The sequence below is a fragment of the Camarhynchus parvulus genome, chromosome 4 (genome assembly GCF_901933205.1).
Source record: "Camarhynchus parvulus chromosome 4, STF_HiC, whole genome shotgun sequence".
NCBI classification, from domain to species: Eukaryota; Metazoa; Chordata; class Aves; order Passeriformes; family Thraupidae; genus Camarhynchus; species Camarhynchus parvulus.
In genome coordinates, this window is record NC_044574.1 from 2,950,104 (window position 1) to 3,519,044 (window position 568,941).

Below are 568,941 nucleotides of genomic sequence, written 5' to 3' on the forward strand. Positions count from 1 at the left end.
CTGGCACTGCAGAGCCCAACCCCAGGCTGCAAAGGGACAGGGATGAGCACAGGACAAATGATCTTTTGTCTCAGGGATAGTTTTGCTTTTCTGTTGAAAAGCAATCCCTAAAAAAAAAACCCAAATACAAACCTAAGAAGAAAAAATAATATAACTGCAAACACACCATTCTTTTGGGATGAATCCTCCTGGGTCAGATGCTTTCTGTGGATGGGGAAGAAGGTGGATGGGAGCAGTGAAAAATTAAAAATTTTGCAACAAAATGAGCCTTTTTTTTTTCTTTTCCACACACAAATCCATATAAATATCTCACCAAGGCTGTCCCTCTCCAAGCAGCAACCTTGGAGAGGTTGCCCAACCCCAGGCTGCAAAGGGAAAGGGATGAGCACAGGTCAAACCATCTTTTTTCTCAGGGATAGTTTTGCTTTTCTGTTCAAAAGCAATCCCTAAAAAAAAACCCCAAAAACAAACCATAGAAGAAAAAAACAATATCACTGCAAACACACCATTCTTTGTGGATGAATCCTCCTGGGTCAGATGCTTTCTGTGGATGGGGAAGAAGGTGGATGGGAGCAGTAAAAATTTTAAAAATTGCAACAAAATGAGCTTTTTTTTATTCTTTTCCACACATGGGGAAGAAGGTGGATGGGAGCAGTGAAAAATTAAAAATTTTGCAACAAAATGAGCTTTTTTTTTTTTTAATTTTCCACACACAAATCCATATAAATATCTCACCAAGGCTGTCCCTCTGCAAGCAGCAACCTTGGAGAGGTTGCCCTACCCCAGGCTGCAAAGGGACAGGGATGGGCACAGGTCAAATCATCTTTGGGACAGTTTTGCTTTTCTGCTGAAAAGCAATCCCTAAAAAACCGCCAAAAACAAACCAAAGAAGAAAAAATAATATCACTGCAAACACACCATTCTTTTTGGATGAATCCTCCTGGGTCGGATGCTTTCTATGGATGGGGAAGAAGGTGGATGGGAGCAGTGAAAAATTAAAAATTTTGCAACAAAATGAGCCTTTTTTTTTTCTTTTCCACACACAAATCCATATAAATATCTCACCAAGGCTGTCCCTCTCCAAGCAGCAACCTTGGAGAGGTTGCCCTACCCCAGGCTGCAAAGGGACAGGGATGTTTAAAAAAACGCAAAACAAACCATAGAAAAAAAAACAATAGGCCAAATGATCTTTTTTCTCAGGGATGGTTTTGCTTTTCTGTTCAAAAGCAATCCCTAAAAAAAAAAAACAAATATAAACAAAAGAAGAAAAAATAATATAGCTGCAAACACCATTGTTGTTAGATGAATTCTCCCGGGTTGGATGATTTCTGTGGATGGGAGCAGTGAAAAATTTTAAAAATTTTGCAACAAAATGAGCCTTTTTTTTTATTTTCCACACACAAATCCATATAAATATCTCACCGAGGCTGTCCCTCTCCAGGCTGCAAAGGGACAGGGATGACCACAGGACAAATCATCTTTGGGATACTTTTGCTTTTCTGCTGAAAAGCAATCCCTAAAAAAAAACCCAGAAACAAACCAAAGAAGAAAAACCAACATAACTGCAAACACACCATTCTTTTTGGATTAATCCTTCTGGGTCAGATGATTTCTGTGGATGGGAGCAGTGAAAACTTAAAAATTTTGCAACAAAATGAGCTTTTTTTTTTTTCTTTTCCACACACAAATCCATATAAATATCTCAGCAAGGCTGTCCCTCTGCAAGCAGCAACCTCTGCAATGCTGGGAGAGCAGAAGGCACTCGGGGCAGGCAGAACAGGCTGTTCTGCTCAGGGATGAGGAGATCTCTGCCTAATGAATTGGCCCCAGTTCAGGAATGACTGCCAGGATGAAATGGGGTCTCTCCTCCACTTATTCATGGGAATTGGCTGCGTCCAACCTCTCTGCCTGTGTCATTTCTGGGATGGAAAAAAAAAAAAGTGAAATGGGAAGGAAAGGAATGAGTTCACATTTATGTCCTGCTAGGAATTTTGGCTGAACCCCATTAAAATCGAGGTAAATTAGGGCTTTTTATCAGGGCTTTCTAAAGTAACACCTACCTGGCATCCTTTTCCTTGCTTTTGTATTTTTGCAGAGCAGATAAAAATTGCAGGAGGGAGGAAAAGAAAACTAAAGCTGTAAGGTTTGGGGTTTTTTGGTTTTTTTTTAAGCAATGACATTTTGGGAATTAATTTTAATTTTTTTAATAAAGTAAACATGTCCTGATTGAATTTCCCCACCTTCCTTTTTAAAGTTCATCATGGAATGGTTTGGGTTGGAAGGGACTTTAAAGACCATCTTGTTCCAACCCCTGCCATGGGCAGGGACACCTTCCACTAGCCCAAGGTGCTCCAAACCCTGTCCAACCTGGCCTTGGGCACTTCCAGGGATCCAGGGGCAGCCACAGCTTCTCTAGGCACCCTGTGCCAGGGCCCACCACCTTCACATGGAAGAATTTCTTCTTAATATCCATTCTAAACCAATTCTCTTTCCATTTGAAGCCATTCTTCCTTGTCCTGTCCCTCCATGCCTTGTCCCAAGTCCCTCTCCACCTCTCTTGGGGCCCCTTCAGGTCCTGGAAGGCTGCAATTAGGTCATCCCAAAGCTTCCTCTTCTCCAGGCTGAACAATCCCAATTCTCTCAGCCTTTCCTAATGGATGCTTCATCCCTCCTTTCCCTCCAGCTCAGAACAGGAGCAAAGCACCTCCTCCGCCTCCTCCTTTTTCCATCCATAGCAATTATCCAGCACCTGAGAGCACCGACAGAGAGGAACCTCCCCAGCCATCCCACCTCCAGACAAGGCTGGGGTCATGTAATCATCTTTCCCAGCAGATTTGATTGGGAATCCTCCCCACAGACAGAGGATGGATTCACTCCATCCCTTCGAGGTCAGCGTGCATACAAATCCAATTCCTGTGCCTCCAGTGCAAAGAGAGCTCTTGGGCCTGTAGGGTTAGGATTGAAGAGTCTAATAAGGGGAGAGAATTAAGCCTGCAATCACTTGGACTGATTTAAATTAGGGTTGGTTTTTTTTTCCCCTCTTGCTTTGATTAAAATAAGCCGATTTTCCCTTCCACCTGTGTTTCTTATGCAGGCAGAATTTCCATTAACTTCACTCAAAGCTTTTTTTAACTTCTTAAAGCTAAAACTTCATGGCATCCCTTCCTCCTGGTTGCCAGGATTTTCCTGAGCACATTCCCACCCTTGTGATATTAATTATAATATCTCCCTGCTTTATGTACCAGTCACCTCTGTTATTAAATGGACCTCCTGTGTGCCTTTCTTCTCTCTTATTAAAGAACACTGACCTTCGTTATGGGAGAGAAAATGATGAATATTCATCATGGGATGGGGATGATCTTGGGCTTATATTGTCTGCAGGAAGATTTAGGTCAGGAATAAAGGAAACCCTTGCTGTGACAGGGACAATGATGAACTGGAAGGGTTTGGAGGTGGGACAGGGCACGTGGCTTTCAAGCACACAGACGATTATCAGGGATGCAGCAGGAAAGGTGATGCTGAATTTGGGGTGAATAAGTGGGATCCTAGGCAGCCCTTCCCCTTTTGCACACTTCCTATGGAAACAGGAGTACTGGAAATCTTCCAGTAAGTTCTCCCAGTAGCCATCCATTAAAAAGGACAGCACAATGTTTAATAGCATAATTTTCAAGCTCTGGACTAATTGTACAGTGCTTAAATCAAAGAGAAGACAAAGTAACCTGGGCAAATAATCTCTGGCCATGGATTCATCCTCCAGCCCTGCACTAATGGCACAAAAGACAGTTCCTGTCCCCATCCCCCTGATGTATTCATCAATAATCCAGGAAATCCTCCAGCAGCCACACTGAGCTCATCTCCCCACTTCTCACCAGGCTTAGGGTTGGGATAATGCCCAGCAGTGGGATGGGAAGTGCCTGAGGAGCATGGGGAAGGCTGTGGGAGCCCTGGGAATCCACTTTGCTGAGTCCTACAGATATTCACAAGGTGTCCACACCCTCCTCTTCACTTACAGACTTACAGGAGGCATTCTTTCAAATCCCTGGGGTGGGGCAATCCTGAGCACAAACACAGGCTCGGTTGAGAATGGATTTAGATTGATTTTATTTAATTGCTGACTGTAAAGGTGCTGAGGCTCTGGCACAGGGTGCCCAGAGAAGCTGTGGCTGCCCCTGGATCCCTGGAAGTGTCCAAGGCCAGGTTGGAGGGGGTTTGGAGCCACCTGGGATTGTGGAAGGTGTCCCTCCATGGCAGGGGGTGCAATGGGATGATCTTTAAGGTCCTTTCCAACCCAAACCAGTCTGTGATTCCATCATTTGGTTGCCAGTGGCAGATGAAATCCAGTGAATCTTGTTCATGGGGTTACTGGTTCTGTATCTCTCATGGGGATCCAGTTTCACTACTTGTGATCTTCATCACAGAGCAAAGATAATTTCTGAGCACCACGACCTCTGTTGGAGACAGATCCCTGCAGAAGTGTTTTCCTGGATGCTTTTGAGGGACATTTGCAGCCTTGGTTTCCCTTTAGAATACCATGGAAAATCCTGAATTGGAAGGGACCCACAAGGATCATCCAAGTCCAACACATAAAGGTTCCAGGCTTTCATGATTCAAAACACACAGAGGCAGCAAAAGACTCCTGGTACCTCTGGCAAAGCCCATGTGCCAGTTCTGACCTTTTCCCACTTCCCTGGGGGATCCCAACTCTCTTCCCCAGATTGTTCCCACAGCCCAGACTGCTGTGACAACCTCAATTACTTGTCCCTACAACTTACTGTGGGTCTACATCACCACCACCAACTCACAGCCTTGCAGAGACTCTTGGAAATCTCCCTGAATTTTTTTGGAAGGATAGCAGTCAGGGCAATATTTTGGGGGAAAGGGGAACAAAATGAACAAATTTTTTCCTCTGAAATATTTTTAAAATGATTCCTGGAAACCTGCTGTGCTGATCAGCAAAGCAAGCAAGGAATTGGATTCCGTGTGCCTCGAGCCTAATCCAGCCTGACAGTCCTCACAATTCTGTGTTCCCTCTGTTATCCACAGAGCAGGGACAGCACAGACAGCTCTGCTGCCTTTTCCCCACTGCCCAACCAACACGAGGTAGGAGCAGCTCCATTTGTGGGAAGATGAGGCAATTCAGCCCAGACATTTAACACAGGCAATAAATCCAGCACCAGCAAGGACTGCTGCCTCCTGATCCTGCTGAACTCCTGCTAAGAGCTTTGATTTTAAGGGTTTCTTTAATTTATTTTTAAATAAAGATACTCTGTCTTCTCCTGCTCTCCCCTGACTCCCCCCAGCAACGTGATCTGTTTGGATTAGCTGCAGGAAGATGAAAGCAGCCTTGCTGCTCCCAGAATTATCTGTGTGCTCCACGCAGTCCGAGGAGAAAAGCGAATATTCCTGGTGGCTGCTGGCAGCGAGGAGCAGTGGCATTTCAAAGACAGATAAGGAGACTCTGCAGGCTGCAACCACACTCAGCTCTGCTTGTATGTGCAATTCTTTCTGTTCTGGTTCATGGGAATTTGAAGAATTGCATCAAAATTTAGGCTTGTCCAGCTGAGTGTGGGACACTCTCAGGGCTTCTGCTGGTTAGAGTGACCCCGATTATTGGAATAATTACCAATAGAGCCGGACGGGATGTGCCTGGGCTTGTCTGGCCCTTGCTGCTTGACCAAAAGGCAGCAACTGTGGTGATTTCACCCCAGAGACACTTTTGGCTGGCAGGATGTCGCAGCTGGGCGCTTGGGACAAGTCCAAGGAGCTCAGGTTTACCTTGGTGGAGAAGCTTTAAGGCGAGGTGAAGGAAAGGAGTCAGTTCTGATGGAGGGTTTCGATCCAGAGCTTTATTCTGACCCACAGGCCTCTGAATGCAACAGCTTCAATAGAACTCCCTGACTGTGTGGTTGCTCTTTTAACCCCAGGGAGAGGGGGAGGGAAGGGGTAGGGAGCCACCAACCAGGTACGAGGGAGTCTTAAGGGACAAAGGACATCTGGATGGCCCAATGTCCTCCAGGGGTGGAGGCATCTTTTGAACTCTGCCAATCACTCAACGCCCTTCTGGAATGCCAGGATTGACAGACAGTGCTGGGCAGGGGTCAGGGTGTGTAAAGGAGAGGTGATTGACACACCTGGGGAAGAAATCTTCAGGGAGAAACCTGGGTATCTGGGGCAAAGCATGACATCACACCACAACACCCGAGATGTGTTAGAAAATCTCTTTTCCCAGCCTGGTGATCAAAGAAGGAGTCAGGACTCTTCAGTTCTCGTTCTCAAGGTTGATTATTGTTTTCTTATCTATAAAATTCTTTCTCTGGCCTGCTGAGGTCTGTTCAGCAGGTCAGACAGAGGCACTCTGCCTGCCCCTGGGGCAGTGTTATCTTTTTATACTAAAAACTACGTGTACAATAATACCCAATGTGTACAATAACTTGTGTGTACAATAACTTCCCAATACCTATCACCTATGTTAGACAGTGAGCTTCTACTCTAAACCAGTCCAAAAGTGCCACCATCACAGCAGAAGATGGAGGCCAAGAAGAAAGAGAAAGGCTTGACATGCTCAGATTCCTCCATTTTGCCTCCTGAATCCTATTCTAAAACCCAGAAAAAAATCTATTTTTCACCCTGTGACAAACTAATTATTATTCTACTTAAGACTTTCGTGGCTTGCAGATCCTCATATAACATTGGTAATTTTTTCCATGGGTCATAATCAAAATCACAGGTGTCTTGGGCTCTGTGCCAAGGTCTCTGAGCCCCCTGGCAGGGGTTCTGGCAATCCAGGACAGCCAGAGGGATGTCCTGAATTCCAACAGGATGCCTCCAAGGGAAGCAATGCCCCCCACTCCTCTGGGCTCGTGGTCCAGCATTTCTCCATCCTCACAGTGCAAACATTGTTCCTTGCCTCATGGAATTGTGTCACCATGACATTTGCTGAAAAATCCCTTTGCCAGGATTTTTCTCCTGAGAAGCCTCAGAAAAGAAATGTAAACAATAATTATCTGATTATTTGGAATGTGATCTGGAGGTTGCTTACCAACAGGTGCATCTTGGATTGGTTCCATGTGAATTGTTTTTAATTAATGGCCAATCCCAGTCCAGCTGTGTCGGACTCTCTGGTCTGTCACTGGCTTTTTATTATCATTCGTGCTAAGCCTTCTGATGTCTCCTTTCTCTTTCTTTAGTATATAATTTTATAATATAATATAATATAATATAATATAATATAATATAATAATAAATCAGCCTTCTGAGAACTTGGAGTCAAATTCTCATCTCTCGTCCTGGGGACCCTCACAACACCACAACAGAATTGCCCTTGCTGCAGCCAAGGCCTGTTGCTTCCCATCCTTTTATCACACACCTCTGAGGGGAGTTAGGCTCTCCCTTCTCTGTAATCTTAATTATGAAACTGAAAGGAGAAATTGGATCTCACAAGGCAAGACCACAACTGGCCAAGTGTAGGAATGTGCCCCCTGTTGGCAGAGTGACAAAATTATCCTTAAAAAGCAAAAAAGCCCAGAAGTTTCTGTCCTCAATTAGGTGAAAAGACACCTCATAGGACCTGGGGGGCTTCACCTCAAAATTAAGGATAGCCAAAAAGTCCCACCTAAGCAATTTACTAGAAAAAGAAGAGAGGAGAGATAGAATATAAGAAAATAAAGACAGTGTAGAAAGTAATCTTACCCCTAAGGAGTTGCAGCTGGGCCAGTTATCAAAGATTAGGAACAGGCCTGACTTTAACAGGCCACAGCTGTAACCAGTGAGAAGAAGAGTGCTATAAATGAGTGGGGTGGCTGGATGAGAGGGGATCTGGGATCAGTTGGCTGCTTTGAGGAGATGCCCATGAGAAACACCCAAGAAGGTTTGGAACTTTTGTAATAAGATGACAACAGCATGGAACCCCTGCAATGAGATGACAACACACGGCCACCCTGACGAGGGGAGAGAATCATGCATCTGGCTCTACCTTATCAGAAGGCTAACTTATTACTTTATTATATTATATTAAAGAATACTATACTATAATAAAGAATATAGAAAAGATACTTACTGAATGCTAAAAAGATAATAATGAAAATTCGTGACTCTCTCCAGAGTCCCGATACAGCTTGGCTCCAGCTGGCAAATAAGTCAAAACAACTCACACCAGAATCCAGTGAAACAATCACCTGAGGGTAAGCAATCTCCAAGCACATTCCAAAGGAGCAAAACACAGGAGAAGCAAATGAAATAAGAATTGTTTTCCTTTTCCCTGAGGCCTCTCTTGCTGCCTTTCAGCTTCCCAAGAGAAAAACCGTGGGTGAAGGAATTTGTTCAGGGAATGTGAATGCCACAAACAGGCACCCCACAGTTCCGTCTCCAGCCAAGCCAGAATAAAAGGGATTTCTTCTGTGCTGCACCCAGGAAGAGAAATACAGCCCCTGCCTCCAGCTGCTCATGCCAAAACCAGGATGTGTAATGATGAGCAATGTTCCCATTAAGGAATGGGAGTCTGCAATCCAACTAAACGCTCTGGATTTATGGGAGTTGGCTGGAAAAGTGGATTTTTGCAGCTAAAAGCCTCCCCTCAGGCAGCAAAGCCGTTACAGCTGCAAGTCCCCTGGGGATAACCTGAGGGAGGTACTGCTGGGTCACAACTGCTCCCCTTTGCTTCACCTGCAGCAAAGAAACCAAATTCCATTTTGGCATCTCAGGTTCTCTTTTCCCCTTGCACCGGTGCATTTTTGGAGACAGGAGAACAGTTCTTTGTTAATTTGGACTGGAAATCCTGTTCATGCAGGTCTTGGTCACTGCTGGTGTGCGCTGAGTCACAGACTTTGAGGGACATTTATTACAAATGCAGCTGATGCCCCGAGAATGAGATTAATTTGTAATTAAATGGGGTTTAATGGAAACACGGGAAGGGACAGGTGAAATTAAAGAGGGGCTGCAGTGACTGACTTTACAACTAATGACTTGTAAATTGGTTACAATTTACATCTTGAAAAGATACAGGAAACTCATTAAGGCTCTAGACAAACAGCTCGATGGGCATGAGAGGAGAGCAGAGAGCTCTGCAGGGGAGCAGCTCTGAATGACAAAGACACCCAGAACAGCACCAACCTCTGAACATTTCCACCACTGCTGTTTCTGTGATGGTTGCCCTCCCAGGACTGACTTTGGGAAGAAAATCAGTATTTCTGTCTTTGATTTTCAGCTAGCAAATTCCAGAGGAGGAGCTTGCCCAGTGCTGGGACCATGCTCAGATAATGCAGCTGGAGCTAAATCTTGAAAAACACCTCCAAGATCAAGCCCAACTTTTGACCATCACAGCCTTGTCATCCAGCCCAGAGCGTTCAGTGTTACCTCCAGTTATTCCTTGGACACCTCCAGGGATGGGAACTACAAAAGGTCTTCCCTTGGAATGGGTCCATGCCAGAGCTCTGCAGGGGGAGCAGCTCTGAATGACAAAGACATCCAGAACAGCAGCAACCTCTGAACGTTTCCTCTGAACATCTCCACCACAGCTGTTTCTGTGATGGTTGCCCTCCCCAGGACTGACTTTGGGAAGAAAACCAGTATTTTTATCTTTGATTTTCAGCTACCAAATTCCAGAGGAGATGCTTGACCATGCTCAGATAATGCAGATGGAGCTAAATCTTGGAAAACACTTCCAAGATCAAGCCCAACTTTTGACCATCACAGCCTTGTCATCCAGCCCAGAGTGCTCAGTGTTACCTCCAGGGATGGGAACTACAACAGGTCTTTTGTAGGAATGTGTCCATGCCCAAGAAGCACCGGTTAAGAATCATCTGGAATAGTTTATAGCCAAAAGAGATGAAGAAAAGATTGTAGATGAATTGCTAAAAAGACAGTCACAGCCACGAGAGGAATGGGGGATTTGTCTTTACAAACAAGCTGTGGGTCTGCTGGTAGATAAAACCCAGCACTGGGAGATAAAAGAAACAATGGGAAGGATTCCAATGATTGATAAATGGAAAAAGAGATTTGCTTTTACAAATAAACTTTAGGTTTGCTGATAAATGAAATTAGACATTGAAAGATGAAAGACACAATGAGGAAGAAAAACCTCTTAATTTTGTAAGAATTAAAAATTAAAAGGGAGGGTTATACATTAGAGAGAAATCTTGGGTATTGGGAAGTCTGTACCTCTCAAGTACCTCAGAAATGGGGAAAGAGAGAAGGGAAATGCAGCCAGGAAATTGGGATAAAAAGGAGGCTGTGTCCTCCAAAAATTTGAGAGACCCCAGGGCAATGCCCCATGGCCTCTCCCTTTATTCCAATAAAGTAAAAGGACTCCTCTGTCTCCTTTTTGGACATAAACCTCTGGTCTTTGTGGATTAATTTTCCTAACAGCCACAAGGCTGAACCCTGTGCTCAGGGCATTAACCAGGGACATCCAAATCCACCCCACCTCTGTGGCTTCACTGTTCACCAGAGAGCTTTTGAAACATTTTGGTTTCGTGGCCACAGGAGGGAAAGCATCTGAATTTCACTTGTAGGGATTTCACTTCACCACTATTTTTTTTCTTTAATCTCCTGTCAGCAAAACAGTCTTGATCTCCAGATATTTTTGAAGACCTGCTCAAAGAAATCCTTAGCTTGGCTGGATTTCTTTTAGATTTATATCTTTACTGGCATTATTTGCTTCAAATTTTCCCCCAGCTTTTAAGGCAAAAAAGGCCTTTATCTGATCAAGTTCCACTCCCAGCTTCACTCAGACATCCTGGCCCAGAAGCAGTTGTGGCTGAACTAGACCAGTCAGTGAAACCTTCAGAGCAGAAATGAGCTGTTATAAAACACAACACAGAGGGAATCACCTCACAATGATTTCAAGCCTTCAATTTTTTATTCATTTCTTAATTTTTTAACGTTGTTTTCAAGAACAAAGATTCTATTTTTATTATGACCAGTACTTGTGTTTAAATTTTGCTTTTTAAGGGAGATTTGGAAGCTATCTCAAGCAACAAGAAACCATTTTATTTCTCCTAAAACAAAAGTAGAGTAGTGAGAAGGAAGCAGCAGGGCCAGAAAAGACCAAGACAAGTCTCAGAAGCTTCTTCAAAGGCTTTGGGGAGGTGCTGAGCTCCAGGACGGTGCAGGGGGCTCCTGGGTGGAGCTCACCCCACATTTAGGATCACCAGCTCACTGCCCTGCAATTATAAAATAATTTGCAGCTCTTTGGCATTGTGATCCAGACCCTTCAGTGCCCTGCAATTATAAAATAATCTGCAGCTCTTTGGCACTCTGATCCAGACCCTTCAGTGCCCTGCAATTATAAAATAATCTGCAGCTCTTTGGCACGCTGATCCAGACCCTTCCCAGAGTGTGATCCTGGAATCCAGAGCACTCCCTGGAAGGTGCTGTGTCCCACTGGCACAAAGGAGGATGCAGAACCACTCCCTTCATCAGCACATTTCCAGAGCATTTGGAAGAACAGCCGAGGTCCATCTCCAAGTGGGTGGGAGCTGGAAGGCAGCACTTGCAGCATTTCTCTCTGTAAATAAATCCTGCTGCACAAAGGTTGCATCCCTGCTGGAAAATAAGGCGTGCCCAGGCACTGGGAGGTACATCTGTTGGGAAGGATGAAAGTTTGACAAGAAAGTCTCACAAATGCTTGGCAGAAAGATTTTTGAATGTAGAATCTGATGAAGGAATAGAGAAGGAAGCAAGTTTTGATATAGAAGAAAAGAATTGCTGAGCCACTCTTACTGGATAACCAAAGAAGCAAAGGGTCTGTTAGTTAGAAGGGGTTTTTATGACTTAGAGCAAAGGATAAACCCACCTCAAACAAGATGTTTTTACCAAGCAGAAAGATAGCACAGGCAAACAAGTCAGCAAATGTTGCAAGTAGAAAAAAGGACTCAGAATTTTCCACTGCAAGAAATCTGAAAAACAACTTCCAGCTTAAACTGTAATGTACTGACTTTTAGTGATTGGAGAACAGTAACATGAATATGGTAATTACAGTAGTTATGATAGGCTAGAGATAAAAGTTAAGGTATAGATTGGTTCTACTGTATGAAGATGCTCAGCAAGGAGAAGTCTATAATGCATTGTGACCTAAACTCGGGGTCTCCAGGCCTGCCTGCAGCAGGAGCTGACAGCTGGAGGCACAGGCTCTGTCACACGTGTTAGGAAAATTAATCCACAAACATCAGAGGTTTATGTCCAAAAAGAAGACAGAGGAGTCATTTTACTTTACTGGAATAAAGGGAGAGGCCATGGGGCATTCCCCTGGGATCTCTCAAATTTTTGGAGGATGCCGCCTCCCTTTTTATCCCAATTTCCTGGCTGCATTTCCCTTCTCTCTTTCCCCATTGGCTGAGGTACTTAAGAGATTCAGACTTCCCGAAACACCTGATACCAAAGATTCCCTCTAATGTATAACCTTCCCTTTTAATTTTTAATTCTTACAAAATTAAGGGGTTTTTCCCCCATTGTTTCTTTTATCTTTCAACGTCTAATTTCATTTATCAGCAAACCTAAAGTTTATTTGTAAAAGGAAGTACCTTTTTCCATTCATCAATCAGTGTAATTCTTCCCATTTTTTATTTTAGCTCTCAGTGCTAGTTCTATCTACCAACAGATCGTTTGTAAAGACAAATCTGCTATTCCTGTCATCCACGACCCTGGACTGCTGTAACGTCTTGGATACCATAAACTGCATTTTGCAGAGCCACCTGGAGTCCTGCATCCCTTATTTCAGCTCTTACTTACATCCATGGGAGAAAATGGTTACAAAGTCCCTCTGCACAAACTTGGGTGCCAAGCTGCACTTTCTGAGATAATTCCCGGCTCAAAGCCGTCCAGGAACAGCTCCCAGCAGGCAGCGTGCATCCAGCCACCCTCTCCTGGAAGGCGAGGCAAGCTGACAAGTGTGGAAGAGGGCGTTTTGTGCCAGTTGGCCCCGGGATACACCGAGTTCCTGGATGCACTTTGGTTTATTCGCAGGGAATCAGAGCCTCATTACCGGGCACCGGTACCTGACGCCACCGCGCGTCTCTGGATCGAAGCCTCGGGGCTGCTCTGCCAGCTGGGTGAGCTCTCCAGGCTGCTCCAAAAAAGTGACACACGTGGATGTGCCTCCAGCCCCACAAGGATTTACATTTAAAGGGATTTTAAGTGTAGAGGTGGAACTTCGGGGTAGTTTAGTGGTGGTTTTGGCAGTAGGGGAATAGTTGGGCTTGATGATGCAAGAGGTTTTCTAACCTTAATGATTCTGTGATTCTATGTAATTCCTTATACAATGAGGTGTTTGAGGGGGAATGTGCTATTTTACCTTTTTGTCACAATAAATTGAAAAAAGACCAATTTTCCTTTAAAACAGCCTGTACTGGGATCAGGCACTGCTCCCACACTGGGTGAGAAAATTCCCTAGGTCTGCAAATCCTGTATTATTGTGATTAAGGATTTACAACTGCTGGGACAAGCAGAAACATTTTTAAGCTAAAAGAGGGCAGATTTAGAATAAATACTAAGGAGGGAATTGCTCCCTGTGAGGGTGCTGAGCCCTGGCGCAGGTGCCCAGAGAAGCTGTGGCTGTCCCTGGATCCCTGGAAGTGTCCAAGGCCAGGTTGGGTGGGGTTTGGAGCACCCTGGGCTAGTGAAGGTGTCCCTGCTCATGGAATGAGATGGTATCTGAGGTCCCTCCCAACCCAAATCATTCCATGATTCCGTGATATTCTTGCAGTGTTTGCATGACTGAGTGGAACCAGTCACGCTCCAGCAGCAGCCACCAAATTCAATCACCACCCACAGCTCATCACAGCCTTCACACATTCTCCCAGTGTCCTGGTAGAAAGCCAGCCTCAAAATCCTCTGGAATTTACACTGTTATTGAGGAAACCAGAGGGATTTTTCCAGACTTAAATTAGGAAAATCCAGAAAGGCTTCCGTGAAACAACCCGAGGGATCTCAAATATTTCAGAAGACTCTGGTGTTGCATCAAACCGACCTGAGCATCCCACGCTCGGTCCTTCCCCGGCAGTTTAAGCTCAGTTTCTACACGGGCTATTGGTGACACCTACAGGAAAAACTCCTCTGCTCCCTCTGCAGCCCAGAGAGGAGGTGCAGGTGACATCCCACCATTAACACCACCTCCTTATTAAAGGCAGTAGGGACCATGCAGGGAAATGAACCACTCAGCACTGACACGAGTGTGTGCTGGCTGCCTGCAGGGCTGGATGACAAAGAATAAAAGGCTTTGGGAACCTCCAGCTTGCCCACGGGTGCTCTGGCCAAAGCTGAACCTGAGGGGTGTTGGGGTGGGTGAGAGGCTGAGCCTGAGGGGGAGCTGGGATGGATGAGAAGCTGAACCTGAGGTGGTGGGGTGAGGGAGAAGCTGAACCTGAGGGGGAGATGGAGTGTGTGAGAGGCTGAGCCTGAGGGGGAGATGGGGTGGGTGAGAAGCTGAACCTGAGGAGGAGTTGGGGTAAGTGAGAAGCTGAACCTGAGGTGGTAGGGTGAGGGAGAAGCTGAACCTGAGGGGGAGTTGAGGTGAGGGAGAAGCTGAACCTGAGGTGGTAGGGTGAGGGAGAAGCTGAACCTGAGGGGGAGTTGAGGTGAGGGAGAAGCTGAACCTGAGGGGGAGTTGAGGTGAGGGAGAAACTCCACATGGCCCAGGCAGAGCCCTCCGTGTGCTCATCCCCAGCAGGGCAGGGGGATTCTGCAGGTGAGACCCCCCTGCAGAGCTGCTCCAGCCCTGGGGACAACAGCAGGAGGAGCTGGAGCTGCTGGAGAGAGCCCAGAGGAGGCCATGGAGCTGCTCCAAGGGCTGGAGCCAGGCTGGGAGAGCTGGGGGTGCTCAGCTGGAGAGGGGAAGGATCCAGGGAGAGCTCAGAGCCCCTTGTAGGGCCTAAAGGGGCTCCAGGAGAGCTGGAGAGGGACTGGGGACAGGGGATGGAGGGACAGGACACAGGGAATGGCTCCCACTGCCAGAGGATAGAGATGGATGGGATATTGGGAAGTAATTGCTCCCTGTGAGGGTGAGGAGCCCTGGCACAAGGTGCCCAGAGAAGTTGTGGCTGCCCCTGGATCCCTGGAAGTGCCCAAGGCCAGGTTGGACAGGGCTTGGAGCAACCTGGGATAGTGGAAGGTGTCCCTGCCCATGGCAAGGAATGGAACAATATCATCCTCAAGGTTCCCTCCAACCCAAACCATTCCATGATTCCATGAATGATTCCCAAAATAAGATTTTTGAAAGGCTACTACTAAAATGAAACTTTGCCATAAAACACTCAGCCTGTAGTTCAGCTCTTTTTTGAGAGCTTCCCAGTGTGTTGCTGGTCCTACATGGCTAAAATTCAGCAAATCCCTCAGCAGAAGCTGCTTTTCATCTGCTGACAGATCTGAACTCATCTCAAGCTGGTGACAGGGACACAGGCAGCTGTGGAGCCCACAGAAATGACTAATTAGCTACTACAGTGCTTTTGATCACTTTTAGACGTCCCATAGCCTCTAATTTGCATTTTCAATTTATTAAAACACTTTCCCCCAACAAGAGTGCTTTAAACAGTCACGCTGAAATAATTTCTGAAGCAAGAAAGGGCTTGATCAGCCAGAACTTCACACCACAAAGTGAAAATGGGTAAAGCTTAAAACATTTCTCTCCTCACTCACAGGACTGTGGCAGAACCTGACAAAGTTTCAGATCTAACAGTGAGTGACCATGAAAAGGGAGGAAATTTCTTCTCCATCTCCAGTGCAAGTGTCTGCATCTTTCTGTGCACTTTTGGTTCAGGCCAGGTCAGGACATCACTGCTGACCAGGCAGCTCCAGCTTCATCCCATTCCCAAACTCCAGAGACCTAAAGGCAGAAGACAGAAATTACTCAGAGAAGTAATTTAAGTTTCACCATTGCCTGGGACACCCCGACAGCTGTCAGGGCCTGCCTGGGTCACGGCCCGGTACGGGGTCACGGCTGAGATCTCCCAAACTCTCCCCACCCGCCGTGTGTGGAGGACGGAGGCATCAGCAGCCACTCATAGCAGCCGTGCCGGGCGACCAGACCCGCGGGCGCCGCGCTCACGGCCGGTTCTGCCTCATAATTTTTAATTTCTCCTTTAACTTCTACTTCAATTCCGCCTTTCATTCCTTTTTCCGCGCCCTCCCTCAGCGCCCGCCTCAGAAACGAGCCAGGACCCCTCCCGCGGGCTGCCCGCGCCGCGCCTGCCCCATCGCAGCGCACCCTCCGCCCCGCGCCGCCACAGGCACCCCGCGGGGCAGCCCGCGCGCGGGGGGCCTTGCGGCAGGGGAAGGGGACGGGGCGTACCAAGGGTGATGTGGGCGGGGCCGGCGCTGCGGGATGGACGCGGTTCTGCTCGCCGCCGTTGCCGTGCTGCTCGCCGTCCTTCTCTTCTTCACCACCCGCCTCCGCGGCCAAGCCAGGGCAGGTGGGTCGCGGCGCCGAGCGGACCGGCCGGGGCCTCCCTTGCCCCCCATCAGCGGGGCCGTTCCGGTGGGCGCGGCCGTGCTCTCAAGCGGGTCCGCACGCGCGCGGGGGGCGCGTGGCTCGGGAGCCGCCAGGGGGCGCCGCGCCTCGAGTGGCCCCTGAGGGGGACCCGCCATGTTGGGGGCAGCGGGGATTTTGGGGGGTCCCGAAGGGTTTTGGGGGGTTCTGAGGGGTTTTGAGGGCTCCCGGGGAGAATTCCAGGACTGTCCCGGTGTCTTAACCCCGGGCTGCCCGGAGGTTGCGGGGTGCGGGCGCCGAGGCCTGGTCCGCTGCTGCTGGGGTTCCCGGTCTGAGGCGGCTCCAGGGTGAGGGGCGCTGGGTTGGAAGTCTTGAGTTCTCTGTCAGGGGTTTTGTCAGGGCTTTTGAGACTGGACAGTGTCCCTGAGGTTCCTGTAAATGAGGGGAGAATGGAGAACAGATCCTGGGGGCTCGGGATCGGGGCACAGGGTGTAGGGGGGGGCCTGTCCCGAGTGGTGCCCCCGGGGTTCTGTGCTTGGTGTTTGTGGCTTGTTTGCACAAAGGGGTCGATGCTCCCTCAGCAAGTTCGGTGATGATCCAAAACAAGGAATGACCGATATCTCAGAGGGTTGTGCCCTTTCGGAGGGATTTTGACAGGCAGGGGAGAAGCGTAGAGAAAAACCTTCCAAAATTCAGCACAGTGCGGTTCAGGTCCTGCACATGGAGAGAACAGCCCTGAGCCCCGGCAGACACCGGTGTGAAAAACGCCAATCACTTGGGGTTTTTTTAAATTTTAAAAGTTTAAGAGTAATAAAATGGTTATAAAATAGTAATACAATGAGAGTAATAATAATTTGGACAATTTGAATTAGGACAATATGAGACAATAGAATTAAAGAGTGAAGGACGTCCGGGTACCTTTTTCTGGGCAAAATAAGCCTGAAAAAGGCCACCCGTTAGCAAAGCATTAGCCTTTAAAAACAATGGCCTGTTGCATATTCATACATCTCATCCATGATGCATAAATTCTATTCAAGCACAGGATTCTGTCTGGTCCTCGTCAGCTTCTTCCTCTGAATCCTAACAGCACCTTCGAGGTGGGAAGAAGTTCATTTCTTCTGATAAGAGAGCAATAAATTCTTTTTCTCTGAAAGATTTTGGTGTCCTGTGGCTGCTGTCTCAGTGCAAGTTCCTCATCCCTCTCTTTAAAAAAACATATCTTACATAGTGTGAAAAATGCCAATCGCTTGTTTTTAGAATTTTAAAAGTTTAATAGTAATAAAATGGTTCTAAAAGTAGTAATAAAATTAGAATAATAAGAATTTGGACAATTAGGATTTAGGACAATATGAGACAATAAAAACAAAGAGTTATGGACAGTCCAGATCCAGGTCAGTGTCAACTTTTGTCCTGAATGTAAATTGTCCTGAATGTAAAGTAACCTCAACCAACTTGCTCAAAATCAGTATTAAAGGTTTTTGTTTTATTTTTTTTTAATAATTCACACTATTTAAAACAAATGCTTGGGCTAAAATTTAGAACTTTGAATGCTTAAAGAGAAAAGAAATCCTCCCAAACCCCACAGCCCCTGATTTATCCAAATCAGGACAAGATTCAAGCTCAGGAAATTATCTATTTCTTCAGGATATGCATCCTTCACTTTTACCAAAAGTTCATCTCTTCATTCTGTCAACTTTTTCCTCTGAATCCTGACAGCATCTTCAGGGCTGAGGAGGCAGGAAGAAGTTCATTTCTTCTGACAATGGAGCAGTAAATTCTTTTTCTCTGAAAGATTCAGGTGTCCTGTGGCTGCTAACTCAGTGCAAGTTCCTCATTCCTCTCTTTAAAAAAAAGTGTCTTACACAGTGTGAAAAACTCCAATCACTTGTTTTTAGAATTTTAAAAATTTAATAGTAATAAAATGGTTCTAAAAATAGTAATTTAATTAGAGTAATTAAAATTTGGACAATTAGGATTTAGGACAATACAGGACAATAAGAAAAAAGTGTTTGTTTCTTCTGATAGTGGAGCAATAAATTCTTTTTCTCTGAAAGATTTAGATGTCCTGTGGCTGCTATCTGCTGCAAGTCCTCTCTTTTAAAAAAAGTATCTTACATGGCATAGTTTCTATTTTAACATTATCTTATAACCTAAAACTATATTTAACACACTACTTAAGCAAATTAAAACAGCATAACTTTCTAACACAACACATGTAATATTCATTTTAATATTTGCAAAAAGCCAGTCATAAAATACACATTTTTCACAACCAGCAATGCCACAACAGGAACAGGCAGGGACTGGAGCTCCACCTGAACATGAGGGAGAATTTCTTTACTGGGAGCACTGGAAAAGATTGCCCAGAGAGGGAGGCTGCGGAGTTTTCTTCACTGGAGATATTCCAGAGCCATCTGGAGTCAATCCTGTGCCATGTCCCACCTCTGCTCCTTTTCCACCTCACTGTGGGGAGCAGGTGGATGATGCAGCACTTCTGTGTCACTGCTGAGCACTGTTAGATCAGAAAATCATCTGGGCTGGAAAAAAAAACAAAAACCTTTAAAATCACTGAGTCCACCCATAACCAGCACTGTAATGCCCCTGTGGTGGAGGTGACCTTGTGTGGGTGGGAGTTGGGTGCTGTGGGAAGGAGTCAGGTGTGCTGAGAACTCGCTGCCCGTGCTGTGCTCTCACACTGAAAGGAGTTTTTTTGGCTGCCAGGTGTCAAATTAAAATATTTAGTCAGGACAGACTCTGAATTCCTGGTTAATACTTCCACAGATTTTGGGATATGGGGTGTTTTTGGGGTTGGAATTTCTATTATTTTTCTTTTGAGGCAGTTGCTTTGATAATTTTTAATTAAGAGAGAAAAGCAGCACACATTTAATACAAACACAGTCACTCAGTGCAGTACTGTGCTGGTAAGGGATCTGTGGTAAAAGCAGATTTTGCTGATAATAATTAAATTTTCCAACACATTTCTCACACACCTCTGCTTCCACAGACCTGGTCTAAATCTTTCTCTTGGAAAGGTTTGGAAATCCAACTTCCATTGGATTCCTATGAATGAAGAAATGAACTTTTGGTAAAAGTGAAGGATGCATGTCCTGAAGAAATAGATAATTTCCTGAGCTTGAATCCTGTCATGATTTGGATAAATCAGGGGCTGTGGGGTTTGGGAGGATTTCTTTTCTCTTTATGCATTCAAAGTTCTAAATTTTAGCCCAAGCATTTGTTTTAAATAGTGTGAATTATTAAAAAACCCAAACTTTAATACTGATTTTGAGCAAGTTGATCAAAGTTAATTTATGTCCAGGACAATTTAATCATGTTGAAGCCTTTTTTAGTGGTAACTTTTTGACACTTCCAAGTTGGCCATGTTGTGTTTTTTTTTTTTTTTTTTACTGTGGTTTTAAGATCTTTTTTACTTTAATATATTGGTTTCTCTCATGATAAATCCCTTCACAGAATTTCAGCTGCTGGGAATGACTTTATTCTCTGTACACAACAGAAATTATTTTTCAGAACCACTGGGATTGTGGTGTATTGAATAGCCACAAAATTTAGTTTTAAGCAGGAATTTCCTTTTCTATTCCATTTTCTTAGATGGAAAATGGAGGTTGCCACAATTGTGCCAATAAATCTGTCTTGCCAACTGGAAAGGACTTGAAACCAGGGACAATACACCTAAAGAAGCAGTGGGAGCTCTCACCTTTAATTGTTAATGTGCAGGGATTGGGGCAGCAGCTTCCTTTTGTGTTATCTCATGGAAATTGGCTTTTAAAATTGTTCAGATGTTTAGGGAGTGAGGGTCAGGAGAGGTAAATCCTGTACCTCTCTGGTTCTTTGAAAGATCCCTTGGAGCAGCATGTTGTTTCCAGCAGGGTCATGCCTCGACTTGTTCTACTGAAAATGAAAACAAAAAAAAAAAGGCATTTCTTGATTTGCCACGTGGCTGTTTCTGATAAGCTCCACTGGGCCAAAGCACCTCCTCAGGAAGCTTCCACCTGTTGGATTTTGAATCCCTGTGTGAATTTCAGAGGTTTTGCACGGAGGCAGAAGGTGCTGGGTGGTGCCACCACGTGTGAGGGTGCAGCAGGTGGAGCTGTGTCCCTGTCCCTGCAGCCTCCATTCCTGCCAGCCCAGGTGTCACCTGATGGAACTGGAGAGGAAGGTGCTGTGATAGGCAAGGGGTTGTTCTCTAGAAAAACATCTCTGCTGTTAGCAAAAGTTTGCACAATTTTTGAAGGGGCAGATTTCTACCTGGAGAGTGTAAAATGAGGTTCTGACTTGGGCTCTGAATGGTTCCATGATGGTTTTTTGCAGTTTCACATCCAGTTCAGGAGGGATTTCTGCTGGCAGAGCACAGTTGTGTTCTCCTTTCCTTCAGGGTCTCAGAGCTGCTGCTGTGCCCTGGCTGACAAGTCAGCTGAAATAATCTCTTGCCTGCACTGATGCTTCCTGAGCGCCCAGGCAGAGCTGCTGTGCCCAGCACAAAAATTGGGTTTTCAGGGCTGAGTCAGACCCTGGACACCACAAATACAAACTGAGCCCCCTGTCCCTTTCCCAGACAGCTGTTGAGTGTTTTGTTTGTATTACCTGTTAATTTGAGGGGTTTATCTCATTAATTCAGCCTGGCCTGTCATTCTGCAAAGCTTGTGGATGGCTTGTCTCACCTCTTTAATGCTGGCCATGAATTTTCACTCAGATGGCTTTGGATCAAGGCTAATTAGTGCTTGTGTGACTAATCTCTGCATGATCTGACTAGCCTGGGGTGCCACTGCTGAGACCTCTCTGCAGCTCCAGGAAAATGAAGGGATGTGCTCAGATAAGTGCAGCAGCCAAACCCCACCCTGTGTGCTGCAGGAGGAGGCGGAAAAAAAAAAACCCAGCAGGGCCAGACCTCAGAGCAAATCATTGTTCAGCTCAGATCTGATGGTCAGTCCAGCCCCAAGGAGAAGGAAAAGTGATTTTTGAAAGGAAAAGTGATTTTTAAGTGTGTCCTCTGTTGTGTGAAGCCTCCCCTCTGTGTGCCACAGCTCAGGGGGAGGGCAGCACAGCTGAACTTTCAGCATTCTGAACAAAAGCTGTGTCTGGAGTCACGTAGGCAGAGCCCTGACCCCTGAGGGAGCAGGTCCAGGTGTGGTGCAGCCCAGCAGAGGAAATGAGGATTTTCTGCTGCTCCTGTGAAGGACAGGGAGAAATGCAGTGAGGAATGTTCATGTTTTCCAGATCCCTGCCCTGCCGAGTGCCTGGCAAACAGAAGCTCAAGAATGCTCCAGTCAGAAAGGTTGGAAAAGCCCTCTGGGGTCATGCAGTCCAACCATTCCCCCAGCCCTGCCAAGGCCACCGCTGACCATGTCCCCAGGTGTCACATCCACATGGCTTTTAAACCCCTCCAGGGACGGGGACTCCACCACTGCCCCAGGCAGCTGTTCCAATGCCTGACCATCCTTTCCATGAAGAAATTTCCCAATATCTAATTTAATTCTTCCCTGGCACAACTTGAGGCCGTTCCCCCCGGCTGTCCCCTCCTGGCAGGAGCTGTGCAGAGCCACAAGGTCCCCCCTGAGCCTCCTTTTCTCCAGGCTGAGCCCCTTCCCAGCTCCCTCAGCTGCTCCTGGGGCTCCAGCCCCTTCCCCAGCTCTGTTCCCTTCCCTGGGCTCTCTCCAGCCCCTCCAGGTCTTGTGAGGGGCTCAAAAACTGTCCCCAGCATTGGAGGTGCCCCAGCAGTGCCAGCAGAGGGGACAGGCACTACCCTGACCCTGCTGCCACAAGCCAGGTGTCACTGGCTCATGTTCAACCAGCTGTGTGCTGCTGAAAAAGAATCTGCAGTCAGGAGAAATCTCATAAAAACTGAAAAGAAGAAAAAAATCTTCATTAAAACATTTATTTTCCTACTAAATGACAACCCACGGTGGCTTGGTGTTAATGTGCACATTTTGGAGATGTGACAAATACTGTCCACCAGCTGCCCTGTGTGTTTGACTGTGCTGTGGGTCAGGTTTGGTGGGGTTTGGTACATCCTGAGCCCACTCCACACTGGGCACTTTGAGGAATTGCTGAGTCTCCTGTAGAGAGTCCAATGGAGAAAAGCTGAGAGCTTGGTTCACATGTTTTTTCTCTGTGAGGGTTGAGCTCTTCAGTTTGAAATAAATACGTGGCTTATAAATAGATTTCTCTTTCATAAAATGCAAAGCAGTCTCTGTTTCACAGGACAACAGGAACCAAAAGCAGAATGAATGAGTGCTGGAGCTGCACAGCTGAGCTGCTGGGCAGGACCATCTTGGGAATTACTGAAGCTTGCAGGTGAAAGGATGCTGAGGTTTGAATTGCACCATATCTCAAGAACTTAGGAAGTGAAATACTTCATTTGTATAAAAAGCTTTTTGCAGAGCTTTTTTTGGCATTTATCAGTGTCCAAGAAGTGATGTGCTCTGCTTCTTCAGGAAAAGGTTTCCTGTAGCATTCCAAATAAGCTGTGAGTAGGACAGGGCAAGCCTTGGAGCAGCATTTTGGCATCTCTGCACTCCGTGATTTTTCCCAGCCCCGTTCTGTCTGCACAGGTGGATGGCACCAGGAGGGTGACAGCAGTGTGACAGGGCAGTGGCTCAGTTCCAAATGTCACAGCCTGTGGGGGGCTGCTGACATCCCTGTGACATCTCTGCTGGCCACAGCCTGCCTTGGGTGGCCCTGCTGAGCTGGGGGCTGCAGCCTGTCCTTACCAGCTCCAAAATCAGCTCTTAGAAGACTGAAATAGCTCAGGTGAGCTGCAGGCAGGCCCTTGATGCTGCATAGATTCACTCATAACAAATCCCATTTTCTGATGGCAGATATGCTAATAGGAGATTTTTTAAGGAGGGCATTGTTTGGCTCAGGGGGTACTGGAGACTTGGCACAGAGCTTACACACCATAATCTCTGTCAGATCACAAAATAAATGTGTTCTGAGTTGAAGTGAGTTGTTCTGCAGTTTTTCATGAGACCATTTGAATATTTGCCTGAGTTAGTACTTTGTTTGTTAGTTGATTTAGTACTTTGCAGGATTGAGCAGGTAGCAAATATCAGTTCGGCTTATCAACAGAATATGCAAAGCAGGTATCAAAGATGATGGCATTTTACCATGATGTGGTTTTGGGGTTTTTTCTTTGCATTACTGCCATAGTTAAAAGCAACAGGAAGCCTAAAAAAAAACAAACTGAGAGTTTTCTATGGAAAACTTCTGAAATGAACCCACTGGTCAGTTCTATCCTCCCAGCTACTCCTATTAAGATATTCTTCATTTGCCAGATCTTAATTAGTAACTGCAGCATATGCAGAGAAGATGGCAGTGAGAGCTGCAGTGGCCATTAGTGTCCTGTTTGTACCTACCTGTGATTTGAGGAGTTTAAATCACCAGGGCAGAATGCAGTGTTTATTTCAGCTGTAATTTGTGATCCTTTTTTGCTCTTCAGGGTTTGTTTCATGTGGAATGCTTTACATATTCCTCTCTGAAACATTCAGCCTCTGAGGTTTCAGTCAGATGAATCTACATTACATGAGTACAAATTCAAATGAAAAAATCAAAATACTTCAGAAATGTGAAAAAAATTAAAATTTTAAAAGTTCAATAGTAATTACATGGGTATAAAATTAGTAATAAAATTAGAGTAATAAAAAATTTGGACAATTAGGATTAGGACAATAAAAGACAATAAAACCAAGGAGTTACAGATAGTCCAGGTTCCTTTTTCTGGGCAAAATAAGCCCAAAAAAGGACCCACGTTTACCAAGGATTAACCCTTAAAAGCAACAGCCTGTTGCATATTCATACACCTCATACATGATGCATAAATTCCATTCAAACAAAGGATTCTGTCTGGTCAGTGTCAGCTTCCTCCTCTGAATCCTGAAGGCTCTGAGGCAGGAAGAAGTTCCTTTCTCCTGATAAGGGAGCAACAAATTCTTCATTTGTCCTGTGGCTGCTATCTTGGTGTGAGTCCTTTCTTTAAAAAAAGTATCTTACATAGCATAGTAAAATATTATTCTATTTTAACTATTCAATTTTTCTATTATTCTACACTATTTTATTTTTCTATTCTATTCTATTTCTATAAGATACTATTTCTATTTTAACATTATGGTATAACCTAAAACTACATGTAACACACTACTTAAGCAAATTAATACTTAAAAAATAAAAAATAAATAATAAAGTAACTAAAACTAAATTAATAAATTAAATTAATAAAATTAAATTAATAAATGATAAATTAAAGTATAACATTCTAACATAACACATATAATATTCATTTAAATATTCGCGAAAAGCCATTTTTCACAAGAAAGGAAAAACACACTTTTGTGTCTTTGCTGTTTGCTAACTCAGAAACAGAGACAGAAGGGAAAGGCATCTTTTACATGAATATTTTCTTTTTTTCTTGCAGCTGATGAGGAGCAGCAGCAGCAGAATGTGGCAGCGGCAGCAGCAGCAGGGGCCAGGCCCCGGCCGCAGGAGGAGCGGGCAGAGGGGATGCCCCGGCGCCGCAGGAACATGGGCACCAGGCTGATGGCCCAGAGGAGAGCCCAGCAGGCAGAGCAGGGGCTGGAAGGTAACTCTGCCTTCAGCTTGTCAGTGGCAATCGCTCACTGCGAAAATATAAAATGGTTTCTTAACAAAAATACAACAAAAGGGACTACATGAGGAAAAATTTGCAGCACTGGGAAGTGCCCCCGTGGGTACCACGTGGCCAGTTCATCTTCAAGATGGATGCTCAGTCTTTTATACCCCTGGGGGCTGCATCAGCCAGCCCTGGCCCCTCCAAAGTCTGTCAGTCAGCTCTTCTGTGCCATTTATCAGTGCAAACTGCTCTCTTGTCACTGGATTGGAGCTCAGGTGTTGCCATGCCTCACCCCCTCAGCACCCCCAAGCTTTTCCATTCCCACCTGCCCCATGCAAGGGGCACCTGTGCAGCTTCTTTGTACCTGTCCTGCACAGCCCAGGGTGTGTGATGGCAGCAATACAGGGGGGAAAGGGAGCTATGGGGAGAACAGAGGACATCTAAACCACAATAACATAACCATACATCACTAAAGCTTTTCTTAATATTCACACAATAGTTATCTTTTAATTGTGAGAGCCAATCATCTCATTCATCTGTAGCAATCTCATCTTGCAGGCAGTGAAACAAAGCTTCACTGCAGGTGTTAAAGCTGGGTTAAGGGTGCAGCTGCCTCCTGGAGGAAGTTGTTGAGTTTTGCTGGTGGGTTATTTGCAGTTTTGCCATAATCTTGTCTTTGTGGGGGGATAAAATGTAAAAAAAATAGAGATAGTGTAGGAAGTAATTTTATTTTTGAGGAATTGTAGTTGTATTAATTACTAATTAATTGTCCTGAGAACAAGAGGACACAGTCTCAACTTACGTCAGGGAAGGTATAAGTTGGATATTAGGAAGAAATTTTTCACCAAAAGAATAATAAAGTACTGGAATGCTCTTCCCAGGGAGGTGGTAGAATCACCATCTCTGGGTGTGTTTAAAAAAAGACTGGCCATGGCCCTTAGTGCTATGGTCTGGTTGAGGTGTGAGGGCACAGGTTGGACTGGATGATCTTAGAGGTCTTTTCCAACCTCATCATTCTGTGATTCTGTAAAGATTAAGAACAAGCCTGCCCTTCATAGGCCACAGCTGTAGCCAATAAAGATAAGTGCTATAGAGTGAGTTAACTAGTTAAGAAGAGAACTGGAGTTTGTTAACTGTGCTGTGAAGAAGAAAGAGTCAGTGCTGTGAAGAGCTACCCATGAGAAATCACTGAGAAAGTAAAAAAATTTACAATAAAATAACAACATGTCTTCTCTCCCTACTTCATCTCTTTTCTCTATATACTCCTTACATTAAACCTCTACTTCTTCCTGAGGTGAATCCTGGCTATTTGTGGTGCCAGACACTTCACATCCTTCTTAAAAACTTTTTAGGAAGCTCCTTCTTGGCCATACAGAGAATTAAATTAAATTACCTTAATTCAGGTGACTTTATCACTCTCTACAACTCCCTGAAAGGTGCCTGTGCTCAGCTGGGGCTGGGCTCTTTCTCCAGGCAGCACTGACACAACCAGAGCACACAGCCTCAAGCTGCACCAAGGGAAATACAGGTTGGATAGCAGGAAAAAGTTTTTCATGGAAAGAGTGATAAAGTTCTGGAATTTTCTGTCCAGGGAGGTGGTGGAGTCCCCAACCCTGGGTGTGTTTAACAAAGCCTGGATGTGGCACTGGGTGCCAGGGTTGAGTTGAGGGGTTGGGGCTGGGTTGGACTCAATGATCTTGAAGTTCTCTTCCAGCTTGGTCATTCTGGGAATTCTGTAAATTTGGGAAAACAGAATCCACACCTTGCATTGAACAACAAGCTGTAGTACATTACTGATTCCTTTTAAATTGGTGGGAAGCATTAATTCCCCAATGGAATCTCTGCAAAACATGGAGTTCTCTCTCCAAGGAGCCATCCAGGTGGTGCTCAGGATCAAGAGGAGATCACCACAGCCTGCAGCATTTTGCCAGCAGGTTGTTGACAATGTGTTGTGTAAATCCTGAGCTGCATTTACAGTTCACAGCTACATTTCTGTGCTGTAGACAAAAATATGGTGATAAATAAGATCTTTCTACATCCTGTAAGTACAATTCCCTTTTCTGGTGAAGCTTGACACATGATTCTCTTTATTGCTGGAGAGATGAGATCACCATGATTCACCCCCTGGATTCTTTCTACTTTCAGATCGTGGGTGAAGTGTTCAGGCTTTCTGCCCAAGTTCTGGAGTTTGCAGTGGAGATCAGGGTGTCTTTGTGGTGTGCAGGAGGTGAAAGCACTGAGCACACACCTCTGTGATGCCTTCATTAGGGATTATTTGCACTTTGTTCAGCTTTCCTTGCCCTGCACTTTGGAGGAAGCCTCACGTTGGCAGGTGAATGTCCTTTTCCAGCTAATTATGTTCAGCAGTTTCACAGATGGAGATTGGACAGGTGTGAACTTTTCAACTTTGGTTATTTCTTCTGGTGTGATAACATCCTGGAAAGAAAATGGAATCTAAAAATACTCAGTTTTCAACTCCAGACATCAAAAGTTTGAATGCTGAAGGCCGACAGTGAAGCTGTCAAAGCAAATGGCTCATCTTATCTTATCTTACTTTGTCACTTTAGCAATGGAAGAATCTGTGTCATTGGGCTTTATAAATAATTCTTTTGCAGCTTTCTGTACATCAGATGCAAGTGCTGCTGCTTTTGCATGAAGTTCCCTTTGAAATGACATGCCTTCTTTTATTTGTTTTCCCTAATTTCTTACCCAAATTAAACCAGCTTTTTGCTTCTGTGAGTGGTTTTATTCATACTTTGGGATGGTTTTTCCAAGTGGCTGAGCACAGGTGCACAGCAGGAGCAGCAAAGCCTTCGGAGATGAGCAGAGATTTGGGCAGAGGAGGGGCAGCTGTCCCTGACTCCCCAGCACTGAGGTGCTCAGTGGCCATTAAATAATTGGGATTTGCCACCCTCTGTGCTGCAAATCCTTCAGCCTGGCCCTGAGCTACCTGGCTTAGGTAAGGGATTAAGATATCTGTCTTCTGTAAGGGTTTTCCCCTTAAAAAAGGATGTGTTGAATTTTTAAAGTCCTCTCTATAGACTTGTGGCACAAGCCTGGAATCACTCTGGATTTATCCCTTTTTTTTTTTGCATTTTCTCTGTGTCACTGCAGTATAGAGCAGTTTTCCCTAATTGCTGCTTGCATTTGAACCAGCTGGAATGGCAGGTTCTCTCCACAGCAGGGTTTTGTGCTAAAGAATTCATTGACTCTTTGGAGAGAACCCAGTGCAGCACCAGGGCTGAAGAACAAAATTATTTGGCAATTTAGACAGAAACACCAAACCCAAGCTAGTCTGGTTTCTCCACTCTTGCATTTGAAAACTTCTGAACATCTGCAACCAAAGCAGGTTGGGTTTTTTTGTTTGTTTGTTTATTTGTTTGAATTTGTTGCAATCTTTTACTGGTAAATTTCTGTTCCGTTTGTGGAATTTCCACTTTGGGCAAAGCTGCCTGATCCTTCTGTGCGTCACTCTGATTTCTGCCAAGAAGTGATTTCTTCACCAAGTGATTTCTCAGCCCTGACCTCAGGGAGGGTGTGGGGATGTCCTGACCATCCCTGTGTCCCTGTGACAGTCACAAAATGCAGTCAGGTAGGAAGTGCTGTTGCCACCTCAGAATTTTCTGCCTGTTGGGAGCCAGTTCTGCTGACTGTAGGGAATGTCCCCAAAGCTGCACTTGCAGGCTTTGGAGTTGTGGTTAGCATGAGGCTTTTCTGTTTTCCATCTAACAATCAGATTTCAATTCCAGAATGAGAAAGAAGCTTTGAGGGTGAAGTTGTGGCCCACGGTTTCTGCTGCCTGTGCTGAGCTGCTGGGTTTGTGCCAGGACTCAAATCTCTCACAGGGCAATGGGGGAGGAAAAACACCCCCAAACCCTGGGCACTAAGATCAAAACCTTGAAAACTTCATTATCCTTTCTGTAGCTTCAATTTTACTTGTAAGTCTGGATAAGGAATCATTTAATACAGGAATAAGGAATTTAATTTAATCATTTAATAAGGAATCATTTAATCATTTAATACAAAGATAGTAAATGATTATTTTCAATATTCAAATCTACACCCACTGCATTTTGGAGCAGAAAGTGACCCATCCATCTGATATTTCCATCAAAAACATAATTTCCTCTGAAGTGACAAGAAACTCGTGGGGATGAAATAATGACAGGTACAGTTGGTTTCTCTTGATCCAGCTGTGCTGAAAATAGTGAGGGTGAGGATTTTCTGTCACTTGGTTTTGTCTCAGGTTGTAATTCTTCAGCCTGCTGGGGTAGATACTAAATCAGCTATAGATTGTCACAGATAGACAATGGTGCAGCAGCAAATATTTGGACTTTCCTCCCACAGGGAGAAGCCAGCAGGTGCTGGGTTCCTGATTGCCAGGGTCCCTGTGGGCTGTGACATGGGACAGCCCCAGCCAGGTGCCCACCCTGCCCCAGTTCACTGAGCAGTATTGGTCAGTGAGTGCTGTGATATTCTCACCTGTCAGGAGAACATCAGCACCTGCAGGTACCTTCTGATGGCCAGAGATTGCTGGGAGATGGTTCTCCTTGGTGACAAAGTGATTCTCAAAATGACTGACACCCCTGAGCTGGGACTTTCAAGCTGGCTTTAGAAAAATGGTTTTGATTACCTCAAATTGCCCAATTTCATCCCAGCCACAACACTCCTGCCTTTGCTGGGGCCCTCTGCAATCTGGGAGTCATGTGAAAAACTAAAAACCTCTGTGCTCTGCACATTGGAGCAGGGTGCTTGCTCCTCTCCCTGTGGAAAAGGAGGTTGGAAGGAGAGTTGTGAATTTATGTGGTTAGGTGGAGAGCCCAGCCAGCAGACTTAATTAACTCTGTGTGTCTTAATTTAAATTGAACCCAGACAGAGGTGGCTTTGTGGACTGGCTGCAGCCAAGATGAAAATGCTGCAAGGCAGAAATGGGTGAGGATTTCAGGCATTAATCATTTAGGGCAAGAAAAGCCAAGCTAAGCAGTGGGAGAAGGGGATAAAGTGGAGTTGGAGTTGCAGTGAGGGATGTTTGGAGCATGTGGTAGTGTAAATAAATACCATCACCCATTTTCAATTTGAAATTCCTTTTATTTACCATGCAGGGAGGGTGTGCTTGGCTCTTGTTTTTGCCTGACTGATGCTCTGAGTGCATCCACTTGGATTCTGCTCGCCTCTGGGTGTTCATAAGGGTGTTTTGTTGAGCTTTTACTTGTGCAGAAAAAACACTTGTCCAGCTCTCAATCTGAGCTTAACCCTCCAAACCTGCTCCTTGTCCTTGAACATTGCAAAGAGCTCAGAGGTGAGGAAGGTGCTTTTCTTGAGGGAGCATTTTGGAGCAGGAAGTGACCCATCCATCTGATCTTTCCATCAAAAATGTAATTTCCTCTCAAGTGACAAGAAACTCACGAGGAAGAAATAATGAGAGGTATATTTGGGTTGTCTTGATCCAGCTAAAAATAGTGAGGGTTTTCTGTCACTTGGAGAGGGGTGTCAGGCCAAAATTTTGCTGCTGTTGATGTGAGGGAGAGAGAAACTGGTGGTTATAACTGCCCTAAATCATGGTGAGATTTATAACTGCCCTAAATCATGGGGTGGTGAGCAAGAACCAGACTTGTGTAAGAAATGCCAGCACTTTCCAGAATGTCACACAGAGCAGGGACCTCTGGGTCTGCCGGGGGTGTGGGTGAAATAAAAAAAGGGAAGGATGTGCTAGAAGAGCCTCAGCAGCCCAGTCCATTTCCAGGGAGTGTTTTTCAAGGGTTTGAATTTGAAAGACTCTGAATTTCACATCTTCAAGGTGACCTCTGATTTGCTGAAAAATGTGTTGCCAAAAAATGGGGTTTCGTGTGGATCCCTGTTTTGGTTTGGTTTTTTAACAAACAGAAAGTAAGGACTCCCTCAAAGAAATAATCTGCTATTGTCAGGTTGCTTTTATGATTTAATTTTTTTTATATTTATTATTTAATAATAGCAATAATAGTAGAGAACCCAGACTGTGGGCTCTCTACTTCTGGCAGCAACATAAAACTCCCAAAAGTTAAATATCCCAACATCTGCATGACTTTTCTCTGAGCTTTTTAACATTGTGCAGCTGAGCACAAGTGTTGGAATCTCCAGTACAGTGAACAGTTGGTTAAATTATTTTACTTCCACAGCATCAGTAATGATAAATCCAACAGCTTTTGACGGTTTGAGTGCTCGAGTTTGTGAAATAAAACATGAGAAAGAAAAGTTTGTGAGTGCAACATAAATGAAATCAAAAGTTACTCTCTTCTTTTGCGTGGCAAGGTGTGGAGATCAGAATCTCACATTTTTCTTTGCAAGTATTAATCACTATTGGGAAAGAAAGCAAAAAACCAAGGTTTTAAAAGTTTTTAAAATTATAATAATTGGGCATTTTTAAATGTTCTTTATTGTTTTGTGTGGCATCTGAGCTCAGCATTCAAATCTTGCAGCTAAAAAAATCTTGTAGGAGTGTTTTCTGCTACTTTTTTGGGAAAAAATAATATAAAAATAATGCTTCACCCCCATGGAGTGATGGATATTGTGCATAAGTTCAAGAAGAATGTGTTTGTGCTGAAATCTCTTAAAATAAGCACTTTTTCTGAGCACTGAAAGCTCTGGAAAATGTGTAAATTTAGAAGCAGTGATGTGGTCCCACGCTGTTCTTGTGAAATGGAGCTGTGTTAATTGGCTACTTGAAATTATTTTAACGCTTAATCAGTGGGAAAACCTTTCTAGTACAGTTAAACTTTGACTAATATCCCAACTGGTGAATCAGAAGTCAGTTTTGCCTGGCTGCTGCTCATGCAGTGAGGTTGGTGTTGTCAGAGTGCCCCCAGTGAGTGTCTGGTCCTGGGCAGGGGGGGTCTGTGGTTTCTCACTTCTGCCAAATGCTTTTAGCTGAAAATAAACTTCACATTCTGCTCTAAAGCTCTGCTCTTTGTGTCTGCTGCACTTTTCTGCCCTGAGCGTTGCCTGCTTTTGGGGCTTCTGATTAATAAACCAGTTTCTCGTTCAGTTTCTAAATTAAAAAATTCAAAACCAGAAAAATTAAAGGGTAGTTATTAGACCATAATTAATCCCACCACAGGGTTGTGTTGCTGAGGAATGGCCACACCTTTCCAGTGGCTGGTGTCACACATCTGCTGGGTATTAATTACCTGCTGTTAATTACATTTTCTGCTTTTGCCTGGCATCTTTCCCCTCTCCTTTCCCTTACTCCTTTTGTTAGGTGCTGCATAAATAATAAATAAGGCAGCTGTGCCCAGAGGACTTTCTGGGAGTACCTGTGCAATTCTCATTCTTTTTTATGGATGGGAACCCATTTGCTTCACTCAAAATTTAAAAGGAAGCAAGACAAGGACAGCTAGACCAGGTTGGATGGGGCTTGGAGAGACCTGGTCTAGTGGAAGCTGGGAGTGGCAGTGAGGTTTTGGAACAAGGTGATCCTTAAGGTCCTTTCCAATCCAAGCAGTTCTGTGATTCTGGGATGACTAAAATACACAGTGCTGATTGTTTATTTTGGAAGGTTTTGTCTGTTCTGTACACACTACAGAATTCTGCTAAATGTCTGTCCTGGTAGAGAACATCAGCACTCCAGGACATTTTCTAAAGGTACCGGGAAGCATTTTTAAAAAGAAATCTGTAAATTTCCAGCAATTCAGACACCTGTGTGACTGATAACTTCCCTGTTGTGCTGCCTCTCAGTATGTTCAAAATATCAATGAAAAGCAAAACATCCCTGAAGCCACCTCTCAGCTGGGCAGCAGAGAACCCACGTTTGTGTAAGGCAGAGTTTGTCACACTGGTTCTGCTTTCTGCCTCTGGATGGGAACTCCTGGGACTGCTGAAATCACAGGAAGGTTTGGGTTGGAATTCATGTTAGAGCTCATCCAGTGCCACCCCTGCCATGGCAGGGACACCTTCCATGATCCCAGGGTGCTCCCAGCCCCATCCAGCCTGGCCTTGGGCACTTCCAGGGATCCAGGGGCAGCCACAGCTTCTCTGGGAAATCCATGCCAGGGCCTCCCCACCCTCACAGAGGAAAATTTCATCCCAAATATCCCATTTAAACCTGCTTTCTTTCAGTTTTAAAAATGCTGTCAGAGTGTGGGGCCCAGCACTTGGGGGATGCTAAACTGCTTTTCATGAACTCCTGCATCCCTCCCAAGCTCAGAGACAGATGGAGGCCAAATTCCTGTGGAGAAATTCCCCAGGGAGCCTCCCAGTGCTGTCACAGCCACAAGTGTGTGAAAATGATTGTTGAAAGCTGCTGAAACAATCCCTGCTTGATGAAAATGAAATCAAGAATTGCCGCTGGCTGTGTGCAGCACCCTGCCTGCTTTTGGCGGAGCTGTGACAACAAATGGATTCAGCTTTGGCTGTGTATTTATGTTGCTGTCAGCACCTTCAGATTTATTCAGTAAATTTTAATTGCAGCCAGGTTTAGTGCCCTGGTGACCTTTGCAGCTCTGCTGAATCATGGGCAGTGGCTGCATCCCCATCTCTGCCTTTTGATGGGTGGAACTCCAGCACTGCAGGAAGCTTGGAGGAAGTGGTGCCTAAAGGGACACGTCAGATGCTTCAAGCAGGAGGAATAACAAAGGTGTGTTTGATCCAGGACTGGGAAAAAAAGGCTTTAAATAAGCCTTCCTTAGGTTTCTGGCTCAGGTAATCTTAATATAGATGAAATCTGAGCAGCCCTCAGGTGGAACAGTGTCATAGGTGCTGTTTTGTACTTGTGGTGTTTGCAAGAAATCATTTTCTAAACAGTAGCACCAGAGCTGAGCTGTTAATTTTGGAGTAATAACTGCTAGTGCTGGGTGTGCTCACCCATTGTGTTTGGAGCTCCTCTCAGTGCTGTATTTAAAATAAATAAAGTTATTTTAAGCAACATTAAAATTATAGAAGCATCTGAGTATCCCTGGTGCAGGAAGGGGGAACCCTTTTGATCATCTCAGACTCCAGCAATTCTCTGAAGCCCAACTCAGCAGCCAGGCTCATATTAATTCCATCTCCTGGAAACTGCCTTTACTTGAGAGCCACACCTACACAGCTCTCAGGTACATTTATTTCTCATGATGTCTTGGTAGTTTAACCATAGAACAGTGTCATAGATGGTGTTTTATATTTGTGATGTTTGCAAGAAATCATTTTCTAAACAATAACACCAGAGCTGAGCTGTTAATTTTGGAGTAATAACTGCTAGTGCTGGGTGTGCTCACCCGTTGTGTTTGGAGCTCCTCTCAATGCTGTGTAAAATAAATAAAGTTATTTTAAGCAACATTAAAATTATAGAAGCATCTGTGTCAGGTCTGAGTATCCCTGGTGCAGGAAGGGATATTTAAGAGATTTCAGCACAAACACAATTCTTCTTGAACTTACGCACAATATCCATCACTCAGTGGGGGTGAAACATTATTTTAATATTATTTTTCCCAAAAAAGCAGCAGAAAACACTCCTACAAGATTTTTTTAGCTGCAGGATTTGAATGCTGAGCTCAGATACCACACAAAGCCATAAAAAGGATTTAAAAATGCCCAATTATTATCATTTTTAAAACTTTTAAAACCTTGGTTTTTGCTTTCTTTCTCAATAGTGATTAATACTTGCAAAGAAAAATGTGAGTATCTCATCTGCAAACCTTGCCATGCAAAAGAGGAGAGGAACTTTTGATTTCATTTATGTTGCACTCACAAACTTTCCTTTCTCATGTTTTATTTCACAAACTCAAGCACTCACGGTGTCTTGGTAGTTTAACCATAGTCCCATTCTGTGTCTTGGAATTAGTAAAACAAGAGTGTTTCCAACCTAATTCTTCATTTAAAAAAAACAGTGGGAGTGTCATTCATCCACATGCTCCTTTCAAAGCAGCTTTTTGGGTTCCCAAAAAAGGGACCAGGTGCTCTGGACAGAAAACGTCCTGGCACAAATCTCTTCCAGTTTGGATCTGAAGTCAGCATCGGGCAGAGCAGCACTGGGGATGCTCAAATCACCAATGCTTTTACCCAAAAAGTAAAATATGTGTGAGAGCTTTTGTTTTGAGCCTGCCGTGAGTGTGAATTTGTTTGTGCAGTGAGCTGAGGATTTCTCTGGGAGTGTTGAGCTCAGTCCCCAGCACTGATGTAGAGCAGCAGATAAAGTGGCCAAATGTTCCTGAGCTTTGGGCAGGAAGGAAATGGCTGCATTTAAAAGCTCTTCTTCCTCAGCCCTTGAGTGAGCAGAAATCCTCCTTTGCACACCCTTTGAGCAGAAAACCCTTTCATATTTCACCATTTCAGAATCACCTCTGTAAACAACTATTTGTCATACAACAGGCAAATATTTACATGTCATTTTCTTGCAGGCAGACCCAAGATTTGCATTTCAAGGATTTTTTTTTCCCCTCATCCCTGAAAGGTTTTTTTCTGTCAGAACCTGTGCATGAGTGGGGTGCCTCTGAATCCCACTTTTTGTGCTGTGCAAAGCCTGGGGGTAACTGGGAAGAAAGTCTCTGCAGGCCAGTGTGGAGCAGATAAATAATGACAACCATTAGCACAATTTCTGTGTCAGAGAAAAATCTCTCTTTTAATTGTGGAAAGCAAGAAATATTTATGAAAACCCTCCCTTTCAAAGGATCAAGGAAATTTTTGTACAATTTCTGTATCAGAGAAAAATCTCTCTTTTAATTGTGGAAAGCAAGAAATATTTATGAAAAGCCTCCCTTTCAAAGGATCAAGGAAATTTTTATTTCTGCCTTCACATGAGTGTGTGTTTGCCTTGTTACTTCTGCTCTGTGGCTTTGGCAGTCTCATGTGGGTTTTTTTTTCCCTTTTTTCCATCTAAAAGGTCTTGTCTGAAGTGTGTGTGTGTCCCCTTTTCAACTGCTGCTGCTTTCCTGGGCAGCACTGAAGTTTCTCTGAGAGACTTTCGACAGATGATTTAAAATTTTGTCATTTATGCAATGTTGCAGAGGAAGAGGATGCTGAGGAGGTGCCAGAATTTCAGGTGTCTGGGAAAATTGGAGCAAAGAAGCAAAGGAAATTAGAAGAGAAACAAGCCAGGAGAGCACAGAGAGAGGTGAGGATTTCCTGCCACGTCTTGAGCAGAGCCTGAACAGCTCAGCAGAGAGCTGGGAATGACGCAGAAAGCCGAAGCAGTGTCATCACTAAATGCTTGTTTTATCTTAAAAATGTCCATTCAGCTTTTGCTGGCCCAAGAGGGCTGTGGAAAACTCTGTCTCATTTTCTTTCCATTCAGACTCGTGGGGAGGAGAGGAGTTAAACTCTTGAATGCTCTTTTTGGATGTTTCCACTGTTTTCCAGCTTAAAGTCAGCACTGTCTCCCCTTAAAAATACATTCCAGTCCCATGGTGCTGCTGTAACACCCTGGGCAGTTGTGAGGGGTGCTTCAGGTGCTCTCAGAATGCAGAAATGTGGTTTGGTTTGATCTGTGTTTAGCTATATATATTGTTTTTACAGACTGAGGGAGATAAAAGGCTTTTTGGTCTTAATTCCAGGGAAGCAAGAGGCATTTCAGCCTTCTGAAGGCAGCAGTTAGTGCATTTTCCATGGAATTGTTCTATTTTTTTATATAATTTTTTTTCAAACTCTGTATTGTTCTGTGTGATCATCTTTAAAGCTTGTGAAATCCCAAGTTGGGAATTTTAGTGTCACCTGAGGTTTAAATCCAATGTAGTAGATGGAGCAGTTGGTAATAAACTTAATTACTGGTTATATATATACACTTCCATTATGAACCTTCTCTCACTCAGTGCTTTCATCATTTTGTTATTTTCCATACTCATTAAATGTAATTTTTCCCTTTTTTTTTGGTGGAAAATGTGAGCAAAGTTGAATGAAGTTGGATAAGCATCAATTGGTGCAGCAAGGAATCTTCTGCTTCATTTTAAAACACACTGATTTTTATTTTCCCATTTAGACAGATAAATTCCTTGGATGGGGCTTTTTCTCTGAAACACTCCAAGCCAAATCCTCCACTGGAATATTTTCTCCTTGTCCTCTTAAATATATTTTCAAATTTAAGTATCATGAAGAGCCTGAAAAAAAAAATCTTTTAAAAAGATTTTTTAGCTAAGAGCACCAAGCTAAATGCTAAATGCACCAAGACAAGACCCTTTTTATTTTTCCCTAATTTTGCAATGACCTCTTTGTCTTAACAACAAAAATAAAATTATTTTAAGAGACCATTGCAGCTTTTTCTGTAAGAGATTCTGACCAGGTTAATTACACATTTGAATGCACTTTTTTTACAGTGTGTATTCCAAATCCTTTTTTATTTTTCTTCCTTAGGGTCCTTTCTAACTAAACTTCAAGTGAGGAGAACTGGAATTCCATGACACGACATTGCTTAGCATCACTGTTGTAATTAGCTCATAAGCACATTCAAAAATTAATGAGATAACTGAGGAGGGTAATTTCTAAATTTACCATAAAGTTGAGTGTGCTGAAGGGGAGGACAAGTGAAATGATAGTGGCTTTTTATTATTATTATAATCCTTATTATTATTGTTATTATTATAATTTTTGATATTTCTTTCTGCATCTTAAAGGTGGGAAGAAACCCCTTATGGTATCATCATATGAAGTTTTAAAATGTAGATTCAAAAAGTGTAAGGTTTGGTTTGCATCATGTTTATTTCAGGCTGAAGAAGCAGAGAGAGAAGAAAGGAGAAAACTCGAGTCAAAAAGAGAGGAGGAGAGGAGGAAAGAAGAGGAGAGGATTCGTCAGGAGGAGGAACGACAGGTGGGAATAATTGTGTTTATTTCTGGAAATCCTGAGCCAGCTTTGCTTTTGGGATTGTTTCTGGGGGAGTTCTGTGCCCAGAGACCTGCAGGGACCACAGGGTCTGTCCTGCTCCAGCCACATCCAGGATTTGGAGCTCAGGAATTTTTCCAGCCCAGCTCTGAGTGTCTCCCAAGGATGGAGATTCACAACTTCCCCTCTTCCCTGGGAGCTGCCAGCTGGAAGAACCAGCAGGGCAGAAAGTGAAAGGCAACAGCAGCAGCAGCAACTGATTTTTCAAGTGTTGTGTGAAATTTCATTCTAATTTTATGTATTTGCATGTGCTTCCCAGTTAAAGCTTCCTGAGCTGTGCATCTGTTAGCAGGAGTGACCCAGAAAAACAGGTACAGCTCAGCTGAAATGCTTCTGGTGAATACTTTTCATTAGTGAGGGAGGAAAAGTTGGACTTCAGAGCTGCTTTTTGTACTCAGGCCATCAGTGCTGGCTGAGAACTTCATGCTCTGCAATGGTGCTGCTGCAAGTTGTGGGGTGGAAAGGGCAGAGGTGTTCTGCACAGTTCTGAGATGAAAAATTGCAGCCCTCAGCCCTCACTGTGAATTTTTTGGTGGTTTTTTTGGAAATTTGTGTCTCTGCTTCATGGAGATTTATTTTAATTTGCTCCAACAGCAGGTTGTGTAAGTGGGGTGTGTTACTGATAATATTTTAAAAAGGAAAAGATAATTTTTCCTTTCCTCTGTCAGGGGTATGAAGGCAGGATAAAGCAGTTTTAAAAAATAACCCATACATTACACATACAGATTGTATCCATGAGATTTTTGTGTGAATTTCCATTTAGCTCTGGGGTTATTCCCCACAAATGCTTTTCCTTCTCAACTCTCAGTTCCTTTCCATCAGCAGAAATCTGGAATTTCAAAAATTAGAGGGTGACAATGTCAGCACTACAACATCAGAATATGTAGAAAAATCTGAGATTTTGTAAAGCAGCTTGACCAAACTTCCAGAGGGACCAATAACTCCACAGCTTCCCTTGCAAGACAGATGTACAAATTTATTTTTTTAATATTTTCCTAATGTTCTGAGAACTTCATGTTCTTGAAGCCCTGAATAATGAGCTGAGGTGACTCCAGTGCTTTGGGGAAATTGTGGCACCCTGGCTAGACAAGTGACATCAAGTGACACTGGAACTTCCAGTCCCTTGCAGGGTGGCAGCCAGCACAGCACAGCACAGCACAGCAGGTGAATTTTTAAGCAAATTTCACCTGAGCTGGGCCAACCTGCTCCTCCAAGGAAGCTGTGGCACAGGACTGAGCTGTTCTGCTGGGCTTGAGCAATTTAGCTGGGTTAACTCAGGCATGGTTGAAAAGTTCAGTAGAAAATAAAGGTGAAATTTCAACCAGGCATCTCTTCACATAGAAATATTTATTTACCTTCTTTTACTTTGGTTTCTGTTCAGTTGAGGGCTGTGTAATTTATTTTTGGTTGAATGAGGAAACTCGTACTTGTTTCTGGTTTAGTTTGCAGTATTCTTAGTAAATACTGCACTACAGCACTTCTATTTCACATGGCTCTGGGAAAAAGAGGAATACAAGCTAAGACTCTGATTTTATTTATTTGTTTGTTTATTTGTTTTAAATGTTGTGCACGACAATCCACAGAGTACTTCCTAGAACTTGGAAAATTGCTCAAATGCCTGAAAATTGCTCAAATGCATGAAAATTGCTCAAATCCAGCTTGGTCACTTTAGCCAGTACCTTCCTACTTAAATCGTGTAATTTTAAATCCTGTAATTTTAAACTATTTTAGTTTGGTTTAATTATTTGTTTTCCCAGTATTTATCAGGACAGCAAGCCCACTCACCAGGCTACAACAGGAACATTATTCTGCCTCTAAGAGGAAAATGCTTTCAATATTTAATTTTTTTTCTTGTATCTAAGTTGATAATCCAGTACCTGCTGGACATTTGCAGCATGGATCAAGGGAAATGTGTCTGACAATATTTAATGTCCATGCTCAGCTCAGTTTTCTGGTAATTTTCAATTTGTCTTCATGGAGCCTGTAACAGGAAACAATTGAAGAAAGCCTTGTCCTTAGGCTCAGAACATCTCATTTTTCCAATCTTGTTACAGCCTGATGGTGTGATGGAAAAGGCAGAGCCTCTGAGAGGATCATTGGGTTTATGGAATACACAGGATAAAATGTCATTTATTTTCCTCTAGAGGAGGAATTCTTCATGTAATATCTTGTCACCAGGAAGGCCTTGTGGACTGCACAATGATTCCATTCCTTCATCTGAAAGGCAAAATTCTGAGAGACACCTCAGGATGTGACTGATAGCAGATAAAAAACCAGGGTGCAGCTGGTTTTTTAGAGGCATTTTAGTCACTGACATTGCTGTAGTTTATATAATCCCACAAAAAATTCAGTTTATCACTGAAGTTTGCCTGAGAAATGTTGCAGTTGTCAGGTACCTCACTTTCCCCTTCCTCTCCCAGAGTATTTCTGCAGATTCACTGACAGAGGCAAACCCCCAAACAAGCACAGCCAGCTTTGGTACCTAAATTCCACTTAAACCCTTTTTTTTCCAGTCTCTTTCCTAAGAACTGCTACTAAAATTGTGCTGACAGGTAGGAACTGTACCTTGAGGGAGTTATGGGGGCTAAAATCTTGCCTAGCCTTGAGAAAAACACCCTCTGCTTCTATTTCAATAGATTTGTATGCACTTCTAAATAAAATGTGGTTGCCCCTTGGCTTGAGTGTTGCAAACCAGATCATGTATTTTTAAATTCAAGTTTCCTTTCCAGTGTTCTGCTGAGCTGATTGGCTGCAGGCCTGAGGAGGCTCCTTTATAATTGGCATTTGCTTCAGCTCTGCTTTACCCTGGGGATTTCCCTTTCACTCTTGGAGTTTTTTGGTGGTGAGCTGGTTTACCAGCTGACACCTTATCAATGAGAGTGAATTTCCTCTGATGTTGCAAAACAGAGTCTTCAGACAAAACCTGGCAGATTGCTCACAAAAAAAAAAAAAAAGCTCTTTTTCCTTTGGCCTGTGCACAGAGATTTTGGTAAATTTGAAATTAAGTGCCTAAATGCACTTAGATTTTGGTAAATTTGTATTTAAGACCTAAAGGCACTTAGATTTTGGTAAAATTTGCATTTAAGTGCCTGAATAAAAATGGTTTGGATCTTCAGAGCTGTAGAAATGAGGGTCAGCCAGAATCACAAGGATCTTCTGGAAGGTTTGACCCTAAAGTTTGACTCCTTGATCATGGAAGAAGTGGCACCAAATTTTAGTTGTTTTATTACGTGAGCATCGAGATTTGTGTGTGTCTCAGCAGAGCTCTTCATTAGTTATCTGTTTGATATTTATATCCATTTTTCCTACATTACCAGTGCATTTCTGGAGGCTGATGGAGAACCACTCCATAACTGCAATTTAAGCATCAGTTTTCAAGTGTGTATACTTCCCTCAAAATTAATTTCTCCTAAGGGAGTACAAGTTGAAAACCTTGCAAAAAAACCTCATTCTCCTCAGGTGTTGAGGGGTTAAGGACACTTTCTGTCTAAGCAGTGAGGGGGGCAGGAATCCTACAGATCCATCAGCTCTGTGCCAAATTATTCTCCAAAGTCCCTTTTGGCTTCCTGCAGAACCTGCCCTGACCATACAAAAACTGAATTCTGTACATGGAGGGATTCTTTGATCCATGGCCCTCTAAACACTCAGGATGCTTTTTCTCATCCTAAAAATTCAGGAAACAGCCACAAATAAAGGAATAACAGGGAGCAGGTGGTGATTGAAGGTAAGTTTTTCGCTTTTCCCTTTTCTAGAAAAAAAGGAGGGACCCCCCACCAAAAAGGAGAAAAAAGAAAAAAAAAAAAAAAAAAAAAAAGCGGAGAGAGAAAGAGGGGGGGGAGCACCCAAAAAAAGAAAAGAAAAAAAAAAAAAAAAAGGAGGGACAAAACACCCAAAAAAAAAGACAAAAAAAAAAAAAACAGAAAAAAAATAACGGCGGTGTCCAGTGTTTGCTCTGCCTTCCTCAGTACCAGTGAGGTTTTCTCCACCCAAGCAGCATCCTGAGCAATCTGTGATCCCAAAAATCAATGTGTGCTTCCAGCTGGGAGTTTAAGAGAGTTTTTGGGATGCTGGGGGTTTCACCTGGTCAAAGGTGTGTTGGAAATAATCCCTGGGATTATTAAGGGGCAGACAGAGGGTGAAAGGAGCCTCACAGCACATCCAGGTCCTTGGGGGGACTGGGTGGGAAAAAGAACAGAAAACAAAGGTTTGACTGACTCATTTATTTATTTATTTGTTCAGTAAAAATGTGGTCAAAGTAGGATAGTTTGTTCTTCACGTGCAGTGGAATAAACTAATCAAAAAAAAATCTTTACATTGTTCTTTACCCAAATGTTACATTGGGTAACATTTAGATGGGCGAGGAAAGAGACAAGCCTGCTTCAAAAAAAAAAAAAAAAAACAAAAAACTAAAAGCAGGCAGCTGAAGATGAGCATCTGCAGTTACCACATTTTCATCTGCTGGGATTTCCCCAGCACCCCACCCATGGCTGGGGGGGTGGCCCAGCCACTCTGCTCTGAGCCACGAGCTCAGGAGGAACCTGAGTGCCAAAAATGTGGGGTTTGAAAGGTGGGTTTGAGCTCAAAAAAGAAACCTGAGTGCAAAAATGTGGGGTTTGAGCTCAGAAGGAACCTGAGTGCCCAAATGTGGGGTTTGAACTCAGGAGGAACCTGAATGCCAAAAATGTGGGATTTACAAGGGGGATTTGAGCTCAGAGGGGCCCTGGGTGCCAAAATGTGGGGTTTTAAAAGTGGGTTTGAGCTCAAAAGGAACCTGAGTGCCAGAAATGTGGGGTTTGAAAGGTGGGGTTGAGCTCAGAACGGGCCTGAGTGCCAAAAATGTGGGGTTTGAGCTCAGGAGGAACCTGAGTGCCAGAAATGTGGGGTTTGAAAAGTGGGGTTGAGCTCAGAACGGGCCTGAGTGCCCAAATGTGGGGTTTGAGCTCAAAAGGAACCTGAGTGCCAAAACTGTGGGCTTTGAAAGGTGGATTTGAGCTCAAAAGGAACCTGAATGCCAGAAATGTGGGGTTTGAAAGGGGGGTTTGAGCTCAGCAGGGATCTGAGTGCCAAAAATGTGGGGTTTGAAAAGTGGGGTTGATCTCAGAAGGAACCTGAATGCCAGAAATGTGGGGTTTGAAAGGTGGGTTTGAGCTCAGGAGGAACCTCAGTGCCAAAAATGTGGGGTTTGAGCTCAGAAGGAACCTGAGTACCAAAAATGTGGGGTTTGAAAGGTGAATTTGAGTTCAAAAGGGACCTGAATGCCAGAAATGTGGGGTTTGAAAGGGGGGTTTGAGCTCAGGAGGAGCCTCAGTGCCCAGATGAGGGGTTTGAAAGGTGGGTTTGAGCTCAGTGCCCTCTGTGTGCCTGGCACAAAATCCTGGGCTCAGTTTGTGAGGAGACCCTGAGGGGCTGGGGGTGTTTTTGGGTTATTTGTATGGACACATTTGAGTTTTGTGGGAATTCTGCTGCCTAAATTTGGCCCTGCAGCTGCTCCATGAGCACGTGAGAGAAGCGGGTTAGAGAGATGGTCATACAAAAAATATTCTAAATAAATATAAATAAACCTTCTAAATAAATAGAAATAGTCTAAATAAATATAAATAAATCTTCTAAATAAATAGAAATAGTCTGAATAAATATAAATAAATACTCCCAGCCATCCTGACAGTGCCAGGGTTCCCCTGCTCAGTCTCCACCTTGCTTCTCCCTGGGCACTTGTGCAAAGTCATCTCTCCTCTTGCTTTGGGAGTTTATCCAATTTATCCAAGCTGCAATTTGGATAAATCTTTTTTTTTTTTCCTACAGATTGAATCATAGGTGAATTTAGGTTGTAAAGCATTTGAGGCTCTTCATGAATTTTTAATTTTTCGATGGGGAAAAAAAAGCAGCTGGAAATATTTAGTGTTCTGGAGAAAGCTACAACCGCCAGGAAGCTTTGAGGGCTGCCAGAGCAGCGGCTCAGAGCACCTGGAAATGCTCTGCTGAGCAAAATTCAGCATCTGGGAAACAAAATCCTGTTGGCAAAAGAGGGGCTGGTGGCTGAGTGCTCTGCTCTTCTGCCTTGTTGAGATGGAAGTGCTGATAGGAACCTGCTGGGATACTTCCAAAAACTTCAAGGTGCTGTTTTTCAGGTGGGGGAAGACCACAGGAAGGAGCCTTGTTCATTTTTTTTACACCTTCCAGAAGCAGGAAAATGTGTTTTAGTTGTTGTTGCTCTCAGTTACAAACGGGACAGTGTCTTCTGATCTTTTCTCTTTTTTTGCAGAACCATCTAAAAATTATTTACCAAAGCAATTTTGAGGCTTTGTGATTGGTTTTTTTGCTTTTTCCTCATTTCAAATCCTGCTGGATTACAACCTCTCTAATAGACCAGGGGAAGAACAATTATTCTTGTCTTTCCAGGATCAAGATTAAATTTAATGCACTTCCAAGAAAAGAACAATTGCTGTTGCTTCCAGATGAAGTATGGTTATGTTGGTCTTGGCATTTGGAGTGCATGTAAGGAAAAAAAATCTGCTGTTGGATTAATTATTGTGGTGATGAATGACCCAAAAATAATCTTGTTTTGTCTCAAGAGCTTCCTCAGATCTGTAGATTTTTCATGAGATAGCAGTTTTAAAAAATGGATTTGGCTTTGCCGTTACACCAAGATCCTTTTAGTCCTGTTTTTCTCATTCTTGGATGTTGGCAGGATTCTTTTTGCTGACTTTCTGGGAATTTGAGACAATTTTTAAAATATTTATTTATTTATTTATGTATTTTTATATCTATTTCAATTTTTATATATCTATATATTTATATAAAAATAAAACTTTTTATATGTTTTATATAGTCTATTTATATATATTTCATATCTTTTAATATATTTATATATAAATATATTTATATAAAAATAAAACTATGTGTTTTATATAGTAATTCTATTTATATATATTTTATATTTTTAATATAAAAATAAAATTATTTTATATGTTTTATATTTTAATTCTATTTAATATAGTTTTATATCTGTATATTTTTACATATTTTAGATATTTCTATAAATAAAACTTTTATATTTTTTATATATTAATGCTATTTTTATATATTTATATATGTGTTTTTATATATATTCTATTCATATAATATAATACATTATTTATATATTTAAATAAAAATGGGACCAAATACTCTTTGTTTTTTACCAAAATGTGTCTTTTTTAATATGGATATATTTTCTATTTACTGAATTACCTGTTCCTGTCTCTCCCTGGTTGTTTTTTTTTTTTTATGGAACAAATATTTACATTCCAACTACTTAAGGAAGCAATTACCATATCAATGTCCAGGATGTAGCATGGCAAGCATTTAGAAAATTTATTTATTTCTATTTATATATATTTTAATATCTATATCTATTTTTATATTTTTATATAAAAATAAAACTATTTTATATGTTTTATATATTAATTCTATTTATATAATATAATAATTTGTAATGTATTTAAATAAAAACAGGACCAAATACTCTTTGTTTTTTACCAAAAGACATCTTTTTTAATATGGATATATTTTCTATATACTGAATGACCTATTCCTGTCTCTCCCTGGTTGTTTTTTTTAATGGAACAAATATTTACATTCCAACTACTTAAGGAAGCAATTACCATATCAATGTCCAGGATGTAGCATGGGAAGCATTTAGAAAATGTATTTATTTCTATTTATATATATTTTTATAGATATATCTATTTTTATATTTTTATATAAAAATAAAACTATTTTATATTTTTATATTAATTCTATTTGTGTAATATAATAATTTTTTAATGTATTTAAATAAAAACAGGACCAAATACTCTTTGTTTTTTACCAAAATGTGTCTTTTTTAATATGGATATATTTTCTATATACTGAATGACCTATTCGTGTCTCTCCCTGGTTGGTTTTTTTTCATGGAAGAAATATTTACATTCCAACTACTTAAGGAAGCAATTACCATATCAATGTCCAGGATGTAGCATGACAAGCATTTAGAAAATTTATTTATTTATATTTATATATATTTTTATAGATATATCTCTTTTTATATAAAAATAAAACTATTTTATATTTTATATATTAATTATATTTATATGATATAATAATTTTTTAATGTATTTAAATAAAAACAGGACCAAATACTCTTTGTTTTTTACCAAAATGTGTCTTTTTTAATATGGATATATTTTCTCTATACTGAATGACCTGTTCCTGTCTCTCCCTGGTTGTTTTTTTTTAATGGAAGAAATATTTACATTCCAACTGCTTAAGGAAGCAATTACCATATCAATGTCCAAGATGTAGCATGGCAAGCATTTAGAAACCAATATCATTGTTCTTTTAAAAATCCATTTCTCTGCTGATGCTGGAGGAATGCCCTGGGATTGTCAGTGATATTTGAAGAACTCCTGTGTTTGTTTTAATCAGCCTCTGCAATGTGATGGAACCAGAGGCCAGATCCTTTGGGAATCTCTTTGTACCAGGTGCTGCACAAACAGAAATTCCTCTGTGCACCATTTCCTGGAGGGAAACATTTCTGTTCTGCGGGAGCCATGGAACCTTTTAGTTTGGGAAAGGCCTCTGAGGTCATCAAATCCAACCTTCAACATTAGCCCAGCCTTCTCTTGGAGAAGAACAAAACAAATTTTAAATTAAAATAATAGAAAACTGCAAATTTAGGAGTTCCCAGTAAAAACCAGTTCTTATTTAAAACATTTTCTAAGCAGTCACGTTCCCAAACAATTAATCACCGTTTTGATTTGTGAAGATGTGAATTCCACAGAACCAGGCATCACCATGTCACTGATGCTGGGCTTGGAGTTTTCTGGGCCAGAAAACTCCAAAAAACTTTATTGTGCCCTTGAAGGTTTTAATATTTATTTCAGGACAGGCCATGAAGTTTTTTTAAAAGCCTGAAGCTTTTGTTTAACAAACAACCTGTAAAAAACTCCTTTTGTTAATACAATCATGCCTTGCCTCCTGTGCCTAAAACACTTTACATAATAATTTAGATATTTTTTAATTTTATATATTATCCATGAGGGCACAGTTTGCTTGAAGAAAGGTTTTCATAAGAAAAAGACTTTCCTTGAAAACTTGATTTTGCCTGAAACTTTTACTCCCAATGTCCTGCAGTGGCAGAGCAGACCTGGGGCCAGGAACCAAAAATGTCAATGTTGCATCAAAATGCAGGGAGATTCAGCTTTTTTGTGGCCTTTAAACCTTTATATTTATTTCAGGGTAGGCCATGAAGTTTTTTTATTCCAGATAACTAAAAGCCTAAGGCTTTTTAACAAACAAAAAGTAAAAGCAAAAAACTCCTTTTGTTAATATAATCATGCCTTACCTCCTGTGCCTAAAACACCTTATATAATACTTTATATATTATTTAATTTTATATATTATCCATGTAGGAAGGACGATTTCATAAGATTTTCCTTGAAAACTTGATTTTACTTGACATTTTCACAGTTTCTCTCCCCCAGTGTAATCCAGTGTTCCTTGTGAGCACTCCCAGTGTCCTGCAGTGGCCGACCTGGGGCCAGGAACCAAAAATGTGAATGTTGCATCAAAATGCAGGGAGGGGCAGCTTTATTGTGGCCTTTAAAGCTTTAATATTTATTTCAGGGTAGGCCATGAAGTTTTTTTATTCCAGATAACTAAAAGCCTAAAGCTTTTTAACAAAGAAAAAGTAAAGTAAAAAACTCCTTTTGTTAATGTAATCATGCCTTACCTCCTGTGCCTAAAATACTTGAGATAATACTTTATATATTATTTAATTTTATACATTATCCATGCAGAAAGGAAGTTTTCATTAGATTTTCCTTGAAAACTTGATTTTACCTGAAACTTTCCACCACTGTTCTTTGTAAGCACTCCCAATGTCCTGGCAGTGGCAGGGCAGACCTGGGGCCAGTTCTGCTTCAACCAAAAATGTCAACGTTGCATCAGAGTGCAGGGAGGGGCAGGGACTTCCTGTGAGGAGAGCAGATTGATGCAAATGAAGCAGGCAGGTTGCTATTTAAGAGGTTTTCTGCCAGCTCTGCTAAGAACCAGCCCTGGCTGTGAGATGGTCACTGCCTCAAGGATGGCTTCTGGAACTCGTTGTGCCATCAAGGGACAGCTTAGACTCAGTTTAAAAACTTTTTATGTGCTGGCTGCAGAGGAAGGAGATGCTGCTTCACTTCAAACCTGATTTGGGAAAGAGCAAACTGACCACTTGTCATCTTTTCTGTCCAGGAAGAGGAGAAAAGGAAGGCAAAGGAAGAGGAGGAGAAGAGAGAATATGAAGAGTACCTGAAGCTGAAGGAGAGTTTTGTGGTTGAAGAGGAAGGGGTTGAAGAGTCAATGACAGAGGAACAGGTATGTGAGGCTGGTTCTGCAGTTCCCCCTCTCCTGTTAGACTTGCTGCATTCTGTCTCGTGTAAAATGAAATTAAAAGTTGGAGTCAGCCAAAGGTTTTTGCTTGTGAAAGCTGAATTATGTCTGTGGCACAGGTTAACCCTGGAATATTTCCTGGGGAATGCTGCTGTTCCTCATAGCAGACTCCTACAGGGCATTTTAGAGTTCTGAGAGAACTTGCTGGAAATGAATTCTGTCCTCCCTGTGTCTAAGAACTGAAATAAAACTCATCCTGGAATTCAGATTATCTCTCACTGTCAGCAGCTCTGCCTTACCCACAGACTGAGCCAGTAAAGCTGAATTTGGAGTTTGAAAGTGCCCACGGACCTTGGGGACAATTATTTGGGTTTGGCTTTATTTTCTACACCAAGAGAGCTGCTGTGAAATCAAATTAAAAACCAAGCTCTTGTCTCTAAAGGTTTCTGATAAGGGAATCCTCAGGACAAACCCACTCTGCTGCTCCTGTGGCTGCCTGCAGAGCTGCTGGGGATGGTGTTTGAAATGTGATATTTTATATAAAATCACAGCAAACCTGAAAAAGTTTTGCTGTGGTGAGAGGCAGAGTCCCTGTTTTGTCTGCTGAAAACCTGTTAGACACAATTTACTTGCTCTCACATCCTGGAATTGCTCTTGGGTTGTGGCTGCCAATTTGAGCTGTCCAGTGCATTTATGGGGAAGGATTTATTCCAGGGCCATGTGTGCATTTGCTGCTCTGCTGAAGAAGCTCTGGAATTGAATGGATTTGCTTTAGTGTGACTGAGAGTGGCTTTGGGCACAGCAGATTGTGCCCAGTGTCAAGCACCATTGACTCATTACAGGTTCCCTTGATGGATCCCTTCCCATCAAGAAAAATTCCTCCATCACACCAGGGATTAACACCAAGAGAAATTCTGTCTGCTGATGGGGAATTACAGAGAACAGCAAAAAATGCACACTTTTATTGACAATTCCTTCAAAAATCTGTCCCTGACCTGTTAGGAGATGAGATTTTCCCTAAATATTGCTGTGTTCCACTTTAAACACCCTTCAAACTGAAATGTGGTGATTGTGCATGTTCCTACAGCTGCCTGTCAAGGAGAAATTCATCTCTCTCCATGTCAGAAGAGAGAAGGTTTTAGGTTCCTCACCTAAAAGAGTTTGAGATGCCTGATGTCAGAACAGAGAAGGTTTTAGGTTCCTCACCTAAAAGAGTTTGAGATGCCTGATGTCAGAACAGAGAAGATTTTAAGTTCCTCACCTAAAAGAGTCTGAGATGCCTCCATCTCAACCTGAGATCACTTTGGTAGGGTTGTTAGGGGAGTTAGAACTTGAATTGCAGGTGATTTAAAAGTCACATTCAGAAATAATAACAGGTACAGAGTTATTTGGAGGCAGCAGAAATGAGAAGGAAATGAAGTAGTCACCCTGGCCTCGTGGTGGCTGAAGAACTGAAGCATTTCATTGTCCTGTTAGCAAAGCTCACTCTGCCTTGTGCTGAAAATCAAGCTCCTGACTCCAGAGCTCACCAGTTAATTAAGGCTGATTGATTCCTGGGGTTCCAGAGCAACCTGCTCTCCTTTTAGCTGCAATGCACAGTGTTTGCATTGCCTCTGCAGTGGAGCTGCTCCCTGGATTTCAGGTGCAGGGCTCTGAAATGCTTGAGCCCTGCACAGGTGCTGTGCAGCTGTGCTGCACTTGGCCAGCTGCAACTCCTGAGTCACTCTGGGTTTTCCTCTGCACAGAATGACCTGAGTGTGTGACTTAATGATGCTTAAACTCACCCAGATGTGGTTATTTCAGGGTATTTATGATGTGAAGAATAAAAAAATTGGATGATAACTTTTGGGAAATGTTTAAATTGTACCGGAGCCACATTCTGTCTCAAAAAATACCTGTCAGAAATCCCTTGTGAAGATTAAATCTAGATTATTTTTCTTCCCAGTTCAATATCTCAGTGTGTGTAGTTAAAACTTGGGAATTGTGCAATCTGAACACGTTTATAGTATTTCTCTTCAGCAAGTTTTTGATGCATTTGATGCTCATGAAATACTTAAATTGTACCTGAGTCACATTCAGTCTCAAAAAATACCTGTTGGAAATCCCTTGTGAAGATTAAATCTAGATTATTTTTCTTCCCAGTCCAGTATCTCAGCGTGTGTAGTTAAAACTTAGGAATAACACTTCTATAGTATTTATACTCACAAGTTTTTGATGCATTTAATGCTCATGAATTCAAGATTAAAATTGTTTTCCTGCTGTCTCCAGTCTCGCAGCTTTCTCATGGAATTCCTGGAATATGTTAAGGTAAGGTGCCTTTGGTTTTTCTTTGGTTTTAGATGGTGTGAAATACTTTTTGTCCAAGAGGGACATCTTTACTTCCTGTTTCATTTATTTAAATATTCAACAAGTAACAAAAGTGATCCCTTCAGTAAATGTTATTTACTGAACCAGCACAAACACAATTATCTAAAATAACTTAATTCCAGCTGGGTCCTGGCTTTTGGGGCAGGATGTGGCCTGGTGCATCTCCCTCAGAGTTCATGGAAGCAATGTTTGCTGTGGATTGGGATTTTTTGGGGCATTTGGGCTTTTTTGTTTGTGAGCATCAGCCACTGATTTAAAAACAATCTCTCCATGTGAGCTCAGCATGAAGGGGAGCTGCTGTACCTGGAGGATGTTTTTGAGCCTCCAACACTGGCACTGGAAAGCTCAATCCCAACTTTTCCTGTGATTCCTTCACTTTTTTCTAACCATGCAGCTTCCAGTGGTTTTTTTGTGTTCAGGAGGGCACTTTAAGAAGCAGCTGCCTTGTTTTAACCAGGGTGTGTCAGTCTCCCTTCCATCCCATTGTATGGCTGGGTATTTAAAACCTGGGCTGTGCTCATTTGTGCTTTTGATCTGTGCGGGCAAATTGCTGTATCAAAAGTCAGATGCATTTTTCTCTTCTCACTCCAACACTGGCATGCAAATCTTTTTTCTTAATGAATCCCTTTCTTCCTTTGCTGGAATCTGAACTCTCAGGATGTGTGACCTGTGTGAAAGGCTTCTCCAGCAAGCAAATCACTTGCTGCTAGTATCACTTGATACTCAGTGGGCTGCTAACCAATTTATATCCCAAAATCTCACATTTTGCACGTCCATTATCCCAGCAAAACCCTGAATTTACAGCAGATTTATCTGCTGGACTTAGAGATTTGCCTCTTGGCTAACTCTCCTTGGGGAGTCCTTTGGAGTGATTGCCAGGCAGTTCTGGACAGGAGCTCAGAGCAGAGCCCTGCAAAGCTCTGCTGGGCTCCTCTCTGCCTCCCTTTTACCTCTGTAGGTAAAAAAGGAAATTCCAGCGTCCCTTGGGATCTTCCACAAGCACTGGGAGCTTTCCAGGGGATGACACAGCCAGGGCAGGCTCTGCCCATTGCCCCTGGGCTTGTGGTGGATGCACCAGATTAGTCACAAACTCCCAGCTGAGTGTTTCAGCACAAAATCCTGTATCAGTCACTTCATCTTGACGTCAGAGAAATTAAACTTGGGCTGGAAACCCAAGTCTGAATATTCGATACCTGATTTCCTCTGCAGAGTTCTGAGCTGCAGAACTGGGGCATTGCTTTCTTTCACAAGTTTTAAGTATTTTTCTTTAATCTTGAAAGTGTGCTTAATGTATAGATTATGTATTGCCCTCATCTTCTGTTCTGTTCACAGAAACCATTGACAGGAAGCGGTGCTGAGCTGCTCGTAGCTGTCAGAAAAAATTGTATAAATTAAGAGGAATTGGCCTTTTTTTAAAATAAAATTGAATTTAGCTCTTCTGTTGAATAATTTCTTATGCTGGCATTATTTACTGGAGATAGCTCACCCTGTGCTTCATTCTTAAGGGTGTTGGGAGCAAAATGCAGCCTCTTGTTGAGTACAGCAGCAGCAGCATCACCCCTAAAATGAAATTAATTCAGAAAAATGTGGATGTGGTTTTGTAGCTGAAGGGAAGCTAAGCCTGTCTCTAGAACATGATGCATGTGGAGAAGTGTTTTATTCCCTTGGGACCTCGTGTTGTTGTATTCCAGAGTGGTGGGGGGTGCACCCTCATCCCACCTCACCCCCTTGGGCTCTCATTCCCAGCAGGATCTGTCTTGGGAAGCTTCCACTAAACCTGGTCATTGAGGGGGAAGATCTTTAAGGGAAGGTTTAAGTCCTGTTTTTCCTGTTGATGTGGCTTTGCACCAACCCCCCCCCAGACCCTTTAAAAGAAGATGTGACGAATGTTGGCAGTTCCCAGCTCTGAGAACTGAATTCCATGGACTGGTTCCAGTTCCATGTGTTCAGTCCATGGTATTCAGTTCTCTAGCTTGGCTGCATCAAACTTCACAGCTGCTAAATCTGTGTGTGCCTTCCTTTTGGGTCTGATTTTATTAATGAAAAGGATTCATCTATTTCAGCCTCTCTTGATTTCTTCAGTGGCCTCCCAGTATGCTCTCAAGACCAGAAACAAAGGATTTTATTGTTTGAAGTATTTAATTTGTTTATGGAGATGCAGCTCCTGTGGCTGTCCATACATGGATTTTAGGAATGTAAACCTGAATATTAACTGAGCTTTCCAACACTTTTGTCTTTTCCAAGCTCCTTACAAACACTGCATCCTTTTGCAACTAAACAGATGAGTTCCTAAAACTTTGGCAGAGAAGAAAACAGGACCAAGTAGCTCCAGACAAGCCCTGCAGGTGTTTTCTGTGGAGCTACAGAGAAGCACAAAACCAGATGGGAGCAGTGGTGGCTGTGCCTTGACTGAGAAAAGCTGCAGGAAGAATCTGTCAAAAGCAAAATGACAATGTGCAGTTCCAGCACTGACAAATTTAATAAGGTGTTGGCTTGCTTAGGAAGATTATTATGGCATTAGTACACATGACATCAGTAAAACAGAACTAAAGCACTTAATGCTGCCACTCTTGCCTGGGTTTTATGTAAGTGCTGATACACACCAGTGATGGTTTTAAAAGGTGCTTTGAAACATCCCTGAAAGAAGAAAGGGATCTTGATAAAACACTCCTGAAATTAAAGGAAGCTGAGAAACTCAGGAGGTGGAGGAGCAGAGTCCTTGTGCTCATCCCAGTGTGAGGAAAAGTCCGGGATCAAGGCTGGCAGATGGGTTTAGTCTTGCCTTAAGTGGGTCAGAGCACTCAGTCTTTCCACAGAGCTCCCTGCTTTAGGTAACCTCAGAGTTTTTCATCACAGGAAACTGCTTACTAGGAAAAGTTACTTAAAGGAACAGGTTCTGCTTTGTCTGGTTAATGCATTTTTTTATTTCAGTGGAAAAAAAAAAATCCCAGCTTTCTCATTCATCAGCTTAACTCTTGTTTGTCCCCACAGAAAACCAAGGTTATCCAGCTGGAGGACTTGGCTTCACATCTGGGTTTAAGGACACAGGTAAAAAAAAACCACCTGACTTTTGGGGTGGAAATACTAATTTTTGTTGGGCCCCTGCCTCCCTCGTAAACCAAAGCTCCATTTAAGTGTGCAGTGGGTTATTACAGGAATTTATCTAGTTAAAATCTAAATTATAATTTCCTTCTGCAGTCATATAACAACACGAAAAAGAGAGGTAGAGCTGTAGAAACCAACACAAGGTGCAGTGGAACTGCATGTTTGGAGTAGCTGTGGGGTAAGCCCAAGCCATAAATTCAACAAGTTGTTGCTTTGGGTTGGTAGGAGAGGTTTGCTGCTAAAAGGAGCTGGAAAAGATAGAAAAAATATGGAATTTTTGAGCAAGAACCTTGGAGAAGGACCTCAGTGCTCCATGGAACTTCCTGGCTCTGCCCAGCCTTTCCACAGGAAGATTCCTATAACCCCCTGCTCCTTGAAACAGACAAGTAATGGCAAAAAGAGTCTCTTTTAAGGGGTAGGGAATTTAATTTGGACATCCCAAAATGCAAAAAAAAAAAAAAACAAAAACAAAAACACACTCCTCTAAGACCAAAGGGTTGATTCCATCTCTCTGTGTGGGAGTATTGAATTGCTTAACCCTGAGGGATTTCAAGGTAAACCTCTGGAGTTGATCTGAATGTGTGAAATGGTTTTTGCTTCCCTTTTGATCAGTCTGTTACTCCTTTTTCTCTTCTGCACAGGATGCAATTAACAGAATCCAGGACCTGATGGCAGATGGCACCCTGACAGGTGACAGCCAAAGCACAAAGGGGATCTTCCTGGAGCTGCTGGTGCAGAAAATGCCTTCCCTGTGGCAGAGACAGAATTCCAGTGTCATTCCTGTTCTAAGATCTAGTAGGACTTGATAGCTAGATATTTATATTTTATTTATTTACCCATCTGCTGAAGGCCTTTTGGGGTTGCTGAGCAGCCAGCTGCAAATGGCTTTTTATATTTTATATTTTATTTATAAGGATCTAGTAGGATCTAGCTTTATAAATTTAATCTATTTTAATCTATCTAGTTTAATCTATTTATAATTTTAATCTATCTATTTTTAATAATATAAATTTAATAATTTTAATCTATGTATTTAATCTATTGATATTTTAATCTAAAAGTTTAATCTATCTAGTTTAATCTATTTACAAGTATCTAGTTCTAGGGATCTAGTAGGACCTGGTAGCTAGATTTATATTTTATATTTTATTTATCCATCTGCTGAAGGCCTTTTGGGGTTGCTGAGCAGCCAGCTGCAAATGGGTTTTTATATTTTATTTATAAGGATCTAGTAGGATCTAGCTTTATAAATTTAATCTATCTAGTTTAATCTATTTATAATTTTAATCTATCTATTTTTAATAATATAAATTTAATAATTTTAATCTATGTATTTAATCTATTTATATTTTAATTTATAAGTTTCATCTATCTAGTTTAATGTATTTATAAGGATCTAGTTCTAGGGATCTAGTAGGACCTGGTAGCTAGATTTATATTTTATATTTTATTTATCCATCTGCTGAAGGCCTTTTGGGGTTGCTGAGCAGCCAGCTGCAAATGGGGCCTTCTGAAATCCGAATTTGAGAGGATCACTGGGATGATTTGGGGTGGTTTCCAAGCCTGGTGGTTAAAGCCAGGGCTGGGGTGGGAGAGGCAGACATCCCAGAGCACTGCAGAATGCTGGAGCCAGTGCAGTGCTTGTTCCCAGCCCTGTCCAAGCTGGAATTGCAGCAGACACTGAGCAGGAACAAGGCTGGTTTAGAGCTGGGCAGTCTTTTCTCTCCAAGGGTGAAGTAGGGGAAGGTGCCAGCACAAACATTTCTTGACCTGATCTTGTGCTGGTGGCTGGAGAACAACTGTCTCAGCAATGTGGAAATCCTTTCAAATGCCCTAAAACTGTCTCAGCAATGTGGAAACCCTTTCAAATACCCTACAAGTGTCTCAGCAATGTGGAAACCCTTTCAAATACCCTAAAACTGTCTCAGCAATGTGGAAACCCTTTCAAATACCCTAAAACTGTCTCAGCAATGTGGAAACCCTTTCAAATACCCTAAAACTGTCTCAGCAATGTGGAAACCCTTTCAAGTGCCCTACAAGTGTCTCAGCAATGTGGAAACCCTTTCAAATGCCCTACAAGTGCTTGGAATGCAGGGAGAAGGATGTGTGCTGTGCTGGCTGGCTGTGCACAAAGGCAGGGAGGCTCTGCCTCGGTGGAATACATAAAACCAGAATTCTGTTCTCAGTCTGGGTAGAGCCACAGGAATGTGGAACCTGAGCTGAATTCCTGTCAGGGGGAAGCTGGGAAGGCTGAGCTGGGCCCCACAAGGAGCCTCCTGCTCTGCCTTTCTCCATCAGCTGCCTGAGCTGGGAACATGAGCACCAAAAAAAGCAGGGCTAGGAAGGGGAAGGGTCTGGAGAGGAATCCATGTGAGGAACAGCTCAGGGCACTTGGCTTGAGGGGAGATTGATCAAATTCTGCAGCTTCCTCCCCAGGAACAGCTCTGATCTCTGTGACAGGGACAGGACCCAGGGAATGGCTGGAGCTGGCTTAGGTTGGAAATCAAGAAAAGGTTTCTTATCCAGAGGGTGCTGGGCACTGCCCCAAATCTGCCAAAGCTCCAGGAGAGTCTGGACCACACTCCCAGGGATGCACAGGGTGGGATTGTTGATGTGTCTGTGCAGGACCAGGAGCTGGATCAGTGATCCTGGTGGGTCCCATCCAGCTCAGGACATTCTGGGATCCCTGCAGCAGCTGCTGTGGAGCTCCCAGCCAGCTGTTCCCAGTGCCAGAACTTTTCCTTTGGGCAAGAGGAGCATTCCCAGGGCCCTGGGCTGCTGCTCCAGCTCCCAGCAGTGGCCAGGAGGTAAAATCCTGCCTGGCCTAGGCGGGGGAGTGCTGCCTCAGCAGCTGGAACATCCCTTCCCAAAGCAGTGAGTGATGCCTGGGGGAGGTGAGGGGAGCCTCTCAGTGCTGTGTTTGCCCTGCAGGTGTGATTGATGACAGGGGAAAGTTCATCTACATCACTGCAGAGGAGATGGCAGCCGTGGCCCAGTACATCAAGCAGCGAGGCCGAGTGTCCATTGCAGAGCTGGCCCAGGCCAGCAACTCCCTCATCAACCTCCAGCCTGACAGCAGAGCTGTGGCTCCCACCCTGGCCTGAGACACACACTGCAGGAGTTGAAGCTCTTCATGAATAAAGCACATAATTAAAAGCAAACAAGAAGCTCCCGGGGCCATTGGGGGTGCCTGAAGGTAGGATGATGCTCTTCTGATGCACCAGCTGCAAACTCAGAAGTTTTGCTTTTCTGTCTGTTAGAGCTGCTTTTAAATGGTAAAAATTGATTGTACAAGAGGCTGGCCAGGAGCTCAAACACTGGTGCACCTGTAGCCCAGGAAGATCAGTAATTTATCCCCTGGCAGCCAGTCTCCTGTTGCTATAAACAAATTTATTGTTGTTTGCAGATTCTGATGTCTGTATCAAATTATTTGGGGTTGTTTGCATTCAGGATTCTCCAGTGGAACTGTTTAACTTTGTGATGGACGCAGCATTGGCTGCTGTATCCAGATTGGAAAGAAAGAGTAAAAAGAAAATACTAAAAGTGTGTCTTTGTTCTTGCTGAAATATGTCCTGAAACTCTGGAAAGAATGGTTGCTCTGTTCAAAATTCCAGGGGCTATTTCAGGAAACCTTTGCTATATAAATATGTTTTCCTTGGTTTATGTAACATGAAGAGTTTGCTTGCAGACAAGCTTCATCATTTCCCTGTGGCCAGGAGACAGAAAGCCCTCCAGGGAAGGACTGAGTGGGCTCATTTATTTATTTATTGTGCAGGCCAGTCCTGCTGATACCAACCAGATCCTGGTGATTCATCCTTTGAAGTCAAAGCCAGCTCACAGTGTCTAAAGGCCTCAGACACCCCCACCCCTTGGCCTCTGTGTGCTGCAGGTCTGGGGGTTTTTAAATAAAAACTTCAGACATTCTGAGTCATGCAATTAATGTTCCAAGTTAATCATTATTAATTGTATGGGTCAGTGCATTTCCTGCATAAAAATAATTATTTTTTTCAATCATTCATTCATTCTCCTTTCTGAAATCAGCAGAATTTATGTGGATGAACAGTAACTGGGGAGGACAAGAGGTTTTGTCCCTGCCAAACTTAGAGGCAGCTTGAGCAGACTAAAGGCCACCTTATCAGTGGGATGAGACAGCAATAAAACAATGGAAGGAAACATTTCCTTTTCATCTCTGCACTGCTGCTGGGTGTCAGAGTGCAGGAGAGTGGAGTTCCACCAGCACCTCGTGTTGGTGTGGAAGATCAGCACATCCTGAGTGCTGTGCAACCACAGCCAGCTAAGAGGTTATTTAGCATTTGAGGCTTGTGAAGCCTCTTTCTTAAGGATTGCATATTAAATTTTTTAAACAATATTTGGGTTTGCCACTGTTTTTTTTGTTCTGTCTTAAACTATTCTTGTAATAAAATTGACAATGTTGAAAGAATTGCAGAGGTTTTTGTTAGAAATGGGCAGGGACAGGGTTGGGGTAAGACACGACTGTGAGCTCTGCCAGCAGCTGCTCTGCCCTCCTCATCCTCTCCCACCATTTCCATTCCTGTTCTTTTCACCCAGCTGCATCCTCTCAGCCCTCAGGAAAACTCATTTTCCTCTCATTTTGGGGGTGCTGTGCTGCATGTGAATTGTGAGGATTTACATGAGCCAAGAGAAAATAATGTAGGTAACAAAAAACACGAGTGGGGCTTCTACCTCTACTGGAAACTCCTGTGGAACAACCTCTGGTGTGCCTTGAAGGAATTGTTGCACCTCTCTGAGTTTCCTGAGCGGCTGCAGGAGGTGAGGGCGGGTGGGTGTTGGTGCTCTGACCCTGGGGAACAGCCACCACTAAAAACTGCAGCTCTGTTTTCTATTAAAGGAATGTTTTGGTGTTTTCTAGGAATTCACATCCAAAGTCCCAGGAGTCCCAGCTGAAGGTCTGGAACACAGTTGCTTCAGGCCATTTGTTTGGATGGGTTATAAATGAGGCAATTCAAACCTAAGCTGCTGTTTCAGTCTGTGTCTGTGGAAGTGGAGGGGGAAGAAATTCAGGGCTGTGTCCCCAAAATGACTTCACTGGCTGAATTCAAAGCACAAGTTCAATATATCCCAAAGAGAAACCAGATGGGAAGAGAGTTGTTCCCTCCCTGCTGACACTGGAACAGGGACACCCCTGGGTGTCCTGGCTCACTTGGGAGTTGTCCCCAATGTCCTGGGTGAGGAGGGTTGGTGGCTGAGGGTGCTGGAGAAGAGGTGGAACAATCTGGGGGTGCTCTCCTCTCTTAATAAACCCCAGGTTTGGGTGCTAAACTTCATCTCCCTCCAGCCTTCCAGGGCCTGAAGGTCCAAGAGAGCTGGAGAGGGACTGGGGACAAGGGATGGAGGGACAGGACACAGGGAATGGACCTAAACTGACAGAGTTTGGGATATTGGGGAAAAGTCCTTCCCTGTGAGGGTGCTGAGCCCTTTCACAGGGTGCCCAGAGCAGCTGTGGCTGCCTCTGGATCCCTGGAAGTGTCGCAGGCCAGGCTGGACAGGGCTTGGAGCACCCTGGGACAGTGGAAGGTGTCCCTGCCCGTGGCAGGGGGTGGCACTGGATGGGATTTAAGTCCCTTCCCAAACATTCTGTGGTCTCAAGCCACGACTTTTCTCACTTTTATCCCCAATTCCCTCCCTCATCCCATTCCCTGGGATGAGCCTGGGGTTCTGTGGGACTCAGCTGGGGCCAAGCCCTGCCAGCCTGGCACAGTCAGCACCAAATACAGGGCAGCAAAACACCGGGGAAATGGTAAATACAACAAAATTCTGGGCAGCAGATTTTGGGCTCCTCACTTTGGGATGATCCATGTGCAAATCACTCATCAAAATCAGCCGTGGGCAAGGGCAGCTCCTCCCACTGCCCCTCTTTGCAAGAGACAGGATGGGGGTGATATTTTGCTTTTGCTGCTTTGTCCAATCTTAATTTCATCAATTTTAAAAAGGTTGAACTTCCCCCTATTATCTGACTTTCAGAAAACTCCCTGTTTTCTGTTAAACTTTGCCATGCATTACACAGCATTTTTCCGTATGTTTTCCCTCTGAAGTAGCACAGGGCTCCTAGGTACTCTGGCTGTACATGGAAAGAATAATAATAATAATAATAATAATAATAATAATAATAATAATAATAATAATAATAATAATAATAATAATAATAATAATAGTAATATAACTGTTTTATTATAATATATTACTATGTGTAAAATTATTATATAATAATATTTTATATTTATTGGTATGTTTTTATTATTATTATTATTACTATCATTTTCATTATTACAACAAGCTAATTGGAGCAAACCTGTCCTAATTTTGCCATTCCACCCAAAGGCAAAGGGCAAAAAAAGATTGGAAATATAATAATAGTAATAATAAAAATAAAATCATCATCATCATCATCATCATATTTATTGGTGTATATATAAAATTATTATTATTATCATCATCATCATCATTATTACAATGAGCTCATTGGAGCAAACTTGACCTAATTTTGCCATTCCACCCAAAGGCAAAGGGCAAAAAAAATTTTAAAAAGAGATTGAAAACCTTTGTCTACAGGGCCCACAAGGTGAGATCTCATCAAGGAAAACTCCAGCTTCTTGTCTGATGGAAGAATGGAGTTTATGCAAAGAGTTTACAGGTTAAAAAGTAAACTTCAAAGCAACAAAATGTCACAAGTTTTCATTTTATGTCTTTGTGATTGGAGCTTTTCTACCCATCACCCTCAGGGTCTCTGAGTTTTCTCTGTAACTATGGATACTAGGAACAGATTTCGAGTTTTTTTCCTTGTTTGGGGTTCTGTTCTAATTCATGTTGCATGTTCATCATTTTAGGAAAACGTTAAATATCACAAGATGGCAGTGAATTACAAAGCTGCAATATTCCCCTCTGCGCAGGAACAGCCACGTTCTGCATTCACAGATTTCTTTCTTTTTAACCCCAGAAGCAAATCCAGATCATTAATACCAATCTGTGGCTGCAGGGATCCCTGAAAAGAAAAAAAGCTGATACCCAGGGAAGTCTTGTGCCTGCAGCACTGCAGGGATGGCACTTCAATTCTTTTCATCTTCTTTGATACAAAAGAAAAAGTAAAACAAAGGAGGGGGGAAATGTCTCCTTCCTGCCCTGGCGACAGAAGAACATTTTATGAAGAACATTTATGATCTCTCTGCATCCATCAAACATGATATTTTGTATCCCTGGGGACAAGGTGGAACAAAGAGTGGCATCAGCTGCTGCTTGGGCCTGGTTTTGGAGGAACTGGGATAAAACCCCACACCTGGAGTGGCCCAGCCCTTCCCTAACCTGGTCCAGGGTTAATTTTGCCTTCCTCACCCACCCTGGTGTTCCAGGCCAGGCTGGACAGGGTCTGGAGCAGTCTGGGATAGTGGAAGGTGTGGGTGAAATGGGCTTAAGGTCCCCTCCAACCCAAACCAAAATGGTTCTTGTCTTGGTTTGGAAAGCCAGGTGTGTGCTAAGGCAGGAATCTCCCCTGAAATGGAAAATGTAAACCCCCTCCCTCTGAATTACTGTAAATTTTAAATTAAGGGGCTCTCAGGCAAAAAATATGGGAGTAGGAATAACAGTTCTTTATTAGGGAAGAAAATAAAAAGATAAAATTAACAATGCAGTGAACTAAAACAACACTGATAGAACACAACCTGCCACCCTGTGGTGGAATTTCCAGTCCAATTGGAATTGTGTCTGCAGCCCTCCTGCAGTGTCAGGGGTGGTTCTGCTGGAGCAGGGATCCTGGAGAAAGGTGGAGTCTTTCTCTGAAGATCCAGTGGAAGAGGAGACAGCTGCTGCTCCTCTGGGAAATCCAGTGGAGAAGCTGTGCTGGTGTTCCAGAATCTCCAGATTCTATCCAGGTAGGAATGCTTGGCTCCTTCCCCTGAGCAGAGCATGTCCCAGTGGGATGCTGTAGCTCTTATCAGCCATGCCGTGACATTCAATAGCTGTTATCAGCAGATGTCCCCTCCCAGGGGAGGAGTGATTGTGGAAGAGATAAGGAAAACTGCCCACTTGACAAAAGACAGCTGCCATACAGATGGTAGAGAATTCATCTTGCCTTGCAATCTGGGACAGTTCTTCAAAAGGCTTCTCATGCTGGGATGAACTGTTTGGGGGATGAGATTACAGGAATAACTCCAGATTTATTCGTTGTCCAATAATCCAGTTCATTTCTCTCCTGAGTCCAGGACCTGCCCTTCCCTTCCTGAAGTGAACCAGCTGAGCTAAACCCGCAGGTCCTGTGCAGAGCTGCGCTGTGGATGCAGTCCAGCACCAGAGAGCTGGCAGCACCAATAATCTGAATTTCTCTCATCTGCTCCAGTGCAGGAGCATTGGAGGGGAAAACAAAAACAAATACAAAAAAAAAAAAAACAACAACAAAAAACAAACAAAACAAAAAAAATCCACAAAAAACACAAAAACAAGGGGAAAAAACCAAAATAAAAATAAATAAGTTAAACTAAAATAAAAAACAAAATAAAAATTAAAATAACAAAAAAAGCCTAAACAAACAAACAAAAATCTAACAGGAAAAAAGCTAACCAAACACCAGGGGACAAGGACATCCCACAGGAGCCTGACAGCTCCTGAGGACATTTTTCCCTGGGTGATGGTCACCAAGCACAGGTTGAGGTTACCCCATTTAAAACCATTTAATACCTCAGTGTTTCTGGCTTTAGCACAAGCAATCCCATGTTCCAGCTCCTGTCACTGTCCCTAAAATGGTCAATCCCAGGAATCCACTCTGTGTGTCCCGTCTCCCCCCCACGGTGTGTCCCTGCCAGCCTGGCACGTGTCCTGGGTCACTTCCATGAGCAGAAGCTGAGCTTTCCATGCTGGGGACTGGATTCCCTGATCCATGAGTTCCTGCTGACAGCTGGGATAGGATGGGATGGGATGGGATCCATGGGATGGGATGGGATGCATGGGATGGGATAGGATAGGATCCATGAGATGGGATGGGATGGGATCCATGGGATGGGATCCATGGGATGGGATGGTAAAGGGATGGATGCAAAGCTGCAGCTCTTGGTTGTAACCCTGAGAAACGAGGTAGAGCTGCAGCTCCAGCACGTCCCACGCTCCCTGTGGTGCCTCCACACAGGCAGAGGAGGCTCCCAGCCACCCTCTGCCATCTGCACCCCTGTGCTGCCACGTTTTCTCCCTGCTGCTGCTTCCATCAGGGCACTGAGGGTGGCATTAACTCCTTCAGAGGGCTCTTGCTGGAGCAGCCACCTCTGAGCCACTCTCCATCCTGGGGCTGACCTCAGCAGCTCTTCAGGGTCCTCACAGGGAGGCCAGTCCAGCACAGGCTGTGCCCAAAGCTCCCAAAATACAACGTGGGCACTTCTGGTTTGTCCCAGCCTTGGGGTGGCAGCAGGGCCAGGGCATCCCATGTGCTGGCACTGCTGGGGCACCTCCAGTGCTGGGAGTGGTTTTGGGGTCTCAAGAGGGGCTGGGGAAGGGTCTGGAGCACCAGGAGCAGCTGAGGAAGCTGGGAAGGGGCTCAGCCTGGAGCAAAGGAGGCTCAGGGGGGACCTTGTGGCTCTGCACAGCTCCTGACAGGAGGGGACAGCCGGGGGGGTCGGGCTCTGCTCCCAGGGAACAGGGACAGGAGCAGAGGGAACGGCCTCAGGCTGGGCCAGGGGAGGGTCAGAGTGGATATTTCAAAAAAATTCTTCACCAGAAGGGATGAAGGGACTCCACGCAGGGCAGTGTTGGAGACCCCATCCCTGGAGGGGTTTAAAAGCCATGTGGATGTGGCACTTGGGGACGTGGTCAGTGGTGGCCTTGGCATTGCTGGGTTCATGATTAGACTGGATGACCTCAGAGGCTTTTCCAACTTTAATGACTTTATGGTTTGGGATCATGGCCGTTAATTTGAATTGTTAATGTATTTTTGGGGGAACCCGCACATTCAGGGTGACATTCTGCCAGCCTCCCGTGGCCCCGCTGGGCTCTGCTGTGCCCGGACCCCTCGGTCCCAATGTCCCTGCCCGGGTTTGCGCTGAGCTCTGCCCGGGACATCTTCGATTTCCCCGTGCTCCTCCAACCCCGCCTCGCCATCCCGGCTGCTCCAGGAGATGGCAGCAGCAGCTCTCGCATCCCCCTCCCGCGCGCGTTTCCATGGCAACGGGAGCCAAGCATCCCCAGAGCTTGGAGGGGCGACCACAAGGCTGGGGACAACCATCTCTGTGAGAGCCTGAATGAGAGATGAGGGACTCCAAGCAGCTCTCCAAAATGCAGCTTATTGTATCCAGGGTTGTGGGTAACAGAGCCTGTGCCTACAGCTGTCAGCTCCAGGACAGACCTGGAGACCCTGAGTTTAGGTTACAATGCATTCTATACTTTTCTTTGCTGAGCATCTTCATACAGTAGAACCAATCTGTACCTTAACTTTTATCTCTAGCCTATCATAACTACTGTAATTACCATATTCATGTTACTGTTCTCCAATCACTACAAGTCAGTGCATTACAGCTTAAGCTAGAAGTTGTTTTTCAGTTTTCTTGCAGTGGAAAATTCTGAGACCTTTTTTCTACTTGCAACATTTGCTGACTTGTTTGCCTGTGCTATCTTTCTGCTTGGTAAAAACGTCTTCTTGTTTGGGGTGGGTTTATCCTTTGCTCTAAGTCATAAAAACCCCTTCTAACTAACAGACCCTTTGCCTCCTTGGTTATCCAGTAAGAGTGGCTCAGCAATTCTTTTCTTCTCTATCAAAACTTGCTTCCATCTCTATTCCTTCATCAGATTCTACATTCAAAAATCTTTCTGCTAAACACACATACCTGTGAGACTCTCTGGTCAAACTTTCATCTTTCCCAACACATCTCAGCCCCTGTCCTGGCTTCCCAGGGCTCGGCAGGGCTGGGGGCTCTGCTCCTCACCAGCATTGAGACATTGAGGTGACAACTGAGATACTGGAGTCAAATTAACCAAAATTGCTAACTTTTACTTCTTCTAGCAGGATGGAAAAGCCACAGGAGGAATGACACCATTCCTGGACACACTAAAAAGGGCAGGATTGCCCCAAAAGCTGTGCAGCATCATCAGAGCAGGCTGGGAGCAGGGAACTCTTTGAGCGTTTGTCTTGTATTTGTGGGGTTCCCAGACAAAGAAAGGAACGATGAATCAGACTCCTTGTTCTCAGAAGGGTTATTATTTTAAGATACTATATTACATAAATAATACTAAACTAAACTATACTAAAGAATACAGAAAGGATACTTACAGAAGGCTAAAAAGATAATAATGAAAATTCATGACTCTCTCCAGAGTCCAACACAGCTTGGCCCCAGCTGGCCAAAAAGTAAAAACAATTCACAGGAAACCAACAAAACAACCACCTGTTGGATAAACAATCTCCAAACACATTCCAAAGCAGCAAAACACAGGAGAAGCAAATGAGATAATTATTTTTTTCCTTTTCTCTGAGGCTTCTCAGCTTCCCAGGAGAGAATCCTGGCAAAGGGATTTCTCCAGAAAATGTGACAGTGACAGGTTTGGATGCTGCTGCTGCTGGGCAGAGGCTCCGGGGGGTTTGGGAAGGGCTGTTCCCACCCTCCCAGCCTGGGGAAGCTGCTGAGCACAGGGGTGTAATGCTGGGAGCTCATTCGTGTTTTTTAATGAGCCTCGAAAGCAGAGAGCACCCCGCGGGTTTGCACCGAGAGCTTTTGGCAATCAGGTGTGACATTACACTGAGCTGTCCCCGGGGACCTGTCCCTCCATCTGTGGCTAATGCCACTCTCAGGAGGGCAGGTGATGAGTCTTGGATCCTGGGCAGGTGGGGAGCTCTGGGATGCAGCTCAGAGCTGTGCTGGACAGCTCCAGGGAAGGGGTTTCCCATAGAATCATAGAATTTGAGTGGGAAAAAACTTGAAGATCATCTCATTCTCTCCTCTGCCATGGGCTGGGACACTTTCCACCATCCCAGGTTGCTCCCAGCCCGATCCAACCTGGCCTTGGGCACTTCCAGGGATCCAGGGGCAGCCACAGCTTCTCTGGGCACCCTGTGCCAGGGCTTCCCCACCCTCACAGGGAACAATTCCTGCCCAATCTCCCATCCATCCCTGCCCAATCTCCCATCCACCCCTGCCCTCTGGCAGTGTGAAGCCATTCCCGCTTCCAACATCTTTCTCTGGAGTCAGGGCACAGGTCCAAGTGCTGCTCAAGGAGGGCAAGGGCAGTGTTTGGAAGGGGTTGTTTCAAGTTCTCAAGGCTGCTCTGTTGAGTCAATAAATTCCATTTGTCTGCTCAATCTGATGCTTTCATCCCTGGAAGTGTCCAAGGCCAGGTTGGAGCAATCTGGGAGAGTGGAAGGTGTCTCTGGAATGAAATGGGATTTAAGATCCCCTCCAACCCCACCCAAGCACTGAGGGATCACCCAGCCCCCCTGATTTGTTCTCCTGTTGGCTCAAGCCGAGCCCTGGAGCTGGTTCGTCCCCCAGCAGAGAGCAGGAACAGCACAGATCCCGTCCTGGGGCTGTTTTCCAGCTGCTCCATCTTTCCCTCTGGCATTCAGCTCCAGCCAGAGGTGCTGACAGTGCTGCTGTCACCCTGCTGGGCCCTGACACAGCACAAGCAGACACTGCCCTGCTGCTGTTCCAGCCCTGCTGACCAGAGAGGGACTGACACAGCAGATACACACAGAAAAACACACACCATCATCATCATCATCATCATCATCATCAGGCCTTTGGGACCCTGAGGAATCTGTACTCTTGTGCAGTTTCAGGTTTCTTCTCTAGAAGGATTAAACCTGTTTTTCTTGGGAATTTCCTGTGACGGTGTTCTTAGGGGTTCTTGGATGAGGGGAAGAGACGAGGATCTGACTCCGTGTTTCAGAAGGCTTGATTTATTATTTTATGACATATATTACATTAAAACTATACTAAAAGAATAGAAGAAAAGGTTTCATCAGAAGGCTAGCTAAGCTAAGAATAGAAAAGAATGATAACAAAGGCTTGTGGCTCGGACAGAGAGTCCGAGCCAGCCGGACTGTGATTGGCCATTAATTAGAAACAACCACATGAGACCAATCACAGATCCACCTGTTGCATTTCACAGCGGCAGATAACCATTGTTTACATTTTGTTCCTGAGGCCTCTCAGCTTCTCAGGAGGAAAAATCCTAAGGAAAGGATTTTTCATAAAAAGATGTCCATGACAATTTCCCTGGACAGATCCTGACTTATTCAGAATTTGACCAGCTCTGGAGGGCTGCAGCTTTCAGCAGCTCAGCTCTGGGTGAGCTGCACTGCCCAAGCCATGTCCCCAATGTCTGGAGAGCCAGGAGAGGAGGAGGATGGCACAGGGGCAGGACAGGGAGCTCAGCTGGGCTGCCCAGCTCCACAGAACCTGCTCAAGGAGAGTGGGAAAGGCACAGGTCAGCTCTCCTGGGCTGTTGGAGAGATGCTGCATGTCTCTGTCTTCTTTTTCCCCTTGCTAATTTTCCCTGCTGTCATTATTTGCCTGACTGGCAGGAAGGATTCACACTGACTTAGCAGAAGTACATTCACATGCACACTCATCCCAGAGAGCTGCCACTCACCAGCATGCCAAGATATTTTGGGTAAATTGAAATGGAGTAGAATGAAGCCAGAATGCAAAGCAAACTGCTTGTGCAGACAGCACAAAGCACCAGGGATGTTTGCAAAGGACCTTGGTATTCTCTGCTGGAAGGTTGATTATGCCAGGAAAATCATCCAGCCTGCTGCCCAAAGCAGCCTGAGCTTCGCTTCTAATCTCTGAGGAGCTTCACTGTGGCATTCACATTTTCTGGAAAAATCCCTTTGCTCAGGATTTTTCTCCTGGGAGGCTGAGAAGCCCCAGAGAAAAGGAAAACAATTTTTATCTCATTTGCTTCCCCTGTGTTGTGATCATGTGGAATGTGTTTGGACTCTGCATTGGGACTCTGGAGAGAGTCACCAGTTTTCATTATTATCTTTTTAGCCTTCTGTAATTATCCTTCCAGTATTCATTATATTATATTATATTATATTATATTATATTATATTATATTATATTATATTATATTATATTATATTATATTATATTATATTATATTATATTATATTATATTATATTATATTATATTATATTATATTATATTATATTATATTATATTATATTATATTATATTATATTATATTATATTATATTATGCCTTCTGAGAACATGGAGTCAGATTCATTCCTCCCTGCCACGGGGATCCCTGAAAATACAATAAATCCTTCACAAACAGCCAGGGCAGCCCAGCTGTTTGTCCTGTCCTTTAAACCCACCCAAGGACCAAGCCCAGGCTCTGGAGCTGAGGGAGCTGCGGCCCCTGGCAGTGCCCTGGCACATGCCCTGAGCCTCTGGGGCTCCTCTCCGTGGGCAAGAGCAGGAAAGGAAAAATTCCAGCCCCAAAACACTTCCTAAAAACCTCATGGAGCTCTGTAGTGAGGAAATGGGGTCACCCCACATCTCACATACCCTGGGATCATCTGAAGCAAGGACCAGGGGCTCCCTCCCTCACAGACCACAGAGGCTTCACCACAGCCTCTGCTTCTCCACCCTTCCTCCCAAGCCCTGTTTGTGCTCCAGACAATAATCTTGGACAGAAATGTGGCACAAGGATCCTCTCCAGAGGGTTTGACCTGTGCCACGAGTCCTGTTGTTCTCCCAGCCACCAGAGCTCCACGGGGAACAACAAATCTGGAGTTTGATGGAGCATGTTCTGAGCCAAGGCGAGGGAAAAAAAGGAGAAAAAGGAGTTTTTATTCCTCTGCAAGATTTAAATCAGGCTGTCAGGAGCCACATCTCTCCTCTCCACCTGTGGATATTGAAGTTGGCACATTCTTAACATGTCCAGACACCTTCTGTGAGGAAAAATCCTCCACTGAGTGAGCGGTTGCATCTGGGCTCCCATGGCTTTTCCTCTGCCAACAGCTTTAAATAAAAATGTATTTTTAACATAAAAATAACATCATTAGGATGAGAAGTGACCTGTGCCACCACAGAATCCAAGAGGTCCTTTGGGTAGAGGGAGGATTATTCAACATTTCTGGGAGCAGATCCTGACAGGAGGGTGGCAGGGCAGATCCAAGGGGGACACAGGAAGGTTTCAGGTGCACTCAGGCTGTGCTGGAGGCTGGAATGTCTCTGCTTCACTTCTCCTCCCTCTCCACCTTCCTCAGAAAGGTTCTGGGTGTGCCAGCAGCTGGGAAAACATTTTGGCATCTTATTAGGATCCTATTAAGAAAGATAAGGTGGAGGTAGTACTAGGGATGGAGAAGGAGGGACACCAAGGGCCCAGCAGGTCCCAGTAGGGAACTGGCTGTCCCCAGTGTGAAGGACACCAGCAGCACAGCCCCTGTGCCCACCCAGCTGCTGTCACATCTGGGCTCTGCAGGGACCTGAGCCAAGCACAAGAGGCTGCATGAGGTGTCACCCTGCTCTTCTGAAGCTCTTCTGAAGTTCTTCTAAGCCTTCTGATGTTCTTCTAAGCTTTCTGATGTTTACCTTTTTCTAATGGAGCGTCTCACACACTTTTCATGTAAATTATGATTGTTTTGCATTCCTCTTTGGAGGAGGAGAGAACTGATGGACTGTTGGTTTGACCAGTGTGGTTGGAGAGGTGGCAATTCCTTCCTCCAATCCATGGTCACTTTTGGAATTCTATAAATATCGAGGTCTGGAAATAAATGTACCTTTTTTGCCTTGTGTCACTGTCATATTTTTTGAAAAATCCCTTCACCAGGATTTCTTCTCCTGGGAAGCTGGGAAGCTGAGAAGCCTCAGAGAAAAATGAAAACATTATTATCTCATTTGCTTTCATTTCAGAAAAATGAAAACAATATTATCTCATTTGCTTCTCCGGTATTTTGCTGCTCTGGAATGTGTTTGGAGATTGTTTATCCAACAGGTGGGTATTTGATTGGTTTAATGTGAATTGTTTTTATTTAATGACCAATCACAGCCAGGCTGTGCTGGAGCGCTGGAAGGAGTCACAAGTTTTCATTATCATTCTTTGTAACCTTCTGTCTGTATCCATTCTCTATTCTTTAATCTAGTTTTAGTACGGCGTTCTTTAATATAATATAGACCATAAAATAATAAATCAGCCTTCTGAGAACATGGAGTCAGATTCATAATTTCCTCCTTCATCCTGGGGACCCAGCAAATGCCACAGCCCTGGACATCTCAGCGTGTGATCGTCACTCATTTCGTGTCCTATCGCGACATGAGGCCGTCCCCAGTTCTGCTGATGTTTCCCAGAGGAGATTCCCACCCCAGAGCTGCCATTCCCTGGAGAATGCAGATCCCTGGCACTGCAGCATCCCCCCCTGCATCCCTGCATTGGTGACACCTGGCCTGGTTGTCATGGAAACCCGCGGTGTCCCCGTGTCCTGCCGTGCTCTGCTCCCTCCAGCCCTGGGTATCTGCGGTGCCCTGAGCAGAGGTTTCCCTGCTCTCCTGGCACTGGAGCAGCCCCTGTGGCTGGGAATGGGCTCCCAGCTGGTGATGCTGCTGGAATTGGTGGGCAGTGAGGGCAGCCTGGGGTCACACTGCACCCCAGGAGAATTTCCCAGCTCCAGCTGCTGCTGGCCGAGCTGGAGGCAGCAATTCCAGGCTCTTCCAAATCCAGGATTGTTCACATCTGCACATCCTGGGTGCTGCTGGGGATATGAGTGAGCAGAGCCAGACAAATATTGCCAGGAAGCCTCTCACTTGGAAAAAAACCCCTAAAAACCACCAGGATCCACTCCATCTATCCATCCTCAGTATCAGAATATTCAGGGATGTTTTTAACCAAGCTGCAGAGGGTGTTGACTCTGATCAATTTCAGGGTGGGGTTGATGCTGTTGAACAAAATCCCACAGAACCATGGGATGGTTTTGGTTGGAAAGAACCTTAAAGCTCATCCAATCCTACCCCTGCCATGGACAGTGACACCTTCCACTCTCCCAGGTTGCATCCAGCCTGGCCTTAGACACTTCCAGAGATCCAGGAGCAGCCACAGCTTCTCTGGGCACCCCGTGCCAGGGCCTCACCACCCTCACAGGGAACAATTCCTTCCCAATATCCCATCTAACCCTGCCCTCCATCAGTTTATGTCCATTCCCTTTTGTCCTTGCCCATGTAAAAAGTTGTTCTCCCTCTTTCTCAAAAGCCAGAAGGTGAATCTTTGGAAGAGCCTTTTGGGATTATCGGGTGCTAAACTTTTGTGATCCATGTAGGTATATTATCTTTACAGCATCCCACAGCAGTAATCCCTCGTTTAGGTGTGCAGGTGATGGGGAGCAGGTCTCTGTTCTGTCTGATCTGTCCTACTCAAGTGTCACTTGATTGCTCATTTGTCCCCAGTTCTGTGTCCTGACAGAGGAGCCAGCAAGGAATTATCCACATCTTTTTCCCAGCCACCCTTAATGTTTTAATTCATTTCAATCACGTTCAAATCCTCCTTGGTCACCCCTCCAACAGGAGCTATCACATCTCTGCACCTTCCCTCACTCTTCCACTGTGGCATTCACATTTTCTGGAAAATTCCCTTCGCCCAGGATTTTTCTCCTGGGAAGCTGAGAAGCCTCAGAGAAAAGGAAAACAATTCTTATCTCATTTGCTTCTCCTGTGTTGTGCTCATGTGGAATGTGTTTGGAGATTGTTTACCCACAGGTGATTTCATTGGATTCTGCTGTGAGTTGTTTTCATTCTTTGGCCAATCAGGGCCAAGCTGTGTTGGGACTCTGGAGAGAGTCAGGAGTTTTCATTATTATCTTTTTAGCATTCTGTAAGTATCCTTTCTGTATTCTTTAGTACAGTTTAGTATAGCATTCTTTAATATAATTTAGTATCTTAAAATAATAAATTAGCCTTCTGAGCACATGGAGTCAGATTCATCATCCCTCCCTGCCACGAGGGTCCCCACAAATACAAAACTCCACAAACCCTCCCCAAAAATTCCTAACAAGGGCTGATCAGGATGAACCCAAATCCATCAGAGCATTCCTGGGGGGTGCTGGAGGACCCCGGGGAGCACGTGGGCAGCCTCTGATCCCTTATATAACCACTGGCACTGTTTGTTTTTCTTTCCCCACTTTCATTTCGTGCGCGCTCCTCCCGCGCTCGCGGCTCCCAAAGCCGCTTAGGACGGCGCTAAACCCCGGCTTAGCCAGACTCTGCTCTGCTCCTGCTGACTCACTGAGCACTTTCCTTACAAGAAAAAGCCTCCCCCCTCCTCCCAGCACCCCGAAAGGATCACACTGGCTTTGCCACCCCCTTCTCCATGTGCTCACCCACCACCTCTGCCACGGAAGGGTTTTTCCCCTCTTGTTTTACCAGATTCAGGATTCAGGATGTGGTTCTCCCCTGTGTGGCGACTCTGATTTGGGACCTGCTGCCCATGAGATGCTCAGGTGGCCTCTTCAAAGGGTTGGGCAAGGTCTTGGTCATCCTTAGAAACACCAGCCTGCTAAATCTCCCCCAAAAATAATTCCCAAACTTGCAGAGGTACGCGGCAGCCCAGGCTGGGTGTGGGAATGGGTGTGCAGGAGGCACTGAAGTCCTTTACAAGGTCCTAGATGTTTTTCTGACTTAGTCTCATCTTGCCAAGGGATTTTTCATAAAACACAACGTGTCCTGCTCTTGCTTTGTGCAACATTGTCCTCTAAAACCTCTGTTGTGTTATTTGTGTGCAAACACACTCAGCAGATGCACACACACGTTTTCCTGTGAAATCCCACCTGCTAAACTCCCCTTGCTAAGGCAGATCAGGAGCTTTGGGGCCTCACTGAAACCTCTTTGCTCTGCAGGGTGACTGTGTAGAAGCCCTGGTCTATCCAGGACTTTCTTATCAATTCCTGTGTCTCTTTTGGAAAGTAAATGAATATTTGTGGACCCTGGAACAAAAGCTTTGTATCTTCTCCAGAGGAGCCCGACCAGTTTGCTGCTGGGAAAATCATGGAATCTCCTGAGCTGGAAGGGACCCACAAGGACCATCAGCCCAACTCCTGGCCCTGCACAGGACAATCCCAAAAATCAAACCTGAGAGAATTGTCCAAATGCCTCTTGAGCACAGGCACAGCCAGGAGCTGGGACTGGGGCAGGACATTTTTAAAGCCTTCCCAAATTCTGCAGCTCCTCCAGCCCAGTTTCAAACCCTTTTTCCCCCAGACCAGCCCCGGAGTGGTGACTCCAAGGGCCCAGCCCGAGGCAGCTTTTTCCTTTGTGATGCTAAACATGGAGGAAGAGATAATCAAATTATACCCACACAATTACATGGAGAGCACCCCAGAGGGATTTGTCCTTTGTCCCTTCAAGAGGGACACTGGAACTGTCAGAGAGGCCAAACACCCTCAGGACATTGAACAGAGAAATGGGAGGGCTGATTTGGCCACCTTGGGGTACCTTTTCTGACCACTCCTGGATATGCTCACCTGCTTTACATGGAGAGCATGGAGAGCGTCTCTCTCTCCCAGAGAGATGTGTCCTTTGTCCCTTCAGGAGGGACACTGGATCTCTGAGAGGCCAAACCCCCTCAGGACATTGAACAGGGAGATGGAAGGGCTGATTTGGCCACCTTGGGCTGCCTTTTCTGACCACTCCTGGACCTGCTCACCTCCTTCCCACCATGACAGTGCTGCCTCTCCCAGCTCCTCCACCTCTCTGCGGAGTTTTTGGGGTGCTGCACCCCACCCTGAGCGCTCTGCCCCCTCTGGGGGGGTCCCCCCATGCCCCCTTTCCAGGGCACAGCCTGGGGGAAGCAGCTGCTTCCCGGCTGGAGCGGCGCTGCCGCCGGGGTTACGCAATCCTGGGATGAATCAGCAGCACATCTGGGCTCCTGCCGAGGCTGCGCTGTCACATTTTCCCCTCCATCCCAGCCCGACTGAGCTCTTAAGCCCCGGGAAGGCAGCGATCCAGGCCGGGCTGCCTGGCTGGGAACAGGGAGGGAGGGAGGCAGGGAGAGGAAGCCGGGCTGGCTTTGCCTTGCAGGGGAAATGTTAAACGCTGCCATCAAAGAACTGGGTCATGTCCCCGTGTCTGCCTGAGCCGGGGTGAGAAATCAGGGCTGTGCTCTCACACTGCTCTGAGCTTCCCTGTGCCCTGCACTTGGCTCCCCTCGTCCTGCTCCAGGCTTTGGGGCGCAGGGATGCTCCTGAGGCTTGGCTTTTTAGGGCTGGGATGATATTATTATTATTATTATTATTATTATTATTGTTGTTGTTGTTGTTGTTGTTGTTGTATGTAATTATTATTTATTATTCTATTTATTATATTTATTATTATATTGTTGTTATTATTATAATGTTATTGTTCTTATTATATTTATTATATTTTATTTTTATATATTATTATATGTATTATAATATTGTTATTATTACTTTTTTTAATTATTGACCTGGTCCATCCCAGGGCAGCCAGGGGAAAGCTCAGGGTGAGCAGAAGGAGCTGGGAGGATGAGGATGGATAAAGAGAGGCTGGGGATAGAGAAGGGGAGGTTGGGAAGAGAGAAGGAGATGCTGGGAATGGAGAAATAAAGGATGGGTATGGAGAAAAAGAGGATGGGAGTGGATAAGGGAACATGGGAATGGGGAAAGTGAGGATGGGGGTGGAGAGGGGGATGCTGGGGGTGAATAAAGGAGGTTGGAGGTGAAGAAAGGGAGGATGGGGATGAAGAAATAGAGGCTAGATATAAAGAAAAAGAGGATGGGAGAGGATACAGGAAGATGGGAATGGGGAAGGGGAGGATGGGGATGGAGAAGGGATAGCCTTGCCTGCATTTGAACCACGAGGAGCTGCAGAAGGACTGAGCAGCCCCAACCACTGGCTGCATTTCCCCCATCCCATCACCCCAATCTACAAGCCAGCTGAATCCCAGCCCCCCAAATCCTCCTGCCCCCGTCCCAGCCCCATCCAAGGGGTGAATTCTCCCCCTGCAAGCCCATGGAGCCTTTTCCCCAGCCCATTTCCCACTCCCTCCAGCTGGGGGCTGGATGGGGGCACCGGGGTGCTGCTGGAGCGTCTCCCGGGGGCTGCGGCTGCGGGAGGGGCAGCGGGGGCTGCCGTGTCCCCGCTGGCACGGCCGAGTGTCGCTGTGCATCACCGTCAGCCGGCACGGCACGGATCGCCACGGGCAGGAGGGATGCGGGAGGAGCATCCCTTCCCCCAGCCCCAAATTCCGGCTTTGCCCGGGATGCGGGGAGGAAGGAAAGGAGGCAGGGGAATGGGGAGGGAGGTGTGTCACAGCTGGAGTAAAGCCGGAGGGGGTTGTTGGGTGAGTGGTTTTCCTCCTGGGGGTGTGATTTTTTTTTTCTCCTGCCCACTCGTTTTCCTTCTGGTAGAAATGGGAGATATCAGGTGCAAAATCACGAGGTGTTGGCGAGAAGGGAAAAGGAGGGCGTGGATCGCTCATTGCCATGGTACAAACAGCCCCTTGCACAAAAAAAAACTCAAAACCAAACAAAACAAAACAAAACAAACAAAAAAAAAAAACCCAAAAACCCAAACAAAACCCCCCAAAAAATCCCCAAAAACCAGACAAAAAACCAAAACAAAAAACTACCAAAAAAACCCCCAAACCCAAAAAACCACACCAAAACAAAAAAAAATCTCACAAAACAAACAAAAAAACCCTAGAAAACAAAAAAAAACCAACCCTCAAAAAAGTCAAACAAAAAAACTCACCACAAAAAAAAACCAAAATAAAAAACCCGAACAACGAACAAACAAACAAACAAAAAACCAAAAACCAACCAAAAAACCAAAAAAACCACTAAAAAAAACCCACACAAAACCCACAACACTTTTCAGAGAAAACCAGGAATCTGGGGAGATGTGTCTGCAAATGGAGAGCTGGTTCCTTCAGCTGTGCATCCCAGAGGTGACAGTCTGGTCCTTCCCTCTGCTGGGAGGCACCAAGGAGCCCAAATTCGGTCCTTGGACCTTTCCCAGCAGGATTTGGCCTCTGTGAATCATTGCCCCTGGGCTGCCTCATTCACTCAGGCACAGCAGCGGGTGATGGAGAGAAGGGGACACCAGGGACACCTCTGTGCTCCCATTTGATCTCATTATCAATCAATAATCAATGGTTTATCCAGCTCAGCCACCAGCACCCTCCTTTCCCTCCAACCAGAGAAAGGAGGAGAATTTCTCCAGCTAACTCAGGTCACGGCCTGCCCTGATTTTTCCCTGCCATTTCCAGATTATTATCTTTGAAGTGTTGCAATTTAAAGGGCAAAAAGGCAGCAAGGCCCTGGTGCACAGGGCAGGGAGTTTGAGGTTGGTCTCATTAACCACCAAACCACAACGAGGCGTGACGTTTCTGCCGGTGTTTGCTGGAACAAATCCAACACTCAGCTCTCCAATTATCCAATTACTGCTAATTCCCATCAATAATGCAATTATGGTGGGTGCACACAGGCCTCTGAGCATGTCCTGTGCTCAGGAGTCAGCACAGCAAGTCACCAGTTGTGGGTTTTTCTGGGTCTGAATTGAAGGTACTTGAGGCAATATTTCACGTTCAGACTCAGGGGTTTATTATTCCTTATCAGGAAAACAGCCAGCCCCTTCCACAAAAAAAAAACAAAAAACAAAACAAAAAAACCAAAACAAAAAAAAAACCAAAAAAAAAGAAAACAAAAAAAAGCCCAAACCAAAACAAAAAACCCAAACAAACCCAAAAGAAACCAACCAAACAAACAAACAAAAACCCCAAAAACAAACAAACAAACCCAAAAAAACAAACAAACAAAAAAAACCCCACAGAAATCATGGTCTCACAACCATGACTTTGGCAGCTTTTCATTAGAAGGCACAAAATGGCCAACAATCTCTTGTTACAAGATCTTTTAAGACTAAACTATCCAATTAAGAGCTGACACCTAGATTATTTCCCTTTTAACCCAATAACTGATCCCACAGAGCTGCAATGGGGACTTTTCTGCCCAATTACAAAATACCACCCAAACCCATGAAGAAGAAGGAAGAAGAAGCATGAAGAAGAAACCCAGGATGACACCCTGTGCCCTCCATCTTGCTTCCATCCACAACGCACTAAAAATCCCAAAACCTCAATTTCTCACCAAGTGATACACCTACACTGCTCTCTATAATCTATTTCACGCTTTTGTGGATTCCATTCTATCTTGAAGTCTGGGAAACTTTCTCCATGAATGAGGGTCAAAGTCAGTGCTGCCCTGGGGGTTAGGGCACCCCAGAGCAGACAGAGAAATATTCCCTTTGTGCCCTGGCTTTCCACAGACCAGCAGCACAGAATTTTTGCTGCAGGGGGTGAGGGTTGAGGTTGGGGCTGCTCTCACCTCACACAACAACCTGCAGAAGCGCTGCTGGCTCAGAGAACCCACCCTGGTTTTAGTCAGGCCCTCACAGGCTGGTTGGATGTTTTTAGGGTGAAACAATGCAGTTGCAAAAGGCTTGGTGAAATCTGGTGCCTGACTGGTTGCCACACCAGCAGTGTATTGTAAATGCAGGGCCACCAACGAAGGCAGGAAGGATGAATCTGACTCTATCTTATTAGAAGGAGAATTTATTACTTCATGATACTATATTATATTGGAGAATGCTATGCTAAACTATACTAAAGAATACAGAAAAGATACTTACAGAATGCTAAAAAGATCGTCGCTGCTTCCAGAGTCCTGACACAGCTGGCTGTGATTGGTCATTAGGTCAAAACAATTCACATGAAACCAATCGAACATGCACCTGTTGGATAAACACTCTCCAAGCCACATTCCAAAGCAGCAAAACACAGGAGAAGCAAAATGAGATAAATATTGTTTTCCTTTTTCTCTGAGGCTTCTCAGCTTCCCAGGAGAAAAATCCTGGCAAAGGGATTTCTCCAGAAAATATGACGGTGACAGAGCGGTGGTTTTGTATTTGCAGGGAGCCCTGACGAAGGCAGGAATGATGAATCTGACTCCATGTTCTCAGAAGGCTCATTTATGACTTTATGATACTATATCATATTAAAGAATACTAAACTATACTAAAGAATACAGAAAGGATACTTACAGAAGGCTAAAAAGATAATAATGAAAACTCCTGACTCTTTCCAGAGTCCTGACACAGCTTGGCCCTGATTGGCCAAAGAGTCAAAACAACTCACACCAGAATCCAATGGAACAATCACCTGTGGGTAAACAATCTCCAAACACATTCCACATGTGAGCACAACACAGGAGAAGAAATGAGATAAGAATTGTTTTCCTTTTTCTCTGAGGCCTCTCTTGCTGCCTTTCAGCTTCCCAGGAGAAAATCCTGGGTGAAGAAATCACGTTTGGGGAATGTGAATGCCACAGCAATGCTCATCTGACCATTGGGCAATGTGCTGTTTCAGCTAAAATCAGCTGAAAAGGGCTAAAAAAACCTCCAGGACAAGCCTGCCAAGGCCTCCCAGGACCTTAGCCCTTGTCTTGCTTAGCTGAGTAAGGAGCATGACCTAAAGGCAGTGGCCACCCCTTATTTTTGTGCTCCCAGGGGGTGAAGCCAGTGCTGTGATTTGTTGTCCCTGAGTCGTCCCTCCAGCCTGCCCTGAAAAGGGGAGATTTAGATGGGAATAAATGGGAATAGATTCTTCCCTGAGAGGGTGGGAAGTTCCTGGGTTGCTCAGAAAAAGATCCTGGATCCCTGGAAGTGTTTAATGCCAGGTTGGATGGGGCTTGGAGCACCCTGGGACGGTGGGAGGTGTCCCTGCACATGTCAGGGGGTGGGATGGGATGGGATGGGATGTAAGATCCTTTCCAACCCAAACCATTCCCTGAGTCCTGCATCCTCCTGCAGCACCCCTGGGTCCATCCCACCCTCCATTCTCTCCATCCAGCTCTTGGAGTCCACTTGACCTCCACTTTCCTCTTGGCCCCAGAAGGATGCAGACAACAAAACATCAATATTCACTGTGTTCCACCCTACAGGATTTTCCTAAAATCCCAAACATTAAGGGACATTTAGCACCCTTTGAATGCTAAACAACAAAGTTCTGGTTTTCTTCCTTTTTTGTCATTTCCTTTGAATATTATTCCTTTTATTCCCATCACCAGATCTTTTGCACAGTGGGGTAAGTTCCCATTTCCAGGCATCATTTCTTAAAAGAGCCTCAGGCTGCTGGTCCAGAGGATGGGCAGAGCAGGGAGGGCTGGGCAGGCAGAGAAGGAAGGTTTGTCCCTGAGCTGGCTTGGAGGAGGATAAAACACTGCTGCAGTGTGAGGTAATGGCAAGGAGAGATGTTTTTTTTCAGCTTGTCAGTAGGAAGCATATGGCTGCCGCTGAGCTCCCAGGCTTATTTAGGATTTAGCGACTATTTGATCTATTTTAATCCAGATGTTCAGCTCATCACATAATGAGATGCCACCACCAGAGGAACTGTGATGCCTCCCAGACAACCCAGTCCCCAGACTGCACTGGGGAGAAGGAGCAGCCCCACCAAGGCTGAGCATCCCAGGGGAGCTCCTGGTTCCCACTGGGGTGACACCAACATGCCAATGTTGGGAGTCCAGACACTGCCCACGTCCTTCTGGCAGCCCACCTAAGCAGTTTCTAGAATCTGAAACTTTTATCTTCAAGCATTTGGACATTTTGAAGGGTTTCACCAAAGATGGGATGTGTTTCCCTCCAGGCTCCTTCTCCCTAGGCCATGAGCCTCCCACTCAGACATAGCCACCATTTCTTCTTATTTTGGTCTCTTCTCACCTGAATTCTGGTGTTTGTACACATGGAATGTGTCAGCTCCCACTGCAGCCTGTGGATATGGATGGGAATCCAGGCTGAATTCAGTGTCCTGCTCGTAATCACAGAATTCACTGAATTCACAGAATTACAGAATCACAGAATTCACAGCATGACCAGGTTGGAAGAGAACTTCAAGATCACTGAGTCCAACCCAGCCCCAACACCTCAACTCAACCCTGGCACCCAGTGCCACATCCAGGCTTTGTTAAACACACCCAGGGATGGGGACTCCATCACCTCCCTGGGCAGCCATTCCAGAGCTTTATCACCCTTTCTGTAAAATCTTTTTCCTGATATCCAACCTGTATTTCCCTTGGTGCAGCTGGAGGCTGTGTGCTCTGGTTGTGTCAGTGCTGCTGGAGAAAGAGCCCAGCCCCAGCTGAGCACAGGCACCTTTTAGGAGCTGTAGAGAGTGATGAGGGCACCTCTGAGTCTCCTTTTCTCCAGGCTGAGCACCCCCAGCTCCCTCAGGGGTTCCTCACAGGGTTTGTGTTCCCAGCCCCTCTCCAGCCTCCTTGCCTTCCTCAATCACCACCAGAGAAGCCTCCCTGAGTGCTTTCCAGCAGAAATTGTGGTTGGTTTGGAGCACTAAATTTCTCTGATTTGAAGCTGGCTCCCACTATGGGCTCCCAGAAGGTGACAAAACCACATCTCATCCCAAATCCCCTCTGCTGTCACCTCTGCAGGTTTACACTGAGATTTAAAACTTTATCAAGATTTTAAAAAGGCTTTTCCCAGGTGAAACACTGACCCTGGCCAGGTCTGAGTCTGGGGCAGGGACATGGAGCAGGGTGGGTCAGGATGGGGGTGGCCTGGGACAGGAGCCATTTTTGGGTTTTTGGCCAAGGAGGATGGAGGTGATGAATGTGTCCTGCCTGCAGCTTCCTGCCCTGCTCCCTCCTCTCCTGCTTCATCTCCAGCTCTCCTTGGGAGGACAAACTGTACAGAAACATCCTCTGGGAGTGCCAGCACTCGGCATGCAGCCCTCCATCAGCTGCAAAAAGAGCACCTGGCAGCTCTCCATGTCGGACACTGCGCCTTTCCCAGGGAGATCTGAACAGGGAAGCACACAGGGCACTCAGTGTGGAGACAAAAAAGGCTGGAAGCACCTCAGCTGTGCAATTCCCATCCCTGGAATTGTCCAAGGCCAGCCTGGACAGGGCTTGGAGCAACCTGGGATGGTGGAAGGTGTCCCTGGCCATAGGAACGGCAGAAAATGGGATGAGCTTCAAGGTTGTTTCTACCCCAAACCAGTCTGGGATTCTGGGATTTGGAGATTCTGGGAATCCATTATGTCCCCAGAGCCCTGGAGGGTCATGCCAGGCTGCCCTTTGCTGCAGGGAAGCAGATTTGGTCCTTCAGGATGTCCCACACTGACGCAGGACAGTGCTGGCTTTCCCCAGGGAGATCTGAACAGGGAAGCACACAGGGGAGGAGGGGACTCCAGGGGACCCAGTGTGGGGACAAAAAAGGCTGGAAGTGCCTCAGCTGTGCAATTCCCATCCCTGGAAGTGCCCAAGGCCAGATTGGACAGAGCTTGGAGCAACCTGGGATGGCCAATTCCCATAGCAGCAGAGGAAAATGAGATGAGCTTCAAGGTTGTTTCCACCCCAAACATTGGGGATTCTGGGAATCCATAATGTCCCCAAACCCCTGGAGGGTCATGCCAGGCGGCCCTTTGCTGCAGGGAAGCAGTTTGGGTCCTTCAGGATGTCCCACACTGGTGCAGGACAGTGCTGGCTTCCCCTGGGGTGATGCCCCAGGACCAGCCCTGGCTTTGGAGGTGGAGGAGCTGCACCTCAAGCTGTGTTTGGTACATCACTGAACCATGGAGCCTCCTGAGCTGGATGGAACCCACCAGGACCATTGATCCAGCTCCTGGCCCTGCACAGACACCCCAACAATTCCATCCTGTCCCTGGGAGTGGTGTCCAAACCCTCCTGGAGCTCTGGCAGCCTCAGGGCTGTGCCCATTCCCTGAGGAAAGAACCTTTCCCTGATATCCAGCCTTTCAAATAACCACCCCAAAGGATTTCAGGGGATCCCACCTGGCTGTGATCACAGTTTCCCCACAGTTTTCCCACCCACACAGTAACTGAGCTCTCCATGAATCTTTCTGAGCAGAGGGCACTTAAAAGGTAAAAAAAAAAAACCTGAATATCTTGACATTTAATTAAAGAGATGTGAGTGGTTCATGGGGGGATGCAGAGTGCACAGCACCAAGCCAAGAGATGCCCTTGAAGGAGCCTGGGCTTGGGAGCAGGGGGAGGAGGATGGGAAACCCATTTCAATTAAGATGCTGAGGCATGAAAGCCTTCGTGGCCTCATTCCTCTTTGCACTAATGACCCTGGATTCCCCTCCTCCATCCCAGGTGGCTGCTGGGAGCAGCACATCCTTGTGAGAGAGGCAGGAGGAGAGGGATGGTCCCTGCCTGTGGCACTGCATGGTCTGTAAGGTCCCTTCCAAGCCAGACAAGTCTGAGATTCTGGGGTTGAGACCCTGCTGGAGGAGCAGCTTTGTTCTTGGTTGGAGTGGATATAGGAATGACCATCCAGAATGTGGGGTTTGCACCAGGGCTTGTGTTTTCACAAATTTGAGGGCTTTTTCCCTCTTTGTCACCTCCTGCAGGTAAACTCGGAGTAGGAAAACACCTTTACCCTTGTTGAGAAGGAAAGGTTGTGGCAAACCGTCCCTTTAATGTATTACTTATTGGATTGAAGAGAGCCTGGTGGGGTGGGGCTGGCAGGTCCTTCAGCATTCTTCCCCCAGCTCCTGAGTGTCACATTCACATTTTCTGGAAAAATCTCTTTGCCCAGGATTCTTCTCCTGGGAAGCTGAGAAGCCTCAGAGAAAAGGAAAACAATTATCTCATTTGCTTCTCCTGTGTTGTGCTCACATATGGAATGTGTTTGGAGATTGTTTACCCACAGGTGATTGTTTCATTGGATTCTGCTGTGAGTTGTTTTCACTCTTTGGCCAATCAGGGCCAAGCTGTGTTGGGACTCTGGAGAGAGTCAGGAGTTTTCATTATTATCTTTTTAGCCTTCTGTAAGTATCCTTTCTGTATTCTTTAGTATAGTTTAGTTTAGCATTCTTTAATAAAATATAGTATCTTAAAATAATAAATTAGCTTTCTGAGAACATGGAGTCAGATCCATCATTCCTTCCTGCCATGGGGCAAACCACAAATACAATACCTGAGCTGTGAGGAGAAAGGAGGAGCAGCTCCCAGAGACACAAAAACACAGCCCTGGACCTGCCTGATCCCTCTGGCAGCAGCACTCCCTGCTTCTGCACATCTGGGGTGGGTTTTGCAGGTGCCAAGTGGGTGCCTGGGGCAAGAAATGGCCGCTTTCTTCTGAGCTGTGTCAGAATTTCCTTGTCCAGGGGAGGTTGATGTGCTCAGGTGCGCTCCTGCTGTGGTCCTGCTGCAGCCCATCTGGCCCTGCTGTTCATCCCTGGTGGTGTTAATTCCTTCCTCACATCTCGTCTTGCTTCCCAGGGCCAGCTTGGACAGGGTTTGGAGCAACCTGGCAGAAGGGTGATGCCTCAGGTTTTGGCTTTTCTATTTTTCAGATTCTGTGCTGCTTTACTGTGTGTGTCTGGGCTTCGTATTATGGGATGGTGAGCTCTCTGCACAGAGCAGGGAGACAAAACAATTCCTGCTCCAGCTGGGGACCAAGGACAAATGATCCAAATCTCAGGCCCAAGAGCACAAACAACGTGGGCTGAAGAGAGGAAAACAAGAAGGATGGGACTGCATGGGCTAAAGCTGTAACTGGACAATTAACTGCAATATGAAAATGGAGCAGAACTGATCAAAGTGAGAGACCCTGTGAGCAGTTGTGCATTTTGTGACTATTTTGGTTCATGTTGGGTTCATTTTGTGATCATTTTTGTTCATCTCGGGTGCAGCCTTGGCTGGGCTCTTGTGCTGCCCAAGGAGCATCCATTGAGGCCTTTTAATAAATCCCTGCTTCATTCTTTAGCTCTGTCCAGCCTCTGCTCTAGGGCAGCCTTCACAAGGCATCAGGGAAGGTTCCCTTCCCATGGCAGAACCAGAAGTCCTTTAGGGTGACCAATCCATTATTCTGAGCTGATTCCCCGTTCCAATGCAAACAGATGGGGTTGACCCCAAAACACGAACCCTGGGATCCCAAAATCTCTGAGCACTGTGTCCCCATCCGTGTCCCCATCCATGGCACCCCCGGGTACACCCAGCACTGATTTTCCCGTGTCCTCCCTCCCTCCTGCCGGGTGTTAATGAGCCGGGAATTGCCCTTGGCTGCAGGAGGAATTTCCACCTTAATGAGCGTGGACAGAGCCCTCCCTGGAGCAGGGATTGGTTAATGGAGAGGGAAGGAGATGGATTAGCCTGTGCTGGGAGGTGTCTGGAGGGATGAGGAGTGGAAAGGGGATGGCTTCAGTGCCCGGATCACCATTAATGCCAAGGATCATTGGCGTTCCAGGCTGCACCTGGCTCAGGAGGGAATCTGCACAGCTCCATCCTCTCCAGAGCATCCCTCCCTTCAGCACAGCCCTTCCCAGGAGATGCTCGGGGTTTACGTGAATCTCTGGGCACACTTTAAATCTCAGATAATCCTTTAAAGGACTCAGGAACTGCTGGTGCTCCCCACCAGTGCCAGGTGCACCCCTGGAAGCAAAGAGGACGCGCTGCCTGGGATTTGTCTCTGCTTTGGTCCCAGGGTCAGGTGAGGTGACACTGGAGGTGGGATCCTGCTGGATCAGGCCCTCCCCGAGCTCCAGCAGGATTCAGCAGAGCTTCTGCCAGGCTTTTAATAGTGGACTCCTTCCCCCAGCCGCCCCCGAGCGTGGCACGTGCAGATCAGCAGCTCAAAGCCTGCTGTGGGCTGCCAGCCCACGGCTCTTTCTCTAAATAAACCTTCCCCTCCCTGCCTGGCTCTCCAGCTCCCTGCAACGGGATGGATTTCATTCCCTGAGCTCTGCATCAGGCCTCTGGAGATTCCTCAGCCCCAGCCTGGCTCACTGCAAGGCACCTGCAGCTCCTGGCTGCCCCTGGAGCTCTCCTGCTCCAGCAGAGTCATTTCCAGCCTCCTCCTCCTCACTGCCAGGGAAATGCAGGACGCAGCGTGCCCTGCAAAATGCTGGAAGCTGAGAAAACTCTTGGATCAGGCAGAAATGTTGCCATGGGCTCTGATAAAGTGGGAAATGCCCCAAGGCTGGGAGTTACCAGCACGGGGCTGCTCCCAAAGTCTCTTTAGCAGTGGCTGGAACCACCCCCACCCCAGCCCCCCAAAAACCCAGGGCATGGAGGGTGTGAGCAGCCAGAGGATGCTGGGGGGGCCTCACTGGCCCCTCAGTGCCAGCAGCACTGAGGGAATTTGCTGCCTGACCCCAGCTCCAGAATGAGATCTGTCATGCTTGGCTTGACCTGCTGGCCGAACCATCATTATTATGTGGGGAATGCTTTTTTTGTTTTTCAGCAGTGTAAAAACAAGGGAAGAGGGGGGAGGAGGGAGAGGGATGGTGCCAGGCTGTGTCCTCTCCCCTCCTCACGTGTCCCTCACCGTGCTCAGGCCACACAGAGCACGTGGGACCTGTTGGAGCATCAGGGAGAGCTTTAAGGAGGGGTTTGCTGCTGTCCCCCTGGCCCTGGCCAGGTGCTGGCTGGGATTTTGGGTGGGTCCCTGGTGCCCTGCAGGGACCAGGCTTTGCTCCTCCACCCCAAAACCACCTGGGGCTGTTTCCCTGAGGAGGCACAATCTGATCCCTCCACTCTGGTCTCCCTGCAGTGAGTTTCTTACAGCTCCTTGTGCCAAAATTGTGCATTCCATGGAATCAGAGGGCAGGCTGAGCACAAAAGAGTCCCTTTATCTGTGTTCCTTGCATCCTTTAGTCTTCTCCTAGTATTCTTCTTTATTCAAGAAGCTTCAGAAATTTGCATTTCCCTGTGCCCTTTGTACCATAGCAGAAGTTTCTTAAGTAAAAAAAGTTAAAATTCACATAACTCTACAAGCTAAGCTTTAAATGCTTAATTCCTATTGCTAACTCAAGTGAACTCCAAAAATCTCTGTTTCACAATGGCTCACTCTGGGGAGGGAGAGCAGAGCAGAGCCACCTTTGCCTTCCTGCCTTAACCCAGGGCTGGCAGCAGCAGTGCCCCATTCCAGCCTGGCTGCTGAGGCTCTGCCAGGCAGGGCTGGGTCAGGGAGTGAGGTAACCCAGCCCCTGTGTCCTGGATTGCCAAGCAAATTGTATTCTATTTTATATTCTTTATTTGCATTCTGCCATCTGCATGGCAGCTGTCTTCTGTTCGTTGGGCAGTTTTCCTTATCTCTTCCACACCCACTCCTCCCTCCAGTGGGGACATCTGCTGATAACAGCTATTGAATGTCACTGCATGGCTGATAAGAACGACAGCATCCCATTGGGAGGGGCTTCTATCTACCTGGATAGAATCTGGAGATTCTGGAACACCAGCACAGCTTCTCCACTGGACTTCCCAGAGGAGCAGCAGCTGCCTCTTCTTCCACTGGATCTTCAGAGTGTTATAGATGGATAATGAGATGATTGGCTCTCACAATTAAGGGATGACTATTGTGTGAATATTAAGAAAAGCTTTAGTGATGTATGGTTATGTTATTGTGGTTTAGATGTCCTCTGTTCTCCCCATAGTTCCCTTTCCCCCCTGTATTGCTGCCATCAGACACCCTGGGCTGTGCAGGACAGGTACAAAGAAGCTGCACAGGTGTCCCTTGCATGGGGCAGGTGGGAATGGAAAAGCTTGGGGGTGCTGAGGGGGTGAGGCAGGGCAACACCTGAGCTCCAATCCAGTTACAAGAGAGCAGTTTGCACTGATAAATGGCACAGAAGAGCTGACTGACAGACTTTGGAGGGGCCAGGGCTGGCTGATGCAACCCCCAGGGGTATAAAAGACTGAGCATCCATCTTGAAGATGAACTGGCCACGTGGTACCCACAAGGGCACTTCCCAGTGCTGCGAATTTTTCCTTATGTAGTCCTTTTGTTGTATTTTTGTCAAGGTTTAATAAACCTCTTTAAATTTGCAAAGTGAGCAGTTGTTTCTCACAAGAGGAAGACTCCACCTTTCTACAGGATCCCTGCTCCAGCAGAACCACCCCTGACACTGCAGGAGGGCTGCAGCCACAATTCCAATTGGATTGTACCAACACCCTGACCCACAGGATGTCAGGTTGTGTTCTGACTCTGTCAGTGTTGTTTTAGTTCACTGCATTGTTTATTTTATCTTTTTATTTTCTTCCCTAATAAAGAACTGTTATTCCTGCTCCCATATTTTTTGCCTGAGAGCCCCTTAATTTCAAATTCACAGTAATTTTCAGGGAAGGGATTTACATTTTCCATTTCAGGGTAGGCTCCTGCCTTCCTTAGCACACACCTGACTTTCCAAACCGGGACACCCTGCTAAGAAAACTCCTGCAAAAACATTGCTCTGAGCCCATTTTGGCTCAAGCCAAACCTGTCCCCAGCGTTTCCCAGAGAAGGACAGAGAAACACCAACACAGCTCTCCCAAGAGCCCTTTGTTCAGGGTTTCTGACCCAGCTGGGGACGTCAGGAGTTATTTATGGGCTGTGTCTTTTTTAGCCTGCTGTGATCAATAGGTGTGACCCATCACACAATCCAATACCAGAGCAGCACAGGGAGCAGGACAGAAAAGATTTTCCTCTCTGTGGTCACAATGCCACACACCCAGCTGTCCTTCAGGGAGGGGGAGAAGCATTCACTCCCTCCAAGATGAGAAGAAAATCTGGGATTCTCCTCCTTTTATTCCCATGGGTTTCCAACGAGCCACCTTTAGGTGCTTCAATAGACTTCCAGATCCCATCCTTATCACCTGGTAAAAATGATTCTGTGGGAAGATAACAATGGATCCAGCAAGGCTGCGTTGAAGTGGGAGAAGCTGAAGCACATCTGTGCTGCTGGAGCCCTGGATTTACCCTGCCATGGCTCTGGCATCCCTGACCTCCAGCTCTTCCTTGGATCAGCAAATTCCTTCCAGCCAGCAGCAGCAGGAGTTGGTAATTTGGAGTTAGGAGGGGAGTTGTCCTTATTTTTCATGCTCAAAGAGATGTAGACAACCTGGATCTTGGGAAAGGGGAATCCTGGGGGCAGGGTGCTGCTCCTGGTCTGTATTTGAGGTTAAAGAGACCTCCCAAGAGTGGGATCATGGAGCAGGAGGAGGCAGCATTGGGCAGCTGTCAGAGGATCTGCTCCCAAGAGAGGGTCAGGTTCCCCAAAAAAGGGCCCTCACTGAGCACTCACAGCTCTCTGGTGCCCAGCCTGGGTCTCACTGGGGTTCACCTGTGCTGGGACAGGACAGGACACTGCTCCTTCCATTGGGAAAGCAGATTCCCTGATGGGATGAGCCTCAGAGCAGAGCTGAGACACTCTCTGGCCACCATCCAGCCATGATGTCTGAAGTTTACAGGCTGTGTCCCTCCTGAAACACCAGGAGTCATCTCTGAGTGCTGAAAGCCAAAACCTCCTCTCTCATTGCCTCAAGAGCTGCAGGAACTGCATCAACAAGCACCTCCACCTGCCCAGCCACGTCCCTTGGCTCAGGATCTTCCATCCCAGTGCCTCATTCCCTCTGGTTTTACCAAGATTCCAGAGGTTCGTCCCCCATGGCTTTGTGTCCTTCTTTCCTGACATCCACAGGTGTTGCTGGAGCCATCATGACCCGAGGCTCCAGGCAACCTCCTGGTGGTGGTGTTCTGCACCAAGCTCCAGACCGTGCAGAATTTATCACCCAAATATGTGAGGGAGGAAAATGTCAGGCACAGGGAGCTGATGGGTGGAACAGGGAAATGGAATCAAGCAGGATTTTGGCCAGAAAAGATCTTTAGATGGTTAGAGCTTGGAATAAAATCCTACCAGCACCAGAGAGCCCCTCTCACCCCTTCTGATGGGGACACTGAGGTCCCCAAATAAGAGGACAGTCACTGCAAACCACTCCCCAGGCAGAAAATGCTCTCCATGGGTAAAAACTGCCTTCTCCCTGCTTGGGTACGTGATTGAAACCCCACAGGAAGAATTTGCATTCCAAAGCTCCATCACACCTCGGATTTTTCTCCAAAATTGGTAAAATTAGGAGCCAAGTTACAACCTCATATTTCTCACCCCCCTTTCCATGGTATCATCCTTGCAAGGACAGAATCCCTTCCTCTTCCCTGCAGTGGGGATGCACAGGCTCCTGCTCCCATCCCAGATGGCATCCCCAGGAGCAATGGCTCCGGATGGACATGTCACAACAAAACCTCCTTTCTATTTATACACTGCTTGTGACCTTCAGCTGTTGCTATCCCGCTCTGGACGCAGCACAAACAGATTTTCAAACATCCTGGAGTTTGTTTCTGAGAGGTGCAGAGGTTCCTTGTGCTTTCCAAGGGGTCATGGAGTGCAAGGAATCCAGACCTTTCCAGAAAGTGGCTAATAGGCTGGTTTTTTTCTGTCTGTATCATCATTTCTGGGGTTAAACTTAGTATTTAAAAACACAGATGGGCTCAGTTTAAAGACTGGGAGAGGATCCAATTGTAAGTTGTCCAGCTGGTAAAACACCCTCACTGCTAAAAAAACGGGTGAACTTGGGAATTCAGGCAGCTCCATCTCCCCCATCCTTGCCTCTCTCCCTGTGCCTTTTCCCAGCTCCCCTGGCAATGCCATGAACCCCCCAAAAGTTCTTCACAGCACAAGCGGGGTCAGTCCTTGAGCCATTCACCCCTTTCCCCCTATTGCACAAACCCATCTGACCTCTCTGCCTCTCTGGCCACAAGTCAGCTTTCCCTCTTTCATTAAAAACGTGGAATTTCACTGAGCTTCTCCCAGTTTTTCTTTGTTCCCTCGGAAGCACAGGCACAGGAGGGGGATGCAGGAGTGACCTTTGGTGGGATGTGGAGCTCTTGTGCTGGTGCATCCCTCAGCCTCTTGGTTGGCTTCATTCACGAGGTGTATTCCACACAATTCTGCATGAATTCATCCCATTAATGGGAGGGAAACATCTTCCCTGGGCTCCAAGCCCAGCTCCTGTCCTTGGGCAGGAGGATGTGTCAGCCCAAGCTCTGACTTTGTGGTGTCCCAGCATCAGGAGGTACCTTTGCACCAAGGAATGTCCTCAGCTGCTGTTTCATGGTGGGTTTTTTTTAGGAGATGCAGAAGGGGAATGAGGCAGGAGAACAAGGACTTTCTAAGTCAGTAATTGAAGCCTTGTTGTCCAGGTATGTGGAGAAAGCACTGCTGGGAGAGGAATCAAAATAAATTTTTTTAAAAAATAAAATAAAATTAATAAAATAAAAAATTAAAATTAATAAAATTAAATTAATATAAAATATAAAATTAATATAAAATAAAATAAAATTAATAAGATAAAATTAATATAAAAATACAAAATAATATTAAAATAAAATAAAATTAATAAAATAAAATTAATATTAAGCAAGTTGTGGGTGTTTTGGGAGAGGGAAAAACACAGATGTAGGAGGGTCTGGATGGTTATTGCATGTTCAATATGGACCAGTTGGAGTCAGGAAAGAAATCCCAATTTTAAAGAGAGTGAGGGAGAATATCTGAAGATGAAATGAGCTTTGGGGGCTCACAGGGAGGGATTGGCTCTCCCTGCTTCAGCACAGCCTCAGGGTGCTGTTTCCACTAAAAAATGAAGGTTTTTTTTCCCTCGAAAGTCTGCTTGGCTCCTCTTGCCTGGCTCCATTTGGGGGGAGCTGGGCAGTCAGTGCCCAGAAGGATGCGACACACGGAGCAAAAAAACCCCTGGGGATGGGACAGAGAGCCAGGACTGTCACTCAGGGACCCCTTCTTTGCCTTCAGCAGAGAGAAAAGCACTGGAGAGAGACGTTTGGATCCCTCTAGAGCCCTGCTGACTTTGAAAAGAGCTCAGCTATTGATTTCTGGGGCTGTGCTTCTCCCTGGAGGACTGGAAAAAGCCCAAGGCGGTTGCCTAGGATGCCTCTAAACTGTGACTCTGAGAACAGCCTTGTTCTGCAAGGAGCTTTCCTGGTGGAATTTGAGGCCAAGGTCATTCCCCCAGGCTGCTCTCCAGACTGTGAGGGGCTGGAGGATCTGCCAGCCAAGGAAGCAGATTCCCAAAAAAAAAGGTAGAAATCAGGATAATGATGTCGGAATTACTTGTTGCAGTGTATTTTAAAGTACTTTCAAAGTTTGAATCATCTTTGTAACTTGAAATCAGTTTGGATTTATCAGAGCTTATCTAAAAATTGGAAGAAATTAGAACCCAGAACTTTACAAAGTCTGAAAGTGTTTGAGCAATGTTCATAGAGATGAGTGAACATCTCTGCAATTGACACACAGACATTGCAGAGAAACAGGGTAAAAATTAGGTTTTGGACCAAAATGTTGATGGACCAAAGGCCCAAATAGACCAAAATGTTTGGACCAAAGGCCCCGAAGCCTTTCTGTGGCAAAGAGGCAGAGATTCCCACCTTGCTGAAGTGGCTGATCTGGAGATCCTACACTAAAGGCAGCTGGAAGATGTTCTCTGCCACTCAGATGTGTGGGGAGAGGGGCTAAAATGACCCCAGAAATTCTCTCTGCAGGGGTTCCACAGGAAAACTGGTTGTGGCTATCTGGCATGAGTGTGGATATGGGCACAGGGAGCTGAGATGGCCCAAACTCCATCTCCCACCTCAAATAGATGGAAACACTTGTCCTAGACTTGTCCTAGACCCACAGAATCATTCAGGTTGGAAAAGAACTCCCAGATCAAGCCCTGAGTGCCACCACTCCCACTAAGACATAGCCCCACATCTCACTTTTTGACCATTTCCAGGCATAGCAACTCCACCACTTCCTGAGGAGCCTTTTCCAATGATTAACCACTCTTTCAGTGAGGAGATTTTTCCTAATATCCAACAAAAACCTCAACTCGGTGAGGTTTTGACCTCAACCTCAAAACAGGCAGTGTTATCTCCAGCAAGAGTCTCCACCACAGGTGATGCCAATGGAGACCCCATTCCATGTCTGCCTCCACCTTGTAGGTGCCTCAGATATTCTGGGACACCTACAGAGCCTTTGGACATCCCTTGGAAAACTAAACCCAGCTCAGATCAACACAGACAAGGAGCTGGGATTGGTGCTCCCCTGGCACTGGTGTGGACACCAAGGTGTGGTCAGCAAAACTTGAGGAGTGACCCCAGCAGTGGCAGTCTGCACCCAGGAATATCCAGCACTGCAGCCTGAAAATCAGGGGTCTTGGTTTGAAAAGCCAGGTGTGTGCTAGGGAAGGCAGGAGCCTCCCTTGAAATGCAGAATGCAAACCCCTCCCTCTGAATTGGTATAAATTTTAAATTAAGGGGCTCTCAGGCAAAGAGCAGGAGCAGGAATAACAGTTCTTTATTGGGGAAGAAAATAAAAAATAAAATAAAAATGCAGTAATACAAAACAACACTGACAGATTCAGAACACAACCTGACACCCTGTTGGTCAGGATGTTGGCAGCAGTCCCACTGGAATTGTGGCTCAGCCCTCCTGCAGTGCCAGCTGTGCTTCTGCTGGAGCAGGGATCCTGCACAAGGGGGGAGTTTTCCTCTGCAGCTCCAGGGCTGCTGCAGATGGGCCTGGGCTCCCTCTGGGAATGCAGGGCAGCAGAAAGCTGCTCCTCTGGGAATGCAGTGGGCAAAGGCTGCTGTGCTGTTCCAAACCTCAGATTGTATCCAGGTAGGAATGCTTGGCTCCTCCCCTGGGCAGAGCAGCTCCCAATGGGATGATGGAATTTGATCAGCCATGCAGGGACACTCATTGCCCATGGACAGAAGATAATTAATAATTAATGGCCCATGAACAGCAGAGATCCCCTGGAGGGAGGATTGGCTGTGGAAGAGATAAAGAAAACTGCCCAATGAACAGAAGAGAACTGCCCCACCTCTGACAGATGGCAAACAGAATACATCTTGCCTTGCAATCTGGGACGTCAGGGAATCACAGAGTCACAGCTGGAAGGGACCTTAAAGACCATCTAGTTCCAACCTGGGGCTTTCCACCTTCTACCATCCCAAGTTGCTCCAAGCCCTGTCCAGCTTGGCCTTGGGGACTTCCAGGGATCCAGGGACAGCCACAGCTTCTCTGGGCACCCTGTGCCAGGGCCTGCCCACCCTCACAGGGAAGGATTTTTTCCCAATCTTTGCTATCTTTACCAACAATCAGCTCCCACTGGCTCCAGCACAATCCCAAGGATGCCCTGCAGCCTCCAGGGCTGCAAACCCCTTTGGAACACACTCCCAAAGAAAAGGTCCCTGCTCTTTCCCCATTAAACAGGAACTCACAGAGGTGTAAAAGCTGCCAAGCCCGAGCTGTGCCTGCAGCCTGGCGTGATGGATGGCAGGGCTCAGCTGGGAGCTGTTTAATTTGGGTGAAAGACACTGTGTGGGAAGCAGCCCTGCCTGAGCTCCAAGGTGTGTAGGAGCCAGCTCCGTTTCATCTCAGCTGATTCTAGCAGCAGAGCGTTGCTTTGGAGAAAAGCGAAATGCCAGGAGCTGTGGAGGGGGATGGAGGTCAGGACAAATCTCTCCATTCACTTTTGCAGGGATGAGAGAGCGGCAGTGAAGCTTTCAATGGGAATTTTTCCATGAAAGGACTCTGAGAGATCTGATGTGGTGCTGAAAGAGGAGATAACCTGCAGCCTGCCTGCCTTGGCAGCTCACCAGGCTCACAGCCCTGCATCCTCACTTGGAGGAAGCCCTGAGGTTATTCCCAGCAAAGCCAGCAGTGTCCCCTCAGCATAAAATCGCTGATTGGTTTGAGTTGCAAAAATCTTTTAAAAGGTAATTTAATCCCACTGCTGCCATGGGACACCTTCCACCAGCCCAGGTGGCTCCGGCCTGGCCTTGGGCACTTCCAGGCATCCAGGGGCAGCCACAGCTTCTCTGGGCACCTGTACCAGGGCCTGTTCACGCTCACAGGGAACAATTCCTTCCCAAAATCCCATCCATCCCTGCCCTCTGGCAGTGGGAAGCCATTCCCCTTGTTCTGTCACTCCAGGCCCTTGCCCAAAGCCCATCTCCAGCATCAGTTCTTCAAATTCCTTTGGAGAAGAATTAAAGAGAACTTTACAGAACCCCATATATCTCTTCCCAAAGATCTCTTCCTCTTTGCATGATGCCCCAAAGATCTCAATTTCTGGTCCTTCTCCTCAAAATCCAGCAAAACCATCAATATCCCCAAGAATGGCTCACAGACCTCCTGCATCTCCCCAATACTTGGAGAGACCTCCTTGCTCCTGAGCATGTTCAGCCTGCCATGATGAGACAGCCCTTGGCACTGGTATTTCTGAGCACCCCCAAACCATCTGCTCTCCTTTCATCCCTCTTCTGGGTCCCTGTGAGGAGGAGGAGGCTCCAGCTGAGAGAAAGGGACAGGCCGCCCACTTGTGCTGAGTAACCATTGCCAAATTGGATGCCAGCACACACACACACACACACACACACAAATATTTCCACCAAGGCTGCTATGAACAATGGTCCCTTGATGATTTGCTGTCTCAAACTTTCTGCCTTTGGCAGTGCTCCATGGGGAACAGGCAGTTCAGCACTGCCCTCCACATCCATTGTGCCACAGGCAAGGAACAGGACACAGTGATCCCTGCCCTGGGAATTTGCAAGATGAAGGCTGGCACGTGGGCAAGGGCAGAGCTGCATCCTCATCGGTGCAGGGAAAAAAATTCCTCCTCCTCCTCATCACTACCCACTTGGAAAGCCTGGCCATCTCCCTGGACACAACCCCAGCCCCAGTTTGTTATCATCTTCCCAGATTTCCTTCAAACATTGCCGTGGTGCCTACAAACCCATGGGAAGAAGTTAGGGAATGACCAGCCAAGGTTAGGCAGCCCTTTTCTCCAAGGATGGGACAGAGTAGTGACACCCTGAGCGGCACCAGAGTCACATCCTGATGATGTCCTACCTGGAAGATGAACACCAGTGATGGAGGAAGCACTGGGAGATGTCTGAGCCAGGAAATGGGGTGAGCTCAGCAAAGTCCTGCTTGCACCGGGTGAGAACGTGCTCATGGTTCAGGGAGTGGAGAGATCAATGCTGGCTTGGCTAAAGCAAAGGGAAAAAGGACTGAGGTTCTCAGAAGCCAAATGATTGATCTGATCATTATTTGAGATACTCAGAGGTCCTTGCCCAGCCCTTGATTCTCCCCCTGCTGGTTCCTGCTTGCCTGGAGAGAGCCTTCCAGAAGAGACCCCATCCATCCATGCGCGGCGATCCCGGCTTTTGCACCGTCTACAAATAGTTGGTGCGTGCTGAAAAGAGCAGATCTGAAGCCACAGTTGGCAAATTGCACCAACAAGCATATTCCCAGCGAGGCATTGTTCCAGTTTGTATATGTCTGAAAAGAACTGTTCAGGCATATGTTAAAGTTGGCACCTTCTCCCGGGGACTCGCTGCAAGCTGACGGCTGGAGCATGATCACCACAGCAAGGCACACAAAACACTCAGCAAATATGGGAAAACAGAGTCCACTCGGGGTTTGAGCAGGGCCAGGATGGGGATGAGGATGAGGAGAGGGGGCAGAGAGTTCATCCCAGCTTGCCACAGGGAATCTGCACCTGCAAACTCTTGGGGAGGGATTGGTGTTGAGGGGGAAGAGTGAAAATCCTGCACACAAAACATTCAGCAAATAAGGGAAAACAAAGTCCACTCAGGATGTTAGCAAGGCTGGGATGAGGATGAGGATGAGGATGAGGATGAGGATGAGGATGAGGATGAGGATGAGGATGAGGATGAGGATGAGGATGAGGATGAGAATGAGGATGAGGATGAGGAGTGGGGGCAGAGTGCTGTCTCCTGGGGAGAGAGCTCATCCCAGCCTGCCACAGGGAATCTGCAAGCACTTGGAGAGGGATTGATATAGAGGAGCAGAGTGAAAATCCTGCACACAAAACACTCAGCAAATAAGGAAAAAAAGTCCACTCAGGGTTTTAGCAGGGCCAGGATGAGGGTGAGGGTGAGGATGAGGATGAGGATGAGGATGAGGATGAGGATGAGGATGAGGATGAGGATGAGGATGAGGATGAGGATGAGGATGAGGAGTGGGGGCAGAGTGCTGTCCCCTGGGGAGAGAGCTCATCCCACCCTGCCACAGGGAGTCTGCATCTGCAAGCTCTTGGAGAGGGATTGGCATAGAGGAGCAGAGTGAAGATCCTGCAGCCCCAGTGCTGGTCCCAGGATAATCCTTATCAAAAGGTTCAGTGATTGGAATGGGAGGGAATGGGGGTGTCCTACAGGCTCTGGGCTTCAGCCCACCCGAGGAGGCAGCACCTTGCAGTGGGGATGGACTCACAGCGCACTGAGGGTTCTCAGCTCCCAGGGACGTCTGGACCCGGCAAAAACCTCTCCCTTGGAGGTGCTGGAGAATGCCAAGAGGAAATATTGACCTGTTTTGGGCTTCCTTGGGTGTCCAATGACAGCTGCAGCTGGGGACAGGATGCTGGGCTGGCCTGGTGGAGCTGTAACACCATCAGAGCAGCTCTTTAACACCATCAGAGCTTCTCCTCATAGCAGGACTGGGTTAACTTTTGGACTCAGTGATCTTAGGGGTCTTTCGCAACCTAAATGATTCTGTGATTCTGATTCTCAGCTACAAAACTGGACCTGCCCCAGCCTAAGCATGACCCATTTTGGGTAGGGAAACACATGCAGGCTCCCTCATGGTGTTCAGGAGCACTCCAGCATCCCTTGCAGAGGGCAGCTGGAGCTCATCTCCCATCAGGTGCTGCTCCAGCTTGGTGCTCAGTCCTGGACGTGTGTGCTGGGGTGACAATTGGAGCAGGGTTCATCTGAAGCAGCACAAAAATCTCCATGAGCTTCCTGTAGGACACCTCCTACCCTTGCAGGGTTCCCAAAAGAGGCTGCACTGCCGGGCTCAGAGCAGACCAGGCTGCCCAGGAAGGCCAGGACAGACCCCCCCAGTTGTCCATGCAGGATTTAAGTTGCTCCACAGCTCGGCAGTGCTGGTGGGAAGCAGCAGAGTCCCACCCACAGCAGAGGTGGCTTTGCTGAGCCAGTCTAATCCTGGTCCTCAAAGGCTGTAAGTAAATCAGGGAACCTCAGCTGCCCTTTCCATCCCAGCAGGATCACACACAGCCCCTGGAGCTCTGTCAGCAGCAACCTGTGCAGGGAGACACTCACAGCCTGAGGTTCTGGGGGCGCAGCTGAGGGCCTGGCCAGCACCATTAGCAGCAATAATTAATTACCTGCTCTGCTGTTTCACTGGAAAGCTGCAGAATTCAGTCACAGCAATTTCCTGCCTCTTTCCTCCCTCCTGGGACTCCTGACAGATGAGCATGAGGGGTGTAACCTCCATCTATCCATGGAAAGGCTGAGGAGAGAGCAGCGTGTGCTGCAGGACCTGAACTGGGAGCGCTGTGCCACCAACCCCTCCATGGATAGCACCATGAGCTTTCCCTTTCCCTTTCCCTTTCCCTTTCCCTTTCCCTTTCCCTTTCCCTTTCCCTTTCCCTTTCCCTTTCCCTTTCCCTTTCCCTTTCCCTTTCCCTTTCCCTTTCCCCTTCCCTTTCCCTTTCCTTCCCTTTCCCTTTCCCTTTCCCTTTCCCTTTCCCTTTCCCTTCCCTTTCCCCTTTCCCCTTCCCCTTCCCCTTCCCCTTCCCCTTTCCCTTCTGGCATCTCTCATTTCTCCTTGGAGAAGACAACTCCGTGCAGTGTCACAGCCAGGAGCTGCTCTGCCTTCAGCCCTTGGCCATTTGGATGTCCCTTTCTCAGCTCATCCATGTCAGAGGGAATTTGGGGAGTTTGTCCCCACCCCCTGAGAGCTCAGGTCCTTGGATTCTCCGTGGGATGGGAGAAGTTGTTTCCTCTCCCACACTGACCTCACATCCCCATCAGGGGTTCAGGCTGTGCCCCCTCCACCCCAAAGGGCTCTGCTCCTGGAAATGGCGGGGGGAGAACAGGGACCAAAATGGGATTTTCGTGGTGGATCCAGGCAGGCAGACTTGGCTCCCACCCCGGGGCTGCCCGAGCCCCTCCAACCCCAGCCAGACACCCCCTGCCCCACTGCCGGGGCTCAGCTCTATTCGGGGGCTCTTTTTTGGAGGGCATGAGGCTGCAGAGGACAGAACCAGGGCACCGGCACACCCCAAACACCCCGGAGCCCTGTTTGGGGGGGGGCGGCGACAAGGCGAGGGAGGTGCGAGCATCACCCCAGCATCCCCATCCATGTCCGCGGGGACAGAGCCCTGTCCTGGGGGGTGGCGAGGGAAGAGTTAAAGGGAAGGCGAGCAGATCCTCCTCCATCCTGCCGGTGCTCGCTGTTAGGCTGCTGCTGTGACAGGGGGTGGGGTCGGGGCTGGCCGCCGTTTGCCGCAAGAAGGGGGGGGAAACGTGGCTGCGAGTGTGTGCGTGTGTGTGTGTGTGAGAGTGTGTGTTGGTGACACAGGACAAAATGAGATAATGAGACCCCTCGGACGGGAGCGGCCGCCCGGCTGCTGCCAGCCCTGATCCCGGCCCCATCGCTGCTGCCCGGCATCCCCGCCAAGAGTAAGGCTCGGCGCTGGGAAGCGACTGGGAGGAACTGGGAGAGGGGGGAGGTGGGATGGGGTGGGGGGTGATGATGAGGGGGGGTCTCCCGGGGGTGGGGTGCACGGAGGGAGAGGTTCGAGCTGATTATTATTCGGGGACCTGATGCTGGAGCTTGGCGCGCCTGAACCACCCACCCAGATGTGATTTTGGGGGGAGGGGAGGATTTTTGGGGAGGGGGTGGGGTGGAGGATGGGCTGGCAGCGCCGATTTCGGGTGTGATGGAGGGGAGGGAGCCGTGTTTGTGCCTAAAGTCGCAGCTGCCTGGATTTGGCCCCGCGGGGCCATCGGGATGTGACAGCACCCAAAAATAGAGTGCGAGGCGGGGAGGAGCGGCGAGGGGAGGTGGGGGGGGGGCAGACTCGTGTGCCAGTGCCAGGGCCGGGTTATTCCCCTTCGTCACCTTTCCCTCGCCTTCTCTCTTTATTTCTTTATTTCTTTGATGTCGGGGAGGGGAGCGGTGCCTGGGGCTGGGGGTTGCGCTGGAGGCACGGAGGGGTTGCTGGCGGCCGGGTGATTAACGTGCAGTTGCTGGGAATTATGTCATTGCCTCGGTGCTGGGTGGCCCTCGCCCAGCAGCGGCGGTGGGGAGGGACGGACGGACGGACGGAGGACGTCATGGCAGGGGGCTCCCCGCCTGAGGCTTCACCCCGGCTTGGTGGGCACCCAGCGTTTCTCCCCATCCCCGCTTGGGACATCACCCCAGGAGGCTTTGCAGGGATGGAAGAGCGGCCCCCAGGCCATGGGTGCACGCCCACCCCGCTGCTCCTGGGGGTCCCGGGCTCCATCGCCGGGTTGTGGCCGCTCCTGATGGCTCATCCCGCTCGGAGCAGGCGGAGGTGAAGGTGGGCATCCCCTCCGCCACCTCCCACCCCGGGAGACAGCGGGGCTGGAGCTGCTGCACTGCAGCACAGAGCCCCATCCGCGCCCCTGGGTGTGCCCGGGGGGAGCAGGGACCCTCTTTACCACCCTGTGCCCTCCTCGGAGCCGAGGAGAGAGCCTGGGGACCTGTGGCTGCCAGCGGCCCCCCGGGCCAGATGGTTCCTCTGCTTCAGAGGAGGGTGTTGGGCTGCTGGGTGCTCCACACCCTCCTGGGCATCCCCCTGGGCATTCCTTGAGTATCCCCTGAGTATCCCCTGAGTACCCCCCAAGCATCTCCTGAGCATTCCCTGAGCACCCCCTGAGCTTCCCCCCCTGAGCATCCTCTTGAACATCCCCTGGACATCCCATGAGCATCACCTGAGTCCCCCCTGAGCACCTCCTGAGCATCCCCCTGGGCATTCCCTGAGAATTCCCCCCTAAATATCCCCTTGACTATCCCCTGAGCATTCCCTGAGTATCTCCTGAGTACCCCCTGAGTATCCCCCTTGAGCACCCCCTGAGTACCCCCTGAGCATCCCCCTGGGCATCCCCTGAGTATCCCCTGAGTACCCCCTGAGCATCCCCTTGAACATCCCCTGAGCATTCCCTGAGCACCCCTTGAGTGTTCCCTGGGCGTCCCTTGAGTCCTGAGTACCCCCTGAGCATCCCCTGAGCACCCTGTGAGCTTCCCCTCCCTGAGCACCCCCTGAACATCCCCTGGGCATCCCCCCCTTAGCATCCTCTGGGCACCCCCTGAGCACCCCCTGAGTACCCCCCAAGCACCCCCTGAGCATCCCCTGAGTACTTCCTTAGCATCCCCCCTAAGCATCCCCTTGAACATCCCCTGAGCACCCCCTGAGCACCCCCTGAGCATCCCCATCCCCTTCCCCCCGTGTGGAGCTGGGGAGGGAGCACAAGGCCTCTGAGTGAGGCAGGCATGGACCCTGCTGCCCATCCACAACCTCTTCCCTCTGCTCCACACTCCCGTGGACCCCGGGGCAGCTCCGTGAACCCCCGGGCAGCTCCGTGAACCCCCGGGCAGCTCCGTGGATCCCAGGGCAGCTCCGTGAACCCCGGGCAGCTCCGTGAACCCCCGGGCAGCTCCGTGGAGCCCCGGGCAGCTCCGTGGGTTCCAGGGCAGCTCCATGGATGCCCGGGCAGCTCAGTGGGTCCCCGGGCAGCTCCATGCTCCACGGCAGAGGCTCGGACAAGGAGGGGAGCAGGCAGGAAGGCTGCAGGGAGATGTGCAGTGGAGGTAGGAAGGGCGGGCACGGCTCTAGTGGGGCATTTTCTGGCATTTTCTGCCCCACAGGAGGGAGGGGATGCCGACAGCTCCCTGAATTCCAGCTGGGAGCCAGAGGTGCCGCGGCAGCCGGGGGATGCCGCTTGCCCCGCGGGATAACCTTTGGCAGCTCCCTCCGCTCCCAACACCCTCCGGCACATCCTTCATCCTCCAAGCTGCTCAGGCAGCGAATTTTGCAAGCGCTGAGCCCTCCAGGGAGGTGCTGGCATAACGGGGAGCGCAGGGCACCCCAAATTTGGGGCAGGCAGGAGCGGGAGGCCGCTCCATCCCCCGGCCGTGCCCTCTCTCCGGGCGGGCTCGGTTTGTTTATGTGTGGCCCTGGTTGGAGCGGCGATCTGGCGTGGCTAAATATAGCAGCGATGCTGTCATCCGAGTTCAGCCTGGCTGGGGAATTTATTTTCTGCAAAGGCTGCGAGGCGAACGGGCTGGGAACAGGCGTGGAAATGCCGGAGCCGTGCGATGATGCCCTGGCTGCAAGGGCAGCGGGCACCTTGTCCCCGGTGTCGCTTTTGTGATGGCAACAGGGCAGAGGAGGGGTGGTGGAGGGGCTGAAATTGGCCCTGCTGGCTCGCTGGGGCATTTAAACACGGCGCGGTGCCTGTGTGGCTTCAGTTCTCCATGCAGGGAAGGGATCCCCTCCTCCTCCTCTTCCTCCTCTTCCTCCTCCAACTCTTCCTTGCTGGCGCCCCCAGGGATCAACTCCCAGCCCTCTCAGATGTAAAAGGAGCATCTGAAGGTCCCACATCTGGCTGTGGGTATCTGGGAGAGAGCAGCAGCAGCTCGTCCTAAAAGAGGTGGGACTGGAGAGCCCGCCGTCCCTGGGGGCTGCAGCATCAGCCCCAGGCATCCCCTGCTGCTTCCATCACCATGAAAAAGCATCTTTGATCACCCATCCCGGGAAGAAACGGGGAAAAAGACAGAAAGACAGGTCCCCTGACTTGCAAAAACACCAGGCAGATGGGGAGGGTGTTTTCCACACATGCACTGTGAAAACCACGTTGCATCAGCTGTCGGAGCTCCATGTGGATGGAGCGGGAATGTGGATAAACTGGCTGCAAAAAAAAAAGTTTCTGAAGGGAGTTCTATCCCGACAGGGAAGGTTAAGAGTTAAGATGGTGTTGCTGGAGCTGTTGAAGGGTTTAAAATCTGCTTTCTCCCGGAGAGGAACTGAGCCATGCCCAGGGCTGTCAGAGAAACCCAGCAAACAAAGGGTGAAACGAGGAGATTTCTTGTTTCCCTTCACAGAGGATCTTTCCCATTAGTCATTCCTGTCACAGGAGCTGGCAAACACAGTTATTATTTGAGGGATCTGAAAGTGAAATGGAGGCACGAGGCCAGGAGCCCAGACATCCCTGTCCCTGGGACTGGGGAGCAGGCAGGGACCCCCCAACCCCTCTGGCTCCCCCACACCCCTGCTCCATGCTGGGTAAAGCCCCTGGATTCATCCTCTGGTTGTGGGAGCTCTTTCCAAGGTCTAGGGAGTGGCATCCCTGGTCCTTCCCATCCCAAACCATTCCAGGGTTCCAGCAGGATAAGGTGGCACCAGGAGCCATAGGTAGGCTGGGATGCTCCATCCTGGAGGTGCTGGTGGACCAAGCACCTCAAGATCCTGCAATAATCCAGCTGCTTCCCCAAAGCACCCAAAACTCAGCTCTTCCATCACCCCACAACCCCGGGCACCTCCATGGGGGAAAGGACCAGGCTGAGCTCCACCATGGGTGGGAGGAAGGTCCAAGGAGCTCCCTGAAGAGCAAGGAAAACAAAGGTAACTATCAGGAAATTGGGATGGCTCTTGCCTTGTGATCTGGGCTGGAGCTAAGGGCTGTCCTGGCAGAGGGACCTCAAAGTCCCCTTGAGCCATGCAGGAGCTGCAGGAGTTCCTGCAGGGCTGCAAGGCTGGGGATCAGGTTCTCTGGGATTGTGGCTGAATTTCCAGCTCACAAAACTGGGGGGTTCTGCCATGAAGATGTGGGTCCTGTTGGCTTTTTCTGCTTCCTGAGGCAGAAGGATTTGAGTTTTGTCTGAGCCCATTATGAGCCTTTCTTTCCTTCAGAGCCAAATCCTGATCACAGGCCAGTGACAAGCTCCAGAGCCAGCAGATTGGTTTAGACAGGTGTGATCCCAGAACCCCAGACTCACTCAGGCTGGAAAACACCTCTGGGATCACTGAGTACCAACCTTTGACCAAACACCACCACCCCAACGAAGCCAGAGCTCTGAGTGCCACATCCACTCATGCCTTGGGTAATTCCAGGGACTGTGACTCCACCACCACCTTTCCAATGCTCAGCAAGCCTTTCCATGTAGAAATTCTCCCTGATGTCCCCCCTGACCCTCCCCTGGCCCAGCCTGAGGTCGTTCCCTCTCCTCCTGTCCCCTGTTTCCTGGGAGCAGAGCCCGACCCCCCGGCTGTCCCCTCCTGGCAGAGCCACAAGGGCCCCCCTGAGCCTCCTTTTCTCCAGGCTGAGCCCCTTCCAGCTCCCTCAGCTGCTCCTGGGGCTCCAGCCCCTTCCCCAGCTCTATTCCCTTCCCTGGATTCTCTCCAACCCCTCCAGCTCTTCCTTGTTTTGGGAGGCTCAGGAGTTTCCCCAGCACTGGAGGTGCCCCAGCAGAGCCAGCAGAGGGGACAGGCACTGCCCTGGCCCTGCTGCCACCCCAAACCTGAAAAATTCCAGGTGCCATTGGCCTCCTGCCCACCTGAGCACACCTGGGATCATGTCCAGCCCCAGTACCTCCAGCTCCTGTGGCACCAATGGGCAACAGAGCCCGTTCCCTTTGCAGGGAGCCCAGGAAAAAGGCAATCAGATCATTAACACATGCTGCTCTTCACACAACCAACCTCACAAGTATTTATCAGCTGGAGAAACACACGGGCTCACAAGTTGCCAAGTAACATAACAAGAGGAGCTTTTAAATAAATATCTGTGCTTCTGTGGGTGAGGAATTAACCAAATCCCTTGGTGTGTGGCCCAAAGAGCTGCTTTGCTCTGGAAGCCCAGCACCAGGAATAAAAATAATGATCCAAAGCAGGAATGAAAACCTGAGATAAGCAGTGACTGTCTGTCTGTCCAGCACTAGAGGGAATTCCTGCTGGGAAGGTCTGGGGAGTGATGCCAAAAGTTGGGAGCAGGATGGGATGGGGGGTTTATTTAGGAAGGGAGGTGAGAACAAGCCCAGTGGACCAGGCTGGGTCTCATCCTGCACTCACAGATATCTCCTAAACACCCACAGAACCAATCTTCTCTGTGTGTTCAGGATTTCTTGCTGTACATGGTTGTTTCTACAACCTCGTTGTTGTTCTCCATGTTCCCCCCAGCCCTCAGAAGAGTCCATCCCTTCCTCTCCTAACCAGCTGGGAATGTCCCAGAAATCCAGCAGGAATATTGGGGTGGGCAATCCCCCTGTCTGTTTCCCAGCAGAGCCCAGACAAACTCATCTCCTGCAGCTCAGGAGGCCTTTGGGACTAGCCAAACCCAGCCTGCTGACATTCCTCAGCCTGCCCAGGTGTGTTCTGCACTGCCCAGATAGCCAGGCTTGGTTCCCCGGGTACTAAATCCTATTAAATCCTTGCTCTGAGGTCAGTTTGGAAGTTTTGGGAGTTGCTTGTGGGGGGGGTCAGTGCTGCCAGAGGAGACCAGGTGGGTTTGCAGATGGATTTCCAGTTCCTTCTTCCATGGGGAAACTCTGGCTTGTGCGGTTGGGATTTCATGGTCTGGATCTTAAAACCATCTCATTCCACCCCCCTGACATGAGCAGGGACACCTCCCACCATCCCAGGTCACTCCAAGCCCTGTCCAACGTGGCCTTGGACACTTCCAGGGATCCAGGGGCTTCTCTGGGCACCCTGTGCCAGGGCCTCCCCACCTTCACAGGGAGGAATTTTCCCCTAATATCCCATCTGAGTCCCTCTCCAGCTCTGTTGGAGGCCCTTGAGGCACAGGAAGGTGCTGGAAGATCTCCCCAGAGTTTTCTCTTCTCCAAGATGAACACCCCCAGCTCTCCCAGTCGGTCACCTCATTTAGCGAGATGCTCCCATACAAATCCACCACCTCCCCACCACCACCACAGGCCTTTGAGTCTTTTGCAAGCAAGTTGTAATTTTGGGCCCATTTGGGGTCATTTTGGGCCTGTTTAGGGTCATTTTGGGCCCATTTGGTGGCAATTTGGGGGAAATTTGGGTGTTCTTGCCTGAACCAAAACATGAGGAGACACAACCTGGACATGGAGCTGGTTGGCAAAGTCAACTTGGAGTGTGGTTTTGGGGGGCAGACACTGCCCAGGCCTGGTGAGCCCAGCTAGGCCCAGTCCCAGTGGGCCTGTCTGGGCCCAGTCCTGGTGGGCCTGTTCGGCCCAGTCCCGGTGGGCCCGGCTAGGCCCAGTCCCGGTGGGCCTGTCCGGGCCTAGTCCTGGTGGGCCCAGCTGAGGGGGTGAGAGGACCCTGACTGGCTGAGGTGATGGTGGTGGGTGTCACCACCCCAAGCAGCTGTAGATGCCCCATCCCTGGAAAAACTGGGATGCAGGGAACTCCTCCCTGTGCCCCAAACCAAGGCACAGGGGGAGGAGGTCAGAGCTTTTCTTAGCCCAGCTGCTGGAGCTGGGAAAATCAGCCCAGCTTTTGGGCACAGGAGCTCATCTCCTCCTTGTCCCTGCTTTCTAATTATATCAGCTGATCTAGCACAGGCTCCTTCGCTCCCCACGGGCTGCTGCCTTCATTCCATCCCTGACTCTGCCCTTGGCAAGCTCTTGGAGGAGCAGCCAAGCCATCCCAGAGGAGATGTTGGCATGGCAGGAGTGGCTGCCTCACCTCAGATGTTCCCCTACAGTGCAGTCCCTGCCTCCAGCACTGTCAGGAATGGCAAGGGGACAGGGGACAGCTGAAATGTGGGTCTCTTTGAACTAGGTTTCATAAACTCTTGGAGATCTATTTCACACCCAAGATAGCTCAGCTACCTTAGAAGGCATAAAATCAGCAGGATGGTGTCCGTGGTAGTGTTGAGAACAAAAGGTTTTAATAAAAAGCAAAATAACAAAACTCTTTACAGGAAAAACAAAGCCAGGTGCAAGAGGTCTTCTTGCTCTTGGTAAAACACCTCACAAAAGTGGTTATTTCCTTTTGATCTCTTCTTTTTCTAGTAAATTACTCAGGTGGGACTTTTTGCCTTCTGTCCAATTGGCTATCCTTAAGTTTGAGGTGAAGTCCCCCAGGTCCTATGAGATAACTTTTCACCTAATTGAGGATAGAAACTTCTGGACTTTTCCTTTTTATGGGGACAAAGGATAGTCTTGTCACTCCATCAACAGGGGGCACATTCCTATATCTCACCCTTTCTATATATCTAAAAGGAAAGAGGAGAAAGGTATATGATTTGAAAAAGTTTTATTTTTGTCTATAGGAACGTCTATAACAGACAGGCACATGTTGGTGTTTGTTGGGCCAGGCTGTGATCCAAAGTGTGGGATGGAAGACAGGAAAGGCTGTCCCTATTATGGGGATTGGCTCCTCAAGGTGGCTCAGAGACACCAGGGCAGAAAGGAGAGGATGAAAACATCCCCCAAAATCATCAGGGATGCTGGGATGAGATGGGCAGAGCAGCATCCCCACAGGCCCCTGCACCCCAAGGCTCTCCTGCCCAGGGGAGGGGGTCCCTGGTGGTCCAGGAAAAGACCAGGACCTGGTTTTGGCTCAAATCTCTCCCTCCTCCAACAAACAAGTTTCCCAAAAGGTCTCTGCTAGGAAAATCCACATCTCCACCCTGTGCAGCTCAGCAAGTACACAAACACTCGTCTGCAGGAGCCAGCTGAGCACAGTGCCAGGCTCAGGGAGACCCTGATGCTCTCCCAGCTCCTCCAGCAATGTAAATAAATCACTGCTGCCCAGCTGGTGCCCAGCCAGCCCCTGCACAGCAGGACTTTGTTCCTCTCCCGCACTCTTCCTCCCACCTGCCCCACTCTTCCTCCCTCCTGGTGCTTTTCCAAACCCCAGGGCTCGATCTCTTTGGGGATCAGGGTGTCCCCAACACTCAGGAGTGGTTTCAGTGCTGTTGAGGCCCAAGTGGAAAGTTTTAGTCTGTTTTGTTCCCCGCTGCTGGCACTCGGTGCTGTCCTTGGCGCATTCCTCAACCTCAGTTTCCCTCTGCAGCCTCCCAAGGGGTTGTACAGACTGGGGGCTAATCTGGGGACTAGGATGAGGTATTTCCAAACCAGACTTTGTGGCTGCAGGTGTTTGGGGTGGGCAATCCCCGTGTCTGTTTCCCAGCAGAGCCCAGACAAACTCATCTCCTGCAGCTCAGGAGGCCTTTGGGAACAGCCAAACCCAGCTTGTTGACATTCCTCAGTGCCAGCCAAGAGCTTTGCCTTCCCCTCCACACTCTCAGGGGCCCAAATTAGCTTTTAATAATAATATTTCATTAGGAAAAAAAATAGATTAAATAAATAAATCCCCGTGCAAACAATCCGGCCTTGGCGCCCGCCGGGACAGCAAACACTCCCCGAGGGGCACCAGGTGTGGTGCATTCCTGATAGCTGGAAAAGAAAGGAGCCATTATTCCATTCTTTCCCTCTCTGTGCCATGTCACGGTGAGCAGGAGCAGCCAGCCCGGCTCCAGGCAGGGCTGGGTTGTGCCCAGCACTGTGGGAGGTGGGTACCTGGCTTTGGGAAGAGCTCCCTGAGCCAAGGCCCGAGCTCCAGAGCTGATTAGTGGTGGCGTTTCTTTGTTCCACACGTTTCCTCCTGGCGGAGGTGAGGCGTTTCAGGCGATAAAAGGGATCTGTTTGTTTTAAAAACGAGCCCTGCAAGTCACCCCAGCGATCCCTGAGTGCCCACGTTCCTGGCACAGCCATCCCAGCCTTTCTGTGGATACATCCACCACTCAGGTTATTCCTCACAGCTGGAAAATTTGATTTTTTTCCTTCTTTAATGAAGTTTCCCATCGATCTGTTGTCGTCTTTCCCTCTCATCCTCAAAAGAGAAGTTGAGGACAGGCAGGACGCGGTGGTATGGCCCCAATCCCAGCTTTGACCAGGATAAAAAGCAGGGAAAACCCTTTCCTCTAGCTCTCCACCCTCGCCTTTGGAGTGCAAAGCAATTTTGCACCCCTCCAGGGTTTGAAAGGCAGGCAGAGATTTGGGCTGCTGGATAATGTTTCTCTGGGCCAGCTGCTGGGATAAAACCAGGGCATCTGGCAGCTCCTGAGCTGGGCAGCTGAGCTCCTGCCTGAATTCCAGCACGGCCTTGGAATCACAGAATTCACAGAAATCACAGAAATCACAGAAATCACAGAATCCACAGAATTCAGAGACTCACAGAATCAACAGAATCACAGAATTCACAGAATTCAGAGCCACAGAATCACAGAATCATAGAATGACAGAATCCACAGAATTCACAGAGCCCACAGAATCACAGAATTCACTGAATTCACAGAATCACAGAATCCACAGAATTCAATCACAGAATCACAGAGTTCACAGAATCACAGAATTCACAGAATCAGAGAGTTCACAGAATCACAGAATCACAGAATCGCAGAATTCCCAGAATGACCAGGTTGGAAGAGACTTCCGAGACCATCCAGTCCAACCCAGCCCCAACCCCTCAACTCAACCCTGGCACCCAGTGCCACATCCAGGCTTTGTTAAACACACCCAGGGATGGTGACTCCACCACCTCCCCGGGCAGCCATTCCAGAACTTTCTCACTCTTTCTATAAAAAACTTTTTCCTGATATCCAACCTGTATTTCCCTTGGTGCAGCATCCTAGGGGCAGCACGGAGGAGGTGACACTCGCCCCTCATGGGGACATCCCAGCAGGAGCAGGGTCTCCCTTTCATGCCCCGCTGCGGGGACAAGAATCCCTTCATTTCCTTTGGATGCTTATCCTCTAAGGATCTTGATCCCGGGGGCGAGCGACAAAAACACCCTTTAAATCCATCCCAGGGGCTTAGGGGAGGATTAGCAGATGTCTCTGCAGGCTTTACACCAGGGTGTCCCACCCTCATCCAGCTCCAGGCTTGTGCTTCCCGGAGGAGAAATGATGGATGGAGCCAGCCTGGCTGGAATTGCCCTCGGGACATTCCTGCGTCCCAGGCAAGCCCAGGCTGGCCACTCGTTCCCAAAATTTGCCATCGATTTTCACCGGAGAGCTGGTTCTGGTGGGTGTCCTGTGGCACAGAGCTCTTCCCAGGGTGTTGTCACAGACATCTTTTATGAAAAATCCTTTCCTTAGGATTTTTCCTCCTGAGAAGCTGAGAGGCCTCAGGAACAAAATGTAAACAATGATTATCTGCTGCTGTGGAATGCAACAGGTGCATCTGTGATTGGTCTCATGTGGTTGTTTCTAATTAATGGCCAATCACAGTGAGATGGCTCAGACTGTCTGTCTGAGCCACAGACCTTTGTTATCATTCTTTTTTTTTCTATTCTTAGCTAGCCTTCTGATGAAATCTTTTCTTCTATTCCATTAGTATAGTTTTAATATAATATATATCATAAAATAATAAATCAGCCTTCTGAAACATGGAGTCAGATCCTCGTCTCTTCCCTCATCCTAAGACCCCTGTGAACACCGTCACGAGGTGTTTCACCCTGGAATTTTCCAGGAGGGAGAAGCTCCCCTGCTTCCCACCTTTGGGGGATCCCTACAGAGGAACCCGGGTAATTCCCCAGTGAAAATCTGACTTCTCATCCCAGGCTGGCTGGTGAGAATCACCCCTCTCCATCACCCCTTTTGTGTTCACAAGTAATTAATTACTGCCTCACTTTCCATTCTTAACACTTTTCCTCCTTAATTTGTCTCAGCGCTGGGTTGGTTTTTTTTCCCCTTAATTTCCCTGCTACCCCCCATATCCCTTTTAGGTCTCCTCAATTGCCACCCCCGAGGGCTTTTTGACTCTCAGGATGCCTTTCCTCCGGCAAACACCAGCTTGCATAATAGCTGTTGACACCACAACTACATTTGAATCGATCTTGTTTGCTAATTAGCTGATTGCAGTAATTGGCAGGAATTACCTTGGGGGATTCTGCCTCCCTGGGAGTGGCCAGTGTGTCCCAAAGAGGTGGGAATGGCAGCAGGGAGGTGATTCCTGCTCCAGGGACACCTTTTACAGGCATCCTGGGGATTCCTGGAACTGCAGAGGAATTTCTAGAGGGGAACCACAGCCTGGTGCAGGGGGTTTTAACTCCTCAGAGCTACCAAAATGTCCAGAGTAGCTATTACAGAGCCTAAAATGGGTTAAAGTTCCTGCTTCTGGGGTGAAGGGATGAGGATGTGACTCCACTCTGCCTCAAACTGCAACTGGAGATGACTCAAAAGCTGAGTTAAAGACAAACCGAGTGAAGCAGCTTTTCTCAGAGGTCATAATTCCCTTCTGGAAATTCCCTGCCACAAATTCATGGAGGATGGAACAGCATTAAAGTGAGCGAGGAAGGAGCAGGCAGTATCAGGGACAGTGTATTCTGATGGCAGCAAACGTTTGGGGGGATCCAAAGACAGCTTTGGGTGGGAGGCATCCCTGGAAAGCTCTGGGATGGGATCAGTGAGATTCTCATCTTCCCATCCCCTTTACCTCCAAGCAGCAGCTGCACAGGGAGGAGGGAGGATCATCCCTGTGCCCGGGGATCCAGTCAGGATCCAACATTCCCCGCTGTGAAATTCAGTGACAAAAGGAGAGGGACAGTAAGGGCAGGTAGGGAGTGACAGGATAAAGGGAATGGCTTTAAACTGCCAGATTTACCTTAAATACTGGGAAGAAATTGTTCCGTGGGAGGGTGAGGAGTCCTGGCACAGGTGCCCAGAGAAGCTGTGGCTGCCCCTGGATCCCTGGCAGTGTCCAAGGCCAGGTTGGACAGGGCTTGGAGCAACCTGGGATAGTGGAAGTGTCCCTGCCCACACCAGGGGGTTGGAAATGGGATGAATTTTAAGGTCCCTTCCCACCCAATCCATTCCATGCTTCTGGAATAACTCATTTTTTAAACAACACCCCAAACCAAAGCTCCTCACAGGGGCACATTTCCATCTGTGCTGCTGCTGGGGTCCCCTGATCCAGACCTGCCCCTGGTGAGGCTGAAGGAGTCTGTGAAATGCTGGTTTTTTATGAGCCATCTATTTATATTGACAGCTTCCCACGCTCCATCCCTCTAATCCTGCATCCCTTTCTACCACGCTAAGCTGCATCACTCCAATTCTTCCTTCCCCACCCCATTTTTTTTTTTTAATATTGCCCTGTAATGATCATCTTTCCACTCTTCTGGGATCTGAGAGAAATCCCAGGACTTCTTAGAGAGGATGAGCAGCAGCCCAGACCTCTCCTCGTCCTGCTTCCACGGGGCTCTTGGGAGCAAATTAATCTGAACCTGCTGTTTAAAAATGTTTCTCCTCAGGCCATGCCATTTAGTGTCTTCCTGGGTTACTAATGGACTAGAAAGCACTTCCTTGTCCCTGTGCAATATGAGAACATCAGCCTGCTTTTTCCAAACCCAGAACAGAAATTATTGAGCTTTTTTAAATTTTTTTTCCCTTCATTGTTATCAGCAATTTTCTGATCCCCAGCTTGAGGACAGGCAATGCTGCTGCTGTTATTTTGCTGCTCTTAATTTTGTAAAATCAAATTAAAAGTCACTTCCTCCCTGTGAATGTCCAGGAGAGACCTGATATGGCAAATTTCAAACTGAATTGTGGAGTAAATTCCAGAGCTTTGTTGAGCCAGAATGCCAATAAGTTTAGTCTTGGTTGCCAGTGTTGGTTCTTAAGTATTTTGGGTGGAAAAGAGAGAGCCCAAATGAAAACTGAGCTCTGCAAGACCCTTTGGTGGGTCAGGAGGCCACATCAGGTTGGATATTAGGAAAAGTTTTTTTATGGAAGCAGTGATAAAGTTCTGGAATTTTCTGCCCAGGAGGTGGTGGAGTCCACCATCCCTGGGTGTGTTTAACAAAGCCTGGATGTGGCACTGGGTGCCAGGGTTGAGTTGAGGGGTTGGGGCTGGGTTGGACTGGATGATCCTTAAGATCTCTTCCAACATGGTCATTCTGTGAATTCTGTGATCAACGAGAGCTTTTATTTTATTTTATTTTATTTTATTTTATTTTATTTTATTTTATTTTATTTTTAGTTATTATGTATTTTATTTATTTTTATTTTTATTTATTTATTAATATTTTAACTTCTTTTTATTTATTGTATTTAATTTAATGTTATTTATTTATTTATTATTTTATTTATTTTTATTGTATTTTTTAAAAAATTATTGGTTTATATTTTTATTTATTTTATTTTTTTTTTATATTTTATTTTATTTATTTTATTATTTTATTTTATTTTATATTCTATTTTATATTTTATTTTATTCTTTATTTTAAGACACTGCAAACACACAAGAAGCAGCTGGCTCCATCTCTGGGCTCCATGGGGGATTTTGTGGTGACCTTGATCAGAGGGGCGAAGAGGCTGGATCAAACCTGGCCAGGGCATGGATATCCCAATTTCCCTCTGCACAGGAGCTGTGCTGGTGGAGCTGTCACCCAGCCAGGGTGACAAGTGACACGAGTGCGGGTGGCTGGGGACGCGGCAGAAACCGCAGCGGGAGAAGGAGAATTCCGAATTCTCTGCTTTTCCCCCCTCCCCCGAAGGTCTGCAAGGTTGGACACAATGAAATTCCCTCCTCCCTGCCCTGCCCGAGGCAGCCACATCCCAGGAGGAATTCAATGCTGCCCCCGGTTCCATTCAAAACACGCCAGGGTCAAACCTTTATGAGGCAACAAAGAAAATAAACCCAAAGACAAAAAGCTATTCTGGAGGAGGGCAGGGGAAGGAAACAGCTCCCAAAATATCAGTGAGAACCTTTCCTCTGAGCCCAGCTGTGGGATGGGGGTCTCTGCTGTGGTGGGACTGAGCAGGGCAGGTGTGAGCAGATCCTTCTGCACCTTCCTCTTGCTGGGAGAGGGCCCCAGGGACCAAAGGGCAGAGTTTTGGGAATGCTGCATTAGGAACATGAATGTTGGGTTAGGATCATGAGGATCTGGGTGCTGGAGAGGGGACAGCTCTTGGTGGGATGTCTCCTGCAGGGAAAAGGGGGTTGGCTGGCACCAAAGGACCATGGACCCCTCCTCTGCCCCATTCCCTGTGGTCACCACTTCCTTGGTGGCTGTGAGGGTTCCTGGGGTCACCTGGTGTCTTCTGGAGGTTGTGTTGTTGTCCAGAGGCAGCTGGACAGACTCCAGGTCCCAACACCTCCAGAATAATTTTGATTTTTTCCCTTCATTCCTGTTCTTTAGCTGGGAGCACTGAGTGAGGCTTTTTGAGAGGTATTTGGAGTTATTCCCATGTGGGGTTACAGCTCTGGCACCCAGGAAGGGATGGGAGAAGAAATTTCAGTGAGAACCTTTCCTTTAAACCCAGCTGTGGGATGGGGGTCTCTGCTGTGGTGGGACTGAGCAGGGCAGGTGTGAGCAGATCCTTCTGCACCTTCCCCTTGGTGGGAGAGGTGCAGAATTTTGGGAATGCTGGGTTAGGATCATGAATGCTGGGTTAGGATCATGAGGATCTGGATGCTGGAGAGGGGACAGCTCTTGGTCCCTGCAGGAGGGCAGGGCTGTCCCTGGGTCACTCTGGACACAACCAAGCTCTGTTTGGAGCAGAGCAGGGAAGGATGATTCCCCCCCAGAGCCCCTGCTGTGACTCAGGGGTTTGTGGTCTGTGAGGGTGAGTCAATGGGAGCAGGAAAAGCCTGGCTATTTTTAGGACCACTGACATTTTGGGGGGGGTTTAACCCCTCTCCCTCATTCCCCCAGAGGTATCTCAGCAGTGCCTTGGTTGAAGAAGGAATAAAAGACCTTTTCCAAGGCAAACAGGTGCCAGCCTCACGGGGTGGAGCTTCCTGGGATGAGGAGATGAGGGAGGCAGGATCACGGGGACCAGCGTGAGGCTGCCGAGAGCCACAGAGGCAAAGCAAGAAGCCCCTCCCAGAAAGAATCCCAGAATTGTTTAGCTTGGAAAATCCCTCCAGAATAACCCAGTCCAACCATTCCCCCAGCGCTGCCAAGGCCACCACTGGCCATGTCCCCAAGTGTCACATCCTGTTGTGGTGTTTGAGGGTTCCCAGAATGAGGGAAGAGATGAGAATCTTGACTCCATGTTTCAGAAGGCTGATTTATTATTTTATGAGATATATTATATTAAAAGAAAATTATATATTAAAATTATACTAAAAGAATAGAAGAAAGGGTTTCATCAGAAGGAATAGAAAGGAATGGAATGATGATAAAATCTTGTGACTGACCAGAGAGTCCGAGACAGCTGGACTGTGATTGGCCATCAATTAAAAACAACCACATGAGACCAATCAAAGATTCACCTGTTGTATTCCACAGCAGCAGATAATTATTGTTTACCTTTTGTTTCTGAGGCCTCTTAGCTTCTCAGGAGAAAAAAAATCCTAGAAAAAGGATTTTTCATAAAACATGTCCATGACAACACCCAGAGTTTTCTTTCCTCCTGGCTGTAGGGTCTATGTGGCATCATAGCACAGCACAATGGCCATGTCCCCTCCACCTGCAGAAGTGACATCATGAGACTTCTCCAGGTTCCTGGGACAGCATTTCCTCTCCTTGTGTCCAGGGAAATCACATTTAGGAAGGCCTGGGATGCACCAGGCTGTTGCTCCTGGCCTTCCCAGGGAACTGGGGCCTTCAGCATCTCCTCATGGGATGAGCAGCCTCTTCCTTCCCACAGCCTGCCCAAAAAATCAGCCCCCATCTCCCCCTCCCCGCCATCCCACCTTCCTGCTGGAGAGGAATTTCTTGTCGTACCGTGCAGATTCTGCTGCTTTCGTGACAGCTGATCCATCCTCAGCCTGGAAAACTCCATGGTTTGGTTTAGTTTAGCAAAATATGAAGGTGTTTGGTGGTTTGTGTGGCTTGCATTGTTGGGGGGCTTGGTTTTTGGGGTTTTTTTGGGTTTTGTTATTTGGGGGTTTTGGGGGTTGGGTTTGTTTGGGGTTTTTTTTTGGTTTGGTTTTGTTTTTTGGTGTTTTATTTTGGGTGGTTTTTGGGGGTTTTTTGTTTTGGTTTGGTTTTGTTTTTTGTTTTTTTGTTTTGTTTTGGTTTTGTTTCAGGGGGTTTTTGTTGTTGTTTTTTGGGATTTGGGGGGTTATGTTGGGTTTTGGGGGGTGTGGGGGTGTTTTTTGTTTTGTTTGTTTGTTGGTGTTTTATTTTGGGGTTTTTTGGGTTTTTTGCTTTGTTTTGGTTTCGGTTTTTGGGTTTTTTTGTTTTGGTTTGGTTTTGTTTTAGGTTTTTGTTTGGGTTTTTTTTGGGATTGGGGGGTTTTGTTGGGTTTGTGGGGGTCGGGGGGTTTTGGGGGCTTTTTTGTTTTTGGTGTTTTACTTTGGGGTTTTTTTTTTTTGTTTGTTTGGTTTGCTTTTGTTTTTTGGTTTTTTGTTTTGGTTTGGTTTTGGTTTAGTTTTTTGTTTGGTTGGTTTTTTGGGATTGGGGGACTTTGTTGGGTTTTGGGGCGTGGGGGGTTTGTTGGGGTTTTTTGGTGTTTTATTTTGGGGGGTTTTTTTTTTTTTTGTTTTGGTTTGGTTTTGTTTTTTGGTTTTTGTTTTGGTTTGGTTTTGGTTTAGTTTTTTGTTTGATTGGTTTTTGGGGGATTTTGGGTGTTTTTGTTTTGGTTTTTTGTGGAATCATGAACACAAGCACCTCCAGATTACAACAATTCGAATTTTCACAGCTCTTTCTGCACAGTCTGTTGCATTCCTGGGACACAATGGGGGCACTTAATGTTTTAGGGATGAGAATCAATAGGAAGTTTTGGGCTTGATGATCTCAGAGGTCTTTTCCAACCTCAACAATTCTATCAGCAATGGGCAGGGATAGGTGGAAAAGGGTCCCTCTGACAGCCTGCTTTATATTTCCTCAATACACTCCCCGATCTGCCTCCTGTGCAATTTACAGCAGATCCTGATGGATTTCTGGTCCATGAACTTGCCAAGTTTCCCCTCAAACACTGAATATCAAATGGCAGGGAGCTCTCCAGGCCACCAACCACTGCCTGAGGAAAGGAGTTCTTCCTCTTCTCCCTTATTTTTACCTTCATCTTCTTCCTGATGTTTTTTTTTTTTGTTTTCTAAAAAACTTTTAAAAGAATACAGCTCCACATCTGTGTGTCATTTGGCCGTGTCTGAAACGCCGCCCCAAAGCCACTGATGCTCCTGCAGAGCCCCCTGGGAATGTCTGAGCAATTTGTCAGCATTGATTCATTTTAAAAAAAACCCCAAAACTACCGAGGAAAAAGGCTGGGAATCCTCCTGGTGTGTGCACCGGCAGATCCCAGGGCAGCCCCTGTCAGCAGCACAGGTGAGATGAACGGTGTGGGATTGCTCCCAGCTCAGAGAAATTAATGAGGATGCTGTGCCAGGGTGAGTTCTGTCCCAAATAGATGAAGTGCAAGCCTGGAACATGTGCCAAGCTCCTCTGGAGCTTGTTTCACAAGTGCTGCCCATTTTCCATGCATGCCTGAGGAATTCTGCTTCCCCCAGCTCAAGGTAGGGATGAGAGGAAAGCTGAGGAGTGGAGAGAGCAGGTGCTGCCGCAGCCTCCTCCTCTGGCAAATCCTTGCACAAAGCACCAGGAATCTTTGTCTGGGTTTGGGCCACAGGTTCTGGGCTGGCTCAGCATGGATGGACAGCCCCAACCAGGAATTGCTGCATTCCTTTGGGAATATCAAGTCACAGGATGGTGGAGGTTGGAAAGAAGCTCTAAAGGTCAACACATCCAAGCATTAATGCAGCGCAGAATTCACAGAATCACAGAATCATAGAATCACAGAATTCACAGAATCATAGAATTTACAGAATCACTGAATCACAGGATTCACAGAAATCACAGAATTCACAGAATCAACAGAATCACAGAATCTCAGAATTCACAGAATCAATCACAGAATCCGCAGAATTCACAGAACCTGCAGGATCACAGAATGACAGGATCACAGAATTCACAGAATCACCAAATTCACAGAATCACAGATTAAGAGAATCACAGAATTCACAGAATCACAGAATCAATCACAGAATTACAGAATCACAGGATTCCCAGAATGAGCAGGTTGGAAGAGAACTTCAAGATCATCCAGTCCAACCCAGCCCCAACACCTCAACTCAACCCTGGCACCCAGTGCCACATCCAGGCTTTGTTAAATACACCCAGGGATGGTGACTCCAGCACCTCCCTGAGCAGCCATTCCAGAACTTTATCACCCTTTCTGTGAAAAACTTTTTCCTGTATCAAACTTAAATTTCCCTTGGTGCAGCTTGAGGCTGTGTGCTCTGGTTGTGTCAGTGCTGCTGGAGAAAGAGCCCAGCCCCAGCTGAGCACAGGCAGCTTGCAGGAGCTGTAGAGTGATGAGGGCACCTCTGAGTCTCCTTTTCTCCAGGCTGAGCACCCCCAGTTCCCTCAGTGGTTCCTCACAGGGTTTATGTTCCCAGTCCCTCCCCAGCACCCCCATGTTCACCATGAAACCACCCAAACCACACAGGAGCTCGTTTGCTCTCCTGCAAGTCACTGACAAAGCTGCTTTCCCTTTCTCCCTGCTCCCACACCACCCCTCTCCTGCCCAGGGCTGTGTCACTGGGGTATTTGAGAGATATTTTGAATTGTTCCCATGTGGGGTTAAAGCTCTGGCACCCAGGAAGGGATGGGAGAAGACTGAGAGCTGCAGGAGGGAGTGGGAGTCAAACCAGAGCCACAAAAAATCCTGTGGGGTGGGAATGGACACACACAAGGTCCCGCTTCTCCCACCTTCTCCCTGGGACACTGCTGCTGAAGAGAGAAAACTCCCAAAGATGAGGTTGTTTTGTTGTTTTTGGGGTTTTTTTAAAGGGTTCCCCAGGAGCACTGGGAGGAAAGCAGGGAAAACCAGACCTGAGCAGGGTGAGGGCAGAAGGGCAAGGCCAGCAGCTTTTTTGTCCCCAAAGGTGCAGCCACACAACACAGCTCCACATTTTGGGGAGCCACATCAAAATATTAAAAAAAAAAGCTCCAGTGATCAGTGAAAGTCACGAAGTCTGTACCTAAAGGGGATAAAAGAGAGCTGCATTTGGACTTTGGATGTGGGAGAATGGGTGCAAATTCACAAAGGGCAGGGTAAGATGGGATATTGGGAATAAATGCTTCCCTGTGAGGCTGGGGAAGCCCTGGCACAGGTTACTCAGAGAAGCTGTGGATGTCACAACTCTGGAAGTGCCCAAGGCCAGGCTGGACAGGGTTTGGAGCAATCTGGGGTTGTGGAAGGTGTCCCTGCCCATGGCAGAGGTGGGACTGGATGAGTTTTAAAGTCCCTTCCAACCCAAAGCAGTCTGTGACTCAGTTGTGATGATGATCCTCAGGCTGACTGGGGCAATGGAGAAAGGTTTGATATCAACTACGGTGAAAGGTTTGGTATCAATCACAGGGTGTCGGAGAAAAGCAGAAGAGAGGCTGCAGATATTTCAGCAGAGACATCATGGGTTTTTTTTTTCCATGCTTGCTTTCTGACTCTGGGTTTTTCTCTCCTGGGAAGACCATTTCTGATCCCTGACACATCCAGCAGCTCCAGGGATTAGTCATGAACAGGAGCAAAAGGTGCTTTTGGGCTTTTGGGCAGGTCTCACCTCGTGTCCCCTGGGTTATTCATTCCTCACAGGGCAGCTCACAGGTTTCATTAGGTCTGGCCCTAACGAGGGCTCTGCTGAGCTTTGGACTCCTCCTCTCTCCCCATCCTCCAGTTCTCTGCATCTCCTGAGTGGAATCAACACCAAACTGAGAAGCAGGGAGGAGTTGTCAGCACCCCGCCCCACGAGGCCAGCACAGAGAGGATGTTTTCCCACTTGAGGATGGTTTATCCAAGCTGCACACACGCTCTCTCACACTCACGCTCTCTCACACACACAACACAACCGTTTTCTCACCAAGCCCTTGGGATTTTGGCACTCCCTCCCACTCTCCTGGTTGTGCACAGCCCCACTTCCCAGCTGAAGTCGTTGCTGGAGGAGATGTGAAGAAATCTCTTCGCTGTTTTGTTCGCAGCAGAGCTGCTGGTGCTTTCCAGGACTCCTAGGCTGGTTATGAGCAAATGAAGGAAACCAAATTCATCCTCCCATCCATCCCTGCCCTTGCTGTGTCCCTGGTGCTGCCAGCTTGTCCTGTGGCCATCTCCAGCTCCACATGAAAACCCCTCCATCAAACCAAGAGCTTTGCAGCCTCTGCTTCCAGTTCAAAGCCTCTTTTTTCCTTTTGCTGAGGATCTGAAGGGAAGGGAGAAGTGTTCAAAGCCCAAAGCTGGTTCTGAAGTCCAAAGCTGGGGTTTGTTTTATATGATAGAGCAGAGAGCCCAGGAACCTGTGAGGGCAACACCTCCCTGCAAATCAGGTCATTTATTTAGTGAGGGAAAAAAAAGGTTCAGAGCATCAGGGCAGAAATCAAAGAGTATTTGAAGGAGGAGGGAAAGCCAAGCTCTGGCTTTGCCATTCCTGCCCTCCTGCCGGATCCCCACAGCCTGGCAGGCACTGAGGGAGACCAGGAAACTATTTCACTCTTTACAACCCCTCAGAGCTGCCCTTTCCAGGGGGACTCAGGTCAGCTGCCACACTAAACTCCAAATATTTTCCTAGCTGGCAAATGAAAAAAAAAACCCTCAGTGTGTCTGTGCCTGGCTCTGAAGCCAACGTACACGGAGTGATCAAGCCCCTGGCACACATCTTGCAGGAGCTAATTATAGAATTTGGAAGGCAATGTGATAATATTTTCTTTAGATGTGTGGTGCAGATGTAATTACTTCTCCGGAGATGCCAGCCGCAGATGACGCAGGATGCCCTTATGTAATCACCTTTTTTATGCAGCTATGGAAATTTCCCCTCCCTGGCCCATCCCTTCAACTCCTTTTTTTTTGGTCCTCACCCTAAATTCTCCGTGGTTCCTTCAGAAGATGATGGGTGAGGGCCACAGGGCAGCTGTGACTCCACCACCTCCAGAGAAATTCCATTCCTTCGTTTCCCATCCATCATCCCTCCCTGAAGGAGCAGAAGGAGTTGATGGCTGTGCATTGGCAGGGCTGGGAAAAAGGAAACCTTGGAGCCAGGTTTCCCCCATCCCTGGCATGTCCTGTGCCTTGGACCAGGAGCCAACTGCTCCATTCTCCTGATGAGGAGGAGCACCCTCCCAAAAACGGGCTGGGGATGCTGAGGATGCAAGAAAACTGCAGAGGAAAGCTGGTTTGTCCCTGCAGGGTGAAGGTTTGGTGGGTCACAAATGCTTGAGGTGCTCCAAAGGTTGCTCCACAATGCAGGAGGATCTCCCAGGTGATCCACAAAGTCATTCCTGACAGGAATCACAGCATGATCACAGCCAAAAATGCTTCCAACACAAGAGGGATTTTTGCCTGTGGATCCTTTCTGAGGTTTTCTATTTTTGCCTGTGGATCCTTAACAAGATTTTAATTTTGCCTGTGGATCCTTACCAATATTTTCCATTTTGCCTGTGGATCCTTTCTGAGGTTTTCCATTTTGCCTGTGGATCCTTTCTGATGTTTTTCATTTTGCCTGTGGATCCTTTCTGAGGTTTTCTATTTTTGCCTGTGAATCCTTACCAAGATTTTCCATTTTGCCTCTGGATCCTCTCTGTGGTTTTCCATTTTGCCTGTGGATCCTTACCGAGATTTTAATTTTGCCTGTGGATCCTTACCAAGATTTTCCATTCTGCCTGTGGATCCTTTCTGAGGTTTTCCATTCTGCCTGTGGATCCTTTTTGAGCTTTTCCATTTTACCTGTGGACCCTTGCCAAGATTTTCCTTTCTGCCTGTGGATCCTTACCAAGATTTCCCATTCTGCCTGTGGATCCTTTCTGAGGTTTCCCATTTTGTCACTTCAAAGTCTCTCTGTCCCCACAGGCCACTGAGGTACAAGCCATGGGTATCTCCAGGCCAGAGGTGTCCCCCACAACCAGTGCTGCTCAGGGGGGACACAATCCCCTGGCATGACCAGGAAAACACTGCCTTGGGTTCAGGAAACCCATACATACCCAAATACTCAGGAAAAAGCGTTGGTCAGCAGCCTGGAGGCATCACCCTGTAGAGGCAGAAAATATTTTGGCTCTGTGCTCCCACCCTCTTCCATCCCTCTTCCTGGACAAACTGGATCCTTCCTTGCTGTTTTTAAGGATTAATATGTGATGCAGAGGGGTGATTTTGAGTTCTGGGACATGCTGATGCCACCAAAGTTGCAAATCTGGGTTGTGAAGACTTTTCCTTCTTTTTTTCTCTTCATGGCATCCGAGGCAGGGCATGGATTGAGGAGGAAGAGCCTGGAGATGAGCAAGGCTGAATCCCTCAGTGGCTGGGAAGTTCAGAGAGTTGGGAAATGGGGGAATTGGCCACACAGCCCAAAGGAAAGGAAGTCAGGGAGATGGTGGCTGAGCAGAACTGGAGGCAAAATCCTGGTTCACCCACTGGGGAAACTGGTTTCCAGTCACGGGTCAGTGCCAGTGCCTGCCAAGGAATGTGTCCTCGGGGCAGGGAATGCCCACATTCCTCTGAGGACAAAGAGCCAGGGAGGCAGGAACTGGGGGATGTGTTTGCGGCACTCAGGTCATTCATTAACTGCAAATTCCAAACTCCCAGGAGTCCAGGGCCATCAGGTGGTTATGGATCCAGGTGGCATTTCAGCCCAATCCCTCCCTGTGCTCCATGGGCTGTGAGAGCTGGGTCCTTGTGGCCTGGAAAGGGACTGAGAACCTTGTGTCCTACGCAGAGAGGCCTGGGAGCCACCACGGGGGCGCTCCAGGCTTCCTGCTCCGTGTTCCACTGCCCCTCCAGGAGATCTTCCCCAAAACCTGAGGATTCACATCTTTCCGTTTCTGCTGAGGCCACTCAGCCACCAATTCCTCCCCAGAGCAGAGGCTGGCCATGATGGAGATGATGGGGATGGAGATTGGAGATGATGGAGATGTAGATTGGAGATGGAGATTGGAGATGGAGATAAATGGAGATGGAGATAAATGGAGGTGGAGATTGGAAATGGAGATGGAGATTAGAGATGGATGGAGATGGAGATGGAAATTGGAGATGGAGATGGAAATTGGACATGGAAATTGGAGATGATGGAGATGGAGATGGAAATTGGAGATGATGGAGATTGGAGATGGAGTTTGGATACGATGGAGATTGGAGATGGAGATGGAGATTGGAGATGGAGATGATGGAGATGGAGATTTGAGATGGATATGGAGATGGAAATGGAGATAGATGGACATGGACCTGGATGGAGATGGATGGGACAACATGAGCACACACAATTTAGTCCTGAGCCTGGTGTTCCTCCTGGAAAACACTCCCCGGCTGAGCCAAGGGGGCTGTGACAAATCCCTAATTCCTGATGTGGACAGAAGGGCGCTTCCCAGCATGTTCCTTGAGCGCCTGGTGATTTCAGTGTTAACCTGGCCCTCCTGGCTGCAAACTGCTTTGCTCCAATTTATTCTTGCTAGGCCTGGCCTGATGCTTTGGGACTGTGAATGGGAGATTGGTTTCCTTCCATTCTGGATAATCTCCCAAGGATGGATGGATGGATGGATGGATGGATGGATGGATGGATGGATGGATGGATGGATGGATGAATGAATGAATGAATGAATGAATGAATGAATGAATGACACACAGAATGAATGAGCAGGTTGGAAGAGACCTTCAAGATCATCCAGTCCAACCCAGCCCCAACACCTCAACTCAACTCTGGCACCCAGTGCCACATCCAGGCTTTGTTAAACACACCCAGGGATGGTGACTCCACCACCTCCCCAGGCAGAATATTCCAATATTTTATCACTCATTCTGTGAAAAACTTCTTCCTAAAATCCAGCCCGATGCATAAGGAATGGTTTTAAACTAAAAGATGAGAGATTTAGACTAAATATTAGGAAGGAATTCTGTGAGGAAGGAATTCTTCTGTGAGGGTGGGGAGGCCATGGTAAAGGGCCAGAGAAGCTGTGGCTGCTCCTGAATCCCTGAAAGTGTCCAAGGCCAGCCTGGATGGGGTTTGGAGCAACCTGGGGTAGTGAAAGGTGTCCATGCCCATGGCAGAGGGTTGGAACTGGATGATCTTTAAGGTCTCTTTCAAGCCAAACCATTCCATGACTCTAAGATTCCACAATTCTCTGACCTAGGTATTACCTGGGAAACCTGAGAATTCACATCCTCCCTGCAGATACCTCAGACCTGACCCAAATCCCGTGGCCAGCACACCCAGCACCCACTTTGGGCTTTCAGCACCCACAGGTGGAGATGCAGGAGCCTCTCCTGATTTATGGCAAGAGCTGGCCCATGCACCAGGCTGTGCCTTGCCAGCACTGCGAGGCTTTGTCTGCTCTGTGCTGGTACAGGAGGAGACAGCTTATAGCAGCAGGGATGTTTATTCCAGAATAGGAAACCATCACTCTGGATGACATAAACCAGAGTCTTTTGGCTTGCTCGTGCCGGCTCAAGCTGAGCAGGCAGATGTCATGGATTGGAGATGGAAAGTGTCCCCCAGTGGCATCAACACAGCTTTTTGGGGTCAGCCCAGCCTCAGGACCCCCTGTGGCAGCTTGGAGAAGGTGCTCTCCCACCCCCAGCTCTGTGTGGGTATGAGGAGGTCTCACACAGTCTCAAATTATTCCATTTCATGAGCAGGAAAAGCCTTTCCCAGCATTTTAACTGGCAGAGCAGTGGGGTGTCCCTGTGCTGGTGAACCCCCAGGTGCAGAGAAGGTTTGTTTGATCACACAACCAGTTTATTCTGGTTAACTGATAAACAAACTCTGGGTGCCATCCTGCTCATTTTTCCTGGGAGCTCAACCACAGAGCCTGCTCAGGCTGTGCAGGCTGCTGGGAATTTTATCAGCATTCCCAGCAGAAAGGTTGGATTTCCTGGCATGGCACAGTCATGCTCCCCTACCAGCCCCATCCTGCACGTTTGGCTGTGGTCCCTGAGATCACTCACAACAAATCAGGCCAGGCAGAATCTCTCCAAAACACAGGGAAGCCCTTGGATGTTCCACACCTGTTGATTATTACAGGAAACAGGAGATTTCCTCTGAAAACCAGGCTGGAAATCTCTGCTTCAGCAACAGAGAGAGGGGAAGAGCTTCAAGCAGAACCTGGCAAGGAGGTACTGCAGGAATTCTGGTTTCAGTGCCCAGCCTGATGGTGTCAAGCACTTCCAGGCACTGTCAGTTCACAGCTGAGGTCTGAGCTGGGTTTAGGTTGTTGTGGTGCTGGTTGGGAAGCTCTGGCGGCCTCCAGCACAAATTCAGAATTGTCTCCATCACCAGAGCTTGGCATTGCCCGGCCGAGGCACTGAGACACCCTGGGATGGAGATGCCACTTCATTCATGGCCTCAAAGTGTGTTCAACAGCCAGGGTACCCTTATTTAGTGGTTTTTTTTCTGCTCCTCAATTTGAAAATTATCCTCCCTCTAAATAAAGGAGTCTGGGTGAAGAGAGGAGGGAGGCTCTTGCTCATATTGGGATGTCTTGTATGGAAAAGGAACTCCCCAGAGGTTTCCAGGAAGAAATCCCAGTGCAGGAAGGGATTCTGCTCCCATTCCCATCTCCACCTCCACATCAAGGCTTTCCACCCCTGTTCCCTGGGGAATGTCCCAGCCCATGGATGCCCCTTCAGACATCACTGAGCTGATGTTTTCCTCCTTCTCTGCTCAGTGCAAAGAACACTGAACCACCCCAAGGACCTCAGAGAGCTTGGGGATCTTGAAATGGAACAGCTCCAAGGGAATGGAAATCACCCAGCCAGGGGGATGCCAGGAAAAGGGAAAAGAAAACAGAAGGACATGGGGACAAGGAGTTTGGACTTTGGAAGAGTAAATTTTCCTCTCTTCAAGAGGAAGAAGGCTTTGGGTGGATGTTCAAAGCCTCAGCCCAAGACAGAGCAAGGCCATCATGGCTGGGTAGGGAAGGCTTTTAGGCGGGTAAACCCAACCCTGGAGGTCACCTCAGCTGGTTGGGTCTGGGTGACACAGTTTGACCATGGCCACCAAAAAAGGGCAGAGCAGAGAAGGATAAACCCAGGACTGTGTCCCATGGGGACAAGGAAGCACAGTGGCCTGGATGCAGCTGGCTGTGCAGGAGCCCTGGCACAAAGGGGTGCTGGGTGAGATCTGGGGGTCTCTGTTGGCTCCCAGAGGTGATGGAGGGGCTCTGCTGGAGGTGGGCAGATGTCTTGGTTTGGAAAGACAGGAGTCTGCTAAGGAAGGCAGGAGCCTCCCCTGAAATGGAGAATGTAAACCCTCCCCACCCCTCTGAATTGCTATAAATTTTAAATTAAGGGGCTCTCAGGCAAAAAATATGGGAGCAGGAAAGAACAGTTCTTTAATAGGGAAAAGGAAAAAAAAGGATAAAATAAACAATGCAGTCCACTAGAACAACACTGACAGAGTCAGAACCCAACCTGACACCCTGTGGGGTGTTGGTGGCAGTCCAATTGGAAATGTGGCTGCAGTCCTCAGAATTATCAGATGTGGTTCTGTTGGAGCAAGGAGGATCTGTAGAGAAGGATGTATTCTTCCTCTGAAGATCCAGTGGAAGAAGAAACAGCTGCTGTTCCTCTGGGGAATCCCGTGGAGAAAGCCATGCCAGTGTCTCAAAACCTCTGGATTATATCCAGGTAGCAATGCTTGGCTCCTCCCCCTGGGCTCACATCTCCCAATGGGACGCTGTAGTTCTTATCAGCCATGCAGTGACATTCAATAGCTGTTATCAGCAGATGTCCCCTCCCGAGGGAGAAGTGATTGTGGTCACTCAAAGAGACAGATAAAGCAAACTGCCCACTTGACAAAGGTAATCTGCCATACAGATGGTAATAGAAAACATCTTGCATTGCAATCTTCAACAGCAGAGAGGTTCCTGGCTCAGCCACCCGAGCCCTGGGTTGGAAATGAGAGTTGGGGGTTCAAAAGTTTACACCCCACCTCAGAGCACGGGTTATCCTGGATCTCCCAGCCTTCTCCAAAGTCTCTCCTCTCATGATTTATTCATCTGAGGGGAGTGCTAAGGCATAACTCAGCTCCCCAAGGCAGAATGAGCAGTGTCAGGAAAACGCCTGTCTCCTGTGAGACCTGCAACTGCTGCAGCTCCCTCAGGGCAGCCGTAGCCTCCTGTGCTCAGGCAGCTTCCCCAAATCCCTTTGGAAGTGTCCCTGTCCCAGCAGAGCCTCTCAGCCACCTCCGGTCATTGCCAGAGCAGGGATGGAAAGGACTCTCTGTCTGTGTGGCTGCTTCCAAGCTGCACACACATCCCCAAACCAACCCATTTGTCTGAATTCTCTGCTTCTGGAGCTTAACGGCAAAATTGCGAGTTTGAATCTCCACAGGAATGCATTTTGGTATAATTTACACCTTCCCCCTGCACCCTAGCAGTGTGTTTTGCCCTGCTTTAAATGCACATTAACCCAAATGTGATTATTTTGGCATCACTGCTGTTTTACTGCTCTCGCTGTTGTTTGCCCACCAACACCAGCCCCGTGACCGGTGGCTCCTTTGATCCCCAGACATCCTGCCAACAGAAAATTCACCTCAGCAAATGGGTTTCAATAAGTGGTTAGCTTTGTGTGGCTTTTATTTCCCTCCCTCCACCACTGCAAGTAATCCAGAGTAAGTGCTGAGGCTGGATGGCCCTCCATGGGAAGGCTGATTGCTCTCCTGCCACTGGGAAAGTGGGAAAAGGAGCTCTGGGCCACCCTCTGGATGATGGAAAGGAAAGAGGGCAGCATCCTCATCCAGATTTTGGCCAGGTGGGTGGAGCTTGGGGCAACCTGGGATAGTGGGAGGTGTCCCTGAGACCCCCATGAGATGGGGTTTAAGGTCCTTTCCAAACCAAACCATTCTAGGGATGCATCATTCCATTCGTCCCATCTGTCCAATCCTCAGCCCTTCTTTCAGAGCTCTTCACAGCCTTTCCTGTCAGCCACACAGCTGGGAAGCATCCCCAGAAGGATGGGAAAGTTCAGAAGGGTCCCCTGATAGAAAGACCCTAAAATCAGCATTCGAGTGAAAATGAGCTGTTTTGAGCAATCCCCACTTGAAAAAATGCCCAATTTGTCAGGCCCCAAAATTCCATTTGAAAAAAGCCCAGCTGTTAGAGCCTCAAATCTCAATTTGTATCCAAACAAGCCCCCCAGACCCTAAAATCCCCTTTGGAAAAACAAACAAACAAAAACCAAAACAGGCAGTCAGACCCCAAATCCCTATTTGAGGAAAACCCAGCTGCCACATCCCAAAATCCCCCTTTAGGCAAAATAAGTTACCTGATCCCAAAATCTTGATTTGATCAAAACCAAGCCATCAGATCCCAAAATTCCCTATATTTGTAAAATAACCCAAACCCCAGCTGTCTGATCCTAAAATCCCTGTTTGAGCAAATTGAATCTCAAATTCCTCATTTGAGAAAAACCAAGTTCCGAGAGCCTGAAATTCCTAATTTGAGAAAAAAAGTTTTAAAACAAGAGAAGCCAAGAGTCAGATCCCAAAATTCCAATTAAGTAAAACAAGCTGCCAGACCCTCAAAACTTTCTCTATGCAAAACCAAGCTGTCAGACCCCAAAATTCCCATTTGAAGAAAAACACACAGTCTGACCCCAAACTCCCTGTTTGAGATAAAACAATCCTCTGAACCCCAAATCCCTATTTGAGCAAACGCCAAAACCTCCCAAATTCACAAACCCCTATTTGAGCAAATCCCAAAACATCCCAAATCCACAAACCCCTATTTGAAGAAACCCCAAATCCACAAATCCCTATTTGAGGAAACCCCAAAACCTCCCAAATCCACACATCCCTATTTGAGCAAACCCTAAATCCACATATCTCTCATTTGAGCAAATCCCAAAACCTCTCAAATCCACAAACCCCTATTTGAGCAAACTCCAAAACCTCCCAAATCCACACACCCTTTTGTGTGCAGAAACAAACCATCAGGCCCCAAAATCCCCATCTGAAAACAGAAAAAGGCAAACTCCAGATCCTCATTTTGCAAAACCCAGCGTCTGACTCTGAAGTTCCCATTTCTGCTAAATTTAGCCCCAAATTCCCCTTGGAGGAGGAGGGAGCCATCCCTTCCCCAAAGCCCTGTTGGAGGTGGGCAGGGGTTGAGCAAACCCCAAAACCTCCCAAATCAACAAATCCCTATTTGAACAAACCCCAAAACCTCCCAAATCAACAAATCCCTATTTGAGCAAACCCCAAAACCTCCCAGATCAACAAATCCCTATTTGAGCAAACCCCAAAACCTCCCAAATCAACAAATCCCTATTTGAACAAACCCCAAAACCTCCCAAATCAACACACCCCTCTGTGTGCAGAAACAAACCATCAGACCCCAAAATCCCCATCTGAAAACAGAAAAAGGCAAACTCCAGATCCTCATTTTGCAAAACCCAGCGTCTGACTCCAAAGTTCCCATTTATGCTAAATTTAGCCCCAAATTCCCCTTGAAGGAGGAGGGAGCCATCCCTTCCCCAAAGCCCAGCCGGAGCAGGGCACAAAGAGTTAATTAAAGCTCCTGCGGGCGCCCTGGCCAATCCCACCGAGCCAAGGGCAGCCCTTGGCCCCAGCCCAGCAGCAGGTTGCTCTCCTCAGGTATTATTTTGGAATTTTCCCGGGATACCACGCAGGGAAACAATGCATTTGGAGCTCGGAGGAGGATGGGGAGCTGCAGGATGCACCCCTGGGCTGCCCAGGTAAATCCCGGATTTTTGTGGGATTTTTCTTTTCCTCTCCTTCCCACTCTGGCTGGGTGTCTTTGTTTGGGGAAGGGTTTGCGGTGGATTAGGGCAGGGCTGAGCTGGTGGGGCGCTTTGCAGGTGATTTTTTTGGGGGGCACACCGGGTGATATGGGAACCTCTTTAAGCCAGGTCTCACAAGCTCTTGGAGATCTATTTCACACTTAAGGTAGCTCAGCCACCTTTGGAGGCATAAAATCAGCAAGATCGCTTCTGTTGCAGTGTTGGCAACAAAAAGGTTAATAAAAGACAAAATAACAAACAGAGAAAAACCGAGCAAAGTGCAAGGACTTCTTGCTCTTGGTAAAACACCTCGCAAAAGCGATTTGTTTCTTTGTTCACTTCTTTCTCTAGGAAGTTGCCCAGCTCCTGTCCATTAGGTATCCTTAAGTTTGAGGTGAAGTTTCTCAGGCCTATGAGACGCCTTTTTCACCCAATCGAGGAGAAAAACTTCTAAGCTTCTTTCCTTTTTAAAGAGACAAAAAATAGCTTTGTCGCCCCGTCAACAAAACCCACATTCCTATAACCGGGCTGCGCTCCTGCGGGGGTCAGGGGTGGGGTAGGTGGGGAAAAACTGCGATTTCCCCCCCTATAAACCCCCCCTGGATCCAGCAGAGACCCCCCCAGCACCGAGACCTTGCAGCCCGCTGGATTTTAGGGCATGGCTCTGGTTTAGCAGATCAAATTCCGCGATGGGGACAAGGCACCCACCAGGGGGGTTCGCTCCGAGCGCGGTGTCCGGGGAGGAGCGAGCGCTTCCCGGGCTGGCTCCGCGCCCAGGAAATTCCTCGGGTTGAGTTAATGATAAATCACGGGCTGGTGACGGGTCCCCACTTCGTCCTTCCTGCGGGGACAGAGGTTTGGGCGAAGTTTGGGGATGGCAGAGCCAGGCAGGGCTCGATGGAACCGATCTGGGGGTGATGGCTCATCCCAAAGGGCAGGATTGGGTCCCTCCCTTGCAACATCCCGGCGACAAAAAGGGGGAGTCCTCCTGGTGTCTGGGACCATGGAGCTGGGGATCACATCGGGATCCCTGAGATTTGGGCTGTGGGGATGTGTGAGGATGCTCAGGAAGGTGCTGGGGAGCCAGGCAAGTGATGTAGCTCCATGCTGGGACACTTTCAGTGGTCACCCCATATCCTCTGTGGTGGGGAGTCCCAAAGGCTCAGCTGGCATCATCCCATCTCCAGCCACCTTCCCTAAGGATCTTGAGTAGATTAGTGCAGGGCTGAGCTGGTGAAGCCCTTTCCCATTGATTTTTAGGGATGGGATGTACCTGCTGGGCTCTGTTTGCACCACAGGATCTTTCCAAAGGATCTTCAATGGATTAGTGCAGGGCTGAGCTGGTAGGAGCCTTCCCAGTTGCTTTTTAAGGATGGAAAGTACCTGCTGGACTGTTTTTGCACCAGGGGGTCAGAGCAGAGATGGGGTGCACAGAGATGGATTGTTCAGGGTGGGGAAATCTCACCCTAGATCCTACTGGCAGCCCCTTAACAAGGGGAAACTGAGGCACATAGGGTTGGGAGGACCCCAAGAAGTCCAGCCCATGGGATGGGGCATCCCAGACCCTCAGGGCTGCAGCCAGCACTGAGGCTGCTCCATCAAACTGCCCTTGCCCCTGTCCTGATGGAATCCAGGGAGTTTTCCCTGTGCCACCAAAGCTTGGTGCTTTTCTGGGCAGAGGTTGCCATCAGGACCTCACTGGGGACAATGACACAGCTGGCCCTGAGTATCTTCTGGGGGCAGTCACAAGGGTCACAGATGAGGCCATGGATGAACCTTTCCTGATGGACACACGGGATTTAGGAAGGCACTTTGGGCCGAGCTTGAAACCATCCTGTCCTGTTGCCCCTTGGGATGATTAAGGGAGGTCATGGAAAATCCTTCCATCTGCCCTCAGGTGCATCCTGGAGGATGCCAGCCTGGATCCAAACCCAGGGCTCTGAGAGCAGATGGGAAAAAGGGGGAAAAATCCCCCTGAGGATGAGGACTTTGGCCAGGGGAATGCTGGTGGATATCCAGTGTGGCTTGTGAAAAACTCCATGGCAGGATAATTCCTGGTGGGAAGGACCCCAGGAGCTCTCCAGGCCATCCTGCTGCTGGTGGACCCTGCCTGGTCCATTCAGGGCTTGAAAACCTCCAAGGATGAGACAGAAAACCTCCCTGGGACTGTACAAATGTGCCTTGTCACATGTCCCCATCACCTGCTGAAGTTTCTCTGGGGCTTTGCCCACCTCACTGCAGCCTCCAGAATAATTTTGATTTCTTCCCTTACTGGAACAGCTCAAGCCTGGCGTGGCCTGCCAGGTGCTTGGCTTTTCATTCCACTCTGCCTGCTTTTTCAGATCCTGTGGATTAAAAACTGGGATAAAACCCCCAGAGATGAGGAGCTGGGATGGAGGAGGTGGGATTGGGACGGGGAGCAGCTTGCTCAGGGTGAGCAATAGCCATGCCCAGGCTGATTTACTGATTGTTTTACTGTCAGAAAGAGGTTTCCAGGAAGCTGTGGCAGGGTGTCCATTCCAGGAACAGCCTCAGGGAGCTGAGAGGGAAGGAGGGACAGCCAGGAGGGCACAGAGCCAAGGCCACGGGGCAGATTGCGGCTGTGCTTTGCCACGATTCCCCCTCCTGACACGTCCTGGGGGATGGGGACAGGGTGGCAGTGGACTGTGTCCCTTAAACACAGCGAGCAGCTGGGGGAGGAAAACTGATAGCAGAGTGGGAGGGAGGGCCAGGGAAGGTGGAGCAGGCTGCTCTGCTCAGGCTGTGTCAGGAACAATGGGGCCTTTATTGGGGAAGAGAGGTGGTGAGGCTGGCAGGGACAGTTTGGTGCTCGGAGAGTTCCTTGGCCAGCTGGGACACAGGGGCACTGGCGTGTGGGGTGGGACAGCTTGGTGGCCACTGTCCCCCTAGGCAGCTGTGGGGGACAGGGAACTGGGACATGGGGTGGGACAGGTTGGTACAGCTGGGGGGGTGGGGAAATGGGAAATAATGGGAAATGGGAAATAATGGGAAATGGGAAATGGGAAATGGGACAGGTTTGTAACCATGCATTCCTTGGCCAAGTGGGGGGACAGGGGAATGGGCTGGGACAGTCTGGTACCCATCATGTCCTTTGGTCAGCAAGTGAAACAGGGAACTGGGATATGGGATATGGGATATGGGATATGGGATATGGGATATGGGATATGGGATATGGGATATGGGATGGGACAGGCTGGTACCCATCATGTCCTTTGGTCAGAAAGTGAAACAGGGAACAGGGATATGGGCTATGGGGATGTGGGATATGGGATATGGGATATGAGACAGTCTGGTACCCATAATGTCCTTTGATCAGCAAGTGGAGTAAGGAACTGGGAACTGGCATATGGGATATGGAATATGCAATATGGAATATGGGATGGGACAGTCTGGTACTCATCATGTCCTTTGGCCAGAAAGTGAAACAAGGAACTGGGATATGGGGTATGGTATGGGATATGGGACAGTCTGGTACCTGTCTTGTCCTTTGGTCAGAAAGTGAAGCAAGGAAAAGGAATATGGGATATGGGACAGGTTGGTACCCAGAATGTCCCTTGACCACAGCTGGAGGAAACTGGAACACAGCAAATGGGACAAGAGACAGGCCAGTTTGGTACCAGATATCCTCTGGTGTTGTGATTCATCTCCAGGTGCCTCTGTGAATCCCACAGATGCTGCCAGGACTCTCCTTGATGTGGGTCTGGGTTCGTGGCCACCCTCCCAAACCCTCTGGCATCAGGGATTGCAGTGAGTGGTTTAAAAGGGACCCTGGGGACCCTCACAGCTGAGAGTGAGGAGCAAACCATGCTGGGGACATCCTGAATCAAGTGCTGCCACCCACTCCAGACCAGAGGAGCTTTGGGGATGCAGGATTCTGTCATCCAGGCTGTCCCTTGGCAGCTCAACAGAGCTCCCCGAAGGAGCTGCCTGGGTCTTTTCATCTCATCTCTTCTGTTTCAGCCTTATTATGTAAATAGCTGATGTGGCCCTCATAATGAGAAAGTAGTTTCCCAGAATACAAAAGGCTGTAATTATCTCATTAGCAGGAGGAAAGGAAAAGGAAATGCCTCTGAGTTGGCTCACTTTTATTTCCTACAGCAGCCCGAGGAAGCACAGCCCCCAAAAGGCCCCAAAACTCCCCAAAACCAGGACCTGCCTGCCCCTAATGCTGCCACCCCCTCTCTTCAGGAGAGAAAAGCAAAGTGTGATCCTCCTGTCTCAGAAATGGGATATGGGATATGGGATATGGGATATGGGATGGGACAGTCTCGTACCCATCATGTCCTTTGGTCAGAAAGTGCAACAAGGAAAAGGGATATGAGATGTGGGATATGGGATATGGGATGCGTGATATGGGATATGGGATATGGGATATGGGATGTGGGATATGAGATGTGGGATATGGGATGTGGGACATGGGATATGGGTTTGTACTGGGAGGGCTGAGGGCTTTGAACTTGGAACTTTCCAGTTGCCCAGAGGATGCTGCAGGTCCCTGTGCAGACCCCTCAGTGCTCTCAGGTGCTGGGACAGGGGCAGCTGGAAAGTGGGGGGAGGGGATCACAGAGGGACAGGGTGGTGCCCACATTCCCAAATTGGATGTTCCTAGGCAGGACTGCCATGCTGGGCAGTCCAAGTCCAACCTCTCTGCTCCAGGTGCCCTAGGGCACTTTACTCAGGATTGGGTCCAAAAGTAAATCCAATCACAAATCCTTTGCACAGAAGGATGGGAAATGTGCAGATACACAACAGCCCCACAGCCCAAGAGGTGTCTGAGGGTGGCTGCAAGAATCTGCCACTACTTGACCCTCCAGCCTGCCTTCCTGAGTTTGATTTTTTAGCTCTGAATGGGGAGAAAAAGATCTGCAGTGCAGGAATACATGGGAAAAGAGAGGTCTGTGACCTGGGGAAGGAGCAGGAGTTGCTCTTCTGAGTTCATTTGGCTTTTGGTTGTGGAAAAAGCTTGTGGTTGAAAAGCTGGAGATGTGCGTGTTTTTGCAGACAGGTTCAAGTGTGTTCCTGCTGTATTCCAGTGGCAGAGGAAAACCTGGCAGCCACCAAGCCAGGATGGGGAGAAAGGAGTAGGAGGGGGTGCAGAAAAGAGCCACAAGAGTTCCTTGAGGGCTGGAAAAAATGCCTGTGAGAGACAAGAAAAGCTCATTCTGTTCCCCTCTTCAGACTGAGCAACTTGAGAAGGGTGTAGGAGAACAGGAGGTGCTGGGCACTGGAGCCAGGTGGGAGGGGAGCTGTGGTGTCCCTGCTCCTGAATCAATCCCAGTGGAGGAGCTCTCAGCCGGGTTTAGGACAGCACGGCCATTAGGAGGTGGCAAGTGGTGGCCTGTGACACACAGGAGGCAGAGCAGTGGCTGAGTGGCCTTTTTGGAGGATGTGATGAACAAGAAAAGGTGAGGGAGAGGAAGAGGGATGTGACTGAAAGAAGGACAAGAGGGAGCAGCCTCTAAACAGGAGAGGTTTAGCTTGGATATCAGGGAAAATTTCTTCGTGGAAAGGGTGTCCAGGCCAGTGTTGGAGTCCCATCCCAGTAGGGATTTAAAAGCCATAGGGATGTGGCATTTGGGGATATGGTCAGTGGTGTTCTTGGCAGTGCTGTAAGAACAGTTAGACCCCACAGTCTTAGAGGGTTTTTCTAACCTGAATAATTCAGTGATTCTGTGATTCTACAAGTGCAAGTCTTGGGTTTCAGTGGTGGTTTTGCCCCAGGGCTTGTTAACTCCTCACTGGACACAGGTGGCTTTGCTCCCTGCAGGGTCTGTGTCTTCACTGCTAACCCTTCCTGTCCCTCCCTTCCCACTCCACATCTCTTCCTGGATCAAGCTGAAATTATCACAGCCATTCTTTTTCCAACCTGTTCCACCACCCCAGGACATGTTGACTTTTTCTCCTCCAACCAAACCAAACCAGCCCCTTGGCAGTGCTGCCAACAAACTGGCAGAGCCAACCTGATCTGTAAACACAGGGCAGGTGCAGGCCCTACCCCAACAAAAACAACAGAGCAGGGTTCATGGTGTCACTAATTGCTCCCTCGTTAAGCAAACAAACCTGACCAATGAAGGTCAGGGGCACACCTGTCACCACAGTTGGCAGGACAGGGAATTTTTGACCTTCAGGTGCCTTTGTTGCCCGTGCTGCCAGCTCCACACGCCTGGGATGGGCACGGGTGCCAAGCCCTGCCTTGCTCTGGGGCTCTTTGCCCAAGAGCCATGACTGATTCCCTTTCCTGATTCCCTTCCCTGATTCCTTTCTCTGATTCCCTTCTCCCTTCCCTTCTCCCCTGGCACGGTGCCGAGGTGTGTCTGTGTGTCTGCCTCCCCAAGGCCTTTGTTAGGAGAGTGTTAACAATTAACCTCCTCAGGCAGCAACAGAGCCAGGCCTCCATCATTTCGTCTTGGCTAACCATTCAGCTGCTTATCTCAGAGCAAGTTTTCTTCTTTCTTAACTGGAAGGCATTCACTGAATGGTTTGGGTAGAGCAAGTTGGAAGATGAAGTTGTTATTTTACAAATTTCTGTACTTACAATAACATCTAGAAGTGTCCTGGAGCTGCAGGCAGGGCTGGAAACCTTGGTAAGAGGTGGACACGCAGAGTTTGCCTGGCACAGCTGGGGAAAAGGACATTTCACCCCAGATTTTCTGCATCAGGCATCAGAATATTGCTGTCTCCAAGGCGAGGCTGCTGCAGGAAAGGCCAAGAGGCCACTGGAGGTAGATGGGATGAGGAGGTGGTGCAATGTGGAGTGTGGATTCCCAGTGTCCCTGCTCAGAGAAGGTCACCCAGCCATGCTCGAGGGTGACTCTGCTTTCCTCCCAAAGGATGGACTTGGGAATGGAATGCTGGTAAAGGCAAACACTTGGTTTGCCTCAGGCTCTCTGTGCTCATGGACAGGCTCAGCACCCTTGGGAATCACAAACAAAGCTCGTGAAAAGTTCAAACATGAACTGTCAGTTCATGCTCCCATGGGAGGGAGGCAGTTCTCATGGAATCATGGACTAGTTTGGTTTGGAAGGGACCTTAAAGATTATCCAGTTCCAATCTCCTCCCATGGCAGGGACACCTTCCACTGTCCCAGGTCACTCCAGGCCCCATCCAACCTGGCATTAAACACTTCCAGGGATCCAGGGGCAGCCACAGCTTCTCTGGGCACCCCGTGCCAGGGCCTCATTACCCTCAGTCAAGAATTTCTCACCAATATCCCACATAACCCTGCCCTGTCAGTCTGAAGCCATTCCCTCTGGTCCTCTTGCCCCAGAGATGGTGAGATTTAAGGAGAAGAAATGTCCTGGGGAAGTTTTTAGTCACACATTCCCCCAAACCTGGAAGGAGAAAAAAAAAAAAAAAAGACCGTCCTGCTCTGTGCTGGAGCATGGCAATGTTATTCCTGTGCTCAAAATTTGATTTCACAGTTCAGCTGAGGAACAACCAATGTAAAACCTGACTGGGAACTGGAGCTGGCCAGAAGATACAAACCCAGGGGCTGTTGTTCTCAGGAAAAAATGGCCCTTTTTGGCAAACAAAGCTGTACTGTCAGGGAGCTCTTGGCACTTCTGGAATCTCCTTAATAACATATTTATAACACTTGTCTGTATGCTCTGTTTATCAGATCCCGGGTTTGCAGTAAACACAAGCTCAGAACAAGGGGTTTTTTTCAGAATATTTTCTTGGATGATTCCCAGTTAAAAGAAAATGCTTCTTGTTGTGTTGGCCTTTTTTTTTTTTTTTTGTCCTTTTGGAAGGATCAAACTTTCCAGTGACCTCATCCCTGTCCTCAGAGAGTCAATGTAAATGTGCAAATGTCACCGTGAAATTTACCCAGTGAGGGAAAAGTAACCTGGATTTCTCCCTGGCTGGCTGGAGAGCACTGCAAGGAGACAATGCCACATCCTTGTCTGGAGCTGAGACCTTCCAGCACATCCCTCCCGTGGTGCCTGGTGTCCCATAAAAAGAAATCACAGCCTATAAAGATTCCCAAAGTCACTGAAAAGCAGGTTATTCCTAAATTAGGAGGACAAAAAGTCTTCCCTTGACTCATAAAATCCAAAGGCACCATTGGTTAAGCCACAGCGTGGCTTCAGGTGGGTGTTCTCCATCCTTCCTCATCACTCCACAGCCCAGCCAAGTCTCCAGGTGCTCATTTTTCTCTCCTGTGTTTTGCTGCTTTGGAATGTAGTTGGAGATTGTTTGTCCGACATGTGAATTGTTTTGACTTAATGACCAATCACAGGCAGCTCTGTCGGGAATCTGGAAGCAGTCACGAGTTTTTAATTAATATCTTGTTAAGCCTTCTGTAAGATCCTTTCTATATTCTTTAGTATAGTTTTAGTATCATATCATATAATAATAAATTATGCTGATGTTCTCTGGGAAGTCTTTAGGGTGTGACAGGCTCATGAGCCTTTGAGTGCTGCTCAGAGCACGTGTCCAAATGTCACATGCCTCATACATGACCAGACCCTGCCACTCCTTGCTTCTGGCAGGGGTTCTGTCACTTATGACCAATAAATACTCGTGTTTTGGCTGTGGGGGATCCCCCCACGTGCTCATGTGATCCTCCTTTACTGCCTGGTCTTTAGACTTTCATCAAGGAATGACATGAGATCATCCGCTGGGGACAGAGGTGCAAACTGCAGGGTGTCCTCAGCAGGGACCACAAAGTGCTCACTTAATGCTTGTTGATCACAAAATCCCAGAAATGGGATGACAAATGATCATAAAACCCCAGAATGGGCTGGGTTGGGTTGGAAAGGACCTTAAATCCCGTCTCAACAGCTCTGTGTCCTCTCCCTGTGGCACAGCAGTTGCCACATCTGCCACTCAGGCTGTACTTTGGACAGGGCAGGGCGCTGGGAAAGGGGGAGGAGAAGCCTCCAGAAATGCAGTTTAATAAAAGCAAAGTTGAGCAGCACAGCCCCTGTGCTTTAACCTTTTTAATTCTTTTTCCATTCCATTATTAGTGCAAATAGCAGGGCCCTGTGAGACACCACGTGGGAGCTGAGCTCCAGACCGCAGCTTGCTCTCCAGGGAAATAAACTCAGTTCTGCTTTACTCAGGGAGGGCTGAATGAACATCCCTACCCCAAGGAGAGCGAGAACCCCACTGAAATGGGGATTTTCTCCATCTCCCCTTCCTGCTGGTCCTGCCTGACTGCTGCTATCCCTGAGCCTTTCTCCAAAGGGCATCACTGTTTTTATCCCATCCACAGGGAAACTTCGCAGTTTCTGCTGCCCTTAAGTCCTGCTTTAGTCTCCAGGCTGTCAGGATGGATTATCCTGGAAATCCTGGAACTGAGGGTGCCTGAGGCAAAATAAAAGCATCAGTTCTGACCCATGGGGACTGATTCAATGAACTCAGTAGGGCAGGTGGGCAGTGGTCAGCTGAGTGGCCACAGCTGTCCACAAGCCACTGGCCTTGCTCCTCCAGGTTTAGTTCAATCACTCAAAATTTGCAATGCACCTTCTCCCTTCCTTCAGGTAATGAGATCCTTGGGTGGTACAGGTTCAAATTCTCCATTACTCAATGAGACAAAAAAAAAAAAGGTTGTTGTGGGTCTTTATTTCCTTAAATAAGATTTTACACCTTTGTGTAAAAGCTGATGAAGAGCATCTAGACAGCTGAGAATTGGTCCCAAGGATAACTGGTCCCAGGACAGCCCTAGTGAAAGACAACTTTTGAAACCATTATTTGCAAGTTATCCATGTCCCATGGCCTAGTTTTGGCCAACCCAAGGCACAGCCTAAGTAGGAATCAAATGGAGAAGGGGAATAAAGATTTAAAAGAAAATTTAGGATGACACCTGCACAAAAGCATCTTTTTAAAAGCTGAGGTTCAGGTGAGCTACAATCCCAAGAAAGAGATGGAAATTGTGTTGCTTAAACCCTGTGGTGTCATCCTAAGGGATGTGCTGGAGGGAGCACTTGTAGGAACCAGGACCAGGGATGGAGACCTCACATCCTTCCATCCCCATGGGAACAAAAACTTACTCAAACCTGGGAAAAGTGACAGAAATAATTCAAGCTTGGGCACAGCAAGTGTTTGTGTCTCACCAGTGCCATAGAGCTGTGCCTACTAAAATCCATGCAAGTCACTCCCCTGGGAACCACAACCCTGGGATTGAGAAGATTCGGGTAAAATAACAGTGGGTGGGGTTTGGGGAATGCTGCTCCTCCAAGGGATCTGGGGCTCCCACAGAAGAGGAGAACCCCGTCACCTGTGGTATTTGCTGGGTCCCCAGGACGAATTAAGAACCTGACTCCATGTTCTTAGAAGGCTAATTTATTATTTTATGATATATATTATATTAAAGAATGCTATACTAAAACTATACTAAAGAATAGAGAAAGGGTCTTACGGAAGGCTTAACAAGATACTAATTAAAAACTTGTGACTGCTTCCAGAATCCTGACACAGCTGGCTGTGACTGGTCATCAAGTCAAAACAATTCACATGTTGAATAAACAATCTCCAATCACATTCCAAAGCAGCAAAACACAGGAGAGGAAAAAATGAGATAATATTGCTTTTCCTTTTCCTCTGAGGGTTCTCAGCTTCCCAGGAGAAAATCCTGGGCAAAGGGATTTTTCAGAAAATATGACAGTGACAATCACCAGGACATAACTTTGATCTGCAAAGGGCACGGCACTTTTTTTCAGAAAACAGTGACAATCACCAGGACGTAATTTTGATCTGCAGAAGGGCACGTCAGACAAAAGTCACCTCTCTAACAACCCTTTTTCTCCCTCTTTGTCCCAGTGCCACTGAGCTGCGCCTCCACCTCACCCCTACGCTGCCATGGCCACGCTAGAGACGCTGCCCGTCCTCAGTGACCCGGCCTACCCCAGCCCGGAGAGCTTCCACGGCTTCGCCCCGCGCTACTCCCAGACCATCCCCAGGAGCGCCATGGGGAGCGTGGGCAGCGGCGTGGCCAACGACCAGGAGTTCGCCATGAAGAGCGTGGGCACACGCACGCAGAGCGGCGGCCGGCCCGCCGAGGGGCCGCGCAACGGCTACTCCGGCCGGGACATCCCCCACCGCTACTCGGGCGAGGAGAAGACCTACAAGTCGGAGAAAGTCTCCAACTCGCTCTACATCAACGGCGAGGCGCGCAAGAGCGAGAAGGTGAAGGTGGACATCTGCGGGAACGTGACCGCCAACAACGAGAAGAACCTGCCGCCGCCGCCGCCCCAGTACCGAGAGCCCGGTAACCCACCAAAGATTTTGCCAATTTCTGGCAAACTGGACCAGGTGAGCACCTCTTGGAGCAGCTGGGTGGCCGTGGCATTTCTCTGGAAGCACAGGCCAGGAGGCCTTGGGCAACAGGGCAGTCTTGATGGTGTCATTTTTGTTTTGTACATTTTAATGTAGAGATGAGATAATCTTACAACTTTCAGGAGTGTTGTTAGTTCTTGAGGAACCCAAGAGCATGACCACAGGTCTTCCACACACAGCTCATTTAAGTCACTGGCTGTTCCAGCTTCCCTGAGATGTTGTGCCTACCTCCCTGAAGGATGGGGAGGGAGCTGGAGTTGGCCCCTGTTTGTAGGTGCAGCATCTAAGTCCTACTCAGGTTTTGTGTGTATTGTGCCTTTTATAGGCAGTTTCCAACCACTTAAGCTGTTGTTTGAAAGCAGCCACGAGCATCTGTTCCCCATCCCAGTGCCCCTTGTGAGGGAAAAGGCTTGGTAACTACCCCTGTAAATGTTATCTCCAAGCCCAGCCCATCCTCATGGCTCATATTGGCTTCAGGGAGCAAAATCTCCCAGGCCTGGAGGAACAGAGCCCCAGCAGTGTTTTATGTTGCCTGCTGCTCTGCTCCAGTGACTTCCATAATTTGTGCCCAGTATTATTTCTGCAGCATTTGGTGGCCTTTTCTCCTGGGTTGTTAATCCAACAACCCCTGCAGTCCATCTCAGTCTCACACTTGGTCTCCAGCCTCCAACCTGTTCAGTGGGGCTTTTTCTGTTTCTCCTGAAAGGCATTTTCAAAATACCTTTGCTTCCTCCAGTTTAATTTTCGCCTACAATCTGCCATAGGGGATACTCAATCCCATTTTGAGGAAAATTTTGTTCCTAATGGTGCATTGATGGGGTGAGGAATGTGCAAGGCTTTAAAATCCTTTTTAAATCCCTTACAACTGTGGTCTGCTGTCCCCCAGCATTGCTTATGCCACAGAAAACACAAATTTCAAATGAAGAGCAGCTCCAGCATGTTCCTTGCCTGGTGTCACTGCTGTCACAGCTCCTGCCTGCTCCTGTCTGAGGACAAGCAGGACATGAGGTCCCCACAGGCACAGGTTACTGCTGGCAGGAGGGAGATATGATTCTCCTGAGGGCTGCTAATCCAAGGGTTCAATTCAGCTTTCAGCAAAAGGGCAATGCAACCTCAAGGCTAGAAATATAAACAGCAAAAATTAGAGTTATTTTTGGTCAGGTCTGGTAAGCAAGGGGCAGCCCTCCTTGTGACAAGCACTAAGAGAACCCAAGGAGTATTCTAGACAAAAATCATGCAGGTTTGGGGTGAGTCATGCAGGTTTGGGGTGAAAAGATTGTTTCCTTTCAGCTGGAGGAAGGGAAGACAGTGTTGCCCTTTGAGTGACCACAGGTCCCTCATGTGCAACCCCAAATGTGTAACACGGTGGGATAAAGAGCCAGCCCAAGCCGCATAAGCCCCACCCCGTGCCGATGTGTCTCTTTTGTGTGTTGCTACCGAGCCTCCTGCCGTGTTTGATGCCTGCTCCTTTTTTCTTTTTGCAGAGCAATGAGCCCTTAGTTAGACCCTCAGCCTTTAAACCAGTAGTTCCTAAAAACTTCCATTCCATGCAGAACCTCTGCCCGCCTCAGAGCAACGGGATGGCAGAGAACAGGAAGAGCTTGAACCACGCCAACAGCAATAGCCCGTCCGCGCCCAAGGGCGGGCTCGACAAGAGCAGCCTTAACAGGACTACAAACCAAGGCGGGGGGCTCTCGGATTCGGGCCGTAACTCCCTGACCAGCCTGCCCACCTATGGCACGGGCTACAGCCAGCACGTGGGCCCCATGAGCGCCTCCACCAGCCACATCAACCGCATCGGGACCACCTATGTGGAGAAGAACATCGTGGGGTACAACGGGATATCTACCTCAGACAGCGGGCGGTCCTCCAGCAAGAGCACCTCGTCCTTCAGCAGGCTGAACCATCTCAACGAGACCATGCCTTTCCACTCGCCCTCGACCGACGACATCATCCAGGACCTGGAGGACAGGCTGTGGGAGAAGGAGCAGGAGGTGCTGCAGATGAGGAGGAACCTGGACAAGAGCGAGGCGGCCATCTTCCAGGTGTTCGAGGAGAAGCAGAAGATCTGGGAGAGGGAAATGGAGGACCTGAGGCAGAACTATGCCAACAAGTTGCAGCAGGTCTCCAAAAAGGCGCAGCGGGCTCAGCAGGCTCTGCAACTCCAAATCTTCAAGCTCCAGCAGGAGAAAAAAAAACTCCAGGATGACATGGGACAACTCCTCCAGCAACGAGAGGAGCTGGAGAAGAAATTTGTGGCTTTCAAGAAGGAGCAGGCTGAGTTTCTCCCAAAGATTGAAGAGACCAAGTGGGAGGTAAGAGCGTTGTTGTAACAGGCCATAAATGAGGTTTCCATTGGTGGGATCTGGTGACCCAAAGTTCCTCCCACATGCCCATAGATAACAGTCATGGGCTGCTGACCTCCACGTAACGGGTGACACTGGTCACCTCACTTGTCTGAGTCCCAGGCCTGCTGATTTCAATTAAGCTAAAATAAGCACAACTTTTTGTGCACACCCTCCTGTGCTGGTTAATAATTTGACTTCACAGTCTGGTCACTCCAAGTCATGACATTCAAATCCAGTTTCGCGGAATACAGGCCCTTCCACACAGGTACTTGTGCCTGCCAAAAATGGGCTTAAGTCTATTTTAATTAAATTCTTTTACCATTTGCATTTGGGCAAACCTTGAAACCGGTCTTCAGATATTTGTTTTTTTAAAATTGAAGATATAAAAGCAACTGAGCTAAGAATGACATTGATAGAGCCATGTTTACCTCATGTTTTCCATTGTAACACACTTTTTTTGGTTGTTAATAAGTAGATCTCTCTTAAAAGGCTGAAAGACACATTCCTCTTTCTAGTTCCCCTGTTGAGTCCTACATAACTTTTTCCTACTGTTCCTATTTTTAGAACATTTTATCAAGTTCTGTTTGTATAGCCAGTGCTAACATACCATTTTTTCAGCTTGATCATGGGAAGAATTTTAATCCTTCCATGCACAGGCTAGAAACTTTAAATTTATTAAGAGTGCAGAGGCAAAACGTAGCTCTAGAATCCAGACGACCTTATTCTGCTAATCCTGATGGAAAGTCAACCAAGCTGGGATTAATTAGGCTCTGAAATGTGCCATTTGCAGATGTTTAGCAGAAGGTTTGGGATGGAGCTCCGCAGGTTTGTGGGTGGGAGAGGAAAATGAAGGCAGGAGCGAAGCATCGCTGGTGGGGACCACAGCACAGGGCTTGGCTGTTTGGGCAGCTCCAGCTTTGGGAAGAGCATCAGGTCCCTGAGGGAAAAAACACAGAGGTGGGGACAACCTCTTGGTGAGGGCTGGGTCCTTGAGCAGGGTCTGTGGCATGGTGAAGGCCGGGTCCTTGAGCAGGGTTGTTTCATGGGCAGTTCAGGGGACAAGCAGCTCCTCGCTGCCACCCGCCAGCCTCACGAGTGCTCTCCCCACAGGTGTGCCAGAAGGCAGGTGAGATCTCCCTGCTCAAGCAGCAGCTGAAGGACTCCCAAGCTGACGTATCCCAGAAGCTCAACGAGATCGTGGGCCTGCGGTCACAGCTCAAGGAAGGCAAGAACTTCCTACGGGAGAAAGAGGAGCAGATCCTCACCCTGAAGGACTCCTACAGCTCCAAGAGCGTCAACCTGGAGATCTGCGAGGGCGAGCTGCAGAGGAAGATGAGTGAGGTCCAGGTGCTAAGGGAAAAACTGAACCACTGTGAGCTGGAGGTCTCCGGCCTGAAGCGGACACTTGCCAGCATGGGACCTACGGGGTCTTTTGGTGGGGACCTGGGGGAGAAGCTGCGGGGGGACCCGCTGGCCTGCGCGAGCGACGAGGCCAAGATGCAGCGGCAGAGCGAGGACAGCGTGAACAGCCTGAGGAGGGAGGTGGAGAGGCTGCAGACGGAGCTGAAGCTGGAGCGGCAGCAGCGGGAGCAGCAGGTGATGGACTTCGAGGAGGAGCGGCGCACGTGGCAGGAGGAGAAGGAGAAGGTCATCAAGTACCAGAAGCAGCTGCAGCTGAACTACGTGGAGATGTACCAGAAGAACCAGCTCCTGGAGCACAAGGTCAATGAGATGAACACCAAGGCCACCAGCCCCCCGCACACCGAGGAGAAGAAGACATGGACTCCCTCCAGGCTCGAGAGGATAGAGTCCACCGAGATCTGAGGGGGGGCCGGGGTGACATGACAGAATTTTTTATTGCTGTGCATGTACTACCTACTCAAGCCAGAGATCTTCCGAAGGATAATGCGCTCCCGTGGGAGCGGTGTGAGCGTGCTCCCACCAGGCTCCATCACCCTCACTCTCCACTTCTGTGCTCTGTAGGTACAATAACTGTGGATGTGCGTTGGTTTTCTATCAACAATGCCACATCTCGGCTGGGGTTTTTTCCTAGTACAGCTGGTGAGGGTCAATTGGCTCTTTTGTAATCTGCCCTGACTGTTACTTCACTAGAGGCTGCCGCCCCCTCTCCTACAATTCACCCTTTTTTGGTTAGTTGTTTTGGAGGGTTGTATTCAGTTTCTTTGGTTTTCCAAGCATTTACGTGCAGCAAAACAGTTCAAAGTGGCAGGTTTGTTGTTTTTTGGTTTCTTTTTTTTTTTCCTTCCAGGACGATTTTAGCCACATTGGCTAATGGAGCAAAGCTCTTGGGATCATGAGCAAACTCAAGTGTTCTGCATCAAGTATCCTGTCTAGACGGTGGTCTTAGTGAAGTCAGTGTGAGCTTGGCCACTGATTTCAGTGAAACCAGACATATCTCTATCTCTACCAGACAACTCCCTCTTGCCCTGGCTGCAAGAGGTTAGGACATCCTTGAGGAGCAGGATGAGCCTGTCCTGGTAACAGAAGCCAACAAGGAAAGATGTCCCAGCAGGAGCCTCTCCGGAGGCTCAGCAGAGCTTAACATATGCTGCGTTTTCCCTTCCTTGTGGTTTCCTCCTGCAGTTCCACTCCTGTCCCAGGCTGTGACCAACCCTGGGAGCAGAAACACCCTCCCACCTCTGCCTTGGCCCCCTTACTCTATACCCAAGCTGGCTACAGCAAGAAAAAAGCTTGGAAATCCAAGCTAGTTTCCCTTCCCAACAGCCCCCTTACTTCCCAAAGTCAATGGAATCGAGGTTTGGGGAAGCCTCCAAACCCATGGGATGTTTATGCAAACGGAAGCTTTAGCAATCTGCCCCAGAAGTGGGCAATTGTGCCACCCTGTCCCCAAACGAGTGACACCTTGGTGCACTCTCTTGGGCCAGGGTCTGCTTAAAAACAGCACTCGAGCCTCACTCAGGAGTTGCAGGGGGGGCACAGCAGCATCACAGCTGGATTGCAGCAGTCAGCCTTCAGTCCTGCCATTCCAAACAGCACCCACAGCCATCCCACACCCCGGGGATGGAGAGAACAACTCCCAGGCCTAGCTCAAGAAAATACTCAGCTACTAACTCTGAGCATGAAAGAAGTTATAAGAGGGGGAAAATGCTTAAGATCACGCAAGTGCTTATGCCCTAGCAGAATAATAAACCAAATCCTACATGCACACTCACTGAGGCAGCAAAACCTGGCATTCTGCTTGAAAAGGTGGCAAGGTGAGCTCGGTTCTTCCTGTCATGGACAGTTTTTTACCACAAGTCACAATAAAGAGAAGAAAAATGTTGCAAAGTGGAGTTTGCGCTGGCCAATGGATCAATAGGAGTGGGGGTTTTGGCTCTTTGCCCTGAGGAGCAGCTAGAAGAGAAAAGTTAGGATTAGCACTGGGATATCTTGAAATGCCTGTGAGGTGACTCCAGGGCAAGTTTGGCCAGATTAAATGTCATGTGCACACCAAGGAAGAACCTGGAGGCATTGAGGGGCTGAAGATCTTCCAAACAAAAGCCCTGAAGCTGCGCATTTTCCATGTTCTGTCTCCCCAAAGCTCTCCTGCTCACGACCAGGTGTGACCTTCAGTTTGAGAACAAACATTGCTGTGATGAGCTCCAGCCTGAGCAGAGTGGAGACTGCAGTTAGTCCCACCAACCCAAGTCACGGGACAGTGCCACTGGCCAGGAGCTGGTGGTGGCTGCCTGAGATCCCTGGAGCCATTGAAAATAGAAAAGTGCCAAGACCAGGGCATTTCAAGATCCCAGTTGACAGCTCCTGTCTTTTCCCACCACTTCCGCCCATGTCTTTGGAGCTGGAGGAAGACAACTCATGGAAAACACCAGGGCAGCTCAGGCTAAACCCCTTTCCCTGGACCAGCCATAAAAAGGAAGGTTAGGTCATGTCTGACCACTGGTGGGTCAGTGGTCAGTCAGTGGTCAGTCATTTGCAGTCCTACTGCAAATCCTGAAGATGTCCAGCACTCTTGGACATCAGCCCAGCAAGGAAGGAGTGCAGCTGCCTGCCAGTGCCACACAGCTGCAGACTTTGCCGTGGCCAGGGAGACAACCACATGCACCTGGCCAGGCACATCCTAGAGCTTCCTCCATGTCATACTCCAGGCCTTCCAGACAGAATAAACATCCCACAGTGGCAGGGTTGGAGATCTGGTGTCTTGCAGCATCTCAGCTTTCTGTTCACATCAGACAAGGCCACATTGTCCTCCCTCCCAGAGCAGGTGTTTGGTGTCTGCTCTTGTGAAGATTCTTCATCTTGGAGGAGGAAAGGCCCCCTCCCTCCACCTTCCTCACTGCATCACATCGATCCAGAGCTTCAATCCAGATCTGAGACCTCGACTGTGGACATTCCCTGGACGACAAAGCCTTGCAGACACCCACTAAGACACTCTGCTGCTGGTTTTCCCTCTCTTGGGATTCTCCCAGGATCCCCCAACTGTCCTGCAGAAACCACCCCACCCCTGCTATGGTGACAGAAAACACAGATGGTTTTGGGAGCCAAACTGCCACAAAGGATTCCTGTGCTTCAGGATTCCTCCCCACAACTGGATGTGCTGCTCCCCATCAAGTCCTCTCCCCTGTGCCAGCCCTTTGCTCAGCAGAGATGGAGCAAAAAAATGATGGTGAGACGACACCTGGATTCCTCTTGTTTGTGCCCAGGTGGAGCTCACCTGGCTCCTTCCACATCTTTTACACTTTCACAAGTTGATGAAATCTCCCATCAAAAGCTTCATTGAGGCTCTGGGGTCTTAGCCCTGGGACAGCCAAGGAGTGCCAGGCTGGTGTTTGGGGTGACATATCCTGGGAATGGCCAAGGAGGCTGGCAGTGTGTCTCTTGGAGGCTCAGGCAGGGCTGATTAATTGTTTCTGTCCCGTGGAATTCCACCCAGAGTTTGGGTTTGACCATCCCCCAGCTGTCTCCTGCACCTTGGGGCTAGTGGAATTCAGTATGACATCCTGGCTCTCGTGTCATTCTCCAAGTGTTGCCCCCAAAATCCTCTATAACCTGCCACTGGCCACCACCACAAGCTGTGGCCGTGGGGGTCTCAGCTCAGTTGCCTACACATGGGGTCCACAAGGGTATCTGGGATATCTGGGATACCCAACACATGCATGATCCAAGATTTTTGGGAGAGCCAGGCCAGTGGTGGCAGTCCTGGAGCAGCTCTGGTGTCACGGGCTCCCCATGTACAGAGCCCAGTCATGCTCCAGGCACATCCACACGGCCAACAGAGGACACTGGTCAGCTCCAGAGGCTTCCACCCATGAGGATGTGGGCTAAGCAGGCTGTCCTGGTGCCAGGGAAGGTCTTACTCTGCAGTGAGCAGGGCTGCTTTACTCCACCACCATTCCAAGGCTGGCTGCTACCACTGTCCCAGCAACCCAGCTGGGCTGATTCCAGCACTCCCCTCTCACCCCCAGGGTGATCACCACAGCTGGGGCACGTTGTTGTGCCTCCCACAGCCCCACTTAGCTCCTGCCACTGTCTGCTGGCAGCTGGTGGCCCCAGTCCTGCTGTCACTGGTGGTGGTCACTCACATCCAGGTTTCCACGCTCCAGAGAGGAATGGAATTGTTGCTCTAACACTGTTGTACAGAGAGAAGTGTATTTGGATGTAAATAAGAGCCCAGCTCTGTGTGTTGATGATTAAAAGGAGACAAGAAGGCTCTGTGGCTTCTCTGTTGGCGAGCGGGGCCGAGCGCTGCACACAGGGCGCTCAGCACCCCGACCTGGGCCTGGCTGCACTGGCAGTCTGGGCTCCAGCACCTCCCAGGAGAGCAATCCACTTGGGATTAGCTCAGCCTGGTGTCCCTCTGTCCTGCTTTGACACTTGCGGTCACCCTGAGCCAGGTTTGCAGCAGCCCCCTGGTTAAGGGTGCCCGTCTGGTGTCACACACAGACTCCACACAGACAGTGGCTCCCAGAGCGTCCCCCTGAGCTCTGCCCATGGCAACAACCATCCTGCTCCCCTCCTGCCCCTTGCAGTGGCACTTTATAGCTCGCTCAAGGCAGTGGGCTCACGAGCAACATGACCAAAGATCTCTGGAGAGCGCTGGGCTCCATGCTTGGGGCTGTGTCCCGGCTTTCCTGCAGAGACCTGAGGCTGGAAAAGGGGAATGAGAGCTGGCAGGGGACATGATTTCCCCCTGTCCCACCTAGGAATGTCTGCAGGTCCATAAAGGCCTTTTCTGTGAGAGATAGGACAGGATAGAAAGGAGTTCCTGGGTGAGGTGATCGTCCCCAGCTGGTGACACCAGTATCCACCACAGCTATACCAGTTAGCTCCACACATTTCCTGTGGAGAACATGGACCAGGGGCTGTCCCTAGGAGTTGGGATGGATGTCATTCCCTTTCTTCTTGAGGAGAAGAGAGGATGCACACCAAGCCATGCATCTTCTTGTCTTCAGGCAACTTCATGCCTCTCATCTTCAGAGCAATAGGTCTCCTTAGGGTTTGCAGCACACAGCACTACAGGGGCCACTCAAATGTTCTGGCTCAGCGGGAACTGTCCAGGAAAATGAGCATCCTGAGAGCTGGTGGTCCTGCTGGCTGCCCCCTTGGTGTCCTCTCCACAGTTCACTCCAGGGCATCCTCAGCACCCTCCTTACCATGGAACCAAACTCCCAGGTGAAGGCAGTGTGTTCTTCACTTCTCCTGATTGGGTTGTTGAAGGCATCTCCACCCACCTTTGCTCCAGGAAGGCTCCTGGAGCTGGCAGGAGGCCACTGGGAGATCTGTGCTCCTGCAGGTGGGTGTTCAGGTGGGTCTGGGCCTTGGGCAGATGCCTCTCAACTGTGCCTCTGCTCCCCAGCCATTCTCAGCCTTCTCCACTCCATCCCTGGGATGGAAGAGAGCCCAAGTAATTTAACCCAAACATTCAGTTTAAGCCTTGAAGCCCCTTTATATTTACTGCTCACCAAGACCCCTGGCTAAAGATCTGTTCATGTGTTGCCTGCTGCTCCTCTGCCCCAGCTCTCCAGGCTCTCCTGCCTCCTTTCAGATCATCCCCATCCCACTGGAGCAGTCAGGGCCTCTCCCAGGTACATCTGGACAAGCTGGAGCTACAGCCCCCACTGGGAATGGGTGATCCCAACCCTGCTCTCAGGAGCTTTCCAGAACACTGATCCTCTCCTCTCTGACATCCCCATGGCAGCTCCATCAGCCCTGCTTTGCCTCCAAGGACAATCTGGCTTCCTGCTGAAGGACATTCCCATGGCCTGCAATCCTGTGGGATCTCTGCACGGGGATTCACATCATCACCACCAGTTCTGGAGCTCCCTGGTCCTTCCACCCTCTGGAAAAACAGGGGTCTGAGGGGTCTCTGAGGTCCTTAGGGGCATGCAGGACCCTGCAGTGTACCAAGGGGTTGGGATCACATCCAGCTGTTTGCAGATGTTGGCTTCCCAAGAGGATGTTCCTGTATTTTCAGGGTAATCCTCCTCCCTGGTTCTCCCAATGATGGGAATTGTGTCAGCTCTGGAGCCTGGACCAGGCTGTGTCCCCACAGCTCTTTCACAAATCTGTTTTTTTCTGGCAGGAAGTCTCTGCTTTCTGTCCCAAAGCAATAGGATTTTCCAGGGAGATTTCAAAGGGACTCTTCCCAACTCTGACACCTGCAGGCCAGCCAACATTCCTGTGAATACCTTCAGAGCTCCAGCCCCAGCCTCAACTCCTCTGGAAAGGGATGCAAGGTCCAGTCTGGCTCTAAACAACCACTCGGTGGCCTGGAGAGCCCAAAGCTTCCCAGATCCAGCAGGTGTGACCCATCCTGTCGCTGGGTCCCTGCAGCAGATCTTCTCCGCCTGGGAGCCACCTTCAGTGACAACCAGTGGGACACTCCTGAGAGCCAGGCTGGGAGGAGAAGACCCCATGACTGAAAGGAGCAGAACAGGGGCTGGCAGAGCTGGCAGGAGCATCCCAGCACCACCCAATGCTGCACCCCCGGCTGATGTGTCTATGCAGTCCCTTCCCAGGCAGAGCCCAGCCCAGGGCTCCTCCAAGGTGTCTTCGTTTGCACTCTCCAGGACCTGGAAATCGCTGTGAGCCCAGAGGAGCCGCTCCGGGCACCACCCCAGGCAGGTTTTCCCTCGCCCCAAACCCATTTTAGACGTGGCTGAGTGCAGTTCCCCAGCAGATGCAGAGCTGTCCCCCCAAAGCTGCCCCGGGGGGGTGTCTGACCTCACCAGCAATAACAGGAGCTCTGCTGGCCGTGTCCCACTGCAGCAGCTCCTGCGGGACGCATCCCGCACCCCCCGAGTGTCACTCCAGCCCCAGCCTTGTGCTTTTCTTCCCTCTCGTTTCCTGACGCCTCGGTGGCTCCCTCTGTTTCTTTTTCTCCTCTCTCTCTTTCTCTCTCTCTGACTGTGAATTCAAACCAGAAGTGTTCTGAACTCGACTCTGTTACTGTTCTGTCTCTGCGTCGACTGTTGCTGGTTCTCCGAACTGCGTTTCAACAAGATTTTGCATTAAAAAAATCTAAAAAATCTAAAAAAAAAACACTAAAAAAAATTAAAAAATAAAAAAACCCTTAAAAAAATCTAAAACAAAAAAATCTGAAAAAGGTAAAAAAAGTTCTTAAAAAAATCTAAAAAGAAAATCTGAAAAAGGTAAAAAAAATTCTTTAAAAAAATAAAAAAATCTAAAAAAAATTATTAAAAAATTCTAAAAAAAATTTAAAAATTATATATATATATAAATATATATATACTTGGGAAAAAAACCTAAAAATATTTTAAAAAAAGAACTCCATAAAGTCGGGTGTCTCTCCTGTCCACTTGGTCACTTCCAAACACTGTTGTCTTGACTTTGCCTCTGGTTAAGTGTGTTTAAAGACAAAAGGTTGAACAAAAAAAAAAAAATTAAAATAAAAAGAAAAAAGAGGTAACACTCACCATTCTGGGATTTTTGTACAGCAAAGTTGTATCTGTTTCAGAGGTTCTTGTTAAAACTCCACCACAATTCCCAATTCCCTGCTGGCCTGTTGTCTGTTCCCATTGGGTTATCCAGATGTGAAGAGCTCCTGCCTTTGCCATTTTCTACAGTGAATAAATATATAAATATATCTGTACAGAGGTATGTATATATATAAATAGACATGCAGATCTATATGTATACGTATCTCCAGCTCTCCTCTCTCCACCTGACTGTGAAGGATTTTTATTGGGCAAAATAAAATGGAGAAAGGCCCCGTTTTAAAAACAGGACTGTGTGGTTTGTTTGTGTCACAGCTGGGAGAATTGGGGAGAACCAGGGGGATTTTGGGATGGATCCACCAAAGGGAGAAGGAGGGAGAACCAGGGGGATTTTGGGATGGATCCACAGCTGGGAGAATTGGGGAGAAAAAGGAGGATTTTGGGATGGATCCACAGCTGGGAGAATTGGGGAGAAAAAGGGGGATTTTGGGATGGATACAAAGCTTGGAGAATTGGGGAGAACCAGGGGGATTTTGGGATGGATCTACAGCTGGGAGAAGGAGGCAGAACCAGGGGGATTTTGGTGATGAATCCGTAGCTGGGAGAAGGAGGGAGAACCAGGGGGATTTTGGGATGGATCCACAGCTGGGAGAACCAGGGGGATTTTGGGATGGATCCACAGCTGGGAGAAGGAGGGAGAATCAGAGAGGTTTTCGGTGGATCCACAGGTGGAATAATTGGGCAGAAACAGGGGAATTTTAGGATGGATCCACATCTGGGAGAATTGGAGAGATCCAGGGGAATTTTGGTGATGAATCCGTAGTTGGGAGAAGGAGGGAGAAGCAGGGGGATTTTGGGGATGGATCCAGAGCTGGGAAAACCAGGGGGATTTTGGGGATGGATCCAGAGCTGGGATGGGGAGCTGGGAGGGGAAAGCTTCACCCTGGGTGAACCAGCAGGCTCCAATCCAGCTGCAGTGGTGGGAAGGCAATTCCCCTTCCCCTGCCCAGAAAAGCCACATCCCCTGCTGGAGCCTCTCTGGGGATTCCCTGATTTCCCCAGTGGCTGAAGGAGTGGAATAAACTCAAAAAGCATAAAATTCCTGTTGGATCCCAGATTTTGTGAGTGAGGATTTGGATGCAGCCCCCAGGCCGAGGTCCATCCACCTTCCCTCATAACCAGGGAGGAAACACCAGGTCCAAAACCCCCTACTCAAATCAATCCCACCCAACTCTGTCAGCATCACTAAAAGCAACAGAAAAACGTTGTTTTTCTTTAAAACCCCAGCAATTCCAGCACTTTTCCCCATGGCAGCAGCTTTATCAGAGAGGTCTCCTGCCCTCTGGTGACAGAGGCGAGGCAAGGATTCCATGAGTTTCCTCAGGTTTAGAGCCTGGGGTGCCTTTACCCAGCGTGGTTCTCCTCCAGAGCCCTGGGGCCCCCAAAAATGGCATTTCCTCCTGAAAACGGCATTTCACCCCTTGCCAGGGCACAAAACCTCATCTGAAGGAGGAGGTGGAACAGGAAGCAAACCTGGTAGGGACACAAGTGCTAAGCAAGGCTCAAGGCAACATTTAAATAATTTGCCAGTGCTGAAAGCCTGCAGTGGGCAGGAGAAAGATTTCTGGCAGCAGTGGAGCCGTGATCATTGGAAATACTGAAAATCTGTGAGGACACAGCCCTGGCCAAGGGGCTGTGGGTGGCCCTGCTGGGGCAGGAGCTCAGGGCAGAGCTGCACAGCTCCAGAATCCCCCAGTTCTCTCAGGACAGCAGCAGTGAGGGTGTCAGCTCACACAGAGCCCCCCACACACCCCACACACAGCCCCAGCCCACAGCAGCGTGGGGCTGGTGCCTCCCTGGTGTGAAAAACGCCAATCACTTGTTTTTAAATGTTTAAAAGTTTAATAGTAATAAAATGCTTATAAAAATAGCAATATAATTAGAGTAATAATAATTTGGACAGTTTGAATTAGGACAATAAAAGACAATAGAAACAAAGAGTTGCAGACCGTCCAGGTACCTCTTTCTGGGCAAAATAAGCCCGAAAAAGGACCCACGTTAACAGAGGATTAACCCTTAAAAGCAACAGCCTGTTGCATATTCATACACCTCATACATGATGCATAAATTCCATCAAACACAGGATTCTGTCTGGTCAGTGTCAGCTTCTTCCTCTGAATCCTGACGGCTCTTCAGGGCTGAGCAAGGCAGGAAGAAGTTCATTTCTTCTGATAATGGAGCAAGAAATTCTTTTTCTCTGAAAGATTCTGGTGTCCTGTGGCTGCTATCACAGTGTGAGTCCTTTCTTTAGAGAAAAAGTACCTTACATAGCACAGTTTCTATTTTAACATTTTGTTATAACCTAAAACTGTATTTAACACACCACTTAAGAAAATTAATACAGCATTACTTCCTACACAACACATATAATATTCATTTTAGTATTTGCAAAAAGCCAATCATAAAATACACATTTTTCACACTGGGGACACAGAAAGGACATCCCTGGGTGTGCAGGCACCCAGCGAGTTTCTGTGTTCGGTAACCACAGCACCACAGAGCCACTGTTGTATTTGGGTTCCCCGCAGACAAAGGAAGGAATGATGAATCTGACTCCATGTTCTCAGAAGGCTAATTTATTATTTTATGATACTATATTATATTAAAGAATGCTATACTGAACTATACTAAAAAATACAGAAAGGATACTTACAGAAGGCTAAAAAGATAATAATGAAAACTCCTGACTCTCTCCAGAGTCCCAACACAGCACTTGGCACTGATTGGTCAATAAGTCAAAACAATTTACATAACACCAATTAAATAATCACCTGTGGGTAAACAATCTCCAAACACATTCCACATGAGCAAAACACAGGAGAAGCAAATGAGATAATTATTGCTTTCACTTTTTCTCTGAGGCTTCGCAGCTTCCCAGGAGAAAAATCCTGGGCAAAGGGATTTTTCCAGAAAATGTGAATGCCACAAGCCACGGAATGCTCTGGGTGGGAAGGGCCCTCAAAGAGCATTGATCCACCCCCTGCCATGGCAGGGACACCTTCCCCTGCCCCAGGCCGCTCCAAGCCCTGCCCAACCTGGCCTTGGGCACCGCCAGGGCTCCCGGGGCAGCCACAGCTTCTCGGGCCGGTCCCAGGGTCGGGGCCTCGGGGCAGCCATGGCGCCCCAGGCCCGTCATGGCGGCGCCCACTGTGCCCCACGTGACTCGACGCTATCACGTGATTTTTCCGGTATGTCACGTGGCCTTGAGGGGACGGGGGCACGCACCCCTGGCGCCACCCGCTGGCTGCGCGCGCGCCGGGAACCGGAAGTGGCGTCACCGCCGCGCGACCGGAAGCGGCGGGAGGAGGCGAAAGGGGCAGGAGGAGGCGGCGGCGGTGGCGCCGGAGCGGCCTCGGTGAGTCCCGGCCCCTTCCCATGCTCATCCCCGTTCCCCAGCCCCTTCCCTTCTCCCCGAGCCGCCCCCTCAGCCGGCGGGGCCGCCCGCGTCCTGCTTTGGGCTGCGCGGCCCCATATACCTATAGGTGTATATTGATACAGGTGTATTGCTTATGGCCGTACCACCCTGAGAACGCCCGATCTCGGAAGCTAAGCAGGGTCGGGCCTGGGCAGTACTTGGATGGGAGACCCCCTGGGAATACCGGGGGGTGTAAGCGTTTGTTCTAAAGGAACGTTTGAGGAACTGGGGCTGTTCAGCCTGGAGAAGAGGAGGCTCAGAGAGGTGACCTGATTGCTCTCTACACCTTCCTGAAGGGAGGTTGTGGACAGGTGAGGTCTGTGTCTGACAGAACCAGAGGACACAGCCTCAAACTATGACAGGGAAGATATAGGTTGGATATTAGGAAGAATTTTTTCATTGAAAGAATAATACTGGAATGCTCTTCCCAGGGAGGGGTAGAATCACCATCTCTGGGTGTGTTTAAAAAAAGACTGGCCATGGCACTTGGTGCTATAGTCTGGTTGAGGTGTGAGGGCGTAGGCTGGACTGGATGATCTTAGAGGTCTCTTCCAACCTCATTATTCTGTGACATGTGTATATGTGTGTGTGTTTGTGTTTGTGTGTAATGTGTGTGTTTATGTTTGTGTGTTATGTTTGTGTAGTTGCAGCCATAGGGGTGAATAACGGGGCTGGGGCTTCCAGCCCTGCCCCGGGAGAAGGGAATTGCACGGAAATGCTCCAGGGCTGGAGCCCCTCTGCTCTGGAGCCAGGCTGGGAGAGCTGGGGGTGCTCACCTGGAAAAGGCTCCAGGGAGAGCTCAGAACCCCTTGCAGGGCCTAAAGGGGCTCCAGGAGAGCTGGAGAGGGACTGGGGACAAGGGATGGAGGGACAGGACACAGGGAGTGGCTTCAGATTGAAAAAGGGGAGATTTGATTAGGATATAGGGAATTAGGAATTGTTTCCTGTGAGGATGGGCAGGCCCTGGCACAGGGTGCCCAGAGCAGCTGTGGCTGCCCCTGGATCCCTGGCAGTGCCCAAGGCCAGGCTGGATGGGACAATGGGAGGTGTTCCTGCCCATGGCAGGGGGTGGAATGAGATGATCTTTAAATCCTTTAAATGATCCCTTTAAATCCCTTCCCACCCAAACCATTCTGTAATCTCAGAAGAGAAGGAAAAAGCACAAACAACCCAAAAAGTGACAATTTTGTGCCCTGACACCACAACCTGTGGGAAAATAAAATCCCTTTTGTGTTGTTCCCCTCTCCAGCCCAGCCCAGGGGTTCACTCAGGCTCTTGGCCAAAAGGAGCTGTTTTATCCCCAATATTTATCCCCTGTTCACTCCTCACACATCCCAAGGAGCTTCCCTCTGGAAGCACAGGGTCAGGGGCTTCCAAAAACCCCTCAGAGTGTTCCAGAAGCCCTGACAGCATTTTTGGGATGCACCAACCTCCCCTTGCACAGGGCTGAGCCCCTGGGCTGGGTGGCATTCCCCTGGGAATGTTCTTTTCCAGCTGTGACACCTAAACAGAGGTGTTCCCATGCCTGAGCAGCTCCTCCAGGGGCATTCCCAGCTTGCTGGGCCCAGCTCCAAAATTCCTTGGGGCTGCTGGATGTGAAAATTGTGCAGAGACCTGCCCAGAGCTGGGGAGGAGTTGGGATGTGAGGTGGGAGGAGGAAGGGAAAGGAAGGAATGCACATTCCTAAATACAGCCAAATTGTAAACCTAATCACCCATATAAAAAACACTTTCCACTAAAACCCTAAACAACAACAAACCTTTACCCAAATCAGACAAAAAATCACTCATACAATAAACCAATCAAAACAAAACCAAATCTAAAAAAACTACTCTACAACCAAAAACCACAGTTTATCCTAAAACCTTTAACAAAAAATACCTGGGGAGACTTGAAAGCCAAGCACTAAAATTTTAAAGTCAAATCTACAAAAAATCCAAAACCAACTATCCCACAAAAAATAAAAATTAACAACTTATAAAAAAATTAACAACCTATTCAAAAAAAAAGGAAGGAAAGGAAAAGGAAGGGAGAGAAGGAAAGGAAAATGAAGGAGGGGAAGGGAAGGGAAGGGAAGGGAAGGGAAGGGAAGGAAGGAAGGAAGAAGGAAGAAGAAAGGAAGGAAAGGAAGGAAAAGGAAGAAAGGAAAGGAAAGGAAAGGAAAGGAAAGGAAAAAGGAAAGGAAAGGAAAGGAAAGGAAAGGAAAGGAAAAAGGAAAAATTGCTCAAGGTGAAAAGAGGTAAATCCATGGAAGGTATGGGTATGAGCTGGAGGAGAAATGAGCTGGAAACTGGGAAGATCAAAAAGATTTGCCCAGGGGTGGGAGAAATAATGGAAAAATCACATGGAGCAGCCCTGTTGCCTTTGAGGGTGCTTGGAACTGTCTTGTCCCATCCCAGCCTTGCTCAGCTGTGTGTGGTCTTCTCTTTTTGGCTGGATTTGGAGCAAAGGAGGAGAGAAGCAGCCTCTGCACTGCCTGGATTCCCAAGTGTGTCACAGCTCCACAGTCAGTGCCTGGAGGATATTCTCAGCAGCACATTCAGAGCCTTCCCCAGGCCTTTGATTGATTCCCTGGCTTTGAACTGGGGCTGTTGCTGCTGGGAGGGGCTCTGGGAGCAGCAGGGCTGGATTTCCTGGGGAAAATCACCTTTCACAGCAGGGAGGAGCTGGTTTATATCAATAACCTGGGTCTTGTTAGCAGAGAAATGGATAAAGACACTCAAAAGTCGAGTCAGACAAGGAAATCTCTGGGAAAAGCTTGCCTGGATCAACCTCCTCTTGTTCAAGATGATTTTTGGAGCTTGATCCAGTCTCTCTAATGGTCCAAGCTGTGTGAGGTGCTGGAGGAGGAGATGTTGGAGGGATTTCTCCTTCCCCCAGGCAGGTGCAGTCTGAGCTTTGTCCCCTGTCTCCAGCATCTGTCACCTGAGGCCACTTCAGGCTGGACACCACCGCCAGGAGAGCCAGGAATGATCATTTTATCAGACATTCCTTGAGCTGAGCAGGAGAACTTTGAAATCCAGCTCTTGGTTTGTGTTTTCCTGTCCAGCTTCTGAGGAGGCTTTTCCATTCCCTGCCCCTCAGACAGGCAGGAAGGGGCAGAGCCTCTCCTGCCTGGCAGGATTTGACTCCTCATGCTGGGATGGGACAGTCACAGCCTTGGAGCAGCCTGGGGGCTGTGGGACAGAGCCTGATCTGCTCCTGGGGCTGCCTCAGGGTGTTTGGAGACACAGATCAGGTGCCCAGTGGGTTGTTGAGCAGCTCACAACATTTACAGATCATCCTAAAACCACATTGGCCTCTTTTGTGCCCTCATCCTTGCATGGCTCTCTCCACAAATCCACATTTCATTGCCCAGCTCCATGTGGGACTGAGGGGTTTTTATCCATCACCTGTGTGATGGATATTTGGCTGGGGTAAGGATTTGAGGGAAAAATCTGACACCTGGTGCTTTATTTTATTTTTTTTATATCAGCATTTCAAGGGTGGTAAACAGGGCTCAGTGCAGGCTGGCAGCACCCAGCTGGACTCCCACGGATTTCTCATCCTCACCCTCCGAGCTGTCGCTGTTTCAGGCAGGAGTTGGGAAGGCACCAGCCATTTTTAAACATCCTGTACCCTAAAACTCTGGGAAATGCTCTCAATTCTGAAGCTTAAAGCTCTGCTCCTGGCATGTAGCATCACGTAATGATTTGTGTTACTTCTCCCCTGCTCTTCCCCCACATTTCTTCATTTCTCCAACCTCCATCTGCAGGTTCTGGGCCAGTTTTCACTCTCTGCTCTGGTTCTGAGGAGATTTTGCTCCACATCCTGCCTCCAGGTGCAAAGGGCTGTGTGGCACCCTGGATATTTGGACAACTTCTGAGGTGGTGATCAGTGATTCAGAGCACCATGACCAAAGCAGCAGAATGCTCTGTCTGAACACACAAAGCCTCTTGAAGCTGCAGCTCTTCTCCAAAAACACATTTTCATTGTTCAGAATGAAAGAAAAGCAGCTTGGCTCTCTTAAAAAAAAAAAAAAAAAGTTTTTTTCTTAACTCTCCTAGTCTGTGCCAGGTTTCTTGTGTCTGCTGAGTAGCAGATCATGCCTGGCTGCCTTCTACTCCAAGCCCAGCTCTCCTGGGTGCTCATCCTGAGCTGCCTTTGCATGAGGTGACATTCCATGGTGGCTTTGCAGGGACCCAGCTGCCCTGACCAGTGCCACCTCCCTTTGGGTAGCTGAAGGATTGATTAAAAGGTGCTGCCTGTGAGGTGGAGTGTAGGAATGTGCCCTTTGTTGATGGAGTGACAAAACTATCTTTTGTCTCCTTAAAAAGGAAAGAAGCTTAGAAGTTTGTCTCTTCAATTAGGTGAAAAAGGCATCTCATAGGACCTGGGGGACTTCATCTCAGACTTAAGGATGGCTAATTGGACAGGAGCCAAAAAGTCCCACCTGGGCAATTTATTAGAAAAAGAAGAGAACAAAATGAAATAATCACTTTTGTGAGGTGTTTTACCAGGGGCAGGAGGGCCTCTTGCACCTGGATCGGTTTTTCTCTGTAAAGAGTTTGTTATTTTGCCTTTTATTAAAACCTTTTTGTTTCCAACAATGCCACAGAAGCCATCCTGCTGATTTTATGCCTTCTGAGGTAGCTGAGCTATCTTGGGTGTGAAATAGATCTCCAAGAGCTTATGAGAGCTGGCTTAAGGAGACTCCTATTTCAGTGGAGGCCACTGACTCTCCATCTGCCCTTTTTTCAGTACCTGGAAGCAGTTCTGAGCCCCACTAAGTTGAGACCCATGGCTACGGTGCTAATGTGCCGAAGATTGCCCAGGCTGAGCAGGGTGACGGCGATTTCCACCGCAGCCAAGCGTGGGAGCAGCAAAAGCAAGAAGGAAAAGAGAGCTAAACCAGGAGCAGCCAAGACTGGGACTCAATCAGGGGCTACAATCCAGCTGCTGAAGCCCCAGGACTACAGAGTGCTGTACAATCCAGCTGCCTATGCCAAAGGCAGGGCTGGCTCCCAGCAGCACGGGGATAGGGACAGCAGCCAGGCACTGGGTGACACGTTCACCAGCCCTGGCACTGCACAGGCTCCACTGACATTCCCCACTGCCTCTTCCCAAGCTTTGTCACCTGGCAGGAATGCCCTGCCCAAGCCCAAGTCCACGCTCCTGGAGCAGACCAGGCTGTACAAGGAGGAAACAGAGAAGGAGAAGCGGGAAGTGCACGACTCCAAGGAGGACCCGCGCACATTCCAGAAGGGCAGGCCTGAGTACAGAGCTCTCACCTGTGACAGCGCTGAGCCAGCACAGCCCCTCCCTGCAGAGGAAGGGGACTGGATTTTACAGAGTGTGGCTGGCTGTGAGGGCAGCCCTGGGGTTCTCAGGGATTATTTCCTCAAGCTGAGCCATTTGCCGGCGGAGCGCCGCGCGGCGCTGGGGTCCGATGCCAGGTTCAGTGCCCTGTGTCACCGAGCTGTCACGACCATCAGGCTGTTCAGCACCCCAGATCTCATCCACGTTTTAAAGGCTTGTGTCCCCTTGGCCATGCCAGCCTCCCACCCCCTGCTCAACGCGTGCGAGGCCGAGTTCTGCCGCCGGGCGTGGGACATGGGCCTGGAGCAGCTGCTGCTGGTGGCGGATTGCTGGCGCTGCCTGGACCGCAGCGTGCCCTCCTACCTGGGCATTCTGTTCAGCTATGCCAACCTGCACTGGAAGGACGTCACCCTGCCCCAGTTTGTGCAGCTCCTTTACATCATGGCGAAGGCCGGAGGTCGCCCGCGGACTTGGCGCAGAAGGTGGAGAGCACCATCCTGAAGCACTTGGACGCCTTCACCTTGGAGGAGCTGGGTGCCATCTGCTTGGGGCTCTTCAAATCCCTCAGTGGGATTTCTGAGCACGTCATGAGGAGGATTGCAGACAGGGTGGCCCTGCAGATGGAGGACATGAGCACCTACGCCTTGGTGAACGTGCTCAAGATGCTGCGCTACACCCGCATGGACCACCTGCCCCTAATGAGGGAGCTGGGCAGGGTGATTCCTGCTCGGATCCCCGCCACAAACATCCAGGGCATCATGCACATCACTCTCACCTACTCATCCCTGCACTTCTTTGATGAGGATGTCTTGGCTGCTGTTGCCGCCTCGTTGCCTTCCAAGGTGTCCTACTGCCGGAGCAAGGATGCTGCCAAATTCCTGTGGTCGTTTGGGTGCCTGGACTATGAACCTCCCAACGAGGAGGAGTTTTACTCCAGCCTGATAAAGCAATTGCATGCAAAATTCCATGAGTTTAGCAAGTTTCCAGAGCATCTCCTCACTGCTCTGCTTGGCCTGGCTTTTGTCAAACGCTTCCCAGAGGAGCTGATAGACTTTGCTTTGAGGGAGGAGTTTGTCCAGAAAACCAGAGGTAGCAAATATGAGCTCCACAAGGACCTGTTCACCCTTGGTAAGAGCGTTGAAATCGAGTGCCCCACCTACCAAGGCAGCCACCTCACACCTGAGCTTTGTCAGGAGCTCACTGAGATGGTCTCAAGCTTTGCTGAGAGGGAAATCTACGTCAGGCCTGAAATCGTGGAAGCCACATCCCTCCTGGAGAGCATGTTGGGAGGCCCTGAGTATGTGAAGAACCACATGATCCTGCCCCACACCAGGTCCAGCGACCTGGAGGTGCGTTTGTCTGCGGATGGACGTCCCATCCCTTTCAACTTCAAGGACCCTGTGGCAGCCAAGAAGCTGAGAGACATGGGAGTTAATCTGACAGATGATTTGATGTCTCAGCTCATACAGGGGAGAGCTCATAACCAGAGTCCCACAGAGGTGGGGAATGGAGTCAGGATTCCCAGCCAGGAGAGAGGGGACACAACGTGTGTGGGTGGAGCTCTTTCTGCAGGTGCCACATCCCAGGCTGAGCCTAAAGCAGGGCTCTGGCAGTCTGGGGAAGTGAGGCTGGCACTGCAGGTGTCCAACAGGAACCACTTCTGCTACGGCTCCAGGCGGCTGCTGGGGCTGCACTGCCTGAAGCGGCGGCAGCTGCGGCTGCTGGGCCACGCCGTGGTGGAGCTTCCCTTCTGGGAGTGGTTCCCTCTGCTCAAGCGCACGCGCTCCGAGAAGATCAGCTACCTCCACTACAAAGTCTTCTGCCCAGCCTGCTCACCAGGGCTGTGGTACTCCCCAGTCATCTCCATGCTGGTACTGATAAAACTGATGGTGCTCGTTATGCTCTGTGTGGCCATTTCTGCTCTGGTGATATCTGTACTTCCCATGCTCTCCCATGCTCAGCTACCTCCACTACAAAGTCTTCTGCCCAGCACTGCTCACCAGGGCTGCCTAGTGGGAAAAGAGCTTCCCCTGTGCATCTCCATGGCTGAGTACTGGATAAAATGGTCTCTGAGTGTTGGCTCAGTTGTGCTCTGTGTGGCCATTTCTGCTCTGTATTTCCCGTGCTGTCCTTTTGTACCTGGATCCTCAGATGCTTCCACCACAAATAAAAGCTCCTAATGATTCATTTTTCTCTGTGGTTGCTTCTTTCTCCGCCCTAAACGAGAGTGGTTGGATTTGGTGCCTCTGTGAGAGCAGGAACTGAGGGTATTTAGTCATGAGGCTGAGCTGGGTGCCAGCAACACACACAGAGTTATTTCCTTGTGTTTCCATCCCCGTGGGGCTGGGGCTGAGGGCACAGCCTGGCTTTCTCCTTTAGGATGGAATGTGGATATTGAGTGGGACTGAGGCTTGAGGTGCTCTGACCTCAGGACATTCATTTCATGCTCCAAAGACTTTATTTGCTGTCCACAATGCAGCAGCTCCATAGTCCCACACAGGACACCAGGAAGAGTTGTGGTGACAAATTCCAGACAGTGTGGTTTAAAATTCCTTGTTCAAAACCACTGAGGATTTTTTTCAGGTCTGTGTTTCAGTGCTTCAGCCCAAAGATCTTTGTTCACCTTAGGGAAGGCACACACTGAAGAGAGAGAGTGAAAAAGAACCCCAGCCATGGGTAAAAGCAACTCAGTGACTCGACTTTTGCCATGAGATTTGTAGCAGAGTCTTTCAGCAGAAGGGAGTGCAGTGAAAAAAATAGAAGAAAATATGAAGAAAAGAATCCATTTTCTTACTGAGGTATTGAGACTGGAAAAATTAACTTAAGTCTCTCAGGGTCACAAGCAGGAGAAAATCCTATAAATTACCCCTACAGAGCTCCTCATGTTGCAGGAGAAGTCTTCAGCCCAGGAAAGAGAGCAGAGATAGAACAGGGGGAGAATCCTGAGTTTTCCCAAAGAAGGGAGCAAGGAGCGTTGGTTTGCCACTTGTCATAACACCAGTGCTGAGGGCCAAGTGAATTTTCCAAATTTGGTTCAAAATGAGGCAAAAAGAGCAGTTTTGAGGCACAGCCTGTAGTTGAACTCAGTCTCCTACAAGATGTGAGTGCCAAAAGTCAGACCAGGTTAAACAGTTCCCTGCTGGCAGCCCAGTTCTGGAAACCTCTCAGACTCAGAAAACCAGGAAGGTAATGTTGGAGGAGAGTTGGTGTGTGCTTGTCCTGCTCCTTGAGGGGCAGGAATTGCTCCTGATGGCTGCCAGACCAAATTTTGGCATAGAAGTCCCTGTTCCTCTTGTAAGGTTCCCACCTGCTTCATTTTCAAGGCATTGTAACCAAGCCCTGCTCTCTGCAGGTGTGAATTCCATGTTGGGTTGGGGTTTTATCTGTGGGATTTGTGCTTTGAATTCCACCTTTCTCCTTGCAGATGCAGCACAGGGAGCTCATTAACTCTGCCTTTTTCCACGTGCCCCCAGAAGGCCAATTCCATTTGGGCTGAACCAAGAGATCAGTGGAAAATCATTAAAGAGCTGCTTGTTCTTGAAGGAGGCAGCGAGTCCCTGATTTGCAAGGTTGCCCAGGGCAATGACATTTTAAAGCTGGGGTTAACATGAGGTTAAAGCTCTCACCTCACAGATAATTTCATTCTTAAAAGAGATCTGAGACAGCCAATTCCAGTCAACTTTTTTTTTTCAATGGGAAAGAAGGTGTGTTCAGTTGAGTTTCTTTAATGAATGCTGGCAGAAGGATTTGGTGTTGACATTTCCCTCAGAGCTATTCGGTGCCCTCTGCTCCCTTGGAGTTATTTAACACTAATTATTAATATTTGTGGTTAATCTTGACTCACTGTGACAGCCTCCTGTGCTGTGCTGGAGCTTTTCTACACCTACAGAACTCCTGCATCTTTGATAAACCTTCAGGTCTAACTGCTGGTCTGTTCATAGGTGGTTTTAGTTAAAATAGCCATTTGCTTCTTGCTTTTTCTCCACATGTTCACTAATTAATATTAATGTGACTTTTTTTCCCTCAATCTCATCTCTCCACCACATTCATTTGGTTTTTATTGGCTTCACCTCCTGGACTCAGATCTGAGCTGCATTTTAGGAAATCCCAAGCCTGTAACTCACCCAAAACACAAGATCCTTTCACTGCTCATGGATATTCACTCCCTTTATTTTAATATTTTTTTTCCAAGCTGACTCTGATGCTCAGCAAGTGACCTCTCTCCAGCTGCCAAGATGGTAATAAACGTCTGTCTCCCACAATTCAAGCCAAGAATTCACTGCAACAAGGTAAAACAGCGAGGAGGGGGTTTTGGGGAGTGGGAGGGATGCAGGGATTATATGGAATTATCCTGAGGGGGAGCTGGTTCACTGCTCCTCTGGGATAATCAGCATCACTGCTCTGATGTGGCGCACACTAAATACTGGAGGGAAAAGCCCCAATTTTGCAGGATCTCATAACCAGACAGCATGATGTGCTTCCAGGTGTAAATTCTTTGACTTGAGATCCCTTTTTCCCTGCAGCATTCCCTCTGCCCATTGGAACTCACAGCTCTTGATAATGTGAAATTATCAATTAATGTGAAGTTGTGAAATGATAACTCGGTGAAGTTACTTTCCAAGTAGTTCTGGTTTCACTCAGCACGTCAGAATCTCTTTAAGAAACTCAGTTTTCATTCAAATCTGGTTTTTAGTTGTAAGTTTCCACACCAACTCACCACAAAATCCAGGACAGCCTTGACTTTGTAAGTTCTGTGCTGCTGGAATTTCTTGTGGAGAGACCCAGCCATGCCACAGAGTTTGGGTGTGATTGTCGTGATCAAGACCATATTAAACAGGTGGATTAAATAGATTTTCCTAGTTTTTATTTGTCCATTCAGCAAGTGCTGCAAATTTCTCAGTGCCTGGGGCTTCCAGGAAAGGGAATGGATTGAACCAGGCTGCCCAGGAGCAGAGCAGAGGGTGGGATTGGATATTCCAAACCAGACCCAGCCTGGATTGATGGATCTCCCTCAGGGATAGGTGGGGTGGCTCCCAGAGGCTGATTAACACCCAGAGTTCCTCTGGGGCCCTGTAACTGTCATTCCAAGTGCATTTCCACGTGGATAAGTAGGCACAAAGAAAATCAGGAGATTCCCACCTGAAAAGGGAGACTGGAAGAGGAGACACACTCATCCTCTGCTCCCAGCCACCCTCTCCTCCTTGACTTATCTCACCAAAACCACGAATTATCCCTAATTTTCCACTCTTCCAGCAGTTAGGTCTGCCCATGGACACAGAGGTGATGGAGGAGGGTGGGGGTGGAAGGAGTGGTGGGTCTGCTCTGCCTGACAGCGGGGTCTGAGCTGCACACAAACCTCAGCCTTGGCTCCTGTTCGATGTCATCCTGAGAATCTCTGGAGGTGAAATTGCCTTCCTTGTGTTTCCTTGCTCCACCCTGACCCCAGTTTTGGTCTGGCACGCAGATCTCTGCCGATGGCTACGAGGTGGAGAACCTGATCTCCGAGGACCTGGCCAGGAGGAACCGCGGCTTCCGCAGCGAGTACTTCATCAAACCCCCGGTGCACGTCACCATCTCCTTCCCCTTCAACGTGGAGATCTGCAGGATCAACATTGACGTCTCCTCTGGGGGCTACCAGACCTTCTCTGGCCTGGAAGTTTACACCTCTACCTCATGCAACAAAACCTCTTGGCAGAGCCCTGAGGGGCAGTGCTCAGGTCTGGCCGGGCAGCCTGTGTCGGACAAAGACACCTTCACCCTGGTGGGCAAAGCTGTCTTAAAAAATCAGAGCAAAGTGACTTTTGGCCACAGAGGCTTCAAGCCAAGGCCTCCCTTCCATCAGATGGAAAATGTTTTCTCCTACCCCGGCTCGGTGTCCCAAGATCTCTGGAACAAAGGGCCAGCCTCGCTCAGCAACGTGTCCCACCTCAAAATCTGCATCACCCACGTGGCCGGGGGGGGCCTGCCCAGCATCAAGAGGCTGGAGGTGTGGGGACAACCTGCCAAGTCCTGCCCACAGGAGGTCATCGAGGGGGTCTTCCAGGTGGCCTCCCAGTTCCTGGCCCAGGACGTCGGCAGCCTCAAGCCGGAGCTCTGGACGCCGATGGAGAGCGACTGCGTCCCCTTCAGTGCCAACGAGCAGCAGACCCTGCACAAGCTGGTGGACGTGGTCCAAGACATCCCTGAAGAATTCCTGGACCCCATCACACTGGAGATCATGACTTTACCCATGCTCCTGCCCTCTGGGAAAGTGATTGACCAGAGCACCCTGGAGAAGTGCAACCGGAGCGAGGCGTCCTGGGGCCGCGTCCCCAGCGATCCCTTCACGGGCGTGGCCTTCAGCCAGCACTCCCAGCCCCTACCTCACCCCACCCTCAAGGCCAGGATAGACCACTTCCTGCTGCAGCACAGCATCCCTGGCACCAACCTGCTGGGGAGGGCTCACTCCTCGGAGGGCCTGGTGCCCTCCTCCATCACCATGTCTTCTCTGAAAAGGAAAATGGACTGCATGGATCAGGGCTCCCTGCAGCCGCCCTATTTTTCTGCTACAAACTTACTTGTCACTTCTACCTCAGAGAACAGTGCTAAAAAAATGAAAACTGACAGTGATTCCCACTTGATCCAGATGGACTGTTCCACAGGTATCGTGGCTCCCCAGGTCACCTCTGTTCCCTGAGTGTTGGGACAGCTCCAGGTTGGGGTTTCAAACCAGGACAAATCCAGTGCCAAGTTCCCATCACACCTCTAGAAAGCTTCCAAGCTGGTGGAGCTGGGTCATTTCATCCACCTCCCATGTTCTTGTTCAGTGTTTCACAGTTCAGGTCACCCCATTCCCCTTTTAGTTTGGATTCCCTTTCTCTTCCTTCCATGTGGAGACAATATTTTCCTCACCATCCTGAAGTTTCTTTATCCAGGGGGATTTATTGTGTCCTGCAAAAACAGGAAAAGAAATGTCTGGTGCTGCAGTGGTGATGGCACAGGGAGTCCTGGCTCTTCATGAGGAGGGAGGTGGGAAGGAGAGCAGGGATGGGACACAGAACCAACCACAGCAAAGGAATTGCAGAGAACAGGGACAGCTCAGCCTGGGAGAGACTCGCACAGAATTTGTGGGTGGTTAAAGCAGAAAACCTGGCAGAGACTAAATGAGACAAGAAATGTGTGACTGCAGGGGAAGGGAAAGGTGCTGCTTTCCCTTCATCCATCCTTCTGTCAGTGATGCTGGGAATGCAAAATGTCCTGTAAATCTGGAGACAAGGAGGCTCAGGTGGGACCTTGTTGTTGTCAAAAACTTCCTGGGGCCAGGTGGGGGTCGGGCTCTGCTCCCAGGGATCAGGGACAGGAGGGAGCAGGGGTTGCACCAGGGGAGGGTTGGGTTGGATATTGGGAACAATTCTTTCACAGAAAGGGTTGTCCAGCCCTGGCACAGCTGCCCAGGGCAGGGGTGGAGTTCCCACCCCTAGAGGGATTTAAAAGCCATGAGGATGTGGCAGCTGGGGACAAAGGGTGTAAATCCAGGTGTGGGTATTTCATGGTTGGCTCTCTGGGCAGGTAAGCTCAGTCTCCTGCTCTGCTCTAACCCAGTGTGGTCTGTGACATGTCAAAAGGTGACCCAGAGCTGCTGAGACCTGTCCCTGCCTTCACCCTTCTCTCATTCTGCCCAAAAACATTTTGAGGACAAAGCTGAGGAGGCTGTTTGGTTTTAAATAAATTCTTCAGTTGAAAATAATTGATGTCGGGTGGTACCAGGAAGAGTAGGGAGAGGTCAGACTGCACCTTTCTGCTCTGATCCCTCAGCCTAGAGCTCATTCCCTGTTTTAGGAGGAATCTTTGGTTATTTTGGCTGTGGAAATGTGGGACAGCTCCCACCAGGATGTGCCCCAGCCCCACAGGAGCAGGAGCTGCCCTGTGGGTCCTGGAGCTCCCGGGGCAGCCGTGTCCATACATAAATAAAAGCAGAGTGCTCAGCCCATGGAGCTCATGCTTCACTGGCTCATCAGCCTTGATTGGTGGAGGAAATGTGCAGCACCAATTGTGAGCTCTTCCTCTGGGAGCTGGATTTAACAGAATTAGTGATGCAGACAACATTCTCTTAATGCTTCATCTTAATTAACGCCGTCGGTGCTGCACAGGGCAGCCCTGCAGGGAGGGTCCAGCCCCGGCCCTGTGGCTCACAACTGGGACAGAGGGGGAAAAACAAGTCCTACAGATTTTATTAATGGTTTAAATGTTCTCTGTGAGCTGCATGGAGCAAGGCTGGGAGCTCTGGGGTGGATCCTCAGGAGCCAGCTGAGGGATTTCAGGGAAAAACAACCTCCTGGGTTATTTGGAGTTTGGCCCTTTTTCAGTCATGCAACTTCTACAGCTCCATGGGAGGAGGGTGCAGCCAGGTGGGGGTCAGGCCCTGTTCCCAGGGAACAAGAGGAAATGGCCTCAGGGTGTGCCAGGAGAGGTTTAGGGTGGTAATAGGGAAAATTCCTTCATGGAAAGGGTTCTCCAGCCCTGGCACAGGCTGCCCATCCTGAAGGTATTTAAAAGCCATGTGGCTATGGCACTTGGGGACATGATTTAGTGGTGGTCTTGGCAGTGCTGGACTCCATGATCTTGGAAGACTTTTCCAACCTAAATGATTCTGGTCCTTTATAAGTTGGCACTGGGACACCACATGAATGGTGGTGATCCATAGGGCATTTCCACCTCCAGGACCCAGAGGAGATGAGGCACTCCACCCCAAATCCCAGCCCCTTGGTGGGGAAAAGACACCTTTCAACAAAACAAGTGGCAGGGCTCCTAAAATCCTTCAAGGTTCAGAGCCAAGGCAGTGTTTGCATCACAGATTCTTTTTCCCAGCATCTGCTTCTCCATCTTTTTCTTGTCTTTGCAGACCTGATGTTTCCCTTTGCAGACCTGGTTCTTGTGTTTCCCTTTGCAGATTTGGTCTCTGTTTCCCTTTGCACACCTGGTTTATCTATTTCCCTTTGCACACCTGGTTTATCTATTTCCCTTTGCACACCTGGTTTCTCTCTATTTCCCTTTGCACACCTGGTTTCTCTATTTCCCTTTGCAGACCTGCTCTCTGTGTTCCCTTTGCAGACCTAGTGTTTGTGTTTCCCTTTGCACATCTGGTTTCCATTTCCCTTTGCAGACCTTGTCCCTCTGTTTCCCTTTGCAGACCTGGTCCCTGTTTCCCTTTGCAGATTTGGTTTCTCTGTTTCTCTTTGCACACCTGGTCTCCATTTCCCTTTGCAGACCTGGTGTTTGAGTTTCCCTTTACAGATTTGGTCCCTGTTTCCCTTTGAAGACCTGGTGTCTCTGTTTCCCTTTGCAGATTTTGTCTCTATTTCCCTTTGCACACCTGGTTTCTCTGTGTTCCCTTTGCACACCTGGTTTCCCTATTTCCCTTTGCACACCTGATTCCCTATTTCCCTTTGCACACCTGGTTTCTCCGTGTTCCCTTTGCACACCTGGTTTCTCTGTTTCCCTTTGCACACCTGGTTTCTCCGTGTTTCCCTTGCAGAGCTGGTGTCCCACGAGCAGAAGCTGTCGGAGAGCTTGGACTCTGCCCTGACCTCTGCTCTCAGCTCCATGCCCTCCTTCACGGCCAAGCTGATGAAGAGCCAGCAGCAGGCTCCAGGAGAGGGGGGCTGCAGCACGTCCTGGAGCCTGGGCACAGCCCTTGGTGAGCAGCAGGCACCTCTGGAGCACCTTTGGGAGCTGGGGCTGGGATAACAGGGAGCGTTGTTCAGACCTCAGTCTATGACATATTCAATTTAAAAATATTTCATTGTCTCCCAGCAGGCTTCACTTCACAATCCTTGCCTCTGTCTCAGCAGTTTTGCTGCTTTATTCTCCCTCTGAGGCAGGTCAGGCCTTGCTGACCCCCACAAGGGATGGGATGTTGTCCATGCCCAGGGTCAGAGCAGGCTGTGGCAGCAGTGCTGTGATTTTCCTGTGTTCTTGGCTGCCCCAGGCTGATCTGGGATGGACACAGTGCTCAGCCTGCTCCAGCTCAGTTCAGAGAGTTCTCAGAGCTCTGCAGTTTGGGCTGAGAGGTTCAGTGGTGCCTGTGAGCAGTGTGGAGCAGGCTGGGGAGCTGCCAGTGGGTGGAGGATGAGTCTGGTGTGGGCATGCTGCAGGAGAGCTGTAAATCCAGCAAATGCTGCAGCCTTCCAGTGTTTCAGAGGGCCTTGGAAAAAAGAGGGAGAGTCAGTTTTTATACAGACTGGACAAGGGGGAATGTTTATAAACTAAAGGAATGGGGTGAGATTAGATACTGGGAAGAAATTGTTCCCTGTGAGGGTGGGCAGGCCCTGGCACAGAGTGCCCAGAGCAGCTGTGGCTGCCCCTGGATCCCTGGCAGTGCCCAAGGCCAGGTTGGAAGGGGCTTGGAGCACCCTGGCATAGTGGGAGCTGTCCCTGCTCATGGAATGGATGGGTTTTATGATCCATTCCAACCCAAACCATTCCATGATTCTTTGAAACCCCATGTGACATCCAGCCCTTAGCAGGAGCAGGTCACAGCAGCAGCAGCAGCAGCATCCCAGGCCAGCCAGGTGTGTGTGCCCAGGATCCCAGCAGGATGGAGTGTCCATCATCCAGGCTGCTGCCCAGCCACCCTTCCAGCTGTGCCTGCATTCCCAGAATGATTCCTTTTGGGTGCAGGGAAGCTCTGAACCTTCAGATGTCCCTCCCCATGTCCTGGCTTCTCTTCCCCTGGGTGAGGCTCTGCTGCCCATGGCTGAGGAGGGGCTCCACAGGGACCCTGGGAAGGGCTCTGTCTGTCTGTCTGTCCATCTGCCTGTGTGTTTTTCCCTCTCTCCCCCATCCCCAAGCAGCTTTTGCTGTTTCACAGTGACATTCAGCTTCTTCCTGCTGTTTGAGAGCTGAGCTGGCTGGCTGGTGTGTGACAGGAATGCAAAGTGACCCCTCAGCTGCTCCACCTGAGAATGGCTGTGGAAAAGCTGCAGGGAGGGTGATTTAATCTCAGCAAAAGCGAAAAGCCCTTTTTTACAGTCATCTGTCCTCAATTAAAAGCTTGATTGTGGCAGTGCTGATGTGATCCATCCCTTTCTGAGCACACCATGCCCTGCAAGCTGGACCCTTGTGGTGATGACAGGGAAGTGGCACAGTCCTGAGTCACAGCTGTGCCCTGAGTCTGCAGGACCTGGGGCACAGCCTGCACTTCTCTCACTCCCTGCCTCACCCACTTCTCCTGTCCCTTTGTTTCAAGCTGTGCCAGGGGAGGTTCAGGATCAGACATTGGAAAGGGCTGCCCAGGGAGGTGCTGGAACCACCAGGAAAACCTGGACACGGTGCTGTTGGTTCACTCAGTAATCTCTGAAGTTTCTCCCAACCTGCTCTGATTCTGATTCTGATTCTGAGATTTTCCAACCTGCTCTGATTCCAATTCTTTGATTTTCCAACCTGCTCTGATTCTGATTCTGATTCTAATTCTGATTCTGTGATTTTCCAACCTGCTCTGATTCTAATTCTGATTCTGTGATTTTCCAACCTGCTCTGATTCTGATTGATTCTTATTCTGATTCTGATTCGGATTCTGATTATTTTCCAACCTGCTGTGATTCTGATTCTGTGTTTCTGCCTTTGCAGAGCACGGCAGGAGCAGCCAGAACCAGGGATGTGCTTCCTGTGGCAAATCCTTCTCCTGCTACTTCAAGGCCGAGCCCGTGTACCAGCTGCCCTGCGGGCACCTCCTGTGCCGGCCCTGCCTGGCCGAGCCCAGGGCTCCGGCATCCCCCATCCACTGCGGGAGCTGCAAGAGGGCAGCAGCCACTCACGACGTCAGGAGGGTTCATTTCTGAGCCCGGGAGGACGAGAAGGAGCTGCTGCTGTGCCCCGTGTCCACAGGGAGCCGCCCAGGAGCCGCAGAGCGGAGGAGAGAGGACTCTGTCTAGTGGAGCTTTTGGGGGGGGTTAGAGCCCGAGGATGACAAAAGCCATAGCTTCTTTATCAAGGAATATGTATTTATGCAGGACTGGTCTGCAGCACTGCCCCGGGGCTCAGAGGTTTAGCACAGGTGCCTTTTGGACCAGCTCAGCTTCCCAACCCCACCCCTGCGAGTTCACGCCACGTTTGACCAGCAGCCAGCCGGTTGTGGAGCAGGTAAAAGCCCTTGTGAGTGACAGCACACACAAACTCCCTCCTCTGACCTCCTCCCCTTGCCCACCTGGCCCTCCCCTCTCTCATCCTGGAATGGGCGGTGGCTGAGGTGGGAGGAGCTGGCAGTGATCTCACCCTGCTCATCCAGACTCTTGTAGAAAAGCCATCCCATCCCACCCTCTCGGTTTATGTCGTGTGAGCAGCCCAGCTCCTGGCTGGCTGATAGACATTTAAGCCTTAATAAAATGTTTAAAGTCAGGTTCTGTCTGTCTCTCTCTCTCTGGCTGCTAATTGGTTTCATCCTGAGGCTTAATGGTGTCATGGAGTGAATCTTTTGGCAGAGGAGGAAATAAACAGGCTGGAAAAAGTCAAACCGACACTGAGGAACTGCAGGCAGGGGGCTTCAGAGAGAAAAGAGCCAGACAAAAAACAACTTGGATATGTTCTGTTCTGGATATGGCAGGGTAAGGTGACATCAAAGGTTTGTCACCTCCTCAACCCCCTGCTGGTGCCACTTAATTGATGTTCTGGGCCATAACGAGCCTCCAGCTGCCTCAGCTCACCTTGGTCACACCTTTATTTGCTCTCCAGAGGCACCTGAGCAAAGTTGTGGTGTTCTGGCACAGGAAGGAGCTGCTCATGGCCTGGAGCCCAGCTTTGTGCTGATCCTGACCCTGTGACTTCACAGCCCATCTCCATTCCCTGCAAAAATAGAAAATCACACTTCTTAAAATAATAAACACTTAGAAAATAGGCACCAAATGCCTAAAAAGCCCACGATTCAGAGGCAGTGAATGCACTCCATTGCAGTGCTGGCGTCGTGTTTGCAGTGAGCCATCCCGGGCTGATTCAGCTCTCACACCTCCCCCAGGGAAGGGGGAGGATCCCAGAGCCATCAACCAGAGCCAGCAAAGCCTGGATGCTTCCAAAGCCAGCGGTTCTGACAAGTTTCTGCCGTGCTCAAAAGTTCCTTGTGTTGTCCTGAGGTGGGCAGGGATCCAGGTGGGAGCCATCTCAAATTTCCTCCATCTCAAATTTCCTCCATCCCAAATTTCCTCCAGGTTCCCTTTGTTCTGCAGGGAGGGGCAGGAGCCAGGTGGAGCAGGGGTGGGAAGGGAAGGGAAGGGATGGTGTTGGGACATCAGAGCAGGGCTCATCTCCCCCTCTCTGCAGGTTCTCAGAGCCTTCATCCCCCAATTCCTCCTCCTTAACCCTCTGACACCCCTGGCAGCACATTTCACCCTCTGTGTCCCCTCTTGCAGGGGATCCAGGGATGAATTTCTCTCTGCACCCACATTTTGGAGCTCAGGGAAGGATCACCTGCCCCAGCTGGGTGTGAATCCCCCTGATCCCAGGGCACTGAGACCCCTGTGGGCAGCAGGGACCCTCTTGCACCCCAGGGTGGTGGTGGTGACGCAGAGCCAGGAATTCCCTCTGCCTGGACCCACAGCAATCCCTGTTTGTGACAGCCCATGGGTGACATGAGTGTGCTGGTGCCAGCCCCAGAGGTGCCTTTCATTTTGGTCTCCCCTCTCCCAGTGCTTTCCCTGCCTTCTGCTTCCTTGGAGAGGAGGGGGAAGAGGCAGGAGAGCCGTGGGTGGCACTGATGGATCACTCTGGGGACAGATTCCTGCCCTGCACCCCGATGCTGCAGCCCAGCCCCTGGGTTTGGGGTGTTTGTGCACCCAGGGCTCTCTCCCAGCCCCAACCCCATCACTCCCCTCCAGTGTCCCCTCCCAGAGCAGCATCAGTCAAATCAGCATCCCCCAAACCAGCATCCCTCCCTAAACCAACATCCCACAAATCAGCATCCCTCCCTAAACCAGCACCCCAAATCAGCATCCCTCCCGTAAAGCAGCATCCCTCCCTAAACCAGCACCCCAAATCAGCATCCCTCCCTAAAGCAGCATCCCCCAAACCAGCATCCCTCCCTAAAGCAGCATCCCACAAAGCAGCATCCCTCAAATCAGCATCTCTCCCTAAAGCAGCATCCCAAAAATCAGCATCCCTCCCAAAACCAGCATCCCTCCCTAAATCAGCACCCCCCAAATCAGCATCCCCAAAATCAGCACCCCTTCCTAAACCAGCACCCCATAAACCAGCATCCCTCCCTAAACCAGCATCCCACAAACCAGCACCCCCCAAACCAGCATCCTACAAACCAGCATCCCTCCCTAAACCAGCACCCCCCAAATCAGCACCCCACAAACCAGCACCCCCCAAATCAGCACCCCCCAAACCAGCATCCCTGCCCAATCTCCCACATGGATGCCACCAGCAGCTTTATTTCCAGCCCCAGGCCTGTGCTCTCCCTGGGAGCTGGGGAATGGAATTGATTGCAGCCTGAGCCATTTCCTCTCATGCTGTCCCTTCAAGATTTTTTTTGACAAATCCATCCCTTGTTGGTCAGTGACCTCCCTGTGTGACATCCACAGCCCAGCAGGATGGATTTGGCCCTGGAAATGATCAAAGCAGTGCCCCAGCCAATCTTGACGTTGCCTGTGCTGCCTTTAAAGAGGCATCAAAGCTGTTTTCCAGCTGTCAGGGAGGCAGAGGAGCATCTTGAGCTGTGCTGTGAGGGGAGGAGGGGCAGGATCCCCCTCCCCTCCATCAGCCACGGGGCCAGGGAGGCAGTGACAGATCCATTTGAGGAGCATTAGAGCCCCAGGCAGGGGCAGGGAGCTCTCCCTTGCCAGCCTGACCCTCTCCATGTGATGCCTTCAAGAAGCTTCTCCTTCCCTGCTGCATCCCCCTCCAGCCACAGAGAGGCAGGAAATGCAAAAATCAGTGGAATTCATCCCATTTTCCAACATTCCTCTTTTTTATCCTGATGGAATGTTTGTCACTAAAATCAGTGACATTCACCCCATTTTCCAGCATCCCTCTGGTTTATCCTGATGGAATGTTTGTCACTAAAATCAGTGAAACTCATCCCCATTTTCCAGCATTCCAGGTTTATCCTGATGGAATGTTGTTGTTCTCATTTATCCTGGTGAATCTTTGGCCCTGGGAGCTCTGGGTGCTGCAGCCAAGCTCCATCACCTCCATCCCTTCTCCTGCCTCCAAAACGGAGACAAAACCCCTCTGGGAAGCTCCTGCTGTTAATGAAGGAAGGGGGAGGCTCAGGTTGGATATTTGGGAAGATTTCTTCATGGAAAGAGTTTTCCAGCCCTGGCACAGCTGCCCAGGGCAGTTTGGAGTCCCCATCCCTGGAGGGGTTTAAAAGCCATGTGGATGTGGCACTTGGGGACATGCTGGTGGCCTTGGCAGTGCTGGGGGAATGGTTGGATTTGATGATCTTGGAGAGCTTTTCCAGCCTCAAAGATTCCATGATTTCCATGGCTGAGCCCCTCTGGCAGCCCCAACCCCTTTGCTGCTGTGGACAAGAGCTGGGGCTGTATTTTGGCTGAGCAAGGGGGCAGATTGGAGGCTGCTGCCCCATTCCCAATCCCTTTGGGATTTTCCCATTCCCGAGGGGAGCTGGGATGGGGATGGCAGCGCTGACACCCTGCTCAGTGCCCTGGCACCAGCCACAGCCTCTGGGGGCTGTCAGGGGAGCGAGAGCATCCTCTGGGGAAGAGCAGGGACGTGGCACAGCCAATCCATGCTGGGGACACAGAGAAGGGACCCTGGGGCTGCGGTTGGAGGATTTGGGGTCGGACTCTGAGCAGCTCCAAGGTCTCATTTGGGGGATGTGGGATGGGGGCCCAGCAGCACCCCGGGTACCTGGCAGCATCACAGCCCAGCAGGGCTGGCTCTGCCCACCACTGGGATCCCTTGTCCCATCACTCACCCCAGGTGACCCCAATATTTTCCTCCCAAACCCCCTTTTTTTGTGTTTCCCACCCCTTTCCCCCTCCCCATTCCCACCTCATCCCGCCCTTGATTCCCGTAAGTGATTCCGCCGCTGCGGAGCCTCTGCAACTCGGAAAAAACATTTTATTAACCTTCCTTGACTTTAAAGAGCATAATTACATTTTAATCTCATATTCCTGCGTTATCATTCCAGACACAGAGTCATTTGAATGCAGATCGTTCCCGGCTAATGTAATTTTACGATACAGTAATGAAGAGACGGAGCACGAGCCCCTAACACCCAATTTAGAGCTGACATTTGGGGCTCTTTTAAAGAAAAGTTTTCCCAGCCGAGGGCTTTTTGCGTCCTCCTCGGCCCTGCAACGTAAGAGGGTTTGGGCTCCCGCTGTGAAGGGATGGGTTTGGATGGGGAAATGAGGATGGTGTTGATGATGTCGGTGTTAAATCCCCCACGTGGGTGATTCAGCATCACGGGGCAAATCTGGGAACTCTGCCGCTCCCTCGGTCCCAGCGAGGGCTGAGTCAGGGGCTGCGGCCACCCTCACCCTCCTCGAGGGGAGGAAATGGCCCTGGTGTCACCCAGCAGAGCCCCAAAGCCCAGGACTGTCACCCCCCGGGCTGATCCGTGCTCCAAAATCGCAGGGAGCCCCAGCACTGATGCATAAAATGCTTCCCTGCCTGCCTCAGTTTCCCTTGGAGGATGCTCTGGGGTTCAGCTCCCTCCAGCATCGCTTCCTGAGGAGCTTTTCAAAGCACTTTGGAACAAACACCAAGGCTTTCCAGGGAGGATTGCAGTGGGATCAACGTTTCCTTTGGGATGCTCAGGCAGAGCAGCCCCTTCCCCACGTAGGGTAGCACCCTCTAACGGGGGCTGGGGTGTTTGTCCAGCAGAAAAGGGATGTTAATGAGGGGGAGAAAATGAAATGGCCCTGGTGTCACCCAGCAGAGCCCCAAAGCCCGGGATTGTCTCCCCCGGGTTGATCTGTGCTCCAAAATCACTGGGCAGGAGCTGGGAGTGGGCTGGGACCCCCAGCACTGATGCATAAAACGCTTCCCTGCGTGCCTCAGTTTCCCTTAGGGGGTGCTCTAGGGTGTTCTTGCTTCCTGTGGAGCTTTTCAAAGCATTTTGGAACAAACACCAAGGCTTTCCAGGGAGGATTGCAGTGGGATCAACGTTTCCTTTGGGATGCTCAGGCAGAGCAGCCCCTTCCCCACATAGGGTAGCACCCTCTAACGGGGGCTGGGGTGTTTGTCCAGCAGAAAAGGGATGTTAATGAAGGGGAGAAAATGAGGGAAAGTAATGAGGGCCAGGGGGAAAACAGGCTGATTTTTATGGTTCTCTTCTTCAATTCCCCACCTTATGTGAAAATAAGGATAAAACCACCCCAAAAGTGGGACCACAGCTGGCAGCACCCCCACATTGTCCAGCTCCCTCCCCAGACAAACCCTCCTGATCCCTGTGAGCCAGCCCCAGCATTTTCTTGGGGGAGAAGCAGAGGGTGGATACTCACAGGCACCAGATTCCTTTCTGTACATTAATTCCACATTGCTGAGGTTGCCCTCGGAAAAGGGATCTGGGAACAGCAGGAATGTCCATGGCTGGATGGGGCAGGGGGCTGTTGATGGTGTTTTCCCTGTACAGATGTTTGTGACAGCCCATGGGTGACATGAGTGTGCTGGTGCCAGCCCCAGAGGTGCCTTTCATTTTGGTCTCCCCTCTCCCAGTGCTTTCCCTGCCTTCTGCTTCCTTGGAGAGGAGGGGGAAGAGGCAGGAGAGCCGTGGGTGGCACTGATGGGTCACTCTGGGGACAGATTCCTGCCCTGCACCCCGATGCTGCAGCCCAGCCCCTGGGTTTGGGGTGTTTGTGCACCCAGGGCTGTCTCCCAGCCCCAACCCCATCACTCCCCTCCTGTGTCCCCTCCCAGAGCAGCATCAGTCAAATCAGCATCCCCCAAACCAGCATCCCTCCCTAAAGCAGCACCCCAAATCAGCATTCCTCCCCTAAAGTAGCATCCCACAGAGCAGCATCCCCCCCTAAAGCAGCATCCCAAAAATCAGCATTTCTCCCTAAACTAGCATCCCTCCCTAAATCAGCATCCCACAAAGCAGCATCCCTCCTGGGCCAGCATGCTCCAAACCACCCCCACTTCCCAAACCATCACCCCTTCAGAGCAGCATCCCTTCCCAAAGCAGCACCTCTCCCAAAACCTCCATCCTTCCAAGCCAGCATCAATCCCAAATCAGAATCCTCCAGATAAACAACCCTCTCTAAAGCAGCACCTTCCAAACCCCTTATCCCTCCCCAAATTAGCATTGCTCCCAGAGCAGCATCCCTCTGAAACCAGCACCTCTCCCAAAATCTGCATCCATCCCAAACCAGCATCACCCCCAAACCAACACCCTTCCCAAAATCTGCATTGTTCCCAAAACCACATCTCCTGAATGAACATCTGTCTGCAAACCCCCATCCCTCCCCAGACTGCATCCCAAATTCCACATCCATCCCAAACCAGCATCACTCCCATACCATCATCCTTCCCAAAACCTGCATCCTTCCCAAAACCACATTTCCTGAACAAATATCTGTCCCCAAACCCATATCCCTCCCCAGACTGCATCACAAACTCTGCATCCTTCCCAAAACCACATCTCCTGAATGAACATCTGTCCCCAAACCCCCATCCCTCCCCAGACTGCATTCCAAAATCCACATCCATCCCAAACCAGCATCACTCCCATACCATCATCCTTCCCAAAACCTGCATCTTTCCCAAAACCACATTTCCTGAATGAACATCTGTCCCTAAATCTGCATCCCTCCCCAGACTGCATCCCAAAACCTGCATTGTTCCCAAAACCACATCTCCTGAACAAACATCTATCCCCAAACTCACATCCCTCCCCAGACTGCATCCCAAAATCCACGTCCATCCCAAACCAACATCACCCCCATACCAAAACCTTCCCAAACTCTGCATCTTTCCCAAAACCACATCTCCTGAATGAACATCTGTCCCCAAACCCCCATTCCTCCCCAAACCAGACCTTCTGAAGGATCAGCTCACCCTGAGCCCTCCCCCAGCCCATCCAGTGCCCCTCCCAAGCCCACCCCAGGGCCGCCCGTGCCCCCCGGAGCAGCCAAGGATGGGATTCACCAGCCCCGAGTGCTTTGCACTGAATCATCTCAGTTACAGATTTGTTTGGATGCGATTTGGGGGAACATTAAAAAAAAGAAAAGAAAGAAGACGGATTAAAAAAAAAAGAAAAGGAAAAACAACCAAAAAACCCAACCCACCCCTCTTCTTCTTCCTCCTCCTCCTCCCCGGGGAAGGGGTGATGGCAGCATAAATAGCAGCTCTCTCAGCACGGGGCCAGACGCAGCCGGAGCAGCTTCCCCTGGCACCATGGCCGAGCCTTCGCTGCCCCTCTCCTTCCTCTGCCTCCTCGCCCTGTCCTCCGCCTGCTACATCCAGAACTGCCCCCGCGGCGGGAAGCGGGCGCTGGCCGACACAGCTCTGAGACAGGTACGGGATGGGAACCTGGGGACAGGGATGGGGCTCCGGGAGGGACAGGGGGCTCCGGGGGGGCTCCCCGTCACCTCTGAGTGTGCCACGCTCCCGGGAGCAGCGGGGTTTTGGGGTGGGACAGTGGGGCAGGAGAGACCCCTCCAAAGTGATGTTGGCATCTGGAGAAGAGGCTCAGCAGAGCGTCCTGCAGGGCTGGGGGGGACAGGACAGGACAGAGCAGGGACAGGGGACAGGGAGGTCATGGGGACACCCCAAAGCTGGGACACGAGGTCACCGTTGCTGGTGGCAGAGACCAGCTCTGGTGGCAGAGTGGCACCTCCAGGAGCTGGAAGAGGAGCTGGTGGGGAGCTGCTTTCCATACACAGAGACAGAGAGGCTCTGGGGGGTACAGAAGCTCCCTGTCACCTCTGGGCACCACTGGCACCGTGGCACTGTGCCACCCTCCCGGGAGCAGAGAGGTTTTTGGGGTGGCTGGGGACACACGATGGGGCAGTGGCAGAGGAGTGACAGCTCCAAAGTGGCACCTGCAGGCTGATGTCCTTTTGTGGCTCAAGCTTGGCCACAGCAGAGTGTCCTGCTGGGCTGGGGGGGAGCAGGACAGGACAGAGCACGGACAGGGGACAGGGAGGTCATGGGGACACCCCAAAGCGGGGACACCAGGCCACCATTGCTGGTGGCAGCATGGCACCTCCAGGAGCTGGAAGAGGAGCTGGTGGGGAGCTGCTTTCCATCCTTCATCCCTACCCCCTCCATGCCAGAGGGGTTCCCAACGGGACACAGCACAGCTCAGCAGCCCAAAGGGGCCACCAGAGAAGGGCCCCAAGCCCCAGACTCCATCCACAACCTCCACATGTTCCTCCAGTTCCATCCACAACCTCCGACACGTCCATCCAGCTCCATCCACAAACTCCACACATCCATCCAGCTCCATTCACAAACTCCACACATCCATCCAGCTCCATTCACAAACTCCATACGTCCATCCAGCTCCATCCACAACCTCCACATGTCCATCCAGTTCCATCCACAACCGCCACACGTCCATCCAGCTCCATCCACGACCTCCACATGGTCCTCCAGCTCCATCCACAATCTCCACACATCCATCCACAACCTCCATAGTCCATCCAGCTCCATCCACGACCTCCACATGTTCCTCCAGCTCCATCCACAATCTCCACACATCCATCCACAACCGCCACACGTCCATCCAGCTCCATCCACGACCTCCACATGGTCCTCCAGCTCCATCCACAATCTCCACACATCCATCCACAACCTCCATAGTCCATCCAGCTCCATCCACAACCTCCACATGTTCCTCCAGCTCCATCCACAATCTCCACACATCCATCCACAACCTCCATAGTCCATCCATCTACATCCACAACCTCCACACATCCATCCAGCTCCATCCACAATCTCCACACGTTCCTCCAGCTCCATCCACAAACTCCACACATCCATCTATCTCCATCCACAATCTCCATAGTCCATCCAGCTCCATCCACAACCTCCACATGTCCATCCAGCTCCATCCACAACCTCCACATGTCCATCCAGCTCCATCCACAATCTCCACACGTTCCTCCAGCTCCATCCACAGGGCTGCATTCTCGTGGGGGTTTCTAACACCAGGGGCTGCACGAAGGGTTTGTTGGGGGTCACTGAGGCAGCTCCTCCCCGCAGTGCCTGCCCTGCGGTCCCGGCAACAGAGGGAGCTGCTTCGGGCCCGGCATCTGCTGCGGCACGGAGCTGGGCTGCTACCTGGGCACGGCGGAGACGCGGCGCTGCGCGCAGGAGGATGCGCTGCCCTCGCCCTGCCAGCCCGACGGGCAGCCCTGCGGCTCCGGGGGCCGCTGCGCCGCGCCCGGCATCTGCTGCACCGCCGGTAACCGGGCATGGACACCGGGAGGGTGGAGGGGTGGGGGAGAGCTCAGCAGGTGAAGCTTCTCTGGTGGGGTGGGTTGGTTTTAGGGAGGGGGAAGTGAGAAGTGGAGGGGAAGAGGTGTTGGGAGGTAACGTGGGGATGGGTGGGTTCAGGATGGGTGTAAGGGAGGAATTGCTCACTGGGAGTGTGGGGAGGTCTGGCATGGGGTGCCCAGAGAAGCTGTGGTTGCCCCTGGAAGTGCCCAAGGCCAGGTTGGACAGGGCTTGGAGCACCCTGGGACAGTGGGGGTGTCCCTGCCCACGGCAGGGGTGGCACTGGATGGGATTTAAGGTCCCTCCCCAAATCATTCCATCATCCTGTGGTCTCAAGCCATGACTTCTCTCACTTTTACCCCAATTCCCTCTCTGGGCAGGGTTGGGTGGGATATTGGGAATTAGGAATTGTTCCTTGTGAGGGTGCTGAGGCCTGGCACAGGGTGCCCAGAGCAGCTGTGGCTGCCCCTGGATCCCTGGAAGCGCCCAAGGCCAGGTTGGACAGAGCTTGGAGCACCCTGGGATAGTGGGAGGTGTCCCTGCCCCTGGCAGGGAGTGGCACAAGATGATCTTAGAGGTCCCTTCCCACCCAAACCATTCTGATCCTAAAGGATTGGGCTCTCAGCTCCTTCCTGACCCACCATGAGCTTTTCCTGGCCAGCACAGCCTCCCTGACGTGCCAGAAACCCCATCCCTGCCCCCTGCTTAACAGGAGAGCTAAAGAGATGAAGTGATGGAGATCAGGTTTGCCTGGGGGTTCCTTAACAGGGGAAGGAGTTGAACCATCATTTTCGGGGTACAAACTGTGCTGGCACCCCAGGCTGCCACCAACCCCCTCCCCAGCCGAAAACACCCCCCTGATGATCCCAAATAACCCGTGCCACTCCACCTTTTGCTTCGCGCGGCAGAGACGTGCACCATGGACAGCGCCTGCCTGGACGAGGGCGGCGAGGGCGCTCAGGAGGCGGCGGAGGAGAAGAACCTGACGCTGCTGGACGGCTCGGCCGGAGATCTGCTCCTCAAGCTCATGCACTTGGCAAACCGGCAGCAGCAGCAGCAGGGCAAGCACCCCCTGCTCTGAGCCAGGGCGTGGGGAGCCCCCCCTTACCCCGACAGACCCCCCCAGCTCGGCTCTGTACATACCTGACCCAATAAAAGCCCTCGTGCACTGTGGTGGCCTCGTCCTGGGCACTGGGGGTGGCTCCTGGGGGCTCCAGGGGGTCTGCCCGGGGCTCGGGATGGGGATGGTGGAGATCTTCTGTCCCAAAATCCAGGGGATGTCGCTGGGGCTCAGGATGGGGATGGTGGAAGATCTTCTGTCCCCAAATCCAGGAGATCTGCCCGGGGCTCAGGATGGGGGTGTTGGAGGGTCTTTTGTCCCCAGATCCAGGGGATCTGGCTGGGGCTCAGGATGGGGGTGTTGGAGGCTCTTTTGTCCCCAGATTCAGGGGGTCTGGCTGGGGCTCAGGATGGGGGTGTTGGAGGCTCTTTTGTCCCCAGATCCCCACAGAGTGCAGGTGGTTTGGCTGGGCTGGGTGCAGGATTTGGGCTCTGTCCTTTCAGCTCCCAGGCAGAGCTGGAATTTGGGATCTGGCCATGGGGTCCCACCCAGCAGCACCCCCAGACCCAGGGGACTGGGGACAGCTGGGATGTGCCGCTGGCACCTTACCTCGTGGCCAAGCCCCTCTTTGGGGCAGATTCGGGGCCTCGCTGCCTTCAGCAATCAGAACAGCATCTGCTAAAAATGATAACAAGTCAGGAAAAGGAAAAAGCACCCCAAATCCCTCAAGAGCAGAGAGGTTTGGGCTCCCAGCTCCAAAGACCCCTCCAGGGCTGGTCTCAACTTTCCCCATCCCCTCTGGACACCCACAGGGAGGATCAGTCCCCCCTATCCCACAGTCACCCCCAGGATTTGGGGTATCCCAGCCCTCTCCCGGCTCTCTTACCCTGCGGGGTCCTGGCTCCGAGGTCTCTCCGGGCTGCCACTGGCCAGGGCACAGGGGACAGCTCGTCCTTTATAGCGTCCCTGAGGGAGGTGGTGCGTCCCGGAGGTGGAGCTCCCTGACACCGGGATCAGGGACACTCCCTGCAGCCCCAGGACCTGCAGGATTGATCCAGGACCTCAGTTGAACAGAATCAGGACTGCATGATCGATCCAGGACATGCAGGATTGATCCAGGACCTGCAGGATTGATCCAGGACCTCCAGGATTGATCCAGGACATGCAGGATTGATCCAGGACATGCAGGACCAATCCAGGACCTGCATGATAGATCCAGGACATGCAGGATTGATCCAGGACCTGCAGGATTGATCCAGGACCTCCAGGATTGATCCAGGACCTCCAGGATCGATCCAGGACCTGCAGGATCGATCCAGGACATGCAGGGTCTATCCAGGACCTGCTTCCCACAGCCAGCATTTGATCCCAGCCCTGCGGAAGGGGGGTGATCCCAAATCACCCCAAAATCATTGGGAAAGGGGTGACACCAGCATGGATGAGGGACTCCAAGCTGGGATGAGGGAACTGGGCTTTCAGCCCAGCTCCAGCACTCGGATTTTCCAGGATGTGAACCCCCAACATTCCTGCAGCACTGGGAATGTGGGGCTGAGCTGGGATTGCTCTGTCTGATGAACACCTCAAAATCAGGCAAAAATCGAGCCCCCAAAAAGCACCAGGGGCTGATAACTGAAGGTTTTCCCCACTTTTCTACCTGAGACACATCCAGCCGGGGTCTGGGCATCCCTGGAGCAGCCACAGGGGCTCTGGGATGAGAATTCCCTCCCTCCACCCTGTGCTGCAGGTGGAGCTGAGCTCCTGGGACAGCTGAGCCCCATTTCCAACCCCTGACCATGGATCCCAGTGCCTGCCTTGTCCCCAGGGACTGGTACTGACCCAGGCTGGGTGACAGGGACCTGGCTGCCCTCGTGGCAGCCTCGCTAAGTGGTGAATTTTGAAGCAAGCCAGAGGGATAGGAAAAGGTCACGGCTGTCCAGCTCTGGGCTGCCTAATTCCCAATTAAGGCAGTGCAGGCTAATGATCTCAGTGGACGTCAAGGTTTGTCCTCAGCAAGGAAATTTATTCAAGCTGGAAGCTCCTAATTGGGATAAGGAAGGCAAGGGCCGGGGTGAGCAGGACCTTGGGTGGTTGCGTCAGCCTTCGGCCTCATCCTCGGCGCTGCTTCTCAGGGAGGAGGAGGGGGGACTTTGTCTGCTGGTGATGGGGCTCAGCACACCACCCTGAATCCCTGTGTGCAGCTCCAAGGAGAGGCAGTGGGGAAATTTGGGGTTTCAGGCCTTTGCAGGGAGGTTTGGCATTCTCAGGTGGCTTTGGAGCTGTTGGATGAAGGTGGGTGGGGATGGGCTGGGCGTCACTCTCACCCCAGAGAGGGATGAGCCCAGTGCTGAGCATCCCCCAAAGGCCAAGGCCAACAAGGACATTCCCATGGCTGATCCCAGAGGATATGGGGCTGCTTCCTCCCACCCAAAGGGATTTGAAGGCAAGGGAAGCACACACCCTTCTCACCCCGCTCCTGGGTGGACTCAACCTCCAGCTGCCTTCCTTCATCCCTACCCTCTCCATGCCAGAGCGGTTCCCAACGGGACACAGCACAGCTCAGCAGCCCAAAGGGGCTGCCAGAGAAGGGCCCCAAGCCTCAGACTCCATCCACAATTTCCACATGTTCCTCCAGTTCCATCCACAATGTCCACACATCCATCGTCTCCATCCACAACATCCACATGTTCCTCCAGCTCCATCCACGACCTCCACACGTCCATCCAGCTCCATCCACAACCTCCACACATCCATCCACAACCTCCTCACATTCCTCCCGCTCCATCCACAAACTCCACACATCTATCCAGCTCCATCCACAACCTCCAAAAGTCCATCCAGCTCCATCCACAACCTCCACACATCCATCCAGATCCATCCACAAACTCCACACATCCATCCAACTCCATCCACGACCTCCACACATCCATCCAGCTCCATCCACAACCTCCACATGTCCATCCACAACCTCCACGCATTCCTCCAGCTCCATCCACAACCTCCACGCATTGCTCCATCCACAACCTCCACGCATTCCTCCAGCTCCATCCACAACCTCCACGCATTGCTCCATCCACAACCTCCACGCATTCCTCCAGCTCCATCCACAACCTCCACGCATTCCTCCAGCTCCATCCACAAACTCCACGCATTCCTCCAGCTCCATCCACAAACTCCACAGTCCATCCAGCTCCATCCACAAACCTCCACACGTCCCTGCCAGACTCATCACTGAGGAGAAAACCAGCGCCTTGTCCTTGACCTCACGTCCTCGACCTCCAGCTATTAGCTGAGCCCTCTGCTGTGGGAAGCAATGCCTTGTGGTTTTTAAGGAACACTGGTGACGCTGGTGCCAGAATCCCTAAGCAGGAGCCAGGACTATAAATACAGGGCCAGCTGTTGGGATGAGCAGCCAAAAATCCCCCCTGTCCCGCTGCCATGTCCTGCAAGGCTCTGGCTCTCTGCCTCCTGGGGCTCCTGACTATTTCCTCTGCTTGCTACATCCAGAACTGCCCCATCGGGGGCAAACGAGCTGTTCTGGACATGGACATCAGGAAGGTAAGTCCTGGGGAGCTTGGAGCACTCCCAACCCCATGTTTCCCTTCTCCCAACCTTCTTCCCCCCGTTCCCCGAGCAGTGCCTGCCCTGCGGCCCCCGGAACAAGGGCCACTGCTTCGGGCCCAACATCTGCTGCGGGGCGGAGCTGGGCTGCTACATCGGCACCTCGGAGGCGCTGCGCTGCCAGGAGGAAAACTTCCTGCCCACGCCCTGCGAGTCGGGACGCAAACCCTGCGGCTCCGGAGGGAGCTGCGCCGCTCCCGGCATCTGCTGCAGCACGGGTGAGGGCGGCACGGCATCCCGGGATTGCTGTCCCGAGCCCTCGCACAGCCGGGAGGGAATTCAGGGTTCTATAGAATAGTGGGAGAGGGGAGGATGCTCAAGGGATTCTTTGTCCCATCCGTGTGTCCATCCATCACCAGAGCACGCTCCAGGACCTGTCCAGACCGCAGGGAAGGGATGAGACCGGGAGGGTTTGGGGAGGAGGGAAGCAGACAACAAATTTTGAAGGCTGAGCAAGTGCAGGAGCCACATCCCCTCCTCTCATTAGTTTTCCTCAAAATCCCGCCCTCCTCCCTAAATTAAACTGGCAGGGATCCTGCTGTAAATCCTGGAAGCTTCAGAGAATGGAGTGAGCAGGAGCTCATTAAACCCCAGTGCTGGGGGGCCTCTGGGGGCTGTTTCAGGGGGTCTCTGGATGTTTGGGGGATTTCTGGGGGCTGTTTTGGGGGGTTCCTGGGGGCTATTTTGGGGATCTCTGGGAGCTGGTTTGGGGAGTCCTTGAGGGCTGTTTTTGGGGGGTTCCTGGGGGATCCCCTGTTTTGGGGGTTTCTGGGAGCTGTTTCAGGGATCTCTGAGAGCAGGTTCAGAGGGTCCCTGGGGGTTGGTTCAAAGGGTTCCTGGGGGCTGTTTTGGGGATCTCTGGGAGCTGGTTCAGAGGGCGGTTTCAGGGATCTCTGGGGCCCGTTTTGGAGGGTCCCTGGGGTGTGGTGGGTGCTGCTGCCTGGTTTCACACCACACTCTCTCCTCTCTCCCCTCAGAGGGCTGTGGCACTGACTCATCCTGTGACCAGGAGCTGCTGTTTGTGTAGCCCACCCAGGAGAGAACCTGCAGGATCCTGCATCCATCGCTGTCCCAGCCCAACCTCGGGGCTGTGACTCAGACTGAAGTGATGAGATTAATTAGAAATAAAACTTGGACAGAAAAACAGTCCAGACACAAGCTGTGGGTTTTGTGTGCTCGCCTGGTTGAGGTGCAGGCTTGGGAGAAGAAGACACTTTTAGGGAAAAGTGGAGGTAAAAAGTGAGGGTTTCAGGTCAATGAACTGAGGGAGGGAGGGAATGAGGGAGAGGGACCTGCAGACCATTGGTGAACCACAGCAAACTCCAGGCTCAGCCCAAAACCAGAAGTTTTAGGACAAACCTGACAGCCTGCAAGACCCCAACAACCCAGAACACCCAAAGTCATTACAATTTTATCTACACCTTCAGTGGTGATGAATAAATTAAGCCTAAAGGGAGGAATAATGAGACACCAGAAACCCTGGATCATTCAGACACATTTTCTTATTCAGCCACACCAAGGGATGTGTAGAGGGTTTGAAGAGTGAAATCAGGATTACAATTAATTCCTTCCCCCAACAACAAAAAAAGGGAAGGTCAGAGTTTCCTACAAATTCATTCAGCCCTCCTTTGCCTTTGGAAGCAGCCAGAGGAGCTGACAGCGAGGAGCTGAGCCAGGCTCTGCCTTGGGACTGCTCCTGCTCCTCCCCACATGCTGTGTGTGAAGGCAGCAGGGATCCAAACACGTGGGAGGTGGGATCACAGGCACAGCAACAGGGGCTGAGCCAGGCTGCTGGAGCCTCCAAGTTTCCCTCACCCCCTCTCCTGCAGGCGTTAACCCTTTGGAGGCGGCACAGCCAGAGCCCTTCTCCACCACTTCTGAGGCCAATTTATACATTCCAAAGAAGGATGTGTGTGTTTTCTGAGGGGCTCAGCCAGGGCTGCTAGGAGAGCACCGTGCGCTTGACGATGCGCCCGTCCTTGTCGATGGCAAAGTTGTAATTCCGGGGGTTGTCCAGGCACTCCTCGATCCGAGCCTCCAGGTTCTCGGGGGTGATGAAGTTTTTGGCTTCCTCCTGAAGCAAAGGACAAGGATTGTCCCCCTCAGGATTATCCCAGCCTGCTCCCAGAGCTCTGGCTCAAGCTCTCTGCCATCCACGCGCTGTCAACACCCCTGGAAGGTGCTGACGCTTGTGCTCCCAGCTGCCAGCTGAGAAATCCGTGGCAAACAAGCCCACGGCTCCCACATGGCTCCCTGGCAGGGAATTCTGGCAAGCTGCTCCCCAGGAGGCACCAGCTGCTCCTACCTGCAGCTGGAGAACCTCCTTCTCCTTCTCCTCCAGGAAAGCTTCCATTTTCTTGGCCTGTTTCTCTGCAATCTCTGATTTCCTCCTCTTCTGCTCCTCCTCTTCTTTCCTGAGTCTCTCCTCTCTGCCAGACAGAAAGGAAAATGTGATGGAGGAGGTGACACATCCACCCAGAGCACCTTGACTTGGCCCTCAGCAGCAAAAGGCACAGGAACCATGAGAGCTGCACAGGCAGATTTATTTAACCACGTCAGGATTTCCCAGAATCACAGAATCAGTCAGGGTGGGAAAGGCTGTGTCCTCTTCTCCTCTGCTGCCAGGCTGCAGATCCTGACCCATCCTGGCTGCACCCTCCTGCCAGGGAGTTGTGGACAGCCACAAGGTCTCCCTTGAGCCTCCTTCTTTCCAGGCTGAGTCCCCCCAGCTGCTCCCACCAGGACCTGAGTTCCAGACCCTTCCCCAGCTTTGCTGCCTTTCCCTGGAACACTCCAGCATCTCCAAGACCTTCCTAAACTGGGGGCCCAGAACAGGACACAGCACTCCAGGTGTGGCCACAGGGGAAGAATCCCTTCCCTGCTTCTGCTGGCCACACCATTCCTGATCCAGGCCAGGAGCCTGCTTGGCCACCTGGGCACACTGCTGGCTCATGTCCAGCCTGCTGTCCATCTGTCCCTGCAGGTCCCTTCCTGCCTGGCTGCTGTCCAGCCCCTCTGTCCCCAGCCGGCAGCACTGCAGGGGTTGTTGTGCAGCACCCCACACTCGATCTTGTTCCTCATTTCCTTGGACTCAGCCCCTGGATGCAGCCTGTGCAGGTCCCTTTCAGAGCCCTCCTGCCCTGCAGCACACCCACACTCACACCCAGCTCGGTGCCACCTGCAAATCTGCTGGTGGTGAACTCAACCCGCTCATGGAGATCATCAGCAAAGACACCAAACAGGGCTGGGGACACCCTGACCCCTGGGGACACCTCTGGTGGCTGGGTGTGACCATTCCCCACCGGGAACCATGAACCAGTTCCTAACCCAGCCCAGAGTGACCCCGCCCAACCTTCTCTGTGAATGTTAGCCCAGACTAACTCAGCTCTGCCTGAGCAGAGGCCCAAGCGGGCAGGGCAGAGCCCCCCGTGCCCTGCAGGGGCCGTGCTGACCTGCGGGCCCTCTGCCGGCCGTTCTCCTCCTCGTTCCAGGCCATCAGCCGCCGGTGCTCCTCCAGCTCCTCCGGCGAGCCCCCGGCAACCAGGCGCTCCTCCCTCTTCTTCTGCAGCACCTCGGCCCTGAACTCCGCCCTGCAGGGCCGGGGGAGGGCCCTGAGCTCCTGCCCGGGGCTGCCAGCACAGCGGGGTCTCCACAGCAGAGCCAGCGCCAGCAAGCTGCCCTCAGTGCTCCCAGTGCCACCACCCTGCCCCTCAGTGCCCCTCAGTGCTGCCAGTGCCACCACCCTGCCCCTCAGTGCCCCACAGTGCTCCCAGTGCCGCCACCCTCACTCTTCCCTGCCCCTCATCAGTCCAAACCCCACCACCCTTGCCACCCCCCAGATCTCCCTGCTCCCGTTACAAAGTGCCCCACACCCACTGCCCCACAGCCGCCCTGTCCCTCACAGCGGCCCCAAATGGCCACAAGGCCACACCCCACTGCCTCCCAGCCCCATATCCAGCCTCCCACCCCACAGCCAGCCCTCTCTTGTTCCACATCAGCCCTCCAGCACTTCATTCATCCTCCAACTCCATCCCCAGAACCACCCCCAACCTTCCCCTGCCCCACAGCAGCCTCACAGCCCCATATACAGCCAATCCTGTACCCAATCCAGTCAGCCCCCAAAAACCTCACACCCAGCCCCAAAACCCCGTACCTACCCCTTCAACCCTCCCCTGCCCCACAGCCGGTCCCCTTCCCAAACCCACAACCACCCCAGCCCCTCCCAGCCCCATAACCAGCCCCAGCCCATGTCCGACCTCCCCTGCCCCACAAACCCCCCCGCCTCCAGCCCCCATCTCCATGGCCACAGCCCATCCCCGCCCCCGGTACCGGAGGGCGCTGAGCACCAGCCGGTGCTGCCGGTACCGCTCCAGCACCACCAGCAGCTCCTCGGGGTCCACGGGCGGCGGCAGCTTCACCCGGCCCGCCTTGGACTTGGCGGGGGGGTCGTGCCGGGTCTTGCGGCCCCGCGCCGGCACCGCCCGCGGGGCCCAGGCGGGGCAGAGGGCCGGGAAGGGGCCGGGGCCCAGAGCGGCCGGCAGCCCCGGGAGCGGGACGGAGCCCGGGCAGCAGCGCCTCAGCGCCCGCAGCATGGCGGCGCCTGAGGGACGCCGCGGCGCGGACAGTGACGTCACATCTGCGCGCGGCGCGGCGGGGAGGGCGGGGAGCGGGGCATGATGGGAAATGGAGTTCGGGAGGGGAGAGGGACACGGACACGCGTGGGGGAGAGACACCCTGCACGGGACAGGGACAGCCAGGGGACAGGGACACCGGCGGGATAGGGATATCCTACACGGGACAAGGACACCCGTGGGACACACGGAGATCTGTGGGACACACGGACGCCAGCGGGGACACGGACAGCCAGGGGACATGGACACCCGTGGGGCAGGGACACCTACAGGGGACATGGACACCCGTGGGACACACTGACACCGGTGGGGACAGGGATATCTTACTCGGGACACCCGTGGGACAGGGACAGCCAGGGGACAGGGACATTCGTGGGGCAGGGACACCCTACAAGGGGACAGGGAAATCTGTGGGACACGGACACCGGCGGGGACAGGGAGACCCGTGGTACAAGGACAGCGGCGGGGACAGTGACACCCTATAGGGGACAGGGACATCCGTGGGACACGGGCACCTACGGGACAGGGACAGCCCCACAGGACACGGCACCCCAAAATCGGACACCCGCCCCGGGGGGACACGAATTGCCCACCCAAGGATCCCAAGGGACGCCACCCCTGCCACCCACAGCCCCAAGGGACACCGCTGTCCCCATCGTCCCCATGCCACCCCCCCCGCGAGCCCCTCCATCACCATCACTGCGCACAGATCCCCCCCCAGCCCCTTTATTCCCCACGGGGGGGTCCCGGTTCGCTCCCGCGGGGGTCGCTGGCTCCGGTCAGGGGCGCAGAGCCGGGGGCTGCGGGAGAGGGGCGGGGGGACCGGTCAGACCCGGTCCCGGGGACCCCCGGGATGGGTCAGACACAGTCCCAGAGACCCCCCCAGGACCCCCATGATGGGTCAGTCCCGGTCCTGGAGACCCCCAGGATTAGTCAGTCCCAGTACCGGGGACCCCCAGGATCCCCAGGACCTCCAGAATCGGTCAGTCACGGTCTTGGGGACCCCCCAGGACACCCAGAGTCGGTCAGACCCGGTCCCGGGGACCCTCAGGACACCCAGGATGGGTCAGACCCCGTCCCAGGGAACCCCAGGATGGGTCAGACCCGCTCCCGGAGACCCCCAGGATGGGTCAGACCCGGTCCCGGGGACCCCCCCAGGACCCCCAGCCCCGTTCCCGCTCACCGGCAGCGGCTCCTCCCGCCGGGGGGGACACGGGAGGGGACGGCAGCGCCCCAAAGGGGACGGGACCTGCAGGAGAGGGGAGAAAAAAGAGGGAAAAGCAGCCGGGATTCGGGGGGGGGGGGATCACCCCGGGAGTGGGGGGAATTTCAGGGTGGATAAAGTGCGGGGGATTCGGGGAGGAAGGGAAATGGGAGGGGAAGATAAACACGGGAAAAGGGGGTGAACCGGGAGGGGGGGGATCATTCAGGGAGGGGGATAAACTGAGGGGGTGATAAACCCGGATAATTCAGGGAGGGGGATAAACGGGGGGCATTTTAGCCCGTGGGGGTGATAAACCTGGATAATTCAGAGAGGAGGATAACCCAGAGTGATAAACCCGGATAATTTAGGGAGGGGGATAACCCAGAGTGATAAACCCGGATAATTCAGGCAGGGGAATAAATTTGGGTGGGGATTTTAACCCGTGGGGGTGATAAACCCGCAGTGGGGCTTAACCTGGGGCAGAGATAAACCCAAGAATCCAGCGGAGGGGATAATCGCGGGACAGGGATGTAATTCCGAGGGGATACAATCCAGGGAGGATAATTTGGGGCAGTGTAACTCGGGCAGGGATAATCCAGAAGGATTTTAACCCCAGGACAGGGTGCGGGGGACACACAAACCCTGGGCATGGGGACACAGGCGGGGTGGGCATCACCCCGGCAGGGACGGGGATGAGCCGGAGGGGGGTGACCCGCGGGGGACACCCTACCTGGAGGTCGCTGGGGGTGCGCAGGTCCCGCTTGCCCCCCGGGTACCATCCGTGGGACCAGTGCTGGCCGCGGGCGCGGGGCGGGGCGCAGCTCAGCAGCAGCAGCGCCAGCAGCAGCAGCGACCCGCGGGGTGCCATGGCCGGGGGGCTGCGGGGACACGGGTGGCACTGTCCCACCGGCATCCGCTCCGGGGACATCCCCGGGGGGCTGCGGCAGGGCTGAGCACCCGTGGGTGGGTTTGGGATGGAGATTCTGAGGGGATGAGCACCCGTGGGTGGGTTTGGGATACAAATCCAGAGGGGATGAACACCTATGGGTGGGTTTGGGATGCAGATGCAGAGGGGATGAGCACTCTGGGTGGATTTGGGATGGAGATCCCAAGGGGATGAGCACCCATGGGTGGGTTTGGCATACAAATCCAGAGGGGATGAACACCCATGGGTGGGTTTGGGATGAGTTTGGGATGCAGATCCAGAGGGAATGACCCAGCATCATTTTGGGGTGGGTTTGGGATGGAGATGGAGGGGATGAGCACCCACGGGTGGGCTGGGGTGGGTTTGGGATGCAGATGCAGGAGGAGATGACCCAGCATCACTTTGGGGTGGGTTTGGGATGGAGATCCAGAGGGGATGAGCACCCATGGGTGGGTTTGGGATGCAGATCCAGAGGGGATGAGCACCCATGGGTGGGTTTGGGATGAAGATCCAGAGGGGATGAGTACTCTGGGTAGGTTTGGGATGGAAATCCCAAGGGAATAAGCACCCACAGGTGGGTTTGGGATGGAGACGGAGGGGATGAGCACCCGTGGGTGGACTGGGGTGGGTTTGGGATGCAGATCCCAAGGGGATCACCCAGCATCTCTTTGGGGTAGGTTTAGGATGCAGATCCAGAGGGAATGAGCACCCGTGGGCGGACTGGGGTGGGTTTGGGATGGAGATGCAGAGGGAATGAGAACCTATGGGTGGGTTTGGGATGCAGATCCAGAAGGGATGAGCACTCTGGGTGGGTTTGGGATGGAGATCCAGGGGGATGAGCACCCATGGGTGGGTTTGGGATGCAGATCCCGAGGGGATGAGCACTCTGGGTGCCCTTTGGGGCTGGAGAATCCGGAGGGGCTCAGCACCCCGGGCTGCTGCTGGGGTTTGGATCCAGCATGGACATTCCCCCTACCCCCCCCAGATCCCATTTGGGGTCTGATTTGGGGCAAGCAGGACCCCCCAACCCGGGGCCCGTGCCGTGGCCGGGGCAGCCTCACCTGGGCGGGGGCCGGTGGTGGCCGGAGGTGGCAGCGGTGGCGGTGCCGGTGACAGTGGCGGTGGTGACAGTGGTGGCAGCGGCCGGCAGGGCAGGCACCGCTATTTGAAGGGCTCGGTGACAGTGACGTCGGCCCGGCCACCGTTCCCCCGGGGGACAGTGACCTCGCTGATGGCACTGACCTCCCCGTGCCGGTGCCCGGTGCCTCTTTGTCCCCAAATCCCCCTGGCACCACAGAACAGCACCCCGAGACCCCTTTTTGGGGATTCTGCCCTGGGGACCCCCCAGAACGAGCTCATTTCCCATTTCCTGGCAGCTGGGAAAGGGATGGATGCAGATTGTCCCTCTGCAGCTCCAGGGATGCTCTTGGTGAAAGCAAATTCCCCGTGCCTCAGTTTCCCAGCCCCCGTTTCCTTGGTTCTGCCCCCATTTCAAATCTGTCACCCTCAAAGTGGGGCTGGAGGCTGGCAGTGGCCATGGAGCCCACAGCTCCCAGCTCAGGGGATGTGCCAGAGTTTGGGAAGGGGATTTAGGCAGGATCTGGCCCTGGATTATCTCCAGCAGCTGCTCATCTCTCTGATATTTGCAGTTGGATGCAGGATGGGGCCAGGGCAGATGCTGTGGCAAAAGCTCAAGGCAGCTCCTGGCACCCCAAAATTTCCCCAAACCCCCTGAGATCCTGGGAATGAAGGAAAAAAGGGGAAATGGAGGGACTTGTTGGGGTGGTCCATGCTCCTGGGTGGAGCATCTGTGGGGACAAATGAAGCCCCCCTGTTCAAGGAGGGTCCCCATTTCTTTGGGGTCACCACATTTATTTCTGAGGGTGTCTGACAGCCTTGGCCCAAAGCCCCCAGAATTTAGGAGTTGGAATTTATTGGCAATGGGGTGATGTTGGGGCTCATGAGGGGTACCAGGTGATGGAGTGGGGATGGTGGCAGCAGCAAAACAACTTTTGGGGGTGTTTTGTGTGGCTGAGGGTGCCCCCTTGCCTGTGTGCCTCCACTGAATCCTGCCTGGATGGAAAAAGCTGAAAAAAACTTGGATACTCTGACTCCTGGGCTGGTTTTCCCCAGAATTTCCTAAATTTCAACCCCATATCCTGAGCCTAGAACATCCCTGTCAATATTCCTGGGCCCTGCCACCCATCCTGTGCTCCCCAGCACTGTTAGGGGTGTCCAGAGAAATCCTTGGGGTGAAGCCTCTGCTCCAAACCAGTTCTCCCAGTGCCTGCAGAGGGGATGGAGCTCCCCCATTAACGTGGCCATGGTGCCCCTGACTGCAGGAGGGACAAGGAAGGTGTTTCCTCAGCCTCTGCTTCATAAGAAATATATAAAATTACCCATATTAACCTGTTTTTTTCCTAAGATACAAGTGCTGCACCCCTGGTCCTCAGGATATTTCTTGAGCCTTTGGATTCTTCTTGAAAGAGAGCAGGCCTGGAGTGGGGATTTGGGAAAAATCCTGCCCTGTGAGGGTGGGCAGGCCCTGGCACAGGGTGCCCAGAGAAGCTGTGGCTGCCCCTGGATCCCTGCAAGTGCCCAAGGCCAGGTTGGATGAGGTTTGGAGAGATCTGGGATAGTGGAAGGTGTCCCTGTCATGGATATTGGATTGGATATTCTCTGAGATCCCTTCCACCCCAAACCATTCCCTCATTCTGTGATCTCTTAGGATGCCAGGAAAAATAACTGGAAATCTCCCCCAGCAGCTGAGGCTGGAGCTCACCTGGTGCACAGAGCCCCAGCAGGGATGGCAGTGACCACCCTCAGCTCAGGGCCACAGGGCCAACCCCAATCCCTGCTCTAAAATCCAGCTCCAAACACACAGACCTTTCCTTCAGGGAGCAAAAATCCTTTTGGTTTTCTGGGCTTTGCTTTTTTGGGGTCGAAATCCCAACATTTGGGTGCTGCTGTGTGGCAATTACAGTTTCCAAACCAGCAGTACATGGTGGCCTGACCCTGAGGGAGCAAAGTTTTTAGCTTTTGGTACAAAAATGAGGGTATTTATATATAAACACACACACAGAATGAGCTTTTTTTTTTCTCCTTATTTTTTTTTTTTTTAGAGCTGACCAGCAGAAAAATGTGAAACCATTTCCCTGCAGGTTTGGAAAAGCTTGTGCTGGTAGGGTTATGGTGGTGGAGAGGGTTTGGGTTTTGTTTCAGATGAGATCCAGGATATCTTTCTTTCCTTTTTTTTTTTTTTAAAAAGGTTTTACTCCCTCAAGAAAAAAAAAAGAAAAAAGAGATTTACAAACAAAATAACAGGCTGTATCAACTCTCTAGAAGAGAGATGGTATGACAATATTAATCCAAACATCAAGCTATTTAATTCCCCAATAAAACATTGGAAAAAAAGGAGCCAACAGTATCTGCACTAACACTTTGCTACATATAAAATCTCCAGCTAATATGAAGCTTATGGTACCAACCTCTAAAACAGTTAAGATATATACACATAGGTTTTGTTTTTGTTTTGTTTGGGGGGGTATATTAACAAACAGAATATTACAAAATATTAAAGAAGGCAACTCTTCTGTCATTTCAGGGAGGGTGGGTGTGGATTTTTTGTTCCTGTTTTTCTTCACTTGAAGTTGGCGTAGTCTGAGAAGGCGTCGATGTATTCCTGCACCACCTTGTAGCAGAATTCGTACTGTTCCTGTGGGAGTTCAGAGACAACAGGCTCACAGCAGGAAAATCCACACCTGAGACAGCTTGGGCAGGTGTCCAGAGCAGGTCCCACCTCCCTGTGACCCCCAAACCCTTCCTGGGGTACCCATGGCAAAAGGAATTCTGTTTTCCCCTTCCCTCTCTGAGGTTCTGTTTGGATCCCAAAAGATTTTTCTTCTAAAGCCCTGAGCAAATCCCTCTTGCAAGATCCTACCCAGCCCCAACTCTACCAATGTGCAGGGTTCCACAGCCACTCCAGGACACTTCTCCAGGAGTTTCAGCTCATTAATGTATGGACTGTGGCTGAGGATGTCCCCAAGGAGGTTCCTACAACTTCTCTCAGTGCTTAAAAGGCATTTGATGCCTTAACAAGAGGAAGGGGAGGCAGCTCCTGGCCCACCCTCACAGAATCATGGATCCTGGAATGGTTTGGGTTGGAAGGAACCTTGAGATTGCTCCAACCCCCTTCCATGGTCAGGGACACTTTCCACTGTCCCAGGTTGCTCCAAGCCCCATCCAGCCTGGCCTTGGGCACTCCCAGGGATGATGAACCCACATCTCCCCTCATTCCCTCTTTCATGGAGAGCAAAAACCTTGAACCAAAGAGGTTTTTGCTCAACACTGAGACCCCCAGCCCAGCCTTGCTGAGGTTCTGGTGGGGCAGGAGGCACCTACCAGTGTCTGCACCATGTGTGGCCTCTGTAGTCTTAAACTCTTGACTGTCTGAAAGACATCGAGGATGGCCTCTGCCTTCACCCTCTCCAGGACAGTGCTCAGCGCACAGAAGGTGCCCGTTCTTCCTGCTCCAGCACTGGGAAAGAGAAACCAGGAGCTGAGGGAAAACCCCTGCTGCCTTTGCCCAGAGGACAATCCCCGTGGGAAGCTCTGGAGAACTGGAGGAGCCACAGCCCTGCCTCAGTGTCACTGCCATATTTTCTGGAAAAATCCCTGAGAAGCCTCAGAGAAATAGGAAAACAATTCTTATCTCATTTGCTTCTCCTGTGTTTGGTGCTTTGGAATGTGGTTTGGAGATTGTTTACCCACAGATGGTTGTTTCATTGGTTTCATATCAATTGTTTTTATTTAATGACCAATCACCATCAAGCTGTGTCAGGGCTCTGGAGAGAGTCATGAGTTTTCATTATTATCTTTTAACCTTCTCTAAGTATCCTCTCTGTATTCTTTAATACAGTACAGTATTCTTTAATATAATATAGATCATAAAATAATAAATTAACCTTCTAAGAACATGGAATGAGATTCATCATTCCTCCCAACAACCCCAAAAATACCACACCCCACCCTCTCCCACTTTATCCAGGACACAATTTGGGATTGTGACCATCTCCCAAGCTCCTGGTGGAGCAGATCCCCTCAGAGGGGTGGCCCAGCTGCTCCAGCCAGGCTTTACCTGCAGTGCACAGTGATGGGGTGGTTGCCAGACTGCTGCTGCTGCTTCTGCACCGCTGCAATGATGTTGATCATCCCCTTCCCATCTCCGGGGATCCCAACCTCTGGCCAGCCATGGAAGTGAAACTGTCGGATCTGTCGGCTCTTGTTCTCCTGTGGGGAGGGCACAGCTCCAGGTCAGGCTGAGGGATCTGTACCCAGGAACCCAGGGGCTCAGGGCTTTGGGATAACAATTCCTGCTTGAGGAGAAGTGGCATTCCCAGGGCAAGGAGTAGGGGAAGTGTGGGGAATGGGGAGCCGGAGGGAGATAAGTTTTAGTATAGCATAATATAATGTAATGTAATGTAATGTAATATAATATAATATAATATAATATAATATATTATTATATAATTAATTATAATTATTTTTTTTAATATAATATAATATAATATAATATAATATAATATAATAATAAATTGGCCTTCTAAGAACATGGAGTCATGTTCATCATTTCCTTCCTGCCATGGGGGACCCCAAAAATACCACAGGGATTTTTGGAAGAGGCAAGCAAAATCCTTGTAGGAAAGCTGCTTGTGGAGGAATGGCATTCCCAGGGTAAGGAGCAGGGGAAGTGTGGGGAATGGGGAGCAGGAGGGAGGCTTGCTGGTGAGGGCAGCAGGAATGAGCAGCAGGACAGGGATATAGGGATAAAATCCCTTTGGGACAATGGGGAGCTGATGGAACACCAGCTCATGGCAGTGAAACCCAGGAGCATGCAGAGGTCCCCAGGTGTCACAGACATATTTTCTGAAAAATCCTTTCAGCTTCTCCATGTTTTGCTACTTTGGAATGTGATTTGGAGAATTGTTTACCCAGCATGTGAAATTGTTTTTAATTAATGGCCAATGACAGCCAGCTGTGTCAGATTCTCTGAGTCTGTCACGAGATTTTATTATTCACTCCTTTCCAGCTTTCTGATGAAATCCTTTCTCTCTATTTATTTAGCATACTTTTAATACATCATTTTCTTTTAATATATATCATAAAATAATAAATCAACCTTCTGAAACACGAAGGTCAAGATTCTCATCTCTTCTCTTGTCCTGGGGACCCTCAAACACCACCCACCACACCAAGGGGGTGCAGCCAGGCTCTTACCCTGGTGTTGGTCACCAGCAGGTCCCTCACTGTGTAGCTCTCACACTCCTCCTCCTTCTTCAGCTCCACCGTGATGTCCCCGTAGGACACGGAGCCGTCGGACGGCCAGTACTGGGCACACTTCTCCTGAGGAGGCAGCACAGGAGGGTTGGGAAGGATGAAAGTTTTGATAAGAAAGTCTCACAGATGTGTGTGCTTAGCAGAAAGATTTTTGGGTGTAGAGTTTGATGAAGGAATAGAGATGGAAGCAAGTTTGGATATAGAAGAAAAGAATTGCTGAGCCACTCTTACTGGATAACCAAGGAAGCAAAGGGTGTGTTAGTTAGAAGGGGTTTTTATGACAGAGCAAAGGATAAAGCCACCTCAAACAAGAAGATGTTTTTACCAAGCAGAAAGAGAGCACAGGCAAACAAATCAGCAAATGTTGCAAGTAGAAAAAAGGTCTCAGAATTTTCTACTGCAAGAAAACTGAAAAACAACTTCTAGCTTAAACTGTAATGTACTGACTTTTAGTGATTGGAGAACAGTAACATGAATATGGTAATTACAGTAGTTATGATAGGCTAGAGATAAAAGTTAAGGTATAGATTGATTCTACTGTATGAAGATGCTCAGCAAAGAAAAGTATAGAATGCATTGTGAGCAAAAGAAAAGTATAGAATGTATTTGTAAACTAAACTAAGGGTCTCAGGCCTGCCTGCAGCTGGAGCTGACAGCTGTAGGCACAGCTCTGTCACCCACAAACCTGGACTGCTGTGACACCTTGGATGGAATAAACTGCATTTTGGAGAGCCCCTGGAGTCCCTCATCTCTCATTCAGGCTCTTACAAAGGAGGCTACAGGGTGACTAATCCCTATTCTTCCCATGGATTTGGATAGAAGAATCTCCTGGCAGCTGCCCAACCCCAGGTGGTGTTGAGCTTTACTGGATCATGCAAAACTGCACTTGTATAATCGTTTAATGACTATGATAAATTATATGATTGTTAATTGTAATGATTGTTTGGCAATTGGATATGATTATTGTTTAATTGTACCTGTGGAAACCCATGGCACTGTGAATATTTCTCTGTCTGCTCTGGGGTGCCCTGACCCCCAGGGGAGCACTGACTTTGACCCTCACTCATGGAGAAAGTTTTCCAGACTTCAAGGTAAAGCAGAATCCACAAAAGTGTGAAATAGATTATAGAGAGCAGTGTAGGTTTATCACTTGGTGAGAAATTTAGGTTTTGGGATTTTTAGTGTGTTGTAGATGGAAGGGAGATGGAAGGCACAGGGTGTTGTCCTGGGTTTCTTCTTCATGCTTCTTCTTCCTCCTTCTCCATAGGTTTGGGTGGCATTTGGTAATTGGGCAGAAAAGTCTGCATTGTGAGCTCTGTGGGATCAGTTATTGGGTTAAAAGGGAAATAATCTAGTTGTCAGTTCTTAATTGGATAGTTTAGTCTTAAAAGACCTTGTAACAAGAGATTGTTGGCCATTTTGTGCCTTCTAATGAAAAGCTGCCAAACTCACAGGGGTGAAGCTGTTTTAGTGATAAGAAATAATAAACACTTGAGTCTGAACATGAATTACTGTCTCAAGTGCCTTCAATCCAGACCCAGAAAAACTAACAACTGGGACCCCTCACAGTAACAAGAATCATGAGAAATTATGTTTGGGGGGTTTGATGGAGATTACAAGAATCCATGCTTGGATGAGATCAATGCATACAATAGAACAATATAAGTTTAATAATTATTATGTAGTTATATAAAGATAAGGGTATAAAAATGTGTTGGAGAGACCATGTTGGAGTCAGCTTTGGGTCTGTACCCCTGACACCCAGAGCTCCTCAATAAAAGCCCCTGCATTTAATCATTCTGTGATTATGTGTTTCTGAATGCTAACAGTGGGATCCCACAGGCTTCACAAACTCCCAGAATCACAGCCTGGTTTGGGCTGGAAGGGACCCTAAGGATCATCCCATTCCAAACTCCTTCTGTTCCTTCATTTCTTTATCTCCCTGGTGTTTAGTGCAGATAACCCAGGAACTTACCTGGCCTCTCTCCTCCAGCTCTGTCAGCATCACTATGGAGCAGGATTTCCACTCCCAGATCATCCTCCAGAAGTCCTCTATCGTGTGCTGCAGCGGTCCTTGGCTGGCGATGTAGGAATCCTTCTGGCGATACCCCTGGAATTTGGGAGCAGGGTCAGTGCACCAGCAGCAGGAACCTCGTGGACACAGCTGGCCCACCAAGCTCAGTTCCATTTTGGGAGGATCACACCCCCTACACACACATAGCTTTATCCATTTGAGTTTCCAGCACACCTAAGCAATATTGAAAGTTCTGGAGCAGAGCTTTGCCTTAACTCAAAGTACTCCAGGTATGATTTTTATTTGGGATTTGTCACCATCATATTTTCTGGAAAAATCCCTTTGCCAGGATTTCTTCTCCTGGGAAGCTGAGAAGCCCCAGAGAAAAATGAAAACAATATTATCTCATTTGCTTCTCCTGTGTTTTGCTGTTTTGGAATGTGATTGGAAATTGTTTATCCAACATGTGAATTGTTTTGACTTAATGACCAATCATGGTCAGGCTGTGTCGGACTCTGAGGAGTCAGTCACAAGTTTTTATTATTATCTTGTTAAACCTTTTGTAAGTATCCATTCTCTATTCTTTAGTATAAATTTGGTATAGCATTCCTTAATGTAACATAATAAAATAATAAATTGGCCTTCTAAGAACATGGAGTCAGATTCATCATTTCCTTCCTGCCACAGGGGATCCCGAAAATGTCACAGGGATTTTTGGAAGAAGCAAGCAAAACTAAACAGCACTGGATGATCTTTGAGGTCCCTTCCAAGCCAGACCATTCTACGATCTGTGAAAACCAGCAGGAAGGCTGGATGACTCTGGCTCTTCCACAGCCACAAAGAGTTTTTGTTTCCAAACCCCTGTGACTGCCCTGTGCCCTCCCTGCAGACTGTGACTGCAGATGCTTCGTCATTTGGAGTTTGTCATTTAAGCAAAGTTCAGCAGAGGCAGGAAATTGAATCCTCAGCCCAAATTGCTTACATGCCATGGAAATTTTCTGATCTGGATGCACAACAAGGCAGCTGCTCCTGGCTGCTCCCACAGCCACAGCAGGCAGCCAGCAAAGGAGATTTTGGGGGACAATTAATTAGGGATGTTAGAACTGGCAATAAACTGGTTTTAGTGAGCAAACTAAAGCGATTGCCTTTTTGGGGGAATAAAAAAGAGCCCTGTGTCATTAGGAGAGGAAAACAGAAATTGGGCTGGAAAAGAGCAGGGTCTGTGCCTTGGCCAGCACTGGCATCACTGCATGGAGATCAATACTCATCTGAGATGTCTCTCTGGAGCCCACAGGATTGCTCAGGAGAGAAGAATGTGCAATCACTTATCTCCTCCTCAGAGTGAGGACAGCACTTAACCTCCCTGCCTCTCCTCCTGCCACCACCCAGACAGGTGTAATGGGATTGACCTGGCTCCTCTCCAAGGTTTTGGGATTGTGTATTGCTCCCTAAGCTAATCTGGTGGATGTTTTCTGATCAAATGGCCAGTGTTATTTCCATGGATACATGGATCCTTTCTCCACAGCCATCAGCAGAGCCCAGAGGGACAGAAATGAGCTCAGGATTTGGAAGTTCTGCTCAGGTTCCAACTCTCCTCTCCCACAAGGAGCTGGATATACCTGGGTGGTTCTTGGAGAAAGAAACCAGCACCATCCAGTGATACAAAGCAAAGTCACAGGGAGGGAGCTGTACAAAACCCATAAAAGGGGTGTTTGGGATAAATTCTTCCCAAAGGAAGCAGAATGAGGTGGTTTCCATTGGGAGAAGATGGGAAGAAGACTGGAGAAGACTCACATCAATGAAGGAAGCGTTTACATAGTCTGTGTTCTCTTCCCCTCTCTTCACTGGAATGATTACTCGGTTGAACTCATCTGGAACAGAACAAAACCATCTGAGATTTGGGATAACCTGTATGGCCTTTAACTGGGGAGTCACCAAGCCCCAAGTGGGAGACAGAGATAAGGGAAGGGGAGCACAGTGCACCAGGCTGGGACAAGGACAGCCAGCTCCACCCTCTGCCATGGCCTGGTTTGGGGCAGAGGAAGGAGATGCTGAGCTCTCCAGGGAAAGGACCTGCTCAGCACTGGGACTCCCTTCCCTCTGAGGCAGAGCAGAAACCAGCAGAGAGGGTCATACAGGGCTGGTTGCCCATCTGTGTCCAGAGAAAGTCTGAGTCTATCTTCAGGCATGGAGGAGGCTCCACAACCTCCCTGGGCAATTTGTATCAGCACCTGGTGACCCCTACAGCCAAAAAGTGTTCCCTGCTGTTCAGAGGGACCCTCCTGTGGTCGCTGTGTGCCCACAGCCCCTTGTCCTGTCCCTGGCCACCACTGACAGAGCCTGGCTCTGTCCTCTCTGCACCCTCCCTGCAGGTGTGGATGGACAGGGATGAGGCCCCAGAGCCTTCTCTTCTCCTTCTGAGCATTCCCAGCTCTCCCAACCCTTCCTGGAGCTTTCTCTTCTCATTCTGAGCAGTCCCAGCTCTCCCAGCCCTTCCTGGAACCTTCTCTTGTCCTTCTGAGCAATCCCAGCTCTCCCAGCCCTTCCTGGAACCTTCTCCTTCTGAGCAGTCCCAGCTCTCCCAGCCCTTCCTGGAACCTTCTCTTCTCCTTCTGAGCAGTCCCAGCTCTCCCAGCCCTTCCTGGAACCTTCTCTTCTCCTTCTGAGCAGTCCCAGCTCTCCCAGCCCTTCCTGGAACCTTCTCTTCTCCTTCTGAGCAGTCCCAGCTCTCCCAGCCCTTCCTGGAACCTTCTCCTTCTGAGCAGTCCCAGCTCTCCCATCCCTTCCTCAGGGCAGAGATGCTCCAGCCCCCTCCCTGGGCTGTCCCCAGTCTGTCCATGTCCCTCCTGTCCTGGACCCAGTGCTCCAGGTGTGGCCTCCCCAGTGCTGAGCAGAGGGGCAGGATCCCCTCCCTGGACCTGCTGGAAGAGTTTTGTCTCCCACAGCCCAGGACACCACTGTCCCTTTTGTCACAAGGGCACTTTGCTGGCTCAGGTTCAGGCTGCAGTCTGTCAGGACCCCCAGGTCCTTTCCTCCAAGCTGCTTTTCCACCCAGCTGGGTGACCCCAGTCCAGGGGCAGGACTCTGCCCTTTTCCTTGAACATCACAAGGTCCCTGTTTGCCCCATTTCTCCAGCCCAATTCCTGTCCCCACACCCACCAGACCCTCAGCCAAACAAGCCTTACATGGAATTATCTGAAGCACCCTGTTCTTCTTCATGTTGGCCGGCAAATTGCCCGTTCTCATCTTGTCATTCTGGATTTTGATTGAAGTGAGCTTCTGCAGGACAAGGAGAAAAGCAGAGGGGATTTTCAGAGCCACCCAGTGCCAGGTGATCCCTGCACCATCCCAGCAGATCCACCAGGACAGGACAACAGCCACACTCACCTTGAACTCCTCCTCCAGCCCGTTGCTGCTGGTCCCTGGCACTTTGTTGTAGATCTTCTGGAGGTGGATCTCTAAGGAGGTCACCTCCAGCTCCGTGTCACCGTACAGATAGTGCTCCAGAAGTGCTTGGTATATGAACACATACTGCATCTGCAGGGTTGCAGGGAGAAGAAAGGAGTAAAATCAAGTCTCAGTCTTTCTGAAATCTTAATTTTTAAATTAGTCTTACTGCTTATAACTGCACCTCCCCCTCTAGCCATACAAGTTACTTTGCTTTCTTTCCCCTGCCATGTTCCATGCCCAGTGAGCACATGCTGAGTGCAAACCCACCGACCCCTGCCCACTCTCTGAGACCCCAAAAAACTGAGTGACAACCTTCCTGCCACCAAATGGGGACTGTTTCTTTATTTACCACATCAAGCAAAGCAGAAGTGACACAAAATGTTCTCCAAGCCTGGAGAAAAGGAGGCTCAGGGGGGACCTTGTGGCTCCACAAGATTCCCTGACAGGAGGGGGCATCCAGGGGGAAACAAGGGACAGGATGAGAGGGAATGGCCTCAAGCTGTACCAGGGGAGGGTCAGGTGGGATATTGGATAAATTTCTTCATGGAAAGGGCTCTCCAGCCCTGGCACAGCTGCCTGGGGCAGTGTTGGGAGTCCCCATCCTTGAAGAACTTAAAAGCCATGTGGATGTGGCACTTGGGGACATAGTCAGAGGTGGCCTTGACAGTGCTGCTGGATTGGATGATCTTAAAGGACTTTTCCAACCCCAAAAAATCAGTGATCCTATGATGATTAACACTGTGGGATCTACACTCTCCCAGAGGCAGGACAGGGCACTGAGGACAATGCTGGAGACCACCTGGCTTTGAATTCCAACTTCTCCCTCTCTCCCATGGAAAGTCTGGCACCACCACTGTGAAAACCATGTGGATGTGGCACTTGGGGACATGGATCAGTGGTGGCCTTGGCAGTGCTGGAGAATAGTGGGACTGTATCTCAAGGGTCTTTCCCAACCTAAATGATTTAATGATTCTGCAAAGGGGATTAAAAAGAGCAGGACCCTGAGCAGCATCACCCAAAACGAGGGACAGCACAACCCTCACACATCCTTTGAGTGGGTGAAGGAAATACCTGCCCTGAGGGCAGGTGTTCCAGATTGCAAGGCAAGATGTATTCTATTACCATCTGTATGGCAGTTGTCTTTTGTCAAGTGGGCAGTTTTCCTTATCTCTCTCTTTGAGTGACCACAATCACTCCTCCCCTGGGAGGTGACATCTGCTGATAACAGCTATTGAATGCCACTGCATGGCTGATGAGAACTACAGCATCCCTTTGGGAGATGCTCTGCTCAGGGGGAGGAGCCAAGCATTCCTACCTGGATATAATCTGGAGATTCTGGAACACCAGCACAGCTTCTCCACTGGATTTCCCAGAGGAACAGCAGCTGCCTCTTCTTCCACTGGATTCCCAGAGGAAGACTACACCCTTTTCTACAGGATCCCTGCTCCAGCAGAACCACACCTGACACTCCAGGAGGGCTGCAGCCACAATTCCAATTGGACTGGTACCAACACCCTGACCCACAGGGTGTCAGGTTGTGTTCTGACTCTGTCAGAATTGTTTTAGTTTACTGCATTGTTTATTTATCCTTTTATTTTCTTCCCTATTAAAGAACTGTTATTTCCTGCTCCCATTTTTGTTGCCTGAGAGCCCCTTAATTTCAAATTTATAACAATTCAGTGGAGTGGGGAGGGTTAACAGTCTCCATTCCAGGGGAGGCTCCTGCCTTCCTTAGCACACACCTGGCTTTCCAAACTGAGACAATCACCCAAAACGAGAGATGACACAACCCTCACACAGGCCTTGAGTGGGTGAAGGAAATGAAGGAAATGCCAGCCCAGAGGGCAGGGCAGCAGCAGCACACTCACATCTGTCTGTACCATCTGGCAGCGCTGGGCCCGGATGCGGCTGACGAAGCCGTAGACATCGACCTTCCTCTCTGTGTGCATCATGTCCAGCATGGCGTCGATGACGATGAACGTGCCCGTGCGTCCCACCCCGGCACTGCACGACAAGGGATGGGACATTGGCAAGGAATTGTTCCCTGGGAGGGTGAGGAGCCCTGGCACAGGGTGCCCAGAGAAGCTGTGGCTGCCCCTGGATCCCTGGAAGTGCCCAAGGCCAGGTTGGACAGGGCTTGGAGCAACCTGGGACAGTAGGAGGTGTCCCTGCCCATGGCAGGGGGTGGGATTGGATTGTCTTCAATGAGACCAGCAGACATGAAGGGAAGACAAAGCTCTTGGAATCAGCTGGAGAGTCACCAAGCCCCAAGTGGGAGACAGAGATAAGGGAAGGGGAGCACAGTGCACCAGGCTGGGACAAGGACAGCCAGCTCCACCCTCTGCCATGGCCTGGTTTGGGGCAGAGGAAGGAGATGCTGAGCTCTCCAGGGAAAGGACCTGCTCAGCACTGGGACTCCCTTCCCTCTGAGGCAGAGCAGAAACCAGCAGAGAGGGTCATACAGGGCTGGTTGCCCATCTGTGTCCTTTCTTCTTGCTTCCCAAGAACTAAAAAAAAAATGAACTTAGTACGGTGCAAATGTGACCATCTCTGCCTTTAACCATGGGGATTCTCCTTATTGCAATGTGGAAACCCCTGTAGCTCCCCCAGGGTTGCTGCTGTGCCTGAAACCACTCCAGGTGAGTCCATTGCTCCAGGCAATCTGCCAGCTCAATATTGCCTTCTCCCAAAGAGGGATGTTATCTTCTCATGCCAAGGGAGATGTCATCAGTGCTCACCTTGGCTCACTCAGCATCCAGCCTACCCAAATGACCCCTCCAGATGGGTTGTAACACCCTAAAATCACTGATTCCAAGACTTCCTTCAATTCATGCATTTTTTTGCATGTCCCCATGAGGAACACCCCTGTTTAACACAGGAAATTTAAATAAAGATAATGAAAAAGTCCTGACTGAAAAAAAAAATCCTTTTAAATAGGAGATGCTTTCCAGGACTCACCTGCAGTGCACTACTATGGCTCCTGCATATTGGGGATTGCAGGTCTTCACCTTCTTCAGGAATTTCAGCATCCCAATGGGGGTGAAGGGCACCCCAAAGTCAGGCCAGCTGGTGAAGTGGAACTGGGTGACCAGGCGCTGAGGCTTCTTGTTTGTGACATCTCCCACCTGCAGGGCAAAGGAGGACTCAGGTTAAGGAGGAATACTCAGCTTTCCCTTCTTCCCCCAAAATGAAGAGACAGAGGGAGCTGCAGACCCGAGATGGAGCTTAAGCAGCAGCATCCATGGCTGAAAGGGCACAGCCTTAGGCTTTGGGACAGATCAGTCTCTAAAAACATGACATTTTAACCACCCAGCACCACATCCCACATCTGAGGGGTGTGAGATGCCAGCCTGTGGATCCTGCCTGGCAGCAGCTGCCATAATTCATCCCCAACAAGCTCAAACAGAAGCTGCTTCTCCATCCTTTCGCACTCCTCTGGCCAGATCATCCTTGGATTAAAGGCAGGGGAGGAAAACACACACATCCAGGCCATTGGAATAAAGGATGAGGCTCAGCAGGATCATCCTCAAAGTCCAGACAGGTTTACAGGCACCAACTCTTCCCTGCCTGCCTCTGAGAGAGACAGGAAAACAAACAGAGTGACTAAAACACCCAGAGTCTCCTTGGAGAACAAGGAAATGAGGTGACAGATGGGAAAGCAATCAAACCCAACACATAGAGCGCTGGATTTTGTCTCAGCTGAGGGGTTAAATCTGATTGTTTTCAGGCATTAAGTGTCTGTGGGTGAGGGCAGGAACAAACACTGCTAACAGCAAGTGCTGGAGTACCTCAGGATGGAATTTCAGCCCTGGCATCCCTCAGTTTTCCTGCTCTCAGCACAGCCATGTGGTACCACTGTGAACAGGCTCTTGGGACGAATAAATTCTTAACAACTCTGGTTAAAAATGGGTGCTGGGGTGTCGCAGACATCTTTTTATGAAAAATCCTTTCTTTAGGATTTTTCCTCCTGAGAAACTGAGAGGCCTCAGGAACAAAATGTAAACAATGGTTTATCTGCTGTAAATCTGCTGCTGTGGAATGCAACAGGCGGATCTCTGATTAGTCTCACGTGCTTGTTTGTAATTAATGGCCAATCACAGCACAGCTGGCTCAGACAGAGAGCCAAGACACAAACTTTTGTTATCATTCTTTGTTTTCTATTCTTAGCCTATCCTTCTAATGAAACCTTTTCTTCTATTCTTTTAGTACAGTTTTAATGTAATATATATAATAAAATAATAAATCAAGCCTTCTGTAACATGGAGTCAGATCTACATCTCTTCCCTCAACATAAGACCCCTGCGAACACCGACACACTGGGGGTCATTTCATCCCAACTGTGCTCTCACAGAGCCTTGGAGGAGTTGAGCCAACACCTTTGGGATGCCCAGAGTGGAGAGGGGAGGGATGGGATGGGGAGGGGACCCCTGGCACCTGCTGGATGCAGAACTTGCGCACGGTGTAATCCACCAGCACGGTCACGTCCTCCACGGACACTCGGATGTTCCCGTAGGTCCAGCAGCCCTGATCCGGCCAGTACTGAGCACATTTACACTGTGGGGGGAAAAAACAGGTGCAGGTGAGCTCTGGACACCCCCACAAGGCTGGGAATGGCTCCAGGATATGCCCATAGGGTCAAATCCCAGCCTGTGAAAGCTTCTGGCACCGACCTCTTTCCTCTCCTTCAGGTTGGTCACCATGACAATTGTCGCTGTGTTTTGCTCCCAAATCATCCTCCAAAAATCATTCACTGTTTCTTCCTTTGGTCCTGAGGGGAAGGTAAAACAAAAAAATCCTCTTTGGGATCAACCTCTCACAATTTGGGGCCAAGATCCAGCGTGTGATGCCACATGTCGGGGATGATCCAACACATTTTTTGTCAATAGGTCACAGGAGGTGCTGTGGTGTCTGGGCATGCCTGATGCAAGGAATAATCCTATCACACAATACCTGGAATATCTGGATTTGTTTTATGGTCAGGAATTCCATATTTAGCTCAAGAAGGGGAAATCAGACAAACAGAGCACGGACTTGCCCAAGGTCACCCAGGGGAGATGTGGCTGTCCCAGAGTCTGCACAAGTCCTGCCCTGGGATTTTGGGTTTTAGCCATGGGATCCCATTTCAGTGTGGCACAGGAATAGTTCCCTGCTGCCTGCCAGACACGAAGCTAACTCAACCTACACTCCCTTGCCAAGCCTGAGGCTCAGGGTGAGCCAAGAGAACAGCAGAGCCAAAGCTTAACCTGAGCCTGGAAGTGCTGAGGGACCTGATCCAGCCTCCTTCTCCAGCCAGAGCCAGGGAAACTGGCCAGGAATGCCCTGACCCACTGGCAAGTCCAGAGAGGAAACACAAAACACTCCCATGGGCAGGTAACATCCTGTTGCTGACATGATCCCCACCCTCTGAGTGGGAATTTTGGTTTTAGGGATGTGTTTGGACTTCTGAAGACCATAAGGATGTTTCTCTCTATCCCACCCCTGGAAGTGTTCAAGGGAGCTTGGAGCAACCTGGGATAGCTGGAGGTGTCCCTGCCCATGGTAGTGGGGTGGAATGAGTTTTGAGGTCCTTTCCAGCCCAAACCATTCCATGAATCTGTGATTTGGGGGGATTTAATTAAGCAGCTCCCTGGCAGAATTTCCAGAGGTCGTAACACCCTCCAGCAATGGGACTGCACAGGAAGGACTTCTCTCTGTCACCAAGACATCCAGCACTGCTCTTTGACTGGGAAAATAATTTTGGGAACAATCTGTGGAGCAGCCAGGCCTCCTTTAGACCAGGGGAGCTCTGCAAGATGCTGTGCTGTGGGTAGAGGGGCACAGCTCCACTGAGCAGAGGGACCCAGCCCAGCTGCCCCCAAAAGAGCAATGGCAATAGTCAAGAATTTACCTTGTGCAGCAATGAATTTGTTTTTCTCTTGGTACCCCTGCAAGAAAAGAAGAAAAAGGAGGAGAAATTAATATTTCTCTAACACAAGAGTCATTAAATGCATCTAAAGGAACAAACAGAGCTGGCATCTGCTCTGCTGCTCATTCTCCCTTGTGCAGAGAAGGGGCTGCAGCCTCTGAGAGGAAAATCTGCTCCAAAGATGGGCTGAAATCATTGAAAATCCTTGTGCAAAGGGTTGTTTTCCCACAGAAACTCTCCCCATGCTCACATAATGCAGGAATGACCCCACTTGTTGGCACAAGGCACTAGTGAAGGGAGTGGCAGCCTGACAGCCCTTCCACTGCAGTCAGACCCTGCATCCAGAGCATCATGTGAAAATCAGCATTGATCCTTGGAAAAGAGGGGCTGTAGAACTCATAGGCACTGGTTTTGTGTATTTTATTTACTGGAGAGGGAAGGAAAAAGCTCTTTTGAGTCTTGCTTTGCTTCATGTGGCTGCATCTCTCACATGACCCTTCCAGCTGGTTGGAGCCCCATGGTGACAACCACAAAGGACCCATCTCCTCCCAGGGGCAGAGCAGGACAATGCTGCTTCCATTTCAGCTGGATTCCTTGATTTCTTCTCCATCCCCTTCCCACATGCAGCCCTGGGAAGCACTGATGATCAATTGGCCACACTCTTCAAGGATTTCAAACCCTGGGGATGTGGCACTTGGGGACATGGTTCAGTGGTGGCCTGGCAGCGCTGGGGGAATGCTTGGACTTGTGGCTCTTAGAGGGCTTTTGCAACCTCAAAGATTCTATGATTTTTCAGCTGTTTGTTGATCAGAAATGCCCAGCTCTTGGTTCCCCAGAGCTCTCCAAAGCCTGCTTGGTTTTGCTCCTGGCAGGGATTTCCCCTCCACATCCCAAAACTCACATTGATGAAGGAGGCGTTGATGTAGTCGGAGTCAGGGACCCCTTCCACAGGAGTCAGGTGAACCCTGGAATGATCATCTGGAGGGAAATTAAAACTCTGCATTAAAGACAACCCCCTCCACTCTGCTGCTACCTGGCCTAGTGAGAATCCAGGTGCTGGAGTGCAGCCCATGCTCCTGGCTCTGCTGCAAAAACACCTTTATGCCCCCAAATTCCTCTTGCTTAAACCCAGAGAGGTCCTAGATCTTGTCTAAGGTAGTTTTTTTCCTACAGAGTGCATATTTGAGGGCACCCCAAGCCAGCCCACTGCCCAATGCCAGCAGGCAAGAGTTGTCCCTTCTGGCATTTCCCATTCCTTTCACTCTCCACGGCCTCCTGGCTCCATGGAGCTTCTCCTCACAGGTATCCAAAGCTAAAGTAGACACAGTCACCCACCTGGGAGGTGAAATGCCCTCATCTGTGCCCTTGCCCATCCCAAAACCAGGAATGGGTAGCCCTGGCAGGAACCCCTGAGTGTTTCCCCCCCCATCCAAGCAGCTCTGACACGTACAGGGCAAAATGTTCACATATCTGTTCTTCTCCTTGTTCTCCTCCTTGGAAGCAGCTTCACACGTGGCCTGTATGGGACACGCTGGGAGAGCCTGAAATGGCAGAAAAAAAATGGTTTTCCATGAGGTTTTCATGGCACAGCAGGAACAATGTGCTGGCAAGTGCCACCTCTGAGCATCCTGCCCCTCTGGACGTGTCCCCATGACCAACACCCCTCACCTCCGCCCCAGCAGCAACTCTTCAAGTGACCATTTAAATAGCTGGGCTGGACCAGAGAGAGCCAATCCCTTTGGAAAGAGATCTGGAATCTCCTGATCCATGGACACGAGGTGGCAGCAAAGCCTCCAGCTCCGAATCCACCTGGCAGCACCAACGAGCTCAGCCCTGATTCCTGTCCAAGGAGCCTCCTGTGAGATTCCCCCATTAACAGTGCTGCTAATTGTGACCTGATTAAGCCCCCCTGCCCCAGCCCACCCAGTGATGGCAGGAGCAGCCCCAGGGGGCCTTTGGTGGAGGAGGGACAGGGGACACTGTCCCTGTGTTTCCCAGTTGAGCACAGGAGGTGCTTCCCCAGCACTGTTATTCCACATCCTCTCTGAACAGCAAAGAATGTTCTGGAAGTATCCACCATCCCTTCCTCCAGCTGACAGGATGGCAGGAAGTGTCCAGGGCAATCAGGTATTTATAACCCTAAAAATCCCCCTCCCTGGGCATCCATTGCACCTATTTGGTTTCATCACAGCACGACCAGGAAAGGGATCAAGTTTTGTAGCAGCTGGACAAAGTGCAGTGGCTTTTTTTTATCTTCTCCTTGTTCTCATGGTGCCATATCATGGCTTGGACCTGGGTTGAGAGCACAGGTTTGATGAGGAGCAGCTGAGGGGGATGGAAAGGGGCTCAGCCTGGAGAAAAGGAGGCTTAGGGGGGACCTTGTGGTTCTGCACAACTCCTGACAGGAGGGGACAGCCAGGGGGGGTTTGGGTTCTGCTTCCAGGAACAGGGACAGGAGGAGAGGAAACAATCTTAAGTTGTGCCAGGGGAGGTTTAGATTGGATATTTAGGAAAATATTTTCACAGAAAGAGTTGTCAAGCCCCAGCACAGGCTGCCTAGGGCAGTGGTAGAGTCACTATCCTTGAAAGTGTTAAAAAAAAATAAAGTGTAGATGTGGCACTTGGGGACATGACTTAATGGTGGTCTTGGCAGTGCTGGGTTAATGGCTGGACTCTATACTCTTAGAGGGCTTTTCCAACCTTAATGAACCTATTCTATTCTATTCTATTCTATTCTATTCTATTCTATTCTATTCTATTCTATTCTATTCTATTCTATTCTATTCTATTCTATTCTATTCTACTCTATTCCATTCCATTCCATTCCATTCTTTTTGTATCGACAAGGCAAAACACATCCATTGTCACAAGCTGCAAAGCCCAGCAATGTCAAGAAGAGGTTGTGGCCATCCTTGAAGAAATGCTCTGGCCTTGTGGGACAAGCACAATGCCTGAACTCCTCACAGCTGAAGGCCAGCCTTTGTCCCACACACTGTCACCATTGTGTTTCAGGGTTAACAGCTCACTGAAATAAGAGGGCTCATTCCTGTTTCTCTGTCAAAGCTTTCTTTTGGTTGGTTGTGGATTTAAGGCCATGAGGACTGGGAGCTGGGGGGCAGAGCTTGGGAGGCAATCAGCAAGCAGGGGAGCTCTGGAAGAACCCAAGACATCCAGGAACATTCCTGAACCCAGGAAAATGTAACTCTGAAGAGCTGTTTGCTAGAAACCCTCTGCTTTCTGCAGTGAGCATGAGGGTGAGCAGTTTGTCACACATTCAAGGACAGAATCAGCCCTGCCACTGCTCAGCCTTTAAGAAACCCCCTGTCCCAGATTGCAACGCAATGTGTGCATTCTGTTTGCCATCTCTTAAGGTGGGGCAGTTATCTTCTGTTCATTGGGCACTTTTCTTTATCTCTTCCACAACCAATCCTCCCTCCAGGATATTTCTTCTTTTCATGGGCCATTAATTATTAATTATCTTTTGTTCATGGGCAATGAGTGTCCCTGCATGGCTGATCAAATTCCATCATCCCATTGGGAGATGCTCCGCCCAGGGGAGGAGCCCAGCATTCCTACCTGGATACAATCTGAGATTCTGGGACACCAGATCAGCCTTTCCCCTGCATTCCCAGAGAAGCAGCTGCCTTTTCCACTGGATTCCAAGAGGAAGACCAGGCCCATCTCCAGCAGCCCTGGAGCTGCAGAGGAAAACACCCCCCTTGTGCAGGATCCCTGCTCCAGCAGAAGCACAGCTGGCACTGCAGGAGGGCTGAGCCCCCATGGGATGGGGCTGTGCCACCACCCTGACACATAGGATGCCAGCTCCTACTCCGACTCTGTCAGCGCTGTTTTGATTTATTACATTGTTAATTTTATCTTTATTTTCTTCCCTAGTAAAGAACTGTTATTCCTACTCCCATATCTTTGCCTGACAGCCCCTTAATTTCAAAATTATAATAATTCAGAGGGAGGGGGTTTACATTTCCCATTTCAGGAGGGGCTCCTGCCTTCCTCAGCACACACCTCTCATTCCAAACCAAGAAGCAGACCCTAAATCCAACCCTGAGGGCAGCAGAGGCACTCACATTGAACTCCTCCCTGAAGAGCTTGTTGTCATCGGCCATGCGGCGATTGATCTCCTCCTCCAGCTTGTCCACGGGCAGCGGGGGGTACTTGCGGTTGGTGCTGGGCGAGCGGGCGAGCAGGGGCATGCTCTGGGGCTCTGCAAGGACACCCAGGTGTTACAGACGGATAATGGATGGATAGTAACATTATAGTAACTGCAATGCATGGATAGTAACATTATAGTAACCATAATGCATGGACAGTAACATTAGAGTAACTATAATGGATGGATAGTAACATTATGGTAACTACCCATTACAGTAACTATAATGCATGGATAGTAACCTTATAGTAACTATAATGGATGGGTAATGCTATAGAAACAAGATGACCACCCCCTGGCAGGGAAGTAATGTTGAGGAGGACTCCATCCTATTGGAAGGCTAATTAATTACTTTATTATACTGTATTATATTATATTACATTATATATATAATATACATTATATATAATATTACATTATATATATTACATCATATATAATATAATATTATATACTATATTATATAGAATATATAGAATATATAGAATAATATCTATAATATATAAAATAACATATTATATATATATAATATAATATTATATTACATTACATCTAAACTGAATCTGCCAAGCACTCCACTGTGCCGAATCTCGTGACTGCCAGCTGACAGGCCTGACACACACACACCTGGATTCAGTTGGTCAGTGAATCAAAACACTCACACCAGAATCCAATTACCAATTCCCATCAGGTAAACACTCTTCCACCATGCATTCCACTTGTGAACAACACAGGAGCAGTAAATGAGATAAGAATTGTTTTTTCTTTCTCTGAGGTTCAGAGAATGTGAAACCCAGAAATACTCTTGGGAAGAATTGTGCCTTGCTTTTCTCTGTGAAGAGAAATGTGGCGACGGTTGGCTGTCACAATTAAGGGATGACTATTGTGTGAATATTAAGAAAAGCTTTAGTGATGTATGGTTATGTTATTGTGGTTTAGATGTCCTCTGTTCTCCCCATAGTTCCCTTTCCCCCCTGTATTGCTGCCATCACACACCCTGGGCTGTGCAGGACAGGTACAAAGAAGCTGCACAGGTGTCCCTTGCATGGGGCAGGTGGGAATGGAAAAGCTTGGGGATGCTGAGGGGGTGAGGCATGGCAACACCTGAGCTCCAATCCAGTGACAAGAAAGCAGTTTGCACTGATAAATGGCACAGAAGAGCTGACTGACAGACTTTGGAGGGGCCAAGGCTGGCTGATGCAACCCCCAGGGGTATAAAAGACTGAGCATCCATCTTGAAGATGAACTGGCCATGTGGTACCCACAAGGGCACTTCCCAGTGCTGCGAATTTTTCCTTATGTAGTCCTTTTGTTGTATTTTTGTCAAGGTTTAATAAACTTTTTTAAATTTTCAAAGTGAGCAGTTGTGTCTCACACAGGGGTCACAGGGGCCACAAGCTGTGCCCTATGGCCAGCACTGCCCACCCATGCCCAGGGGAGCACAGGGACCCCGCACTGCCACTTTTAGGGTTGTCCTCGTGTCTGCAGAGAGTGGTTTGGGTTGGAGGGGGTGTTAAAGAGCATCTTGGTCCAAATGGCTTCCAGCAGACCAGGCTGCTCTGAGCGCAGTGACACCTGGCTGGTGGCAGCACTGGGGTGGCAGCAGGGCCAGGGCAGTGCCTGTGGTGGCTCTGCTGGGGCATCTCCAGTGCTGGGGAAACTTCTGGGCTTCTTGAGGGGCTGGAGGGTGTCCAGAGAACGGAATGGACATGGGGAAGGGGCTGGAGCACCAGGAGCAGTTGAGGGAGCTGGGAAGGGGCTCAGCCTGGAGAAAAGGAGGCTCAGGGGGGACCTTGTGGCTCTGCACAGCTCCTGACAGGAGGGGACAGCCGGGGGAGTCGGGCTCTGCTCCCAGGGAACAGGGACAGGAGGAGAGGGAACGGCCTCAGGCTGGGCCAGGGGAGGGTCAGGTGGGATATTGGATAAATTTCTTCATGGAAAGGGCTCTCCAGCCCAGGGCAGTGGAGGAGTCCCCATCCCTGGAGGGATACAAAAGCCATGTGGATGTGGCACTTGGGGACATGGTCAGTGGTGGCCTTGGCATTGCTGCTGGATTGGATGATCTTAAAGGACTTTTCCAACCCCAAAAAATCAGTGATCTTTTGATGATTAACACTCTGGGATCTACACTGTCCCAGAGGCAGGACAGGGCACTGAGGACAAGTCAGTGCTGGGCCTGGCGACCACCTGGCTTTGAATTCCAACTTCTCCCTCTCTCCCATGGAAAGTCTGGCACCACCACTGTGAAACAATTCCCAGGAGGACACAGCAGAGGCAGCTGCTGCTTGTGCAGCTCAGCAGAGCCCAGAAAGGCCACGTGAGGGTTACACCAACACAGCTGAGCGTTTATGAAGTTCACACCTCCGTTTACAGGGAGGTAAGATGGCAGGGAAGGTCTTAGCAGCCAACATAAAATAAAAAAGGTGCTGAATTCCAGTTAGTGCTTCTCAGAAGGTGTTTGGTTTATGTGGAAGGACTGCTGAAAAAGCATCTGAACTGAGTTTAAGAGGTCTCCTCTGATCTTAATCAGTGCCTACACATGGATGGAGATGCCCAGCTTCAGACCCTCAATGTCAGCTCTGGCTCACAGCTCAGGGGCAGAAGAATTTAGACATTACACAAGGCTTTAAAGTGCATCTGTGCGTGTTTAGGAGGTACAAAATGTTTTTATAATGGAAATAAATATCTCCTGGAAGTATTAGTTTGGTATCCACAGTGTGAAGATCTGAGTTTTAATCAGAGACCATTCTAATGTGAAAGACCAGAAAAATGTTTAATTACTCCCCAAAGATGTGGGTTTTTTTCAAAAAGGGTTCTCATTTGAGTCAAAGAAACACTGTGAAAACTCAAGAGGAATGTGAGTAGTGATTTTGGAAGTGATCACCCATTTTAATATCAACCACTTGAGGGCAAACATTGAATCAGTGGAACAAAAGCTGGGAAATAAACCTTCATTCTGTGCAAGTCTGCCAAACCCATGGAAAATATGGAACAAAGGAGGTCAGAAACAACAACAACAACAAAATAGGAATGAAAAAATATTTGCCTACAAAAATAAGAGGTGGGGGAGAGCCTGTGTGGCACCAGGGGGACTCACCTGTGTCGTCTGTCCGGCCGTTGGACAGACGGAAGGAGTTGGAGTGGCTCCCTGCCTGCTTGTATTTCTTGAACCTGCCAAGGAGAATTGGAGTGGAAAAGTCAGTAATTATCCACCAGGAAGCCCAGGTCCCCTCCCAGATGAGACCTGAGTAAAAATGAATATTGACAGAAGGAGTACGACACTAAAAGTTAGCAAAATTCTGAAATTCTCAAAAAGGAAGTTATTGGTTCAGATTTTACCTATTTTCTACTTTGATCTAACAGCAGAAAAAATAAAAAAGAGCAGAAAAAACTTCTGGAAGTAGCAATATCTCACTTCTTCCTTATGATGGAAGAAAACTCTTTATATATAGTTTCTTTAAATGATATATGCAAACCAGGTTTAATCCAGCTGCCTATTACTATGTGAAAAAGAACAACAAATGATGAGGAGAAGGCCACAGAGGAATAAAGGATGATTTTGATAACAGCACACTGACTCAACTTACTACAGGTGAGAACTTATGAACATAATCACAACCATCTAGAAGCACCCAAAGAGCTTTCCCTTTTTTTTGCCACACTTTCTCAAGGCTTCATGGATGAGCTGGTGGGTCCAGGAGGCTGCAGGAGCTCTGAAATCCTGCCTGTGAGCAGAGCTTTTCACTGAGCACATCTGGAACAGCTGCAGGAGCCCAGAGAGAGCTGGAAACCAGGAGAAACTTTGAGGGTGCTCTTTGCAGAGGACACCCCAAGGAGGCCCTGCTCCCTGGGCTGACCCAGCAGGGCACACAAAGCCCAGCTTGATCAGTCCTGCAGCAAATCCCTGCTCCACGTGCTGTTAACTTGGAGCAGCTGCTCATGCTCCCTTTGCCTGAAATTTGGAGTTTTGCTGAATCACTGGGCAGTGAACACAAACTCTTTCTTTCAGGGCTGGAAGCCAGGTGGGAAGGACTCAAACTCTGCTGCTGCTGAACTCCTGAGGCAAAACTCTCCTCAGGTTCACTGCTGTGAGGGCAGGCCTGGAGCCAGGAGAGAGAGGGGAGTTTTCCACTGCTAAGGAAATTTTTTTTTTTTTTTTTTAAGACTTACTTAATCACCAAACTGGTGAGTAAATTAAAATGTTTACTGCAAGTGAATAAAAACATTCTTAGTTATGCTTTCAGGAGCTGGAAATGCTTCATTTTGAGCAGGGCAGATGCTTGGATTCTAAAAAATGGACCTAAGAAGGTTTTATTGTGCTGTAATTTCAATTACAGCATCACCTAACACTCCTCCCAATCTCCTGCCATTCATAGTAAAAGTGCACAGGGACCATGTGAGGTTTAGCACCCAAAACAAGAGTTTGGATATTGGATCCTGCTTGCTACCAAGATGGGAATCAAGGAATAACACACTGAAACACATTTGTGCTCAGCCTCCCTGGATTACTCAATCCATCATTTGCAGCCTCACAAGGAAACCTCACCTGGCTTTTCCCCTCACTGACAGGGCTTCAGTTCAATCCACCCTGCTAAAAGTGACATTTTGAAAGGCAGAAAGGAATTCCCCACAGGAGGAGGAGCTTTGCAGAGAAAGGAATGAGCATCATTCACCAGATAACCCCAAACATCATTTTCATCCATTGTCCTTCCAGGTTTCTTTTCAAAGCACCAGCTGTGTCAGCCTTTAGCTTGGGAGGCAGCACAAAAGGCTCATTCCTGTTCATTCAGGAATTGTTTCTGTCAAACAAGGCAATCCAGCATTAAAGCAGCTCTTACCTCAACATGTACAGAACAATAATAATAAATACTATGACTAGGAGGGAGGACAGGGCCACCATCACAGCTATAATGGGAGTCTCATCTGCAAGAGGAAGAGAAAGGTGTGGTTATGGACACTGGAAAACATCCAGAGCCATCATTTAACAATTTCTGCTTGAAGAACAATTCTGATGATGATATTAGTAATAAAAACATAATAAATAATAAATAGTATGAAGTGATGTTGCAATTTTCCAGCCTGAGAGTGAAAACAGAAAAGGATGAGTGAGCAGCATGTGCCTCAGACACTCCCAGGTCAGATTAAAACCTGAAACCACCACTCAGAGCAACTTAATCTTCTCCAAGAGTTGGTCACTGTGAAATTATGACCTTGCAGATGAAAAGAGTGATGGAGAAAGCTGGGACTGGGTTTTTTTGGGGTTCCTTCTGCACAACTGAATGTGCATGTGGTGCACCAGCAGAAATTTCCTCTGTCAGCTGGAAATCTACAAAAAAAAAATCTACAAAAATTTCCTGCCTGAAACTTAAGGGCCCAGAGAAGTTCCTGCCAGGCCCATGAGTTTGGTGTAAGGAATGGTTGGTTGGTATACGATAAGAAACTTTATATTAAAATGGGTGGAAACTGTGACCTCTCTAAGATCCCACAGACACATCTGGAACACCACCACCATTTTGCTTCCAGTTCTTTGTCAAACAGGATGAGAGGACAAAGCTTCCTGCTGCCCCTGGGATCTGAACAGCTCCAAGGGTGAGATTTGGTGTGGACCAGGCTGCCCAGAGCAGCTGTGGCTGCCCCTGGATCCCTGGAAGTGCCCAAGGCCAGGCTGGATGGGGCTTGGAGCACCCTGAGATAGTGGAAGGTGTCTGGGGTGGAACTGGATGAGTTTTAAGCTCCTTTCCAACTCAACCATTCCACAATTCTGTAATTATAGAATATTTTGGGTTGGGAGTGACCTCCAAAGACCATCTAGTTCAACCCCCTACTCTTTCCTCCCTGGAAATACAGAGTTCAGAGAGCAAGAGAGCTCAGACACCACCAGGCACCCAAGTGTGACCCAATCTGACTCCCTTGCAGAAGCTCCTCAAGGGCAGGTACCTCACAATTCCCTCAGAAAACCACTTAAATTACTCTGAAACACTCCCATCCTGCATGACCCACAACAGATTTTATTTTTCCTTTAAATAAGCCATTTTCATCTCGTGCTGGAGGTCAGTGAATCAGTGGTTGGTGCTGGCAAATCACCCAGATGGGTTGGAAGCCAAGCAGCTCCAACCAGAGAGAAGAAGGGCCCTGCAGGGCATTTTTTCAGATAAATGTGGATGCCAGCCATGCCAGCTGGGGATATTTCCATTTTCCATCAGCTCCCTCCATCTGAGGGGGCCACCACACTGTGTCTACACAGCCCCAAGAGGCTGCAAGGCAGGAGCCTTTTCCACCTTCTGTGCATCCATTTCCCTGCAGATCCCTGCTCCATGTGTCTCAGCAATTTCAGCCAGCAGATTCCCTTTGGGTTTATTTTCCCTAGGGGTTTATTTTGTCCATTTCCCTATTTTTTTTCCCCCCAAGGGTTTATTTTGTCCATCTCTGTGCTACTCAAGGGCACTCTGATTGTATTTCTGTGCTTGTCCCTCTGTGCTGTGAGGTCTGGGAATGTTATTTCTATTAAAACATGATTTTTGTGTCGTGATTTCAAGGTAGTGGCCCAGTGTGGCAAATAAAAAAATTAAATTATCCTGGTTTTGCACGTTTTTGTCCTTCTCATCTACTGCCCTAATGTGGCAGCACCTCCCACAGCCCAAAAGGAATTCCTTGGGAATTCTGCCTCTCCCACAGCCCAAAAGGAACTCCTTGGGAATTCTGCCTCTCCCACAGCCCAAAAGGAATTTATTGGGAATTCTGCCTCTCCCAGAGCCCCAAAAGGAATTTATTGGGAATTCTGCCTCCTGCACACCTCAGAAGGTGATGAGCCTTGGCATTCCCCATCTTGACACTTCCCAAAACCAAGAACAGGTTGGTCTTGGCCCAACCACAGCCAGCCCTGGTCCCTCACTGAGATTTCTGAGCACAGCCACCACCTCCATCCTGTCTGCAGGAGAGGAAGAAGAGCTGCCATGCCAAAACCTGTGGTGTTAAACCACAGTTGGACCATTTTTTCCTGCCTTGGCTGCACTTAAGCTCAGCCTAAGTCATGCTGAGCTGGGCTGGAGCTGCAGGATGCAGATTTGAGGGTTGGGATGGCTCTGGCAGCAGGGTGCAGGGAGTTTGGAGATTTTGTTGTTTTTTTTTTTGCAGCTTTTCTTTGCACACATCTGGTGGGATGAGGAGTTGGAGCTTTCCCACCCAGGCCAGGCAAGAAACGAGCTGGAGGGTCCCCAGCTGCTCCCTGCCAGCCCTGCTGAGCTCTGCCAACCCCCCCAGAGCTCCTGTCCTGCTCCAGCCCCAGCCTGGGGGGCTTCATGCTGGCAATCCACCTGGAAAAGGGACAAGGACTCAACCTTCAGCTCCCCTGGTGCTGCAGCACCCACCGCAGTCCTGAGCTTGGAAGGCAGCAGGAGGCTCAAATCTTCTCCTGGCTCCTCTGAGGAGGCACCAAACCCCCCTCTGGAGCTTGGGAGCATGTCCCAGCTGCAGGCAGAGCTGCTTTAGAGGCTGTCACCCAGATCTGGGTGCAGCCATGGCAGAGGGATGGGGCTGAGCAGCTCATCCCTGCTCACAGCTGGCAACATCTGCTCACAAAACCAGCCACAGAATGGTTTGGGTTGGAAGGAACCTTGGAGATCATCCCACTCCCTCCACCTTCCACCACCCCAGGTTGCTCCAAACCCCATCCAAGCTGGATTTGGACACTTCCAGGGATGGGGTTGCCACAAATCTCTGGACATCCCATGCCAGAGCCTCACCACCCTCACAGTCAAGACTTTATTCCCAGTATCTAATCTAAACCTACTCCCAGTTTGAAGCCATTTCCCCTTGTCCCATATGCTCTTGTTAAAAATCCCTTATTTAATCTGATTTCCTCACTATAATTACAATAATATTAGCAATATTAATATAAATCTTGTTAGGAAGTCAGATGTATTCCCTTTTTTTTTCTCTTTGCCCTCAGGAGCAGGGATGAACAACGGCAGAGAGAGAGCACAAAATCAGGCCTAAGCCAGGCCAGATCTGAGGGAATTACACTGAGCATTTCTGCAGAGGCTTAACCACAATTTCAAATGAGTTCCCTCAGACTTGCATCCCTTTTATTCCCTCTGCTAAATTCCCTCTGCTGCCAGTCAGTGCTCAGAGCATCAATCTGGGTGAGGCAGGCACAGAGAGCAGCACCAGGCAGAGTTTGCAAAGCTGCAGCACCCATCAGAGCCAGGATGAAAACATACAGACAGAGGCAGCTGATTCCTCCAGGTGGGAGCCAGCCCAGCTCTGCCCGCTCCTGGAGTGCTAAAGCCATCAGTAATTGCAAATATTCTGGTAGAGATGCCAGTTCTCAGAGCTGAGAGATGGAAAAATGTCCCTGAAGTGCTGTTCTCTTACAAGAAATGGATTTGTGTTACTGCTTGCCAACAGAATGAGGAGAACAATAATTATTCCCATCATCTGCTGGATGGGTTTGGATCAAATTGTGTAAGTCACAGTCAATTAAGACAATTCAGCAGCAAAAAAAACCCCAAAGAAATATCCTGAATGGCTTCTCAGACTTTGGTCATGGAGCTCTAGGGACGTGCTGACATTCTCAGAGCAGGAACAATTGGTACCTAAGAGGACATGTCCAAATTGGAATGGGATTTTTTCATTCTAAAAAGAAAAGCTCAACAGAAATTAAGATATCAGTGTGTCACCAGCTCTTTTAAAGAGCTTCAGAGGCTTCATAAAAACACATTTGGAAGTCCTAAGGAGAGCTCTCTAATAGCAGAATGCTTCTGGAATTGTTTTTACTGAGTAAAGAGCAATGAAATGTAACATTCTTACCTCTTCTGTCAGAGTTACCTGCAGAAAAAGAAAACAAAAGTCTCTTAGCAACAAAGGAACAAGACATTTTAGTAAGTCAGGAAGGATCAAAGACCAAGACAGGAACAAATTTAGTAACTCTCATCATCTGCCTGTAAATCTTTCCTTTAAAACACTAGCTATAAAACCAGGATGTTAAAATGAATTTCTGAGTAAGGAAAAAGGAACAAATCCTGAGGTTTTTATCAGCAGAACAAGGAGCTGAAGCCAAGCTTTAACATCACTAAACACAACTTACTGTTTAAACCCATAACCAGCAAGTCACTGGTGTAAATTATTAGCACTTAAATATCAAGAGATAACACTGGTGCATCATTTTAAGAGTGTGGCTGAGCCAAGAGTTCAATTAGGAGCAGCTGGGCTCAGGGATGGGGGCGAGGACCAGCCAAGGGAAGTCTCTACCTGCTGGGTTGGATGGCTGATCCAGAGGGCACAGGAACAAACCAGTGCCAGGGAGAGCAGAGCCTGGCTTTCCTGGCCATCAGCTGGGTGTGAAGAGCTGCAGCACAGGGCTGAGGACAATCCTGGTGGGTTTGGACAAAGAGGAACTGCCCCTCCAATGTGCGACCTTCTGCCCCAGTCTCCTTCCCAAGCACCACTTAATTCTTCCATGATAACACCAACATTTCCTGTTAAATCTAATTTAGGGCTGCCCTCATGGCAAGGGCAACCCTAAAACTGATTTTGTTCCTTGATAAATTACTTCAGATAAAGAAAGAATTAGGTTTTGTCATTTGTTCTCTGGGGTGACATCAAGTGAGAAGCCACTTGTGGCCTTGATGGTGCAATGGCCAATGTGTCATGGCATACACCAGGGGAGTTCACCAAAACTGGTAACCCAAATCACAAAAAGGCAGTGGAGACACAAAAATGATTAATTCAGCCCCACCATGAGCAGACATCATATTACAAAATCCAGATATTAGCAGCTTAAAGCTTTTGCCTCCCTCTCTCCTACATTTCTACCAAACTTGGCCCATGTGTGTGTCTAAGGCTATGCCAGACTCCTTCACTCTGCAAAAAAAGGATTTGGGTTGGGAAGGAAGTTGGATGAGCTCAGGGGTGGCAGAGCACTACAAAAGCTGGGTTCTGGACTTCCTTCAGCCACATCCCCTCCTATGCTGGTAGCAAAGACAACTTCACTGCAGCTTCAGGGGCTGTGGTTTCCAGAGATTCCCAGAGGAAGAGGGCACACACATCCCTTGGAAATTGTTTCTTAAAGAATATACACTTGACACCTCCCTGCATTAACTCCACCATCTTCTTATTTCAGGGTTTTCTAATCCACAACCAAGTTACCAATCCTGTTTTCCCACTAAATCCCAAGGTCTAGCAGGCACTGCCATCTTCCTTGTTGCAAGTTGGAGACAGGCAGTACCCAAACTGGGTCTCAAACAATACAATGAGCAAACCATGGCTGAAGACCAACAGCTCAGCAAAGATTTCTGGTCACCTCAGCCTCTTTTGCCTGATTTTTCACTCTTAACCTGGACTGAGCAGCCACACAACGTTTTATGGGGTCATTTTCATGATGTGCCAAGAGGGGAAGGGCATCAAGATGGCAACAGAGACAACTCTCTCTCATCTGGACCTTTCAAAGATTGAAATTGCCCAACTAATGGGGAAAATTGGTAATGTAAGGAGAGGATCACAGAATAGTTTGGGTTGGAAGCAAAGATCATCTAGTGCACCTGTGGAGATCTTTCACTAGATGATCTTGGCCCAAACTTTTGGTCAGACAAACCTCTCCTGATCTGGGAGATCAGAAGAGGTTTGAGAGTCCTCTTGTTTTGCATCACCATGGAATTGGCCCCAAAGTGGGCTTTTTTTTTGCTCAGCCAAACAAAAGAAGAGCAAAGAAACAAACCCAGAGATAAGGTGGCCTGGAGAAGAAGAAGAAGAGGGGGAGGAGGTGCCTACCATTGTGGGAAGCAGAAGAGGTCTCCTGTGTTGTCACCACCATGCTGAAATTCCTCTCTGTTGTCTCTGCCTCCGTGCTGGGGACGGTGGCGCGTGGGGCCGACGGCGTCACGCTGGGGAGCAGAGATGGGGCTGGAGGCACAGGCTGGGTTGTCCCCAGGGTGGAGGAGATGTTGAGGCTGCCAGTGGTGGCATTGGGGAAGATTCTGGCAGCTGTGGTTGGAGGAGGTTTTGGCGCTGTGGTAGGAACAGTCCCTGGAGTGCTCATGTTGAGTCTGTGTGTGTTGGGCGTGGTCCCATCCTCAGGACCTGCTGTAGGAGCTTTGGTGGGGCTCCTGGGGGAGGTGGACGCTGTTGTGGGTGGCTCTGAGAAGGGAAAAGCACAGGGGAACCTCTGTGAGATTCTCTTCTGTCATACTGAGGGGTTTAGATGCTGAAGATTCATGTGACTGTAAGTATAAGGTATAAAACACCCAACAAATCCTGAGCCCAGGACAGGAAATGCTCTGCACAGCAGGAGATACAAATGTCAAAAAAACCCCACCTGAACAGGTGCTATTTATGGGGATGTCCAAACATTAGAGCCCCTGGAGGTGAGGAACAATATTGCTCAGAGCTAAACCTGCGGGCCCCATTGATCAGCACTTGAAGCTCATCACCCTCTTTCCAACATTTTATGTTACAGCTACATGGAGGGCAGAAGGAATGAGACACTGAGCACATTCCCACTCACTCCTTTGATCCTAAAGATGGGATAAAAGAGAGATGAGTAGCACAGTTTACCTGTTGTAACGTTGTTAGCACCTACACTTATCAGGCCACTTCCGAGCAAAAGGAGAAAGAACCACAAATCCATGTTGACCTGGGGAGGAAAGCACAGAACACTTATTAAACCCTCATTTCATCCCAAAATATTCCAAGGTGAGGATGTTGCTGTGCATCTTATAAAGCTCAGAGGGAGGAGTGGAAGTGTGGCTGGAGTCCCAGCACACATCTGGATGGGAAGGATTTATGGGTGAGTTCATACAACAAGGGGAAAGAACATGGAGAAATCCCAGTCTGATGGAGCAGCAAAGTGCCCATGGATGAAGCAGGGAATGGGTGAACTGTGGGAGAGCATGAGAAGAACAAGCTGAGCACTAAAACCAAGTATCTGGTCTTAAAGGAGATCAATAAATAGTTTATACAGTGGTCTGCAAATGGCTGTACTTGAGCAAACTCAAAGGCAATTCAGCTGAAGACCACGGCAAAGAGCCTTGATCCCAAATGCCCCAGAAGTGGAGGCAGGAATGAAGGAGAGGTCAGCTCCCCCTGCCTCACTGACACCTGAAATGTTCCTGGGCAGGGGCAGAACACTCAGCTCCATTCAAACCCTGTGTATGTGGTCAGAACAAACACTCACACATAATCCAAGAAGATCAGCAAGTTCAGGCTGCACGCCCATACTGTACGTGCTTCCCAGGAAATGTCCAGCAGAATTACAGGACGATGACATCAGTAAAATCATTTCCCCCAGCCCTTTCTAATACAAGATTTTTACGGTGATTTCTTTCCTCTGGGGACCTCAGAAAGCTCCTGAGAAATGGGTATCATTATCTCCTCCCAAACACCTACGGATCCAGAGGCCCACAGATGTGAGACGTCATCGTGCTGGCCAGGACAGAGCCCAAAGCTGCCAAGTCCAGACCAGCACGTGGCCACGGGGCCTTCCAAGGATGGGCCAACACCTCTCCTCTGCTCTGAGCCCAGAGAGGGCTCAGACACAGCTCTGCTCTGTGCCATGGGCCAGCAGCTGCTGCACGACTCCCGTCCTTCAGGCTTTTGTCCTGTGTCCAGTTGCATCTCCAGGATCTCCCAGGAGAGATCTCGCTGCCAAGTCAACCTGAGGAGCTGCCAAGAACGGGTTTTATTCCCTCCCCCTCTAATAGATCTTGTGTTGTTTGTGCTTCTTCTATTTATTTAAATCTGCTTCATCTAGACCCATCCCAAACTCCGGGCAGAAGGACAACACTGAAGTCATCCACACGCTGGAAACGCTATCAGCAATACAAGATCCTCCCACCTCACCCAGGAGTATCCTCCCACCAGCACCACCTACTTTTATGTTTTTCCTCCCCCCTCCAAAAGAAAACCTGGCAAAAATCGACCTTACTCAGTGACCAAAAGGTCAGACAAACCCTGAACCAGAAGGAAACCAAGCTCTGGAGATAAGAGCTTTCCATAGGTTCCGTCCATGGCCAGCCCTGCTGCTGCAAGCAGGGCAGGGCTTTCTCCAAGGGTCCCACTGGTGTGAGCAGCCAGCATTCCAGAGGGTTTCATCACCAGTTAAAATATCTGTCTGCATGAATTTGAACTGATTCAGTCCTCCTGTCACTGCTGAGAGCAGCACTGGTCCTGCAATGCCTCCCCCAGGCTGTGCTCCAGGGTGGGATGTCAGGAAAAACCCACAAGCAGTAGTTTGGTGGTTTGATGACATGTTTCACTCATGGTCATTAATACACCCCACTCAGCTTGGTCAGACACTTGTCAGAGCCTGGTCTACACAGGTTTGGCTTTGGGGAGAAAAAACAGTATTTATAAGGAATAAATTCTTATTTATTCTTATTCACCACCTGTGAGGGTGGTGAGGCACAGGGTGCCCAGAGAAGCTGTGGCTGCCCCTGGATCCCTGGAAGTGGCCAAGGCCAGGTGGGACAGGGCTTGGAGCAACCTGGGATAGTGGAGGATGTCTCTGTCCAGAGCAGAGGAGTGGAACTGAATGATCTATAAGGTCCTTCCCAACCCAAACAATTCCACAATTCTATGATCTTTCTACCTTTCTGCAGGAGGCAGATTGTCCAAGCATCCCACTGTGGAATCCCACAGAAATAAGGTGCTCATCCTGATGGGACCCACGTGCAAAAGCAGGAGGAAGTTAAACACACACTTAAACTCCAGAGAATGGAAATGATGGCACAGAGATGCTCTGAAAACCTCACAAGGGCTGATGAAAGCACCAAGATCTCATCATCACAACCCCTTCCCTCACTGGGAACCCATCACTGCCACAGCAAGGACACAGTGGCAAGGGAAAGGGGAAGACTCTTCTCTTCTGGAAGAACTGCTGGGAAAAAAGTGACCACTTGCTGTGTTTTGATGAATATTTGCACAGAAACACCATTCACTGAGGTGTATATGGCTCCCTTCTCTTCCACTAATTTGTTTCTCAAGAGTTCCCCTTCATTTGGGATCCTGTTCATTTGGGATCCCCATTAATTCTGAGTTCTGTTTATTTGGTAACCTGTTCATTTGGGATCCACAACCATTAGGGATTCCCATTCATTTGTGGTTCTGCTAATTCATGATCTCACTCATTTGGAACCCCATTTGTTTGGCATTCCCATTGATTTAGTATCCCATTAATTTAGGGTCCCTATTCACATCGGGCCCTCGTTCATTTGGGATCCCACTCATTTAGGATCCCTGTTCATCTGGGATCCCCCTCATCCCATTTCTGCTCCTGCTCTGGGCAAGCTGCGCCAGATCCTCCCCACATTTTCCCTTGGTATTAAAGCAGGACACAGAGGATGGGAGCAAAGAAAGAAAAGCCATGAATTCCCTCTCTGCTCTCCATTATCAGGAAATAACCCACAAAGGATAAAAGAGTTTGGGTTTATTTCCATAAACTGTGATTGCTACATGGATGAGAGCTACAGGAGATTCCTGGACTGGCTGCAAAGCCCCTTTGGGCTGGTGGGATGATCACAGAATCGTTTAGGTTGCAAAAGACCCTTAAGCTCATCAAGTCCAGCCATCAATGAGGGTCCCCCCTTTGCTGAGCTGCCAGCACAGCTCTGGGATTACATCAGCGGGTGGGGAGCTCTAAACCCCCCTTGATTCTACATTTAATCAGTTCATTGATCCATGAGTGGATTGCAGGAGGAGGAAGGGCTTGGCAAGGGGAGATAATGATGGATTTTCCCAAGTCTTGCCCCGCTTTCGTGAAGAAAGCTGGATGCGGGCGGTCCGTGCAGAACCTGAGTTTTTATGGCTTTATTACTGTGACTGTCAGAAGGAATGGGATGCTGGGAGCATCCCAGCTTGCTGTGCACATCATTACCCAAAAATCCAAATCCCTGGAGCTGCTCCTGTGACCGGCAATCAGCTGCCAGAGCTGCTTTATCACCTTAAAACCAGATCCGGAGCAGGGAGCAGGCAAAGAGCCCTGTGCAGGGGGAGGGCTGTGCCAGCCCAGCTCCCACTTCCCATCCCCTGCTTTAAAACCCTCCCTATTCCCAAAAGCACCATAAATAACGCCAGCACTTCATCGTTCCCCACTCCTTAACATAAAAGGCCTCGAGAGTCCTACCCCAAAGCTGGAGAAACCCGAGTCTCCCTTCCCCCTCGGCTCCCCCTCCCTGCTGCTTTCGGAAACGGAGAGGAAATACTTGTAATGTTATCAACATAAACACAGCTCTTGGCCGGCTGCAACATCCTGCGAGCTCTGCAGAAAAACACCCTGACGTCAGGGCGCCGGCTCTGCCCAGCAGAAGGGAGCTGGAGGCTCTGGCAGTGCTGCTGCACAGGGTCTGGATGCTCGGCATCGTGGCTCCTTCTTTTTTCAAAGATCAGGCTTGGAAACCTCAATAATTGCTACTGGTGCGCCCATAAATATTATATATGTTTATGTATTTTTTTTGTGTGTATATAGATAGAGATAATAGTGTATGTGCACTGCATTCTTCCATAAACTGCTTGGGATCTTCCTTATAGGAAAAGCTGAATTTTAAGCTGCAGGATGTATGTTTTAAAAGAAGCAGATTTTGTCAGGATGATTGATGCCGGAGAGGGGAGAAAAAAATAAAGGAAATAATCTCTTTATAAAGTAATAAGTAGCTTCAAAATGCCTGTGCTGGTGCTACAGGGGGGTCAGGCTGCAGGATCACCCTGCCGTGCTTCCAGAATGCAAAGAATTAGAGTTTATTGCTGTAGAAAGTGCCCAGGTCCAACCCGGATACAGCCGTCCACCATCAAAGGCAGGATTTACCCCCACCTCTGACATATTCCTAATTCCTGGAAAATGAGGCAATCTTTTTCTGTGTGCACTGAGGAGACACAACCTGAATTCTAACCAGCTTTCCTGGGACCCCAGAAATCCCTGCTGTCATCAGGAGGATGCTGAAAGGCAGTGGCTCGACTGAGACTGCCTCATGCTGGCTCCAAGTGCAGTGAAAAATAAAAATAATGTTCACTTTTCCTCTTTTTTTGTTGGCAGGAGGAGAGGGTGCAGAACTGGGAGCAAGGTTGGCTCTTTGAAGCAGCTCACAGTAGGGTGAGAACAAGCACGAGCATAAAGAAAGGGGAAAAAGGTCATTTTTAAAATTCTTTTTGGTGGCAGCAAGCCATCAGCATGCCTCAGCCACCCTGGAAAACAAACCTGCCATTCCCTCTTCCCCTCCCTGCTCCTTTTAAATCCTGTTTGTGGATTTCCAGCCTCTCACTGGAGCTGTGATCCACGGCAGAGGAGCTGGTCCATAGCAGGGCAACTTCATCATAACCCAAAGCTCTCAATGAGATGCAAAGGATGCAAAACCACACATGGAATAGCCGAGGGCTGCAGCGAGTTGGCCATCACAGGGAGAGAAGAATTGAATTCAGGGAGGAAAAAGGGTTTTGTTACACTAAAATGCAGTGACTAATTCCTTGCATGTGTCTCCGAAGCTGAAGCGAGGCCTTTGATGTGTCACTGAACATTATCCCCCCACCCTCTGCTGTTCCACTCTTCACCAGAAAAGATGAATCACAGCAGCCATTCACCCTTCCTGAAAATCCATTTAGTTTTCTTCTTTCTGTTTTTTTTCTCCTTTCTTCTATTAAATAAACAGGCAGCTCCACATGAGCGACAGCCCCTGTACGGAGTGGGACAGGAGGAGGAGGAGGAGGAGGAGGAGGAGGAGGAGGAGGATGAGCCTGTGGGCAGGGCCTGCAGCTTGGCTTTCTCCACCTGCTCAACCTTCCACAAATCACTGCTCTCCTGCACGTCGGGATTTGCTCATGGCATGGTTTGGAAGGCACCTTAAAAACCATCCAGTTCCAACCTCCTGCTGTGGGCAGGGACACCTTCCACCAGCCCAGGTTGCTCCAAGCCCTGTCCAACCTGGCCTTGGACATTTCCAGGGATCCAGGGGCAGCCACAGCTGCTCTGGGCACCCTGTGCCAGGGCTTTTAACAACCTCACATTAATTAATTTCTCCACCTAATTCTGCCTTCTGGCAGTGTGAAGCCATTTCACCCTGTCCCATCACTCCACGCTCTTGTCCAAAGTCCCTCTCCAGCTCTCCTGGAGCCCCTTTAGGCACTGGAAGGTTTTGAAGGCCTCCCTGGAACCTTCTCCTCTCCACGTGAACAGCCCCAGCTCTCCCATTTATCTCCAGAGCAGAGGGGCTCCAGTTTCGGGAGCATTTTCATGTCCTTCAGTTCAACAGGTGAACACACACTTATCTTTTAGAGTAACATCATGATCTGTGCAAGGAGGGAACCCAACCCTATCCCCACCCGAATTTCTGGGCACCTAGAAATATCTGTCACTGTTAGGATAATGTTAAAATCTGCTGCTCTGAACCAGGATCAGCCTCTCCTGTGGATATGAACCCGAGTGAGATGTTAACCCACCCCACAGTGATCCTTTCTCAAAGCCCACCCAGAAGCAGCAACGTGTGTGAAGCCATTGTGGGGGATGGAGAGGATCAGGATGGAGAGGACCAGGTGTCCACCAGCCAGAACCTGGATGGAGGCTCCCCAAGCAGGTCCAGGGAGGAGATCCTGCCCCTCTGCTCAGCCACACCTGGAGCACTGGGTCCCAGGACAGGAGGGACATGGACAGATTGGGGACAGCCCAGGGAGGAGGGGGCTGGAGCATCTCTGCCCTGAGGAAGGGTTGGGAGAGCTGGGACTGCTCAGAAGGAGAAGGTTCCAGGAAGGGCTGGGAGAGCTGGGACTGCTCAGAAGGAGAAGAGAAGGTTCCAGGAAGGGCTGGGAGAGCTGGGAATGCTCAGAAGGACAAGAGAAGGCTCTGGGGCCTCATCCCTGTCCATCCACACCTGCAGGGAGGGTGCAGAGAGGACAGAGCCAGGCTCTGTCAGTGGTGGCCAGGGACAGGACAAGGGGCTGTGGGCACACAGTGACCACAGGAGGGTCCCTCTGAACAGCAGGGAACACTTTTTGGCTGTAGGGGTCACCAGGTGCTGATACAAATTGCCCAGGCATGTTTTGGATTCTCCTTCCTTGGAAATATTCCAAATTTGTCTGGACACTGTCCTGTGCAACCGGATCTGGCAGCTCTGCTGGTGCAGGAGGTTGGATCAGATGACTTCCAGAGGTTCCTTCCAAAATCAATCAGTGTGATTCTGTAACTGCCTGTCCTGCAAACTTTTCAAAAGGCAAATCTGCTGGGATTGAAGCTCACAGTGGAGTAAGAAAGCAGTCAGCACTGAGGAGGAGATCCCTACACTGTGCAGGATGTTGGAAGGGATTCATAAGGATCACCAAGTCCAACTCCTGATCCTGAACAGGACAACCCCAAAAATCACACCATGTGCCTGAGAGCTTCTGAACACTTTTGTGCCTGAACAATTCTGGAACTGAAAAATAAACTGATGAGGTTTTCAGTAAAAAAACCCCAAACCTGAAAATCAGAGAAAAACAATAAATGTGGATGTTTTTGGGACATAAAATAGTTCCACCTCCTACAAAGATGCAGAAACGGTGACAGTGGGTACCACTCACTGCACCAGAGAATGGTTTGGGTTGGAAGGGACCCTAAGGATCACCCAGTTCCCACCCCCACAATTAGTCCCCTGTAACTGGCACATCAGACCTTGCTCTTCTGTAGTATCTTGCTTTTAGGAAAGAATTCTGTCCCTGCATGTTTAAAAACAAGCAACTACTAACAAAGAGCCTACAGACTTGATGGTCTCATGCTAAAAATATGGAAGTAAAAGCCAAGGGAGCAGGCTACACCCCTGGATGAAGCCAGGAGCAGATCTGTGGCACTTCTAAGACCAAAGCCCTCAAATCCTTGTCCATGGAAGGGCACCCCTGCCACAGCCACCACCTGCAAACCGCCCGAGGTGCCTTGGAGGGAAAGAACTGCAAATACAAATTATTTTCCTAATAATAATTTTCCTAATAAATCTCATAATTAGGACAGGTTTAATTTGCCCTCAGCCACTCTTTTCTCCTGGCACCACAGATGTGTGATCATGGGAATATGTGCCAGTTGCTGCTGCAGAATAAACTGGGGTGGCTTGGGGAACAAATTATGGAAGAGCCAGAGAGGGGATGAAAAGCCTCCTGGGCCTGTAGCAATGGAGAATGAGCAGCTGGAGAGGGTTTCCTGAAGGAGAGAACATTGAGGAGGGACAGGTGAGTGCCAAGAGAAGGAGAAGTTTTGAGGAGGAGAGCAGAAGGAGCTGTCAGAGCAGGGAGGAGGAAGATGAAGGACCAAGTCCAAGCCTGGTCCAGGAGGAAGGTGCTGGGATGCAGGTGAGACTTTCTCTAGGATGATTAACACAGATCTGGCACAAAAACACCCTCAGAGCTTGTAAAAACCCCTGGCTAGTACAAGACCACTCTCCTGGTGTGCTTTCCCCAGGGGATCAGCACTGCAGCTGCAGCACAGCACCAGGAAGTGGAGAACAACACCAGGGAGGCACGGGAGAAGCTGCCTCAACTCATTATTCCAAACCATTAATTAATAATCCAAACAAAAAAAAGTCAAGGCACACAGGAGCGTATTTCCTTAAATATCCCGTTCTAGGGTGTCCCCTCCTAAGTCCCAGGCGTGTACAAAGGAAACACGAGCACAGCTCACATTCCAGCTATGAAAAGGACGGGCTGATTTTGATGGAGGAGTCAGGATGAAGGATGGCTATTATTCAGCATGACAACATCCCTACCTAGCAAAATGCCTTTCAGAGAGAGACAGCGGCACGTGGGGAGGAGAAACGAGGCTTAAAATAAAAGAAAAACCCGCAAAGGAAAAAAAGATAATAAAATAAAAGCCTTTTGGGCTCAGCCCTTTCTGCAGGAGCGGGATGAAGTCCCAGCTCCACGCCGAGACTGAGCCGGGAGCGTTGAGGCAGCGAGGGCTCGGAGCATCCTACTTAAAACAAAGGTGTCGGTGGGGGATCACTCGCATGACAGCCTTAAAATCTCCTTCCAGAGGCTCAGCCCCAACTCAAACGCATGCGTTCGGTCATGCAGCTTAATCTCCGTGCTTGTGCTTACCCTGAAATCCACCGGGGACACCTGTAGGTGCGGGGAGCAGCCAGCCCGTCCCACGGAGCAGCCCCCGGGGCTAAGAAAGTGCCGCGGGAGCCGTGAAATCACCGCTTTACCTGCGGTAATTCTGCACCGCTGCTCAGTTCAGCCCTGTTGCCACAGTAACACTTGTGGTGTAGCCGAGATCACTGATTATGAAACTAGGAAAAAAAAAAAAATCAGAGGCTGCTAATTAGGATATACTCCAGTTCTCCAAAAGCTCCATATTAATGACATTACGATTGCGAGCACAGGGAAAACAGATGCCAGGAAGAATCACCTCGGTCAGCACCCGTGGCCAACAGCTGCTTTTTTTTTTCTTTTTGGGTCTTTTTTTTTTTATAGACAGGGCTTAAAAATTCAGCCTGCAAATTCCCTGTAAGATCGACTTGTTGTTTTCCTCCTCTTTGAGCAAACGTGCAAGACTCGGTGGAACAGTCTTTACTCTTTACATATATTTGCATGTATTAGACTGGGGAAAAAAAAACAAGGGTTGAGGATGAGGTACAAATGGTGGCAGCCAGAGCGGGGCCAGAGATGCATCCCCTGCATCCCTCATTAAAACTGTGTTTCTCTGGTTTCCAGATAAACCAAAATCATGATTTTACCAGTGGCTGTGAAGGTTTATAAACAAGGTTTGCAAAGGAGGGGAGCTGGATTTGAAGCCTGTTCCTCCCTGACTTCTGTGAGTGCCAAAAGCATTGTGAGGCACGTCTTCTGCTGAAGGTTTCAAGCTGAAAAGTCTGACTGGAGCAGTTGTGCTGCCAGACACAACTGTTTTTCAGCACAATTCACAAATAAGATATCAGAGCGTGTTTCCAGGTGAAAGGAAAATTGCCTGACAGGTATTTCTGGAGCTGCAAGCCCAGAGAGATGCTGCCTTAAAAAGTCAGCTCATCAAAATGCCATGATTTTTCCATTTTCTCAGATGACCAATGTAGTGAGTGGATGAAATGGTGCTGAACGTGCAGGGCCAGGGAAAAGTGAGTTCATGGATTTGAAGAGAGTTTATAAGAGCTTCCTATCCTGAAAGTGTCCAAGGCCAGGCTGGACAGGGCTTGGAGCAACCTGGGATAGTGGGAAGTGCCCCTGCCTATGGCAGGGGGTGGAACGAGATGGTCTTGAAGGTCCTGTCCAACCTGACCTTGAGCACTTCCAGGGATGGGGCAGCCACAGCTTCTCTGGGTAACCTGTGCCAGTGTTTTACCTCTCTCTTTGTAATAAACACATTCCTTACATCCAGAACTTGGAGAACAACTGGGGACCCACCTCTTTATCCCCTGCTTTGAGGCAGGAAAATAAGTGAGATTAATTATTTTCTCCAGCAGCATCACCTAAAGCCTTGAAAGCACAGAGTCCCCCACTCACAAATGCACGAAGCAATTTCTTCTCCCACTCATCAGTAATACTGAGGAAGTGTTAGATGGAGTGTTAATTACCTATAAATGTGATTTATTAGCTGGGAACAATACAAGACACCCACCAACCACCATAAAGAAGCAACCGGCCAAGCATGAGGGCACCAGGTCCTGGGCAGACTGGGATTGGCACGTTGCAGATAACAAATTAATACAACCAGTGGGATTCAGCTGCATTTGGTGGTTTAGTTGGAGGCATTATTTCCAACCTTTTAATAGGCTTATTTACAGGAATTAGTCCTTTAATGCTCTGTGCTCGTGTATCCAGGGCAGTGTAAGCTGGCTGGATGCAACCACAGAGAGAACATCTGCTTTTGTGAGCATTTAGGGAAATTATTGCCAATTACATGGATGGCAGGTGAGGGCAGCTGGGGAGGGAGGATCTGCCAGGGGGGATGAGGAGCCTTGCTAGAAGCTGATGTGAGCAGGAAGTGCCCTTGGAACATAAATATCTCAGCAAAAAGGAGCTGCTGCCCAGAGTGCCACCAAAATACCCTCAGCAAGGAAAGGATTTCCAAGGCCTGCAGAGTTTAGGGGTGATCCCTGTGTCAAGGGAAATATAAGCTGGATATCAGGAAAAAGGTTTTTTACAGAAAGAGTGATAAAGTTCTGGAATGGCTGCCCGGGGAGGTGGTGGAGTCACCATCCCTGGGTGTGTTTAACAAAGCCTGGATGTGGCACTGGGTGCCAGGGCTCAGTTGAGATGTTTGGGTTGGGTTGGACTCGATGATCTTGAAGGTCTCTTCCAACCTGGTCATTCTGGGAATTCTGTGAATCCCTGTTATCATTCACACTGTCAGCACTTTGAGCACATCAGTCTCCCAAATAATTCTTCTCCTACTCCTGAAAAATGACCACATCCTGCTTGCCTCCTGTGGCTCTATTTCCACCTTTATATTTCTTTCTTTTTTTCAATCTGTTTTCTAATCTGCCTTTTCTCACCTTCCCATCTCCCATGCCCAAGAGAGGTATCCTTATTTAAAGCAGAGTGATGCTGCAGGCACATGTCAAGGAGCCAAACCAAGCTGGGCACCTCCCATCACTGCTCCTGCTATAAACACATCATGTAAAAATACATTTATGGGTGTGACCAGAAGGTCAAGGGAGGGGATTCTGCAGCTCCAGTGCTGTGTCCAGCTCTGGGATCCCCAGTACCAGGAGGACTTGGAGCTGCTGGAGCAAATCTGGAGGAGGCCACAGAGATGCTCCAAGGATTGGAGCCAGCCTGGGAGAGCTGGGGGTGCTCACCTGGAAAAGGCTCCAGGAGAGCTGGAGAGGGACTGGGGACAAGGGATGGAGGGACAGGACACAGGGAATGGCTCCCACTGCCAGAGGGCAGGGATGGATGGGATATTGGGAAGGAATTGTTCCCTGGGAGGGTGGGCAGGCCCTGGCACAGGGTGCCCAGAGCAGCTGTGGCTGCCCCTGGATCCCTGGCAGTGCCCAAGGCCAGGCTGGACAGGGCTTGGAGCACCCTGGGACAGCGGAATGTGTCCCTGCCCATGGCAGGAGGGTGGAACTGGATGATCTTTAAGCTTCCCTCCAACCCAAACCATTCCTGTGATTCTGTTTCTCAGATTTATATATCTATAAACCTAATATAAACCTAATATAATATAGCTACTACAAATTATATATAGATTTTGCTATAAACCTACCATAAACCTAATATCACTGCAATAAACATATTTCCTGCTGACTCAAGATTGTAAGAACTAGTCCTAAACACCATGGAGGGTACAAGCCCCTGCTGGTACCAACACAAAACATCATGTTCAGTAGTTCTGAAAAATATATAATTAAAATGCAGCTCCTTATCTTTGAAGTGATTAACCAACATCCTGGGACGACTGACTTTTAGCCCTCCCATGTTACTCACAATTCATCCTCTATTTTCATCTCCCCAACAAAAGGCTGAACCCAACTGTATTATTGTCAGCCAGAGCTTTTATCTCCAGCCTTTGGAGCAGTCAAGGCATGGCACAGAACAATGGCTCTCACAGGAGAACAAATACAATCTGAACAAAAATACTCTGTTGCTAAGGTCTAAACCAGCCTTTTTTTTTTTTGGGGTAGCTGGGAATTCCAGAGAATCCCATATTAAAAAAAAAAAAAAAAGAGAGGAAAAAAAAAAGAAGAATTAGGACTTGGATAGGGAAAGTAACCTGACATTCAGCACTGCTGCGTTCTTCCCTCCAGGATGGCATTGAAAATTAGAGTATCACATAAAACCAAGGAAAAGGAAAGCTGGAGTTGGAGGAGCAAGCCTAGAGGTCCATGGAGATGCTGGGGACGTCCAGATGGGACCTCCTCTCCAGGAAAGCCCCAGCCCCAAACCACAATGATTTCTCTTGTGAAATCCACCCTAAAAGCAACCACAGAGCAGCTGTGTGTGGTTCCCACATCCTCAGCCAAGGGAGCAGCACCTGCTTCTGCTTTTGGGGTTCAGTAGAGAAATGCTCCTCCCCAGCAGCGGCTGGGCAAGGAACTGGGTCGGGCTGTGGTGTCCTCCCCACCAAACACAAGGGTTTCCAGCAGCAATGTGGCTCTGGGGTCAGGAAAAGCACAACTGACAGCCCTGGCAAGGTGGGATTGGGTGAGGGGACAGCAGAGCCATGGTGGTCCACAGAGGCCACCAGCCTCCATGACCAGCCCATCTTCCTCCCCTCTAGATGGAGCTGCAGGAGAAGCCTGAGGTCCCTCCCTAAAGTGAAGGTGGATGCATCCCATCATCTCCAGGAACAGAACAACAGAGTTATGGAATGGTTTGGGTTGGAGGGAAGCTTAAAAACCATCCAGTTCCAACCCCTGCCATGGCAGGGACATCTTCCACCATCCCAGGTGTCTCCAAGCCCTGTCCAACCTTGGTCTTGGACATTTCCAGGGATCCAGCGGCAACCACAGCTTCTCTGGGCACCCTGTGCCAGGGCCTCATCACCCTCACAGGGAGGAATTTCTTCTCAATATCCAACCCTGCCCTTTGTCCTGTCACCGGCAGCTCAAGTTCCTGAGGCAATTTCATTATTATCAGTTTAATTCTTCCATCCTGCCACCTACCAGTAAAATTCCCATCAGGGCAAATCAAAAAGTCCAGAGCCCCCCAAAATAATGCTCCCATCCTTTGGTGAGACAATCCTGTGCTGAAAACCTGCTCAAAAGCCTGGAAGAGCTGCTGTGCTCAGGGGCACCACAGAGGCAGCAGCTGCCGGAAGGAACAAAGCTCCTCTGGAGTGGTTGGAGATTGTGTTTGCACAAATATTTTTGGACACACATAGGCAGCAGTGAAGAGATGAATTCTGGACATTTCATGTGCAAGACAAATACAGAGAGGGAATTTCAAGTTTCTTTGATGACAGCAGAGCCTGGATGCATATGAAAGAGACAGCAGAATCAAGGTAATGCTGGAATTCAGTTTTTTATGACCCATTTTTTTTTTTCCAATAAACAAGGTCTCCTTGAGCAGCCATTAAACATCAGCATTTGTCACTTGGATTTTAGTGATATGAAAATAAACATTAAGAGGCTACGACAGAGCTCAAATCCCCCTGTGTTAAGCACCTAAGCCAAACAAAATTATGCTGAATTAAATTCATTTCCATCCCATGCAGAAGGACAGAGCCCTCCACTCAGGTTAAATCATTCCAACAGCAAGGAAGACGACAGCACCCGAGACATCCCCATCCTTGAAAGTCCTCGCTGTTCCTTTCAAAAGGCTTTGAAAAGCAGCTTTCCTACAAAAACACCCATTTCCATCATGCCCTGGAGAGAAGCATAATACACAGAAGGCTCCTCAGTGTTGCTGTTAAATAAGAGACCCCCCAAACCAGGCATGAAATGGTACAGGAGCTCCCACAAACAGAGAGGGCTTTCTGTGCCTGCAGGGACACAACACAAACTCTGTTGCTCCACACCAGGACGGTGTTTGGCGGCGCGAGGGCCCAGCCTGACAAACTCATCTCGGTTTTACAGGGTCATGGCATGGGTTGGCTGGGAAGGGGCCTACAAACCATTCAAGTTTCACCTCCCTGACATGGATAGAGACACCTTCCACTAGATCAAGTTGCTCCAACCTGGTCTTTAACGTTTCCAGGGATAGCCACAGCTTCTCTGAGCAACCTGTGCCTCCCCACACTCACAGGGAATAATTTATTCCCAATATCCCATCCATCCCTGCCCTCTGGCAGTGGGAAGCCATTCCCTGTGTCCTGTCCCTCCATCCCTTGTCCCCAGTCCCTCTCCAGCTCTCCTGGAGTCCCTTTAAGCACTGGAAGAGGCTCTGAGCTCCCCCAGGATCCTTCTCTTCCCCAGGTGAACATTCCCAGCTCCCCCAGGCTGGCTCCAGCCCTTGGAGCATCTTTGTGGCCTCCTGGATTTGCTCCAGCAACTCCACATCCTTCCTGTACTGAGGATCCCAGAGTTGGACACAGCACTGGAGGTGCAGCATCTTGAGAGCAGAGCAGAGAATCCCCTCCTTTGACCTGCTGGCCACCCTTCTTTGGACACAGCCCAATTCTATTTCTGGGTTGTGAGCTGGCTCATTTTTCACCCACCAGCACCCCCAAATCCTTCTGGGCAGGGCTGCTCTCAATCCTTTCATCCCCCAGTCTGTTCTGATGCTGGGAATGCCCCAAGCCAAGCACAGGACCTTAGACCTGGCCTTGTTTAAGCTCATGAGGATCACAAGGCCCCTCTTCCCCAGCCTGCCAAGGTCCCTCAGCATGGCATCCTATCCCTCATGTCAATCACCGGCACCTCTCAGCTTGGTGCCACCACTTCTGACTCCATGCCATGCACCCTGAGGCCATCCTGGCTCAAATCCTCCTTGTTGTGCTTAGTCCAAACCAAATCCAGTCCCATCCTTCAGTGACACACATCTCCAAGCTATGCCCTGTCCCAACCAGCCATTGCCGGATGATTATCTATGGGATTGGTTCATCCTAAATGGGTGATGTTGTACCCCAAGCCATGCCCTGTCCCAAATCAGCCATTCCTGGATGATTATCTATGGGATTGGTTCATCCTAAAAGGGTGATGTTGTACCCCAAGCCATGCCCTATCCCAAATCAGCCATTCCTGGATGATTATCTATGGGATTGGTTTATCCTACATGGGTGATGTTGTACCCCAAGCCATCCTGGGCTTCCACAGCAGTGGGGGAAGACCTGCAACCCTTCTAAAATCAAATGAAGGAATGTTCCAAAGAGGAGGGAGAAAAGGAGAAGATGTCATTTTGGGAGATGCAAAAGGCTTAAAACCAAAATTCTACAGATGGAAAAGGGGCAACATGTAAAACATGGACAGCAATAGCGATGTTATGAGCAGTCAGTTCATTACAGGATTGTTTTCAACACAGCAATGCTGGGTTCATGGTTGGATTCAATGATCTGAGAGGACTTTTCCAACCTAAATGAGTCTATGATTCTATTCCTACCTTAATAATACCCTCATGTCAGGGCACTGATCTCAAAGGAACCATCCCCATATAATTTCATTTCAATTTCTCCATATAATTTCAGAGTTCAAGATGTGATTTCCACAAGTGCCTTAACTTAAACATGAACCAACCAGCCTCTACTCCTCTGTGGAGAACTTTCCTCTGCTCCTCTCCCCCAAACGCATCCATCCCATGGGTTCTGGGTGTGATCTGCCTGCTTTTAAAACCCAAGTTTGCCAGATGTTCTGGGATCTCTTCATATCCTGTGTACATCCCTGATGCTCTGATGTACAAATGTGGGTACAATTACACATGTGGATGCTGACTGCTCCCCACCTCCCACTCTGGGAGAGTAGGAAAGGCACACCTGGAGTTTTTGGAAAACATGGTGCCATCTTCATTCTCAGTTAACGAATTATCCCATGAGCAGTGCAAGTGATTAACTCTGCTGAGGGAAAATCTGGTATCCCCACCACCACTTTGCAGAGGATGAAGGCAGAGGATTCCTGAGTGGAATTCTGACTGCCCCCAGCTCCAAAGCAGTGAAGGTGACAGACAGAGCTCAGCCTCTAAAGCTGATTTTGCACCATTGGAAAAGATTGGAAAGGGAGAGCAGAGGGAAAAGCAGGGCAACCCCTGCTCTCTCCAGGTGGCCTTTCCAGTCAGCAGCAGGACATTTCAGGTGTGGGACACTCTTAAACCACCTGGAGGAACAAGTTATTCATGGCAGAAGCTGAGACATCATTAAGAGTCAAAGAAGGAACATCAGCAATGGGGTGACTTTTAATCCTTGCTGGCGTGGACTGGAATTAAAATTAATGAGTTTGAAATGAAAGGCCACCCATCCCAACTCACACCCCAACACATCTCTGGCTGTGACATTAATGTAGGGCCAGGATCAACCCAACACCATCTTCCTCAGGCCTATCTGGACACAGAGATGAGATCCCCAAAAACACCTCACCAGATCCAGCCTGGTGGCACTGCCAGGACTGTTTTTTATCCCCACCACTGATTCTCCCCCTGCTCCTCAAAGAGGACACTTGGAGGGACAGGAGAAGCTGTAACACATCTCTGGAAGCTGCTTTAGTACCAAGGGAAAGACCTGGAGGGAAGGGAAGGGAAGTTTCAGGTGGTTTGGTTGAAGGATGCAGCTGTTGCTGAGCAGCTTTAACTCCTCTCATCCCAGATTAGCTCCTCAGATTTTACCAGGACCTTTCCAGACGTTCCACTTGCTGGAACGATGCCAGGTTTGTGTGTCAGACTAAACATCTGTGCTTTTAAGCCTGGGATTTTCAGTTCAGATCTATGTGTTTGGAGGGGGAAAATAACAACACAAATTGTCTGTAAGGGGAGTTCCATTGAACAGAGCCACCATTATTTCTTCCTCCCCATCCCCCACATGACCCCTCCTTCCTCCACAGGCAAAGCTTTTCAACAGATTTCAGGAAAATGTGGAGAAAAACAATATTGTACATTTTCTGTGGTCAGGCTTTTCCTGTTAAGTCAGAGAGGAGCTACCAGAAACAGAGCCTGCAGTTGGCATCTTCCCCTCCTGCCTCACTGCTTCAGGGGAGCCCCAAACTTGGGGTCTGGGGTTTGAGGACCAGCTGGGCAGCCCAGTACGAACTGGGAAAGGTGCTGGTTTGCCCCACGGGTGTGTGCACCACTCCCGCTCTTACAGGGCAGGAAGTGATGGAAGGATCACTGGAAGTGATGACAGGATCCCTCCAGTTTGGGCTTCAGGGGCTCCATAAATCTCCATCAGCTCCACTTTTCCACCCTCCCAGCTCTCACTGCTGGAGCAGCCTTTGGTCCCTGCTGACACCCATCCATCCCCACCCTCTCTTGAAGACAAGAGTTAAACATTTCTGTGTTGACAGCTGGTTCTAATTTGCGGTCAGCTGTGGGGAACATGATCTGTGTCTCTGGTCTGATGCTCCATCAGAGAGGCACCCAGTGTCCCAAAATCAGCATCACCTTGTGCCTCAGCATTTTTGTTCTCTCCCTGCACCTCCCTCACAGGGAAGAGTTTATTTCTAATATCCATCCAAACCTGTTCCTGCTGCCCAGCACCACTCCAGGCTTTTCCCTGTGTCCCACAAGATCCTCACGGCCCAGCAGCATTTTCATGTAGGGCTTTTGCTTCTTTCCCATTTCAAATGGGATGGTGGAACACAGCTGGGGTGTGGAACACCAAAATTGGGGGTTTAACAGCCTGGCAGGTAAAAACCATGAGTCACAAAGCACAGGAGCACTCAGGGACATCAAATTGCACAAGGCCTGCAGTAACCTGAGCACTCGGGGGGTGGGAGGAGGCAAATCTGGTGCTTCCTGCTCACACCAAGCAGGTCCCTGGAGCAAAGCATTCCCAGAACCACACCTACAAGGTTCTGGGAATTCTCACCTGCCATGAGGCAGGGAGCCAGCCTGGAAGCAGGTGACAAGCTGGGCAGCCAAGGACAGTGAGGTGTCCCAGATCTTTGCCATCACCTCCATCTTCCCTCGCTGTCAGAAGCTTCAGCCTCGGGGAGCCAGATATTATTTCAGCGTGACAGAATAACAGCATCAGGTTTTTGTGTGTCTCACTGTGCACCCAGCTCCCTTCTCCCAGCCCAAGGGAGCTGCCAGTCAGGCTCTTTCCACCATTTTTATAGAGGAAACCAGCACCAGGATCAAAGGAGGCTCCTGGGTGAGCGGCTGATGGGAAAGGGCAGGAACTGGAGAGGTGACAGCGAGGAGATGAGGCTGAGCAAAGTGAGGGGTTGTTCCTTTGTGCTGCAGCCTCTGGCCATGTAACCTGAGTGGCAGCACAGATTATGCTGAGTAGCAGGGGAAGGAGAGAGAAAAACACCTGTGCTCAGGTTGATGGAAATACTGGGTGACTGCACGAAAGGGAGAGCTCCTGCTTCTGCTTCTTCGGAGTGTGGCTGCTCTGGGTCATCCTAAAAAAGGTTCAGTGCTGCTTTGCTTATTTTTCCCTCAATTCTATCGAGTTCTGTGTGCACAGATCCTATTTAATGACTCAAATACAGGCACCTCAAACACAAGTCCTCAAATGACCCCAGATTTTACTGGGAGAGGAAAATTTGATTTCAAGTCTTACCCTGGAAGTCCTTTGGTCGCACTAGATGGAAGAAGCTCTATTGCAAAGTGAAGCAAACACAACAAGGTCTTAATTCCCTGCTGAACCAAGCCCTGGCATTCCCACAGAATGGACTAACAGAAGTGGTCTTTTTCTTTCCTTTTCCCCAGCAAAATGAGAAGCATCTCCAACATTTGGCTATTCCATGCCTACCAGGATATCTGTGGTTTGGGTGGAAGAACAACTAAAGGTCTCCATGCAACTCCTCAGTCTCCCCACACATCCATCTATCTCTGGTGTGGTTTGAGAGCAAAATCCATGTTAAGGCAGAGAAAATTGGATTTTAATTTTTTTTTAAACGGATCCTAAGTGCTCTGGGAGCACAGATCCCAGCCTGCTGCTTGTTCCCATACTGAGGGAGAGAAGAAACCTCTCAGGGGTCTGCATCACCTGCTCATGGATGTTCAAAGCCTTCTATTCACCTTGGGCTGTGTTATCCAACTCTTTTCAAGGAGGACTCCTTGTGAAAGTCAGTTAAAGGCAGGGCCAGGCTGTATTTACCTTGGCACCTGATTGCCTTCCAGAGTCCTCCTATTTCCTCCCTGAGTAATTAATTAATAGCTTGTCAGTGAGGAGAGGAGGAATAAAAAACTTCACCCCATTATTCCCAAGTCTTTTGCCACTGTGGGCAAACCCTTGACCATGCCCAACACCTGCAGTTTGTCACAGCATTGTGAAATACAGAAGTTACCAATAAAAACCCTGAGATCCTCCATCCTTTTAGGATGTTACAGGGATTAAGGTGCTTCCAAAGATGAGATGCAAGGTCACCCACAAGTGCTGGAGGTGATAAACAACCCCAGAACTGCTTTATAATCTCTGCCAAACAAGTCCAGTATATCAGAATAAGGTTCAGAAAGGTGAAACACCTGTTATATATAATTTCCAAAGCTCCTGCTGAGGGGGAAAAAAATAAAATCACTCCTTGCTGCTGCTGCAGAAAACTTTAATCCCAGGCTCCAGGAGCTTTCTATCCCAAATTCAGCACATTGGAACACACTGCTGTTGCCCAACTGACCCATATTTTTTTTTCCCTTATGAACTGGGTGAATAAGTTCATAAAATAACAAAACCATCTTATTTCCACTGAGAAAACACAATTCCCTCCGAGCAAGGTGCAATCCCAGCCTCGACGAGTCCCCTCCTGACCTATTTACGGAAGTGCTGCCGCAAGGATTTCGGCGTGATCCGCCCTGGAAAAGCCTAAAATTACACTGCCCTACAAAGAGCTGGGATAAATTGACCCCTCTAAGCAAAGGGGTTGCCAGGCTTTTATCTTTTATCTTACCAATTTTATCTTCCCCCCATTGTTGGCTGACGCTGGAGCGGAATAATGAGACGATGCGGGGCTCTACGGGGCACGATTGGAAAACTCTGCCTTAGCAACTCAATTGTGTTCCTGATGCCTGTGCTGGCTTTTATACACAGCTTCTGGTTTGGAAAGCTGCTCCTGATTGCACACACTCGCTCCATAAAGCTGCATTTATGATTTTCTTCCACTTATTTTTGCCTGGTGTTATGGCGAAGGGGATTAATTGTGGGGTTTGGGGCTGGGATGGAGAAGTGTTTTTATAAAAAAGTCTGGGGGGGATTGTTCTGGTTATATTTTTGTGCCCTTCATCCAGTCTAGACATGAAAGTCTCAGGATGCAGATGATTTCCACCTCTCTGCAGAAATTGTGCCATGGTATTAAAAAAAGGGATGAAAGGAACAATAAGCGCCGAGATGTGTCTAAAATTAGAGGTTTACAAAACAATCTGAGTTTATAATATCCCCAGTACAATAAAAGCCAAGAGCAAGCAGGCCAATTATTTAAAAACTTCAGGATAAAAGGAAACCTTGATCAAAACTGTTATCAGGGGAACAAATCTATCTTTATTGTGTTGCAGTTTTGCTGCTGACTGAAATAACTTTCCTAAAATTGCCACTATGCTGCTAAGAATTAGCTAAATAGAAACAACACACCAAAATCAAAACTGCCTTGTCCAAGCCATCAACACGACAGCAGCCCACAGTTCTTCCCTATTTTCTGCCAAGGTTTAAATTCCAGTGTGGTTTTCCCACTATGCACCTTCACTCATCACACAGAAAATGGATGAGTTGATTTCCATGTGATCTTCAGTTAAATTTGCATTTTGGGTCTCAAGTGGTAGCTAAGCTGCAGTTCCAAGACTTTAAGTGAATGGGTAAATTAAGAGGAAAACACCAAAATTGTGTTTGCTTTGGTGCTGCTATTATTTTTAATATTAATCTTAAACAAGGAGCAAAATTGATACAACAGCAGTGCCAGAAATATCCTCCTCCTTCTGCCAGGGGAGATGAAAATGTCCTTTAAAATACTGGGGGGAAAATAATATTTACAAATCACTGCTGAGAGGAGGGATGCAGAACCAGCAGGGGATTGGAGATTATGCAGCATCCAACTTCTGCTGTCCCTGACCACTGGGAGAATTCAGAAGGAATTTAGAGTTGTCAAGGGGATAAAGTCACTGTCAAAGATGGCTTTTTCCTTTGAAAAGCCATCTTTTCTTCTGAGGGTAAAGCAGATCCTCCAAAAATCTGACCTTGCTCTTGTATAAGGGAGTGAAGTCTCTCACTTCAGAAAGTGAGAGATCCCATGAGCAGTTGTGCATTTTATGACCATTTTGGGTTCGTCTTGGGTTCATTTTGTGACCATTTTGGGTTCACCTGGGGTGTAGCCCTGGCTGGGCTCTTGTGCTGCCCAAGGTGCATCCATTGGGGCCTTCTAACAAATCCCTACTTTATAAAGTCACTGTCAAGGAGGATGGACTTCTCCTTTGAAAAGCCATCTCTTCTTCTGAGGGTAAACCAGATCCTCCAGAAGTCTGACCTTGCTCTTGTGTGAGGGAGTGAACGTGCTCTGAGCACAGATCCTGGGGAGAGCTCCACAGGCTTTTCCTGAGGAGAGGACAGCAGAGCTGAGGTTCAATTCTTGCACATGAAATAAGAAAATGTGAGCCCTGAAGTGAAGAACCAAATAAAGATGGGCACGGCAGTGTCCATGGCCTCAAAACCAGGCATGTGTGGACTGTGCTCAGATGCACCTCTATGTCTCCAGAACAAACACAACCATGGAGTTGGACTTGGTCAACTGCACCACACAAGTTGTCCCTTTATCCAATGCTCTCTAATCCTCATCTTCCCTTCTCCAGCTCTCTCTATCCCAAGAATTCACATTCAGTACTAAACCAGACTCAATGCATCTCCTCCCTAAATGTTACACACAGTCCACTTTCTCACTTTTTCCTCCTCCCACGTCCTACAGCTGTTTCCTTCATCACAACCACCCTTCTTAGGTAAGAAATGATTCCCACATCTCCCCATTCCTCCTTGGAAATCTATACCAAGTCATAGATCCTTGCTTTTCTCCCCATCAACAGGCACAGCACTCACCTTGGTAGATAAACAAGGTTGGTGGCAAAGCACTCAAGACCATCAAGCTGTGATTCAGCCACGACACACCAAGGGTCAGCAGCCACAGAATTTCATGTTACAACTGGGGCAAATCCTAACCTGCTTCACAAGGGTTTCACATCAACAACCTGCAGGATGACCAAGGGGAAAAGAGAGGGGAAATAAAAAGTTCATGGCCAGCTACAGGGTGCCCAGAGAAGCTGTGGCTGCCCCTGTGATGCCTCAGGTTTTGGCTTTTAAATTTTTCAGATTCTGTCTCAGCTTCATATTATGGGATGGTGAGCTCTCTGCACAGAGCAGGGAGACAAAACAATTCCTGCTCCAGCTGGGCACCAAGGGCAAATGATCCAAATCTCAGCCCAAGAGCACAAACAACATGGGCTGAAGAGAGAAGAACAAGAAAGATGGGACTGCATGGGCTAAAGCTGTAATTGGACAATTAACTCCAATATGCAAACGAAGCAGAACTGATCAAAGTGAGAGACCCTATGACTGGTCATGCATTTTGTGACCATTTTGGTTCATGTTGGGTTCATTTTGTGACCATTTTGGTTCATCTTTGGTGCAGCCCTGGCTGGGCTCTTGTGCTGCCCAAGGAGCATCCATTGAGGCCTTGAGGCCTTCTAACAAATCCCTGCTTCATTCTTTAGCTCTGTCCAGCCTCTGTTCCAGGTCAGCCTTCATAAGGCACCACGTGGATCCCTGCAAGTGTCCAAGGCCAGGTTGGATAGGGCTTGGAGGAACTTGGGATGGTGGAAGGTGTCTGTGCCCATGGCAGGGGTGGAATGAGATGACCTTTAAAGAACTTTTCCAACCATTCCCACTCATACCCAAATACCCACCAGGCTGAGCTTTAAGGCCCATTCTGTGATACTACGATGACACATTCTGCCCCAATTTCTTCCCCGTTCTCAGAGCTCATGGAGCAAATAGGAAACAGGATTTTTTTTTTTTTGTGGGTGAAAGCCAAGGAAAAGCTGTTCAGATCTCAGTGAAACCATTTTCAGCTCACAGGCTCCAGAGCTGACACCCATGGACACCAGGCAGTTTTGGGAGATGCATCAGCTGCAGGAAGGTGAAGAGCACTCCCTGCAAAGATGGTTACAACCTCTTAAGCCTAGAAAGAATCACAGCAGGGATAAAAATAATCTTTTTTAATTGGAAATATTTCAGAGTAGTAGAATCACAGCCCAGAACAGCAACCCTGTAAGCAGTGACAGATCCCTGAGGCCACCACACTCCTCAGTCCAGTGCCCTTCCCAGGAGGAAAGTTTTTTTTTTTCCCCAGGAGGAAATGAAAACCACATGGACAGGCCAGGGAAGGGATCAATTAGACCATCTGGTCCTACCCACCACACAGCAAAAACTGCTCCCTACAAGAAATTTCCCAAATTGCTTTATCCAGTCTCACTTGAAAAGTCCAAAGCAGTGGAGTTGCCAGCTCTTCTCCTGGGATATGATTTCTCCCTGCAGGAAGCCTTTCCTAGCAAGATTTTCCTTTTGAAAATGTCTTCATTTCAATTTGCTGCCCCCCTTCTCTCCCCTGCCTGTGAGCATTTGTGAACTACACTAATGAAACAGATTAATACCAAAAAGGAATTACAATTTAGGAATAAATTAGTTTATTTTCCTTTTATCCTCTACCAAAACCCCTCAACATGTCAAAGGAACTCGGACTCTCCCTGAAATCTTCCTTTTTAAATTGGTCCCACTGCTCATAATTACACCTCCCCTCTATCCATATAAGTTACTTTGCTTTTCTTTCCCCTTCTCCTTTTTTAGGGAGGAGGGAAAGAAGGCAGAGAAAAGAGTAAGAAAGGGTGGGATAAGGGGACAGGGCAGAGGGATCCATCCCATCTGCTCAGCCTTAATTGCTTCCAACACTCCCCAAGTGTCTGAAAATGAAGTTATGATTCTGTTGTTGCCCGATGAATATTCCCAACTTCATTCCAGATGAAGGATCTGATTTTATCCAATAATTGGGTTTTCTGCACCAGGAAACAGCTTCCACTTCCCAGAAATACCAAGGAGAAAGGCTGAGATGTGGCCAAATTGTGGGCAGCAGCTTGGAGAAAAAAAGGACTAATGCTGCTCCAAAGAAATAATTGTTCACAAATGTTGGGAGGGCTGCAAGAGACAAACAGAGCCCCAGATATCCACCAGGCTGGAGGTTAAGCACATACTGATAAAGGGCGTCAAAAATGCAATGGTTTCAAAAAATGCCCTTGAAAAAGCACTAGATGGGAAAACTCTGCTCCAGCCACCATCCTACTTCCCCAAAGGATTTTATATTAGTGTCTGGTGGTAAAAAATATTCTAATTTATTACAAAAACTATTCTAATTTATTATAAAAAATTGTTATTTTGGGCTTGATCTTCAGCAAATAATGACCCACTGGATCCAAGAGCCTGCTGCCACTTCAAGGTCCTCCCTCTGGGACAGGGACACTTTTCCCCAGCCCAGGTTACTCCAAGCCCATCCAACCTGGCCTTGGACAATTCCAGGGATGGGGAAATACAGGGATGGAAATCAGAACTCATAAAAGGCTGTTCCCATCCCAAGGTGCCCAGCTCAGCGTCACTTTTTAAAGGTTTCCACTCCTGCCAGGAGTTTTGCTGGAGATCTTCATTCCCTCTTGTCCAAAACCATTCAACCATGTGTGTAAATCCTTGCCACAAAAGGATTTGAAGGCCAATGGGAATTTTTTAGGTGGGAGGGCTGCTCCAGGTAGGAAAACCCATTGAGGAAGAGGTGAGGGAAGCTCACACTGCAGAGGAACTCCCTGCTTGCTTCAGCAGCAACATTTAATTCCCACCCTTGTACAGCATGTTCTGATATTTAAAAATATTCAGCTGACTTCCACATCTCCTGTGCCCTTTATTTTTCCGACAGCTTCTCCTGGATGGGAAGTACAGGAAAATCCAAACTGCAGCAACAGAGCAAAGAGCCAGGAACCACTGCAGCCACTGCCCTGGGGCCAACTTTGGGGTGGTTTTGTTTAAAACATGACTTTTAGAGAGCTGTAAGAATAAATATATATTCTAAACCCTCTAACACTTATTAGAGGTCTAAAAAAAAAAGCAGTCTTGGAAATAGGAAGTGCATATCCAAAGGGAAAGGCAGAGCACAGGGAGGCAGCCTGCCCTTCCCTGGCTGCATGTCTCCCTTTCTTGGCTGCAAGGAGCAGCAAGGAAGTGATTATAAAGCATTTATTTGCAAAATCACAGCCAATAAATCCAAGAGCAACAACACCCTCCCTCACACTGCTCTGTCCATGGGTGGGGGGGAAATGAAGGAATGCTGGAGGTCTGACCAGCAGGCAGGTGCATGGCAGGAGAGCTTCACTCCCAAGATTTTTGGGAAGAGTTCACGCCTATAAAGTGGAATATTCACCCAGGCTGCCTCTTACCTCTGCTGTTTTGAAGCCCTAGAAAATGAAAAGCCGTAAAAAGGCAATGACAGTTGTGGAATGAAAATGCCTGAAAAGGTTAAAAAGGAAAAAAAAATAAAAAGGACTGGGCTGTTGAATGAGGAAATGAGTATGGGAGAGCAAGAGAAAATAAAACAGTACAGAAAAAGCCATCTAAATTCTCCTCCCCTTTCCTGGATACAAATACCAGCACAAGAAAACCGTAGGAAGCGAATCTGACTGCTTTGAAAATCACTGAGGTCAAAAGCCTGACAGAAGAAAGGAAAAAGGATTAAACAAAGGGATGATATAATCTATCCAGCTATAATTCAAACCTTGGAGGTATAAATAGCTCCACTACAGGCCTCAAGTCAACCACTAATTTACACTGCAATCAGGAGGGGGAGGCAGATACCCATCCCCACAAGCAGATTAATCCTTAATTGCTCATTTTTGCATTTCTGACACCTTTCTTTGAAGTACCAAAGCTGGTAGCATCTCACAAAAGGTGTTGGAGAGCCTGAAAATTGGAGAGATGAGCCTGGCTGCTGCTTGTTTGGGTCCCAGATGCTGCTATGGGTCCTGAGTGCACAGAAGAAAGGAGATGGCCCCAACCCGTGGGGATATGGGAGGATCAAAGCCAGCATTTGCCAGTTTGACACAAAGGGAAGCAGGACTCCAATGATGGCTCTGTGTTTCACAATGTTTTCCCAAGGCCTTAACTGCAGATAAATACTTTGTGGGATATTCAAATACTTGTGAGCACTTCAAGCCCTTCAGAGGCTCTGTAAATCCCTCTAGGAATATTGGGAAGGATGGGATGTGTGGTGTAAGAGCAGCAGGATCATTGGGATCATCAGATGGTGGGGGTGGTGGCTCTCAGAGAGGGACACCCAACCCCTTCTCCAGCTTTGTGTCCTCGATTCATCTTGATCCATGTGAGGAAGGCAGTGACAGTGATGGGAAAAGAACTGTAGGGGAGTTCCTTCAGTCCCTGACACATCTTTTATGCAACTGCATTGATTTTTGGGAGAGAAATTCCTTCATTCCATCATTCTTCACCACATTCCCAACTTCTGAAGTTCAGTTCAAGAGCAGAACCTTTCCTGTGTGTCCATCCTGTGTTCCCAGGAGGAATGGCTGTGTCCAGACACCCCCTGCATGTGTCCTGTGGGTTAATTAACCCCCCTGCCCCTGTTAATGACCCTCACTGCATCCCAGCCTATCTGAATTGAATGAAAATACCATCCTAGAGCCAGAATCATGGAATGGTCTGGGTTGGAAAGGGACTTTAAAGCCCATCCAGTGTCACCCCCTGCCATGGCAGGGACACCTCCCACTGTCCCAGGTTGCTCCAAGCCCCATCCAACCTGGTCTTGGACACTGCCAGGGCCTCCCCACCCTCACAGGAACAATTCCTAATTCCCAATATCCCATCCATCCCTGCCCTCTGGCAGTGGGAAGCCATTCCCTGTGTCCTGTCCCTCCATCCTTTGCCCAAAGTCCCTCTCCAGCTCTCCTGGAGCCCCTTCAGGCACTGAATTTCCCCTTCCCTGCTGTCCACAACATGAGATCACCCAGGGCACATCCAGCTTTTCATCCACCAACACCCCCAAGACTTTCAGGGCTGCCATTTCCCAAATCCCTGCTATTTTCTGCTGATGAAACACAGCATCCCATATAAAAATTCCTATCCTGTAACACATCAGACTTTGTTTAACCAACAACTTTCTCCTAACTCCAGCTCATCAGTCACCAACCTCCATGGTGCCCAACCTCTGCCACACAAAACTTTGAATTATTCCTTTTGGGAAGCATCCAGCTTGATCCCACTATCAGGAGTGTTTTTTTTTTTTTTTTTTTTTGTGTCCCAGTGGATTATTTCATTAGGATGTGCCCCTGGAGACCTTATTCCAGGCTGAGTGTGCAGCTAGTGGGAAGAAAGACTTCTTGATGATGCATTTTCCTACCAAAATAGAAGTAGCATCTTTAAACACAAACAGATTTCAGCTTCCAGCACGACAGTCCCAGGGCAGGAGATTGAACCAGCTTTAACTACTGAAGTCACACAGGGAAGAATTTGTGAAAAAAAAAAAAAAGTGTGGTTTCTCTATTACAGCAGCCACGTGCTCCAGATGGATTCAATGCCATGTGGGCTGGTGAGAAAAAAAAAACTTTGCTCCTCCCCCGAAACAGAAGTTGGGACAATTCACATCAAAAGTGGATCAAGCACAAAGCAAAAGTCACCAAATGCTTCAAAAGCAGTGAATTGTACCAAATTCAGATGTTAAAGCATCACTGGGAAAAAAAAAAAACAAAAACAACAAACCCACAATGCCCTGTGGTATGAAACTCTGAAAATGTATGTTAAAAATTGTGTAACAGAGAATTTTTCCATATTTTTGCTCCCAAGAATAAAGACTGGGATAAATCAACAGCTGAAAGGGCTGAATGTCATCTTGCTGTGAGCCTTTGTTAATAAAAATCAGAGTATGGATGAAATCATTCAAGCTGAAAGGAAGTGCAAATGTTTTAAAAGGCATTTTCCTTTGAAAAGCAAAAATCTGCCTCACCGTGAAGAGAAGGAGAAAATCAGTTCATGACATTTCTTTCCTTTTGTGACAGGGAAAATTTATTAAAATTGTGATTGCTGCATAAGGAAATGAAGTCATTTCATTACAAGCAAGACATGGAGCACTGAGGAAGAATTTCTTCTCCTGCTAAGGCTCAAAAGCCATGAGATGACAAAGCAGGGATGCCCAGAGCACAGTGAGAGGACCAAAGGCTGAGCATCCTGCTGATTGTCTGCATCCCATAATTTAACCAGCATTTCCAATTAAGCACCTCTTACAGATCCATCATGGACTTCAGCAAGCTGACAGCCCTTCCAAAAGCCCAGAAACAGCCACTTTAAAAACAATGAAAACCCCTGAACACCTGCCTGAGGGATGAACAAACTGGTGTCTAGCAGATATTATCTTTTTCTTTTATTTATCTATTTAAGAGCAAATAAAATTGAAGTGGGGAGTAATGTTTTAAAGCACTTAATGCAGAGCTGGGTTGCCAGCCAACATCTCACATCTAAAACATCTTCCTAAATGATCCATTTCAGGATTCAAAGCACATAAAAATAAAGAAATAGATATGAAATAGGTTTTGATCAAGCCTCTGGTTGCTTGGAAAAAGGACTTTTAACAGATTGACCTCTGAAGCAAAACAGCAGCTGGGAAGCACCTCCAGCAAAGCTGATCTTCCACCGACCAACTGCCCCAAAACCAGTGTCAGACTGGGCTTCCCAATTTGTTTTTGTGCTCTGGACACTTGTGAGCATCCCTGGTGAAATATTTCGGGGTGGCTTCAATGCTGCTCACAGCACTTGAGGAGCAGAAAATTCATTCCCTGTGACCTGGCATTTGAGCAAACAAATCTCCATCCTGCCCAAGGCGTGTCTGAGCTCCAGGACAGCCAAACTGAGCCTCGAGGAAGAGGTGGAGCAACACCTCAAGGTGGGGGTTGAGGTCTTCTTGCCCCCCAACACCTGCAGGGGGTTCTTCTTTCTTTTGAAGATGTGGTGACCTGGCAGCAGCTGCAGGCACTGATCCACTGCAGCTGGAGAGTTTCAGGTTGGTTTTTTGACAGTGAATGATGTCTGTAAGGGACACCTGCTCTGGCAGTGGGCAAGCAGAACCCTCATCCTGAGTGTGAATCCCAAAACAGATTGGGAAGAAGAAAATCCATCAAGCACCACCCTTCATGGGGATCCCCAGGTGTTTCAGCCATTCCTGGGGCTCCCTGCACCTCCCAGTTTGGGGCAGAGCTCCAGCCCTTCCAAATAATTTCATTTTTGCTCAGATTTAACTCTTTCCCTCCAGACCCTTCACACTGTTCTTGGTCACCACCTGTAATTTTGAGCTCATCTTTGGGACGAAGGCAGGGAGATGCTGAACATCCCAAAAATCCCAGAATTTCCACACACTTGAGTTCTCTTATATGGATTAAAACACCAACACAGCGTGAATCCTGACCAACCTCTCTCCTGAAAAACCCAACTCAGCTTCCACATTACTCCACCACCTTTCTGCTGCTTAATCCCTTCAGCCATTTCCCCCTCCTGCAGAGCTCTCACCTCCTCACAAGTTTCCTCTGCAAGGAGGAACCTTAAATGACAAAACCCAGATGGATGCAGCTGCAGAGACCTCCCTGCTCAGTCCCACCTGTACCTCAGAAGCTCAGCTGTCACTTTAGGTGCCATAACATCCACTCATTTTGGGGAGAAACAGCAACATTTCATCCTCTAAACCAGTTTCTCTCAAATACAAAGTTTTTTGCAAGATCGTGCAAAAGGTCTTGTTCACATGATCTTGTTGATTTAGCAAGCTGGTCAGGTGGATTTAGCTAGCACATGGCAAGGGGTTGGATGAAATGGTTTTTAAGATCTCTTTCAACCCAGAACATTTTATGGTTCTGTGATTCTTATGACTTCTCTTCCCCCTTGTACAAGACTGGAAGCAGCCCATACTGATATTTTTTCTTTGTTTGCTTTTTTATTTTATTTTTTTTCATTAAGGACCAGGTCTAGTTGAATTTTGAACCCAAAAACTTCCTCTAGAGCAACAGCAGCTTGACCTTGTGCTTCCTCAGCAGCTCAGATGTCACTTTAGGTGCCATAACATCCACTCATTTTGGGGAGAAACAGCAACATTTCATCCTCTAAACCAGTTTGTCTCAAATACAAAGTTTGACAAAATGGTTTGTACAACGTTATTTTTAGTCATTTAACACATTCGGGGTTGATAATGTTTTAAACTCTTTCAACCCAAACATTTTATGATTCTTACAAATTCTCCACCCCTTGCACAAAACTAAGCAGCTCATACTAATTTTTTGTTTGTTTTTTTTTTTGGGTTGGTTTTGTTTTTTTTTTAATTATAAAATTTTGCTTAATTTTTCAGCAGCACTGTCACTTTGCCATAACATCCACTATGACAAAATCCTCTAAACCAGTTTGTCTCAAATACAAAGTTTTTCACAAAACCATGGTCTTGTTCACATGATCTTGTTGATTTAGCAAGCTGGTCTAGTGGAAGGTGTCCGTGCACATGGCAAGGGGTTGGATGAAATGGTTTTTAAGATCTCTTTCAACCCAGAACATTTTATGGTTCTTATGAATTCTCTACCCCTTGCACAAAACTGGAAGCAGCTCATACTAATATTTTTTGTTTGCTTGCTTTTATTTATTTATTTTTTAAATTTTTTTATTAAATGACCAGATCTAGTTGAATTTTGAACCTACAAACTTCCTCTAGAGCGATAGCAGCTTGACCTTGTGCTTCCTCAAAGCTGAGCCCAAGGTTAAGACCTGAGGTTGCCAAGAATGAGCTGAGTGAGGTGCAGCCAAGCTGGGCACCTTCCATGGGGGAAAAAGAGCCATGAAGAGGCAAAACACAGCTTTATTGTAGCATAAACTCCATTTATATTTGAAATGTTTCACTTTAAAGAGCTTCTCCCCTCCCTCCAGCTCTGCAAAGAGAGAATTGCTCAGCAAGGCACACAAACCACATCAAATGGAAGCAGAACCTGGCCAGGCAGCTCAGACACAATCCCCACCTCACAATATGCTCTCTGCAGCAGCAAAGTTGTAGATTACAGTATTTCCTTCCCCAAATATTGTACATTTTATACATTTCACCTGGTACAGCACCCATTTCCTGCACTACAGCTTACACTGGGTAAGAGAGGACAGGAGAGGAAGGGAGAAGATCTTGTATATAGATGGGCACCTAAAAAATGCATTAAAAATCGAGTTTGGGCATTAAATTCCCTCAGCAATGGTCAACCAAATAAAGCTGTCCTCCTCCTCAACCTCCTCCTCCTCCAGAGCACCCTTCCAAGCCATTTTATAATTATAAAATTATAATTTACCTCCTTGCCCAGGCGAGCTCAGCCCTTGGCTCCACAGGTACCAACTGTGCCCTCTCTCACCCGAGGGTTGTTGTATTTTGACAAAGCTCAGAGAAACTGGTGGAGTTTGTAAGAAAAAATTCACATTTTGTGTCAGAGCTGGAGGATTTACGCATCAAAAGCTTGTCTGGCTTCTCCCCACCTGCAGCTTTTACCTGCTGCCACGTATCACTTCCCATGAAATGCACCCACCTTAGGCCACCACAGCTAAAAAATTCCTTTTAGAACCCTGGATGCTAAGAATTTTAGATTTTCCGTGTTGAAAGAACCTCAAGAAAACACTACATTTGACCTAAAGCCATAGAGAAAGCTTCCAAAATTAATTAATAACACTAACACTATTCAAACACTAGTTTGAATAGAAATGTGTACTATCACATAGCAGAAAACTTAAGAGTTGAAAGTTTTAAAATATAATAATATATATAAAGCTAAAATAGAAGTTTTAAAGCAGTAATTGGTGCTTCTTCTTCATAAATTTAAGCAATATTTTATAATTAAACAAAAAAGTCCACATTACAAGACATAAGTAATTATTAAGTTAAAAGTAAAAATCATTTAAGTGTCATTTCTTAATGAAATAGTTTTTCCTTTAAAAACATTATAAAGATAAATACAAAATCGTTTTATTATTTGTTAGTAATATACTATAGAACTCACAACTTGTAAGATTGTCATATAAATAAAAATTAATAAAAATCTGAATCCAAACACAAAACACCATCAATACATTTAATCCCAACCCTAACTTCAAAAAAGAAAAAAAAAAAGAAAAAAATAAGAAAAGAAAAAAAATCAACGGATCCCAGCCCTGGGAAATACACAAAATAATTAATTTTTCCAGCCTGCCTTATCTCCCTGTGGACATCCACATACAAAAATCCCCAACCCAGATATCTGCCTGCCCTCAGAATGACTCTGTGTGAAAAGGGAACTGACCAAGCACAGGCAGTTCTGCACCACATCCATGTGATTAATGCATCACAATCCATCCAATTGGAGCTGTGAGGGGTCCACATGCCCCTTGCCAAATTCCTGTGTAATTTTTCATTCTTTCTTCTTCATCATTGCGTAATCCAGGGCAGATTTGTACAGCAGTGTTAAAGGAAATTTGCTGGTGCAGAGAGAGGAAAACACCGGTGACGGTGCCAGGCTGCCAGGGGATTTCCATGCTTTGCTCTTGGAAAGGCCTGATAAGATGGATATATTTGTTTTAGATTTCAGCAAGGAACCTCAAGGATTTGGATTACAAAAATCCTTAAATAATATCAGAGAACTGAGTTCTGGAGAAGGAGGCAGGAGAAGTTAATGGTGCTAGCAGTGACCTGGCTGATCTCACTGCTGTGTCTGGCTGGGCAAACGTGTTCCTGAAACCTCCTTGTGGTGTTGGGGCAACACAGTGCAATTCAATTGGGTGTAATTCCAGAATTTCATGGATTTTGGTTTGTATCAGCTGGGACCAGATGTTCTCCTCTGGCCCCTCCACCTCCAGTACTGTGGTAAAATGTCACCAAAGCAGCTGCACTTGTGTTTTACCAACAAACCCAAAGCACATCTGACCGAATTCCCTCTTCTTTTCTCTTGGAAGGGATCTTAAAGACAATTTAGTTCCATGCTGCTGCCATGGACAGAGACATTTTCTACTAAACCAGGTTGCTCCAAATTCCATCCAACCTTCAGCCCTTTGATGGATGGTGCAGCCAATCTGCCCAAAATGAAGGATCTATTTTACTGAAAATGTGAATCAACTCAACCCACCCACTGGACCAAACACAATCAAAGCAGGGATCTGTCTGGAGACATGAACATGAAAAAGATTTGCTCCTATAGGTGCAGGCCCACCAGTGTCAGCAGCAGCTGGGCTTAGCTGCAATTAACTAAATTAGCATGACTTGATCTCAGTGGAGACAAGTTGTTGAGGAAGCCCTCAAACTTAGCAAGCAAACACAACTAAAAACCTAAACTGACTGCAGCTGCAACCCTCCTGAAAGCTGAACCTGTGGTTGCTACACCCTGGCAACGTTTTTATAAGACAACCACCCCTTTGGTGCAGTTTCCCATCTGTTCAGGCAACAGGTACATCAGTTGCTGGTTTTGGTTTTTCAGGACTGAATTTCAATAAAAATCGCAGTCTCAGAAGGATGTGAGAGCAGTTGATGTCTGTGCGCTGATAGTTATGCCTCATTAACATAAAAATGAGGTTTTCCTAATCACCTGCAAGAGGAAACCTGCTTGCAGAACAAGCTACTGGGGAAAAAAAAATAAATCCCTCCTCAGGGAGGCAGTTGTCAGAAATAAGGAGGGTGGATGTGTTTATTTATACCCAGCAGCTCCAGGTAGGGGCTGCAGGTCCTGACACGCTGCCTGGAGTGGTTTCTGCAGGAGTTTTCTCCTTCCTGTCCCCATTCCACGCTCAGCTCCAACCACCCAGTGCTTGAGGTGTGTGCTGGGAATGAGGGTTTGCAGTCTCTGTAAATCCCAGGGTGTTTTTTAGGCCAGGTCAGCTCACCTCAGCAGGATCAAATTTCATGTAGAAGTTTGAAGTCTCACAGGAAAGAAGTGGGGAGAAGTGCCAGTGGGATTTAGGAGCACCAATCACTTGTGATTTCTGGTCTCTGGGCAAACTCTGTATTTCCAAAACGTGCTCCAAGGATCAGCCTGCACATCAGCAAGTCTCAAAATGTGACAGCAATCTTTAAAGGGTTCACAAGCACTGCAGCTGGTGGTGGCTTTGACCAAAACTGCAAATCCAAGTGGGGGAAAAACCACTTTGGCCAATCCGAGCAGAATCCACCAGGATGAAGCAGTGCAGGGCTGGGATGAGTCCTGACCCACCACCTCCTGTCATCTCACGAAGTTTGGTCACAATTGCACGTGCCTGAGGAGAAGATGAAGCTGTGGCACTTTTTTGAGGAGCAATCCTTGAGGGAGAAGCTGTGGGACCGTGCTGGAGGTTACTCCTGGAGGGGAGCACCAGCAGCACCACGGTGATAAACGAACTTTCAAGTTACTGAGAGAACAAACACCAGAGGAAGGAGCCAACCACAATTACTGACTTATCTCTCAGGAAAGACATTTCAGTTATTGTGGCTAGCACCGAAAAACAACAGCTCGGGGAACTGGTGGAAGAAACCACACGTGTCGAGCTCTTCTGCAAATCCAGGGCACCCCAGCGTGGCTCCCACCTCCTCAAAAACTGCTGGCAACACAGCTGGAGGAGGATATGGATGGTGCAGAGGTTGTGGATGGCTTTGGATGGGTTTTGTTGAAATAAGATCTGTGGTTTTAGCGCTCCCCCTCTTAAAAACATGGCACTGGTGTCAAGGGAGGGTCCCCTCCACATCCTGATGGTTTCTGCCCTTTTGAGCAGCTCTGGCAGAGTTTTGCACACTCAGATACAGCTCCACACAGTGCCACATCTCCATCACACTGAGCACCTTGCTCTGATTGCTTTCAGGACATACTGGTGCTCTTCCCAACCCAGGACCTCACAAATGGTGGGACCACGGATCCACTGATGCTCCACCATTGCTCACACCTGCCCCTGATGCTCTGGGGGCAGAAGTTCCCCCCAGTTTTCCCCATCAAAGTCAATTTTTCAGAAAATAAATATATTGCACGAAGTATTGTAAATGAACATCCACTCACACCTGCCCCTGATGCTCTGGGGGCAGAATTTCCCCCCGTTTTCCTCATCAAAGTCAATTTTTCAGAAAATAAATACATTACACAAAGTATGGTAGATGAACATCCCAATAAGGTATTTGCCTTAACCTTTTCTACTCTCTACAAAAAGGAACTAAGAGAATTGCAAGCAAATTTTTTAATGCCATCAGATTTAGTCAAATTTAGTGAGGACACCAGATTTAGCATCAATGTAGAATTCAGAATTACATTAAAAAAACTTGATTTAGTATGTGAAACCTGAAGTCACCCAAAATTCCAGTAATTCTTTCCTTGCTCTTTTTATTCCTGTAAGACACCATAATTTTAAATATTGGATAATTGGAGTCTGCAGCTTGAAGGTTTCTCCAAAACACCAGCTCTTTTTGGAGTTAGACTGATGTCACTGTAGCTCATTTGCTTAATTAGTGATTTACAGAAAGATCTCTTTAGGAGAAGGGGGAAACCTTTCAAATGAAAAGCTCCAAGTGCAGAATCAAGACACCATCCCCAATGACTGTTTACTCCCATCTTGTACATAATTTTGGGCCACACTACATCAATCAGCAGCTGAGACTGATGCTATTACACCTCCTAAATAAAAAGTGAACTCTGCAAGAGGCCAAGCACCGCTGAGTTTTTCTTAACAGGAGGATGTTGCTTTTACAAAATCGTGCTGGGATGAGAAGTCAGCCCACAGAATAAACACACAAATCCCAACGCTGCTGCACAGCCCTGGAAGAGTTTTCCCCTTATTTCAGCACTTTGTTTTTATCACTGCAGCCTTCCTTCCCCCAAGCACTTGGCTTTTGCTGATCACTGCACCCCGGCACACAAATCCTCCTCCAAAGGGGTGCTGGGGTACCATGGAGCACAGGGAGAGAGGGTTTGCACACATGTGCACGTTGCAAGGAACAATAATTCATGCAAATCCCTGCTCCAAGCAAATTCCACAGCAGTGCATCTTATCACAAGCCAAACAAAAAGCAGGAATAGGCTGGAGAATGGTAAAGCCTCCTTCAAAGAATTTGCTCTTGTTGCAGCTTGAATTTCCCCCTCTCCTTCCAACAGCTCTCTGCTGACACCAAAAACCTAGCAGCCATGAACTGAACCCACTAATCAGAAGTAAAAACCCAAATTGTGAGAGGAAGCAAAGCCTCTGTTCCAGTAGATATTTGGGAGTCTCTGTGGTGACCCTCTTTGCTTCAGGAAGAGGAGGCAGAGACCAGCAGTGACCATCTCACCCTCCTGATGATGCCTCCAAGCACAACCACCACGGCAGAAACAACCCAGCAAGGCAAGAATTCAGGTGTAAAAGCAGCACAAAAACTACTTATAAATCCATTTAACTCTGCTCACGTTTGTATTTTCTTCTCCAAGTTTGTACAACAGTTTACTGCTTTTAAATCAGGGATTTTCCTCTGTTTCATCCATCAAGAACTGAGCGCTCTCTTGCCACATTTGGAGATAGACCAGCTTTCCACAGACGCTCAAGATGATGAAAATAAACGAATAAAATATATCTTTAGTTCAAGTTCTCTTCTTTTTTTTTCTGAGATTGCAAGTTAGAACCTGAATTCCAACCCAACCACTGGGTTTCAGCAGAACAAAAAAATCCCTGTGCTGAGTGCTCTCAAATAAGAGTCATGTCCCTTCCAACTCTGCACCAACAGAGACCTTATTATCCTTTGGGGGAGGAAGTCAGATTTTTTCCACTTAGTTACGTTCCCAGGTAGTTCTTAAATAAGATTTCCCTTCCATCTGTGTTTAAAGGGACACTTTAGCACAAGTTGGCCATAGAGCCATGGTTGTGTACTGAACCCCAAAATAGACCAATGGCCACTGGCCAGCACCATTTTATTGCAAGGACAGGACAAATGAGAAGATGCCAAAATTAACAGCACCTCTTCCTACCTTAATTATCATCAGTCAATCGTCCACCTGCACTTCATTAGGAGCCCATAAAGGTTCTTCCAGTGCTGCCCCCTGGAAACAAACAAACAAAAAAAAAGCTTTTAGAACCAAAGAAGGCAAATACAGCAATATCTTAGGGCAACAACATTTTTACTGCTGCCAGCAAGGCAATTCCACTCCATTTTACCGGATGCAAAATGCAGTTTTTTATTATTGCTCAAGCTATGGACACACTAAAAAAATGAAAGTAATTTCTAAGTACAGAAAGCAAAATTGGGAGTTTCCAGGGTTAAAAGTGCTCTTGGGAAGAGGTGGCAGGAGGGAATTACAGAGCAGCAGCAGTTACAGATGAAGGGACTCTGATATTCCCAGCTTGGCCTGATAGATGCACTGCTGTTTGGGAAAAAGCAAATAAAGTGTAGGAGGGTCCAGAGCTAGAGGAAATAGATAATTGCTATTGTAGTGAGGGCTCTTCTGAGGGTGTATTTCCCCAGAGAGAAGTAGTTTGGGCATTGGGAAAAGCAGTTCTGTGTGTTCATTTCCTCCCAACCCAAGGGAAGGGGACAGAAAGCCACATGGAGGTCACTAGGACTTCTGGTGGCCACATACCCATGGGACAGCCACCAGCCCAAACCTCTCTGGATACAGACTCTGGCTGTAGGATCAAGTGTGATCCTATAAGAAACAGGCTGGAGACCTGCAGGGATGTTTGTGATGTCCTCACACTTGCACAAACCACCTCCCTCCCCACCAGCTCAGGTTTGGGTTCCTGGCTCCATCAGCACAGACACACCATGGGGCTCACAGCTCACCTGCCATGTCCACACTGCTCCTGGCTGTTCCCCACTTTTACAGGAACAGCCAAGTTGTTTCCACTCCCTGCATCTCAGTTCCCCTTCCCAAAATATTTTTTACCCACATCAGCTTTGAGGCAGCAGCAGCAGGGCTCCTTGCAGGATTCTGCAGAGCCAACCCTCAACTAATCCCATCTTCAAAGCTGCTGCTCTAAAGCACAGAATTAGAGACCTGAGGCACTTGTAGATTTTGAGTTGAGTACATTTAAACCAAATTAATTTATTTTTTTTTCCTATCGACATCTTTCCTGGCCAGCCTTGGGCAGGATGTGACCCAGCCATCTGCTCTGTCAGTGCCAGGAGCTGTGGAGCTCAGACATAATCCCTGGGTGATCTCCTCATTGTTTCCCATCCTGCTCAAGTGTTGACTCAAGCACTTGTTCAATTAGACAAGCCTCAGCACTGCAATCAGATGGGCTCACAGGGCTGATTTTCTGCCTCCACTGAGAAGAAAAAAAATCTGATTTAGTTCTACGTGAATGTGATAGAACTGGGAGCTTCAAAGCAACGAGACCTGGAAATCATGTCTGCTCTGAAGTCTGCCAGAATTGCTGCTTAACCCGAGCAGACCACCAGCAACTTCCATTGTAAGAGAAGCTGTGAGACAGAGCAGATTAAAAGACATCGGATCTGCCAGGGAGGAGGAGAGCTGGCTTATTTTCCTGATACTTCTTTTTTAGGGAACTGGAGAACAGCCGAGGCATCTGCTCTAAATGAGTGACCCCAGATGTGCCAGACTCGTTGGTATTCCCACATCCCACTTGCATTTTCTTCCTTATGATCCAGTGTTTCCCAACACCTCCCAGAGCTGCTGTCCTGGGCTAGAGGGGTCTGAGGGCTGTAAGAATTCAGTCCAGCCTTCAGGCTGTCCTCTCCTTCCTGTGCAGAGGGGGTGAAGCCCTGCCATCCTTTGGTTAGCTCCATGCATTTCAACAAAGCAGTCCATTTTATGGGACCCAGTCAGGAAGTTGGCATAAGCAAATGTGCTGTCAATATTTTCATGGCAAATTTAATTCCTTCATTCACAAGGCTGCCAGATTCCAAACACAGCTTTGGATGGTGCTAAATGAAAGAGAATCACTGAATTATGGGATGGTTTGGGTCAGAAAGGACCTCTGGACATGATCAAGTCCAGTGATCTTCTACCACTACTCCAGGTTGCTCCAAACCCGTCCAATCTGGCTTTGGACATTTCCAGGGATGGGAAGTCCACAATCTCTCTGGGTAACCTGTGCCAGGGCTCATCACCCTCAAACCAAGGATTTCTTCCTAATATCCCATCTAAATCTACTCTTCTACAGCTTAAGCTCATTTCCCCATATCCCATCACTCCATGCTCTTGTCCAAAGTCCCTCTCCAGCTCTGTTTTATCCTCTCTAGGTGCTGGAAGGTCTCCCCAAAGCCTCCTCTTCTCCAGCTCCCCTGTTGCTGCTCTCAGAGTTCAAAGGGAATCAGCAATGAAGCTGAATTTTCCCAAAGCTCTTTGCAAGACAAGGACAGCACCTCCTGCAAGAGGAGTGTACACAAAAACCAGCAAATGCAAAGGCTGGAAAGGAACACAAGAGAGCTCATAAATGCCAATGGCACGTGTGTGAGCTGGCTGTGCCTTCAGAGGGCTGTAAAAAGGGATCAGTGGCAGGAGCAGAGGGGAATTTGGGATGTGTGACTTGCAGTGAGCCACAGCCCTCACTCCTTGTGACAGGTACAGAGCACAGCGAGGCACTTGAGTAGGAGAGTAAACACATCTCATGTTGTACACTCCCAGGAGTGTCTTATATCCACATCTGTTCTTAGAAATTACTCACTGCCCTCAGAAACCAGCTTCTGTGCAGAGAGGAAGTGTGACTGCCAAGGAGCAAGTGTGGCACAGAGCTGTGTCCCACATTTGGCTCCTGCAGCCCCACACAATCCTTTCCACTCCTCTGCCTTCTCCCGACCCCAGTGGGCCATGATGTGGCAGCAGTGAAATCCTCTTGCCAGATAATCCTCCCAAAATCTGCATCTGGAGGATCTGGTGGCATCAGAGTGTGGAAAGCCATCCCTGCAACCCACTGACTTCAGGAATACCATAATAATTCAGAATTATTATTTCTATACCATTTGTATGTATTTGGATGAAAACAATTTAACCTGCTGTTACAGCACACCAATGGCAAGGAAGACATGCCAGATACAGGAAGGAACTTTCATTCTCTACCACAAAAATTCAGTTTTCTAATCCTGGCAGCACTGGGAAATTCAACACTGACCTGACCCAGGTATTTCTGACAATCAAAAGTTGATTCAGAAAGAGATTCCAGTTATGAAAAAGACCATTGAACTCAAGGTCATGTGTCTTCCAGGCTGGTTAGAATCATGGAATATCCTGAGCTGGAAGGGATCCATCAAAATCACTGAGTCCAACTCCTAACCCTGTGCAGAACACCCCAAGGATCCCACCCTGTGCCTGAGAGAGCTGCCCAAAAACTTCCCCAACTCAGATAGGCATGGTGCTGTGACCAACCTGTCCTGGTTTTGGCTGGGAGAGAGTTAATTTTTGGGATGGAGTTAATTTTCTTCCCAGTAGCTGGTAGAGTGTTTCAGATTTAGGATGGGAGTATTGGTTAGCTCCGTGCATTTAAACAAAGAGGTAAATTTTATGGGATCCAGTCAGGAAGTTGGCATAAGCAAATGTGCTGTCAATATTTTCATGGTCAATTTATTCCTTCATTCATAAGGCCGACAGATTCCAAGCACAGCTTTGGATGGTGCTAAGTGCAGGAAAATCACAGAATTTCACAGGTGATGGAGACCATGACAGATCAATAGGAACAAGATGATCTTTAAGATCCCTTCCAACCCAAACCAGTTTGTGATTCTATGGAAACAAAATCACCTATTTCTTTTATTAAAATGAGGAATACAAGGTTACAGTCTGAGAGGGGTTTTTTGGAAGAACCCTGCTGAGAAAATGCTCTGGGAATTCAGATGACGACAGCAGTTTTGTTATTTGGGAATATTAATGGTATAAAATACAAAAATGGTTACAACACACAAAAATGCTCAAGATCAGGGGTTGGCAAAGGTGGCCCACAGTTCCAGAGTCCTCCATCCCTTATTAAAATAATTAAAATAACAGGAAGGCAGGTATTATTTGTTGGCTAGACAGCCCCAAATCCCACTGCCTGTTAATCCACCTGAAACCCAAGTGTATCAAGGCAAATTAAAGCTGCCTTTAATCCATGCAAATCTCAGCCCAGGAATCCTTTATTCTCTTACCTCCTGCCATGAGTTTAGCCCTGCCCTGCACCCCATTCATGCTGCCAGAGCAAAACAACACAAAGCTCCATATTTTAGTAATAGAAAGAAGGAATTTTGGATTTTTCACACATTTTTGGGATTGGGAAGCTTTGTGCTTCATTGGCTGGGCGAGACCAAACCCTGTTCCACCTGTGCTTGGTTTAATCATATGTATTGACACACATAAATTAGGGCAATTTGTGCATAAATTAGGCAGCATCATTATGCTAATTGGGCTGCTATGATTGTGCTGAGAGTGTTTGCAATCTGCCACAGTCCTCTGGGACAGCTCTGTGAGGGAGCTGCTGCCTCTGAAAAGGCTGGAGCTCCCCTGGGATCCTGCTGGGGCAGGCACAGCCCCACAGCAACCCAAAACAAGAGGAGAAGGGGTGAGGGGAGCTGGTGGGATCTGCTTCCTCTGGAATGCTGGTTTCTGTTCTCTGGTTCCTAAATATCACATCCCAAACTCCCCCTAAACTGATGCACGAAACAGGTGGGGTTATAGGTGGCTGCAGAGAGAGGCTGCTGGAAAAACAACCCCCTGAGGTGTGTGTAAAGCAAATAAAGAGCAGGAGGCCAAAATCTCTTGCACTTTGTATCAAATTTATGTGAAGAAAAACATAAAAACAGAGCCACTCCACTGTACCTCTTCCAACTTCACCTGAATTGCAACAGAGGTAGGAATGGTTGCTGGGATCAGGGAGGTATCATAAAAGTAACCTGTTGATCCCTGTCCTAAAAAAAAAAAAAAAACCAAAATCCTAAATCTTTGTAATTGAATGAGCAAGGATAAGGGAGGAACAAATAAACTGCAACATGACTGCTTTTCCTTCTGGAATTGCAGAATATTCAGAGCTGGGGGGGAGCCAAAAAGATCATTGAGGCCAACTCCTTGTCCTGCACAGGACACCCCAAAAATCACAGCAGAGCCTTGGTTAAGTCATTTAATCACCATACACAGGTAGGTCTGCCTGGAGTAGGTAACTATGAAGGGATTTTTATTAAGACCCCTTCAGGGGCTTTTACCAAAACATGGATTTCTTTAGCTATCCCACAGGTATCCTGCAGGGCTGAGGTTGGTGTCCCTGTCCACAGAATGGCTCTGCTGCTGCTGCTGCTGCTGCTCAGCTCCAGCTCCAGGGGCTGGTGCTGCACCACAACTCCCTCCTCCTTATGGACACCAGGGGATGCTCCCAAAGTCATCCAGTTTTCCTTCTAAAATTGGTCACTAATTTACCAAATGGGACCATTATGGTGAAAAATCCTCCCTGTGGGAATTGAGGTCTCTCCCTGCAGAGGGAATTCAAGGTTGGTTTATTCTCCAGGATCCAGCCAGGAGTTTTTCCTCTGACAGACGTGCTGGCACTTTGCCTGGCTAAAAAACACATAGCAGAAGAGCAGCAAGCACTAAGCTACTACTACTAGAAGTGTTAAAAATCAACTTTGAGCAAACCATCTGGTAACTCTCACTGTGCCACAGGTGAGAGCAAACACAAATGTACAGCACCAAAAATTCTGTACAGCACCAAAAATTCATCACTGCTCAGAGAGTAAGGGTATGAAACACCAAACCAGCCCAGAGGAAACCTGGAACAAGTTGCTCAGAGAAGTTGAGGCTGCCCCATCCTTGGAAGTGTCCAAGGCCAGGTTGGACAGGGCTTGGAGCAGCCTGGGATAGTGGAAGGTGTCCCTGGATGATCTTCAATAAAGGTGGAAGAATGAAACACTAAAAGAACAGGGGCACATGGGAACTGGGAGATGCTCCATAACCAGCTGGAGCAGGGAGCAGAACTGAGCTGTTTCAGCTGCAGGGACAAAGGAATTAGTGAGATACAAAGGGAAAAAATCTGTAGCCAGCTTCCTTCTGCTCTTCTGCTGCTCCCCTTGAGCATGAGCAGCTGGATGGTGGCTTTCCCCCCCTCCATCTTTAAGCAGAACCTTCTCTAAGTAGTTTAGCAGTGAAAGCAAACTCATCTCTCCCTCCCTGTGGTGGAATATGGATACTGGCATGGGCCAACATCAGCATCCTGACACCCAGTAATTCCCAAGCCTCTCTGAACACCCACCATCTTATCAAAACAAGAGCTTAAAAGCCTCTTCTCTGCACTCTTTGGTGATAATTAGTTTTAGTCTGTCACCAGCAGATCAGTTTAGGATTGCAACTAAGCCAAAAGGGATATGAAAAGGTTTTGTGCAAAGCCTCTCCACACCAAATCAAGTTCAAAAAAAGGGAAAAACAAAACACGAGCTGGCTGCACCAGCAGCTCCAACAGTTTCTGCTGCTCAGAAGGGGACACAGCAAGATTTAATAAACAAGCTCAATAAAGTTATTCTTCCCTGTTTTATTTCCCCTTAAAGCATCAGCCCAATTTGGTTTTGTTTCCATCACAAACAGCTCCTTTAATCGTTCCTGACGGGAGCACAACGCGGGGCCCAGGGCTCCCCCAGCCCCTGCCAGCTCCCAGCTCACGGAGCTGCTCTGCCTCACCACAGCAATTCCTGTAATTCAAGTCTGGCAAACAATTCCTAGGCTGAAAATGGGACAGCATCCAGTTGTTATCTCCCTTCTTGTAGAAAAAGAACTTAAAAAAAAAAATTTTAAAAAATCCAGCTTTATTTACTCTACCTGCCTGTTTGCCGTGCTGGCAGTGCCACCACGCAGGTGTGACAGCAACAAACGCTGCAGCTCTCACAGCTTTGCCTGTTGATGTCTCTCCTTTCATCTCAGCAAACAGCCTGTCAGAGCTAAAGGAGCAGCTGAGAGCAAGGAAAGCATCCAGCTCTCTCCTGACAGCTGAACAAGCCAGCAGTTTCCAGGAGGAAAAGCTTTGCTATGCTTCTAAACCATGGCAACTCCTTCCAGAGGTGATCTTAAAAGTCTTTTCCAACCTTAATGGTTCTAATATTCTATAATTCTAATTAATTTTGGTCCTGGTCCTTCTATATAGCCTCACTGGTGTTTCTAACATCATTCATCTGTACCAATCCACCCTATGATTTCCATCTCCAAAAAAAAAAGTAATAAAGACCAAAAAACCCATCAGTTTTCTTGCAGACACATTAACTGTGAACCAATCCCACCCCGGTGCAGACACCAGCCCCTGGCAAAGCTCAGGAACTGTGCACGAATGGAGGTGAAAGGCTTTTGTTTGAATGGCTTTCCTCACCAGGACACACCTGATAAGAGCCTGCAGCAAAGCCACACCCCGAGATAAACCCGGCGGGCTGAGTCTCCCAAAGGCAGCTCTGCATCCCGGGCAAGGGCTGGGAAACAAACACCCAAAGAAAACACTCTGTGTGTGTAACAGGACCATTTCCCTTGGCAAAGCTCTCTGCCTTCCTTTCCCTGCCCTCTCTGTGTGCACAGAGCAAGCATTCCCTGGCATTTTCTGAGCTACAGTGCATGGCATGCAGGGCTGATGCCTGATCCCAGAGCAGGAGCACCCCAAGATCTCCTGGTGCCTGTAAAATTTACACCTTGCTGGTTTTTAGATTGGAATGTGCAAAAGAGACAGGGTGAAGCTGTTTGAGAAGAGGCATCCTTTACAAATGAAAGTGATGCAGCTGGGAGAAGAAATCCTGGGATGCAGAGGTGGACACTGGCTTTAAGAGCCAGACTCTGGGATGCCAGTGGATGCACAACTCCAAGTGAGAGGCTTTCATTAATGATTTGACAGTCAAACACTGGCATACAGAATCACAGAATGGTTTGGGTTGGAAGGGACCTTAAAGCTCATCCAGTTCCACCCCTTGCCATGGGCAGGGAGACCTTTCATTATCCCAGTTTGTTCCAAGCCCTGCCCTACCTGGCTTTGGACACTTCCAGGGATCCAGGTTGCTCCACAGCTTCTCTGGGCACTCTTTGCCAGGGCCTCAGCACTCTCAGAGTAAAGTACTTTTCCCCAATACCCAGTCTAAACCTACTCTCTGCCAGTGCAAAGATCATTCCCCCTTTGCTGTCACTCCAGGCCCTTGCCCAAAATCCCTCTCCAGCTCTCCTGGAGCCTCTTTAGGCACTGGAAGGTGCTGGAAGATCTCCCCTGAGCCCTCACTTCTCTGGGCTGACCAACCTCAGCTCCCCCAGCCTGTTTCCATAAGAACCCTGGGCCATATGGATGTAAGCAGACACACAAACAAGCTGTGACCCTACCTGAGCACACCTTGGGAGGGCACCTTGGTCTTCCTGAGCTCTCACTGGGGACACCAGAGCTGCCCAACGTATCCCACACAGGGCAACGTGCAGCCCAGTCACTGAGGTCTCATTTCTAAGCAAAACATTTGCAACCTTTCTATTCCTCTTCCTCTTTTGACTTCCTTAATGAATAAACAAAAGTATGAAGGGGGGAAAAAACCCACTTGCACCACCAGTTGTCCTCTGCACAGCCTGGGTTTGCTGGGAGCAGCCGGGAAGGGGGAATGGACACGAGGTTTTGAGCAGTGCACTGGGGGCAGAACCTCACAATATGCTTCAAGGGCAACTTCTGCTGATGGATCAGGCCTGGTTTCATTTTTGGGAAGGTGTCTTAATGTGACCCACTTCATGAACAGAGCAGGTGGGACACACCCCAAGAGTTTGCAAGAGGCTGTGCTGTGTCCTGTGCATTTTGGGAGTGAATAAATGGAGTGGAACAGGGTGCCCAGAGAAGCTGTGGCTGCCCCTGGATCTCTGGGAAGTGTCCAAGGCCAGGCTGGACAGGGCTTGGAGCAGCCTGGGGTGGTGGAAGGTGTCCCTGACCATGGCAGGGTGTTGGGATAATATGGTCTTCAAGGTCCTTCCAACCCAAACCATTCCAGGATTTTATGATTTGTGCTTCCCTAAAAGTTTAAGGAAATAAATCCCATATCCCATCATGCTTTTTGGTTGCCAAATGTCAAATTCAAGAATTTTCCTGTCTGACCAAGGGACACATGGGTTGTCCCCAACCCACATCCCTCCCTGCTCTGCTCACCAGTGCAAATCACTGTGATGGAAACATCCTTGTTCCTGCTGGGAGAGGTTTCAGTTGGGTTTTCCTGCCCATCATTCCAGCAGATCCCAGCCCACACCTGCCAAGCCCCAGGCAGAGATTTATCCACTTGAAAGCAAGCAGGATCTGGTTTTAAGACAGATCCACATAATGCAGGAGTCAAGTGGTGGTTTTGGCTGGGATTTTTGTGTGTGAAGGAGTTGGGACAGGGATAGGGATGAGGACAGGGAGTGACCACTCAGGAAGCAACCCAAGGATCAAGCTCCAGCAAGTTATAGCACTGGACAGCAACAGGATATTCTTCATTCCTCCCACAGATGGATTTCTGAGCTATGAATTTAAATATAACATTGTTGTAACCTGGATATTGTGCCTCTCTCCTTCGGGACACAAGATCAAAATTACAGCAGCTCAAAAATTAACAGCTCCTTTCTGCCTGCCACTGACACCTGGGGTCCTCAGAACCCTTTTTGGTGGCTCCTTTCTGAGGGCCAGGTGTCTGCATCTCCAGATCTGTTATCAGTGCTGATCAGGACACCCTGTGACACACCCACACACCCTGTGCACCTCAGCCCCATCCTGCTCCAGCTGAACCTCAACCAAACCCTCAGCAGATGATGATAGTGCAGAGAAAGGTTCTGCACCTCAGCCCCATCCTGCTCCAGCTGAACCTCAAAAAAACCCTCAGATGATGATAGTGCAGAGTAAGGCTTTTAACAAACCTAAACATGAGCAAAAAAAAAAAGCCCCAAAAAACCAAACCAGAGCAGCAGAGACCAAATGAAAATGGGTTTCACTTCTGCCGCTGTCACTGCTCCACTTCAGTGTGTTCAAGAAAGAGCTGCACCTCCAGACCTGACCATCAGGCTCTAAATTCATTGTCAAACTGAAGTTTGTGAATAAATGCACTCAATTTTATAGAATCATAGAATTATTTAGGTTGGAAAAGACCTCTAAGAATATAAAGTTCAACCATTCTCCCAGCACTGCCAAGGCCACCACTGATCCATGTCCCCACGTGCCACATCCCCATGGCTTTTAAATCCCTCCAGGGATGGGGACTCCACCAGTGCCAGGGCTGGACACCCCTTTCCATGAAGAAATTTTCCCAATATCCAACCTGAACCTGGACACAACTCCCTCCTCACATGAGAGGGGTGTCCCTGTGGTAACTCCAAAGAGGGAAGGGATGGACACTCTGCAGGACCAGGCTCCTCTCTTTGCACCAAAGAATCATGTTGGTTCTGTTGTAGCTTTTAGTCTGGAGGAAATTCAGAGTTTTGACATCTTTGCACCAAACAATCATGTTGGCTCTGTTGTAGCTTTTAGGCTGGAGGAAATTCAGAGTTTTGACAATCCCCCTGCCCCACAATCACCACTGAAGTCCGTGGGGACTCTGCAGACATAAGGATCAGGAGAATTGGGGCACAAACCCTCATATGCATCAGGTCTGGAAGCATTAAGGGTGGTGTTACAACACAAAGGGGCTACAGGGCAAATTTCTGGAGGTGCAGCCCTGGAGGAGCTGGTCTACTCCACCCAGGTTTCCAAAACCAGCAAAAGAACCAGGAGTTGATTTATTTCCTACCAGAGGTTTCGATGGTTTTTTTGGGGGAATACAGGGGACAGCAGCACTAAACCTGCAGGACTCATCACACCAGCACTGGGATCATTCCAACTCTGCACTGGGAATCCTACCACGGGAATTCTGTAACCTTTGGACATCCTGGAGGTGGAAAGTGGAGCTAGAAGTCATGGATGAGACCTCCTCAAGGATGGAAAAGCTGTGACAGAGCAGTGGTGGCAGGTGTTGTGTGCAGCTGTGGAGCTTCCCTTTAATCCATCACGGTGATCTCCTGCAGCCTTCAGGCCACCACAGCTCTTGGTTCCCTTTGGGGGTTTCAGTTTTGTTTCACCACTAAAGACCCTACTCCAACTATAAATTTTTTGCTTTTTTGGAAGTCTGCCCATAGCTCTGTATTCTTTGTTTAAAATACAAAATGTTGCTTTAAAAAGGAACAGTTTTTGGTTTGGTTTTTTTTTTTTTTATTAAATTTAAACCCACACACTTTTGGTTCAAATTCACTCAGGTCCTTCCCTCAAGTGAAAGCCAAATGTCCATCCAGGACTCTTCCTTCCCACACAGATATTCTGTCCTGCCTTAGCTACCAGGACTTGTCTGAGATGATTAATTACCTAAACTTTAAAAAATAATTAACAGTGAAGGTGCCAAGTACTCAGACCCCCAACAACCCAGAATCACAGAATGGTTTGGGTTGGAAGGAACCTTAAAGACCATCCCAGGAACCTTAAAGACAGAGTCCAGGATGGCATCAGAAGATCCTGTGTGTGACACAGGAGCAGCAGCTGGAATATGCCAGGCAACAAGGAGACATCTAAATCTAACTCTTGAGCTGCTCCTCCAAAAATCCTGGATGCTTCACAAGCCTGAAGAAAAACAAAGAAATCCATCTGCCACCTCTTAGGGACAGTAAATGTTCCAGGTAAGGCAGAATCTTGGGAAAATGGAGGTTAATTCTCTTTTTCTTTTCCCACTATTGCCCTGCAGCAAGAACAAACCTAAATGGTTTTGCCCTAATTTATGCCTGTTTTGTTTGCTATCCTAAACCTCCTCTATTCAAAGGAAGGTTTTGCTGCAGAAACTTTTACAGGTGGTAAAATAATAACAATCTGTGAGCAGGCAGGGTTGCACTCTGCATCCATGTAAACCAACAGCAAAGCTTCCAGCATTTCCAGGGGACAGGTTTTGCCACAGCTCCAGCTGGGGCTAAGTGCACCTGTGTTCCCACAATACCACAACAAACCAAACTGGAGATGATCCTTTCTCTATCTCTGACACCTGAAGCTCTTTTTTGCCTTCTAATAAACAAGATAATGATTTTTTGACTGAGTTTGCCCCTGATCTGAGCAGCTGTTCCTCCAGTGCTGTTGATATTCCGCATAAACTGGATTTTCTCTCTCTGGATGTTGTTTGTTCTGGCTGAATTTAGTTAGGAAAATGCCATAAACTGAGAACAAGTAAACAGAATTGAAGTGCCAAGACATTATGGGTATCAAATAGTCAGCCTCAAAGAGGAGGAATTTCTGGGATGAATAAATGGAAAAACTGTGCTCTGAGGGAGATCCCCACTTCCACACAGTGGGGAGGCAGCTGGGGAGGAAAGGACCTTCCTGAGCTGTCAGAAATGTCCTGGATTATCCCAAATGACACACTGCAGCCATAAAAGCATTCCAGGGCAATAAGTGGGTGATGGACACAGACATCCAAAGCTGTTTTCCATTTAAACAGTAGAGTGAGGGTGGCTTGGAAACCCTACATGCTCCTAAGGAGTTAAAAGGTAATTCTGGAGCCTGGCACAATTAACATTCTGGCAGAGTCTATTTAAATTACAGGGAAAGTTGAGCTTGTCCAACTGGATAGTCAGACTGCAGGTTCCCCCAAACAGGGCTTTGATTCTCCAACACAACACCCAAAATCCTCTCTGGCTTACATAAAACACATGTGGAATCACGCTCCCTGTTGCACAACACAGCTCCAGGGAGAATTCCAGGTATATAAGTATAAACTGGAGGCCATTGCTCTGCCAGGGCTGAGGATTTCTCTGGCAGCAGAGGGGAGGACAGGCTGGTCCTGGTGGCAAAGCTGCCTTGAGAGTTACTGACAGCAGCAGCACCTCCCAAGGCAAGGGCAGGGGGGGTTTCACTCAAGCACAGCAGTCAATGACAAAAAATATGAGCAAATATCTGAAAAAAACCCTAAAAGGAAGTTGTTTTTATGATCCAAACAACCCAACCCAATAAAATTCTTATTATTTCTGCATCCTTGCATTCCCCATGCTGCTCTAGCACTCCCAATAATCACCACAGCTTTGACATCTTTTCTGTTCTCAGGTCCACTGCTCTGCCAGCCTGCTTTTAAAATATGCTGCCAGGGTGAAATAAAACCTGACTGTGCTTTTCTCAGCCTGCAAAGGGCAGCTCAGCACAGGGAGGGGAGATCTCCCTGCAGCAAAAGGTGTTAGAGAATCATGGAGTGCTTTGGGATGGAAAGATCATCTCCTTCCAATGCCCTGCCATGGGCAGGGACACCTTCCACCATCCCAGGTTGCTCCAAGCTTCATCCAGCTTGACCTTGGACACTCCCAGGGATCCAGGGACAGCTTCTCAGGGCCTCATAATAGAGAATTTCCATGTAAAATCAAATCTAAATCTCTCCTCTTTTATTTTAAAACCACCCCCCCTTTGTCCTGTATAAAAAATCACTCTCCCTCTTTAAGTCCCTTTGAGTACTAAAATGCCAGTTCCCTGTGCACAGACAATACATGGAATTCCCAGGGATTCTGGAGGGGATGCCACAGCACCCTGTCCCTTCTGCACTTCAAAGTTGGCTTTATTAGACTGAGTCTAGAAAGAATGAATGGGATCTAGGATAAAAAAAAAATTACTGAGCTCTGCTGCAGATCAGAGATCCCAGATTAGAACCACAGAATGTCCTGAGCTGGAAGGGACCCAGGAGGATTATTGAGCACAACTCCTCCAACAGGAAAAATGAGGGTGCAGAAGTGACTGCAGGTGGGCAGCTCTGCACAGCCCCAAAGCCAGCAGAGCAGGCAGCACCCCTGAGCTGACACAGACACTTTTTGGAGCTTTGTCCCACACGCTCATTCTGAAAGCACTGCTGATTGACAGGGGCAGCTCAATGGGCTCACAGGAAGGCCAGGGGAGCAAAGGGCTGAGCACAGGGCTCAGCTTCCCTCCTGACAGCAGAAAAGCAGCACACACCAGCGCAGCTGCACAAAAGCTTTTGTTTTACATCTCAAAACCAAGCCCTTGTTGCTGCTCTGGGACTGACAACCGCCCCTGCAAGCAGCAGGGCTCAAACCCAAACTGTGCAAAAACCCAGATTTTGTGGGGTTTGAGTCCTGAAAAATTCTTTTCTTCTTCTTTTTTTAAAGAAATGAAGGTAAGAAAAACAAATCCCAGAAGGAAAAACCTCCCCTGATGCTGCTGGAGGTCAAAACCCAGTAAGTGACATTTAGTGATGCTGGATGGGGCACGTCCTCACAGTCCAGTGAGTTCCCCAACCTCGGTGCTGCTTTCACAGCATCACAGAACAATCTGGGTCAGAAGGGACCTCAAAGATCCTCCAATTCCAACCCCCTGCCATGGGCAGGGACTCTGTTTTGGAGAGGAACAGCCTCCCTGAGCCAGGCTGTGCAGTTTCCAGTAGCAACTGTGCCTAATCCAGCCCCGAGACAAAACTGTCAGTGCTCATTCATACCCACGGCACGTGCTGGGCAGACTCTGGGCATGGCCACAACTACTGCATGGGGGATTTTTTTCCCCCAGTTTAAGCTCATTTTAAGAGCATTTTAAAAAATAAAATAAGCATATTTAAATCAGATTTTTTATAAATATAAAATTTTAATAGATGAGGTTGTGTAAGCTTTTCCCTCTGCATGTTCATCATACAAAATACATTTATTCAGTGTTTTATTTTCACAGTACTGGAGAAATCAACAAAAGACAAGCTGGTTTGGTGGTGAAATTCTTGATTTTAAAAAAAAGAATTGTAAGAAAAAAGATAAAAATCGTATTGAAGAGGATTAAATCAGCAGTTGCTCTGCCCTGTATTCAGGTCACAGCACCAAAAAGATGCCTAATTGACAAAATAATGCTGGGATCACATCACCTCTTAGGTACTGACAGCAGGGAATGTAAAGACTGAAGCAAAATAAAAAAAGAATTAGTTTTCTAGGAAAGTTTCAGAAGAGGCAAGTCACCAGATACATGGGCTAATGAAATAGGAAGAAATGTCACTGAATTGCTAATGCAATTTGCAATTATTTTTGGTAAATTCTTCAAAAATTTTCTTTTTCTATTTTTAATTTGAGGTATGTGGTAGGTGCACAAACACAAATATTTGTCTCTTTTTTCTCTTTGGGCATATTTAGCTACCAGCACCAGGTGAGGAAGGGGATTTTGAGGAGCTTTCCAGCATCTCCAAGGGCATTGGGGAGAAGGGAGAGCCCGGCTGTCACAGGAGGTGATGGACAGAAGATGAATTGGGATGTTCAAGGTGCAGGGAGAAGCTTTTCTACCATGAGATCAGCCAAGCTGGATGCCCAGAGCTTGGGCAATTTCCATCCCTGGAGGTTTTCAAGATGGATAAAGCTCTGGGCATAATCACAGAATAAAAAGTTGGAAAAGCCCTCCAAGACCACTGAGTCCAACCATTCCCCCAGCAGTGCCAAGGCCACCACTGACCATGTCCCCAAGTGCCACATCCACATGGCTTTTAAATCCCTCTAGGGATGGGGACTCCAACACTGTCCTGGGCAGCTGTGCCAGGGCTGGACAACCCCTTCCATGCAAAAATATCCAATTTAAAACTCCCCTGGCCCAGCCTGAGGCCGTTCCCTCTCCTCCTGTCCCTGTTCCCTGGGAGCAGAGCCTGATTTCCCCTGGCTGTCCCCTCCTGTCAGGAGTTGTGCAGAGCCACAAGGTCCCTGCAAACACACAGCAACTTGGATCATGGAATTATTTTATTCTGTATAAAAACCTGTGTAAAAAGGAACAGAGTTTGTTCCTTTTTACAGAGGCGTTCCAACACCTTGTTTGAGAGACAGCCCAACGCCATGATGTTAAAAACCTTCTAGAAAACAACCTCAAGTCCCCCTTTTCCATATCACCCCTTCCTGAGTTTCCCCTCCACATTCCAACAGTGTCTGCCCTTCGCCTCCCCAGCCAGCCTGGAGAGATGTTATTCTTCTCACCAAAAAAAAAAAACCCAAAAAACCCCCCCCTCGATTATTTATGCTGCTCTTTGAACAACACAAGCTATTGTCAGGGAGTGTTTTACAGCTCTGAATGTCACATTGAGAGTCTGGTCATGCCAAGAGAAAAGCCTGCCACTGCCATGTCCAGGCATAAATCCCTTTATTCAAAGCACCCAGAGCCCAGAGCTGGGTAAAACCTAAAAGGAAGCCAGTGGGTGTGACAGCTGCATTTTGTACAATGACATAAAAAGGAACAGGCAAAGCTGCTTGGGTGTTTTTTTTTTGTTGTTGTTTTTTGAGGTAAAAGGTAGAAAATCTGCAAGATTGTGCAGAGCCAGGTGAGGCTGAGTTTGGGCTGGAGGAATTGCACAGAGAAGCACGGGGGTGAGCAGAGCTGGAGAGCTTCCCAGCAGGACCCAGGCAGCTTTTGCTGTCGAGAAAACCAGGCAGGCTGGACAAGAAACCCATTTCCTGCCTGAGTGTGACTGTGTGAAGGGAAACAGGGAGGCAAACAAAACCCAGCCACCTTCGGCTGGGGAGCGCCCCAAAACCACCGAGCCATTACAAGCCTAAAAGACCAAAAAAAGTGTTAAAAACACCCAGTCAGGCTCTTTTCCACGGTTTGTTACGTTACAAGGCAAAACTGGACAGGTTGCAATCTTCCTCTGCCACACCCCAAATGCCAGGTTTCAGGTTACTTCACCTGCAGGAATTCACTCGGAAGCGTGGCAGTTCTACCGAGCTCTTAGAGCCAAACTTTTACTCTGCAGCTCTTCCCAAAGTCCTGCAAAGAAAGCATCATTTCCTTCCCCCTCCCACACCCCCCCCCCGCCGTGCACCAATGAGGAATTAGAACCTGTGTGAAATAATAAATATGGCCCAGCAAAAAAAGGGAATGAGGGGGGCAATAGGAAAGGCAGAGCTCCCAACCTACGGGATCCATCCTTCCAGCCTCCCACTCAGGAAATGGATTTTCAACGCTGCCTATCAAAGCTCCTCCCAGTTTTGGCATCTCCACCTCTTCTCCCTGCAGAATTCATTTTAAACACTGAAAATTTGGGGATTTTTTTAAAACCAGTTTGTGGATATTTGCAGCGTACCCAGCACTGGCACTCATGGTTTTTCTGTTGCACATCTCATGGGTATATTTACTATCAGCAAACATCCCAGCAGTAATCCTGCATTTATTTCTTTGTCTTTCTGGTAACTCCCCCACAGCTGCACCTTCAAAGCCCAGAAATCCAGTTTGCCACCCTTCACAAGGAACCTCCAGGCATTATGATTTATCTCCTCCACAATCTCAATTCACCATGAAAATATTTGGCGAAACCCATCAGCAGCTTCCCTGATACAAGTGCAGAGACTCTGCCACTACTTCTGCCCACACAATTTTCTCTAACATCCAAAAAAAGAGATGAACTGTGTGGTTTTTAAAATACAACCCTATGGTGCTCAGCACTCCTGTTCCCCTTTATCTTTGAAGTCCCCATGAATTTTCCCAGCAATGACATCGTGCTGCTGCAAAGATTTCTTGATTTATGCAAAAAACTTGATCCCTTTTGTGCCCCTTTTATGAGCAAAGGGTTTCTCTTTTTTCTTTGGATGTAGCCTGGTGATTAACTGCCACAAGCCCTGTGCACAGCAGTCCTTTGCTGAATGTCACAGAGCCTTTAGATTTCTGAGGATGAGAAGGATGTTGGGAGTACAGACACCAACAACAAAGAGAGCTACGTGCAAGCATCACCTTCAGACCTTCCTTTTTATGAGGTACTGCCTTTTATCCTGGATTTTAAGCAGCAGGAGCAGGGAGAGGGGCTTTGCTGAGGTCACTGGTGAGGCACAGTGCCATGATCTGCTGTGCTGCATCCATCAGGAACTGCTGCCTCCTGAGCCATGGGATGGAGAGAAGCTCTCAACACCAGAAGGGAGCGATCTACAGCAGGCAGGGAGTGTGGGGAGTGTGCTCAGGGAAGGGCAGGGAGGTACAAAGCACCCTGCAGCTCTCACTGAGCACCTTCTGCAGCTGCAGAACTCCTGGGATGCAGTTGGGTTACTCCTCATTGGCCAGCAGTGTGAGGAAAGGGAGCCTGGGCTGAGCTCAGTAATTCCAGCCAGATCCCAAAGCCAAGAACTGCAGGGTTGTGCCAAGGAATTGATCAATGGCATTTTCTGAGCTCCCCAGCAGAGGAAAGGCACAGATCTGTAAAAGCAGGTCCAGAGAAGGCCATGGAGATGCTCCAAGGGCTGGAGCTCCTCTGTTCTAGAGCGAGGCTGGGAGAGCTGGGGGTGCTCACCTGGAAAAGGCTCCAGGGAGCGCTCAGAGCCCCTTGCAGGGCCTGAAGGGGCTCCAGGAGAGCTGGAGAGGGACTGGGGACAAGGGATGGAGGGACAGGACACAGGGAATGGCTCCCACTGCCAGAGGGAAGGGATGGATGGGATATTGGGAAGGAATTGTTCCCTGTGAGGGTGGTGAGGCCCTGGCACAGGGTGCCCAGAGAAGCTGTGGCTGCCCCTGGATCCCTGGAAGTGCCCAAGGCCAGGTTGGACAGGGCTTGGAGCACCCTGGGATAGTGGAAGGTGTCCCTGCACAGGAACAGGGGGTTGGAACTGGATGGTTTTTAAGGTTCTTTCCCATCCAAGCCATTCTGTGATTGTGTAACTGGAGCCACCTCATGCCCAAGGCCAGGACAAATGGAAAGAGCAGCAGCCCTGAGACCACCCTGACCCTGGGTGCTGAAAATCCCTTAACTCCAGGCCCTTTGATGTGTCCCTGCTCACCAGTTCTCCTCTCCTACACGTCCAGAGCAGGGCAGAGGCAGCAACACCACCTAGGAAAGAGCTCCAGTTTCCTTCCAGGCACTCAGGCTGGAGAAATGGGAAGGATTTAAAGCAGATGACAGAGTTGGTAAAAGATGATCCTTTGGTCTTAGTGGTTTGGTGTTTTTAAGCCATGTGGGATTCAACCCTCCTCAAACAACTCTGGTACCACAGAAATCACAAGAAGCCTGTGCCTCTTTGAGGGACAGTGCACTACTTCTCCTAATCAAAATATTATTATTGAGCTGATAAAATACTGATCAAGAGATAACCTCATTTTCTCCCACTCAATCCTTCCCCATTGCCACTGGGGTTCATGCTGGCATATGTTATTTTCATGCAGGCAGAAGGTAATGATAGGAAAGCAATTACTGGGCAACGTTTTTAAAAATACAGTAAAATATTTATGAGCAATCTAATTTTTTTTTTCACGCCTGGTTGCTCCATGCACTGGGTCTACAACTCCAGCACATTGTGGATGAGATGGCTTTTCACAACAGACTGGAATCCAGACAGCAGAGCCTCCCAAAACCAGCACTGCTGAACAGTGTGGTTGGTAGCTGTGTCCTATGGAACAGAATCCTACAAGAATCCCAGAATTTTTTGGGTGGGAAGGACCTTAAAGCTCATCCAGTTCCACCCCCTGCCATGGGCAGGGACACCTTCCACCATCCCAGGTTGCTCCAAGCCCTGTCCAACCTCTCCTTGGACACTTCCAGGGATCCAGGAGCAGCCACAGCTTCTCTGGGCATCTCCTCTTTCTGCTTTTTTAAGGGATTGATGGATTTGAAACCAACATGAAAGCTAATTTTTTCCCCCGAATATTTTATCACTAATCCCTGGATCTGGATCACAAGTTTCTCCCTGCTCTAAAAATGCAAAATTTTCAGATTCAGCCAAGCAAAACAGAGAAACTATTACACTCATGAGAAATTTCAGCATGAACATTTTAAAGTTGTGTAAAGTAACAAGGAAGAGGTTCCTGACTCAAGGTGTGTGAATATGGTGACCATAAACATCAGACCATGAGGTGCCTGTCATGGGCACAATTTTTTGAAAGAGAAACTGAAGCTCAGCTCCTGTGGATGTTTAAATTTCAGGTAGGGGGGTTTCTACAGTAAAAATAAGAATATTCCAAATATTCCATGTGTAAAATTGACTTGGGTGAATGCCACACTACTCTGGCCCCACAAAGGGATAAAAACTTCATTTTTATGCTTAGAACCAGAGAACCATTAAGGCTGGAAAAGCCTTCTAAGGTCACTGAGTCCTCTGTTCCCCCAGCAGTGCCACATCCACAGGGCTTTTAGATCCCCAGGGCTGGACCACCCTTTCCATGAAGGAATTTTCCCAATATCCAACCTATCCCTTCCTTGAGACTGTCACGTGTCCCTCTGAGAAACTATTTCAACCCAGCTCTCCCCACAAGCCTCATAAAAGGATTTCACTGCAACAAATGCCACTGCAAAGAACAAGAATGACTTAAAAATCCAAATAAAGCTCTTTTCTTTTCTTTTTTCTTTTTTTTACCATGTAATTGCAAATAACAAACATATCTGTGGTTCACAGAGGAGGCAATAAATTAAAGCTACACTCACAAATCAGACCAGAAAAAGATACTTAAGTCATTCAATCCACCACCCTGGGATGGCTGTGGCCCCATGGGATTCTGCTCAGTTTTGTGAAAGACTTGGAGTCCTGAATAGAGGAAGCACAACACCAAGAGCTCTCTCTGAAGTGTTTTCTTTTTTATTTTTATAAAATGAAGCCATCCCTCTGGTGCTTCCTGAGCACAGCCTTGTTGGTCTGGCAGGAGAAAAGCAAATGGTCTTTAGCAAATAAGCTTTTTATGTGTGAGAGGAGCACATCATAAATAAAGAGGAAGTTTGATCCCTGGCAGAATGGTTGTGTGTGTTTCTTCTGTAGCCACCCCAGGATGGCTGTGACATTTCAGCTTCTAGAAGAAGAGACAGGTATTTAATATCTTTTGTGAATCACAGAGTGGTTTGGGTTGGAAGGGACCTTCAAGATCATCTGGTCCCACCCCTGCCACAGGCAGGGACACTTCCACTATGCCAGGGTGCTCCAAGCCCTGTCCAACCTGGCCTGGAATACTTTTAAACTTTAAATTCATGCAAAAAGATGCATTTTGAGCCATTAGGAAGCTGAAGATCCCAAAATTTTATCTTCCTCACTGATTTTTCTGCTTTCACCAGACACTGAAGAATAAAAAAAAAAAAAGCCAATTTTTTTTCATTTTTCATTGAGCTGTATCCCTCAACCAATGCATTAAGTGCCTATTTCCATAGCTTTGGTGAACAGAACTATTTTAGGAATGGTCACTAAACAAAACAAGTTGAGGGTTTGGGTGTTGCAGTGGTTTGGGGTTTTAATTTCTGGGACTTTTTTATTTTGAGGACAAGAGGAAATGACCTCAAGTTGCACCAGGGGAGGTTTTAAATTGGATATGAAGGAAAATTTCTCCATGGAAAGGGTCATCCAGCCCTGGCAGAGCTGCCCAGGGCAGTGATGGATTCACCACTTTTGGAGGGATTTAAAAGCCAAGTGGATGTGGCACTTGGGGACATGGGTTAGTGGTGGCCTTGGCAGTGCTGGGCTAAGGGCTTCAGTGATCTTAGAGACATTTTCCAACCCAAACAATTCTATAATTCTGTAATTCTATGAAGGAAAAAAGCCATGTAACCACAAAGCCATGAACTCTGCACTAGTTTCCACTGCATTTCCAGAACACATGTCCAAAGAGACACGTTTTGGGAGAATTAAAGACTTTTTGCCTGAGATGGGTTTGAATAAATAAATAAATACACAGTGAGTAGTTCCAGTCCCTCAGCTGGGTGTAGCTCTGTCCAGACAGGTCTGGTTTCACACTAAGTCCATCCATTAGGATTCTCAAGACTTCCCAAAATGATATAAGCAGGAGAAAACCCCAAAACTTCATAGAATGAGCTTTTTCAGTGCTCTGGGCTGTAGCTGAAGCCATCTCCCCACACCACAGATGTGACAGCACCACAATAGAATGAATAATTCCTGTAACTCCCTCCAAACCCAAGGACAGCACTGAGAGCCTAAATTAGGAACATGAAAACCATTAACATGACCAATTAACCTCTGCCCCACCCTCCCCACGCCACATAAAAGCCGACGTAACAATCCCCAAGATAACATTGTGTGTCAGAAATATCACACACAGGAATACAGCAGTGCTGGGCTTGTTTCCTGACCTGGGAAAGCTGCTATAAATGTAGTGCATTGTGCTCCTGGAGGATTTCAAGCTGGAAATTGGTTGCCAACAGTCCTGGTTTGCTGTTGGAATTTCCAATCAGGTTCCTAAAACTCTTTGGGTTCCCCAAGCAACACCATGTCAAGGTGCTGCTTTGAGTTCTGGACTGTGTGGTTCAGAATTTAATTTTTTTTGGTGGAATTTAATTTTTTTGGTGGAATTAAATTTGTTTTTGTGGAATTAAATTTTTCTTTTTTTTTCACCCCAGGGATATGAAAACTAGATGTGGAGAAGATAATAATTAATTTTATAATAAATAAATAAATAAATAAATAAATAAATAAATAAATAAATAAATATTAAATATATATAAATATAAATATATATTAAATATATATAAAAATAATTAATTCTATAATAAATAAATAAATAAAATTTTTGGTGGGATTTAATTTTTTTGGGGTGGAATTTAATTTTTCTTTTCTTTTCACCCCAGGGATATAAAAGCTGGATGTGGAGAAGACAACCAAATCAAGCAGGATTTGCGTGTTTGTGATTTTTGATGCACATTTCATGGCTAAGGGAACCTAAACCAAAATCATCTTGGCTTTTGGAGGCTCTCCAGCTGAGTCAAGAGGACAGATATTCAGGAGAGCATCTCATTTTAAGGAATTTCTTCATGGAAAAGGTTGTTAAGCATTTCAGGAGGCTGCCCAGCAAGGTGGTGGAGATCCATCCCTGGAGGTGTTCAGGGAATGACTGGTCTGGGTGACAAGGTGGGAATGGGTCACAGGTTGGACTCAATAACCTTGGAGATCTTTTCCAACCCAAATGATTCTGTGATTTTTCATTAACTCAGCTGTTACATTACACATAATTCAGAGGTTTGGGTCTCCAACCTGGCCAGCCTCCAGGAAAATCTCAAAAATTCCCAGAACCCGCCACACCCTCGTGCACAAGCCCTCAGTCCATGGCATTCTCCCCTCCTGGTGGAAGCCATCCTTGCAAGCAAAATTCTCCCAAATAATCCCCCCACCCCTTTCTAGAGAACTTGAACTGCCCTGATGACAAATTTGAGGAGTGTAAAGGATTCCTCTCTCCCAGCAAAGCCCAAAGGATGTGGCACCTCACAAACATACAGAATTTTGAAGTTCTGTCTTCATAAAGAGGATTTATCTCAATGAAGCCTTCTCCAGTCAGTATTTCCAGGTACCACCACCACCAGCTTTTGGTGCTAAGTTCTTTTTTAGTTTTAAGTGCTTTTCCACCAAGCCCACCAAGGTTAAAAGCAACACTTTCACTCCTTTTGGTTCCTTTGCAATCAAAATGAACAGATGTCAGTGACCCAAACAGACAGTGCTCAAGAAGGGCTTCTCCAAAATGAAACCAACATTTTTGATGTCCCCAGTGATGCTGAAAGCTGTTGGCATCTTAATTTTATCCTTGTGGTGACCTGTGGGCTTAGGCCTCTCCTTAGTTTCACCCTCACTTTCTCTCCATGAAAAGCCACAATTTCCACTTCAATGCCTCCTCCTACCTTCCTTAAGGTCTTTTATAAACGAATAATTTTTAATAATTTTAATAATATATTTTATAATAAGATCTTTTAATACAATATTGTAATAAAAATATATAAGAATTTTTAAATTAAAATTTAATTTAAATAATTTTATAAATTACAATAATTTTGGAGCTATTTCCTTAAAAGTTGTGCTTTTTCCCCTGCCACTGCCATGCCAGTTGTTTGCCAAGGGCTCCACGAGGTCCATCCCCAGAGGAAGACCATCCTCCCAGGAATTTTCCAAGGGTGAAGCTGAGCACCACCAGCCAGGCCCTGAACAATAAATACCTCCCTCATTAGTATGCTGAGCCACATTAGTTCTGCTGCTCACAGAGCCAAAGCATCAAAGCGGGGCTGAATCTTCAATTTCACACTTTGCAACGTGACGCATCAGATACTCCCGGGGCTCTGGGTGCCAATGAGGGATTCAAAAAGAGTTTTGAGATGTGTGAGGTGCTGCTGGTAAATCTGCTAATGTGAAAGAGGCAGCACGTGCCTCTGAGAGAAGGGGGATGAAGTCATCCTGCAGAAAATTGAGGTTAAAGCAGTGGAAGGGCGAAGTGACTGCCCAGCATCACACTCGAGGCTTTGGTAATACCATGACCTCATTTGAGGAGTTGGTCACATCCTTGTGGGGGTTTTAGTTGTTGGTTTTTTTGGTCTGGATTGAAGGTACTTGAGAGGGTAGTTCATGTTTGGACTCAGGTGTTTATTATTTTTATTAGTAAAACAGTCTCACTACTGTGAGTTGGGCAGTTTTTCATTAGAAGGCACAAAATGGCCAACAATTTTTTGTTACAAGGTTTTTTAAGACTGAACTCTCTAATTAAGAACTGACACCTAGATTATTTTCCCTTTTAACCCAATAACTGATCCCACAGAGCTGCAATGAGGACTTTTCTGCCCAATTACAAAATGCCACCCAAACCCATAAAGAAGAAGGAAAAAGAAGCATGAAGAAGAAACCCAGGACAACACCCTGTGCCCTCCATCTTGCTGCCATCCACCACACACTAAAAATCCCAAAACCTAAATTTCTCACCAAGTGATACACCTGCACTGCTCTCTATAATCTATTTCACACTTTTGTGGATTCCAGTCTATCTTGAAGTCTGGGAAACTTTCTCCATGAATGAGGGTCAAAGTCAGTGCTCCCCTGGGGGTCAGGGCATCCCAGAGCAGACAGAGAAATATTCCCTGTGTGCCCTGGGTTTCTACACATCCTAAAAATCAGACATGGATTACCTAAGAAGTAAATTTAGACTGCAGAATTTGCATCAAGTCTGGGAAGTCTCAAGGTCTCTCCACCCAGCCCCTCCTCCCACTGCTACTCAGTTTTCACAGAATTTGCAAGATTTGAGGATTTTGAGGATTCTCAAATGCAGCTGGAAATGCTTGGAGTTTCTGAAGGTTATTTGGGACGGAGGGGCCTATAAACACAAACTGTGTCCTGTTACTGCTCTCCTGTCTTTAGGAAATGAGTTTTAAGAACACAACGTGTTACTCATCACTGCAAGAAAACTCTGAATGATGCTCTCATGGCTGCAGTTGAACCTGTACTTACCAAATACACGATTTCAGCTGATTTTTGCACTGAGAACTCTTTGTCCCTATTGAAAAGAGAATTCCTCCAAGAAGACAACATCAGCCTTGATGATTAGAACAGAGTAAGACCAACCAAGGCCAGGGAATGCTTCCTTGCATTCAAAATTGAAGCAAAAAGGTGTCAGGGATGGCAATAGATCCTAAATACTCCAACTGGCAGCAGCATTCCTCAATACATGTGCAGCATTATGGTTTTAGAGGCTTTGGAGGCATTGCACGGATTAATCACACAAAGTAATGATCTCACAGTGAAGTGCTGAGCTGGAATTAAAGAGATTAATGCTCAGGTCCCTGCTCTCAAAGTTCTCACCCTTGGGGAAGTCATATCAACTCCTGCATCTCTCCTCCCCACAAAACCTCCTTTGAATTACTGATCGCAGAACCTGAGTGGAGATGCCAGAGGGAAAGACCATTCCAAAGGCTTTAAAAAAATTATTATTTTTTCCTTAATACCCGCTGTGAGGCACTGTCTTGTTTAATTCATGATTCTTTGAAGAAAGATTTGCCATCTTAAGGGAATAAAAACAAGTCTGTTTTCTCTTTTTAAAAACATCATGTGTTTTTGGTGAAGTCTAGGCCTGAACAAATACTCACATGGACCTCCCAAAACCTGCAAATTCAGGTAATAATGAGTGGATAGGACATGATTACAATGCATTTGGAGACCCAAAGGTTCGGTCAAGCAAAATTCTGGAGTTAGCAGAACATTTTTTGACCCAAATTCCCTCAGGAACATAAGGACACAGCAGGAAATACTGTCTCATACAGCTTTATGTATTTTGTGACTCCCACTGCTGAATCCCTCAAGACTTTGGTTCTTCTGGAGTTACAAGTTAGGCTCTTCCTTTAATTTTCCAAGCTCACGTAATAGAAAAGAAGACATTACCTGTCTTATTTTGTGGCTTTTTCCCATTGCTCAAAACACAAAATTCCGGCCAGGTTTTGGTGAGGATGGGAAGAAATGGGAAAGTATGTAGGTGGAAAAAGAACAACAAAGTACAGTCATGCACAAAATGCTTTTTAAATTTTTTTTTAATTGAAACTCGAAATTTCTGTGAAGAATTTGCCATGGGACAATAGCTGTGTTTTGGTGGTTACATCTGTGCCATGCACAGAGCTGAGAGTCACAACTGAGACATCTCCAACCACAGACACCAAACCTTCCTGCCCACACTGCACCTGAAATTGCACTGGGAGGCCTCAGAAATCCCACAGGATTCCAACCACCGTTGCCTTGAAGTGTAATTAACTGCAATTGCCTTTCTGATTTTATCTCCATTTTCTCAGGTTCTGGGCAATTTGGGAAAGCTCTCTGTGTACCTACAGGTGAGAATGCACACCAGAGCATGCACCTACTTGTCTGGAGCTACCAACTTCCCAGTGGATCTGCTTTTCTCAGGGCCTCCTTGGAGAATGAAACTTAGGGAAGAAGCCCATCCTTTGGGAAATTCTCTTTCTTATCCTGTAAAGTCACTGATAAAAAGATTTCTGGTCCTGCTGACGATATGAGCTCCAATCAAGGGAGTGTTCAAGCTCAGCTTGGCTCCTCTAGGCTCAAGCTCTGTGCTTCCCACAAGGTTTTCTGACAAATTACTCTCACAGGGATTTAAAAAAAAGATGCTGACCTGGCCCTTGCAGTAAGAAAGAGATTTTCCTTCCTTCTCCACATAAATTTTATAGTTTCCTAAAAAAAAAATAGAAAGAAGGGATTCAGAGAGAGCAATGGGGAACAGAAAAAAAGGGGAAAGTTTGACCTGGGTCAAGGAGTAATTGATACTCCAGGCTACAGCTTCATCCATGATTCAAAGAATCACAAAATCAGGGGATGGTTTCAGGGAATTCCCAGGCTGGATGGGATTTGGAGCAACCTGGTCTAGTGGAGGATGTGCCTGTGTTGGAAGCGGATGGTCTCTAAGGTCCCTTCCAATCCAAAGCCATTTCATGATTTTATGAAAATTCTTGCCCCTGCAGGGAAAGTTCAGCACTAGTTTCATTCAAAAATACAGACTGGGTGTAGTCAATGAGTTGGAGAAATCCATCTAAAAAATTAAGAGAACTGTTTCAATCCGAAAAACTTTCCTAGTCAGTGGAAAATTCAGCTTTGCAACAAAGTCAGAGGGAAGTTTCTGAGCCAGCCCAGGCAGGAGTTTGCCCGTCCACCCCAAGGAGAAAGGCCAAGAACGAAGCATCTGAACACAGCCCTGCCAAAACCTCCCTGGTTTTATCATCCTGAGTTCAAACCCAGACCTCCTGTCCTGCTGTTCACACTGCACACTGAAGGGTTTCCAAGAAATGCTTCTTGGCAGCAATCCCAAAAAACCCAGCTTCCGACCCACTGCCGGGAGCAGAGGTGGCTTCTCTGCGCATTTTGAAAGCTGAATTTCCAGAGAAATCCCAGCATTTCTGAACAATGCTCTTGATTTTCTCAAACAAAACTATTTCTGTGAGCTTAATTCGGGGCTGGTGGTCTAAAGACCTGGAGAAGATGATCCTGCCCACATTGCCATTCCAGGTTTTGCATGGCATCAGGAATGCTTCCCACCTACCCTTCCTGTAAACCTGCTGGGATCATGAAAATGATTATGATGGAAAATGTGTGAAAGCAGATTTTAGAAGGGATTTCTTGACTATGAGGGTGGGCAGGCCCTGGCACAGGGTGCCCAGAGAAGCTGTGGCTGCCCCTGAATCCCTGGAAGTGCCCAAGGCCAGGCTGGACAGGGCTTGGAGCACCCTGGGATGGTGGAAGGTGTCCCTGCCCATGGCTGGGGTGGAATGAGATGACCTTTAAAGAACCTTTCCAACCAAATATTCTACAGTTCCCACTCATACCCTCTGGGACAGAGAGCACCTGTCTGGTAGGGGGTCTGTTCCTACCTGCCACACTCCTTCCCCTCCTCCAGTAATGCACTTTGAACCAATTTTGCTTTGAGACCACCATGATCTCTACTCAGAGGTGCCACCAGAGCTGGGAGCACAATGAAGTCCGGGATCCCAAGGTTTCCAATTGCACAGAAAGAACTATTTAGGATATAATCAACATTTCAGATCTAAATTCAGAAGTCTTCTCACCTGTGCTCTGCAAACACAGGCTCCCTGCTCTGCCAGCACTACTGCTGCTCTGCCCGAGCTGGAATAAAAGTGTCACACTGCTGAAAGAGCTGACAAAAAGAAGACAGCAACTTGTGACAAGCGAATGTGACCCGTGCAAACAAAGCCCAGAAATCTGAGTGGGCAGCTTTGTACAGGCTCCATGCATCACTTTTCCCCCACATAATCCAAATCTGAATGCTCTGGCCCTGTGACACCAATCGGGAAGTGATGGATAATGAAACACAAGCAGAAATGGGGGCACAAGCCCTTCCAGCTCCCATCAGCTGCTTCACAACCCCCATTTTAGAGAGAGAAAAAACACTCAGCCCAAAATGTCATTCCAGTAGCCCACAGGAGTCAAGAGGCTCTGGATATGATGAACACATCTGACACTCCATCTCTGAATTCCCCTTAGAATCCCACACTACCTAAGATGGTGAACATGTCCCATGACCTCAGGGTGGACTTTGCTGTCTTATTCCAAAAGGACTCTGTTGAAGAAGCTTCTGTTTAATCCAAATTTTAAAAGGAAGGTGCTGAGGACTATTTCACTTCAGCCAACAGAGTCACATCCACATGGGGGTTCATCATGCAAGACAAACTACTCACAAACACACAAACTCACAAATTTTTTGAGACCATTTCACCTGGCCAGTCACACACCAGTAGCCACAGTGACCCATGGCCACTGCTCTTCATGTGGCTCCAGGAACATCCTGCCAATCCCAGCAGCTCCAGGATTCCAGCTGGCCACTGAATTCCAACCCCAAAGAGCTCAGAAGCCCTGATAGGCACAACCAAGCTCTTGCTTCTCTAAAAAAGCCTTTTCTTACACTACCAAAAACTTAAAAATAAATGGAGTTTAGTCTATTAATGTTTATGCTGAGCATCATATATTAATTAATTCTGAGACTTCAGTCTCACTGAATTTAATCATTTTCTGGGATCAGCTATGGAGAAAGCAGGCACCAAAGACAAAGTCTTTCTCCTAGGACAGTTGGCCACTTCTCAGTACATTACATTCATAGAACACCCTGAGTTGGAAGGGACCCACAAGGATCATCCAAGTCCAGCTCCTGGCCCTGCACAGGACAACCCTAATTACTGGGATTCACTCAGCTGCTGACCTCAAGAGGAGTTTTCCCCAAATCAAAAAGTGAGCAAGAAAAAAATTCAAAAAAAACAACTTAAAAATACAGATAACAAAACACAGCATGAAATTCAGTGAAGTACAGAGAGGAACACACACAAATAGATGTGAAACTCACTGCTAAATATCACACAGATTCCAAGGGAAGGATTTAGTCAACCCTAAAAGCTAGGATTGGCTTCAGTTTGGCACTGAGGTATCAAATCAGATTTGCAATGAGTTCAAAGAATTTTTATAGGAAACCATAAATTGGTTAAGTTTGTGAAGCAGGCACTGTTGGTTGGACACTGTGCGGAGGCTTTAAGGAAATATCAAACCACAAATACAAACTACTTCTCCAGACAGGGTGAACCTGTGAAAGCCACAGCAACAAGAAATGCTTGAGGAAAAGACCTTGTTGATACAAATCCCCAGGTTTCACAGGCACATCTCCCTTTGCTACTCCAGCAGCACCATCCCAGCACGGAATCCACCTGGGTTGGAACGAGTCCTTCCAAACACCCAACAAGAAATCTTACAGTAGGGTTTTTATTTTTAATTTTTAAAAGCATTCTTCAATCTTTTCCACAGGTTAGACCACGGGAAGAACTTTGACCAGAAAAACTTCCCACAAACTCCCTGATGGATGTTGGGTTTTAATTCACCAATGTCCTGAGTAACACTTCTTACTCTGGAACCTTTCTTTTTACTCCATGGCTTTCCTTTCCTCAAGAACACCTGGGCTTTTTCTTTTCCCCTCCTTTATAAATCATTCATGCAAGAATTCGTGCCCATCTGCACCAAAGTAAGAATATATTTCAGTCTAATGCTAATTCAGTTTAGTGTAATACTGGTTTGTATAGACAACAAAAAGAAATTTATTAAAAATTTTCATCAAAATAGTGCAAATATTGACGCCCAAACTCTACTTATGACACAACCCAAAAGTTTCAAAAATGAAAGATTCTTTAAAGGTAAATGGAGACAAAACACTGGATTTATCCAAGTTTGCACCAAAACAAAGCCAACACTAAGAAGACTGCACTTATTAGGATTGAACAAGGGAACAATGGAGTGCAGATTTCTCCGTGTAGGATTGAGGGATGTGAATCCATGAGGAAGCTGCACCCCCTGGAACCTCCAAAGGCTGCACCAGCACCAGCTCCACACCCCAAACATCTCATCCATGCCTCTACTGTACCTTGAAAGGGACGTTCATTCACCTCTTCGCCTCCCTGACGTGACAGCCAAAGCTTTTTCTGATTAAAACCAAACCAGGAGGATGAGGAGCACACAATCAATCCTTGTTAAGGCTGATGATTATTCTCAAAGCACCCTGGAAGAGAGGAACACCCAGTGAGTGGCATGTGCCAAGGTGAAACAGCCTTTTTCTGCCCCAAATGCTTGGGTTCTGTTCTTTATGACTGAGATTGTCCCAGGCATTATTGTAGTCCTCATATAAAATAAGTTTATCCAAGTATTCCAAGCTCAGCTTGCAGAAGACAGGGAGATGGTCAAGGAGAAGACTGAAGACCACAGCTCATATTTCAGGGAATAACCCACAGCCTGTTAATACAGCAGCAGTTAATTAACAACAAAAAATGAGTCTTAAATTGTTCTGTTTTGCAGAGAGGACACCAAAGAACACACACCACTTGGCCTGAAGCTGGAATGATCTCATTTTCTGCAAGACTTTACATCCAAATCTAGATTGCTGCCTTAAAATGCCCTTATTTTTGGAGAGGAAAGCGAAAGTTTATGGGCAGGAGCCAGGTACTCATCAGGCCAGCCAATACCAGTGGGAAGAGAGGACAAACCTGTGGACAGCACAAACCCCTCTGGAGGCCTGGAACAGGGGAAGGTGCCTTCAAAGGCTCTCTGCTCATGAAAACAGCCCCAAGGTGGAATTAGGAATGTATCAGTTAAAGCATCTACAGGAGTGAGAGTGGCTCCTCTGGAGCCGTGGGTATGTTGGCAAGACAGGAAAACAATATTCCACCAGGCTGGGGGAGAGACAAGTGAATTATTCCCTTGGCAACCAGCTTGATGGGACTTGGTTCTCTCCTCAGTTATTCATATTTGGCTCCTCAGTTACTTTCTGTAGGACTCCTCCAGTTTTAGATCTCATTTTCAAGTTGGTTACATCTTCCACATGCTGTGCAAAGCACAAACAGGCACGGTGCATTTTTTAAGGTGAGTGTAAAACAGCTGAAACCACCTGTAGCGTGGGAACATCTGGCAAAATTCAATGGCCTCCTGGATGGAGCAAGAGAAAAGCTGATGCTCTTTGTTCTAATGCTTTATTAGGGCATTAAAGCCTCACACAGAAAGCACCCAAACCGCCCACCCACAGCAAAGGCAGCAGCAGAACCGATGCTCCAACAGCTGTCACGGACACATTTTATGAAAAATCCTTTCCTTAGGATTTTTTCTCCTGAGAAGCTGAGAGGCCTCAGGAACAAAATGTAAACAATGGTTACCTGCTGCTGTGGAATGCAACAGGTACATCTGTGATTGGTCTCATGTGGTTGTTTTTAATTAACGGCCAATCACAGTCCAGCTGGCTCGGACTTTCTATCCAAGACACAAGCTTTTGTTATCATTCCATTCTTTTTCTATTCTTAACTAGCCTTCTGATGAAATCCTTTCTTCTATTCTTGTAGCATAGTTTTAATGTAATATATATAATAAAATAATAAATCAAGCCTTCTGAAACATGGAGTCAGATCCTCGTCTCCCCTCATCCTAAGACTCCTGTGAACACTGTCACAAACAGCAGCTTCCAGGTGTCCCTTAATCATTCTGGTGAAGGTGATGGAGACTGCCAGGCTAGAGAGCACCACTGAAAAACCAATATCCTCACATGCAACATCCCTGGAAGTGTCCAAGGCCAGGCTGGATGAGGATTGGAGCAACCTGGTTTAGCTGAAGGTCTCCTTGCCACTTGGAACTAAACCGTCTTAAAGATCCCTTCCAACCCAAACCATTCTGTGTTTCTATGGATTTATTTAAGTTGGAGAAAGGAGATCCATTCTGCAGGCAAAGGGAAGGAGCAGCAGAGCATCTTCTCCCTGGTGCTGCAGCAGTGCTCCCTGGACACCCACTCCATTCCCCAAGAAATAACCCAGCCTGCTCACGGCCATGTGGATTCCCAATCCGGCTCTGCAGCAAAACAGGCTCCCTCTAATTATCCCTCAGCCTGATGGCATCTGAATGGTGGAACAGAAGCGCGGCAGAGACACAAAATGAGGGAGTGTGAAAACAAGCCTGTCTCCTTTCTCTGCTCACACCGCAGGTCCCAAGCGCACGAGGACTCGCTCCCGCCTGAGTCATTCCCAGCAACGCTTCCCAAGCACACAGAATTCCCACGCAGGAGGCTTTTCTGGCAAAATTATTTCAAAATGAGAGGGCAGCAGGAGCAACTCTAGGACTGGAAGGAGCAACAGAGTGATGAGAAGGATCACTTGTGTCTGTGGAGCCTTATTAGGAGTAATTTATATGCAAGTAAAACAAATATCCCCCCCACTTTTCCAGGAAAACGCTGAATTCCATACTGATTTACACGCTTTCCAATCTCATTGACTTCAGAGGGATTGCCTGCAGTAGGAATCACCAGGCTGTGGCCTCCCAGCAGTAGAGTAATCCCTTCATATTCCCCCTTTCAAAAGCCCCATCATCCACCCAGGTGCTGCAGCTCAGGCCCCATAAGCCAAGTTCCAGCCCTGCAGCAACACTTCTCCTCTCCCTGCAAAATCCTGGGAAGGGGGGAAAGGGAAATAAAAATCTGATGATGGAAATGCCTCGTGGAACGTGGCTGAGCTGGGGAGAGAGAGGCCTGAACCCTCCTTCCACCTAATTAAATCCAGATCCAAAAGCTGTTCTGATCCAAGTGCATTCAGTATTTTTGTTAGGAAGGGCAGGGATAAATTAACTCCTAACTCTGGCTCTAATCTTTTTTTCAGTGTTGTTTAAATTCTCCCACTTCCTACGATTTCAGCATTTCCTTGTGATAAAGAGGAGCTCTGGCTGGCTCATCTGCCCCTTTTCTCCATGGCATTGGGCAGATGCTCCCCTCAGCCAAGCTCTTTAAAATCACAGGACCTGCTTCTGCATTTACAAATATTGGTGCAAAAGGCCACTGCTGACCCCAGTCTTTTGTCACAGCTGTTATTTACAGCACCACCAGCACGCTGGAGAGATGATAATAAATGTTTAATGGTCCAGTAAACACCAAGGGCTTTATCTCCAGCCCATTTCCAAGCCTGATCAAATATAATAATCATTTGTATGTCTGTCTGCCACTTCCCTGGCTTCCTGTGGGATGGTAAGAGATGGACAGGGCTGCTCTATAGTCAGACATATAAATATAGAGAAAAAGGGGGTAGTTATAGGGACATAAATGTTTTCTCCGCTTCCATATCAATTCTTTGCCCCCAGAAGGTCAAGACTATCCACCAACCTGTTGGACCTCAACTTCTATATAATACAGAAATGCAGGCAGCATCTGCCCATGGGATCCAAAGCAGCAGTTATAAATAACAGGAATATTACACAGAGGAAGTGGGGAATATGTGGAGGAAGTTGAGAGAAGAATCATCCACTTACAGACTGGGCACAGATAAACCACTTCCTCAGATGTGAAATGGAAGATCTATTCCTCCTCCAATTATAGCTGTGGGTCCATTACTCAATATTCCCTCCTCATGCAAGTCTTACTTATCTCATAGAGCCTCATCTCTCCCAGCTGACACTGTAAATGAGTCATTTGACACATTAAAGTGAAGCAGTTAGGGTTTTATTATGCTATTACACATCACTGTGACAAGCTTCCCTAAAGACCTGATCCGAAATCACAGTCCAATTCTGGTTTGGAAAACTGATCCTAAATCACAGTCCAGTTCTGGTTTGGGAGAAACTGATCCTAAATCACAGTCCAATTCTGGTTTGGAAAACTGATCCTAAATCACAGTCCAGTTCTGGTTTGGGAAACTGATCCTAAATCACAGTCCAATTCTGGTTTGGGAGAAACTGATCCTAAATCACAGTCCAATTCTGGCTTGGGAAACTGATCCTACATAACAGTCCAGTTCTGGTTTCTGAACCTAAATCACAGTCCAGTTCTGGTCTAAATCACAGTCCAGTTCTGGTCTAAATCACAGTCCAATTCTGGTTTGGAAATGGGAAACTGGTCCTAAATCACAGTCCAGTTCTGGTTTAGGAGAATGGTCCTAAATCACAGTCCAGTTCTGGTTTGGGAGAAACTGATTCTAAATCCCAGTCCAATTCTGGTCTGGGAAACTGATCCTAAATTACAGCCCAATTCTGGTCTAAATTACAGTCAATTCTGGTTTGGGAATGGGAAACTGATCCTAAATCACAGTGCAGTTCTGGTTTGGGAGACTGGTCCTAAATTACAGTCCAGTTCTGGTTTGGGAAAATGATCCTAAATCACAGTCCAGTTCTTGTTTGGGAATGGGAAACTGGTCCTAAATCACAGTCCAGTTCTGGTATGGGAAACTCACACAACCCAGAGATAAAACCACGAGAAAAAGTCCCCTGGACTGTGCAGGTGAGACCTCTCCCATGCAGGGTTGCACCTATTCAATACACAGGCTCCAAAGCCACACCTGTTCCACAGCTCTCCAGACCATGTTCAAGGTTTGATTTCTTTTTTCCAGCCTCCAAAAGAGCCCCAAAATCAAGTCCTGGCACTGGTGAGGTCTTCTGATCCAGCCAAAGCCACCTGATTCCACCAACACCAGCACTTCTTGGCTCAGGTGATGGGAGAGACCTCCTTCCCAGTTTGATCTGGTCAGACTGGAGGGTCTTCTGAGGTTGATCCATGCAGAAGATGAGGGATCAGGGCAGGATTATGTAAACTAAGGCTCCAGGCCAAAATAAAGGAGCCTGGAGGCAGGGCTGTCATCAGGGCGTAGCTCAGCTGTGCCTCCATCACTGCACCAGCCCTTCCCTCCCTCCTTCCCTCCCTCCCTGGGACATTTTCACTCAGCATGGCCAGGAGACTCTTGCAGAGGGTGTTTGAAACTCCCAGAGCTGCCAAAAAAAGTCCAATTAAAGCCCAGTGAGAGCTCATCAGAAATCCACCCCAGCGAACCGCAGCCCTGCTCGGCTGCTTTTCTGGGTGAACCCAAAAATCCTGCAAGCAAAAAGACCTCCCAGCAATTACACCCAAAAAGGTTTCCTGTCTCTGCAAGAATCTTTGTTTGCTTTGGGTTTTAGTGGTAGATGGGAGCACAGACTACAACTTGTGGGAGATGGGTTATTGCTGCTAAAGCAAAGAGCTTTTTTCCTTCCCTCCCTGAACACACAGAGCACTAAAAAATGCTGCTCTGAAACAGCTTGGTCCTGCATTCACAGATGGCAGCAAAAATTAGCATTATTTATCAGTGGCTTTAGTCACTTTCTAAAAGAAAAGCAGATAAAGGGAGGCATGCACCTGAATTAAAGCTCCTTGCTCTTTCTTTTGCAAGTAATACTTTAAAAAAAGCGTTTTGCAGAGATTTAGGAAACCACACTTAAAAAAACCCACCAAACATTTACCCAAGAAGGAGAATAAAAACAAGCAGAACAATAAGAGTCACGGAAGTTTGCTCTGAGGAGACAGCTGGGAAGGTGAAAGGAGGAAACAAGCCTAAAAAACACATAGCATAAAGATAGAAATTAATCCAAAACAGCAGGAGAAGAATTATTAAGCCATTTTACATTCTTACAGCAAAGGAGATGTGATCACACAGTGCTGTTCGATGCCAAATGCATTTGTGCACAAGTCACACCCCTGCAGAGGGCTCAGCCCAGCCCTGCATCTCCTGAGGACCTTGAGCTCTGTGTCTCACAGTGGTGGAGGTGAGAAGAAATGTCTGGACATTGTCTGCTCCAACTCAGCAGGGTCACACAGAGCCAGCTGCCCATGATTGTGGACAGATAAATGCTGAATATTCCCAAAGATGGAGACTCCACAACATCCCTGGGCAATTTGTGTCAGCACCTGGTGACCCTCACAGCCAAAAAGTGTTCCCTGCTGTTCAGAGGGACCCTCCTGTGGTCACTGTGTGCCCACAGCCCCTTGTCCTGTCCCTGGCCACCACTGACAGAGCCTGGCTCTGTCCTCTCTGCACCCTCCCTGCAGGTGTGGATGGACAGGGATGAGGCCCCTGGAACCTTCTCTTCTCATTCTGAGCATTCCCAGCTCTCCCAACCCTTCCTGGAACCTTCTCTTCTCCTTCTGAGCAGCCCCAGCTCTCCCAGCCCTTCCTGGAACCTTCTCTTCTCCTTCTGAGCAGTCCCAGCTCTCCCAGCCCTTCCTGGAACCTTCTCTTCTCCTTCTGAGCAGTCCCAGCTCTCCCATCCCTTCCTGGAACCTTCTCTTCTCCTTCTGAGCAGTCCCAGCTCTCCCAGCCCTTTCTCAAGGCAGAGATGCTCCAGCCCCCTCCTCCCTGGGCTGTCCCCAGTCTGTCCATGTCCCTCCTGTCCTGGACCCAGTGCTCCAGGTGTGGCCTCCCCAGTGCTGAGCAGAGGGGCAGGATCTCCTCCCTGGACCTGCTGGAAGAGTTTTGTCTCCCACAGCCCAGCCCACCACTGTCCTTTTTGGGCACTTTATTTGATGTCCAGCAGGACTCCCAGATCCTTTCCTGTCCAGCTCCTTCCCAGCACAAACTGGTGAGGAATTGCAGGGAAACAGCAAATGCAGGAAAGAAAAACTCGTGCAAGCCTCTACAAAATCTGCTGTCAGACAGAGAAGCTCATCACCAAAGAGCTTAGTTCAGATGAAGGACAAATAAAAAAAGGCACAGAGAGCATCATATGATAAATAGGCATCATTTTCTCCAGCAGTGAAGCCTGTCCTCACTGCAAGAACTTGCCATTTCCTCCCAGCACAAATGGATTACTCATGGACAGAGAAGTCAGGAACAAAATTAACTCTTGGAGCTCAGCGTGTCCCAGGAGATGAGCTCAATCCCAGCCTCCTCCTTCCTCCACAGCACACAGAGCAGGAGCCTGGTGGCCTCTTTGATTGTTTCCATCACCACAATAATTACTTTAATTTTTAGCTTCTTGATTTTGGCAGAGATTCTCTTAAAAGCCGAAGTAGGAGCAATTAAATGGGAGAATTAAGTGAAATAAGGTGCCAGCAGGGTTTGGTGTCTGTCCCTCTTCCCTTAAGTGGGGTGGAAGATGAAGTGCTCAGCACATGGGCTCCTGAGAAAGCCTCCAAAGGGAGGCAACCCTCAGAACTGAGATCCAAAAAGCCTTTTTCTTAATAGAAATAATCTAGAACTTGCCAAAAAACCTTAAATCCTGCAGGACTAGTGGGATGGAGCCTTGGCTTCAGCTCCCACGTGGGTTTAGCAATACAAATCCACTTCCCACACCCCAGGGAAAGCAACCCGAAATCTATTTTGTCCTTCCTGTGGTGCTGAGCAGCCACAATGAGAGTCACTCCTCCAGAAAGTACAGAGGGAGCTGATTTATGGACTTACCAAGGAGGGAAGCTCTGATCAGGGTCCTCTTTCTCAGGGTTCTCACGTGTTTTACATGAGGTACTCATTGAGGAATCCACAAGACGAGGAGGGACAGGACACAATTCCTTCCCTTTTGTGTTATCACCTGCTCAGGTGTGGGTGGCAAGGAGGGATTCAGCACCTCTGTTCCACACAGCCAGACAGTGCTGCAGGTTCCTCACCAGGGATCAAAGCAAAGAGAACCCAACACCTCCACCAGCAGCAGCTCCAGAAGCTCCCAGTGCCGGCTGCCCAACGAGCCCAGGATCCTGGGATCACAGTCCTCATCCTAATTTTTTTTTTTTTTAAAGAATATAATCATCAAAAATTGTCTCTTGCTGGAAGGCTAGCAGCTGCATGACAGCCACATTCCACGTTTTCTACTCATTCATGAATTCAAAAGTCAGGCTGAGCAGATGCACCATTAAGCCCAGTTTCCTTATTTTTGACAACACATGTAATTATCCCCAACTTCAGAGACACAAACTACTCCTGGAGAAGTGACTTGTCAAACAAGGAGATGACAGAGGCAGCAACAAGAGCCCACTCACCCTGCCACTGGTCTCATGTCTCACAAAATAATTGCCTTCCCACCCAGAACTAAAGGTTACAACTACAGAGAGAATGAGTCAAGCCGGAAAGATTTTTTTTAAAAATGGGGAAAAAAATGGAACAAAAAAAGTTTTGTGAAAACACACCAGCATGTGTAAGACAGGAGGGAGACCATTCCTGCATTGCACCTTGTTTGCTCATGCTTTGTCTCAGCTGCCAACCACAAATTAAGTATCTCAGTTAAAACTTTGCTCATCTGGTACCTTTAATACTTACTCAGTCACTAGAAACCGAACATCTGTTTTGCTTTGAGGCTTTCAGCAGTGACTCAATGTTATCTGCAGTGCTGGACTGCTGAACATGAGTATTCCTGAGGTTTCCCCCCACCCCACTCCTAGCAACAGGGCTTCTTGCTTTGGGGAGGAATCCGCTGACAAAGTTGGGTTATAAAATTGTTACAGCTTGACAGAGTTGAGGAGGAAGGGCAGGACACGGAGAAATTTCATCCTCAGCTGGAAATAACCCAGCTGAGATCTCCACCAGGGTGTACCTGAGTCCCACAGCTCCCTGAGATCGATACACCTTTGGCTCCCAGGCTCTGGAGATGCAGCAACCTCCTGCTGTGTTTACAGCCAGCTCGATAAACACAACACAATTAAAATCCCTCCAGCAACCTCTCAGTGTGTGCATCCCCCACCCCAGGGCTGTGAGCAATCCCAAAGCTTTATTTGGGATTTAACCTCCGGGCACTGCAGAGAGCTCAGCATCACACCTTCATCAGCAGGGAGGTTCCCAAGCTGGAGGAATAGCTCTGGGAAGAGGATGCAGCAGCAGGAAATATCCCAGCACCCAGGGACCCAATTAAGTGGCTGACAGAAGCCACCAGCATCCTATTAGCAGGGTACAGGCTGTGCCTGCACAAAGGCATGCCACGCCTGGGAAAAGGACTTCAAGGATAACATATTCTGAGTGTGTGTGCCAGGGAAGAGCCTGGACATGGTCATCATCTTGTCCTGCTGTAAGAGAAGGGATCTGGGCAGTATCCAAGCCAGCCCATTGTGAAAAGTCATTTCCCTGCTGTGTGCGCAGGGATGATCCTGCTGCTCCTTCAGGGAGTGGGAATTTTCCCTGGAAGGGCATCAGACAAAGCAAATCCATAGGTCTTCCCTTCACCTCACCAAATGGTGGCCATAAAAAAGAGCCAGGTGTCAGAAAGGATACTCAGGGTGGCTTTATGGGGTTTCAGAGAATCACAGAATATCCTGAGCTCAAAGGGACCCAGGCAGGGATCATTGAATCCAACTCCTGTTTCACCATCTCCCACCTCAGAGATGGGCACACACACAATCACCCAGGCTCTACAGGACCTCCAAGATAACTGAGTCCAATCTGTGACCCATCACCACCCTGTCAACCAGACCAGAGCACTGAGTGCCACTTCCAGTGTTCCCTTAAGCACCTCCAGGGACGGGACTCCACCACCCCCCTAGGCAGTCCAGTCCAATGTTTTATCACCTTTTCTATGAGGAATTTCCACCTAATGACCAACCTGAACCTCCACTGGAGCAGCCTGAGACTGTAAGGGGTTCACTCAAAGGGTTTTTATGACCCAGTTCACCCTTACATACAGATAAAGGGCACTGACATTGAGGATTCAGAAGGTAACCTGCTGGGAGATAAAGGTTCAAAGGGTATCTGAGAAAATCCCTCCTCCTTGCTCCCACCCCAGCATTGGAAAAGGCTTCTCTGCCTTTCAGTAAAATCTTAAAACTGAATGTGCACAAGGGCAGCCTGACACTGTCCCATCAGGCACAACAGACCCCATCTGAGATCTGCTTAATTCAATAATACCTCCAAGAGCAACCAGCAGCAAGTCTAAGAAGCAAGGTCAGACCCACACCAGTCTGTACCATTTCCTCCCCAGAACATTTCCCAGTCTTCAGCACTGACCGTTTCTACCCAGGGATCTTTATACCTTCCTTCCACCAGTTTATCCAGTCACCTTCCTGATCCATGTCAGTTTTTAAGCATCCAAGGAAAGCAGCAGCACAGCTTGCCCAGAGAAGCTGTGACTGCTCCTGGATCCCTGGAAGAGTCCAAGACCAGGCTGGATGGGGCTTGGAGCACCCTGGGAGAGTGGAAAGTGTCCCTGTCCATGGCAGGGTTTGGAACAAGTTGATTTTTAAGTCCCTTCCAACTCAAACCATTCTGTGGTTCTGTGATTAACCCATGGAAATTCTTACAAACACTGACAGTACACAGTGGGAGGATGTGCTACCACAACAGCACCATCAACACCCAAAATTCTGATTCCCCAGAGCTCACAAAACTCCTCTGAGTCCTCTCCCCAAAGTTTTTACGGTGCTAACACACAGCACAATGAACAAGTGCTGCCATGCAACTCCCAGGGATTCAAACTGGGCTCCTCATCAGAGGCTCTGCGGGCAGCGAAGCAGCAGAACTGGTTTGGAAAGGAGAAAAGGAAAGAAAACACAGATGACTCTGATAACATGTCTAATTAATAAAGCATAAACGAGACAGGCTGGTTCAGGCTGCATGTCCCATCTGCTCTGCCTTCACTCAGGATGGTTCCCATCCCCAAAAGCACAGGTTTCCACGCAGATATTCCCACATGCTGACAAGACAAAGATGTGCCTTCAGCACCCCAGCACACAAGCTCTGCTCTGGCATTCCTGCACATCCCTGAGTTCCTTTCTTTTAGGAAAATAAAAAATAGGAGTGCCCAGCACGCAAAGCATGGTCTGGGACACCAAGGCCATATCCCAGAGACCAAACACAAGAGTTTGGTATGAGTTTGCCATAACTTCATGGTCATCAGTCCTCTGTGACCTAACCTACCATTAAAGCTTTACCCCAAAATAGTTAATATGTTTTGAGATCTGCTTTAAGCAACTCTGCAATCAAGTTGTGTGAATTTCTACAGTGTAAATGCTGATTTATAAAGATTTATTTAAAGACCTGACAGCTCCCTAAGGCCAGCAGTTGAGTTATGATTCTAGAAGTTGAGGTTTGGACAAGATCTTGATGTCTGCATCTTTCCAGTTCTCCTTTTGAAAAAAAAATAAGCAGAGAAGACACACAGAGTAGAGTCCCAGTAGAGGGAAACATCCAGACACTCTTACAATTGTGCATCCAGGCCCTAAAAGCTTCAACAAAAGAAAAAAAGAGAAACAAAAGGGAGCAACAGGAAACTGGTGGTCAAGTGGTGCTGAAAGTCCTGGTGCTTTCTGAGGATAGGCTGACTCATTCTCCCCAGTTAAAAACCCAAACAACACCAACACCAGCCAGCCTGCTGGAGGTGGGAGTTCATGGTTTCTTCAGGTTTCATTGCTATGGGTGGATTTAATGAGAATGGAAAGCTTTCAGGGAGGCTAAACCCTTCAGAGGCAGAGAGGAAGGTACAGTCAATTCTGGAGAAGCTTCTCCTGTATCACTTCATTCATGGCCACACCAGCTGAAAAACCAGCAAGAGTCGGGCTCTGAAAAGATAATCTGGTCTATTCTTTTTCAAAACATGGGACTGAATGAGCAACATTCTGCTGGGAAAGTCCACACCACACCTCTGATGACACAGAAGAAAGAACCAGCCTGGTGTCCCAGCCAGCCAGATGGTGAACAGGAAGGCTTTATTAGAGGAAAACCTTGAGGAACTTGGATGCAAACAAGCTCATCTCCATCTGGGATGCCAAGATCCTTCCACTGCCTTCGTATTCAGGAGCTGTGAACACCATAAAGGTCTGATCTGCACTGGAGGAACGACCAGGGAGGATGTGCCAGAGGCAGAAGCATCCCTCGCCCAAGCCACCGGGCTCCAAATGTGATTTTCTTCAACACCGTTACATCCAACCTCTGTAACTTGTTCCAGCCCAGCTCCTGTCCCCACACCCCTCAAAATCCAACAATAAACAGCAATAAACAAGCAACAAACAGTGGGGAGCTCCTGCTTGTAAATCAGTTGCCACATCGAGGACGGTCACATATCGCAACGTCAGAGGAACAACAACACGGCGATGGTGAAACCCTACAGCAGAGATTTGTTCTCCAGACTCAAAACTAAATCCAGACAGCTCATGTGGGTGGTTGGAACTTCATCCCAGGAAAGCTAACCAACACAGGAAGCCTTAGCTGCACTGGAATATTCAAGATTTCAGGCAAACTACTTAAAAGCAAGCAGTTCTCCTCAGGAAATGGACAATGAGTTGCTGGCAGCATCCTGGAAGCCTTTCCTCTGACAAAGAGCTGGTTACTGAGGGATGGAGCTAACTCAGGTACAGGCACAAAATAAAAGGCAGAAGTTGAACTGGAACTTGCTGACTAAGCTGAGCTGGGCCAGGGGGGCCAGGGAGATCCAGGCAGCAGCCAGTGCTCTGGAATAGGCATGGAAACAAGTTTCCACGGGAGCATGTTGCTTTAAAGTCAGCTGTATGAGATCATCTTGTCCCCTTGAGTATGTTGTTTCCTAATATTTTGCCCAGACCAATCACAAATGTCAGAAGCAGTGATTGGGTCTGTTGGTTTGGGTTATTTTTTTTTTTTTTGATTACCTTGAGTCCCTACAGAGCCTGTTGAGGATGAGAATTATAGACCCTGTTCTGTCTTTCACATTACAAATGCAATTACCTCTGCAGCCTGATTGCAGAGTCTCCTGTCAGAGTGATTCTGCAAGAGGCTGGAAGAACAGATTGCCTTTCAAAGGGAGTTAGGAACATTCCTGCTAGTCCTTCCATGCCCTGTGGTCACGTGCTGGTGAAATTTAAGAAAAGCATGTGCAGTCCCAAGGGAAGAGCATCCCCTGGAGAAAGCTGTTCTTACAGACTTCAAAAAAGGATGTGATAAAATGCCCTTGCAAAGTACAACATTTCCTGGGCAAAAATCCCATTCTTCTTGCTTTTCAATCCTCTTCCCCCAGAGAATGAAGAAAAAATTTCACTGTGAGATCATTTTGAGTAGGAAGGGAAAGTGTGGAGATGGGCAGGCTTGTCCTACCTGAGTGCAAGAGATGTGGGACTGAGCAAAGCAAGAGATAACACTACAGTCAGTTGGACTCCTCTTTCTAAAGCAAAAATCCATTGTTCTTGCTTTTCAATCCTCTTCCCCCATATAATGAAGAAAAAATTTCACTGTCAGATGATTTTAAGATGGAAAGGACAGTTTGGAGATGGGCAGGCTTGTCCTACCTGGTGCAAGAGACGTGGGATAGAGCAAAGCAAGAGATAACACTAAGGTCAGCTGGACTCCTCTTTCTAAAGCAAAAATCTGATTCTTCTTGCTTTTCAATCCTCTTATCCAGAGAATGAAGAAAAAAAATTCCACTGTAAGATGATTTTAAGATGGAAGGGACAGTTTGGAGATGGGGTTATCCTATCTGAGTGCAAGAGATGTGGGACTGAGCAAAGCAAGAGATAACACTAAGGTCAGTTGGACTCCTCTTTCTAGAGGCAGCAAGCATCTTGGATTTGTCTCTTGGATAGCTGCAAGTGGAAATTAGCACTACAAGCTGGAAACATCTGGAGATAGGGTGTTAAACAAGATAGTGTTGGTGGGCCACATCTGGTTCCCACATTTTCCTGTCAGCCTAACCAGAGGCAGGAGTCAGGCACGCAGGACATCCAGTGGAGCTGGGAATTCTGTGCTGGATGATCACAGAGGCCACTGCCAGCAGGTGAGAGCTCCCTTCTCCTCCAAGCACTCCCAGAACCAGCTGTGCCAGGCTCTGTGTCAGTCCCAGTGGGACACAGCTCTGCCAAAACACTGGCCAGGCCAGGGTGCTGTGCCAGAGCACGCCAAGGTAAGCAAGCTGAGCTGCCTTACTCATCACCAGACGTGGTCCAACACGTGCAGGAAGGAGGGAACAGAAAAATCAACTCTCCAAAACAACACCAGCTCCATCTTACATCAGCTCACCCCTGCCATGAAACAACTCAGCAGCTCTTTGCACCTTCATTTCCTTTTGGCACCGGGGCAGCAGCACTCCCTGCTCAGCCTGGGATTGATGGAGGAGCCACTGCTGCTGCACCAGGGCCACAGAGAACACCCAATTTGGACAAGACAGGGCTTGATCCCCCCAATTATTAAGCAGGAAGTGGGAATATTAAGTGCAGATGTTAATGGTGAAAGAGTTTGGATTGGATATTAGGCAGAAATTATTCCCTGTGAGGGTGGTGAGGCTCTGGCACAGGTTGTCCCATCCCTGGAAGTGTCCAAGGCCAGGCTGAATGGAGCTGGGAGCAATCTGGTCTATGGAAGGTGACCCTGCTTGTGGCAGGGGGGTGGAATGGGATGGTCTTTAAAGGTCCCAACCCAAACCATTCAGAGATTCTGTGACTAAACCACTGAGTTCAGCTCACAGCACTTGAAAATCAAAGATCACAAGGTTTCACAGCTTATTATCAAACATGGAAGTCCTTGCAGGATGTTTTATTCCAGGAAAAAATTAAATTGTTGCCTCCTCAGCTGCCCATTACCTGAAGGGGGCTGAGTGAGCCCCATTTCTGAGGGAATAAATCCCTTTTGGGCCAAGCAATAAGGAACTGGAGTGGGAAGTGGCCAGCATCCTTAGGCACATCAGACCTGTTCTCCAAGCAAGAGACTCCAGGCTTAGGGCATTTCAAAAGGCAGCATTTCTCAACAAGTGTGGAAGCACTGACTCCTCCTTTCATTTCACATCCATCCCCTTTTCCCTGGGGACAGCAGGCAGCCTGGTGTGACACAATGGGAATAACCCCAGTCCCTCATCAGGCACCAAATCTGTGAGCAAGGCAGGCTTTGATAAATGGGAGGAGGGTGGGGAGTGAAGGAAGCTTCACGGAAGAGAGCTTGCAGAAGACAGGAATATTAAAGAGTTTCAACTCTGCAGCCAGGAAACACTTAACAAATAGGCATCTTTGCACTCAAAGCTGCTAAAAAACAACCCTACCCAAAGGAAAGAAAAATAACAGATGTGAGAATTAAGTGGGCAAGCGTTTGGTGTGTGATTTTGTCCACAAAGACCATTTAGGGGACAGTTTTCAGAAGCAGAGGATCTTTGTGGCTTTAAGGCCAGGTTTGATGGGGCTTGGAGCAACCTGGTCTAGTGGAAGGTGTCCCTGCTGGTTGGAATAGTTGGTCTTTAAAGTCTTTCCAACCCAAACCATTCCATGAACAGCAGCAACACTTGGGAGCTCTCTGGCACGAAGCTTCTGAGGTGCCTGTTCAACATTGCTGGGCTCTGACAAAATTCAGTACAATCAAGAAGGTTTTTCTCAAGTCATCATTTTCGTGTTGCTTCCAAAATTGAGACCTGCACGAGCTCAGTGTCTCCATCTGGCACATCTGCAGTGCTGGAGCTCAGGATGCTGCAATTCTGGGTGCCAGGGCACGGGGGGAGAAGGGAGGGTTTGGCAGCTGAAGGCCAAGAGGGAAGGAAGAGATAATCCAAAAAGTAAGTAATGAATTTAGCTCCAGAATAGGATGGACCAAAATTGCTCCCAAAAATAAATTCAAGTGGCTCTTAGTAGCAAGAACAGATTTAACCACCACATTCATTTTCAGTTCCTCTCCCCCGAACTATCATTCCCAATGTTCCTCAGGCCTCTTGTTTCTCTCTGGAGGTAGATCCAAGGAGCTCTGCAACCTAGGGGTCAGATCTAGGATGGAAATGACTGAGAATGTCTGAGGGGAGAATGCAGTTCAAATGCTTTGAAAGCTTTGGATTGTTTTATTCAATGTTTTGACTGTTTCAAAGTAAAATCAGGGCCCAGCTTCTAAAATACATATGAAGTAAAACCATCAACAATGAGAAAAATTTATTCTAATGTAACATCCAACAGCACAGTTTGACAGGGTCATTTGGAACTGCACATCAAGTGACCACAGGCAAATTGGGGTAGCCAGAGATGCTTCAGAGCTGGCTGAAGAGCCACAAGAAAGGTCACTCACTCAAGAGCTTCCTACAGGAAGCACACAAAATTCCATCCTGTCTTTGGCAAAAGCCATTGTTACCTGAGAGCTGGCCCAGGGATGGAACTTGGTAGCCCAAGTCCAAAGGTGGGTTTGTGTCACAGCCCCTGCCAAGGCTTGACACAGGATTGGCACTCCAAAAAACCCACCAAAATTCATGAATCCAGTGGCTGAACTCTGAATCTCCCCAGGGCAGAGCCTGCAGGACCTTAAATAAGGATTTCAGTAAGAACAGGGAGAGATACAAAGATCTGAGCTCTGCATTCCAGGTGCTCCCTTGGGAAGTGTCACAGCATCCCAAAGGAGCTGAGCTGCCATTTGTCGCCTCCAGAGCAAAACAATCCTCTTGGAAATGCCCTGTGCCAACAGCCCAGTCCTATCAGAGAAGATAAAGCTTAAGGAATGCTTGAAGAGGTGTCACATTCACATTTTCTGAAAAATCCCTTCGCCCAGGGTTTTTCTCCTAGGAAGCTGAGAAGCCTCAGAAAAAAATTGAAAACAATAATTATCTGATTTGCTTCTCCTGTGTTTTGCTCATGTGGAATGTGTTTGGAGATTGTTTCATTGGATTCTGGTGTGAGTTGTTTTCACTCTTTGGCCAATCAGGCCAAGCTATGTTGGGACTCTGGAAAAAGTCACAAGTTTTCATTATTATCTTTTTAGCATTCTGTAAGAATCCTTTCTGTATTCTTTAGTTCAGTATAGCATTCTTTAATGTAATATAGTATCATAAAATAATAAATTAGCCTTCTGAGAACATGGAGTCAGATTCATCATTCCTTCCTTCATCTGGGGGGAACACAAATACAATAAAAAGGTCAGCAACAATTCCTGTAACAAGGAAAATGGAAAAAAAAATGGAAGTGGCAATCCTGTTCCTACCCCTGGGCTCGGGATCTGATGGCAGGGCTGGGAGCCTGCCTGAAATCCCATTTTGGAGGGGGGACATGGAATGCACTGCCACCACCATCCAAGGGGCTGGAAGCAGCTGAAGTGGCACAGAAAGTGCTGGATGTGGGATGGGACCAGTCCCAGCCATGATGAGCATGGCAGAGGTGACCTTTCCATGCTGGATTGAAAAACCTGCAATAACAGCATGCACCTATGGAAGCTGTTACTGCACTACCACCCCTGTCCTTCATTAGTTCATTACTGACATTTCTGCAACTCCACGGCCTTAATGAAGCAGCAGGGGAGAGAGAATTCAATATTAAATATAAAGAATGATCTCAGCTGGGCAGGGATACCTTCTCTGGCACAGCTGGATGGAATTTCAGGGCTTCAGGAACTCAAATTTCCTTAATCCATGGCACTTTTCTTGGCCTGTGGGGCACTGAACAGCCCAAAATGAATCCCCCTGGACACACAGAGCATCATGAGTTCTCTAAAAGGATGAATCCTTAAAAGCTTCGAACCCCAATTTTAAACTGAGCCAAATTGTGGCCTGTGAGATTTGCACCCTTAAAACACAAGAGAAGCTGGGGCTGCCCCTGGATCCCTGCAAGTGTCCAAGACCAGGCTGAACATAGCTTGGAACAATCTGGGATAGTGGAAGGTGTCCCTGCCCATGGCTGAGGTTGGAACCAGATGGTTTTTAGGGTCCCTTCCAACCCAAACCATTCCATGATTCAATGATTTTATGAAACTATGGCATTTTGGGCAGCAAAAGGCAGGAACTTGTTTTGTGCAGCAGAAACAGTTTAAACTGATTAAACTCCAAGACTGGTGTTCTGGTCTGCTGTCATGTCACCTCCAGTGAAGCCACAGCCACCAAGCCAGACCCCACCTCACAAGGACCTCTTTCCACAGCAGCTAAACACACTCATCTCTAAAGATCCCACGCTGGGAACTCTGAATCCATCCTACAAAAATAAAACCATTCCAAATAACCCATGCCAAAGCAGCTGAGTGAGTATTGAGCAACTGCAAAGTTCCTGGCTTCCTAAAGACACTCATGATCTTGCAGTAACTTCAGAAAACCCCAGTGAATGGGTCAGTTCCTGGGTTTGGATGTGGGGGAGCTCAGTTTTCCCAGCACTGCTGAGGCTGCCTGGCTGTCCAGGAGCCCTGGCTGAAGTTTCCAGGCAGTTACCAACAAGTTCTGCCTTTTGCTGCTGCCTAGAATGCCAGAGTTTCACAGAATCACTGAATCATGGAATTGGTTTGGGTTGGAAGGGACCCTAAAGAAGGGACCCATCTGGTTCCAGCCAGACCTACTGTGGCTCATTCCTGAAGCATTTTTCCCCTCAGGACTTTCCACCTCTCCCATCCACTTGTGCACAGAACTGCTCATTCTCTGTCCACAAACAAGAGCAATTGGCAGAGCACAAATTCAGTTTCTCAGCCTTGAAATTCCAAAGAGGGGTTTGTTCAGTGCCTGGGCTTCTTGGCTTTGCTCCAGGGGGGTTGGAGAGGGAATGGAAAGGGATGTTTTTGGAGACCCTAATTGCACATGGTGTAATTCCCCAGAGGAAGGCAGGCTCCAAGTTCTGCCAGCATCCTGCACTTGGGACCGAACCATTCTCAAAAATGATAAGCAGAAATGACCTGGGTGATGAGTGAAGGGCTTTCTTCAAGTTTGCAGAGAACAGGAGCCATGAGTCTCCTACCAGCAGCTGAGCTTGTGTCTCAACAAATGTGGATCTGCAGGACACTGAGCACCCTCAGACCCCCTTGATGTGGGTAATGGAGCTGGGGAAGGGTCTGGAGCAGCTGAGGGAGCTGGGAAGGGGCTCAGCCTGGAGAAAAGGAGGCTCAGGGGGGACCTTGTGGCTCTGCACAGCTCCTGACAGGAGGGGACAGCCGGGGGGGGGGTCGGGCTCTGCTCCCAGGGAACAGGGACAGGAGGAGAGGGAACAGCCTCAGGCTGGGCCAGGGGAGGTTTGGATTGGATATTTAGGAAAATTTCTTCATGGAAAGGGTGATCAGGCATTGGCACAGCTGCCTGGGGCAGCGGTGGAGTCCCCATCCCTGGAGGGGTTTAAAAGCCATGTGGATGTGGCACTTGGTGACATGGTCAGTGGTGGCCTTGGCAGGGCTGGGGGAATGGTTGGACTGGATGATCTTAGAGGGCTTTTCCAACCCAAACAATTCCATGATTCTCTGATACACATGGGAATGCAGACCACGCAGCACCTGGCAAGATGAGGCCCAGCGAAGTGGTTTAATAAACCCTGACCTAAAGCTCCACCTAAAACACCCTCTCTGCAGGGCAGGGGGGCCCTGCAGGGAATGCAGCAGTTTTGGAAAGAGAAAAGAACTTGCAGGGGATGATGCAGCCCCTCCATGGAGAAAGCACCACCCTCCCAGCACGTGCCTGCTCTGGAACCTGCTGCCAGCCCCCCACAGCCTCCTCCTGCAGCAGCATCAGATGCTCCATGCCATGCTGCTCACTCAGCTGTGCCACAGAGGAAACAGGGACAGAGAGCTCCCAGGTTCCCCTTTTCTGGCTGCAAACAGGATGAGCTCCAGCTGAGCATGTATCCTTTTAAAGCAGCTCCCTGCATTTCACAATTTATCTTCAAGTTTCTACAAGAAGAGGGCAACATATGGGAAGTTACATAAACTCAAACAACCCCCACAGAATATCCTGGGAAAAAAGGCAAATACCTCTGCACAGGCACAGAAGTTGCTCTAAAACATTTTAAGGGAAGTGAGGAGTAAATCCTTCATTATACCAGGGATAAAACCTGGACAAAAGAAGCAGTATGAGATACTCAGGTGTCTCCACAGGCTCTCCTGGGTGGATCAGATGTGTCACCTTTGTGGAAGATGCACCTGCAGCGCTGGTTTTGCACATGTATCACCAAGAGCTCCCCTGCAGCCCTGGCTGAGGGACGTGAGGTCTCACAAGGACCCTCACAACAGTCACCAAGAGGGATGAAGACACTTGGAGACCCTCCAAACCATTCTAAATGCTGATGGATCCAAGCTCAGGCAGCCACCAGGTTTGTCATCCTTTGAGAAGCCTCAGTTGAGGAGGGGATGAGAGAGGAGAAAACATGATTGCACCTTTTATTTACCTCTCAGGAGAGCAGATATTCACCTTAGCCCTTCCACAGCTGCTTTTCTCTCTCAGCTAGCCTTCTCCTGCTTTATTATCCCTGTTTTTATTCGTTTGGATGTTGGATTCTTGGAGGCCAGACCTGCACATCCAGAGCTGAAGCACAGCTCCAGTTCAAGCACAATGGCTGGGCCAAAGATTTCAACTCCAAGTACCTGATGGAGTCAAAAAATAACCCTCACACAACCACTGAAGGCCAAGACAGGTATAAAAAGATGATAAATGAGTACAGCTCCCTGGCAGAAGGTTGGAGCCAGGTGGGGATCAGACTCTGCTCCCAGGGAACAGGGACAGAAGGAAACAGCCTCAAGTTGCACCAGGGGAAGTTTAGATTGGATATAAGGGAAAATTTCTTCATGGAAAGGGTTGTTAAGCACACTCCTAGATAAGATTAGAAAATAATTGAACCTCTCTAATCCCAGTCTCAGTATCTAAAGACAAGTTGCTGCCACCAAATCACCCAAAGATGCCACCTGGCATTTTCACCCTGCCACCAGAACGAGGATGCAAATTCTACACAGCAACTGGGATTAAAAACATCTATTTGCCTGTAGCCAAATAGGTTTAAAGTCTCCTCAAGAGAAAATCTCGAGGCTTATCCATGCTTTCCAATTTATTATTCATTTCTAACTCATCTCCATTCATCTCTAATTCATCATTTAGGGGATGGCATTAGTGTCTGCTATGAAAGGGGTATGAAACTGCAGCATGTGGAATAAAGTTGCACTTCTGAGCCTTCAAGAGTAGCCAGTTTGCAAGAGAGCGAAATCCAGAGGCTCTGAGACACACCATGTGTTCAGTAACACTGGCAAACACATGTGAATATATTTATTTTCAAACACATCCACATGAGCTTGGCTTCTGGAACACGAGTGAGATGATTATCTGCTGGTGTGATAAAAACATGATTCAAATTGTAAAGCAGCAGGAAAAGTTTTGCATGCTGGCCTGCCACACAATATCACCAGAAAAATTGATGGTACCTCTCGACCTGCAGGTCGAGAGCCAGGATATTCCTGTGCCTGGAATGGGAGGCTGTGCTTTCCCAGAGCGCTGCTGGAATCTTTATAAACCACTAAAATGCCTTAAAAAAAAACCAAAACAAAACACAGACACAAAAAAGCAAATCCTGTTCTTCATATTTCTCCTCTTACTCAGTGAGATTTACTTATTTGAGGGTTCCAACCTTCTAGAAAGCTCTAACAGCATCAGGGTTGGGAGATCTGTTCCTTTTCCTCCTGGTTTGGCTGAGCAGCCAGACCTGAGTTCCTTCCTGGCTTTTTTTGCCACCTATTTCCCTGCCTTGGTTGGTCATTTCTTCCTCCACCCTGCTGCTCCTGTCCCTGATCCAGGGCTGGGTCTGCACTGGTTTTTTTGGGGATGGAGTGAGAGATGCCTGGCTGGAAGCAAGCAGCACTTTGAGCTGGTTGCAATCCCACTGGGGCCAGAACCAGATTTCCTGGCTGCAGAACCCTCTGTGACATGAACCACAACAGCACTGACTGACACAAATGAGTCCCAGCAGCCCTGAGGTTGTGACTGAAGTGTTTGAAATCCTCAGAGGAGGAACTGACACACTACCTCCAAAAATACAGGTGGAAAGCAAGGATGGAGCTCAGACAATGCCAGGGATTTGTGGATCTGCTGCTTAATTGGCAAACTCACCACTGTGGCCTCTTGGAAAGAGTCCAGAGGAGGCCACCAAGATGCTGAGATGGATGGAGCAGCTCAGCTGTGAGGAAAGAGAGAGAACTGGGATTGCTCAGCCTGGAGAAGAGAAGGCTTTGGGATGACCTAACTGGGGCCTTCTAGGACCTGAAGGGAGCCTACAGGAAATATAAAAAGAGACTGGAGAAACAGGAGAAGGGGGAATGGCTTCCCACTGCAAGAGAGGAGGTTTAGATGAGATATCAGGAAGGAATTGTTCCCTGTGAGGGTGGGGAGGTCCTGGCACAGGGTGCCCAGAGAAGCTGTGGCTGCCCCTGGATCCCTGGAAGTGCCCAAGGATGGGGCTTGGAGCATCCTGGGACAGTGGGAAGTGTCCCTGCACATGGCAGGGGGGTGGAATGAGATGATCTTCAAGACCCCTTCCAACCAAACCATCCTGTGATTCTGTGATTCCATTAGCACTGCTCCCAGAGGACAAGTGAGGATGGCTGGGTGTCACTTTTGGGGAGAACCTCCACAAATTCTCTTTTGGGCAGATGATCTCCAACTCCCTGGGGAAGAGCACATGAGCACAGACCCAGGGAGACACCCTGGCCTCAGCAGTCACAGCAGGAACTGCTGCTCTCCTCAGCCCGGCAGCAAGGTCACCACTGCTGGGGTGGAGCCCAAAGCCAGCTAACCCCCCTGGGGTTTAGATCATCAGAACAATCAGAGATTATTTCAAAACATCCTGATATGGGAGGACAGTCATGCCAGGGGGGGCTGGTTCAAACCCAGAGCAATCCAGTGCTGATTGATTCACTGCTCATACCTGGATCCAGCCTTCCTCTCACCTATTACTTCATACACAAAACCTACAAGCTCCAACTTGCAGCGGCTGCTGCAGCACCGCCACAATTGTCACAGACATCTTTTATGAAAAACCCTTTCCTTAGGATTTTGCCTCCTGAGAAGCTGAAAGGCCTCAGGAACAAAATGTAAACAATGATTATCTGCTGCTGTAAAATGCAGCAGGTAGATCTTTGATTAGCCCATGTTGGTTGTTTCTAATTAATGGCCAATCACAGTGAGCTGGCTCGGACAGAAAGTCTGAGCCACAAGCTTTTGTTATCATTCTTTCTTTTTCTATTCTTAGCTAGCTTTCTGATGAAATCCTTTCTTCTATTCTTTTAGTATAGTTTTAATATAATATATATAATAAAATAATAAATCAGCCTTCTGAAACATGGAGTCAGATGCTCGTCTCTTCCCTCATCCTAAGACCCCTGTCACACACAATGAGCCTCTAACACATCTTTATTGATGGAGTTTGGAGTGCCAAGAAGTGTCTTGGACCCTGAAATTATGAATCCAGGTTTTAAAACTCTCTGTCTAAGCAGCATCAATCAGCCATAGCTGTCTGGTGGTCAGCTATCAAGCCAATGAAAATCCATTTTCTGCCAGCTGGCATTTCCAGGCTGGGCATCTCCCATTTCCACTTCCTCCAGGACTCATCCTGAAGAGATGTTCATGGCCTCAGTGCTCACAACCCCATCAGCAACCACTGAACCTGCTGGGAGACAGGCAGGGGAGAGGCAGCTTTGCCCTGAAATTCATCTCATGCTTCCTGGGTAAACCAAGAAGGATGCCCTGCACCTCCCCTTCTTCAGACATGCAGGGATTTGGGGCAGGGAAGGGATTTGGCTGCTTTCCCTTCCCTCCACAAAGGAAGGCAGAGCAGGGATGTCTTCCTGGAAGGACCAGAAAATAGCAGTGGATCGAGTCAGACTGCGGGGCAGGATGAGGAAATCCTCGTTATGGCAATAAAAAGGTCTCAAGTACTTGGCTGGGGTGCCAGGAATCCACCAACAGGCCAGGCTGGCTCAGAAGCAGCTTTTCACATCAGTGCAGTGAGAACATTTCTGTTTATTTGTTCCTCAGCCTCAGCCAAGAAGGAAGGAGGTGCTGCTCCATTCCCCCCCTCACCACACTTGTCCTCAGCTCCCTGCAACAGCAGAAAACTTCAAATTGGTGACACTTCCACCTCCTGCCACCCTGGAATGTTTGGGTTCACAGACAGGTTTTAATTTTACTTCAGATGGCATGGCATGACCTGACTCACGTGGGAAAGGCAGAGGTCACACTCTCATCCACTCCTCTGAAGTCAGAGAACTCTTGTTTTCCATCCCAGGCCCAAATTAGTGCTAATTATTCCATGCAAAATGGAGTTGCTTCAACAGGAAGGAATTAGGACAACAAATTATTCTGGAATAAAGAGTCACTGCTGCCTAAGCAAGTGATCTGTTTGTTTGCACAGACAATAAAAGCTTTCTCAAGGCCAGGTTGGACAAGGCTTGGAGCAACCTGGGCTAATGAGAGGTGTCCCTGCCCATGGCAGGGGGTTGGAAAGAGATGAGTTTTAAGGTCCCTTCCAACACAAACCATTCCCTGATTCTCTAATTCTTCCACAGGTCTTTTTGGGAAAAAAAAAAAGTAGTCCCAATTTTAAAAAGATTTCCAAGCTCCATGCCTGTTACAGCAGACACCAGGATGTTCTGCATGACCAACATGCCAAAAGCCAACCCACACTCAGGTGTTTTGACTGCCACCAAAACTGCAGCTGCCATAAACACAGAGGTACCACATAAAGAACCACAGCACGGTGAGTTTGAAAGCTGTGGCTGATGCTTGCAGCCAGGAGAGCTCTGATTTGGGGCAGGGACAGAGGGAGGTGCAGGCTCACACCCTCCTGCAGCCCAAAGGAGGGTTTCCCTCCCCTCAAACCTGCAGGACATGTGGAGATGCATTACTGGAATGCTCTGGTACAGAATTGTGGAATCACAGCATGGTTTGGGTTGGGAGGGACCTTAAAGCTCATCTCATTGCAACCCCCAACCATGATAAGGGACACCTTCCACCACCCCAGGTTGTTCCAAGCCCTGTCCAGCCTGGGGATGGAGCAGCCACAGCTTCTGTGGACAACCTGTGCCAGGGCCTCACCACCCTCACAGGCAATAATTTCTTTCTCATATCCTGCCTAACCCACCCTCTGGCAGTGGGAAGCCATTCCCTGTGTCCTGTCCCTCCATCCCTTGTCTCAAGTCCCTCTCCAGCTCTGGAGTCCCTCTGCAGACCATGGAAGAGGCTCTGAGCTCTCCCTGGAGCCTTTTCTTCTCCAGGTGAGAGAAGCTCTCCCAGCCTGGCTCCAGAGTAGAGGGGCTCCAGCCCTTGGAGCATTTTTATTGTTTCTTCTGGAGTCACTTTAAGTTCTTGTTGGACCCAGCACTCCCCACCATCACCTCCTCCCTGCACAAACACAGCAACCCCTTCCCAGAGGGGCAGCCCCCACCTTGCTGTACTACAAAACACCTCCTGCTGCAGAAAAAAACCACGTAAAGCAACATGGAGCAGCTGTGGAAAGCAGCACTGCTGTCATAGGGAGTTCTAGGACCATGGTGGGAACCTGGAGATGACAGGAAAAGCCTCCTAAAGGGGTCAGACAGACAAAAGAATGAATGAACCGCCTCTTCACTAGTGCCTGTATGTGACAGTGACAATGTCCATGGATCCCACATGTTTCCCACACACAGAAGTTTCAAGTGCTGACAGGTACCACTGCTGACAGCCCAGCCACGTGAGCTGCATCAGAGAAAAAGGGTTTCCAGAGTATTTGGGAGTTTAATGAGCAGCAAACACTTGTGATGAAAGCCACTCTACCCACTTATAAAAACTGGAGACATCAGGAAGAACAGGATTGCACCAGCCTCCGGTGATATCCAGGACCAGCTGCTCCAGAGGAAGATGCAAGAAATCATTCTGGACAGCTCAGGAATCACTTGCTTATCACTAAATCTCTTCCTAAGCCCTTCAGATAGTGATTAAGCACAATGGTTCATACTCTATATATTAAATATTAATCCTCCCTAATGTGACTGCTGATGTTCTGGTTATCCAGTTCGGATAACCACACACCCCATCCTTTTCCACCCCAAACCACAGAAACACAGCACACAAAACCCAGCAGTGTTCTGTGATCCAGCCTCTTTGGCCTCTGAGCCTTGAAGGAAATCAGCTGGATGCCACTGAAATCAGCGGGGAAAGGGTTAAAGAGCAGGAGATGAATCAGCCACTGCTCTAAAGGCGGACATTTCCTACCTCTCTGCTCAAGTGTCTCTTCCTGTCTGCAGGCTTTGGGGATGCTTGTGGACCTGGCTGCCTCCAAATGACTTCCACAGTGAGAGGAAAGCTCAGGGATTTGTTTTATTTCCAGAGGAAAATGAGATTTGTGAATGAACCCAGAGAGCAGCTGCCAGGGATGACCGGGTCACACCAGGAGGGGAGGACCAGGTGCCACTCCTGCCCCTATGGAAACCCTACAGGTGCCACTCCTGACCCTATGGAAACCCTACAGGTGCCAATCCTGCCCCTATGGAAACCCTACAGGTGCCACTCCTGCCCCTATGGAAACCCTACAGGTGCCACTCCTGACCCTATGGAAACCCTACAGGTGCCACTCCTGACCCTATGGAAACCCTACAGGTGCCACCCCTGACCCTATGGAAACCCTACAGGTGCCACTCCTGACCCTATGGAAACCCTACAGGTGCCACCCCTGACCCTATGAAAACCCTACAAGTGCCACTCCTGCCCCTATGGAAACCCTACAGGTGCCACCCCTGCCCCTATGGAAACCCTACAGGTGCCACCCCTGCCCCTATGGAAACCCTACAGGTGCCACTCCTGACCCTATGGAAACCCTACAGGTGCCACCCCTGACCCTATGGAAACCCTACAGGTGCCACTCCTGACCCTATGGAAACCCTACAAGTGCCACTCCTGCCCCTATGGAAACCCTACAGGTGCCACCCCTGACCCTATGGAAACCCTACAGGTGCCACTCCTGACCCTATGGAAACCCTACAGGTGCCACCCCTGACCCTATGGAAACCCTACAGGTGCCACCCCTGACCCTATGGAAACCCTACAGGTGCCACTCCTGACCCTATGGAAACCCTACAAGTGCCACTCCTGCCCCTATGGAAACCCTACAGGTGCCACTCCTGACCCTATGGAAGTGCCTCTGGAAACACAGAGGGTTGGAGCAGAACAGATGCAGGATGGCAGCAGCAGGAGACAGGGAGAGGGGGAATTCAGACTGCTCATCCATGAGGATGTGGATGTTGCACATGGAGCAGTATCACGGAGCAGCACAGAGGTGCAGTTATTTGTGAGGGATGTTTCAGGAAGGCAGGATGTGTCTCCTTAGTCCATAGCAGCACCAGCACCCTGGAAATGGGAAATATCTGTTCCAGCACTTCCCAGGATCCCCCACTGCTTCCACAGAATCCCAGAGTCATTTAGGCTGGAACAGACCTCCAAGATTACCACAAGTACAACCTGTGACCAATCCCCACCTTGTCACCAGAGCAGAGCACTGAGTGCCACATTCAGTTGTTCCTTGGACATCTCCAGGGACAATGACTCCGCCACCTTCAGCCAGCTGTAACCAACCAGTTGCTTTAACCAACTGTTTTAATAAAGATCAGGCAAAAACTTTGCAGCTTCCCCCCAGGAAGCTCTCCAACAGGGATGGGAAGAAATCTGTGGAATGGGAAGGTGGCAGTGCCCACTTTCTGCCCCCCACAAACACTGAGTCTCTGTCTGCCCAGCACCCCCAGGTCCCAGGGGATTTGGGTTCCCTGTTCCTCAAAAAGCCTCCTAGCTCTTCACTTGGCCACAGCAGAAGCCATCAGGGAGGTGACAGTGCCATCACCATCCCTGTGATCCCATTCCTCCTCCCAGAGCTCCACATCAAGCCTGTTTCCCAGCCTCTCAGGGAATAACAGCACAGAGTTTGCATGTGATGCTCGACAGAGACAAATCCTCCCTGCAAACCTGGCTGCAGCCCCCCCCCCCAGCACATCCCTCCCCTCCCTGCCACCGGCTGCTGCAGCAACAGGAATTAAAATAAAGATGAAAAACTCCTGTTGGGGCCGCACTTTTATTTCCTGTCGTTTCTAGAACTCCTTGTACAGGAGGAAAAAAAAAAAATCCTTAAATATTTCCAAGCATCCTGCATGCTTGCAGCAAGCTCCCCCCAGCCACGGACAGGCACAGAAGGGATGACTAATTTTTTTTTTAGCATAAGACGCTGGGAGAGCGTCCTGTGAACGAGCTCAGTAAATTCCTGAGGCTCCCGGCAAGGACTCCACCGCTCCTTGCGAAACTTCCCAGCTGGAATTGAAAAGACACAAAAACATCGTTTTCTCTCCCTCGACAAACAGAGCTTGGGATTCCTTTCACGACAGTATTTGGATTTTTATTTTTTTTTAATGTCAGTCCATATTTAGCAGGGGGGAAAAAAAGCCTCCCTTCCTTCCTGTCACATTTTCCACCCCCGATGACATCCAAGATCAGAAACAAGCAAGCGCTGGCCGAGGAGGGAGGATGCAGCTCCCCCGAGCGTGGGAGAGCCTGGAGAGGGGCGGCAGGGACATTCCCATTTGGGATTCCCGTTGGAGGGGACACACCCTTGGAGGAGTGGAAAGAGCCAGTGGGAAGGGGACAGAGCCCTGAAAGAAGGGACAGAGCCCTGGAGGAAGGGACAGAGCCCTCGGACCTCACAGCAAGCAGGGTGTCCCTTCCAATTCTCCACCCTGGAGCATCTCCCGGAGGGATGGCCCAGAGAGCAGCCAGGCCACAAGCCCCCAAGCTGGAATGTTGGTCCCAAAAGAAGCTTTTGGCCACCTGGATGTGCCCAGGGGATGTCAGGAGGGTTCCTCACTGAGCCTGATGGAGGTGTGCAGGGAGCCCGGCCATGCTGCAGCAGGGTGGTGAAGGTGGGTGGTGGCAGGAGGTTGTGGCCGTGGTGGCCCTGCCCTGCAGATGTTTTTTGGGTTTTGGAGGGGTGTCCCCAGCTTGGAGTCCTGTGTCCAACCTCGTGAGTTGCTGCAGATCCACAGGTGGGAGTTCACAGAATCAGGGAATGGTTTGGGTGGGAAGGCACCATAAAGCTCATCTTGTTCCATGCCCTGCCATGGCCAGGGACACCTTCCACTAGCCCAGGGTGCTCAGAGCCCCAATCCAATCTGGCATTAAACACTCCCAGGGATCCAGGGGCAGCCACAGCTTCTCTGAGCAACCTGTGCCAGGGCCTCACCACTAACCCAGGGAAGAATTTCTTCCTAACATCCAATCTAACCCTACTTCAGTGTGAGGCTATTCCCCTTATCCTGTCACCCCAGTCCCTTGTAAAAAATCTCTCTCTGTTTTTCCTGCGTGCTCCCTTCAAGCACTGACAGACCCCCATGAGATCTCCCCGGATCCCTCTCTCCTCCAGGCTGGACAATCCCAATTTTCCCAGCCTTTCCTCGCAGGAGAGGAGCTGCTGCATCCCTCCGATCAACTCAGTGGCCTCCTCTGGACCCGCTCCAAGGGAGCAAATCCAAGATCCCCAGCCCGCGCTCACTTTCAGAAATCCCCATTCTCACTAATAAAACAACACCTACAAATACACAAACACCAAACCCCAAGTTCAGCGCCGGCAGGGTGGGGGTGCCCCAACTCCACGGACACGCCTGGATCGCTCCCCTCGCCCCTTCCATCACCCCCAGGCCACCACAACCACCCCGAGCCCATCCGCGGGGGTCACCTGCGGCCCCTCCCCGCTCACCTGCGGCCGCTGCTCCCTCACCGGCTCCCGCCCAAACGGCTCCGCTGCGAGGCCGCCCCGGCCGCCCGTAACCATGGACGGCGCAGCGGGGGAGGACGCGGGGGAAGGGGGATCGGGGGAAAAGGGGAGGGGGAGATGAGGGAAGGGGAAGGGGTGCGGGAAGCCCCCGCCGCCCCTCGGGGCTCTCCCGGCGCTCAGCGGCGCCGCCGCCGCCGCCCGCCCGCTGCCGCCGCCATCGTGCGGCTCCGGCCCGGGGGCGTGGCCGGGGCGTGGCCATGGGCGTGGCCAGGCGGGTCCCCGGCGCGGGGCGGTGCTGCCCCCTGGTGGCGCGGAGGCGGCACTGCGCCCCCCTCCGCCTCTGATCCCGCTTCCCGAAATTCCGGAGTAGGAGAAATAAATAAATAAATAAATTAACTACCTATTAATTAGGGAATTAATTACAAACAGAAAGTTTTGTAGGGTACTACATGAATGTCGGAGAAACCTCTTAGAAAGGAGGTGCGGAGACAGGACAATGAGTAATGAGTACAAGTTGAAAAAGGGGGAGTTTATATTGGATATTAGGAGGAAATTTTTTGTTGCGACCGTGGTGAGAGCAAAACAGGTTGCCCAGGGAAGTTGTGGATGCCCAAACGCTGGAAGTTTTCAAAGCCAGGTGGGATAAGACCTTGAGCAACCTCGTTTAATGGGTGTTCTCCTTGCCCGTGGCAGGGCGGCTTGGGATGATCTTTAAAGTCCCTTTAAAATTCTGTAATTCTATGATTCTGTGGTTTATGATCATGATTGTATGATTCTGTGATTCTATGATTCTATGATCATGATTGTATGATTCTGTGATTCTGTGAACAGAAATTCTGTGCAACTGAGTGTTGGTTTTGTTTTTTTTTTTTTTAATAAGGAAAGTTTTGATCACCAAAAAGATCTCTTCATAATTAGAAACAACCCAGAAATATTATTTTTTTTTATAATTTGGAATGAGAAAATCTGGCTTCAATTAATTATAATCACAGAATGGTTTGGGTTGGAAGGGACCTTAAAGACCATCTGGTTCCACCCCCTGCCATGGGCAGGGACAACTTTCCACCATCCTAGGTTGCTCCAAGCCCCATCACCTGTGGCCTCAGACTCTTCCAGGGATGAGGCTTTTCTGGACAAACTGTGCCAGGGCTCACATGAAAGACCAAGTTCCTCATATCCAGGTGGAACTTCCATCAGTTTCTGCCCTTTGCCTCATGTCCCATTGCTGGGCACCATGGAACAGAGCCTGCAGCAGGTGACACAGGAATGTGTCCAGGTGGGCTTGGAATGTCTCCAGAGAGGGAGACTCCAGGGCCTGTTCCAGTGCTCTGCCACCCTCAGCATAAAGAAGTTCTTCCTCATGTTGAGGTGGAACTTCTTGTGTTTTACTTTGTGGCCTTTCGTCCTTGTCCTGTCACTGGGCACCACTGGAAAGAGTCTGGCACCATCCTGTGCCCCTCCTTGGAGATATTTTGATGGATTGATGAGATGGCCTCTCAATGTTGTCTTCTCTAGAGTGAACAGGCTCTGCTCCCGCAGTGTCCTCACAGGAGGGACGCTCCTGTCCCTTTGCACCTGCTGTCCCTGCTCCAGGACCTCCCTGTCCCCGCTCCAGGACCTCCCTGTCCCGCTCCATGCTCTCCCTGTCCCCGCTCCAGGATCTGTCCCCGCTCCATGCTCTCCCTATCCTCGCTCCATGCTCTCCCTGTCCCCACTCCAGGATCTGTCCTTCCCCTTTCCATGCTCTCACTGTCCCCGCTCCAGGCTCTCCCTATCCTCGCTCCATGCTCTCCCTGTCCCCACTCCAGGATCTGTCCCCGCTCCATGCTCTCCCTGTCCCCGCTCCATGCTCTCCCTGTCCTCGCTCCATGCTCTCCGGTCCCCGCCGCCCCCAGAGACCCGGAACTGGACACACCCCCTGTCAATCACTACCCGTCAATCACCGTGACGGGCGTGCTCCCCAGCCAATCAGCGGCGGACGCGACGCAAAGGGGGCGGCACCACAGCGGTGCCGGGCGCGCGGCGGCGGCGGGCGCAGGTGAGGGGCCCTCAGGGGCCGTGAGGGCGGCGGGGAGGGGACGTTGGGGCTGCATCGACCCCCGCGGCCGCCACGGTCCCGGCCGCCACCTCCGGCCGCTTTGCCAGGGGGATCTGCGAGCGGAGAACCTCCTGGAGCTCCCCCGGGGGCTGAAGGTCGAGCTGAGGGCAGGGGGGCCCCGCCGTGAGGGCGCGCAGAGCCACGTCGCGGCCTGCGGGCCGCTGTTCCCTGTGGGAAGGACCCCTGTGTTTTCCCCTTTGGTTTTCCCATTGGTTATGCGGGATTCCCGCCGTGGCCTCTGGCGCTTGTCTTGGCCGTGGCGCTTGTTTTTCCCTATCGGCTGTCGTGACCCTGCCGCCAGGCCGGCCCCCAACCCTCCGGCGGAATCCAAACATCCGAACAAGCAGAGTGGGAATAAACGCAGCATGGGCGGTGGTAGAAAGAAGCGAGGTTTGTGAAAGTGGAGCTGATCGTTGAGCTTAAACGCAAACGAATTTTCTGTGGGTGTTTTCCGGCGGGATTTCCCCTGTCTCATCGCGGTGTCTGTGCCAGAGCACGGGTGCCTGCCCGAGCTCCTGGAGACAGCCTGAGGCTCACCAGCATCCTCTGTTCACCCGCAGTCTCTGTCCCTCTGCAGGTGCTGAGCCACGATGGGTTTGGCTGAGGACAAAGTGTACACCCATATTACGAGAAACCTCAAGAAGTTCGGGACTATTCGAGTGGCGTCGCTGGCCGATTCCCTGACCTGCCTGGTCGATTCTGACAGAGTAATTTCCCATTTTCCTGAGCTCTGCCAGGCTCCTTCCCCAATGGCAACAAAGAGCTGTCTTACCTCTAAGCCAGACCCTCTCTTAGATACCCTGTGTGTTTTTCCTAGGATGAGCTCCTCGCCCGGGAGGAGACACGGGGCAACCAGGCAGCTGTGTTTAGGTTCTATCAGCACCTGAAGTGCCGCAAGGGCTGGGTGCAGGATCTCATCCAGGCACTGCACCACAACAACGCAGGGCACCTGGCTGATGAGCTGCAGGAAGTCTATGATGCCTGGCAACCTCGACCTCGTATGTAGTCTCATCCTTCCTGGGTGTGTCCTGTGGGGTGCTGGAGATGGGGGCATGAAGTTATCTCTGTGCCTGCCTCGGTTTCCCAGGGATGTCCTTCACTGTGGTGACATGTCCGAGGATGACAGATCCGTGTTTGAAAGCGGCTGAGGGAAGATGGAAAGATGAACAAAGGGGTGCTGTGGGCTTGGCTGATGTGGGGACAGAGCGGGGACACACACACACACAGGGCTGCCTCAGCCCCACACTTATCCTCTGCATCCTCAGCTTTTCCCGCAATGATCCGCTTGTCTCTTCCAGGTTCCTCAGCTCCTGCTGCTGCCTCCTCCCTTCCCAGTGATGCCCATCCCAGTGCCTCCACCATCAGTGCCCAGACACCACCCCGGGGGCCAAATCCTGCCCCGTTGGCTGGGCAGCCACGCCGAGACCTGGCCACTGGTGACCATCCCCCTGTCCTGCCCAGTGCTGGCACCACCACGAGCACGGAGCTGGAGGCCAGACTGCCTGTGCAGGAATCGGTGAGCAGGGCACATGTTGGATGGGGACACAAAGATCCTTTTGGACCTTTTGATTGGGTATGGGGAGCCTGTGGTGGGGCCAGGGCCAGCCAAAGCAGCCTCTCACTGCTGATCTCTGCTGCATCTGGTAGCTTACAGCTCATATATGGTCCTGTAACTGAATTCCAGGGGAATTCCATTCCATGGGGAGAGTGCAGGGTCTGCTTTGCCAGTCCAGGCTTCTCTTCACAACCCCCAGCCCTTGGGTGTGTCCCAAAGAGAGACCCCAGACCCCCTTCATAATCAGCCTTATGGGGGTCAGTGGGACCACAGGGGTGTCCCAAACCCCCTCATCCCAGTGATTTAACGCACCTCATTTCCTTCCAGCTCCCCAAAAAACTCCTGGAGCAAGAGAGTCCCCAGCCAGTTCCACCTGGGAGCAAAGTCCATGGCGGAGCAAGCGGCAGGCACAGCGGAGAGGGGAATCTCTCACACCCTGCCGGGGCCGTGCCGGTGACAGCAGTGACACCAGGGGTGGCCGTGCCACCAGCCGTGTCCCCAGAGCAGGGCCGGGACTGGCTGAGCCGCCGGCCGGTGTGTGTGGACAATGGCTTTTTTGGGAATGCCAACCACCTGCACCGTGGCACGCCCAGCCTGGGCCTGGGCAGGGCTGCTCCATCGAGGGATGCAGATGCCACTCACAGCCCTGGGCAGCCCAGGAATGAGCCTGAAGAGAGCTCGGATGTCTCCACAGAGTCACCACCAAGGCTGGAGGGGGCCACTCGTGCTGTGGTGCAGCAGCCCCCAAACCCAGTGCCAAAAAAGCAGCCTGTGCCAAGCTCTGGGCAGGGTGAGCCCACGAGCAGCTTCGTGGATGTGCGCAGCCCCCTCCTCATCCAGGAGCAGTTTGATGTGGAGAAGAAGCGGGTTGGGATGCTGCCAGAGCACCCAGCGAGTGGAGGTGGGTTTCCCTCCTGGCAGAACCAGGCAGCCACTAGGGAGCAGGAGGTGCTGCTGAGAGCCCCTCACTGCAAGAAAGAAACTGGGATGCTGGAGCGTGTCCAGAGATGGGAATGGAGTTGGGAGGGCTCTAGAGCATAAGTCTGATGAGGAGCAGCTCAGGAAGCTGGGAGAGCTCAGTCTGGAGAAAAGGAGGTTTGGGGGAGACCTTCTTGCTCTCTACAACTCCCTGACCAGAGGATGGAGCAGGGTGGGGACTGGGCTCTGCTCCCAGATAACAAGCAACAGGATGAGAGGAAATTTGTGTTGTGGGAGGTTTAGATTGGATAGTAGGGAAAATTTCTTTTTGGAAGATGTTGTCAAGCACTGGAAAAGGCTGTCCAGGCCAGTGGTAGCCACCATCCCTGGAGGGATTCAGAAAGTGTTTGAATGTGGCATTTGGGGACATGGGTTAGTGGTGGCCTTGGCAGTGCTGGGGGAATGGTAGAATAGAGTAGAGTGGAATGGAATGGAATATTTTGTTTGGAAGGAGTCCACAATGGTCATCTCATCTATCTGCATTTTAATTTTGGCAGTTTGGGAGCAGCTTTGGGATGTGAAAGTTCTCCCCTGGTTTGCAGAGATCTTTGTATGTGGGGGAATTTTAGCATATCCTACATCCCTCACCTGTGGGCGTCATAGAATCAGGGTAAAGCCCTGTCCTCCATTCCAGGGTCTTGGGGTGGGAAAAGAGACACTCAGCCCTTTCCCCTCTGCCATGTGGGGTCAGCACCTCCTGGCTAGGTGGACATGAAGTTTCAGGAGCCTTAAAAGCCTCTGTTTGCCTTGGTGCTCCCCAGCCCTGCAGCCCACCCTGCACGAGTTACCTGCAGCTGCAGGGAAAGCTCGGGTGCCACAGCAGAGCCAGGACACTGGGTCATGCTCCCTGTGCCACCCCCTCAGCTTGGGGACTGTCCTGTCACAGCTTCCTTGAGGAAGAGCAAATCTCACCTTTTAGGTCCCCTGGTTAACACAACATGCTTTATTTTCTCCCTGACAGGTGCTTCAATGGAAACAGCTACCCTGGGTGCCACCCCTGTGCCCAGAGCCACTTTCCCATCCCGTGACAGCTCTGTGAAGTCTCTTACGCAAGAGAAGAAGCTGCCCGTTGGGAATACAGCCAGCAGCACCCCCTCTGTGCCAACCAAGGAGAAAGTAGGTGACCTTTCCTCTTGCCACTTGAATTTCACTCATGTCCTTGTGCACTCCCCATGGTTAGGAGATTTTCTGTTGCAGTGTCACACTGGTGATGAGTTTATTCAGGGATTTTTTACCCCCACTGTGGTGTTCACGTTACCATCCACACACGTCATATGGTGGAGCATGGGAGAAGGGAGCCAAACTCTGTTGGCCTTTGACTCCTTACTTTGCCAGTGAGTTTCCTGGCTTCCAGGTGCTGTTTTCCACTGCTCTCCTTCCTTCCTGCCTGCCTCCCTCCTTCACCTCTCTGTTACCTGTGACCCAGCCTTGTTGATGCAGCTGTGGGGACTGTGCTGAAGTGGCTTTGTGTGGGACCTGTGTGCCCAAGACCAGGCCATTGGGTGCTTCACTTGACACCCAGCCCCTCTCCTTGTCTCCTAAAGGTGCTGCCAGCCTCGGCAAACCCTGTCCTGGGCACAGCTGTGGTAGGTGGCTCCGAAGGCGTGGCTGGGAGATCGGCTTCCCGGGTGAGCTCTGCCACCAGCATCTGGGCACCTCAGAGTGATGAGGAGAGGGAAGAGGAGCTCAGCAAGCCAGGTGTCCTTGTGTCCACGCCTCGTGGCAGCCCAGAGGTGGCCAGCAGATGCCCGAGCTCTCAGGAGCCCAGCAACCCCTGTTCCAGCACCTCCAGCAGCCTTGGCCTCAGCAGCGACCCAATCCTGGTGAGCAGGGATAGCCTGAGCTCAGGGGCAGCATTGCCCAGAGTCTCCTCAGTTCCTGCAGGCCCCAGAAAGGAGGCACCTGGAGCAAGCAGAGACTCCTGTCCTGCTCCAGGCTGGGACAGCAGCTCCCTGGGCACCCACGAGCTCCGTGTGGATCATCACCCCAGCGTCCAGCTTGAAGCTGGCAGTGATGGGGTCACTCCCCTTGGAAGCTCCGTGAATTCCAGCTCTGGCAGTGCCACCAGCTCACCTCAGGCCAGAGCCCCAAAGGGGGACAGCAATGGCCTGTCCCTGCTGTACATCCTTCCAGCTGTTGGTGTCATTTCTGCCGTGGTGTTTGCCGTGTACGCCCGGCTGCGGAAATAGCGGATGGGACACCACGACCGTGACACAGCCAGGGGGTTCCTCTAGCAACAGGATTTTGGCCAATGCATTTGAAGCCTGAAGAGTAGCAAAGGGCAGTAGGGGCGTTGTTAAATCTTTTTCTGGAAGGTTCTGCTGGAAGAGGCCTTGGTACATGATGCTTTGGGTTTGGGTCTGTTCCCTCCCATTTCCCAGCCATCTTCTTGGCTGTAGCCTTCTCTTTTTACACCCCTCAGGGAGAAGATCTCGCTCCAAAATGTTCCATTGAGTCAAAAAGGAAAGCACTTATGGTGATTCTCCATGTCTTGTTTGGTCCCAGGAAGTCTCAGGGAAACATATACTGGTGATCCAAAGGGTGACCTCCAGTTCCTTTGTGCAATGCAGCCAGGAGAGGTGATGCAGATATCGTGTAACAGCAGAGCTGATTTTCTTGGCTCTGCTCATCTTGGTTTAAAAATGTGCCCAAGGGTGGGTGCAGCAGCCTCCACTGGACATCTCATGTTCAGTTTACCTTACTTGGTGTCTCTGGCTCTGCTGCTCCTTCTGGGATTGTTTCATGTAGTACTGACCCTGGGAATAAACATGAGGGTCAGGAAAGAGCTGCATCTAACCAGCATTATCAAGGATCAGCCTCATTTCACCCCCTCCAGGCAGAGAGAGGGGTTTCTGATTTAAGAGGAATGTTTCAGGCAATGCCAACTTCAAGCAGACTTGGTCCCCCAAAAGGTTGTTGTGTGTCTTTGATTTTTAGGCTGGATTTTTGAAGCTTGGTTGGAGGGGTAGATGGAGTTCCTGCCCTTCCTGATACCTGTTGCTATGGGGTAGGGGTATAGGAGCCTTCTGCTCAGGCTGGGACACAAACAGGATCAACTGTGCACTGCAGGGAGGCCATAGCAGAGTCTGAGATGCTCTGGGCTGTGGGGAGACCTTGGAGCACCTTCCAGTGTCTAAAGGGCTTGGAACAAACTGGTCTTGGGGAAGGTGTCCCTGCCCATGGCAGAGGGCTGGGATGAGATACTCATGAATGGCCCTTCCAACCCCAACCATTCTGTGATTCTAAAATACAGTGAAGAAGGGAAGAAGCAACAGCTTGGAGTAATTACATTGCTTCAGGTTGCTCCAAGCCCCATTCAGCTTGGCCTTGAACTCTTCCAGGGATGGAGCAGCCACAGCTGCTCTAGACAACCTGTGTCAGTGCCTCACCACCCTCACAGGGAAGAATTTCTTCCCAGTATCCCATCTGTCCCTGCCCTCTGACAGTGGGAAGCCTTTCCCCTTTGTGCTGTCACTCCAGGTCCTTGTCCAAAGTCCCTCTCCAGCTCTCTTGTAGCCCATTTAGGTACTGGAAGCTGCTGGAACGTCTCTTCCAAGTGTTCTCCAGGCTGAGCACTCCCAGGTCTCCAGAGCAGAGGGCTCAGTCCTGTGGCCTCACTCCAGCAGCTCCACATCCTTATGTTGGACACAGCACTGCAGGTGGGGTCTCACCTGAGCAGAGCAGAGGAGCAGAATCATTCCCTCATCCCAGTAATTCATCCTGAATTCCTGCCATTAGCACAACTTCCCAAACTCTGCTCTTCCTGCTGGCAGGGAGCTCAGCCCATCATACCCAGAGCTTGGCCTATGGTGGGAAAGGTCACTCTGCCCTCACTGGCTGCTCCTGCCTCCCAAGAGTTTCCTTCTGCCCAAAAATCCAAGAAGTGCCTCCATAAACGAAGGCCAGCCAATAGATGCAGGAGGGAGGTGGTTGTGCTGTGTCAGGGCTGCTTTCCAGAAGAGCTCGAGGAGTTCATTCCTTGCTCAGTGCCTGGTGCTGAAGGAGGAAGGGACAGTCCTTTAGACACACTCAGCCCCCTCTGCCAGGAGAGGGAACGTGGGGCTGCTCTTCCCATTACAGATAAAATGGTTTTCACTCCCTAACAGGAGGGACAGGAAGGGACTTGCCTTCTCCACACTTTCTGTAATTCAGGGCAGATCCATGAGATCCCAAACCAGCCTCATCCATACCAAGGCCCTCTTCTCTGATGCTTTACTTGCCTGTGAAATTCTTCCCATGTTTTTCCATACATTTAAGCAACAGCTTGTACGCTTTGCCTTTTCATGTTGGATTTCTCTTGTGAAACAGCTGGTTTGTCACCACCTCAGACTGGGGAAAGCACACGTTCAGATTGCTGCTGTGAAGTGCCAGGATTTTCACAGTTGTTACATAGCACTTTAAAGCCTTATTGGCAGGAGCTGGTGCAGGAGGGAGCTGTGTCCCAGCACATCTTTTACTAACAGGCTATAAAACGCCTTTTACTAACTATAATAAATTGGTTTGATGCTTCACACTTGACTCGTTGTGATTTGTGGGACGAAGAGCAGGAGGTTGATGATGCTGTGGCTGGAGGCAATGCTCTGAAGGGCTCTGTTGGCAGTGACACTGAGAGACTGAGGTGACAGGAGGAGGTGACAGGGTTCAGGGACAGCTTCCAGACCTCATTTTGGAGCAAGCACGTGGTCCAGAGGATGCCCACCATGGCAGCTCTTCCTGTTGGTGGTTGGATACCCAAGATGAAAACAGGGAAGGTGGCTCCTGAGGCAGTGAAGAGCTGAGCTGCACAAGTCAGGATGTTGTCACCAAGGAGGAACTGGACTATCACAGTTGAGATGGCCACAATACACCAAGTGTCACCATACAATTTCAGAAGGCTTTAAGCACTCACCCATACAGAGTAACACCAAGGCTGCAAGCATCTATCCTTCTTGTTCTTCAGCCCAACCTTTTATACCCCTCATGTTGATGCATTGCACCTGTGTGCCCTCTGTTCACTTTGGTGATAGGTCAGTTCAACTCAACATTCCTTATTTTCAGTGCTGTTCACCTGCTTTTCACAGCTGTAGCCCATTAAGGATGAGACTGGCCACAGCCCCACTCCTAATTACCACAAACTGTGTACTTACACCAGACAAGTTCTGGGAAGAGAAACGCACCAAGCATCTGCAAAGTGTTGCAAACTTGAAGGGTCAAACAGAGCCACAAAGAGCTGAGGCTGGAAGAGAAGGGACTGGATGTAACCAGGTGGGCACTGCACAGATGTGTGCTGAGCTTGGTACCCACCCAGCCAGGATGCTGCCTTATTAATTATCCAGGTTTTCTGCTTGAATTCTGGGACCCTGCCCAGAAAATGGGCACCTTTTCCATGCTGGGCCGCCTTAGCCACTCTGGGTTCAGCTCTGGAGGTGCTGCTCCTCTCTTCCTGTGCCCTGAACAGCTCTGACCTGCAGAACAGAGGCACCACCATCCTTAAGCCACTGCTCAGCCCCCTGTGTGCTGTTTGGGGACAAACAGGAACCTTTTGGGAGGGAACAGCCCTTTCCTGTGCCCTCTCCGTGCTCCCAAGGGCTCTGCTGTGTCCCAGAGCTGAGACACCCACAAGCTTCCCTGACTTTCTGCTTTCCCAGCTCCAGCTGTTACAGCCCAGGTGTGTCAAACAGTCAGCAGGGGTTGAAAATACTCAAGAGGCAGCTCAGCCACTTCCTTTTTTACCCAAATGAAAGCAATGCTGCTCTGAATGAGATTATTTGTGTTCAGAGAGCTCATCCTTTATCTCCTGTCACTGCCAACCCCATTTATCCACTTCCTCTACTCACCCAACAGGATATTAAAATACACCAACTGAATTTGGCCGATCCCTTTGTCCCATTTTCACTCTGGCAACCAGGATTCAGCAAATTTTCACAGAAATTATCACACCTCTGTGGAATGTTGGTCGCTGATCCTTCAGGTATCGAATTAATGCCTGAGGATTGTGGTGAGCTGGGATTACCTCGGGGCAGGTGAGGAGCACCCTGGGTCACCATGCTTGGTGTGACAGACAACAATTAACATTCCACACGGGAATCTCCATCATTATGGCACCCCGTAGTCTGGGAATCTGTGTTTTCCTTTTTGAATTTCCATCCTGTTGGTTGTTGCTTACACCCCTCTTCATGGTTGCCTCAATTTTTCCGTCACCTGGGGTTTTCCTGCTGTGCTTGTTGATAAATGTGGGATCAGGGTTTAAAGAACAGGGATGTATCCACACTAGAATTATGTTGGGTTGGAAAGGAGAGCTGAGGATTTTAAGATCTTAGCAGGAAATTCTTCCTTGTGAGGGTGGGCAGGCCCTGGCACAGGGTGCCCAGAGAAGCTCTGGCTTCCCCTGGATCCCTGCAAGTGCCCAAGGCCAGGCTGGATGGGGCTTGGAGGACCCTGGGATAGTGGAAGGTGTCCCTGCCCATGGCAGGGGGTGGAACGAGGTGGTTTTTAAGGTCCGTTCAAGCCCGTCAAGGTGGGTTGCAGACCGCCCCACGTCTATTTGCATTGTCATCTGCATATGCAAATCATATTCAAATAAACCCCTCCGCGCGGCCCAGCCCAGCCGAACCGACTGCGGTTCTTCCCTTCGGCCCCCCGCGTTGCCATAGTTACCCAGTTGTCAATCACCGCGCCTTTTCCCGCCCCACCCGGACAAGTCTCTCGATCATTGGGCGGTTGCCTTGTCAATCTCAGCCCAGAGGAAGCCCATAGGCCCGAGCTGCCGCATATCGGCCCGCCTCACCCGGGTGCACGCTTCCGATTGGGCAGCCGCGCTGGTCACTCTACGCGACCGACTGCAGGAGGCGGGCCCAGCTCCCCGCTGCCGCGCAATACCGGCCTCCTATTGGCGCATCCTCCTGTCGCTCTGCGCCGCGGGGGGCGCGGATTGGCGGCCGCCTCACGGGGTGTCCCGCCCCGCGGGGCTGTGCGGCGCAGGCGCGCCGGGGGCGGTGGCTGCGGCGGTGGCGGCTGAGCGGGGCCGGAGCGGGGGCCGGGCGGCCCATGGGGCCGGGCCGCGCTGCCGATGGAGCCGCCGCGCAGCTGTGGCGATGGCGCGGAGGACGAGAAAAAGCCGCGGCGGCGGGGCGGCGGCGGCGGTGCGGACGCCGGACCCTCCCAGCTGCGGCGGCGGAGCAGCGGCGGCGCGGCGGGCGCGGACAGCGCGGCGGGTCCGCAGCCCCGCGAATGCGGCGGGTCCGTGAGCCGGCAGCGGCGGGACTCGGTCCGCAAGAACCGCCCGCGTGAGTGCGGGGGAGCGGGAACGGCGGCGAGGTGGGGGGCTCAGAGGATGGGGAGGGGCGGGGCTTATGGTAATGAGCCAAATGGGCGGGGCTTCGGTGGGTGGGGCTGCAGGGGCGTGGTCGGGAGGTGGGGCCGGGGGCGACACCGGGGAGCAGCGGGGAGGGATGGGGACACCGGGACAGCGAGGGGGGCTCTGAGATGGGCACGGCACGGGCAGCGTGGGGACAGCACGGCGGGGACACGGCGGGGTGAGGATTTGTACAGTGGGACAGCACAAGGGGGTGATGGCACGGGCACAGCGTGGCCAGGCTGGAACACCATGGGGACACAGGGTGACTTGTCCAGCACTGCAGGGAGGGACACGGTGGGGTGATAATTGTCCAGCGTCATCAGCTTGGGAACGGCACTGTGGGGTGATGGCATGGGCACAGCTTGGCTTGTTTGGGGACAGCACGGTAGGACAGGGACATGGGCTCAGCAGGTTGGGCCGAAGGGTGGGACAGGCTGAACTCCAAGAGCTCTGGGAGGTTTAGGGTGAGGTGACACCTGCCTGGTGGGGCAGGACATGGGATGGGGCTGTGGAAGATGCTGAGGTTCCCAAATAGTGAACTTTGGATGGGAAGGAAGGGAAGGCAGCTGGTGACAGAGGGTGAGGAAAAGGACACAGCAAGACAGATGGAGGGACCGGGGTTTGAGGTTGTGGGGCTGGATTGGTAACTGAAAGCAAAGCAAAGGGAATAGTTAAATTTTGGGAGGGGAGAACCTGACAGGTTGGGCAGGAGCTCAACACAGATCAAACCAGGCTTTCTAAGGGATAAAAAATCCCTAGAACCACGTTTGTAAATGTCCTACTGGAAACAGCAAAATGGATGGCAGCCTTCATTTTGGGAGCAGCAGGAGCTGCTGTGCAGGTGCCGTGGCTGTCCCTGACTTCAGCCATATTTGAGGAATAACCAAAAGATTATTCCTTGACTTCTGCTGGAGTCCTTCCTCCTGGAAGGAAATTGCCATACCCTGAAAATGAAACAGCCTCGGTGTAATTCCTTGGTACCTGCACAGCTGTTAAAGAGATACGAGCAAGGAATCTGGGCTGAAAGCAGGGATCAGGATTCTGCTGCATCTCAGCTGTGACTGGCAGTGCTGAGACATTGCTACCATATTTATGGGAAATTTTAAGAGTGTTACTGCTCTTTTTTTTGATAGTGTGAAAAATAGAAATAGAGGACCGTGAGGCTCTTAATTAGAGACTTCTTAAAAGGCTGCAGGGACATGAAAATCTCTGGTATGAAGATGAGGGAGGACTGGAGCTCTGTGTTAGGTGATAATTCTGTGCCTTGCTCAGGGCTGTTTCTGTGTCTTCTCTGGAAAATGTGGATTAAAGTTGGATGCTGACAGTGGCATGGGATACTTTAAAGAAAACAGAAAAAAGGGTTTGGATTGAGCCTGGAGGGTCAGCGTGGTGGGATTTGGGATTACAATGTAGTCTGACTTTCCTAAATTATTCTTGTGATAAGAATTGTGCTGGAACAAGTGTGTCCCTTAGCAGGGACAATGCCTGATGTGACAGTCACTCATGTTTTGGAGTTAAAATGCTCCATCCCACCTTAAGGAAGACTCCAGCCAAAATGAAAGGAAGGCACTTAATGGGTGTGGGATCAAAAATGTCCTACTTTAGCTGCCACTTGTCTGCTGCTGGCATGTGGCAGAGGAGCTGGGTGACCTTGAGGCTTCTCTTGCCTGGCTGTGCTGGCAGATGAGCCCCACTTCCCCAGGAATGAAAGGATTTTGGCAGATCCTCCTTCCTCCTCAGCCCTCTGAGCCTGTAATGTGCAGTCAGGGCTGTCTCACTGCAGAGAGCAGGGAACAGGATTGGATTTGGGATAGATCTCAAATAAACTCTGCACCCACTATGCCAGCTGTGTGCCTTCATGCACTGTGGGCTTTTAAATTCCCTGGAAATTTAAATTCCCTGTTTGAAAATCATGTGGAAGTGGTGCTTAGGGGTTAGGGGTGAAGGTGGCAGTGCTGTGTTAACAGTTGGAATTGAGCTTGGAGGTCTTTTCCAGCCTGAATGATTCTGTGAAATGTTTCCTGGTGCACTCGAGGGGCTTTACTGGGATTTTCTGTGTGCTCTGGCAGAAGTCAGGGGCACTGCTGCTCTCAGAAGGGACTGAGAAACGTCCCCGAAAACACAAAGTGGAGATTTGCTGAAGCTTTGGAGTGTTACATTGGGAAGGGGAGTCTGACAGGGTTATTAGTGCAGGCAGACATGTTATACACAAAAATTTATCAGTTTCAGGAACAACACAGGAAAATTCCCTTCTGGTACTGAATTATCAGTGCCACTATTGAAATCCATACTTAAAAATTGGAGTGGGAAGACCCCAGCTGAGCAATGAGGATATTCCCATCATGGTTCTTAAGGGAGCTGTGGCTGTGGGCAGGGTGAAGTGCCAGCAGAAACCTGATGATGGTCATAATGAGCAGGGGAATGTTTTTTTAATGAATCTTTTTTATAAGAGAAAGAGATCAGTGTTTCAGGTCATCAACTTTCCCCCTTTCCCCCTCCCTGCTCATCCTGAAATCTTGGAGTATTCATCAGAGGTGAATTTAGGTTATTTCCCTGGTGGGCAAAATGTGCTTCTCCCTTCTGTAGCTTGTTTGTTTGTTCCCTGAGAAAATATTATTTCTCTTCAACTGATCCCTTTTTCTGGAAGTTTTAATATCTTCTGTCAGGATCATGCAAATACATAACGGACATATGACTTTAAATTTTCAATTTACAAAGTATCCAAGAAAAGATAAAAATGAAATGTTGTTTTGTCACCTCTTTGGTAGTACAAAATTTAAGCTTTGATGTTTAAATATCCTTTTCTGTTTTGGAATGGGGTATGAAATATGAATTCCTATCAGAGCCTGTTTTTAGGGATGGGAGATGTGGACTTAGTGTCACTTTATATTAAATGTTAATGAATTGTATTTTTTCTCAGCTGTAAAATTTCCAGCATGGTGTAACACTATTAAAATATAATATTGAATATTTCAGATTAAGCCTAGAGGTGCTGTCACACACTGAACTAAATCATCAGACTAATCTTTTTAGCTCCTGATTTAATTGGCTCAGAAGTTAAGGATCACTCTGAAATAAAACTCGAGCTGCTTGTTTTGTGATGAAAATCCACCATGGAGATCTTTAATTATATCTCCTCTTTCATCTTGACAGTTCTGCAGCTTCCAGAATAAGTCTGTTGAGGGCTTTTTTATTTACACAGTGACCAATTTTATGAAGTAATTTACATATCAGATAAAGGCAATTTCTTTTTATTGCCCTGAAGATCTTACAGTCTGACTGCAAAAGGGATTTGAAGGGAGGGTGGCAGCTCTTGCTGTGGGCACACAAAGTATCCTGGAGCTTTTCTGGGATTATTTAGCCAGAGCTGTGAGCCCTTAACTTTGTTGGCAGACCAGTCTTTTGTTTGTTGCTGCATATCCATAGATCTGCCCCTGAGAAGAAGGTTTGTTTTTAAGACAAAGAACTGTTTATATGAAAATATATAGAGAGACCTACTTTTAAAATTGCTCAAGCAAAGCAAAACTTTGTCAGGCCAATGGTTTGGGTTGGGAGGGACCTTCAAGACCATCTGATTCCACCCCCTGCCAAGGACAGGGACACCTTCCATTAGTACAAATTATTCCAGCCTGGCCTTGGACACTTCAGGAATGAGGCAGCCACAGCTTCTCTGCCCAGCTCAACTGAGAATGAGCTTCTGGGCTCTCATTGTCTAAAAAACCCAGAATTTCTGCAAGGAGACAGATTGCAGGTTTGGAGCTGAGAACAGAGGATTTTTTGCCTTTCTTGGAAATGCCCAAGGAACACCTAAACCCTTCCCAGAAGGTGCTGGGCAGGAGATGAGCCCAGAGGTCCATGCAGTGCTTCCCATGGCAGTCTTGGGATGGGATTTTCCATCCTTCCCATTGTTAAAGGAGACCTGCAAGGCTCTGCCCTCACCCAGAGCTCCAAGTAGCAGCAGGGAGGAGGTGATGAGAGGCAGAGTTTGCATCTCCTGCTGGTGTCTGGTTATTCCAACAGAACATTCTGAGTGAGCAAATTCAGCCTCGGGGATGCCCAGGGGGCTCCTGGATGCCAGCAATTCTCCTGCTGCTCCTGGAGATCTGCAGCAGCTCTCTTGGAAAAATTGCTTTAGAGGCTTAAAAGGGAGAAATCTCTGGATGGCTTTCATCTGCTGGGAAAAAAAAAATCAGTGTTTTAGGAGAAATCTTGGTGGCAGATGGTGATGGCGTTGATCCAGGAGAGCTTCCTCCTCCCTCCCTTGGATTTTTCTAGTTCTCAGACATGGAAGAGCTGTTGCTGCCCTGCATGTTCCTGTGAGTCTCAGGAAAAAATCCCCAGTTCTTCATGTCCTTGGAATAATTTCCTCCTCTTTGTGTGCCATTCCCCTTTCCTACAAAAAAAGGATTTATAGGGACGTTTTGTCCCTGTAATGGATTGAGTTCTCCAACAGGTGTTACTGCATAGGGAATCCTTCACAGCCTGGGAAAGAAGTACTTAATTTTGAGCTCACATGCTTCTTCCCTGGATTCTTAACCTGTGACTGGGATATAATAATGAGGACTCCATAATTAACAATCATTTGGGGTAAAATAATTACCTTAATAGCGTGTCTTTTGGAATTTATCCCTGGTGGCTTGGGGAAGGTACAGCTGAGCTGCTGGCAGATGGAGCACACCAGCTGCTCAGTGTGGAGCTTTTCCAGCTGGTGCCACAGGGAGGTGTGAGCCAGCTCTGCTCAGGAGTTGTGTCCCACCTCAGGGGCTTGGATTTGCTTTTTAGGGCCAGTGCTGAGTGGAGATAGTGACCCCTGAGCCCAGCCTGGCTGCAGTTACTCCCAGCTCTGCTGGCATCATTCCTGTTTTCCTGCTCCTGGTGAGACAGATAGTGGATAACTGGTGTGGTTTAACTCCATGCCTCATGTTCTGCCCAAACTAAATTTATGTATAATAAAAACCTGAAGATGGTACTGGCTTTGGGATGAAATTTCCAAGGAGCTGCTCTGTTTTTTGTGACCAGGAAAGCTGCCTGAACTGGTGGACCCAGTTGGTGTTTGCGCTGAAATCTGGAAGGTTTGTGTCACCGAGTGTGGGAGTTTGTGAGCTTCACTAGCAACTTTCAAACAAATATGTTATTTTACTGAAGCTGTGCATGTGCTGCCAGCTGAGTGCTGGGAATGGGAGCCTGTTAGTCTGTGATGGAGCAGCTCCTGTGGCATTTTCAGCCATGTGGCTACAGAGCACAGTGGTTTTGGATGTTTGTCTTTCCTGGCAGAGGGAGTGTGGGGGAAGATTGTTCTCTAAATGCAATGGTGGGGATGCTTAAAAAAAACCAAACAGTGGACTTCAGAATGCAGCAATCAAATGACATGTTCTGAGAGGAACAAATACATTCCAGAAATCACAAAATCATGGAATGGTTTGGGTGGGAAGGGACCTTAAAGACCATTTGCTTCCAGCCCCCTGTCTTGGACACAGGAACACCTCCCACTGTCCCAGGTTGCTCCAAGCCCATCCAGCCTGGCCTTGGGCACTTCCAGGGATCCAGGAGCAGCCGCAGCTCCTCTGGGCAGCCTGTGCCAGGGCCTCACCATCTTCCCAGGAGATAATTTCTTCCTAATATGTAAATGTCTCCTTTTAATTTAAAACCTTTTCCCTTTGTCTTATCACTATCTGTGTAAAAGTCCTTGGATTGCTCCTGCTCCCTCCCTCTGTTGGGCTGCCATTCAGATTCCTTTCCCTTTCATTCATGAAAAGTTATTTTTGTGTCTCTTCTTGTTTGAAGTAAATGCCTCTGAAATGGAGAGTGATTGGGGTTTGGATGTGTCTCCAAAAATAGAGCTTGCATCTTCTTTCAAGATTTCCTTTGGTGATGGTTGGGGGTGGCCTCTGTGGAAATACACAAAAATAACTTGGTGGATTAAAAATACTGTGGGGAGCTGCTGGTGCCAGCAGCTCCTGGGAGCTGGAAAGCTTTGGAAGGGCATGTACAGCCACCAGATAAATCTGCCTGGGAGAAAATGTGTCCTCCAACTTGTCAGGCTGCTGCCTGTGCAAAGATTGTTCCCTGAGGAGCCTGGCATGAGGGATTCTTGCTCCAAAGGGAGAGGAATGAGGGCTTCTCCATGTTCCACCCTTATCTGTTTGCAGATAAGGAATTTTACTAAAACCCAGGATCTGTTTGCCAAAGGAACATTGCTAACATCTACTCTGGAACGTGTCCAGAGAAGAGAACAGAGCTGGGGAAGGGTTTAGAGCCTCAGGAGCAGCTGAGGGAGCTGGGACGGGGCTCAGCCTGGAGCAAAGGAGGCTCAGGGGGGACCTTGTGGCTCTGCACAGCTCCTGCCAGGAGGGGACAGCCAGGGAGTCGGGCTCTGCTCCCAGGAACAGGGACAGGAGGAGAGGGAACGGCCTCAGGTTGGGCCAGGGGGGATTTAGAGTGGATATTGGGAAAGTTTCCACCCCAAAAGAGTGGCCAAGCATTGGAACAGCTGCTCAGGCAGTGTTGGAGTCCCCATCCCTGGAAGGATTTAACAGCCATGTGGATGTGGCACTTGGGGACATGGTTCATTGGTGGCCTTAGCAGTGCTGGGTTAATGGTTGGGATTATGGAGGTTTTCCCAACATTTATGATTCCATTATTGAGGTTTATCTTCTAACAGTTCCTTTTTTCCTTCTGGAAGCTACCATAAGGATTGAATCCTGCTCCTTTAAGCCCTTCCATGTGGCTCCATTTTTCCCTTTGCTCTGGATCCTGTGCATCTCATTAGCTCCAGCCTCTCCTTTAGCTCATTAATTGTGATATTAATCTGTTCCAGTTCCCAGCTCTAATCGCAGATTCCATCAGATCAGGGGTTTCTCTTGATCTTTTCCAAGAAGCTCATTATCTAACACAGCTGTAAACGTTGCTGGGCCTGACACTGATGCATATTTTGTACCATGGGGGAATTTGACTAATAAAATAATCCAATTAGACATTTGTTTTTGTCTCCCTGAGGCATCTTAGATTACTTGTCTACCTCAGCTCTGTGTTGTAATTAGGGAACGTTTGTACATCCCTTTGATGTAAAAGCACTGGTGTTATCCATGGCTCTGGCTCTGGTTCAGAACTTGGGAAAAGGAATAGCTGGGGATTAAACCTGCAGCAGGATCTGGCAGGGCTGTGGAAGCTGTCAGACCTGTGGGGAGGGATGTCAGGTGTTTGAGTGTTGTACAGCAAATATTCAAACATGGGGGATCTCTGAACAGGAGCTGTGCTCATGTTGGAGGAGTCTCTTGTCAAAGACAGCATTCCTGAGAATGGAGAGACCACATGAGAACTGCATTAATTAATTCAGTGAAAACTTTTCATAGAATCACAGGATGGTTTGGTATTGTATTTGTGGGGTTCCCAGATGAAGGAAGGAATGATGAATCTGACTCCATGTTCTCAGAAGGCTAATTTATTCTTTTAAGATACTATATTATATTAAAGAATACTAAACTAAACTATACTCAAGAATACAGAAAGGATATTTACAGAAGGTTAAAAAGATAACAGTGAAAACTCGTGACTCTTTCCAGAGCCTCAACACAGCTTGACCTTGATTGGCCAATAAGTCAAAACAATTCACATGAAACCAATGAAACAATCACCACTTGGATAAACAATCTCCAAACACATTCCACATGTGAGCACAACACAGGAAAAGCAAATGAGATGAGAATTGTTTTCATTTTTCTCTGAGGCTGCCCAGGAGAAGAATCCTGGGCAAAGGGATTTTTCCAGAAAATATGATGGTGACAATTTGGGTGGGAAGGGACCTTAAAGACCACAAGTTCCAACCTCCTCCCATGGGTGGGGACACCGGAAAGGTGCTGATGCTGTGGCTGTGCCATACCCTGTTTCATTTACTGTAGGAGCATTGGGGGGTAGGACAGTCAGGATGGATGGAGATGAGAGATCTCTGCAGCCAGGTCATGGAACTTGGGGTTTATTGCAAAGGGCCTGGGTGCAGGGCCCTGCTGGGAGCTGCCAGCCACAGCTCAGAGCAGGCCTGAGAGAAGTAAACAGAGTGGTAAAGAGGGTGAGAGAGGATAAGAGAGTAAGAGAGTGAGGTTCCTGTTACAATACAATAAATATTCTTTTGTGTTGAATATTCTAATTCTCACTAACCAATCTAGTACAATATTCAAATCCTACAGCATTTACATACAGCCTATAAGAATCATTACATGACCACACTGTGTTACATTTTATACCCTACAAACTCCTCTTTGGATCCCTTCTGCCAGGCTAGTAGGGTCTGTTCTGACCCTTGGACCTCTCTGCAGGCAGAAGGAATTGTTTCATCAAAAGGGGATTAACTTCAGCTGGCCACACCATTGTTTTCCCGTTGTTCAGTCACTAAGGTATCTCAAAGCTTGCTTTGATTTCAATCTCCCTTATAGTTTCTATATTCTCAAAATCTTCTGCCAGGCAATCATATTTATAAGGCTTTCTGTAGCCATGGTATTTTCTGAAAAATCCCTTTGCCAAGATTTTTCTCCTGAGAAGCTGAGAGGTCTCAGGAACAAAATGTAAACAATAATTATCTGCTGCTGTGGAATGTAACAGGTGCATCTTTGATTTGTCTCATGTGGTTGTTTTTAATTAATGGCCAATCACAGTCGGCTGTCTCGGACTCTCTGATCAGTCACAAGATTTTTTTATCATTCCATTCCTTCTTTTTCCTTTCAAGCCTTCTGATGAAATCCTTTATTCTTTTAGCGTAGTTTTAGTATATAATTTTTGTTGTCTTTTAATATAATATATGTCATAAAATAATAAATCAGCCTTCTGAAACATGGAGTGAAGATTCTCATCTCTTCCCTCGTCCTGGAACCCCTGTGAACACCACCACAGCTTTCCTGTTTCATCTTCTGATGAAATCCTTTCTTCTATTCTTTTAGTATAGTTTTAATATATAATTTTCTTTTAATATAATACATATCACAAAATAATAAATCAGCCTTCTGAAACATGGAGTGAAGATTCTCATCTCTTCCCTCATCCTGGGTCCCCTGTGAACACCACCACAGCTTTCCTGTTTCATCTTCCCCAACAATTTCCTCTTTGTCTTCTCTCTCCAGTCTTCCCCTGGTTTGGTTTGGACATTGGAGGCACTTTGGTCAAACTGGTTTATTTTGAACCCAAGGACATCACGGCCGAAGAGGAAGAGGAAGAAGTGGAAAACCTCAAAAGCATCCGCAAATACCTGACCTCAAACGTAGCCTATGGCTCCACAGGCATTCGGGATGTGCACCTTGAGCTCAGGGAGCTCACCCTGTGTGGACGTAAAGGCAATCTGCACTTTATACGCTTTCCTACCCATGACATGCCTGCTTTTATCCAAATGGGAAGCGAAAAGCACTTCTCGAGCCTCCACACCACCTTATGTGCCACGGGAGGTGGAGCGTACAAATTTGAGCAGGACTTTCGCACAGTAGGCATTTTTGGCTTCTATACCATTAGGATCTGGTAGTGAGGTTGCTTTGAAAGCTTCAAACTAGAAACTTTGCTCTGCACGCTCTCAGATTTCTCTAAATCTGTGTTTGGATGCTGTCCCTAACTCCAGTTCAAGTTGGCATCTCCAAATTAAAACACTTCCTGCCCTGAATGTAACTCTAAAATTGTTCATTAATGATCTTTCTTACACATCCTCCTCTCTATTTTTAATCTCTTCTTGTGCTAATCTCAGTCTTTTTGTTGTTTTTTTTTTTTAACTCATTGCTGTCTTTCTCCTGCTTTATTTTCTTCCTTTGCTCACCTGGTTTCATTTCTAACACCTGTGTGAATGAGCTGGTTGAGGTTCAGGCATATTTGGTGGTAAATGTAACTGTCAGGAAGTTCATAGTTGGGATTGGACATCATCATGTGGCTTCACCTTGTTCATGGTGAAAAATATGTGATAAATATTTGTTTAATCAGGGCTTGGAAAAATGCAAATAAAGAGGCTTTTAGAGAATCATTAAGGGTGAAAAACCCTCTAAGATGATCCAGTCCAGGGCTGCCAAGGCCACCAGTGACCCATGTCCCCAAGTGCCACATCCACAAGGCTTTTAAATCCCTCCAGGGATGGGGATTCTACCACTACCCTGGGCATCACAACCATTTCTGTTATGTTTTTCCTAATATCCAGTTTTGTGTGGTCAAGGTAGTGACATCTTTGCTTTTTTTTTGATGTTCCTTTGGATGGGTTCTGTGGGATATTTTGGTCAAACAGTGCAAGTCCCACCTCATTTTTCCCAGCTTTTCACACCAGTGCCTCAGCATCATGGCCTAAATCAGGGCTCTGGGAGTTGCTGGAATTCTCTCAGTGTCCATCTGTGGATATAAATTGTTTTTCCCTGCTCCTCACCTGAGGGTTGCTGTATTTAGGAGTCCCTGTGCTCTCCTGTGATCCATTCTCCCTCAGCCTCCACAGGGAGCATGGCCATAGCTGGACTGAGCTGGCAGTGAATGCATTTTTCCAGCCCTGAGCATAAATACTTCAAATCCCTGGCTAATCTTCAATATTTCTCTTTTTTCCTTCCCACCAGATGGGTGACCTTGAGCTGTGCAAGCTCGATGAGCTGGACTGCCTCATTAAAGGAGTGCTGTACATTGACTCCGTGGGCTTCAATGGACACTCAGAGTGTTACTATTTTGAGAACCCCACGGATGCTGAGAGGTGCCAGAAGCTTCCATTCAACCTGGAGAATCCCTATCCTCTCCTCCTGGTGAACATTGGCTCAGGGGTCAGCATTTTGGCTGTCTATTCCAAAGACAACTATAAACGGGTAACAGGCACCAGGTCAGTGCTGGGGGTTAAAGTTGGATTTTTAGGGGCTGGAGCACATTCCTGCTTTGGAAATGGCATTTTCTGGGACAAGCTGCAATAAAGGTGGTGAGGGGAATGACCAAGCTCTTACTGCAGTGACATCCCTGCCAGAAAAGATCCCTCCTGCAAAAGAGGATGTGGATTTCATGGTTTTTCTTTATGCAGCCAGTCTCCCATCAAAGCTGGTTTTACAGTTGCTCTGCTGCAGGAATTCAAGAGCTTTATTTATTTATTTTGTGAGATCACATAGTTTGCATTGTTAACAACCCTTAGCTTTGATCCAAGAAGTTGAGATTTCCATCCTGACTTTCCAGATTTTGGTGGGAGGGATAATGGAATAGCAGTAATTCCCCAGTTGCTACCCATCTTAAAGATGTGGCTTTTGTGTCCTGGCAAAGCCATAGAGTTCTGTGGCTTTAAGCTTTCCTGGATTCCCTGAAAGGCAATAGTAATAATAATAGTAATAATTATAATAATTTTAAATTCCTTCAGTACAGTTCTTATACTTACTAGGCATCATTAGTGGCATCTATGTGCTGTAAAGTGAACAAGACAGAGTTTTTCCCTCAACTTTTGGATATCTCTGCCCTGACACTCCAGTTATCCCTCAGAACTAACATTTATTTTAAGATTAACATCTCTGGATGCTGGGAAGAAAGTGGACAGTGTAACATAAAAAAAAATCAAGGTGCAAAGGCTGTGAGGGATTCCTTACAGCCTCTAGGTCATGTGAGAGGAACAGACTTTGAGGAAAATGCTGCCTATCCAAGATGGTTTTCCCTGAAACAGAGCTCAGAGTGGGGTGACCTGAGCGAACTGGGATGCAGAGCTGAACAATCTGAGCTTTCATTTTCATTTTGCTTTGCTTGCAGCCTTGGAGGTGGGACCTTCTTTGGTCTCTGCTGCCTTCTGACAGGCTGCTCCACGTTTGAGGAGGCCCTGGAGATGGCATCCCATGGGGACAGCACCAAGGTGGACAAACTGGTGAGGGACATCTATGGAGGAGACTACGAGCGCTTCGGGCTGCCAGGCTGGGCTGTGGCATCCAGGTAATGCCTGCCTGGCTCTCAGGCTGGTTTTGTTTCCCCTGGAGATCCTGCAAGGATGAAAAACTAGGTTTAGGTGCCTTAGGAGAGCAAGCATTCCTAAGAGATCTAAGTTATGGATAGCAGTGGTTTTTGAAGTTAGAAATCAGTCCTTCAAGATGAATCACTTTGGTTAAATTAGCAGTTCTCATTTTCTCCTGGAATTCTGATGGGATCTTTAACCACAAATCTGTCTTTACAGCTTTGGAAACATGATGAGCAAGGAGAAGAGGGAATCTGTCAGCAAGGAGGACCTGGCCAGGGCCACTTTAATCACCATCACCAACAACATCGGCTCCATAGCACGGATGTGTGCCCTTAACGAGGTATTTTGGGAATCTCTTCCCTTGCTCCCTGCCTGGAACATCACCTGTGTGCTGCTGCCTGCTTGAGGAATGTGCCTCTCTCTGGGAACAGCTCTGGGAAGCAGTGGGAGAGGAGGAGAGGAGGGGTAGGGGGTGGAGAGGCTGGATATCTTCTCCTGTGCTGTTTTTATGAGTCGCTCTGGATTTCTTGGCCAAGCCCTACCACTGCCACGGCCTTGGCTGCATCTTTGTGCTTTCAGCTTCTTTACAGTGCTGCCTTGTTGCATTCATGTCAAGCAGCATTGTACAGGGCTATGAAAGAGCAGAGACCTGCTCTGCACTCCATCCTGAGCCTGCTTCCATGGATGGGCTGATGGAATCCAGCATCCTCCTGACTCATGTGGCTCTGCAGCCAAAATGAGGCAAGATATGTCCTGAACAGCCTTGCTGATAATATATCTGCTAATTCCTTGTTCTGGAGCCCAGCTGAATGAAAAGAGGATCCTGAATAGTTCAGGGGAAGTGTTAATCAATGTGGGGAGGGGAGGAAAATCCACAGAAGGATATGAGTGCAGGAGCAGGTAAAAGACTTGATTTGATTCCTCAGAAAGAGGAGGAACTGAATTATTTTCATGTTGGAGAACAAGAAAGCTTCAGAGCTTGGATCAGAACTATTTGGGATGGAAAAGTAAGGCTGGAGGTCTGGTTTAAATTCAAAATAATCAATACTTGGTTGGTCTTTTTATTTCTTCAAAAATTGTGTTGGTTATGGGCTCCTAATCAGTTTTTCCCCTCCAGTTTCACAGTAGAGTCACTCAGGTATTTCATGATGGATCAGAGGCCAGAGCTGGGAAAAGGGGAGGCAGGTGGCCCTTGATGAACAGTGTTACCAGGCAGTACAAGGATTTTGTAGGAAAATCAGCCATTGTATCCAAATTCCTGAGTGAGAAAGGCTGTAGTGTGGCCTGGGAATTTCTGGGAGAGTCTGAGGAAGAGGGTGGCTTAAAATGGCCTGCTCCTGCTTTGTGATGGAATTGTGTGTGGTGTTCTGCACATTCTGCCAGACACTTTCAGCAGGAACTTAAGAATAGAATTTCAGAGCCATTTAGGTTGGTAAAGTCCTTTAGGATTGTCCAATCCAACCAGTCCCCCAGCACTGCCAAGGCCACCACTGACCATGTCCCAAAGTGCCACATGCACATGGCTTCTAAATCCCTCCAGGGATGGGGACTCACCCTGGGCAGCTGTGCCAGGGCTGGACAATCCTTTCCATGAAGAAATTTTCCCAAATACCCAATCTGCCCCTCCCCTGGCCCAGCCTGAGGCCGTTCCCTCTCCTCCTGTCCCTGTTCCCTGCGAGCAGAGCCCGATCCCCGGCTGTCCCCTCCTGGCAGGAGCTGTGCAGAGCCACAAGGTCCCCCCTGAGCCTCCTTTGCTCCAGGCTGAGCCCCTTTCCAGCTCCTCGTGCTCCAGACCCTTCCCCATGTGGGGTTTTTATCACTGCAAGCAGAAAATAGAATTTAGCTTTAATACTCCTTTATTTTTTCCCCTAACACTTGTAGAACATCAACCGGGTGGTGTTCGTGGGCAACTTCCTTCGGATCAACACCATCTCCATGAGGCTCCTGGCCTATGCCTTGGACTACTGGTCAAAGGGGCAGTTAAAAGCACTTTTCTTGGAACATGAGGTAAAATTCCTTTTTAAAATTTGTCTCATGGCAAAATACAAATCTTTGGGAGTACTCTGGAAAGAGCCATGTGGAGCTGTTGGGTGCACACAGTGCAGGAGGAGCTCAGGGATTTGCTGCTACAGTCACAGCTTCCTTCTTCTCCTTCTCCTTCTCCTTCTCCTTCTCCTTCTCCTTCTCCTTCTCCTTCTCCTTCTCCTTCTCCTTCTCCTTCTCCTTCTCCTTCTCCTTCTCCTTCTCCTTCTCCTTCTCCTTCTCCTTCTCCTTCTCCTTCTCCTTCTCCTTCTCCTTCTCCTTCTCCTTCTCTTCTTCCTTTTCCTTTAATTTTCTTCCTTTTCCTTTCTTCCTCCCTGTAGTTGTATCTTTCTCCTCTCCTTTATATGTTGTTAAAATTAATCTGTTTGTGTAATAGCCAGGAGAAGGGAAGGCTCCAGGGAGACTTTGCAGTGCCTAAAGGAGCTCCAGTAGAGCTGGACAGGGACATGGACAAGGGCCTGGAGTGACAGGACAAGGGGAATGGCTTCCCACTGCCAGAGGCCAGGGTTAGATGGGATATTGGGAGGGAGTTGTTCCCTGTGAGGATGCTGAGGCACTGGCACAGGGTGCCCAGAGAAGCTGTGGCTGCCCCTGGAAATCCGTAGAAGTGCCCAAGGCCACACGGGATGGGGCTTGGAGCACCCTGGGATAGTGGAAGGTGTCCCTGACCTTGACAGGGGGTGGCACTGGATGTCTTTAAGGTCCTTTCCAACCCCAGCCATTCCCTGGTTCTGTGGGCATTGCTGTTCCTGTGTCAGGGAACACATTCCATGGATTTTCACTGCATGTTCCTATCTGCTCCTCAGGGTTACTTCGGTGCAGTCGGAGCTCTCCTGGGACTCCTGGACTCAGCCTGACTCTGTGCAGGATCTGTGGTGGACCTGTGGATTCAGGGCACTCCCTGGGCCACTGAGCCCCTGATTTGGTGTCACTGAGCCCCTGCTTTGTGTCACAGCCCCCACTGAGACTGTTCCACTGTGGGGACAGCCTGGGGATGGTGTCTGGAAGAATTGAAATCCATCTGGGATTACAGCACAGGTTTGTTCCAAAGGATGTGATTGGAATACACTGGCTGGACCTGGGGGTGTATGGGAAGGTCTGGGGGGCATTTCAGTCACATGGAATTGCCCTTTTTAGGGGATTTTTTTTAGTTTTACTCCATGTTTAATGACGGTGACAAAGCAGAGCAGGGGCACTCTGCTCCTTCCACTGGCATCCCTTGGAGTGCCAAGTGCCCAGGTCAGTTCTGTGCTCACAATCAGAGATTCTCCAGGTGCTGGAAAATGCTCTGGGAGAGGGGAAGAGCATCAGCACAGCCCTGGTGTGTGTAACTAACTCCATCCACACTGGGACACAGCTGTGCTGTCACCAGGCTTTATTTATCCCTGTTCCACATGTCCTTGTGTCTGTCCCAGGGATGGAAGGTGCAGCACAGCACAGGTCTGTGCCTCAGGGTGAGTCCCATTGCAGTCTCCAGCCCTCCTGCACCTCCTCAGCACCCTCTGGGATGCTGTCAGGGGTGTCAGTCAGCCTCCAGCCTTGAGATCTAGATTTGAGGGTGGAATAGGGATATTTGTTTGTTTGTCTGGGGTTTTCTCTCTGTTACCAAAGAGACACTTCCTTCAGTCACACTTGGATCTCTGTAATATTCCATGTTCCATTTTCCATGGCTGCACTCCTGTCATTTTGGGGAATTCTCCCCTTTCCATGCATGCTGTGCTCCCTCTTTTCCCTGTGCATGCTGCCACACAGCCTGTCAGCAGGATACTGCAGTGTGGAGCCCCTGTGGAAGTTGCACCCCGGGGATGGGGGCTTGGAATGGATCCTGCACGCTCAATAAACGCTCTCTAAAAGCAACAAGGTATCTGCACCTTCCCTGGGGATGGGAGCTCATGGAGATGCAGATTTGGAAGGGCTCTGGCTTCCCAGCGAGCAGCTCTGTGGAGCACAGGGAAAGCTGCTCAGATCCTTCAGATCAGGTCATGGGTTTATCCCAGGATATCAAAATGACCATCACCCTGATCCCAACACACCCTTCCACTCCTGTATTTTTCCCAGAGAAACCAATTTCCAATTATTAAATTTTTTTCCAATTGGAATTTTTTCCAATTTTTCTCTGATTCCCTTGTGAGCCTGGCTGGAAGTGCTGGGCAGCCCCAAGCCCTTCCCTGCCTTATGAATCTGCCCAGCTCTGCTCGTTGCTGTATCCTGAGATCTGAACACTCCAAGGTGGGTTCCTTGTGTGGCACCTCCCTCTGAAAAGGAAGGAAACTACAGATTCAGAGGGTGTTTGCTTTGCTGGGGAGATCTGTGTTTGTCTCTAAACTCAGCTGATCTGAGCTGGGATTCTGGACACAGCCAGGGATTTAATCCCAGTAAAATCAGGGAAAAGAGCACAGGGCTTCTGTGGAAGGTGATCTGTGCTGGCTGGGGAGAAAAATGTTTGTTTTTCCTGCAGCCTTACACAAGTTCCATTTGTGTCCTGGTCTTTGTTCCAGGATCATACAGCTCAGGGAATGGTTTGGGTGGGAAGGGACCTCCAAGCCCCTCTCATTCCATGGGCAGGGACATCTCCCACTGTCCCAGGCTGCTCCAAGCCCTGTCCAGCCTGGCCTTGGCACTGCCAGGGATCCAGGGGCAGCCGCAGCTGCTCTGGGCACCCTGTTTGGGATCAGCTGAATTCAAGTTCTCATTTATTCTTCACTCCTTGTGAAATCACACAAAGGTTCCCAAACTCTCCATTAAAAACATCTCCATTTCCAGAGTGCTGACTGAAGGGTTTCTGGACTCAGCTCCTGCTGCACCACCTGAAATTTAACACAAATGTACCTGGCTGGCCTTTCACCCACCCTCACAGACAAAACTCATGGAAAAGGCACAGAAACTTGTGTCTTTTTAGAATGTTTGTGTGCCTGGGACCTGTGTGGCTCCTTGATGTAACAGGTCAGTGATAGGCTGGGCTGGGAGGGTGTGGGGATCCTTCAGATCCACAGGAAAAAGCCTGGTTTTTCTTAAGAAGCCACCTTGCCATGGTTCTGCTGTGGAGAGCTGGGAAATCTCTGCAAGGCTGGGAATTCCAGCAGCAATCCCAGAGCCTGATCCCTGCCCCAAGGCACTGGAGTCCCTGGGCTCGGCATCCTGCAGGTTTTCCTTTCCTCACTCTGTACATGAGCCTGTGTAACTCCTTTTTCTCTGGATTTTGGAGTAGCTCCAGCACAGTCTGATCCCAGCATCAAAGCTCCCGGCTTATTGTCTATTCCTTTTTTGTAAACAGCTTGATTTTTTTCTTTGTTATAAAATATTAGCTATTTTTTTATATGCTTCAAACCCTTTGTTTGCTTTATGTCTCATTCTTGGAGCTCCAGCACAGTGGGATGGATGTTGGTGGGAATGAGCAGGAATGTTCTGGGGAAATTGACCCCACTTGGTTTTTAGGTCACTGAAAATAATTGTTGGTAATCCTTGATCCTGCATGTTTCAGGTTCTGGGAATCAGTTGTATTTCAAAACATTTTAAAGAAGGGGGAAAAAAATTTAAAGAGCATTAATTATTCTGGGGAAATTGCAGCAGTTTTGGCTTTGATGAAAAACTTCATTATTGATCATTGATATGAATGGGATTGGTGAGAAGGGTGCAGCATCAATCCAGAGCAGGAGCTGTGGGGTGGAAGCACCAAAAATAATTGTTCTGTGCAGCTCTGTGGGAGATCCAGACCTTGTCCCAGCAGGGGGAAGGCACCCAGCGAGCTCATCATCCCAAAAATGGCTGTAAGGGCAGTACAGTCCCTGGGGATCCTTCTGGAGAAGGTGAACGGAACATTGAGGGACAGCTTCCCACTGCCAGAGGGCAGGGTTAGGTGGGATAGTGGGAAGGAATTCTGCCCTGTGAGGGTGGGAGGCCCTGGAATGGATTTCCCAGAGAAGCTGTGGCTGCCCCCGGATCCCTGGAAGTGTCCAAGGCCAGGCTGGACGGGTCTTGGAGCACCCTGGGATAGTGGGAGCTGTTCTTGACCATGCCGGGGTGAAATGGGATGGGATTTAAGGTTCGTGCTCATCCCAAGGATTCCAGGTGGATCCGGCACTAGAGGGCAGCAGCCCCGCAGGCAGGGACGGGGACAGCGGGACAGGACACGCGGGAGTTCCGTCTCCCTCTTCACACCGGGGTCCTGCAGGGACCCCAGCCCGGGGTGACCCCAGCTCGGCCACCCCCATGGGCACAACCCAGGGGGACTTTGGCACCCGCCTGGTGAAGCCTTGAGGAAGAGGAGGAGTGGGACAAAGTGAGCAGGGAACGGGGCTGGAGCTGCACCCCCGGAGATCCCACAGCGCTGAGCTGGAGCTGAACCCTGCCCTGCCCTAAGGAAGGTCGGCATTAGGATTTGGGGTGGAAAGGTTGCTGGGAGGAATATCCTGTCCCTAAGCAGGGAAGCTCACCTGGATCCTGCACAATCCCTCTTAGCTGGGTGTTTTGGGGCGCTCTGCAGCCAGCCTGTCCCCATGGGATGCTGTCCCCATCAGCTCTGCTCTGGGACATGGACAACGTCACCCCAACCCCAAACCCGCCCATCCGTGTCCCTCCCCTGCTGGGGACATCCCCAAGGTGACAGTGAACAAGGGAGAGGGGACAGACCCTCTGCAAACACACCCCCGCTTCCAAAACCTGCTTTTATTTACATTTCAAGTCAAATCACATGCAAACTCTTGGTTGCTTTTGTTTTTTGTTTGTTTTTTTTTTCTTTCCTGGTTTTTCCTTAAGAAGAGTGTGATTAGCAAAAAAGACGCATTATTAGAATTTTCAAATAGCAATTAAATATACAAAAATAGAGCTTACAAAAAACCAAACAAACAAGAGAAAAAAAACCAAAACCAGCGAATGTTTTAAAAAATATTCTGCTGCAGAATTTGTAGTGTACAAACACGTCTATGAGGCTCCACGCTCCATAAACAGTCCCGGGTTTTTTTGGGAGGGGGGACGACACCAGGAGCCCCCCCAGCCCTGCCCCCGGGAATACTGACACCTCCCTCCCCACCCCGGGAATGCGACTGCTGAGGACGGCAGGGGACACAGGGGACACCCAAAACCCGTGCTCGGAGGGGCCGGGGGGTGGCCCAGCTCCCCCAGGCGCTGATGGGGTTCGGGTGTTTTGGCAAGGGAACCGCTGCCCACAGAGCCCGGCTGGAAGCGCCGGGACGATCCCAAAGGATCGGCCGGGATTGCTGCTGCCCCCCGCGCCATTGGCTCTCGCTGCTGCCGAGGCCAGGAGGGTGGTGCCCCCTTCCAGGAGCTCCAGGCCCCTGAGGTAGCCGAGGAGGAGGGACAGGCACCCTCGAGAGGGTGGGGGGAATCCAAACCCGGGAGACCCCGCACAGCCACCACCGGGTGCCGAGGGGACACCCAACGCCAGGGGCGAGACCCCCTTTCCTGCCGGGAGCCGCAAAGGCAAAGGAACCGAAGGCGAAGAGGAGGGAGCAGAACCGGCCGCGACGCTCGGGGCCCGCCCCGTTCGGGGGCAGCAGCAGCCGGAGCTCGGGGCCGTGGAGCTCCCGGAGCTCGCCGGGTGCCCCCCTTCGCTTCCCGGCGGCCGCGGCGCTGCAGAAGGGAGGTGCTGGAAGAAGGATGTCGTGCCGAGGACGCCGAGTCCCCTGGTGGCCCTGGCGGAGGATCCGAGCCCAGGCTTCATCCCGGCGGGATTCGGGGCCGCTCAGCTGCGGCCGAAGTGCTTTGGTTGTGTCCGAGCGCCGCGGGCGGGCGCGGCCGGGCCCGGCCCGGGAGGGATGATGCTCTATACGATGTTCTGCGAGCCGGGCAGCGGCCCCTGCGGCGGGCCCGGGTCCGGCTTCCCGTGCAGCTGCGCCAGCTGCAGCACCGGCATGTTACACAGGGGACACACCTTCCGCACCTCCAGCCACTTGATGAGGCACCTGCGGACACCGCGACACGGGGCGTCAGTGGGGACACACGTGACATCAGCGAGGACATGCCTGACATCACTGGGGACATGCCTGATGTCAGTGGGAACACAGCTGATACAGGTGGGGACACACCTGACATCAGTGAGGACATGCCTGACATCGCTGGGGACACACCTGACATTGATGGGGACACCTGACATCACTGGGGACACACCTCCTGTCAGTGAGGACAGACCTGATACAGGTGGGGACACAGCTGACATCAGTGAGGACACACCAGACATTGATGGAGACACACCTGATGTAGGTGGGGACACATCTGACATCACTGAGAACACAACTCACATCACTGGGGACACCTGACATCAGTGGTAACACATGTGACATTGATGGGGACACACCTGACATCACTGGGCACACCTGACATTGATGTGGAGCTGCAAAAATCCCCCCCAAGCCCCTCTACCCTGCCCTGGAGCTTTGCTGTGCCCAGTTTTTAATTCACCATTTGTGTGCCTTTATGTTTTATTGGGATTTTTTGGGGGGGGTTCTCTGTGTTTATATACAGGGATTTTGTATAGATATGTTTTATGTATTATTTATATTTATATAATATATAATTTTATATTTATATTCATATTAATATTTATGTTTTTATAATAGGGATATAAAAATGCATACACCTATCAAAAATTTACCAAAATATATACATAAAAGGTGTCTGTGAAATTATAAACACAGAATCTATAAATAATATACCAATAATCCACAAGCATGTATATAATGTGTATGGATAAACAAAAATAAAAATAATGTAAATAACTGATATAATCATACTATTATGGATGTTATGTATTATATATAATTATATATTATGTTATATATTATAATATATATAATGTAATATATATTATAGTTTTAGATAGTATATCCAGTATATATAGCATAGTGTATATATAAATGTATATATACACACATTTAATATACACATAATATATATTATATATACTATGTAATATATATTATATATTAGATATAGTTTTATATAGTATATGCAGTATATACAGTATAGTGTATATACAAATGTATAAATATGTAAAAATATAAATATAAATATAAATATAAATGTTATAAATCTATATAATGTATATAATAAACATACAGAGAATATAAAAATATCTGTAACATATAGTAGGATATGCTGTAGTTTTAGCATATGGAATATTACATAAAATAATAATAATAGTAATAGTAATAATTATTATTATTATTATTTTTAGCAGGTTTGCTTTATATAAATCACACCAATATAAGATATATATTTTTACATTTTTCATGGAATTACAGATTGGCTTGGAAGGGATCCATGAGGATCACCAAGGCCAAGTGCAGTCTCAGCACGGGGCATCCTACAAATCCCACCCCAGCTCCCCAAACTGTCACTCGGTTTTGCAGCTGCTCCCAGGTGATCCAAAGGGGCTTTTCCCTTCTCCTTTTTTGCCCCTTTTTCCCTTCTCCTGCCCCTCCTGCCCACACTTACTTCCTGTGGAAGGCATGTTTGCAGGGACAGATCCCCAGCTCATCCTTGGGCTTGAACTCCTCCAGGCACACGGCACAGATCTGCAGGGGGTGGGATGCACAGGGAATGTCAGTGCTCAGGGAGCAACCTTTGTAAATAAAAACTACCAGATGGCTGAAACCATGGAATTATGGAATGGGTTGGGTTGGAAAGGACTTTAAAAACCATCCAGTGCCACCCCCCCCGCCATAGGCAGGGACACCTCCCACCGTCCCAGGGTGCTCCAAGGCCCATCCAGCCTGGCCTTGGACACTGCCAGGAATCCAAGGGCAGCCACAGCTGCTCTGGAAAACTCGTGCAGGACCTCCCCACCCTCACAGGAATGAAATTTCCCCTAAAGCCTTCCCAAATTTTGCTGCCCAAGCTCCAGGATCACAAGCTGAGGCTCGGGTCTTCCTTTCCTGCTGGAAGAGATCATGGAGCCTCCGGGAACAGCCCCAGAGCTGGGATGTGTTTGAGGTTTTAGGGTGCAGGGGATGGATCCACAAGGGAACAGCCCCAAAACTGGGATGTGTTTGAGGTTTTAGGGTGCAGGGGATGGATCCACAAGGGAACAGCCCCAAAACTGGGATGTGTTTGAGGTTTTAGGGTGCAGGGGATGGATCCACACTGCTGCCTGCTCCCTGGGACTGAGCTGCATCCACAGGGACACCTCTGGGAAAAGGAAAAGCAATGGGATTGTTGCCATGCCTGTCTCAGGGCTGGGAAAGCTGCTGGCTGTTTTCTCAGCCAAAACCTCCTTCACCCTCACAGCCAATTCCTCCTGACTCATTTTGGATATCCCAGGGGGTTTTGGATATTCCTGGGTGGTTTTCCTGGCCTCCCTGGCCTGGGATCTCTCAGTGCAGCTGTTGGGGTCACCCCCTGAGGAACACAAATCCTGAGCTCCCCCAGGGCCTGGGAGAGGCAGAATGATGGGAAAAGGGGAAAACCAGAGGCAGAGGCAGGGAGGGAAGGGCTGGGTGGGAGCTTTCCCTCCACAGAGCTCTGGGCAGCCGCCCCATCCTGTTGGAAAATTCCCACCCTCTTCTCTGCTTTCCAGAAAACCTGCCTGCAAATGCCAAAGTACAAATGCCCCAAATGGGATTTTTTTTTGTTTGAGCTAAACCCTTCCAGGCTTTTCCAAATCCCAGGAAAGAGCTTGAACAGCTCTGTCTTCTTCCCCACAGAGGCCTCGTCCTCTCCAAAAGCTGGGAGAGCTGCAGACAGCTGGGAACAGAGGTGGAGGAGGAGGGCTGAGCTTATTGAGGCCATTCCTGGCTCTGGCACATTCCCAAATCCCTCCTCCAGCCCATTTCTCACCCCAGGAAGTGCTTTGAAGCCTGTGTGCCGACAAAAATCTGCTGCAGGTCGGTTTAAAGGGAGTGGATCAGAAATAGGGGCCTGGAACAGGGACTGCTCACAACCCCGGGGCCCTTGGGATTTACCCTGGGGGCTGTGGGGAGTGGAGGCTCAGGATAAAACGTGGGATGGGCTCTGCTCAGAGGATTAAAATAAAATAAAATGAAATAAATAGTGGTTTAGAAACAACTGGAGCTGGTGCTGAGCAGATGAGCAGCCTCATGCCTGGATGTGGGTGGGCATTTTTGTTATCTCCAGAGGAATAAATCAATCCAGGCCGTGCTTTGATTGGGATTTCAGCACATTCCTGCTCAAATTCATCAGGAAAAATGAGCTGTGAATAGAAACGCTCAGCCCCAAAAAGCCTGGAAGGCCATGGAGATAAAGGAAGGTGTTTGAGCCCTCGGGGGGCGGGGAGGGAGGAGGGACCTGCCTCTTGCAGGAGCTGGGGGAGCGTGTTTATCCTGATTTCCCTGCCCAGGGCTGTGCTGGGCATTGTCACACCCCAGAGGGGACGTCCCTGCTCAGGGACACTGTTTATACACGGCCCAGACTGCCTTGGCCTCCCCTTATCCACAGCTTCTTATCACTGTGATAAGAAGAACACAATAAATAACAATAAAGATGCAGGAAAAGCCAAGGGGAGCCAGGAGAAGGGAGAGGGTTTCATCCAGACTTTTGCAAAGGATCTTTCCCCATTTCCAAAGCCCAGCTGGCTGCATGCTCTGCTCCCAGGGGAGCTGAATTTGAGGGTTTGCCCCCTTCCCCAGGGTGAGGAAGAGGAGGGAGAGGAAGCTTTTGCTGCCCCAGGATGTGCTCACCTCATGGAGGTTCAGCTCCTTCACCTTCTCCTTGAGTATGACCTGCAAGGCAAAGAGCTGGGGTCAGAACAGAGCCAGATCCAACCCTGGGAGCAAATCCAGATTCCACAAAATCTACGTTTGGTGACTAGGGGAGTGATGGCATCACTGCTGTGCAGTGGGTCAGGCTGGAGAGGTTGGGGTGCTCCAGAGCTGGAGATGTTCCCACTGCTCAGGACCTCAGTGGAAAACTGGGAGACTCAGGGATGAGCAGGTGAGGGATGGTCCTGGGGGGCCCAGCTGGTAGGGGACAATAAAATCAGCAGGGACAGGGCCAGAAACCTCCCAAGGAGAGGAAAATGGATGGATTTGGCACTAGGGAGAAGGGAAAGGAAAAAAAAAGTTAGAGGATCATCTCACCTGTTTGTAGGCATAAAGCTCTTTGTGTGCCTGATGCCTGAGCCTGCAATGAAACCAGGGAGAAACGTGAGGTCAGGCAAAAAAATCAGGATTATTGTAATACCTCAAACATTCCACTTCCCTCCTTTCCAGCTTTAACATGTTACATTTTACATTTTTTTATTTCAGAAATGAGAATGGCCACAGGAAATGACACGTTTAGGCAACATCCAGCTTTCCCTGTCGCTGGCAGGGCAATGTCTCCATCCCAAAGCACACAACTCCTGCCTTATCCCTCCTCTGACCTCCCTGATCTTCCAAGCACACATCAACCACATAGTTAAGACCAGAAAAAGTGGGTGAGGAAATCACAGTGTGCCATGAATCCCTCAGTTTCCAACCCTTTTGCTGGCAACAGCTCCAACACTGAATGCAGCACCATTTTTCAAGGCATGGGGGTTCAGAGCTGAGGAAAGCCCTGCTCCCACTCCAGCAGGGACAGGGAAGGAAACCCTGCCCGGAGGTTTTCCCACCAAAGCCTCCATCATGTTGCACTGGGTTCCTCAAACTCAGCTTTATCCTCAATTCTAAGATCAATCAAACCACATCCACTCCTGGAGCAAAGTGAGGGATGGAGATGAATGGGATGGGCCTGTTCCAAGAACACCTGCTGCAGTGGCAAGTCCAGCAGGAATTTTAGGCCACAAGCAAAGTGCTGGTTCCATCCCTTCCCTCCCCAGCCTCCCCTCTCCAGAGTCAGAGCCAGCAGAGCACTCCACAGGCATCTGCTGGCTGGAGAAACCCATTATGCTCCTAAAATAAATACACTTAAAATTAAAATAACCAATATTGCCTCTCATTACCAGACATGGCATTTAATAAAGTGCTTGGAAAACTCAGGAGGGAAGTCCCCAGGGCTGAAGAGTTGGCCAAGGACTTTCAATACAGAGTCAATGTGTGGCTGCAGGGCTTGGAGAGCCACAGGAATATTTTCCCCAACCAGCCCCAAGTGATTTTAGATGGGAAACCCCCTTGCCTGGAATTTCTATTCTGTAAAAATATTTTTGAGGGCTGTCTGAAATCCCTGGCTGCTTCAACCTGAGCTTCTGGGGATTTTCCAACCCTGCCACGCTGCAGTGGGGGAAGTTCTAAAAATGGGATGGAAAAAAATTTCCTTATGTCTGACACCTTCCCCCAAAATGTTGTGGGCATTAGAAGGTGAGAGATGGGTAAAAATGCACTTTAATGCTGCAGGGAGAGATGCACAAAGCTCCTGAGTGCCAAATTTCACAGGGAGCCATCCAGCATTGCTGCCTGGCAGGAACCCGCCTGCGGAACTATGGAAAACACTGCAGCAGGCAGGGAGGAGGAGGAGGAGGAGGAGGAAGAGGAGGAGGAGGAGACTGGGGTCTCATCCCTCTGGCAGTGACCCTGAGCAGAAACATGAGCAGAAGATGCAGGAACAATGGAGGGAACAGGATGAAACCGGCCCGAGCCGCAGGGATCCGGCGCTTATGAAACACAGATGGGGACGAGCCAGGCTGGAGACACAGGAAGGGAAAACTGGCCTGGAATGGGAAGCAGCTTCCCTCTGTATGGAGCACTGAGTGGCCACCAAGGGTTTGGCCCCCATGAGCCAAAGCCACTGGAGCACCTTGGAGCAGTGCTGGGGGTACCAGTTGTTGGTTTTTCTGGGTCTGGTTTGAAGGCACTTGAGACAGTGTTGATTATTTCTTATCAGTAAAACAGTCTCACTACTGTTCAGCAGCTTTTCATTAGAAGGCACAAAATGGCCAACAATCTCTTGTTACAAGATCTTTTAAGACTAAACTATCCAATTAAGAACTGACACCTAGATTATTTCCCTTTTAACCCAATAACTGATCCCAAAGAGCTGCAATGAGCACTTTTCTGCCCAATTACAGAATGCCACCCAAACCCATGGAGAAGAAGGAAGAAGAACCATGAAGAAGAAACCCAGGATGACACCCTGTGCCTTCCATCTTGCTGCCATCCACAACATACTAAAAATCCCAAAACCTCAATTTCTCACCAAGTGATGCACCTACACTGCTCTCTATAATCTATTTCACACATTTGTGGATTCCAGTCTATCTTGAATTCTGGGAAACTTTCTCCATGAGTGAGAGTCAAAGTCAGTGCTCCCCTGGGGGTCAGGGCACCCCAGAGCAGACAGCGAAATATTCACAGTGCCCTGGGTTTCCACAGACCAGTGATGGGGAAGAAGTGACCACCTGGCTGTGGATGTGCCAGGAAGCAGGGATCTGCAATGCCCTGGGTTGGTGCTGAGCTGGACAGGGAGATTTTCTCAAAAAAAAAAATACAAACTCCTCCCTGGAGGTTCTGGGGAGCAGCATGAGCACATCTGGTGCTGAAGCGTGCGAGCTCAGCCTGCTCCTCCTTGCTCCCTGAGCCAGGATCCTGGGCCAGATGGGGCCTGGAGCAGCTGTGTGAGGAGACCCCGGATCCTGGCAAGGGTTATTCCCTCCATCCATCTCGTGTCAAGTGCTGTGACTCCCCAGGAATTCCTGGCAGATGTCTGCCCGAGATGAGGGACCACACAGTGCCTGGCTGCTGATCCTGTGTGCTGTCACCCTGTTCCCTGAAGGAACAACTGCCTCTCCTGGGCTCTGGGATCTCTGCTGCAGGAGTGGGAGCTCCCTGCTTCTCTGGTTGACTGAATCACCTACAGCACGTGAACAACTACGGGGATAAAATGCAGAGGAACATTTTTTTGCAGGTTTACTTCTGAGATTTCCATATTAGACGCTTTAAAGGAGAAGGAGAAAGGCCCTGGGCACAGGCTTTTTATCCCATCATTGTGTTCTGTCCCCAGCTCAGCCAGGCTCCTTGGGCTCTTCATGGAATCACAGATTTGTTTGGGTTGGAAAAGCTCTCTAAGATCACCCAGTCCCCCAGCACTGCCAAGGCCACCACTAATGCATGTCCCCAAGTGCCACATCCACATGGCTTTTAAATCCCTCCAGGAATGGGGACTCAAACAGTGCCCCAGGCAGCTGTGCCAATGCCTGACCATCATTTGGGTGAAGAAATTTTCCCAATGTCCAAATTAATTCTTCCCTGGCACAACTTGAGGCTATTCCCTCTGCTCCTGTCCCTGTTCCCTGGGAGCAGAGCCCGACCCCCCGGCTGTCCCCTCCTGTCAGGAGCTGTGCAGAGCCACAAGGTCCCCCCTGAGCCTCCTTTGCTCCAGGCTGAGCCCCTTTCCAGCTCCCTCAGCTGCTCCTGGGGCTCCAGACCCTTCCCCAGCTCTGTTCCTTTCTCTGAACACAAAACTCAACCACTGTGTTGCATCCTGGCAGGTCTGAATGCAGAAAGAAACAATCCTATAAAAAAAAGACTTTTTAGGTGCTGTGTACCCTGAGCCTCCCAGAGCTGCTCCAGGCTGGGCAGGGATGAGCCCTGCATGATCCACAGCAAAGCACAGAGAGAGGATGCTGCAGAATGGACCCACAGTGGGGGTGGCACTGCTCAGCTCAGCATCCTTCTGGACTGGGTTTTATGGGACCAAAGGCAACATGAGTTTATCACTTTCATTAATTCACCAGAGATCAGACAAAACCAGCTGCCTGCAAAATCTCATTTCCTTGTTCTTCCTTTTTTATCTGTAATTTTACTGAGCAAAGGCAGCAGCCAGGAGGGACCTGAGCTCTGACCTGAGTGGTTTGCAGCACCAGAAAAGCTCGAGGTTCACCTGAACAATACACAGGCAATAATGATTTTTGTTGTGAAACTGGACTCCTGTTTTGAGCCAATCCAATTAAAAATGTCACTTTTCCTTCCCTTGGAGCAGGCAGCACAGCCTGTATTGACACAGCTGCAAAGCACAGCCCATGTCCTCTCCTTCCCCAGCACATCTTTTATTTAATGCCATCAGCTCGGTGATTTGGGGTGAATACACCTGATATTGGCTCTTCCACACTCTGGATGCCTCCTCAGCTGGGGATGTGGGGAGAACTGCAGGGGCTGCTCTGATCCAGAGCAGGAAATGAGAACCAGAGCCTGAGGGTGATGTTTGCCAAATATTTGGAGATGTGGAGTCATGGGAAAGGAGGGAGAGGAAGGGCTGTGCTGATGCTGCACCTATGGGAAAGCCAGGAGCTGCTGTTACCTGCAAAGAACCCCCACAGATGGAAGCAGAGCTCTGGAAGGGACCACCCTGTCCTTCTGTCGGTCTCTCTGCCCTTGCAGGTGGGTGGTCCTCATCCTGTTGTCCACCTACAATGCTTCCAAAATTCAGAGTTTTATATCCCAGATGAGCTGAGATTACAGAGCAGCTTCCGTGGAGGTGGATGCTCCTGGGACACTGGCACAACTAAAACCCACAGCACAGCAAAGCCCTCCCCAGTGGGGGCTGGAGGATCCTGTTTTGGTTCTGTTCTGCCAATAAAAGAGCTGAGGGAGGAGGGCTGAAGAGCCATTTGTAGAGTCTCTCTAGGGTTTTGGGCTATAAAGGGATCACTGGATGACCTAATCCAAGTCCACATCTATCATGGGTTGCTAAATAGCACCTCAGGAACAGGAGCCAAAATGTCTGGTCCAGAAAGGTCCTTGGTCTTGATTTAAAGGCGTGAGGAGACTGAGGACTTGCCACTTCCTTGCTGGCTTCTCTCACCGGTTACTCACCCTCTCTCTCTTACAACACGCCTCCAGCTTCTAAATTTAAAGATTTTCTGGCTTGACCTTCCAGACATTACTCCTTGTTATGCCTTCTTTGGGGCATAACACAGCCAGCGAGTGCCCAGGAAAATACTCTCAAAGTGCAAACACCTCTGCAATTTTCTAAGTGAGCCGTATAGACTCGAGCTCCACCTGAGCAAAACAAGTCCTTGAGCCCTCTGAACACATCTGCTCTATTTTCATACACATTCAAAACACAATTTTCATAATTATGGGGAAAAAAAAATTAAGATATGATGCCCAAGTAGCCTAAATCAGCACTTGGTAAACCTGGGTTTGGGCTCCTCTGAATGTTTGATGAGGTTTTGCTTCATACAGAACTGAAAATGGGTGGGAATTATCAAGTATTTAGAAGGTTGACATTGAAATCTCGTTTCCTTGGTGTGCAAGAGCACGATAAAATATTTTCAACACCCTCTGGATAGATAACCTGGTGGGACTGGCTGCTGTGGTGTGAGGAGAGGCTGCTGTGGTGTGAGGAACACAGGGAAGGGATGTGATGGATGCACAGCTTGCAGGGAGCTGGGGCCAGCTGGAAAGACAGAGGGGAAGGAGAGGAGATGGAAAAGCTGGAGAGGAGAGCTCTGAGAATGCAGAATTTTGAGTACCATTGCTGGCAGAATGATCACCTCTGTTCCCAGACACAGACTGAAGCACAGCTTCCTCCCATCTTGGGTTATCAGCACAACTCATCTCCATCACCACCTCAATTCTCAGGCACTGTGGTTTTTCCCCACTTGCCTCATTTTCCCTCTGTCAGGAAGAGTTTCTCCTCTCAGTTAGCAGCCCAACAATCTCCCCAATGGCCCATAAAATAATTAAAACAAGCCCCAAACAGGAACAACCTTTCACCCTGCCATCCTGCTCCCCCATTGCTCAGATTAGCACATCAACTCTGCATCATTAATCTCCAAACTGTGCCGTTGAAGGAGCAATTTGTGTTCAATAAGCAACGGAGCAGGTATTAAACATTCCTTAGGCACGCAGGACACGAGTTACTCATTACAGAGGGAAATGTGTTGAAACATTAAGCAGAAAGCAGGGACCATGAAACATCCCTTTCCAGGTTTTCTGACAAGCTGACAACAATTCCAGACCTTTAGTAGCAAATGTGTATCTCCTGGTTTTAAGTGGATAATGTGATTACTTTGAGGGACATCAGGTTGACATAAGATGTGCCAAGGAAATTGGTGCTGCCAAGGAAATAAGGTGCTGCCATCCTCTTTTTGGGATGGAGGGATCAGTGCTGGGCCTGGAAGCAGGGAAGCTCTTGGGGAACATTCCCTTACAATATTCCCTTACCTGATCAAGTAGCAGCAGAAGAGCAAGCTGAGGATGAAGACGAAGATGGCTGTGCCGAAAACCACGATGTATATGTTGAGAGGAAGGTTCTGGAACCCGATGTTCGGCATCCTGAAACTGTAATGCTGGAAGTCTGAGCTCATGGGTAGGCTGTGGAGACAGGGAGAAAACACAGGGATGTGACATTCCTTAGGGATGCACTTTGCAGACCAGTGGTCCCCTTGAATGGATGTGGAGGGGGTTGGAGATGACTTCTCAATCATCCCCCTCCTCCTTGCCCAAAACCAAGTTCCCATCTTGGTAACCCTGAAAACAAAGCAGGGCAGGATCAGCTGGGGCTGGGATTTTCCTTCTCCCACTGTGAGTTTCTCCTCCAGCTCTTTTCCTTTCACACATCATCCTTCCAAGTTAACCACTGGATGAGATGGAGGGTGGGAATTGCATCCAAGCAGCCCCAGCTGCAGCCAGCATCCCTCAAACCCTGCAGTAACTTGGTAAAAATACTGAAAGCAGCCAGGAAGCCTTGGAGCAAGTTTGCCTTCCCTTCCCCTCCAGTGGTTTCTAAGACTGACTCCTCATTCCATAGAAATCTTCCACCAAGATTATCAAAGATGAAAAGGAAGAGGACAAGGACATTCCCATGACACACAGCAGCGCTGCTGAGAGGAATTATGGGGAAACTACAGACTCTGTAAAGGAGGCTTTGTTTGTTTTCCCATCTGAGACACAGGTTTGGTGGTTTAAGAGCACTTCTGCAGCTTTCAGCTTTATTCCTCAGCACAGCCCCAGGCTCCTTCCCCCCAGGAAAGCCCCGAGGCACCAGCGAGAGGCGGCCAAGAGGAAGAGGCAGCAATTTTGGCTGTCATGTCCCACGTCTGGGACCCATGACCAAAACCTCCCTCCCCTTGGAGAGCCCCAATGAAACCCCGAGCAGCTGTCTGAGATAACGATTTCAGCAAATCCTGTCCCCCAGGATTTTAATTGCTCTTATTTATTATCTCTTATCTTCCTATCATTCTCTGAACCATTTGCCCTCAGATGATCACAACCAGGCACAAAGTTCCCCTGCCCCTAGCTCAGAAAAGGAAGTTAAAAATACACCTTGTTTTCCCTCCTGCCCACGGGAGAGCAACGTGTGATGAAGTTTTACAAGCAAGGAAAGTACCTGCAGTCTGAGCCCTGTTTCCCAAATAAAATCACCAAGGGATAACAAAACCCTCCCCTGGAGCAGGGAGTTTTCCACAGCGCAGTAATTGCACAGCTCCTCATTTTGCACAGGGCGGGAAGACGGCGGGGAAACCGCAGGATCTGAACCCACACACGCCAGGGAGCGATGCTCCAAAATCCAAGTGTCCTCTGAGAGTCCCCTCAAGCAGCACCCTCACTCCCAAATCTCCTTTCCCCCTTGAGGAAAAGCCTTTTTTTCCCAAACCCTGTGAGCTTTCCTCTGACTTCCCACAGGGAGCAGACTCACCTCTCATCCCGGCTGCCTCACGGGGACTGTCCCCTTGCTGAAGGCAACATCCCTGCCAGCCCCAAACACCCGCCCGGGAGCCTCCCTGCTCCGGCTGCTTTCAGTTTCCTCAGCTTGCTGGAAGTTTCGAGTCGATTTCTGGTAAAGTCTGGATTTGATTAAAGCCTCCAGAGACCAACACCACGCATGTTCAGAACCTCTCCTGGCCAACGTGGAAACGCTCCGAGAGCTCGGGGAGCCGGCACATCCCCCTGCCAGCGCTGGTGGGGATGGGATTTTATAGCCCAGCAACCACCCAGGAGGCAGCTCACACTCCTCCACCGACGCCTGTTCCGCTCAGCTGAGCTGGTTTGCTTTGCAAATCAATTTTAAAAAGCCCAATCCAGCCCCCAAACCTTTGTTCCCAGCTCTGGCAGAGTTAATGCGCAGCTCGGAGTCGCGGGGCTGGGTTTGGGTTTCAGTCCTGTGGGTCAGAGGGATTTGGGATGGGTCAGGGGCTCCCCTCGGTCACACTTGGGGCATGAGGATGTTTCAGCTGGAGGACACTGCCCCACCTCACCCTCGGGCTGATAATCACTGCCTTTGGCCAAGGCTGGCTGCCTCCAGCTCCTCAGCCACCCCAGAGAAATGCTCTCAGTCTGGGAAAGCTCCAGGTGAATTTTTGCAAGGAAGGAGAAACAACTCTTGGAGGACAGGCAACAAAACCAACCAGCACTGGACTGTAGCTTTTCTTTCCAACTCTTTTAACTTGTGATGCTCTTCTCAGCAATCCCACTAAGAGATTCTGTGGGTAAGGAACATCCAAGGCTGCATTTGAGGCAGCAAATCCCATCAAGCCAGAAAAATTCCTCTTGCTCGTGTGCACCTGAGCTGTGCTGCTCTTGCAGCAGTCCCCACATTCTTGAGCACAACTAGGAACCATCACAGCCCTCAGCAAATAAACAGTCAGCAGAAACAGAGCTCAGACCAACCCCCAGCACCCCACTATCCCCTCCAATGGAACCATTTCCCTAATATTTTGCCCCAAAAGAATGTCAGGAATGCAGCCATGACCTACCTGCCAGCCATGTCGTGGGGGCTCAGCCTCCTGGGGACAACCCTTCTGTCCCCTGTGGCGCAAAACCAGGGAATCCCACACCAGATTCATCCAACCCCTGTATGTGAAATAACCTTCTCCACATTGGAGCTGCCCTGATCCTCCCGCCCTCCTGCTGCAACAGCTGAGAAATGTTACAGCAAAAAACACGGAGGTTAAAGGGGGAAAATCAGTTAGTCTGCCCAGGATCCAGGAAACTGTTAACTTTAAAGGACTCCAGTGAAATCTGATGATTTCAAGCAGCCAAGCTTTGGGGTTGTTTTTTTTTTTTAAGGGGAGTAGGGGGGAGGGAGCTGTATTTTAAGCTGCTTCAGATTTGCAAGGGCGCAGCCAAAAGAAATAAAAAAGGAGCCATAAAGAAGGATGAAAAGTTTCTGGTGCAGAACAAAAGCCTCCCTGTTGCTCTCTCCATGGTCAAGGCATCTCAGAGCAGGGAGATCATGCTTGTGGGACATCCATGGCCTCCAGTAAGCCCCTGAAATCCCTGGGATGGGGGACACAGGCTGCACATAGAAAAGGAGGCACTGGCACAGGTTGTCCAGAGAAGCTGTGGCTGCCCCTGGATCCCTGGCAGTGTTCAAGACCAGCTTGGATGAGGCTTGGAGCAACCTGGGATAGGTGCAAGGTGTCCCTGCTCATGGCAGGGGGTGGAATGAGATGAGCTTTAAGGTCCCTTCCAACCCAAATAACTCCATGATTCTGTAATTCCATGATTCTGTGAAAAATAGCAAAGAACAATGGTTCCTTGTCCTGGGATGCAGAGAGGCACAAATGGCAGAACAACCTGAGCTCCACATCTCCTTCCTTACACCCTCCAATGACTCAGCAAAGTGGGGCCAAGCACATCCACATTTCTCCAAGGAGGACAAACCCCAGCTTTAATTAAAAGCCAAAGTGCTGGTTAATGGCCCATCGAGCAGCCAAGGAAGGGAGTGTCACAGGTCAGCGAGCTCCAGCGTGGCAGGGCTTTGATTACACTTGGGCTGTGAAAGGTAAACCTCACCAAGCCACGTCCCAAATTAATCCCCATCAGAGCCACAGCAAGCCCTTAATGCGTGGGGCCAACCTTGTACCCAGAACGTTCCTCAGGAGATCTCTCAGGGATTAATAAAGCATGCAATTGTCGGCTCACAGGTAGAGAAACTGAGGCAGGGAGGAGGAGGGGAGCGAGGCAGAGCTGTGCTCCCTGAAGCCAGGAGGCGACACCAGGGATGCCACTTTTAGGAATGCCATGGGCTGAAAGCTGCAGATTTTTGCTTTCCTGCTGCTTTGCCACATGGATTGGAACTGTGTGCTCCTTCTTGGGGTTTTACTTATTAAAAGGAGCTGCTTGTCCTTTTTCAAAAAAAATTTATTATTATTTATTTATAACATCAGTGCATAAAGGGGCCATGCATGTGCTGTGCATCCTCACACCTAAATACAGCCCACATGCTGGGTGGAGCAGTGGCTTCTGCCTCTGCTGTTGTAAATAAACTCCTGTTTTTAGAGGGATTTACTTTATGTTTTCAAGACAAACAACTTTCTCCACAGGGGTTCAAAGCAAACTCAGCCTGAATCTCCTCAGCCATTAACTGGATGGAGCTGGTGGTCTGGGCATCCCACTGGCCAGGCTGGCAAAGCCAACCCATTCCAGAAGCTTCAAACACCCAGCAGAGCCAGACACAGGCAGGCCTGAAATCACGAATCTCAGGGAAAAGTGAATGCTAAGCCGTGGCCAAACTCCAAGCTGGAATATTTTATCGATGGGAAAGGTTTCAAGCGGGCGTGAACGGCGTCTCGAGTTTCAAAGGCGTTTCGCAACGTGTTTCAGACAGGTTTAACCAAAAGCGTTATTAACTGGTTGAAAGTTAAACTGGGAGCAGCTGACAAGACCTTTCTGAAACAGCCCAAGTTGTGCTGCAAAGCAGGGTATTCTTCCATGGAATGATTCTACAAGAGGCAGGTTATTTCACGGCTATGACTAACAGGATAATATTTAAAAGAAAAAGATTCTTCCAGGTGTTAAGAGGCAGCAGCCAGAGATGCCCTCGTTTAACTTGCAGGCAAAAAATCCCCCTCGTGGACCCCAAAAGCAAAGCAAAGCCCTGACCTCAAGCAGCTGGAAGGAATTTCCTCCAGCTCTGTCTCTGGAGCTGGTCCAGAGCCAGGATCTGCAGCGTGGCGATGGGAAAATCACAGGCAGCTGCAGAGCCAGCCCCAAACCAGCACTGCCATCGCCCCAGAGGTGCCACACAGCTGGATCATGGAGCAGGGGGAAATCTCAGTGCTGCTCCAGCCAGGAGTGATGGCCTTTGCTGTCCAAAACCAAGGAACAACAGGATTGAGCATGGAGGGAGAACAAAACCTCTTGGCATGATGCAATTTCAAAGAGCTACGGTGCTACCATGGGGATGCCACATCCAGTGCCAGCTCTGAGCAGCCGACCTGGCCCAGATCCTTCACTCCACAAACCTGGCAGGGAATGGAGGAGCGTGAGGGATGGTGCAAGGCTTGGCAGGGTTATTGATCAGGGAAGAGGGAACATCCCAACAGGTCCCTCACACCACAGGCAGAGTTGTACCATGATCCACCAAAGCTTGGCTGGGGTGAAGCAGCACCATCACAGCAACAGAAAGAACTTCTGGGTGTCAAACAGTACAAAAACCCATTTGTTTCACCCATTTTGGCTGCCTGCAGGCTCAGGGGTGCTGGTGGGTTTTTGCTGTGTGCCTGGACATCCAAGGAACCAAACTGACCTCCAAGCACAAAGGGCTTTGGACCTTTGATCCCTCCTCCCTGAGAGCGGATCCGATGCTTTTTTTGAACTGGAATCAGGAAATTTCCTGGCTGTGTTCCCCAGCTGGCTGACACCAAACACAAAACCTTAACCCTCTCCACTGCCTCTGGGCAGGGGACACAGAAAGTGACGTGACAACACCACAAAGCAATTGGAAAAAGAATAGGAAAGTCTAAGGAAAGCAACATCCGGCAGCACGACTGTACTGCTGCAATTTCCAGCAAGTCCTTCTGATTCCAGGCAGTTGAAGAAACAATAAATCCCAGAACTTTAAAACTGAAGAGAACCTTTAAGTGGGAAAATGTTTTTGCTACCACTGGCAGAGAAACGTGCAGAAATGGGTCAGCTGCAGCTCCCATCACCCTCTGTAAAGTCAAGTTCTTTCTCCCGGCGCCGTTGGAAAAGCAAACCAGAGGTTTGCTCAGGGCTGATTTTGCAAGTTCCAGGAAAACAGGCAAAAATAAATAGAAAAAAAAATAAAATCAATAGCACAATTTAATACAGTCTGGAGGAAGGGGGAAGCAGAGTTTGGAGGAGAGCCCTGCCTGAGCTCCCATCAGGGATAAGAGTTGGGAATCACTTCCCAGGAGGGTTTGAAGCAGAGCTGGCAGAGCTCTATCAGAAAGGCTCACAGGAGCTGCCCAAGGACAGCTACATTCACTGCTCAGAGATGAAATAACACTTGAGGAATTTTTCCCCTTTGGCCTTGGGGATTTGTAATTATTTTTCCCCCCCTTTTCCTGGCATGCAGTTCCAACGTCACGACCTGGTGAGCTCACTCTTCCTCCCTAAAGTGTGGTGGGAAAGGATGTGCTGCTGCCTCCTCCTGCCCCCAGCCCTCTTTGTACTCCTGAGGTGAAAAGAGGAGGCAGGAGCCATCACTTCCCTTTATGGGCTGATGGTGGTGGGACAAACATTATTAAATCTGGGTGTATTTTAGCCCAAAAAGAGCAATAAGAGCACAGGCAAGTGGGAATAATCTCCCACCTTCATTTGTGGTAGGTTTTCCTCATTCACAGTGTTCCTTAATGAACAGGTTCCTTGGGGAACACAAATTGGAAACTCCATGAGAAACACTCAGCCTACACAGCTGAAGGGTCAGAGCAGAGAAATTGGTGTTAAACACTCCAGAGAATTTGAAAATTCCTGGGTGATGACACAGAGCTGTGGGAAGCAATGGGGACTCCCAAAATATCACAACTGGAAGAAAAAAAATAAAAAATCCCACTTTGATCAAGTAATCTTCAGGCTGAACCAGAACCAATCACTTTCCATGGAGCCAAAGAGCAACTTGCTCTCTCCACTCTATTACTAAGAAGCAGATGGATTAAACAACTTCCTAAAAGCCTTTTTCCCCCATTTCCTAAGCTGAAATGAAGAAAAAAATAATGATCAGTGCAGCACACAGGGATCAATAATCCTACAAAACCCTGCTGGAGATGAGCACCCTGAACCCGTGATGGGATCACAGCTGCCAGCAGCCATCCTATAAAGGCAGCTGGAGGAGCCAAGCACAATTTGGGTACAGGAAGGCAGAATGATCTAGCTGACACTAAATAAGGTTGCTAGGTTATGGATTTTTGTGAAGGGGGGGCATAATCTGAAAGGGGATCCAGATGGCTGTAAAGCCTTGTGGTGGAAAAGCAGCATGAGGCCAGAGAGGGAAGAATTCCTCTTTATGCTGCTGCTGTCTGCTCCTGGATCCTGGGTTTCAGTCCTCAGGAATGCACTCCATGGACCCTTTTAATTGCACCATTTATATTTGAGGTAAAAATTAAGAAGAAGAGGTAGTTGGATGGAGAAGAGTGAAAAAGCTGGTGACTGGAGACTGGGGAAAAAAGTCCCTAAACAAATCCCACGGAGCAGCCATTCCCCCAGCCCCCCTTTGATCCAGCCAGGTTTGGATTTTACAATCCTGACAGCCTGAAAAAGGCTTCAGGGAAACCCAGACAATCCCAAACCCCAGCCTGCTGGGAATTCACACCAATGCCACGTCACTGCTGTTTCCAATTTTTCCTAATACTTCCAAAAAATGAGCTGCACAGACAGTGCACCCTCCTTTCCTGGTTTTGACTCAAGTACTGGGATTTAGGGGAGCATTTTTTTTTAATCATTCCTTCTCCCTTGCTAACAGAGACTGGAATGGTTTTGCAACACTTTACGGAGTGCAGCAAAAAGACCTCCTGGCAGTTGTATGGAAACAGGACAAAAACTGCTTCACTTCTATGGGACTGGCACAAGAAGGGTGACTGCAAGGATGAAAAACCCCTCAAAATTTAGTTGGGAATGGAAAATGGAACTTTTCCACAGCCAGACTTGCACAACCAACTGAGGTGCTTGGAGAAAAACATTCACCAACCAACAAATGCATCTCCTCCTCAGCACCAGGGGTGATGCCATGGGATATCATCCTTTTTCCATATTCTCCAGGAACTGTGGCCTGACTTTAGTGGGGTGCAGAAGATGAAGGTTCCTTAGTGAAGCACTGGCACAGGTTGTTTAGAGAGGTTGTGGATTCACTATCCCTGGAAATGTTCAAGACCAGGTTGGAGCAACCTGGTCTAGTGGAAAGTGTTCCTGCTCATGGCAGGGTGGAGGAATGAGATGGCCTTGAAGGGCCACTCCAACCTAAACCATTCTATGATTCTGTGATTCTAAAATCCAGGGGTACCCATACCCCAGGGTCTGCAACCAGGTGGTGATGGATGGTGTAAATTTTCAACACCACCTGCCCACACCCTTCCTTTGCCCAGGGATGCTGCTTCTTACAGGGGTTCCTCATAAATTGATCCCTAAATAAGCAAAACCCCAATTTACAGCTCTGCTCTGACGCACAACTTGTTTAAATAAAAAAAAAAAAGCAAACCAAACCAAACACCTTTTGTGAATTACTTAAAATTTACATTTTTCTTCCAACTGACTGAACCAAACCTGCTAAATATTTTCTGAATGCTTCAAGGCTACAAAGTTAAAAACAACCAGTGGGAATTTTGTGTAACAGTTTACTGCTGGACCTCCATGAATTCCCGGGTGCTGAATCGCCTACTAGAAGGGAAAATATATGAGTGGCACTAAGGAGGTGGCTTAGCAACGAGCAGGCTGGCAGCTTCAAGTGGCTTTTTAAAGGTCAAGAGAGAACACGATGTCTGGAGCCCTCATGTTCCGTTTTTTTTACTACAATTTAATGATATTTCTGGCCAGCCCGGTTATTAAATCGCCGCCTCGCACCAGCCAGCCACGCATCTGTTACACCCAGGCTTTAAATTAAGACTTTCCCTTCCTAAATATCCCCTTTCAACCCATTCTCACCTTCACCGAAGTGAAAAGCTTTGTCGGGATGAAACACAAGGAGAGGTCCCACCACGGAGGGGATTTTTGGGAGGTGCTGCTGAGCAGCATCATTGAAATTCAGCGGGAGAAGCCGGTTTTCCTCGGCTCTGCGGGGGCTGCCATGTTAAATCACATTTGGATTCACAGTACAAGGCTGCTAAAATACCACCACGGCGCCTATTGGCACATTTCAATGAAAACGCCGTGGCCTCATTAGTAGAGTGGAAATTATGAGCTTGTCTTTGTATATATTTAAAAGCTTGCCTCTGAAACTCTACTGGGTCGGGGCCAGGAATTCCTGGCTCTGAGCTCCTACCACTCGGCAGTTCGGGATCGCTTTGCTCACACAGGTCAAGCGACCACGCAGCCATCGACCCGGGAGAAAAGGCATTTAAAAAGTGCCCTGAGGGGAGAGGCAACAGGGCTTGAACTAAACCCTCCTCCCTGTCAGCTCCCTTCGAGCTGGTTAGGCAGCAAGTCCTAATGAAAGTGCGGGTTGTAATTAAGAGGATGCAGGAATGTGGGTGTGTGGAGTTTCATCCTGCTCCCAACAGTTGGGGTGAGAGCATCCCAGAAGCGCCATTCCCCTCTGGGGATGGACCACAAAAGCCCAAATCCTTTGAAATGAGGGGCAAACTCGTGAAATAACACGGATTTGGTCCTCTCAAGATGGGAATTTGCAAGAGTCTGTGAAGGAAAACTTTGGGCTCAGCTCCCTACTTACCTGCACGGGCGCCGCAACGCAGCCAAGCCACGCAAACCGTATCTGCTTGAACAGCTACTGTGCTTTGGTACCTGGGATGCTGGAAGAAAAGAGAAAAACACCCTAAAAATTGCACAAAAATCCAGAGGGAGCAAGGGAGAGGATGAAGACATGGTTTTTAATCGCTTGGATTCGCAGAGGCTCCCAGAAATTGCTTCAGCTCTTGGTAACAGCACAGAGATCCCCTTTTAAAACACGGCGATGACGTTACGTGGCATAGAAAGAATGGGGGAGAAGCTTGGCTAATCCTCACAATTTTATAAGCATCTGAGACACTAATCCCTTGATCTCATTGAAAGGGATTAGAATTACTCCCTTGCCTGGAAATTTAAGAAGTTTTCTACCAGATGTAAACAAAAGCACGGAGCAGCCCGCAGAGATGGCTGCCACACAGCGAGTCCTCACAGAGAAATCTGCATTTGGGCTGGTTTTGGGGTGGAAAAGGGGGATTTCCAGCCCAGTGCTGCACAGGGTTGTCTGGAATGATGTGGGTATCCAAGGGAAGCCTGATCAGTCCATCCACAGTAGGCTCAAGACAGGATCCCATCCTGGGCAAGCAACCTGCCAGGGCTTCACAACTCATCTTATGGAAATGGATGCTTCAGCTAAAAAAAAATCCATCCCAACCACCTGACTTGTTCTGCATTGGCCTAGGAAAACATCATTTTAATAATAAGAAAAAAATATCTGAGCAACAAAACCCAGGTTGAGCCCAGCTACACAGCAGCCTTCATCCACACAGCTCTGTGGTAAGGACCTGGGTTAAAAAGGAAAATATAACATGGCACCCTCATGGGAACAGACTGGGATCTGCTGCTACCCTCACAATGAGTGATTCATAATATTGAAGAATAAATTATTTGATTTAGAAGACGAAGCAGGCAATGTTCAGTCTGGGGTTTGATATTAAGCAGTTTGCTACTAAGTTGGATGTGCCAGCTCAGAACATCGATAGCTGAGATAAATCAAACCTAAAGGAAGCAGAAAGGATTCAGGGGATCCTTTAGAGAGGAAATACAACTTTTGTTAGAAAACAGAAGTTTTCTAAGAAAGAAACAAAACTTTTGTCAGTGCTTACTTCTTTCCTCTTTTAAATTCCATCCAAATAGGAAACCTAAAGGGACTCAAGTTCCAACCTCATTATAAACAAGGTTCCAGTTTCATCAGCTTGTCTTAAAACCCCTCCTTTTGGAGATGCCTGAAAGGATGGCAGCAGAATCCCTCTTCTCCAGCCCATTTTTCTGCAGGACCATATAATTTTTAGTTTTTAGGCACAAATACCCACCATCCTCACTGCAGTCCCATCTCCCAATTCCCTGCACACTCCTGCTCCCAGCTTTAGCATCAAAGGTTGGAATAAACCACCTGATGTCAGGCTTGTCTGCAGTTCCATCCCTCTCCCCTGGCTCACCTCCTTGACCTGCTCCTCCTGCTGCATCACTGGCAGCTGCATGGGGAAGATGCTTCAGGAGGAGGAGCACACAAGGAGGGAGCCCCAAGAATGCTCAGAAGCACATGACAGCTCAGCATCCCTCAGGCAAAGCCACAGTTGAGAAAATGATCCGTTTTTCCTGCTTTTACTCCCAAAGTGCCACCCCCAAACAATGCTCAGCACAGTGAGGGTCTTTTGGTGTGAATGCCAAGCAAGACTGGGGTGCAGGGCTCAGGTGACAGACACCCAACCCACAAGAGCACCACCAGATAGGCTCCAGCCAGCTCATCCCAATTTATTCAGCCCTCAAACAACCCAACATCACACAATCCCATCCCACTTCAGATGGCCAACGCCACCACAGCCTCTAAAAGCCTTATCTTTTATCTCACACGCCAAGGGAGAAAAACACCGGGTCTAAGGGGTCTAATCCAACACTTCTCAACTAAAAAGCGAAAGAAAAACCCCAACCCAGCAGCTTGGTTTGAGCAGAGCCAGGAAATTGCCTCGGGGGAAGCCCAGCCTGGCGACGGGTTTTTACAGGGAACAATAGGAAAATGGGAGTCGTTAAAGCACCGAGGAAATATTTGCCTGCTCGGGACAAAGCTCTGCGTGGAGAGAAGTTTAATTTGATCCCTACAATCCGAGAGCCCCGGTCGGCGGGAGGCAGGATCCACTCGATCCACTCAGGTGGATTTGTTGTAGTTGAAGCTGTCGGGCGGGAGACTCTGATCCCTTCAGCTCAGCTCTAATTTGGCTTCACCCACTTCCTTACCTGCCGGGCTGCTCCTCCTGGATTTCAAGGACCAATGGGAGAGCTGAAATGCCCTGGTTCAATGCCTGGGAAGCTGCACGACCACGGAGCTCTTGTGTTTTCCCCGAAATACTCCCATAAACCAAGAAGCTGGGAAACTCACTCCTACTGCACAGGCTGGGAGAGGCTGGAATCAGGAGGGCAGCTCCCTCCTGCTCAGCACTTTCAGTTTCTCTCTCCAAGCACTGTCCTGGCACAACTTCCTCTAAAGCGCTTTGCAAGTGAAAAGCTGCATTAGTGGTGGGATTAATCCTCTCAGGGGATAATAAAATCACAGAATCATGGAATCGTTTAGGTTGGAAAAGTCCTCTAAGGCTAACCCAGCACTGCCAAGGCCTTCACTAACCCATGTCCCCAAGTGCCACATCCTCATGGCTTTTAAATCCCTCCAGGGACGCTGAGTTCAGCCCCTGCCACGAAAAAGTGGTGTCATAGGCCTTGCCAAAGTCCAGAGAGACACACCCACGGCTCCTCCTTCACCTGCCAAAACAGGTCACCTTGTCACAGGAGGAGATCAGGTTGGTCAGGCAGGACCTGCCTGTCACAAACTCACACTGGCTGCTCCAGATCCCCTGACTGCCCTGTTGGGGCTGTGTGAAGGCACTCAGGGTGATCTGCTCCTGACACCTGACTGACAGCCCTGTAGTTCCCAAAATCCTCCTTCCTGCCCTTCTTGCAGCTGTGTGTGTCACATCTGCTCACTTCCAGTCAGCTGGGACCTCCCAGTTAGCCAGGGCTGCGGGTAAATCATGGAAAGTTACCCCCCATCCATTGCAGCAATCCATTTGTTTGAGTCATCCCACATGACTCTCTGCTGGCAACCGTGTCACAGCTTTCCTGATGCACAGTGGCTTCCAGATCCTTCTCCTGTTGGTGACCACAGGTTGCTGTGGTTGTTGGTGCAGGTGCACTTCAGTTGGGTTATCAATCCCAGCACCTTTTTGGAGAAGTCCCAATTCCTATGTGACCATTCTCAGGGGCTTTCATGGTTTCCAACACATCAATAACCCTGGTAGCTGTCACACTGATCTCCATCCCCTGCCTCCATGCAGACAGCACACTGAAGGACATGCTGTCCCTCAAACACTGGGATGAGCCTCCAGGATTATCCCATGCAAAGATCCTTTTTCCCCTCGGAGCCAGGAGAACCCAAGTCCTTCAGCAGTCTTGGTGTCCTGCAAACCCACCCAAAAACAAAACTAAAGCCAAAATAAGCCTGGAGAACTCATTCCTTCTTGCTCCTCACACTCACAGTCCTGAAGATGAAGCAGAAAAAGCAGGGTATCCCTGCCTAGGCTTCCCACCACCCTGCCCTCACTGCTTCTCCCGTTTCTTGATGTCTGTGCTTTTTCCACAGCCTGATCCAGCTGCAGCTCCAGCATTGAAGCAATGTGAGATCTCACAGCCTTCAGCCACACTGAGCCAGCTGCTTCCAGCTGATTTGGTCCATGAGCTCCTGCTGTCCATCCACTCACTGGCATTAGGGCCAGGCATGTATTCTCTCAACACCCCTTCAGCACTGCAACTGTTCGTGAGCAGGGCACCTCCACATGTGGCTGGAGCCCTTTAGGACTGCTTTTTGTTCTTTGATGGAATTTAAACATGCCAGACAAGTAGAAAAATGACGCATTCCCTGTGTTACTGAGCATCCAAAAATGACACAGCTCCATCTCCAGTGCGGACCACTGCATCCCAGGATGGAGGAACAGGCCCTGCTCCAGCCCACTGTGAACGTCAGGGCTTTCCCATCCCTCAGGTCAGGAAGAAAATCACCACTACCCACGGCTGCAGCAAAACCACGTGGGTTTGGATCCTCTCCTGAGGCGTATTTTCCATGGGATCACTGGCATTCCTTGTTTTCCATGGGATCGCTGCCATTCCTCAACGCAGGGAGCACCCGCCAGGCTCAGAAGATGACTGGGCTCACTCTGGGCTCATTCGCAGTTAAGCCGGGCTCAGGCGATGACTGGGCTCACTCGCAGTTAAACTGGGCTCAGGAAATGACTGGACTCACTCTGGGCTCTCTTGCAGTTAAGCCGGCCTCAGGCTATGACTGGGCTCATTCACAGTTAAGCCAGGCTCAGGCGACTCTCGCAGTTAAGCCAGGCTCAGGCGATGATGGGGCTCTCTCTCAGTTAAGGCGGGCTCAGGCTATGACTGGGCTCACTCACAGTTAAGCCGGGCTCAGGCTATGACTGGGCTCACTCACAGTTAAGCCGGGCTCAGGCCATGACTGGGCTCATTCACAGTTAAGCCGGGCTCAGGCGATGATGGGGCTCTCTCTCAGTTAAGGCGGGCTCAGGCTATGACTGGGCTCACTCACAGTCAAGCCGGGCTCAGGCCATGACTGGGCTCATTCACAGTTAAGCCGGGCTCAGGTGATGATGGGGCTCTCTCGCAGTTAAGCCCCGTATCTCATCATCACTGACGCCGCTTTAGAGCCCTGTCAGCGACTCGGGGTGGGGACACGGGAACACCAGGACGGCCACGCCCAATCTGAGTCTGAGCGGTTCCAGGGCAACAGTGCCAGGGGAGGGAAGGGCTGTGACGGCCGATCTTATCTTGTGTCAACAACACTCAGCTTTAAGGGGAATGATTGCAGGAACAAAAACAAACAAACCCAGCTCGGGCACACCAACCACTGCTGAGACCCGGGGAGCTTCAACCCCCAAAAACACCCTCCAGGCTTCCACACCAACGATCCAAATTGATCCAAATTGGCTGAGGACCAGTAGAAGGATCTGCACCTCCTGCCATGGCCCCAAGGATGGGCTTGTTTGGGTTTACTGTGCAGCAGGAGCCTGGCAAGGTGGGGGAGGACCACGGCTCAGCCCTGTCATCCCAAGGCAGAAGGCTCCAGGTGCAGGTGGTGAGAACAGGAAACGAGCACCAGTTGTGCCTCTCCACCTTTTCCACATCCAAGTGTTGTTTTATGGCTGTGAGTGAATCACTCACAACACATCTTCTGCCACACAGCCAGTGGAGGGGACAGCAGGTCACTGGCAGCGGTGACCCAAGGGGGAACGCCTGGAGAGATGGTCCAGAAGCACAAAAGCCCTGCTTGCAAAGCCAGGAGTCTTCCTGTAATCCCATACATCCAGGAAAGCAGCTGGAAGTTGGCTCTTCTTGGGTACAACCCTCAGGCTTGGTTCAGATCCATAATCCTGAGCAGCTCTGCTTCCTCACCAGGGAATCCTCGTCCTCCTCGTCCACCCCATTACCTGCCTCTCCCACAGGACAGGGCCAGGACCACTCTCCAGCCAAGAACAGTGGCAGCAACCAGCAGCCATCACCCTATTTCCCATGTGGCGCACACAGTATTCCTCATCTGAAGGTCCAACAGATCCCACAACATTCAGAGCACGCTGACCCCAAAGGTGTCCTTCACAGCTGGTCCATCAGAGTTATCTCCAATCACACCTGGAGGTGGCTGGATCTGAGCCTGGGATGCACAAGCAGGAAGTTCCAGCAGAGCTGACCCACCTCCACATCTTGTTCTGCCCAAATCTGACACAGCCTTTGGTCAAACAGCAATGCCAGCAACACAAGCAGCAGATCTTGGTGAATGGGGACAAAATTAGCAAAGCTGAGCTGAGCAGTGGTGGAACAGAGGTTGTGGGAGGTTGTGGAGGGGATTTCCTCCAGCAGCAAGGCTGGGAGATGTGGGAAATCACCACCCCACACACCTCCAGCAGCTCCACCACCCACCCAGGATCAGGACCACCATCTGCCACCACAGCCCTGTGACCTGGTAACGGGATCACGTTGTTGCTCCTGTCTGCTTCTGGCACAAAGGGCTGGAAGCATTTATTTTCTCTTTTTTAATACGTTTTAAATACCTCAATTAGTGCATTTTGGGTTCCTTCCACATTGCCCCCAAGCAGTTCTTCTGTCAGGGGCTCTATCCTTCCACTGCTGATTATTAGTGGGGCACGGGGTTGTTATTTTTTCCAGGCCAGGGGCCAAATTTGTATTTAATTTTTGCTCCAGATGGCACAGCACTCCAGATGCATCAGCTGGAGCATCGAACCTGTATGAATAAAGTGATAGAGCAAACAACATGATTTACTCAGGGGCTGTTTGATACGCTTAAGGTGCTTTGTGTACATCTGTTGTGTAAAAAAAAAAATAGCATTCAAATGAATTCAGATGATGGTTTCGCTGTTAAACCCAGCACCTGAGGGAAATGAAACAGCAGTAGGAATCTAAAAAATAATGATGATGATAATATTAGAACTCATATTTTGCTTTCTGTAAAGTAAAAGATATATTTTTAAAAAAAGGCTGATTTCAGCCATCACTGCTGAGCACAGGCCTGGGTTTTGTTCACCTTCCTCTGTCCCCAAAGCTGCTGCTGGCAGCAGGTCTTAAAAACCAGGGTCAGAGTTCTCCCAGGAGAAGGGCTGGTGATCCCAGATTTCAGCGTGGTGCTGAGAGCTTATGGCTCTGCTCACCCGAGGAGATGCAAGGAGGACACCAGAGGACAACCACGAGATGTTCCAGTTATGCTTCTGGCAAATTCACCCCGTTCCCAGAAAGCTGCTGCATCCCTCTGGCACAGCCTGCAGCCAGGATGTGCTCCCTGCAAACTAAAGCACCCAAAATAACTCAGAATAGGAAAAAAGAGACATTGAGTAGTCGGGTTTATCTGCCCGGGCACATGAATAGCCGCCGTGTAAAAACCAGCTGAGCCCGCAAACGCTTGGAAACAAAGGGATGGGGGGGAGGTGTCTTTTTGTGCTCCGTTCAGAGCATCCTTGGGCTGTGAGAGCCCGTCCTGGCGGCACCCGAAACAAAGGAAAGCCGGGAGCTGTAGGCAGGAGCCAGCTGGGGAAAACCGGGACGAGGAGGAGGAGGAGGAGGCACCCGCATCGCCCTCCCCGGCAGCTGCGGAGCCGGGCTAGCGTGTTGCCGAACACGTTATCCATGGCAGGAAACTCGAGATCAAAGGCGAGGAGCGTGCCAGAGCAAGATGTCATCCAAGCCTCCTGCCAAAGGTGTGCACGGGAGGGGGGAAGCACCCCCAGACACACACGCTGCCACATCCGACCGAGCCGGCGCCGCTCGTGGGGTGACCGAGACCCACGGCGTGCTCTCCTCCGTGCACCCCGGCGAAGACAAAGCCAGGCTGAACTGAACAAACAAAATAAAACCAAAATCCCCAAACCGCAGGAGGTGCATTTTTACCCGTGGGTTTCCAGTCCCCAGGGTCCCACGCAGGTCCCCTGCCAAAGCGGCGGGTGCAGGGAGGGCACGGACGTGGCGGCACGGCAGGAACAGCAGCCCAGTGTAACTCCAAAAAAGCAGCTTTTCCCATTTCTAGGTTTTTTTTTTTGGTTTTCTTTTAAAGCAGAAGAAACCCGCAGCGTCCTGTCTCGGCCGCAGGAAAGCAAGGGGACGTGTCTGATTCCAAGCCAGCGGCCACTGGGAACAGAGGTGACCTGGGGACCCTGAGCCGAGCGTGGGGTGGGACCCCAGGAGCTCCCCCTCATCAGGGGGTCCCAGGAAGGATGGGGACATGTCACCTGTCCCTTTGTTCCCCCCCAGCATCCCTCCGGGGTGATGCAGCTCCAGTCCAAGGCTCCAGCCTTGGGGCTGTCCCATCTGCCCCCACAAGCGGCACCTTATGACAGCCCTATAGTGCTGCCAGACACCCCAAAAGCATAGCCCAGACCCCTGAGAGTGCCTCCTTTGGGGACTGCAGGGATGTGGGGGCTGCTCCATTGCGCTGTGGAGGTCCCTGTCCCAGAGGGGACAGCGGAGCAGAGACAGAGAGGGACCCTGTCCCCCATGGGAGCTGCTGAGGAGGGGGCGCCCCTGCCCCACAGCGGGGGAGGGTGGAGGGGGAGCCCTGTCCCATAGGACAAGGCACAGAGAGAGGGTCCTGCCCCACAGAGGGCTGGAAAACAGACCCTGCCCCACAGAACAAGGCACAGAGAGAGGGTCCTGTCCAAAGAGCGGATGGAGGAGGGACCCTGTCCCACAGAACAAGGCACAGAGTGAGGTACAGCCCGAAGAGGGCACGGAGGAGGGACCCTACCCCACAGAACAAGGCACAGGGAGAGGGGATTGAACAGACCCGTCCCTACAGAATAAGGCGCAGGGAGAGGGTACAGCCCAAAGACAGGATGGAGGAGGGACCCTCCCCTATAGAACAAGGCACAGAAGGGCTGCAAGAGGGTCCCTTCCCTACAGAACAAGACACACAGGGAGGGTCCTGCCCAAAGCGCAGCTGCAGGACGGACCCTGCCCCACAGAGCGCTGCACAGGGAGGGACCCCAGGCACACAGTGGGGATGCAGAGCGGTCCCTTCCCCACAGAACACGGCACAGCGAGGAGTCCCACCCCACATGGGGGTCCCCAGAGGGGGTCCCCTCCCCTCATGCGGGCGCTCGGGGGGGTTGCGGTCCTCCGGCCCCCCAAGGGGCTCCCGCCCCCCGCACTCACCCGCCGCCGCCGCGCCGTCCCGCCGGGGCTCGCGCCGCCCGCACCGCCCGGCCCGGGCAGGACCCGGATGGAGCCGCCCCGCCCCGCCCGGAGCCGGGCACGGCCTCGCCGCGCGCACCGCGCATGCGCCGAGCGGGGACGGGGCGGGGCCAGGGGACATGAGGGGACAGCGCATGGGGTGGGGGGGGGACGGGGGTGACCCGGGGACAGGATGGGACAAGGAAAGCAGGTGGCGAGGAATGACGGGAAAGGGGTGGTGGGACAGGGGAAGGTGACAGAGGTGATGGGGCGTGACACGGGGGTGACAGCGAAAGGAGGTGGCGGGTGGTGACACGGGGAGGGGTTGGGACAGACAGAGGTGACGGAGGGTCGAGAGGGAGCCGGGAGTGACTGTGGGGGCATAAGGAGACATTGCAGTGGCACTGGGCAGAGGAGGTGGGGATGGTGTAGTGAGGACTTGAAGTGACAGGATGGCAGGGATGACACTGGGGACAGGGTGGCACTGGGGAAAGGGGATGGTGAAGTGGGGGGGCTGTGGAGACAGGAGATGACTTTGGGGACATGAAGTGGCAGTGGGGACAGGACAGGGTGGCAGCGAGTGCGGATGGAGACAGGGCCTGGCAGGAGGGACGACAGATGACAGGGCTTGGTGGCAGTGGGAACAGGGTGGCAGGGGGGGTGACCCAGAGGGGACAGGAGGTGGCACCAGGGGTGGTGTGCGGGTGGGCACTGTCCTGCTCTGCTCATCGCTGCCCGCACCCCTCCAGCTGTCCCCACCCCCGTCCCTTTGCATGGACACGACATCACTTGCGGGGGGAATGACATCAGCCTGGAGCTGGGATGTCCCCAGAGCCAGCGTCACGCGCTGCTCCGAGGATGTCCCAGGCATGCAAGGGAAGCTGATCCTTTTTGTCCCCTTCCTTCCCTCTCCAGGCTGCACGGAGGGACACGGCGGTCCCGGGTGCTGTGACAGCCGGGGACACTGGGATGAACATCCCGGGTGCTGTGACAGGATGGACATTGGGATGAGCACCCCGGGTGCTGTGACACCAGGGGACACTGGGATGCGCATCCCTGGCTCTGTGATGGGATGGACACTGGGATGCACATCCCGCAGGGACACTGGGATGCGCCTCCCGGGCCCCCGGCGCTGCCGTGGGAGGGCTCCCGGCGCTGACCCTGGCATTCCCGGGCGCTGAGGCCGATCCGCTGGATGTTTTCGCTGGTGAAGCCTTGTTCCCGCTGTGGGAATCCCCGCTCGGCTGTGGGAAGGATCCGCCCGGGCATGCTGGAGCTGGGAGTCCTGGCGTTGGGAAGAGCCCCGCGGGGAGCCCTGCCGGCAACTGCCGGGACAGGAGGGATTTGGGAAGCAAATGCGCTCGGAAATCGAGTTCTGCCATTCCTCCCACTCCGGAGCTGCAGCTGGAGGGGAGAGAGGGAGGGAGTGCTGCGAGCCTTGTCCTTGGCACGGAGTCATGGAATTGTTTGGGTGGGAAGGGACCTTAAAGCTCATCTTGTGCCAACCCTCCCTGCCGTGGTCAGGGACAGCTTCCACTAGATCAAGTTGTTCCCAGCCTGGCCTTGGGCACTTCCAGGGATCCAAGGGCAGCCCCAGCTTCTCTGGGCAACCTGTGCCAGGGCCTCCCCACCCTCTCAGGGAAGAATTTCTTCCTAATATCGATCTAACCCTGCCCTCTGTCACTGTGAAACCATTCCCCTTTTTCCTGATGAGAAGAGTGCTGGCTCTTGTCCCAGGTCCCTTTCCAGCTCTCCTGGAGCCCCTTTAGGCCCTGGAAGGAGCTCTGAGCTCTCCCTGGAGCCTTCTCCAGGTGAGCACCCCCAGCTCTCCCAGCCTGGCTCCAGCCCTTGGAGCAGCTCTGTGGCCTCCTCTGCACTGGCTCCAGCAGCTCCAGCTCCTTCTGCTGTTGTCCCCAGGGCTGGAGCAGCTCTGCAGGTGGGGCCTCACCTGAGCAGGGCAGAGGAGCAAAATCCCACCCCTTCCCCCACTGCCCATGCTGGGGGATCAGCCCAGAGCTTTCTGGGCTGCCAGCACACACAGCTGGGGCATGTCCAGCCTCTTTGCCTGGATGAGAGAAAATAAAAACCACCCCAAAATGGCCCCACAGCCCTCTGGACGTGGGCAGGCAGGGTGTCTGTTGTGACTCCAGTGCTGGCACAGGAGAAATAAACTCCTGGACATTGGTTTATGCCCAGGGTCTACTGCCAGTTACAGAGGGCAGCTCCTGTGGTGCACCACCCTCCCTGCCTCAGTTTCCCTTTGGGAAGCACTGCTGCCTGCATGGGAACATATTGTATTTGTGGGGTGCCCCAATGAATGAAGGCAGGGATGATGAATCTGACTCCATGTTCTCAGAAGGCTAATTTATTATTTAAAGATACTGTATTATATTAAAGAATACTAAACTAAACTATACTAAAGAATACAGAAAGGATACTTACAGAGGGCTAAAAATATAATACTTTTTAGTAAAAGTCGTGACTCTTTTCAGAGTCCTGACACAGTTTGGCACTGATTGGCCAAGGAGTGAAACCAACTCACAGCAGAATCCAATGAAACAATCACCTGTGGGTAAACAATCTCCAAACACATTCCACATGAGCACAACACAGGAGAAGCAAATGAGATGTGAATTGTTTTCCTTTTTCTCTGAGGCTTCTCAGCTTCCCAGGAGAAAAACCCTGGGTGAAGGGATTTTTCAGAGAATGTGAATATGGCCAAGGAAGTCCCCCTCAGTGGAAGGGGAAGGCTGGATGGGCAGAGTTCTTCCTGCCTGCATGCTGGCAGAGGGAGGATGCGGGGTGGGGGCACCCAAATTCAGCTAATTGGGGGTGTGGGGATGCACCTGATTCCCTCCCTGGCCTCAGAGAGAACCACAGTGCTCACTTTCTCCCTGCTCCACGTGTTCCTGCTACCAACACCTTACTGTATGTATGAGAACATCCTGTTTTTCTTTGTGATGAGTGAAGGCACTCGTGATCCAGCCCAGCTGCATGCCTGGATCTTACAGAGATGAGGTGATAAGGGAGGGTGGATCTGTCCCATGGGAAGGTGGAAGATGTCTCCTTTCTCCTCTCATTCCTCTCTGGCAGTGCAGGACTACGAATGCCACGGCAGATCTGTCGTCACTGCAATTCAAATGGGGTGACAAGTGCAGGATGGCACTGAAGTGTCCCTGGGAAGGTGAAAGCTGGAGTAGTGGCAGCATCCCTCTCATTGCCTGTCAGGATCTCCTGCTCCTCTGAAAATTTGTTCTCTGACAGGAGGGTCAAGACCTGAGAGGTGCCCAGAGTGGAATCCTCATCCCTGGAGGGATTTAAAAGCTGTGTGGATGTGGCACTTGGGGACATGGTCCATGGTGGGATTGGCAGTTGTACTTGATGACCTTAGAGGGCTTTTCTGACCTTAATGATTCCATGATTCTCTGATCTACCCCCACATCTTTTCCTTTGTGGTCAAGGGGACCTTCAGCATCACCAGCCTGGCCAAGCCCATCACAGAGGTGCTGTGGATGGTGGAGCTGGTGGGCAGAGGAAGGGTTGGGTTCCTGCAGATCATCCCCTTCCTTGGTCCCATGGCATAGCCCTGCCAAGTCCTGGACAGACCCTTACTGGAAAAATATCCATTTCACTTTTCCCCTTTCTCCCTCTTCTGTTTTTTCCTTTCTTGATCCATCCTGCCTGTTTGCTCTCCCCACTCCTTGCCTCCCCTTCTCCCCTCCTTTCCCTTGAGGTCTCTGGGGTGGCCGTGCCAGCTGATCCAAGATCCCTGTCCCCTCTCAGCCAAGGACACTCTCTGTTAACAGTTGGGCTGGATGATCTTAGGGTGCTTTCCCGACCTTAATGATTTTATGATTCTATAAATATCATAGAATTTATGATTCCATAAATATCAACGTGTGCCCATCCCATCTGTGCCCCTGCCTGGGCTGTGGAGAGCCTCCCTCTGTCCCTCCCTGCTGTGGTGGCACTGCCAGCTCTGTGCCCTGCTCAGGGTGCAGCTTTGCTTTCTCACACCTCCTCTCCATCCGTTCCACGCTGCTCCTACCCCTGACCAGCCCAATGCAGAGCAGGGTGGAGCAGCACACACTCTTCCTCTTCCTCATAACAGCAATTACCCGGGAGCTTTGATTCATTAATGACTTTGTGAGTCAGGCGGTGACACTGCTTTGGCAGGGCTTGCCCGGGGCTGACCCCCCTCCCACCTCCCTCCTCACCTTTGCATCCACCTGGGGATCATGCCCTGCTGAGCCAGTGGAGCAGGTGTAGCTCCTGGGTGGCAACCAAAACCCTGCAGCTCTTCCTCTTCCTCACGCTCCGAGGGGCTTGGCTGCAGCACAGGATCCTGCCAGCCCCGATAGGAAAGGGGAATTCAGGGAGTCACCGATTGCATCCAAGCTGGGAAGTAAACTGGGGAGGAGCCTGCTTGCAGGTGCTTGGAGATGAAATAGCCCAACCTGTATCCGTGTGGGTCCATCCTCTTCCTCATGCTCCTGCCCCAAAAACGGGCCAGGGGAAAATTACAAACCTGGCCATCGCCAGGCAATGCTGAAAACTTCATTTAGGGGGACTCAGAGCCACAGGCTGGGACTGATCCTGCTGGGAATGTCTCTGGCAGTTTGGGATGTTTGGCTCAGCACCGTCAGGATGGAGATGAGGTTTTTCCTACCACTGAGGTCAGGAAAACTTTTCAAGCGCCTTCTTCTGGAGCAGGGAGCATTTGCTGGAGGATGCAGGTGGTTCCTGAGAGGCGAGGAAGCAGTCGGGAATTCCCCTCAGGCAGCCAGACCGTCCCTCCCCCCTTAACACCACTCTGGGCTCTGCCTGCCCCCTCCTGCTCTGGGAAAAAGACCTTCATTGAGGCTGAGCGTCCTTGTCGGGGCAGGAGCCGGCCCTGGCACAAGGATGGGCTTGCTGGGAAGAGCAGAGGATGGATGGCACAGGGAAAAGTGGGCTCAGGTGGGAGCAGCCCCAGCCATGGGAAGATTGCAGAGGGTAGAGGGCAGGATTGCTCTCACCCTCAGTGATGCGTGGAGTGTGGAGGAATGGTAAAGGAGGGGTGTCTTAAAATGCCTGTTAGTGGTAGATGAGGATGTTTCCTAATGGGAAGTCAAACCCGTTTGTTGGAGGCACCGTGTCCATCAGCTCTGACTGGGAATGGGATGTCCCACTGCATCCATGCTGCCAAACCCATGTCCCTGGTGGGCATGGTGCACTAGAATGCCACTTAGAGTGTCATTAGAATGTCACTTCAGGGACCAAACTAGAGCCAAGAGCTGAGGGAGGATAACCAGATTCCCCCTTATCCCTCAGGAGTGCACCAACACCTCGTCCCACCCGTCAGAGACACAGGCAGGTGTAGCCATGATATTTTCTGAAAAATCCTTTCCTCAGGATTTTTTCTCCTGAGAAGCTGAGAGGCCTCAGGAACAAAATGTAAACAATGGTTATCTGCTGCTGTGGAATGCAACAGGTGCATCTGTGATTGGTCTCATGTGGTTGTTTCTAATTAATGGCCAATCACAGTCCAGCCATCCAGACTGTCTCAGTCAGTCACAAGCCTTTTTTTCCATTCTTTTTCTATTCTTAGCCAGCCTTCTTATGAAATCCTTTCTTCTATTCTTTTAGTATAGTTTTAATATAATATATATCATAAACTAATAAATCAAGCCTTCTGAAACATGGAGTCAGATCCTCGTCTCTTCCCTCATCCTAAGACCCCTGTGAACCCCACCACAGGCAGAATCCTTGGGTCCAACAAAATCCACCAGAAATGGACAATATGGACAAGGAACATGCATGCACAGTGGCAAGGGAGTTCCTCCTGGATCAGAGACACAGGCAAGGTCCTTGGGTCCAACAAAATCCACCAGAAATGGACAATATGGACAATATGGACAAGGAACATGCATGCACAGTGGCAAGGGAGCTTCTCCTGGCTCAGAGCCATGGCCCCACTCTGCTGGTATCCATCCCTTGGCTGGGACTGGGGGGAGCAGCTCCTCAGGAATGTGAGGCCAGGGCCAAGCCAGGGAATGCTTTCCACATTAGATTCTCTCAGTTTCCGGCAATTTGCTGCTTCAGGATTTCCTAAGCCAGAGGTTGGATCTGTATCTTTCTGCTTTGCAGCGCTTGATGGGCTTGTGGAGAGGGGGGTGATCCCATATGTGGTGTTTCCTTGGGAAAAAAAGAGTTCAAAAGGATGAGCAGGCACGGGAAGAGGCACTTCTGGGGCAGCTGTGGTGCAGCCCAGGGTTGATTCATGCTATAAATATAATAAATGATGTGGAAGAGCGATGTGAAACCCCCCTGCTCCCTCCTCTTCTCTGCTGGGTGTAACGTGGAGGGCTGAGCAGGATTCAGGGTTTCCACATGAGGCTGCAATACAAAACATCTGGAGAACATCAGCCACAAAGAGACAGGAATGCTCCAAACTGGGAAGGGGTCCAGGCTGTCCCTTGCAGGCTCAGACAGTCACACACACACACACTCACTGTCTCATCCCAGAGCTCTGCCAGCCCTTGGGCTGGGTTTTTGTTAGGAACATCCTGTCCAGGAGCACTTGGAGAGTGCAGGTGGGATCCATCCCAGGCACATTTCTGGGGTGTGCAGGAGCTGGGGCTGACAGCTCCAGTGATCTGCCACTGGTATCCTCCCAAGCCTCAGCAGTTTCAGGGATTTTATTCCCCTCTGTGCTGGGAATACCAGGCAATTCCCACCTCACCAGGAGCAGCCACTTCCCTCTAACACATGGATTTAGTTGTAGGGTGCAGTGATGGACAAAAAATTTGGGTTTGAGGGTAATTTTTTTTTTTTTTTTTTTTTTTTTCCATAAATAGGGTCTAGGAAACAAAGCAGGAGGAGAGGAGCAAGAGAGTCCAGACCAACTTTATTGAACAGTGTCCCTTCCTCAGACTTGTTCCACAGATTGCTTTTGTTTGGGACCACACTTGATAAGCCAGGATTGATTTAAGATTAGGCTGGGAAAAACCTTGCAGGAGATCCACAGGGCTCCTGGATAAGGCCAGGGACAACTTTTAAATAGGGAAAAATTCCCAGGAGGTGAAAATTGGATGGTCTTTAAGGTCCCTTCCATCCCAAACTCTTCCATGATTCCCTGAATTTGTAATTTAGGAGGATTGAGAGGGGAGCTCATGGGATGGACAGCTCTGGGTATAAAGGGGCACCATCCAGCAAATGAGATGATCAGAGATCTGATGGCTGACTGCTTTTGGAGCTGAGGACATTGAATCTGGGGCCCACCACACCCTCCTGCCCCATGGGAAGAGTGGGTCCTGCATGATGGCAAATGCTTGTGCAGAGTGAACAACTTCTATCTGAGATAAATAGATAAAATACAAAAAACAAGCTAATGAAAAATAAATCCTCTGCCAGAAATCTCATCTCCAGCCCTGTTCTCTTTGCTACCACTTGCCACAAGCCAGAGGAGCTGATTAACCTCTCTCTTCCACATCTGGAAATCCATGGAAGTGGACATCAAACGCCTGTGCTTTGAGGAGAGCAGGCACTGAGGCAACTCTCCTGAAGTTGTCTTTAACTTGGGAGAGAGGAAAGTCCCCACCCTTTGCACTGAGTGTGGATTTACCTCCTGCAAGCACAGGCAGAGCCTGGGCTCCTGATAGCATCTCAGGGGATGTAAACATGGGGAGCTGGCCAAGCCTTGCCGTGGTGGAGCCGGACCAGCCTGGTTGGAGAGCAGGGAGAAGGAAATGCTGAATGCATCAGCACTCACCCAAAAGGTGGGTGGCTTCTCTAAGCCTTTCTCCAAAGGTTTGTTGTTGTTTTTGGCCAAGGTCTTGGCCTTTCTTGGAGCTCTCATTGCCTTGTGGTTTCACAACCTCGCTGAGTCAGCAGATCCTGCTCATGGGTAATTTCTAAGAGTTTATTTCTCTTCCTCTGTGTCCACATTGAGCCACCAATCCCCTGGAAAACACAGTGCTGTGCTGGCAGCAGCATGATGAGATGCTCACCCCGACCATCTGGGTCTGTCTTTATCCCCCAAACGAGGGTTTGCTGCTCCCTACCCCACCACCACCACCACCCCCTGGCACCCAAGAGAGGTGAGAAGGCTCTTCCTGTGAGCAGACAACATCTGTGGTGCTCCTGCAAAGCTGCCCTGGGAGCCATGGAGAGCAGCAGGTGGTTTTTTGGGAAGTTGGCATGGGTGTCACGCAGATATTTTTGAGGCTGAGCAGGTGGGAAGCGGCGCTGGGTTTGTAACGTGAGCCTGGGCAGAGTAACCCAGATGTCACCCCTGTGCTGTGGGAAGAGATCCCAAGGCTGTAATGGGAGAAGGTTGGCTCCTTATTGGACCTAAAGCAGGTAGAGGAGGCAGGGGGTGAGGAGGGAAGGGTGGGATCCCCTGCTGGAGCTGTAATCAGGGCAGTTGTACAAGGACAAGGCGGATGGGGAGATTGGTTTCTGAGACGAGCTGGGCAATAAAGTGAGGGAAAATGCACCTGCACCCCAAAATCCTCCAGTGCTTGCAGAGGAACAATAGCTGGGAGCCCTCTGTGCCTCAGTTTCCCCAGGTGTAACATGGATTAAAACACTTGAGGGGCATTTTCTTGCTCTTGAGTGAGCCTGGGGCTCCACAAACAGGATGATGCTTATGGTGTTTTCTCCCTTTTGCTACAAAATCCTCCTCAAACATCTCTCCATCAGGGGAAATCCCAGCCCAGAAGCACCTTCCCAAATGGAAGCTGTGCTAGGAAAGGGCCTCAGCTCTTCTCCCACCCTGGCAGGAGAGCAGCACGTGGCAGGTCTCCTAGGGCAGGTGTGGCATCAGCTCTCTCCCCATAAATCCTCTCTGTGTTTACTCTCTGGATTTAACCAGGGCTCAGCAATTGGAGCCGTTCCTTGGCACAGGGAAAAGCAGCTCCTCACGTGTCCACACCCATGGTGTCCCCGCCTGTCACCAGGCTAGCTGGGGAGGTGATGCTCCACCACAGCTCCTCTTCCTGCGCAGTGCTTGGAGCACTCCAGATAAGCTGCTGCCTTTGTGAGGCTTGATCCTGCCCCAGAAGTTTCTTCCTGGGTCTCATCACATCCTGGAAGTGAACTAATCCTCTTTTGACAGCTGGGGAAACTGAGGCACAGCCCTCTGGGGTGACCCGTTCTCCCTGGGGCCACCTGCCTTTGCCATGTTGTCCTTGTCAGGGCACTGAGTGATGCTTTTTCACATTGCCCTTGGGAACAGAGGGGGAGAGATCAGCAGTTCCCATGGGAAATGTGTGGGACACCATCACATGGAGGGGAGAGAGCAGGAAGCTCTGGGAAACCATTGCAGCTCCCCAAAATCTGGATAACTCAAGGTCAGAGCCTTGGCTTGAGCTGAAGAGGATTGTTGCCTCTGCAGAGCAGACCTACACTCCACACAAGGTTGTCCCAAGGCCTTGGGAGTGGCCTTGACCCAGAAAACTTGGGATGTGTCCTTAGGATTTTGGGGCTGCTGTTGGTCAGTGGTGCAGGGTGACCTTGCTCAGTTGGTAGCTAAAGCCCACCCTAAACCTGCTCTTTACCAGCTGTCCCAGGCACAGCCAGGAGAGCTCATTCTGCCCTTCCAGCCAGCAGCTTTCCATGCGGCAGCAGGGATTTTTGAGCTGAGCATCCCAGGGGTTATTTATGATCTGCAGAGAAGGCTGGTCGGGTTGGAGGCTCCTGACTCCATTCACGTATCCCCTGCCTTGTTTTGTGCAGGGTGAGGAGCACTTGACCTGGGCTGTGCTTCATCTGCCTCTGGCTGGATGCCTTTCCCATGAAACTGGGCACCCTGCATCCAGCTGGCAAGCTGCAGGGACCTTTGACTCAGCTGGACTCAGTTCCAGCTCCCAGTCCCTCGTGAAAACCTACCCTTGGTGCTGGAGGAATTTGCTGGATGCACCTGAGGCCTTGCAGTGCCTTTTTATAACTCTGTCTGGGTGGGGAAAGCTGAGCCACCACATGGGAATTCCTGCTGGAGAGAAAAGGGGTCAGGATGCTCCTCTGGGTGGTCCATGGGAGGGTGGCATCAAGCTGGGCACCCCTCTGAAGGCACCACGGGGTGGGTGCTTTTGCTCCCACCTTCCTCTGGGAGGAAGAACCTCTTCTCCAGGGCCATCCATCCCACCAGGATGCAGGCATGGGAGCAAGCAGGGAGCAGGGAGCTGGAATTTGGTGGATCTATTTCCATCCCTGCCCTCGACGCGGCGCGGAGCCCCGGTGTTACATAACTGCTGGGAACCAAAACACTGACGTCAGACACTTTAATTAGCAGCAAAAAAAGGGATTTCAGGGATGCTGTGGAAGGATTCTGTGTCAGCAGGTTCCCCTCCCCAGGACTGGGATACATCTTGGGAGAGAAGTGTCACCATAGCTCTCCAGCACCCCCAAAGCAGCCAATGGTTCATGGAGATGGTCCCCAACATGTGTGGGGCACTCAAGGAGCTTTATTCCATTTTTCCCCAGCCTCTGAGGTTTGTCTTGGTGTTTCCCAGAGCCAGCAGTGGTGCATTTTGTGGATCGTACCAAAGTGAATCATTTTGTGGATAACACCACACTGGGAAGCAGGGTGGAGGCCCAGGGGACCCTGCAGAGGCTGATGCCACATCTTGGGATAGGCTGGACACCTGCAGGGAGGATCTGGGATCCCTGCAAGACCAAGCCTGGAGGCAACGTTCCATTTTGGGCTCCTCAGTCCTAAGAGAGCCCTTGGTGTGTGCTGGGGCCAGCCCAGCAGATCCCAGGAAGGGTGGGATGCACCTGGAATCTTTGTGGGAGGGAATGGGAAAGCCACAGGTGACCTGTGAGAAGATGCCACCACCACGGCCAGCAGACATGAGCAAATCCAGTCTATTTGCACCCTGAGACTGATTTGCATATTGAGATAATGAATTCTCCCTGATGGCCTGATGGTTGCTTTGCTCAAACCCATGAAGAAATGGAGATTTTCTTCTCTGCTTGGAGCAGGACGCTCGCCCCACTGGGCAGAATTCAGCCCCAGGGAAGCAGGGAGGTGGATTCCCAGTGGTTTGTTGAGGATCTTGGGCACCCATGAAGGAGGCAGCCTCAAGTCTCACCACACTCACATCCATGATCTTATTTTGATGCAGCTGATGATGTTTTATTCCCCAATGAGCTCCAGTTCATCTCATTCTGCAGCTCAGCTTGGTGGTTATGCTTCCTCAGGAGGGGGAATATTCCCTCAAGCTGCGGCTCAGACAGGATATTTTTGGCATAATTGGGTTTCTACTTGGCATTCATTATTTCCAGATATTTGCCTTGAAAATCCCCTCCAAGGTGTCCTGGGGGGATGCTGGGCTGCCTCCATCCCCTTGGCTCATCAGGCTTTTGTTTTTGCTGGAAATCATGATCCCATGGAGAGCCCAGAGGTCTGAACATGTGATGGTGGATGCAGGAAAACCATGGAGGTGGCAGGAACTCCCTGATAATGGGGCTCTGATTATCTTGTGCTCACAGAAACTGGAGAGGAGACACAGTGAGATCTGGAAATACACTGGGCAACTCATCAAAACACACCCAGCTGTGTCCCAAGGGGAAAAGGAAGCATGTGGGGGCTGATCTCCTGTAAAATCCCAATTTCCAGTCTCCATAGGGCCTCCCTTTGCTTGGGATGCAAAGCGCAGCTTGTAACCCCGCATTTCTCTTCCCAGAGAAAAGCAAGGCACAATTCTTCCCAGGAATATTTCTCGGATTCACATTCTCTGAACCTCAGAGAAAGGAAAAACACAATTCTTATCACTTGCTGTGGCTGTGTTTGTGTGAAAGTAGAATGCAGTATGGAGATTGCTTACCCAGAGTGATGGGGTTTTGGTTCCTTATTTTAGATGTATAGAATAATAAAGTATAATAAAGTAATTAAAGTAATTAATTAATTAAAGTAATTAATTAGCCTTCTGATATCCATGGAGTCAGATCCATCAATATCTCCCCTCGCTGGGGCTGTCACAGCGTTGCAATAAGAGCTGAGGGTTGGGAACTTCCAGCTTTGGAAGTGAGATCCCATTGATGGGATCTCTTCGTGCTGTCGGTTTCCAAAGCAGGATTTGGTGATTCCCAGCGTGGCCTGGGACACTGCCATCCTCTAGTGGCTGTGTCCAGAAGCACAGGAGTGCTGCTGTGGAGACACCAGGGGCTTGGGGCTCTTCCCTGGGGGGCTGGAGTGTGGGGTGGGGATGACATCCATGGATGTTCCCCTTTCCCCCATCCCCAGCAAGGATGGGGGGCAGCTTTTCTTGCTGGAAAAGGGCTTGGTGTACTCCCAGTGAGCTTTGTAAATTTGTATTTTTTGTCACTGACACAAAGCTCCTCCATGGGCTTCATGTCTTGGGTTTGGCCCTCCAAGGGTGGGTGGATTTTGGGGCAGCCTAACTCCACTCATCCAGATAAAGTCCTTGGGAACTGGAATTCCCAAGTCTGGAATGAAGAGTTCTGTTAGATGTGAATGCAAGATCCCATCTTTGGGAAATTTTTGTAGCTTGTGGTCTTGGCATCTCTGCCTTTTACTTCAGCCCCATCTTATATTCTAGAGTTGAAACTACTGCAACTGCGTGGAGGTTGTGTAGTGTTGGGGAGGACAGAAAAAACTTTTCTTTTCTCTTCAGTGAGGGATACAGGACCAGGAAGAGGTCCCAGGATGGTTTCTGTGGGAGATGAGGAGGTAAAAGTGGTGACCTCCAAATCACAGAACACCCTGAGCTGGACAGGACCCACAAGGATCATCGAGTCCAGCTCCTGGCCCTGCACAGGGCAGCCCCAAAAATCCCCCCCTGTGCCTGAGAGCATTGTCCAAATTGTCCTTGAGCTCTGGCAGCCCTGGGGCTGTGCCCATTCCCTGGGGAAGCCTCTCTGGAGGGTCATGGCTTGGGTTGAGCAGGGGACAGCAGCAACTCAGAGCAGGGATGGGAGGGAGAGTGGCAGGAGGAAGGGGACAGAAGAGAGATAACCACAGAAGGGAGCTCTAAAGCAAATCTATATCTATCCATATCTATATCTTTATCTAATCTATATATATCTATATCTATATCTATAGTTATATTATAATTTCTATATGTACTTATATATGTATATATATAAATATATATAAATATAAATATTCATTTTATTTTAATTTTAAATATATATTTATATTTAAATATATATTTAAATATAAATATATTTTTATGGACCTGAAATGGGGACCTGAGCCAAATCTCAGAACCCTGTGAGGACATGACTATCACAGGGCCTGTGATGAGGCTGGCACAGGATATTTGAATAGATTTGAATATTCACTGTGAATCCTGAGAGTCTCCTTTTCCCTGCCTTCCTCTCCCAGCCACAGTCCCTTCCCACAGCAGGATTTCCTGCTGGGATGGACACAGCTGTCCCAGCTACAACTGACCCGCCCTCTGCTCCCCCACTGATGGAAAGGCATACAGGGGTTGGGGGGAGAAGGGATGACCACAGAATTCCAGAATGGTTTGGGTTGGAAGGGATTTTATGGATAATCAGGTCTCCACATCCCCTGCCATGGGCAGGGACACCTTCCCCTAGCCCCATCCGACCTGGTCTGGCAGGGAAATGTTGCCAAATATCCTTTTGGATCCTGATCCTACTTCTGTAACACTCCTCTGTCCAAGAGGACAAAGGTTTGAAATCTCACTCAATTATTGAAGTTTGGTACAAAATTGAAATACAGCTTTAAAATGTGGTGGAAATCCATTTCTTTGCACAATATGCTGCATTTTTGTTGCATTGCATCTTGCTCAATGTGATCCTGGTCCATGAAAGGAGAGCTTAGGGGCCAAAGTAATAAAATAAATTGATAAAGAAATGATCATAGCAACTAATTCAGAACCATATGCCAGGCATTCAGATGATGTGGGCTGTCAGCTGAGATCCCTGGTGCTTTTTCTTACCACCCTGACTGCTGTGAGTGTCCACAGAAACACTGCAGGAGTGGATCTTCATGCAACAAAAATGCCTGGTCCCTTCAGCTGCACAGAGGAGCCTGAAAAAATTGTTGAAAAAGCAAGAAAACAGACAAAAAAAAATCCCAGAAGAGATAATTTAACATGCCAAAAATTCCTGAGTCAATGTTCCAGAGGCTTGAACGTGCTGGCCTGTCCTGCTGCTGGTCCCAAATGAGATGTGAATATCCTTGGCCAAAGCAGGGTTTCAGGTTGCTCGCAGCTTTTGCTGCCTCTGCAGTTCTGACATTCTGTGGTTTCGATGGAAATCTGCCTCCCTCCAGCTGCCTGTCAGTGGATTGCAGCTCCAGCTGCATCTCCCAGTGCCCTGAGCAGGAGCAGAGCTCTGCAGGGATGTTCTCACATGGGGCTGAGCTGGCTGGAAACCCCAGGTCAGCCTCGGGTGCATCCTGGTGAGGCTTTTCTGGAATTACTGGGGGTTTATGGTGTAGATGATATTTTTGTCCCCAATGAGGGGAGAGAAATGGTGCATCTGACTCCACCTTATCAGAAGGCTAATTAATTACTTTGTTATACCATATTATTCTATATTATATTACACTATGATACATTACATCTAAAGTGAATCTGCCTGCACACAACTGCACTGAATTCTGTGACTGTCAGCCTTCAGTTCTGACACAGACACACCTGTCACAGACATGTTTTATGAAAAATCCCTTTGCCAAGATTTTTCTCCTGAGAAGCTGAGAGGCCTCAGAAATGAAATGTAAGTAATAATTATCTGCTGCTGTGGAATGCAACAGGCCCATCTTTAATTGGTCTCATGTTGTCGTTTTTTAATTAATGGCCAATCACAGTCTGGCTGTCTTGGACTTTGGTCAGTCACAAGATTTTATTATCATTCTATTCTTTTCCTTTTAAGCCTTCTGATGAAATCCTTTCTTCTATTCTTTTAGTATAGTTCTAGTATATAATTTTCTTTTAATATAATATATATCATAAAATAATAAATCAGCCTTCTGAAACATGGAGTCAAATTCTCATCTCTTCCCTCGTCCTGGCACCCCTGTGAACACCACCATACACACCTGGCCCTGATGGGCCAAGGAAACAAAACCCCATCACTCTGGGTAAACAATCTCCATATTACATTCTACTTTTGCACAAACACAGGCACAGCAAGTGATAAGAATTGTGTTTTTCCTTTCTCTGAGGTTCAGAGAATGTGAACCCCAGAAATATTCTTGGGAAGAATTGTGCCTTGCTTTTCTCTGGGAAGAGAAACATGGTTACATTATGGGTCATGGTCCTGCCTTTCACAGAGCAAAGAGGGCTGCTGTGTAAATTTGGAGCAAGCTACCCAGGCAGAGATTTGTTGTTTTTGCAAATTTGAAATACAGCTTAAAAATGTGTTGGAAATCCATTTCTTTGCACAATAAACTGCATTTTTGTTGCATTGCATTTTGCTCAATGTGATCCTGGTCCATGAAAGGAAAGCTTAGGAGCCAAAGTAATAACATCAATTAATAAAGAAATGATCATAGCAACTAATTCAGAACCATATGCCAGGCATTCAGGTGATGTGGGCTGTCACATTTGAATTAATTTGGTTGTGCTGCACCCTTGCTTGTGGGAAATAGTAAAGGTAAGATGATTTTTTTTGTACTTTTGATAATTGACTAAAACAATTGTCTGTGAGCTTTACCAATATACTATTGGCTAGAAAGTTTTTAAAATGTTCTGTAACAAAGAAATCTTCATCTGCTGCTGGCTGTATGTGAGTTTTTTACTATCTTTCTGTTGTCTCAACCATGTATGTCCCAAAACATCCCTCTTAGTTCAGGAAGAGAGCTGTTTTCTGCTGAGGATGACATTTTCCATGGTCCAAGGCCACGTGTGATTTCCCTGTGGTTCTGTTCACAGCTCAGGGAGAGCATCACCTCTGGGAGTCCTGGTGCCCAGGAACTGCTGATGGTCTGGAGAACACCAAAGGCTCCTGCAGATACCAGAAAACTCTGAACTGGATTAGTTTGCATCACCATCCCTCCTCCCAGTGAGAGGACAATTGATGGCACTGTGATGGACCTTCAGTGATGGCTGAGAGGACCTTCTCTGACTGAGGTTGTGCTTGTAGGGCTTTATCTGGAGCTTATGAAGGGCATCATGCCCTTTGTCTGAGTGGAAAATTGGCTCCTCTGCATTTTTCCTTTTCCCATTTTGATCATTCCATCCATCATCCATCCATCCATCCATCCATCCATCCATCCATCCATCCATCCATCCATCATCCATCCATCCATCATCCATCCATCATCCATCATCCATCCATCATCCATCCATCCATTCATCATCCATGCATCCATGCATCCATGCATGCATGCATCCATCCATCCATCATCCATCCATCATCCATCCATCCATCCATCCATCCATCCATCCATCCATCCATCATCCATCATCCATCCATCCATCCCTCCATCCATCCATCATCCATCTATCCATCCATCCATCCATCCATCCATCCATCCATCCATCCATCCATCCATCCATCCATCATCCATCCATCCATCCATCCATCCATCCATCATCCATCCCTCCTTTCTGGTGCCCAGAGCAGCTCTATTTCAGTGGCTGGTGCTGCCTGTCTAAAGGGAGAGCTGGGATCTATCATTCGCACACTCCTTGTTTTTCTAAGACTTTGCCTTTAATTACTGATAAATCTGCCAGACTCCACTCTTTTTCCCCCAGGCTGGCTGGCTGCCTCAAGGCTGAAGTGTTTTTGGAAAATTTCAGCTAAAATAGTTCAGCATTTTGCAAGAATTAGATTAGGAGGGGGAAAAATAAAACCACAAAAAACCCAACTGTTTTTCTCCAGTTGTGTGGGAAGCTTCCAGCTGTTTTCTGCAGCCATTTCATCCCTGGTGTGCATCTGAGGGGGCCCTGAAAGCCTGGGGCAGGGAAGATCCTTGATTCACTGTCCTTGAGCAGATCCTGTCCTTGTCTGGCAGCCTCTGCTGGCCATGAGCCTGCTGTGGCTGCTCCTGGTAGAGCAAGGCTGCTCCTTCCTGCACTGCTCCATCAGGAAAAAGGGAGAAAGGGATGTTGGAGGCTGCCCTGGAGCTCTTTACTTCTTCCTGAAATCCCCCATCAGCCCCAGAGAAGTTTGTATTACATACATTCTGTGGGGCCAGCGCTGCCTCCCTCCCTAAAGATGGATTCAGCTGAGGCAAAATGGCCCTGGGGAGGTGCCATGGGGCACCTGGTGGAGCTGGTAGATTTATCACAGGACCTTCAAGGTGCTGAAGCTCCTCTGGAACAGCAGGTGGGATATCCCAGCCCTGCACCTCTGCCCCACTCAGCCAAGCCCTGGTGTCCCAATCCACATCCTGCAGGGGTAGGATGGGACTGCAACGCCAGGCCAGGATCAGGGCAGAGTCTGTGACCCTCACTGGAGCCTCAGGGCAGAGTCTGTGACCCTCACTGGAGCCTCAGGGTCTTCATCTTGTCTCTTTTTTTACATCTTGTTCCTCCTGCAGAGGGAATGTGGATGGATGAGGAGCTCCACATGCCCCAGCCACGAGCACTCACAGCCCAGAGCCCTCTGTGTGCTCATCCCCAGCAGGGCAGGGGGATTCTGCAGGTGAGACCCCCCTGCAGAGCTGCTCCAGCCCTGGGGACAACAGCAGGAGGAGCTGGAGCTGCTGGAGAGAGCCCAGAGGAGGCCATGGAGCTGCTCCAAGGGCTGGAGCCAGGCTGGGAGAGCTGGGGGTGCTCACCTGGAGAGGGGAAAGATCCAGGGAGAGCTCAGAGCCCCTTCCAGGGCCTAAAGGGGCTCCAGGAGAGCTGGAGAGGGACTGGGGACAGGGGATGGAGGGACAGGACACAGGGAATGGCTCCCACTGCCACAGGGCAGGGATGGATGGGATATTAAGAAGAAATTCTCCTTGTGAGGGTGGGCAGGCCCTGGCACAGGGTGCCCAGAGAAGCTGCGGCTGCCCCTGGATCCCTGGAAGTGCCCAAGCCCAGGTTGGACAGGGCTTGGAGCACTCTGGGATAGTGGAAGGTGTCCCTGCCCATGGCAGGGGGTGGAACAAGATGGACTTTAATGACACTTCCAACCCAAACCATTCCAGGATTGTCTGACTCCACCACTCTCCTGCCCTTGCTGGCTGCTGTGTGCTGCACAGGGGCTCTGGAGGATGAGGGAAAGGCTGAGACACACTGTGTCCACCCCTCCTGTCCCCTCTAGGACATCTCATGTGGCACTCCTGGGCTGTCCCCAAGTGTGTGTCCCTGCACCCTCCATGGCCAGGGGCTGGTGCTCTGCAGGCAGCTGTGCAAACAACCCCATCTGGCCCTCAGCTCACACTGAAAAATCAAAGGGAGTTTGGAGGCTGAGTCAAACAAAGTAAATAAACACAAGAACCCCCTCCACTGAAAACACAGACTGGGAAAAAAAAAAGGAAATCTGACCCAAAGCAAAAGAGTTATTTTGCTTTTGTTTCTAGCCCTAACCCTGTTTTGATTTAGTACTGCTGGTGTGAATAAGCTGTGGCAGATGTTGTCATTTTTTTCATCTGTTGTGTATTTTTTTTTTCTTTTATTTTCATCTGTCTAGAGAGATTTGCCAGATTCATGAGTTCTTCTGGCCACTAAAATCCCCTTTTTTTCAGTGGAAAAGGCAGAGTGAGCCAGACCCTGCTAGATGAAGGTGCAGTGGCTCACATAGGACCCTGGACCAGGCTCAGACTTTAGTCCTGCCTCAGCTTTGGCCTCCAGATGTTGCTTTGGAGGGGTGTGCACATCCCTTTGTCCCTCTCTGTCCTATCAGTGATATCCTTGCAGATGTGACCTGAGATTCTCCATCAATCCCAGCAGATATTCCTGGTGTTCATCCCACCCCAGATCCTGCTGGCACTGCCAGGCTTTGCCATTTCTCTTCTGGATTCAACTGATGCCTCAGCTTTTATATTTTTCAGATTCTCTGCTGCTTTAGTGTGTTGGTTTGGGTTTCATATGAGGGGATGGTGAGCTCTCTGCACAGAGCAGGGAGACAAAACAATTCCTGCCCCAGCTGGGCACCAAGGACAAATGATCCAAATCTCAGCCCCAAGAGCACAAACAACGTGGGCTGAAGAGAGAAAAACAAGAAGGATGGGACTGCATGGGCTAAAGCTGTACTTGGACAATTAACTCCAATATGCAAACGGAGCAGAACTGATCAAAGTGAGAGACCCCATGACCGGTCGTGCATTTTGTGACCATTTTGGTTCATCTTGGGTTCCTTTTGTGACCATTTTGGGTTCATTTTTTGACCATTTTGGTTCGTCTTGGGTGCAGCCCTGGCTGGGCTCTTGTGCTGCCCAAGGTGGATCCATTGAGGCCTCCCAATAAATCCCTGCTTTATTCTTTAATTCTGTCCAGCCTCTGTTCCAGGTCAGCCTTCCCAAGGTGTCACAGCCTATTTTGGTTCTTCATGAGGTGGCACATGTCACATGGGTTGAGTGACTTCCCCCTCCTCTTTAGGTGGGCTTGATGAAAGAGGACTCAAGAGAAGGGGCGAAGGGTGGGTCAGGGTGTTTTTCAGGCTCATTTCTGTAATGTAGTATAATAAAATATAAAAATAAATATAATATAATATAATATAATATAATATAATATAATATAATATAATATAATATAATATAATATAATATAATATAATATAATATAATATAATATAATATAATATAATATAATATAATATAATATAATATATGCATTATAATATATACATTATAATAATAGTATAGTATAGTATATAATTTAATATATTTAACACAGAATTATTTAATTTATAATATTTTAATTTTTAAAATATATTATAATATATAATTTAATAATAAATACAGCAGGCCCTTGCTAATGCATAATAAAGTCTGAGACAAACCATGCTCATTTCATTTTGCAGCTGACAGGAAGGAAGGAAGGAAGGAAGGAAGGAAGGAAGGAAGGAAGGAAGGAAGGAAGGAAGGAAGGAAGGAAGGAAGGAAGGAAGAGGATTTGGCAACAGGAGTGAGCTCCTGAAGCCCTGGCCATGGCATTTGGCCTGACATGAATTAGGGTTGGGCCTTCCTTTGGCAAAAGGAACAAATCATCCTCCTTTCTCCAGCCCTGCTCTCCCTGGGCTGTCCCACGGTGCTCCAGGCTCAGGAGGAGAAGTGAAATTATGGGAAATTTGGAAAAGAGTAGAATCATAAAATCAGAGAATTGGAGAATAGTTTGGATTGGAAGACACCTCAAAGATCTCTTGTTCCACCCCTGCCATGGGCAGGGACACTTTCCACCATCCCAGATTGCTCCCAGCCCCATCCAGCCTGGCCTTGGGCACTGCCAGGGATCCAGGAGCAGCCACAGCTTCTCTGGGCACCCTGTGCCAGGGCTCCTCACCCTCGCAGGGAATATCCTCATCCTAATACCCAATTTAAATATCTCCTTTTTTAGTTTTAAACTCCTCCCTTTGTCCCATTTTTACCTGTCCATGTAAAAAGTCACTCTCACTCTTTATGGGGCTTTATGGGGCACAGGGGATCTATAGGGCAGGATCTGTGGGGCAGGAGGAATCTATGAGGCAGGATTTCAGGTCGTAGAAGGTGCTAGAAGATCTCCCTGGAGCTTTCCCTTCTCCAGCCCTGGAGCAGGACAGCACAGATGAGCACAGGGGCTGTGGCAGATGTGAGTCAATTTGGTGAAAAAGCAGAAACCAAAATGAAACCACATCTGGAGCAGAGCCTGCAGCACACCCAGCTGCCTCACAGCCACGAATGTGAACTGTGGGGCTGGGAGGGGGTGGGAAAAAGGCACCAGAACTTTTTAAAATAAAACTGTGACAGAGAAAGAAACTGAGGCAAGGTGCCCTGACTTCCTGGGTGGCTTTTTCTGAGTATTGCAAATCCTGCTTGGTCAGGGTGTTCCTGGGGAAAGCTCCCTGCAGGGTTGGCAGGAACCTCCAGGGATTCCAACAAACCCCAGGTGCTCCAGCAAGGATGAGCTGAGCAGTTTCCCAGCTCAGGGAGGAGCTGCACAAGGCAGACATGACCTGATTTGCTTTCCAGGCTCTGTTTTTTTCTGGGAAAACCAACAAATTTTGGGGCAGTGGGAGCAGGTAGCTGAAGAAAATGAGCCAGATGCATGGATGGGATTTTTCTGTTGTGAAACCAGATCAGAGTGTGCCCTCACAGCCCAAGTGTTTCTGGGCTCCTCTTCCTTGTTTCTGGGTAAACAGGATGTTGATGTAATTAGCTTTCCTGTCATCAAGCCTACAGTAGCTGTACAGTGGAAAAAACCCTCCTGGCAGAGCTGGGCCATTTTGCTACGGAAAGATCCAGTGTCTGATTCCAGCTCCCTCCTTCCTTCTCCTTCCAAGCTGCAGGTGGGACATCCCAGAGGTCTCCTGCTTCAACTCTTGAACACTTTTGCCTTCCTCCCCATCCCTGTTTGAGCCTGAGAGGTGGGAGAAAACACACCTGGAGCTTGGCACAAGGGATAAAAGTTGGCTTGGAAGATGATTTCTGAGAGGGTGGGTTTGGGCTGTACATGGAGAGCAGCTCTGCCATGGGAGGAGCTGCCTCCAGCCTCTGCTGCAGACCAGGTGGGTGCTTGTGGGACAGGGCAAACCATTGCCATGGATTTATGTGGGAATGGTGGCAGCAAAGGGCCCTGCAAATACCCCTGATCTGGAAAAGAAACAGTCTGTGTGTCCTAAAGGAAAGGCTGAGCTTTGGATCCTTCCCCCAGGCAGATGGCATGTAAACCACCCCAAACTTTTGGTGTGATGACAACTGCAAATGCCCAACAATAACTGTTCAAATAGGAAATAAACCAGCAAAACCAAACCAAAAAACCTCCTCCCACCTAAAATATTGCATTTCAGGAGAATACAAAATGGGGTGTGTGGAGTCGTTCAGCTCCCTGAGCTGGAAAAGGCAGTGAACCCTCCTGAGATATATATCTATAAATTGTGTGATTTTGGGGGAAAAGTCTGTCCAAATATTCCTGGCTGCCTGAAGCCTGGAAGCAGTGAGCAGAGCCCTGTAAGGCTTACAGAGGAGTGGGTACATGCCTGTATATTCCAAATTATGTCCTTGGCTTGTAGCTACACTTGGGCAGGAAAGGGACAAAACCAAGTGGAATGAAAGCTCCTGGGTGGCCCCAAAACTTCCATTGGGCCAGGAAGAAGCATCCCAACCCTTGGCATGAGACTGAGGGGAGGCTGGTTGGGTTTAAGCCCTGTAGGGTTTTATGTTCATGGCAATCCTGGCATGGTGAGGAAGGAGTTTGTGTGAGCCAGGATCTCACCTGGATGTGGTGGGAGGAGGGTGGGACCTCGGGTGGGCTCTGGAGTCCCTCAGTTTCTGTGCAGATGTGAAAAACGCCAATCACTCGTTTTTAAAATTTTAAAAGTTTAATAGTAATAAAATGGATATAAAAATAGTAATGTAATTAGAGTAATAATAATTTGGACAATTTGGATTAGGACAATATGAGACAATAAAAAACATAGAGTTACAGACAGTCTAGGTACCTCTTTCTGGGCAAAACAAGCCCGAAAAAGGATCCACATTAACAGAGGATTAAAAGCAACAGCCTGTTGCATATTCATACACCTCATACATGATGCATAAATTCCATTCAAACACAGGATTCTGTCTGGTCAGTGTCAACTTCTTCCTCTTAATCCTGACGGCTCTTCAGGGCTGAGTGAGGCAGGAAGAAGTTGGTTTCTCCAGACAATGGAGCAATAAATTATTTTTCTCTGAAAGATTCTGGTGTCCTGTGGCTGCTATCTCAGTGCGAGTCCTTTCTTTAGGAAAAAAAGTACCCTACATAGCACAGTTTCTATTTTAACATTATGTTATAACCTAAAACTGTATTTAATACACTACTTAAGAAAATTAACACAACATAACTTTCTAACATGACACATATAATATTCATTTTAATATTTGGAAAAAGCCAATCATAAAATACATATTTTTCACAGCAGACACTGGGTTTTAGAGGATTCACTGCCCTCAGTCCTGTTGGGACAAGCAGGATGGCATCTTGCCTGGGTAGTCATATATGGTCTCCTTGAGCCAGCTCTCACAAGCTCTTGGAGATCTATTTCACACCCAAGATAGCTCAGCTACCTCAGAAGGCATAAAATCAGCAGGATGGCTTCTGTGGCATTGTTGGAAACAAAAAAATTTAATAAAAGGCAAAATAACAAAACTCTTTACAGAGTAAAACCAAGCCAGGTGCAAGAGGTTCTTGCTCCTGGTAAAACACCTCACAAAAGCCATTAGTTCCTTTGTTCTCTTCTTTTTCTAGTAAATTGCTCAGGTGGGACTTTTTGCCTTCTGTCCAATTGGCCATCCTTAAGTTTGAGGTGAAGTCCTCCAGGTCCTATGAGGTGTCTTTTTCTCTAATTGAGGAGAGAAACTTCTGGGCTTATTTCCTCTTTAAGGAGACAAAGGATAATTTTGTCACTCTGTGAACGGGGGGCACATTCCTATAGGTAGGGATGTTGTGGCTCTGGGATTAACTTGTTCCTTCCCAGAATAAGCAACACCTTCACGAGGGAAACCAAAGGGTAAATTGGATCAATTCCCAGCCCACCTGTGCTGAGGGTCTTGCTCCAGCCCCTGCTGTGCCACCTTCCTGTCACTATAGGACAGAAATAACACGTGTCCACATGCTGTGGACACGCTGCTCTTTCAAGGTAAAAGAGAAGTTTTTAAATTTCTGACTCCAACATTTACAGATGTCCAAAAGTGACAGTGGATTGGAAGGTGACAGTGCCACCTCTCCAATGACACTGGACAAGCCAACAGTCCATCCAATTTCTCCTCCTCCATAAAAGAATGCAAAACAATAAGTTATTTACAAAAAGTGTGTGAGAAAGTTCGTTACAAGAATGTAAACATCAAAAGGCTTAGAAAATCTTAAAAAATCAGGGTGACACATCTCCATTGCTGATGGGAAGTGCTGTGGAGTGGAGCTCTGTGCCCTCCACTGGGGCACTCGCAGGAGCCAAGGTCTGGCTCATCCCTGCTGTGGGGCAGAGCTGAGGGGCTGCAGGGGCTGTCCTGGCCTCAGCTCACCCCAGCAGGGTGGAAACTGTAGAAAATGTAGCCATGATATTTTCCAAAAAATCCCTTTGCCAGGATTTTTTTCTCCTGAGAAGCCGAGAGGCCTCAGGAACAAAATGTAAACAATGGTTATCTGCTGCTGTGGAATGCAACAGGTGGATCTTTGATTGGTCTCATGTGGTTGTTTCTAATTAATGGCCAATCACAGTCCAGCTGTATCAGACTGTCTGGTGAGACACAAGCTTCTGTTATCATTCCATTCTTCTTCTTGCTTGCTAGCCTTCTGATGAAATCCTTTCTTCTGTTCTTTTGGTATAGTTTTAATATATCATTTACCTTTAATATAATATACGTATCAAAAAATAATCAATCATAAATTATGATAATAAATATAATAACATCATAAAATAATATATAGTAAAATAATAAATAATAAAATATATATAATAAAAATAATAAAATAATATAATAAAAATATATATCAAAAATAATAAATATATATATATATATCATAAAATAGTAAATCAGCCTCCTGAAACATGGAGCCAAGATTCTCTTCCCTCATCCTGGGACCCCTGTGAACACCACCATAGGAAACAGCGTGGGTTGTGCTGCTGCTCTGCAGGATCCTGCCCAGGGCTCAGCCCTGCCCGCTCTGGAAACACGAGGAGCCAGCTGACCCTGACAGCTCAGTGCTCTCCCTCTTTGTTTTCCTCACAGAGACATCCCTCAGGGTTTTCCCAAGCCAGAAGAAAACCAGAGAGCCCTTGGATTACAAAACAGCACCACAGCCACGTCTTTTCCCTGTGCTGTTTTCCTACTCCCTACCTTACCAGCGCTGTCAGACCAGCTGGAGCCACTGGCACTAAAAAACCCTCCAGGATTTTTATCAGCCATCCATGGGCTCCCAGCCAGAAAAGACACTTGAGATGGGCTCTGGAGCTGCAGGGCAGAAGCAGCAGCCAAATTTTTGGAGGTTCAGGCTGGGGTGATCCTGGACAAGGGAGGAGTTTTCCTCTGAAGCTCCAGGGGTGCTGGAGATGGGCCTGGTCTCCCTCTGGGAGTGCAGGGGAGAAGAAAAAGGTCTGCTAAGGAAGGCAGGAGCCTCCCTTTGAAATGGAAAATGTAAACCCCCTCCCTCTGAATTGTTATAATTTTGAAATTAAGGGGCTCTCAGGCAAAGAGATGGGAGCGGGAATAACAGTTCTTTACTAGGGAAATTTTTTAAAAATACAAATGCAATAGTACAAAAAAAAAAAAAAGAAAACAAACCACTGCCAGAGTCAGAGCAGGAGCTGCCCCCCTGTGTGTCAGGGTGGTGGCACAGCCCCATCCCACGGGGGCTCAGCCCTCCTGCAGTGCCAGCTGTGCTTCTGCTGGAGCAGGGATCCTGCACAAGGGGGGAGTTTTCCTCTGCAGCTCCAGGGCTGCTGCAGATGGGCCTGGGCTCCCTCTGGGAATGCAGGGCAGCAGAAAGCTGCTCCTCTGGGAATGCAGTGGGCAAAGGCTGCTGTGCAGTCCCAAACCTCAGATTGTATCCAGGTAGGAATGCTTGGCTCCTCCCCTGGGTAGAGCATCTCCCCATGGGATGATGGAATTTTATCAGCCCTGCAGGGACACTCACTGGCCCATGAACAGAAGATAATTAATAATTAATGGCCCATGAACAGAAGAGATCTCCTGGAGGGAGGATTGGCTGTGGAAGAGATAAAGAAAACTGCCCAATGAACAGAAGAGAACTGCCCCACCTCTGACAGATGGGAATAGAACACACACCCCCAGCCTAAAACAGATTGGGAGCTGGGACTTGGCTCTGCCCCTTCCCAGTGCTGATGTCCCTGGAATGTGAAGCCACAACTCATTTCAATGCCATGAACACTCCTAGGACAGCTCACACTGTCACAACATTGGCTTTGTGAGCCAGCAGGAGGGTTTTGCTCACTGTGAAGTCTCCATTGCTCTCTCACACAAGCCAAGGTGCTCTGAAGGGCTGAGCAGCCCCTTGGCAGCCCCTGATCCTCCCTGCAGGCACGGAAGCTTCACATGGATGCTTGCATGGGAACTGACCTCTCCTAAAGCTGAATTTAGATTTTTTTTTAGTGCAAATGCATAAAAAGAAGGCAGCCTTCCTTCCTTGGGTGGGACTCCTTCCCTTCCAGACACATGCCTTTGTGTGCCTGTGGGTATTAATGGTGACAGGAGATAATATCCCCAAAGCCATGGGCTGGCGTCAGAGCTGCAGGATTTCCCTGCTGGCCTGCAGTAAAAACAGGCACTTTGGAAGGTAAAATGCCAGGATTTCTGAGTTCCTGAACTTCCAGTCACATTCCCCACTGATGAGATGATTTCCAGGGAGATGACACAGCTGTGTGGGCTGCTCTTCTGGGCTGAGGGTCCTGAACCCATCACTGAGCACTGTGCAAGCCCCAGAGTTGGAAGGAGATGATGCTGAAGGGAACCAGCCATAAAATATCTGAGATCTGCAGGAGAGTGTTTGTAATATGTGAAAACAAGGTATTTGAGCGTTTCTGAGGGCTCCTGATGGGCTTTTTGGAGCTTGTGTCACATTTACTGAGTCACCTTTGCTGAGGTGTTCTGCTCATGTGGCTGGATGGAAAGATGTAATCCCAGCTGTAATCCACCAGGAAAGAGCTCCAGAATCTGCCCAGCTGCAGAGACATCCTTGGTGTCAGGGCTCTGAGGACATAAATGAGCCTTAATGGCCAGGACCAGCTTCACCTGCAGCCTCCACACCACCCCTGGGCCCTGGAGCTCTATTTAAGTTCAGTCTGGAGCAGTCAGAGCTGTTTGTGAAGAGTGTGGGTCTTGGGTTGGTTTTTTTTTTTTTTTTTTTGGCTGTTGTTCGGGGTTTTGTTAGTTTTTATGAAGTTTTTCTCTCGTTTTATATTTTTTTTTGGTCTTGAGACTTTATTTTCAGGTCTCTTGGATGTCTTCCAGCCTTGACAGAAGTACAAGAGCCTGCACAACCCCCTGGTTCTTGTTTGCTGGCCACAACCAGCTCTGTGCCAGCATCTCCAAGCATCTGTGTGCAGGATCCAGCTGTGGGGTTTGGCCTATGGACAGGGGTTCCAGCACGCTGGCTTTGGGTCCTGCTGGGTCTTCCATCTTTCCTAGAGCTGAAAATCTCCTGGGGAAACACCAGCTAGAAGCGCTTCCTGAGCTATTTCAGGTAAAAATCTGAGGTAGGTAAGGATGCAGTGGGAGATGGATCCATTGCCTTTGTGGTTTGGAACTAGGTGACCTTTAAGGTCCCTTCCAACCCAACCCATTCTAGGGTTTGCCACTGGCATATTTCATGAAAATCCTTTCATCAGGATTTTTCTCCTGAGGAGCTGAGAAGCCTCAGAAAAGAAATGTAAACAATAATTATCTGATTCCTTGGAATGTGATCTGGAGGTTGCTTACCAACAGGTGCATCTTGGATTGGTTCCATGTGAATTGTTTTTAATTAATGACCAATCCCAGTCCAGCTGTGTCAGACTCTCTGGTCGGTCACAGGTTTTTATTATTCATTCTTTTCTAGCTTCTTATGTCTCCTTTTTCTTTAGTACAGTTTTAGTATAGCATTTTCTTTTAATATAATAAAATAATAAATCAGCCTTCTGAAACATGGGAGTCAAGATTCTCATCTCTTCCCTTGTCCTGGGGACCCTCAAACACCACCACAATGGTTCTGTGCTGTTCCTGGGGCTGAGCCTCAGGCTCCCAACCCCTCTGCCCTGGTTGTGCCAAAATCTTGCATCAAGACCCTGATAAGGTGATTTCTTCTCCAGCATCCCACGTGTTGTAACATCCAGCTCTGCTCTGTGAGTGACAGCTGTGTGGGCTCATGTCCCAAAACGAGTGAGGAGCCAAGGGAGGCTGGCCAAAAATCTGTCTGTAGGATCACAAGCACTGTACCTTGGCCAAGTGCCACCCAGAGCTGGAGCAGGGCCATGCTCCTGTCACCAGCTGGCCCTGGCACAGCTGGCAGGTGCCCCTGGGCTTTCCCAGGGTGCTGGTTTTGGTTCAGGGTGTGTAATGTGAGCCAGCACAGCTCAGTTTTGCCTGCTCTGGGGTGGAGTTCCTGACAGGGACACGTGGCTCAGCCTGGAGCTGCTGGGTGTGAGCACTGAGGAGTCAGAGCTTTGAGTGGGGCACTCAGCAAATCCCTGGCATTGAGGGCAGTGGGATTGCTGTCCAAATGCTCCTTGAGCTTTGCCAGGCTTGGGGCTGTGGCCGTTTCCCTGTGGAGCCTGTTCCAGGGCCCCAACCACCTTCTGGGTGAAGAACCTTTTCCTGATATCCAACTGAATTTCCCTGACACAACTTCACACTGTTCCCTCAGGTCTGTCCCTGGTCACAGGGCGGGCATCCCCTGGTCACAGCGGCTCTGTCCCTGTCATAACATTTACAGGATTTTGGCAGAGCAGGGATCAGATCCTGTCCCTGGTCACAGAGAGCAGGGATCAGTGCCTGTCCCTGGTCACAGAGGGCAGGGATCAGTGCCTGTCCCTGGTCACAGAGGGCAGGGATCAGATCCTGTCCCTGGTCACAGAGGGCAGGGATCAGATCCTGTCCCTGGTCACAGAGGGCAGGGATCAGATCCTGTCCCTGGTCACAGAGCAGGGATCAGATCCTGTCCCTGGTCACAGAGGGCAGGGATCAGTGCCTGTCCCTGGTCACAGAGGGCAGGGATCAGATCCTGTCCCTGGTCACAGAGAGCAGAGATCAGATCCTGTCCCTGGTCACAGAGCAGGGATCAGATCCTGTCCCTGGTCACAGAGAGCAGGCATCAGTGCCTGCCCTGCTGCTCCTCCTTGTGAGGAAGCTGAAAACCACAATTGAGATTGAGATTTCACCTCAATCTCCTTTTCTCCAGGCTGGACAAGCCACGTGCCCTCAGCCACTCCTCTTATGGCCCTTCCAGAACCTTCATGGCTCTCCTTTGGGTGCTCTCTAGTGTCACTATAGCACATGAAAGAACACAAGCACACACAGCTGCTCTCAAGGTGAAGAAGAAAGGAAAGTTTATTTTCTGACTCTAACATTTATAGATTTCCAAAAGTGACAGTGGATTGGAGGGTGATGGTGCCACCTCTCCAATGACACTGGACAACCAACAGCCTATCAAATTTCTCCTCCTCCATAAAGGAATGCAAAACAATGAGTTATTTACAGAAAGTGAGAAAGTTTGTTACAAGAATGTAAACATCAGAATGCTTAGAAAATCTTAAAAAAGCAGGGTCACACTCTAATACCTGGATAACTCGATATATTTCTATATTCATGTCCTGCCTTTCCAGACTCCCCCTCTGACCCTTCTAACACCGCTGTGGGTGCTGTCCTTCACACACACCTCCCCTCCTATTTCAGGTGACAGTGTCACGGTAGGAGAGGTGGCTGCGGAACTTGCATCCCACATGCAGTGGCCTAAAGAGGGAAAGCAGCTGTCCTTATCTTTAATGTCCCATCCCTCACATGGGAGACTGTCCTTCAGACCCCTTGGAAACCTACAGACCCTGATTTCCTATGACACAGTTTAGATTTAGTCCTGGAGCTGATTTGTCCCAGCAAGGTCTTGCAGGGACAAATGTGTGACCTTGTGTGCCTGAGCCCCCAGGGTGAGGAGGGGAATTTCACCAAATCAAGGCGTCTCCCACAATTTTCAAGTCAGCATCTTTGTTTTACCTCAATGTGGATTTTTTTTCCCTCTGTGTGAGTACTCTGACAAAGCTGGAACAAACCTACAGGGGGAAATGTACTTCATAGAATCCCAGAGTATTTTGGGTTGGAAGGAACCTTAAGGATCATTTTGTTCCACCCCCCTGCCATGGCAGCAACACCTTCCACTAAACCAGGTTGCTCTGAGCCCTGTCCAACCTGGCCTTGATTTATTGTGGAAATCAATAATAAATAATGAAATTTAATACTTAAAAATCTTCAGAAATACCTTCAGCAGTGAGTTCCACAGATTAACAACAGGTTGTAAGTAAAACTTTTTCTTTATGTTCTAAACTGAAGGGTTTTTTTTCCCAGTTGCCTACTGGGACAAATTTGGAGGCACATCTGATGTGTCTGTCTTCCTCTTCTCACTGGTCTGGAGAATCTGGCTGCTCCCTGGCCAGCAGGAGCAGGGGAGGGATTCTTGGTTCTGGTACTTGGCTCTGGTGAGGCCACACCTCAAGTGCTGTGTCCAGTTCTGGCCCCTCAGTTTGGGAAGGACACTAAGATCCTGGAGTGTGTCCAGGGAAAGGCAGCAAAGCTGGGGAGGGGCTGGGAACACAAACCCTGTGAGGAACACTGAGGGAGCTGGGGGTGCTCAGCCTGGAGAAAGGGAGACTCAGGGGTGCCCTCATTGCTCTCTGCAGCTCCTGAGAGGTGCCTGTGCTCAGCTGGGGCTGAGCTCTTTCTCCAGCAGCACTGACAGAACCAGAGCACACAGCCTCCAGCTGCACCAAGGGAAATACAGGGTGGATAGCAGGAAAAAGTGTTTTACAGAAAGGGTGATAAAGTTCTGGAATGGCTGCCCGGGGAGGTGGTGGAATCACCATCCCTGGGTGTGTTTAACAAAGCCTGGATGTGGCACTGGGTGCCAGGGTTGAGTTGAGGTGTTGGGGCTGGGTTGGACTGGATGATCCTTAAGATCTCTTCCAACCTTGTGATTCTGTGTGTGAAACCACATTTTGGAACCTCTTGGTTTGCTGGGAGCCAATTTTTCCCAAATATCCACCCTGGCCCAGCCTGAGGCTGTTCCCTCTCCTCCTGTCCCTGTTCCCTGGGAGCAGAGCCTGACCCCCCTGGCTGTCCCCTCCTGTCAGGAGCTGTGCAGAGCCACAAGGTCCCCCCTGAGCCTCCTTTGCTCCAGGCTGAGCCCCTTCCCAGCTCTGTTCCCTTCCCTGGCCACACTCCAGCCCCTCAATGTGATTTTTCATGTTCTCAGCTGCTGATCATCTTCCTGTGCCCTGGAGCATGAGGGCTGTGAGATGCTGCAGCTGCCTCAGAGCTGGAGTGACAGCAGATGCTGCATGTGGAGACATCAAAATATTTAATCCTTTGTTGGGAATGATCATCTGTGGTGTCACTGTGAAGGTGGAGATCAAAGGAACACAATAAATGTGTCAAAACAAAACCAGAGATATGAAGGGAAGTGGCTTGCAGAGGATAATTAGCAAATAAAGCATAGAGATCTAATCTCTGGAAATTCCCTGCACTGTAAAACCTCACCAGGTGGAAGCCAGGGGCTATTGAATTGCTCACAGCATTTCTGTTCCCTTCCCTTGGGAGAGAAATGGGCTCACAGCTCCTGCAGGCCAGGAAAAGCTGTTGGGGTTTGGAGTGTGCCTTCTGGGTTTTTTACTTTGAGTCCTAAAATACAATTGATTTTTCTTTTTCCTCATTGATTCCTTGTTTTTTCTTATTGATTCCCTTTGTGTGAGCTCTGTATTTCCCTGCCAGGCTGCAGGAGGCACAGGGGCCTTCTTGCTGGCAGAGTCTTATCCCACACTTGATCAATCACATCCTGCTGCTTCACCATTCCTCCTTTTCTGCTTCATCCCCACATTATTTCCTCTGGATGAGGGGTGCTGGCAGCACTTTTCCACATGTTTTGTGTTGGCTGTGGAGCAAAACTGTGCCCAGCACTGCCCACACCTGCATGTGGGGCTTTAATTCCACAATATCCTTCTGCCCTGAGCAGAAAATCTCTTTTCTCTGGGATTCAGATTGGATTTAACTGCTGCCCTTCTGGATGGGCACCTTTTCTGGACTGGAAGGGGGTAGAAAGACAGGGAATATTAAACCAGTGTATTTTCTTTACTTTTAGAGGTAAATTGAGGCATTTGGCAGTTTTAGGGGATTTTTTTCCCTGACTGTGGGTTTCTTCTTAGCCGTGATGGAGAGGAACTATAAAATGATTACAGGCCACAGTAGATTTTGCGTCTTGATATCTCCCTTTGTGTCCTGAGCAAGGGATCCCAGGAAGAAAATCTCAGTGTCCTCAATCTGTGCATATTCCACCTCTGTTTTTCCCATTTCAATGTTTTGTTCCCTTTCCCAAGGGATGTGGCTGTTTTTTCAGGCACCTGTGGTAGCAGGGCACTGAACTGGGCTGTTTGTTTCAAGTAGCACAAACCAGTTCAAACAAAAACCACCCTGTGGGACAAACAGCCCCTATCTGCCTCCCCAGGCTTGTTTGGGATGGGAACTGCTCTTTGCAGAGGAAACCTGGATCATGCCACAGCAAAATCTAAAGGGAGCATGGATGGAAATGGTTTCCATATTGAGGTCTCTCCAACTGTTTGAGCTCTGGTGTGATCCAAGAGATCTGCAGATGGCATCTGAGGTCTGTCCTGCACTGGGGGTTCATTCCTGAACCCCCCTGTCCTTGAGGTTCATTCCTAGCCCAACCAGTCTGAAAACTCCATTTAAACATGGGTGTGTTGGCTTTTCAAACCCAGCTCCTCCTGCTTCTCTCCCATTCTCTACAGGTCAGTGGTGAGGATTTCCAAGATGTCAGACGTCTTTTATGAAAAATCCTTTCCTTTGGATTTTTTCTCCTGAGAAGCTGAGAGGCCTCAGGAACAAAATGTAAACAATAATTATCCGCTGCTGTGGAATGCAACAGGTGGATCTGTGATTGGTCTCATGTGGTTGTTTCTAATTAATGGCCAATCACAGTCCAGCCGTCCAAACAGTCTCAGTCAGTCACAAGCCTTTTTTATCATTCTTTTTCTATTCTTAGCCAGCCTTCTGATGAAATCCTTTCTTCTATTCTTTTAGTATAGTTTTATTACAATATATGTATATCATAAAATAATAAATCAAGCCTTCTGAAACATGGAGTCAACATTCTCATCTCTTCCCTCATCCTGGGACCCCTGTGAGCCCCACCACAACAAGAGATGATGCAAACCTGGCTGTTTTCAGAGCCTGATCCCCCCCTGGGAGCAAGGCTTGCTGTGAGGATGGGCTCTGGGGCCCTTGCACCTGCCTGTTTGATCTCCTGCTCTCCAGGGAAGGGCTGCCAGGTGCTCTCCTGTGGAGCTGGGGCTTTGTTGCTGCCTGTCCCAGGGCTGAGCCCCTCAGGATGGTTCTTCACAGCTCTTTTCTCCTCCTGTGGTTCACCCTGCATTGCTGGGAGTCCCCTTACCCAGCCTGCAGGTCCCATTTAAGGGTGGTGAAGCCACCACAGACTCAGGACGGTCCAAAAATTGGGTTAGAAATTAGAATTATTTTTTTTCCCCCAAGAAGAACAGGAGGTGGGGATGAACAGCTGAGGTTTTTCCCTCTGCTGCTGCTCTGCTGGCTCACCTGCAGGTGGATCTTGGCCATGGAGTTTGTTTTGCTCAAGCAATTTTCGTGCAATTGGGAGGAGGCATCAGGACTTGAGCAGGAGGGTTTGGTGGCCCAGGTCTCTGTCACAGCAGGTCTCTCTTACTCCATTAGGTAGTGATTTAAGGGCAGGGATGCTCATAAATATCCTGAAAAGCAAATGTTAATGCTCCAGGGAGTGTGAGGGCTGGCTGGAGGCAAGGCCCACATCTCAACAGTGACTGGAAGTGATAGTGCTCACCACAACATCCTTTCCATGACAATAAAGGTCTGACTTTGAGCAATGAAACCAAGAATATTTGTGGCTGAAGCCTGTCCTTAAGTGGCCTCTCAAGGACACCTCTGGCTGCAGGTGTCAGGGAAGTACAGGATGTTTTGTGTAAGCTCAGCACACTCGGTTTCACCCAAAGGGAAGGCTGTGAGAGGCCTGGAGCAGAATCCAGACCCGATTGTCTGAGTCACCTCTTGTGTAGGAATCCTTCCCTGAGAGGGTGAGGAGCCCTGGCACAGAGAAGCTGTGGCTGCCCCTGGATCCCTGGAAGTGCCCAAGGCCAGACTGAATGGGGCTGGGAGCAACCTGGGATGGTGGAAAGTGTCCCTGCCATGGGGGGTGGGAATGGGATGAGTTTTAAGGTCCTTTCCAACCCAAACTGTCGGAACCCAGGACATTCCTCTGGCTGCCCTTGGTGATTTGAGACCCTGGCAGGGGGCTCAGAGATCTTGGCACAGAGTCAAAAACACCTGTGCCTTTGATTTTAGCCTGTGGAAACAATTACCAACTTTGTGTGAAGAGTTACAAGCCACAAGGGTTTGAGTAGAATGTTAGTGAATTTGTCACAGGGTGAAAAAGTAGAATTTTGGGGTTTTAGAATGAAGAAGCAAGATGGAGGAATCTGGGCGTGTCCTGTCCTTCTTCTTCTTGTCCTCCATCTTCTGCTGGGATAGTGACACTCTTGGATTGGTTTAGAGTAGAGACAGATTGTCTAACATAGGTGATAGGTATTGGGAAATTATTGTAAATAAAGTACACGTAGTTCGTAGTATAAAAACATAACACCACCCCAAGGGCAGAGACTGTGCCACAACCCAACCTGCTGGACAGATCTCAGTGGGACAGAGAAATAATGCAACAGATAAGAGAAAATAAACAACTTTGAAAAGCAGAACTGACGAATCTTGACTTCTTCGAGCGCGGGGCTGGGAAAAAAGACTTTTAATACCTCGGGGTCATCTCAACCACAGAAACCCTAGACCAAACCATTCTGATTCTGTCATTCTTATCTGAGCTCTTCCACCAACCCTGTCGCTGTGTAAGCCAGCCCTTGTTGCTGACTGTCCACACTACTTCTCCTGATTATGGATATTAAGACCCCAGCTTTGGAAAGCAAAGCTTCCTGCTGGAAGCACAGCCTGGTGACCAAGGGCAGCCAACACAAACACCTGGCAAGCTTCCCTGGTCAAGTTTCACACCTAGAATAAATCAAAATATCTTCCTTCCTGCTCAGGCAGCTCCCAAGGAGCTGCTTGCTCCTGCCACACACACTCTGTTCTTTCCAGGAGAAAACTTGCTTCCTCAGGAAAGTTTGCACCATGAAACCTTTTATTTTAGACTGTGGTTCTGCCAGAGAGCTGGGAACAGGGAGGGCTGGTCCCTCTCCTGTGCTGACTTAGCCTGGGAGGTCTGTGCATCCATCATTAATTAGGTCTCCCCAGTGGAAAAAATATGTGGAAACCTCACAGACAGGTCAGGGTGAGGAGAAGCATCCTCCCACCCCCCTCACTGATGGAGTTTCTTTGGGTTTATGGAGCCTGGTGTCACAAAAATTTCGAGTTGGGTGGGAACTCAGGTCCCCTCAGCCTGACTCCTTTCTGGTGTCCTCTGAAGATTGAAGAGGGGTAGAGCTGCCCTGATATGCCAAGGTAGATGGTCCTTGATTTGCTTGGGTTTTTTCCCTTTGAAGAAACATGATTTGGAGGAGAGGGTGAGAACCATGGTCAGGAATTTAGATTTTGGAAGAAACCATCAGGATATAATCCTCTGTGCTCCAGTGGTGGAAAATCACAGCATCTGCAGGACAGCAGGTGCCTCACCAATGCCTCCAGCATCCCTCTGGCTTCTCTCCATGATCCCCAGCTCATTCCAGCTGCTGAAGGGTGAGTGCCAAGGGCTCCTTGATGTGACCTGGAATGCCCTGGCTGTTCCCTGTGTCTCAGGTTGAAAGTTGTAGTTGAGGGTGTGTATTCTATTTCCATCTGTCAGAGGTGGGGCAGTTATCTTCTGTTCATTGGGCAGTGTTCTTTATCTCTTCCACAACCAATCTTCCCTCCAGGAGATCTCTTCTGTTAATGAGCCATTAATTATTAATTATCTTCTGTTCATGGGCCAGTGAGTGTCCCTGCATGGCTGATAAAATTCCATCATCCCATGGGGAGATGCTCCGCCCAGGGGAGGAGCCAAGCATTCCTACCTGGATACAATCTGAGGTTTGGAACAGCACAGCAGCCTTTGCCCACTGCATTCCCAGAGGAGCAGCTTTCTGCTGCCCTGCATTGCCAGAGGGAGCCCAGGCCCATCTGCAGCAGCCCTGGAGCTGCAGAGGAAAACTCCCCCCTTGTGCAGGATCCCTGCTCCAGCAGAAGCACAGCTGGCACTGCAGGAGGGCTGAGCCCCCATGGGATGGGACTGTGCCACCCCCTGACACACAGGGGGTCAGGGCCTGTTCTGACTCTGGCAGTGGTCAGTGGTTTGGTTTCTTTTTTTTTTTTTTTTTTTTTTGTACAATTGCATTTGTATTTTTTAAAAATTTCCCTAATAAAGAACTGTTATTCCTATTCCCATAACTTTACCTGAGAGCCCCTTTGTTTCAAATTTATAACAATTCAGAGGGAGGGGGTTTACATTTTCCATTTCAAAGGGAGGCTCCTGCCTTCCTTAGCAGACACCTGGCTTTCCAAACCAAGACACCTGGTTTCAAAGCTGGTTGCTGGCCCAGAAGGACACTCTGTAGGTGCTCAGTCAGGTGTCTCAGATATCCATGAAGATGGAAAAGGTGTGCCAGGACTTCTAACTGAGAAAGGAGAAATACAGAAGGTTCATCAATCCAGAGTGACACAGAGGGGTGGGAGGGATCAACTTGTTCATCCAGGAGAGATTTCTCAAAGGAATTTCTGGCTGAAGTTTGGGGAGGATTCTTCCCATCAGCACCGTGTCTGTGAATTTTGCATTGCAGGGGAGGATTCCGTGCTCTGGTGGAACAGCACAGGAATCCCCTGGCTCAGCTTTTTTCCATCATGAAAAATGGTGATTTCCCAAAAGTGCCCTCATAAACATTTCCAGGCAGCAACCTCTTTGTCAGCCCTGTCAGACTTCAAAGAAGGAGGAAGACACAGCTGATGCAATGACATTTTTTTTGACCAGCTCTGCACTTGGACAAGAAGCATCCTATTGTGTTCCTTTGGAAAAGGGGTAACTGTGCTGCTCCAGGAGCACAGGGGCAGCATCCTGCTGCATTTACAGCATTTTCACATCCTCAGGTGAAAGCTGACACAAGGCTGCCCTGTGATGTGATAGAGGAGGATTTTATCCTGTTTCTTTTTTACCTTTTTACCTTCTTCTGGTAATCTTTCTCCTGAATGACCTCATGACTTAAGATCTTAAGTTTGGAATTACCTTAAGAGCTGCTTTCATCTTCCCTCTGTTCCATGGGGAGTGAGACAGCAATTCCATAGGAAATCTCTTTTAGGATCACTTTCCTGTCAACAGCAACAGCAGAAAGCACTGAGGAGGAATATTTTGTTTTGTTTTTTTAATATGGAAATTTTTTTCTCCATTTTAGAACAGTGTATCCTTTGCCTTTGCTATTAGCCCAAGTGATTAACTTATTGTCAGTAATTTATGACTCCTCTTAAGATATTCCCAGGGTTATTGGACTGACATCATCAAATTGCTCCCACTTAAGAGCAGGCAGAGCCAGCACAGAAGCAATCCTGAGGAGCTGCTCCTGCTCCAGGCAGGGTTTGCTGGGATGCCAATGCTGTGAAATGCAGGGGCTGAGTTTTCTCACCCATGGTCCAAGCTCTGGTGGTGGAGGATGAACCTGTGCTCCAGCAGTTTTAGATGCCTCCAGGAGCTGCCAGCCCTCAGGCTATGAGAGAAAAGTGAAGCATCTTAAAATTGGCTCCTCCTCACACTCCTGATAAGGGGCTCTGTAGTTGCTGTGAAAAGCAGAACTTGCTTTTCATTTATCATTCCAAATCTCTCTGTTCCTCTGGGTTTTCTGCCCTGTCCAGGACCATGAATCTCTCCTGTAGCCACATTTCCACCCTGCAGCTGTGGACACATCCCTCTCCCACCTCTGCAGCTCTTCCCCTGAGCTGGCATCTCTGACCTGAGAAGCTCCTGTGCTTCAAGATCAACCATTCCTCCTTTTCTGGGGGGCAAGTCCTACTTCCTCCCTGTTCCTTAGTGACCACAGTCTGCAGGCAGGAGAAGATGCTTGTGGCATTCACGTTCTCTGGAAAAATCCCTTTGCCCAGGATTTTTCTCCTGGGAAGCTGAGAAACCTCAGAGAAAAAGGAAAACAATTCTTATCTCATTTGCTTCTCCTGTGTTTTGCTCACATGTGGAATGTGTTTGGAGATTGTTTACCCACAGGTGATTGTTTCATTGGATTCTGCTGTGAGTTGTTTTCACGCTTTGGCCAATCAGGGCCAAGCTGTGTTGGGACTCTGGAAAGAATCACAAGTTTTCATTATTATCTTTTTAGCCTTCTGTAAGTATCCTTTCTGTATTCTTTAGTATAGTTTAATAAATTTTATAGTATTCTTTAATGTAATATAGTATCATAAAATAATAAATTAGCCTTCTGAGAACATGCAGTCAGATTCATCATTCCTTCCTGCCATGGGAGTCCCAGTAAATACAATAGATGCTGGAAGAAGATGTTGAGGGCTATGCAGAGTCTTGGGAAGATGGATTCAAGGTGGTGTTGAGTACAACTCTGCTCTACAAACCCAGAGCTGCTCAGTTCTGGCAGCACAGCCCAGCCAAAACAGGATGCCCATTATTTTCTTTTTAGGGTGGACACCCTTGTCAAAACAAAGCTTCTGAGATAAACCCTGCTGTCATTCACCCCTGGGTCACTGCTTCAAACAGCCTGAGGTTACCAGGTCCAACCTGGCCATGGGTGGGAGATGACCCCAACACAGCACATCTGGCAGCTGTTCCATGTTGGTTCTTCCCTGTGCGTGCTGGGTGGACACCCCCCTCTGCACCTCCACTCCATCCTCAGGGCTGCCAGGAAGCTGCTGGCATTGCTGCCAGTCCCTGAGGAAGAATTAAGGGGTGACAGGGTGACAGCCTGCATGTCCCCCTGCCTTCCCTCCGGGCTCTCCCTGCCACAGCTGGACCCTCCTGGCATCTGGAACACATCTGGAACCAGCTGTGCCTCTGTGCAGCTCCATCCTCATGGCAGAGCCTGGGGGACACATTTTTAATTTATCACTGATCCGTTCCAGCCACTTTGTGCCTCAGTTTCCCCATGTGTGATTTGGAGGTTGTCACCCCTCTGCTCCTCAGCCTTGTGCTGTGTCCCACAACCTGCCAGGCACATCGGGGTTTTGGGTTTCTCTGGGGACAAGTGGCTGGAGGATTGTCACCACTAGGATGATGGTAGCTCCTCCTGGGATGGACAATAAGCCAGCAGCTCATTTTTTCTCACCTTTCTGCTGCCAATCCCTGTGTTTGCCAGCTCAGAAGGTGTCTGGCATCCCCCGGTCTCCAAGGACCAGGAATGCAAATGCCAGGTTGATAAAATGCCTTGGTTCAGGAGATGCCATGGAGATTTACACTCCAGCTGAGTCTGAAGGCAGAGTGTGCACTGGTTAATGCAACACCTCCAAAATAAACCAGGAAAAGGCTCTGTTGATAACCCCTGCCCAGGATTTCTGCTCATCTGATCTGGGGATGGTCCCAGTGAGGGATGTGAACACAGAGACAGCGAGGGAGATGCCAGAGGATCTTCTTGCACTCAGTGATGAAGTGAAGATTTGTGTTTGGCCTTGGGTAAGCCTGATTTTTTTCCCCCCTAAAAATACCTCCAAAGGATGGAAAATAAACTAAAAAACTTTGAGTTGATCTGGACTCTGTTCACATGGGTAATGGAGTGTCCTGGGATCTGCTGGCCTCCAGCTGTAGTGGGTCTCCTGCAGGACCTGGGACACCTGCAGATGTTTCAGGTGTCACTGAGCATTTTGAGTGTCACTGGGGAGCCAGCTGCTCACTCCATCCCAGAGAATGTGGTGTCCGAAATCCATCCCACTGCCTCCCCATCGCTGAAAAGGCAGCTTGGGTCGGGCTGGCAGCAGCAGCAGCAGCAGCAGCAGCAGCAGCAGCAGCAGAGGGAGCTGGTTGGCCAGTGGATGCTGGAAAACTGATGCTCAGAAAGTGCTCGTTTCACTGAGAGCTCTTCAGGGTCTGGGCAGGAGCTGGCCTGCAAATGTCAATTTCTTGAGCTGGGCCCTCCCAGGAAAGCTCTCTTGGGGGAGACCATCCTGGAGTGGTTTTGTGTCAGGAAAGAGAGATGCTTTGGATTTTTTTCAGTCTTCAGGTTCTTGTTATTGTCTTATCTAAAGTTTTGCATGCTGTCCACACCAGGCTCAGCACACTGGAAATGCACCACAAAAATGGCCAACAATCTCTTGTTACAAGGTCTTTTAAAGCTAAACTATGCAATGAAGAACTGACACCTAGATTATTTCCCTTTTAACCCAATAGCTGATCCCTAAAAATCTGCAATGCAGACCTTTCTGCCTAATTACAAAATGCTACCCAAACCCATGGAGAAGAAGGAAGAAGAAGCATGAAGAAGAAACCCAGGATGATCTTGTGCCCTCCATCTTGCTTCCCTCCACAACATACTAAAAATCCCAAAACTTAAATTTCTCACCAAGTGATACACCTACACTGCTCTCTATAATCTATTTCACACTTTTGTGGATTCTAGTTTATCTTGAAGTCTGGGAAACTTTCTCCATGAATGAGGGTCAAAGTCTGTGCTGCCCTGGGGGTCAGGGCACCCCAGAGCAGACAGAGAAATAACCCAGTGCCCTGGGTTTCCACATGCTAACACCACACCTTGCTGCCATGGTGACCCCAAAAATGACCTTCTGTCCTGTCCTAGATTACAATATTAAGATGTATTCCATTCCCATTCTCAAGAACTGTTGAAACCAGGAGGGGCATTGTTTTTTCCTTATTTCCTGTTAATGGGCCCATCAATGCCTTGGCATGACCCAGAGATAACTCCCTGCAGGAGCCATTTCTGTTTAATGGACCCAGCACGTGACTCACAGAATGATAACAGCCCATTGTGAGATGCTTCACCTGGGAGGGAGAAGCTAAGCATTCCCACCTGGATATAATCTGGGATTTGGGACAGAGCAGTCAGTTTTCCCACTGGTTTCCCATAGGAATAGCTGTCTTTTCCACTGGATCTTCAGAGGAAGAGTACACCCTTTCTACAGGATCCCTGCTCCACCAGAACCATGCCTGACACTCCAGGAGGGCTGCAGCCACCATTCCAACTGGACTGCTACCAACAGTATGTCAGGTTGTATTCTGACTTTGTCAGTGGTATTTCTTTTGTATTATTGCACCTATTTTGGTTTTCTTTTCCCTTTTCCTAATAAATTATGTTTCTGACTTGGAGTCTCACTTGTTTTGCTTTCAAATCAGAACATGTCCTCACAGACCAGGCTAGGTGCTGGGGCTGGAGCTGCTGGAAGGTGGCAGAGGCTGGGCTGAGCTCCACAAGAACAAGAAGTGCATCAGCACAGCCTGAACTGGGTAAATAACCCCATCCCATGTTGGTCCTCCCAAAGGGCAGCCTTGGAGCAGCTCTGCCCAGACTGGCTGAGAGTCCCAGAAAGTGGGATTTTGTCTCTGCTGCAAGAGAGGGCTGCCTAAACTCCTCTATAGTGAGCTTTCTTCTAGTTCAGTTGAAACAGTGTTTAAGTTGAAGATGTCTCCTTTTCAAATAAAATCTTTTCAGATTTTGGCAGAAATTTTCATGTCACTGAAGCTTGCTTTGATTTTATTGCTATTGCGATTGGATTTTTAAATTTTTTTTAATGCTTATTTTAAGTTATGGAGTGGAAGGCTAGCTCCACAATTTAGGAAAATGTTTGTTCATTCAGGAAAAAAAAATAAAAATCAGTCCCCTGGTTCTGCTGTAAATCAGAGTGATCTTGGTAATTTTATAACACATCAATAATTGATAGTCCATTAAAGTCCTGAAATGAATGACCACTTGGCCAAGGGATTTTGGGTACTTTAGGTTTAAATCTGTCCTTGCCTTGCCTTTGATTGCCAGGATTCCTTGTGGCTGTGGAATGGGAGCTGCTCCATCTCCCCGTGGGCTCCTGGGAGGATTTGTCTGCTGGAGATGCTCAGGGCAGCAAGGCCAGGTGTGAAGGGCATCCCCTGATGTGGTGCCACACCCTGCCCTGCGGTGTCCCCTGTCTCCCCTCAGTTTGGCAAAGAGGATCTGTTCCCAGGGTGGAATTTTCCTGTCTGTGGAGGCTGATGGAGATCTCTGCCTGCTCTGTATTTCCCGCACACCTTTCACAATTTCTGCACTTTTGGTCTTGCCTGCTCAAACTTGACTCCCTTTTTTGGGCTTTAAATATTGAGAGCAGATCAATATCTCATGAACCTCCTCGGTGAAGATGAGTGTGATTTGCTGGGAGCTGTATCAGCCTCTTCCCCCTCTCTCCTCTCCTTATTCCCACTACAAGCTCATTAAGTCGTGCCACAGGCAGAGATCCATCAAAGGCTGTAAGTGCTGTGGATGTTTCCTGAAGTGTCTCATTCAGAGCATGATGAGCTTTGAGTGCTTCTCCTAATGCAGGCACAATCCAGAGTTACTGGTGTGCTCTTAACTAATAAACCTTCAGCTGCAGCCCAGAATAGCAAACTCTGTAATCATGGAAAATTGCTTTTCTGATGGGTGAAAATGCAAGAGCCTGGGGTGGAGATCTGCTTCCCTCCCCCTTTCTCTTTTCTTAAGGCTCTGAATAGGAAGATGGAGAGGGGAAAGGGAGGCAGGAGCATCCATCCATCCTCTTCCTTACTGTCACTATGGCTCTTTGTCGTGCTTGACTCTGGTTATCACTGCAAATTGAGATTTTAGGGTGAATGGGAAGGGACCTCTCCAGGTCACTGTGAAAGCTTCATCCAGGTGGTTGCATCCCCCTCATGCCCTTCCTGGGGGTTTATGGCTCAGGGGGATGTGTGATTGAGGCAGTGCAGGGAGCTCAGGTCAGCAGGCACTGCAGGACACTGAGCCCTCACTGGGGAGAATGCCAGAGCCAGGAGCACAGCAGGGTCGTTTCCTCATGTGCAGGGCAGGATGCACTGCCTGGAAAGGGACAGGGTTATCCTGATGTCAGCTGGGGTGACTGCAGAGGGAGGGCCAGGATGTTCCCTTGCTGGGGCCTGGCCTGGCTGAGGTCAGGTTTCCAGGAAGGATAATGTCCCTGGAGACATCTGATGCACTATGGTGCAGGGACAGCCCCAGAGGGATGATAAACACAGCACATGCAACACAGGCACGTGGCACTGAGGGGGGATGCCCAGCAGCCAAAACTCCCAAAGTTGAACTCAAACTTCAAATTCAGTGGGAAAAAATCCCCTCCCCCAAACCTTAGATCCACATTTCCCTCTGTGAGGTTTGGCCTTAATTAGGGTTTCTGTGTTCCTTCTGAATTATTCATGGATAATTATTTTTCTTCATACAGACTGGTTTTGGTTATCCTGCTTCACCTCAGGCTGGCTCATCTAATTAATTGACACCTATGAGAATATGAGGCACAAAAATCCCTCCAAGCCCTTTCAAGAACTTCATATCTAAATTCAAAGACTATTCAAGGACTGAGGCTATGGCTACTAAATATTAATACTCATAAAGTAATATTTATCCTTATCCTCTTCCACTCTACCCCTATCCTTCCTTTATGCTTCTCCTTCAGTAAATCAAGATGAGACCATCAATCAGCATCACCAAAACCCTTCCTGGGGTGCTCCTCTTTGTAGCTTAGCTGAAATAAATCATTATCTGTGTTTCTAAGCACCTGATGAGCTTCACTGCAGAAATGAAGATGCTCTCCCAGCTGGTTTCTGGCTGAAAGGAGGAAAGGATGGTCAAGAATGGGAGCAGAGGGGCTCAGCCAAAATCACACGCTCTCCACAGGGAGCATGACTGGAATAATGGAATTTCTTTAGCTGGAAGGGACCCACAAGGATCATTGAGTCCAGCTCCTGGCCCTGCACAGATGAATCCCAGCAATCCCATCCTGTGCCTGAGAGAGTTGTCCAAAAGCTTTTTAAATCTTTTTAAAACTCACAGTGTGACGGTGTTCACAGGGGTCTTAGGATGAGGGAAGAGATGAGGATCTGACTCCATGTTTCAGAAGGCTGATTTATTATTTTATGATATATATATTACATTTAAACTATACTAAAAGAATAGAAGAAAGGATTTCATCAGAAGGCTAGCTAAGAATAGAAAAAAAAAAGAATGATAACAAAGGCTTGTGATTGGCCATTAATTAGAAACATTAGAGCCATTAATCAGCTCACTGTGATTGGCCATTAATTAGAAACAACTCTATGAGACCAATCACAGATCCACCTGTTGCATTCCACAGCAGCAGATAACCATTGTTTACATTTTGTTCCTGAGGCCTCTCAGCTTCTCAGGAGGAAAAATCCTAAGGAAAGGATTTTTCATAAAAGATGTCTGTGACAGATTCTTATAGGCTGTATGTAAATGCTATAGGATTTGTATCTTGTACTAGATTGGTTGGTGAGAATTAGAATATTCAACACAGAAGAAGAATTATTGTATTGTAATGGGAACCTCGCTCTCTCACTCTCTTATCCTCTCTCTCACCCTCTTCACCACTGTCTCCCTCTCTCAGGCCTGCTCTGAGCTGTGGCTGGCAGCTCCCAGCAGGGCCCTGCACCCAGGCCCTTTGCAATAAACCCCAAGTTCCTGACCTGGCTGCAGAGATCTCTTGTCTCCATCTGTCCCAACCATCCTAACCCCAACACTCCTACAAGGCCACTGCACCCCTGGCTTCCCCTGGTGCTGGTCCAGCAAGGAGATGAGTTTTTTGAGGCATGGCAGGGTTTGCAGGCCACGTGTTGTGCCTTCCTTCCAAGGCAGAGCCATCATGCCTGGAGAGCTGGGGTCTGTGGGAAACAGCAGTAGCTCCAAGGATGAGTTGATGAGGTGTCAGATTAAGGTCAGGGCTAGCTGGGAGGGAGTGTTTCTTTCCCTCCATGGCTGCTGAGGTGCTTGGGGGAATTGAAGAGGACATAGAAGCTGTGGGATGACGCGATGCTCTGAGGGCAGAGGTCCTGGACAAGGGGAAAATCTCCAGCGGCCACAACTCCACCCACAATCAGGCTCTGCCTCTCTTCCTCTTGCTGTGTTTGGGCTGGAAAAAACCCTTGAGTGCAAGAGGACCCTCTCAGCACCCTGCCAAGACCAGATCTGGGCCAGAACAGCAGCTGCATCATGGGGCCATTCCCACAGCGAGGATGTCCTGCATGGGAAGGTGTTTGGGTCCTGGAGGGGGTTCCTTGGGCTCCAAGCTGAATGGCAGGCCTGGGCAGGACCAACAGGACCCTCTCTGCAAGAGCTCTAGCTGCTTCAGCCCTCTGAGCAGCTAAAGAGTAAACAGTGAAATGAAATAGGCACAAACAAGCACAGAGACCAGCATTCAAGGTTCTTCAGCACTTCTGGCCTCGGATTTGCAACAAAACCTTTTCTCAGCTGGCTTTGAAAAGGGAACCCACACAAGCTCCTTTTGCTATTCAGCCCAAACACAGGGCTGCTACTCATTCGAGCCCTCTGAATGTTCCCTCAGCTCCCGGGTTCCCTGGGCTGTGCCAAGAGCACAAACACTGAGGCCACTGCCAGTAGGTGGGCAGGAAACATCAGCAAAGCATTTCCCAGAGCAGGGTAAGCAGGGCACATCCCAACACTCTCATCCCATTTCTTGCTGTGGAAAGTGGGGAGAAGTGGTTGGGAGGAGGTCCTGGAGGCTGCTTGGTTTCCTCCTGTCATTGCTGTCAGGGTTTTGGCTCAGTGTGCCAGGTGAAGCCAAGCTGTTCATCCTTCTTCTGTTCCAGGGAGTGGGGCGAGCTCTGAAACCTTTCACCAGAGCCATCAAACATGGGCTGGGGGCTTGGCCAGAGCAGCTCCAGAGCCCAACTCTTTGCTGTATGTGCTGTCTTCATCTGCTTCTTAGGAGGAAGGCATGGCACTGGGATCCTGTCCTTGGGATGCACAGCTTGGCTGTGCCTCAGTTTCCTTCCAGCCTCAGTTGCTGCCTCCCTGGGCTGCTGCACATTTCATGAACTGATCTGGTGGAGGAAACCTTGAAATTAGGCTCAGCCTAATGCTCAATGCTAGTGCTGATGTGCTCCAAAACCAGGTGAGGTTTTCAGCTGCCTGGGGTCCCCCCAGGGATGAAGCTATGGAGTGGTGTCCCCTGGATCATCTGGGGCCATGGCAGAAAAAGAAATGGTATTTTATTGCATTGCCTGTGTTTTCTGTTCTGCTCAGAAGGAGAAGATTCTGGCCCATCTCCAGTTTTGTGGCCACCTTCAGGAACTCCTGGATGCAGCTCCAGAAACCTTTCCTGGATGCTTTGATTTTTAGCCCAAGGAGGACACAGCTTGTCCTCATGGCTGGGTCAAGGAGAAAGTATCAGGTTGTCATCCTGTGCTCCTCCTTTTTCTTGTCCCTGGAGTCTCTGTGCTTTCCCTTTTGTTATGAAATAGGGTTACAACACTCCTTTTGCCTTCCTGAAAACCTGTGATCTTCCCAGAGGTGTGTTGACATGTAGGGATGGAATCATCCACAGTGGTATTTCTCCCATCACTGAGGATTTTGCTCTGTTTTATGTTACAAAAAAAGCTCCAGGTATCTTCACTTCTCCCTTATCCTGGCTCATCCCAAGGAAATTCCCTCAGAAAGCCCCTCCTTCTCTGTAAATGCGTTTTCTTTTGATCCCTTTTCTGCCAGGCATCACCACCTTACAGCACTGGTGCCAGTGCTGCTTACATGTGATTTTAAATCCCAATTATTTTACCTAACAACAGAGGGGTTTGAATTTCCAGCTTGTGGGCATGGGTCGTGCTAGGAGAGCTGCTGATGCCAGGAAATTCCTTGCATTTTCTTGGGCAGTTTTCTCCTCTGTGCCTCCCTGCTGGAAGGGGCTCTGGCACAGCTTTTGTTTGCTGCAGCTGCTGGAGAACAGAGCAATCGTGGTTCCTCTCCTTCGTGGGCGAAGCTCATTGTTTTGGGAGGAGAGCTGGCATTTTTAGAAACCTGCTGAATTGGCATCCTGGATCCCAGATCCCATCCTGGATCCCAGAGTTTGGCATCTCTTGGGCCAAAGCTCAATAGATGGAAATGGATGCTGATATTTAGGTAGCTGAATGCCTGCCTCTAGATTCCAGGGAATGAGGTTTTTCCCTGTGAACTGAACCCCATTCCTGCTGATTCCAAAGGACTTTTCTCACTCCAAGCCTTGAAAGAGGGGAAGTGTTTCATGGGGCTGCTGACACACCTCAAGAGGCTTTTCCTACTTGTCCCAGTGCAGGTGACACATCCCTACTGCCACTGCCTTGTAGGTGATCTTCAGCTCCTTCACAAATGCATCCCCTTGGAAACCTCTGTCATCCCAGGAGATGCCAATTCCTGTCCTGGCAGAGGTCTTTGGACAGTGATGGAGGGGAAAGATGAGCAGCACCATGTGCCCTTGTGATGTCTGCATGCACAGAGGGCAGCAAGAAGTGAAAATTCACTTCAAATGTTGGGCGAGGCTTGTTTCATTCTGGTTCCCTTTGGCAGCTGGAGTAAGCTTGTCAGGGATAATAAGGATAATAAACGTTGCTAAGCAATAAGTGATTCCAAATCAGCTTTATCAGCTCAGCCCTGTGGGGAGGAAAAGGGATCTGAGCAGGGGAGAGCAGCAGAAAACACCTGGTAGGGGGATGGAAGACACAAACAGCTGGGGACAAACCTATGGTATTTGCAGGGAATGCCCCAATGAGGGGAGAGTGTGATGCACCTGACTCCATCTTATCAGAAGGCTAATTACTTTATTATACTATATTATTCTATATTATATTGCACTATATTACATTACATCTAAACTGAATCTACCAAGCACTCAGCTGCGCACAACTACACTGAATTTCACGACTGTCAGCCCACAGTCCTGACACACACACAGGCACTTGGCCATGATAGGCAAAGGAAAAAAACCACCATCACTGTGGGTAAACAATCTCCATATTGCATCCTACTTTTGCACAAACACAGGCACAGCAAATGATAAGAATTGTTTTTCCTTTCTCTGAGGTTCAGAGAATGTGAAACCCAAGAAATATTCTTGGGAAGAATTGTGCCTTGCTTTTCTCTGGGAAGAGAAATGTGGCGACACAAACCTGTCCCTGTGGCCCTGTTGGGAGAGGGAGGGCTCTGGTTGTGCTGGTCCCAGTCACAGCAGCATGGGGAAGTGCAGGGTGACCAGTCCATGCTGGCCAGTCCTGAGTGATCCCCTTATCATGGGACTGAGCTCTGGTGTTACCATCCATGACTCTTCATGGACTGTTGTATTTGTTGGGAGTGTCTCAACAAAGGTAGGAATGATGAATTTGACTCTATATTCTTAGAAAGCTAATTTATTACTTTATAATACTATTATATTATATTAAAGAATGTTATACTATACTATACTAAAGATTGTAGAATATCCTGAAGGAGTGCAGGACATGAGAGCTCATCCCTGAGGAGCTGCATTGTGCCTTCCAGCCCAGCAAACTCTCCCCTGGGTGAGTCAAGAGAGAGGGGGAAATGTAGGAATCCATAAAGTTAGAGGGTTTCAGGTTTGTGGGAAAACAGACAGGCCTCAGTGCAGCAGAGCTATGGATATTGCTGATGCATCTTGTTAAGCTGTAGCGAAGACGTGAGGAATAGAACAATAGAGCTATGTATTAGCGATTCGGAATAACTTTCTAAGTTGCAAAAAGTTTCTATAGCAAGGTTGAAATTATGAATAGGGTTTTATGCTTTGTCTTCTTATAAATGAACAAGCAAGTATTGTTTTAACCCCAGCTACGTGTGTTTATGTTGATTGGATAGAATCACTGTCAATATGCTTTCTCTCTGTGTAATTGGCTAGGATGAGTATTTGGTGACTTGTAACAAGTGAGTTTCTTTGGCTTGCTGCCTGGATGCGAACTGTCAGGATCTTTGCATAGGCAAAACTATGTATTATAAAGATTCTGGAAAATAAACGGTTCCGACACATCCATCAGTAGTCCCGTCCCGTTCGTGCTTGTATATAAACTGCCGGCGCAGTAGGAATGATGAATTTGTCTCTATATTCTTAGAAAGCTAATTTATTACTTTATAATACTATTATATTATATTAAAGAATGTTATACTGTACTATACTAAAGATTGTAGAATATCCTGAAGGAGTGCAGGACATGAGAACTCATCCCTGAGGAGCTGCATTGTGCCTTCCAGCCCAGCAAACTCTCCCCTGGGTGTTCATGCCCTCCTAATTTGACAGGTGACTGTACAGGTGTAGAGGGGTTGATCTATATGGAGTTCTCCAGGAGAACAAGCAAAACCCATGGAATGGTTTGGGCTGGAAAGGACTTTTAAAGACCATCACCTTCCTCTAGAACAGGTTGCTCCAAGCCCTGTCCAACCTGGCCCTGAACACTTCCAGGCATGGGGCACTCAATAGATAGATGTCACTGGATTCCACAAATCCACAGACGAATTCCACAGAAATGTTTGAGGATCAGAATATTCAATTTAAAAAAAACCCCAAAATTACGAGAGAAAGTGCACCCAAACAAACCTTGTGAGTTTTTTCCCCCTAAAAGCATTTGATCTCTGCCTTTGTGATGCTGGTGCCATGTGCTGACAAAGGCAAATGTTCTGCTGGACCACAAATCAGGACAAACTCACGGGATCACTGTGGGAACCTTAATTTATGTATTTTTTTCCCCTGCATTTTGAACACACAGTCAGTGAACTCTTGCACTGAGCTGCTGCAAAGGGTTGGCAGGAGGGAGCAAGATTTTCCACAAAGGTTTCTTTGTGCTCGAGTCAACCCCTTACTACGGAGAAATAAGCCATGGATGTCCACGTAGGAGATGTCTCTGGGAAGGAGTGGTGGCCACTAGAGGGTGGCCATGCCATAGACAGCAGTGCCCTTGGGGACAGTGACTTCCTGGGGCAGCTCCATGCATTGGGAACCCCATCAGGACGAGCTGGCTTCTGGCTTTGGGTGTGTGACCTGCCCAGGTACCACATTTCTGATCTGAGAGGGGCTTTGTACACCCTGATGGGTGATGGACAGGCAAGTGCTTTTCTTATCATGTGTCAGAGGAGGTGTCTGGGTATCTGGGAAGGGAGAAGAAGAAAGGTGTGAGAGTTGGGTGGCTGTCTAGGCAGGGCCATGAGTCTTCTGAACTTCTCAAGTCAGGGGCACCATGGCTCCAGCAGCTCGGAGCTGAAATGCCATTTTTCTCAGCTCCAGTTTTCATCTGCTTGCATCAGAACCTGACTTCACACCCAGGCCAATGCAAATTCTGCCTTCTGGGTTACAGCTTGACAGCCACGATGTTGTCAGGGAATGTAAAGAGCCTCCACCCCTCAGTTATTGCAGTCTCTGGGTGGATCTTGTACTGCTGCCTGTGAACACATTGCATGACCTGAAGGACATTGTCCTGTGGCTGGAGGTGGCCATAGGCAAAGGCCATTGCTGAAAAAGGACAAAATAACTTCTGTCCTCAGTTCCTGGCTCTCTGCAGGTCCCCCAGGCCATCCCACCAGCCCTGGCCACTTTCCAGCCTCCACTTCCCCTCCCCTGCTCTCCTGCTGTGGGATATCTCGTGATGGAGCTGATTTCCTTGTTCATCCTCCCCCTGTTTTGGCTCTCAACAGGAGCTCTCTGTTCCAAGGAGACTTTGGCAAACGAGCTCGTTTCTTCCTTTCCCTCCAACAGCCCTTTCCTGCCTCAGAGCTGTCCCCACCATCCTCCTCACTCTGTCACCTGATGCTCCCTCTCACTTTGGGTCTCTTTTTGCTTACCCTTCCACTGGCTTCTGGTTCTGCTCCTCGCAGCCCAAACACATTTTAATCTTTCCCATCTGAAACAACTCTCCCTCGGCTCTGATTTCCTCCCTGGTTGCCACTTCTGTGCACACACCATGCCAAGACCCAGCTCATGTCTTCACTAAAGCCTTGGCCTGTGTCTGATGAGACCTCACGGATTTTGGGTCATGCCCAGCATTGTTAATTTGTTCCTCCTGTGCTTTCTTGAAGCCTGAGGACACCACTGGGGCTGCTGACACAGTGAATTTGTCCCCTCCTGCTTACACAGGTCCTATCCCAGCCCCTGAAATCCTGCTGTGTCCAAACCCTGATGGTGTTTGGTGTGCTGTGTCCATCCCACCCCTCTGCATCTGGAACCTTCCTCACTACAGGGATTCTCTGTGGCTGGCCACTGCCTTTCCCTGTGGAATGGCTGATCCCAATTTCTGTTCAGCCCATGCTGTCTGCTGCCTTCTTGCAGCCCAGGTGGGGAGAATTTACTTTAACCATCCTTATTCTTCTTAAATATCTTCTTAAAGCACTACAACACTGGGAGTGTGCAACAAAATGGAAGGTTTGGGAAGACCCAGGATTGTCTCTTTTACTTCTTTATAATTGGTTTTATTCATATTGGTGTCTGCTGATGGTCTCTGACCATATGTAGTTGAGTTGTGGACTTGTGGGGTTTTGAATGAACAGGAATTTGATTGAGCCTGGAATGACAAAGTGAATGTAATCCAGACATCTCTTTCTGTGGAGCTGTGATATCAACAGCAATAAGTTTTGTTTCCTGGGGTGTCCCAGGCAGGCAAATCATAGAGAACCATAGAATATATTCCATGTCGGAAGGGACCCACAAGGATCAACAAAGTCCAGCTCCTGCCAGGCAAAGGTGTGGGATGCTGCCCAAAAGGACACAAAGGTGCTGGGGACAGGAGGATGTGGGCATGGCAGGCAGGCTGTTAATGCCAGCCAGCCCCAGCTGGTCCCACACAGGATCTGCTGCTGATTTTGTAGCTCAGTTTGAGCCTCTTAAAGGCTTTTCCGCATTCATGGCAAGGGCTGGTTGTGTTTGTGCACCCCTGAACACCCTGCAGTGCTGAAACACTCTCTAGATATTCTGATTTTAACAGAGAAGCAGGGACAGGGCTGAAATGATTCACACCACCTCTGCAAGTTTGTGATTTCTATAACTGGGGCAGAAGATACTCTACAAGCTCTCTTACACTTTCCAGGCTGTGGATTGACATCAAGGTGCCTCCTGCCTTGGCTTTTAGAGGTTCCTGGTGTGTCCATGTTTGTAAAGCCAGCCTGTCCCTCCAGGACAGGTTCCTGTCCCTCCAGGGATGGTTCCTGTCCTTCTAGAGCTGGTTCCTGTCCCTCTACAGCTGGCTCCTGTCCCTCCAGGGCTGAATCTGTTCCTCCAGGGCTGGTTCCTGTCCCTCCAGGGCTGGTTCTGTCCCTCTAGGGCTCATTCCTGTCCCTCCAGGGCTGGTTCTGTCCCTCCAGGGCTGGTTCCTGTCCCTCCAGAGCTGGTTCCTGTCCCTCCAGAGCTGATTCTGTCCCTCCAAGGCTGGCTCCTGTCCCTGCTGGCTTTGCAAACATCATGCACACAAGAGTGTTTGCCCAGTGAAACGTGTGGGATCTGCCCTGTCCTGCTCTGTGCCATGGAGATGTCACTTCCCTGGCAGAGTGGGGGCTGGAGAGGCTTTGGAAAATGCAGCTTTCCAAGAACATTTGCTAACAGTGTGTGCTGATTCCAAAGTCCTGAGGGGAGCAGGAAGAAATGTGTCCCCTGAGCTGGTAGAGCTGCTTTGGCCTGATGGGCTTCCATGTTCCAGACTGGGAGAGCTGGAGCTGCTCAGCCTGGAGAAGAGAAAGCTCCAGGGAGACCTTCCAGCACCTTCCACTGCCTAAAGGGAGATTACATAAAAGAGAGAGAGGGACTTTTAGTACAGTAGATCCTGGTAGGAAAGGGGGAGAGGTTTCAAACTGATTTAGATCAGATACCAGGAAAAAATTGTTCCCTGTGAGGGTGGTGAGGCCCTGCACAGTCTGCCCAGAGAAGCTGTGGCTGCCCCATCCCTGGAAGTATCCAAGGGCTTGGAGCAACCTGGGATAGTGGAAGGTGTCCCTGTCCATTTCAGAGAGTGGAATGGAACTGGATGTTTTTTAAGGTGCTTTCCAACACAAACCATTCCATGATTCTATAATTCCATGCTCCCACGTTGGGCAACCCCTTTGTTTTGAGCCTGCATAGGAGAGGCAGACCCTCATGGAAAGAGACCTCAAGTCCTCATGCTCCCTTTGAGGGAGCACCTCAAAGATGACTCCTAGGCCTCAAAAAGCAAGAGAACACAAAAGGAACCTGGAAAAGACCCAGAACACCCAGAGGCTCAGAGCTCATCAGGCTGGGAGGGAGATGGATCAGAAGGGTTGTGACAGAGGACTATAAATCACTGGGTGGTGTGGCAAGGGTGGACAGGAAGAATATGTTCCCTGCCTCTATCTCTGCAAGAATTACAGGGCATCAGATGAAACCAGAAATTGTAAATCCAAAACAAACAAGAGGAGGTGGCTCTTCCCCCAGTGTGTAATTAAGCTGTGGAACTCCTTGCAACAGGATGTTGTGGATGTTGAAAATCGATGGGGGTTCATAAAGCAATGAGATAAATTGATGGGAGAAAAAAAAATCATTGTGGGTAATTAAATATGAAATTGATCTCTATGGCACAGGAACCTACCAATTAGAAGCTGACTGGAAATTTTGGGGAATTATCTTGGATTATTTGATGCCCTGTGACACTCTTCTCTAGATTTCTCTACTTCTGGCCATGGCCAAAGAGAAGTCGTTGGGGTGAATGGAACTTGATGGCTGTTCTGCAGGTCCCACATTTTGGTGCCTACCTGGTGGTAGATTAAGGCCCCCCTATTTATTTTTTAGGTCCCAGGACTTGTGAGGATGCTGCAGGAGTTTTGGTGGCTTGCTGTGGGAGTTTTTTCCTGTCTTCTCATGGATATAATGCTAAGATAAATTTCAACCCAGAGATTTTTCACAGGTAGGGGTTTCAGTCACATCCACAGGGACCATAAAATGGCTTGGAAACTGTTTGTGTCCTTAACATTCCATGCTCCCCACGCTCTCCAAACATCCTGATACCAAGTCAAGGTTCTTATTTAAGCTGCATGTGCAGATCAGCTGTGGATCCTTTACAGTGGGACCCTGGATCCAACGGGAGCCATCCCAGTGTAATGCACCTCTACTGGAGTTTGGTCACCTCCAACAAGGGTGGCTTTGAGGAACATTTCATCATTTTCCTGATCCTAATTCATAGGAGTAATCTCTAAGCAAGGCTTAGACTAAACTTTGCTAATTCTACATATTTCTCCATTTGCCATTTTGAGCAAACATTTATTTTCTAGCCATGGCACATCAGAGAGGCTTTTGCTGCCTTTTCCCCAGCCTTGTGTGGAGCAGCAGCATTGATCAGATTATGCAGCACCTTTGGGACCTGAAGCCACTGCCCTGCTCTTGTGTCTGCTTAGCCTGAGTGCCTCATGCCTTGCTTTCAGCTGGGATAGAGCTAATTTCCTCCTTAATAACTGGTGCAGTGCTGTGTTTTGGGTTTGAATAGCATTCCTCAGTACTATTAAAACACAAATATGCTCCCCTTTCCCAGTGCCCATCCCCATTTTTATCCCTGCCATCTCCTCTCTGTTTATTGACCACACAGAGTTGCAATTATGGGAGTTGATCCACCTGAAAAATGTCTAAACATCAACACCATCCATGTGGTGATTTTATGGGTGGGGAAAGAGGAAGGAGCAACACTTTTGGCAGGTTTTTCTGCAAAGACTCTGTGCTGGGAAGCCTCAGACTCCAGGCACGTTGGTGTTTGCACAATGCCATCATCAGGGGTGCTGGTTTTGTGACCTCTGGCTCCACGTGCCTTGAAACAGGAGCTGTGCATTGGTCAAGAAGAACAGGGGCTTGAAGCAGGTTTTAATTTCCTGGTAATACTGGCCTTTCAGGGTGAATACAGAGGGATCAGCAGGGAGGGAAATCACCACCCCAGTTCCAGGAGGTGACCAAGGCACGCTGGGCTGTGCTGGGTGCTGTCTGTGGTCCTTGCTAGCGCAGCTTGACTCGGTGACATTTAGAGACACAGCACGTTCCCAGGGGGTGACCTTTGGAGCAAAGAAAGAGGGTCCTGTGCCTGGAAAGCTCCAGGCTGCTGGGTTTCCCCATGTAGAGCCTGCTGCTCCCATTTCCCACGGATCACAAGGCAAGGGGGAAGTCACGATGCCAGCACTGGCTTTTTTGACAGCTCCGATTCTCAGCCTTGCTGCAGCTGCAAATTCACATCAGCTTCCCCATCTGGCTTCCCTCCACAGGGCCAAGGAGGGCACTTTCAGCAAGCCTGGAACAAGCCAAAATGTGCATCTTGCTGACAACTCCCTGTCCTGTTCAGAGCCAAACGTGGGAGGTGACTTTGTCCCCAAGTTGGAACACAGATTCAGTTATCCTGTGACTGTGACGGTGTTCACAGGGGTTTTTGGATGGGGGAAGAGACGAGGATCTGACTCCATGTTTCAGAAGGCTTGATTTATTATTTTATGATATATATTATATTAAAACTATAGTAAAAGAATAGAAGAAAGGATTTAATCAGAAGGCTAGCTAAGAATAGAATCAGAAGGAATTATAACAAAGGCTCTGTCTTGGACTCTCTGTCTGAGCCAGCTGGGCTGTGATTGGCCATTAATTAGAAACATCTAACATGGACTAATCACAGATCCACCTGTTGCATTCCACAGCAGCAGATAACCATTGTTTACATTTTGTTCCTGAGACTTCTCAGCTTCTCAGGAGGAAAAATCCTAAAGAAAGACTTTTCATAAAGGATGTCTGTGACACTGTGACAGCCTTGCAGATCTGCAGCTGGAGGGTCTGAAGGCTGGAGGTGAAGGCACAAAACACAGGCTGAATTTGAAGGGCAGGAAGAGTTTTTCACAGTACTTGGTGTCCATCATTGCAATGGGAGCCTGAATCTCTCTGATGCCTCTGGGCATCACCAGTGAAGCCACAACTGTGCAGAGCTAAAGGTGGCATTTCTTACATCCCAACTATTCCACTGGGACACCCCAGCTTCAGTCCTTCTGTCCCTTAGGCTGACAAAAAATCATTTTGATTCAGCAGTTTAGTTCATGTTTACCTTCCCAAGAGCTAAAAGGGAGCATTTCTGCCCAACCCTTCTCTATGTTCCTCAGATCAGAAATGCCTGCAAGTTCCCAACCCATTAACCTTTGTGGCAGGGCTGGTGTGGGAGCTGCAAATCCAGCAATCAGCCTGTTCAGAACTAAAGGACCTTATTAGGATTCAGAGGCATGAGGTTCATAGGCCATTTTCATAACAGATGGAAATTTTGAGTAGCTGCACACTGCAGCAAATTATGTGTTTACTTATAATCTATTACTGCATGTAATTTTTAAAGTTGAGATATCAGAAGCCTTTGTAGAAGGAGAGGTGACCCAGTGTGCAAAGCTGTGAGTTTCTGTGTGTTCCAGACCCATTTCACCAGAAATGGGCAGAATAAAACACTCTGGAGGTTTTTCTGCTTTCTCAGGATGTGGACACCATGAACTGAGGACTCAGGATTCTGCACTCTGATCAGACCTTGACTTCTCTTCAGTTTGTACAACATGGTCTGCCAAGTGTCACTAAGGAAGCACCTGAGATTGGTTTAATGAATTTTCTTAGAGCAAGTTAAACCATCCCTTGAGTCCACCCCAGTTTAGGTGTGCTGCTCACTCCATGCCCAGGCAGGACATTTTAGGCTGAATGCCTGAAAAAACTCCACTTCCTCTCTGAGGCCACATTTTAGTTTTGGGTCAAAGCAAGTCACCAGATTGACAAGAGAGGTTTCTGTAGGGCAGGAGGGACTCTGAATTGCTCTGAAATTGTGGTCCAAAGGCTGTCATGGTTTGTAGTTCTGAACTTTGCTACACACTGTGCTCAAAGCCTGCTCTGCTTTGGTGCCTAAATGAGACCCAGACCCTTTGGATGATGCAGATATTGGTGTGTGTGCACAGGGCTGTGAAAATGTTGATTCCTCACAAATTTGGCTGAACTGAGGTGGAGCTGAAGGATGGTCATGCCTCTCAAGATGGCGATTTCCTCTTGTTTTCTTTCAAGAGCCCAGAGAAGGATTTGTTTTCACACCTTAACCAGAAGCCAGACTGCAGCACCCCGAGTCCTGCCAGGCCTTGCCAAGGCAGATGGTACCATTTGACCTTCTACAGTCACTTCCATTTCATCAGCAGCTTTGTAAATATTTCTGGGCAAAGGGACATAATCTTCTTCTATGATACCTGCCAGGAAAATCCTCCTGGAGACAGCCCCACATTATGTGCCTGCTCCCTTGTCCACGCTGGGCTCTGCCTTAGGAAAGGGATGAGTCCGTCAGGTTGTGCATCCTGGTTCTTCCTGCGGAGCATTCAGCCTCCTCAGCTACTGATTTAACCAGACAAAGTCACTCCAAACATGGGGCTCCCGACCTCCCCAGGCTTTTCCTTTGGGCTTATCCTCCTGTGATGCAAACTGAGTAACTCCTGCTTTGTAAGGCAGCAGAAAGGCTTCAGCTAGAGATGAATATACATAAAAGCTTGAGTAAAAAAGGTATTTTGTGGTAAGTACTGTTTAATATTTACATGCAAAGACTTTCCATCAGGATTAATTTCCCTTAGTTTGATCTTAAAATTGGTTTGGGTTGGAAGGGCCTTAAAGACAATTCAATTTCACCCCTTGCCATGGGCAGGGACATCTTCTGCTAGATCAGGTTGCTCCAAGCCTCATCCAACCTGGCTTTGAACACTTCCAGGGATAGGGCCATACTTCTGGCCATATGAAAGTCAGGAATGGAATATAAATGTGGCCCAGGCTCAGAGGATGGGCTGAGATTTACTCCTGTGCTCAAGACGCTGAAGAATCAATTCCCTGCTCCAGCTGTGGAAGGTCTCTGCAGTGTCCCAGGTGTGTGTCCCATCTCTGGCTGGCTGCTTTTGCTTTGGTCTGAGTTTGTCCCTAAGGAGATGGAGTGGGAGGAAGACGACTTTTCTCTTTCAACCCACTCACCCCTGGGACTGCTGCCTCTGCTGCTGAACCCAAACAGCAGCCAAAGGTCACAGCCTCAGTCCTCAAATGTCCCAGAAGAGGAAGTACTGTACATGCTGAAACTGTTTCCTCGACAAAACAGCAAGGCCAAAGCTGCAGCTGGGGTTTAAACAGCCTGACCTAGAGTAACACAGGCTTGCCGCCTTGGAGAGAAGGTAAATGTGTGATTTGGGGTGGGGAGGCAACAGTGGGAGGGAAAGATTTGGCTTCCAGAAGGGTAAATCTCTCTGGATCCTAGTGAAAATTTCTTCACTGTAAGAGTGGTCAATTATTGAAACAGGCTTCCCAGGAAGGTGGTGGAGTTCCTGGGAGTGTTCAAAAACATGTAGGTGAAGCCCCTGGGACATGGGGTAGTGCTGGCCCTGGTACTGCTGGGCTAAGAATTGGACTCCCTGATCTTGAAGGGTTTTTCCAACCCAAATGATCCTGTGATTCTGTGGTGATGCTCCACATGGTGACAGCACAAGGAAAGGTGTGTAGGTGCCCTGCAGAACACATCTGTGCCTCAATGGGCATTGCCAGGGCCTCTGGGACAGCCAGGCTGGGTGGGGGCTGAGCCCCCAGCAGTGGATATAGCCACTGGATCTGTCCTGGGGCAGGGAACCAATCCCTGGATTGAGACCAGCAACCCACGGAGCGTGGTGACAGCTGTGAGCTGCCGCTTGTAATGGGCACTGACACAATCCCTGACCATGGGGACGTGTCCTGGCACACGTTTGTCAGCTCTGGGCTCATGCTGGGGCTGAGGAACCTGCACATAGCCTGTGTGTGCTTCATCCCCTTCCTTCCTCCTTAGGGCATCTTGGCTTAAAGGATTCGAGTTGAAGCCTGGCTCCTGCCAGGGCTCTCCAGCTCCACCCCAGCATTCCTGCACCATCTGCCATGCCCATATGGCCAAGGTTTTGTCCAAGGGCACTCTGCACTTACCCTGGGCACCACTCGGGGGGGGTTGAGAGCAGCCCTCACAACGTCTTTGAGCTGAAGGAATAACAATAATTTCATTTTGTACCCAAAAAGAGCAGGTGACCCAGGAGAGACATGCAGCAATCCCAGTTCAGAGTGGACATGGTTAATCTGTTCCAGGCAAGAATAGACAAGAGCCCACAGCATTTAACCAGGAGCTGCTTCCTGGGGAGGGTGACTCTGGCACTGTGACCATAGTCCTGCTTAATGAGATCATTTGTAGCTGGTTCAAAAGGTATGAAGGACCTGCTTGACCTTTTGTAATGGAAAAAGTCCATGGCCTTGTTTTACACAGTGAAATGGGAAGGTCTAAGCCCTGGAGAAAGTAGCTACAGGCAGGAAATGTGTCTGGACATATGGACAGGGGGCTCTAAGGACCTTGTTTGCAAAGAGGGGCTGCGCCAGGGCAATGGACTGGCCTGGCCTGATTGGTTTGGGGGTTTCTGTGCGCTGCCTTGTGATGGGAACAGAGGGAATAGGGGCAGGGCAGGGATTTTTACAGGTAAAAGAAGGAGCAATTACTTCAACCAGTGCAAATGGATTTAGGTCTGTTTTGGTCACTGGGTTACCTGACTGATGGGGCAGTGGAGCTCCCTACAGGATGGTCCAACAGCTCAGGGATTATGTGAGTTGGGATGAATTTGTAGGGCCATGAACTACCAAGATGATCCCATTATTTGACCAGGAGCTGCAGGAGAGACTTTTGGAGAAGTCCTGAGCTCCTCAAGTCATCAGCCTGGGATCCTGACTGCAAATCAACAAGCCTGGCTCCCTGGGATATGGAGGAATTGGTTTGTGAGGAGCTCCTCACACCATCCCATGATGTCAGCTTCCTGATGGAAATTTGTCCTATCCAGTGGTCACATGTCCCTGGCTGTGCCGCATCAGAAGTTCAACAAACGCAACGCCTTTTCTGTGAAATGTCCAGCATTCCACAAATCTGACATTCTGATGGGAAAGAAAAAAAAAAAAGTTTGCCTGGAAAATTCCCAAGCATCCTGACTGACTCTGTGTGGTGTAAGGAAACGTGACAGCATTGTGCTGTCCATGCCATCCCTTGGGTGTAACCTCATCCCAGACCTGAATAACCTGTCACTCTTGGATAAAGGTTCTGGCTCTCTGCCCTGGCTCCCCTGTCCCCACTGAGTTGTTTCCATGGATTCCTGCCAGGAACATGGCTTTATCCTGGTCTCCTAAGGAAATATAATTTTTGTGAGCACACTTTGCACAAGTATGGAAGAGGCCTGACTTCATCTGTGACCTTTGCTCTTTACCTTCCTTGAAGAATTTGACCAACTTCCACCAGATTTCATGGCAAGAGCCACAGATATAAGCTGGTGGTTGACTTGCACCAGGGTGGGATCACAAGGCACAAATCCACATGGAATCATTAGGCATTGTCAGCTTTGTTGCATGTTGAGCTATTGTTCATGTTGAACTATTGTTCTCTCTCCACTCCTCTTTTGGTCCCTGCAGGGTGAGATTGGAGGGGCCAAGGAAGGTGCACATGCCTGGAAAAAGGAATTTGCAGGGTTATTTCCCTTTTGCCCTCTGTATGGGGTTTGTAGTAGCCCTCCCCAGCCTAAAGTCAGGCTGGGTCCCTTTGCTTTTCCCTCTGGATGTTGCTTGCAGAGCAGAGCAACATCCAGCTGCTCTCCAGATCCTTCATTAGCCTCTAAAAGCCTCTGAGATTCAGCTACTTTATAATAGAAGGAGTTAATTTTTCATGTTAATGTAGCACTTTTGACTTGGCTGTCCAGAGGCCTACAATGTGGAAACAACAAACATTCCTGCTGTAAAATCCATGTGCTCCTCAAGGGATTGCAGGGAGGCTCCAGGAGTTTGGAAGTCATAATTTAGGCCTTCAGCTGAAGGCTGGAAAATTCAATGGATTTTGGGGTGTATGTGACTTGATAAAATCTGTGTTTTTCCACTTATTGAGCAACTGCAAGGGTGGGGTTTAGGGAGGATGATGAGGATTTGGACACTCCTGATGACAAGGTGTGAGCTGGCCACGTCCCTTGTCCTAGAAACATCTCAGGTGGACAAAATGCATCAACACAGAAATGAGATGTTTTCTGGCGTCTGATAAAACCTGAGAGCTCTGGCATCCAGACCCTGCCCTGATTGTAAAATGGCCACAGCCACCACCAAAAGCAAGAGTCATGAGTTGTCCACACCTACACAGGATGCCTGGAATAACCTCCAGTAAGACTACAGGGATGTCATTTGAGGATGGAGTCCACTCTGCTGGGAGTGTCTGGGCTGAACATCATCTCTTGTCCCACCTGCATCCTGCAGGAATTAGGGACTTTGTAAAGAAGCAGCAAGCTCCATGCTGCCAGCCAGGGGGATCCTTGGAGAAATCCAGGTGCTGCCAAGCCTCCCTCTGACCCAGCTCTTCTGGAGACACAACATCTCCTTGCACTCCTGGTTTGGAATAGGAGTGTGGTGTTTGTGAGGTCTCTAGGATGAGGTGAGAGATGCGAATTTGACTCCATGTTCTCAGAAGGTTGATTTATTATTTTATGATACTATATTTTATTAAATTAAAGACTATTTATATTTTATTAAATTAAAGAATATTAAAGAAACAGAAATAATAATTATGAAAGAATAATATAATATATATTTATATATATTCTTTAATATATATTCTTTAATATATATTCTTTAATATATTAAAGAATATATAAAAATATATATTAAATATGTAAAGAATATATAAAGCTATACTAAAGAAAGAGAAGTATACAGACAGAAGGCTTAACAAGAAAGAAGAATAAAAACTCATGACTGACTCCTCAGAATCCCACACAGCTGATGGTGATCAGTCATTAGGTAAAAACAATTCACATGTTTGGATAAACAATTTCTAGGCCACATTCCAGAGCAGCAAACACAGGAGAAACTGAGGCTTCTCATCTTCCCAGCAGAAGAAATCCTGGCAAAGGGGTTTTTCAGAAAATATCACGGTGACATAGGAGTCTCCTCCCCAGCCACCCAAATATGCAGTTGTGGTGCCAAAGAGGCTTTCACAACCTCCTGTGTGACAGTGGAAGATGTGGGGAAGGTGATGATGTCAAGGGTGGTTGCTGCAGCCACCCCAACATCAGGGTGTGTGCACCCTTTCCAAGAATGTGGCTGTGGGGTGTGGGGTCACAGCTGAAGCCCTCAGATGGGGTGGATGGAACATGGGGATCAAATCAATATTAAACCAGAAAAAGCAGGGGGAGGAGAAGTGTAGGAAAGAGCCACAAAAGGAATTTGAGGGGGCAATGGGAGTCCATGGAGCACAGTATGATTAAAGGCCTGATCCTGCTGCTACGTGCCACCTCTGGGAGTGGCCAGCACCTGGCACTGACCACCAAACACTCAGTTTCTTGCTTGGTTTGACCAAGCAGGGATACCCCAACGATGGAAGGAAGGCCACAAGCTGCTCTTGCGCCCCTGACCTATGTAAAAAGCAGAATAAAGACCTCTATGTCATCAGAAGAGCTTTAATTAAAAAAAAATCCAGGTGAGGGACCCTGGTGTCTTTCCTGGGGTTCATGGAGAGGATCCCATTGGAAGGCAGAGAAAGATCATGGAGCCGCAGAGACTGGTGGTCTCTTCTCCTGGCAGGTTTGAATTTCCAAGTGCAGAGTGTGGTGGGCACAGGACAGTCAGCACATGGTGATGGATACCAGGATTATGGATAGATGGCATTATTATGGATTATTGTGTCTGCCCCATCCCTGGAAGTGTCCAAAACCAGGCTGGACAGAGCTTGGAGCCACGTGGGATAGTGGAAGGTGTCCCTGCCCATGGCAGGGGGTTGGAACTCAGTGGCCTTTAAGGTCCCTTCCAATTTAAACCCTCCTGTGATTCTAAGAATATGTGATTCTGTGATCTCCTTGATGGGTTACCTCAGTGACAGGCCTGCAGAAAGGTCTGGGGATGCAAAGGGATGAATCTTTATGCTCCAGGACCCCACTGCACCCCCCTCTCCTGTGGGAAAAGCACCCTGGTTGCCCTTAATGTGGAAAGGGATCAAAATTCTCTTTTGCACCTGAGGAAGAGCCAGGCACAGCCCTTACAAAGCAGCATAATTCAGGAAGATCTCCAGGTTCTCCCGTGGACTGCAGCCCAGAGGTGCTTTGTCTGAATTTAGCAATGCTCTCTGATGTGTGATGGGATTTAGTAAAAAATAAGGGCTTAAAAATAACTAAAATATTTAAAGAATAAGTAAAAAATTTATCAAATTCCCTGAGTGCAACCAGGAGAGGGGTCAGCACGTTCCTGCTTCCCAACCTCACAGCCCAGTTCTGTGGAACAAGGATGTGTGTTGGAATTGGAGGGGTGGGCCAAAGGCCACCAGGCTCACCCTGATTTCAAACCCCTCCATTCCCTTACAAGCCCAGGGAATCTCCAGAGGAATTCTCTGCCTTCCAAACACACAGGAGCAGCAAACTGAAAGGCCTCTCTCCGAGTCCCTCCCGACTGAAAAATATTAGCCAGATAAGCTGGATATTCTTCTTTTAATTTAATTTTAATAACCAAAACATACCATGCAGGCAACAGATCTGATGTTTCTTGGCTAGCAGGGATGATTAGATCTCTATAACTATATGCTACCAAGTGTTCTTGCTACAATAAATAAAGGTCAAAGGCAAGACACTTCCTGCTACTTTTGCTGACACGTGGCTGCCATTTAGTGATTCATAATCTCTACACACGGCTTGGCACACGTAGGGGATTTTTTTTTTTTTTTAATAGGAGCTGTTTTCAACTTGTGCAAACGCAACAAAGGATTTAAAGGGACCTGCTGTGAGCCACCTCCACCAGCAGCAAGATTCAGCACAAGGTAACAAAGATGAGCAGGAGCATGGGCTGTAGGTTGAGCTGTGCACAAATGGGAGCTGATTCTCTGCTGGTTTTTTGGGTATTTGAGCTGAAAAAAGTTTAAAGCTATGCCTGTTTTTGATTTTTTTAATAGTTTTTTTCTTCTGTATATCTCAGTGCCTCATGGAACTGCATAAAGACTGATGTGTCTTGAGTGGCAGATAACAAATGCTGGGTGATAACAAAACCTGATGGTGTTTGGATAGGATTGTGGTGGGCTCTGCTCTTCTGGTCCCCAGGCTGGGATTTAGTTGTGACATGGACTCTGATGAGATAAATTTTATTATCTGGACAGTAAAAGGAAAAAATAATGTAGGAATTAAGTGTTTTGCCATGTTGGGTCTGCTCTGTGCTTTGTACAATGTGTTGGTAGCAGGTGCACAGGGGCAATTGCAAAAAGATGTGAAATGTCCTTCATATTTAGGAAGAAAATTGGGCATAAGCTGCTTGCTTCACCCATCAGGCATTCTTAGTTCTGAAGAGTTAAGTTGCGTAAGGCTGTGGTTATTTTATTTGTGACAACTTTTCTTCTGCTTCTGTGGAAAATATCTGCAAGATTCAGACAAACCTGAAACTTTAGGATGTGGAGAGCTGCTGGGTATTTGGGTGTTTGTCCTGAATGCAGTGAAAAGGAATGACTTTTTTAATGCACTCTCATGATTTCTCAGAGAAAATCAGACTTTTCTGCATTAAAAGTCATCTGCCTCATCTCCCATTTTGTTTTACTTCAATGATCTCACAAGATGTTTCCAGCTGGAGGTGGACTGGGAGATGTGCATCTGTGAGCAAGTAATTCCATGATGGATTGCCTGTTACCTTTGGTGGTCGGTCCACTTCATTTCCTTTTGGTAACTTTATTTTTCTACTGTGTATTCATGAAAAGTTCAGGGAAATGGTTTGAATTCTGTTGTTTGAGTGAATTCACCACGCAGTCATGGAATAGCAGAACCATGGAATGGTTTGGGTTGGAAAGGACCTTGAAGATCATCTTGTTCCAATCCCCTGCCATGAGCAGGGACACCTTCCATGATCCCAGGTGGCTCCAAGCCCTGTCCAACCTGGCCTTGGACACTTCCAGGGATGGAGCAGCCACAGCTTCTCTGGGCACCCTGTGCCAGGGCTCACCACCCTTACAGGGAACAATTCCTTCCCAATATCCCATCTAAATCTTCCTGCTTTCAGCCACTTTTGCATCAGAGCTGTGCAGCAGGAGCCAGTCCTTGCATGGGGAGCCAACAGCTGAGGGGCACAGGAGAGAAAAAGCTGGCTGGGAAAGGGGAATCTGAGTGGGAGCCTTGCAATCCATGGTGCTACTGACTGAATCACACTGCTGATGTAATTTATTGGGGCTGTTTCCTGCTGAGGAACAGACTCAGCAGCACACAGGTCTCCAGCCACTGCTGGCACGCTCTGGAGCAGTGAATCACCGGTGCTGTTTGCTGAGCTGAGTCACTGGCGTGGACAGAGACCTCACAGAAAATATTCCTTGGTGAAAAAACTACTCCAGGATCTCAGTAAAAAAATTCCAGGTTCCTTTCTGGCATTCTTTGCCTGGTGAAAGGAGAATTTTTCTCAGTGGAATATCTCTGCTCCGAGGTGGTGTCTGGGTGCAGAGTGACCTGTGTTTCCAGCTGGCAGAACAAAGGCCGGGATGGTATTTGAAGGCTGTTTGTTCAGCATCCCAGTAACAAGACTTTGGGCACCTGGAAACTTTGGCAAGCAAAACCTGTATTTCATGATTTATTTTTTTTTAATTTTTTTTCTTCTGAATGCTAAGGAAACAGAGGGAAAAAAAAAGGTTTAGTTTTTTTTTTCTTTTCAACCAAAAAGGAAATTGTGCAAGGAGGGGGAAAAAGTTTTTCCAAGGCCAAATTATCAGCTGCTCACTTTAATATTGGCTCAGATAAGTAAAAGTAGAACTGAAGGAGCACACAAAGGAGGTCTGGAAAAATCTTATGTTCAAGGGACAGGGTAGTGAGGGAACAGCCAGCCAGTCTTGGCTCTACAGGAACTAGTGGCCAGCAAATGGAATTAGTGGGATACCTCCATGAAGGTGGGTCCTCATGCAGTGGGTAGCTGAACTGGAAATGTCTTTCTGAAGGATTTTGTGGATACAAAAAGGTTCAGGAGGTAAATGGGCAACTGAGAGATGACAGAATTTATGGAGAGATATTTTCTGGGATTTACTAAGCAGATAAATCCCATCAGGCTCAGGACATCCCTTGAGGTGAATACAAACAAGGCAAGGAGAGCTTTGGGGAGATGTGTTTTGTGTGTTTGACCCTGTGATAATTTACTTGTGAGGAACAAAGTTCTGAGAGTTCCTTGCATTTCAAATCCCAACAGACACAGCCTTGAGCAACTCCTCGTGGCCACTGGTTTCATTTTGTTTTTTCCACCACTTTAACCTGAAGCAGCAGGAAGGAAAATGAGCTTGGCCACTAAAGCCATGGTACTTTGCACCCTGTGAGCAGAGCTGGGAACAGCATCCCTGGGCACAAGGGGCAGGAAAGTGTCCTTTAAAGGTTTGAGGTGCCCCAAATGATACCAGAGAGCACCTTATGAGGATGCTCAGCTTTGTCTTTCATTTTCTTTTCCAAGTCCCTTCCTACCTTCATCTGCACCAGCCAAAGCAGCTTCCCAAGCTGGATGGAGCCTGAGCACTGTGGCTCTTTTTATTCCCTAATGTGTCCCAGCAACACTGGGCAGCCAGCCTGGCATTTTGACTGAGATTTTAAAGGCTTGCTATTACTGATTTCTCTTTTTCCATTTCTCTCCCAGCAACACTGGGGTATTTTACTTTTTTTTTTTTTGTTGTTAAACTCCTATTTTGCCCTTTCTTTGGGGACTGGGACAAAGGACATAGATCCTCAAAAATTATTTGGGTCCCAGATCCCTGCTAGCACCTATCACCAGCTGTAGTGTGCTGCTACCTCTCTCCTTCCCCACCTCAGAGGCAGGCAAACACATTCTGTTCTTTTGAGATTATATCCTGGAGATCTGAATGTCACAGCAGGCTGTGCAGTTTAACACAGGAAACATTTGTGCCTGCTATTTAAGAGAAATAAGTTGCTCATGTTTCCCTGGGAACCAGCCTGTCAATCGAGCTCACTTGACTCCCCTGTTATTAAAATAAAATGTGAAAGAGTAAATGGATATATTGCAAGATGTGCAAGGGAAAAATGCTAGCTGAGTGTATTTTGCATCCAAAATACGCATCCCTACGTAAAGAAGAAGTGTTTTTTCAGCTTTTTCAGATGGCTTGCTCTTCTTTTGGATTTCTTTTGCTGGCAGTGTTGTGTCTTCACACACGGAACTTGGAGCTGAGTGTAAAAGAGCCCCCTGCAGCTCAGCAGTTGTTGGATTACGTCTGTGTGCAGGTTATACACAACACTTGCTCCCCAGGCCCCTGGCACTGCTTTTGTGGCTGTACCGAGCCTGTGCTCTTTATTCCCCCTCTTAGGCTGTTCCTTCAGAGCCTTCCTCTCTACCCCAGGGGTATTTCTCACCTCATTTTTTGCAGGTTTATAGGAGGGTTTATCTTTAAGACCTGCCTCTGGGAGAGGCAGCAGGTTATCCGTGGGGCAAGGCTATTTTTAGGGAGCGCAGTGCCAGGATGGCTCCCAGCTCTTGGCAGCGAACACAAAGGCAGCCTCTGTGCTCAGGGCTGCAGAGCTGGGCACCCTCAGGAGCTGGGAGCCAGGCACGGCCAGGGAGCAGGGCACAGCAGGAAAATGGAGCTGCTCTGGGCAGGGAGAAGGGCTGAGGCTGCTGTGGGCACTGCCAAGGCAGAGGAGGCGAGGCAGGGGCTGCAGAGATGGCATGGAAACAGGGGAGGTTCTCAGGATCATTCTCTGGCTTTTGCAGGGAAAGAGCCAAACCAGTAACATAATGCCTGGAAGAGCATTATGAAACACCTGACCAGTGCTGGAGATCCAAAGTGGGAGTAGTTTGCGTTTTCCCACCGTGCTTTCCTCTACCTGCTGTGAGATAAAGGCGGGAGCTGCGCTGCCGTCAGCAGCAAAGCCTCCTCCCAGATTTCCACATCCAACCCTGTTCCTTTGCACCTGCCAGATTTTTCATTTCCTGGATTCTTTTTGTGTTCAGAATAGTTTGAGTGATTGTGGTTTCATGCGAACTGTGCTGAATTGGTGGGAAAGGGGCATAAGTGTTCATAGCTGCTTTCACAAGAAGGCATGTTGGGTGAGATAAGACTGGATCTCCTGGGGATAATTTGTGAAGGGTGTGCTAGAGGTGCACAAAATAGTGATAAATTGCTGAGAATCCAGCTGTTGACTGTGTCACACAATATAAGGACACAAGAACACTGAGGGCTGAGCACCTCTCCTATGAGGAAGGGCTGGGAGAGCTGGGGGTGTGCAGCTTGGAGAAGTCTCCAATGAGAACTTAGAGCTCCTTCCAGTGCCTGAGGGGCTTCAGGAGAGCTGGAGAGGGACTTTGGACAAGGGCATGGAGTGACAGGACACACAGAATGGTTTCCCACTGCCAAAGGGCAGGGATAGATGGGACACTGGGAAGAAATTCTTCTCTATGAGGGTGCTGAGCACAGGTTGCCCAGAGAAGCTGTGGCTGCCTCATCCCTGGAAGTGTCCAAGGCCAGCTGGAAGGGGCTTGGAGTGACCTGGGATCATGGAAGGTGTCCCTGCTCATGGCAGGGGATTGAAACAGGATGATCTTCAAGGTCCCTACCAATCCAAACCACTCCATGAATCTATAATTCCATGATGAATGGAAATAGCCAGCTCCATGGAAACCAAAGGATGTGCCACTGATATTATTCCTTGATTCATTGTCAGTATTTACCTGAAGAAAGCAGACCAGCTCGTGGAAACAAAATCCAAAGAAGGTTATTAAAAACAGGGGAACAATGTCTACCCCACAAAGTCCCTGACAGAAAATAACTGGGAGCTGAGAGTGGTGAGTCCTGTTCTCCCACTTGTGGAGACTCAGGTTGTTCCCTGGCCAGCACACAGCTGTGTGCAGGAGATAGTGCCACCTTTTAATCTGCTTCCTGCCTGTGCTCCAGGGAAAGCATTTCCAATTTTCCTCATCCAAATGAAACCAAAAAGGCACTTCAGGTACAAGAACTCACAGGAATGGAATCATGAAGGATTTTTAAATTCAGCAGAGAGAAATTTGTGGTAAGAATAAGTAATTGGGACTTGAAGCTTGACAGATATAAGCCAGAAAGAGCAGCACATTTCAAGTTTTTGGGGTGTGTGCTTGCTACCCCAATTTATTGAGGATTGCAAAGGATGTTCCACACATGGATTTATTCCTGTTGTTGAGATTGGACACTTTTCTCAGCAGCTGTATCCTTCCAGAAATCCATGTAGGAAAATATCAAAGCCTGTAGCTCTCAGGATATTAGAAAAAATTACTGCTTGAGCAGTCTCATTCCAGAAATTGCCTTCCTAGAAGGGAATAAGGATGAACACACATGGGAGGGGAATTTCTCCTTCTCACCTGGTCTAGTTTTATTGCTAACCACAAAGGTGAGCTGGGTGTTTGTTCTGTGTCCAGATTGTTCATCATCAAGGGGAAATATTCATGGGAGAGCTCCCTGTCACTTGGACAGCCTGTCAAATAGCAAAGGTCATTGTTACTCATTCCCATGAACTGCTGCAGCTACACTGGGATGACTGGAAGGTCACAAAGGCTTTTTGAGCAAAGGGCAGACTTTCTGACTTTTGAAACTGCCCGTAGCCTGAATTTACTTTCAAAGGGAGGCTGCTGGGTTTTCAGTTTCCTTTTGTAGTCTTGGTAAAACCTTTAATTGACTTATTGTCAGGGGATTGTGAGGAAAAGGGGAAAAACACCCACAAGAGGCAATACTGTTTGATCTCTGTCCTTCCTTGTTGTGCTTGTGAGCCAGAGCCTTGCTGCAGATAGAATTTCTGGTGGGATTTTGTATTTATGTTAGAATGTTTCTGTCTCCTGCGCCGGACGTGGGTTTGGTTCTTTTTTTTTTCTCCTGGGAATGTATGTTTTTGTTTGAGTGCTCAAGTGTTCCTCAAGTGGGTGAATGAATCATGGAAATTCTGCATTATGGACGGATGGAAAGATAATAAAGCATTATATGAGGGCTTTCGTGGTAAGTTTGCTTTGCAGGTAAAAGGGATTAGTCTTTCTCTAGTAAACAAACAGTGCAGAGGATGGAAAAGCCAGCTGGGCTTGTTTGGAGTTGCTGTAGTTATTCAACACAGGTAATTTTTTCAGGCTGTACGTGGTGTCCTGCTTGAGGAAACACAAGAAGCTTTGTCACTGTGTGTCACCCTGCCCAGAGCAGGAGCCAAAATCAGTACCCAGGTACCCTTAGGGTAATAATTCCTGGGTTAGAAAACTGGAAACCCCTTTTCTGACTTACAGATTTTCTGTTCAAATCATATTTTAACTTCATGAGGGTCCTGCCAGATGTCAGTGTGTGAGTGGATCCCCCAAAAACTTGACCCAAACTCATGAGGCCTTTTCACTGCAGACACACTCCTAATGCCAAAGCCAAATCTTGGCAAGAGTGGGCAACCTCTGAAGCACAGCACACCCTGTGCTTCATATCAGGGGTCTTTGTATTGAGATTCCTGACTTCAAGTAGATAACAGCACTTTTCCCAACATTGTTTAATCTGAGGATGAAAAATGTTGTGTAACAACAGTAAAAGGCAAAACCTTTGCATGCCAAACATCAGGAATGTGGTGTTTTAGAGCACAGAGGGGTACTCTGGGCTGCTTGATTTTATCTGCTACTTCTGCTCTCTTTTTCAGACAGCTGGATCCTTATTTTTCTAAAAAAAGCTTCTAAAAAAAGCTTCATGCCAGGCCTAATGCTCATCTCACCTGACAGTTCTAGGAATGGGGCATTATGTTGGTCAATAGAAATCTTAAGAACAATCACTTAATGGCTTTAAGTCATTATTTTACTTGGCAGAAAATACAAAAAACCCCAGCATCGGTCAATCCAATAGATCTCCTTGGCCAGACTTCAGCCCTGCCCAAACCCAAAAATACAACTTCACAGAGTGCCCAGGTACCCTCCCACCCTCCTTGTGCCCATCATGAGCTCTCCGATTTGTTTTCTGGAATTCCTTCCCCATCTGAAGGTGTGGTTTGAAGGACATGAGACCTGAGCTGTTTCTGTCCATTCTGTGGCGCAAAAAACCCTTCCAAAAAGAGACTTTCCAGGCAATCCTTCACTTTTCTTTCTTCACATTGATGATGTCTCTGGATTGCAGCTCTGGGCAATCTTTTCAGGTGTGTGGCACGAGGTCTTTGTCCTCTCTGTTTTTTTAGGTTAGGGTCTCCAGACTTTTACCATTTGCTTTACATTTCAGTCATAAACCTGTCCTTCAAGAGTGCTTCCCAGGAAAGATGCTTTATTCACTGTGTGGTCTGCTTATAGAAAACAAATGTCAAAGGCATAAAAAATGCTGATTTTAGGATTTCATCAAATTTCCTTGGGACTACTGTCTGCAGAAGGCACCAGCCTCAGTCCTATCTGTCAATTACTTGTCCTCAATGCATCGAACACTGTATTAAACAGGGGCTTGCAAGGTATTTGAGCTTTATTTTCCCACAGGTAATTGCATTTCTGTCTACCCTTTAAACGCCTCACAAGCATTCCTAGGGTCTAGGGCTGGCTCTGTTGCCAAATCTAAACTGGAGAAAGAGGGTAGAGCCCAGGGGACTCCTAATACCCAGAGCTTTCTAGATTTAGCTCAAATCCTTCGCACTGCAGCCAGGCGAGCTCAGAGCTGGTGCAGCCCTGCAGCACAGTTGTTTATTTGCTGGGGAGGAAATAGAAGTGCCATTCAGTAGGAATTGGCTCCCCAGCTTTCCCAGCTGCTGGATGACAAGCATCCCTCATGGTTCAGCTTTTCTGTGGGTACAGGGGGCACCAGTTTGTCCTTTGTGGCTCCTCTTTGCCTATGAAAAAACACAGCCTGGATTTGGGGCAGCCCTGAAGGGCAGGTGTTGCTCTGTGAGATGCTGAGGACTCCAGGCAGGAAATCCTGGCTTCTCTTCCATCCTCTGTAGATAAGAATCTCCAAGCTGGACCATCCAACTGTCCTTATTTCCTTATCACCTCTGACTTTGTCAGTCTGGTGGGAAAGGCTGCTCTTTCCAGCCTTGTTGCTAATTCCTCTCTTTCCAGATAGAGCTGGTTAGAACAGGGATATGGCTCATTTCCCCGAAGTCCTTTAATTTGCAAAGCTCTGCTTCCATCTGTAGGCTTGGTGGAGACCCAGAGAGGCAGGTGTGGGAGGGCAGAGCCCACCACCAGGCACAGGCTGGCTCCTGGGGTGTGCTGCATGGGGACAGCCACCCCGATGGCTGGCAGGCTCCCAAACCACATCCCAAACAACGTGTGGCCATAGAATCATAGAATATCCTGAGTTGGAAAGGACCCACAAGGACTAACCAGTCCAATTTCTGGTCCCTCTGGCACATGAGAACCCCAACAATCCCATCCTGTCCCTGGGAGCATTGTCCAAACTCTCCTGGAGCTCTGGGGAGCCATTCCCTGGGGAGCCTGGGCAGCGGCCAGCACCCTCTGAGGGAAGAACCTTTTCCTAATATCCAACTAAACTCCACCTGAAACAGCTTCATGCCATTTTCTTGGGTCCTGTCAGTGGTCACCAGAGAGCAGAGATCAGAGCTGCCTCTCTACTACCCTTCCTGAGGAAGCTGCAGACCATGGTGAGGCCTCCTCAGAACAAACTAAAGGACCTCAGCCCCCCCTTGTAAGGCTTTCCCTCTAGAGCCTTCCCCAATTTCATGCTGCTCCTTTGGATGCTCTCTAAAAGCTTTACATCCTTCTTATATTGTCCCTTGTCCTATACTGACTTTCAAACATTACAGTGGCTTCAGCATCTGGGTGCTTCGAGGGGCTTTGAAGGGTTTTAAGTCCAGTGGTGATGGCAGCACTGAAGGGCTGTGACGTGGTTTGAGGAAGTGTTTTTTTTTCCTGGGAATGGAATGGCATTGTGCCAGTGTCGAACCGTGACAGGCAGTGAGGGAAGCTCAAAGTCTGGAGAAAAACAACCTGCAAGCACTGCACATATGAAATTGAAAAGTTTGCACAGTTGTCTGATATCTGAGGGAAGCTGGGAACCCCAAATCCATGTTATTCTTGCTGTTTTCCCCAGATGTTTTGGCTGGCTCAGCAACCTCAGCCCAGCTGTGCAGGTGCAAACCTCTGGCAGGCAGCTGAGCGTGTTTTATAAAACCTTAAAATGCTTGAAGGCAGCGTGCAGACATGACTGATTTCCATCCAAGGCACAGTCTTTCCTCCAGACTTTCCCTCCAGGCATCCAAAAGCAATTTCAGCCAGCGTTTAATGGGAAGGCTGTGGGATGTCTGAGTGCTCCAGCTCCACGGTGGACCCGCATGCCGAGAGTTACACATTGCTCAATCCTGATCACAAACTTTTTTTGGAAAGAAGCTGTAATTTAATAAAACCTGTGTTTATGGGGCTGCTGCTTGGAGAGGAGACTTTTACCCAGCAGCTGCATGAAAGGCATTGAATTCAGAAGGAACAGGGACATCTTCCCTTTGCTTTAGGGCTCTGTGTGCCAACTCCCAAACTGTGACACTGGAACTGGATTCTTTTGGCTTTCCCCTCCATTTGGAAGAAACCTCCATGGCACAGGCTCTGTGCCCAGAGCCACTTAAGAGTATTCTTATTATATACAGAATTGCAGAATGGTTTGGGTTGGAAGGAACATTAAAGATCAACTTGTTCCAACGCCCTGCCATGGGCAGGGACACCTTCCATTAGACCAGGTTGCTCAGAGCTTTGTCCAAACTGAACTTAAACATTTCCAGGGATGGAGTGTCCAATACACATTTAGTTTGTATATATATATATATATATATACATACACACATACAATTTTTAAAATAAATATATATTACATATTTATTTTTATAGTATACTATAGTATTATAATATATAGAATATATATAGTACATATATGATAGTCTATATATAGTACATATATGTATTATGTATAAATATGTTAACATTGCATATACATTATATATTATAGTGTTTATATAAAAATATAGATATTAAATATATATAAAATAAATATAAATATATAATATATATATATATATTGGAGCAGGTCCTTTGCTAGCTTTTAGGGGTCTTCAAGCCAAAAAAAGTTTAAAGCTACGCCTATTTTTGATTTTCTATAACTTTTTTTTCCAGTATATCACACTACCCCGTGCAACTGCGTGAACACTGATATCAGTGAGTGGCAGAAACCAGATGCTTCGAGATAAGAAATCGTGACGGTGTTCGGGTAGGACTTTGGAGGGCTGTGTTTTTCTGGACCACAGGCTGGGCTTTAATTGTGAGGTGGACTCCGATGAGATTAATTTCATTGTCTGGACAGGAATAGGAAAAAACTCGTGCAGGAATGAAGTTATTTTCCACACTGGGTCCGCTTTGTAGTTTGGTGAACGCCCCGGAGCGGGGGTATTAAAGCAGTTTTGAAGTGCATCAGCAACCGCAAAAGGTGAAAAAGACCCGTCTCGCTTAGGAAGAAAATGAGCTTTAACACGCTTGCTTCACCACACAGCCGCTGATATCTTTAGTCTCACTTTCAAGTCGCTCAAGATCAGGAGCGGGGCGGAGGAGGCGGTGCAGGAGGCGGAGGCGGAGAAGGGGAAAGAGGAGGAGGAGGAGGCGGGGGATGCTCGAGGCGGAGCCGGGGCGGGCCGCAGGGGAGGCGGCTGGAAAACAGGCCGGCGCTGGTTCTCGGCCCGCAGTGCCCGCAGCCGCCGCTCAGCCGCGCCGGGAGCCGCTCAGCCGCGGGAGGCAGCGAGGCGAGAGCCGGGCGGGCGCCCCGACCCCGACAGTCCCCTCCGGCACCGCACAGAGAGGTACGCGGCGGGCAGCGGCCCCGGTCCCCTCGGAGCGTCCCCTGGCAGGGTCCCCTCGGCCCCCTCAGCCCGCACCTGCGGCGGGAGGGCCGGTGCCGCCTCGGCGGGGCTGCCCGGCTCCGTCCCCGCACAGAGCGCCCGGGCAGCGGCGGGGAGAGGGCGGGGGGCTTTGTCTGGGGGCGCAGAGCCGCTCTTGGGCCGTTCCCGGTGCCTCGTCCCACACACCCGCCCGAGGGGCCGTTCCCGGTGCCCCGTCCCAAACAGCACCCTGAGGGTTCAGCCCGGTGCCCCGTCCCAAACAGCACCCTGAGGGTTCAGCCCGGTGCCCTGTCCCACACATGACCCCGGAGGAACCAGCCTGTGCCCCAGTGCCACACACCGCCCTGAGGGGCCGTTCCCCGTGCCCCATCCCACAATTTCATCTCCCCAAACTACTCCAGGGGACCTTCGCTGTGCCCCATCCTACACGCCCCAAACCACCCCAGGAATTTGCTGACCCTCACTTCTCCGCCTCTCGACATCCCAGCCCAGGTGCAGAGCAGGTGTCATCCCTGCCGCTTTTTGTGGGGACCGCGGGAGAAGGGATCTGTCTCTCGCTAAGAGCAGAAAACGCACGGTTGTGTTGGGATTTTGGCGTGGTTTGGGTGTTTATTTTCTCCTCCTGCCGTGTGTTGATGTCGGTGAATCTCCCGCATGTGACACGAGCCCGCGCGTGCCTCCGCATTCCCCGCCTCGGCGTTCCCGGCGATGACACCGAGAGGAGAGGTTCGGTGGGGAAGTCACCGTGCTGGGGATGCGAATGACGAGCGCCCAAGGCTCGCTCCCGGCTTGTTTGTGTTTCTGCTGTTTTCATGTTTATACAAAGCTGTTACGATACCGGGGGCTTGGCGGCTCACACCGCCGTTTTCAGTCGAATCCATCGACTTATGCGTCTTTGAGATCGGTGTGGTAGATGAGGGATTAGTTCCGAATGCTGAGTAGTGAAATGCACAAAGCCAGTTATCAGTTACAGAAACTCAAAACAAATCTTTTATTTACATTCTCAACCCCGTACACAGAGCTGCTCTGCTGCATCCTTGCTCTGCTCATCCCACAAAATGCTTTCCATGAATTATAGACACACTGTCTCAAACATAGTTCTGGGACCAGCTGTAATTGCCTGATATATTAGATGTAAACACGAGCTTTACGTAAAAGTGAAACCATATATATTGCCTAACATATGTCCACTCTGTGATCCTGCACAAACAAAGTTGAGCCCAGAGCCCTGTCCTTAGCTCACCCTGTTGATCCACTTTTCCCGTAGCCTGTATGAGGCAGTTCTGTTCCCAGAGTTACCAGACAGGTTTAGTGGAGACCAAGAAATCAGCCCAGGAGCATTTCTGTGTGTTGTGCAAGAATGCTGTTATGTTCTCAGTCCTTTACAGATGTTGTTTTATTGGCTTAGTGATAACGTTTTGCTCTCCTAGGTCCTTTTCCCTTTCCAGATTGTTAGGCCAGCACTTACTAATCTTTTGTGGCACTGCTGTGGAACAGATGTACCGTGTTTTTTAGGGAGTAGAAAGTTCTGTGGTTTCAGCTGCTTTGCCTCTAAAAAACCAGCACTGCCTTTCCCTCATGCCACTGTTGTGGAGTGGGTAGCCAGACTAGGAAGCCTGTTTGGAGCTGGCAAAAACCCCGACAGGCTTGGGTTTTTTGGATCAGTGCCTGGATCCAAATCATTGTGTGGCTGATCAAACATTTACCTGGACTTCTTTGGGTTTGGAGCAGCATCCAGCTGGTATTTTGGCTAAGCTGTATGTGGAAGGGGGTGTACAGGTCTTGAAACGCTAAAAATGCTAAGTGCTGTGGTCATTTATCCCTCTCCATCCTTTGGCTCTGTGGAACAGCAGCTCTGGAGCTGTTCCTCTTTGTGCCAGGCTGCCCTGAAACGCTGGAGTGTGTGGCTGGAGCACCACAAACACTCTGCACGTGTCCTGGGGTCCCGTGTCCTCAGCCCTGCTGCTGGCACTCATGGTTGTCCCTCTCTGCTTTGAGCTGGAAGTGCTTTTTCCCCGTTGTGCCTCTTCCACCAAAGTGTCATGGGTCAGCTGTGGTGTCTCTCAAACTCCGTGTTTTTCTGGGATGGAGGAATCTCAGTTGACTTGGTGGCCCTGGAGGGGTTGAGGTAGAGTTTGGAGAACTCTGTCAAATTGTTGACATTCATTGCAAACAGCAGACATGGTTTCTGGGCTCCCTACAGCATCCAAGAGGTGTGATGGTGCTTTTACTGACCTCCACCTTAGCCAAGTAGTGTCATTTGGGTTTTTCTCACTCATCCATCCTCAAAAGCTATCTGACCCCTGCCCATCTCTGCCTCAGAAGCTTGGAGGAGTATTCCTGCATCTCATTACCAGCCTCAGGAGTCTATCTGCCTGCCCACTTCCATCATTTCATGTTTTCTGTTCCTCTCATCTCACTGAAAAATAATCCCTTCTAATCAAATCTGAGGTTCTCCAACTAAATTCCTGCTGGCCCAAGTGAGTGTCTAAGGAAAATTGTGATGCTGACTTCTGAAGTATGTGGAATTACTTTGTATGATTGGGTTATACAAAAAAGAGAGATATTATTTTCTCTTGGTTTTTTTTTCCAAAAGTATTAAAAATGCAGCCTGCTGTGTTTCACAAATCTCACCGCTGTCTCCTTCTCTCTGTAATTGCAATTAACAGACCAGAAAATGGAAAAATGTAGAAATACCCTTTCCCACTGGCCACAAACATTAGTCCTCTTCAGAAGTTAATGAAGTCAAGTCTATGGAAATTAAATAACTGATTTTTTTTTTAGTTCTGTTGGTGAGCTAAAACATTGTGTTAGAGTGGTAAATAATAAATAAAACGGCTGTAAAGATCTCCTCTTGGAATTGATGTGGGTGAAGAATGGATTTGAACTCTTCTTTCTCTGGAGAGTCTAAACCTCTGGCTTTAAGATGTGGCTGAGGGATCTGTCCTGCTCTGCTTGCAAGCAAAAACTGATCTAAGGACAGCAGCCATGAGAATAGGGAATAAAAGCATAACCATAAAAACCCCCAAAAGCAACCAATTCATCAAATTACGGAATCCTAAGACACAAATAGTTTTACAAGTGACACTTCAAAGCCACCTTTATGATGTTTCCAGCCTGTGTTATCCTCTTTGTTCTCTTCCTGTTGAGGGAACATGAACATTTTCAGGTACCTTGATTTTTGTGTCCCATTTTCATTGGCTCTGTTGCGGAGTTGCCTTTGCTGTGTCTGGGCATTCCTTGCTCTGTGTTGAGGGCACGTGGGTGTGTGCACTGTAATAAATCTGGAGTTTATAGAAGTCACTTTGGAAATTGGTTGAAAAGCTTTCCTATTTTTTTTTTCCTTTTTATAATCTAAAATTTCAGTGGTTTTTTGTTTTAACAAAAGATTCCGGAAATACCATGGGTGGGAATATGAACCACTTGGAAAACAAATCTTCGTGGCGACTCCAGTTACCACCGTGAGTGCAGTGGCACCTGAGGAGCACATTGGTGTGGTGCAGGTGGTGTGTGGAGAGTGCCTTTGGAGGAACCTCAGTTTGAGGTCCTGTTTTTGTGTTTCCGTGAGAAGCAGTGCCCTTGAGAGGCCCTGGGATAGGGTTGGGCTGCTGGCTGGAGGAACAGTGCAGGGCTGCAGAGCTGTCCATATGGAGAAGAGAAAGCTCTGGGGATACCTTTGACCACCTTCCAATGCCTAAAGGGGCTCCAACAGAGCTGGAGAGAGATTCTGGATAAGAGCCTGGAGTGACAGGACAAGAGGGAATGGCTTCCCACTGACAGAGGGGACTTTCAGATTAGATATTAGGAAGGAATTCTTTAGTCAGACAGTGATGAAGCCCTGGCACAGAAGCTGTGGTTGCTCCATCCCTGAAAGTGTCCAAAGCCAGGTTGGATGGGGCTTGGAGCAACCTGGGCTAGTGGAAGGTGTCCCTGCCCATAGCAGGGGATGGGAACAAGATGATTTTTAATGTCTCTTCCAACCCAAACCATTCTGTGATTCTGCCAGCAGCCCTGAGCTGTGGATAACACAGCACACAGGGTTTTTATAGCAATGTATTTCTGTCTGAACCCAGCAGCGGCGTGATAAGGACGTTTGCTCTGGGAGATGTGCTCTATATTCCAGTGACCTTTCCCTCTAGAAATCTTTAAATGCAGTGAGTGAGGTGGTGTTTGGTGACTTTTAATCATGCCTTTGGTTTTAAATGCAGTTTCAGTGTTATTTTTCATGGTGACTTGAAGTTTTTGTTTTGTGACATGCTGGGGCCAGGGCTGTGAGGTTGGGATGGAAGGGAAATTGTAAGGATGCAGCAGGAATGATTTGGCTCTGAGAGAGGCCTGGGTTGCTCTGAAGGTGATCAGCTCAGCAGCAGGAATGTAATGCAAGAGGGGTGAAAAAGCCCCTCCCAGCTTTTCCTGCTGGAGTTTGATCCCTGAGCTGTTCTCGGGTAGTTTTCGGCTACCAGGCCCTGCTTTAAAGTCTCAGTTAAACAAGGCACTTATTGTTGGTGCTCTCTGATTCCAAGTGATGGTGGCTGGCAGCTTGCTGGGTCTGAGGGAGGCAGATTTTGCAGCCCCAGAGTAGTGATTTACACAGAGTTGGTGTTGGATATTCCCTCTTTGGGGCAGTTTTCCACATCATGCTGTGAGACCACGTTTCCCTCACTTCCTGGAGTAGAAGGATGGAGGGAGCACTGGGGGCCACAGAAGAGATCAGTGCCAGAAAGTGAGTGAGGAGATCTCACCTGTGGAGGGCCCTAAAAAGCTGAACTGACGTAAACCCAGGCAATTCCAGCTTGTAAAGAATTTTTGGTTTGGTAACTTTCATTTCTTTTATCCAGTAGGTCTTTCAAGGGCTGCAAAGCCTTTATAATGGCTTGAAAAGTTCATTTAATTCCACTTTTAGTGTGTGTGTCTGTACTTACTCAGTTCAAAGGCAGGAACTACCTTTTAAGAAATAAAGAAAATATTTGTTTTCCTGGCTGATGAAGTAGAAAACTAAATGGATGTAGATAACTGTTGAAGAATGAATACTTAGTTATTCATTTTTTCACCATTCATTATTCTTGATAATGCCAGATTTTCCCAAGTGTGTCCTCTAGATTGAACTGAGTGGCACGGAGTAGTGTAGGTTGCTGGCATGCTCGGAATGACTGAAACATTGGACAGGATATGGTGATGTTGGCACATTTTGAGAAGGGGGAAGAAAAAGCACGTTGGTTTTGGATAATTTGTGTAGTGAAGTACTTCCTCAAGGTCCCCTGCAGCTGATGTAGGCAGAAAATGCCTTGTGCTAGGTGAAACAGATAGTCCTAGCCTATCCCTAAACTGGGGATTGCATAGGAAAGGAGGAGTTTCTTTTCCTTTATAAGAGTTGGTTCAGTTAAATTAATTTTTCAGGGCAGGTGAGGAATGGATTTTCTCCCAAAAAGGTTGCACAGGTGCAGTGTTCAAGTGTGCTCACCTGTTTCTGTTGGATGAGTATTTAGTCTGAAACTGAATTAAAATTTCTCCTGTCCCATGGGATGCATGTTCCAGGATATAGATGAACCTCCTGCTTTGATCTCCTGTCTAACAGGAGATTCTCTTTTGAAATCAGTCCCTGTTGTGATCCCAGCAGACTCTGCCAGGAAGATGTGCCTGGTAACCGTTTGGTTGAACTCCTGAAGCTCACAGAGCCTTTGGGAAAGCCTGGCAAGCTGGCACGAGGGTTGTTTTGCAAGAGCCTGGCTTTAGGAGTGGAGCTGCCCTGAGATGTTTTCTCTGAGCTGTCCTGTCTCCTACTGCTTGTTTCCTCTCTTGCATAACTCTTTTCCAGCCGACAGAGCACAGGCTGACGGGTCACTTACACAGATTTAAGATGCTACTTCTAGGAAAAGGAGTCATCCTATGCCTGTGCAAGTTCTGTTTGACTGTGGGTGTGAGATCTTGGTCAAGGAGCCCACACGCCCTGGCAGAAGATTGTTATTTTTATGGGGTTATTTTTTATTTGGATCCAATCCCTGGCCTGTCCCGTGACTGATGCTGTCAGCGCTACACGTACAGTCAGGACTGTCCTTTAAGGACAGTACAAACTGGGATCTAGGTTTTCTGGGATTGCATAACTGTGCCCTCAGATGTGCCAGGGCGTACTGACAAACACACACATGTGTGGTCATAGCTGGGATGTGCTCCTAGAACGCTCACACGTGTGAGTATTTCTCTTTGGGACCACTTCTGTCACCTTCCTCCCTTGTTGTTCCATGGACAGAGCTTGGAGGTTGGCTTTGGATTTTCAAGAATAAGCCAAGCAGATTGTGGGGGGGCACACAAGGAAGCAAAAATTCTTAAAACTGCTTTGATAGGTCGAGCTTTAACCCTGAGACAAAGATTGGTACTTCAGAGTTTTTACTCTGCTGCTTGGATGCTCTGACTCCACAGGACACTTCGTGCCATTCATTAACGCTTGCAGGAGCATAAAGTCCTCCCAGCAGACTAAATTAAATGTCCTTTTTAGTCATGGGGAGCTCACACCATTGTCACAGTGGCATCTGGTGTCTCTGTTTGGCCTTTGAGAGAACTGGACAAAGGGCTGAGTGTGACCTTGGGCTTTGCAGTGAAGCGCTGGGTCATTAATCTTTTTGTTCCCTGATTCCCTTGGGGTGGGATCCAGGGCTGTGGTGGGCAGGGGTCAAGTCCTGATGATCTTACACATGAAAATATTCCAGGGAGGAACAGAGGAGAGGCCTAAAGAGAAGAAAGAGAGAACTGCTCAGACTGCAGGGTGAGATGGGAAGGGACAAATGGAAGGGACAGTAGGGATGGGCTCCTGTTAGTAACTGTCCCCATGCTGTGGGATGATGTCCCATGAGAGAGGGACTGTGTTGTTGGGAAGGTTGTGCTGGGGAGCTCCTCTTCCTGTCCCTGTTCTGTGAGTCCAGCTCTTTGTGTTCTCCCTGTATTGCTCCTCCAGGAATGGAAGGAGAAGGTACCATGTGGGAACAGGGAGCTGCATGTGGGATCTTACAGTGTGCCTCCAATGTATGATGGAAGTATTAGGAGGGGTTGTGTGATTTGGGGCTGCTGCTGACGTGTTCTGTTGTCACATTTCTGTTACAAGCAAAGAGCTGCAGGGCAGAAAGGGACCTTAAGTTGTCTAATCTGACCTCCTGCCCCAAGGCTGGGTCAGATCTATCCAAACTTTCCCAGCAGATGTTTGTCCAAAGCAGTTGTTAAAAGCCTCCAGTGATGGATTTTCCTTATCATCCCTGGGCGATCCTAGAAAATCTGTCATTGTTCTTGCCATTACCAAGATTTTCCCGGTTTCTGACTTTGATTTCGGTGCAGCAGTTGAGAATTGCTGCCCTCTTGCCCTTTTGTTACTGTACAGAGTGAGCTGTTCAGTCCCCTGGAGCTGCCTTTGGGAATCTCTGGGCCGTGTCTTCCTTGAGCTGCAGCGTCCAAAGCTTCCCTGGAGAGCTGTGTCTGATACCTGCATGCACTGAACCAGCAAACAACATTTTGTCACTCTCAAGTAGACTTCTGGGGTGTGATTAATGCATTTTATTTTTGGACAAAGCAGTGGTGAAGTGTTTTGTCATGGAAGCTTTTTATGGCTTTGTCTCTTTACAAACTATAAGAACAGAGCACGTGCTTTGCTTGCTCAAGCACTGTCTTCTCCACAGGGATGTGTTCTGGATCTCTGACTGTTCCAGAATAATTCCTGACTGTTCTAAGGTGAAGGAAGTCCTTGCCAGCTGCCCTGACCAAGGCTTTCCCCATGATTAGCTTGATTACAGCTCAGCCATTGTGCTTTGCTGCTCTGACCTGCCAGCTGTAGCTCAGGAGTGACCTTCCCTTTTCCCTCCCTGCTGTGGTTACACTCTGTGCATCTGATTTTGTACCTGCTGTCCCTTTGTTCCCCTGAAGGACTCAGCTATTCATGCATTCCTAAAGCTGGTAAAAAGTGGATGGGAAGATTATTCTGAGAGGTAGCACTCAAATGTAAAACATGACAGAAAACAGATCAGCCAGCAATAGAAGCATTATTTGCTAAGGTAAACTCTTTATTTTTTGGGGGGAAAAAAACCCAAACCCTGCCTGTGTGTATTGTTCCAGGCGTTTTCTCTGGATCTATTAACACCTCTATCATACCTTTCAGTGGGAGAGAGTAGGATGTGTGTGTGAAAGGTTTGTCTGAACACAGAGGGCCTTTGTCCTGAGACAGCTGAAGAAGCTCTCACCAAAATGAAGGCTGGTCTGGACAGGTCTGAAACATCTTTTGGCATCGACTTGTGTTTATTGATGTGGGAAGAGCAGGTAGGGAGGAGCCGTCTGGCTTTTTTTTTGTTTGAGCTATCAGTATGTGTCTTTGAATTCCTCAGTGGTCTTGCAGAGTTTTTGTATGATAACTTGTGTAATGTGAGTCCCCAGTTTCTCTTGTTGTCTTTCCAATTGCAGTGAAAGCTCTGGTGTTTCATTCCTTACTTTTTTCCTCTGTCAGTTGCAGACACTGGGATCTTTAGTCATGTGGAAGGCATTTTATTGACAGCTTTAGAGTCTGAAGTACTTGCTAGCACTGAAGAAGTGTAAAGTGATGTAGACTCTTGGGCAAAATGCCTTTTCCAGTGTTCCTTGATAAAGATTTCTTAGAACTGAAGAGTGAGTGAAGTGGCACAGGAGATTTGAAACTCTCTCATCTGACCTCCTGCTCCAGACAGGGCCAAGATCAAAGGTACGTTTCTTGTGAACTTTTTTGGACTTGTTTTAGTCAAGAGTGGCAGGTTGATGCCATGCTTTGTGCCCTCATGGTGAGGAATCTTTTCCTCCTGTCTGATCACTATTTCTCTTGCTGTCAGTAATTCTCATTGTTTCTTGTCCTTTTGTTTCTGCCATCCAGTCTGGCTCCATCTGCTCAGTAAACCTCAGTTAAGTAGTTGAAGACAGTAACTGGATGTCCCACTAACCACCATTACTTCTCCAAGTTCAACAGCTCCAGTTCCCTTATTCCCTTCTCACATCAGGTGTTCCAGACTGTTGGCTGCTGCCTTTCCAGCTCAGTGATCCAAGAAAATTTGAACCACAGAGTCATGGAATCACAGAAAGGTTTGGGTTGGAAGGGACCATAAAGATCATCCAGTCCCACCCCTTGCTGTGGACAGGGACACCTCCCACTATTCCAAGTTGCTCCAAGCCAATCCATCCTGGTCTTGGACACTTCCAGGGATCCAGGGGCAGCCACAGCTTCTCTGGGCACCCTGTGCCAGGGCTCACCACCCTCACAGGGAAGAATTTCTTCCCCATATCCCATCTATCCCTGCCCTCTGTCACTTTAAAGCTGTGTTAGTATCCCCATTATTCTATGTTGATAAGCCCTGGACTCTTATTCTTTTCACCCACATTGATATCTTGTTTTAATACAGAGATTAAAGCCAGAGGGTTCAATTAAAGGGAGCCAAACTCTGAATGTTCCTGCTGGATTTGGAAGGAGAGGTCTCTCCTCAGGCTGTGTCCTGCTTGCTTGCCTGCGCTAGTCTGTTCTTAGGGACATTTCTGGGCTAAATGGATCCAGCTAAATCTCACACCTGGTGTTTTTTAATTTTGTTGTTCTCCACAAGGTACTTCTCAGGTCTGCTGTTCCCAAAAGCATGGCAGAGAGCAGCTCAGGGCAGGACTTTGCAAGGCACAGCTGAGTGCTTTCCATGGTCCATCCCTTGGGCTTTGCCTTCATGCATCTGTGGAACATTGTGGAATGTCACCATTTTGCCTTGACCCTCTAAGAGCCTTTTCTGGAGACTTTCTGAATAGAGTTGCTCCCTGTTTTTGTATTTGTACTTGGGGCTTCTCTTTCTTAATTATTTCCTGATGTCGATATTGGACCAGTGCATGAAGATAATTTAGAAATTGAAATCTGTACACCTTGGTGCTTGCAAATCCTCCCAGCTGAATCATCTGTTGGGTTTATGGCCATACATTCCAGTCTGTCATCCCAACTGGTAATGAAAATATTACACAGCTCTTATGCCTGGCTAGACCTGCTTTCCAGTGCCCTCCCAATTAGATAACAAACCCTTGAAATTGTGCTCTGAGAAAGATGTTGTCATGCAGCCATTTTATGCTGATTACATCTAATTAATGTTTTCTTAGGTGCATCTTATGGGAATGTCATGTGGAACAGCATCAGAACTAATAGAGATTTCATGTCTAAATCTCCTTATCAATCCTGTACATTTTTTCCTGGTGATGCACAGATCCTTTATTGCTCCCTAGATTTCTGATGCTAGAAGGAACCGTAGAGGTGATGAGACCTGCCCCTGTCCACGCTGAAAATTCAACTGAACAAGTCACACCAGATTGATCAGGAGTTCTGTAACGGGACAGTTGTGACATGACAGCTCCAGGAGATCAAGAGGAAACAAACATGATGTATTTATGGATCCCAAACAAAATTAAACAATTACCTGAATCCAGCCTTCGGAGCAGCCTTTGAACGAATCCCAAGCCTTTTTCTGCAAGGGCTGGGAACATAAAGAACGTGTCTAATCTGTACTGCTATCAGGCAGCAGTTATCAGTGCCTACGTGCTGTTACTCAGATCTCGTTAGCTGCCTAATTGGATAATAGGCAGGACACTTCACAACTGCATAAGTATATTAAGCATAATCTGCTCTGGAGCAGGGAGGGGAAGATGGGCTCGGTGACAAATGGACGCATGAAGATGCACAGTGGGGCAGGGATGTGAATATGGGGCTGTGTCCCCATCACTTCAGTCCCAGTAAGTTTCTGAGGCAGAGGCTCTGTGTGTCTGCAGCATTTACATCAGTGCTGGAGTCCCAGAGCAGTGTTACAGCACTTTCAGACTTTACCCATGTTGGACAGGCAACTTCACCTCCAAAACCACAGTTTTTCTAGCAGTTAAAACACTTTCTAATTTCTTTTTAATAAAATGTGTGGTATAACTTAACACCTGTTTTTAAATCCAACATGATAGAGCAGAGAGAAGCATCCTGTGTGTTTGTGTGATACTGGACTTTGCAGCACATTCTTGGTCCTAAAGCTTGTTCCCAGCACATGCAGATGCACAGTGCACAGGATCAGAAAGCTTCCAGAGTTCTGTACGTGGAGAGGAGAAGCTGTTTGATTATTAAATACTCTTCCCTTCCTTTCCTGAAAAAATGCAGTCACTGCAATTACCCAGTTTTAAACTCTTGGAGTGGGTTGCCTCTTTCCAAAGGTGCAATGAAACCTAAGGCATATTTTTGTAGATGTGGATATGAGCACATTTGATGAGTTGTCACCACCTGTTCTATTCTCAGGAGAAGGGATCTGCAAGGGAAATTTCTGGGTGCAGAAGATGCATCTGCCGAGGGGATCTTTAGCTGAAGGTAATGGGAGACTGACTGTGTGAACTATGTCCTCTCCATTTTTTTTCTGGATTCCTTTGGGACTGGTGGAGTGTTGTCACAGAAACCCCAAATTTTGGCCCTGTATCCTGTGTGAGGTGCCTACAGCTTTTCATTAATTTCTTGCTTAACCTCATAGGAAAACCTCACCTTGTGCTGTCCAGCATCTGCCTGTAGCCAGGCAGGAAAGACATGAGCCAACCTCTTAATCTGTAAGTGTCTTAAGCAAATGCAAACTCCATTAAATGTGTTTATCACTGAGCAGCTCATTCCCAGCTGTGCAGAGCACCTCGTGGTTGGTTGGTATGGGAGGTACAGAGGATTCTCTGCTGCTTTGTCCTGACATCTGTGTTTGTGACCAGCAAGGGTTAAGAGCAAGGCACTTGTCGCTAACGGTTAAGTGTGAGGACACTGTTCCATTGCACTGTGAATTTAAAGCCTGCTGATTTTCCCATGGAAAATGTTATTTAAAAACAGAACCCTAAATTGCTTTTATTTTGGATGAAGGGAAGACACTGTGGGGTGTTTGGTCCGTGTTGATGTAGACAAACTCCCAGATGAAGGAACTAAAGAACAGTGATTGAATACAGAAGAATTTCTATGGTTGTCCACACCTGATCTAGTGCCTGCACTAAAAGTGTGATCAGCAGGGAAAATTAGTATTTTTTTCCAAAGGGTAGCTCACATCTCAGCAGCCAAATTCGTGGAACAGGCTCTGGAGAGAGCCTGTGTCCTTGTTTTGCTTACATAGTCCCTCTGAGGCACTCATAGGGGGGTAGCTGCAGGTAACTCTTCCCTTCTGCTGCTTGTGCCTGGGTCATGCTGCAATTGGAGGCATCCAGGAGAAATGAAGGACGGTGGGCTGCTACAGATGGTCTCCCCAAAGTGTTGGATGCGTTGATAGCATGTTTTCTGTAGCTACACACACCAATATTGCCCTTATCTCCCATCCAAATCTGCTGGGTATTGACGTGGACTCAATCCGTCATCAACTTCGAGTTGGGCTTGACTTCAACCTGTACTTATTAAAGAGTGAAGAAGGCTCTGTCATATGCAGTTGATAAGGGAATTTAGAAATAAAAGTGCATATTAAACTGTCAGTAGCATTTTTTCCCCTCTTTATCTGGAAAAAAATAATGGCATGGGTTGTTTTCCTCCTGCTGCGTGGGCAATTTCTAGACATGCCCAGCACTTGCAGGATTTTTTTTTCAAACCCAAGATAACCCTTAGAGTGGTCCTGTCTGCCCCTGCCTGCTACAGATCAAACCCACATCCAGACATGCAGGAATCAAAAAGCAGAACACCTGCTTGGCTGGTCTCTAGTGTGTTCTTTGCAGAAAGTTTTAAAAATGTGTTTTATCAGGACAATGAGAAGGTGATATTTGTGACACTGTGGATTCATCTCACCCTTGTGGCTGAGCATGGATGAGCTGTTCTTGTAGAGGGAGCCACAGGAGGATTGTGTCACTCTAGGCCTTCATTAGGGTTGTTAAGCACTATTTTAAGTTTCCTGAGCTTAAGTCACAGAAGATCTGATGTCTGGAGTCAAGGCCTGGCCTGTGACAGGCAGTTCCTTTGGAAAGCTGTGCAAAGATCCTTGTGTCTCTCCAAATCAGTGCCCTGTGTTTCAGAAAGGAACATTGTGAGCGAGGAGAACAAGTTTCAGATCACATGTTCCCCAGCAAATACTGTCCTTTCGATAGGAAGACTTGTTGGAGAATGTTAATTGAGTCCCTTTTTAAATGAAGGAGGCTTTGCTTCCTTCCCAAGTTTTCAAAACAAATTTTCCAAATACAGTGCCTATGTTTCATTCAAGTGTAAATCCTTTCTCTTTAACCTGGAAGTTATCCCAGAAAAAAGCCTATCCATTCACTGCAGGACAGACCTTTGTGGTTGTAGAGGAAAAAAAAAGGAGTGGATCAAATTGTCCAAACAGGAAGGGTATAAGAAAAGCCTTTGCTCAGTGAGTGGAGCTCTCATTTCAGTTTAAATGGTGTCCTACAAATTCCACTTTACATCTCCATTGCTTTTGAAGCATCACACAATGATTGAGGTGTCTGCTAAATTTAGAAATGACAATTTTTTTCCTGCCAACACGCCAGCCTAGCTGGAGGGATTTCAGCGTGTAGTTATGGGATGGATGCAAGTGGTGATTTGAAATTTACTGGCTTGTTATCTCATCTGACTTGCACATAGCTCTGTCCTGGTGGGGGATTTAATACCTTACACTGATGCCTTTTCATTCAGAGGGCATTAGTGGAAATGCTTTTCTGGCACAGCCAGGTGCTTGTGCTGTTTCACATTCGGTGGAGCTGAGGTACTGAAAGGATCCAGCGTGGTGTGCTGAATAAAATGAGCTCCCACCTAAACACGTTGAAATTGTGCTTTATTTTGAGCAAGTTATGGGAAGGATTGTCACTCTTTTACTGCAGTCACATGGAAAGGCTGTGGAAGCAGAGATAAATCACAAGTGTCCCAATTCACAGTTTCTACTGTTTACCATATGACAAATCTTCCTGCTCTGTGAAAAATGTCTTAGATCTAAAACACATCTTTTTTTTCCTTTCCTCAGCCAGTGGTATTTAATTACTCTCTTTCTGAGCAACATTTCATCTCAGTTCTGTGAAGCTGTTTGAGGCACAATTTATGCAGAGGATCAATACTAAAGTAAACTTCCCTTTGTTTTGGTAAAACGTCTTGATTATCACAGAAAAGAAACATTTTGAGTTCAGGTGTGTCGGGAGAAATGAAAGGCACCTTGCAGCAGTGCTAATCCATCACTGGAGCGCATCCCACAGCACTCCAGGCTCCACTTTACCTGCAAGGCACTCAAAACCTCAAAGCACAAGAAGTCGACTGGAGGAGGTTTTCTCTTGGAATCTCCAGACAAAATTTCATCCTTGGGCTTTGTTTTGAAGTTTGCCACAAGATGGGAACAAAGGTGGAGGTGTCATTGTTGTGTTTTCATCTCTTTCCTCACCCACCCTTCTGTTTCTCGTCTTTGGTGTTGTTTGACCTTTAAAGATCCCTTGCAGCCCCAATTATTCTGTGATTCCATGATTCATGAGCTGTTTCTGCTCTCTGCTCCATTCTGCACTCAGGAGGAAAATCACTCAGCGGGGAGAATTGTTCCTGTCACTTTACAGCAGGGATGTGGTCCTGTATAAAAGATTTTCCATGGCAATACTGATTTCCTTTGGATATCTCTGGATGACCTGAGTGCAGACAGTGTGTAGTGAGGAGACTCTCTTTGCTTTTGTACTGAAATCTTTCTTATTGTCGTACTCAAACCCATGGGGAGAATTCCCATCTTCTTCAAGGGAAGCTTTTTGGGACCACCCAGCCACTCTGCCAGCCATAACCCAGCCTTCAGCATCTAAGGACTCACTTCCCAACCTGAATTCCCCTGCCCTGGGCTCTGTGCTGCTCCAGGGTGTGTTTGTGCAGACAGCAGGATGGAGAAGGCTGCGTGAATCGCAGCGTGCTGAGGCCAGCCCTGGGTACGTGTCTGCTGCCTCAGAGCTGGAACATGTGGTTTGTTTAATGCTCCAGCAAAGCAGGAGCCCAGGGAAATTCTCTTTGATACAGCTGCACCTGGAGAGACATATTTTTCCGGGAGTCACGTCTAGTCTGTTCCAGGCTGAAGTTGATCCAGTTACTGTGGGAGTAAATCCATGTGGTGGTTGGCTTTTTTATTTTTGATTCTCGCATAGTGTTGCTGTTGGATTTAATGATTTTCCCTGTGGCTTGAATGGTAAAGATGTGGTAACTGCTTGGGGATGGCTTAAAATCAAAGATTCAGTGTGGGTGTTGCTTTCAAAAAGAGAAGAAATAATGCTATTTCGAGAGCTGTGCTGCTATTTCAGGGCAGTTTGGTAGGTCTGGGTTCTGAGAAGTGGTGAGGAAAAATAATTGCTTTTGGCTATCGTGTCTCATATGGTGTGTCCTGAAATGATCCTCATGTACACATAGAGCTGGAACCCGTACTGAGCCTCTCTGCATGGGGATTTGTTCCCTGTCTCACCCTCCTGGTACAGAGGATGGGAGGAGAAGAAAAGATTCCTGTTGAAATTTTGCTCCCAAGCTTGCTGCAACGAATTTAAAACCCCAAACCACAGCAAATTCCCAAGTGTAATATGGACACCAGTGTTTATTTGACTGAGACATGATTGTGTTCTGAGTTGTGCAAACACAGGCATATTTCCCATTTAATTAAGGCTCGTTTTATGAATTAAGATTTCCAAACAATTGGAGAAAGAAGGAGGGTGGAAGAGATAAGATCTCAAGGTTGTGCAGACGGGTTAGGGTACAGCTTGTTTTGGCAGCTGGAATGTGATTTTTGCAGGAAACTTGTTTGCAGCATTGTTCTATTAATTATGCCAGTGTTTTAGCTTATAACCTTTCTTTCCCCTGTAGTTTACTGTCTGTCTTTCCTTCCTTTTACAGTCCTGAAACACCAAACTTGGCTTCTGCCAGGAGTGTAGGAGTGGCAATACCTCCCAATGCTCAGTGTGATTGAGGAGCTGGAAATAGGGGTTGGCAGAGCTGGAAATAGGGAACAATTCCCACTCAGGGTCGAGCAGAGCCTGGCAAGCTTGCAAAGACACAGGAGAAGGCAGGCCAATTTGGGACTGGTTGCTGTTTGTCCTGTTTAGTTCAACAACTCCGAGTTGTTCCTGAGCTGTCAACCCTTGGTCCTGTCAGGCTGACAGAGCCAAACTGCACCTTGATGCTCTGGTCTAGGTTCTGGCCAGCTGTTGCTAGATCCCTGGTGCTCAGTAGGGTTTGGAGACCAAAGGCACCGGAATTCTTGGCTAGATCACAATTTCTGTCACCAGGGTTGAGATGGGAATATCCTGTTCACTGTGGCAAGTTGAGTACAACTGGTGTCCCCCTGTTCTTCAGCTTCTCCTGACACAGCAGGAGAGTGTTGTGGCAGTAACAGCTGTCTCTGTGATGGGTGGATATTGTGGGATGCATTCTGAGTAGGTGGGACCTTGTACCTATCAGCAGCCTTCCAAACAAGGGGATGCTGATGTGCCAGCTGCAGCACGTGCTTGTTCAGTCTGCAGGGGATTTGCAGAGCAGTGTGGCTGTACTGGATTTGCTCCTGTGTTGCCCAAGGAGCAAGCCAAAGCTGTTCTTTTTGTCACTGCAGTGGAACTCCTTTCAGCTGTGTAATACTGTAGCCTCAGGCACATGAACCGCAGCATTGCAGTTCTGATCCTGCTGGATGCAGGGACAGGAGGAGCTCTGTAGACCAGGCTACATTCTCAGCCCATTTCTCTGGGAATCACTTGGGGATGATGGCTGCCTCCAGAGGGAGTTTGTGATGGTGGAGAGAATCCTCTAGTCCTTCATTTTATCCCCACACTGTAAATCAAGATGCTGCCCCACTCACCAAGGTGTGTTCCTGGGAGCAGCTCCCATCCCAGCCCCTGGGAGCTGGCAGAGCCTGCCACGTTCTCACAGTACCCTTCAGCCAGAGGAACACAATTATTTTCATTTCTTTTCCCTCCAATGAGGAGGATTTGAAAAACACATAATGGTGCATTTTATCAGCGAGTTTTAAATGGTGTGATTCATCCCCTGTGCTCTTGGTGTGACGTTCCTTGGTTTATTTTTTTGGATATCCGTGCAGTTCTGTCAGTGCCAAGCGCTGTAAGGACGTGCCCCGTGGCAGACAACCTGCTCTGCCCATATGTTCCCTTTAAAAAAAAAAAAGCCCAGCTCATAATAGGAAGTCTTTATACTGCATGCCAAGACGCTTGGGGCTTGTTAAATATATTCTACTTGTCAACAACTACCCAATTTAAAAAGTAGCCTTGGTGTGAATCAGCTTTGAACAAGCTCATTTGACTCAAGGGATATTTGCAGGCATTAAAACGAGTTGGATCACAGTGGTAAAAATGTGCAGTGGTTTCCTGATCAAAAGCACCATCCAGTGTCCTTTTTTTTGGGTTTGTTTTGTTTTGTATTAATCTCTTTCAGGCCTTCAAAAGTGGATATTTTCCCAGTTGGTGATTTTGGAGGTTATTGGGGTGAGTGTTTCTGGGGACCACTGTGTTGCTGGAAAATCAAGTGGCAAAGGAGGTGCCTGGTGCCTCCAAAGTAGCAGGAAATCGTAGTCTGGAACTTGTTCCACTATCTTTGTTGATTAAGAGTTAATTATAAAATGTCAAATGTCATGGTTAAGGGTCTTTTTCAGCCTGAGTGGTTCTCCGAGTACTGTGGTTTATTCTCTTCCTCCCTTCTGCGTTTTTCCTGGATGATGGTGCTGTGGAAAGAGACAAAGGGGATGGCTGTCCTGGATCATACTTGCAAAAAAATACAATTTCTCAGAACAATTTGTTTTTGTTGTTGTTGTTGAAGAACTCAAACATTTCTGCTTCACTTTCTGGGCCAGCAGTGCAGGACCACAGAGTAGTGCTGTGGTGGCAGCCTGCATTCTGCGTAAGGTGTGATGACCTCAGCTTTAATATCCACCAGATTTGGGCTTCTTTTTCATAACTTTTGGAGCAGTTTACAGAGTTTGTTATTTGTTCTGTGTGCACTGAAGAAGCACAGGTTCTTCCCAGCTTGTAAAGAGGAGACAATTTATTATTGCCTCTTTCCTGTCTCTCCTGAGATGAGGGGAGGGGAAATTCCTGCAAGTGAGGGGATAAATGAAGTTAAAGCTTGGTGAGATCAACTTCTCAGAGTAAAGGAGTTTGGACAGGCAAAGGTTAATGCTGTATTTCCCTGTCTCCTTTGGGATGTGTCCAGAGGAAGAAGAGCACAGAGCCAGCCTAAAAATCCCTGTTGTCTTCAAAAAACCAATGCTGAGGAGGTTTGGGAGCGAGCTGCAGGTTTGGTGTGTGGGAAAAACGGGAAGCATTTTGGCACGCTGCTGTCCAAGAGTACACGTGGTGTGTCATTAATGCCTTTCCTTCCTTGATGTCTGATCCAGCCTGAGCTCCCTGTGTGTCAGTCACTGGGCTGGGTCAGTAATTTGTAAATGGAGCTGGTGATGCTGATGTAAGATCAGCATTTTCAGTGCCTTGAGCCATGCTTGATGGCTTGGGCTTTTACAGGGATAAATTGTAGTGGATGGTAGCATTTATCTTCAGTTCCAGCTTGTTTTTGTCTCCCTATAAATTCTAGCAGCTCTCTGGAAATCAAACCACTTCATTTCAGATTCTGCCTGTGGAAATACAAGGCAGGACACAAGCTGCTTGTTGGCACAGGAGTGCTGGCTTGTTTTTGGGAGTCTGTGTTCCTTGTACCACCGTGGTGACAAAGATGAGCCTGGTCATCTTTCCATCATGAAGGCTGGTGGGCACAGATGAGGCACGCAGGATAAATGGTGTGGGATGCAGCAGAGAGGGTGCTGCAGAGATGATGGAGATGTTCCACTCAAACCCTCCTTGAGACCAGGCAGGATTGCTCACTCAGGCTCACATGTCCCTGTGCAGCATCTGCAAGGCTCTTTGCTGTGCTCAGGCAGGAAGAGGTGATGGGGGGATGGAGTCACACTGATAGGACAAGCAGAGATTGTTTATGTCTTTTTTGTTTCAAGTATTGGAAAACACTGTTTTCAAGGAGATGATGCTGGTGATGGTCCTACTTGGAGCAGCCGAGCCTTTTCTGACCCACACTTGAGTTGCTGTGAGCTGTCAGAACAGATCTCTGCCCACACCTGGGGAGCAGAACTGGGCTGAGGCCGAGTGACTCGTTCCAACTGCTGCATCCACCTGGCAAACCCGCTCACACTAAAATCCTGGCTTGGATAAAGCTTGAGCACAAGGCTGACAAGGAAGTGTCACTCTGCAGATGGTTTCAGCCCAGCAGCTGGAGGTGAGCTGCCAGCACTTGCAGGTGTAACACGAGTTAACCTTGATCCCAGTGGTGCTATACTGTCAGTGACAGAGGTTTATGAGCTTGGGAAGGGCTCTGGCATGTGCACAGGAGGCTGTGGGCCATCACCCTGCTCCTGCAGCTCTGCAGGTAGCTGAATAAATGAGGTGTGTCTGCTTCCAGTGCAGTAAAGCTCCTGTGGAGCTGCAGACACAGCTGGCTTGGGCTGGTGTTTGCACAACATGTCTACAAAGACATCTTGGAGCATCAGGCTGGTGTCATCCCTGTGTCTGACTGATGTGTCTGACTGATGTGGGGGACTTAGGATCAATTAATAACACTCCTGAAAGAGTGTAAGTGGTGATTTTGAAAAGAGTTGTGAGTTTGGTGTACATCCTGCTGGGTTAAAAAGGAGAGAGAAGGGAAAAAGAGACACATCTTCCAGTTTGACATGTTTGCAGCATGGAGAGCTTGGAAAGAGCATCTTGAAATAACAGGCAGCAAGGATTAGTGTGCTTGTGTCTGAGAAGGCTGATGAAAGGAGGAAGGAGGGAGAAGTTACAAAATGCTTGTTTTGTTGTGCCAGGAGCTGTGGAGAACCACAGCTCACAGCATCAGGAGGCACTGACAGGCAGTGCTGGAGCCAGCCCAGAAATCCCTTCCACTTCACTTCTGTATCTGCTCAGAGATATGATGTGTCCTGACCTGTGCTCAGGGAACAGCCTGAGTCTGAAACCTGCAAAGGTGTTCAAGGAGATAAAATTGCTCCAAGCAGAATAATCCTTCCAAGCACTTCTCCCTCAGCTTAGGGAAAAAGGTGCATTAGAGATGATGACTGGAAATTTCGTTATTGCCGTTACTTAGGTGAGGGTTATGCACTGCAACCATGCTCAGCACAAGGATGTGTAATGAGTTAATGGCCTAACAACTGCAGTGTCTTTACATCTGCTGAGTAAGTCACCTTTCTCTTTCTCCTTTCTCTTTCACCTTTCTCTTTCACCTTTCTCTTTTCTCTTTCACCTTTCTGTTTCTCTTTCAAAAGCTCTTTGGTGGAGCTTTTGCTTTCAGACTCAGCTAACAGTGGTTTCAGATAAACACTTCTCCTTATGCAGCTGATGAAATAATAGAGGTTTTTACATCTATTGAAAAAAGCTTTTGAAACTCTGGATCAAAAAGTTTGCCGGTATTATTTTTATTTTTATTTTTTTCTATTTTCATCATGGTAGATTCCCGAGGTGCAAAGGCTACAAAATTTTGTTTTGCAATTCAAACCTGGCCATCTCCAGTGAATTGGCAGGATAATTCCCAGCACCACAGACCGGTCTTCTGCTGGGACTGGAGTGTAAATGTTTATGACAGATTGGATCCTGAGTTGAAAGCTTCAAACAGTATCCTCTCTGTCTTTAGAGGAAAGTATTTCAACAGCTGATTAGTGTCATTGTTAACATTAGTTATTTTATTTTTGTTGTGATTTTTTCTCTGGCTTCTGCTCTTGGTTTCTCAATCTCACTTTGTGTCTGCTTAGATTGAATTAATTTGGTGTCAGATTTTCTCTGTAAACACTTTCAGGCTGTGATGACAAACCTGTATTATAAACACATGTGTGTGCGGTGCCCCTTCATGTGTTGATAGTATTTTGAATAACTGCACTTCAAATAATGAGGAAATAGTAGTGTGTTTATTTCTTGTGCTTCCATTTAGGCTTTCAGCTGACTCTTGTTGCTTTTATCCGAGTTCCTTTCAAACACATGCAATATCATTGCTTAGCTTTCTGATTAGGGATGATGCTGAATTCTCATCAAATGAAAACCTACAGGGAATAAAGTGATTCTGGTAAATTTTTCTGCTGGTCTGTGCAGTCAGCAGGGAATTTGTTTGTGTTGATGGTGCATTTCTCACCCTCCAGACTGGCTGTTACACTTGTTAGTGTGAAGGCTGTTGATTCAACACAATTTTAGAGCACTCAGAAAGATCAGGTGACCTTTTTAAACTGTCTGTAAGCTCCCTTCCAGCTCAGCCACCCTGAGACAGGAATGCCAGGGGTCAGCAGGATGGATCTCTCCTCCTCTCCATGCCCTGAAAATGCAAGTGGGCAGCAAATGCCAGCTGAACACCTGAAATAGTGACAGGGCTGAGATGGGTCCCTCTGGGATGACCGTGAATTTGGTCTGGGAGTGCCAGCAGTCCCAGCTCATGGGTGAATGACAACCTGCTGTGTGATACAGAGTCTGAAGGAAGGTCACTTTTAAAGATTAACCAATCCTGGTGGAAAACCCCAAAGAAACCCCCAAATCCCAACCAAACTTCAGCCAACCCTTCAAGCACACAAGCCTTGTTTTCAGAGCAGTGCCTTGCCCAGGTCTTTGTGTCACCAGGGCTACAACAATACTGCCACAGGAGAAGTTGGGTGAGCTAAGAATAGCAGATTTCCTTGAGAAATGCTTTTGTTTATTTTGGTTTTCTATTTTTAAATAGTTGGAGCCTTAGCGACCTTTTTCTGAGGGGTCCTAGAAGAATTGCCTGGTCACAGAGTATTGTTGTAGTAAAGAGGGCAGTTGTGAACTGCCTTAATTCTCTGGCTTCTTCCTTGTAACCTGCAAGGTTTTGCTGGCAAAATAATGGGGAAAAAAAATCATGAAGTTGTCACCCCACTGAACTTGTAGCAAGTACAAAATACCAGGAATGGAAACCCAAGATTCTGGCTTGGTAGAATGATGCCCATCTCAGAAGATATATTTTTGCAAAGATTTGTCTGCTGGAAAACAGCAGTTATGTTCAGGATTTTGGGGTTTTTTTGGGTTTTTTTTGGGAGGGGTTGGTTTTAGGGATTTTTTTAAAGGTGTTCATTTGCGTTTTTTTGAACTAAGGAAATGGATAGGAGTGAGAGAGGATTAGTGGAGGGTAATTTCTCCTAAGGAGTCAGGGATAGAGTGGTGATAGAGACTGAGGGAAGGGGGCAAGTCTGGAAGTACAATTGATTAAAATGTCCTGAGTGAGGCACTTAGAAGCACAAGAGCTAAGAGGACTGAAGCTGTATGTTTTAGACGAAAGGAAGATGTGTATTTGGATATTTTCTTCTTGTGGGTAACCAGTGCCTCTTGGCTGTCTCACAGGAACTCTATAAGCAAGACAAAGCAAAGAATCTTACTTTGAGTGAAGCTGATTTAGCCCTTCCTCTTAGATGGACACCAAGTAAAATTACAGTCTGAGAGAGATTCACAGTACAGCAGCCAACACACTTCTTACCCCTGTGATTAAAAGAGAAAAGAAAAAAACAAAATAAAAGAGATACAAGCCTTTTTGGCAATCAAGAAGAAGGAAAAAGCCAAACTCTCTTTGTGTCAGAGGACCTGGTAATATCCACTGTCTTGAGAGCCCTGACTGGTGGCTTGGCAAGTGCTGAAGGGAGAGCACTGCACACAAAGGATGACAGAACAAGAGGACACAGTCTCAAGCTGCACCAAGGGAAATATAGGTTGGATGTTAGGAAAAAGTTTTTTATGGAAAGAGTGAGAAAGTATTGGAATTTTCTGCCCCAGGAGGTGGTGGAGTCACCGTCCCTGGGTGTGTTTAACAAAGCCTGGATGTGGCACTGGGTGCCAGGGTTTAGTTGAGGTGTTGGGGCTGGGTTGGACTCGATGACCTTAAAGGTCTCTTCCAACCTGGTCATTCTGTGAATTCTGTTTTGTGTGATTGTCTCACTCATGAGCCTACCAGAGGTGAAATAAAGTGTAGTGGGGGCTTTCTATATTTATACCACCTGTTCATTCCACTGTGGAATGTGGATCCTGGTTGGAAAGCTCAAGCTTTTGCTAAGTTTTAATTGCCTTTCCCTGCTGATCATATGGTACAGGTTGTTGGCTAATTGAGGGTGGTTTCCAAATCAGAGTTCTGTACACACAGAATACTCTGCTATTTTCTCCTCTGTCTAGACAGGTCACCTAATCCAGTATTAAAATTCTGAAACAGGAGGGAAAACATTTTCTTGGAGCTTTCATGTGAAGAATTCACAGGAGCTTGCCAAAGCCAGGGTGAGGAAAGCTGTGCTTAAAGAGCTGAGCTAAACCCCTTCAATTTCTACTGAATATAGATGGCAGAAAAGATGTTCCTTTACTGTGGCAATGAAAATACACGGATCAAAGTGTTATCAGGAGAATGAGAAGGGGAGAGAATGTCTGTGGGATGGAATTCTCCCCTTCTGTTCCGCCCTAGTGAGAGCCCACCTGCGGTGCTGGGACCCCCAACAGCAGAAGGACCTGGAGCTGCTGGAGGGAGTCTGGAGGAGGCCACAGAGATGCTCCAAGGGCTGGAGCCAGGCTGGGAGAGCTGGGAATGTTCACCTGGAGAAGGGAAGGCTCTGGGGGGAGCTCAGAGCCTCTTCCAGGGCCTAAGGGGGGCTTACAAAAAAGAGAGTGACTTTTTACACAGGCAGGCAGTGACAGGTCAAGGAGGGAACAGTTTTAAACTGGAGGGAGCTTTAGATTGAACATTGGGATGAAGGTCTTCCCTGTGAGGGTGGGGAGGCCCTGGCACAGGGTGCCCAGAGAAGCTGTGGCTGCTCCTGGATCCCTGGAAGTGTCCAAAGCCAGGTTGGACAAAGCCTGGAGTAACCTGGGCTCCTGGAAGGTGTCCCTGCCCATGGGAGGGGTTGGAATGGGATGAGCTGGAAGGTCCCATCCTTGAGAATTCTGTGATCTACCTTCTGTTGGGCTGTGTCCGTTGGAAGCTGCTGCAGTGGCAGTTGGAGCTGATGCAGGGCCGGCTGGGACAAGCTGCAGTGGCAGAATCAGAATTTGCACACACTGTGCAAATCCCTCTTGCAGGTGAGTCCACAGAAGGGTGGATTGAGCAGAAGCTGTTTCAGTTGAAACCAAACATTTTCAAAAGAGTTGTCAGAGCTCCAGTGGGACCCTTCTCCTCTTCATGCCACTGCCCGAATCCCTGCTGACTGCAGTCTGGTGTCAGCTCCCTTACAGAGAGTGGATATTGCTTGGTCAACAAACATAAATTCTCTAAAATCCTGGAGAAAAAGGATCTCTCCAAATGAAACTGCTTTATTAGTTCCTGTGATCATATACTGCAGTAGGCTAGCAGTGTTTTAAGTCGACCCTTCTGGTGATAGAAGAGAGGAGTAGGAATCTTTGTCAGTGGCCAAGTGTTGGGAGAATTGAGGAGGAACTCAGGATGGATATCCAGCAGCTTGGCAACAGGTAGAGGCAGCACACTATGAACTCCTTGGATATCTGTTTGGGGAGGGAGGAGTGGGAGGCAGGGAATTGTGTTTGTGCTTTATCCAAATTACTGGGCATCAGCTGATTCCAGGGCTGATAAATCCTGGGCTGTGTATTTATCCTTTGCAAGTTGGGACTCATGTCAGCTCAGGTCTGGAGGGGTAGGAATCTCTGCACCCTGTTCTTTGTGCTCCCGAGGGCAGGTGTGAACCACCCAGAACCAGGTAAATACATGCTGGCTTTTGTGAATAAAGACATCCTGCACTGGAAATCCCTGCTCAGGGTTGAACCTTAGCCATGGGCTCAGGTCATGGTGCCACCTACTAAAATGATGTGATGGGACCTGAGAAATAAAGGTAGATAGCAGCAAAAGGGTTTCTTCTAGGAGTTTGCCAAGGAAAACAAGGTCCTGCTTGGAGAAGCAGTTGAATATATTGGTAGGTGGAGATTTGGATAGGTTCGGACTAGTCAGGACTGGTGTGGGTTTGAACCTCTCATCTAAGCCTGAGGCTGAGCCTGATGTGGCAGTGTTGGCTCCAGGGGCTGCATTCTGTGAAATTTTGGAGTGGCCCTTGTTGTCTTCCATCACTTGAAACATTTTTCAGTCTGTCCCATTTCTGTAATGGCTGGCTTGAGATCCAATGTCCTTGCTTTGAGCTAAATCCGCCTTACCTCCTCCCCTACTTAGAGGATCTGCAATTCAGGCTTTGTGGTTGCCACAGTGGCAAAGTGGAGCTTCACAGCTGGGTTGTGGAGCTTGTCAGCACTGGGGACATGGTTCTCTTTTTTAAAAACCTTCACCGCAAAATTACCACTTTTGGAGGTTATATAAAAAGATGGGAGTTTGAAAGTCCTTTGACTTGTTTGGAAATAGTCCACATGGCATGAAAGGGTGGAGATTTCTGAAGTTCTTGGTGCTCTAGGCTAAAAAATTGTTTTGCATCCCAGCTTGACCTCAGTTATCCTTTCTGTGCATCCCATGTTGAAGGCTGGGTCTAACTCACCAAGTTTTTCTTCTCTGCCGGACTTTTTTTTAATCTTTTAACTGCAGAGGATAAGCTGGATCTGAACACAACTATTCACTTCCTCCTACAGGTTCCTTAGAAAGAGAGCTTGGACGGCATGCAAAGTTGTGAAATATCTGCAGACAGCACGGATGATCCTCTTAGTAGTGGCCTACGGAGAAAGCGACAGCCTCGAATAGTCGTGATCGGTGCTGGGCTCGCGGGCCTGTCGGCAGCCAAGGCGCTCCTGGAAGGCGGATTCACGGATGTAACAGTCCTCGAGGCGACCGACCGCATCGGGGGCCGCGTGCAGAGCGTCCAACTCGGTGAGAGGATGCAGATTTCTGGTGGTTTTTTTTGCTTTGCTCTTCTTTTTGATTTCGGGCTGCTTTGGTGTGGGGGTCTCTGTCGGGTTTGTTGTTGCTGGAATGGCTCCTGAGATATTAAAAGTCTTTTTTTCCCAGCCCCGTGCTCGAAGAAGAAGTCGGGATTCCTCAGCTCTGGTTCTCAAGGTTGTTTATTTTCTCTTATCTAATACATTATTTTTCTGACCTGCTGAGTTCTGTCCAGCAGGTCGGGTTGTGGCACACTGACCACCCTCAGGGCAGTCTTCTCTTTTTATACTAAAAACTACATGGACTTTATTTACAATAATTTTCCAATACCTATCACCTATGTTAGACAGTCTGTCTCTACTCTAAACCAATCCAAAAGTGCCACCATCACAGCAGAAGATGGAGGACAAGAAGGAGAAGGAGAAGGAACACTCCCAGATTCCTCCATCTTGCCTCTTGAACCCCCATTCTAAAAACCCCAATGTGACGGTGTTCACGGGGGTTTTAGGATGAGGGAAGTGACGAGGATTTGACTTTATGTTTCAGAAGGCTTGATTTATTATTTTATGATATATATTATATTAAAACTATACTAAAAGAATAGAAGAAAGGATTTCATCAGAAGGCTAGCTAAGAATAGAATAGGAAAGAATGATAACAAAGGCTTGTGGCTTGGACTCTTTGTGTGAGCTGGCTGGGTTGTGATTAGCCGTTAATCAGAAACAACTAACATAAGCTAATCAAAAATCTGCTTGTTGCATTCCACAGCAGCAAATAATCAATGTTTACATTTTGTTCTTGAAGACTCTCAGCTTCTCAAGAGGAAAAGTCCTAAAAAAAGGATTTTTCATAAAAGATGTCTGCGACACCCCAAAATTCTACTTTTCCACCCTGTGATAAATTCACTAACATTCTGCTCAAACCCTTGTGGCCTGTGAATCTTCACACAAAGTTGGTAATTGTTTTTTTCATGGGCTAAAATCAAAGGCACAGGTGTTTTTGACTCCATGCCAAGGTCTCTGAGCCCCTGCCAGGGTCTCGAGGGCAGTCAGAGGAATGTCCTGGGTTCCGACAGGTCTGGGTTTCATATAAGGGGATGGTAAGCTCTCTTCACAGAGCAGGGAGACACAACAATGCCTTCTCTAGCTGGGGGACAGCTGGATCCAGATCTCAGGCCCAACAGTATAAATGACGTGGACTGAAGAGAGAGAAAAATGAGAAGGATGAGACTTCATGGGCTGGGGCTGTAATTGGACAATTAGCTCCAATATGCTAATGGACCAAAACTTATAAAAATGTGAGATCTTGTGACCAAGCCCTCTTTTTGCTTCCATCTTGAAGCCATCCAGGCAGAGCCAAAGCCGTGACTCCGGTGCTGCCAGGGTGTGGCCTCTGAAGGCCCTTCAATAAATATCCTTTTTTCCCCTTAACTCTGTCTAGCCTCTGTTCCAGCTGTTTAAGGCGACCAAAAGGGACAGTGAGACATCTGGAAATGGCATCAGCACCTGCAGAGGACTGCTGGTGGGGTTTGTGTGGCCACGAGGTCAGATGAACTTTGGAAATGGGGTTGTGTGCATGTGCTAAATGGTTTGAGGTGTGGCAGTGTCAGGAGAGTAAATATTTAAATCCTGGGTGCCTCTCGGGGTGGGTGGGTGGTTCTGTGCTGTCTCGTGCCTCAGTTGTGACCCAGGGCTGCTCCCAACCTGTGTTTCCATGAAATAAAAGGTTTGGGTGATTGTTTTCTCTCACACACAGGAAGAGCCCTGTGTAACAGGACTGTGACTGAGTAACTGTACCCAGACTCTTTCCACCCAGGTTTTCCAGCTTGACTCGTTCCCAGGAGCAGCCAGTAAATCTCCAGGCTGTTGAAGGGCTGTTTCTCAAGGCTTAGAGCCCTTGGAAAGGGGAAACCCCGAGCTGTTCTGCTTCACAAGCAACCCCATTCATTTCCCTAGAGCTAATTTACTGTCTAGGGTGCTACCGACTGGGAATCAGGCTGCTGGAAAAACATCTTCAATGTATCCCTTTATCCTGATTTTCAGCTTTCCTACCTCTGCAGCCTCCTTTCTTTGTGTGTAATAAAGGTGCAGACTCTGAATATTTGAACACCAGGTCAATTTAAAAATCTCTACAGGCAAAACTCCTGGAGCAAACATTGTCCTTTGTAGCACAGGAGTCACTGAATCTTTTCTTGGTATCCAGAGGGACATTGCCTGTCTCTTCTCTGCAGGAGGCATAAAGCTCTCTGCTTTTCCTGAATTGCTTTCCTGATTTCAATTAACTAATTCTGTTTCTGATCTCACTCTGGATATTACCTTTGCCCTCTTGCTGCCCTGCTTTATTTTTATTTCTCAGGTGCTTACATCACTTACTGTGTTCTGCTTGATAAACTCACCACAGTAAATAAACAGCAGCCTCCTGTGAACTTGCAGAAGGGAAACCAATGGAAAGGCAGTTGGAAAAATCTAATCTCTAGAGGTTTGAGTAGGGCACTTTACATTCTGCTGAGACTTGGCATAGAGGTTAGGATGGGAAGTGTGTCCTTTACACACAATCCGCTGCATTAAAAATATCCTGGATGATGCCTGTGAGAGGAGGGAAGTGTGAAAGAGCTGAAATCTTTGGGGAGCCACAGATCATTCTCCCAGTGCACCTGTGAAATTGTCCTGGTCTTTTAGTACCGAGCCTGAATCTCTGATCTTTGCCCACCTTCACCAGTAACTCACATCTTTGCTGGGAATCCACCTCCTCCTCATTAACACCTCTTAATTAACAGGAGAGGAGAGCAGGTGTTTCAGTCTGGAGGCAATCTCAGAGTTTGTAGATGTAGCTGTTAGTTGCAGAGCACAGGCTGGCATCCAAAGTCTTAGTCTTTTATTAGTGTTTTAAAATTTCAAACTATCTTTTCTTATCTTATCTTCTTATCTGCCAGCTCTCAAGGTTGCCCTGTGTGGGTGTGGGCTGCAGTTCTCTGCCAAGGTGGATCCGTGTTCTGGCTCTGGCCTCTTCCCTGTCTGCACACTTGACTAAAAATCTGATTTAAATTTCAGCAGAGCTACTAATTAGGAAGAGACTCTTCCCTGTGAGGGTGGGCAGGCCCTGGCACAGGGTGCCCAGAGAAGCTGTGGCTGCCCCTGGATCCCTGGAAGTGTCTAAAGCCAGGTTGGATATGGCTTGGATCACTTTGGTTTAATGGAAGATGTGCCTGCCCATGGCAGGGGTGGGAACTGGATGATCTTTAAGATCCCTTCCAAACCCCAAACCATTCTGTGGCATTGTGGCACCTTCTCGGGGTTATATCTGAATCCATCCCCCTCACTGAGCCACAACTTGTAGGGAACAGTATTTTCCCTCAAGTGCACAGACTGTTGCTTCTCTGCCCAGGGGAGTAATTTGGATATTCAGAGGTTTGATTCTAGCACAAGTGAGGCAGAGGGTTTGTGTGTTTGTGCACTGGGTGTTTCCTGCACATGACCTATTACATCTGTATCCACTGCAGCTATTTCACAATTATCCAAGAAATGGCCAGGGCTGCAAAGGGAAATGTCAAAGTTGCCATCCCTATCCAAGAGGCTTGATGTACAATCTGTGTGTTTCTCTGCTTTTTTTTTTGTTGTTGTTGTATGGCATGATTCATTCCAAATAGATTCATTTTGAACCAAAAATCCTTTAAGGCCCTGAAAGTAAATTGGCTGTCTCTGTTTAAAAGAATTTTATTTAATTTTACACTTTTAAATAACTAATCATTTAACTTACACCTGATAAGACCTGGCTTATCTGGTAGTGATGATAGTGAGCATGAATATTACAGGCAAGAATTAGTTTTTAATTTGTTGCCATTTGATTATGTTTCCACACAGCTCAACAGGAGAACTTGGAGCACATCATCACTGTCACCAAGCACTAAGGCAGTAGCAGGACCTGGTGGCAAATTGTTTTCTTTGGAGGATTGCTGTGCAGCAGAGACCAAACTCCTGCCCTAGAGCAGGAGGCAGGAGCATTCCTGCTGCTGCTTGGCTCAGCCTGAGTTGCAGGAGGATTGCATTAACCAGGGGGCTGCCACTTGCAATATTGATGAGCTCTCTACCTTTGGCTGCCAGTGTTCAGTCATTTCCACCTGGCTGGGTGCTCTGGGGTGTGTTGGAGTCTGTGGCACCTGGAGGGTTCAGGTCCGTGTGTTGTGCTGCTCTCTGGAGCAGGTACTGTGGTGTACAAATCCTGCTGTAGTGCAGCTTTTGAGGGGCAGTCAGCAGAGCTCTCACTGACAAAGGGGCTGCTTGGAAAATGAGATCTGTGGAGCTTCCCTCAAAGGCATGAGCTCAGCCAGGGAACAGCATTCCTTGAAGCTTTCACCCTTTAAACCTGACTGCAGCACAGCTCAGTGCTGCAGTGCCTCTCTGTCTGAGCATACATTTACATGTTAAACAGCACATGATAGCTGGGAACTGCGCCATCCTTTCTTCATCAAGCAGGATCCTATTAATTATCCTGCTTAATCAGGCATTCCCACATTGCTGCAGGGGTGCTGGGAGATGCCCAGCTCTGTCAGACTTTAAACTAGCTTTTGCCTTCTGAGAATCTGTCAAAATACGGGGGGATACATGACCCAAGCTTATTTTTAGCACCTCCTTTCAGCTGCTGAGCATCCCCCTGTGCTCTCAGCCCAGTCTGGCAGTGCAGGATTTGGGGGGACAAAGCCCTGGTGCAAATCCTGATAGTTGTAAGGGATGGGGAGAGTGAGGTTGACAAAACTCTTTGTGTTTTTCAAGCAGAGAGAGTACAGGTGATGAAAACAAAATGCTTTCTGTGTTTAGCCTGACAGTGCCTCTTTTTAAAGAATCTGATATATAAATCTCCAAAGGCATAAGCAATAAAATACAACCTATTTACTAATTTGGGAAATGGAAATGCATGTTTTATTGCAGTTAATCTGAGGTGTATTTGTAAATAACAACCATTTTAGTCACAGGACAAGGTTCAGTAGTCAGGCCAATGTTGCAATCCACATTTTCCTCCATCTCCCTGCTGGCAACAACCATGGTGAGAACTGGGAATTGAGGAGGGCTAAATTTATCCTTAAGTATCAGAGGTGTGTCACTGTGAGGGATCTTTATTGCAACATCCCATCCTTCTGGGCAATACCCAAACCTCTATCCCAAAGGACCAATTTGAAGAACGCTGGCATTGTGTGTAACAGAGAAGAACTCCCTTAAGGGATGTTCAAACATGTGCTGTCCTTGGGCAATTCTGCTTTTGCACATTTTGTGAGAAGCTCCCAGGAAAACAGGCTTCCATAACCAGTTTGCTTGGCTTTCTCTCCTGCAGGGCATGCCACTTTTGAGCTGGGAGCTACGTGGATTCATGGTTCACATGGAAACCCAGTCTATCATCTAGCAGAAGACAATGGTTTGCTGGAAGAGACCACAGACAGCGAGAGGAGCGTTGGGCGGATCAGCCTTTACTCCAAGAATGGGGTGGCTTATCACCTCACCAACAGCGGGCAGAGGATCCCGAAAGATGTGGTTGAAGAATTCAGTGATTTATACAACGAGGTTGGTGTCCAGCTGCTTTGGCAAGGGCTAGATTTGCCTGGAACACGGAGACTCTTTGGTCTCAGTTCCCAGTTAGAACATTCCAGGACAAAGGTAGAAATCGGGGAAAAAAAAAAATCAATGCTAAGTTTTCTCTCACCTGCTTCACTGTACCCCATTTGTCCCTGATGTGGGATTAACTCTTTGTGGTGAGGATCTTCCCATGTTTGTAATCCGTTTAATCACTTCCAGCAACTATTTCTGGGGAGATCCAGTAATTAATCCAGTACTTAATTAAAAGAGTAGTGGAGGTGTGGTGGTGTTCACAAGGGTCTTAGGATGAGAGAAGACATGAGAATCTTGACTCTATGTTTCAGAAGGCTGATTTATTATTTTATTATATATATTATATTAAAAGAAAATAATACATTAAAACTACCCTAAAAGAATAGAAGAAAAGATTTCATCAGAAGGCTAGCAAGGAAAGGAATGGAATGATAATAAAATCTTGTGACTGCTCACAGCCTCAACACAGGTGGCTGTCATTGGTCATCAAGTAAAAACAATTTCACATGCTGGGTAAACAATTCTCTAAATCACATTCCAAAGCAGCAAAACATGGAGAAGGTGAAGCTTCTCAGCTTCTCAGGAGAAAAGATCTTAATTAAAGGATTTTTCGTAAAATACGTCTGTGACATGGAGGGATCAAATTGCTAAACAAAGTAGAATGCAAAACCTTAGCAACAACCAGCTAAATATTGTATCCCTGTGACTTTTTATTGGTTATAAATACTATGAAATGCTGCGTGGTGTGCCAAAGTCAGTGCAGTTTCGTAGGAATTGAAAGTTTTTTTGCATCAGAAGGAAAGGAACATCTTTTCTGGGAGATTCAGATCAGCATGGACTTCAATTGAAGGTTATTTAAACTCTTTTCCTTGCCAAAGTTAATTATAATTATTCCCCACATTTTTTTGATGCTGCTTGTGAAGTACATTTAGAGGGGTCAGTGCAGACTGTCTGGCCCTCCAGGTAATGTGATCTCTCAGTGGGTTGTGGAAAATGGAACAAAACATGAATATTTTCATCAGGCTGTAGCCGTGCCTAAACCCTTCAGATTTTCATCTGACGGCAAACTTCAGTATTTGACTCTTGGCTGAACACTCACTAGATTCAGGTTACTCTTGCATACTTTGTTTAAAAATATGTCTGGGAGCATTAGAAAAGTCGCTGTAGCCTGTAAAGAATTATCAAGAGTTGGGTGGGGAGCAGAAAAAGGATTTTTGTTTCATTTAAAAAGATTTTTGGCACTGTCCTATGTTTCTGAACCGGAATCAGTGGTGGGATGGCAAAAACTCATTTCAGTTTCAGAGAGGAGTAGCAGGAATTTCAAAGAAATTTCGTTTTGGGAAGGATTTGTCAACCTGTGGACAGCATCTTGGACAAATGCAGGTGGATATAATTCATCTGAACAATTTTTTCATATTACTGGATTAAAAAAACAAATGAGACTTTTTCCAGGCAGGAAAAAAAAAAAACAAAACAGGTGAGATGTGAGTGGAGGAAGATGAATAGCAACTGGGGTTAGAAAGAGTAAATGAAAACACTGCAGTGAGCAGCATTATTTATGTAAATGGAATGCTGCCAAACTTCATGCAGGGCTTGGTGATCATCCTGTCTGGAAGATGATAGGAAAATCTCCAGCAAAGGGAGGGCAGACTCCAGAATGAGAAGGGAATACAGAGATGAGAGCCACTTAGCTTTGAGATAAACCCACTAAGATAAAGGCCATAACAAGGTACCAGTGTTTTAGAAATGATTAATTTGGTAAATCTACCCTTTCTTTTAAAGGGGAGAGAAAGGGGCAGCCACTGACATGAGAGAACAGCACATTAAAAGTTAATCTTCTTTACACAACACCTAATTAGCTTATCATTGCCACAGGATATCTTTATCACTAGGAGACAGAAAAGGCTTTCACATTTATGGCTTGTAAAAATGTCTGCAGCCACTCGTGGTGATAAAAATACTTAAGGGACAGCTGGAGCCAAGCAGGGGACACCAGCCAGCCCCTTAATTGCTCTTGCTGGGAGGGGCTTTCTCTGCCTGACTCCAAAGCCTGCTGGAATTTCTTGCAGGGGCGGCTCGTGGTTTTGTTGAGCTGCTTGTCTCAGCCTCTTCGGGGTGCCAGGCTGCAGGATCTGTGCTGATTTGAGGCATTTGGCTGTGGTTTATTCCCTGCTCTGCCTAGGAAAAGTGGGAATTCAGGCAAGCTATGTGTCTTATAAAAATACCCAGTTAAAATGGCTTGTATGGAATACAGATGCCCTGGAGGGAGGGCAGCCAGGAGCAGCCGTGTGGCTTTGGGGACATTTTCCTCTGGGGTAAAGTGCAGAGGGTGTTCCACACATGCTGAGTGTGGCAGGGGCGTTTCTGGTTTGTGTTTTGGGGTGTCCCCCACTTCCCCAGCATTAATGTGAGAGTGGTGAGAACCTGGGAGAAGGTACCCAGAGAAGCTGTGGCTGTTCTGGATCTCTGGAAGTGTCCAAGGCCAGGTTGGATGGGGCTTGGATCAGTTTGGTTTAATGGAAGATGTCCCTGCTCATGGCAGGGCAGTTGGAACAATATAATCTTTTTTTTTTTTTTTTTTTTTTTATTTTTTTTTTGGCAAAGTTCTGTTGCTTTAACTGGTGAAATGAATGCTGGGGAGGAACAGCAAGAATTTTCAGTTCTGCATCTCTGGTTTTTTTTTTTTTAGGTTTTTTTTTAGGGAGGTGGGTTTTATGATTGTTTTTGTTAAAGCATTTTGAAATTGTCCAGGATAAAAAGTCATTTTACAGATCACTAAATCCTGAGGTCAGGGTTTTCCTTTGACTTACAGGAGCTTCCAGGGTTTCCTGAGGTTTTTATTAGCAATCCCACCATCATGTCATCTCATCCCTTCAGAGATTGAGATAGCAAAGGCTGTGACACACCCTGAGCTAAAAAGAAAGAACCCCCCACAAAACAGCCAGCAACCCATGATAGATGCAAAGCCTAATCAGGGATGCAGGACTGGCATGAACAGTGGAAAATGCATCCCTGAATGAGCAGGGCTAAATTTGTCACCCTCCCCCTCACTCACACCCTGCCTGGCTTGGCCTGCAGCTGCTGCTGGGGCTCCAGCCTGTGCCTGAAGCTCTTCTCCTCCAGCTGGGTCTCTCTAGCCCCAGTTATCTTGTCATCTGGACACCAAATTCTAGGGAATACAAAGTGCCAGGGGTCTCCCTTGAGTTTCACTGGGCCATGTGGAGTCTCTGGAACTGCATTTTAGCAAGGCGAGGTTTCTCTGTGCTGGATTTTCCTGGAGTGAAAGGCAAAGCACCCCTGTACCTCCAGAGCTTTGCCTCACTAATTCATCTGGAAAGTCCTTGGGCTTTTTCCAGGCACTTATCCAATCTTTTTTGGCTGTCTTCTTCTACCTCAATACAAGTTTTGCTGCATTTTTGTTTGCAGTAGCCTGAATTTTTAATAGCTGTAGGGATGTCTCACAGGAGCCTTTATTTGGTTACGAGGAAGTGGAGCAGTCAGACTGCTTGAGGACTGCTCAGCTCTTCATTTCTCCAGCAGAAAGTTCCTTGGGAGAGGCTGTTGCCCTGCACTGGGGTCAGTCAGAATTTGTCATGAGATTGACTTAGGTCACCTGAATTCTCCTTGTGGAAGGAGAGCAGTGCCTTCAAGGAGAGTCTCCAGTCCTTGCCGTTGCATCCACCTGGATTCCCAGCCGCACATTGCCAAGGGAAGCACCCTGAGACAGGGCAGGACTTTTAGGATTGTCCTCCTTAGATGGTGTGCTGTGTGGGGCTGGCACTGCTTAGGGTCATTGTCACTCCATTTGGTCAGTCTCCAAAAGGAAAGAGGCACCAGCACAGGGAGGTGTGATGCCCATATCATGTATTTGTCATCTTCCCACCTTCCTCTCCATTCCTTCCAGGATAACTGGGGGAATCCTGGGGCTGGGAGAGGATTTTGGCTCTTCTTGCTTATAATTCATCTGTATGACTCTTAGGAAAATGACCAGAGTGAGACCTCTGAGGGTAATGTCTGCACCTTTGAGGTCTGTGTGTGTGATTAACTCCTCAGAAAACGTGAACAGGGACAGTTTATCTCAGAGTTGTTCCTCTGTCCCTGCTAAGTCCTCATTTCCCTTTCCAGAGAGGTGTTTAAAGCCGATTCCCAGGTATTAGTGAGAAGTGGGAAGTGGTGAGCTGGACAAGTTAAATGCAGCTGAAGGATCACAGTCCATCACCAGCCTGATTTAGGAGAAGTGCCTGCTTTTACTTGAGCTTTTCAGCAGGGATGTGGTCCCTAAAGAGCTGCTTCCCAGGAACCCTCCCTTTAACAATCAGCTAATTAATGGCCTTGTTATCTGTCAGCTTTCTCCTGTGTGCTGCAACAGCTTCTGGGGGAGGGATGCAGCCAAAGAACGACAACATTTTCATCCTCCACACCCCCACCCCGTGCTGGGCTTCCTGCCATCCCCAATTAAGCTCCAGTGCCTTGCCTTGCAGTTATCATGGACAGCAGGACCAAAGGGCCACCGAGAGTCACCGTTCCCTCCCTGGCTCTATTGCACTGACAGATGTCTGGCCTGGGAACAGCACAGCCCTATCTCCATCAGGGCTTTTTACTGGACAGGGATTAAGTCACAGCAGTTTTTAAGCCAAGTGAGCAAAAGACAATGCTGGGCATCGTCAGCGGCGCTGACAGGAAGGAGTGTGGATGGGGATGTGCTTTCCTGACCTCCTTCAGTGAGGAGAAACTTCTTTATTTAGCTTTGTTCTTCCTAAGAAACTGCTTTTTCCTGTGGTGGAGGAGCACGTAGGTAGTAAATAAACACGTGGAGGAGGAAGCCTGTAGGTAACAGAGGGGACATCCCTGCTGGAATCCACGTTCCCTGCACAGACCCTGCTTGTGGGATGCCCCAAAGCTGGTCAGAAATAAGACAGAAGATGAAGTGAAACTGTTTTAGGACTGTGGACATTCAATTAACTCATTTTAATTTCTTACCTTCAACCCCTTCTGCCTTGAAGATCCAGGGGGTGTGAGGTTGTTCAGCATGGAGAAGAGAAGGCTCCAGGGAGACATTCCAGCATCTTCTAGTGCTTGAAGGGGCTCCAAGAGAACTGGAGAGGGACTTTGGGCCAAGGATGGAGTGACAGGACAAGGGGAATGGCTTCCCACTGCCAGAGGGTAGGGATGGATGGGATTTTGGGAAGGAATTGTTCCCTGTGAGGGCGGTGAGGCCCTGGAATGGATTTCCCAGAGAAGCTGTGGCTGCCCCTGGATCCCTGGAAGTGTCCAAGGCCAGGTTGGATGGGGCTTGGAGCACCCTGGGATAGTGGGAGGTGTCCCTGCCCATGGCAGCAGGTGGCACTGGATGGGCTTTAAGATCCCTTCCAACCCATGCCATGAATCAGTGAATTCTCTGGAGGATTGTGTATAAGCCTTCAGAATGAGGGAAGGAAGAATGCTTAGAATGAATGGTTACTTGAGATCTCTGTTTTTTACTTCTGTTTTTTCAGTCAGGCTTCCAGTGCCACTTATTCTGTCCAGGGGAACTTCAGAGTAAGAAATATTTAGGTTGTTCTGCTGGGATGTGAGATTGCCAGTGGTAAGAGAGGGGAGTTGATGCAGTTTATCCTTTGGTTTTGCTCCCTGCTTGTATCAGGTGTGTGATAATAGAAAAGCAAAGGTTCGCTGGACTGTGTGTGGTGTAGCTCTCCTTGCTGGACATGGAGCTCTGGTTTGGATGCAGGGAGATTTTGAAGGGTTAACTAGAAAATCAGCAGAATCTTTCAGGTCATCCTTGTTGTTACCTTTCCCCAGGATCTTTGAAGGAAAGCCCATTTCTACTCTCTCAGGAGCCCTGCTGCTGAAATGCTGAAATGATTGGAGGAGTATGGGTTTTCAGATATCACAGTTGCCTGTTCCCAGTGACCCCAAGGGTGCTCCCATAGAAATGACAATGCTTTCCCCATCTGGGAGGGAAAGTCTGGATAATTCCATCTCCAGACAGCACAATTTTGCTCCTGCTTCATTGGAAATCTACCTTAAATGAGGTGTCCTAGTGAAGCTTTTCCATAGCTTTTTACACAGGATGTGTTTGCTGCTCATACTCATTAAAACACACATTTCAAGCATCTCTTTCATTCATTTATTCCGACCATATATCTCTCAATGTAGGACCTGCTGTTGTTTCTCCATTTGCTTCTTGCCTACAACAGCTTTGCCTCTTCCTCAGATGGTTCAGTACCCTCAAGAATCAGAATATCCTGAGTTGGAAGTGACTTAGGAGGATCATCAAGTTCAGCTCCTGGGCCTGCACAGGAAAACCTCCAAAATCACACCTTGGGTCTGAGGGTGTTGTCCAAATCCTTCTTGAACTTGAAAAGCAAGGAAATAACAGGAGAAATAAGAAATCCTGATGGGATTAAATTTACCTGCTGTCTGATCAATGGGATGGCACCTCCAGGAAAGACTTTCCTTGATGGTTACAGCACAGAAAACTTGTGCCTTCCTGCTCTCCTCCCTGTGGGGCATTGAAGAATATAATGGTTAACAGAAACATAGTCAGGCTCACTTCTCCTGTGGGCCAAGTGGTGGCTGGGTTTTAGCAGGGCTTTGCTTATCCTGTGAGTTTGTTATCTGCTTACAGAGCTCAATCAGCTTATGAAAGCCGAGCTGATTGTGCTGACGCAAGGTCTGCGCAGCCTGGACCTGCTGCAAGTGCTTGTGGCCTCAGAAATCCAGGGACCTGAGAACCAGGGGATGCTGGAGCTGCCAGAGTTTCCTTTGCTGGAAGCCTTTGTTTCATACAGGACGTTGGGCCCCACCTTTCTTGTCTGGGAGTCTCCTTGGAATGGTCGTGTCCCAGGCAGTGTCTGCAATTCTCTTCTGTCTTTACCAGTCACACTCATTTTCCTTGTGATTGTTTATTCTCTGTTTTTATCATTTATTTCACCCATTTTTTTGGTCATTCTTTCACTAATTTTCTTTAGTTTCCTCCTCATCCCTTACTTGTCAACTCACCTTCTTCCATTTGCTCACAGATCTCCTCTCTCTCACTCCTACCACTGCAATTTGTTTATCCTCCTCCTTTTCCTCTTCTTCCCTCTATTTTGCCTCCTCAATTTCCCTTTGTTCCTAAAACCCAAGACAAAATCAAGCTCTTCAGGAGAATTGGAGTGGGAAGAACATAAACCACAATGGGTTAGCCATATCAGCAGGGAGTGGAAAGCTCCAGGAGCTTTTTGAAGTCAAGGCTGCCAATTTTTTACCAGCTTTGTACCATATATTTACTGTAGCTTTCAACTTCTTGACATATCTAAATCATCTGTCTCCAAAAAAAATGATCATAAGGTGTAATCAAACCATCTTTGACAGGAAAAACTCCCCGAATGAGATGTGGGAGTATTGTTCACCCTGTGGCATGATGTGAATGGGAAGGGAACACATTCTGGACAAACAAATCATTAATGGGATGTGCTGCATTTCTGAGTGGCATCTGTTGAAAGCTTTCCTGTGTTAAAAGATTCCTCTTGAGTGTTTTTTTTTTCTGTAGAAAGGAAGAGCCATGATGCAATTGCAGGCTCTTCTGGCAATATTGTAGATAGAAATACAAGTTTTTCCAGACAGCCACAAGCAGAGGGCTGAGGTGGATGGTGTTTCCTTGCCTTTATGTAGGTTGTATGGAAAACTGGGGTTAAAAATCACCAGGAATATCTTCAAAGAAGAATGATTTGTTACAAGGGATTTTTACTGTGGCTCCTGGTGAGGGGAACTAGACATATCACTGTTTTCCATGGATTTCTGCCTGTCCTGTGCTCAAGTAAAATGTGTGTGCATACAGAATTCCTCTGCGGTTTGTTGCTTCCTAATTTCATGGGATGTTGGAATCCAAAATGCAGGGAATTCTCAGAACTTTGGGCCTGTAAGCCAAAGCTTAGAATTAAACACAGGATTTGATCTGAGACCTTGGAAAAGGCTTCCAAACTTAAGTACTAGAAGTGAGAATGTGGATTTATAGTTTAAAGTAGAAACATGTTAAGTTAAAAAGAGGAAAGTTTAGAGTTTTAGAATTTAAGATATAGAAAAAAAAATAAAAGTAGTTACAAAGGTAAACAAAAAGTTTAGAATACAGTACTGTAGGTTTATGTATAAAACATAATTAACTACGAAAGCTTACACTGTAGTATAAGTCCATAAAGCGAAATATTTAAGGATTAAGTCAAAAACATAAATATCTTTATTAACAGTGTTTTATTAATCAATAAATCCTTAAAAGGTCCTATAACTAGACCATGCAGTAAAGATGTGAGCCAAGCGCACCCTTCCTGTCGATGTAAAAGATAAGAAAAATAAATCACATAATCTAAAAAACTCCAAAATCCCATCTCCAGCTCATTCAGAATTCCTTCAAAAATCCCCATAAATGGGACAACAGAAAAACAGCTGTAAAACTGAATTCACCCAGTCTGGTGGATTCCTTCTAAATAATGGAGAGGGTGGAAGGGCTGGGATCAACCTGGGATTGCACTTGGGACATGGAGGTGGGAGAAGAGCCAGTGCTTTTTATCAGATGTGAGGAAGGACGTGGCTTCTGCTGGGAGGAGGAGGTGAACGCTCTGGGTTGGGACAGCTGAAGGAGCATCTTGCTGGATGATCCCACCCTTGTGTCCTGTCTCTGGCAGGTCTATAACCTGACTCAGGAGTTCTTCCAACGAGGTAAACCAGTCAATGCTGAGAGCCAGAACAGCGTGGGCGTTTTCACGCGGGACGTCGTGCGCAAACGCGTCAAGGCCGACCCGGATGACACGGAGGCCGTCAAGAGGCTGAAACTGGCCATGATCCAGCAGTACCTGAAGGTAGGTGTGCACATCATTGGGGTGTTTTGTTTTTGGAGCAAGCAAATCCTCAACCTCAGGCACCTGGCTGAGCCCTGCCCAGCCCTGGAAATTGCTTTCTGTGCTCTCTTGCAGTTTGTATTTCTATTGACAACTTCCCCTCCTGATGCAGATGTAAAGACAGTGGGCTGCAAGGAATATGCCTTTACTCTTTTTATTTTTTCTTACCTTAAAACCCCAGTTGTCTTAATAGAAGAGGCTTTCCTAGGCTTGTTAAGTTTTCTGGTGTGATTTAGGGTTTTTTGCTAACTGAAGCTACTCTATTGTCAGGTTCTTTTAGTAATGTCTTATCTTGTGACTTACACCTGCACCCCCTGATCTTGCCTGAGTGTTTTTTACCTCTCAGAGACCAGAAGAAATGTAACTTTGATGCTAGTAATTTGCTGAAGAAATCCCCAGAAAACATTTTGAAGGTAAAGCAATAAAATCCAAGATAGACTGTATAAAACCAGCATTCCACGTGGCTTCCATAGTTCTTTTTATCTCCTTGGTGCCTTGGCTAAATGAGTTCTCTGTGGGATGAGGACTTAATGCTGCATCAAGCACTCCACAAGTAAAGTGTATCAGACATTTTTATTTCAATTAGAATGACTTAAAAGCTTCTGAAATGAGGCAGGGGAGGCAAGCAGCACTTTGTCATGAGTTCACTGTTTTCAGGTGGGAAGCTTAACTAAAGAGGAATAAAGACCTTAAGAGTTTCACAGGAGATTTGGGATAAAGCTGATGTTTGAACCCTGGTGTCCTGACCCTGATATCTCAGCATCCTCACCCAAAACCTCTTCTCACTGGGTGTCTCCACAGCTGGCATGTAAAGCTCAGTTATTCATTGTGTTACCCAAACAGCAACACTCATGCAGACAGGGTTAAGTCATTGGATACAGCTCTGGGTTTCCTGGTGGTTTTTCCTGTGCTTGCTCCAGGCTGCCTCAGTCAGAGCTGTTTCTGCAAGTCTTGCAAATCCCTTCTCATGCAAATAACTGAGAACAACAAAGCTTCTCATACTTTAGACTATCAGATGGCAGAGTGGGGATTAACCTGTCTTGGGTTAGAGTCTTGGTAGTTGCTTGTTTTTCCCCCCTGGCATTTTGCCTTCATGGCTGAAAGAAACAAACAAACAGCCACCAGTGTTTAACTTCACAGTGAGGAGTGCCCTGTTGGAGCATCCAGGCAGGGTGAGGATCCTGCTGTGTGCCACAGGTTTTGTGTTGTCACCCTGGGGGAGGTCTGGGAAGTGCTTCGGTAAGGTGGAACTGTAGCACAGTCCAAAGATGAGTCTTCACTCAGTCCCCACTGGAGTCATCAGGCAGTGACCAGGACAGGGAAGGCACCTGTTGGTTCCTGCAGGCACAGTAGCAGCCTGGGAGCTGCTGGTACAACCCTGACTTTTTGGCTTTGTCCCAGCACAGATTCCTGCCCTGCACCAGGGTGCACCACAGGGAGAAGGTCTAGGCTTGTCAGGCTTCCAAGCCCAGTCATTAAAGTGTGGAAAGGTCTGGAAAATAGGTCAAAGTTTGAGGCAAGGAATTGTAATATTCCTTAAAATGCTTAGAGAATTACAGTGTGCGAGCGATTGTGACTCCGGTGATGTGAAGATTTTAAGATCACTGTGTCCCGTGCATCAGGATTATCATTAGAAGCTTATCACAAGACAGGCCAAACATCCTGCCTTTGTTCCAGGGATTGTTGGGAGCTGCAGCTATGCTTAATACTCCTACAAACATTAACCAACAGGTTAATGGATCTAAAGCTTTGGTAATCACATCAAACACACGTGGCTCACATCTTGGCATTTCCCTTTTCCGTCTCCTTCGGTTCCTCCTGTGCCGGGTCCTCTCACCTCTGGCAGACTGTTAGCTGGCTGATTGCTGACTGTTTGACAGCAGGCTGAAAGCTGCAGACAGCACAAAGAGCTGCCAGAAGTTTTTTGTGGCTCCTCGTGGGAACGTTTATTAGCGTTGGAATGAGCATCTGATTAATGCAGCTCCAGGGTCTGCTGTAGGAGCGCCAGGCAGCAGGTCCTGCCCACTGCAGAGGGTTTTAAAGGATAGAAACCAGAACTTTAACCCAGAATTGTGCAGAAGCAAAGACATAATGGAATTATAGATTCACAGAATGGTTTGGGTTGTAAGAGACCATCCAGTTCCATCCCCTGCCATGGGCAGGGCACCTTCCACTATCCCAGGTTGCTCCAGGTCCTGTCCAGCCTGCCTTGAAAACACTCCAGGGTTGTGGCAGCCACAGCTTTTCTGGGCACCCTGTGCCAGGGCCTTACCACCCTCACAAGGAAGAATTTATTCCTCATATCTAATTTAGGTTGACCATCAGTTTAAAGCCATAATTCTTTCTCCTGTCACTCCATGGCCTTGTCCAAAGTCCCTCTCCAGCTCTTTTGTAGCACCTTTAGGTACTGAAAGATGTCAGGAGGTCTTGCCAGAGCTTTTTCTTCTCCAGGCTGAATTACCCCAGCTCTCAATTTGTCTTCAGATCAGAGGGGCTCCAGCCCTCTGGTCTCTGAACTCCATGCAACTCCAACTCTTTACCATGACAAAATGATTTCTCTGGTTGCAAGAAAGGCTAAGGAGTGATTTTTGTCAGATCCTATGGCCAAGCACTTCTTTACTAGCAAAACTAACCTGGTTTCAGAGTGGAATTCAGTGCTTTCATGAGTGGAATTCAGTCATCTCATGCAGCTCCTCTGTGCCCTTGCAGAGCTGTGCTGTGGCTAAAGGAGTTGCTCTGTGGCAATGTTGCTTTTGTGTTGCTTTTCCTTAGGTAGAGAGTTGTGAGAGCAGCTCCCACAGCATGGATGAAGTGTCGCTGAGTGAATTTGGGGAATGGACCGAAATCCCCGGGGCTCATCACGTCATTCCTTGTGGTTTCATTAAAATCGTGGAGATCCTGGCCCGCTCCATTCCCAAGTCTGTCATTCAGCTCCGCAAGCCGGTCAAGTGCATCCACTGGAACCAGTCGGTCAGCCAGGAGATTGAGAGGGTGGCTGACCACAACAGTGACCTCCCCGAGGAGAACAAGGGCTCCAATGTCTTCGTAGAGTGCGAGGACTGTGAGTTCATCCCAGCTGACCACGTCATTGTGACTGTGTCCCTGGGAGTCTTGAAGAAGCGCCACGAGAGCCTGTTCCATCCCCGCCTGCCTGAGGAGAAGGTGATGGCCATTGAGAAACTGGGGATCAATACCACTGACAAGATCTTCCTGGAGTTTGAAGAGCCTTTCTGGAGCTCTGAGTGCAACAGCATCCAGTTTGTCTGGGAAGACGAGGCGGAGAGCGAGAGCTTGACTTACCCTGAGGAGCTGTGGTACAAGAAGATCTGCAGCTTTGATGTGCTCTACCCACCCGAGAGGTACGGCCACGTCCTCAGTGGCTGGATCTGTGGAGAAGAGGCTTTGATTATGGAGAAGTGTGATGATGAAACTGTGGCAGAAACCTGCACCGAAATGCTGCGTAAATTTACAGGTCAGCCGTGCTCTGGTGGGAGAGGGAGCGTGGGGCTGGGGAATCAAATAACCACGAGGAAGGAAATGCTTTAAAGTCATTTTTAGTTCTCTGGCATTTTGTGTCCCTTTGAATGTGCGTGTGCTTCCAGCATAGCTCCTGCTTGGGTGTGCCTGAGAGCTATTTATACAGAGGGGCTGATAAACCAGCTCAGGAAGTGATGGGCAGAAGTGCTGGAGGATTCCATATCCTCTGCTTTGTTGAATCACAAATAACTCTTCAGCAGCTGAAGCTGTCGGGCTCTGAGGGCTGATCCCAGCTGTGGAGAGCAGCAGGGCCCCTTCAGAAATTGAACCTGTTTAGATCAGCTGAGGTGTGGTTGAATCACACCCCTGATTTCGATTCAGTATCAGATCAATGGAAATAATCTCCAAGACCTAAATTTCAAAAAATGCATTGATCTTGAGAGTTCCCATTTTCTGGGTGTATCACTGAAACCTTCCTGGACTTCACAGATTTCATGTACTCTGATCACACATCACTTTAAGGGCAGCAGTTGGACTGAGGCAAATCTTAGGTGTATTACACTGAGAAAATCCAAATAAAATCACTTAAAACAATAACACTTGAATGCTGGGCTTTAGCTTGTCCACAGTCACTTCTCTAGAGGTCACACACCTTCCCAGGAAAAGGGATTTCTTTGTCTGAGAGTCTTTGACATCCTCTGATGGGAGACACTGTGCAAGTGCAGGTGTAAGGTAGTAACACTGAAAGAAATAGTGGTGGACTTAATAGCAGTTTTGAAATAAGAGTTTTGAATTGATACAGAATTGCAAGCAGTTATAAGAGGAGCATCCTCCAAGATTAGATGTAGTTTGTGCTATTTTAGAGATGGCTCCTGTGATTAAATGATTTATATCTTCCTGCTAGCTGGAGTTAGCCCAGTCTCAGCACTCAGGGGGTTTCCAACCTTAGCTCTTGTCCGTGGAGCTCCAGTTAACTGGAGAAATTTGCCTTCCCAAAGTGCAGCTTTCCCCTGTCCTTACTGACCATTTGCTACCAAAACCATGGAGATCCAGAGAGTCACAGAATCACAGAATATCCTGAGTTGGAAGGGGCCAGCATCTCTGGGTGAAGAACCTTTTTCCTGAAAGGGCCCTGGAATCTGAGGACCTCCTGCATAACTGACTATGGCCAAAATAGGTTTTACCACTCTCTGCAGGAGCTGTAGGGTAGAGACCATGGGTTGAAAAGCTCTGATTCAGTGCCCAAGCTTTCATCCTTGTTTCAGCTGTGCCTCCTGAGCTGGTGGTGTTCAGGGGTGTTGGGTGTCCCCATGTCACATCAGTCCCCATGTGCCACTTTCCCCTGACCCCAGCAGGGAACTGCTGCTCTACACAGTTTTAGCAGGAGGCTCTTCTCTCACAGGCCAAGTTGTTGCAGTGCTGAATGTACAAACAACCTTGTTTGTTGCAGCTTTGCTTGCTTAAGGCCTATTAAAAAAAAAAAGAAATCCAAATTCCCACTTCAATTCATCAGTGGGAATTTGGCTGTTTGGGTCTGTTGTAGTTTGGCACATGGGAGTTTGCTCTCCCTCTTCCTTCTTGGGCTTTTTCACAGTGACTGTTTACGTGTGTTGGATGTTCCTCTCCTCCCAGCATGGAAATATGTGGCTCTGGGCCCTGGGTCTGTGCTGCAGTTGCTGTTCCAGCTGATGCTGCAGCTGGTCACTGTCCATCAGGCTCTTCCACACAGCTAATCCCAGGTTATCTTTCCTTGGAGAATTCCAGACTGGATTTACCAGGGCCTTGCCATGCAATGAGCATTTTGTGCATCAGCTGAGAAGTGGCTTTGCAGCTGCTCAAAACTGCGAGAGGGAAACCTGTTCTTGGAGCACCCATTACCCAGCATGACCCGTTCCACTTTCTGCCCCCAGTCCCCTTGTTGGCAGAAAACCTTTTTACTTTTCATTCTCTTGCAGGATTCCCTGCCTAAGGGAGCTGGGTTTATCCTGTTTGCCTTGCTCCTGTTTTCCCCAGAGGTTCCCAGAAGGAGCAATGCCTCAGGGCTGATCTGGGCCAGGTGCCAGGCTGGCTGAAATAACAGAAGTGCACTCAGCTCTCTGTGCACCTCCCTTCTTCCCTGCTGATCTGTTCCAGGGGGAGTGTGAGAGGGGGTTAGACCAGCAGCCCATGATACACCTACAGCCACTTCTGAGCACGGCTGCACTCCCCTGGTCCAATTAGCACCACCAAACCCACCTCTGAAAGCCTTTCCCACCACTCAGGTTCACACAGGTCAGCTAACCAAGGTAGGAAACTAGTCCTGCCAGGATCCTCACCTCCTTGGAAAGCCTGGATCTTCCATAAGGCAGCTCAGATCTTCCTCACCTGGTGCTCTGTGACATCTTCTGAAGCAGCTTTTCTCTACTGAGTATAGAGGGAGCCTTATATTCAATAATGAAGCAGATACTTTGAGCCTTTTAATGTTCTGGGTATGAAATGCCCTGTGCTCTTCTGAGAAAGAATTCATGCATTACCAGGTAGGTTTCCCACCTTTCACTGTGTTTTCCCAGTCTGTTGCTCGTGGTGGCCTTTCCTTTGGCTTCAGAGTATGTTATATCGGTTTTAAGTGAAATCCATTCTTTTAGGCTCACACTGAGAATCATTCTGAGAACTGACCTTGAATTTTCCTCTCAGGTCGGCGTTGGGGATTATCTGGCTTTGCTGTGAAAAGCTCTGAGGATTGTTCTAACCTAAGAACCACCAGCAATTACTGCTTTTCACAACTGGATGGTGAAAAGCAGTGTCCTCCAAATCTGATTAAATGGAATACCTCTGAGCAATTAGAAACCTTGCTTGGCCTTCTTTGTTGGATAAGCTCCCAGAGTAGGAAGCCAGAGGCTCCCTGCTGAAGGGATCACTGGAGCCTGGCAGGCTGCAGCTGGAGATGCCCTGAGTTTTCCTCCAGGAGGGGAACAGATCTGCTTTAGGTTCTGCATCACATCTCCCAGTCCCATGTGGGTGTCTGGGGTAGCCACTCTGGTGGTTGTAGTCACTGGTATGGGGGCAGTACCACAGATCTCCCTTGGTGGAGTTTTACATCCTGCTCTCAGGTAGGCAAATAAATTTGGGTGCCTTAATTTAGATTGGTGAGTTGGTTTTATGGTAATTCAGTCAGCCCCATAACCAATAAACCGCTGTATCCACAGCTCCCAGGAGCTGAAGAAAAGTGGGATTGTGTGAGGCACAGGGAGTTGTCTTGCATAGCTTCACAAGTAGAAATCTGTGGCATGAAGATATGTGCCTTCCTGTTTCAGTGAAGGCCAACGTCCTTTCTTTAGCCATTTAATCTCTTTGGATGGTGGAAACTGAGAAGTTTCCACATCTGTGTTGTTACTTTTATCTGTAGACAAAGGCTGTTTACCCTGTTTAAAAGCAGAATGAGAAAGTCCAGTGAAGGATGTTCCTGGAAGGACTGTGGCTCTCAGTCTTTGTAGTTTCTGTCTTCAAACAAGAGCTCAGAATCAGAGCTTGTGCTACGTGCTCCTGTCTGACCTTCAACCAAACCCCCTTCTGGGTCTCCTGATTTTCCACGTAGAAACAGCTGCTTGCATTAAAAGGTGCAGAATTGTACAGGTGCAGTTGCTGCACAGTGGTCACTTGGGTCTTGCTAATGTGGCCTGATGTGCTGGAGACCTTGGAAGGAGCTCATGTGAATGGATGTGGATATGGAAACACACACCAGCTCTGGAAGAGGCACCTCCAGACCACTGCAGAGACTCCTTTTACATGAAAACCCCTCGTGTGCTGTTTTTGTGCAGTTTTTGGGATGGGTGGCTGCCTTGGCCCTGCTTGGGGAGTGTTCTCTGACAGCGTCCGTGGTGTGTTCTCCTGGGCTTTCCACAGCCCTCAAAAATAAAACATGATAACTTATTTCCTTGACACATCTGAGAGCTCCCAGATCTCAGACTCCCTTGGGCTTTCCACTTCCAGGCATTTCTGCTTTGAAGAGTCTTGCAGGAACATATTTTTAGAGGCCTTTGTTATGCAAAGCTCTTACTCCTGAAACAACATTGCTTTGTAGGATGTGTTTTGTTTGTGGGATATATTTATTTGCTAGTCTGTGCCATATTTTGATCTGGGGCCTGGTTTTAAAGTGCTCACAGAGTATTCTGGGCGGGCCATCTTCTGCTTTGTTCCAGTCCCTTATTCCATAGCTCTGGCTGACAGGATACTCCTAAAAGCAGAAGCTGAACCAGGACCTGCTCTTGATTTTAAGGAATTGAAGGCACAGCTAAATAATAGTTTATGAGAGCTAAATAATGCAGTGCCCAACCAGGGTTTACATTTGGGTGTCTTCCTCTAAAGTGGGATGAAGAAAGTGGGGGAATTTGGGTTGTCTCATGGCAGGGTGAACATCTTGAGTTGTCACAGAGTCAGGGTCTGAAGCAGGCAAAGGACGTGAACATCTCAAAACTCCTACTTTTTGTGTTATCTTATGGAATCACAGAATTACTTGAGTTGGAAGAGCTCTTTAAGGTCATTGATCCCAACCATTCCCCCAGCACTGCCAAGGCCACCACTGACCATGTCCCCAGGTGCCACATTCACATGGCTTTTAAATCCTTCCAGGGGTGGTGACTCCATCGCTGTCCTGGGCAGCTCTGGCTGGAATGGACAACCTTTCCATGAGGAATCATAGAATGGTTTGGGTTGGAAGGGACCTTTATGATCATCCAGTTCCAGTCCCCTTGCTGTGGAAGGTTTAGACTCAACCCAAGTAGCTGAACCTTGCCTGGATATCTGATGTTGCCTCAAGGGTGGATCTTGGTTCCTGCAGAGGGAATTTCTCTTCACTGGAGTTCTCCATGTCTCTCTGTTCCTCTCCTGCCATGCCAGATATCATCATGGGACTCCAACAAAAGCAGTGACACTGAGATGGTCCAAAACCAGCCCAGCAGGAGGATCTCCAAAGTGTGACTCTCCCTGCTTGTACCTGAGGCTCTTGTGCCACCAGCTGGTGGCTGCAGTCCTGGATCTCATGTTCTCCAGTCTTTGGGATGGGGACAGTGGCTGATGATGACCCTGTCGTGGGTGCATTCTTCACCTCTAGGTCCTACATCCTCTTAGCAGTGGAAATCCTACAGCAATCTAGAAATCCTGCTTCCAGCCTCAAAGGCCTTTTTTCCATGCCTTGTGCATTAAATAAACAGTCTCCCGGATTTTAGCTTGGTTTGGGGGGCAGCTGTATGGGAAGCTGTTGGAGTGAGTTAATACAGGTTTTGAGAACTTCCTGACAGGTTTTTCAATGCCCCCACACAATAAAGATTTGTCTTCTTTCCTCTTTGGAGGCACATCTCTCTCACAAGGCTACCTGAATATCCAGTTTAGAGTGGGCACTCAAATACCTAAATTTTGATGAGATCAATCATATGCTTGATTACCACCAGGCCCCCCACTGCAAATGTGACCAGAAGATGCTTTGTATTTCCAAACCAGGCTGTGTCCAAGGTTCCCTGAAGCTCCCCAGTGCTTTAGGAACCTAAACATTTTAACGCTCCTTTCCAAAACAAATCACAGAATCATTTAAGTAGGAAAAGACCTCCAGGGTCATGGAGTCCAACCTGTGACCAATTCCTCACCTTTTCAAGCAGGCCAGGGCACTTAGTGCCTCATCCAGGGGTGGGGACTCCCCCAACACCCTGGAAAATGGAAGAGCTGAGATGAAAAGGGAGGCAATTTCTGTTATGTAAAGAGTTAAAACTCAGTAATGAAAGAGACATCTGGTTTGTGGGCTCTGCTAGGCTGGATGTTGAATAAATAAGATGGAATCCCTGGCACCCACACCTTGCTCAGGCACTTCCCTCTTGGACACAGTCTGACTTTTTGCCTTCCTCTTTCCACCCAGGGAATCCAAACATTCCGAAACCTCGCCGGATCCTGCGGTCCTCCTGGGGCAGCAATCCCCACTTCCGTGGATCCTACTCCTACACCCAGGTTGGGTCTAGTGGGGCCGACGTGGAGAAACTGGCAAAACCACTGCCTTATGCTGAGAGCTCCAAATCTCCTGTGAGTATGGCCCAGATGGGGCCTGGGGCAATAAAACTGATGGGACACTGGGCAGCAGCTTTTTGGGGTGGGAGGTTGGAAGAGAAAATCCCTGCTTTGGCCTCCGGTAGTGTGTTTCCCCCTTTTTTTCTTTTTTTTTTAGTACAAATGATGCCTCTATATACAAATGATGTGTGTAGGATTTTACCTCTTTAACATTTGGGATACCAACGTCTCAGGGGTTCCCTCATCTCTCCCTGAATTTGTCAAGAGCAGCTCATGTGTGTGACTTCTGGAATTGTGATATTGTCATTTAATGACCATCAGCCCTATTGTCCAGTTCAGAACTCCTCAGGCACACATGCTACTTTGTTTTAAAGATTATTATTATGATTATGACCTTGCTAATGTCTAGGTCTGAATGTGTCAGGGGTGCATATTGGGAAATCTTTCTGTGCTGGCAGTGCAGGCTGAGGGAGGCCCAGTCCTTGGCAGGGGATGATGAGTTTTCTCCCCAGGCGCTGCTTTGGCTTTCTGAATTTAGCAAGGAGAGCTGGAGCACACATGGAGGTGGTTACAGAGCTCAGGAACACATTAAGCCAAACTCACCCCATCACTCAGGGTTATGTGTCCAAATCCAAAGGCTGATGAAAATGCAACATTCAAGCAGCTGCCCAGTCCATTTTCTCCACCACAGCCTGGCCCTGAAATAATTTTATTCAGTGCAGAAATCTACTTAAGAAAACCCAGCAGGAGCTTGAGGAGTCTTTCTGTGTAGTTCCCAGGGAAATCCTCCCAGAAATTCCTGCCTCAAATCCGAGTTGCAGTTCTAGCAAGCACCTCACTATTGGTATAAGAGATAAAATGCTGTGGGTTTTGAGACATGGCTGTTTTTCTTCTGCTGCCCAGAAGAAAAATTCCCTTAATGCCTAAAAGGCTGAAATGTAATTTAGGGGAGCAAAGGGACGAGATGGTACCGAGCAGGTGCTCTGTGTCTCCTGCAGGTTTGTTAAGGTTTTTGGAACTGGCATCTTGTGGGGGTTTTGAGAACCAGCACTCCAAAACAACCCCTGGATCCCTGGAAGTTCCCCAGGCCAGGTTGGAGAGGCTTGGAGCAATCTGGGATAGAGAAAGGTGGAGCAATCTGGGATAGAGAAAGGGGGATGGCCCTGGATGATCTTTCAGATCCCTTCCAACCCAAACCATCCTGCGTGGGAGGGCACAGAAAGTTTGTCTCCTGCGATCCTCCCAGCTGCTCCCCAGTGATCTGTGCTGATCTGTGTCCCTTGTGCTGTGCCCTGCAGCCCATGCAGGTGATGTTCTCAGGGGAGGCCACTCACAGGAAGTATTACTCCACCACCCACGGTGCTGTGCTCTCGGGCCAGAGGGAGGCTGCTCGGCTCATCGAGATGTACCAGGACCTGCTGCAGTGCCCAACCTGAGGGAGCCCTGCCTGACCACCACCACCACCTCCCACATCCTCCTGCACTGGAGGTGTCTGGAGGGGTTCTCTTTTATTTCAGTTTGCAGTAGAACAGCCTTTTATCTTTTCTATTAAAAAAAAATTAAAAAATAAAAAGCTCTAATTGCTAAAAAAATGTTAGTCATCAATAGCTTCATTTCCATGTGCTGTATTGTTAACAGGGAAGGGTGCTCTTTTTGGTCTGGTAAACTGTTTCTCTGTCATTTTAATTCTAATTTCACTTTTGGTGCCTATCATGTTCGTTTTGTTTCTTTTTTCTTTCTGTATTGTAAGTGCCTTCTATACTAAAATAAATGTTGTAATAAAAAGACTGGGTGCTGTGGTACTTCCTGGACGCTCTACTTGGTAACTCTTTTATTTAACATTACAAAAATAGGAATTTTTTCTCTTCCTATAAAATTTGGAGTAGGAGGAAAACAGGTTGAAAATAGGTCAGAAACACAGCACTGTGGTCAGTGTGCTCACTGCCCCAAGGCTGCCAGAGCTCATGGAGTGTTTGAACAATGCTCTCAGCACAGGGTGGGATTCTTGGGATGCCCTGTGCAGGGCCAGGAGTGGGATTTGATGATTCTTGTGGGTCCCTCCCAGCTCAGGGTATTCTTTTGTTGCTTTATGCTTTAATTGTGTGTCCTTCAGTGTAACAGGAGCACTCGCCCCATCCAAGCAGCCCCGGGACTGTGCAGATGTGTGTCACTAAGTCCAGATGTTAGATGTCACTTAGTCACTAAGTCCAGATGTTGGTGACTCCCAAGGTTTTGTCTGCATCATGTGGAAATTGCCATCAGGAATGAGAAAAAGCTTTTTTTTTTAACTTCCTCAGAGAGATAAATCATGTGCTTCTTTAAAGTCAAGTGAGCACAATGTAGCCATCAGCATAGTTTAAAGATATCTAAACAGTTTCCAAAAATAAAAGTTTTCAGGGTGAAGACCATGGGCGTTCAGCCACTGCCTTATCTCCCTACATTCCATTTCTCCATCTGGCTGGCTGCTGGCCAGAGCTGCATGTGAGGAGTGAGGGATGTGTCTGCTTTGGCATCTGCTGCCCCATGTGAAGCCTCCCCTCTGTGTGTGTGTGGGGTGGGAGCTGTGCTGATAAATGAGTTACAGAGGGGAGGAAAAGGGACAGAGAGAGGGAAAAATCCCCCTCCAGAGGGTGAGTCAGTGCATCCCAAGATAAATGTCTGCAGAGGAGGCCCCAGCTCTGTCTGGTTCTCTCCAAGTTCAGCTGAGCTCTGCTGATTCCCTGCTGCAGTGTGGAGGTGGGGTGCCTTCCTGGCTGCTGGAGAGCTGGGAGGGATGGTGGTATGTTGAATTTATTGCTGTTTTTCTCCCATTTTAATCTCTTTTCATGCTGTTACTGAGTTGAGAAGGAGTTGGGCTGAGGGAAGAGAGTGCAGCACTCTTGACTGAGGAGAGATAAAAACTCTGTCCAGCTTCAGTCACTCAGAGCTCAACCTCAAGGAACCAGAGCTGATTTCCCAGCAGCCAGATCTGTTGCAAAGTGGAATCTGAGGAGAAAACCAAATCTTTTGGGCATATGAGCCTATGGCATAGGAAAAAACAAAGAGTTGCTTTTTCTCTTCAGTGAAGAAATTTAAGAAGAAGTTCTCAGTGAAAGGGTGGTCAGACATGGAAGGGGCTGCCCAGGGAGGTCCCCAAGGAACACACAGTGCCCGGGGCTGGGTGACAAGCTGGGGATCAACAAAGCTGGACTTGATGACCTGGTCTTTTCCAATCTAAATGATTTGTGATCCCTGTGGCTTCTTTATCACAGGACATCCAAGGAAAGCTGCTGTGCTGGTGGCCAGAGTTTGAGAGCTCCTTTTTCTGCTCTGTGCAGACAGAATGATGATGGTGCCTGGCTTTGCTGAGCAGGGATCTGGGTCAGGCCAATCCCCCTCACTCCTCTGCTGCCATCACTCACCAGCAACCCAGCCTTTAAAATGATGCTCATGTTCCAGAGACACTAAATTTAGCAGCTGTTTACTCAGAGGTATTTAAAATTAGCAGCAAAGGCCGCCCTGAGCATGTGACAAGGAGAGGTGCTGTCACCACGGGGCTCTGTGACCCTCCCTTCAAGACCTGTGACATCTTCATTCCGAGAGCTCAGTGAGGAAGGCTGGTGGAAGGCAGATGGGGGTGCTGGGAAGGTAAGAGGCACCTAATTACTCAGATTTAATTAGGGATTGCTCCTCCTGGCTGGCTGTGTGGGGGGGGGGCAGCAGGGTGCTGGCAGAGATGGGGCTCCAAACCCCGCTGGGTGATGGTGCCAGGGAGAAATGGGCATGGCTGTCCCTGGCTGTCCCTTTCCTGGGTGATCCAGGAAAAATCATCCACAAAATTTTATTCAGAAAATTATTATTAAGGAAAATTTCATCATGGAAAGGGTTGTCCAGCCCTGGCACAGCTGCCCAGGGTGGCGTCCCTGTCCCTGGAGGGATTTAAAATCCATGTGGATGTGGCACTTGGGGACATGGTCAGTGGTGGCCTTGGCAGTGCTGGGAGGAATGGTTGAACTCAATGGTCTCAGAATTTCCCAAACTAAATAATTCTGTGGTTCTGCTCCTTGAACTCCCTGTCAAGATGTCACCGTAGGACACAAAATAATATGACACGGACGTGCAGCTCTTCCAAGGCAAAAAGAGAATTTTAAATTTCTGTCTCTAATATTTATAGATTTCCAAAAGTGACAGTGGATTGGAGGGTGACAGTGCCACCTCTCCAATGACACTGGATAAACCAACAGTCTATCGAATTTCTCCTCCTTTATAAAACTGCAAAACAATAAGTTATTTTCATAAAGTGTGTGAGAAAGTTCATTACAAGAATGTAAACATAAGAAGGCCTAGAAAAATCTTGAAAAATCAGGGCGACAGCAAGAAATGCTTTAAAAAAGAGATTTTTCTACCAAAGCTGAAGTGGATGCTCAGAGCCCTGATTGCACCAGGAGAGTGGTGGAATTACGGGGCAGGTCCTGGATTCTGCCTTCACACCCCCCCTTGCCCAAATCCGGTGTGAGCAGAGATCCCCGTTAGTGTCACCGTGTGGCCAATCCCAGAATCACGGAATTAAGGCTGGGAAAGAGCTCTGAGCTCTCCTCCAGCCTGGTTGGTGGCATGAAGTGACCTGTGGTTGTCCATGCACAGGGGGGACCGTGAGGACTCTGCAGCAGCACATTTAAGGGCTCCAGCAGGATTTTCTGGCACAGGTCTGTGGGTATTTGCAGGGTTTAGCCCTTTCCCGCTGACAGGAGTGTCCCAGGATCCTTACTGCACTCTGAACTGTGCAAGTGGGCACCAGCCAGCCAGGCTTTATTTTATTATCAGAATCCCCTGATTCTGATTTTTATAATCAGGGGGTTATGATTATAAAATAAAGGATGGGGCTTAGTGCCCGGGGAATTCCCCTGGTGCTGATTTATTTGCAAACACAGACCAAGAGCAGAAAAGGAGACTGGGAGCTACTGGGAGATCCTCTGAGACAAACCCAGTGGAACAGCAGTGCTGGCAATGAATGGGTGCTGGAACTGCAGGTGGTTCAAGGGATGGAAAAGCTGGGGTCTGGCTCTGCACTTGGATATTTTCTCTTCCTGGAGTGGTGCCTGAGGTGAGACCACTGAGTTCTCCGTGGCGCAGGGTCTGGAGCAGTTTTTGCAAGTTGAGCACACCCCGGCAAAGGTGATTTTGTGCTGCCATCTCGTGGCACTAAAATATTCTCTAGAAATAGTAAGAATTGGACTATTCCCAGGAAATACCTGCAAGCTGACACAGGAGGATGTGAGGGAAGAGCAGTGGGAGCCCCGAGGGGTGAGCACAGATATGATCCTTTACCAGTGGGTTCTGTTTCCATTCCTGGAGTGCCCTGGAGTGCCTGAGATATCCCTGGAGGGCTGGCAGGAGCTGTGGAAGGTGGATGGAAGAAGCTGGATGATCTCCCAGCTCTCAGAGCCCACATGTGTAAGGTTTTGGCCACCCTGCAGCCCCCCTGGACACCCAGAACCCAGAGCTTGGCGTCTGGCTGGCTCAGGAATCCTCCAGGGAATTCAGGTGTGCCTTTGGAGAAATAACTGATTAATCAGGTCCTGTGTGAGATCCTGCTGTGATATGGAGGATTTCTCTGAGTTTCAGGGATGTAAAATCATGGAATGTTGTGGATTGGGAAGGACTTTAAGGCTCATCTCATTCCACCCCCTGCCATGGGCAGGGACCCTTCTGTTGGAACCCTGGTTGCTGAGAATTTCGGACTTTCTGTGCTGCCAGGCACTGACCCCCAGTAGAATGCTGCATTGACCTGAGGCCGTGGAGAAGGCTTCCAAAATTGAACGCTAGAACTGGGATTGTGGGTGTGGAGTTTGAATAGAAGTGTGTGATATCACAGGGTGGAAAACTTAGAGTTTAAAGTTTTAGAATCTAGTGATATATATAAAGCAAGGTGGAGGTTTTAGGGTGGAGGCTGATCCTTTTTCATCGCCTCCTCCATGGGTTTAGGTGGTTTTGTGTAATTGGATAAAAAAGTCCCCATTGCAGGTCATGGGTGGTTGGTTATTGAGTTAAAACTAAAAATAATTTAGGTGTAATTTCTTAATTGGACAGTCTGTCCCTAAAAGGCCTTGGAGAGAGAGATGGGGCTCCATTTCTTAGTTTGTTGGAGTGCTGCAGAATTCAGGGTTTGTGAGACTGTGACATAGATAAGAACAAAAAAATATCTGAGTCCAAACAGGAAATACCATCTCACACATTTAATCCTGACCCTGGCAAAAAGAAGTTAAGACTTGACAACCTTCCACTGGACAAACCACAAGGAGTGAGAAACTGGTGTGAAACGTCTCCAAACAAAGGGCTCTGATAGCAGCTACAACCTGATAAATCTGATAGCAGCTACAACCTGATCCAAAGCAAAACCCCTCCAAAATCCTTTTGTGAAGCACAGGGGGAGATCTCCCAGCCCCAGTTATCCTGGTGGGTTCACAGTGGGTGGTTTGCTGTGAGTGCCTGTAAGATGAGTGACAGAGTGGGAGAACAGCAAAAAAAAAAAAAAAAAAAAAAAAAAAAGAAATAAAAAGAAAAAAGGGGGAATTATGCTTGGAGAAGGAGGAAGAACAGTTTCTCTTTTCTCATGGGCAGTGTGGCCCTGGCCAGGGTGGCTGCCTGAGGGCCATTTGTTAGGCATTTGGCAACTGAGCACTGCCAAGAGAAAAGACAACAGCAGAGGCAGGGGCTGGAAAAGCTGATTTATAAGGAGAGAGATTAAAAAAAAAATAAAAATAGTGGAGCTAAATATGTCATGTTTGGCTGGGCAAGGGGTGAGGGCTGAGCTGGTAGATGCCAGGAACTGGGAGGGGATTTGGGATGCTCAGGGGAGGATTTTTGGCTGTTGTGGGTGACGTGGATGGGTGCAGATGCTGGCTTAGCCAGGAGAGAGGGCGCTGACCCATGCTGAGATGGGAACACGGATAACAGCGGGGCTGTGCTCCGAGTCACCAGCTGAGGGCTGTAAATCTCCAGGAAACTCAGGCACAGCAAATCAAACCTTCCCTTCCCTGCTCTCATTTTCAGCACAGCTGCGAACCCTGAATGTCCCTGCTTGCAGGTAACTCGCTTCAAATTCCCAATGGATGCTTCTTTCCTGCTTCAAAATCCAAATGGATGCTTCCTTCCTGACCTGGGGATGTTTTCAGACCATCTCGGTGACCCCTGGATGTGCTTGTGCTCATAAATACAGGCAGCAATCGTTGCTTGCTCCTGGCCCCACTCCTGTTCCCTGGGCCAATGGGTTGAATTTTTGTGATGACAAATTTTGAATTTTTGCTCCTCTGGGGTAGGAGCAAAAGATTCTTGCAAAAGCCAGGAATTGTGTAATATCCTGAGCTGGGACACACCAGGATCATTGATCCAGCTCCTGGTCCTGCACAGACACCCCAACAATCCCACCCTGGGCATCCCTGGCAGTGCTGTCCAAACTCTCCTGGAGCTCTGGCAGCCTCATATTCTTTATATATTTTTAATATATAAATATATTTTGATCTAAAATATGGATATATTTTAAGGATTATATGTAGAATTTGATGTAACATTTCTATAGAATAAAACTCTAATATAAGATTATTATACACACATACACATATATATACACATATATGAATTATATGTAGAATTTGATGTAACATTTCTATAGAATATATAAAAATATATATAAACACACTCCTAATGAATACATACACTCATATTCTTTATATATTTTTAATATATAAATATATTTTGATCTAAAATATGGATATATTTTAAGGATTATGTGTAGAATTTGATGTAAATTTTCTATAGAATATATAAAAATATATAAAAACATATATATATACAATCCTAATGAATACACACACTCATATTCTTTAAATATTTTTATAAATATATATAAATATATTTGGATTTAGAATATAGTTCGTAATACATTTTAAGGATTATATGTAGAATTTGATGTAAAATTTCTACAGAATAAAATTTTAATATAAGATTACTATACACACGAACATATATATATACATGGATTATATGCAGAATTTGATGTAAAATTTCTATAGAATATATATAAATATATAAAAACATATATATAAATGCACTCCTCATGAATACATACACTCATATACTTTATATATATTTTTAATATATAAATATTTTTTGATCTAAAAGATGAACATATTTTAAGGCTAATATGTAGAATTTGATGTAAAATTTCTATAGAATGTATGAAAATATACATAAACAAATATATAAATACACTCCTCATGAATACATACACTCATATTTTTTATATATTTTTAATATATAAATATATTTTGAGCTAAAATATGGACACGTTTTAAGGACCATATGTAGAATTTGATGTAAAATTTCTATAGAATATATAAAAAATATAAAAACGAATACATAAATACACTCCTAATGTATATATACACTCATATTCTTCATATATTTTTAATATATAAATATATTTTGATCTAAAATATGGACATATTTTAAGGTTTATATGTAGAATTTGATGTAAAATTTCTTTAGAATATATATAAATATATAAAACATAGATATAAATGCACTCAATGTATATACACACTCATATTCTTTATTTATTTTTATATATAATATAATATAATGTATAAATAAGAGATATAAAAATATATAAATAATTCAAAAATTTAGAATAAAAATAATTATTTTTAATATTTATAAATATATAAATAATTTATAATTTATAAATATATAAATATATTTTGATCTAAAATATAGACACATTTTAAGGATTATATGTAGAATTTAATGTAAAATTTCTAGAGAATAAAATTTTAATATAAGATTTTATATGCACACACATAAACAAATATATAAATATAAATAGCTAAACTATAGTTTGTACTTATATATTTATCTATAAATACATAAATAGCTAAACATGTTTTATATATTTATGTATAAATATATAAATATAAATAGCTAAACATGTTTTATATATTTATGTATAAATATACAGATATAAAATATAAATATAAAATATAAATAAATTATAAGTATACACATTAATATGAACAAAATAAAAATATATAAATATAAATATATAAATATATATGATACAAAACTATCACCCCCAGAGCTCTGTTGAGCTGCCCCTGCTGTGGACTTTGCAAAGTGCCCACATGACCTTGAATTCCCAGGCCAGTTGTGCCCTGAGCCTGCAGCAGGATCCCTTCCCACAGCCCTGCAGCTCCTCCCGTGCCCCAGCCCGTGCTTCGGTGTCATCTCCTTGCTATGCAGTCACGTCACTGCAGCCACGCCTGCTGCTCCAGGACAAATATTTCCACTGGGAAATGCAGGAGTGGGAGAGAAGGAGCCTTGCTGAGGAGGCTCAGCACTGCTCACCCCTGCTCTGGGGACAGCTGGGACATTCTACATGTTCTTCTACTAAAGAAGTGGGTTTGGGTTTGGAAAGAGAGGTGTCTGCTAAGGAAGGCAGGACCCCCCTGAAATGGAAAATGTAAACCCCCTCCCTCTGAATTATTATAATTTTGAAATTAAAGGGGGCTCAGGCAAAGATATGGGACCAGGAAGAACAGTTCTTTATTAGGGAAGGAAAATAAAAATAAAATAAAATTGCAGTAAAACAAAACGGCACTGCCAGAGTCAGAACAGGCCCTGACCCCCATGTGTCAGGGGGTGGCACAGCCCCATCCCATGGGGCTCAGCCCTCCTGCAGTGCCAGCTGTGCTGCTGCTGGAGCAGGGATCCTGCACAAGGGGGAGTTTTCCTCTGCAGCTCCAGGGCTGCTGGAGATGGGCCTGGGCTCCCTCTGGGAATGCAGGGCAGCAGAAAGCTGCTCCTCTGGGAATGCAGTGGGCAAAGGCTGCTGTGCTGTCCCAAACCTCAGATTGGATCCAGGTAGGAATGCTTGGCTCCTCCCCTGGGCAGAGCAGCTCCCAATGGGATGATGGAATTTGATCAGCCATGCAGGGACACTCACTGGCCCATGAACAGAAGATAATTAATAATTAATGGCCCATGAACAGAAGAGATCTCCTGGAGGGAGGATGGGTTGTGGAAGAGATAAAGAAAACTGCCCAACGGACCTCTGACAGATGGCAATGGAATGCGCACATTGCCTGGCAATCTGGGACATGGGCCCACCTCAACTCCTCCTGGGCTGGGAAAGGTTTCGTTTTCCTGAAGGATTTGGGTCACAATGGATGTACCAATCCACTCTCCCTGTCCTCCCAGGGACCACAGGCAGGACTTCCTCTGTGGGTAAGGAGAGAGAGAGAGAGCAAATGACAAAGTAATTTAGAGGTTTCCCTCCAAATTTGGATGGGATTTTGGAAGAGACATCTCCACAAGGCAGGGGCTCTGAAGACAATGCCAGGCACATGAGCTGCTGGATGGAAATACCAGCAAGAAGAAATGCAATTTTCCACCGGGCGGGTGTTCTTGTTCCACGTTTCAGTGAGAAATTTTCACAGAATCACAGAAGGGCTTGGGTTGGAAAGGACCTCAAAGCCCATCAAGTGCCACCACCTGCCATGGGCAGGGACATTTTCCCCTAGCCCAGGTTGCTCCAAGCCCTGTCCAACCTGGCCTTGGACAATTCCAGGGATCCAGGAGCAGCCACAGCTTCTCTGAGCACCCTGTGCCAGGGCCTCCCCACCCTAACAGGGAAAAATTTCTTCTTAAAACTGAATTTAATTCTCTCCTCTTTTAGTTTTAAACCATCCATATTGTCCTATGACTACCTGATATTTTAAAAATCTTCTCTTGTTTTTTTTTTCACAAGCTCCCTTTAACTACTTCCAGTAATGCAGCACCTCCTGGTCCATGGAATGACAGTCCCTGCTCTCGCTGTCAAAAAGATTGTTTTTCCTTTTTTAATTTCACATCCCTTCCTGCCAGTGGCTGTCACCTCGAAATGGCAGGGGGACATGGGTGGTGGCAGCCCCCCTGGAGCCCTGTGCCTGCCTGGTAGAGGCTGTTTGCTTTTGAGAGCCACAAGTGCTGCTGCTCTGACCAAACACAAGTTTTAGATGCTTGATCATAACACTGGCCCTTTTCCAGGCAGTCAAAACCCCTGGTAGCATCAGCCATATGAAACATTTGGCAGCTTCTCTGCATAGTTTGAATCATTCATGGAAGGGCAAAGATATTCTTCGCTGGATTTTTTAATTTTTTTTTTTTCCTGACATAGGCAGTTTCTGGTGAATCTGTTCTCAATTTTGTCCCTTCACATGTGATTATTCAGCTTTTTTCAGTGATGGGTTTGGGCAGGGAGCTGGACTCGATGATCCTTGTGGAGCCCTTCCAAATGGAGATATTCTGTGATTCTGTGTGGGATGCAATCAAAATGTTGAAATCCCTCTGATGTACCTGGCAGGGAACTGGCCCCCTGTGGTGCCTCTGGTTTAATCTGGTGGGATTTTGTGATGTCCATGCCACACGAGCTCTCCAGCAGGTCCTTCAGGGCCAGGAAACACAAGATATCTTTACAATCCTTGGCTCTGCTTTATCCTCTGGCCTCATTCCACCTCAGTGCCGGGGCAAGAGCCGAGGTGCTTGTGGAGTTCGGATGCAAGGAGACCACAAATAATGCAAATTTTAATGATTTCCAGCTCATTAGTGTGGGACTAGAGGAGGGATGGTGGCCTGGAGCAGATCTTGCTGTTGTGGAGATGAGAGATAAATCGGATACTGGGGAAGAAATTTGAGAGTGGGAGATTTTCCTAATCCCTGCATGAATGGAGAGCATTCTGAGCACCACCAAGGTTTTGGAAGGAGGTGGAGAGAGAAGGAAAGGTGTGGCTGGTGTGGCTCAAAACTCCTAATTAAAGAGAGATCTGAGCTGGACACAACTGAGAGACACCAAACATTGGGAGAGATCAGGATCGGTGGGCTCTGGTATGGGAATGCTCACAGCCAGCCCTCCCAGACATCAGAACAACTGTCAGATTTTTATTTATTTCCTTCGGAGCTGATTTTTCCACAGCTGAGTGCTAAATTTTGGGCCTCTGTTGAACTGCAACTTTCTCAGATCAGAGCCCCCAGAAACTGGGACCACTTTCTTCTCAGCTCAGAGTCATTAAGGAGGAGGATAAAGAGGAGAAGAAGGACATGAAAAATGAAATTGTGCACCTCATCAGTGAGAGTCAATTGGTGCCACAGGTGACCAGGGACAGGGGTGATGGAAGTGTGGTCCCTGTGTGAGCCATCTCTGTCTCCACACACCTGAGCAGATATTGCTGCTTGCTTTGCATGAAAACCACACTTTCCAAAGAGAAAACAAGGAAGAATTTATGGAAAACAAAAAAAAGGAGAGAAAAAATAAATTTTCTTTCTGAGTAACTGTGTATGTACATAGAGGATATGGAAGTGCTTTTATCATAAACATCAATTACAATAAATAAAACCATTTTTCATATTCACTGGGGAGGCGGCGAGGATGTATTAGCATAAAAGTGACTCAGTCTCTAAGTCTAGATGCTTCTGAGTGCACCACATTTATTTTCCACTTTCAATGGCAAATTTTACTTCCAGTCATCAGCATTTTTTTCCTAGCTGATGATATTTGCCCACTTTTTTTTGCTGTTGTTGTTGTTTTTCTGGAGAGAGCAAGAAAAATCCAGCCGAGGGCGGCGTTTTTGGTTAACTTTCTCCATTTCCTGCGTAAATATTCTTTGTGCCCTCAAATGGCTCCCAGACCCTGCTGGGGCTGGAAATGTGAGCTTGATGTCATCCATGTGGTGACAATAACTCCTGCTGTGTTCCATGGACTCATCTCCTCTCTCCTGGCACCCGCCTTGGTGAGACTCAAACATAAATATTGGGATTTCAGGGTGGGAAGATCTTTCCCTTAGAATCACATCACTTGACCTTGGTGCCCTTTCAGTTTCTGACCCTTCTCAAGATGGGAAAGATGTAACAAAAAGCTCTGACCAGCCAGAGCAAATTTGGGTGGTGAAAACTTAAGTCATCCCCGATTTATGAGCACTGCCGGGGTGCAGGGCGTGCCGACCTCCAGAGCACATCTGAAATCAAACAACAGGGACTGCCTTCTCCCCTGCTTGTAAACAAATCAAAACCAGCAGGGGAGAAGAGCACTTTTACTTCTTTTTTTTAAAATTTATTATCTTTTTAATATCCTGGATGGCAGCCAGTGTTTCTCAATGAAGTGTCTTTAGAACTGTGCCCAGCCAAGTCTGGCTGTTTGAGGAGTGTATGAACATCTGCTCTGAGGCCTGATAGGAGCTTCTGCTTCTGAGGCTCCTCAGAGCCTCTAATCTGGTTGTTTTTCTCCAGGAGAAAATGTAAAGCTCTGCCCTCTGCACCTCATGGAAGAAGGGATGGTATTTCTCACCCTAGCCTCAGAGGAATTTCACCCAAGACAAGAGGTGGCCTAGAGAAAAACCCATCTCCTAAAGCTGGAGGAGATGGCCTACAGAAAAACCCATCTCCTAAAGGTGGAGGAGATGGCCTACAGAAAAACCCATCTCCTAAAGCTGGAGGAGATGGCCTGCAGAAAAACCCATCTCCTAAAGCTGGAGGAGATGGCCTACAGAAAAACCCATCTCCTAAAGCTGGAAGAGATGGCCTACAGAAAAACCCATCTCCTAAAGGTGGAGGAGATGGCCTACAGAAAAACCCATCTCCTAAAGGTGGAGGAGATGGCCTACAGAAAAACCCATCTCCTAAAGGTGGAGGAGATGGACTACAGAAAAACCCATCTGGACATAATGGTTTATAATTTGTGAATTAATTACACACATCCATGGACAGCAGATGGGAAGCAGTTATTGCCACAGGAGAGCTTGGATCCTGAAAGCAGATGTGGGATGAAAAAGGAATTAGAAATATCCAGTGATCTGAAACCCACTGGTGACCCGTTCTTTGCATGTCCTGAGTGTCAAAATCCAATTCCTTGTTTTAAAGAGAGGTTGGAGTGAGAGAGACCTCTCAGGCTGTCAGTGAGGTTCTCCTCTCTGCTAATAAATCCTTCAAAAATAAATACCTACATGAAAAGGGTAAAAAATTAAACTGATCTGGCCAATACTCAGCAGCAAAAATAGCTGAGGGGGTCCTTGGTAGAAAAATGTAATGCAAAGACCCTTCTGATGATGGGAAAGGGTCACTACTAAAAATAAAGTAAAAATTAAATAAATTTAAACAAAGTAAAAATTAAATAAAAAATAAAGTAAAAATTAAAATAAAAATAAAGTAAAAATTAAATAAAGTGCTAAAAATAAAGTAAAAATTAAATAAATTTCCGGAAAAAGAGGTGAGGGAGAAGGAGAGGGAGAGGGAGAGGAGGAGTCCTTACCTTTCCCTTCAGGCTCCTTCGGGCCATGGCAGATGCCTCAGGACATCATTTTCTCCTTTGTAAAACAGGTGCAATCTCTGGACAATACTTTAAGCTCAGCAGCACTTGCCAAGTCAGGCAGAAAAACTTTTATTTTTAAGGGCAGACAGCACATTTTGATAATTGAGCCTGACCTCCTTTATAAGCAGGGCAGGAGAACAAATTTTTACATTAAACCCATTACTTTTCCCTCAAGCAGATCATGCATTGCAAAAGAATTCTCTCTTTTCTCCCAAGTTTTGCATTTCAACCCCCCTGCCCTCACATTTTTGAGAAAATTTGCTCTGTTTGTTAATAATTCCCCCTGCTAATTTTGCTTTAAATTTTAATTTTAATTTTATTATTTTTAAAATTATAATTATTTTTAAATTTTAATTTTTTTTTCTTCCCATTTCTTCCTTCTAGAAAAGTGGATTTTCTATTCCTTTGCCTGCTGAATGACAGAATCCTGCTTCCCAAGAGGCTGGGATCAGTTGGAGCCTGTGAAACTCTCAGGAACAGCTCTATGTCAGAGCAAAAATTATAATTTAGAGGCTGATTGGAGAAAGTGGAGACTGAATACCAAAGTTAAATCATGTCTCCTGGTACATTAATCAGCAGGGGTGTGTTTATTCCTTTTCACAGGCAATTTGTTGGCACAATTATTCATCTTTGCTCAGTTTGAAAAGCTGGAGGTGGGATAAATACCTGTTGTGCAACCAGAAATAGATGGCCAAGGCACAAAAATTGAAACAAAACCTCTGTTTCTAATTCCTTGGGAGTGTGTTGTGAAGAATAAAGCCCTGTCCAACCTGGCCTTGGGCACTTCCAGGGATCCAGGGGCAGCCACAGCTTCTCTGGGCACCCTGTGCCAGGGCTCACAGGGAGAATTTCTTCCTAATATTCAATCTAAACCTGCCCTTTTTCAGCTTAATGTCATTTCCCCTCATCCTGTCACTATATATATACATCTAAAAGTTGCTCTCCCTCTTTTTAATATTCTTCTTAAAAAAAAGAAAGGTGAAAGCAAACACATGGAACAGCACAGAACATGGAATTATGGAGTTTACAGGAGCCTCAGAAGCCTCAAACCCCGTTCCCATCTGAAATGCCACCTGTGATAAATATTTGCCTGGACTCCTGGATGTGGTGGAGAATCCACATCCCCACATCCCAGCTGGGCAAGTGGTTTCAGCAGTGGAATATCAGAATGCTCATTATTGACTTCTGCATGCCTTGTGTGGTGATCCAGCAGCTGCACTGAACATGTGGAATTTTGGGTGGTCTGAGGAGCACATGGGACCCAGGCCCATGAGTGCTTTGGCAAAGAGAGCACAGAGAGGGGGTTGGAAGGATAAATTCTACACATATTTATCTTTGTTAATGTGCAGATCTGAACAGGCATATCTATTAATACAAATTTATGAATATACACCTGTATAAAACCACATTTATATCAACCCCCCTTCCCTGCCCCCTAAAGCTTTAAGAAGCAGCATTTAAGCTGGAAACTCTGAAACAGCTGAGAAATGAGAGCCCCACAGCAATCAAAGTGAAATTGGATTTGCCCAGTGAATCATCTGCAGTAATAAACACACATAAAACAATGGCAATTTACTCACATATTAACAACTATGCTGTCAGGGCAGCAAACCTCTGAAACCCATAAAACCACCTTGCTGTGAGAAAAACAGGGCTGCCCAAGGGGGTTCCCTTCTCCCAAGGATGTGTGGAGAAATTCCATTTTCCAACTTGCAAATGAGGAAGAGCTTTTGGGATACCTCGGCCTAAGTGAAATTTTTTTTTCCTGTTGGTATCCTGGGTTTGGGGCTTTTTGGGGGTCTTTTCTTTGGGGGTCTTTCTGTGAGTTTTGTGAATTTCAAACACCTGCAAACTTTGGGAATGGGAAGTCTCCATTGACAAGGAGAAAGACCACAGTGGTCCTCTCCTAATAATTCCACCTGAAGCCTCCTGGCCATGGATTTGGCTCAGATTTGGGACCTTCTCTTTCCAAAAACACTCTCCTGCCACAGCTGAACTCAAATTCCTGATCCATCCCTTGCTCTGCCAGGTTTTATAGCAAACATGGATCTGCCAAAGAAGAGCAGAGTGGTTTGAACAGGAAGGGCTGTGCCTCTCAGCAGTGCTGCTGCCACTTAAATATGGTCACATTTCAGTGAGATTTATCAATCATCTACAGCCCTTAGGGATATTTTTTTTCTTCTTTTATTATTTTAAATTTTTAAAATTTTTATCCTTTTTTTTTCATCCTGAAAGCAGCAGCTGATGAGGAAAGAAGAGTAAATTTCCAGCACAGGAGCTGGATCACACCTTGATTTTTTGTGAAAATCCCAAATGCTTTCTTTTAGTGAGATTTTTAGCCATGGTGAGCTGGACTGAAATGGGCTGAGCCCCTCCTTGCCTCAGTCTTTTTGAAGGCAAAGGAGAGGAGTGAGAAAGTTCAGCAACCTCCAAACTGTGTGAAATGTCCTGCTGGAGGCTGTATTATAAAAAGTTAAACTGGAGATCTGGGCACAATAAATGCCAGATAATGTTCTGAGAAAGTGCATAAAACCTCTTTTTGATGCCTACACCCTTCCCTCAAAGCCCAAGACATCTGTAACCCATCAGCATTGCACACAGGAAATCTTTAAATCTGGGCAAGTTTGGTTTATTGAACTGAACAGAACTGAACATTTTTGCTGTAAACCTTTATTTTTAATGGCCTCCTGGGATCTCAGTGTCATTTACACTCTCTGATTTATCCTTCATGGCCTCTTGGCAGGACTCTGTGTCCTGGGATGTCACAGGGGTTGGGTGGTGTGGTGTCCATCCTGATCTGACTTTTGGGGATGAGTTCAACCACAGTGAATATCCTGTGTCCTTGTTTCCCAAGAGAAAAGGAGGGCTCAGACTTTTGGTTTTTCTCTATTCTTTGCCCAACATTTTCATACCCAGCCGCCAGACCAGGTCCTTCTGCCATGATCCCAAGCCAGTTTTGCACATCAGGTTTTCTGTCCTATTCCTTGACATGTGCAGATGTCTTGGATAGCCTAGAATGGCTCAAATAGCATGAAATGCCCATATTCAACCCAGAATTAATTTCTTTTTTCCTCTAATTAAATTTAAACATCTCTCATTCACAGACACCTCATTGGAATGGAGAGGTTTTAATTCATGAGCTGAATCTCACAGAAGGTACCAAAAAAAACCCCAAATCTTCTTGTCAGTGACCATAGTGTCACTCTGTGTGCTGTGAGTCTCTAGGGAGGGACCCACAGAGGTCTGAAAGTGGAAAAAAAATGGAAAACTTTGCCACCATCATATTTTCTGAAAAATCCCTTCGCCCAGGATTTTTCTCCTGGGAAGCTGAGAAGCCTCAGAGAAAAAGGAAAACAATCATTACCTCATTTGCTTCTCCTGGGTTTTGCTGCTTTGGAATGTAGTTTGGAGATTGTTTATCCAACACGTGGTTGTTTGATTGGTTTCATGTGAATTGTTTTTATTTAATGACCAATCACAGTCAGGCTATATTGGAGCTCTGGAAGGAGTCACAAGTTTCATTATTATCTTTTTAGCCTTCTGTAAGTATCCTTTCTGTATTCTTTAGTATAGTTTAGTATAGCGTTCTTTAATACAGCATAGTATCAAAAAATAATAAATTAGCCTTCTAAGAACATGGAGTCAGATTCATCATTCCTTCCACTGACAGGGGTCCCAGAAAATACCACAAACCTTCACCCAGGATGGCTGAACTTTCTTGGGAAACTTCTGGGCCATTAGTCCCAGCTAAAATCCCTGTCCTGCAAAAAGATTGTAGAAGTCTGTTTATTGAGGGGGTGGTTTTCAATTTCTGAGTGGCAAAAGAAATTTCCCAGCAGGAACTGGCACACAGGGATGGCAAAATCTTCTGACCTTGATGTCGTGATGTCCATTTGGGGCTAAACTTGAATTTTCCATTTTTTCCCTTATTTTTGCCTCTGGGCAGGGAAATGCAGGGTAGAATTTTGGCATGGATGGGCTGCCAGTGCGCAGATGGAAGGGACACAGAGAGGGCTGGACCTTCCCAGAGCCTGGCTCATTCTGAGTTCCCTCTCTGAATTCTGAAATTCAGAAGGGATAGAGGGAAAAAAAAAAGCCAATAGTGAAATATCCCTTGAAATATCCTCCCAGCTGACAGCAATTGCTGCCTCAGGGATTTCTCAGCTCAGAGATTATATAAACGTTTCCAACTGCCCTTGATGGGTTTATCTGTCACCAAGGCACCTAATTGCTGTTCTAACCCCTACAGACAGATGCAATATCTCGTGGTGATGAGTTCCACCCTTCAAAAATGAGCCATGAGAAGAATTACCTGGCTCACTGGGTTCATTTTGATAATTGGGTTTGGTGTCACTTAGTTCTTGTACCAGGAGAGGCAGTGAACATTCACTGCTTGTCATCTCCCCGGCACTCCTGGTTTTACGGACCTGGATTCTCAGTCATCAGAGTGCCATTTGATTTAAATATTCCTTGAATGGAAACTGTCCTGTAACTATGGTCCATTCTAAATCCATTCTGCCCCTTTTGAATTGAATAATCCCCAAAGCAAACAGGAGTCAAATTACACATATTCAGAGGTGCAAAGATATTTTCAAGGTCATTTTCAATCTCTTCCAGTCTCCATTTCTTCCCCAAATAATTTTCACCTCTGACTGCTATCAAATATTGATCCAGTGTTTTCATGCTAGATCTCCTTTTGATTTTCCCCTTTGTCTTTCCCTTCCCAATCTCAGATATGCATCATATAAATTAGAATCCCAGAATGGTTTGGGTGGGAAGGGACCTTAAAGCTCATCTCATTCCACCCCCTGCCATGGGCAGGGACACCTTCCACTGTCCCAGGTTGCTCCAAGCCCTGTCTAACCTGGCCTTGGGCACTCCCAGGGATCCAGGGGCAGCCACATCTGCTCTGGGCACCCTGTGCCAGGGCCTCACCAGAAAGGCTGGGAAGAATTTTTTCCTAATATCTAATCCAAACCTGCTCTCTAGATGTGGCTGGTGCAATCCCTTCATGCCTGTGTGTCAAGAAACTGAAGAGTGTCCTCTCCTGACTTGCTTTTATCATTAACTCTTCCAAGTGGGAAAGATTATCCCTGTGATATTGCAAAAAAATGTCTTAGAGAAATAAGCAAGAGTGGATAATTTTCAGGCTTTTCTTCCTCCCTCCTTCATCCCCTATAACCCTTGCTTTAAAAATCAGACACAGCAACAATTTACAGCAACGTTTTAGACAGGTTTGTGCATGTATTTGGTACAAACAAACAAAAATATGTGCATTCTGTTTCATAGAGCTTACATCAATCTGGCAGAACCTGAAACACAAAACAGAAATATTCCGGCTAATAAATACATCTGGGGATGAAAAATAAAAATCTATACATAAAAAATTCCAACGTTCTGCTAAAGAAAATGTACACTTATATACACACTGTAAACAATAGTAATGCAACCCAGCTGCAGCCCAGCTCAGGCTGACAGGGACCTTCCTTCCCTCATGGACTTGGGAGAGTCCAGTGACACAAAATCTCATTTTCCACCCCCAACCCTTGGTTCCTTGCAGCAGCAAGGTCTGAGAATGCAATTGTGACAAGGAGCCAGTGCAATGAGGTGGGATCTGATGGATAACTGAGGTGCAGGTGCTTTGGGAAATGGCCTGCCTGGAAAACTTGCTGGAACAGGGCCATTCCTTCAGCTGGTCACACCCTTGTGGATCCAGGGAAATCTGTGGGATCGCACTGAATTTACCTCCTGAAAGTCTGAGCCCCTTTTTCCAAACTTGGGAGAGCTTGGAAATCAGGGGATTCAAGGAGAAATGCTCAATTCCAGACACTCAGGTCATATTTCATACAAGTTTTTCCTTCCTCCCTGCCAGCAAAGACAGCCCTGTCTCCTCTAAAGGAAGCTCTGCATGAGCAGCCTCAGAGTCCAGTCCTGGCACAGCTTCTGATGCAAGATGCCAAAGGAAAGCAGGGTGAAAACCAAGAATTTTGCCTGAATGCAGCACAGTAGAGCTCAAGGCTTTCCTGCAGCTCCTTCCAGGGCATCTCCTGGGGCCAGATGAAATACAGTGAGTAACTGAGCCAGAATTTGGGCATTCGTGTGTGTGTGTGTGATGTGTGTGCTTAAACTGACTTTATTTTCTCCCTTGTAGGTCTGTAAAGACTTGGGATGGAGAGGCAGCAAACCTCCAGACTAATCCTTTTTTCCTTCTCAAAAAGCTTTCAAGGAGCTGGAGGCTGTAAATATAAATATTTCAATATTGGGAAAAAAAAAAAGAAAAAGTATATTGAAAAGATCAGGGAGAAGTGTAAGCTGTAATACCAGCTCATTTGTGGGAACGCACTGCTTGCCAGCATTTGCTAAATGTTCATTCACAGAGGGATGTTTGCCCATTTGTAGGAGAATGTCTGGTATTTTGGGAATGACACATTTATATAAACACAGTGAAGTGTGTCTGTCTGTCTGTCTGTCTGTCTGGTCATGGGTATCCTCTCCCTGGTCCCTGCTCTGCCACATCCCCAGTGCTTCCCATCAGGATCCCCAAAACACCCAGGAAACCAGTGGCAGCTGCAGTCCTCACACTACAAAATGACTTTTTGTGCCACCCCATCATCACTGTAAGGTCTCAATTCCCTTCAAAGCCAAATAAACAGAGGGAAAAAAAAATTATTTCCCCCCAGAAGCTCCCATGGGGTGTTGGGAAGTCCCCTGCTTTGGCAGGGCAGAGCTGGCAACCTCAGGCTGGTTTTGCAGAGCTGGGGAATGTGCAGGTGGTTGTGAGTCTGAGTTCAGTGTAAGTGCTGGGATTTGCTGCTGGGACGAAAATATCTGGACAAAATCTGCTGGTATTTGTGCAATAATTGGTCCAGTTTGTCCTGCATCAAGTAAAGGGTGTTGAGACAGGGCCAACTCCAGATATCTTGTCCCAGTATGCACTGCACAAAAGAGTTAAAAAAAAAAAAATCCAACTTCCCTCCTGTTCTGTTCTCATTTAATGCAAATCAGAACATCAGAAAGAAAGGTGACATTCTCCTTGCTGTGCCTGGTAGCCTTTAATCTTCCTTTGGCAGCCACCCTTAGTGGGATGAGCTGGATGTGCTGCAGGCACTTCCATGAAAGGCTTCCATGAAAGGGTTTGAGGGGCACTGCTGATGCGGAGCAGTTTCCACCCAGGACACATTCAGTGCCATGTTTCTACCCCTCAGAACTTCCCATTCCTGTTCTTTAGTTCCCTGGCTTGAGGCACTTCCCCTCAGATCCCTCCTCTGCCTCCATCATCTACGTGTCTCCGCATGGCTTAACCTGATGGTCGCTCCTTGGGGCTCATTGTCTGGAATTTGATTAAACCACTCTGAATTTTGGAACCAGGGCCTGCAATCCACGGCCAAGCAGAGTTTGGGTGACCATTTCCTGAGCTGCCTGGTCAAGGTGGGCTTGCCATGGCTTCAGATCCTGGAGTCTCCTGGAGGAGGCCGTGGTGCCCTCCCGAGGGGTGCTCCACAGTCCCAGAGTGAAAAATCCACTTTAATTGTAATTTCTTTTGACACAACCAAGGCAATTGTTGGCAGCCACAAAAGTTTGATGCACGAAGCATGTGGGAAGTCCCTTGGGAGAAGGATCATGAGTATGACCCTGACTGGGGAGAGGATCCCTCTACTTTAGGGAGCTCCAACTGCACCTCAGCTCCAATTCAGCTTGGACCCTATGGGCAGTGGAAATACAAACTTCCAACCTCACCCATTCCACCTTTCCTGAGCCACAGCACAGGCTGGCTGAGGACCCACATTACAGAATCACAGAATCATTATGGTTGGAAAAGACCTCTTGGAATCCAACCATTAACCCAGCACCACCCATTCACCATTAAACCACCTCCTCCAGAGCCACATTCGCAGTCTTTTCAGCATTTCCAGGGATGGCGACTCCACCACTGCCCTGGGAAGCCTGGTCCAGTGCCTGGTCACCCTCTGAGTGAAGAAATTCTTCCTAATATCCAGCCTAAATCTTCCCTAGCACAACCTGAGGCCGTTTCCTGTTGTCCTGAGTGAAGCCCCTGGGATGCATTTTTTATCCTGCGTTTTTTGAGAAAAACAGCGAGAGCAAAGAAGGGGACAGGAAGGTTTGGGGGTGACTGACACCAAAAGGAGCTGGTTTCTCTGTGTGTCACAGATGGATGCTCACTAAAGCAAGGTGGGTTGCAAGTGTTTCACTGGAAAGTGAAATGCAAAATGCTTCACAGGATGGAATTAGAGGAGAGAGACCTGCACACCCCCTGCCAACAGTGCACACATCTGGAATACTCCTCTGGCCTAAAACCAGGTGATGTGGAAGGGCCAAAGCTGTGGCCACTGCAGAGATGATGACTGAGAGCTGGGATCCTTCCACCTTGCTTGGGAATACCCCAGTCTGCTCTCCCTCCAAAGCCAAGGCCTCATCTGGGTGTCCTGTTCAGGACCTCCAGGATCCCAACCCACCCACATAAAGGATCAGCTGCCAGCTCCTGCTTGGCAGGGTCCTTCCTGGCTGCTGCCTCTGGATGGAGACATGAGCACATGTACTAAGGCAGGGTTGGCAACTTTTGGGATTCAACCTTTCCATTAGGTTTCACTGTGGTGTTTTTAAGGCAAAGGAGACATCCTGGTTTCCCTTAATTGCACAGCTTCTTCCAAAGCCAAAGACAACCACCCACCAGAGGAGACAGCCCTTGCCCTAAGGTCATATCCACACCTTCTCCTCCTGCTGTGGCTTGTTAGAATGGGATACGCCATTGGCTCTAATTTGAGGAACCCATAACCCCACAGAAGAGGCTGAGCTCCGCGTGGGGGATGCTTGGATAACCTTTGGGCAACTGCATTTAATACCTGATCGCTGCTTCCAGCCTGCCTGACAGACCCACTGGTGGTATCCCTCCATGTTTCTTCTGGATACCTCTAAAGAAACCATTGACAGCTGCCCCAGAGGTCTCAAATATCTGTTTCTCTCAGCCCACAGCAGTCTGTTAAGTCATGGGTTTGGAAGTCGATGGTTTCTGTGAAATCATGAGGGATCCCAATTGAGACTGACTCCACCTCTGTCTTGTAGGTGGCCGTGGCCCCCCCTTTGCTGGATCCACCCCGGATTTTGTTGGAAAGGCTGTTCATCTTCTCCTTCAGCTGGGTGGACGCCGGCTTCTGGAAAGGCGTCAGCATCTTCCAGCCCTTGAAGCTGAGCGTTCGCCTCTTACTGCCCCTCTCCTGGAAGGAGGAGTTAAATATGAAGGAGCTGTTCAGGGTGTTAATCCTGGGCCGTAGGTCTGTCTCTGAGTCCTGCACTGAGCTGTTGACGGAGGCTCCTCTCCAGTGGTGGTCGTAGACCCTCCAGATGGGCCGGCGCCGCCGGCGGCACTGGCACTTGAGCAGCCGGATGAACGCGCGCTTGAACTCCTTGCTGGAGCACGGGTAGATGATGGGGTTCACGCAGCTGTTGAAGTATCCCAGCCAGAAGATGATCTTGAAGACGATTTCCGAGGGCTTCAGGGATGGGAAGAAAGAGCCTTGGGAGAGATTGAAAGGGACATGGTTAGAGGGAGTGGAAGGATGCGGCGGAGTAAGGCGATAAAGTGTCATGGCTTGACAAGGAAGTGAATTTTCTTGGGAAGTTATAGGCAAGCTTTGCTGGAACCAGTTCTCTGAGCTTCCTGGAGGATGGTTTCTCCTCCAGTAAACAGCCCAGGGACCTTTTATGTAGTGTCAGTCACAAAGCTGGTGGTCAATCCAGTCTGGAAGAGGGGAGATGTGTAGAAGAGGCTGATGGTGTGGTGGTGGTGAGACCCTGGGATATGTTTCCCAGAGAAATTGTGTCTCCTTACCCCTGGAACTGTCCAAGACCAGGTTGGATGGGGTTTGGAGCAACCTGGCCTAGCGGAATGTGCCTTTCAGGTAATTTACTGCCTCCAGACTTATGGACTTCAGCATAAAAGTACAGCCACAGCCCTGTCACTTGCACTGAGAGAAGAGCAACGCCCCTTCACCTCCTCCTCTCCTGTATTTTGGCCCATCAGTGTCACACACCCTCTGTTCAGATTCTGTGCTGATGCTAAGGGGGGGCTCAGATAATATCCACTGCCCCAAAGCTTGTCCTTGATACTTTAAAACACTTTTGTCCACCCAGCCCCTCCTTAGGTTTTTGCAGAGTTTCCCAGTGTTTTTCTCGGTGAAAGAGCTGGAGATATATTTTTGTTTGAGCCAGAAGATGTCAGTGTTGCTCCCACATGGCCTCAGAACAGCATTCCCCACTTGGATCTGAAATAACTTTCTGTTCAGCCTTAATTTCTTTTAATTTTAGCTCCAGATGACAAATCATGCCACCATGTGACTGAGAGTTAATTTGTATTTTAGTAAATAACATTAACTCCAGATATCATTATTATTTTCCCCTGCGCTCCTAAGCCTGGTGTCAAAACAGTAAAACAGGTGCCAGGAGCCAGAAATTCATGACTGACACTACATAAAAGCTCCCCAGGCTGTTTGCTGGAGGAAAACCATCCTCCAGGAAGCTCAGAGAACTGGTTCCAGCAAAGCTTTTGTACACCCATCCCTAAAAAGAGGAGAAATTTCAGCCAGACTCAACATTAGGTACGTGGGCAGCTCCATCACGGGTATGCGGGAGAACACAGACACATCCCAGCATTCTGGGCAGGCAAAGCAGATTAAATATCTGCTGAAGGCCCACCCAAGGCAGGCAGGAGCTCAGGCTGGCTGTCAGTGCGTGCTGAAGGGGGCATGGAATAAGGACAGTGAGCAGGAATGACATCTCTGTGCTGGGAAGACTTCCTGGAAATGAAGGCATTTGCAGCTGAATGAGCAGCCATGGTGGTGGCTTTGAATGGAGAAATGATCATGGAATCATGGAATGGTTTAGGTTGTGTCCCTGCCCATGGCAGAGAGTTTGGGTCATCTTGTCCCAAACTCCCTGCCATGGCAGGGACACCTTCCACTGTCCCAGGATGCTCCAAGCCCTGTCCAGCCTGGCCTTGGGCACTTCCAGGGATCCAGGGTCAGCCACAGCTGCTCTGGGCCTCCCCACCCTCACAGGGAACATTTCCTTCCCAATATCCCATCCATCCCTGCCCTCTGGCAGTCTGAAGCCATTCCCCCTTGTCCTGTCACTCCATGCCCCCATGAACAGTCTCTCTCCACCTTCCCTGTCAGCTCCCTTTAACACAGGGCTCAGTTCTGCAGAGGCAGTAAGTGACCCCACCCTGGTTGTTTCAGATAAAAGGAGTTTATTCTCCTGGGGACAGTGCTGAGATTTCCAGGTTGGCTCTGGGCTGCTGGAATCACCAGTTTTGATTTTAATCCCACCAGAAACACCTCCCCCAGTGACAGCCAGGAGCTCTGAACCACCCCAGTGCTGCTGGGGCCATCCCCCTTTGCCTTCCACACAACGTCTCCAGTCTTCATCCCACCAGGGCTTTGACCATCCCCCTTTTCCACTGTGCCCCCATCCCACCCCTCTGGACCTACAGGAACCATGGATGTGTCAGGAAATGGGACCTAGGAAGATGAAGGACTTCACTGAACATACAACTCTGCCTATTCCCTTGTCAGGGAGAGGTTTCCTGCCTCAGTTTCCCCACAGAGAAAGGGTTAATGACCAGGAACTCCCCACAGTGCTGCTGTGAGCCCTGTTTGCAGCGTGCTCTGGGTTCTCAGAGGAGCTGCAGCTCTGTGGAGCATTTTTTTTTTTAGCTTTGAGAGAGGAAAAGAAAACAAAAAACTATGGTAACAAAGCAAATAAAAGAAGGGTCTCTTTTTAAATTCAGCTGGTAATTACTGCTTGAGCCAGGCTACTTAAGAGAGTGGTGCTTGCCTAAACAGCCTGATGATTGCTAAAATAATAATTTCTATCTGATGTTTAGCAGTTCAGGGCACAATGCAGTTTCTGTACTATGTGCTTTGTCTTTTGTCTTTAGAAAACACAAATTGAAAAGGAAAAGAAGCTATGAATTCTCTGAATTTCAACTCTGGCTGGTTTTCACCCAGCGAGAACCTTGTGTACATATGAAGACAAGGGCTCCATTAGCATCCTCATTACCATGCAAATTAGCGTGCCCCTCGGAAGGGACGTGTCCTGAGTGCAGCACAGTTTCCTCATTTCCTCATCCTGGGATGGACAGAACTGGGCAGGGAATTCCCAGAACAGCTCCTCTGCACATGCTGGAGCATCAGAATCTTCTGATGGGCACCGGGAGGCTGAATATATGAGGATTTGAGAGTTCTTTTTAAGGAATGAGTAAAAAATCTAAGAAATCGGCTCTTGCTTTCATATATTCAAATACGCAACAACTTTGAGGAGTTTTGGGCTGGACTTTGTAGCATTTTCTATATGAATAGGTGAAAGTCATTACTGAGTGATGGACACTCAGGAAACACAGAAGGATGTGTCCAAGGTCCAGAAATGTGAGTAAAAAAATGAGGAATAGCAACACAGTGAAGCACCAGCACTTCAGCCTGTTATCTTGGTGTAAGAGCAATTTTTGGTGATCTGGTCCCAAAAGCATCAAGGCAACATCAAAGAACAGGAAACACAATTTCTGTAGGATCTGTCACAATCCAACAGGAAACCTGGTCTTGTTTAAAGAGGAATTTTTGCTGAGCACTCAAAATCAGCCCTCTGGGCTTCTCTCCTGGGCATCCAGCTCAACACCTCATGGGGTGAGGGAGGAGGAGATGGTGCCACCCACCTTAGGGACAACCATCAGGATTTATAATAAAAAATAATGCTGGGGTCTTAACAGTCCAAATGGGGACTTCATTCCTTCCATCATTTTATAAAAAGATTATCCCACATCTTGCAAGATCTGTCCTGTTGTACCCTAAATAACTCCTGTTGTAACCCTAAATAATTATCTTCAAGACCATTCAGAAATTAAGAAGGCTGCAGGTGAGCTCAGGAAAAGCCTCCTTGCAGCTTGCAAAGTGACTGAAGTTACAGACTAAACATGATCCGAAGATTGAACTTCAGTTTTTTGGTGATGCAGAAGTCAAGCCAATAAAGTATGTGCTCATACCATTTTTAAAAATTTTTTATTGTTACTTGTTAATGTGTTACTTGTTAATTTTTTTTTATTGTTACTTGTTAATGCTCATATTTGGGGAAAACCAAGCAGGTAAAAATCTCTGGAGCCATGGGCATAATTCCCAAAACTGTGATGCTCTGTGGTGGGTGGCAGTGGATGCAATTTGCCCTCCATGCATCCAAACACATTTCCCATTTTTTTTTAGGCTGTTTGAGCTAACACAATCTCATGATCTCTCCTCGCCTGCCCTTCTCCACCCTGCCTTCCCCATGACTCACTGGAAGGTGATATCACTTGGATTGTTCAGAGCTGCTGGTCCCAGTGTTCAGAGCTCAAAAAAATAAATCAAAACAAGGAAAAAAAAAAGATAAATGCACCAATGCAAATGGAGCCAGTCCAATCTAAATTCTGGCCCTGGCTCCCAGTGTACAGCCAGAATTCATGAGCAGGCTTAGCTGGCAAGGGCATCTTTGTTGTAAAAGGTCCCTCTTTGCAGCATGTCCTGAATAGTCCATGGAGCAGGAATGCTGCAGACATGGGAGAGGTGGGAAGAACAAAGGGACAAGTCCCAGTGCTGCCCCAAGTTGGAAATGCAAGGACCAGCAGGACTGCTCAACACTGATAAAGGTGTTGCTGTTGCTTGGTGTGGGCTTTGTATCAGGAATGGTCTTGCAAAAAAATAGCTTTTGGAGAGCTGGGTCTCCAGGTGTCATCACAGGAGAGGAGAGGGAAAACCTTCCACAGGAGGTGGCAGGTGAACAGCTAAGAAGAGGACATGGTTCATCTCACAGCAGGTTGCTCAGGTGTGGATGTCCCTGCAAGCAGGAGGAAAAAATTCATTGGCCAAACTCATGGAAAGTTAAAAAAAAAAAATTACCAATGTGTGAACCACTGTTTCTGAGCTAGGAAGCTCCAGAAATCCATCTGTAGGATTAGAGCTGTGGTGGGGACAGGTGTGCCATCACCTCAGCTTCTCCTGGATGTGCCTCAAAGGTTCAAGAGGGGATTGAGACCTGCCTAGGGAGGCATCAGAGCAGCAAGTCAGAAGAATTGCAGCTGACAGAGGAAAAGCCCCAGCATGGGAGGTACCACAGCTCCTCACTGGGGGTCCTCCTGGCCAAAGGAAGTCAGAGAATCATGGAATGGTTTGGGTTGGGAGGGATCATAAAGCCCATTTCATTACACACCTTCCACCATCCCAGGGTGCCCTGTCCATGCTGCCCTTGGGCACTTCCAGGGATCCAGGGGCAGCCACAGCTTCTCTGGGCACCCTGTGCCAGGGCCTCCCCACCCTCACACTCAAAAATCTTTCCCTCGTATCCAACCTAAATTGATCCTCACTCTGTTCATTCTTTTTTTTTTCTGACTCTCGCGAAGTAAATTAATTAAATCTGCTCCATAATAATCATGATCTGCCCCTTTCTGCTCAATCCCCAGCTTGCATCTCTCCTTGCCAGCTCCTTCCTGGGCCCCCAGGATGGACACCCTCCCTGCAGCAGCTGCCAAGCTGTGGGAGAAGGGCTGGATTTCAGCAAGGACTTCTCCCAGTGGTGGGACTCAGATTCTGACTGGTCCTTCCTGACCTTCTCCTCTGTTCTCTATCAACCACCTCCACTGGGTATTTGTAGGCATTTCAGGGTCCCTAGAGGGTTAACACCTCCTTGGTGTGTCTTGGAGTGGTCAGGGAGTTCACTGCCCTGCTAGGATGGATCCAAGAGCTGCTTGGCCTGGGGAGGAGGACAGCATGTTCACAGCCACTCCAGCATTTTCCCTGGAGGACGATGGCATTGGGATATCGGGTGGAATTCCTCAGGCCTGTCAGCCCTCCAGCCAACCCCATAAACAATGTCACAGATAAGCAGCAGCTTCCCCATGAAAGCCCCAATGAGCTGCCTGCTTGTCTCTCTGCTGCCTGTGAGTCCAACTTCTCCATCCTGGTCCGGCCCAAAGAGAAGCAGGGAGGAGCCACCACTCCCCTGACCACTGCTGACCTTCTAGGCAGTGTTTTGTCCCAGGTCATGGTTGAAGAGGTGCTCCTGGAGAGCCCCTGGCCATGCCAAACCTGGTGTGTGGGCCCTGCTGGGGAGGGAAGGGAAGCTTTAGGTGTGATGGAGGTCAGGGAAACTTTTATCTGGCAGATTGAAAAGGGAGGAGAAACCAGTTAAGGGCTCTGTAAAACACCAACAGTCTCAAGCAGGATCTCAAATTTGAGGTCTGGGTGTGGTTTGTTGTCGCCACATTTCTTTTCCCAGAGAAAAGCAAGGCACAGTTCTTCCCAAGAATATTTCTGAGATTCACATTCTCTGAACCTCAGAGAAAGGAAAAACACAATTCTTATCATTTGCTGTGCCTGTGTTTGTGCAAAATATGAAGATCATTTACCCAAAGTGATGGTGTTTTGTTTCCTTGGCCTATCAGGGCCTATCTCGGCTGACAGTCACAAGAGTCAGAGCGCTTGTGTGCAGAGTTGAGTACTTAGCAAATTCAGTTTAGATATAATGTAACATAATGTAATATCGTATAAAATAATATAGTATAATAAAGTAATTAATTAACCTTCTAATAAGATGGAATCAAATGCATCATTCTCTCCCCTTGTTGGGGATCCCTGCAAATATTATAGTTTGTGTGTCAGCAAGAGGAGGATAATGAATCAAAGCCTTGCTCTGGTCATTCACTGTCAAATTCATGGCCCCCAAACCTGTCTCCCAGCATTTAGGGGTATGGTCCTGGTGATGTCCCCAAAACTATTCTCTAAGGTGCTGCACATCCGTAGGACTTTGACCAAAATTGCCCTTTATTCCCCTCAAATATTGGAGATGATCTCAGAGTAATCCTGGGAATTTGGACCACTGGTGGGAGTAATTGATGTGAGGGTGTTTATGAGGCATCAAATTTCCTGAAAATTGTGGCTTTTGTGTGAATCACCTGACTGAGTTCAGGCACCGGAGCAGGTCCTGGGGCTCCTTTAGAGGGCAGATTTTGTGATGAGAGTGGGGTGATCCATCCCATCCTGAGTGTAAGTCACTAGGCAGATGGATCACAGTGGGTTTCAGATGACTGGACTCAGACTCCTGATGGATTTCACCCTCAATGTCACGATCATCTGGTGGTCTGATGCTCTCTGAGAAGTTGCCAAAGCTTCCCATGCACCAGTTTCTCCCTTGTGTGGGACAGGACTTTGATCACAAGGAGAATTTCACCAGTGGAAGGCCAAGTGAAAAGCCACACAGGTTCCTCTACACTGAAGCCACCCAGGTTCCTCTACACTGTTCCCTGACAGAAACTTCACAACTAATTTCAAGAATTGTGAATACTGCTAATTTGCTTAGCGTGGCCCAGCCAGACCTCTCCAGATAAATTTGGTCCAGGGAACAAACCCATCCTCAAAAAAAAAAATAAAAGGAATTGACTTTGCAGCCCCCCAACATTGCCCCAGCAGCCGCTGCTCCCTTAACCACCTCCAGATGCCCTGGTGCCACATCACAGGGCAGGGAATGCAAAGTTTCTGCTCCACCCTGCAGATCCAGGCTGGTGGGCTGCCACACAGCCCCCCTGCTCTGCCAGAGATCCTGAACTTCACAAGGCAGGAATTATGCTGCAGGACCACGGGGGCACTGCATGGGGCACAAGACAGGCTTTAGGCAAGATCCTGTGAAGTGCTTGTGAAGTATTTGCTCTGCTTTGCTCTACAGATCTTGCTCCAGGGGCTTGAGATCATAAACTGGCTTTTTTTCCTTTTTTTATTTTTTTTATTTTTTATTTTTTTTTTACAGTATAGCTGCTTGTAGTTAGTTTGATTCCTGAGCAAGTTGTAGCTAAACTTTGTAATTTGCTGAATATTACTGGGAATGTGCTTTTTTGGTATGAGGTGAGGGGGACTTAGAGTTTTAAAGTGTAGTAATATATATGAAACAAAATAGAAGTTTTAGAACAGAAACCAGTTATTCTTCTTTACCTTGTTACTTCTTCTTCATAAATTTAAGTAATATTTTGTAATTAGACAAAAAAGTCCGCATTGAAGACTTCAAGGAATTAGTTATTAAGTTAAAAGTAAAAATAATTTATGTGCCATTTCTTAATTAAATAGTTTAACCTTAAAGGACTTTATAAGAAAAAAATAATTAACCATTTTGTACCTTGTTAATAAAAAACTACAGAACTCACTGCTGTGAAAGTATAACATAGATAAGAAATAATAAACACCTAAGTCTAAACACAAACTATCATCTCAAGCACCTTCAATCCCAACCTCAACAAAAGTAAAAAAAATAAAAAAACCAACAAGGGGATACAAAAAATGTTCAATCATACAGTCACAGAATGGTTTGGGTTTGAAAGGACCTGAAAGATCATTTAAGTTTCATCTTCCTATAGCCCAGGTGGCTCCAAGCCCTGTCCAGCCTGGCCTTGGGCACTTCCAGGGATCCAGGGGCAGCCACAGCTGCTCTGGGCACCCTGTGCCAGGGCCTGACCACCCTCAGAGGGAAGAATTTCTTTTAATACCCCATTTAAACCTACTCTCTTTCAATGTGAATCCATCTCCCTTTTCCTGTCACTCCACGATTTTGTAAATAACCTCTCCATCTTGTATCCAAATCCTTTCATATGCCATCCCTCTTGGGAGGGCACTGACCCTTCACCTGGGGGCTCACAGCTGAAATCATCATCAGCAAATCCCCAGAATGTCATTTCATCCATTGCATCCTCCTTCCAAAGACCTGGATGTCCCATGCACAAAACCTTCTTGCCCTGCAAGGAATACACCACATTACATCTTTCATGAGGGATCTCTGAAGAAAAATGTCATGTTTTAAACGAAGGAATAACTCAGGAATTGTGGCCTGGTACTGCAGAGGGGTTGATTCCAAGGTCCGTAAGGAGAAACTGTACCTGCAGCACACAGTGGATACCACCAAAACAAGCCCTGAGTGGTGCATCTTGTCTGACTGGATTTCTCCAAGGTTTTCCATATGGTTTTCCACAGTCTCCTGGAGAAACTGATGCACTTTGGTCTGGAAAAATGGTCTGTGCAGTGGGTGGGGAACTGGCTGACAGGGGACACCCTGGGAGAGGTGGTAAAAAGCTTCTTCCTGAAGAGGCAACCTGTCACCAGTGGGATTGATATCATTCCCAACGCTGTTTAACATCTCCTAAGTGAGCTGGATGATGGGATCAGGTGTAGCCTGGTGGATTTTCCTGATAATACTGATGCCTAGTGAAGGCTGACCTAGAAAGGAGACTAGATGGAGTTAAAGAATGAAGCAGGGATTTATGAGGAGGCCTCAATGGATGCACCTTGGGCAGCACAAGAGCCCAGCCAGGGCTGCACCCAAGATGAATCAGAATGGTCCCAAAATGCTCGACCGGTCACGGGGTCTCTCACTTTTATAAGTTCTGCTCCATTTGCATATTGGAGTTAATTGTCCAAATACAGCTTTAGGATATGGAGTCCCATCCTTCCTGTTTTTCTCTCTTCAGCCCACGTTGTTTGTGCTCTTGGGCCTGAGATTTGGATCATTTGTCCTTGGTCCCCAGCTGGAGCAGGAATTGGTTTGTCCCCCTGCTCTGTGCAGAGAGCTCACCATCCCCTCATATGAAACCCAGACCCACACACTAAAGCAACGCAGAATCTAAAAAACATAAAAGCCAAAACCTGAGGCATCAATACCAAACAGAATGAGAAAATGGACACTTCAGGAGTGGGGGCCACACTGCAGGAAGACCTGCATCAACATAAGCATCACCAGCAGAGATGGAGAAGTTGTGCCACTCTACTCAGTGTGTTCAGTTTTGGTCCCCACCAGGGAAAAAAGATGTGGGCAGGCTGGAGAGGGTCCAGAGAATGGCCAGGATGATGATCCAAGCACTGGGAAGCTGCCGTGTGAGGAAAAGCTGAGAGAACTGAGCTTGCTAAGTTCTTGAGAAAAGAAGGCTGAGGGGGAGGTTTTGTCTCAAAGAAATTGTGGCTCCCTTTTTACAAGGAGTCACCTGGAAAAGATGAGGGGTCATGGGTACAAGTTATTCCTGGGGATATTTCTATTGCACACAATTTTTCACCATGACAACCATCAGCCATCAGAATAATTTACCCAGGGAAGTGGTGGATTCCACTTTTAGGACTCAGCTGGACATGATGCTGGACCATGTGCAGATTGTGCTTTTGCCAAGAAAAGTCGGACCAGATGGTCCTTCAGGTCCCTTCTAACCTGATATTCTGTGATTCCATGGGTTTTTCCTGCTTCTTGAGCTCTAACAGGAGCTCTGTGGACTCTACTCAGGCAGAGGGAAGGGAGAGAAATTCTGACACCAGACCTGGGCTTGGATACTGCATACCAAACTATGTAACAAATCTTTTAAATAAGGCAATGCTTTCATGACAGAATCACAGAATGGTTTAGGTTGGAAGGGACCTTGAGGACTATCTAATTCCAACCCATACCCTCAAATCATTCTGCTCCATCCAACTCACTTCAGCACTGCCCTGGAATTGCCTTTTTAGCTCCTCCAAGAAGGCCCAAGAAGGATAGCAGATTCAGGACACAGATAGTGCTGAATAAAGCATGGTCAACAGGAAGATGGGCTTTGAAATTAATCACAAAATTAAAAGGAAGATGAAGATGTAGGCGTTTGACATCTGACTTTTAGTACAGACTCCCTTAAAGGTAATATTTTTGCAGTGTTCCTTATGCTTGGGAAAGATATATGTGTGTTCAACTGCCTGCTCCTTGATTCACAAATAATAGCCTGACTCCAGCCCCAGAGGGGAGCTTAAAACAAATCTTAGAATCATGAGACTCAGCAAAAGGACATAAATAAAATTAGTGAAAAAAAAAAAGACAAAACTGACCAGTCTGGCAAATCCAAAGGGAATTATCAGGAAGGTTTTTATTTACCAGATGCAAATGAAGAAAAAAAAAAAGAGTCTCCTGAGAGAAGGAAAAAGGCAGGGCAACCGAGCTGCACGTCAAGAGCTCTTGTCTTGCTGTCTGGGCAGGAAGGGGATCCATGTGCTGATGTTGGATTGAGCACGGCTGAGATCCGTGCTGGGATGGCTCACCAGGGGAAACACACTCGGGGCAGCCTTTAAAAAGAAAATTTCCATCTGGCTCGGGATCTGAACGAACACAATGGCCTTGTGGGGTTGCTAAGCTCCCTCCAGGGCAGTGCAGAGCTTGCTCAGAGAGGAGCATTCCCGGGGCTCTCCGTGCTCCAAACTGGAGCATCCTGAGCTTGTGCTGTGCCTGAGCCTGGGAATCTCTTTCCTGAGCACACCGTGGGGAAGCACAGCCAGGCTGAACTGGTTGGAGAAAGGAAACATTTACAGACAAGCTGACTTGCTGCCATCTCAGCAGGAATAAGCCAGAGGTAGAATGTCTCATGGGCAGAAGTCCAACAATAGGCATTGATTTTACAGGGGCAGTGATAAGATGAGGGGAAATGTTCTTGAACTGAAAGAGGAGGGATTTAGATGAGTTACCAGGAAGAAATTTTTTGCTCAGAAGGTGGGGAGACTCTGGAACCACTTGCTCAGAGAAGCTGTGGCTGCTCCTTCCCTGGAAGTGTCCAAGGCCAGGTTGGACAGGGCCGGGAGCAAACTGGGATCGTGGAAGGTGTCCCTGGCCATGGCCAGGATTGGAATGAGATCTTTAAGGTCCCTTCCAACCCAACCCATTCCATGATTCCACGACAATCTGTTAATCCTCAAATTTTCTTGCTGGCTGGCTCCCTTACATTCTAGTTTTCCATGAGTCATTTACCAGGCCTTCATGGACTGTCAAGATCTGGAGAGCACAGTTTTGGAATTACAGTTCCAGACTACTCCTTGCATTTATTGACAGTAGTGCTTCGTGGTGAGCCCTTCAGTTGCCTTCTGCTGTTCAACTCCTCTTAACACCTTCCTTAAACTTCCCTTCGCAAGGAACTGTTGTTCTTTGGTGGCTTCTCAAATACAAGTCTGGCTTTCACTCACCTCCAAGATAAAATGTCCCTTTTCTACCAAGATGCCCCCTCCACTCTGCTCAGAAACATGGGGAATGTGTATTTTTTCCCAAATGAAAAGGTAAGCTTGGGAAATCCTGTGGAAAAGGAATGGAGGGGAATGATTCTCAAGCAAGCCATCCAAGTCTTGGAAAAGCCACTGTGTTTGCTGGGTTGGGCCCAAGACTACTCTTTGTTTTTCCAACTCAGAAGTTCTTTTCTCTGCACTTGGTTTTCTAAGAATGTGAACTCACCCGCCCCGTCCTGTTTACAAGCTCGTAAATATGTAGATCAGATTTGGCTGCAGGGTAGGCCTTGGAAGGGCTGAATCCTGCTGGGAACACATGGCATTTTATGTTCAGTGAGGCCAGATCTGCACTACACAGAGGAAAAAGCCAATTTTTCATTGGGACCAACCCAGCTCAGGGGAAAAAAATTGTACCCAGTGCAAAATGCGCAAATCCCGACTTCAGTTTGAAGCTCGGGGTGAGCAGAACTCACTGGGGTGGCTGAGTGTGGCCAGCACCCCAACAGAGGTGACCCCAATGGTCTGGAAGGACCCTACAGTGAGCCACAGTGGTGGCTGATGGCTGGGAATGCTGGGGAGAAGGTTGGGATGTCAGCGTTGGGAAACCGCGATACCGAGAGGAAGTGTGGGAGCTTCCTCGGCACATTTCCACCGTGCCAGCCCCCAGGGCTTTTCTGTTTGTACCAGAACTGGGCAGACAGGACGTCACTGGAGCCTGGCACTGCAGCCCATGTCCCCTCCCAACACTGCCAGCTGTGATGGATGCTGGACAGCGTCCTCCAGAGAGCCGCGCCGTGGCGTCACGGAGGAAAGGGTGGGGGTAAACAAAAAGGACGGGGGAGGTGGGTATTTTCAGCTCTGACGAAAAATTGTGCCTGGCTTCGCAGGCTCAGGAGGGGTTATTCAAGATCAGCCAGCCAGCTTCTTATTTCTTTTCAGGCTTGGAGGGGAAAATCCTCCAACGCCTGCCCTGTTTCCGCACTCGGCTCCAAGGCACAGCCCTTTTGGCTTTACTTTGCATGGAAAAATCCACGGTTTCTCATTGCTCACTTTCTCTTTCTTGGTGTTTTTTCCTGTGATAAGAAGGGAAACTTAAAACCCCAAACCATATTTCCGTCTTTTGCCCCAACCTGGAAATATTCAGGGGAGATAGCAAAGAGTTGGTCTATCTCTCCCCAGCCCTGAAAGACATTTTTCAGCTGATATGAAGCTCTAAACACATTGCACTTCAAAAAGAGACATTTTTCCCCCCCCCTCTCAGGAAACAATGGGTCAGTGGAACTGAGCTCCAAAAATATATCAGGAGTGGTGAGATAACAACATCCTCATCACTCCCAACAGTTCCTGAAGCCCTTAACTTGAAGGGATAAATTCTCCTGTTAAATGCTGCACTGATTGCCTGTGAAGGACCCCTCTTACATCTGTCTGATGTGACCACAGAATCATGGAATGGTTTGGGTTTGAAGGGACCTTAAAGACCATCTCATTCCAATCCCCTGTCGTGGGCAGGGATGGCACCACTGGAGCAGGTTGCTCTTCTCTGGTTATTCAGCAATGATGCACTTAAGCCAAGTATTTTGACACAAAAATTGGCTGCCTGGTTGTCTTTTCCAAAGAGCTGAGCCTAGAACAAGCAGAGAGATGATGCTGGGAAGGACCAAGAAAGGTGGGAGCAGATGAACCATTACCTCACAGTGGTTTTGTACAACCACTGGGGAGTTACAGTGTACAGCCACGGGGAGTTTTAAGGAGGTATTTCGGGAGAGGGAATGCAAAAACCATGCTGCATTTGCCTGGTTTAAATGCCTGCACAGGGCAATGGGATCTCTGCTGAGGAGAGAAGAGTGTCTCAAAGTGTCTCATTATGATAATGAGGCCCTCTCTCCACTGACATGCTTCCTGCTCCACCTCAGCCATATCCCTATTTATTTTTTAATTTCTGAACCTGAAGGGAAAGGATGAAGATTTGCATTTCATTTTCGTGGCACTTTGAGTACTGCCCATGAGATTCTGTCTGCCTCTCTTCCACCTTTTCCTTGGATAAACTTAAGTCTCTTTGCTCCCATGCTCAGAAATATCAGACATGGCACATGGGGTACTCTCCCTGCCTTGATTCCCAATTAGTTCTTGGATATTCAAATTTTGCACGTTTACTTCTCATTCCAGGCAAGTGACTCAGATAGGCTTTCAAACTCTCCCTTGAGAAAGTGCTGCTTTTGTGGGCAGCCCTTATCAAGAAGGGAATCACCCCAGGAAATTATTATCCTCTCTTTTTTCCATCATCACCAAGTAGTTCCTGACTTGCCAGCTCCCCCTTCGGTCACTCTGATGTGTTCCTGTTTCAAGGGAACAAAAAACTCACGCCACGTATGACTGGCTCTGCTTGTGCACTTCCTCCAGTAGTGCTGTCTAAAACCTGGGGGGACACTGGGGGGACACGGGGGGGGTCCCAGCTGGTCCCCAGTGTGTCTTGGTCACAAGATCTTAGAGCAGAGCTGTTCAGCCCCCTCTCTGTGTGATGAATTTAAGGCTAGCTTAGGAGATTCTGCTCTTGCTGTGAGGCAGGACTGAGCTTGCCTTCAATGCAGATCCCCTACAAATTTCCTCCAGATATCCAAAAAGAGCAGATTCCCTGGCAGCTAAAGCCATCTGGCTCAGACAACACCCCTGACCTGCTTCTTTGATATTATCAACCTGTTCATAATTAAATATTCTGTACTACTGTGTGAAGCTGAGCCATGTGATGATCCCTGATGTAAAGGTTGCGGCACAGATTTTAGAGGTTGTTACGCACTGAACTCTGACTAAACTCACGGGCATTAAGCATGAAAATATCTTCTGGACATGAGAGTTCCCAGCATCAACCCCAGTACTGAATCTATTAGCAATAATGTCAGTTCTGGGTCAGTATTTGTGCTCATCCTGAGCAGTAGCACGTGTGAATATTTTGGTTAAATGATTCATTGGAGGAACGTTTTTTCCTTCCAGGAACAAGTGGATGACTTGCTCTTACAGTCAACCTCCCTCACAGAATGGCTGTCAGGGCTGTTGGCAAAAAGACAGGTGTGATTCACCTAGGAGCAACATGCCACAGAGAATTTATAAAAATAACTCATGCTCAGATCATAAAATGCCAAGAAATGGGAGCAGGTGAGCCAGACCAAGAAAGAGTGAAGAATTGAGGTTACTCATATGGAAAATCACATCCTTTTCTGTGCCCACAGAGCAGAAAGGAGACAGGAAATGCTCAGAGAAGCTCTACAAGGCAACACAAAGGTCTGGAAAACTAAACTTAGGCCATGAGATTAAAGGGTTTTGATGTATTTGCATTACCCAGGAGAAACTGAAGTGATTTGCTCACACTTCATGGTAAAATACAAGAGAAGCTGTTCCTTCAGCAAACATATCTTTAATCTAGCCAAGAGTGGTAGAAAAATTTAATGTCTTGAAGTTCTAGCTAGATAAATTTACTCTGGGAAGCAAGCAGCCATTTGTAATAGCAAGGATATAAAACAATTGGAAAAAAACATAATTGGAGGCAGGGATTCTCCGTTATTTGCAGTCCTGAGTTAATGCTGAGTGTCTCTTCAGGGAGAAAACTTGTCTTTGAGTTATGGGGGAGCTGAAAAATTATTGAATGAGGTGCTGAGGGCTGCAGGTGTCTGTGAATCACTGCAGACAGTCAGAGAAATCCCTCCAAACCTTGGAATTCCATCCCAAAACGTGGTGGGTCTCGAATATAAAAGAGTTGTAAAAATTATCCTGACACAGAGAATTTCAGACATGACAAGGGCAAGAACTATTTAAGAAACTGCTTGTCTGCTCCAGAAACTGCTTTAATTAGGAATAGCAGTGACCTTTATTCCCTGCTGTAAGATCTTTCCGTATGTTCCACACGTGTGCTCTGATGTCTGCATTTCTATGCATTCCATTGCACTTGGAGGCACTGACAGTGAGTGTCAGGGGGTTTAATTTGAGCATAATGAAGGTTTTGCTTGTTGGGGGATCGTGTCAGCATTTAATTAATTACAATGAACTACACAGTTGATATTTGAGAGCAGCGCTCTCACGTCCAGACTTAACATCCTTTGGTGCACCAATAATTACCCAGAGCAAACAAAGCTGGGAAGAAACGAGCACTGCAGAGGCCTTTCTGGGCCCCTCCTCACAAAGAAAGCTGCTGCCACTCGCTGACACAGGTGTCAAGGTCTGCAAGGACCTCGTGAGTGCCATGAGCAGGGCCCTGAGCCAGCTGTGAGCAGTCATTCGGGTCCCAGCAACATTAAAACTCCATTTATTTTTTGTGCTGCTGAGGAAATCAATGTGTGACATTCAGAGTGATGGATATTTGGAAGAATATCCTCTCTTTTTTTGGTGGGGAGGTCCTGGCAGAGGTTGCCCAGACAAGCTGTGGCTGCCCTGGACCCCTGGAAGTGCCCAAGGCCAGGCTGCACAGGGCTTGGAGCAACCTGGGACAGTGGAAGGTGGGTGGCAGGGGGTGGAACTGGATGATTTTGAGGTCCTTTCCAACCCAAACCATCCTGTGGTGATTCTGTGAGATGCTGAAACTGCCCTGCAGCTCTGAGGACAGCTGTGGGGAGCAGCCTGGGCTGTCCTCATGGTGTTGGATATCTGACTGCTGATACTGCTGGGACACACAGCTCACCTGGGAATGGTTCTAAGGACCCCCCAAGGAGCTGGAAAAGCAGATGTGTTAATGGAAAACATCATGAAAAAGAGCTTTTCTATTAACATGCCTTTCTCCTGATGTGTGAGGTTTCCCCTCTCAATCCAGCAGAATATGGATAACCAAGATCAAGAGAAGGAAAAACCCTCAAACAACCAAAAAACTTATTATAAATAAACATCTCCCTTCCCCTTCTCACACCTAATGCTTTCTCTGGGGACACTTTTTGAAGACTCCCATCAGAATATTCTCTGTTCCCTGTCAGGCCAAGGAAGCAGCACCTGCCAGTGACCCTTTCCTGTGCTTTCCTCCCTGTGGTGACACTTCACTCTCAGGGACAGGTGACAAAGAGCACAAGCTTATCCCTGGCCATGCCCCAAAGAGGAAAATCAACCCCAGGGCAGCCCTGCCTGCAAGCAGTTGGCAAACCCTGCAACTGGAGCCCTGCAAGCTCCAGCACTGGGGGCTGGGAGCTTTTCCATCCCAGTGCTGCCATCACCAGCTCTGCTTCTCCTGAAGGTGGGATGGGGATCACCTTGTTTCTCCACTCCCTCCTCAAGATTCCTCTCCCTGAGGTGTCCCCTCTGTGACTCAGATGGGGTGAACATCCCCTGGACCTCTCGCTGCTAGGTGCAAGGGAAATCCTTGAGGGATGGTTCTTTCCAAACCTGGCTGCTCTCCTCAGTCAGACTGGAGAGCTGGAGCTGCTCCACTTTCCCAAAATAAAATTAATATTCAGAAAATAATGAAATACAAATGTATCTCTGATGAACTGGCCAGGATGCCAATTATGAGATACAGAAGAGATGGGCTAAAAGCCTGAGTGTGAAGGTGGGAAAGCAGTCCCTGGGAAGCAGGTCAGCACAAGGCTAGGAGAGACAGGGATGGCTCTTTTTCAGGAAATATCTTCACAAGCACTGCAGGCCAACAAACACACACATTCCTCAGTGCCAGCTCTCCAGCTGGAGCTGCAGTGCCAGACTCATCCTGGATGGCTGGAAAGGGGACACACGAGGCCCTGAGAAACCACACAGATTGCTGGAACCCTGGCTGCTGAGAATTTCAGACTTTCTGTGCTGCCAGGAGCTGACCCACAGGAGAACACTGCATTTGACCTGAGGCCATGGAGAAACTTCCAAAATGGAATAATGGAACTGGGATTGTGGGTATGGAGTTTGAATAGAACCATGTAACTGGTTCGAAAACTTAGAGTTTAAGGTTTTAGGATACAGTAATATATATAAAGCAAGATGGAGGTTTTAGGGTGGAGGCTGGTCCTTCTTCACCTTCTTTTCCATGGGTTTGGGTGGTTTTGTGTAATTGGATAAAAAAGTCCCCATTGCAGGCCATGGGTGGTTGGGTTAAAACTAAAAATAATTTAGGTGTCATTCCTTAATTGGACAGTTTATCCTTAAAAGACCTTGTAGAAAGAGAGAGAGGGCTCCATTTTTAGTTTGTTAGAGTGAAGTGCTGCAGAACTCAGGGTTTTTGAGACTGTGGCAGAGATAAGAACTAACAAACAACAGGCTGCTGAGCTGAGGAGCCACCTGCAGCTCTGAGGGGCTTTCAAAGCCTGGCCTGGCCTTGTGTCCCTGCTGTCCCCAAGCCACCAGTGCTGGGGATGCCCTCAATAAATGCAGTTTATTCCCAGAGTACCTGGATGTTGGGCTAAGCCTGACGGCACACAGAGTGACCTTCTGCCATCTGCCTCCAGAGGAGAGCACACAAGTCCCTGATCCCAGCTCTTCCACTTGCACATGCCAATGGATGCCAATCCCAATTATTTATCAGGCCATGCAGCATCAGGGGGATGCTGTGGTCTGAATTCCAGAGTGCATGACCCAAGGCAGGGCAGGAATTACTGCTTGCAGCCACACAACCCTTCTGCTTGCTTTTCCCACTGACTCAACCTCTTAAAACCTGGATGTGCCTCTGTGCATGTTGGGGTGAAGAAAAATGTGTCTGAGCTCCTGTTCCTGTATATGGGCCCCAAATTAGAGAGTATTTGAAGCATGGCACCTCTGCCTTTAACCTTGGATATCTGGAGATGATGCTTTCCCTTGCACCCCTGAGGGTTTTTGGATCCTCCTGGATCCTCCTGGATCCAAAACGCTTGGAAGGCCCAAATCCCTTCACTCCACAGATGAATTTTCCATGAACATGGGGCTTATTTAGTTCCAACTGCATACAGCCATGTGGCTGCCCAATGATGAATTTATAGGGATGAGTTTTTCTACTGTCTTCCCAGCTCAAAGGCTCAGATTAGCTGAGCTGTGCTTGCCCATGTCTGATAACATCTTTAATATCTCTTAAAAGTACCTACAAAATATCAATACCCTGCCTAACACCATCAAGCCCATGTCTGAGAAGAAAAGGAGGAGCTCCTTGTCATGCATGAAATTGAGCCTGGAGTCATCCTGGATCCAAATAAAATCTCTTCTGGAAAGCAAAGCTGCAAGCTGCTGAACAGATGTGGCCTTATCCATGCAGAGGGAAAAACATGGAGAGATGAAAGGCTGACATGTCATTCCTGACCTGGTAAAGAAATAGGAATGTCAGCTGAGAGTCCTTCCTTGATAACAGCACACCCATTTAAAACAGGCTCCAGAGATCCCAGCTACACTCTCAGACAGCTGGAAGGATGAGGATGTTGGAAGGATGGAAGGTGTGTGTTGTGTGTGTGGGAATCTGGGATAAAAAAAGTCACTTATGAGATTGGGGCAATGGGGCAGATGGGAAAGAGGAGGCAGCAAAGGCTGAAGAATTAATCAGGAATTGGATTTTGGGTGAATTTATGTCACACACTCTATATTTGCACTACTCTGGGATGGAAAAGCTTTTCCCTCAGTGATAACTGCCTTGTGGTGATGCAGATTCTGCCTGGATTACACCAAGCAGCAAAAGCAGATTTGCACACTGCAATCAGTTTCACAACATCAGGACAGCCAGAAATTCCCTTGTAACAGAAATGCTCCACCACATGCTCATTTTACAGATCTGTTTCCTCTGACCTGAGGTCAAGGGAGGGACAAGATCATCTTTTTAGTTTCCATCCCCAATCATCTACAATTCCACAAAACCAGTGGCCCAAATCTCTGCGATTTTAAAGTTACGAGATGGAATTGGTAAGACTTGGTTCTTTTGCAGAATGTGTCAACCCATGCTCAGGAACAGAGCTACCTGGAAATCCAGATGTGTGGTTTGGGGGGAATTTCAGTGTTTGATATTTGTCTTCTTTAAAAAAAAACCTCAAAAAACCAACCCAGCAACAATAAAAAAATCCATTAAAATTTCTGAGGAACTATGAATTAAAAAAAAAAAAAAATTAATAGAACCTGCAGTGCACACTGTCGTCTAGAAGGGATTCCTGGGAAACTGACAAGTACCAGCTGACATGGAATGGAAACACTTGTAAATCCATGGAGAAAACCATGGCAACAATCAACAACCATGAGATGGATCTGCACTGTGGGACAGCCTGCTCTCTCCTCTCTCCCAAGCTTCCATAGCCACAGAGGGCAGAAAATCAGAAAATCACAGTGCAGAAAATCACAGTCTCAAGCTGCATCAAGGGAAATACTGCTTGGATATCAGGAAAAAGTTTTTACAGAAAGGGTGATAAAGTTCTGGAATGGCTGCCTGGGGAGGTGGTGGAGTCCCCATCCCTGGGTGTGTTTAACAAAGCCTGGATGTGGCACTGGGTGCCAGGGTTGAGTTGAGGTGTTGGGGCTGGGTTGGATTCAATGATCTTGAAGGTCTCTTCCAACCTGGTCATTCTGTGAATTCTGTGAATTGTATGAATTCTGCAAAAATGCAAAGTCCTTAGCTAAGTACATTCCCTGGGCTTTCCCTGGACTGAACCACACAGGAGTTCAAGCAATGGAAATCCTGCAATCCTTGGAATTCATGAATCTGGCTATCTGGAGTGTCCTGAACTCCTCCAAATTAACATACTTGCAGCAGGAAAGCCTTGAAGCACGAGAAAACCCTTTCTGGAGCCAGGATGCTCCAGGGGCTTCCAGGTTACTGGCGCTGGATCCAACAGTCAATCCTGGGTTAGCCCAGAGCTGCCAAGGTTTCACTCTGATGGCTGCATGGTAAGAAAGCCATGGAAACTTGGCATGGAAGGGCTGCCCTGGAGCTACAAGGAGTGATTGAAGTGGAGGCTGTTAAACCTGAGACGTTTCCACTTGGTTTTCCAACTGGCATTTCCCAACGGAATCCTTGTTCGCTGGCCAGCACCCAGAGCAGCTACTTGGGAATCTCGTTAAATTCTGCAGGAATGTTTCACACACTTTGGACCACTGCGCCCAGGAGAGTGGCAAGTGCTTTGCAGATGTGCAGGAGGCTGAGTCCATGCCCCAGATATTGCAGCAGGAAGATCAAAAGTGACTGTTTTGCATTTATTGCTGGCTCTGGATTGACACTGGGGAGCTCTGGACCTTCAGGAACAGCTCATCAATGAAAGAGAAAGGGAGAGGCTGCACAGATAGATCTGTTCTCCATTCCCACTTTAACCTCAGTTAATTCCCACTTTAACCTCTGCATAATGGTCTTATTTTCTTTTTCCTAGCTCATTCTTCACATGTATAACGCATCACTTCCTAGCAATTTAAAGCATGAGATGCAATCAATCACCTGCAGGCAGCTAAACTGCCAATTTTGGAGCTGGAATAGCCATTTCCAGGGATTGAAAATGCAAATAGAGGCAGGTTTGTGCTTTGCAGCAGCGTGGATGCCACCAGACATTTCAGCCCAGCACTCCTGGCTGCTGGAAAAGCCAACACTTCCCTCCCCAGGATGGATGGGGCACCAAGTTGGTCACTGATTTGGAAGGACAGAAATGCTGCAAGCAATGGCAAACTGAGTCTCTAATTCTTTTGGTCTCTGATGAGAATGGAGGACAAAATGCTTCCACTCAGACAATTTTACCTTCTGTTGGAAGAAAGTTCTTTCAGTTATTGGAGATGGTCAAATCCTGCCTTGAAAAATGGGCACTTCCAGGGATGGGGAAGCCACAGCTTCTCTGGGCTGCCTGTGCCACGGCCTCACCACCTTCACTGTAAAAAATTTTGCCCTTAAATCCAATCTCAGCCTACTCTCTTTTAGTTTAAAACTGTTGTCCCTTGTCCTGTCATTACAGGCCCTGGTAAAGAGCCTCTCTCCGATGTTGGAACCCAGGACATTCCTCTGACTCCTTGGAGGACTCGAGGCCCTGGCAGGGGTCTCAGAGACCTTGGCATGGAGTCAAAAACACCTGTGCCTTCGATTTTAGCCCGTGGAAAAAACAATTACCAACTTTGTGTGAAGAGTTACAAGCCACAAGGGTTTGAGTAGAATTTTAGTGAATTTATCACAGGGTGAAAAAGTAGAATTTTGGGGCTTTTGGAATGGGGGTTCAAGAGGCAAGATGAAGGAATCTGGGTGTGTCCTGTCCTTCTTGTCCTTCTTGTCCTCCTTCTTCTGCTGTGATGGTGGCACTTCTGGATTGGTTCAGAGTAGAGACAAATTGTCTAACATAGGTGATAGGTATTGGAAAATTATTGTAAATAAAGTACACGAAGTTTTTAGTATAAAAAAATAACACCATCCTGAGGGTGGTCAGTGTGCCACAAACTGACCTACCAAACAAACCTCCACAGATCCAAAAAAAGAATGTATTAGATAAAAGAAAATAAACAACCTTAAAAACCAAAGACGAAAAATCTCGACTTCTTCTTCAGTCACAAAGCTAAGAAAAAAACTCTTTAATACCTCAAAAGCCATTTCAGCAACACAAAACCCAAACTCCATATTTATTAAAAGCCCCCTTCAGGTCCTGCAAGGGGCTCTGAGCTCTCCCTGGAGCCTCCTCCTCTCCAGGTGAGCACCCCCAGCTCTCCCAGCCTGCCCTGCCCTTGCACTGGGCTAGAAAAACAAGATGAAGGAGTTGGATGACATAAAATATTCCCCTGGGTGACAAATCAATCCAGAGTCCACTAAAGGACTCTGCCCTCAGGGAAGGAAGAAGGGTTGGACCAGCTGGGAGATTCTCCCTGGAGGAGACCCTGGGGTGGAGGTGATCTCTGCCCTCCTCACACCCTGGAACATCCACGATCCTTTGTTGTTCTTTTGGACCTCCCTTGGTTCCCTCAGAGGCCTCCTTGTGGAATCAAGAGGCCTGCTATCCATTAGGCCTGTGAGACAGCTGGTTATAATCTCCTCTTTGATGTCCTGGCACTGAGAAATCCCTGGATGTTCCCACTGAGGGAGAGGAAACAGCCCAAGTCATGGGCTGGCCCTGCAGCCTGGGAATTTCCCAGGTCATGAACCTGCCCTTGTTCCTGCTCTGCTGGGGCACTGCTGTCCCAGCTTGGCCAAATTGAGGAGGTTTGGGTGATGCCATCCATGCCCAGAGCAGCAGAGAGGAATTTGGAGGTAACACTGGGAGGGATTTGTCCCTGTGCCTGATCCTGACTTGGTGCCATAAATTTACTGGTGGCCTCTTTCACTCACATATTGGAGGAGGCAAAAACAAATTTTCACGTGGAGAAAAATCATCAAATTATTTTTGCCAAAGCAGATGAGAGAGAAAGAAAGAATTTGGAAAACAAAGGCGAAGTTTCAATATTGAAACTTTTCTAAGCAAAACTTTTCTTTTGGGGTAGGGAGGAACACACATGTCGAAGAACTTTATACTAAAATTTGCTTACACTTAAGTTTACAAACCAAACCAAACCCAATCAAAACTCAAGAGGAAATAGAAAATTATGGATAATTTTGAAAAAGAGAGTTTAATTTTCTGTTGGCCCAACTCTCCCCTGACTAGATTCCAAATCTGTGGATAAAGGACCATTATGAGCCTTCTGTACCTCCCCTGGGTGCTTCCACATCCTCATTATCCAACTTTTCACTGAAAACATAGACATTTTAATGCTTGATATTCTTCTGTGCGTCTGCTGTGGAGCACTCGCGGTAGCCCCACAAACTAATGGTACCCAGAGGTCAATGATTTGCACAGTTAAACTCACAAAAACAAAGCAGTGAACTCTTTGGAGTGAGGAATCATCATTTTAAAATAAGAAATCCAGCTCCTACCCTCATGTTCCTGGACACAACTGCAGTCCAAATAGATTTTTTTAGTAGGAATAACAAACAACAAATAATGAATTGTTCCCAAATGATCACATTCTTGCATTCTTTGTTGTTTTGCTCTTTGTTTGGGTTGTTTTGTTGGGCTTTTTTTTTCCTGTTTGTAAATGACAATAAACAGCTCAATTTGCTTTTCATTTGTAGGCTTTTTTTGAGTGGTTTTGTGGACATTCCCAAATTTAATGGAAACATCTGTCTAGTGGGATTGGTTTTACTCCACGCCAGTATTTGGGGGAATGGATGGCTTAGCACTGATGTCAGACTTGGTGGTTTCTGCTGAAACTTGCACGGCCCAAACTCCAGTTTACCTGTCAAAACAGCATTTCTGTTTCCTGCAGGGAATCAAATGGAGCAAAAAGCACTAAGGATAACGAAGGAGAAGATAAAAAAAGGGAAAACCTGCTAGTGCTGAAACTTTTCTGAGTGGCCAGCCTAGCACCAGCAGAGTTGGTACATAAAAGACATTCAGAGTGGGGTGGAGACCAACAGCCACTGAAAGAGGAAGGATTTAACCTTGAGAAGGAAGAAAACAATCTCTGCGTACAAAGATCTCTACAGGCACCAGGGTGACAACAGTGGTGACTCCAATGCAGACACCTAAATTCAGTGTCTTGCTTGGCAGAGCCCTTAGAAGTGCCCCCAGCATTGCCTGCCAGACCCTGAAGAGGGTTTCCTCACCTAGAGCTGCCTCAGTCCCTCTGTCTCTTCAGAAGCCAAGCGATTTCTCGTGGACTCTGACACCTTTTCCAAACGTGTGTGGTAGAGCTGCCTCCTTGATGATGCAGATTGGAATAAAATAAAGGTTCCTTAGTCCCCTGTGAACCTGAAAAGCAGTCACTCCTGGGCTGGAGAAGAGTGAGAGGAAGGTGTTTTGAAGCGTCAAGAAATGAATAGGGAGACAGAAAATGGGACTTTCCCAGACCATGTTGCTGAGGTGGTTGACCCAGTCCCCATGGTGACCATCAGGCAGTGCTGGAGAGGGAGGATGACTCCCAACCTCACATCTGGCAGGGCAGCAGCATTTCTTCATCCCCATTTCAGCACTGCCAGATGGGGACTTCAGGGCTTTGAGGTGTGACTCCTCCAGTGACCTGGGCAGGTGTTTCCAGCCGAGTTTGGAAGAAGGATCCTAACGAAAATCCCTTATGGAGCAAAACAGTAGTGAAAAAGATGGCTTATGAAATTAACCCTGAGCATGAGCTTAGGCATGGCAGGGAGCAACCATTTATTTTTTGGACACTTTCCCTTGCAGATCTCTGTGGCATGACCCAGAATTGTCCAAACCCAGTGCCAGCTTCACAGGCAGAGCACCAAACTGCAAAGCCTGGACAGAGGCAGCCACAGGGGACATCCACCACACAACCCAGGTGCTCCTCTTCTCCATCTCTTCTCCCAGTGGGAAGTGTGATCTGTCAGGATCACTGCTAACAGGGACATCAGGGTTATTACCACGCAGAACTGCCTGCCCAGACACCCATTTTTTCTGCTGTATCTTTAAGAATTTGAGTTTAAAGTACAAGGCTGCTCTCCCAAAGCACCCCAAAGCATCAGTGACCTAAAGGGGAGTACATACAGATGGATCAGTGGGGGAATATGGAGAAAATAATCTGGTGGGATGGATTCAACAAAAAGAGGCTACAGGGGGAGAAGACCTCTAAGAAGTTGTTTGCCAGAAGGGTGAAATCCAAGAAAAGAATCCAATTACTTAAAGAAGATGACACGGACACAGAGCTAATGAATTTGCAAGGAGACACGGATATGTTCCCACTGCAAAGAATAAAATTTCCAGGAATTGGATGCAGTAAGATCCAGAATGGCCTCTCCCAAGGCACAGCAGCAGAGCTTCAGGGACTGGCACACACATGAAGCCCGCGTGGTTTTGAATGGCTGATCCATGGGGATCTGCAGAGACAGAGAATCCTTTACCCAAATGTCACAACTGCCCTTGGTATTTGCCACCAGAGCCACAGAGGGGTACAGACAGGAGGAGAATCAGGAAAAGGGAGAAGAAGAGGAAGAGCTACAAAGGCAGAAGGCATCTGAGGGTTTGCCAATGAACCTGGTGGGATGACAGACAGATCATATTTGTGCAGTGCTGCTCTCCAATGGCTGATCTGAATTCTGCTGTGAGTCACCCAGCTCTGCTTGGAGCAGTAAACGCTCAGTTTTGGAGCTAATTATTTTTGTTCCATACATTAGGCTGTTAATTTAATCACCTGTGGTTTCTTGGAGCGCATGCTGAGGGGTGCGCAGAGAGAGTACACAGGGAAGGAACAGACCTTTTACAGGTGAACGTGTGGAATTCATCCTGACAGGCTGATGGCCCCATTTATTGTAAACACTCTCCACCCAGCCCCCTTCCCTCCCTGCCTGTGACTGGAGCAGCCACAGACACTGGGAAAGTTCTGTTTTGATGTAAATACTTTCCCTTGCCCTGTCCTTGCAGCAGGAAAATGAAACCACCCACGATCCCGTTCCCCTGACCTCTGGGGGAAGTTCATGGATCCTTCCTGCAGGACAGCAGCAGCCTTTGGGGTCGTTAATGAATCCCAGGAAGAGTCTGAGCATCACATGTATCATAAAATCATGGAATTGCAGAGTGGCTTGGCTTGGAAGGACTTGGAAGGAAGCTTGGAAGGAAGCTCCAACCTCTTGCCATGGACAGGGACACATCCCAGGTTTCTCCCCATCCAACCTGGCCTTGTGTGTTTGTGGTTCTCATATCTCAGGTGGGAAAAGACCTACAGCTGTGACAGGATAAACTTTGTGTGCTCCACCACCCTGTCCAAGACCCTACTGTCACTACCTGTCCTAAATGGAGAGGCCAAACTGGCAGGGAAATCCATGTTTTCCATCTGCTGAGAAAGTCAGTGGGGTCCTGCTTTCCTGGAGCACAGGCCAAGTCATGGAGATTGTGAAAAAATGCGTATTTTATGATTGGCTTTTTGCAAATATTAAAATGAATATTATATATGTTATGTTAGAAAGTTATGCTGTATTAATTTTCTTAAGTAGTGTGCTAAATATAGTTTTAGGTTATAACATAATGTTATAATGGAAACTGTGCTATGTAAGATATTTTTTAAAGAGAGAAATGAGGTACTCACACCAAGATAGCAGCCACAGGACATCTGAGTCTTTCAGAGAAAAAAAATTTATTGCTTCCTTATCAGAAGAAATGAACTTGTTCCTGCCTTGCTCAGCCCTGAAGATGGTCAGGATTAAGAGAAAAAAGTTGGCAGGGACCAGAGAGAATCCTGTGTTTGAATGGAATTTATGCATCATGTATGAGATGTATGAATATTCAACAGGCTGTTGCTTTTAAGGGTAAATCCTCTGTTAATGTGGGCCCTTTTTTGGACTTATTTTGCCCAGAAGGAGGTACCCGGACTGTCCATAACTCTTTGGTTTTATTGTCTCATATTGTCCTAAATCCTAATTGTCCAAATTTTCATTACTCTAATTATATTACTATTTTTACAACCATATTATTACTATTAAATACTTAAAATTTTAAAAACGAGTGATTGGCATTTCCACAGAGACTACAGAAGAAACAGTCAGATGAGACCAGTAAAATCACATAAATGATTTTTCTTCTCTATCTCTGCCCATCAGCAAAAATTAAGCCCTTCCTTCAGAGACTTTTATACATATCTCCTACAATTGCTGCACTGAAGCAAAGGTGTGCCCTTCAATGCTTGGCAGCAATGCGAAGGAAGCCAGGCTGGCTCCTCTCAGGCCATCTGAGCAAGCTGCACTGACCCTTTTATTTTACTTTTCAGTACACAACTCCGGAATCTGCCTGTGGAAAGGTGCATCTGAGGGAAAGGCGTTGACATGCCAAGGTACCAAGCTGCAGGGCTGATCCTAAACTCCAATTTTTGGGATAGAGAATTAAATGTTACTGTGGGGAGGTTACTGGATGTATTTCCCATGAGGGTGTCTAGTTTTCTTTTTAATTTTTTGGGGAAAGCAATCCAGGGTGCAATCCAAACATCTGAAAGCAGACACTGAGGTTGCCCATGTGTCTTGTGCCACTGGAGATGAATGCCCTGGGATGTCCCTCCTGGACCCTGGATGTCCTTCTAGAAGAGCATGGAGCTTCTCTCCATCCTGCTTTGCAGCCAAAACCTCAAGTGGTTTCGTCATCTACCTCAGGGATGGCACTGGGCATATTTGAGGAAAGTAAATTGCAATCCAAGCTTGGTGAGCAATCAAGGCACCGACAATAATGGGAGATGAGACATCAACTCTCCACAGAAACCTTCACCTGTGAGTCTGGTCCCAGTTTCTGTGTCTACCTGCACACCAGGAATGATTTCATTCCTTGTTTACCACGGATGAGAAAGGAAGCACTGATTAAGGTGTTCAGGGAAGGGGACTCAGGGATAGTCCACTGGAGATGAATGCCCTGGGATATCCCTTCTGGACCCTGGATGTCCTTCTAGAAGAGCAGGGAACTTCTCTCCATCCTGCTTTGCAGCCAAACCCTCAGGTGATTTCCTCATCCACCTTAGGGATGGCACTGGATGTATTTTAGAATTGCAATCCAAGCCTGGTGAGCAATCAAGGCTCTGTAGGCATGGACAGAAATGGGAGATGAGAAATCAACTCTCCACAGAAACCTTCACCTGTGAGTCTGGTCCCAGACTTTTTCTACCTGTACAACAGAAATTATTACATTCCTTGTCTACCACGGATGAGAAGGGAGCACTGATTAAGGTTTTCAGGGAAGGGGACTCAGGGAGGTGTTGGCAAGGGAAGTGATCAGATGCAATGGGAATTGTTCCCTTCTCCTGGGTGGCTTTCCCAGGAGAGCAGAAGCTCTTTGCCAGTATCTGCACCACTCCTTTGCCTAAATGCGGGCAAAACTGCAATCTGCCTGCATGCAGATACTACAGGGTGCTCTCCTGCCTCCCACATCCATCTGGATCCACCAGTGTGAGCTGCTTCAGTCTAGAAAAAACACCACTGTTTGAACAGCCCCTGACACTGAGGAGGCTGAAGCCCCTGACTGATGGGCTGGTGCATCATGAGGGATCTCAGACACATCAGTCTGCAAAGAGCCCAGGAGTGCTGCAGCTGTGTGGTGTCACTGGAAGTGAAGCACAGCATGATTTAATCCCAAATAATCCATTTTTTTGCAAGACAGAAGAGAGGGAGAGATGCAATATTTGGAAAATCCTGCACTTTGCTCCTTCTTTCTCTTTCTCATTATTCAGAAGGTGGTGAGGCTCTGGCACAGGGTGCCCAGAGAAGCTGTGGCTGCCCCTGGATCCCCAGAAGTGCCCAAGGCCAGGCTGGACAGGGCTTGGAGCAACCTGGGCTAGTGGAAGGTGTCCCTGCCCATGGCAGGAGGAATTTGATGGTATTTGGGATCCAACCCAAACTGACCTGTGGTTCTCTGATAATCTCTGAGCGAGGAACACACAAGAAACAAACCCTGTGATGTAAAGTCACTCTGCTTTGTTTCCCCAAATCCCCACAAGTCCTGGCTGGCTGCCAGCTGGACTCCACACTGCATCCTCACAGCTTTCCAGATAATTCCTATGGAAGGAACCCTGGGAACAGAAAGAGCCCGTGGCTGAAAACCTTTTCTGGTGCAGTTTGGAAAGTGTCTCTGAGAGAACTTGGCTCCAAAGGCTGAGGATCAGAAGCTGGAAGCTGCTCTGAACCCAAGTCCTCTGCTCTCAGACCAGGACAAGGGGCAGCTGATGGCGCCACCACTGCTGTGTTTTCTCTGTGCCCCATGCCCTTCCAAATTGCCTTTCTGAGAACACAGCTGGGGAGGGAACACAGGCGTCAGGTCCCCTGCTGGGCACTCAGGTGAGAGGGCAGGAAACATCACCATTTCCAGCTTCTGCTCAAAACTGAGTGCCTGGATTTTGGGGTCAGTGCCCTCCGTGATCCCTGCCATTACTCATGAGCTGTTTCTCAGTGATTTGTGGAGCTGCTCTGAGGAAACTTGAGCTGGAAAACAGCCAGGGATGAGATGTGACACAAGCCCCCTGTGCTGGTGACATCCTCCCCTCAGCAGTGTCTGGCTCCTGCTGCAGGGGACACTCCTGTCCCTTTCCTGTCCTGCTGCCCCTCTTGCCTCTCCCACAAAGACACCCCCATTCCTCACTGTCTCTGTGCTATAAACCATCAGTTTTAGGCTTAGGATATGATTGTCCCCAGTTCCAAACAAGTTTCTTTTTTATCTTTTCCCCACCTCAATGCTTCCACCAAGGTCTTGCCCTGTCTCCTGGACTGAGCTCTGGCACAGCCCTTCCAACAAAGTCTGGGGCCAGATTCTTGTGCAGTGGGGGCTGTTCCCTGCTCAGTGTTTGCATAATTGAGCCTTTAATTGGAGATCTCTTGCAGGGCTGCCTTATGGCTAATTTTTTCCCCATCATGGACATTTTTTTGGAAGGTTTGCAGCTTTTTTTTTTGATTTCTCAGCACTTGCAGTCCTGCACTGCAAGAGCCTTGCAACGGAATGCAGCCAGGAGTCTTTTAATTCAGTTTATCAGACAGGGAAGCCCCTCTGATTTGCTCCAGCCTCTGACTCACTGGGGGAATTCCCATAAGATCCCATAAACCATGAGAAATAAAAAAACTCATGGACATAAGAGGAGCAAGTTTGATTCCAGGTCCTGAAACCAAGTGGCACCAACAATCCCATGTTCCTAGAGCTCCAGGCACACTTCTGGGGCAGATTTGTGTTGGAAAGAGCTGTCTGGGACCAGTCCTGTTGTTCTTCCTTAACTGAATATCATCAATGTGCTCACTGTGAACAACACGAAAGGCAGCATGGACTTGTCCAGGGCAGGGATTTCTCCCAGCAAATTTCTCCCTTGTAAATGTTTCTTTTTATTTTTTTTTCCTTTTTTTTCCCCAGCTACTGGAGGGGGTAAAAATAAAGGATGCATTTCAGAGGCCTTAATGACTGAGCAGTGAATTGCCTCGGGTTGGAAACTTCCCAGGAGGAGGAAATGCCCTCTCTTGATCAAGCTGGCAGTTGGTTCTCTGCCACCAGATCTGGTGGTTCTTGGGCTTGGCTCCAAAGGCATCAGCCACGAGCCCTCCTGGAGGAAGGCTATTCATTAGGAGCAGCTAAAAACCATCTCCTGTTCCAGCCACTCCAGTTAATCCATCCCTGGGCTGACCTCACCCATAAATTATGGTGCAGGGAGAAGTGCAGCCTTCTGTTTCCATGTGACAGCTTCACAGAGCACCAAACCAGAGAACACAGGGCAGGCAGAAGTAGAATCAGGGAATCACAGAGCCATTCAGGTTGGAAAAGCCCCCTAAGATCACAAAATCCAACCATTCCAAGTGCCACATCCACATGGATTTTAAACCCCTCCAGGGGTCGGGATTCCACCACTGCCCAGGCAGCCTTTGCTGGTGCTGGACAACCCTTCCCATGAAGGAATTCTTCCTAAACAGCAGTGAAAAAATCCTAATCAGTGAACAAAGATGATTCACTGCAATCATAGAATCAATAGACCAAGTTATCCCATAAGGAATGATGGAAATAAATCTCCTGCTTTGTACCTGCAAGGATAGAGATCCCAAGAACCAAACTCTGTGTTTTACCTGTCATCTTTCACAGGTTTGTCCATCTCATGTTGTCTCACACTGAGCAGAACAACTTCAGCTTGTTACAGAGACACAGAATGGAAAATTTCACCTGATAGATAATGTCTGACACCAGAAACTGAGACTTTAACCCAGAAGGATCCCATAACATTAAAAGGTGCTATCAGCCTACCTAGAATACAGCACAGTAATCACGGCAGGTAAAACTCCTATTGATCCATCAGAAGATAATTCAGATTGCTTTCCCAAGGAAATACATTTGTTTTGCCAAATATAATAAAGCCATCAAATCCAGCTTAATATAGATGAATTTACTGTTATGTGGTTTATTCTGGTATTGCTTCCAAAACTCCTGTTGAAAGATTTTGTAACATTTTGCTCACTGAATCCCAGCAGTTTCAATTTTTTCAGGGTCTATTTTTTCCCTGTTTGTGGTACACTCCTTATAGCAACTGCCTCGAGATGCGTCAGGACTCTGCCGTATAAAAATGGACATTTGGCTTTAAATAGTTTTATTTGGTGGTGGAGGGGGTGGACTGGAAGCAGAATAATCCCTTACACAAGTCATGGAATATCTGGGTTCTGCTCCCAGTCACTGCATTGCTTTGGCCAGGCAGAAGAAGAACAGATGCTCAAAATTGGGTGTCCAAATCATTAACTGAAGTCCAGAATAAGGCATCTGTTATAACAGCAAAAACTGCTCTGAGCCCCTCTGTCCACCCCTGGCTTCCCACACAGGTAGGAAACACTTGGGCTCCAAGTAATTGGTTTTGGCTGATTATTTCCAAACAAACATAGACTGTTTCCCTGTTTTTCTGCACCCTGGTGGCTTCTGCACTTGGGCACGTGGAGGGAATCAACACTGTTAGTGCTTTGGCTGCATGATTTACTCACAGGCTTGTTATCCATGTGCCTAATTGGAATCGTCTCCTGTGCCCCTCCTGCAGGACGGAAATATGCTTTCCCTGGAGGGAAACCCAGCTCCCAGGTTGTTTTTCCACAGAGTTTCTCCAGACAGACACAATCCCTGCAGGTGAATCCACTGTTCCCCCAGAGGGCTGCACATTCCCACAAATCCCTGAGCCTTTCCCACTGCACACATCCCTGCTGTCATGCCCCAGGAATGACACTCTGGCAGGCTGCTACACAGCCCTGATGCTATTGTGTGGGAAAAAGAGAAGAAGAAATCACATTTGAGGGGTGCTGAAGCAAAAGCAAAATTTGTCAGGGAAAACAATGGATTTCCCCTCATTTTAATGCTTTAAGAATAGTCTTGAAATAGTGCAGGAATGGTTTGGGGCCAAGTGTTCTCTTCTTGGGAAAGGGAGATGGGCTGGAAGAGCCATCCATGCATCCATGCATCCATCATCCATCCATCCATCCATCCATCCATCCATCCATCCATCATCCATCCATCCATCCATCCATCCATCCATCCATCCATCCATCCATCATCCATCCATCTATCATCCGTCCATCCGTCCATCCATCCATCATCCATCCATGCATCCATCATCCATCCATCCATGCATCCATCATCCATCCATCCATCCATCCATCCATCCATCCATCCATCCATCCATCCATTCATCCATCCATCCATCTATCCATCCATCCATCCATCCATCCATCCATCCATCCATCCATCCATCCATCCATCCATCCATCATCCATCCATCCATCCATCCATCCATCCATCCCCTATAATTTAATGAATTTATGGTAATTTTGGCATGAGCCCATTTAATGGGAACATCCTGTGGTGCGTCTTTCCTGGATGATGTTCAATAAATCCAGCCAGAGCTTGGTCCCAGCAGCTTTTGACACCAGCAGGGTCTTTGCTGGTGTTTTTAATCAATGGTTCCTGTGAAACAGGACCAATGGGGGACATGTGGCAGATGGCATGGTTCACCCCAACTGCTCTTGCTCCACTTTGATCTGATGCTCTGGGCCATAGATAATTATCCCAGAGCAATTTGCATTCCTTTCTCTACATCACTTCTGCCACTTCCACCCTAACTCAGAAAATTTCAGGAGATACAAGGAACTGCTCTGACAATCAAAGTAATTAAATGTACTTTTATCCTTCTGCTTTCAAATCACCTTTTTTTTTTTTTAATCAGGTCCTCCTGTGCACAACAACACTACAGAAGTTTGGGCTTTTCCTAGGATTGTGTCTTGTGGTAGATTTTTAGTGTTTTCTGATGTCTAACCAGGAGCTGACCTCACTCTGAACCTTCCTTCTGTGAGGGAGAGTATAGGAGTTTTCAGTCCTTCATCCATCTGTCCATTTTTATAGGAACTTGAGATATTAGAGCACTTTTAGCACTTTTTGAAGTGTGACTGGGGTTGATGATGGGCTCCATCCAGAGCAGAGTGACCAGGTCAGGAAAGGGGATGGGGCTTGGAGCCACCTGCTTTGGTGGAAGGTGTCCCTGCCCATGGCAGGGGGTGGAATGAGATGAACTTTCAGGTCCCTCCCAACCCAAACCATTCTATCACAAAAGAGTTCATCAGGTGGTGAATTCATCACAGGCACAGAGTGATAACATAAACACTTTTCTTATTAAAAAACAATGCTAAATTGTTTCCTAGCATTGTAAAAAACAATGCTAAATTGTTCTACTCTTTTATCAGAGTAGAATTAGATTCTCAATTTCTACCAGAACATGGTCTCACACGAAACGTGCTTTCACAGTGTTTTCCCCATCATTTATTTTACAAGTGGCACTTCCTGAAGTTGAGCACAGCTCTGCAAAGTGCTTTGTGAAAGGGCTCCTGCCCTGTGTCAAACAGCAACTGAAAAGATATTTATATTTTGGCTTGAAGGAGACCTTTCAGAGCAGCTGCCTTTCCTTCAGGGTGCAGGTGGAAAAGCCAGTTCAGTGTTCTTCTGCATCATACCTGGGAATGAGCAGCAGCTTCCACTGCAACCCAGCAAGTCACCCACCCAAGGCAAAGGTTGAACTGTCAGTCTGGAGGGTTTTGTCCGTGCCCAGGGATCTCTTCAGGCATTCCTTGTCCATCCTGCTTGTGGATGGACAGGGAGAAGGGAGCCTTGGGTTGTGGCCTTCACCCTTGTGTGGCACTATCTAAGTTGTTTCCTCATTTCTCAATGCGCGTCCTTCTTTCTCACACCAGTCTTGATTTCTGACCAAATCTAAAGAATAACAAACATGGGAGCCCAGACTACACTATGCTTAAAAACCACAGGCACTGAGGTACATAAATCACCATCCTGGGCACCAGCTAGGCCATCCTTGATCCCAAGGGATGGCTATCTCCTCCTAGATCCTCCTGATGGAGGTGCTGATGGAGAAGGTCTTGACCTCCACTGCTGGGATGGTCCTGTCTGAGAACTCACATTGAGATTCAGGTGCTCCCCAGCTGAAGAGTGATGGGAATCAGGCCTCCATCCCTCCTCCCACTCTTCCTTACATCCTCCTGGATCAGAAAGCAGGTACTATCTACCTGTAGGGGGTTCTGCTTCCCTGACCACCTGGCATAGGTGTCCCGCTATGCAAGGACAAACCCAGCGCCTGAATTTAACAGGATTTTCCATCAACAGAAGAGCCAGTGAAGCCTCTATAGAGCCACAGAATTGCTGAAGTTGAAGAAGCCCTCAGAGATCATCAAGTAAAAAATCCAGACAAGGATATATCCCACTTTTCTGCAAATACCTGCAGTGCAGACACTATCAGCTCATTAGTTGTGCCTGGTTGTTTTCTGTAGTCATAGAATCACCACAGAATGGTTTGGCTGGGAGGGACCAGCAAATTCCACCTCTGCCATGGGCAGGGACAAATCCCACTATCCCAGGTTGCTCCAGCCTGGCCTTGGACACTTTTAGAGATCCAGGGGCAGCCACAGCTTCTCTGGGCACCCTGTGCCAGGACTCACCATCCTCACAGGGAGGAATTTCTTCCCAATCTCCCATCTAACACTGCCCTCTGTCAGTCTAAAACCACTGCCCCTTGTTCTATCGCTTTCTGCCCATATAAGAAGTTCTTCTGCCTCCTTTTATGAGCCTCCTTTAGGCACTGAGCTCTCCCTGGAGCCTTTTACTCTCCATGTGAGCACTTCTAGCTTTTCCATCCTGGCTCCAGAGCAGAGCCCCGGCCCTTGGAACATCTCCATGGCTTGACACAACCAAAGGGAGATGAACTCTATGTTACTCTACTCTCAACCAGCCTTAAACTCCTGGCCCCACATCTCTGAGAAGTCTCCAGCTCAATTCTCTGGGCAGGTGTTTGCTCAGGGGGCAGGAACCCTGCCCCAAACCCCAGAAGCAGCTCCCAGCAGCCCAGGAGAGCTCCACTGCTCTCCACAGACAGGACCCAAACACAAACTACAAACGAGGATTTCATCTCGGCTTGAACAACCTGCTGCTAAAGATCCTCATTAGCCACAGGAGCTGCTAATTGTATTTAAACTGCTGTTGATAGCACCCTGTGCTCAGGGACTGTGATCACACATCCAAGAGGGAGTTAAATCACTCAGCTGATAAATAGACTGTGGTGGTGTCGGGGAGTTTGAGCTGATTTAAAGAAAAATCATTGTAGATTATTGGAGCATGGAGAAATGGCTGACAGCATTTGGCACACACATAATTTGAAAATTTTGATTATTTCAGTTTTTCAGCAGCAACGTGATGAATATTACCCCTGTGTAACAAATGTGGGAGCTACTCTGCAGAGTGGCAGGGATGTGTGCAGACTCAGAGACACCGAGCACGGAAGTTTCTGAGTGCTGAAGGACTTTAAAGTGGAGCTGAGAGTCTTTTGTCACTTGAAAAATTTAATTTTACTAAAAATTTTAATCAGGCATCAGTGAACAGTGTGACTCAATGATGACTTTCTGCAAATTCATGTCAAAGAGAGAAAAAAAGAAGTCAAAACATTTGGGTATTTTCCGAAGAAAAAAACCCACTTGTTCATTTCACTTTGATGCAATTTGAAGGCTCAATTTGAAATGTCTCTGAATTTTAATAAATTCCAATTTACTCTGAAGCTGAAACAATACATTGCTCTTCAATTGAAAGTTATTTTGTTTTTCATGGGAGTTTTACTTTCATTTAAAGTGCATATCAATATAATTTTCTGTTGGTCCCGAATTCTTTCACCTAATTTTGTCTTATGAAATAAATAAAACCCATTCTATTTCACCACTTATAACCTTCTTTTTTAGCAGAATTGGCCACAGCATGTTTCAGTTTGTGGATTTACAGTAAAATTTCCTGATTTCTGCAAGTTTCAGACCTGTCTCCTGAGCTGCAAAATCCAAGATTAGAAGTTTCTGTTCCCTTCTTGACAGCATTGGACGATTCTCAGATTTGAATAGGAAATTGCCATTAATAAAGGGGAGGGAGGGGAAATCAGAGGCAGCATATTTTGTAGTCATAAAATAAATGAACTTTTGCTGTGTTTATATTATACATATAATATGGCAGGAAGTAAAGATCAAAGCTGTGTTTATAAAGGACTTGGCCAGTTGTGTGCTCGGAGGAAGCAAAGGGGTTCGTGGGAGGCATCTCAAGAATGAAGTTTGGATTTTTTAGCTGGTGAAAATCAGTGTGCCTCCTTTGACTTGTCTGATTTACATCAGCAGAGAAGCTGGCACAAGGGTCTCAAGGCAGAACAGATACGGTAAAACAAAATAAAATTATTTTTTCCTACTGAAAAGTATTTGCCTGAGATTCCTTCTCTACTTCAAAGTGCCAGGAGTGACTCAGAGGAACAGGATCCTGATTTCCAGCTTCATTAGCTGGAAGGTTGTCAGGTGGCTGGATCTAAACAATCTTTAAAGTCCCTTCCATCCCAAATCATTCAGTGATTTCGTGATTTTTAAGGTGCAAAGGTGCAAATGAGGTTTGGAGCTGGTTCCTGCCCTGGTTGGCCAAGGAAGGGAACATCAGAATGGGGCTGCTCAGAGAGCTCAGCCTTCAAGGACTGGCATCTCCCTGAGCCCCACAATTCCCAAACTCTTTATTTGCAGGTTACACCATCTCCCCTCCATTCCCCCAATACACCTGATCACTGAAAGGGAAACTGAGGCACGGCCAAATGGGATAATTCATCCCTGCTCTTGCAGGGAGAGGAGTTCAGTGCAGCCTTACTGCTCCCTGTCTGAGTTATACCATCAACTGCAACACTCCCACGGGGTGAAAATTCCTGACAGCAATGATTTCATCCCCCTGGAGAGCTGAGCCAAACCCCCCAAGCACCACCCTCACCCACAGGAGGCACTGGAGCAAAGAGGCACCAGACAGCAGCATGGTGACAGCAGACACGCACAGCCCTGATCCACCACTCCAGGGACACCTCAGCTCTCCAGGCACCATGGATCCCAGGGGATTATCCCACTGGAGGGTGCCCCACAGCCCTGGGCTCCAGGTGTGCCTGGGGACACAGCCCAGGGAAACAGCCCCAGTGCTGGAGGGAGCTCAAAAACCTCCGCAGGTCAAACTCTGTCCTGCAGTCACGATGCTGTTCCCACTGACTTGAGAGGCAGCCCCGAGCAAGAGGATCTGAAAAACCCAGAGAAAAAGTGCAGCAGCCCCTGCTGTGATGAATGCTCCTCTGGCTGCAGGGCTGGTGGGACACAAGTCCGCCATGGGCTGTGGGACACGTGGGTCCCAGCTGGCAGATGGAATGACAGACCTCCCTGCTTTGCTGAGCTCTGTGCAAAGGCTGCTGCTGATGCTCAGGAATTATTTTAATCTCATTTTTCCCAGCTCCAGGTTCAGCTGCAGCATTCCAGAGGGTTAATCGGGTGCCCTGAGCTGGGTGCCTGCTGTCAGGGTGAGGAGCACCGGCTTCCCTGCACATCCTGGGTCCCTGGCGCTGGAAGGGGACGTTCACACACATCCCTGGTGGGCTCTGTGCCTGCTCAGCCTCCCCTGCACGCAGGGGGGAGCATCCTTTTCACAACTAACTTGCCAAAACTTCAGAGCACAACACGAGAGACAGCCCTAAATGAGCACATGGGGTGGTGGATCAGTCCTGGAAAACCACAAGGGATCCTCACCCTTCACCCCCATGGATAACACCCAGTCCTGCTCCAGGTCCCTGCACAACAACAGCAACCTGAGAAGTCAGGATTTGCGCTTCAGGCTCTGACACACTCCTTGGGGGGATAAAACCTCACTCGTCTCCAACAGAGGTGGGAGCCCTGGACCCACAGGGGCACATCCAGGTACAGTTCCCAAACTGGGAGAACGAGGAGACAGCAAAACTGTTGTTGGAGACCCCTGTGCCATAGAAACAGCCTGTTTGAAGCAGAGCTGCTTCCTCCTTAGCCTAAACTTTGTTAGTTAAAATGCTGAATGCAGAATGAATTAATTAAAGCAATTATTATTTATAGCTGCTA

The 568,941-nt window shown here is 48.2% G+C and overlaps 13 protein-coding genes and 1 pseudogene across 25 annotated transcripts in view; 10 read left to right on the forward strand and 4 right to left on the reverse strand.

The window, feature by feature from the left end:
* The first annotated feature begins 16,257 nt into the window (after positions 1–16,257).
* DDRGK1 (DDRGK domain containing 1) lies at positions 16,258–58,141 on the forward strand. Of its 2 annotated transcripts, XM_030947694.1 has the most exons (10): positions 16,296–16,400; positions 22,634–22,726; positions 24,843–25,007; positions 35,972–36,078; positions 37,663–37,764; positions 48,094–48,216; positions 50,500–50,538; positions 53,590–53,646; positions 54,345–54,393; positions 56,635–58,141. In XM_030947694.1, exons 2-10 carry the CDS (start codon positions 22,660–22,662, stop codon positions 56,805–56,807), a joined length of 882 nt encoding a protein of 293 aa, XP_030803554.1. In that variant the 5' UTR covers positions 16,296–16,400; positions 22,634–22,659; the 3' UTR covers positions 56,808–58,141. The 2 variants fall into 2 exon arrangements, with proteins under 2 accessions (XP_030803553.1, XP_030803554.1); XM_030947693.1 differs by lacking the exon at positions 22,634–22,726 and having other exon boundaries at positions 16,258–16,400.
* A 39,721-nt stretch (positions 58,142–97,862) lies between these two features.
* Positions 97,863–147,958, forward strand: LZTS3 (leucine zipper tumor suppressor family member 3). Of its 2 annotated transcripts, none has more exons than XM_030948400.1 (4): positions 97,863–98,023; positions 138,800–139,291; positions 140,800–141,630; positions 142,774–147,958. In XM_030948400.1, the coding sequence occupies exons 2-4, from the start codon at positions 138,839–138,841 to the stop codon at positions 143,485–143,487; spliced, it is 1,998 nt and encodes a 665-aa protein (XP_030804260.1). In that variant the 5' UTR covers positions 97,863–98,023; positions 138,800–138,838; the 3' UTR covers positions 143,488–147,958. The 2 variants fall into 2 exon arrangements, with proteins under 2 accessions (XP_030804260.1, XP_030804261.1); XM_030948401.1 differs by lacking the exon at positions 97,863–98,023 and adding an exon at positions 127,854–127,969.
* Positions 147,959–153,951: 5,993 nt separating this feature from the next.
* Positions 153,952–171,684, forward strand: UBOX5 (U-box domain containing 5). The gene is made up of 5 exons (XM_030948298.1): positions 153,952–154,014; positions 163,565–163,661; positions 164,837–166,013; positions 168,887–169,048; positions 170,980–171,684. Exons 2-5 carry the CDS (start codon positions 163,608–163,610, stop codon positions 171,189–171,191), a joined length of 1,605 nt encoding a protein of 534 aa, XP_030804158.1. The 5' UTR covers positions 153,952–154,014; positions 163,565–163,607; the 3' UTR covers positions 171,192–171,684.
* FASTKD5 (FAST kinase domains 5) lies at positions 153,966–162,868 on the forward strand. Its single transcript, XM_030947396.1, is given in 4 exon segments — positions 153,966–154,014; positions 158,815–159,811; positions 159,814–161,243; positions 162,797–162,868. Coding segments are annotated over 3 exon segments (2,460 nt in total). The 5' UTR covers positions 153,966–154,014; positions 158,815–158,853.
* Positions 154,165–154,273, forward strand: LOC115903798 (annotated as a pseudogene).
* A 7,014-nt stretch (positions 171,685–178,698) lies between the features above and the next one.
* LOC115903531 (vasotocin-neurophysin VT-like) lies at positions 178,699–181,837 on the forward strand. Its single transcript, XM_030948093.1, has 3 exons — positions 178,699–178,830; positions 180,523–180,724; positions 181,665–181,837. Exons 1-3 carry the CDS (start codon positions 178,711–178,713, stop codon positions 181,835–181,837), a joined length of 495 nt encoding a protein of 164 aa, XP_030803953.1. The 5' UTR covers positions 178,699–178,710.
* Positions 181,838–185,229: 3,392 nt separating this feature from the next.
* On the forward strand, positions 185,230–186,587 carry LOC115903518 (neurophysin 1-like). Its single transcript, XM_030948064.1, has 3 exons — positions 185,230–185,371; positions 185,451–185,652; positions 186,412–186,587. The coding sequence occupies exons 1-3, from the start codon at positions 185,252–185,254 to the stop codon at positions 186,459–186,461; spliced, it is 372 nt and encodes a 123-aa protein (XP_030803924.1). The 5' UTR covers positions 185,230–185,251; the 3' UTR covers positions 186,462–186,587.
* A 325-nt stretch (positions 186,588–186,912) lies between these two features.
* MRPS26 (mitochondrial ribosomal protein S26) lies at positions 186,913–190,044 on the reverse strand. 2 transcript variants are annotated; one of them, XM_030947771.1, is made up of 4 exons: positions 189,764–190,044; positions 188,887–189,024; positions 187,740–187,863; positions 186,913–187,508 (listed from the first exon to the last, which is right to left on the reverse strand). In XM_030947771.1, the coding sequence occupies exons 1-4, from the start codon at positions 190,024–190,026 to the stop codon at positions 187,377–187,379; spliced, it is 657 nt and encodes a 218-aa protein (XP_030803631.1). In that variant the 5' UTR covers positions 190,027–190,044; the 3' UTR covers positions 186,913–187,376. The 2 variants fall into 2 exon arrangements, with proteins under 2 accessions (XP_030803631.1, XP_030803630.1); XM_030947770.1 differs by having other exon boundaries at positions 188,887–189,063.
* A 5,771-nt stretch (positions 190,045–195,815) lies between these two features.
* Positions 195,816–322,515, reverse strand: PTPRA (protein tyrosine phosphatase receptor type A). 3 transcript variants are annotated; one of them, XM_030947015.1, is made up of 25 exons: positions 322,270–322,515; positions 293,059–293,193; positions 262,515–262,586; positions 234,102–234,295; positions 225,618–225,696; positions 224,835–225,200; positions 222,876–222,893; positions 218,906–218,990; positions 217,165–217,238; positions 213,985–214,121; positions 211,350–211,440; positions 210,801–210,877; positions 209,882–209,918; positions 208,665–208,762; positions 208,429–208,548; positions 206,953–207,119; positions 205,863–205,998; positions 203,932–204,081; positions 203,730–203,823; positions 202,339–202,415; positions 200,506–200,640; positions 198,471–198,596; positions 197,332–197,483; positions 196,596–196,731; positions 195,816–195,909 (listed from the first exon to the last, which is right to left on the reverse strand). In XM_030947015.1, the coding sequence occupies exons 5-25, from the start codon at positions 225,688–225,690 to the stop codon at positions 195,835–195,837; spliced, it is 2,424 nt and encodes an 807-aa protein (XP_030802875.1). In that variant the 5' UTR covers positions 225,691–225,696; positions 234,102–234,295; positions 262,515–262,586; positions 293,059–293,193; positions 322,270–322,515; the 3' UTR covers positions 195,816–195,834. The 3 variants fall into 3 exon arrangements, with proteins under 3 accessions (XP_030802875.1, XP_030802873.1, XP_030802874.1); XM_030947013.1 differs by lacking the exon at positions 234,102–234,295; XM_030947014.1 differs by lacking the exons at positions 234,102–234,295; positions 293,059–293,193.
* A 1,764-nt stretch (positions 322,516–324,279) lies between these two features.
* On the forward strand, positions 324,280–331,424 carry MAVS (mitochondrial antiviral signaling protein). 2 transcript variants are annotated; one of them, XM_030948378.1, is made up of 7 exons: positions 324,280–324,325; positions 324,963–325,092; positions 325,203–325,383; positions 325,684–325,901; positions 326,268–326,841; positions 327,880–328,034; positions 328,463–331,424. In XM_030948378.1, exons 2-7 carry the CDS (start codon positions 324,976–324,978, stop codon positions 329,105–329,107), a joined length of 1,890 nt encoding a protein of 629 aa, XP_030804238.1. In that variant the 5' UTR covers positions 324,280–324,325; positions 324,963–324,975; the 3' UTR covers positions 329,108–331,424. The 2 variants fall into 2 exon arrangements, with proteins under 2 accessions (XP_030804238.1, XP_030804237.1); XM_030948377.1 differs by lacking the exon at positions 324,280–324,325 and adding an exon at positions 324,369–324,775.
* Positions 331,425–333,902: 2,478 nt separating this feature from the next.
* On the forward strand, positions 333,903–351,710 carry PANK2 (pantothenate kinase 2). 2 transcript variants are annotated; one of them, XM_030947967.1, is made up of 7 exons: positions 333,903–334,183; positions 343,365–343,717; positions 344,814–345,067; positions 345,967–346,143; positions 346,382–346,505; positions 348,047–348,172; positions 349,015–351,707. In XM_030947967.1, exons 1-7 carry the CDS (start codon positions 333,967–333,969, stop codon positions 349,063–349,065), a joined length of 1,302 nt encoding a protein of 433 aa, XP_030803827.1. In that variant the 5' UTR covers positions 333,903–333,966; the 3' UTR covers positions 349,066–351,707. The 2 variants fall into 2 exon arrangements, with proteins under 2 accessions (XP_030803827.1, XP_030803828.1); XM_030947968.1 differs by having other exon boundaries at positions 333,904–334,183; positions 343,365–343,574; positions 349,015–351,710.
* A 2,243-nt stretch (positions 351,711–353,953) lies between these two features.
* Positions 353,954–382,449, reverse strand: RNF24 (ring finger protein 24). 5 transcript variants are annotated; one of them, XM_030947804.1, is made up of 7 exons: positions 382,399–382,449; positions 373,667–373,745; positions 364,264–364,413; positions 358,261–358,303; positions 357,862–357,903; positions 355,661–355,740; positions 353,954–354,129 (listed from the first exon to the last, which is right to left on the reverse strand). In XM_030947804.1, the coding sequence occupies exons 3-7, from the start codon at positions 364,404–364,406 to the stop codon at positions 353,991–353,993; spliced, it is 447 nt and encodes a 148-aa protein (XP_030803664.1). In that variant the 5' UTR covers positions 364,407–364,413; positions 373,667–373,745; positions 382,399–382,449; the 3' UTR covers positions 353,954–353,990. The 5 variants fall into 5 exon arrangements, with proteins under 5 accessions (XP_030803664.1, XP_030803667.1, XP_030803666.1 ...); XM_030947807.1 differs by lacking the exon at positions 382,399–382,449 and adding an exon at positions 381,139–381,157; XM_030947806.1 differs by lacking the exon at positions 373,667–373,745 and having other exon boundaries at positions 382,399–382,446.
* A 74,314-nt stretch (positions 382,450–456,763) lies between these two features.
* On the forward strand, positions 456,764–508,508 carry SMOX (spermine oxidase). Its single transcript, XM_030948296.1, has 7 exons — positions 456,764–456,921; positions 482,500–482,734; positions 488,069–488,295; positions 497,004–497,177; positions 499,989–500,688; positions 506,578–506,738; positions 508,022–508,508. The coding sequence occupies exons 2-7, from the start codon at positions 482,527–482,529 to the stop codon at positions 508,157–508,159; spliced, it is 1,608 nt and encodes a 535-aa protein (XP_030804156.1). The 5' UTR covers positions 456,764–456,921; positions 482,500–482,526; the 3' UTR covers positions 508,160–508,508.
* Positions 508,509–526,326: 17,818 nt separating this feature from the next.
* ADRA1D (adrenoceptor alpha 1D) overlaps positions 526,327–568,941 on the reverse strand; it is a 43,989-nt gene continuing 1,374 nt past the window's right edge. Inside the window, exons 2-3 of one of the 2 annotated variants that reach the window (XR_004060686.1) lie at positions 529,959–530,629; positions 526,327–526,409 (exon numbers count right to left, since the gene is read on the reverse strand). Coding sequence is in view for 1 of the 2 variants with exons in the window: in XM_030947636.1 (XP_030803496.1) it covers positions 530,061–530,629 (569 nt within the window). In the remaining variant the exon portion in view is untranslated. Of the gene's footprint in view, positions 526,410–529,586; positions 530,630–568,941 lie in introns of those variants that run through there. The other variant, XM_030947636.1, reaches the window with a different exon arrangement.

Coding starts and splice junctions, on each gene's coding strand:
- LOC115903531 (XM_030948093.1), top strand. CDS start 178,711: ATGGCCGAGCCTTCGCTGCCCCTCTCCTTCCTCTGCCTCCTCGCCCTG. Junction 178,831..180,522: donor CCGACACAGCTCTGAGACAG/GTACGGGATGGG, acceptor TCCTCCCCGCAG/TGCCTGCCCTGCGGTCCCGG. Junction 180,725..181,664: donor CGGCATCTGCTGCACCGCCG/GTAACCGGGCAT, acceptor TTCGCGCGGCAG/AGACGTGCACCATGGACAGC.
- LZTS3 (XM_030948400.1), top strand. CDS start 138,839: ATGGCCACGCTAGAGACGCTGCCCGTCCTCAGTGACCCGGCCTACCCC. Junction 139,292..140,799: donor TTTCTGGCAAACTGGACCAG/GTGAGCACCTCT, acceptor TTCTTTTTGCAG/AGCAATGAGCCCTTAGTTAG. Junction 141,631..142,773: donor TTGAAGAGACCAAGTGGGAG/GTAAGAGCGTTG, acceptor CTCTCCCCACAG/GTGTGCCAGAAGGCAGGTGA.
- PTPRA (XM_030947014.1), bottom strand. Junction 214,122..217,164: donor CGGCCGGACAGACGACACAG/GTGAGTCCCCCT, acceptor GTGTCCTTGCAG/AGCCCCAGAGCATGCCCCTG. Junction 209,919..210,800: donor TCAACGCCTCCTTCATCAAT/GTGAGTTTTGGG, acceptor CTTTTCTTGCAG/GGGTACCAAGAGAAAAACAA.
- PANK2 (XM_030947967.1), top strand. CDS start 333,967: ATGGAGCCGCCGCGCAGCTGTGGCGATGGCGCGGAGGACGAGAAAAAG. Junction 346,144..346,381: donor GGCTGGGCTGTGGCATCCAG/GTAATGCCTGCC, acceptor CTGTCTTTACAG/CTTTGGAAACATGATGAGCA. Junction 348,173..349,014: donor CACTTTTCTTGGAACATGAG/GTAAAATTCCTT, acceptor TCTGCTCCTCAG/GGTTACTTCGGTGCAGTCGG.
- MAVS (XM_030948378.1), top strand. CDS start 324,976: ATGGGTTTGGCTGAGGACAAAGTGTACACCCATATTACGAGAAACCTC. Junction 325,384..325,683: donor TGCCTGGCAACCTCGACCTC/GTATGTAGTCTC, acceptor TGTCTCTTCCAG/GTTCCTCAGCTCCTGCTGCT. Junction 326,842..327,879: donor AGAGCACCCAGCGAGTGGAG/GTGGGTTTCCCT, acceptor TCTCCCTGACAG/GTGCTTCAATGGAAACAGCT.
- RNF24 (XM_030947803.1), bottom strand. Junction 355,741..357,861: donor AGGAGCTGAACCTCCATGAG/GTGAGCACATCC, acceptor CACCCCCTGCAG/ATCTGTGCCGTGTGCCTGGA. Junction 354,130..355,660: donor AAACATGCCTTCCACAGGAA/GTAAGTGTGGGC, acceptor CGGTGTCCGCAG/GTGCCTCATCAAGTGGCTGG.
- LOC115903518 (XM_030948064.1), top strand. CDS start 185,252: ATGTCCTGCAAGGCTCTGGCTCTCTGCCTCCTGGGGCTCCTGACTATT. Junction 185,372..185,450: donor TGGACATGGACATCAGGAAG/GTAAGTCCTGGG, acceptor TTCCCCGAGCAG/TGCCTGCCCTGCGGCCCCCG. Junction 185,653..186,411: donor CGGCATCTGCTGCAGCACGG/GTGAGGGCGGCA, acceptor CTCTCCCCTCAG/AGGGCTGTGGCACTGACTCA.
- MRPS26 (XM_030947770.1), bottom strand. CDS start 190,026: ATGCTGCGGGCGCTGAGGCGCTGCTGCCCGGGCTCCGTCCCGCTCCCG. Junction 189,064..189,763: donor CTGGTGCTCAGCGCCCTCCG/GTACCGGGGGCG, acceptor CTGTGCTGGCAG/CCCCGGGCAGGAGCTCAGGG. Junction 187,509..187,739: donor AGGAGGTTCTCCAGCTGCAG/GTAGGAGCAGCT, acceptor CCTTTGCTTCAG/GAGGAAGCCAAAAACTTCAT.
- DDRGK1 (XM_030947693.1), top strand. CDS start 16,313: ATGGACGCGGTTCTGCTCGCCGCCGTTGCCGTGCTGCTCGCCGTCCTT. Junction 37,765..48,093: donor GTCAGGAGGAGGAACGACAG/GTGGGAATAATT, acceptor TTTTCTGTCCAG/GAAGAGGAGAAAAGGAAGGC. Junction 53,647..54,344: donor ATCTGGGTTTAAGGACACAG/GTAAAAAAAAAC, acceptor TCTTCTGCACAG/GATGCAATTAACAGAATCCA.
- SMOX (XM_030948296.1), top strand. CDS start 482,527: ATGCAAAGTTGTGAAATATCTGCAGACAGCACGGATGATCCTCTTAGT. Junction 482,735..488,068: donor CGTGCAGAGCGTCCAACTCG/GTGAGAGGATGC, acceptor TCTCTCCTGCAG/GGCATGCCACTTTTGAGCTG. Junction 506,739..508,021: donor CTGAGAGCTCCAAATCTCCT/GTGAGTATGGCC, acceptor TGTGCCCTGCAG/CCCATGCAGGTGATGTTCTC.
- UBOX5 (XM_030948298.1), top strand. CDS start 163,608: ATGGTAATAAACGTCTGTCTCCCACAATTCAAGCCAAGAATTCACTGC. Junction 163,662..164,836: donor CAAGAATTCACTGCAACAAG/GTAAAACAGCGA, acceptor TCTGGCACGCAG/ATCTCTGCCGATGGCTACGA. Junction 166,014..168,886: donor CCAGATGGACTGTTCCACAG/GTATCGTGGCTC, acceptor TTTCCCTTGCAG/AGCTGGTGTCCCACGAGCAG.